General features: G+C 47.2%; 1 protein-coding gene across 2 annotated transcripts; it reads left to right on the top strand.

The window, feature by feature from the left end:
- The first annotated feature begins 116,725 nt into the window (after positions 1 to 116,725).
- On the top strand, positions 116,726 to 511,883 carry LOC138521430 (uncharacterized). Of its 2 annotated transcripts, XM_069634263.1 has the most exons (4): positions 116,734 to 116,841; positions 363,659 to 363,763; positions 474,795 to 475,368; positions 511,557 to 511,844. In XM_069634263.1, the coding sequence occupies exons 2-4, from the start codon at positions 363,707 to 363,709 to the stop codon at positions 511,784 to 511,786; spliced, it is 861 nt and encodes a 286-aa protein (XP_069490364.1). In that variant the 5' UTR covers positions 116,734 to 116,841; positions 363,659 to 363,706; the 3' UTR covers positions 511,787 to 511,844. The 2 variants fall into 2 exon arrangements, with proteins under 2 accessions (XP_069490373.1, XP_069490364.1); XM_069634272.1 differs by lacking the exon at positions 363,659 to 363,763 and having other exon boundaries at positions 116,726 to 116,841; positions 511,557 to 511,883.
- Positions 511,884 to 576,716: the final 64,833 nt, after the last annotated feature.

Genomic DNA, 576,716 nt, shown 5'->3' with positions numbered 1-576,716 from the left:
TTTGCCCCTACAGGATCCCTTGTTTCCACCAGGAAAATGTATTTCCTGCTAGGTGTTGCCCCTACAGGATCGCTCATTTCCACCATGGATAATTCATGTCTTGCTGTGTGTTGCCCCTACAGAATTCCTCATTTTCAGCAGGGATAATGCATGTCCTGCTAGGAATTGCCTCTACAGGATCCCTCATTTCCATGAGGGATAATGCAGTTCTTGCTAGGTGTTGACCTTCAGGATCCCTTGTTTCTAGGGATAATGAATGTCTTCGTAGGTGTTGGCCCCCAAATGATCCCTCTTTTCCAGCATGGTTAATGAATGTCTTGCTAGGTGTTGCCCCTACAGCATCCCTCATTTCCAATAGGGATAATGCATGCCTTGCTAGGTGTTACCTCTTCATGATTCCTCGTTTCCACCAGGGATAATTAATGTCTTGCTAGCTGTTGCTCCTACAGGATCCATCATTTCCACCATGGATAATCCATGTCTTCCTTGGTGTTTCACTACAGGATCGCTCATTTTGATCAGGGATAATGAATGTCTTGCTAGTCGTTGCCCATACATGATCCCTCATTTCCACCAGGCAAAATGCATGTATTGCTAGGTTTTACCTCTACAGGATCCCTCATTTCCACCAGGGACAATGAATGTCTTGCTAGGTTTTTGCCCCTAAAGGATCTATCCTTTCCACCATGGATAATGAATGTCTTGCTAGGTGTTGCCCCTACAGGGTCTCTCATTTCCACCATGGATAATTCATGTCTTGCTGTGTGTTGCCCCTGCACGATCCCTCAATTTCACAAGGGATAATCCATGTCTTACTAGGCCTTGCCTCTGCAGGATCCCTTATTTCCACCAGGGATAATGCATGTCTTGCTAGGTGTTACCTCTTCATGATTCCTCGTTTCCACCAGGGATAATGAATGTCTTGCCAGGTGTTGACCTTCAGGATCCCTTGTTTACAAGGGTAATGAATGTCTTGCTAGGTGTGGCCCCTACGGGATCCCTCGTTTCCAGCAGGGAAAATGATTGTCTTGATAGGCATTGCCTCTACAGGATCCTTCATTTCGACCAGGGGTAATGCATGTCTTGCTAGGTGTTACCTCTTCATGATTACTCTTTTCCATCAGGGATAATGAATGTCTTGCTAGGTGTTGCTCCTACATGATCCATCAATGCATTATCATGCATTACCCATCATTTCCACAATGGATAATGCATGCCTGATTAGGTGTTGCCCTACATGATCCCTCGTTTTGACTGGGAATAATGTATGTCTTGCTAGGTGTTCCCCCTACAGGATCCCTCATTTCCACCAGGGATAATGCATGTCTCGCTAGGTGTTGCCCTACAGGATCCCTGATTTCCACCAGGGATAATGCATGTCTTGCTAGTTGTTACCGCTACAGGATCCCTCGTTTCCACCAGGGATAATGAATGTCTTGCTAGGTGTTACCTCTACAGGATCCCTCGTTTCCATCATGGATAATGAATGTCCTGCTAGGTGTTGCCCTTCAGGATCCCTCGTTTCCACTAGGGACAATGATTGGCTTGCTAGGCTTTGCCCCTACGGGGTCCCTTGTTTCCACCAGGGGTAATGCATTTCCTGCTAGGTGTTGCCAATACAGGATTGCTCATTTCCACCATGGATAATTCATGTCTTGCTGTGAGTTACCCCTACAGGATCCCTCATTTTCACCAAGGATAATGCATGTTTGCTAGGCATTGCCTCTACAGGATCCCTCATTTCCACGAGGGATAATGCAGGTCTTGCAAGGTGTTGACCTTCAGGATCCCTTGTTTCCAGGGATAATGAATGTCTTCCTGGGTGTTGCCCCTAAATGGTCCCTCTTTTCCAGCATGGATAATGAATGTCTTGCTAGGTGTTTCTCCTACAGGATCCCTTGTTTCCACCAGGGATAAATAATGATTGTTTTGCTAGGCATTGCCTCTACAGTATCCCTCATTTTCACCAGGGATAATACATGGCTTGCTAGGTGTTACCTCTTCATGATTCATCGTTTCCACCAGGGATCATTAATGTCTTTCTAAATGTTGCCCCTACAGGTCCATCATTTCCACCATGGATAATCCATGTCTTCCTTGGTGTTGCCCTACAGGATCCCTCATTTTGATCAGGGATAATGAATGTCTTGCTAGGCGTTGCCCATACAGGATCCCTCATTTCCACCAGGCAAAATGCATGTATTGCTAGGTTTTACCTCTACAGGATCCCTCATTTCCACCAGGGACAATGAATGTCTTGCTAGGTCTTGCCCCTAAAGGATCCATCCTTTCCACCATGGATAATGAATGTCTTGCTAGGTGTTGCCCCTACAGGATCCCTCATTTCCAACAGGGATAATGAATTCTTGCTAGGTGTTGCCCCTACAGGGTCTCTCATTTCCACCATGGATAATTCATGTCTTGCTGTGTGTTGCCCCTGCACGATCCCTCAATTTCACAAGGGATAATCCATGTCTTACTAGGCCTTGCCTCTGCAGGATCCCTTATTTCCACCAGGGATACTGCATGTCTTGTTAGGTGTTACCTCTCCATGATTCCTCGTTTCCACCAGGGATAATGAATGTCTTGCCAGGTGTTGACCTTCAGGATCCCTTGTTTACAAGGGTAATGAATGTATTGTTTGTTGTTGCCCCTACGGGATCCCTCGTTTCCACCAGGGAAAATGATTGTCTTGATAGGCATTGCCTCTACAGGATCCTTCATTTCGACCAGGGGTAATGCATGGCTTGCTAGGTGTTACCTCTTCATGATTACTCTTTTCCATCAGGGATAATGAATGTCTTGAAAGGTGTTGCTCCTACAGGATCCATCATTTCCACCATGGATCTTCCTTGGTGTTGCCCTACAGGATCCCTCGTTTTCACCAGGGATAATGCATGTCTTGCTGGTGTTGCCCCTACAGGATCCCTCATTTCCAACAGGGACGATGCATGTCTTGGGAGTTGTTACCTCTACAGGATCCAATGTTTCCACCAGGGATAATGAATGTCTTGCTAGGCGTTAGCTCCACAGGATCCCTCATTTCGACCTGGGATAATGAATGTCTTGCTAGGTGTTACCTCTACAGGATCCATCATTTCCACCATGGATAATGCATGTCTTCCTTAGTGTTGCCCTACAGGATCCCTCAGTTCCACCAGGGATAATGCATGTCTTGCTAGGCATTGCCCCTACAGGATCCCTGATTCCCACCAGGGATAATGAATGTCCTGCTAGGTGTTGCCCTTCAGGATCCCTCGTTTCCACCAGGGAAAATGATTGGCCTTCTAGGCTTTGCCCCTACAGGATCCCTTGTTTCCACCAGGAAAATGTATTTCCTGCTAGGTGTTGCCCCTACAGGATCGCTCATTTCCACCATGGATAATTCATGTCTTGCTGTGTGTTGCCCCTACAGAATCCCTCATTTTCACCAGGGATAATGCATGTCCTGCTAGGAATTGCCTCTACAGGATCCCTCATTTCCATGAGGGATAATGCAGTTCTTGCTAGGTGTTGATCTTCAGGATCCCTTGTTTCTAGGGATAATGAATGTCTTCGTAGGTGTTGGCCCCCAAATGATCCCTCTTTTCCAGCATGGTTAATGAATGTCTTGCTAAGTGTTGCCCCTACAGGATCCCTCATTTCCACCAGGGATACTGATTGTCTTGCTAGGCATTGCCTCTACAGCATCCCTCATTTCCAATAGGGATAATGCATGCCTTGCTAGGTGTTACCTCTTCATGATTCCTCGTTTCCACCAGGGATAATTAATGTCTTGCTAGCTGTTGCTCCTACAGGATCCATCATTTCCACCATGGATAATCCATGTCTTCCTTGGTGTTTCCCTACAGGATCGCTCATTTTGATCAGGGATAATGAATGTCTTGCTAGTCGTTGCTTATACATGATCCCTCATTTCCACCAGGCAAAATGCATGTATTGCTAGGTTTTACCTCTACAGGATCCCTCATTTCCACCAGGGACAATGAATGTCTTGCTAGGTGTTGCCCCTAAAGGATCTATCCTTTCCACCATGGATAATGAATGTCTTGCTAGGTGTTGCCCCTACAGGGTCTCTCATTTCCACCATGGATAATTCATGTCTTGCTGTGTGTTGCCCCTGCACGATCCCTCAATTTCACAAGGGATAATCCATGTCTTACTAGGCCTTGCCTCTGCAGGATCCCTTATTTCCACCAGGGATAATGCATGTCTTGCTAGGTGTTACCTCTTCATGATTCCTCGTTTCCACCAGGGATAATGAATGTCTTGCCAGGTGTTGACCTTCAGGATCCCTTGTTTACAAGGGTAATGAATGTCTTGCTAGGTGTGGCCCCTACGGGATCCCTCGTTTCCACCAGGGAAAATGATTGTCTTGATAGGCATTGCCTCTACAGGATCCTTCATTTCGACCAGGGGTAATGCATGTCTTGCTAGGTGTTACCTCTTCATGATTACTCTTTTCCATCAGGGATAATGAATGTCTTGCTAGGTGTTGCTCCTACATGATCCATCAATGCATTATCATGCATTATCCATCATTTCCACAATGGATAATGCATGCCTGATTAGGTGTTGCCCTACATGATCCCTGTTTTGACTGGGAATAATGTATGTCTTGCTAGGTGTTCCCCCTACAGGATCCCTCATTTCCACCAGGGATAATGCATGTCTCGCTAGGTGTTGCCCTACAGGATCCCTGATTTCCACCAGGGATAATGCATGTCTTGCTAGTTGTTACCGCTACAGGATCCCTCGTTTCCACCAGGGATAATGAATGTCTTGCTAGGTGTTACCTCTACAGGATCCCTCGTTTCCATCATGGATAATGAATGTCTTGCTAGTTGTTACCGCTACAGGATCCCTCATTTTCACCAGGGATAATGCATGTTTGCTAGGCATTGCCTCTACAGGATCCCTCATTTCCACGAGGGATAATGCAGGTCTTGCAAGGTGTTGACCTTCAGGATCCCTTGTTTCCAGGGATAATGAATGTCTTCCTGGGTGTTGCCCCTAAATGGTCCCTCTTTTCCAGCATGGATAATGAATGTCTTGCTAGGTATTTCCCCTACAGGATCCCTTGTTTCCACCAGGGATAAATAATGATTGTTTTGCTAGGCATTGCCTCTACAGTATCCCCCATTTTCACCAGGGATAATGCATGGCTTGCTAGGTGTTACCTCTTCATGATTCATCGTTTCCACCAGGGATCATTAATGTCTTTCTAAATGTTGCTCCTACAGGTCCATCATTTCCACCATGGATAATCCATGTCTTCCTTGGTGTTGCCCTACAGGATCCCTCATTTTGATCAGGGATAATGAATGTCTTGCTAGGCGTTGCCCATACAGGATCCCTCATTTCCACCAAGCAAAATGCATGTATTGCTAGGTTTTACCTCTACAGGATCCCTCATTTTCACCAGGGACAATGAATGTCTTGCTAGGTGTTGCCCCTAAAGGATCCATCCTTTCCACCATGGATAATGAATGTCTTGCTAGGTGTTGCCCCTACAGGATCCCTCATTTCCACCAGGGATAATGAATTTTTGCTAGGTGTTGCCCCTACAGGGTCTCCCATTTCCACCATGGATAATTCATGTCTTGCTGTGTGTTGCCCCTGCACGATCCCTCAATTTCACAAGGGATAATCCATGTCTTACTAGGCCTTGCCTCTGCAGGATCCCTTATTTCCACCAGGGATACTGCATGTCTTGCTAGGTGTTACCTCTCCATGATTCCTCGTTTCCACCAGGGATAATGAATGTCTTGCCAGGTGTTGACCTTCAGGATCCCTTGTTTACAAGGGTAATGAATGTATTGTTTGTTGTTGCCCCTACGGGATCCCTCGTTTCCACCAGGGAAAATGATTGTCTTGATAGGCATTGCCTCTACAGGATCCTTCATTTCGACCAGGGGTAATGCATGTCTTGCTAGGTGTTACCTCTTCATGATTACTCTTTTCCATCAGGGATAATGAATGTCTTGCTGGTGTTGCCCCTACAGGATCCTTCATTTCTAACAGGGACGATGCATGTCTTGGGAGTTGTTACCTCTACAGGATCCAATGTTTCCACCAGGGATAATGAATGTCTTGCTAGGCGTTAGCTCCACAGGATCCCTCATTTCGACCTGGGATAATGAATGTCTTGCTAGGTGTTGCTCCTACATAATCCATCATTTACACAATGGATAATGCATGTCTTCTTAGGTGTTGCCCTACAGGATCCCTCGTTTTGGCCGGGATAATGAATGTCTTGCTACTTGTTCCCATGCAGGATCCCTCATTTCCAGTGGGGTTAATGAATGTCTTGCTGGTTAGTGCACCTACAGGATCCCTATATTCCACCAATCGATAACGAATATCTTGCTAGGAATTGGCCCTACAATATCCTTAATTTTCACCAGTGATAATGCATGTCTTGCTAGGTGTTACCCCTAAAGGATCCTAATTTACACCATGGATAATGAGTGTCTTGCTAGGTGTTGCCCCTACAGGATCCCTCATTTCCACCTGGGATCATGCATGTCTTGCTAGTTGTTACCTCTACAGGATCCCTCGGTTCCACCAAGGAGAATTAATCTCTTGCTAGGTGTTACCTCTACAGGATCCCTCATTTCAACCAGAGATAATTAATGTCTTGCTTTGTGTTGCTACTACAGAATCCATAATTTCCACCACGGATAATGCATGTCCTCCTAGGTGTTGCCCTACAGGATTCCTCGCTTGGATCATGGATAATGAATGTCTTTGTAGGTGCTCCCACTAAAGGATCCCTCATTTCCACTAGGGACAATAAAGGTCTTGCTAGGTGTTGCCCCTACATGATCCCTATGTTCCACCAGTGATAATGAATATCTTGCTAGGCATTGGCACTACAGGATCCTTAATTTCCACCAATGATAATGCATGTCTTGCTAGGTGTTGCCCCTACAGGATCCCTCATTTCCCCCAGGATAATGAAGGCAGTGCTGCGTGTTGCCCACTACATGATATCTCATGTCCAACATGGATAATGCATGTCTTCCAAGGTGTTGCCTCTACAGTTTCCTTTGTTTCCACTGGGGATAATGCATGTCTTGCTAGACATTGTCCCGACAGGATCCCTCATTTCCACCAGGGATAATAAATTTGTTTCTAGGTGTTGCTCCTAGAGGATCCATCATTTCCACCATGGATAATGTGTGTCTTCCTTGGTTTTCCCCTACTGGATCCCTCGTTTTGACCAGGGATAATAAATGGCTTGCTAGCATTGCCCCCACCGTATCCCTCAGTTCCACCAGAGATAATGCATGTCTTGCTATGCATTGCCCCTACAGGATCTCTCGTTTCCAGCAGGAATAATGATTGTCTTGCTAGGTGTTACCCCTACAGGATCCCTCATTTCCATCAGGGATAATGTATTTCTTGCTAGGTGTTTGCCTACAGGATCCCTCATTTCCACTAGGGAGAAGCAATATCTTGCTAGGTGTTGGCTGCACAGGATCCTTCATTTTCACCAGTAATAATGAATGTCTTGCAAGGTGGTGCCCCTACAGGAGCCCTAATTTCCACCATGGATAATGCATGTCTTCCTATGTGTTGGATCTACAGGATCCCTCGTTTCCACTGGGGATAATGAATGTCTTGCTAGACATTGCCCCTACAGGATCCCTCATTTGCAGCATGGATAATAAATGTATTCCTCTGCGTTGCACCTACAGAATCCCTCATTTCCACTGGGGGAAACAAATGTCTTGCTAGGCATTTCTCCTACAGTATCCCTCATTTCCACCAGGGATAATGCATGTATTGCTTGGTGTTACCTCTTCATGATTCCTCGTTTCCACCAGGGATAATGAATGTCTTGTTAGGTGTTGAAATTCAGGATCCTTTGTTTCCAGGGATAATGCATGTCTTGCTAGGTGTTGCCCCTAAAGGATACCTCATTTCCAATATGGATATTGAATGCCTTGCTAGGTGCTGCCCCTGCAGGATCCCTCGTTTCCTCCATGGAAAATGATTGTCTTGATAGACATTGTCTCTACAGGATCCCTCATTTCCACCAGGGATAATGCATGTCTTGCTAGGCGTTGCTCCTACAGGATCCATCATTTCCACCATGGATAATGCATGTTTTCCTTGGTGTTGCCTTACAGGATCACTCGTTTTGACCAGGGATAATGAATGTATTGCTAGTGTTGCCCCTACAGGATCCCTCATTTCCACCAATGATAATGCATGTCCTGCTAGTCATTGTCCCTACAGGATCCCTCAGTTCCACCAGGGATATTGCATGTCTTGCGAGTTGTTACCTCTACAGGATCCCTCATTTCCACAAGGGATAATGAATGTCTTGCTAGTATTTCCACCTGCGATAATGAATATCTTGCTGGGTGTTGCTCCTACATGATCCATCATGTCCACAATGGATAATGCATGCCTTCTTAGGTGTTGGCCTACATGATCCCTCATATTGACTGGGGATAATGCATGTCTTGCTAGGTGTTCCCCCTACAGGATCCCTCATTTCCACCAAGAATGATGAATGCCTTGGTAGGTGTTGCCCCCACAAGGGCCCTCATTTCCTCCATGTAAAATGCATGTCTTCCTAGGTGTTGCCCCTATAGGATCCCCTGTTTCTACTGGGGATAATGCACTTTTAGTTAGGTCTTGCCCCTACAGGATCCCTCATTTCCACCCGGATAATGAATGCGCTGCTAAGTGTTGCCCCTACAGGATCCCTTGTTTCTGGCAGGGATAATGCATGTCTTGCTAGGTTTTCCCTACAGTATCCCTCATTTCCACCAGGGAGAATGAATATCTTGCTAGATGTTGGCCCTACGGGATCCTTCATTTTCATCAGGGATAATTAATGTCTTGCCAGGTGGTGCCCTTACAGGAGCCCTAATTTCCCCCATGGATAATGCATGTCTTCCCATGTGTTGCCTCTACAGGATCCCTCGTTTCACTGGGGATAATGAATGTCATCCTAGAAATTGCTCCTACAGGATCCCTCATTTGCACCATGGATAATACTTGTCTTCCTCTGTGTTGCCCCTACAAAACTCTCATTTCCACTGGGGGAAATGAGTGTCTTGCTAGGCATTGCTCCTACAGTATCCCTCATTTCCACCAGGGATGATGTGTATCTTTCTAGGCGGGCCATTGCCCATAGAGGATACCCCTTGTGTAAGTGGATTGAGAAGCCCCCCAGATGAATTGCGGTTTTTAGGATACAGATGTTACACAGCTCATAGGTTGGGAACTTAAGCAGGGGACAATGGAACAAGGTGTTTTCCTCCCAAAAAGATCAAGTTAAGGAGAGACAGACGAATGTGTGCACCTCCCCAGCAAATGTTTTGAATAGAATGAATGTTAAGAGCCAGATAGAAGAAATTCCATGCAATTACAACAGGGTTAAACTGCGACAAAACATACTTCTGGGCATCACACAAAAAAGTACCACAAAACCCTAAGTGCCAAGAAAGCTGCCAAGAGCACCCAGGGTGCCAAGACTGGATTCTATTGGAATCATAGAAGCAGCCAGTAACAGAATATGACGGGCTTTTAGCTGATAAGCCAGGAGTGACCGAAGATGGGCCAGATCCGCATGGGGCCATGTCAGCATCTTTGCTTTTTCACTACAAACCTCTTGAGTATTATGAGGGAGTGTATTTTTAGGAAAACATAGTGCAAATTATGCATGTTGATGCACATAGTGGCTGTGAAATTCATCCGCTGCGCAGTAGTTCACCAGGGCACCCAAGTAACCCACTTTGGACCATGAAAGTGGTCCGCATCAGCCTGTCGGGCCAGCCCTGCAGGCGTTACCCGACTCTGCACCCTGCCACTCTCCAGAGCTTTGGGACTATGAATCCCATGACCAAACACCGTTGGGAAAAACTGGCTAGTGCTCTTGGGAGCTGTAGCCCAAAATATCTGAAAGGCTTAAGTTTACAGATCATGGTCCCGCGCAAAGGCCTGCCCGAGCATGAATACGGTCTAGTTCTAGGCTCCTAAATCAGAGGGATATTTGGGGCAGGAAGAAATGCGTTTTGAAGCAAATATGATAATGTTCTTTTGCAGGAGCCCAAAAAATAGCAGAATATGCCTGGCCTGCTTAAAAAGGACAAACTATAGGGACTTTATGTCCAGTCCTAGAGAGTCAAATCCCATCCCTTTTTTTAAACTCTGCACACAAAATACATTTGACCAGAGAGAATCTAAATGGAAGATATTTTAACAGTTGGAGGTCTTCCTGAAAACCCGGTGTGCTTGTGGCTCTCGAGAACCAGGGCTGGAGACCCGGTGCATATTATGAGGATCTGGTTATTCACGCATGTGGCCAGATTGGTTTCATGTTCCTACATATTCATAGGACGCAGAGGAGGGCACATAGGAGGCTGTCTCTTCTAACTGGAACGACCATTGGGGGGTATATATTGCTGCCGCATAAATGGTTGTGGCACTGTTCCTTCTGAAATCTGTGCCCTGACCTTATTGAGAAGTTGGTTGCATTCTACTGTGCACTTACTACTTGTCCCACTTGCATGTGTCTGTTTATTTGATGCTGGTACAATCATGTGTAATCACATGTAAGGAGTTCAGGAGATTCACGTTAATTTGGGTATGGTTCATGACCAATGCGGCATCCACGTCATGCCCTAATGTAGTATTTCTTTGGTGCGCCCTGAAATTCTCTGTGGTTGTCCATTGCTGTATTTCCACTGACTCCAGCAGTCTGCCTAAAATAACACAATCTGTAGCAGTGATGAAGGAAGTCGGTATTGGTGCAAGCTTTACAAGCAGGCGCTTTGCATATAGGCAGGTAAGATATGCAATTCCGCACAAGGTACACATGATCTTCTCAAGGTCAAAACCCTCCAGAGATAAAAGATGCTCTTGTGTACCTAGAAATAAGTGTTTGTGGCACCACCGGGTATGGGCCACACACTTGTGTATGCGTACTGGGCTTGCCGCAATAGATCTTTTAATGTAAATAAGTTGCTGATCTGGTAATCCCTAGGATGTATATGTTGAGTAGCATGGCCCCCTCGAAGCGTCTTCACTATCCACAGTCGCCTTTGCTGTCAGTCGATTGCTTCATTGCAACCGTTGTGGAGCGTGGTTTCCAACCACAGAATCCAGGAAACGATGCCGCGCTCTGATAAGCTTGCTGCCTCTCTACATCCTCAGCTTTGCTTATCTCCCAGCTCTTTGCTGCACGCTATCAATCTTAATGCCGGCGTTAAGATCCGGAGACCCCTTATCTTCCACTGTTTTGTGCAACCCTGTACTTGTATTAAATGATTGGTGCTATTTGGTCTTTTTTATGTCTGTATTTTCTATTTAAACGGAATTTGCTTTTCTCTGTCCTTAGTTCCTCTTTTTTACCAAAAGTCGCTTTTAGGCACATTAGTGATTTTCTTATCCCTGATTTTGTTACATACAACTTGTTGTGAGACAACTTGCATAATAAACTCCTGTGTAGTTAAAACGTGTGTTGTTCTCACTTTTCCTTCTGCGCTGCTTTTCCAATTGTATCCATTGTGTTTTACTGTCATTGTGGGTCTCTTGAGCACATTGCATAGAGAAAATAAATCTACACCAAGGCAGGTTGTTATTAATGGCACGTGCCCTCTGAAGTCGCACGAGTAGAGCGAGTGCTGCCTTGAAGCCAGGAGTCATCATGGCTGTAACTCCTCGAGAAAGCAAGTTTGAAAACGTTGATTTTTCGTAAAATATCCGAAATAGTAAGAATAATGTTGATACATTATGCCTTTCTCAGTGTTCATATAGTAACATAATGACAAAGATGTGTAAAACAGGATAGGTAAAGACCGCTTGCTAGTGTCAAATAGGCAAGTGTTGGTCCCGGATTAACCGTAGGTTTTGGACCTGGGAGACTGGTCTAGGGCGGGGGCCAGAACTCCAAAGAGCACATGTGGGAGGGTGTCATGTCTGATTCACTAACATATAGGGCCTCATTACGAGTAGTCCGGCAAAAACGGGTTCATTACCGGCATGCCGGTAAGAGGGGGTCCGTGCTCGTATGAACCCGCCACTAGCGGGTGATTACGAGTGCGTGAGCACGGGCGAACCCCCATGCCGGTAATGGCAATACCGGTAATGGCAATACCGGCATGCTGCTAAAGGCCCTCCAAACCCCCTATCGCGGCATCGCGGGACCCACCGATACCGGCACCGCCTCGGAGCAACCCCAAAATATCGGCATGGTAATACCACCATGCTAATACCGGGTTCGCAAAACCGGACCCGGAAATAACATCATCGCGCAGGAACTGGAAATGGGCCGGCAGCCATCTTTAAAAACACAATCCATTGCCATCCTCCCTAACCACCAGTCTTTTCGTGTCATGCTGCGTCAGAAAACCCTGAGGATGTCCAAGGCCACCCGGAAGATGACCCCCGGGAAGCGGAAACAGCGTTTCTCTGACACTGAGTTCAACATGCTGACGGACACTCTGGCTGCACATGCAGACATAATCAAGTCAAATGACATGAAGCATGCTGCCTAGATGAAGAAAAAACAAATCTGGCAGGAGGTTGCACAGAGGGTGTCGGCCGTGGGGACCACCCCATGTACTGTGCGTGACTGCCGCAAGAGGTGGGACGACCTCCGCTTGAGGGTGAGGAACATCCTGGCAGTCAACAGGAGGGAGGCCATGGCGACAGTTGGGGGGCCACACTCACCAGCAAAGCTGATGCCCTGGGAGGAGACTGCCAGCTAATTCATTGATCCCGTGTCAATAGAGGGATTTGGAGAGATGGAGATGGGTGCCGCATCATCCCCAAAAGGAGGTGAGTGACTCTGCACATCCCTGTAGGGGAAACCATGACGTAGCACAAGTGACATGGAAGTGAGACTAGGCAAGCCAATGCATGTCCCAGACCCACATCAATATATCCAGTCAAGAATGCGTGCCATACCCTGCCACACACAAATGCGTGCTGAGTGCCAATCCCAATACCAACACACGGGCAACATAACACGACCGTGCCCATGTAACCCAACACACAGACCCCATATCAATGGCATGCCACCTGCCATGCATTGATAGCCTACAAGCCCCCTCAGAACACCAATTGCCACACCCCTGTAATAAATGGATGCATGAATGTATGAATATATCACAGCGCAATAGTATGTCGCTGGCATGTGACACCATCACTGATGACCTGCATCTCTTCTAACCCCCAGGCACTGATGAGGAAGATGCCAGTCAGGAGAGGGGCGCAAAGGCATCAACATCACGCCATGGGACAAGGGCCACCGCCACCACCACCCCCCAGCCAGAGAAACAGGCCAGACCAACAGGCAGTGTGCCAGACCGGGTTGAAACCCAGAAAAAAACACCTGCTGCCAGTGTGGGCCACACACATCAAGACCAGCAGCAGCCACCCACAACAGTGGGAGGGGTTTCCGTTCCTGCACCACCAACCACTGCGGACGTTGTGGATGCAAATGTGGACACCGAGGGTGTCACAGTCATGTCCACTACACCCACCCCAAGACCCCTGACCACCCCCTCACCCCATATGGAGGCCGACAGCAGTGACGATCCCTGCCTCCACGACACCGACCTCAGAGATTCCGACATGTGCCTCTTCGAGGAGGACAGCACCCTGGATGTGGGCCCCATGCATGCACCATCCACCACTCTGGCTACCACCACCCCAGCTACCACCACTCCAGCCACCACCACTCCAGCCACCAGCACTCCAGCTACCACCAACACCTTTGAGGCTCGCCTATCGAGGGTGGAGGCACGACAGGAGTCAATGCTTGATCTCATGCGGCAGTATATTGCCCATGGGGAAGACACTAGGAGGGTCATTGCTACTGCCATTGGGGAGACCACAGCGGCCATCGCTGCGAACACTACTGCCATTAACGTGTCTGCAATCCTCATGAGGGACTGTCTGGGGGCAGTAACGCAAGTCCTAACATCCATCCTGCTCCATATGCAGCGGCCACGCCCTGGAGCAGGCGTGGAACCTGCCTCTGACACGTCCTCTGCTACAACACCTGCAACCTCAGCCCCCAGCCCTGTGCGGATGACCCGGAGGAGTGCGTGGCACTCGGAGATGCCACTGTCGGATAACAAAAAGGCCAAGAAGTAGAGTGGCCAGACAATGGGAGTGGGACGGTTGTATACGAATTGTTCGTTTTACAACTGTTCGAATTACAATTGACCTTTTCACAATTGACTGAATTGTGAAGGTCAATTGTAACATATATGTGGGGGGAACCCCCCACAACCCCCCTCCCAACACCAAACCCCTCAAAACCCCTATATATATATATGTATAGCTATATATATATATATATATATATATAGTCAATTGTGAAAAGGTCAATTGTGACCCTTTAAATTCAGTCAATTGTTCATTCGAACAATTGTAAACAAACAATTTGGGTAATACCAGTGGGACACATGGTTGTTGGTGAAGGGAACAATCATTTGAGTACATTTGGGGACATTTGGGGTTTGTAGGGTGGGTTAGGGAGTTCACTGGGGGTTATTGGGGTTTGTAGGGTGGGTTAGGGAGTTCACTGGGGATTATTGGGGTTTGTAGGGTGGGTTAGGGAGTTCACTGGGGGTTGGGGGGGAGTGTTCACATTGTTGCCTGTTTGAAAAATACACCCGTTGTGTGCCAAAAATTAAATGGCTGGACATTCTTCACTTTGTGCATGTTCATTGAATGTGTGATGGTGTTCAGTGGCCAACTCCCAACAATACAAGTGTGCATGTCCACATGGAGCCAGTGTGTCCACATGTCTATCATAGTCCCTGTGTTTCAGAAGTATTCATGAATTAGTGCTTGGCGTACAGCATGGCCATCCCGTGCATCACGTACTGGCAGGGGGGCTACTTCACCTCCGTCTCCATCTTCATCATCCTCACCCGGGCCATGCTTGTCAATGTCAGGTGGCAGTGGTACATTTCTCTGGACGCACATGTTGTGCAGCATGACACAGGACATGGTGATCTTCGCCACCTTCTCAGGCCTATATAGGAGTACCCCACCAGACCTGCTGAGGCAGCGGAACCGCGCCTTCAACAGGCCAAAGATCTGCTCAATCACAACACGGGTACGGGTGTGCACACGATTGTACTCCTCTTCATGGCTGTTCTGCGGGTTCCGCACAGGGGTAAGTAGTCACGGCCTCAAGGGATATCCTCCATCACCTGCAAGCAGATACAAATAGGTGTGTGTCACTCTGAACTGACACCTTCAGGGAGCCCAGCCATGGCGGTAGCTATTTGGTGTGGGCATGCACATGTCCCTGTACGCATGCAAAAATGTCACCTAGATGCAATCTATTCTGTCATGAGGTATGGTAGTCTGGATGGCATTCAATAGATGATGCAGGGTGTAATCATGCATGCTGAGGCAGATATGCTGTGGTAGTGGAACAATGTTTAGCCTCCAATTCATGCTGTTAATTCTTCACTATGCATGGTCACACTGACCACATTGCCACAGTTGCCATCCTGTTCATTCATGCATTGCTTGCCATCACCATGGTGGCCTGGTTGTGCCTCTTACTTGTTGTCATCGATATGCATAATTTGTGAAATGTGGCCCAGTGATGTGTCATGTTCCGTTTGGCCGGTTCAGGTCAGGAGTGTTTAGCTCTGCATACATTCTCCATTCACCGGCAATTGCCACCCAGGTGGAGTATGCCCCCCCTTTCCCACACAGGTGGAGTATTCCCCTCCCCCCTTTCCCACCCAGGTGGAGTATGCCCCCCCTTATGCATCCCTACACATCAGTACCGCAAAGCACTGCCATGGGACAGTTGTGCAACTCACCAAGCAGCCAGGCACGTGGTCCAGCATGTCGCTCCATGTGACGGGGTAGTGTGGAATTGCGCAGGACCATGGCATCATGTGTTGAACCGGGAAATCGGGCACATCGTTGTGTGATGATCTTGCTGGAGTCACATACCATTTGCACATTGATGGAGTGGTATTGCTTGCGATTGCGGTACACCGCCTCTATGACATGGGGGACTACCAATTCCACATGGGTGCAGTCGAGGGCGCCAACACAATTTGGCATGCCTGCCAGTGCATGGAAGCCTACTTTGGTGTCGGCTATCTCTTGAGCAGTCCGTGGTAGGGATATGTGGCTGCTTGCGTGCTTCAGGAGGGCATCCAGCACTTGGTTCAACATGCGTGAAAATAGTGGCTGTGAAATGCCATGCAGCTGGCCCACTGTGTGTTGGTATGTGCCTGTGGCCAGGAAGTGGAGCACAGACACCACCTTTAGTAGCAGGGGGATGGCAGTGTGTATTTCTATGAGGCTGGCAATGTCGTTCTGTACCATGTCCACTATGGTGGTGATGGTGTCACGGTCCAACCGGTACAGGGTGTGGATCTGCTCAGGGGTTAGGTTAAGAGGGCTGGGTCTGGTGCGAGGGATTGGTGGTTGCCTACGAGGCACTGCTGGCTGTGCTGGTGGTAATTGCTGGGCCTGTCTCACCCTCCTTCTCCTCCTGTGTCTCGTCTGTGCTGCCTGTTGTTGCTGCTGTAGTTGTTGTTGTTGTTGCTGTTGTTGCTGTAGTTGTAGCAGTATGGGCATGTCCTCCAGCACATGATTGCAACAGCTAGTGGTAGCATTTTGGTGTTGGAAGGGGTGTGGTGTGTGGGTGTGCTCATTTTATACTGTCCCAGCCTCCATTGACTCCACCTGTGGGGATTGTGTGCACCTGTGGCAGTTGCCTTGTATCCTGATGCTGTTTGCGGGCGGTTCGCGATGCCTGTATGGGCGGCATCGTGCAGCCCGTGGATACCGGCTTCGTGATGCCGGTATTTGCATGTCCGCGTGGGTTGGGATTACCTCCTATCACCGGCATGCCGGAATTTGCTCCCCGGAGGGGCGCGTGTACGCGGCCATGGCACTATTAGTGGCACCGTTATTTAGGGTGCCGCTAATAGCGGGTTGACGGGTCGTGATACACCGGAGCGGTAAGCAATGCCGTTAATCCATTACCGCCATCGTTTTTCACTTACCGGCAACCTCATAATGAGGCCCATAATGTTAACTGGTTTTTGTTGTAAATGGTTATTAAAAATGTGCTCAATACGCAGGGGTTTCTAAGCGGGACTTGGGGATCGAACCTGTGTTGCTAGATGTAAGCTTGTTTCCAAGGCGAGCACGTTGCCGCTGAGCTATCCTCCCGCTTCCCTCCTGATTCGTTCAATGGTCTGCTGCTACCATGCAGGAGGCAAATGGCACCTAGATAGAAGCTGCCTCTTGGACTAGGCAGAGGAGTATCTGCGTTTGTTTGCTGTATTTGTAAAATCTAGTGCCAAATGAAGTGTTAGGGAGAATTCTCTGTTAAGGCTAATTTCCCAAACCTAGTGAGTCCCCCAGCAGCTTGGATTTTTGGGGTTTATTTTTTTCTCCTGCTAAGAGTGAGACTCTTTGTCTCCCACTCTTAGGCATGATTTGAGAATGTCCTTTGACTATGTAATGTGTTTTATGGGCTATGGGGTCTTTTACTCCATAGGGCTTCAGTGTTTTTGGTATGTGTGTTACACAGCACCCTCAGTGCAGTAACACAGGGGTGTCATAGTGACCCCCAAACATAGACTCCATACCCTGGGACTGACTACTGTCTCCCAGGGCATGTAAAGTCACCATTGGCTTTACTAGTCTCAAATTGTGAACAGAACCAGTACAAACCATCATATTGTGGAAGTACTGGTAGGGGTAATTCGATTGCCACTGGGTCTGTTTTCCAAGGGGGCACTGTCCAGTCCCCCCTTGTCGAGTTTCTGGCTGGTGGCAGTGGATACCATGGGAAATATTCCTCTGGAATATTTCCTATGGGATTTTCCCATTTATTTTAAACGCACCACTTTTTGGTGCAATGTTAAAGATACTGCCGGGTTATTTATTTAATATTTATTCCCCGGTTGGGTCTTTCTGCCAGGACTCGGTTTTAAAATGGCGTTTGTGTTCGCCTCTGAAACTCTAACCCAAGTCGAGCCCTTTGTTCCACTTTTTGGCGGGATTCTCCACAGAAGCCCTCCAAATGGTGCCACTCTGTCTGGGGTCAACAGGATGTGTGGGAGGGGGATTAGGCACCCTGGACTGAGTTGCCTTGGCAACTCAAGTCGCACTCCTGTGTGATTGGCCCAGTGGTGAGCCGCCCGGCTCACCACTTGGCATGTTTGTGTGACAGCCAGGCTGATGAATGGGGGTTTTGCTGCATAAAAGCAGGGCTTTGGGGCCTGGAACTTCAGAAGTCGCCACAGGACCTAAAGAATCTGAAGAGGGGAGAAGCTGAGCCATCTACAACGACGACACCACCGGTGGAGCCCTGCTGTACGAACTCACCACTTCCCCGACGACAGAGGAGATCTTCTTCCAGGAGAGTCTTCTTCGCTTTGAGCTGGTGGGACCAACCAGTTTGCCTTTTTCGCCTTCCTGGATCGTCTCGTGGTGGAATCGCCCGTGCCAAGCCCCCCGGCTGCCGGATAGCCACGCTTCACCACTACCGCGAATAAAAGGGTCTTACCTTTTAACCGGGAAACTCTGTGGCTGGTTTCTTCCCTGGCAGTGCAACGACCTCCAGCTTTCCTCCATGTCGAGATCTTCTCTTGCCCTGGACGAAGCCCCAACTTGCACCCACTGCCAGGAACAACTGCCCCCGCTGGAGCTTTCTCACCATTTCAGGTACTGTGTCCCGCCTGGTCTCCCTTGCAACAGATTGTCCAAGGTGTCCCGTAAATCCTTGACTCTCTATCCTGGGGTGACCTCAGACCTACTAACTTTACCTTTCTGATCTGATCCAACCTCTTTTTGACTTTCCTGCAAAGACTTTGAGTGCATTTCCACCGTGTGATCTTGGGCACATTCCGCCTTGCTCTCTCCAAGAGTGGGCCTGGCCTATGAACGTCTTGCTATACAGTAGACCCTGCCTTTCTTGACTTGCTGTGGTTTTTTAAAAGTGTTTGAACTGTGTTTTTTTCCTATTCTGCCTTTTCTCTCCCTTTTTAAACAAATTATTGGAGTGCCATCTACGGTTAGGCGCTCACCTCTGTTTTGCTAAATAAGTGGTGTCATAACCTAGACGTGTCGAATAATTAACTAGGGAGGTGTATATATTTATAGTGACTGTGTTTGAACTTGCTTGACATATTAGTGCCAGTGTATTTTTACAAGTGTGTTTTTAAATAAATAATTATATACTTTTATACCAAAGCTCTGGTCAGTGTTTGCTTGTGCTACTGTGTTTTTAGCCCTGTTGTGTATACTCTATATACTGCCTAACTCTTCTTCAAAGAAGTCTGACTGCTCAGCCACAGCTACCAGGTAAATCTGGGTGGTGCAGACTGCTACCAATTGGGTTTACTGCTTACTCCTGTAGTCTTAAACATTTTGCAGTGGTCCCTAAGGGAACTGCACAGGTTTCTGCCTAACACTGGTGTGCAGCGGTGGGATTTGTATTGAGTATACATTTTAGTGTGCTTTTAGATACCTTAGTGCAACTAACCACAAAGCTTAGCACTAAAAGGTTTATTTTCTAACCTGTCAACTATGGAAAGTTATAGTCAAGAGTCCCTTGCTACAAAAACTGCTGATTGTTTAAGAGTTCTCTGTAAGCATAAGACTCTCCTGACTAAAGGCATGAAAATGGAGCTAATAGAAAGATTGTTAGCAAACCAAAGTCTGGGTGATGGTTCAGAGGAATTCCCCTCTCCCATAAAATGTGATGACATTCATATTGATCAAAGTATTGATAATCTTGAGGCAGAGTCAGAAGAGGAGGGTGAGGCTGTTGTAATTGGCCCCCATGGGCCTCTGTCTGCTCTACCAGCTGTACCTACTGGACCTTTACCAGGTCCCACATTTAGTCCTCAATGTCTAGAACTAGAGAAAATGAAGCTTGAATTGGAGTTTAAGAGACTTAGGGGTCGATTCATGGAGCAAACGTGCGCTGAAAATCCCAGCGCAAGCAGGCGCAAGGTGGCGCAAGCGTGAGAAACCCAGTGTACGCGCACGCGTGCGATTCAAGGAAGACGCTGCGCGTGTTTCCCGCTGTCCGTGCGCCAAATCCTGCCATGGCGCACGCGGGCACACACGGCGTGCGCTACGCGCACAGCAAAAGCGCACATAGCGTGGCGCACACAACCAAAGTGTGCGGAACAGTGGGCGTAACACGCGGAATGGGGAATAACGCATGAAAAAGAAGGCGTAACTGGGGAAGTACTGCAGGGAACTACACGGAACTCCCAAACACACGCGAACAACCCGTATTCATGGATTCGAATACGGGAAACCCGCGCACGGCAAAAGACGCACACAGGCGTCAACGCATCCGCCACACGAAGGCAGGCGGAAGCATCCCCATGCACAGTATAAAAGTGCGCGCAAACAACAAACACGTATATACAGCTACGATGAATGCCCCATTTGTCGCAGCACTGATCGTGGGACACCGCAGGAGGAGGAGAATAGCCTGGGCACGCATTTTCGCACCACGGACAAGCCTTTTTGGGATGCCTGACGACCAGGTCTATGGCAGGTATAGTTTTCCACCCCATATCATCCTAGACCTGGTCAGGGAGTGGGAAGATGACCTTACATCCCCCACCCTTTGCTCCCAAGCATTGAGCCCCTTGGAGAAGGTGCTCAATGTCCTGCATTTTTTGGCCACTGGGTCATTTCAGCGGACTACTGCCATAGTGGGGGGGGTCTCACAGGCCACGCAGTCACGCTGCCTACACCAGGTACTGGCAATCATGACAGCGCGCCCCTCAGTCCGCAGGCACATATACATGCCCAGAACACCCGCAGAAAGGCAGGCCGTTGTCCTGGATTTTTTCAGGGTGGCACACTTCCCCAAAGTGCTCGGTGCCATAGATTGCACCCATGTCCACCTAGGGCCACTGAGCACATCTACCGAAACCGTAAGCACTGGCATTCCATCAATGTACAGGTGGTATGCGATGCAAAGGGAATCATCACCTCTGTCTATGCAAACTACCCTGGCTCCACCCATGACAGTTTCATATACAGAATGTCCACCCTGAGCCGGGCCCTGGAAGCTGGGCAGCATGGCGACACATGGCTCCTAGGTGAGTACAAATGCCCTTGCACATGCATGCATGTCACACACACACACACAAATACACAAACCCCAATAATCACAACCATTTACACCTCCCCAGGGGACAGTGCCTACCCTCTGAGCAACCACATGATGACGCCAATCCGGAACCCCACCACACCACCCCAGGTAAGATACAACGCCGCCCATATTGCAACCAGGGCCAAAGTGGAGCGCACATTCGGAGTGCTCAAGTCACGTTTCCGCTCCCTTTACCGCTCTGGCGGGCAGCTACTCTATGCACCCCCAGTAGTGTGCAGGATCATTGTGGCAGCATGTGTCCTGCACAATGTTGCAACACGGCAGGGCGTACCGGTGGACATGGTGGTGCCCCCACATCCCCAACCACAGGCACAGGCGCTGCCCATGGGAGGGGACAGGGCAAGTGGCGAGGAAGCCCGGACCGAGCTTGTGGCCACATTTTTCACCTAAACTCCCACCCCTGCGGAGTGCACACAGGCCTGGCACATACCAGGTGACAATCGATGATGACAAAGAGACAGTCAACTGTCACAACCCTACCACCCTGAGATAGTTGCCATGGAAGTGCCACATTGTCTGCATCCCTAGCTACTTAAACACAAGCTATCCTGTGTGACCAAAAGGCACACATATGACATATGACATGATATGGCATTTGTAACGTGCCTATACACAAGTATTTCAAGGTGCGATGAGGCAGGGAGGGGGGAACAAGGGAAGACAGACAACGATACTACTAGGCCAGGTGTCATTTAGATTGGGCAAGTGCAGCGGTAGGGGGAAAGGAAAAGTGCAAGGGGAAGGGGAGGGGGGGAGTGCAGTACAGGGTAAGTAGACTAACAAACAAATAAATAGGCCAGCTGGTGGCAACTGCAAAGGTAAGTGCAGACAAGTGCTGGGAAGGGGGGGCTGTAGGGATAGAGAGACAGTTCCGCAGTGCAGGGGTTGCCAGGGAGGCAGTGCAAGTGGAGAGTGGCTGGGCCAGGGACCGAGGTCGGTGAGAGTGGCCCAGTTGCAGATCCAGTGCAGTTCCAGTGAAGAATTTTGCAAGGGAGAGGCAGAGAGAAAGCAGAAGCAAAGAGGAAGGTCTTGAGGTGCTTCCGGAACCGGAGATGGTTCTCCTCAAGTTCCAGTGAGGCAGGAAGGCTGTTCCAGAGGGAGGCCCCTGCCGCAGAGAGAGATCTACCCCCAGCTAGTTGCTTTGAGAAGCGGATGACCCTGACATGCAAGGTGTGAATCACACACACCTGCAAAACAGGCCATGGCCATCACTGTTATGTCACTCAAACCCTCCCAAACCACAACATGACATGGCAAGCAATACCCATACACCAACACAGTACCAATAAGGTACACATTGCCATGTCAAAAATGTACAGTGGCATCAGACAATGATCCCTGACATGGAATCAGATGAAATGACTGACCAACAACCTCCCACCCAAAATAAGTCATTTCCAAATGCATTACAAGAGTTGTAGACGTAACATAACAATGAATGCCTGTCTGCATGCACATTGTGCATTGCAAAATCAACACTGCAGCTTCTGTGTGCTGTGTCCAACTCCTGCAACACACTGCTCAGCGCACAGCACAGTGAACAGCCATTGTGTGTGATGCACACCCTGAGCATCACATCTAAGCGACATACCACATCAAAAAGCAAATTAGGCATGTACAGGATCCATAATTGGTCACAGAACATGTGCTGCAGGGACACAGTGGGCGGCAGAAGGCAAACAGTGTATACGTGGATATGTAAGGGTGGTTGTACATGTAGTGCAATATAGTGCAAGTGTGTGGGTCAGTAAGGACATGCACTCAACATATGCGTGTGCAATCAAGTGACCATCAGTGTCCTCTACACATCACATGTGAACATTCACCATGTGTACACCCCAGCATGTCAAACCACAACTATCCCCTCACACCTGAAAGGGAAACACAACACGTGAACAGGCATTGATCAGCAGAACACAACATGTACATAGGATACCACCATTACAATGTCAGGGTTCCCATCACACTGCAGGGCAAGGCAACTATTAACAACAAACCCCCCCCCTCCCTCACAAATGACCATGACCCACTGAACAACTGCACCTGGGTCATGGAGCCTTCAACCCTCAATTTCACCTGGCCACAGGATCACCCTTCCCCTTCGTCACCATCTCCCACCTTGTGTGTAAAAAGGTGCCTGCACCCTCAGAGTCCACCCTCATTTGCAAAATCATAAAATCCAAGCCAGAAAAACGAACCAGAACACCCTCCAGTAGATGACTTGACGTAGCAGTACCTCACAAAGGCCAAGTACCACCACAATGATGTAACAACCAAGGTAGCACAGTTAAACAATGTCACAACAGGATGTGAACCATGTGTGGTACATAACATAGAATGATGCACCATGAACGGATGTGTACTGTCACAGGTCCCGTGTACAGGCGCGGGAGTGTCACGAAACAACCACCCCCACTGTGTCCCGGGTGCCTGCAAGGTCAAACTCACACAGGCCTCTGAGACCCTGGTGGGGAAGGAGGGTCAGGGATATGCAGTCGGGACAGCTGTTGGCACACTGGATAACTGGAATGAGTGGCAGGAGAGGGGAGGAGGAATGACACATGAAAGTAGGGAATGCACGAAAATGTACTACTTGCATGAACACATACACAATCCGAACAAACATGGACATCATTGTCATGGCCTTCTGTAGTCCAGGCTTAGGAGTGGCACGAACCAACCACCCCCTCTAGGGTTTTGGCGCCTGCAAGTTTGGGGCTTACACAGGCATCCGCAACCCCAGCGGGGAAAGAGGGTTAGGGAACATTGCTTGGATAGGTACGGGAAGCAGGAACACCGGGTAGAGGGTACAGGGTTTAAAATTGGATAGGACTCCGGGTGATTAGGGGAAAAAAAAATACCAAATTGAATTACACATTCATCCATGCATTAGTGCACCCCCCAGCAAGCCTATGCAGAGCAGTTTGAAAGAAAAACAACAAGACACTTAGCTCTGGTTTTGAGTGCTGGCCTCCTGCCTGCGCACTCTCAGGTCTGGTTACAGGAGCACTGCAATGCTGCAAAGAGAGCCACAGTAATAATCTGTACGTGCCCATTACACAAAAACACACCACCAAACATGCCCCATAGCAACAAACTACTCTACAAACAGACAATCTGGTGTAGATGCTTCGTACCCATATATAACATTACCCCTGTGATGGGTCATACACAGTCAATACAGTAAGTCAGCCGCCGGTGGGTGCGTGGCAAATGGAACACCAATTTGTCACAATTCACACAACATGCAATGTTCCCTGGGTAAGCAGACAGACCCATATAGCAAGGCATTGTAACGCTCACCTGATTCCCGCAGAGGCGCCGGTCTTGACTGGGTGAATGCCGTATCTTCAAAGGTGATGTGTAACACACGGTTGGCTCTTTGGGCTGGACCTCTGTGCACTGTATGTCTGACTCGAAGAGTAAGATGTCTGCAGATAGAAAATATGGGATTTATGAACTGGGGTTATTGGGTGCCTCTCTCCTCTTCCCTTTCTCTTCTCCTGTAGAACCCCAAAGGTTAACGCCCTCACCTTAGGTAAGTGAACGCCGAGCTCTCCATCTGCCTCGGGGCAGGGTGCCGTAACCAGTTTCTTCACTGGATAAGGGTGCAGGCCTCTTGACCTCAGAGGACTGCTGTCCGTCGTTAACTGCACTAACGGTAAGTTCTGGGCACTTCAAATGTCTTAAAAGTCTTTTGTAATGCTATCTCTTGTTTTGCAGGGTTCCGGCGATGGCGGATGGCGGGCTGATGAGAGTTGAGGATCGAACCCGCGTGAGGAATAGAAGCGCCTGGAAGCACGTAAGTAAGCGCTTGTAGCCTGCTTCACGATGCGCACTAACTGTCCCTTTTATCTTGCAGGTACAAGTTCGGAGCTTTAGAGAAGCTGAAGGGTGCTGGAATACCCACTGGATTCGGCGTGGAAAGGAGTATTGGCACGTGAGTAATAAAGTTGCCCAATGTCTTTAAACGCACCTTCTTTTGTCTTTCAGATGCGGGATGCAGCGCCGAAGGCCTCCGGAGCGTGCAAAGAGCTGGTAAGCTTTTGTCTTTCAGATGCCGGAATGCAGTGTGAAGACCTCCGGAGCATGCGAAGAGTAGGTAAGCCTTTGTCTTTCAGATGCCGGAATGCAGCACGAGGCGTTGGTGACAGCCGATGGACCAGGTAAGAGATGCGCTGCCACTGAAGACCGTAGTGCTAACCTGTTCTTTCTTTGTCTTTACAGGTGCTGCTGAAGACTGGATTCCAGGATGGTAAGCCTTTGTTCCCTTAGGCCCAGGATCAGAAGCAGAAGACACGATGAGCGTTCTGCTGCAGAGAATGCAGAATAACGCAAAGCAAGATTCATCCATCGCGTGTGGTTTAAATAGCCTCCTGTAGTGCTTAGGTGTCTCCTTCCACAGCCACGCCTAAGTAAGAAAAGAGTTCCTGCTTTCCAGAAGAGTTCCAGTGTTCTGAACCTAGGGAGTGGCTCCTGCCCCACCCAACAGGAAAAGTAGTCCCAAACAGAAGAGGATCAGGGGTTCAACTGGCAGGTAAGTAAGCAGCATGGTCTGCTGCAGGTATGTCCACCCAAGCATTATGAGCCCGGCGCTTCCAGCACTGGGACTGGGCATCTTTATGAGCCTGGTGCCACTGGCGCCAGGACAGGGTCCAAAAGGTCCCAATTGGGACTGGCTGGCACTCGGAACCGGGGTTATGGGTCTGCTTCCAAGGGAGTCGGGCAAGTCCTGATCTTTTGGAAGCAGAGATCATGACAGCACCCCCCCTCAAGGCCCCTCCCAAACCGGGCTTCTCCGGAGGTTTGGGCGTGTTAGGAAATGTTCGATGAAATCTTTTGATTAGACGAGGCGCGTGGACATATTCTGCAGGTTCCCAGGATCTTTCTTGGGGACCGTAGCCTTTCCAGTCAATCAGGTAAAATAGTTTAGATTTGGAGATCTTGGAATCCAGGATGCTTTTGACTTCAAACTCGAGTTCTCCATCAACTAGAATAGGTTTTGGAGATGTAGTTAGTCGGGTTTGAGGTTGCACGGGTTTTGATAGAGAGACGTGGAAGACCGGATGTATCTTCATGTGAGGGGGCAAGTCCAACTTGACCGCTACTGGATTTACTATGGTAGTGATGGAATAGGGACCAAGGTATCTTGGGTTGAATGTGCGTGGTCCTTTTAGAGGTAGATATTTGGTGGATAACCAGACTTGATCTCCTACTTGATATTGGGGGGCTTCCTTCCGATGTTGGTCTGCTCCTTTCTTGTATTATTCTTTAGCCCTTTGAAGGTGAGAAACTGCTTCCTTAAAGGCTTGGGTGATTGTAGAATGCAGGTGGTCTACTGCTGGTGTTCCAAGATCTTGGAGTGGATCCAACTCCGAGGTTCGAGGGTGACTACCGCATAAAAGAAAAATCGGGGTCTTCCCAGTTCCCGAGTGGACAGAGTTATCGTAGGCATATTCGGCTATCCAAAGGATATCTTTCCAAGTTTTTTCAGTTTGTTGTAGCATGCAGCGCAAATACTGTTCCAGAGTTTGATTGGTCCTCTCGGTTTGTCCGTCGGTTTGAGGGTGGTGGCTGGTCGAAAGTCTCACATCAATTTGAGCCGACCGACAGCAACTTCGCCAAAAATGAGAAATAAATTGACTACCTCGATCCGAAATTAGAACTGAAGGAAAACCGTGCAGTCGGACGATGTTTTCGAGAAATTCTCGGGCCAGAGTTGCTGATCTTGGTAAGCCTTTGAGTGGAATGAAATGCGCCATCTTGGAGAATAGGTCCACGATTACTAGGATCGTATTGTATCCGGAGCATGGAGGTAGATCGGTGATGAAGTCCATAGAAAGCGTATGCCAAGGGCGAGGCGGGATGTCAATAGGGCGTAAGAGGCCGGCTGGTTTTTCCTTTTGACTCTTGTTTTGGGCGCATACTCCACAGGACATTATAAAGTCTCTGATATCTTTTTTCCAAGACGGCCACCAGAAGTAGCGCTTGATCTTTTCCGAGGTCTTAGTCATACCGGGATGTCCTTCCATTAAAGAATCGTGATAACAAGAGATTACCTTTTTCTGTAAATCTGTGCTGGGCAGGTATAACCGTTCTTGGAAATATAATAGGTTGTCCTTCACCGTAAAGTCCTTTCCCTGCAGATGCCAATTCTGTATGTCTGCTGGAGTTACCAGTAGCCTGGCTTTATCCTTAACTTCCTCTATGGATTGTGTGGCGATTACACCTAGAATTCTTTGTTCGGGAATGATAGGTACAGGTTTAGGATTGATCAAATGTTCTTCCACTCCCATCCGAGAAAGGGCATCAGCTTTACCGTTTTCTGTACCAGGTCGATAGGTAATTATGAAGTAAAACTCGGCAAAGAATAGTGCCCAACGGAGTTGCCTAGAGGATTGAGCTTTTGCGGTTTTCAAATATTGCAGGTTTCGGTGATCTGTAATCACAGTAACGGTGTGTCGGGCCCCCAGAAGATAATGCCTCCAAGCCTTAAAGGCGGACTTGATAGCTAGAAGTTCCTTATCAGTAATAGTGTAATTGATTTCAGGAGGCGAGACTTTGCGGGACCAAAATGCCACGGGATGCAACTGATTGGTTACTGGGTCCTTTTGTGATAGAACTGCCCCCATGGCAAGGCTCGAAGCATCAGTTTCAACGATGTAGGGGAGTTCTGGGCGAGGATGTTTTAAGATCGGTGCAGAGATAAATCTAGTCTTCAAATTCTGGAAAGCTTGTTCCGCCTCGGTAGACCATTCAAAACGTTTGTTTTTCTTTAACAAGGCGGTGATGGGCTGGACTATTCGAGAGAATTCGGGGATAAACCTGCGGTAAAAGTTAGCAAAGCCTAACATGCTTTGAACACCTTTTACGGAGGATGGCGATGGCCATTTGAGAATTGCATCGACCTTCTTTGAATCCATACGCACTCCGCTAGGTGATAATATGAATCCCAAGAATTCAACTTCAGTCACGTTGAAAACACATTTTTCCAACTTAGCGAAAAGTTTGTGTTGACGCAATCTCTCGAGGACCATTTTCACGTGTTTCCGATGTTCAATTTCCGATGAAGAATAAACGAGGATGTCGTCAATGTAAACAACAACACACACATCTATGAGCTCTCTGAGGACATCGTTCATAAAATATTGAAAGGCGGCCGGGGCATTGCAAAGTCCGAAGGGCATGACCTGATATTCAAATAGCCCATACTTGGTGCGGAAGGCCGTCTTCCATTCATCGCCCTCTTTTACTCGTACCAAGTGGTAGGCTCCTCTAAGATCCAGCTTTGTATATATGCATGCTTTTCTGACTTGGTCCAGGAGTTCAGGGATCAAAGGTAACGGATATCTATTCTTAACGGTGATCTGGTTCAGGGCGCGATAATCTATACAAGTTCTAAGGTCCCCTTCTTTTTTTAGAACGAAGAACAAAGCTGAGGAAGCAGGGGACTTGGAAGGACGAATAAACCCATTCGCTAGGTATTGATCCAGGTATTGTCGGAGGTGAAGATTCTCAGGCTCGGTGAGGGCATACATTCTACTACAAGGAGGAGTAGATCCAGGTATCAGGTCTATCTGGCAGTCATAAAACCTATGAGGAGGTAGAGAGTTAGCCTGATCCTTCCGGAAAACATCTTGGAATTCTAGGTATTCAGGAGGTAACTGGGGAGCCTCCGAGGAAATTGCTGCCAGTGCAACACCAGGTCGAGGGTGACAAGTAGAGACACATTCTGGAAACTGAACCGTTCTTGCTCGCCAATCGATCTGAGGATTGTGCTTCTCTAACCAAGGAATTCCTAGAATAATCTGGAACTGAGGGGCCTTGATCACATCGAACACGATCTTCTCATGGTGTCCATCTTGACTTACTAGCGTCACTTCTTGGGTGGTATGCGTTACTGGTCCGGAGACTATCTCCATACCATCCACCGTAGTAATGACGTCCTTTACAGCCTTTGGACAAAGAGTCAGATTCATCCTCAAAACCATTTCATGATCCACATAATTGCCGATGGCACCGCTGTCGACGTAAGCTTCAATCGCATGTAATCGATCCGGATGTTCAGGGCTAATGAGGACCATAGGTATCACGAAATGCGAGGTCACGGAACTGGTTTTAACGCTCGGCAAGAGGACCTCTATTCTTGTCGGGCGAGGTCGTTTCCCTGCTCAGAGTTTGTGACCCTGGTAACTGCAGCTCCTACTGCCTTCTTGGCTGGTTTCACCGGACAATCTTGAAGAAAGTGCCCCGAGTTTCCGCAATAGAGGCATAATTGCAGCTGTTTTCTCCTTTCCCGCTCCTTTTGTGTTAGTGGTCCTTTCAGGCCCCCTATTTGCATGGGTTCCCCGGAGTCTACTCCTTTGGTAGGAGTTGGTGGTTTGGAAAATACTCGAGCATCAAACTTGGAACGATCGGCCTTCCTGTTCTGCAGTCTGTGGTCAATTTGAACGACTAAGTCAATATAGTCCAAACAGTCTTGCGGGGGATTCACTACTTGGGCTAACACATCTTTGAGCTCTCCACGTAGACCTCTATAAAACAGCGTAATCCTTTTGTCCTCAGGCCATCGAGTTTCCACTATCAGTCTGTTGAAAGACGCAATATAAGCCAAAAGGTCTTGATTACCCTGTCGCAATGAAAGGAGCTCATTGTCCAAGGCCTGCCCCTGTGAATGTCTTGCAAACAGTTTTTCCATACTGAGCTGAAAAGCTTGAAAATCATGGAGAACCGGATCATCTTGATTAACTAGAGGGATCGACCAGTCTGCCGCATTGCCACTAAGGTACGAAAGCACGAAAGCTACCTTAGCTTGATCAGTTGGAAAGGCTGCTGGCCGGCATAAGAAGTGCAACCGGCACTGATTAATAAATACTGCAAACCTCTTTGGGTCACCAGAAAATCGTTCGGGCGGAGCCAGAGGTACATTCCCAGGTAGGTTGATCTGCACTGGGTTCGTAGAGGATGTTGAAGGAAGATTTGCCCCTGATGCGGGTAACGGAGTTTGTCCGGCTTGTGACTGTAGCAATTGTCTAGCGAGATTGTCTGTTCGCTCCCTGGAAATAATCAGTTCCCTTCTTAGAGCATTCGTTTCCTGACGGGCTGCATGCACTTCTGCTCTTAGTTCCTCAAGTAACTGGGCTAGCTGGTCGGCATCCGAGATTTCCATAGCGCCTGGGCGGGAGTTTTGCGGTAGGCTTTGCGTTCTGTAACGCTCACCTGATTCCCGCAGAGGCGCCGGTCTTGACTGGGTGAATGCCGTATCTTCAAAGGTGATGTGTAACACACGGTTGGCTCTTTGGGCTGGACCTCTGTGCACTGTATGTCTGACTCGAAGAGTAAGATGTCTGCAGATAGAAAATATGGGATTTATGAACTGGGGTTATTGGGTGCCTCTCTCCTCTTCCCTTTCTCTTCTCCTGTAGAACCCCAAAGGTTAACGCCCTCACCTTAGGTAAGTGAACGCCGAGCTCTCCATCTGCCTCGGGCCAGGGTGCCGTAACCAGTTTCTTCACTGGATAAGGGTGCAGGCCTCTTGACCTCAGAGGACTGCTGTCCGTCGTTAACTGCACGAACGGTAAGTTCTGGGCACTTCAAATGTCTTAAAAGTCTTTTGTAATGCTATCTCTTGTTTTGCAGGGTTCCGGCGATGGCGGATGGCGGGCTGATGAGAGTTGAGGATCGAACCCGCATGAGGAATAGAAGCGCCTGGAAGCACGTAAGTAAGCGCTTGTAGCCTGCTTCACGATGCGCACTAACTGTCCCTTTTATCTTGCAGGTACAAGTTCGGAGCTTTAGAGAAGCTGAAGGGTGCTGGAATACCCACTGGATTCGGCGTGGGAAGGAGTAATGGCACGTGAGTAATAAAGTTGCCCAATGTCTTTAAACGCACCTTCTTTTGTCTTTCAGAGCGGGATGCAGCGCCGAAGGCCTCCGGAGCGTGCGAAGAGCTGGTAAGCTTTTGTCTTTCAGATGCCGGAATGCAGTGTGAAGACCTCCGGAGCATGCGAAGAGTAGGTAAGCCTTTGTCTTTCAGATGCCGGAATGCAGCACGAGGCGTTGGTGACAGCCGATGGACCAGGTAAGAGATGCGCTGCCACTGAAGACCGTAGTGCTAACCTGTTCTTTCTTTGTCTTTACAGGTGCTGCTGAAGACTGGATTCCAGGATGGTAAGCCTTTGTTCCCTTAGGCCCAGGATCAGAAGCAGAAGACACGATGAGCGTTCTGCTGCAGAGAATGCAGAATAACGCAAAGCAAGATTCATCCATCGGGTGTGGTTTAAATAGCCTCCTGTAGTGCTTAGGTGTCTCCTTCCACAGCCACGCCTAAGTAAGAAAAGAGTTCCTGCTTTCCAGAAGAGTTCCAGTGTTCTGAACCTAGGGAGTGGCTCCTGCCCCACCCAACAGGAAAAGTAGTCCCAAACAGAAGAGGATCAGGGGTTCAACTGGCAGGTAAGTAAGCAGCATGGTCTGCTGCAGGTAAGTCCACCCAAGCATTATGAGCCCGGCGCTTCCAGCGCTGGGACTGGGCATCTTTATGAGCCTGGTGCCACTGGCGCCAGGACAGGGTCCAAAAGGTCCCAATTGGGACTGGCTGGCACTCGGAACCGGGGTTATGGGTCTGCTTCCAAGGGAGTCGGGCAAGTCCTGATCTTTTGGAAGCAGAGATCATGACAGGCATGACTTCAGAACAAGTCGTGTTCCACCATGACCGAAACAAAGTTGGCAGTGCATGTATCAAAATGTACATGGAAATGAAATGCACTGCACCCGAGTATGTCCCTTGCTGTATGTCCCTGTGAGCTGCCCCTTTCCTTGTCTCGGAAGGCTACATGGTTGATACAAGTGCCTCAATGGACCTTGGTGTACCGGAGGGTATGTGCCACTGCCCCTGCAGGTGTCCCAGACAACCTTACAATCAACAGCCATCAGTCCACCAACACATCTGAGCTGCATTGTGTGCTTCAACACCAATATTCGTCCAAGCTCACCCTCAGTGCTGTGACTAAGCCTGCATGTGCAACTCGCCTGGTGCAAGCTTTGCTGTGTTGTGCCCCCCCTGTGCTGCTCACCTTGCCTGGAGTTCCTTGGAACACGTCAGCAGTTCTAGGATGTAGGTCTGCCATCCCTGTGCCTCTGCTTGTGCACACATGTACATGTGGGCACCAACAAACGTGTCCAGAATTCAGACGTCCAATGGGCCATGTCTGCTGGCAAAGGTGCTCTGGAGGCTCATCCCCCTGCAGAAAGGGCATGAAACACACGATTAATGCTTTGAAGTCATCTGTGAGTGTCTCTTCAGGCATCTCATTACTGGACCATGTCAGAGACTTACATCAGAAATCACACCATCAGTCCGTCTTTCACATCCAAAGTGTGGAACACACTATCCACGGCATGAATTGCAACAAGCACGTGTACAGTAAAGATAAGAAACATACTACACAATGCATAGCAATGAATGTACACATTAATCATGAAACACCCCATCTAGCAAAAGCTGAACAGTGGACAATAACACCGCAATCATCCCCACTAGGGGTGTCAACACAAGTCACACAGCACCAGACATGACACAGATATGACAGTCCAAAGCCCTTGTGTAATAGGTTGTCACACCGAACCATCCTTGCGAGCCCATGGATAAGGGAGGCAGGAGTGGCATATGTGAGTCAAGGACCCCAAGCAGCAAACACATACACAAGACAAGCCTGAAGGGCCCAGCTGGAACAGACAGTGGATGCCTTCAAAAGCAACAAAGCACCACACCGTCACATGAAAGCACAATAGACAAGCAATTTTAAACTATATTAACTAATTACACTAACTATGAAAAACCTACATTACCTAATTAAACTAACTATCAAACAGAAACTTAACTAACTAAACTAAAAGAAAAATCAAAAATGGCCACATACGACCCGGGGGCAGGGGAGGCACCCAGGAGGGGGGAGGTACAGGGTGCTGCTCAACAACCACATGCGATGATGCTGAGCCAAAAAAAAAACCTCCATGGGCTCAACGCCTGCACAGCCTGACCTATGTGGGAGATAGATGGTCGTCCGAGTCTGGCTCATCCTGGAAAGGAGGACGTGGCACAGTAGCCTGGCCACGCCTAGCCGCAGCTTGCCCCTCGTCGGCAGCAAGTCTGTCGGACGGGTGAGCCTGGTTCTGTGTGGCGATGTGACGTAGGTCTGCATGCAGAACCTCACGTGATACACGTGCTTCCTCTTGCAAGGTAGCACGTGTAACACAGAGTTCCTCCTGCAAGGCCTGGCTGGACAACCGCTGCACCTCCCGGCAAGCCTGTAGCTCAGCCGAGATGGTACGCTCAAGCTGTGCAAACCTCTCCTCTGCCCGCTGCCTCTGGGACATCATAAGGACACCCAGAGTGGATTTGAGGGAAGCATACTCCTCCCTCAAGGCATCCATGTGCGCCTCTGCGTGAGCAGCAATTGCTTGACGCAGAGACAACATTTCAGCCTGGCGTACCCTGTCTGAGGCCGCCATGCCCAGCCTGAGCGAGCGGGCCGTGGACCGTGCCGCCTGCTACTGGAGAAGCACCTGCCTAGCAGGGGGAGCACAGATCGGGCCACACGCTCCATGCTCTCAGCGATGTTCTCCATTGCTGCCCCCTGCCGTTCTGAATTGGCAGTCATGTCTTGCTCCCACTCAGTATACTGCGGTTGCGCGCGGCGACCGCGTTGCCGGGCTTGACCCCTGCGGGACCCAAGGACCGGGGGTCCTCGCTGTGTTGGCACCGCCCGCGGCTGCACGACTACATGCCCCCGTCGATGTGATGTCCCAGGCACATCAGTGACTGGTGTGGAGGGTGACCCTGCATCCCGATCCACCACGGGCGGAGGAACCAAGACTGTCTGATCCCTCAGTGCAGGTGTCGCAGACAGAGGAGTGTCCACATGAGAATCACTCACCCCTGACACATGGACTTGATGCTCATCCAACTCAACATGGACGTCAGAGTTGTCATCAAGACTGGACTCATAGGCAGCCAGAGACAAGATTGACTGTAGCACTTGGGGTTTTTCGTGGCCTACCACCCCACGACCCCCACTTGTGCCGGGTTGATGTAGTGGTAACAACCCTGTGTCTGGCATGACAACACCATCCTCCGCCTCCATTGCATCATCACCTGAAAAATAGAGAGAAAAAAGCTCACTACACATGTCAGAAGCACACAACACACACACACACAGACAACAAACGCATCAGGCAGACATGTGACACACAACATATAACCCGGCATGCATGCTGGGTCAACTTTGAATTGCTTCTGTGATCAGACCTTTTGAAAGGTGGCAGTTTCCATGGAAGTGGGTCTATGCAGTGCAGAAAATGTGTACGCCACTCACTACCTACATGTACAAGGACTCCATGGTGTGTGCCAGGAAATGTGAAGGCAGTGCAAGGTCAAATTCAGGCATCACGTGCATTGTGCATTCAATGTGTACCATATCTAGAAGCCAAGCAGCCCTCCACCACAGTACAAAAGCAGGGATGCCTAGCATGGTATCAAAAGGCTGACCATACACCTCTGTATTGACAGGCAGTGTTGACTGGCATCAACAGCTTAATGTGATTCAAGTGACAAAACTGCAAATGATGATGGGACAGTAAGCAGGACACATGATGAAAACTCTGGAGGCCGCCCACGTGTGAAGAAGACACAACAACAGTTGGACAGAGTCATTCGCCATTGAACAGGCTGAGGCCTGTGAGCCACACAGATTGTCAGACCCTAAACATGTGTGCAACACAGTACTGAGCCACAGTTGACATGGGAAGGCTGATGAGATGCCATGCAATGTATGTCACCCAGGACTTGTATTACAGTGATCATCCAGTCAAGGACACATAGGGGCATGCGTGCAATGCACATGGAGCATGAATGGGCACTCATGTCCCTGCGGGACATCTGACCTATGCACAGTACAAGTGAGATACCCTGCATCAAGTACTAAGGCTGTACCACACGGCATATGTCTGGCCGATTCTACGCTGGAAATTAGCATCTACACAGGATGCATGAACAGGAAAGTACACATTGGCAAGATTGAAGCAGACCAGTGCAAAGGTGGAACTGGGGTGCAGAGTGGCGGAGGAGGGGCAAGGGAGCATGCCTACATGGAGTCCCCGCATGCAGGCAGAGGAGACATGCATCACGGAAGCATTGCATTACTTACACATCAGAACCATGTACACGTCGCATGTAGTGGAAATCATGCACAACACATCCCACAAGTGAAACACACACGTCTTCAACAAACACACATCAACACTCACTGGACTGGGCATCAAAGTCCAGCATCTCTCCCACTCTTTCGACCAATTCAGGTGGTATGAACTCTGCAACGAGTGCCTCATGCGGAGTGAGCTCTTCCTCCTCTGGTGCAGGCCCACCGCCAGTCACCAGAGTCAAGTTGTAATTAGAGGCACGCTTAGCCTTAGTGCTGCGTTTGATGTCATTCCAACGCTTTTTGCACTCTTGCGCCGTGCGCAACTCATGGCCGAATGAACTGACATGTTCCGCAACATGCTTCCAGTGGGTGTCACGTTGGGCAGCCGTAGTCTGACTATTGGCACCCACTAGCATGTCACGGCTGTGGCCCCGCACGTAGCCCACGAGGAAGTCCAGTTCCTGCTTGCAGAAAGGCTTCTTCCTCAAAGTGCAGGAGGTCGTGGCTGTGTGTGGGGTCCCAGCCTGTGCTGCAGGTGCAACCTTCCTCCTCTTGGACTGTGGCGCAGACCCTGGCTGGCTAATGCCGCCCTGACCAGTATGGCCAGTGGGTTCGGTGGATTGACCCAAGGGAGTGGCAGGTGGAGGGACGACCAAAGGCCTGACTTGTGTCAGTGGCAGCTGGGTGCCCTCTAATGGACCCTGCGCAGCAACATCAGCTGTGGCAGGGTCATTGACCGCAATGGTCCTGGTTGGCAGACTCACAACCAGGGTGTTGTTGGGTGCATCTGCCCCTGCACTTGCCAACACCCGGCTGTTCGGGGCAGCAGATGACATAACTGCCCCAGGGACACGTGTCTTGGTCTGAGCAGCCTGGCCTGCCCCTATGGCTTCCCTCCTGGCCTGTTGGAAATCTACCAAGGGCTCCTCAAGTGCCAACGCAGCCTGCGCTGGCAGACCCTGAGCCTGGGTGGCAGTGTCCACAGCTGCACCTGCAGCTACCACTACCCTTGGGCCCGTGGCAGTCGATGGAACGGACTGCCGGGTCACACGGGCGCCAGAGCCAGATGCAGAAGCTGCATCCCCCGGAACCACAGGGGGTGGTGGCATGACTGCACCGACACATGGCACAACATTGTGCTCAAGTGGCGCACCCCTGCCTCTTCCCCCTCTGTGGCCGCCCTGGACACCCTGGAGTCCCCCTACTCCCTGGTCACCATGGCCACGTCCCCGACCACGCCCGCCAGGAGTAGTACGCCCAGCTGAGGCGCCCCTCACCTTTGGTGTCCTCCCAACCATGGCACAGATGTAGTAGTGCCGGCACAGATGGAGTAGTGCCAATGGGAGGTGTACACCACAATTGACCTGGGCAATTGGGGTGAAGGGGGTGGGAAGCAAGATGTTAACAGCCCCTCTGCACCTGCAAGGCTGTATGTGACCCCGGTGATGTAGTGACGGGTCACGCAACGCTCAGGCACCCCAAAACTGCAGTAAAACCGTGCACGCAACCCTGCAGCCTACGTGTGTGGATTCAACCTCCCGCAGTACGCAGTGGCACCCAGTAACACGAACAACGCATACGCGTGGGACACGCAGGCTACTATGACATTGAAAATGGGTGTGATACACAGGGGCACCCGCAGTGGGAAAAATAGCGTGTGCAACTCACCGTCTGACTAGCGCGATGCAGAAAAACACGCGTAGCCAATACCCCCACCAAAAGAAGAGATACGTCCTTGATAGCTGTGAAGTTGTGATGGCGCGCGAAACAACAGGAAGCAGCAACACACGTCGGTCTCCACGAAAGGCACGTACAGCGAACTGCTGGCCCCGCTCACCTTTAACCCGTGCTGAGGGAAACGCCCACGCGCATCACGTCACTTACGCGCATGGGCCCTTTCCTCAGATTACACGCGGACGTGCAGTTTTTCACACGCGCTGAAACGCCCATGCACGCATGCGCGCGGCACGTCACAGAGGTGCTTGCTCTTGAAGGGCCTTCTGTCCAATGAAATTGCGTATGCGTGCAGATGCGCTTACGCGCTAAGGGCCTTTCCTCGAATTACACGCTGACGTGCAGAATTTTCACGTGCCAAATCACTCCGTATCAAGCTGGCCACGCGTAAGCACACAGAAGACCACGCTCCTGCCCAGAAGGCCGAATTACTGCCCCGCAGAGCCCCGAGCACGCTCCCACCTGCCATCTGCATCTGCCTGACTGCCTGCTGCCCACGTGCCCTGCCATTTGCTGCCTGCACATCAGCCAGGGGTGCTGTTGCTGTGACCACCCCTGCTGGAACCGAAGACTCCCGACTGGGATTCCATCGCTCCACAGCCCAGCCCCAGGACCCAGTTGCCCACCCACTCCTGCCTCTGGGGTTGTCATGTCGGGCACTGAAACATCTGGCACCACTGACAACCCCCGGCTAGAGAGGCAGAGGGGCACCAGCTTCAGTGCCAGGGAAGTTGGTGTCCTGGTGGAGCAAGTCCTGGGGCAGTATGATGCCCTCTTCGGAAGTTCCCGCGCCGACAAGGAAGGACGGGCTCAGATCTGGACGGACATCGTGACTGCCATCAACGCGGAGGGGGTGGCAGTCCGCGACTTCCAACATGTCAAGAAGCGCTGGGAGGACTTCAGGTCCAGGACCCTCAACAAGGCCCGGCGCCTCTTGAAGGCAGCGGATGCTAAGGGGCGCCGGGGCCACTTGTCGGAAGATCAGATGAGGGTCCTGGAACGCATATCCCCAGCGCTCCACGTCCAGGTCCTTGAGAGGCAGACCCGTCTGGAGTCGAGCGGTAAGTGTACATGCATCCTGATTGTAAGCTGTGCGTGTGGTGATGTTTCAGTAGTGTGCAGGTTGCACATCTGTTTGTATGGGGCCGAGTATGGGTGGAGGTGTACAGGGCCGTGAGGCTGACACATGCGAGGGCTGTCATGTGTGAGACATGGATGGTGCTTGTGTGTGTAGGCTTGCATGCCAAATGCAGTTGTGTGGGCACACATGTTTGGATGAATGTGTATGTAAGTAGGCATGTTCGTGATGTCATGCATGTATGTTGTTTTCAGCTGCATGTATCAGCACTGTGTACATGTGCATGTGTGTGTATTTGACAAGGGTGCAACAGTGATGCAACATGGATGCATGTGACAGCGGGATGTGGAAGCCTGATTGGCAGATGTGACATGGATGCCCATCTGAACACTGCGACAGTTGGCAGAGGTGTAGACATGCATGCAAGTGTGGTGGTGTGTGTACATGTGTAGTGCACTCCCTGTTTTGCATGTGATGTCTGGTTCACCTTTGCCTGCTCATGCTGTTGTATGTGTATGGATGGTGCTGGCAGTTGCAATATGGCTGTGGTATGGCTCATGTGTGCAAGTTGAAATGACATGTGTGTTGGGGATTGTGATGGCATGTCTGAGGTTTGCCAATGCCACTCATGTACAACTGTCATGTGTGTATGTGTCCATTGTACAGTGCCCTGATGCCTGTGTTTTATTTCTCCCTGTCTGCAGCATCAACTGATGAAGAGGGTGGAGAAGGTGCTGTGGAGCACAGCGGCGGGGATCGCACCGCCAGCCGGAGACGCAAGGCCCGGCTCCCCTCCCAGGTTGTGATCTCGTCGGGGAGTGAGGAGTCCGGTGCCGCGTCCCAGGCCGCATCTGGCGGGGGGAGGTCCAAGAGGCGGAGGTTGGAGTTGGACTCCTCGGCAGCAGAAGGGGCAGCTGGGACCCCACAGGGCCCAATGGGGGAAGATGGCACGGAGTCATCCAGGTTGGTGGGGGGTTTGGTGGAGGAGGAGGCCCTGCAAGCAACAGAGACGGGGTCTGGAGGTGGGGATTCCACTGGTGCTAGTGGTGCAGTGCAGGACCAGGGACAGGAGGCAGCACAGGCCGCCGCGGAGGTGCCTGTGTGCAATCCTGTCCCTGATCCTGTCACTGCATCATCTTGCACCAGCAGGGATGCCTATGTCCAGGCCCGTTTTCAGGCAGGGGATGAGCTCACGGCAACTGGCCTTCCTCTGCCTGCGGACGTGGCTATCCGGGTCCGGGTTGAGCCTGTCCTGACTGGTGTGGCGTTGCGTCAACGGGCCATGCGAGGTGACCTGCAGTCTTTTCATGATGAGACTGCACGTCATCTCGAATGGCTCGTTGACCGCGTCGGCCTACTGGGACAGGTCACCCAGGCCGGATTCCTCCGTTTGATGGGGCTTGCTACAACCCCCTCCTCAACTGAACCCCCTATGCGCCAGTTGTCCTCCGTGCCATCTTCCCACCCATCAGTCACCTGGGTGCCCTGTGGAGCTGCCTCTGACGTGTGCGGCCAGGCTGGTGGAGGAGGCATCCCTGCCACAGTCGGGAGTCGGACGTCCAGCAGGGGTGGCCACATCAACGACTGCACCCCAGCCAGCGGAGGATGTGCACGGGCAGAGGCACAGCAGCAACGTGGTGGGAGCCATGATGGCTCAGGGCCTTCGACATCGGAGGGGCAGGCATCGGCCGCAGGGCAGGAGGACCCTGGACGGGAAGTGTCTTCCGTGTGGCAGTGGTTGGGCCACGCCATAGATGCGGAGCAGCAGCGCGAGGCAGAGGCACGGCTCACGATGGTCAGGGCGGAGAGCCCTGAGGCGGGCCGAGTGCCTCGAGGCAATCCGCAGGGGGTTGGAGGTGGACACGAAGGCGGCCCTGCGGACCCTCGGGGCCATGGAGGGGGACCGCCTCCGGGACATTGAGCAGGAGTTCGATGATGGCCTGGCCCGGGACATCCAAAACTGAGCCGTCGGACTAGTCCGCTGCCCTTGTAAATAGTTCTGTAGTTAGTGTTAGGTTTCCTTTGGTTTTTTTGTATATAGTTCTTTTTTATTAGGTAGTGTTATTAGATATGTTTCATTTCTTCTGTTGGGATCATGGACCCTGGATTGTTTATCTGTATATAGTTGACTGTTGGATTTTAATTTTTTTTTACGATTTACCCATGGAGCAATGGTTTTCAATTTTAATTTTCCATTGGATTTACTTTTGTGGACTGTGACTTTGGACACCTTTCCTTTGGATTATGATTTGTGGTTTTGCATTATTTCACGGACATGCTGGTTTTTATTTTTTTGAATTCCCATTTTAGTTTGTTTATTTTTTATTCAATTTATGTTGCTTTAAATACATATTTTTTGTTCAAACTTCAATGTGTAGTATCATCTCATTGGTTTCATGCATATCATGATATGGGTTTTGAGATTCACTGACACCCATTGGGTGTATGTGAGGGACATGTGTTCATTTCCAAACTTGCAAGTGGGGTTCTATCATGTTATTGCCATTTCTAAGTGGGTGGATGCAATACTCGGGTGGGTGTTTGTCATTTGGAGGCTGACCATAAGGGCCAGGGATCTAGATTGTGATGACATGTTGGCTGGGGGACATGTGTGGGGGCCTGGTGGAGGATGCCCCACAGTGCTGGGGGGTGGGGGTGCAGGGGGACATGAGTTGGACATGAGTGGGGGCCTGCTGGCAGGTGCCCCACAGTGCTGGGGGGTGGGGGTGCAGGGGGACATGAGTTGGACATGAGTGGGGGCCTGCTGGCAGGTGCCCCACAGTGTTGGGGGGTGGGGGTGCAGGTGGACATGAGTTGGGGCCTGGTGGAGGGTGCCCCACAGTGCTGGGGGGTGGGAGTGCAGGGGGACATGAGTTGGACATGAGTGGGGGCCTGCTGGCAGGTGCCCCACAGTGCTGGGGGGTGGGGGTGCAGGGGGACATGAGTTGGACATGAGTGGGGGCCTGCTGGCAGGTGCCCCACAGTGCTGGGGGGTGCGGGTGCAGGGGGACATGTTTGGGGGCCTGGTGGAGGGTGCCCTGCACTGCTGGGGGGTGGGGGTGCAGGGGGACTTGAGTTGGGGGCCTGGTGGAGGGTGCCCTGCACTGCTGGGGGTGGGGGTGCAGGGGGACATGAGTTGGGGCCTGGTGGGGGGTGCCCCACAGTGCTGGGGGGTGGGGGTGCAGGGGGACATGAGTTGGGGGCCTGGTGGAGGGTGCCCCACAGTGCTGGGGGGTGGGGGTGCAGGGGGACATGAGTTGGACATGAGTGGGGGCCTGCTGGCAGGTGCCCCACAGTGCTGGGGGGTGGGGTGCAGGGGGACATGAGTTGGACATGAGTGGGGGCCTGCTGGCAGGTGCCCCACAGTGCTGGGGGGTGGGGGTGCAGGGGGACATGAGTTGGACATGAGTGGGGGCCTGCTGGCAAGTGCCCCACAGTGCTGGGGGTGCGGGTGCAGGGGGACATGTGTGGGGGCCTGGTGGAGGGTGCCCTGCACTGCTGGGGGGTGGGGGTGCAGGGGGACATGAGTTGGGGGCCTGGTGGAGGGTGCCCCACAGTGCTGGGGGGTGGTGGTACAGGGGGACATGAGTTGGACATGAGTGGGGGCCTGCAGGCAGGTGCCCCACAGTGCTGGGGGGTGGGGGTGCTGGGGGACATGAGTGGGGGTGCAGGGTAGTCCCCCGTGGTGTGGGCTGCCTGCAGGGGCCGTGGAGGTTGTGGAGCGAACACCTGGGTGGACCCACACGGCCAATTCACGTGTAGTACTCCACGGAACCCCTGAAATACACGTACCCTGCTGATATTGCGTGTGAAACTTCCCGCGCACCCCAAAATACACGTACCCAGGACATTTGCGTGTGGAACTTCCAGCGCACCCCTGGAATACACGTACCCTGCTGAATTCACGTGTGTAACTTTCCGCGCACCCCGAAATACACGTACCCAGGACATTTGCGTGTGGAACTTCCCACGCACCCCAGTAATACACGTACCCAGGACATTCGCGTGTGGAACTTCCAGCGCACCCCTTATATACACGTACCCTGATGGAATCGCGTGTAGAACTTTCCGCGCACCCCTGAAATACACGTACCCTGCTGAATTCACGTGTGTAACTTCCCGCGCACCCCGAAATACACATACCCAGGACATTTGTGTGTGGAACTTCCAGCGCACCCTTGATATACACGTACCCAGCTGAAATCGCGTGTGAAACTTCCCGCGCACCCCTGAAATACACGTACCCTGCTGAATTCGCGTGTGAAACTTCCCGCGCACCCCAGTAATACACGTACCATGCTCGCACAGGGCCAATCGCATGTGGAACTTCCTGCGCACCCCTGAAATACACGTACCCTGCTGAATTCACGTGTGTAACTTTCCGCGCACCCCGAAATACACGTACCCAGGACATTCACGTGTGGAACTTCCAGCGCACCCCTGATATACACGTACCCAGCTGAAATTGCGTGTGAAACTTCCCGCGCACCCCTGAAATACACGTACCCTGCTGAATTCACGTGTGAAACTTCCCGCGCACCCCTGATGTACACGTAGCTTGATGGAATCGCGTGTGGAACTTCCCGTGCACCCCTGAAATACACGTACCCAGCTGAAATAACGTGAGGAACTTCCCGCGCACCCCAGTGATACACGTACCCCGCTTGCCGTGCTGGTACAGGGTTAGCGCAGCCCTTTGCGCTGGATTGGGGATTTTGATGGCTTTTCCCTGCGCAAGGGGTGTTCTTGGGGGCGTAACTGGTGCTGCTGCAGGGTCGCTGCGCCACTGTGCGCCACGGCTGGTTTTGGTGGCTGGAATCCATGAATACGCTGTGCGCGGAAATGTATTTTGGCGCACGCGGCTGGCGCAGGGATTCGCACGCGCACACTGTGCGCCAGCCGCGTGTGCCACTTGTGCGCTGAATTCTATAAATTACCCCCTTAATGCTCAAGCAGAATAAAGGCACCAAGAACTAAACCAAGAACTAAGGCTCAGAGAAATGGAGCTCAAGCATGAGCTAGAGATGAAGAAATTGTCTGTTGAAAATGCTTCTCTCTCCAGATCCTCTAGGAGTTCAAGTCCCAAAAGACCCCGGATGCCTAAAGAGATTTTGGGTATGTATGAGCCTAAGTTGGATGTGTTAGATTGGTTGGCAATGTTTGAGTATAATCATGGGCTCCAGGACATCTCAGGGAATGAGTTACTTCCCTGGTTGTTCTCTAGGCTCCCCCCTGTTGCATCTGATGTGGTAATGGAGTTGGGGGAGGTGGATAGAAGGGACTATGAATGTGTGAAGCTAGCTTTGATAGGTAGATTTGGGAAGACCCCTTCCCAGTACCTTAAGAGGTTTAGGACCCTCAAAAAGAATGATGGTACCCCTTGAGCTACCTGGGTGAATGAGTGTTTGAAAAACTTAGAGTGATGGATTAAGGGTTACAAAGTGAACACTTATGAGGGAATGAGAAATCGTGTAATGTTGGAGTCAATTTATGATGCCTGCTCTCCTGAGCTCATACAGCACTTGGCTGATTCAAAAGAATTAGATTCCAGGAAGCTAGCTAAGGCTGCTGACTTGTGGGTTGCCAACAGGGCTACTCACAAGGATTCAGGGGTCACTCAGAAAAAGGATGAGGGAAAGCAGCCACCAAAAGGGAACCAAGAGACTTCTAATACCTCCCAACCCAAAGAGGGCCCCAAACAACAAAATAACCAGGGTAAGCCCCAAGGTAAACCCCAGCAGGCTAGGGTACCTTCTGGTCAACAACCAGAAGGAGGTTAGAACAAGCCACCCTTAAAGAGAGCATTTGGAATATGCTATTTCTGTAAGGCAACTGACCACGTCAAAGGAGATCCAAAATGTAAGGGTAAACCTACAGGGATCAGCACAGTCTCCTTAGCCTTCACTCCTGAGGAGGAAGTCCAAATGGCTAGTGCTCACTTTGAAGTCTTTGCTGAAGAACCTTTTGGTCTTCAAGCAAGTGTAACATTAGGGTCCATGGATCTGGTTAGTAATCAGAATAGGAGTGTGTATGACTCCATACCAGAAAACTCTAAAGTTTATTACATGGGCAGTGTTCTTGTCAATGGCCAGGATACTCCTGCCAGGCGAGACTCTGGGGCCAGCAGAACAGTAGTGGATGAAAGCTTTTTCAGGCCTGAGGATGTTGCTAAGGCACCCAAAGGTCCCACTAAATTTTCTGGAGGCCCTGTCCAAATGGTTCCAATTCTACCAGCCCTCATACAGTGTAACAACATAACAGTGATGATTCCTGTCAGTGTTCAGACTGAGATGCCTGGGAGAGTCCTGTTGGGGAATGATCTAAGAACTCTAGGAGTAGAATCCAGTACCCCCAGGCCTCCCAGTATGGAGACCCAGAACCAAACCAAATTGGCTAGAGAGGCCACCTTAAGGAACCACTCTAAGCCTGTGGGAACCTCTACAGAGAACCCCACAACAAGCCCTGTGTTGGTAAATTGACCTATGACCCAGGCAAATTTAGGCTAAAATGTTAGGGAAATTGGAGCCCGGCCCAAGCTCCATCATTATTCCCCCAGTTTTAGAGTCTGCGACTCCCCCTGATTCTGAGGAAGAGGCGGGTAGACCAACTGGACCCCTACCTAGGCCTAAGAGAACTGGTAATTCTCAGTGCTGGTGGACAACCAGAAAAGAAAAGTCTAAGGCCAAAAACCTTTAGACTGTTGGACCTTCTACTGAAGACTCCAACCCCAATCCTAGTAGTGGGAGGGAAACTCCTAAAGTAGGTAAGGGTAGATCTAAGAGGAATGAGAAGCCTGTACCTTGCTTATCTCCATCCCCTCCAACCAAGAGGCCTAAGACCCAACCTTCTCCCAACAGAGAGATGGTGAGGACCTCTGGAGGCCCCTCTAGATCTAAGGGAATCCTTTATAAGGACCCCTTGAAAAAGCCTATCACAGGTTCAGAAGTTGTACCAACTTCTGAGGGACTGGTCAACCAGATCCCCTATAGTTTTAAAAAGACTGATGTTCCTCAAAGGGTTTGTAGGTCATATAGCTTACAAAGGAAAACCTTTGATTTGACCATAGAACACAAGTCAGGGTGTCACCACCAAAATGCTGATGGTCTCTCTAGGATGTATGTCATCGACTAGAGGTATGAGATTCATCCAGGAGTGGATTAAATCCTCCTGTCCCTTAGTCTGGGGGGGGGGGCGAGTGTTAGGGAGAATTCTCTGTTAAGGCTAATTTCCCAAACCTAGTGAGTCCCCCAGCAGCTTTGCTGGATTTGTGGGGTTTATTTTTTTTTCTGGCGAAGAGTGAGACTCTTTTTCTCCCACTCTTAGGCATGATTTGAGAATGTCCTTTGACTATGGGCCTCATCACGACTTCGGCGGTAACCCTTAAATCCGGCAGTAGCGCTATTACCGCCGGATTTAAGGGTCCGTCGAATCAGGGCTTCGGTGGATTTCGCCCCAGCTCTGAGCTGGGGGGAAATCCGCCGAAAATTCGCGCTATTACCGCCGCCGGGAAATCCGCCGGCGGTATTAGCGCGAAGATTCCCCATTGAGCCCAATGGGGAATGGGGCATTCCCGAATGGGCTCAGTGGGGAATGGGGACTTACATTACCGCCGAACTCGTGATCCGGCGCTATTAGCACCGGGGAGTTCGGCGGTAGGGCTAATACCGCCCGCGCTAATAGCGTTACCGTTACCGCCCAAGTCGTGATGAGGCCCATATGTAATGTGTTTTATGGGCTATGGGGACTTTTACTCCATAGGGCTTCATGTGTTTTTGGTATGTGTGTTACACAGCACCCTCAGTGCAGTAACACAGGGGTGTCATAGTGACCCCCAAACATAGACTCCATACCCTGGGACTGACTACTGTCTCCCAGGGCATGTAAAGTCACCATTGGCTTTACTAGTCTCAAATTGTGAACAGAACCAGTACAAACCATCATATTGTGGAAGTACTGGTAGGGGTAATGTGATTGCCCCTGGGTCTGTTTTCCAAGGGGGCACTGTCCAGTCCCCCCTTGTCAAGTTTCTGGCTGGTGGCAGTGGATACCACGCGAAATATTCCTTTGGAATATTTCCTATGGGATTTTCCCATTTATTTAAAACGCACCACTTTTTGGTGCAATGTTAAAGATACCGCCGGGTTATTTATTTAATATTTATTCCCCGGTTGGGTTTTTCTGCCAGGACTCGGTTTTAAAATGGCGTTTGTGTTCGCCTCTGAAACTCTAACCCAAGTCGAGCCCTTTGTTCCACTTTTTGGCGGGCTTCTCCACAGAAGCCCTCCAAATGGTGCCACTCTGTCTGGGGTCAACAGGATGTGTGGGAGGGGGATTAGGCACCCTGGACTGAGTTGCCTTGGCAACTCAAGTCGCACTCTTGTGTGATTGGCCCAGTGGTGAGCCGCCCGGGGGTTTTGCTGCATAAAAGCAGGGCTTTGGGGACTGGAACTTCAGAAGTCGCCACAGGACCTAAAGAATCCAAAGAGGGGAGAAGCTGAGCCATCTACAATGACGACACCACCGGTGGAGCCCTGCTGTACGAACTCACCACTTCCCCGACGACAGAGGAGATCTTCTTCCAGGAGAGTCTTCTTCCCTTTGAGCTGGTGGGACCAACCAGTTCGCCTTTTTCACCTTCCTGGATTGTCTCGTGGTCGAATCGCCCGTTCCAAGCACCCCTGCGGCCGGATAGCCACGCTTCACCACTACCGCGAATAAAAGGGTCGTACCTTTTAACCGGGAAACTCAGCGGCTGGTTTCTTCCCTGGCAGTGCAACGACCTCCAGCTTTCCTCCATGTTGAGATCTTCTCTTACCCTGGACGAAGCCCTGACTTGCACCCGCTGCCAGGAAAAACTGCCCCCGCTGGAGCTTTCTCACCATTTCAGGTACTGTGTCCCACCTGGTCTCCCTTGCAACAGATTGTCCAAGGTGTCCCATAAATCCTTGACTCTCTATCGAAGGGGTGACCTCGGACCTGCTAACTTTACCTTTCTGATCTGATCCAACCTCTTTTTGACTTTTCTGCAAAGACTTTGAGTGCATTTCCACTGTGTGATCTTGGGCACATTCCGCCTTGCTCTCTCCAAGAGTGGGCCTGGCCTATGAACTTCTTGCTATACAGTAGACCCTGCCTTTCTTGACTTGCTGTGGTTTCTTAAAAGTGTTGTTATTGTGTTTTTTTCCTATTCTGCCTTTTCTCTCCCTTTTTAAACAAATTATTGGAGTGCCATTTACGGTTACACGCTCACCTCTGTTTTGCTAAATAAGTGGTGTCTTAACCTAGACTTGTCGAATAATTAACTAGGGAGGTGTATATACTTATAGTGACTGTGTTTGAACTTGCTTGACATATTTATGCCAGTGTATTTTTACAAGTGTGTTTTTGAATAAATAATTATATACTTTTATACCAAAGCTCTGGTCAGTGTTTGCTTGTTCTACTGTATTTTTAGCCCTATTGTGTATACTCTATATACAGCCTAAATCTTCTTGAGAGAAGTCTGACTGCTCAGTCACAGCTACCAGGTAAATCTGGGTGGTGCAGACTGCTACCAAGTGGGTTTACTGCTTACTCCTGTAGTCTTAAACATTTTGCAGTGGACCCCAAGGGAACTGCACAGGTTTCTGCCTAACATGAATGAAGTATTTTTTTTCCCAACTTTATTTAATTTTCAAACCATTAACAACATCAAAACATATTGTTGAGAGTCAGAAAAGTAACAATTTACATAACATTTCCTTTATTAAATAACAACCATCAGTTAACAGTAAGTATGAAATGAAGTATGAAGTATTTATTTAAACTAATGGTTGACCAGGTAAGTGTATCCTTGGCGTTTCTTGATTCAAAGTGATTGACGGCTGAGTCCTATCAATAAGAAAATATATTGGGGTGGTGGACAGTGTTGAATGCAGCCAAAATATGTAATAGTGCCAAGGCCCCTGCACCGCCACCATCCATCCTCCTTCTGATGTCGCCCATCGTAGCTGTTATAACAGTCTGCCCCCATCCCATGATTGAATCAGGGGTCATTGTGATAAATCATGGAGATAATTTCCATAAATGAGTGCAGCTGAGATATAGTCGTTGACCCAAGAAGAAATCAAAACCTACAGACTCAATGCAGCAAAGGAACAATGAACTTGAGTGCAGAGGGCCTGATTTTCTAACACGTAAAAAGTCCTCCAACAGGCGAATGAAACGGCTGCATTTTAGCTCTGCTGGCTCCTGACTTCTGTTCCGGCCTCGGGAAAAGTTGCCAAGAAGTGCTGATTGTTTTAAGAAGCCATTTTCTTCTAGAGGAGACTTCATGAGAACGGCGCAGTACAGCCCAGGTGCCGAGTCCATCCTGTGTGCCCAGTACAGCCTGCCGGCTTGCTGTGGTGGGTTTGGAGAGCACAGACATCATTGCTGTTATCATTGCAGTTATGCCTGATTACAGTTTTGCCAGTCTGGAAAAATTGCCGGTATGATTGGCAGTAATTTGGGCACCAGCAATTTTACCAGACCGGCAAAATACACATTTGCTGGTGGTGGCACTGATCTACATCCAGTCAAGAACTTGAGGTAAATCAGGCCCCCACCAGCAAATAAATGCTAGAATTACCGGCACTGTTATTAACAGTGCCCGCAATTCTGGCAATCCCCACCATTGAGTCCAATGGGACTCCAGGGAATGTGGATTTACTGCCCTTTTCCGCATTCTGTAATATCCCAGTGATTCTGGGATATCAGGCGGTGGAACGGTAGGGGTAGTTTGCCAGTATCCCGCCTGAATAACTAGCAGCAGCATACCAGTAAACTTGTAATCAGGCACTGTTTGTATTCAACAGTAAAGAAAAAACGTTTGGGGGGAGACAAATCAAAAATCGGCTTATTTTTCTGAAATAGACTTTCTCTCTCATGGAAATGAGGCGACCACAAACCACTCAGCCTTTATTCAGAGCCCCCTGACCTACACAACATGAGAAAGGTAGCAATCGCCCAGAGCTTCCAAGTCACTTCGTAGTATGTGTGGCCTGGCTTCAAAGCAACAACACTTTCCATGCTGGGACTTGTATTCGCTCATTTTAAATAAGAAATAAAGAAAGCACAAGTACTGACATGAAAAGAGCTGTTGATTGAAAAGCCAGGACTGTGTAGTAACAGCGAGGGAGGCGGTTGTAGTGGAAGAAATATGTTTATTACAAGATGGACCCCACAGCAACACCTCCGCACAGGAGCCCCGCCAACTGTCAACCACAGGAAGGACCAGGTGAGAATGGAGGTGACGAAAAAAGGAAATGGAGGAGGCGCCCAAATAATGGGGAAGCACCCTCCTCCCTCCCCCATGGGTAGAGGGAGGAGTGTAGTCAAGCCCAGAAGTCTAAGGGAGCTGGAAGCCCGCCAAACAGGCGAGAATGCCCTCAAAAGCAGACAAAGGAAAGGGGCGGGCCAGGGGACTTAGAAGCCACCTGGTTTTGCTACCAGGACATTGCAGCACAAGAAGGACGCCGGACGCTCGAGCAAGGAGGCAGCAGTTTCGTTTTTGGCTCACTGCACAAAAACCCAGATTCATTTGAAAGTGGAAAAGGTCGCTTTAATGTGACAGGCCAAAGCTTACAATTAAACGCTTACCTGGCTCCATGGCCTTACAAACTAAAGACATATTTTAAACAACCAATTAAATAATTAAACATTCTCATTTTTTTACCCAACAATTAAATAATTAAATAAAGCCATTTCCTCCATAACTATCCCTTGGACCCTACCGTCTCCTTACCCCTTTTCCAGGCGTCCCGCTTTCTTCCCGGGGCCATGCCCCTCCAGGCTCAATACCTGTTCCCCCGTGGTGACCCGCTTGTGCAAACAGCGCCACCCCATCCTTTCCCGTGTCATTCCCCCATTGTGCTTCCCTCCCCCCACATCAAAAGGGGCCATGCCCCCGGAGCCAGGACCACTTCAATACCCCTCATACTCCCCTCTACACCAATCTCCCTCTTCCTATGACCTGCAGCCAGTCTGACCTGCCACATCAGCAACAAAATTGTACCTTACAACTTCACTGATGCCCCGACCTGTCACACAAAACTACCATATAACAGCTCCTTAACAGCCCAAAAATAAAAACCCCGTAAGAACTTGACATGGGACGTAAAATACCTCGCAGAAACCAAGTACAATGGTCCCCCATCCCCCTTTTATAAAACCAGATACCAGACCTAACCCAAAATGAAAGGGGTGGGAGGGCGGGACAATCATCACGTTCAACCGTCGCCTGCCTCCCGAACCTTCCCTGGCCCCTTAAATATCCCCGGGAGGCGCTCTGCCCCCCACGGCCACTCGCTGGCTGTGTGCAGCGCCAAAAACCTCCCCGGGGGAAATGCTTCGCGTTCCCCCCGGCACCCTTCTTTTGGCTTACTGCACAAAAACCCGGACTCATTTGAAAGTGGAAAAGGTCGCTTTAATGTGACAGGCCAAAGCTTACAATTAAACGCTTACCTGGCTCCATGGCCTTACAAACTAAAGACATATTTTAAACAACCAATTCAATAATTAAACATTCTCATTTTTTTACCCAACAATTAAATAATTAAATAAAGCCATTTCCTCCATAACTATCCCTTGGACCCTACCGTCTCCTTACCCCTTTTCCAGGCGTCCCGCTTTCTCCCCCGGGCCATGCCTCTCCAGGCTCAATACCTGTTCCCCCGTGGTGGCCCGCTTGTGCAAACAGCGCCACCCCATCCTTTCCCGTGTCATTCCCCCATTGTGCTTCCCTCCCCCCACATCAAAAGGGGCCATGCCCCCGGCACCAGAAAAACCCTCCCCCGAGGTGTTCTTTCTGCCCCACCCCCCCACCTATTTTCCTACCTCCAACTCCTCAACCAATCTCCCAGCCAAGAGCTCAAGTCCACCATATAATGATTGTTCCCCAAAACTGGAAAGTTTACCCATCCTCTCTAAATCTCATCAATCCTTCCTAAACCATCTCCTTACGGTCCAAAACCTGTACTGACACCGATGTACAAAATTCTACCATCTCTCTGTTTATCCCCTTCCTTGCCCGCTCTACGGACCCTCATTTCTCGCTCCCCTGCCAGCTCTCTGTGGCAAACCCTTATTCCCCCCTACAGATTGCTTGATGCCACACTTGTCGGACGCATAACAAAAAACCATTTTTATTTACCTAAGAAGAGCCACCCCCGTATCCCTTACCAAATCATTTTCCCCACCAAGACTAATCCCCCCCATCTGGAGGCCCATAGTTTTCCCCAAGCCCAGACAAAATAGGAAGCAACTGATCCCAGCCCAGCCCCCCAAACCCGGACCATCTTACCACAACATCTTTATAGTTGCACCCCAGTTGCCTGCCAACAACCCTCTTCTCAGCTTCTTTCCCCGCCCACTTAACCTTAGAATGACCCAAAAACCAGATTTTGACATCTGACCGTACCTCCTAGCAGCATCTGAAAAAGAAATTACAAAAATCACTTACAAATCAACAACATCCTGATAAATGCAACACTCCTGCTACCTACTGAAAATTTTTTATAAAGTCATTCCGTTTGACCCGGTCCCTGGCATACCCTTTGTATCTCCCTTACTCCCAGCGTCCCAACCTTCTCACCTACTCCTCTGAATAGCCCAGCCTGCTACCTTCAGATGCTGCACCCCTCCTAAATGACTGAGTTCCAACCTCCTAACCTTTCCCACACCCCTAGTAACACCTTCCTCAGTACCCTATCCTTTCTGGCCATCTCCTTAACCCTCTCCGGAAACACCCAAGGTCCTCTCCTACCTGTCCCTCTATATTTCGCCCCGTTCACCTAGCCTTTAAACAATACATCTAAACCCACTTAGCCCCCCTTTTCCCCTAAACTATTACCCTCCTGCTCACCCTTGCCCCCCCACCTTCCATCGCCTTATTAATTTGGCCCTGCATTGCCCCCCCTGCACCGGGGCCCACGTGCACCCCCGTCCATGCAGGCCCTTTCCTTTATTACTCCTCTCGGCACTGCACCAGGGGCCAACCTGCACCCCCGTCCATGCAGTCCCTTCCAGATAACCAATCCTCAAGCTCCTTGCTTCCGTTACCCCTGTTTCCCACCTGCACCCGGGCCCTGGTGCACCCCCGTCCATGCAGGCCCCTTTTCTTCCTTACTCCTCTCCACCGCTGCACCAGGGGCCAAACCTGCGCCCCCGTCCATGCAGACATTCCACATAAATTCCTCTTCCAGCACCTTGCTTCGTTGCACCACTTTTTCCCCCCAGCTGCACCAGGGGCCCTAGTGCACCCCCGTCCATGCAGACCCCTCTCCTCACTTCCCCCTGCTGCACCAGAGGCGCTCCCGCACCTCCGTCCATGCAGCCTGAAGCTTACTCACCTTGTCGTGCGGCAAGCGTGAGGGCTTCGCCACTGTCGACCTTGCCCTCCAAACGACGGCCACCACCCCTTAACAATTTCCAGTCACAACCCCCTGCGGCCCTCCTCTACCTAAGATTCTTCCTCCTCACCCCTCCCTATCCCCTTTAAATTGCCCCCACAACCTTCCAACAAACCTTGTGCCCCCCCTCCTTTCACGATAAACTGAGCCCCGACCTACCAGCACACCCCAATTTACCTGAAATGCGGTCCTTCCCCCCCACCTCCTTGCCTCGCTCCTCGCCCTGACCCACTGTCCCCTGCCTGAAAACAATCCGTAACCGGATGCCGACCCGCACACCTGCTGCACTCGTGTTTAAATTTGCACATCAACCTCGTGCAGCCTTCTTTATTGAACGCCCAACATGCTGTCGAGGGCTGTCCTCCGCCTCCTCCCCCCGCCCCCTCATGGGCGGGGCGACCAAGAAAGGGCCGGTAAGGCACAGGCAGCCCACTTGCTGTGTGCAATGTCGGGGCAGGCCTCGTTGGAGCCATCCTTTGCAGCCAAAGATCCATGTCTATCTCCCCCCAGACCGCCTGACTGTCCTCCGCCATTCTCGCTCTGAATTCCTCATCATAACGTACCTAGGCAAAACCCCCAAAACTCGTGAACGCCTTCCTAATTACGTCCATATATTTAAGCAGGGCCACGCAACGCTCCGGGAATTTTTCACAATATACACTGGCATAAATGATAAATGCTGACGTCCAATTCTCAATAGTCACTGAGACCCTTGGGCGCGAAGCCAGTTCCCTCTCTTCTTCTTTAGACCCCTCCTTTGCTCTCACTTCCCTATGGAGCAACTTAAAAACATCTACAAATTCCCCTGCCTGAATCTTCTCCCTTGTCGCTGCCATCAAGTGCGCCCCCAACGGTTTTGTTATACCCATGTATGGCAGTTTTTTCTCCTTGCCTTTCACTTAAACCTCCTTTTCTTTTCCCACTTGCACCTTAGCACCAATGGCTCCCCTACCTTGTCCGTTTGGACCTCCACTGAGCAAATGCTCTTCCCATCCCCCAAGGCTCCAATGGCCTGTACACCAATTTCTTTCCTTACACCTTGCAGTCCAGACCCTTCATTTCCCGTCCCCCTTCTCGTGTCCCCCTGATGCCATGCAGATGCCCATTCCCTTTCCCGCTCACCTCTTTCCACACAGCCCGTCTGTGGTCTGGCGTCCACACCGATGCTCCTCATCTCTTTTCTTAGAGGGCTCCTACTGCGGGGACAAAACATATCAGCAGACTCACCCAGCCAATAGTTCCCCGACCTCTTGCCCCCCGACCACCCTGCACCTGCCTTTCCCGATCCCACCTCAAACTTCTTCTCTCCTCCCCCCTTTCCCTTGCAGCCCTATAACCTTCTACTTCCCATTGCCCCACATATTCCTCCAAACCAACTTCATCACCCCTTAAATACCATTGCGGATGCGAGCTCATGCCCGAGTTGAGTTGATCTTCTTCTTGCGAGCCCGGGGCGTCCGCCCCGCCACTCCTTTGACGTCTTCTCGGCAGGGTTGCGGAAATCCCTGCCTGGTCCTCTTCTCTCGGGCAAGGCGTTCCGTCCTCCACCCTGGATTCCTCATTGCTAGGGGCCGTGCTGCACCCTCTAGGCTCTCCTTGCGCTGACCGAGGAGGGGCCGTACTAAAACCCTCTACCTCCACCTGACCAGCGGGGGCTGCGCAGCGCCCTCCGCCCTCACTCCTCCTACCCGGGGGGGCCGTTCCGCGCCCCACTCTAACCTCCTAAATTGATGGGGATCTCTCCCTCCTTCTCCCACCTGCACTCTTCTGCAGGTATTTACCCCCTCTTCCCCTCTGCCCTGTCACCCCCCTCTGCACCCCCTCACAGGCCCCACTCTCGGTCCTTTGATACATCTCCATCTGAGCACTCCTATCTTCCCTAGGGCTATTACTCACTCCCTCCCTCAATGGCTGCCCACCCGAAATCATTTCTCCCCCGGACGCCCTCCTGTCTATCTCTCTCCTCAACTTCCTGCCCCTGGCTTCCCAAACCTCCCCTCTCCCCGCCGCGGGGGTGCAAGCCACCACTGCCGTGAGAGCCCCATCTGCCGCTGCTCTACGCTGCGGCCTACCACCACTTATCTCCCTCTCCCCCGTGACCTCTCCACCAGTGACCTCCCCTACTGCCCCCTCCAACTGGGCCCTGGATGCCCTACTAATTATTTCTAAGGCCTCCCTCAGAGCCCTAGCATCAACCAGACCCTTCTTGCTGGCTCCCTGGCCCACCATCATGCACTACTAATCTGAATGTGCACTACAATATATATTCCCCTTGAAAAATTAACCTAGCAAACCTAAGCCCCCGAGCCAGAACCTACCCGTGGATCCCTAACCTAGGATGGGAAAAAACCCAGAAAAAGGAAACTGGGCTGAAAATTTACTAACTTTTTGTAAAGAGGTAATTAAACACCTCTAAATCCTTATTGGGAATAAATAATAAAATTATTTACCTAAAATCCCCTTTTCTTTATTTATTTATTTTGTTTTTTAATTTTTTTTTTAATTTTTTTTGCTTCTACCCCCACCTAACAACTGCCCTCGCCCTCAAAAACCCCCTACCCTGGCTCCTTAATTGAAATGAAATAAAACACCAGCAGCCCACTAACACTGGGGCCGCTAAGACCTGCGTAGCACACTGCCTCCTACGGCATGTAATCCACAAAGCACTGAAAAGAGAAATTGGCGCGGTCCCTTTAAGACGCGCGCACTGCCCCCTCTGTCACTCGACGGCTACCGCACACCGCTTCCCCTTCAATACGCGCACCCACAGGACCCGACGCGCGACCGATGAAAATAAAAACTGCCACCCACTAACCCAGAGGACCCGTGGCAGCAAGGCACTTGCCCTGAAATGCCACCTAAAACGAAACGCTCCTACACCCAAACCACGTACCCCAGCACGTCTGTACTCCTGCCCAGCAAACACAACCCGCAACGCCGAGACAGACAAGAACCCAGCAACCCACGGACTCTAACAGAGGCCGGAGCCTGCTACAGTAAGGGGGGGTACCTTATCTACTGTATCCCCGACTATGAAGAATTCTTTTTATTTTATTTATTTATTTTTTTTTTTTAATATTCCTGCGCAAACTATGCCTAACCTCCCCCAAAACCCACAACCTAGCCCTCTCACCTACACTACACTGCAGCACTGAAGGCCCAGCTACCTCAGGGAAGGCTCGGGAGCAGGCGACAGGACAATCATCACGTTCAACCGTCGCCTGCCTCCCGAACCTTCCCTGGCCCCTTAAATATCCTCGGGAGGCGCTCTGCCCCCCACGGCCACTCGCTGGCCGTGTGCAGCGCCAAAAACCTCCCCGGGGGGAAACGCTTTGCGTTCCCCCCTCACAGCCCTTGTGGGAATAATTGCAGCACAAGAAGGATGGCGGATGCTCGGAGAAGGAGGCAGCAGTTTCGTTTGTTTTATCGGCGCGATCAGCAGCAAGGCATTCAGGAGTCGGATCGAGAGGCTGAGACTGAAGTGGTCGTGAGGAGGAACCGGAGTGATCTGAGTGCGCCCTGGGTCCGCCGCGAGGTTCATGCCGGGAGAAAACAGAGCTGCAGCGTGCCACAGACATTCCAAGAAGATTCCCGGAAGCATCAGCAGTGCGTTGTGGAGGGAGCTCCGGCGTTGAGGTCAGCCAGAGGAGTCAGCTGGTCTGAGCGGCGGGATTTAGCCAGGTGAGCGAGGGGCATAAGGAGGGAGAGTGTGCCCGGCAGATCGCCCTCTCGCTACTGCACCACGGCAACTGGTTGCTGCGTGAATTACATGGCGGCGGCAGACTAAGGGGGTGAAAGCCGTACTTTAATTACAATTTGTTTGAAAGGCTAAGGAAATCACAGCAGCAACGCCTGAAGGCGTGTACTGCTTCAGCGAGACAGGGGGGAACGGCAACAGGGCTTTTGCTGGACATGCTGGACAGCTAAAAGGGGGGAAAAGTTTGTATTGAAAGTACCATTTGATGAAGTATTGAGGAAATCATTTGTCATAATCACATTTTATCAATTTCAAGGCTGCAGCGGTGAATAGAAGGCTGTGATAGAAAGCATTTAAACCCAGTATTGAAGTCACCAAACTTACAGGAAGCTGGCGCACAGTGTACTGTGAAGCCAGAAAGGGAGCAGCAGTTCCCTGTAGCAGGGTGTGAGCCTCAAGGCCCGCTGCAAGGGCCAATAGAGCAGTGCAAGTGTAATTCTCTGGCAATTGAAGAGGTTTAGCTGCATTCCAATGCAGTGCGTGTGCCTGGAGGCCGCTGCAACTAGATAACCCTGCAGTGCCTATGCCTGGAGGCCGCTGCAATTAACAGAATGTCCACTCAAGGTGGGGGCACGCCAGGGTTCTGCTGCCCTGATAAAGGCATGGAGCAGTTCATCATGATGGCACGGATGGCCGCCCCCAAACATGGACCGAATTTGTTGCAGAATGTGGCAACACAGCTAGATCGGGAAGCAGCTGGGCCTAGCAACAGGTCACAATCACCACTATTGTTTCCTAACTATTCAGTGGAGGAGGTCATGCAAGAGATCCAGGCCATCGATGAGGAAGAAAGCGGGCCCAGTGAGGAGGAGGAACTGGCAGCCAAGAGGAAGAGGACAATGACCACCAAGGCTAAGGCCATTAGGCAGCAAACAGAGGCGGCCAAAAAGCGAAAAGCAGCTGGGGCTAAGGGCAGGGGAGGGAGAGCAGGGGCCTGTTGCCAATCCAGCAGCCTTGCCTGCAGAGGTTCCAAGATGGAGCAGCAGTGCACCCAGCAAGCATGCGACCAGCTCGGCAGCGGTGGCATCATAGGGACCTGCATCCTTGGAACAGGTGAAAGGTGTGTTTATGCAGTGCGTGCAAGCATGGGGAATGGGAGGAATGGTCAAATGTTGTGTGGAAATTTCAATGCATTTAATCAAGTGGGGAGGAGTGCTGAGGAGGTGCATCAGCAAGGGGAAGTTCACAGGCTGGGTGGCCTGGGGAGGTGAGCCACACGATCATGAGTCAAGCAGCCTCACTGCCCAGTGAAACATCTCTGGGGGAGGGCAGCCAACTGCAGCAGGCAGCCTAGGGCCGGGTATTGTGTGGGGTAATGCTACACAGTACGGGAGGGCGATGCCGGGCTTTGCTCCAGTGCGGGCAGCAGGGAACTCTTTAGTATGCCACATTCCTTTGGTCAGCAAGGAGAGGATTTGGCAGAAGGAATTTTTTTTTATCTTTTCCCTGCTAGATATGGAGCCTCTGGGGCTGGGTTTAGGGGAATTGTCTGAGAAGGTGCTGGAGAAGAAGGACAGGGAGACGGTCAAGATTGAGGAGAACATCCACAATCGGTTGGCAGCCATTATGATAGAAAAGCTCCCACAGGATGCCGGGGCATTATTTGCATATGAGCAGTACATCCACACCGCACACCTGACCTATGGCGCCGAAGCTTGGTTAAAGTATGACAGGGCTTTTAGGCTAAAAATACAAATTTGGCCTGCAAATTCTTCGGATGAGGTGGATGTCAGGGGTTACATTGAGAAAATTGTGCCATCATGGAAGATGGGGACAAGGCTCAGTTTGAGAAGCCGTATTATAAAAGGGAGAGATGGTTTTATGGGGACTGGAGAAGGGGGTCCTTTCGCGGGCGCTCCTCCTGGAATAGCCGTCCCAGCTATCAGCAGGGGGAGCAGCCGGTTTGCTGGAAGTTTGAGCAGGGGTATTGTCCCTTTGGCAAAATCTGCAGATTCATGAAAAGAGGTGACAAAGGTGCAGGGCACCCCAGCACGTCTTCTGATGAGGGAAAGCAGAGGGATAGCGCAAAACCCAAAGAGAAGGCTAAGCGTAATTGAAACTCACTTGCCCACGCCAGTTCTCCTGCGTAAATTAATCCCATTCTTGAATACGTATCACAATAGCGTGGATGCTAAATTGCTTTGGGAAGGTTTCAGGTGGGGGTTTAGAATCCCTTACAACGGTGCTGTGGGGAGCAGGGAAGCAGACAATTTAAAATCAGTTGTGGGAATGCCGGAGATTGTGGCACAGAAAATTGTGAAAGAGATCAAGCTGGGTAGGGTGGTGGGCCTATTCACTTCCCCGCCATTGGATAATTCTGTAGTGTCACTCCTCGGCCTGGTATCAAAGAGGGAGGAGGGGCAGTTTTACCTCATACAGCTCCTTTCCTTCCCCGAAGGTGCACCTATGAACGATGGCATAGCCGAAGAGAGTTGCAGGGTTCATTATTCTTCATTTGATGATGCTATAGAGCTAGTGAGGACCTCGGAGAGAGGCACTTTGATGGGGAAGGCCGACATTGAGTCAGCCTTTAGGATACTGCCAATTAGCAAGGAAAGCTACCATTTGCTAGGTTTCAAAGTAAAGGACCCTTACTTCTACGACAGGTGCTTACTGATGGGATGCGCTATTTCTTGCGCTTATTTTGAAAAATTCAGTACCTTTCTGGAGTATGCATCGAAGCAGAGGGCTCAGGGCAGGGTGGTAATGCATTACCTCAACGACTTCTTGTTCATTGGGAAAGAAGGGACAGATAAATGTGGGGCGCTCATGAGCAGGTTACAGGCGTTGATGGATGAGATGCGTGTCCCCTTGGCAAAGGGGAAGACAGTGGGCCCACTCACGGGGCTTCCATTCCTGGGAATAGAGATAGATTCCATGGAAGGGAAGTGTAGATTACCAAAGGACAAAGTGGTGAAGCTTAAAGAAACAATTGGGGGATTGAGGGGCAAGAATAAGGCCACCTTGAGGGAACTGCAAGCATTGGCAGGGAACTTGAACTTTGCGTGTACGGTGATCCCGGCAGGGAAAGTGTTTGCCAGGAGTATTGAGCTCAAGTCTGTAGGGCTGCAACATGCTTCCCAGCATGTGCGGCTGGGGGCAGATGTTAAAGAGGTTCTCAAAATGTGGGATGATTTCCTGGATGTATTCAATGGGGTACTACTGTGGCGGGAGCAGTGGGCCACTAGCGAGGAGCTCAAGCTTTTTACTGATTCTTCAGGCTCACACAGATTCAGGGCTATTCTGGGGAGCGACTGGTGTGGGCAGGCCTGGCCGAGAGCATGGCATCAGGAGGGAATTACCAGGGACATCACTTTGCTGGAGCTGTTTCCTATCATGGTTGCTTTCAAGCTTTGGGGAAAGTCATTAGCAAAAAGGAGGGTGGTTGTGTGGTCAGATAAACTGGCAGTGGTCCAAAACATTAATCCAGGGACTTCCAGCAATGTGAGGGTAATGAGGTTACTGAGAGAGCTAACAACAAGCTTGCTCAAATTGAACTCTGGTGTAAGAGCACAGCACATTGCAGGAGTAGACTGTGGCAGTTGACTCTCTCTCTCATTTGCAGTGGGAGACATTTCAGGGGAACTGTCCAGAGGCAAGCAAGAGAATGACCCCATTCAAGGTGCAGTGGTGGGGCATGATTGGAGAAATCTAAGCTCTCTAATCCACACTGCCCTGACCCTCGGGCACAGCAAGGAGGTACAGCGGGTGCTGGGAGCAATTCCTAGCCTTTCAAGATGACATTTTGATGGAACAGCAAAGGGGAGACCCAGTGCGCACTTTTGTCGGATAGGGATGGCGGTCTGGGAAAACCAGATCCTGGATGTCTTATCATTTGGCTGCAATAGCTCATAACAACAAGCTAGGGGTAAAACCCAATCCCACCAAGGAGCATTACATTGTGATGGTAATGAAGGGTTGGGCAAAGCAATCGTAGAGAAAGCCTGACGCAAGGAGGCCTATTGATATTGTGAAATTGCATAGTTTAATAGAACCCCTGCGTATGGTTTCCCATAGCGAGGGGGAGAGGGTTTTGTTCACGGCGGCTTTTTCACTGGCCTTCTTCGGAGCCTTCAGAGTAAGCGAGCTGGTATCTGAGAATAGAGCGGGATGGGGCTCTCGGTTTTTAAGGTTGGAGGATGTTCCATTATCAAAGGAGATGGTGTGCATTTATCTGAGAAAATCCAAGACTGATGAGAAGGGAAAAGGGAAGACAGTCACCCTTCATAGCATCCAGGGGAACACAGTGTGTCCAGTAGCAGGGCTGACAAATTACCTACAGGAGAGACAATAGGCGGGTGCGGGGTCTCCCCTATTTTTGCACAGGGATGGTTCGGCCCTGAGCAGGTTCCAGTTCACGAGCGTGATGGATATGGCTTTGAAAGGGATGGGAGCAACAGGAGGAAGGTTTGAAACACACTCCTTTAGAATAGGGGTGGGTACATCAGCATCCGAGCTGAGCATGGGGCCTGAGACAATCATGAGAATCGGTGGTTGGAAGTCGGGTTGTTTGATGAGGTACACAAGGCCAGACACAATGTAATATTAATTATCTCCTTCTCATCTCCCTCCAATTAACAGCAGCTCGAAGGAGGAGGCGGTCCGTGTGGGTAGTGGGGCATTTTTTGTCACTAGGGCCTGGACCAGCTAGACAGCGGAAAGGGAGAGGATGACCGTTGGTGAGTACCAGATCTGGTGGCATGGGGTGCCCGGGATGAGATGGGCACAGTTGCAGGGGCACATTGACAAATTTTTGGGCAAGCACCACAGGACCGACGTATTGATCATCCATCTATGTGGCAATGACCTGATAAGCTTGGGTGGGGGGTAATTGATGAGGGGAATGTTGTTCACAGGAATTGTCCTCGCAGTTGGGCGAGACAGAGATCATCTGGTCCGAGATCATTCCGCAACAGGAATGGAGGGGCGCAGAAAGCCATTCCACAGTTGAGAAATCAAGGAGGAAATTAAACGGGGCAATGGCCAGGTTCTGCAGGGGCAGAGGTTTCCTGCAGGTCAGGCATGGTCTGATCAATTTAAAATCCTTGTAGTACTATGTAAAGGACAGCGTACATTTGTCATCAACAGGCATGGATCTGTTCTTTTGGAATTCATGCACTAAACTGCTGGAATTATAAGAGAGGAAAGGGGTGAGCCACGGTGGGCGTGGAGCCAGCTTTGGCGTGGCAGTGTTTTTGCAACCAGTGGCAATATACAGACTACTAACGAGCCGTGGGAAAGCGGGAAGGGTTTTCGCTCTCCTTGCGACCAGTGCCGCTCGGAGGCCCAAGCGGCAAGGGCGTTGAAGGTATCGATGAGGGCTTGGCTTCCCCCGACAAAACAGCACTCCCCCAGCACAGGAACACCTGCAAGGGCAGGCGGGGCTCAGACAAGAATGGTTGGGGGAGCTTTGGCCTACAGTGGACTTGGTTGGGAAAAGGGGGAAGCAAGGTTTGGACAAGGAGCAGTCGGCTGGTCGGCGCACCTTCAGAACTATTTTCAAAGTTTGGTTTGCAGTGTTTTACAGTGTTTTGTATTTGGTATTTATAACAATGCTGTGAAAATAAATCTGCGGCCTTTTATGCCAACAAAGAAAGAATGACTCTTTCTGCACCTTTTTCATTGGTGGGCTATCAAGGGTGGCGAATGGAATAAGCAAATGTGTTGATACAAATATGGACAAATGCCCAGGTTATGCGGAATCCCCCTTGGAGCACAACAGCACAGTGGTATTCCATTACAACAGATCCGCTGAAGGTTTCACAAATGCAGGAACACGTCTCGGACAAGGCAGTGATAAGCAGCCACCTAGGGCGCCATCTTCAGGCGGACATCAGACTGTCACTAACAGCAAGATTCTCACCAAGGAGAAGGCGTGGGTGCCCTGTGACATGTTGTGGGATATTTTGACTCACTCAGATGTGCCTCACTACATCACTTTACTGAAATGGTGAAAGAAACAGCCCAAAATGTCAGCACTGACTGCTGTGTGCGCCAAGATCTTTAAAACTGCATTTTTGTCACAACCAGATAATAGTTTCACACCCCCTGCCACACACAGTTCAGGTGGGGTTGAAACAGAGTCATCACTGCAGGAGTATACCAGTGGGCTCTGTAATATTTACATGGAGCAAAGTGAATGAAGCAGCATCATTGTGCTGAAAAACCCCAAAATGCCTTTTAAACTGACACTTTCCCAATTTTAAAAAGTGCTGCTTGGCGCTAAATCCATTCATTTCTCATAAACCACTATGATCAAAAAGGGCCCTGCAATGCCTAGGATTATTCATTGTGGCTCAGAGGAACCGGGCCTCATTGAATGACAGCTCCTGGCAATAGTATCCTTTGAAAAGCAAACCAGGGACTGTGTTTTTCGTTTTCCACGGCTAAAACTTTGCAACAAGTATCAAGAATCAGCTGTGCAGAGACAGACTCTAAACAAATGTCTGATACATGTATTCATACTGCAAACAACTACAGCACTCAAGGAAAGGACTGGAGCTGCCCAAAGTGTATATTTGCTGCAGAGGAAAACCGAATGTAAAGGAAATTGTAAAATGGGCTTTTTCCTGACTGAAGAAGGAAAATTGCCTATTTTAAAAGTACATTATTGTGTCAGGGCTTGATTACTTAGAATTGTAGGAGGATTTGTTAATGGTAAAGATACACTTATAAACTGTGTTAATTCTATATGTTTAAAGTTAAAATGTAAAAGTATAAATCAAAGCTCAACCGCGTCTGAGTTGGTAAACTATATTTAAAAGCAAAAAAAACCTGCTCTGTCAGTGCTGACCCTGAGAAAGGATGACACCTCAACTGCTGGAACAGGAAAAGGCTAATTGCTGGCTGGAGGCTTGGAATCCCCAGGACAATGGGGCCTTTCAAGTCACATTAGACATTCGTTTGTGCCCCAGGCCAAGACAATAACCGGCTAAGACACTCAACCTTCCAGTTGGTGGGGCAGGAAGCTTCACTCTCAGGAAAGAGGCCCCTCATTCTACTTCAAAGGATTGACTTTGCTTACACTTGGGAAAAAGAAAAAAAACTGACAAGGACATTTGGTGTTTAAAAAGCCTATTTGTAACTGAATTTTAAAGATATTTAACTTTGCCACAAGAATGAGGAAAAATGTGAAAACTGCATAATTCTAAATCTAATTTTATGCTATTCATTTGAAAACTTGGTATAGCTTCTTACTGCGTAAGGAACAGAAGTTGTGAAGAATGATTGCGCGAAAAGTATTAATGCAGCGAATATAACATTTTGTACACATATCCAAGGGGTAATTTGCGCTTCTATGTACAAAACTGGGAAATGTTAGGCCAAATCTTTCATAGTTAACATTGCCAAAATGTAGCAGAAAGGCTTGGATTTTGATTGAAATGTGACCCACAAGATATGTAACATGTGCATCTGATTTTCTTAGAGATCATAACTACATAAATATGTATTTGTGGGAAAGTTAGATTTTGGTCCCAATATCTATGGGAGGTTTCCAGACATTGTAAAAGTAACACCATAAAACATGACATCCTTTTTGTGATCCAATCGGCGAAAATCAGGGCGGAGAGTGTGCTTTTGCCCAATCCTAGCCTTAGGGGTGTTGACAGTAAGACTGCACCAGCCATATAATTTAGTGATGTCATTTAGCATGATAAATAAGGGAACCTCACAACACACAGACACACTGATTCCTGACTTCATCCTGATTTTCTGCGTGGTGCCCTGTTCCTGAATTCTCCATCCTTGTTCCTGATTCCTGATTTTCCTTACAAAGCTAAGTCCTCAGCATTGCTGAACTCCTTTTCCGCTAGGCCATACCAATTCTGAAACAATCCCAAAACCCAATGGAACCATCTTGATCCAGCTGGCTTGCTACTACTAAATGCATGCCTGCTCCAAACTCGCCGTCCCACTGATCTCCAGTCTCCAGTAACCAGTGCAGTCCAGTGCAGTCTCCAGTAACCCGAGGTGCCAGTCCAGTGACCAGAACCGCACAGCTGACCCTATCCCGCCAGACGTGCCCTGCTGTCCTTGGTTAGACCTGATCTGTGTGATGACCTGAACCCTTGACGGTCCAAAATCCTAAATTAAAGTGGACTTAAGTATTAATAGGAAGCATAGAAAATCATAGCATACCTTGCATTGTTTTGTTCCATCCCAATCTCTAAGTCCTCCTATCCTTACCTTAAGAACATGTAACATTGTCAGAACCATTCTTGAACCCTGGCCTTTGATTCTTTACGCTACTGATAGGTTATTTAAATAATTTTGTCTTGTGAAATCCCAAACCCTTAAATCCTCCCTCGGGTAATCGGACTGAGTCCGCCAGGGTGGACACAGAGATGCTGGTGCTTGTGCTGCGGATCAACACTAGAGCTTACTGTGTTTCAATCTGGTAACCTAGCCTGAATGCCCTAGTGTAGAATACAGCTATCCTCGTAAAAATTGATTTCTGTTTTCTTTTTCACGCCTTTATTTCCAAAAACGCCTCTCATGCAACATTGCATAACTCACTTAATTTAATAGCTAGAGACTTCATTTCAACTCTGGATTATACCTAAGACCCATAGCTACATCCCAACCTAAAAACCACACTCCAAATCAGTATATTTCACACGTTTTTCTTAATAATCATTTGGTTAATTTTAGATGAGAATCCTCATTTCTGCAAAGTTTTACACGTGTGAATTTCATTTTAAATTATTTTCAACCTTCCATTCAGATTCAATGTGTTTACTTTTCCTCCAACTGTAGTTCAAGATTGTTAGCATCTTTTCAATGTTGCTCCCATATACATTTATACTGATTTAAGGATTTTTACACACTTTTCATTGTTTTGTTAAGCCATTTTCGAATGTCATTTTAAAAGTGTAAGATTTCCAAACAGTTTTTCTCTCTTGTTTGGGGAGGGAAGGGGGTATATAAATTTTGTTTACTGTTCTTTACTCCTGAATACTTGCTGCCTCCTTATATCTATTCAGAATTGCTTATTGGTGGGTTGAGGAATATTGCAGGGGGAAATCCTAACCCAAGTGCTATCTTTTCAAACCAGCCAAAAGTGTTCTTTTCTCTGATGTTTTATATTCTGTGTTGCTGAAAGTGAATTTAACTGCCTTACATACCTTATTATCTGTTATTGTCACCACATTGGTGGTTGCTGCTCCCTATTACAAAGCATATGTTTGATTTGAATTTTAAATAAATAAATAAACAAACAAATAAATAAATATTACATTTACCAACCAGCCTGATTCCGGGTCCATTGTGACATTGTGGGGGTATTTTGAGAAGGGGTGTCCATTGTGACATTGTGGGGGTATTTTGAGAAGGGGTGTGATATGAGTGGTCTATCACTAACCTATAGACATAATAAAATAAGTATTTCAGCTGTGCGCTGCATACTAGGCTGAGACGAGGGTGTATCGCTTGATTGAAATACTTAACAATGTCACGCTGCCTGGGGGCACCACAAGCCCACGCACAGGCTCTGCAAACATGAACTTCGTGTCCTGGGTAGAGGGGCGGCCTCTGAGATCTCCAGCCATGGTGCTTGGGCAGAGAGGCACCGGTGGGCCTCCAGTGTCGGGTGCCATGCCCACACGCAGACGCTTGGAGTTGGAGGCGAGTCAAGGGGAGGGGCACGCTCTTGGCATCAGCACACACTTCAGCCTCCCACACAGCCCTCTTTTACAGTGAGATGTGTTGCCCTACGGTGCAGCTAAGCGTATTTCCACAGGCTAGGTCTGAGTAAGGGGCAGTGAATGCTGCCAACCTATTGGTATACCGGAGAGGGGCACACAAAGTCACCTGAGGTCAAGTCTCACTTGAAACGGAGCCGTGTTGCTGCCGCTGGCCAGTGAGTCAGCTTTTGAACAGTGTGCCATTTCTGGAAACTCGCTTCCATCTGCCAAGTATACATGTCACTAAGGGGCTGGTAGGTGTCCCGAAATTCCCTACCCAGAAAGTGAGGTACAGTGTGCAGCATTCCAAAAACAACACAGAAACTAAAGTCTGTCAGCGTGGCACTCGTTTTATTAATAACTATGCACGCGGACATTCAATGTATGTCTTGTATACAAGTAGTTAGACAGGAGGAACGTGACACAAGGCAGCCTAGCGGACATGGTTGCCGACCTGACCTTATGCAGAAACAAAGAAACATGCACTTTTTTGGAGAAGCTGTGGCTGCCAAGAAGTTCATTCTGAAAGAACGGGGACCTTGTAAACCCATTTCGGGGTCAGAACAGGTTGATGACATGTACAAGATGTCTATAATAGGAAAGGTGACCCTGCAAAGAAGTGCCATGAAATGTGGGGCAGGTGTGTGGACGCTAATGAGTAAAGATTCTGACTGAAGACCAATGTTAATTATTTGTCAATGGTTTGTGTGTCTGTAACAATGTACATTTGTGAAATGTGAATACAAAAAATAAATGTCTTGTATGCAAGATAACTATTTACACACAAATGAATATATGTTGTGATCAACCTGTAACTGGTTGTGTTAAACAGGAATAGCCTTGTACAAACCAGGGGTCTCTCTGCCTTGGTGTCTTGTTAAACCGTGAAAAGAGAGAATCGCCCAAATAGCAGGCCCCCAAGAGCGCACTGGGAAATGGAGCACCTATTCCTCGCCTCATCTCTCGCAAACGTACTCTCAGGAAATAACACAAAGCATGGGGGACCCCTGCAGCACACCGGCAGCACATTCACTTTTAAACTAGACAGTCATGTAGCACCTAGAAGTACCTGTCCTCCACAACTAGGTGCCCCCTCTTGGCCACACGTAAGTCAGCATTGCTGTAGCAACCTTCCTCAGCAGCATCTTTGGGCACCAATCTAACGTGTAGGAGCACATCGGTCGCCCTCAGGCAACATAGTGCACTCATGGGGCACTCAGGCAACACAAGGTGCTGAATGTCAGGGAAATGTCACCCTCAATAAATTAGACACAGCCACCAAGATAATGCTTTCTGGGATCTCCTGCATCCCCACCCTGCAAGGTAACAACAGAACGGACAATAAGGGAGTGCTTAGGGGGTTTAATGAAAAGCCACACCGTGTGAGAGGAATAGTCCAACCTTCTCAAACATTAAGGCCCGGGCAAACCTACGCCACTAGGTGTATGCTAATATAATCTTCTAACCCGCCATCTATCACACATTCAGTATACAGCCCGACTCTCTCCTGGCAGAAGCCAAAGCTCAGCAGGCGCTATACCGCTGCTGACCCAAAGGTATTCTCCCTTTGGGTAGATAGCTACAGTATACAGGGAATATGTGTTGTATGCTGGGGACCCCCTTCCGCCTGCCCCTGCTAGGGGAGGTAACTCGGGGGCAAGTGGTGTTTTCCCGGGCAGAGCCTCCTCCAGGGGTGGATCTCTTACCAAAAGAACAGCAGGTTTGTATATGTACGCTCAGCAGATGCATAGGCCGCCATTTTGTTTAGTCCTGCAGTTACTCTGCATCCACGTGTGAGTGGGTGTTTCATGCTAGGATCAGTTCTGGTGGAAGTGGGATTGTACAATGGCCGTCACGGCAGGATGAGAGCAGGTGTGGTGGCTTTGGGCTAACTGCACAAAATCCCAGACTTGCTTGAAGGGGAAAAGATCACTTTATTGTAACTGGCCACAGCTTACAAATGCACGCTAGCCTGGCTCTCTGGCCTTACAGACTACAGATCAAATAACAATCACCAAAACAATACATTCATTTTACAATTAAACAATTCATCACTTCCTGTGACCAATTCCCTCCCCTCCCCCTCAATTCCTCTCACCCTTCATTTCCGCTTTCTCCCCCCATCTACTCCCCAAGGTCACGTCCCTCCTTCTTCAATACGGGCTAGCCTATTCGCGCAAACAACGCCACTACCCTCCTTGACTGTGCTACTACCCCTTTTTGCTTCCCCCAGCCATCCTCCAAAGGGCCATGTCCCCAGCAACCCCTTGCCCCTTGACAACCTCCCCAACCATGCTCCCTTCAACACCAATCTCCCTCCGTCCTACTCTATGGCCAGACAGCCAGGCTGACCTGCCACATCGTTGTTTGTGAGCCAGTTAACATAACCATTGCCCAGCTCTTAATGCCCCAGCTTGTCATGCCAATGCCTTCATCCCCCAATTTAATAGGTCACCCCGCATCCTACCACATCATCCCCAAAAGCAAAGGGAACTTAAAAAACCTTCCTGACGTTGTGACCTCCCCTAGCGAGACCAAATAAAGGGGTTCCATGCCATTTCATCGCAGGATGAAATTTCGCGTTTTTTTCCCCGCAGATATTCTAACGAAAACACTCATCATTAATTTTTTATTTTGGGGGGGATTCCTCCCAAACCCCCATCCCCTTCCCGAACACCCACACCCCATATATATATTTTTTGAACCCCCCTAAAAAATTCGATGAGTTTTTTTCGTTATGAAAATCGTGATAAATAACCCAGCAAAATGTCATCCCATGATGAAAGGACGTCGTACCAATAAAGGGCAGGAGGGAGAGGGACGCACAAAATGCCACCAACTGTTGCTTGCTCCCAAAACTTCCCTGCCCCTTTTAAGCCCCCAGTAAAGGGGGTGCCCTAGCAGGGCCAACTCGCTGTCCTATGCAGCACCCAAAATCACCACGGATTGGAAACGCTTGCGCGCAACCCCCTTTGGCTCACTGCACAAAATTCACAGACCTGCTTGAAGCTGAAAAGATCGCTTTAATGTGACAGACCACCACTTACAAAATACACTAGCCTGGCTCCCTGGCTCCCTGACCTTACAGACTACAAATCAATTAACAATCACCAAAACAATTAATTATTTAAACAATTAAGCAATTCATAACTTCCTGCCCCTTGCTCCCTCCCCCTCAATTCCTCTCAACCTTCATTCCCGCTTTCTGCCCCCTCTTCTACCCAGAGCCACGCTCCTCCTTCTTCAAAACCTCTTCTCCCTCTTTGTACCCCTGGGCTAGCCTGTTTGTGCAAACAGTGCCACCCCCTTCTTTAATGCGCTAGTACCCATTTTTGCTTCCCCAACCATTCTCCAAAGGGTGATGTCCCAGGCACCAGAAAACCCCTCTCCTGAGGTGTTATTTCTGCCCCACAACCCACCAAACCCTTTCTGCCTCCAGCTCTTTATGATAACCTCCACCGCCAACCTAACAGCCACCAAATAGTACCCTCAAAGCCCCCAAATCCTGAGTAGCCATCACCCCCTCCCCATTTTTGTGCTGAAAAACAAAACCCTCCCTTCACATCTCTCCCACCACAGTACTCCCGACCTCACTGGACACAAAACTCTACTACCCCTATCCAAATGCACCCAAAAAACCCTGCCCAACTGATCAGTCTTTTGATTTACAAATTTGTATCAATAAGTTGTCCTCCGACAGACATCCATCAACATCAAACGTCCCTTTCCTCACCCCTCTAGTACCAGCTCTGACACCCGAAATGCCCCAAAAAACAACCACATAAAACACGCCGAAAACATGTCCATGGCGACCAGAATACGCCCTCAAGAGCCTAGGACAACTTCCTTAACAGGGCCGCTAACACTGGCCTCCTGCCATCCTTTCCTTTCCCCTTTTCCCTTGCTCATCATTCCAACATCCTACGTGCCATTTCCCCCGCATTGGGCTCAAAGCCCCAGAACCACTTCCCATAGAAAGCAATGCCCGCCAGCTTCCCCACAATCGTTGCCCTGGACCAACCCCTACCCACACAGATCAATATAAAGTCGATCACATCCCTCCTTCTTTCCTCTGCATTCTCCATCCTCTTCCAACTACACGCTCCCCCTTTCGGGTACTCCAACCATGCTGTCCTGTATGCAGCCCACGAAGCTGGGGCCAGTGAACCCTCTACTAAATGCAGGGCTCTCAATCTCCTAGCTGCCACAGCTCCTCTAGGATCCACTGCCCCTCCACCTCTGCTTCCAGTGCCAGCCCACAGAATCTCTGCCACTGAAAACGAGATAATGCATCACCAATGCTGTTATCCTTCCCTAGCGCGTGTGTTGCCCTAAAGACCACATTTCATGCACCTTAGCCCAAATTCCCTCATTAGCCTGGTCATCCACTGGTCCCTAGCTGACTGCAGGTTCACAATGTTGACCACAGCTTTGTTGTCAAGGTTGAAATTCACTTTTTCATTCCACAGCTCTCTGCCCCACAACTCCAACACCAGTATCAACAGGAACATTCTAGGAAAACCAAATCCTCCCACAACTGACACATCAGCAAAAATCTGCACCTCCCAAGCCTTGCAGCCACATAGACACACCATTAAATTCCTCCAGAAATCTCAGCATACCTGTCACGCCGCCTGTCCTGGGGTCTCCTTACCCGCTACGGCGCTCCCCGTCTTGGAGGTTGTATCCTCGCTTTCGGGGTCCGGGGTTGTCCTGGGTCTCGGGCGCTTCCGGGTCTCCTGTGCGCACTGCTTTGCGCATGCGCGGGCGTCCGCTCTCCACTCTCCACTCTCCGCGCATGCGCGGTGCGCAGGATGCTCGATTCGGGGAGACATGCGGCTCAAGCCTCGTTGTGGGGTATCCAATGCCTGGGAAAAGGCACGGCTTGCGTTGCAAGCCTCCCAGGTGCTGGTGGGCCTATTTAAGGAGCCCTGATCCTTTTCCAAACCGCGTCTCAACGCGGTTTGTTCGGATCGTGTCTTCGCTGCCTTGTGTTGCCGTCCCGTTTCCTGTTGCCTTTCCCCAGCCCTTGTTCTACCTGGGGGACCCCTGTCTTCCTGCCTGTTCTACCTCGCTCCCTCCATCCTGCTTCCTTCCTGATTCTGAGTTCCCGCTGGCCCTCCTTGGTTCAGGTCCCTGTCATTCCTTTCCTGCCTGTCCGGCTCTGTCCTTCCTGATTCCATTTGGCTCTGAGTTCCACTGCTCCTTCTGGTTCCCGTGCTCATCTCGTTTACCAGCCTGCTCCTCTTGCTGCCTAGTCTTCGCCCTGGAGGAACTGTTCTGCTTCTGGTCTCCTGATCTTCATCTGCTTCCGTCGGGATCACACTGCCTCCTGTGGACCTTGAACCATCTACTCAGAGGCTCCCCCTGCCAGTGCTTGCACTGTCCTGACGCCACGCAAATCAGGGGTGAGCCTACCCGTCGCGTTGGGAGCCGGTTCACCTCCAATCCGGTGCCATTCGGGCTGGTGTTGGGCTGGTTCCCCGCGCCATCAGTCACATCTCCTCGGATCATCTGACAGCCTGGCCTCATCACCAAGGAACCCAACCGGACGAACAGGTACGCAGCGTTCTCGTGACGCTATTTACAACAGATTGAGACGCCTGTCTTCTGACACCTCGGACTTTACGATGGAAGAGGATCCGGGTCTTCGTAATGAGCTTCAAGCACTTCGTGCTGAGATGGCGGCACTCCGTCAGGAGAATGTAACCTTACGCCAAATGGTGACACAGAACGTTGGTGCCATTCCACAGCCTGAAGGTCCCATGGCTCACACTGCTCCCATCAAGTTCGATGGAGATACTCGCCGTGTGGGTGAATTCTGTAATCATTGGCGCATACACTTTCTCTTCCGTTCAACTCACTTTACCAATGACAAGGCCAAGATCGGATACATATTGGGCAACTTGTCTGGAAACGCGTTTGCCTGGGCAACTCCTTTTGGTCGTTACTAATAATCCAATCCTGAATGATTTTGTAGCCTTCGAGAAGGCATTCTTGGATGTGTTTCAATCCCCCAATCTGGCTTCGGCAGCACAGAACCAACTGATGGACCTACAACAAGCCAATACTGACATCATCTCTTACATCAGCCGTTTCCGTCAATTAGCAACTGACTCCTTATGGCCAGAGGTAACGCAAAAGACCTTGTTTCGCCGGGGATTAAGAGAGGAATACAAGGATGAATTGTTACACATTCCTGAACCTGACGATCTACAGAAACTTATTGATCAAGTTTTGAGGATAGACCAGAGGTTGGCCGAGAGAAAAGGAGAGAGACGACGGTTTGAGAAGGGAAACCCCAGACCACTGGCTCTACCTACTGGGATGTCAGCACCTTCGGATTCTACCCAGGAATCAATGCAACTGGGAGCTGTAAGGGGCCCTTTATCAGAAGAGGAGAAGAAGCGCAGGAGAAGTCAGCGACTGTGTTTGTACTGCGGAGGTGCTGGTCATTTTCTGGGAACCTGCCCTCTGCGTCCTATCAAGAAAGGGGGAAACTAGAAGACCTGTCGTCTAAGGGAAAGGCTACGACAGGTCCTTTCTTGCTTTCAGACCTTTCCAGCCCTGGGTTACAACTGCCTCCTATGTAGCCTGCCGTCTTGATGATTCTAGAGATCACTTTGAAGTGGCTTGGTAAAACGATTGATGTCCATGGTCTATTAGATTGCGGGGCCTCCGGAAACTATATAGATGAGGCATTCGCCATCAACATTGGTATGCCTTTACTTACCAGAAGAACTGCTATACCGGTAGAGGTCATCGATGGTACACCTTTGGCTTCCGGTCCCATCCGGTTGCATACCGTCGGCATGCTATTACAGATCAAGGGGCATGAAGAAAGCATAGCCCTCGACGTCATCAAGTCACCTTCGTATCCAGTGGTTTTGGGACTGCCTTGGCTTTTGCGACACAACCCTACAATCAATTGGGAGTCCCGCACTTTGAAGTTTGTTTATGCCTTTTGCCTCCGTGAATGTTGCTGCCACAACACATCCTTGAAGTCTACAACCTCGATCCCTCTAGTCCAGGGAGGGGACTCATCTGCTTTATGTTCCCTGTCCCAGATTCAGAATGTTTATGCCTACCTTTGTACGGTGTTTTCTGAGCCCGGAGAAATACCTCTTCCTCCTCACAGGACATTTGACTGTCCCATAGACCTGATTCCTGGTGCTGTGATTCCTCATGGGAAGTTATACTCTCTAACTCAGTCTGAAAAACAGGTACTCCGGGATTATCTGGATGATTGTTCTAAGAAGGGTTACATCGTACCTTCCAAATCCTCCGCCGGTTTCCCGCTGTTCTTTGTCAAAAAGAAGGAGGGGACCCTGCGGCCCTGTATCGATTACCGCCAATTGAATGACATAACACTCAAGGACAGGTATCCATTACCTTTGATTCGGAACATCATGGCGTCCTTACGTTCTGCCAATATCTTCACTAAGTTGGATCTCCGGGGAGCCTACCACCTGGTTAGAATCAAAGAGGGCGACGAGTGGAAGACGGCATTTAAGACACCCTTTGGGCACTACGAATACAGGGTAATGCCCTTCGGGTTGTGTAATGCCCCAGCCGTCTTCCAACGGTTTATGGACAACGTCTTTGGCGACTTGGTTGGCATCTCGGTCTGGGTTTACCTGGACGACATCCTGATCTTCTCGGACAATCTGAAGGAACATGTCTCGCATGTCCGCATGTCCGTGAAGTACTTCTGCGATTGTCACGTAATCACCTGTACGCCAAAGCCGAAAAGTGTTCGTTTCACCGGAATAGCATGGAGTTCCTGGGATACGTAATCAGCAATGCAGGTATACACATGGATTCGGGCAAAGTGAAGGCTATTCAGAACTGGAAACAACCACATGATTTGAAGTCCCTTCAGCGGTTTTTGGGGTTCGCCAACTTTTATCGGCGTTTTATCCCACAGTTTTCACAGGTCACGGCCCCATTGACAAGTCTGACCAGTGTTAAGATACCTTTCCTTTGGGATCAAGAGGCATCAACAGCTTTTGGGTGCTTAAAGACTGCGTTTAGTACAGCTCCTGTTTTGCGTTATCCTAACGATGAGATGCCATATGTCATCGAAGCAGATGCCTCCAACTTCGCTGTTGGAGCGGTCCTCCTGCAAAAGCATCCTACGTCCGGCGACGAACACCCTGTGGCCTATTACTCTCGGAAACTCACCTCCAGTGAGCTGAATTACGCAGTCATTGAAAAAGAACTTTTGGCCATCAAGACGGCGTTCGAAGAGTGGAGGCATCATTTACTTTGTGGTCGTTTCCCTGTAGAAGTTCGTACTGACCATCGCAACTTGCAGTTCCTACGATCATTGCAGTGTCGCACTGCTCGCCAAGCCCGATGGGCCTTCTTCTTCTCTCACTATGATTTTAATATCACATACATTCCTAGCTCCCAGAACCAGAAGGCTGATGCCTTATCTCGATCCTTGGGAAAGGAAGAAGTGGGAGTCGGTTTGAACACGCCTATGATATCTCCCAAACACTTTCTACTGACCTTAGCTCCGCATCTCCAGAAGTTCATTCAAGAGACCTTGAGGGATCCGGAACGTGTCAATCTGCTGAAGAAACCCCAGATCTGCGAACGCGACGGTTTTTTGTTCTTTCTGAACCGATTATACATACCATCGACTGCCCTTCGCTTGGACATTCTACATGGTTTTCACGATTCTCAAGTAGCTGGTCATCGTGGTATCAAGGCTACCCAGGAGTTGATCTCCAGACAATTCTGGTGGCCTGGATGGGCCAAAGAAGTAAAATCGTATGTGGAAAGTTGTCCTATCTGTGCTCAGACGAAGACGCCCAGAAGAAAGCCTTTGGGGCTACTTAAGCCTACTGAAACACCACCCTACCCTTGGCATACTATCGCCACTGACTTCATTGTTGAGCTTCCGCCCTCTGAAGATCACACTTGTGTCATGGTGGTTGTGGATTGTTTCAATAAATACGCACACTTCATTCCTTTCATGAAGATCCCAACTTCCTCCCAGATGGCTTTGGCATTTCTACACAACATTTATCGGTTACATGGACTCCCAGAGAAGATCATCTCTGATCGTGGTTCACAATTTCTTTCTTCTTTCTGGCGTCAGTTGTGTAATCATCTAGGTATCCACAGAGCCTTGAGCTCAGGCTATCACCCGCACACCAACGGTCAGACCGAAAGGACGAATCAAACCCTGGAGCAATACTTACGTTGCTATGCCAATGCCACTCAGTCAAACTGGCTAAGGTACCTGGATCTGGCAGAAGTTTCCTATAATAATGCGGCCCATGCTGCCACCGGCATCAGTCCTTTTTTTTGTTCGGCCGGACAACATCCCAAGCTGGTTCCCTTCTCACCTGTGGTGCCCAGCTCTATTCCGTCTGCGGATCAATTGGTCTTCAATATTCAGAAACAACATGACCTGGCCCGGAGAACCCTTACGGAGACACGAGAACGCATGAAGGAGCAGGCTGATAGGGGCCGAACCACGGAGCCCGATTTCCAGGTGGGCGATCTGGTTTGGTTGTCTTCCAAGAACCTACCTGTTCGTAATTTACCCACTAAGTTGGCACCCCGGTTCTATGGGCCTTTCAGGATTGCCAAACGTTTGTCTTCAGTGGCTTTTCGATTAGTGCTGCCCCTCACTTGGAGAATACACCCTGTATTCCATGTCTCCCTTTTGAAGCCCTATGTGAAGGATGTCTTTAGGCGCTCTAGTCCACGACCCTCCTCTGTTCTGGTACAGGGGGTTCCTGAGTTTGAGGTTCAGGAGATCTGTGATTCACGGATTCGTCGGGGTGTACTCCAGTTCTTAATCGATTGGAAGGATTATCCAGCTTGTGATCGCACTTGGGAGCCGCACTATAATGTGCACGCTCCCCGGCTTATCTGTGAATTCTTTCTTCGTTTTCCCTGGAAACCTGGGGCCCCGGGTCTTTCTGGGAGGGGGCATAGTGTCACGCCGCCTGTCCTGGGGTCTCCTTACCCGCTACGGCGCTCCCCGTCTTGGAGGTTGTATCCTCGCTTTCGGCTTCGGGGTCCGGGATTGTCCTGGGTCTCGGGCGCTTCCGGGTCTCCTGTGCGCACTGCTTTGCGCATGCGCGGGCGTCCGCTCTCCGCGCATGCGCGGTGCGCAGGATGCTCGATTCGGGGAGATATGCGGCTCAAGCCTCGTTTTGGGGTATTCAATGCCTGGGAGACGGCACGGCTTGCGTTGCAAGCCTCCCAGGTGCTGGTGGGCCTATTTAAGGAGCCCTGATCCTTTTCCAAACCGCGTCTCAACGCGGTTTGTTCGGATCGTGTCTTCGCTGCCTTGTGTTGCCGTCCCGTTTCCTGTTGCCTTTCCCCAGCCCTTGTTCTACCTGGGGGACCCCTGTCTTCCTACCTGTTCTGCCTCGCTCCCTCCATCCTGCTTCCTTCCTCATTCTGAGTTCCCGCTGGCCCTCCTTGGTTCAGGTCCCTGTCATTCCTTTCCTGCCTGTCCGGCTCTGTCCTTCCTGATTCCATTTGGCTCTGAGTTCCACTGCTCCTTCTGGTTCCCGTGCTCATCTCGTTTACCAGCCTGATCCTCTTGCTGCCTAGTCTTCGCCCCTGGAGGAACTGTTCTGCTTCTGGTCTCCTGATCTTCATCTGCTTCCGTCGGGATCACACTGCCTCCTGTGGACCTTGAACCATCTACTCAGAGGCTCCCCCTGCCAGTGCTTGCACTGTCCTGACGCCACGCAAATCAGGGGTGAGCCTACCCGTGGCGTTGGGAGCTGGTTCACCTCCAATCCGGTTCCATTCGGGCTGGTGTTGGGCTGGTTCCCCGCGCCATCAGTCACGTCTCCTCGGATCATCTGACAGCCTGGCCTCATCACCAAGGAACCCAAACGGACAAACAGGTACGCAGCGTTCTCGTGACGCTATTTACAACAATATCCTACAATCCTCTTTGACAGCCCCTAAGACCCTCACCCTGTGATGTGGGTGATTCGCCCCACCATAGAACGGCCCATATTCCTACAAAAAGCATGATCCAGAGCCACAACCCTAGACACCAAATTGAGATGCCCAACCAATCTCTGCATGTCCACCAGCGTCATCTTATGCGCCGCCACCGCCCTCTCCAGTAACTGTACCAGCTTGCTCACCTTGTCATCCGGCAAGTGTGAAGTCATAGCCCTAGAATCCAATTCCTAGAAAAGCAAAAATCACTGCGGACCTTCAGTCTTATCCTTCGCCAATGGTACTCCCAACTCAAGCATCAATGACTGAAAAGCCTCCAGCATCCGCTGGCACTCCCCCTCTTCACCCGCCCAACTGATGAACAAGAAATCATCAAAAAAGTGTAAAACTCCCCCAAAACCAGAACTGTAAGTGAAAACCCACTGCAGAAAGGAGCTAAAACGCTCAAACAATGCACATGACACTGCACAGCTCACCGGCAATGCCTTGTCCACATAAACTTGATTCTCAAACTGCATCCCCAAAAACCAAAAATCCTCTGGATGCAATGGCAACAACCAAAACGCCGACTTGATGTCGCACTTGGCCATAAAAGCACTGCACCCATTCCTCCTCACCAGAACCACCGCCTGATCCACACTTGCATAGGACACCCCGCAATCATCCGGGGCAATGAAGTTGTTCATGGTCCCTCTGGCCATGACAAGTGGTTAGCTCTCACTTCCCTGTGTAACAGCATGAATATGTCTACAAACTCTCCGGCCCATATTTTCTCATTTGTAGTCACCATCAAATGTGCACCCAAATGCTTCGTAATACCCATATAGGGGAGTTTCTTAGCCTTCACTGTGCTGTCACCCATATCTTCCCCAGGCACCTCTGCCACCCCTTGCACCACAGGATCCAAAACCTTATCCGTCTGTACTTCCACCGAAGCTACACCTCTCCTTTCTGCCCTCAACAGGGCCCCTTCTATCACCCCCCATATTTCCCCCACCCCATGTGCCTCAACCCTCCCTTTTGTGCCCCCAGAGGCATTGTTAGGGGGTGCCTGAGGGGGCTATAGCCCTGTGTCTTTTTGGTGTAGTACCGGATAGATGATCAGGGGCTACAACTAAAAGGTTAGCTAGTCCCGAGTCCTGACAGTCCCGACACTAGCATAGCCCCGATCTTTTCAAGACCTAGCAACACACCTGGTGCCCCCCACGTAGCCCCCAACCTGATCCATGCTGAGGACCATTCCCTGCCCTGCTCACATCTTGCCAGCCGTGTACTCATTTCCAGCCCATCTTCCCCGCATTCTCCCCATACTGCCCTTAGCCCCAGCCTTGACCTCCACCCCAAACCTCTGCCTACGCTGTCCCCTTTCTCCTCCAACCCACTCCCCTTGGCCTCCCTCCCCCACACCAACCAATCATCCTCACACCCTTCATCTTCCTCAGACATATTCCAGTCATATTGCATATGCCCGATCAGGCCGGGCAGACCCTCCTCGGGCCAACACAGGGCGTCCACCTAGATGCTCCTGTGTTGTCTTTTTGGTGGGGCCACACCAGCCCCTTCCTGCTCCTCTTCTCTTCTCGGGTGAGGCTCTCCCTTCTCTGCCCTGCGTTCTGCCGTGCTAGGGGCCGTACCACACCCTCTAGGCTGCCCACCTCTGCTTGCGGGAAGGGCCGCTCTAAAGTCCTCTCCTTCCTCCTCATCCGCTGCAATGAGGACCACGCACACCCTCTGTGCTCAATCCTGTCGGGAGGGGAGGTCGTCCCGTACCTTCCTGTGTCTCCACCATCCACCAGGGAGAGTGTCCTCCTTCCCCCTGCACTCTTCTACAGGTATTTCCTACCTTGTCCCACTTTCCCAGTGCCCCAACCCCATCCGTCCTCCCCCTAGCATCCTGACCAACGTGCCCAATGTCCTCCTCCGCCTGACCTCCTCCCTCATTCTCACCCCCGCCCGCTGCCCCAGACCTGCATCAGGACCCCTTCTCTTCTGATCCCCTGCTTATCACCACCCTACTAGGTATGTCCACCCTGCTCCACCTAGCCCCTTTTTCCCTAGCCTCCTCTCTCCCTGCTGATGAGCTACAAGCCACTACTGCTGCAAGGGCTCTGTGCTATGTCCTCCCACCGTTGTGTCCCTTCACCCCTGTGACTTCCTGCAATGCCCCTTCTAGCTGGGCTTTAGACACCCTACTGATAATGCTCAGCGCCTCCCGCAAGGCCTGAACCTCAACCCCACTCCTCGACATAATCTCTTAACCACTGGGCCAACACCTGCAATTGTATCCAACCGAAAACCACTGCGGTGACCCCCACTCCACCTGAGCAGGCCCCAACCCTAAGGACACCTGACCTGATCCAAACCCAGAAAATATATATTGTTTCCATCTTTTTTTTCTTTATCTCCTCTCTCCCTTTTTTATATACTCCTTTTTTACCCTTGGTGCTCTGCCTTCCTACAATATATTTCCTTAATATATATATTTTTAATGTAATATCTCCAGGCCCTCACTGCGGCTCCCGCAGCTCAATGTATGCACACCAGCCTGATCACAAGCGGGAAGAGCTGTTTGAAGCAAGTTGGAGTGCAGGGAAGGGGACTGGAGAGAGAGTGGAGTAATGAAGAGGTTGGAAATGAGAGGGGAGATACACCAGGGAGAAGTGGGGTTAAATGAACAGAGGCAGGTTTGTTCAGTAGAGGCAGAGGTTGGTTGTAAACACCAAGAGGAAGCTGTTTCAAGAGAGGAGGAGGTTGGTTGGAAATTTTATGGGTAGATTGGTTCTAGAGAGAAGAAGGTTGGATGAGAACACCAGGAGGATAGTGAGGCAAGAGCTAGCAAGAACAGGAAGCAACAAGAAGGCATGCTTGGCCCAAGGGGGATGTAGGGGTGAGACTGCGATCTGAAGTGGTCAAGCCCACAGTGGAGGGCAGAGCAAGCACATATATGTGGTTATGAGGAATTGCAGGAGCAGAGCAGGGGTAGACAGACAGTGAAGGGAGATATTAGGACCCTACGAGAGGGAGACAACTGAGCCTTCTCAGGCCCACCTGTGTAAACTGGGAACGGAAATCACAGTTGGCTCTAGCTCCCAAAGGTGAGGAGAATGTTGACTACCACCTAAAGCTTGACACAGCAACCATAACATGGACAACAAGGACCAGTGGAGGTGGTTACATCTCATGGCAAACAAACGTCAAGCAGGAAGACACCTAGAGAGTTTAACCTTGGGACTGTGAGTGACATGAAAGTAACCTAAACCATGCAAATTTATTTTAAGGCAACCCTAGCACTGTTGGAACTGTGGAGGCAAGACAACTGTAACTCTTTTATTTCTTAACTTTGACCATGGAGAACTCCTTTGTGTGTTTATCTATTTCTACCTGAGAAATCGTGTTCAGCTTTTTGTGGACCTCACTCAGCTGGGTGACAGAGGGTTTCAGAAGTGGGAAGTGGGGTAAATCAGACTCAGGAGGTGGAAAAGAGGTCATGTCAACAATTGTAGTTTATTAAAAATAAAGCGAAACAGGACTACTCTTTCCCTATGTCTAGCGTGAATCTTGGCCCTATCTAAAAGAAAACAATTAATAGTGCTTGTCGGTAAGTCTCACAACTCTAACACAGTCCTCCATCCCAAAATCCTAATCTAACCTAAGTGCTGACCCTACCACTAAAAAAGGATGAACATGAATTCGACCAGCGCAGGTCTCTAAGTGGTTGCGATCTCAATGTCTGGAATGGTGGCTGGCTTCTGACCCCCACCCAAATGTCTCTCTGGATGTTTCCAGGCCCAATGTCTGATTGTACAGTTCAAAGTAAGAAAGCCTTTTAAGCCTTCCTCGTCTTTGGATACAACAGTCTATCTTTGACTTGTGCAATCGGAGTATGATTATGATTTCTCTCAAGTGAGCTTAGGGTCGTATATCTCTCTCCCTCTTTTGAGTTTTGATTCTGTCACTCCTTCTCAGAGTTTTGTTTTCTCCACCCTATCTTGAGGTCAGACACTCTCGGCCCACCGTGGGCTATGGTATCTCTTAACCCCTTCTTGAAGTTGCTTAGCTTTTACCCTGTCTTGGGCTCCCTTGTCTTTCACCCCATCATGGGATTTCTTCACTAAACCTGGAGTGTGTGTATCTTTCTCCCTGCCTTGGAGTCATTTGGCTTTGACCCAGTCTAGGGCTCTCTGGTCTTCCACCTTGCCGTGGGGTTTTTCGGGTCTCACCACTGTCGCCCCTGCTGCCTGGAATAATTGTGTACCTTGTTTGTTGCGGCAGCGATCCTTTCTGGGTTTCTGGGTTTCCCAGCATCAGTTTGTCATGCCAACTTCTTCGCCGGGCTGATGCTAGCTGGTTTGTTAGCTCTGTGGTCTGCGGGCACCAGTCAACCACATCTGGCTTGGGTGGTACTTCTCCACTCATTCGGCCGAGCTTGGCTGGCTCCAGACCATCTAGGAAAGAGCAGAGTTTTGGGGGCTCCTTGGCTCATCCGTGTAAGACACCTTCTGCATCAGGCTGCTTCCTGACCCGCCTTGCAAAATGATGTTCCCTCTTCTGGCTTGCTCCGCTGGACTTCCTCTCTCCTTTCCTTTTCTCCTGGTGATGTTCCTGTTATGTGCTAACACAGTTCTTTATATTAAAATAAGGTTCAGGATATGTACACAATTAATAACACACTTTGTACTCTGGAAATTCTAATATGGCAAATATATACAAATATATACAATGTCTATGTGATTCCACACTTACCTATTGACTCATTTAAAATGCATCAACTGCTGACAGTTATAATGGCAGACAAATCATGCAGCAAGGTGTAACAGCATAAATCATAGGAAGGAAGGCAAGTTACATTAAACAATGGTAGAATGCTGTATCCAGCTACCTAGATACAGCTCTGAGTGAGGATCCCCCCAGCAGGGCAACCCGTAATAAAGTGTATTAACAAGCCCAATGCATTAATGTTTAAATAGTCTTGTTTCCTGGTGATAATGTTCAACTACCCCAATGTACCTGAGTTAGAAGAGTTTCTTCGATGGTTAATTGATGGATCCCTCAAGAGGGGACTCCCTTTAAAGCAGGAGCCACGGGACTTCGATATTCCTCGAAGAAAGATGAACACTTGCATCTAGACTACAGCTTCAACCTTCGCGGTGCTCTTCGACGATTGATCGTGGAAGTCCTGTGAAGATGAGGTGTGCGGTCCACCTCGATGCAAAGAGTTTGGTGCCACAAAGAAGACTCAGTGATGAACGTAGGCCCAACAGCGGGCGTCAGGATAGCTTCGTTCGATCGGGACTCGACCACGGGCTGGACTTGGGATCTTCACTCATCTGCGTCTTCGTGGACTTCCCACCAGCGGACTTTCCTCAGTCATCTACAACCTCAACTTTCACTGCCAGGACAATGTGGTGAACTGTGATGACAAGGGAGCCCTTCATTCAATGTTCTTATGCAAAGGTGGAGCGTTGCGGCTCCGGTCATCAAGCAGCATCACATCAAGATGTCCCCGCTTCTGGGCAACATGACTTGACTGGCTCTCAGCAGTTATGGAAATCCTCTGAACCCCGGTCGACGGCAATGGACTTCGATAGCCTCAGTGTCCTGGTGCTTTACATCAAGATTCTCGGCTGACTTCTTCTCCGGTCGACAGCCTTTCGGCACTGACTTGCAGGGTGCATCGATGAAGATCAGCTTCTGAACAATGTTCCCTTGTAGCTCGGGCAGAGGTCTCCTAGCCAGGTCGCCTCTCGGATCAGTCCTCGACAGACTCAGCCACTTTTAGATTGGGTCAAAGAAAAGCAGCAGCAATTCTGGGCTTCAAGGATAAGCAGCTTTACATTTCAACTTCAGCTTCTAAACAAATTGGGAAGTGAGAGGTCCCTAGATATAAACATCTGTCCTTCATTCACTCTGCTGAGCCAGCTCAGTCAGTCAATCAGACAGAAGGGCATTAATGCAGGTAGGCAGCTAATCGGCCTCATTGGCATTCAGGCTATTCACTTCCACCCAGACACCCATAACACGGAATGAGGATTGGGGCAACACCCAGTCTTTCAGCACACCACACTGCATTCATGTCAGTTTCAGGCAGTGCTGTCTCATTCGTTGTGTCACCACAGACACACAGAAACCAGACACCCATAACATAGAATGCACATTGGTCACACACTCTATTCACGCAGGCCCCACCCCAAGGGTGTACCCATAACATACAGTCACTGGGAAGGCTCCAGCCAGTCTGGCCTGGACTTCCCCGCAATACCATATATGGTTCTTCCACCCAAGAGCCAGTCAGGGGAAGGGACAGAGTCAGGGCTTCCCAGGACTTTGGGAAAATAAGTTAACAGGCAATAGAAACCAAGAGGCCACAGGACCCATCTTGCCTTCTATCAGGAATAAACTGATTCCTATGGCAGGGCCTGGGTATCCCAAAATGGAAGATACTCAGAGCACCTGTCACATTCAGCATGGAGCTGCCACCAGCCCATACCCTGCTCTGTGGGCCACACACAGGTGCCCAAAAACATACACTAGGGGTACAGGGTTATACTACCTATCTATCTATCTAATTTTTTCTTATATTGGATCACACACCCAAAGGCCTCGGCGCGCTCACAAGACAGACAACATTTAGAAATAAAGGGAGGTGCGAGAAGCGATCCATCACAGAGGAAAGAGATGAGATGGATCAGAAGGCTTGGTCTAACCGCTGTCAAAGAGAAGTGTCTTTAGTTGCTTCCTAAACCTGGTTATTAAATCACATACTCGTAGTTCCATAGGTAGTGAATTCCATATGGTGGGTGCCCAGGCATTAAATCCTGCACCACCAAACCTTTTCAAAATGACACGAGGTTGGAAGAGGAGCAGATCGTTATTAGACCGTAGAGTGCGTCTAAACAGAGCTTTGTGAATTCTTGAGGAGAGAAATACAGGTGCCTGATATGAGAGGCATTTTAAAAATCATAACAAAGCTCTTGAAGAGTATCCGCTGCTCAACAGGAAGCCAGTGCAGCTTCCTACGAGATTCCGAGACCCTTGACCGTCAGTCAAGCCCACATACTGCACGAACAGCTCCGTTTTGAGAGACCTTCAGTTTCCTAACATTGGATCTAGAGGTGCCTACCAAAAAACTATTAAAATAGTCTAATTTGGAATTAACAATAGCTGCAGTAATCAGTGCACAGTTGGCCTCAGTCAAGTAGGGGTGGGTCTGCCATAAGAAACTGATAATGAAGGCACAGGAGGATTTAAGAAATGAGAAATTTTTCTCGAACGTAAGCTGAAAGTCAAAACAGACACCCAAAGTTTTAACAGTTTCGGAGACATCAATAACCATATCATTTACTGAGAAAGACTCCTATAGAGTATCAAGGTTTTTCAGTTTATTTTGGGTGCCAATAATGAGTAGCTCCGTTTTGGATTCATTCAAGGCGACGGAGTTCAATGCCATCTAGGTTTGTATGGCCTTGAAGACTTCATTTACTCTTGTAGAATCTGCAGTGTAGACCCCAGATAGTTCAAAAACAATCTGGGTGTCATCTGCTTAATTTGCAGAATAGACTCCAAGAGAGAAAAGAAGATCGCACAAGGGTTTGGAGTACACATCAAAAAGCAAGGGTGATAAACAGGATCCCTGAGGGACTCCACAGGTCAGAATGGTACTTTAAAACCAGTATTTCCCTTCACCACTTTGGCTGACCTTGGGCCAAGAAAAGATCTAAACCAACTGCCAGCCTGTGTGGTACATTTTCTGACCCTAATCAATCGTTCCTCTAAGAGGGTATGATCGACCACGTCAAAAGCTGAGGAAATATCCAGCAAAAGGATCATAGCATCTTTCCCTTTATCAATAGTTTCTGTTATATTACATTTTAAATCCAATAAAGAGGTCTCTGTTCCAAAGTTGGTACGGAATCCGGATTGTTCATTGGCTGAGACTGATTATTGCTCCATAAAAAGCTAATACTGTGGGCAAGCTGTGTTGTCAATTGTTTTCAACAAGAACAGAACATTCATTATTGGTCTGTAGTTACCTGCAACATTGGGGTCTAGACTTTCCTTTTTTAATAAAGGAGCTATCCAGGCTTCCTTAATATTAGCTGGAATAGAGGCCTCTTGGAATGAGCGATTATTAAATTTAGTAACCCAGGGGGCTAACATATTGGCAAAATCTTAAAATAGTGTAGCCGGAAAAGCATATCCCTTACAGGACGTGGGTTTGAGCTTCTGAATGACCTCTAGGACTTCTTTTTCCCATACTTGTTTGAAGGAAAAGATGGTGTCATCAGTTAAAAAAACATCACAAGGCAGAACAGGGTAAACTAAAGTTGCCTGTATTAGTTTATCTTGATCCAAGATATGATTTTGGTGTGTTACCGTTTTTTGGGTGAAGCTATCATGTATGCTTTGACACCAGTTATTGTCCATAGTGATGGGAGTTTGCGTTATAGGCCACTTCAATTCCTGTAGAACAGAAAAATCCTCTTTCGATTTTGATTTGGCTTCATCTATTCTTTCGTTCAGAGTCTTTTGTTTGGCTTTAAAAATGTCCTTCTTAAATGTCCTGGCTGCAACTTTTGTATTTAGTCATAGAATCATTAAATAAGGTTTTTTCACCAGTATCGTAGAGCTTTATGTTTCAAACTTCTAGAGTTTAAAACGTCTAGAGAGAACCACTGATTAGGATCAGTTACTTTGTTCCTTTTACTTTTGTATCTCACAGGAGCTAATACATCAAAGATCTCATTAGTGGCTGCTCTAAAAGTGGATGTGAAGTCATCAAGAGATAGACTTTCATGCATGGGCGAAAGAAGAGGTAGTTTTCCAGATGTAAAAGATTCAAGGGAGACTTATTTGCAAATACGTCTTGGTATACAAGATTTAATTACGTTAGATGATTTAACAGGGAGCAATGTAATAGCAGTCTCAAAGAATAGAAAAAAATTATCCGACCAAATACACTGTTCCACTGATCTAATCGTCAAGATTTGTTTTTTTGAGAGAATCCAGTCCAAGGTGTTACCCCCAGAATGTGTTGGGCTATGAACAAGCTGGGAGAAACCAATGATTTGAAGAGATAACAATAGCGAGAGAGCCTCATGGTCAGTAGAGTTATCAGCCCATAAGTTAAAGTCACCAAGAAAAAAAAAAGGTGTACTAGCTTTGGAGGTACTACCAATGAAAGATAGCAGCTGTTCTTCAAATGGTGGTGTTTGTTTGTTTACCCCACCCATGGGTGTCATAAGGGTATCCCAAGGGTCTCTGTTCACCACAACCAAAAAGAGGTAGAGCTGCACTACCAGGAGTCCCAACTGGACTCTGGTGCAGAAAACAACACAGAACACACATGATAAGGGAGTACAGGACAAGGACATGGAGGCCCTGTCCCTCCAATGCATTTCCAGCATCACATGAATGCTTTATGTTTCATAATATTCCTAGAACGCTAGGTTTCCAAGTTTGTGTGGCAACTTTCCTTGTCTAAGTCCATGATACCTGTTCTGATTCTTGGACCATGATTTCTTCTATTCCAGTATTCACATGTCCCTTCTAAGCAGTGTTTGTATAGCTTCCCTCTACAGCCTGTCTCTACAGTTTCTGCTCATTGCTTTTCTCTGCCTATCCTGTTATTTCTATTCACTCTACTTTTCCATCTTGAGTACAAGACGTCACTGCAGGATTGTTGAGAGTAATCTGCTGGTACTAATCCCAAGGGCTTTCCCTAATTTTCCTCGAGACCCATGATCATATTCCACTACACCCTTTATTATCATCAATCCATGTTACATAGTATAATTGCCTTTCTCTCTTTGTCACTTTGCTTTTATATTGGCTTGTTATATGCTAAGTGTTACCTCCCAAATTACCCCCCGACTGCAGTGTGTATGCCAACATATATCTATTGCCCTGTGTGCTCCTGACATACTTTTAGGATTGAAACTATTGCTATACAGATGGGTATGATGTGGGGGGATGTAGGGTCCCATTAGTATTCTATTATGAATTAGCCCATGACTTGCATTCATTGTGACTTTTTTTAGCCAATTGACATGCCTCTCAAAAATCCTCCTCCTGTATTTTCTACCACATTCCCCTGAACCCCCACTTCATGTGAATTGCCTCTGCCATATCTTCACTAGCAGGGTGCAGATATCTGTAATCAATATCTAGTATACATATAGTAATGTCAGAGTGCAGATATTAGTAATCAGCTGCCTTGCCCATCATGACTGCTGCATATATATAAGCAGTGATGTTTCCACAGATTTCCCAGGAAACTCTGACCGCCATTTCCTCGCCATTTCTCATGTGCATCCATATTTCCCCCTGCTGCCCTACTCCAGACTCCAAGCATGTCATCCATTGCCCTAAACTGCCCATCTCTAAAGATATCTTCCATCTCCCCTGTGCCTCTAGCCTTCCAATGTTGGTTTTGTTGAACAATTGTACCCAATACTGGAAAAAATAGAGGAGGATATGGGCAAACTTAAGACCTTTACTATGGACAAAAAGTTGTGGAAATTAAAGAAAGATGTCCAGAACTATAAGGAAGAAGTGACATATCTCTATTTAGTTCCAGTTTTCTTCACGCAAAGCAATATGAACCAAGGTCAAAATCAGGGCTTTAACAACAGACGCCCCTTTAGGAAATTTGTTACCTTTTCTAATTCATCAAATAGTAGTGATGGAAGTTCAAGTACGGGCCCTGTGAATGCAGGGAACCCGCAGAGAGGCCATTTTCAGAACCGGGGCAGACGTGGGAAGACCCACCAACTGGGCAATCATGGGATGCGGACGCGTCAGTGGCAACCAGGACCGCCAACATGGTGATACCTATTTTCAATTTAAGTACCCACATCCTCACATCTGAAGAAACACAGGTCTTAAGTAAGGGTCTCTCTTTTGTACCTGTAAATAGAGCTGATCTCTTCACTACTGAAGTAGAAATGCGCAATTTTTTCCGCACAATACGCTTGAAGTATTTTTTCAAAGATCATGATGACCAACGACCACAGGAGAGTAGTGCTTCAGGTCTCAAACCGTCTTCCACCTTTACCCTGTTAACTTCAATGGTATCCCCGGAGATTATTAGTTTTGAGAATAAAATTATTAGGGAGATGAAGACACTTGTCAAAACAAAAAACAAACACAGAGATAATTTGTCTAAAGAAGAGAGAAGGGCCATGAAGGACCTAGCAGACAACAATGTGTTTGTTATCAAACCAGCAGACAAAGGCTGGGGGGGTGGTTCTGTGGGGCACTGACAAATACCGTGCTGAGGTTAAGAAACAGCTCGAGAGAGCTGTTTTTTACAAGCCTTTACCCTGTGATCCTACAGTTAGGATTCAGGAGGAGATTGAAAGTCTTATGAACCATGCAGAAAGTGAGGGTTGGATAGACACTGATGAAAAAGCATTTCTGATACAACATCATCCTGTCACACCAGCTTTTTATTGCCTACCCGCAATTCATAAAGATCTGTAGGATCCCCCAGGACGACCGATTGTGGCAGCGATTGGATCCATTTTAGAGCCTTTATTGGTATACACACATTTTTTTCTGAGACCGTTTGTAAAGACCATGCGTTCTTTCATTCAAGACACGACTCAGATGATTAAAGTGCTAGACACTATAGAAGTAAGAGCTGACGACATACTAGTCACTTTAGATGTCGAGGCACTATATACAAGCATTCCTCAGATGAAATGCGTTAACATAATGGGAAAATATCTAGAGAAGAGAGAGGACAGAATCGTTCCATCAGCGTTCATCTTGGAATGCATTAAACTTGCCCTTACTAACAATTTTTTTATTGAACAAGACACATTCTATTTACAACAACATGCCACGAGCATGGGTTTGACCTTCACCCCAGATCTGGCGAATCTCTTCATGGATGATCTTGAGATACATTCAGTTTATGCTGAACATAACCCATTCAAACATCTTATGAAAGTTTGGGTTCGATACATCGACGACGTGTTCATGCTGTGGGGAGGCAATCAATCAGAACTCAAACTTTTCCTAATTTGGCTTAACAACCAAGAGCAGTGTATTAACTTTGCAATGAGCTTTAACAACGACAAGATCTCATTTCTAGACCTTGAGATATATAAAGACGTGGATAATAGGTTTGGCACTACCCTTTTTAGGAAAATCACAGATAAGAACACCCTATTATTGTTTGAAAGTTTTCACTCCCAATCATTACGACAGAATTTACCTTTTGGACAATTTCTTCGAATAAGGAGAAACTGTAGCCGGAAGGAGGACTTTGAAACAAACAGCGAAGATTTGTCAGCCAGACTCAAATCTAGAGGGTATCCTCTGCATATTGTGCGAAGGTCTAGAAAAAGAGCAAAGAATACTAATAGACAAGATTGTCTTGTATTACGACCTTGGGTAAAGGAAGATAAGATCAAATGCGTCTCTACATTTTCACCCATTAGCAATGACTTGCATAGATGCATACTCAAGCATTGGAATATGATCAATAATGATGATCTTTCCATAAATAAACCATGTTTTGCATTCGTTCGTATGACTAACTTAAGAGACAAACTAGTCCACACATATAGAACATCCAGGGACAAAGGGGGCAATACGCAATTAACACTCTGGAACTTGCCACCAGTGCTGGGCCATTTTTCATGCGGAAAGTGTTGAGTGTGCAGAGTAACCTCAAATATGAGTGTGGATTTAAAAGGCAGGAAATGGGAGATGAGAAATTTTACCAACTGCAACTCCAACTCCAAATGGGTGGTATATGGTATAAGGTGCCCATGTGGACTACTGTACATCGGCAAAACTAAGAGACCCAAACGTCAGAGGATCTGCGAACACAGATCCTGTGTAAAAAATTGGGTACCAGAAAAATCACTGGTGGCACACTTTCAGGCTCGTCAACATAGTTCAGACGACATCCACTGGTTTATCATCGAGATGATACTTCCCCAACCGAGAGGGGGTAATAGAGATCTAAAGTTAAGACAGGCAGAACAAAAATGTATTTTTTCAGTGCACACCCTTAGAAACGGTTTAAATATTTCCATTGAATGGTCCTTGTTTATCCATCACAAAAAATAAAAGAATATCGGCGCATTCCGAAGTGTAGTTCTTATTGCCTGACTAAGTACATGTCTAAGGCAATTCTAATCTATTGAGTCAAATAATACTGCAAACAGAGTGTTATACATGGAATAGACACTGTTCCAATATGGTGGCCGTTACGAGCCGTTGACTTAGATGCTTTCTTTATAACATCCATGGCCGTTGATCACGTGATACGAGGCTTGATGTGATTTAAAGCACCTCAATACGAGTTAATAGAACACTGGGTATTCCAACATTTTGGATGCGCTGCCAGTATAAATAATTAGAACACTCTGATAGTAAGAAGTCCTCATGCACAATTACTGTGCAATAAATGTTGTGCATAACATGTAAATGAAAATTGCAAGATTTAATATTCTTCACATCCAATATGTGATGTCACATGCCAGAGTGATATGCCAACACGTGTTTCGACCTCTCTCGGTTTTTTCAAGGCAAAACTCTGTTCAACAGTTATTGTGTACAATTTTTCAGTGCATACAAAAGTCCCCATTGGTAAACCAGGATACATAAAATACAGAGAACACAACAAACAAGGATATTAAAATGTCCGTATATACATTACCAGAAGAATTGGTAAATCAACATGTCATCGGCTGCACATGGAAAAATAATAAAATAATGACAAATGAAAACATATATATATATGTATATAATAAAAGTAACATATTACAGCATTACAGACTCAAGACAATACACAATTGGTACAGTGAATGTGCTGCCAGCCTATATCAGCACTGACCCACATAAAGTGACTGTGATGTGCACGTGGATCTCCATGCACTATTTAGCAATGTCTATCTCTTCTATAGTTCAATTCGTGCGTGCCACCGCCAGGGGCCAAAAGTCACCAGTTCAGCACATATCACCGAACCCAGTGGGTCAAAACTTATAGCTATGTCGAAAGTGACCTCTAAATTGTCAAAATAGAACCAATTCAAACTAGTGAGCACAAAAAGGTTTCCAACACCACACCAATATCGTGCCAGGTTGCCGAATAGAATTTAACAAATTACCGTTTATATAGGGTTTGAATATTTAGGTATCTGAAGGTGATAACCACCGTATTAAAGTTGTATTGTGGCGTTGCCTTAGATCATTTCTCCAACTCGAACGATCTAGAGGAACATATAATAATTAAATCCAAGTTGTGAAAAACCACTAGAAACCAGTGAAGGTATTAAAAAGGTAAGACATTACCTTCCTTTCCAAAATATGGATTATGTCAAATCGACCATTCTAATTCAGTTCAAACATCCCGCCTCAAATTGGCATGTCTGTTAGAGAAAACCGATACATGTATTAATATGAAACAATTATCCAATGCAGAAGCCCATTCCGTCGTAAACACTGACCCTTATATAGTGTAAAAGTCACTTACAACCATAAACTATCATCTGCAGCCGTCCATTAGCACCGAAACATATCTAAACGCGGTTCAGCCCTCGTACCGTATAAAAGAAAGAAAAAGAGTGTAGAGAAAGGCACCTTACGATCACGTGATAGTTAATCACGTGTGCGGCGCCGAACAAATGAAACGCGTAAAAGTCAAAAAGGAATGAGTTCCGGTCACGTGGTAGTTGATATCGTGTTCGGACATGGATCATGTGAGAAAATAATGCGTAAACAAAGAGGTAACGTCTGTCAAACGTCCAAAATAAATTAAAGTGCACCAATTCTAGTGTGTATCATAAAAACACCCAAAATGCTTAAGACAAGGTATTTAACACCACATTAAAGAATTACTGGATTCATTACTGGCTGAACTTAGTAATTAATGGGCAATTTATCTGCTAACAGCCCATAATAAATTGGATGATAAGAGAAATGAATACCAATCTGCCGACGTATTGTGAAGTAAGCTGATTGTAGTGGCAATGTGCCAGGTGCATTGTAATGTCGATATCCACTCTAATCCTGATTGCTGATGCAGAAAATAAATAGAAAAATAAACCAAATAAAGAAAGCAATATGGCTATAATTAAAATGAATGCTGTTACAAGTTAAATTTGGCCCATGGATACTCGACTCCCGCAGTGGCACACACGAACAATGAATCCCACGTTTGCCACATTATACCTGACCATCTACAAGAAAACATGTAATTCCGTGTCACTATTGAGTCCCACAATCGTGCAACGTAACTTACAAATGGTTCGTGCTTCTAATTGTCGCAATAATGCAGAACGGTCCCCACCTCTGGGATGAGGTCTCGCATGCATTAGGCCTATAAACCTGATTTCGCTCACATTGTCCATTTGATGATGTTCCTGCCAATGTATTGCTAGGGGTAATTTGGAATCAAATTTTCTCAAACTGGCAAAATGTTCCCTAATACGTATCCGTAATTCCCTAATGGTCGAACCCACATACACTTTGCCACAAATACACAGAATTGCATACACCACAAATTTCGTCTTGCAGTTCAAAAAATCACGTATTTGAACTGATAAACCATTGTGACAGACAAAATTATCAGACTGAATAGCAAATTGACAAAAATTGCACGTCCCACATTTGAAAAAGCCCTTTGGTTTAGGGGGTAACCATGATCTGAGGTTGGCCAGATTGATTGTGGGAGCTAAGAAAGAAGGACACAGGTGCCCCTTAAGTGTGCGATTCCGCAAAAAAATGAATCTCGGGTTATCAGCTATATAAGGTGTGATATTTGGATCAAGTTGTAGTAAATGCCAGTGCTTATTCAATAATTTGTATAGCATCTCCGAGTTATGAACATATTTGGTAATAATGCGTACATCAGAGAACCCGGTGGGTCTTTGCCTGCCCTGGTCCATCAGCATGTCCTCACGTGATATAGCACTCGCCCGTTGCATGCCATTTTGAATACTACGATTTGAATAGCCACGCTGTTTAAACCTTGCTCAAATCTGTGATACCTCATTAGTAAATTCCTCCAAATTACTACAATTTCGTCTGGCACGATAAGATTCACCAAACGGTATGTTCTCTATAACTGTGCGTTTGTGGCAACTTGTGGCTTGTAAAATCGAATTAACAGCTGTTGGTTTTCTGAAGGTTTGAGTGTGTATTTGACCATTTACAATAGTGATGACGAGATCCAAAAATTCCATTCTGGTGGTACTCATATGTCCCACAAATTCAATCCCAAATGTATTGTTGTTCAAATAGTCAGTAAATTGTTGAAAAGTTTCTGTAGACCCGCTCCAAACCAACAAAAAATCATCAATATATCTTTTCCATAATACAATATGGTCTTGAAATATATGAGTGCTGTATACGTAATGATGTTCAAAAAAACACATGAAGAGATTGGCCAGTGAGGGGGCATATTTTGCCCCCATGGCCACTCCTCTAGTTTGTGCATAATATTGACCATTGAATAGAAACTGGTTATGTCGAAGCGTGAAAGCCAAAAATTCCTTGATCATAGATATATGATCAGCATGAGATGCCGAGTGATTTCTAAAGGAAAAATCAATATTATCAAGCGCTAAGTTAAGCTGAATAGCAGTGTATAGTGATTTAACATCATAAGTTACTAACGAAAAATGTTCTAACCACTGTGTCAGACACTCAACCTTGCGCCGAGGTAGCACGTACACCTGCCTCCCCGTTGGGTCTTGGTGCCTGGCTTGGTAAGAAAACTCAGGCTTCCGTAACCCGCCGGGGAAAGAGGGTTAGGGTCCGCTGGATTGGATAGGTAGGGGGAGTTAGGGTAACCGGAAAGAAGGGGTAGGGGAATGGTAGGTAAGGGGGTTATTAGGAAAGGTCCGTCTTGCTGTTCCCTTGTGGGGTTCCTGAGATCGATGGTACTCCGCCCTTACACTCACTCTTACACTCAGCAAGAACCCAGAGACCTGTTTGGTCTCACATGCACATAGTACGTTACTCTGATAGAAGCGTTCCTATCACGCTTCTTAAGCTGTCCACATAACACCCCTGGAACAAGTATCACTATACACTGTAATAGAATAACTCGAGAGACACTTAGCTTCGTGTGATGCAGCTGAGAAGTATGCGGCTTGCCCCAGTTCTTGCCGTTACACTACGGCGCGATACAAGTTCTTGCTGTACACTACAGCGGAGCGCCGCTACAAGAGAATCAAAAACAGGTGTGAGTATAATGTCAACGACCGTGTTTCCTCACACGGCACCATCACACATTCATTCGTTCCGAGTATTGTCAGGCCGTGTTACTTCACATGAACTAATTGGCACCGGGCGAATGTTTCGCCAAAACGGACTTTGGAATCCCTTCCAGTGTTAGGCTTCACCCCACTCCCGACGTATGCACACAACACTGAATAGCAACCAGCGTGTTCCAAACACACGCTGGAAATATCTGTTATTCTTTGTAAGCGTTCCGTTAGCGGTCGCTTGTTCACATTAGTCTAGCCCAACAAGGAATGCACTTATCTGTCATGGTGCGCGGGGCCTGCAGTATTCACAGGCGGGGTTTGGCCCCGCGGGTCGCTGCCTGCAGGAGCCCTCGATCTGCACGTCTTCTCCGGTCAGACTCCTTTAGCACAAGCAGGGATCCTTGCGCGCGTCGCGCGCATGCGCTGGTCCTCGGGCGTTGTCCCAAAGTAGTTCTTTTGCTCGCGAAGGCGCGAGCATGCTGGGTATTGAAGTCTTTCTTGGTCTTGATGCCGAATGATGCATTCTGCTGTCTCCAGGCCTGCACTCTACAAATAGGGCACAATAAAGTCCTAAAATACAGATGCTTGGACCACTGCCTGTTCTTCCCTAGCCCAGGGTGTTGCTCTTTGTGCGTGGTGTGTACCAAATGCCCCAAACCTGCATTAGGCACAGTTGGAATCCTGACAGTACTCCCCCTCCCAACAGGGCCCGCTTTAGAGGGGTTGTTCTTATGAAAAACACGTATCAGCCGGGGTGCATGAACATTCGATGCTGGCTCCCAAGAGCGCTCGTCGGGCCCGTAGCCCAGCCAATCTATCAGGTAATACAATTCCCCCAAACGAAAACGTGAATCCAGAATCGCTTTTACTTCGAACTCAGGAACCCCGTTAACAGTGACAGGTGGAGGTTTCTTAGGGCAAATGGACGCTGGGGCGGGCTTTAACAATGCAACATGGAACACAGGGTGAATTTTCATTTGTGTTGGTAAAGTGAGGCGAACAGCTACAGGATTTAAAACCTTTTCCACAGGGAATGGGCCCACAAACCTGGGCTGAAACTTACGTGGGCCTAGCAAGTGAAGATTCTGCGTGTTCAGCCACACCATATCCCCTACCTTGTATGCTGGAGCTTGTCCCCTGTTAGCATCAGCATATCTCTTGTAGTTTGATTTGGCAGTGTTTAGATTAGTGATGATATTGCGCCACACGCCTTCAAGGTGTTTTTTATGCTGGGTAACAGCCGGAACTTCAGTAAAGCTCACTTGAGGCACCGGTTGAAAACGTGGATGAAAGCCGTAAGTACCATAGAAAGGAGTTGCTTTGGTGGACGCATGCATCGAGTTGTTGTATGCTAACTCTGCCAGCCAGATGACATCTGCCCAAGAGGATTCGTTATCATATGTCATACAACGAATGTACTGCTCCAGGGTTTGGTTTACCCTCTCAGTCTGCCCATCCGTTTCTGGATGATAACTAGTGGACAACTTTAACTGCATACCCACGTTGGCGCAAAAGGCTTGCCAAAAGCGTGACGTAAATTGCGCCCCTCGATCGGATACAACATGAAGGGGGATACCATGAAGGCGCACTATGTTCTGGAGAAAAAGATCAACTAAAGCTTTGGCCGTGGGAACCCCTTTACAAGGGATGAAGTGTGCTAGCTTGGTCAAGGAGTCTACAACCACTAACACAGTGGTGAAACCTTGACTCATTGGTAGGTCCACGATAAAGTCTAATGAAATAGTATGCCACGGTACTGGTGGTGTGGGTAAAGGGCGTAACAGCCCAGCGGGTCTTTGATGACCTGCCTTGTTCCGTAAGCAGCATTCACATATCCGTAGAGTTTGTTGAACATCATGTTTCATTCTGGGCCACCAGAAATGACGCGTTAGTAATTCGTATGTCTTGGCTATTCCGGGGTGTCCCACGAAGGGCGAGTCATGGCACCACCTGACTGCTTGTTGTCGGATAGCCGTCGTGGGCAGGTACAATTTGGTTCCCAAAAAGGGGAGTCCATCCTTAACAGTCTTTTTCTTGCTAGGATTACTCCATTGGGCCAGCTCTTGTGCTGTTAGTGCCTTTCTGATGTTGGTAAACATATCATCCACTACAACACTACCTATGATTCGTGCTGGTGGCACAATGGGTTTTGGTTCCTCTTCCGTATTGTATTTGACCTCTGGTTCTGGATACCGGGACAGGATGTCCGCTTTCTTGTTTTCTATGCCTGGACGATATGTGACCACAAAATCAAAGTCAGCGAAATACATGGCCCATCGCAGCTGACGGGGACTTAGAGCCTTGGCTGACTTCAGGAATTGCAGATTCCTATGGTCGGTCAATATTGTTATTGTATGTTGGGCTCCCATTAGATAATGACGCCACTCACTAAACGCCGCTTTGATAGCCAGTAATTCCCTATCCGCTATCACGTAGTTACGTTCTGCAGGTAACAAGGTGCGAGAGAAATACGCTACTGGGTGTAGTTGACCAGTGCCATCTCGCTGGGATAGAATAGCACCGAGAGCGTAACTCGAAGCATCCGTTTCTATGACGTAGGGACGAGTGGGATCTGCATGTAACAAAATTGGGGCAGTTGTGAACGCCTTCTTTAAAGTCTGAAAACTTGCCTCCGCTGCCTCATCCCAGTGAAACACTACCCCTTTTTTCAATAAACGGGTAATCGGCTGTACCTTTTGGGCAAACCCATCAATAAACCGTCGGTAAAAATTGGCGAAACCTAGGACAATCTGCACATCCTTAACAGACGTGGGAGAAGGCCATTCTACTATAGTTCTCACCTTGCCTTGGTCCATGGTGACTCCTTCTGGCGAGAGAACAAATCCCAAGAATTCTACCGTGGTTTGGTGGAATACACATTTTTCCAATTTAGCATATAATTGGTGTTCTCTTAATCGCTGCAAGACAGCCTTAACATGTTCTTGGTGCTCGTCTAGATCCTGGGAATAGATAAGTATGTCATCTATGTAAACGATGGCAAAAAGATCCAAATAACCCCGTAAAACTTCGTCTAGGAAATGTTGAAAGGCGGCGGGTGCATTGCAGAGGCCGAACGGCATGACTTGATACTCATAGAGCCCATACTTGGTCCTAAAAGCAGTCTTCCACTCGTCCCCCTCACGCACCCGCACAAGATGGTAAGCCCCTCGTAGGTCTAGTTTGGTGTAGATTTTAGCATTTCGCACCTGATCTAATAAGGTGGGTATCAATGGAAGCGGGTATCGATTCTTTACGGTTATTCGGTTGATTGCCCTATAATCAATACAAGTTCTCAGGTCTCCGGTCTTTTTAGGGACGAAGAACAAGGGTGACGACACCGGTGACATGGAGTGACGTATAAACCCATTAGCCAAATTCGTGTCTATGTATTCTCGCAGGTGTTTGTTTTCTGATTCGGTCAATGCGTAGATTCGACTACACGGAAGTGCTGCACCTGGTTCTAAATCTATTCGGCAATCAAATGTACGATGTGGTGGTAGGGTTTCTGCTGCGGCTTTGCTGAAAACATCCCTATAGGCTTGGTAGACTGCTGGTAGGGTCTCTGTACTCCCAATCACGTGCCCTTGCCTAGGCGCACCCTGGAATTTAGGGTTTTCCGGAACTTTGGCGGGGTTGCTGAGACAATGTTCCGAACAGTGGTAAGACGAAAAACGTAAGGTACCCCGAGTCCAGTCCACTTCCGGATTGTGATTTCCCAGCCAAGGCAACCCGAGGATCATTCCGAACTGGGGTGCTGCAATTACATCAAACCTAATGTCTTCATGATGCTGGGAATTACATTCCAAATGTACCCACCTAGTTTGCTTAGTTATGAGGCCAGAAGTGAGTGGTGACCCATCTACTGACTGCACTTCTTCCTTACATTCCTTGTCGTGTAGAGGTATTCCCAATTTACATGCTAGGTCCTGGTCGATGAAATTGCCCGTGGCTCCTGAGTCTATCATCAATGATACTGGAACCCGCTTGTCCGCCCAACTAATTTGACCTAAGACTGTCACATGAACCACCTGTACGTGATGAGTATTAGCCAAGTGCTTCGGGGTGTTTTCTAATCGGCTCGCCCGGACCACCCTTACTGGCGAGCTTTCTCGTTTCCCGGCAGCTCCCCCTTGGGTTTAGCAGGGCATTCTCTTACAAAATGTCCGCCTTTACCGCAATACAAACAAAGCTTTTCCCTACGTCTTTTGTCTTTCTCTTCTTTGGTTAACGGTCCACGCACCGTTCCTATCTGCATGGGTTCGTCCCCTGGCTTCTCACTCTTACTAGATTTAGGTTGGTGATCTAATCTGGCTAGTGGTCTCGAATCCCATTTCCTTCTATCTTGCCTTCTCTCGCTTTGTCTTTGATCCAGACGCAATGCAAGGTCTATCATGGAGGAACAGTTTTCGGGCTGCGGGTCTACTTGCGCTATGAGGTCCTTCATCTCATCCCTTAGCCCGACGTAAAACAAAGCCAGGCGCTTCTCCTCTGGCCAATCAGTTTCCACCGCTAAGCGATTAAAAGTGGTTACATAAGTAACCAAGTCTTTACCTCCTTGACGCAGGGTAAGTAATTCTCTGTCTTTCATTAGAGTTGCTGCCTTACGGTTAAAGATCTTACCGAACTCCTCTAGAAAAGTATCCCATTGATACAGGATAGCGTCATCCTTTGATACCAGGGGCGTAGCCCATGATGCTGCATCCCCACCCAGGTAAGAGATTACAAATGCTGTACGGGACTGAGCGCTGCGAAATATGGTAGGCTTGGTGATAAAATGCAGCTGACATTGCATGATGAACTGATTGTAACGCTGTGGATCACCATGATACCTTTCCGGGGCTGACAAGGGCAAGGGCGGTTCGGTAGATACATGCACCTGAACTGGGGTGGGCGGAACCTGATCCCTGGGCAAGGGGGTAGCTTGGGCATTACTCTGCACAGTAAGGGTATGCACTTGACCAGCTAAGTTTACATAATCTTGACGGGTGGCCTGCAATTCGTCTTTCAATTCCCGTAATGCTGCCAAAACCTCCTCCATGGTGTCGTGCTACCCAGGCGCTTAAAAATACTTGGGCTTGTGCTACTGTCAGACACTCAACCTTGCGCGGAGGTAGCACGTACACCTGCCTCCCCGTTGGGTCTTGGTGCCTGGCTTGGTAAGAAAACTCAGGCTTCCGTAACCCGCCGGGGAAAGAGGGTTAGGGTCCGCTGGATTGGATAGGTAGGGGGAGTTAGGGTAACCGGAAAGAAGGGGTAGGGGAATGGTAGGTAAGGGGGTTATTAGGAAAGGTCCGTCTTGCTGTTCCCTTGTGGGGTTCCTGAGATCGATGGTACTCCGCCCTTACACTCACTCTTACACTCAGCAAGAACCCAGAGACCTGTTTGGTCTCACATGCACATAGTACGTTACTCTGATAGAAGCGTTCCTATCACGCTTCTTAAGCTGTCCACATAACACCCCTGGAACAAGTATCACTATACACTGTAATAGAATAACTCGAGAGACACTTAGCTTCGTGTGATGCAGCTGAGAAGTATGCGGCTTGCCCCAGTTCTTGCCGTTACACTACGGCGCGATACAAGTTCTTGCTGTACACTACAGCGGAGCGCCGCTACAAGAGAATCAAAAACAGGTGTGAGTATAATGTCAACGACCGTGTTTCCTCACACGGCACAATCACACATTCATTCGTTCCGAGTATTGTCAGGCCGTGTTACTTCACACGAACTAATTGGCACCAGGCGAATGTTCCGCCAAAACGGACTTTGGAATCCCTTCCAGTGTTAGGCTTCACCCCACTCCCGACGTATGCACACAACACTGAATAGCAACCAGCGTGTTCCAAACACACGCTGGAAATATCTGTTATTCTTTGTAAGCGTTCCGTTAGCGGTCGCTTGTTCACATTAGTCTAGCCCAAGAAGGAATGCACTTATCTGTCATGGTGCGCGGGGCCTGCAGTATTCACAGGCGGGGTTTGGCCCCGCGGGTCGCTGCCTGCAGGAGCCCTCGATCTGCACGTCTTCTCCGGTCAGACTCCTTTAGCACAAGCAGGGATCCTTGCGCGCGTCGCGCGCATGCGCTGGTCCTCGGGCGTAGTTCTTTTGCTCGCGAAGGCGCGAGCATGCTGGGTATTGAAGTCTTTCTTGGTCTTGATGCCGAATGATGCATTCTGCTGTCTCCAGGCCTGCACTCTACAAATAGGGCATAATAAAGTCCTAAAATACAGATGCTTGGACCACTGCCTGTTCTTCCCTAGCCCAGGGTGTTGCTCTTTGTGCGTGGTGTGTACCAAATGCCCCAAACCTGCATTAGGCACAGTTGGAATCCTGACACACTGAATGGAAGTTAAAGTCTGAAGAGTGTGTGTAGTATCTCGTAGATACGCAGGCAGTGTGGCAACCAAGCTTTTTATTGCAGTATCTATGTACTGTGAAAGCCCTTCTGTGGCCCAACCTAAACCGCTTAAAATCGGTCTCACTTGGGGTAGCTGAGTATATTCTTTATGAATCTTGGGTAAAAAATACATAGTGGGCATAACTGGAGCCGTCCGTTACAAAAAGCATTTTTCATCATCAGTAATGAGTCCACGTGAGTGCCATTTTTGAATAAGGTTAGATAAATTGGAAACCGTTTGAAGCGTTGGGTTCCCTGGCAATAGTTGATAACAACCTGGGGTAGCAAGATGATCATTTGACATCTGAATGTAATCGTCTCTATTTAGTAGAACTATATTACCGCCTTTGTCGGCTTCCTTAATAACTATGCCCGGATCCAGCATCAAAGTAGTTAAAGCTCGTTGTTCTGCGTCAGAAAGATTGTTATGATGTCGCAATCTATTCTTGGGGTGATCCATAAGAAAATGTAAATCTTGTATAACAGCCTGGTGAAAAGTGTCTATTACGCGCTCATTATGCGATGGCGGTACACATTTAGATGCCTTCTTATGTTCTACTAGTTTAAGAGGTAATTGTTGTATGCCCAGTTCCTGTTGTAATTGACCTTCCTGATAGTCAGGTGCCTCTGACAAGGACAACAATAATGCTGTATCTTCAATATCCGATAACGTGATCTGACTGGGAGAACTGGGAATGTTCCTGGGTATAAATTGCTTAACCTGTGTGTGAAAAAAAATGTTAAGCTTCAACTTCCGTATAAACTTGAACAGATCTATTTGAAAATCAATAAGGTCAGGTTGACGACTTGGTGCAAATGACAGACCTTTATTCAAAAGTGACACCTCAGCCGGGGTAAGAGCTCTGGAAGAAAGATTATGTACTAAGTTTTCAGAATTGATTTGGCTTGAAGGTTCCTGAGGCTGGCCCTGGTTTGGCGTTTGTTTGGAGTGTGCCCTGTATCTAGCCCTGGATCCTCTTCCTCTTCGTCCTCTGATGATGTGTTGGGTGTTGCAATAGCTCGCCCTAAAGGGACAGTAAATCTGACGTGTTTATTTACGGGAACATTATAGTTCGAGAAGTTACCTTTCTTATACCTTTTAATTTCTGCCATGAAACCCCTCCTACGATATGTTGAAGAGGTAGTCGGATTCTCTCCCACTGTACCTTCTGTAATGTTCACGGGTTCTTCCTCAGAATCAACCTCTGAGGAAGCTGGACTTCCTGTCGGTGTTTTAACAAGTGGACCTGTGTTGTCTTTATCATACTTAGCCTGAAACGTATATACTCGATCATTCTTGTAATCTCTCTCGTCCCTGAAGAATTTGCGAAATTTGCTAATTTTAATCTCGTCCTGGTAGTCTTTCAATATATTATGCATAGTAGTGTAATTCTTGTCTTTAACTGCTTTTGGATTACCCATTGCTTCGATTTCATTGTGTAAAGTCTCAATTTGAGTTGAGACTCTTTTACGGGAATTATGGATACGTATTAGGGAACATTTTGCCAGTTTGAGAACATTTGATTCCAAATTACCCCTAGCAATACATTGGCAGGAACATCATCAAATGGACAATGTGAGCGAAATCAGGTTTATAGGCCTAATGCATGCGAGACCTCATCCCAGAGGTGGGGACCGTTCTGCATTATTGCGACAATTAGAAGCACGAACCATTTGTAAGTTACGTTGCACTACTGTGGGACTCAATAGTGACCCAGAATTACATGTTTTCTTGTAGATGGTCAGGTATAATGTGGCAAACGTGGGATTCATTGTTCGTTTGTGCCACTGCGGGAGTCGAGCGGACTGGCAAGGCACTGTCGCAGTATCCATGGGCCAAATTTAACTTGTAACAGCATTCATTTTAATTATAGCCATATTGCTTTCTTTATTTGGTTTATTTTTCTATTTATTTCCTGCATCAACAATCAGGATTAGAGTGGATATCGACATTACAATGCACCTGGCACATTGCCACTACAATCAGCTTACTTCACAATACGTCGGCAGATTGGTATTCATTTCTCTTATCATCCCATTAATTACTAAGTTCAGCCAGTAATGAATCCAGTAATTCTTTAATGTGGTGTTAAATACCTTGTCTTAAGCATTTTGGGTGTTTTTATGATACACACTAGAATTGGTGCACTTTAATTTATTTTGGACGTTTGACAGACGTTACCTCTTTGTTTACGCATTATTTTCTCACATGATCCATGTCCGAACACGTGATCAACTACCACGTGACCGGAACTCATTCCTTTTTGACTTTTACGCGTTTCATTTGTTCGGCGTCGCACACGTGATTAACTATCACGTGATCGTAAGGTGCCTTTCTCTACACTCTTTTTCTTTCTTTTATACGGTACGAGGGTTGAACCGCGTTTAGATATGTTTCGGTGCTAATGGACGGCTGCAGACGATAGTTTATGGTTGTAAGTGACTTTTACACTATATAAGGGTCAGTGTTTACGACGGAATGGGCTTCTGTATTGGATAATTGTTTCATATTAATACATGTATCGGTTTTCTCTAACAGACATGCCAATTTGAGGCGGGATGTTTGAACTGAATTAGAATGGTCGATTTGACATAATCCATATTTTGGAAAGGAGGGTAATGTATTACCTTTTTGATACCTTCACTGGTTTCTAGTGGTTTTTCACCACTTGGATTTAATTATTATATGTTTCTCTAGATCGTTCGAGTTGGAGAAATGATCTAAGGCAACGCCACGATACAACTTTAATACGGTGGTTATCACCTTCAGATACCTAAATATTCAAACCCTATATAAACGGTAATTTGTTAAATTCTATTCGACAACCTGGCACGATATTGGTGTGGTGTTGGAAACCTTTTTGTGCTCACTAGTTTGAATTGGTTCTATTTTGACAATTTAGAGGTCACTTTCGACATAGTTATAAGTTTTGACCCACTGGGTTCGGTGATATGTGCTGAACTGGTGACTTTTGGCCCCTGGCTGTGGCACGCACGAATTGAACTATAGAAGAGATAGACATTGCTAAATAGTGCATGGAGATCCACGTGCACATTACAGTCACTTTATGTGGGTCAGTGCTGATATAGGCTGGCAGCACATTCACTGTACCAATTGTGTATTGTCTTGAGTCTGTAATGCTGTAATATGTTACTTTTATTATATACATATATATATATATATGTTTTCATTTGTCATTATTTTATTATTTTTCCATGTGCTGCCGATGACATGTTGATTTACCAATTCTTCTGGTAATGTATATACGGACATTTTAATATCCTTGTTTGTTGTGTTCTCTGTATTTTATGTATCCTGGTTTACCAATGGGGACTTTTGTATGCACTGAATAATTGTACACAATAACTGTTGAACAGAGTTTTGCCTTGAAAAAGACCGAGAGAGGTCGAAACACGTGTTGGCATATCACTCTAGCATGTGACATCACATATTGGATGTGAAGAATATTAAATCTTGCAATTTTCATTTACGTGTTATGCACAACATTTATTGCACAGTAATTGTGCATGAGGACTTCTTACTATCAGAGTGTTCTAATTATTTGTACTGGCAGCGCATCCAAAATGTTGGACTACCCAGTGTTCTATTTGTTTTGTTAAGTGGGTTTGAGGTGCCCGCTTGTTCCCTCAGGGTGCAGCAGCCTGTCCATTAAATTTAAACAGGGTCAATTTTACTATTCTTTTGCTCAAGCGCTTCATTCACCTGGCACACCTCAGTTTTCCTGTTCTGTTTTCTCAATACGAGTTAAGATTGCTCTGCCATACCGTGGATCAGGTGACGACTATCCGAGGAAGTTAGAGACTGCGGGAATTACCAGCACTCGCTAGGTAAGACGAATAGACTGCTAGTGCGTGAGCAGCACAACATTAAAAAGAAATTCTATTGTCTCGTGTAACTGACGATATATTTTGTGTCACCTGACTAGGCTAGCGGGAAGTTTTGAGACAAGATTGAAAGTAGCCGAATCGATCGAAAAGGGTGAAACTTCTTATGCACATTACCCTTAAAGGTCTTCATTCTAAAAAGATCTCAACCGGTAAGCCCATATCCCGGACAAAACGAGGATCTACAGTAACTTTTGAACACACTTTGAATATAAAAGTATGGGCACTTCTATTTCTCTAGAGCCGACCGGGCAGTGGTGAAATATATGAGGTCTCCGGATTCGGCGACTGTGAAGGAGTGAGATGAGGTTGCCTTAAGTCTGAGTGCACAAGGGGGTAAACTGCCTACTTGTTTCAAAAGTTATTACAATATTGGAGGTAATCTATCACGGAAGTTTAGAGTTGGGAAGCACTGACCCAGTGCCTTTTATTTTGTTGTTTAATCATTTTACACCGAAGTCCTAAATAAAATGAACGGACATGCTTCTTCTTTTTTGTAGAGCCGTCTCGACAATAGCAAAGGCAATACAATTAGAAGACAATAACGGGACATTCGTAGTACCAGATAGGGTCATGAGCGAAAACAGAGGTATTTCACGGTAATAGAGTAATATATACCAATGGGGAAATACACACTGACAGCATAATTTGCATAGCTTAAAACCATTATTTATTATGTTTCAAGTGTTTGAAAATATGTGATTGTAGGTAATGATGATACCAAGAATTAGTTGATCCTTCTGTTAAAATTTTGGATAGAGGTGAAGTTGAAAAAGATGCCATGTTGATCTTGTCATGTCTAAAGTTGAAGGTACGATGTTTTTAAGACCAAATATTTGTCTGTTTGTTTTTTAGAATGTTGAGAATATGGCTACAAACGTGTGAAGACATACGTGAGAATGAGAATATAGGACACAGATTAAGTGCCCTGAAGACAGCACCAACAGGACATGCAATGTGGATTTATCTATGTGCTTATCTCTTTAAATTAGATTTATATTGGTCCTAGAAACACATTTTGTAAGTGTTGGCACAGCCTTTTGCCCAAATCAACAAAGAAGGGCAGTATCAAAAACAGTGGTGGTAGAGATATTGATGAACTCCCCATTTAGGCATAGGCGGGTTTGCAGTGTCAGCTTCTCTACCATATGTGTTAAATGTATTTGTGTGAAATGGATATGTGATTTGTAGAATGATTCTTGATCATGGGGTTGATTTTATAGAAATATATTGTATATTGTGATGTTCTTGATAAATATTAAAATATGTATATTTTTGGTTAATACATGGTTATTCGCCCTTTTTTGGTTAAGGGGTGAACATGACTAGGTTTATGTGCACCAAAACACTCACTCTTAGTAGAAGAAAAGGAAGCTAGTCTGTGGGAATTTTGTAGATTTTGTGTGTAATTGTCCTCACCCACACAGCCCCTAAAAAGAGGACTCCGGAGCTCCTGATAGGTGATGACCCAATACTCCAGGCAAAAACTCCCATATGAGTATGCACTTTCTGTATGGTGCCTTCACCCTGTACCAACGTTCCTTTTAAGGTACCCCCCAATCTAGTGGCTGATGAGTAAGATCCCCTAGTCACCCACACTCAGTCTGTACCCTAAGGGACAGACACAGGCCATCATTTGAGCTTATTCCAACTTTAAGTAAGACAGAGCCTACCTCTGAAAAGCAGAAACAATATAGTATCCGTGATACCATACCTTTCGCATACCCAAAGGAAAATATGTTATGTATTCCTGAAGCAAAAACAAGTGTAGCCACTGCCACTTTAAGAGAACTGAATTCCAAGAATACAAACATCATAGAGCAAAGGAATTCCTTCGGCGCAGACTACAAATGCCCACTCAGAGATCAGGGGCGAATCCCATCTCTTTATGGCATTAATTCCACGAGCCCACTCAACATCAGAGACATGCTGCAAGCTCCCCAAACACCAGAGGCATGTCACACTTTGTCACAAAGGGAGTCCACCCCGGGCACGATCACTGCATACATTTCCCTGCAACATGAGCCTTGGGTGCTCATGCAGGGAAACAGCCCAAAATGTACGATTTCACAGAGGTTTCTGAGAGAGAAGGGGGAGCTTTAAACACCCAGGTGTAGCAGCATCCCCACCACTGATCTAAGTCACATTCAAAATGGCATCCCAACGTTTGAAGGCTTTTTCCAACCACAAAGTAGTAAAGGAAACAGGGATGACCTCATTAAATGTAACACATTGCAGCACCTCACTTACATCTGCATGTGTAGACTTTCCAGGGATCAGAACTCCTCAAGAGGAATCACAACACGATATACATTCAGCCACTCATACAGCCAGTGTGCTTGGAGTAGGAGCTGTTGGCAAGGGGTTGGAGGAGGTTGGAGAGCAAGGGTGGTATGTGGATGGGGTTAGACATGAGAGGGGGTGATAAGTCACCTGGAGGAGGTTACGTTAAATCAAGATGAAGTTGGTTGGAGTCTTCTTAAGGAGGTTGGGTTTAAGCAGAAGGAGGAGTCCTTGGGAGAAGGCGATGCAGCGACAAACACCGGTTGGAATCATCAGCTGGAGGATAGTTGGAGACCTCAGGAGGCCGTTAGAAGAGAACATTAAGCGGAAATACAAGTAGCAAGAGAGGGTATAACCAGTAAGGTCAGGAGGACATGAGAGGGCATGCTTGGCACAAAGCAGGAGGTAAGGGGCGGGACCCCAGTCCGAAGGTGTCAAGCCCATGGTGAAAAGAGAAATTAGCACATGGTGTGACATTGAGAAGAAGAGAAGTACTAAAAGGAGTATAAGTTAGGACCCAGAGCATGGGAGGTGATAGACACCATCTTAAGCTCAGCTTGGACAATCACAGCAAAGTAAACCTTGTTTCCACACTAAAGAAGACGAAGAGCCCCAGAGAGCGACTCAGAGAGGACCCGTCAAGAGGCGTGATGGAACATCTTTGTCCGCAACTGGCAAACTAATGAAAAAATGTTCAGAGAGGACCAGCAAAGAAGGTGCGGGAACACCTAAGACCCAGAACTGAGAACCATGATGAGGATATCCCTAGAATTACAGAGAAGAATGAACTAAAAACCCTTGAACCCAAAACTGCCGTCCAGTGGAAAAGTCCCTCCCACGGCTCACTGAAGAACAGGGTGGAAAACGCTTTGAACCAGAGTTAAAATGTCAGATAGATGCCCCTAAGAAAAAGACTGATCAACAGTGTCTGGTGCGCATCCCCTTTTAACCCCAGACTCTTATCAGCCAGCAGGATGACCGAGAAGGCACAAGAAGACTTGCTTATTTTAATTGGGTTTAGAATTACAGGCCCCATTTATTGTTTGGCCAACCTATATTATATTTCCCAAATAAAGAGTAGTTTGAACTGGATTCCCATCTTGGCCTGGTCATTCATCCCCAAAACCTTTGTGACAGCCTTCAGGAGTCATATCGCTGCCCTGGTTCCTTTCTACTGGTCTCCATTGGTAATTCTGTTTGCCCAAATCCTATTTTTCCCTTTGATTACTTTGAACAATATAAGGGCTGGTCAAACCCCTCATCTTTCTATCAGCAATTGAGGGCCCTCATTTGTTGAGTCCCGGACTGCATGACCTGTAAAATCTGGGAGTTGTAGATATTCTTTTTTTATCCACTAAGCATAGTTTGCTAAGAGCTATCCTAGATGCTTTGCCACCCCAAGCAAGGTTTGCGGTTATTGATTTACATCTCAGGAAGAAAGAACTTGTAGGAGCAAAATCACTAATGGTGAACAGCTATAACAGCTTTGAGAGGATAATCATGGCCGCCAACACTTTCCTCGCTCTCATGGCTGTCAGCATACCTACCCACTTTGCTACTTTCCACTCAATCTGATCTACGACCTTCATAGTGTTCTGCAGACACATAACACTCTGTGTCCCATCTATTTGTATACACAACTCTGCATGCAGCTGCTATGTTGGGGCTAATGCATTAAGATGGAAAACCAGATTGTATCCTATTGTTTCATAGCCAGACGCCTCCCCAAAATATCATCTGTATACAGCACTGGGATTGATTCCATTCCCCCACAATGATTCCCTTACCGCACATCTCTACCACTAACGACTGCATATCGAGAACGCATGCGAGTAGGGAAGCGGGCAGTCCTGTCAGGTTCCTCTCTCTAAGCTATGCATTCATTGGTTCTAACTCTGGCCTTTGGCTTTATGTAAAGCAGCTCCACCAACTGCCAACAAGACTCAGAAGATGGATTAAGCAGACCCGTGACGCCTTCTCTGCATCAAGGGCCACCACCGCCTTACCCCGGTCAAGACACTCGTTTTTAATGTCTGCCAATCTCCTAATATTCGTTGAAGTTGCCCTTCGGGTCATGACACTTCACTGATCAGGCTTCACCTGTCTTCTCATTAATGGTTGGGTCATCTTGGCCAAGAAGTTGACCACGATTTTGGCATCACGTCATAACAACCTAGAGAGACCAACCCCATACACCCAACCCATTCTTGGGATCACAATAAAACATCTGCTAAAATAGGAGGATTCATTTCTCATTTTATGCCTACTTCACACAAAAATCATTGTCAATTAATACAAGGGTGTAGTACAGACCTACACATTATACCCATGCACAATTTCAATATTGATTTATAATGTACACACATATCAATATATCTCGTTATGAATAACGAGGAGCCAATATAATTAACAACACACTTTTGCAAATTCTTTTCTTAATTCATATCAAAGTCTGGTGCCCCACTCTAAATTACACTTCCCAGATTCAAATGAGTTACAAAAAATAAACATTTTAAATCATCCATCCTCTCCATACACCCTTTGTAGTATTCATTGTGCCGAAATATGGAGTCCATTGTTTCAGAAACCTTGTTCAGAAGCATCTCTCATTAGGGTATCACGATCTCTCATCATCCGACTATATTCCACTTATCCATTTTTTGTTTGATTAACGCATGGACATAATATGTGTAGACTCAACCCGCTAGTTTTTAACCTCATCAAGCAGCCAAACGTTTCCAAATGTTATTCCTTTTTCCTGTTTGTAGTGGTAGTCAAGGGTTTATTTCCACTGTTGTCATACAAGCATACACATTTTCAAGCGGTATACAAATTGTAAAAAATATTATTCAGTTAAATACATCCAAGCTGAAAGTACATAAAATTACACATAAAAAATGTGCCATAATCCAAAAACTTATTACTTCCCATGATACAAAGCAGTTGCTGCAGTTACAACGCCCCTAGTTCCTACAGATATCATTATATGTAGGACAGAACAAATGAAGTGTATAAGGGTTTCTGACGTCATTTTGCATGCAGGGCAGAGGTCAGAGCAAGACAGGAACCTCTTTTTCTTGAGGCAAGCTATTGGCAAAATGCCAATACGTAATTTCATTAGGGGTCTGGTATTTCGGTCCAGATAAAATTAAAAGTTGAGTGAGCTTTTGATCGACATATGATTAAAAGCTCACTGGTTGAACAGTTCCTTGTGGTTAAGAAGGAATTCCACTTTTATTAATGGTATTCTTCCCTTCCCTCTGCTTTGTAGGTTTTATTGCATTGTCTCGGGTGGATAGCTCAGAGGCAATGTGCTCTCCTTGGAAGCAAGACGACACCGAGCAACACAGGTTCAATCCCGGGTCTGTGCTTAGAAACGTCTGGGTATTAAGCATGTTATAAATACCCTATCATATCATTGATCAGATTAATAAACATTCACTTTAAAGAAAGCCCAATCATCTTACTCTCGGCTAAAAGATCTTGACATCGACGTTAATTAGAGAAAATGGCTGGTATGACCTGCACTCCAGGGCATCCTTTCCCGGATACAGGTGGATCGTTATGCAGTCCTCCTCCACGCTACTTAGAAGTGGACCCTTTTCCACCAGTGCTTATTTATACCCTTTGGCTACCTTTAGAGCCATTCAGCCTTGGTATGCATTGTGCAAGTCAACTCTTATACCATCTGATCTTGAGAAACTTCCAGAATTCAAACCTCTTATTTCCTCTGCCACTTCCTGCAATGTTATATCTCCCTCCAGTTCTTGCATTTCCTCGCCCGTCAGTCTAACTAACGCCAATCTGCCATGGAATCTACCTACCTCATTCTTCTCAAATGGAACGGATAGTATTCCCTAAATATTATTTTCATATCTTTTTGATCCTACCTGAGTTCATTCGTAATCCCCTGCAGCTGTGAGTTGCCTGCCTCTCTCTTCGGTGTCCACAATGGGGCCTTTTCTGCCAGAAAATTCTCTAGCTAAAACCTTTCTCAACATTTAATTCACTTCTCTTCCAACTATCTCGTCAAATGTTGTCTTCACATCCCTGATCCCACCTGGTGGTCCCCCGCCACCCTCCTTCAGTTTACTCCCTCTCTGCTCTTATAATGCCATCCATTACAGGGCTGGCAAACCCTACTAGCCCACTCTCACTAGCGAGTAGATTTTATGAAGGGCGGGTACTATTGGCATGGTCCTGGCCTTGCTGGGGGGTATGGGGACATTTGAAACTTTCATTTGACATTTACTGAAAAGTGGCAATTAAAGTTTCACTGTGCATGGCTGGCCTTTGGGTGGCAGCATTGCAACCAATATGAAGCGTGCTTATGGGGGCTTGCACCCGTTCACAGGAAGCACAGGTAAATATTTGGACACCTGTCACCACGGGGGGAGTGCATTTTTCTTTGTTCAGGTATATAAGCTCGCCCTGCAGGTCCAGTGGGATTTTTAAGAATTTTGATGCCTGCCCAAATCTCTCCATTTCTCTGTGTAACATAGTCAGTATGCTCTCTATGATTCTAGGCATAGCCTTCTAATATGACACTTATATGCATCCCACTCCATGGCCTGGGTCACCCCCCCCCGCCCCATCCAACGAATGCTAAAGATGTTCATTATCTCTGGCCACAGACAATCCGAGTTTTGATACCTTTTATTGGACTGATTGAACATATGATGCTGCAATGGTAAAGTGCATTAGCTTTTGAAGCCCCATATCATTCTCAATCAGATGACCTTCATAGAATAAAATGAGCTGCAAAGGAATACAGTGCTGGGCACTCCTTTCACCTACCCATGGAGGGAGAGTACATATGGAATGAAGCCTCGGACACCCACCACAACTTCAGAGCAATACATGAGGGACAGACATACAACAGTGCACATTAAAAACAATTTGCAGTTCTAGCGTTGCTGGGAAATCACATTTTAAGCAGGCCGAAGTTCCTCACATAACACATTAGCGTGTAATATATTTGCAAAATGAAGTGCAAGTTATCTGCAAGGGGGGCCCAGCAGGTTTTGCTTAATAACCATTACCTGAAAGGAGCATATGTTGTTTTCATTTACCTTGCACAGAGTCTAAAGATATTTATAGGAAGGCATAAAATGACGTTGCTACAATCAACTTCAAATGCAATATTTGTCTGTTCCTCCCTGGCAGCAACACCAAAGTAGTTACATGCAGTAATGTCAATGCGCACTGAGGCTTAAGAAGGGTATGTTATATTGTTGTACGCTGTGGTAGGTCAAAAGGAGGAGACAGACCAATAGGTACAATCTTTAAAACTTTTATTTCAAAATAATAAAGAGACTGCCTAACGTTCCCTATTCTAAGGGAGTCCCCTACCTAACACAACTAAACTAGGGTGCTGGCCATAAGATGAAAGTCCAAATGAAAAGTCTGTCCTGCCTCTGAAAACAGGCTAGCTGACCCTACCACTATTATAACAAACAAAGATACCAGGAGAAGGGCTCCCTTCTCCTGGATGGCTTTTCGGCAGGTTCTCCTCAATATGAGATTATTAAACAGCCTTTTGCGATTTCTCTCAATACACTTGTCAGTTCCTTCAAAGGGGTGTTCTAAGCCCATGCGTCCCGTTTCCTTGGATTCCTTAGGCTCCTTTCTGGGCTTTCTCTTGAGATTGTCTGAGACTCTGAGTATCCATTCCAATTCAAAGTCTTTCTTCCTCCTTTATTATTCACACACAGGACTTTGGACCAATCCTCATTCTTGTGGCTGGCTTTTTCCTCACTGAAATTTACAGATAAAGTCTCGATTGGACTCTTGTCCCTTTTAGGGTTTTGCCATTCACTGGGACGAGGATAATGAGTCCCTGCACAAGTTTCACTGTACTGGTAACCTCACCTTTCATTGGGACAGGTTTGATGCGTTCCTAAATGTGCCTCACTCTTCTGGCCATCTCGCCATTCACTGGGACGACAAAGATGAGGGCTTGAATAATTCTGACACTTTAGATATTTGTAGCCCTCACTGAGACAAGGGTGCTTTCTCCAATTGTTATATTCAGTTTTCTTACACCATATGATATCTCTGTCCCTTTTTACATATGCGCCTGTTCCCTGGGTCTGCCGCTGTGTAAGGGGTCTGCGTCACTGGTTCGGCATTCTTTCTTTCGCCTTTCCGCTCTGTCAGAGCTGTTCTCTGGCTTTTCTCAGAGCACCCTTTCTGACATGATTCTGTGTATAAAGATGGTATCGGCGATGGAAGGGATCTTCACCTGTTTCCCTTCCCAGCCACCACCTTCGTGCTTGGTTTCTCCATACAGGCTCTCCTTCGTTAGACAGACCTCCTCAAGTCCATCCTTGGCCTCTTCCCTCTCCAGCACGCCAACTTAGGGGCTCTTCTCCGGCCCTTGTTGCACGTCCCGTACTGCACAATGCTGGCACTTCTCCTTGGTAGCTGTTCCTTGATGTGTGGAACAGTATCTTCCCAGGTTTCCCAGCCTCCTCCATCAGGCCAGTTTGAATCTATCGAGTCTCACTTTCTCCTACTCCTGGCCCTTCTCTTTTCATGACGCAGTGCTGGGGCTTCCCAGCTTCTCAGGAACGTCCTTCCTTTGTGTTTGGGCCATGTTTATCATAGATAAGCATTCTTTATGACCCCAGACTCCAGTGTTCTTACTCTTCACAGGGGACTACAGTGATACTTTTCCTCTGTCATTATATCACAGTAGTATATGTAAAAGGAGTCGAGAGGGTTGTGAAGTAAGAATGTTACATTGGGTTTTGAAGGATAATGGGAAGGGAGTTCATCAATGGAAATGTAGTCCTTATCCTCCAGAGGAGAGTCTCTCCCTGTGAGGTCCCACTTAGAGCCACCCCCAAGACCATTTACAACAAGAGGTTCATCGTTCCTGAAGTAAAACTGACCATACTAAAGAGCTTGACTCCCTGGCAACAGCATATAAATGATGCTCATGCAGCAGAGATACGACAAAGGTAGATGACCTCACCTTGAAATGGATTATTGAATCACTATGTTTGCTCCCACCCCCGCTCTGTCTTTTTGTATCTGTGAGTATGACAACAATGGGGCACACATGATTGATTTCGAACTAAAGATATACTCCTGTCCTGAGGAAGGCCAGGACAAAATTAATGGGGAGAAAAGGCACTAGGGATAGTGCAGAATGACCCTTACAGCCGAAGCATGTCGACAGTAAATGAGACTTTAACCAAGCTTATGTATATCTTTCCACAGGTCTAGTAATGACCTCTATAAATGGTGATGATTAGGAGATGTTGGTCTAGAACTCTGCTGTTTGTGCAGCAAGAGATGGATGATGGAATTTTGAAAGTGTGGGATTTACAATTCCTATCTCCGATAATTGAATGTAAAATTATGTTACTCCTGAAGAAAAGTGTCTAGTCACCCTGTCACTCCATTGTGCTTTATATGTTTTTATATTTCAAATTTGTTTTATAAATTGATTAAAAATGTATTGTATACATTTGGAAGAGATTTGTTTGACAGCCTATGGTGGAGATACTTGGGCTCATTTGAATTTATTGAATGATTTAATAGGTTTTATTCTAATGTCACTAGGCTAAGACATGTGGGTGAAGAGAGGGGTAATCAGCATTCCATTTGTGTTTTGCTATGTTTAATCTTCTTCTTTATAGACATCGTTCACTCTTGTGCCAAGTGCTATCGTGCGGCCCAATGTATGACAATGTATCTCCCCCTTGGTTAGGGTCCTAGACCCTACATGCTCAGCTTTCTTATGGGTGTGGGTCCCAGACTTGCTTCTCTCATGTGGCTTTCACTTTTAATAGACTTGATTCACTTTCCTGCCAAGTGCTATTCTGTAACCCAAGGAATGGCAATGTCTCTCTCCCTTGGTTAGGGGCCCAAACCCTATATGCTCGGCTTTCTTGTGGGTGCGGTCTCAGAGTCGCTTCTCTTGTGTGGCTTTCTCTTTTGATAGACTTGGTTCACTCTCCTGACAAGTGCTATCCTGTCACCCAGGGTATGACAACATCTCGCACCCTTGGTTAGGGTCCCAGACCCTGTGTTCATTACTTGCTCTGCACTTGAGGTCTCTCCACCAGCTCCTCAGGGGCCCAGCACCTTCCCAGAGACATGTGTACCTTCTTTTGTGGTCCGTGGTCGCCCTGGGTCTTCCCATGCATCTACGAGCAGCTGTGTGACTTCCCCGACTCTCCTGTTCATACTTCAGGCCGCGGCGGCTCCGCAGCAGCAAGCTTTCTTCAGTTGGCGTGGTTCTCCCTTTGAGCATCTTCCCGTGGTAAGCAAAGTCTGGAGCTTCTCTCAGTGGGGCTGGCGAGTGGTCCTCCCACTCCAGCCTGCCCCTGGACCTTCCTGCCTCTTTCTCTGCATCCTGTTCTGCCTTCTTCCCCCCTGAGCAGGGAGGATCGGATGACTTCTGTAGTCCTCCTTCCCTTTTTATATATTTAAAGTGTCGACATTGAATGGGAGACGTAGCCTGTTCCCCGGTGCACTCCTTATTCCTCTGAAGATCTTCTTCATCCCAGTGTTGTCCTAATCACTCTCCACTGGGTTAGGTGGGTTCTTCTTCGTCTCAATGTCTTCATGCACTCCATATCGGTAGTCCCTACTCTTCCTCTTCTCAGTATGTTTTATGAGGGTGGGGTCCTCTATAGAAACACATAAGTGTTGGGAACTACAGAGGTAGGTGGAGGGTAAGAGTATGAGAGTGGTTGGGGTGGAGGATGAGAATACTGCATTCTCGCATAATAGCCATCACTGGTCCCATAGGGGGTTTCACTCCCCACGAGATCCTCGGGTTAATACCACCCCCAGGGGCACTATCGTTTAGGGGCTTCACCTCCCTGGCCTCATGGAAGGGGCTCCCCCCATGGGAGCAGTGGAAATAGCCTGGGATTCATTACACTACAATGCATAGAAGCATGGAAAGTGGGACATGCAGATTGTGGAATGTGGTTGGTGTGACCTGGAGAGGGAGGTTAGGGTGATAGGATAGAGCTGCTTGGAGGGTGGAGTCTGCCGCCGGTATTTCTGAGATAAATTTCAATACCTTTGCTGAACTCACTTCTGGTGAGTCTGGTGGCACCTTGTTACAATATTCATACTCTGATGAGAACTGTCACCTGCTTCCCAAGAGACTCCCTAACCAGTCAAATGGGCTGTGGTCATTTATTGTCCATCACAAGATGTTGAACTGCCTTCTTCCCTCTAGGAGCTCTGGATTAGAGACACGTGCCAACATGCAGGAGGCCAAGGGATGCCCGGACTGAACGAGGCACACAGCCCGGGGATCACAGATAATGCTGGGCTGCTCCTGGCATATGCGTGCCAGTTTGTGGCGTCACTGAAGCCACATGGGTGTTCTAGGCCCCAGTCCCCAGGGAAGTTATCTCTTTCTCCTGCAGTCTTTCTTGTTCCTGCTCCACACCTTTCCAATTGTTATTTTCCAATGTTTTTTCTATGCATTCCAGTTCTCACCTCTGACCAATCCATTCTTGGGCAGGGGAGCCTGTCCACTTTTACTTTCCTCAGCTTACATTCTATCCAGCCCCAGGGTGGGGTTGGATGTTTTAGTCCCTAAAGGAACAGGCAACTGTTATTATTACCAAGACACCAACATATATGCATTTAAATCAAATTCCTCCACACCCTGGTGTTTGTGCCTACTTATTTTACTAACTTTCCCCCAGGGGATGAGCACTGCAGCCCTACTAGCCAATCTCTAATTGGGCCAGAGGCTTCATTAAGAATGAATATACTAACACAATGGAAACAGTGCAGCTGACCCATACATAATGGTGATCTTGGGCTCTGGCAGCTGGAGGTGGACAGCATGACATGTTCCTTTGGAATCCGGGGGTGATGATGTAACAATTCTCTTGCTGCACAGGCTCTCTGATATAGCAGGAAAGGAGGTACCCTGAGATGAGTGGACTCGTTATGCTCAGTGTGCTCGGGCTCGGATAATGCAGCACTAACCCTTTATGAGCAGGTGTTAAGAAGGACAACATGAAAATTGAGGTAAAAAAGCCATATTCTGTCTTGGTGTGCTTCCTGTAGTTTGTAACCACCTCGGCTATAGATCGAAGGCCAACAAATAGACTCTTCTAACTCTGACCGCCCCTCTTCTAAAAATGTTGTCATTTTGGGAAAGCAAACTTGCATTTATTTGGTCTTCCAAGATCTAATATGGAACACTAACACTTATGTTTTATCCATACTTGGTCTTTGATTTACAATCATATCTTGACATTCTGAAGTTAGGTTTTTCCATCTAGCCGTAGATAACCGGAAATGTTTCTTTTCTTTTGCATAGTTTCAGTGTAAGCAGGAAGAGAAGCATGGTTAGTACAGATACCTCCAATTGACACCCTGTAACAAATTCACACTCCATGCATCAAGCAGAATTCCAGTAAGGATACAACACCTCTTCCCTTCTTACAGCCGAAGAAGAAGACTGAACATAACACACCTTCCCTCTTACACAAGCAGAGGGAAAGCGAGTCATGCGTACAGAGTAACTCCCATAGCAAGACACAGCATGCAACACAGCGCCAAACCAACTGCTATGTACCCCCACAAACTCATAACCACATTTGAAAACAGTAATGCAAATAATGTTGAATACCAACATACAACACAATATCATTTCCCCAGAGGGCACAAGACTGCATCTCTCAATGAGCAAGAAAAGAGCACATTAAACCAAACCACAGCACAGCTGTCAAGTGGCCAAGACAAGCATGTCTGTGGTCTGTCAGGAGGAATACAAAATGAGTGTGGTTCTGAATGTGCTACTGCGTCTACCCTGTGTTGGAAATGTCTAGTATGTGGTGGTGGTTAGAGAAGGCACAACTGCTAATGCTACATGAGTGTCTTTTGGTTTGCACCTGTTGGCCATCATGTGTGTGTGTGTGTGTGTGCATGCATGCAGTGAGCACATAAGTGTACCTGGGCACATGTTTTCACATGCATGTCTAAATGTGTGAGAGTAATGAATGGAACATCAATGTGTTTTGGGTTCTGGAGATCTGTTAGGCTGGAACTGAGTGAACAGAGACAGAGGTGTGTCACCGGCTCTATAATAAACAGATATACCTTCTACATCATCCCTTGCCTCATCATTACATGGCAACATAGCAGACCAAGGTGAGGACATCAGTGGACAGCATCAGAGATACCCAGCGGTGCTCAACAGGCCACAGGTGCGAATGCAAGTGCACAAATTAAGTGACCACCCCTGTTCCTCACATTGCACAATCCATCTCCAGTATCCAGTGAGCGCTGGGCTTTAGTTGGGCTGGGGCTAGTTGGAGCAGAAGCCCCATATGAATGTGACTCCAAAATCTAATGCGGAAAAGCCAGCTCCAACAAAAAATAAATCACTTTGTCAAAAAAAATGAAGTTTATTGCATTCTAACGGCTGGGTGAGCAAGGGGGCCTAGTCAGTTCCTTGTAGTTGAAAACTAACCCGATTCTCTTCGAATTATAAAATGTTGCAGTTTATATACACAGTTAGACAATTTAGATAACCACACATATCTTTTTGCAAAGTCATCCCCGGACCCCCATTGGCTAACTCTAATACATGTAAATTATGCCCCTAGATCTAAAACCCCATTGGATACATTCACAAAGTGCAACCCTTTTGACATGTGATCTTCTTCCATAGTCAGTTATGCCATACTCCACATAATACATTTGTCATTCATGAATAACTTCATTCATTATTCAGACCGTGTGACAGAAACCCATTAACCCAGATGGTGATTGTGCAAGGCTTTTCATAAACACTTCAAGCAAGGGGAGCAACAGAAATAATTAAATATTCCTTTGAAGCAGCAGTAAAATTCCTTTCCTCTTATATGCTCCGACGTCCCATATTATTTCCCCTGCATTCTTTCACATAATCCTATTTGCAACTGCCACTTCAAATCATACAGCCTTCGGCATACATTCTGCTAATTTCCCTGAAAGCCCATACACCATCAGCTCTTACTGTAACCCTCCATGTAACCACACCCTTAAGGGAAAGGAAATATAAGGGGGCAAGGGACCCTCTTTTTTGTGCAGGGGGGCCTGACTATGGAGGGTGGGGGGACTATCAATATAAAGTGTAGAGTCAACGGCTAACCCTTTCATAGACGCACAGGCAGTGCACCAGGACTACAGTGACGCTAGATTAATCGTATGCTAGCACAGAGATCACGAGAGGTGGATATAGCATAAAACAAAGTTTAATTGTTGACTAGAAAAACATTTTTAAAATAGGCAGGAGCCTATGTAACAAACAGGGTAAAGAATACAAGTGGAACCAAAGAAAATATTTCTGAATAAATGACAAAATGCAATTTCATGTACTGCTGTACAAGTAGCAGTATGTAATCATTGCTCCCGCCTTTTTTAAAAATGTTTTTTCTAGTCAACAATTAAACTTTGTTTTATGCTATATCCACCTCTCGTGATCTCTGTGCTAGCATATGAATAATCTAGCATCACTGTAGTCCTGGTGCACCGCCTGTGCATCTATGAAAGGGGTAGCCGTTGACTCTACACTTTATATTGATAGACCACACTTTTAAGGTTATCAAATAACAAGCCTTTGTGCTCTCAGGAAAATTACACTTTGTATCTAAGAACCCAATCCGGCCAGACAAAACTTACAAATGGCTTTCCTTTCCATTCTAGCCGTCAGCCCTTTGCAATGTTATCATAACTGCCCATATGTGGTTCACTTTTAACCCCCTCCGATGACCTTGGTCATCCAGCTCTCCAAACCAGGCAAACAATCATTCCTATGAATTGAGGGACTCTGGGTCTACTAAAACTCCAAGTAGATGAAACCTGCATTCTGCAATGTCTCCATGTAGCCACAATCAACGCCCCCCTAATTCCTAATGCACTAAATGTGTCTGCAATCTAAGCCATTGTTGAATTCTCACGTTAGTTTCTCCTTCAGAGAACTCCTCTCTTGCATTCATAACATTCCCCACTACATACTTCTCAGCGCCACAAACTGTACATTTCACAATGCATTGTATCCATGCTACTGCTACTCATGTTGCTGCCTACTGTGACTCTAAAATGTATCCAACTAAAACACAAAGTAATAGTCATTTCAATTCTTCAAACTACATTGAACACATATTTAGTTGCAACATTGCAACTAACCAAGCCGCATCATGGTCTAGTACAATTTACATATTGTGAACCTCTTTCCCGTGTTGTGACCTAAAACGTCTACCCAAACACCCCGGCAGCCTCAAAAAGCTCCACGTGTAGCACTTGGCTTGAGGTAGGGACTCAGTGAAAGGATAAGTGCAGAGGAACAGATAAGCCAGCACCTGACTTCCAAAGGATTACTCTCTTCAAATTTGAATATATGACCCATTGTTTGCACTCACCTTACTGGTAGGGGCTTATCATAAATAAAATAAGCAGAAAGGCCAGTGTGCAATATGTGCTCGGGAGGGTTACAGGCTTGAATCACAGTCACTGATATGTTATATATAAAAATTGGCGCTATTTCTTATGTTCCCCAAATGGTGACCCAAAGTTTGTTTGCAGGGTGCAGTTATGTCCCTGTGCACCTTTTGTTTCCTGTGTGAGTGACCGTTGGAGTGTGTTACTTCATTGGTGACGAGGTGGTCTTTAAAGGAAAACAGATGGAACAAGCTGTGGTTGGGGGAACAGCAACATCTACAACCACTGCCCCCACCCCAAGAGGAGCCATCCACCCCCAAACATGTAAGGAGTGGGGTGCAAGGGACGTGCACCAACTGGGAAGGCCAGCTGACCATTTGGCTCTTCAAAGTAAGGAGTGAAGGGGGGCCAGTGGAGAAGGGGCAGTAGCAAAGGGAGTTGTCGAGTGCCAGCAGCAGGCAGGAGTAACCAATGGAAGCCATGCAGCAGATAAGAGTCTGCGCAATAGGGGCAGTTGCGAAGATTTTGGTTGTGCAGCACAGAGGAGGAAGCGCATTACATGCACCAGTGCACCATGGAGGAGGATGGTGCAGTGGCCCAAGTGGTGGCTGCCGAGGGAGCGAGTGGAAAAGCAGGTGGGAGTGGCATGATGCAGAAATGGCCCAGAAGCAGTGCTGAAAGGGCTGATCAAGAGGAAGCAGCGCTGAAGAATTTAAGCAGGCAGATGCCAGTGGAGGACATCAAGCAGTGGCATGGCCAGGTGGCGATGCGGTTGGTACAGCCAGGTGCTCAAATCGGAGCAGAGAGTTTCATTCCTAGCCTGAGCTCGGTTTAATGATGAAGTGTACGGCTGTCATCACGCCAGCAAAGGTAGAACGTCACTGGGGATGACACATAGATGCTAGTGTCCCGAAAATGGCATTGGCAATTTATGATCTCGCAGGGGACAGAGAAGTGAAATATGCAGTGGGGAGTGATACAGCAATTTTAAGGATCCCAGCGAGGAGCTGTTTGGCAATTTAGCTGGTGCACCAATGGGAACGGCAGAGCGTGCAAACGGTCATAGACTAGAGGTAAAGGAGATGGCAGCCAAGAAAGTAAAGCGCATCGAGGATCCCCGGTAGCATTGTCTTGGGTGCAGGAATGGAAGAGGAGAGATTATGCACTCCTGATATGTGCGGGTGTGTAATGGAGGGAAGCAGGGTTGCTGTGCTGTGTCTCGTTCTGTCGTTGGGTTGGTGTTGTTTTGTGTATGCTGACTTTGCTGATTGCCATTAAAAGTTGTTCAACAATACACTGCATGAGTCTGTGGTTATTTTTCCACGACACCTCTGTCCAGAGCGCCCCTCAATTCCCTATCCCACTATAAGCAATGAGTGGACCTCCCCCTTCATTGAGCAATGTTAGGCTGCCTGCTCCGTTGTACATGTTATGCAGTGAGGGTTGCCAGCCAGTTCTTAATGATCAACCCAGGCGGAGCAGGTGACGGTCACACGCCAACTGCAGAAGATATCCCCAGGCAGATCATGAGACGGCTGCAAGACTACCTGAATAAATGGATGACGGTTGTCAGCCAAATTTAGTAGTACTTCCCACGCGGAGTAGACAAGGACCACCAACCAACTTCAAGTGATATTACTGGGGTGAACAGCTAGAAGAGAAACTTCAACTGAAAGCAACTGCCCCAAGATGGCCGACCAGCCCCAGTTGACCTGTCATGCATGACCTCTTCTCATACAAGCACGAGGAGGCCATTGGAGCACTTTTCCATTGACTTTGTATGGTCCTTCCACACCTTCCTGGCAACTCAACTGGTAACTGACTTCTTAATGAAAGTCTTTATGCATGAATGGTTCCCCTGTGTCACTATGAGTGGAAATGGTGTCTAATTTGTGTCAAGGGCATCACCAATCAGGCTCTGGCCTGGCTGACCTCTTTCCTCTCTGATCGACCCTTGCAGGTACAACTTGGGTCCTTCCTATCTTCTATCTCCCTCTCTACCAGTGGTGTTCCCGAGGGGTCTAAACTCTTGCCCTGGCTTTTCAACCGATACCTGGCAACTCTCGCCTACTGCATTTCCATTTTCTGCTCAAATTTACGGTGCTATGCTGAAGACACCCAACTCATATGCAGGCTTACTTCTGCCACCTCCTCTCCTTCCCTCATCTCTGATTGCCTAATCGCCATTCAAAATTGGTGTGCTGCCAATGGTCTTTGTTTAAATGCCAGCAAGACTGAGATCCTTCTCATTGGTAAACCTTCACCATATTTTCCCCTCACACTCTCTCAGAATCATGTTTGACTCCAAAACTTCCTTCTCTGCACTCGTCTCTAAAAAGTAAAACTTCTTACTGCACCTCCTTAGAGGTACTCTTCCTTTCCTCTCCTTCCATCAGAAGCTCACTGTCTCCCAAGCTCTGTTCTCTCTAGGTTGGACTACTGTAACAGCCGTTTTCTAAATCTACCTGCCTCCACTCTCCACCCTCTACAACTAATCCAGAACAGGACTGCAAGACTTGTCCTTGGACTCAAGCCCTGGGATTGTATCTCTCCAGCTCTGAAATCCCTTCATTGGCTCCCAGTGAATGCACGGATTAAATTTAAAACCCTCTGCATTGTCCACAAGGCTTTCTGGGGCGTGGGTCCAAAATACCTTCAACTATCCCTCTGTAAATACCTCCCCTCTCGAGCCCTTTGCTCCTCTACTTCTAACTACCTCAGAGTCAGTCGTTTTTCTAAGAAACAAGCTGGGGGTAGATCTCTGTCTTCGGCTGGGGCTTCCCTTTTGAACAGCCTCTCTGCCAGCTTGAAACTTGAGGAGAACCATCTACAGTTCTGGAAGCACATCAAGACCTTCCTCTTTGCTTCTGCCTTTGCCCCTCTTCTCCCCTGCTGATTTGCTTTCCCTCCCAGCACTGTGCACCTGGTCATCCTCTGTCCTTCGGGCCCAGGTACTTGTTCACCCTGCTACCCTCCTGCACTGCCTCTGGGCCACACCTTGCACTTATCGGATAAACCCTATCTGACTAACCTAGCACTTTGCCACTTGCCGGCTGCACTACCACTGTTTATCGCCTTTATTTATTTCTTTATTTTACTTATTATTATTTATTCTGTTCTCTCCTCTGTTCTGCACTTTCCAATTTCTCCCCCCTTCCAGGCACTTTCCCCCTTTTCCCAGGGATGTCATTTCACCAAAATACCAGGGGTAGCGGAAGTGACATCACACGACCCTTGACCCCCCTGATGACATCACAGGAAGTGATGTCATTTGACCCCACCCCAAAGTGATATCATGGGAAGCGATGGAACACGACCTTTCACCCGTTGGCAAAACAGGAAGTGGCATCACATAGCTTTGTACACTACGAAAAATATGGTTACGATATCACTATAATGTGATGTACATTTCATACCTGAATGGATCGCATATGTATCGTTAAGATCAGTGTGTATAGGCTCATATTGGCAAATTACTGTGATTGCAAGCAGACGTCCATGACCAAATGATAATGATGTGTTAATATATAGCACTTACGCTTAAGTGCTTTACATAGAAGAAATATACACCCAATATCACCCAACCTGTGTTGGTACCCATTTATCGACCTCAGAAGGATGAAAGGCTGAGTTGAGGTGTTTGAAAACAGACTAAATCAGTGACGCACCCCCTGAAGTGTGCCTGAAATAAACCTTTAATGAGTCTAGCAATTATTGTATAGAATTCCAGAAAGACACATTTGTTGGCATTCCTATTCTTTCTTATTTAGGGTCAGTGCTGAAAGTGTTAGACTTGTGGCCCTCATGTTCTTATTGTTCTTCTTTTTTTAAGGGGCCTGAACAAGAAAGCTAGCCACTCCAGAATTAAAGAGCCACATGGTGCTGGCCACAGCCCAGGAGCTTGCATTGCAAAAAAAAAAAAAAGTTTTTAAAATTTTTTTTAGAGGTCGCAAGGGAGACCAGAGAGGTCGCACTTGCGACCTCTGGCGACCCCCAAATGACATCCCTGCCTTTTCCCTTCCCCATGCACTTGTGCGTTCTCAATTCAATGTCACTGGGCCTACTAAGATTGTTGTTTTTGTTCTCACCTGTTCCCCTCCGAGCGCGATATAAATAAAATATCATTTCATTTCAATTCAAGGGAGATACAAATGTTTCTCCATTCTTATGCACTTGAACCCCACAAGAGTCGGTAGCATAGCGGGGCACCCCTCAGCCCTCGTAGTGCAGGGGACCCTACTGCACCATGTCCTGGGGGGCCCCATCATCAAGCTTCAGAAAGAAATCATTTTTGGAGTGCATGCATTCCGACTTTAGAAAGAAACGCCTGGTTGCAGCAGGGGATGGAGGTGCTGGTGCTCCGGCTCCGCTGCACATGTCAGTAACCAGGAAGCTCTCTCTGCTTCCTGGTTCCTGTGCCTGTGGAGCTCCTGGGTGTGTGTTATATATTGTGTAATGTGTGTGTGAATGAGTGAGTGTATGATGTATGGGTAGCTGCGTAGGCTTGTGAATGAGTGAGTGTATGTGTATGGGTGTGTGTGTGAGCAACCCAATGGTGTGAGCAAATGCGTGAGTGAATGGTATGTGAATGGGTGTGCTTATGTGTTTGTGCTGGGTCGGCTGCCAAGGAGCTGATTTAGGCAGTGGGGGACTCTAGGGTGCTATAATACGGCAATTTTAATGACATGATTGAGGATGGTTTATTAAATAATAAGTGTTAAGACTAACTTTCCCTATCATTAACCGTGGTCGCTACATATCTTACGATGTGCTCATCCGTCAGTTGTGAAAGTCCAAATAATCAGGACCACTGTCTAACACTAACCTAACTGACCCTACTAGTTTGAGAACTAACTTAAATCAGGAGAATTACTTCCTTCCCCTCAGGATACTTCTAGTACCATGACTCAGTATGGGATTTTTAAGTATCATCTTGAGACTTCTTTAATTAGTCTCTATAATTATTCAATAGAACTTCTCATTAATATACATCACCCGTTCTACCAGATCCATCCTCCACTCCTACCACCCAAATCTCCCGTTTCTTCCACTTACTACACACTTCCTTCCAACCACTTCACCCATTACTTCCAACCACTTCACCCGTTCCATCCACATACATCACCCGTTTGCTCCACGCTTGACACCCGCTCCGCACTGTACACCCGCTCTGCATTTTACATTCGCTCCTCACTCCGGTTTCTACACCCACTCCACTCTACACCCGCTCCTCGCTCCGCACTCTACACCGGCTCCGCACTCTACACCCGCTCTGCATTCTACACCCGCTCCGCACGCGCACCATACTCTACAGCCACTCAACACCCTACATTGGCTCACCACCAGCGCACCCTACATCCGCTCAACACCCTACATCTGCTTAACACCATCACGCCCTACATCCGCTCAACATCCTACATCTGCTCCACTCTATTATCCACTCACACAACCTACATCTGCACCACAAGCTACATCCGCACCATGCTCTTATCTGTTCCACGCTCTCATCCGCTCCATGCCATCATTCATTTTTTGCTCACATCCGCTCTACGCACTCATCCGCTCTATGCACTCATCCGCTCTACGCACTCAACCATCCACTTCACTGCCTTGATCTACTTTACTCATTCTATTCTCTTTGTCCTTTTAGTTTACATCCTCTTGTCCATTACATTTATTTGTCCATTTCCATAATTTCAGCCACTTTATTTCTCTCGTACAACGCATTCTTTATATCTACTTGACAGGTTTGATCCTTTTTACTCGTTATATTTTGTTTGTCCTTTTTGCTATCCAATAGAGGTTAATTAGTTTTCGATTTGTCGCTTGGATCATGATGCTGCATTGCTATTTTTCATTTTTAGATCTGGTATTTGGTAAAGTCATTGAGATGCTGTTATCCAGTTTGAGTTAGTTTGAGTTCGGGTTCGGTTTTAGGGGAAGAGCCAAGTTTTCAGTAATTTGCGGAAAGACATGGGGTCTTCAGTGAGTTGGATGTGGGGTGGGAGTGCATTCCACAGCATGGGGGCCAAGGCTGAGAATGATGATCCGCCTAACCTGACTCAGTTTGTTTTAGGTATGACTAGGAGGCCGGCTGAGCTTGATCTTTGAGTACGTGGAGGGTGATAGGGTTTTAAATAATGATTGAGGAACCTTTTTGGTGTGGGTTTCCCAAGGGTTTGACCTCAGCGCCCTGTTTGTTTTAGTAATATGTTCACTAATTTTCGGGGTGGTCGCAAAAGACTGTAACAACAGAGTTCCGGTTCCTCTACTCCGTTTTGGTTGAGAAACAATAAAGTGTTTTGGGTTACTGTTTTTCTTCTGCGCCCTTATGGAAAGAAAAAATAAGTATACCAAACTTTTAAATAGATATCTTTTATTCAAACATATTGTTATGTTTGTTGAATTGTCCTCTATGATAACACGTGTTTCGGCGAAACCATCGCCTTTTTCAAATCAGAGCTAGTTAATAAATCAAAATAGATTGTGATTTTTTGAAAACATAAATTGGCAATCATGAATCAGGTTGTTGAAACATTAATGTACATGAGAAATGAAAACATTTTTGTTATATTCATGCAATAATTAAATGGTTCAAAACAATATAAAAACATTGGCCATTGGGGAGGGGTGAAAGGACGGATTGGTAAGGGATAAAAAATAAAACAACAAAGAGAGAGAAAGAAATTTGCAAAAAATAAAGATTAATGAAAAAGTTTTGAAGTACATTGTATTTGAAGGTAATTCAAATATTCATTTAAATTACATTGAAATTTGGTTTCATCAAATTTCTTACCTAATGTTTTAATTTGGATATTCATAATACTTGAAACGTTCATTACTGTGGACTCGAATAAGTCATGGGTTAAATCCCTGTAAATTCACACAAAAGGTAATGTTAAGCTTTACAGGTTGATTACCCTTTTAATACTTAGATCCTTCCGCTTGTTTTTTACATTGCGTCAATGTTCCTGTACACACTTCTGGTACATTAAGGTGCTCATTTTTAATATTCGTCTACGGACTGTATGTCCTCAAAAAATGGCCTCGGCTTAATTTAAATGTTTGTGTTGGTTTTACCATTCTAACATTCTGTTGTCACTTAAAATTGCAAATGTCAAATGGGGTAATCTTTAAGCCTCAACGCTGTACTGACGTCCTGATAATTTCTCAAAAAAAACCTTTTTTCCCATCTGCATGTGGGCTCACATTTTTGTGCTAGTTCCTAATGCAGCCCCCTAAGGGGACCCGCCTGTACGCTTACCTTCAGACGCGAATACTGTTTCAAATGGTCCTTGCGGTTCTTTGTCGTCTTCCTATTTACTTTCAGCATGATGTTAACTAGTCCTATCATTGTGTTTACTATGCTCTCCATGTTGGTTTCCTTGCCTTACGTACGGGAGGCTAAGGACCACTTAACAACATTCTTTTTACATATTAGCATGAAAAAATGACTTTTATATGTACGTATATGTACGTTAATTCGTATCTCACAATGTTTCAAATATACGTACATATAAAAGTCATATAAAAGTAAAAGAGCTAGTTTGTTGGTTAGGGCATTTGTTCTTTCAAGAGCTGTGGAGTAAAAGTGGAGAGAGAGTGAGTCGCACAGCGATTGTGAGGGGGTCGGGACGGTGGTGGTGCATGATGGTTTGGTGAATTCGGTGATGATTTTGTGAAGTTCTTTGCTGGGGTTTTTACAGTTTAGGATTCGGGAGTTGTAATGGGCTTTTTTTGCTTTATGGATTTCAGCCTTGTACTGATGAAGGTGCCGGGCCAAGGTGGATCTGCTCAGGGGGGTTTTGTCTTTCCGCCATTTGCGTTCTAAGTATTTATATAGTTGTTTACTGGTCTTCAATTCAGGTGTGAACCATCTAGGGAAAAGGCCACGGCGGGCTGATGGTTTGCAAGAGAGTGTGAGCCGCATTAGTGAGCCATGAGTCAAAGGCGTTGGGGTTAGTTGATTATTGAGTTGGCAGGTAGGCGGAGGAGACTGGAGGAGTGCCTCGGCTAGGTCAGGAAGGATTATTAGTTTTTTCCAGCATTTGCGTAGATTTGGAGGTTCAGGTTCGGGTACCGGAAGCGGGTCGGGTGAGCGAATGGCGAAAGAAACAATGAAGTGATCGGACCAGATGATAGGGGTGGGGGGGATTTAGATGTATCCAGTTGTGGGAGCTGAAGATGGCATCAAGAGTGTGTCCTTTATAGTGAGTCGGGCTGTTTATGTGGGATTGGAGGTTAATCGCGTCTAGGCCGTCAACCAGAGAGTGTGTCATGGGGTTGGTGGGAATGTCGAGCCATATGTTGAAATCTCCTAGAAGGGTGAGGTTGGGATGGTTTAGTTTAAGGGTGGCAATAGCGTTGCAGAGGTTGTTTGAGAATTGTCTATCGTAGCCAGGGGGTCTGTAGATTATTAGGAAGCTTTGTGAGAACGAAGTGGAAAGGGATAGTTTAACGAGGATTGATTCGCAGGAAGGAATGGAAGGTTGGTTGTCGATGATTGAGGCGTGGAAGTGAGACTTGAATGCAAATGCTATTCCTCCTCCTCTAGAGGAACGGTTCAGTGGGATGAGGGAGTAGTCGGGGGGAAGGCTTCAATGGCGATAGGGGTGAAGTCGTCAGAGAACCAGGTTTCGGTGATGAAGACCAGGTCTGGTTTGTCAGAGGCGAGGACGTCAAAGATGCTGTGTCTGTTTTTTGCTACGGATCAGGCATTAAATAGGATGCAATTCACTTCGGTAGATGAGGTTGGTGTTGGAGCAGCAGCGATGGGGGGTGGAGGGAGAGGGTGGAAACTGGAGAGCATGAGGGGTGGGTTGGTTGATGGTCGATGGGAAGTGTGGGCGAGCAGAAAAGTTGGCAGGTTTTTCCACAAAGCTGAGGGCAGAAAAGTGCACAAGAGGCAGGAGTGTAAGAAATCCTGCATTCAAGAAAGGATATACAATAACTACAGACAGGCAACAAAGCCAGTGAACAGAAAGAGGCAGGGAGTACAAGTTAGACATACTCGTTAGGTTCCCAATTGTAGTGTACGCAGAATGGGGGAAGAGTTTCCCGCAGGGTCAGGGGAAACTCTAGCCTTCTAAGCGTGTTGCTATTACAAGGTCCCACTCTGAATGCACACGGAAAGGAGCCGCAGGAGTGGTTTTCTTTGTCTGGACCCTAAGGCATGAACAAGGAAACGGTCCTCACACGACTGAAGTCTGTATGGTTACAGCAAGAACTGACAGTGATTGCCCCTTGAAACTGGAACTAACACACTGTTAACAATATGTCAGAAGGTACAATACTGAAACATTACAAAGGAAAGGGACAGAGATTGCCTGCTGAGAAACCCAGAAGCCAAACGCTGAACAAATGAATTACACAAGCACACGTTAGGACAAGAACAGTAACAGAAATATCTAGGGTAAGAATAGGAAGTCAAAGGGAGCAAGGTTCAGGACAAAGAACAGGAAGGTTGAAAAGCAAGAAGACACAAATCCAAGTGCAAAGGCACAGGAGATTCGAACTGCAGACTTGAAACTAAGGACGGGAATCAAGGAACAGCGGACTGAGCTATAGACCAGGAACAAGAAAACACAGGACTGAAAATCTGGACTAGGATAAGACTGAACTGCAGACTGGTAACAAGGAACAGTAAGTATGGACTGGAATAACAAAGGCAGGACTGCAGACAAATGACAAGGAAACTCCGGACTGGATGCTAGGAAAGCTAAAGCCAGGTAACACAGACTATGGGCACAGAACAAGGAACTGCAGGCAGGGAACAAGATAATTGGTGGTAGAGAGCAAGGGGCTGCAGACAGGAAATAGAGGAGTGCAAGCAGGGAAGCAGGGCACAAAGCACAGACGTGCAGGGCAGAAGGTAGGGGAGTACAGGCAGAGTACCATGGCAGGAAGGCAGGGAAGTAGGACACTGGGACAGGAGCAGGTTTTGGAAGCTACATGACGCAGCAGACATCCAAGGATCAAAGCACAAGGTGCTGGGAGCGAACTCAATGCAAGAGCCCTGTGCTTCTGCAGGCAGCTGCTTAAATATTGCCCTACCCCGTGCTGAAGCAGGCTCATTAGCAGCACCTGGAGCACCAACCCTGAAGGTTATCTTCTTCCTCCCTCTCTGGCATGGGAAAGTGAAAGCAGCACTGATCTCTTAGGCTTCTGGTGACTGTAGTTCTAAGACTGTTGCACAGGAATAGCCTGGGAATGAGAACTGCCACAAGGTGCATTTTGGGATATGTTTTTTGTGAAATTAAGTAATGAAGTACCAAAGTCTTGCAAACGGAAGGTAGAGACAACATTATGAATAGGTATTGTCTGGGAGGATTATGGTGATGAATGAATTGGTGCTCCAGTGGCACAGTCGTAACACTTTGTCTTGGTTCCGTTCTTTTTACTTACTTATCTCTTCTCCCTAGAAATTACAATCACTGGTTCTCTCACTTGATTCAAGTTCTTAATAACTTGTTCTTTTATATTGTCCACCTTTATGTCACTGGTTGTAAGTTTAACTTTATTTCAATGTTAGTACGGAAACAAGGAGGCTGTGTGATATTATGATCCTCCCTTCCAGACACCCGCGACTCCTGTACTCCCTGTTACCTTCTTCTCTAGTGGACTATGTCTTCTGGAGTCGGGTTCCGCAAAATCTTTCATATTTGGCTTTGGTCGCTGTTGCCTTTCACTCATCTGCCTCCGCTTTCACATGGCGTCTCCTCTCCCTCTGATACGTGAATGAAAAACCGGGCACTCTGCTGCTGCCCATATGCGATGGTATCGGCAAAGTGCTCAGGATCCCTAATCTACCACGGGTCCTCGACTGTGGTCTCCCCACCACATGTTCTTGCCGTTTTGCCCATCTGGATTCTCAGCTTGCTGCGACTTTACAGCTCTGGTATTCTGCTTTCCGCTGGTAAGCGAGTTTGAAACTCAGGGGCTTTCAAATTCCTGCCTCCTGCAGGTGTTGTGCGGCTCGGGACTGCCCCGTGCTGACATCTGCGTCTGTCTCGCTCTCCTCTCTCAGTGTTTTGTTGAAGCGACATTAATGAACATACTTGTCTCAGTAGATTGGTTATTTGGTTTTGAAAGGACATATTCCTTTTCAGTAACACAATGACATCCCTGCACAGTTTCTTGGTGCCAGTTGTGCTGGGAAAGGATTTAAGATAATTGAGAGTATCCCAGGTATGCCATCAAATGTACTGGTTCAGGGAGTTACTTACGGGAATGGATGTCCTTGTCCCCAAAGGGGGAGTCTTTCCCAGTGAGGTCCCACTTGCCTCACCCCTACGGAGGGTATTATGGAGCAAGCGTACCTCCCTATCCTCACAGTGCCGGCTTCCCCTTGGGGAGAAGTGACAAATTCCCTTGAGTCATCACATACCCTTCTCCTTATCTCTCTGACATCCCCTTCTTGTTGTGCCCAGTAATTCTTTGTTCTTGATGCTTGAGTAGGTAATATGTCTCTTTCTGGATCTGAAGGTTGGGCTTCTCCCTAGTTCCATATGGGTGTGTATGATAGTTTGATGGAAGACTCCCAAGTTTGTAGCAGGGTGTAGGGAACAATCAAATTTTAAATTTTGGCGGTATTAATAATTCGCTAACATTTGGAAAGTATGTGCCTATTATGACTTCTTCAGAAAGACCGGGCACAACCAGTGTTTTCGTAGTCATTGGTTGATTTCTAACCTCCAAGGCTAGGGGTAACTTTGGATAGGTTTCCACATCTCCATGGACATACGTTATTTTGACTGGTTGACCCATTTTTAGATCTTCATGATATAGGAGGACTGCTCTGATGTCTGTCTGTCTACTCACTGAGTCTATAAGTGTGTTATCCCATATTCCATTTTGTATGACCTTCCCATGGGTTATAAAGGCTTGGGTCCCACAATAATATGTTTCTGAACTGTCTGCCTCTATCCCTGCGTCTTCTATTTCTTCTTCCTCTAGCTCTACTGATAGTCATCCTACTTCCATGGGTTCTTCTGATTAGTTTTTGGGACAAAACCTGGCGATGTGTCCCATATCTCCACATGAGAAACATATTGGGTTTATGGTCAAAGGGGCTTTCACTTTGCCAATTTCCTCTCTGGTGAGTAGGGGGGCTGTATTCATGGGATTGGAGTGATTCTTTTTCGGATCCCCTCCTTCTTGATATGTTCCCGGGGTGAAAACATTTCAGTTCTTATCCATTTTTCTGGTTGGATAAACGTAGGTTGGGGTTTCATTTCTTTTTTCCCTTCTTCAGGTTTCCCCATATACCTTAAATAGCCATTTCCCATGATGGTTCAGGCTGTTGTAAAATGCCTCCTTATAAAGCCGGGGGGGGACATTAATACATTGTTCTAAGGCTAAGGCTTCGAGAACCTCGGCCGGTGTTTTCTTTCCTAGCCATTGCATAAGGATATTTTGAACATGCCCCGCTAACTCTAATGGAGTTTTGTTATACAAAAGATTGATTTCCCTAAACTTGAATCTATAAAACTCTCAGACTGTCCCACCCACTGTATTAAGGCTCTTTTTATTTTTGGAAACTGGGTAGTACCTAAAGGATTAATACTCTGGTAGGAGACTTGTAGGTCCCCTTTTAATAGAGGGGCTAAATAATATGTTTTTACTCCCTCATCCCCAATTTACAAATAACGCTCTCAAATCGTCACCTTCCTGGTATGGCTGTATAAACCCATGTGGTACTATGGGGTGTTGTGGGATGGTTTTTATTTGTTCTAACCCTTCCTGGAGATGATGATCTGCCTGTATCTGGTGTGTTACTAGGCGTTCCAGCAGAGTCTCTAGGGTACTCATGGTGAGGTTGTGAACAAGGTCCACCTCAGGAGTTTCAGAGTGTTTGCTTTCAGCTTCCTCCCAATCTCTGGGACTCTCACTAAGTTCTACACTACTTTCGACTCACTCTTCCTGATCGGAGCCATCTGGTAATTTTGTGGAAAGGAGAATAGGTATTTCACCCTTATCTAAAATGGAGTAATTCTTCTCTGTAAGGTAGGTTTTACACCTAATTATCTAATGGGTGAGAGTTGATCAATAGGTCTGGCCATATACTTCTTTGTGGGTGTGGGTTGGCTCTATGTCGGGCCCTTAATATTCCATTTGTTATGGGTCAGATGAAAGACATAGGCTACTACGTGGCATGGTTCAGGATGTTTTATTAAATAATAAGTGTAAGATCTAACTTTCCCTATCACTATGGGTGGTCCCTACCTATCTTACTAACTAATGTGCTCATCTGTCACTCTTGAGAGTCCAAATAATAAGGTTCATTGTCCAAAAGTAACCTAACTGACCCTACCACTATGAGGCCAGACCTAAATCTGGAGATTTACTCCCTTCCACTCAGGATACATCTAGTATCGGCCCAAGACTCAATTTGGAATTTTTAAGTATCCCCTTGTGACTTCTTTAATTACTCTCTGTAATTATTCAATAGAATTTCTGAATAGTCTTCTCTTTTTAAATCTTTTCTTTCTTGCTTTCTTAATGCATATCCCCTCTTGTGTTGATTTCTCAATACATTCAATGATTCCCTTGTGGTGTGGGGTGACTATACTTCTTGGATTATTATCAGCCCTCCTCCTGGGTATTATTCTTAATTGCTTCTCAGGTTTCTTGTTCAAGCTTTCAGTGGTGTGCTCACTCTTGTTGTCCCAATTTAGATTCACTTTACATACTTTTCCCTTCTCTCAGGTAATTACAATCACTGTGTCTCTGACTTGATTCAAGTTCTTAATAAGTTGTTCTTTTATTTTATTCGACTTTGTCTCACTTCGTTGTAATGTTAACTTTTGTTCAATGTTAGTACTGAGATGAGGAGGTTGTGGGACATAATGATTCTCCATTCAAGACCCCCCACAAACTCCCATACTCCCCGGTACCTTCTTCTCTGGTGGAGCAAGTTCTCCGGAGTCAGGTTCCTCTGGATTCTTCTTATTTAGCTCTGGTTGCCACTACCTTTGCCTTGTCTGCATCTGCTTTCTCATGGCATCTCCTCACTGGTCTCTCGTCCTTCCTCGGCTCTCTGGAATGCGAATGTGATACAGGGCACCCTGCTACTGCTCATACGCGATTGTATCATCGAAGTTCTCTGCACCCCTGGTCCACCACGGGTCCTCGTCCATTGTCTCGCCTGTTCTTGCCGTTTTGTGCATCTGGCTTCTCGGGTTGCTGCGACTTCGCAGTTCTGGTGTTCTGTTTCAAGCCGGTAAGCGAGTTTGAAACTCACAGGATTTTAGACACCGGCCTCCTGCAGATCTTGTGCATCGCAGGATCTCCCCGTGATGGCGTCTGCTTCTCTCTCTCTCCTCTCTTTGTGTTTTGTCGAAGCAATGTTAACGAACATACTTGTCTCAGTAGATTGGTTATTTGGTTTTAAAGGACACATTCCTATTCAGTAACATAATGACATCCCTGTATAGTGACTTTGCCCCATTTAGATATTTGAGAGTATCCCAAGTATGCCATCATGTGCACAGGTTCAGGGAGTACCTTTAAGGAACAGTCCTTGTCCCCAACTGGGCAGTATCTCCTAGTGAGATCCCACTTGCCTCTACTCCTAGGAAGAGTATTGTGTAGCAGGATCACCTCCCTATCCTCACAGCGAGACTCCCCTTTGGGGAGAAGTGACGAATTTCCTTGATTCATCACACTATACCTCCATGATAAGGCAAGCATGATGTGTGCTATTATGAAGCTGGACTAACATTTTGGTGCAGGCAGTTTAGCCATTTCTTGTTGTGGCATAACATTTTTTACTGGCCATTTGTAATAACACAACCATGATAAGTGTCATTATGTGGCTATAGTCTGAATGAATGAATGAATGAATGAATGAATGAATGAATGAATGAATGAGGCTGGCATTCAAGTTGATACATATGTTAAAAAGAATCAGGGACAGTGAGGAGCCCCGCAGGACATGGGAGGAAAGCAGGAGGGGTTCTGAGGTGACTGGCTGTCACAAGCCTGCTAAGCAGGATGTCAGGGTCAATGATGCGAAAGGCTGCAGACATGTCCCAAAGGACTTGGACCGTGCCGCTACCTGAATTAACAGAGCTGTACCAGGTCATGGTACACCAAGAGCAGCACTGAATCGACCCCTCTGGCTGATCAAATGTCCACTTGATGAGGATCAAGAAAATCAAAAGACTCTATGATGCCCCAAATGTTGGCACTGACTGACTTCTTGGTGACCTTAGCTACCAGCAGGGGCAAGGAAATTGGACAAAAATGGTCAGGGTTAGTGGGCTCTAGGAATGGCTTCGTCAGAGGAGAAATCAACTTTCACTGCTTGAGGGCATCAGGGACATGGCCAGAGTGGAAAGAGGAATCTAGAATGCCACGTTTTCTAACCATACCCCAGTTGCCAGCACCTTACCCTCACCCCAGATGCAGTTCAAAATATCTATGCCTGGGGGTGTGGCAGGTCTTGTAGTAGAAAATAGTGCTTACACTGCGGCAGGGCATCAGAGAGAGTGGCTCTGGATCTCTGGCCTTCAGCAAGAAAGCCTTCTGCCTTGGTCACCTATCAGGTTTACTACTGGTCAGCCATATTGTCGTATAACTTCTCTTTGTGTGAATTCTTTATTTTAGAATGTGCTTAAACAGTTTCATTAGACCACAAAACAAGAATTGTAATGTCTCTAGAATGCGTAAGACCTATGAACTCCTAAAAGTATATATTTTATTATGCTATTCTGCTAGAGCATGGCAGAATTAAGGAGTTATGATTAACATGAATTGTATATGGAGTGTCAGAAAATAACATTTTTTAGTGCCTTTTCAACTCTTCCATGATAACATCTGAAAGCAAGCGTCCCCCGTAGGCAGTAACCTCCCCACAAAGAGAGGCAATAAAGGACACACCCCAGGAGGGAATGAGACCAGGACCAAGTGTGGGTGATGTAAAAAGGGTTTTTATATAATCAATATAGGGCATGCAAAGGACTCTGCAAGCTCCGAGAGAGCTCTGTCTGACAATAGCAAAGACAGTCATATTTATTACAAACGACGTCATAACTCCTGCAAGCTATAGGAGGCACAAAAGTCTTGGGGATTGGGTGGCGTGGACTAAGCTATAGGTGGTGCATCGATGAGCTGCTCCAGGATTGGCGGACATCTGAGTGGTGCCAATGTGGGGTGGAATGGTCAGCTGGGCTCGTCAGGGTGGAGCTGCCAGACCGGACGCTGTCTGTGTCGATGATTGGTGGCTGCACTAACACTTTGCCTTTGTGGCCGCACACACACACACAAAGGCCCTCATTACAACTGAGGTGCTAAGTGCACCAACTTTACCACCATGGTGTAAACTACGTTTACACCATGGTGGATGGCGGATTTACCGCCCCATTACAAGGTGAGTGGGGCGGTAAATCCCCATTTCCCATTTTCCCTTCCCCATTCCCATTTTTGCCCCATAGGGCATAATGGGAGTGGGGAAGGCGCTAATTACGGCACCGTAAATTATGGTGCCGTAATTAGCACCAAGGTGCCTTAGCACCATGGAACTTAACGCCTGCAAAAAGCAGGCGTTAAGGTGGGAATCAGGCGTTAAGGGTTAACGGTGGCGTTAACCCTTAACGCCTGAGTTGTAATGAGGGCCAAACACTCATCACTTTATATGACTCCAGTTGTCCTGCAAATCCTACAATAGGTTAATCTATGATCACATGAGAGACAGGAGAAGCGACATGCAATGTGAAACCTCACCAATACATCAGTGTACAGTTGCTTTTGACCTATCAACCAAATGCCATAAGTCCAGGTGTCTCGTCAGAGGGCACGGGGTGAGCTGCCTTGTCATTCTATTCTGTTAGATGTGGTGAGAGATGGCTTTACAACATATTAGTACAGGGGTGGATAGCTGTCTCTATGACCCATTAACTCGGGTTGAACTGGAGTACTAGTGGATTAGTAAGGGCACATCTCTGGCCCCACAAGGCGGTGGGATTTAGGACCAGGTTGTACATAATTCACTTGGCCCAACTATGGCGGCCTCTGACATGGGGGAGGTAAATACTTGAAGCGAGTCCAGCAGGAATGTGGGGAGGTGAGACTGTGCTGTTCGAACACCAGCAAGCCCTGGTGGGCCTTGACGGGAGGAGTGGGAGATGGCCTTGTAGCTCTAAGCGATTCTCTGTTCCTGGACTACACAATATACCATAAGGGGAGACAGTTACTACAGTTAGTAGCATTAGGATGATTACATGTTTCTATCGTTTACAAATTTGTTTACTGCTTCATATGTAACAATGGGGGTCAGACAGCGACACATGTATTACATAACCTTAGTTGAACACATAGGGCCTCATTACAACCCTGGCGTTAAGGGGTTAACGGCGCCGTAAAAGGCTGCAGCGCCGTTAAACCCTTAACGCCAGATTCACACTTTAACGCCTGCTTTTTGCAGGCGTTAAAGTCCAAGGCGCTAAGCGACCTTGGTGCTAATTACGGCACCGTAATTTACGGTGCCGTAATTAGCGCCTTCCCCATTCCCATTGTGCCCTATGGGCCAAAAATGGGAATGGGGAAGGGGCCATGGCGAATGGGGAATTACCGCCCCGCCAACCTTGTAATGGGGCGGTAATTCCGCCATCCACCATGGCGGAATCCGGCATGGACCATGGTGCTAATAGCACCATGGTCCAACGCCAGGGTCGTAATGAGGCCCATATTGATAATTCATAGGACATACAAATGAATAACAACGTGAGGTAGCGTCAGGTTGGATTGTATACGCAGGATCAGAGAAGCAATATGTTTGTTTACATTCTTGTTCATAGCAAAAACCGGCTCAATGCCCTTGGCAGTGGTTACACTTTTTAAACCGTGCTTCACTATATTACACACAAGTATTCTCTGTAACGCTTTTCGCTTTATCCTTTGTACATTAGCAGCAATCATTAGTTAGCATAAGGCAGAATCTATCAAGCCCTCCCACTAAGCCTTCAGGGCACACAGTATTTTGCAGTGGGCAAGGGTTCATGGAGGAAGGTTATCGACACCATGGCCCTCATTACAACCTTGGCGGAGGACCATGGTGCTATTAGCACCATGGTCCATGCCGCTAAGGTTACGATTCCGCCATGGTGGATGGCAGAATTACCGCCCCATTACAAGGTGAGTGGGGCGGTAATTCCCCATTTACCAATGGCCCCTTCCCCATTCCCATTTTTGCCCCATAGGGCATAATGGGAATGGGGAAGGCGATAATTACGGCACCGGAAATTACGGTTGCCGTAATTATCGCCAAGGTCCCTTAGCGGGTTGGTTTTTAACACCTGCGAAAAGCAGGCGTTAAAGTCACCATCCCGCTAAGGGACCTTGTAATCAGGCGGTAAGTTTTTAACGGCGCCAACGCTCTTTACGGCGCCGTTAAACACTTACCGCCTGGGTTGTAATGAGGGCCCATATATTTTAAATGTTGGGGGTTAGATGCAGGGTCAAGACTTGTTTGATCAGGATGGTTCTTGTTATTTTCCAGACTCAAGCTGCAAGTCAGGTCACTTCTAGGACAGTGATGTACTGCGGAAGGTAAATTATACAGTTTGTTCTAATACTTGTTCGTGTCTGGCTGCTCGTGAGAATGGGCCTTCAGCGGATCTGCCATGGGGTGGAGGCACGGGGGAAGTGCATGGCTCCCTGTGCGCGGTGAGCGGAGGCACAGCTACAGCTTTCGCATGCAGGTTATTTTGCTTGGGGTTTGGCCTGTACATCTAAGATGGAGTCTTGGCGTTTTCAAAATGGTGTCTATGGTATCTTACAGTACAGGTTTTGTGGCCTTATGTGTCGATCAGCAGCCATCCAGCCTCCCGAGCTCAGGTGCCTGGGGGGCCGCTGATGAGCCACGAGCCTCACGTATGTGGGGAATGTTGGTGAGGGGGTCCTAAAGACCTGTCTTCCCATACATTTTCCCCCTTTTGTTACTTAAGTAACGAATACTGTAACTCGCCCAACCTCTGGCGTTCTTTCCCATTAGCAACTGCTTCATCCCAAGCCGGCGTACCCTTTATTTGCATCCAGGCTCTACATACCCCTCGGAGACTCTCCCCCCTCCTAGCATTTTCGTCAGGTGTGCAGGTCATATATATACATCCCCCATCTCCTTCCAGGTCCACCCATACTTCTGTGTACCATTCCCGTTCTCGGGGCTCCTTTTTTGTGGTAAGATATAACCTGTCCACTATGTCCCCATCATAGTATAATGGCACCAATCTATATTTGGGCTCAGGGTCCTCACCTGTTTGTACTTGTACTTCTTGCATGATCTGTGCTGCTCCTCTAGGGTTGCCTATTGTCACCATCATCATTGCACCATTCGGCACTGCATTTGCGCAGCATCGAAGACCCAACTGGCACACGCAAAAAATCAGGAGTAAAAATACCACGATGGGCATCAGCATTTTTACTGTCAGCCCCAGCCAAGAAGGGATCCAAGAAAAAATGTTGTTGAACGAAGTGCTGGCATCCGCTCCACCTTCGTTCCTCATTCTTTCACCCAGGTGTTGCACCGCTGCAATAACATGTGATAACGTTCCATTGTCCGCATCTTCAGAAGGTACAAATGTGCAGCACGCGCTCCCGATTTTTCGGCAAACACCTCCATCCATCGCCATTAACAGGTCTAAGACATACCTGTTCTGCATAGTCATTAACCGTAGGCTCTTACCTCTACCTTGATCACATTGAACCCTTCTTCAGTGTCGTTGGCCAACTGGATCAGCTCTCAGCACGTGATCTGGAGCCATTTTCCATTGGCTCGTGCCTGGATACTCAGGATAAGGGAGGCAAAAAACGTCTCAGCGGAATTAAACAACCGGTACTTGTCAGGATTCTATGCCAGCAGGTCTGAGGAGGCTTTGGATATGTAGTTGGATGATCTCTGCCGCCTTGATATCACTTCCTCCGCATTACCTGAGGACAGGGCATACAATGGCGGTTCTCCTGTTGGTTGCATATTTTGTTCACGTTGGGCAGCTGACGCTCCTTTTCCTCCATCAATGTGGCTCTCCGGGATCACCATCCAGTAAGTGTCCCGGAGTGCTGCTGTCCCTTTTTTCATGTCTGGGATGATAAGTGTCCGATTGCAGTTCTTGTTTACACCCATGATGTTTTTCCCCTCGCCATGGAAGCACAGTTCATATGAAATTTATTTTTTCAATTGAAATGGTTTTTCTATGGCGGTCACCCAGGTCAGCTTTGTGATGTGTTCCTTCCATACTGGTGTACAGGTTTTCTCGATCCATTGTAGTTTTTCTCCCGGCAGTCCTCGTAGAGCTTCAGCTTTACATGATATTACTTCATCTTTCCACTTATTGTCCAAAAACAATGTCCCTTCGATCACGAGAAACGGTTCATTTAAACATATCACTCCTTTAGCTCTTGAATAGCAGGTTTTTTTGTTTTGCAGCATTTCAAAAGAGACATCGTGTGCCTGGAAGGTGTTCTTAATTCTGCACAGAGTGAGATGAAGGAGACACTGGGCATCTGCAAGAGGCAATTCTTTCGGCAGCAAGACCTTAGGTGTGCCTGAGGCGTGGGGAATCAGGGAACAGACATAACAACTCTCGTTGGTTGTCTGTTTTGCAGTAGAGCTCATGTCTGCATGCCATTTATTTGACTGATGTGGATGTCTAGGGTCTTCTCTGGTGTCTAAACCCAGGCCAGAATATTCATCATATTTCTTCCTTCCCGCTTCCCTCCTTCTTCTACTGCTTTTAAGGTAGTTTTCTGCTTCTCTTGCTGCTTGTGACCTCGCTCCCTCTTTTCCTGTGCCCCTCTTTTCCCATTCATCATATAAGGTCAAAAACCTCTCTGCCATCTCTGCATTCTCTTCTTTCCTACTCGCGGGGGGCCAGTTTCTGTGGGTGGGCTAACTTCTGGTGCGGGCATTGTGGCAATAGTGTCATATAACCATCATATAACAGAAGGATTACGATAATTTAAACCATAGACATTGTATTCTGAGACATTTGAGGGGGAGCTGGACTTGTGGTTGGCCTGTGGTTGCTATAATTTGGGGGCTGTGCATGAGTAGGGTCTGTATCATACCCCCATATAAGCTGAAATCCATCCCATATCAAGTAGGCCCCCTCCTTAACCATTTTGGTTCCATTCCCCAAATTGGTTCCATTCCTTCCCCCCTCATTCATCTCGATAGAGATGAATGCAACAAACCAGTAGATGACAAGACCAAAAATCATGGTAAAAAATAGAACAGCACACACAAACAATCCACATTCATATGAGTATTTGCGTAACTCAAAGACCTCATTTACATTTCTAACTGCTCTAATACTATTCGTTGCGGGCTGCCCGTTCGTTGCCATGGTTATTCCTATATGTTAAAACATAAAAGTGCATTAAGCATACTCAAACAGTTATGTTTATCATTTTTATCATAGAACGAAGAGAGAGGAAGAGAGAGAGAGAGAGAGGGAGAGAGAGACAGAGACAGAGAGAGAAAGAGAGAGTTTTTAACATTTGCAATTCAATATTATTTACACTTTTGGTCTCTCAGAGAATAATTTATTTCAATGCATTTTCTTTTTATCATGCATTATCCTGTACTCATGTAGGACCTAGATGTTCTTGGTTCTCTCTTTCTATTGTGACACTTCTACTGTGTCTTGTACTTCTTCCTCCTGTTCGTCTATAACACTGTCATAGGCTTTTCGTACGTCTGTTAAATGTATCCAATATCTCAGGCCCTTTACTTTTACCGCTGTCGGTGTGCAATACACTACCTCATAGGGGCCATGAAATCTTGGAGCATTCCACCTACGCACGAAGCTCCTAACGTAGACCATCTCTCCTGGCATTAACTGTCCTTGCAGGTTTTCTTCTATACATTTTACTTCCTCACTAAATGGTGGTGCAAGTTGTCTTGAAATCATGCGGGCTGCTCTGGTGAGTTTTGTCAGATAGTCGTTTAATTCTTCCCCTAATATAGTGGCGCTTTTGTGGGCGTCTGAATGTCTGTGGAGTGAGGAGTGAGCTGTGTGCATGCGCCTTCCTGTCACGATTTCGTGCGGTGACAGATGGTGGTCCTTGCTGGGTTGATTTCTCAGCTCGAACAAGACCAAACAATGCACCCAATTTCTTTTAAGGGAGAAGCACAATTTTGATAGCCTCCCCTTCAGGAGGCCATTGATCTTCTCAACTATGCCATTGCTTTGCGGATGATAAATTGAGCACAGTTTATGTTTAATTCCTAGCAGAGCTGTAACTTCCTTGAAGAGGTCGTTGACAAAATGCGTGCCATTGTCTGAGCGAATCACATAGCAAATTCCCCAGTGTGGGAATACTTCCCTCACTAAGAATTTTGCAGCGCAGTTGGCATCTGGACGTGCACAGGGCCCTGCTTCGACCCACCTGGAAAATGGACAAACTACCACTATCATGTAGCGTGCACCATTGCATCTTTCTCCCATGTCTGCATAAGCAATATGCAGCTCTCTGAAGGGACCTGTTGGTTTTGGTATTGTTCCTCGCAGTGTCCTCAATGTCATTCCTAAATTGTATATCTGGCATGTTGTACATTCCATTGCTAATTTTGATATCTGCTCCTGTAATCCTGGGACAAACCAATCTTCTTGTATCTCCTCGGCAATATGTTGTTTTGCATTGTGTGCGGGAAAGTGTAATTGTTGGAATGCTATTTCTAAGAGTTTCACTGGCATTACCACTTTTCCTGTGTTATTTTGATGCCATATAAGATCAGTTGCTGATTGGCTACAACCCCTCTTTTTCCACAACTATTTCTCTTCTTCACTTGCTCCTTCTTGTAACTCTAGTATTTGTGACACGGGCATGGCGTTATAGCCATCCGGGAGATCTTCCTCCACCTGTGTGTGTACTAGGTACTCACCTGGCAGTTCTTTTACTAGATAAGAGGTTTCCTTGGCTGCAGCGTCTGTGGCAGCGTTTCCCAAAGAGATAACATCTGTGTTAGTGGTGTGGGCCTGGCACTTCACTATGGTTACCATGGTGGAGTCTTTCAGTGCTTCAATAAGGTCCTTGAGGAGTTCTGCATGTTGTACAGGCAACCCATCAGCCCTGTGAAACCCCCTCCGTCCCCACCTTGCCATCCCCCCATGTACGGTAGTAGTCATATATGCCGAGTCTATGTAGATTGTGACTGCACAACCTTTTGCTGCATGCAATGCTTCAATTAGGGCGATGAGTTCTGCTGCTTGGGCTGAGTAGTGGACAGGTAGGTGCTGCTGTATTATCACTTCATACTCACCACCTCCATCCTCACAACTGCTATTCCTATGTGTTTTTCGCCTGTGTCTGGGTTTATTGATGCTGACCCGTCTATAAAGAATACTTCTCCCTCGTTTAATGCATTTTCGCTCACCACTGTGCTTTCTCCCCCCTCCCCTTTATATGTTGCGCAATTGTTTGCCTGCATGTCTTCCAATGTGCATGGTTCTGTGATGAATTTTGCGGGGTTCACTGTTTTACATCTCACTATATGTATGTTTGCACTAGACAGAATTATCTCATAGGCAGTGGCTCTTTGTGTTGTGAGTGTGCTTTTTGATCTTTCCAAGATAGCAAACAGGGAGTGCTCCACGAACATGGTAACGGAGCACCCCATCACTATTGTCGCACTTTTTTCAATGGCGAACGCTGTGGCTGTGAGAGATTGCTCGCAAGCGAAGTGTCCTTGCATTACAGCGTCCAGTGTGCCACTGTAGTAGGCGAGGGGCTTGTGTCCCAGGGATGTCTTTTGTGTTAATATTGCTGTCATGCGAGTCCCTTTACAGTGGGAGAACAGGTAGAACTCCCACTCGTAATCTGGGTTCATGAGCACGGGTGCGCTCGAGATCAATTCTTTAAGTGACGTGAATGCGTCACTCAGTTCTGCAGACCATTGTATTTCTGCGTTCTCTCGTTGGGCCTCCTTAAGTGCCTGCAATAATGGTCTTGTATATGCGGCGTAATCTAGTATCCATGCTCGGCAGTAATTACACATGGCGAAGAATTTTTGCATTTCTTTTAATATTTTTGGTCTTCCCACCTCTGTAATGGCAGCTACTCTGTCTGGTATTATTTTCTTGCAATCCTGTGACATTAGTTGTCCCAAGTACAACACTTCTCGTTGGCAGTATTGCAGCTTCCCTCTGTCAACTTTGTAACCTTTATGGGCCAATAATGTCAAGAGAGCAATGGAGTCTTTTATGCATTCTTCCTCATTTTTTGCACAGATGAGTAAATCATCTACGTATTGAATAATTATACTCTCTGCTGTCATATTCCCTAAATCTTCATGTAGGATGCAGTTGAGTATACTGGGGCTTTCGCAGTACCCCTGGAATAACCTGTAGTGCTCGTATCTCTTTCCCCCCAATGTAAATGCTGTTAAATATCTGCACTCTTCTGCAAGTGGTATTGAGAAAAAGGCATTTTTCAAATCCACTACTGTGAAATGCGACGCATTTTTTGGGATGCTGCACAGGATGGATGCCGGGTTAGGGACTAAAGGGAATTCCTTTTGAATGAGGTCATTGAGGGGGCGCAGGTCTTGGATCATCCTCCATGCCCCGCCTTTTGCTTTTTTAATCGGGTAAATACAAGTGTTACATGGCAAGTTTGAGGGCACTATTATTCCTTGAGCCAGTTGTCACGCTCACCTGGTCTCCACGGGGGCACGCTCGTGTGCGAAGGATGATGTCTGCACTGGTGTTGTTCTGCTTAATGAGGGCCTGCTTGCGTCTTCCCTTCTGTCTTGCCTCAGGAGGAGATTTTCGTCTGCAAGTTGAAACAAGATATTAGCCAACTATGTGGAGCTGGTTTTGGTTTTCACCTCCTTCCGTGTTATCCTTCTCTTTCCCTGGCTCACCTTGTCTATTATATGGGTGAGCTCTCCTTCCTGCACACTCTCTGGCAGGGGCGCGGTTACTCTGTAGATCCAGGATCGAGTTACTTCACTGATCCGATGGAGGTTGCTGAAGTGGATGGACCGGAGTAAGCAGTTAAGTCTCTATTCCAATAACTCCTTGAAATAGCTGCCTTAAGTCCTTGCAAGCAAGATATCTAATGTTCATTTTTTTCTCTTTCGGGTGTGGCACAAAAGTGGTTTTCGGAAGATGGATGACTCTCCTGACAATGATGTGCAGGATTCTTGTCGGTAAGTAGAGCGCTGTGCGAGATGCACTAATAGTTCGCTTTATTTTAGCCTTCTTGTTGTGTGCGACTAACCTGCTTTGTCTTTTCTGTTCGGCAGGTGCGGTGCTTTACCAGGAAGAAGATGGAAGGTCCGACTGATGATGTTTCGATGCAGCGCAATGCATAAAGATGGAGAACTGCTCGCTGGAGTTCCTGGAGGAGGCCGAGTCACGTGCCTCGCTACCCGAGAGGATACCTTCTGTTCTGATCTTCTACAGATGCGGCGGCTCTTGGATCAGCGTAAAGGCGAGGTCCGGATGTTCTGCATTTAAGGCCTTCAATGCGTGAATAACTCTTGTTCTTCTATTTTCACAGGTGCCGATGGATAGAAGACTCTGGACGGGCGTGGCAGAAAGGAAGCACGAACTGACACAGTGAGCGTTACGCTGCAGGAGTGCAGATTAACGCGAAGCGTGTTCAGTTTGCAAGGTGCGGTTTAAATAGCCTTGAAAGTAGTTCCAGGAAAATAGTCCCTTTCATGGTATCCTGTCTCTCTGGTAAAGTAGTCCCAAGCCGCACCCTGTACTGAATGGCTCAGCATCTCAGAGCCAAATAAATGGACCATGTATTTAACACTTACCATGAGCCTGGCGCCAGCGCGCCAGGACTGAGCCCAGGTGAGCCTAGCTGGGGCCTGGGAAGTCCCAAAGGAAGCCAGAATTTGGGTTGGGCTTGCGGGTTTCAAGGTTTTGGGGGCATGCACCATAACACCAATATGCACTAATTGTCTCTTTTATCCCTTCTTCCGCTTCCCGGGACAGGGGTTACTGTTTTACCCGAGGTAATATGGCTCCAGGTTTGAGTTTTATTTTGACTGGTGTGACCCCATGCAGTAGTCCTACATCATGAGGGCCTGTGGTCCATAGGTTACTGGGCACTGATTTCATGTTATCATCGAAAAAGGAAGGAGGGGCTCCTACCACTGCCATTAGCTGTACAGGCACTTGTCTTTCCTGTATTATGATATCACAAGGTATTGCTATTTCAAATATTATTTCACCATCATCTTCTGAGTCTGAAAAGAGGTCCTCATCTGATAGGTTGCGCAATGCAATGTCAGCATTGATGCACAGTACCGTGCGCCATTCGCAGCCGTGTATGTCCATTGCAATGACGGCTATTCTTTTGGCTGAGATCTGAACTGCATGTAGATCTAGTGACATCACTGTCCCGGGCACAATCTCTGGGCGTGCTATTGGTCGGAAGATGAACTCTGCGGGTACAGCAACCGACAGCCACCAAGTTGAAAAGCCCACAGTAAAGAGACTTACAAAGGGAGCACAAGACTCGGGGAGAGGGAACCGCCAAGACCCACAGAGAAGCCCCAGTAAAAACAATGTTTATAGTGTCAGTTTCAAGACACTACGCCGCGACAGGCAAGGCAGAGGAGGAAAAAGAGGCACCTGGAAAGCGGTGGAGCCCGAGCAGAGGAGGGGAGGCTGGGCGTTTGTTGACGTTATTTGGGTTAACAGTTATAACAGTTGGGAAGTTAAGGCAAAGCCCGCAAAGAGAGGAGGAGAGCGGAAGAGGAAATAACAGTTGTCACACACAAAGAATCGGCAAGGAAAACAAATTCAGGGAACAGTACCCACAAACAAAAAGCTGGCGGGAAGCACGAGGCAAGACCGCCCACAACAAAGAGCGGCCAACAGAGAGAGAACCGACCCGAGAGAGAAAACGAACGGACGATTCAAAACTCAACAGCCAGAAGAAGGGACACAGATCCCCGGCAGGAACACACCGAGAGAATAAGACACCGAGCGAGCCCATGGGAAAGAACAGGCCGCAAGCGCTAGTCCCCACAAGGACCGAGATGTCTTAAGAATTGTCACGTGGAATGTCAGGGGGATGAACGCATACGTCAAGAGGCTAAGGATTTATACCGGGTTAAATAAAACAAGGACCCACATTGCACTGTTGCAAGAGACGCACCTGACGGCGGAAAAACAGGCCAAAATAAAGAAAAAATGGGGAGGCCAGATGTATAGTGCAACATACTCCAACTACGCCAGAGGAGTCATAACCTGGGTCGCCCCGGGCGTCCCATTCCAGCTCATCAACCAAGAGAAAGACACGGAAGGGAGAATCCTGGTAGTCCATGGGATGCTAGAAAATCGGGAGATATGCCTCGTGAACACCTATGCCCCTAATCACGACGCTACGGCCTTCTTCAGAACGCTCCCGCCCCGGCTGGCCCCGTACAGGAATGCAACGATGATTTGGGCAGGCGACCATAATTGCACACTGGACCCCCGGCTGGACAGGTCGGATAATAAGCACAAGAGAGCGGCGCCGCCAGCGAGAGCACTACAACAGATACTAGACCAGCTCGGACTCGAGGACGTCTGGAGGAAGGTACATGGGGAAGAGAGGGGATACACGCATTATAGTGCCCCACACAAGACATTCACACGGATAGACTACCTGTTTACGGGCAAGGAGACACTGGGGGAATTCACTGAGGCATACATACACGCGCGAACCCTATCTGACCACGCCCCCCAGACGATCACATGGGCGCACACACACAGGAGAGCCCCTATACCAACATGGAGGTTGAGGGCAGAGGCATTATTGGACGCGGGCTTCCAGGAACACATCCAAAGCGTAATAGAAGACTATTTTGAACATAATGAGGGTAGTGTGGAAAGCACAGGAACGGTCTGGGAGGCCTTCAAGGTGGTAGTCAGAGGGGAGGCGATGGGGAAAATGGGAGGTCTCAGACGAGAAACCCTAGCACAACTAGATGAGTTAGAAAGGAAAATCGAGAAGGCTGAGAGACAAGCGGGGGAGAAGGGGGCGGAACAAGAGAACCTCACCACCCTGCGACAACAGTGCGTGGAGACCTGGGAAAGATTGGGACGACTAGACTACGGGAAATATATACAGAAACTACATGCTGAGGGGGACAAGCCTAGCAGACTCCTGGCCTGGCTAACCAAGCAGGAGACTAAGCGGGAGCCAATCAATGAAATTCAGAACAGCAAAGGAGAGGTGATAAGGTCCCAAGAGGGAATAAACGAGGTGTTCTCGCAGTTTTACGAGGACTTATACTCCAGGGTCCAGGAGGCAGAGGAGGGGGACCTGAAGGAAGCCCTCGCGGAAATTAGACTCCCACAATTGACGGAGGAACAGGCCCAAATATTAGACGCCCCTCTCACTGTAGAGGAACTAACGGAGGTAATCGCCCAGCTCCCGACAGGGAAATCTCCGGGGCCAGATGGGCTCCCGGGGGAATTTTACAAACAATATAAAAATGACATAGCCCCGAGACTGCTAGAAACACTAGAGGAAGCATACGAGAAAGGAAGACTCCCGAGTAGTATGTCAGAATCTATAATAATCCCGATCCTTAAACCGGACAAGCCCCCCCTCGAATGCGGTTCCTGTAGACCGATTTCCCTAATAAACCAGGACTCCAAGATCCTGACGGCGGCACTAGCCAACCGCCTGAAAAGAGTGCTACCCACCCTGATCCACACGGACCAGACAGGGTACGTGCCAGAACGGAACACGTCCTGGAACCTGCGCAGACTCCACTATGTTATAGAAAGGACAAACCAGGAGGGAGGGGAGTGTGCTGTAGCCTCACTGGATGCAATCAAAGCATTCGATTCGGTGGGATGGGACTGGCTCCTGGGAACGCTCACCCACTATGGGATTGGACAAGGGTTTACAAGATGGATAGAACTACTATACAAAGACCCGAGAGCGAGAGTCAAGACGGGTAGACAAGTTTCTAGGGAATGGGGCATAGAGCGAGGCACAAAGCAGGGATGCCCCCTGTCCCCAATGTTATATATCCTGGCCCTGGAGCCGTTCGCAGTATTCCTAAGAACGGATTACAAAGACACGGGCATAGAGATAGACGGGGAAACACACCAGATATCCATATACGCAGACGATATACTCCTTTACATACAGAACCCACGCACCCACCTGCAGGACTTACTAGAGGCGCTGCGCGCGTTTGGTAGGTTATCCGGAATAGTGGTCAACAGAGAAAAATCCGTGCTGTTTCCCCTGGCAGGCCTACGCGCAGTGCCGTCAGATCAATTACCGCCTCTGGGCATCACGTGGGCCCCGAACACCTTCAAATACCTAGGAGTGGAGATCTATCACGACACCAGGGAAACACACGCAGGTAACACACAAATAGCTTTAGACAAAATTGAAAAGGCTATGAAATTCTGGCAGACGCTACCGTTGGGCATGATAGGCCGGGCGGCACTACTAAAAATGACAGTCCTACCCCGACTCTTATATTACTTCACGAACATCCCATACAACATACCAAGGCCCTTCTTCAAGCGCCTACACACTATGGCGAGAACCTTCCTATGGGGAGGGGGACGAAACAGGGTGGCACTAAGCACACTACAGAGAAGCTATGAGTGGGGGGGCATCAAACTCCCAGATTTTGAATATTACTATTTGGCAGCACAACTCCAATTTGTGGTGCGATGGCTGGGCGAGGAGACCTCAATAGATGCAATAATTATTGGGCCAGCACTCCGGAGGTACCACCTGAGAGAATTATTATGGGTCAATGCCGCCCAAGCCAAAGACCTACCCAAAATAGCCCAACTAGGCCGAACACTATGGAAAAGAGCCTGGAAGACACAGGGCATACGAGACCCCTGCTCAAGACATATCCCACTGGCGGGGCTGGTGGACACCCGAGTGGCCAGCCTGACCACGTACAGGGCACAATGCGAAGACAAAGGTGTGGCCCAAATTGGGGACCTGTGGCGTGACGGACAGTGGGTTGAATTCCAGACCCTGATGGACGAACAAGATGTACACAGGGGCCAATTCATCCTGCACAATAGCCTAGTTCAGACAATAAAGAAGAGGTGGAGCACTATGCCAGAGCCTGAGGACACCGAAGGGGAACTAGAGGCATGGTACGATATATCCGAAGGAGGTCATACGGTGTCCAGACTCTATGAGCAAATACTGGGACACACCAACAAAAAAACACTAACAGCACGGATGAAGTGGGAAGAGGAACTGCAACAGCCCTTCGAAGACGAGGAATGGAACAAAGTCCTCATGTACACAAAAAAGGTGTCCAGAAACGCCAGGTTCAGACAACTGCAGATATACATAGTACACAGAGCATATCTAACCCCCAAGAGAATGTCAAAGATGGGAGAAGGACAAACCCGGAGCTGCCCGCGGTGCGGAGACGAACAGGCCGACATGGTGCACATGTTCTGGTCGTGCCCGCAAATAGCAGACTTCTGGAACACGGTGAGAGAAAAGGCGTTGACAGCAGACATACAGATGCCAGCAAGAACGCCAGCAACATACCTATTGGGCCTGTTCCCAAGGGGGCACCGGCAGATGACACACGTGGCAAAAATGAAGGATTTAATGACAATACTAGCGAAACGCCGCATAGCGATGGCATGGAACAAGAGCGAAGGCCCCTCGAAGGAAGGATGGTGGGCCGACCTACAAAAATGGGCAATAGCAGAGACGGCAGTCTGGGCGAGAGCTACACAAGGGGGAGAGAGCGACAGTGGAGCCAGACTACAAGCATGGAACTCCCTGGTGCAAGACCTGTTTGGCAGCGGAGGCGAGGACGATACGACTGACATTACCGATCCAGGTGACTCAGGAAACAATGAAATTGAATCGCCCACGTCGGGAGGCACTACATAATTCAGAAGAAGAGAACTAACGGGAAGAGAGAGACGAGGTCGTGACCAGCGCGGACTCTGAACAGTGCAACTCCAACTGGGAAAGACCAGCAAACACATGCAAAGACAAGACCAAGGGAAATTCCCAGGGAAAGGAGGGAGGCCACCGGGAGACTGGCCCCTCCACTACGAACTTGACAACGGCCGGCGCCGGCCCCGAGGCGGCAACGGACCACGAACATACTGCGGCAGCCTTTGGGGAGAGGGAGGGGGGGAGGAAGGGGGAAAGGAAAATGGGAGGGGGACTTTTGTTTCTGTTTTGTTTGTTCTCTCCCATTCCTTTTATGTTGTAAAACCAATAAAAAGAAGTTAGAAAAAAAAAAATGAACTCTGCGGGTACTCTCCATTCTAAATTTTTCAGTTCTGGGACCACTCGTGCTAACGTTTTTAGCCCTTGGATGAACACGTCAGGGTCCACCGGTATGCCGCGCACTTCTGGCGCTGTTGCTCGCGCATGCACCACCATCATTTCACGCATAGGGCAAATCCCTGGAGTTGAACAGGCTATACCTCGTTCTGTAAAGGAGATAGTCATATTAAGCTTACTGAGAAGGTCCCTTCCCAATAGGTTTATTGGTGACTGTTCATAGTATAATAGGGGTGCCCTTACTGTTTTTTCCCCCACGGTGACATCCAGATCTTCTGTATAAGGAACTTTGACAACTGTCCCAGAGAGCCCCTGCGTCTCCAATTTACAATTAGATAGCGGAAACCGGCCTTCACGCAAACATGATTTCTCAGCTCCCGAATCCACCATAAATATGAACTGTTTATTCCCTATCTGCGCCCCTATCAATGGTTCCTCTGCTGCATTGTAGGTCGTAGATAGTACAGGACACGCAAGTGCTCCCTGTGGGCTGTCCTATGCTGGGTGTCTCGTGTTCCCCCGCTTGGCTGAAGACATTACCTGATACCACTGCCACTCCTCCGTACGGGGCAGGCGCACTGTTAGCTGTTGTGGCGAAATGGTTGCCCTGCGTGTATGGCATATGCTCCCGGCTCTGCGGGTGCTGTTGTACATTATGGGGGTTCTTCCCTTCGTTGTTCTAGGTACCCTTGCTCTTGTTGCCCTTGTGCTCCTCCCATGGGTAATCCATATGGGCTTCCCAGGTGTGGGTGACCATAAGATTGGTCATCTTGGTACATGTTATTTGGCCTGCTCCTGCATTCTCGTGAGAAGTGTCCCCATCTCCCACAATTCCAACAATTCCCTTGTCCTCCTCTAGGTCCTTGCCCTCCATACCCACCATTTCCCTCATACCATTGACCACCCCCTCTGCGTCCCCTGTACCCACCTCGTACTCCGCGGGGGGCCCACACTTGCCACTGTGGTCCTCTGTACTGCTCCTGTCCATTCCACTGTGTCTGCCCGTTGCCTGCCCAATTTGCTGCCATCCCCCCTTGTATCGCTACCATTCCCTCTTCCTCTTCTGCCTCCCTATCTTGGGGGAGTGCTGCTACAGCTGCAGCGACCTTCACCAGTTTCGTTTGTACTAACTTTGCTTCATCTGCCAACCTTTTTTGTGCAATTTCCTTCTCTCTTTCCTTTATTCTTTTGCAGTGGTGAACTATTATGCTTTGAATTTCTGGCCACCCCTTCGGTTCGATCCCTGCTATTTTGTCGAGTGCTTTTTGCACTTCTTTTGGGAGCCCCCTTTTTATTATAAAGTAGAATAGGACGTTGACTGGTCCCAGGCCGTACCCGTCTCGGCTCTCCACATCTCCTGCACCCGAAAAATTAAATCCATAGCATCCTCCCCATCATTCATGGTGCATTGCATCACTGACTGTAAATCGGGGGTGTCTGGGAATGTTTCTCTTAATGCATCCCATACTCGCGCTCGCACTGTATTAAAAGAAGCTCCATCATCGCGGTCACAATCTAATGTTACCCCTGGGAAACCATCCTTTGCCCATACTCTATCTGCTTGATCACCTACTGCCGATACCATCAAACTCTTTACATCACCTACCGCTAATGGCACACCCGCGGTATGCTTCTCGAATGCATATATCCACTTACTTGCTCCTCCTGATAGCAGGGGCAGGGACTTTAACGAATTTGCTTTGTCCATCTGGGCCCAGGGTATGTAATTTGGCCTCCCACCTCCTCTATGTATCAGTGGGAGCTGTAGCTTGCTCTTTGTTACTTTACCTGTACTCACCTTTGATCCTTTCCTTCCTAAAGTGGCCATTCTTCCCATTCTATTCCTTAATCTCCCTGTCCATTCTTCTTCCATTGCTCTTCCCAGGGGTATCTCATCGGATCTTCCTGACCTACCTCCTGCTGCTGCCCCCTGCCTTCCATTTTCCTGCTCTTCATCCTCAATATCACACCACAGCTCTTCTATTCCCCCAGTGGCCATCCTCTCCTCTCCTGCATTTTCTTCTTGTTCATGTGGTCCCAGTTCTAGTTTTCGAGTAGGTTCATCCTGGATTCTAAATAGTATTTCCCCTTTCTTCCACCCTTCCTCAGTGGACCTGTCAAGAGGTTGCGTCCTAGGCGTTTGTTCTGATCTTGCAATGCTCGTTCCACTTTGCTCACATATATTCCTTATCCTAGACAGCTCTTCTCTGGCCATTAAGAGCGCCTAGAGTCTAAATCCTCTGTTAGTTTTTCAGTGTCTACTGTGGGGATACTTACCTGTCCACTCTGTCTGGGGCACTCATATGGTGGTGGTGCAGTTGGTCGTGGGGCAGCTGCAGGGGCAGTGGTGGGCACGTACGTGGGATCGCTATACTCTTCTGCTGGCACTGGTATGTTTAAGAGGGGGTATATCCGAGCTACCTCTATGTTCCCTCTGTTTCCCCCCTCACCTTGACTTTTAGTTGTTATCACGGGGGTGCTAGTAGTGGTGGGCTGAGCGAGTACTATATCCTTCTTTTTGAGTGGTGGCACTTCTTCGAACAGTCTCCACAAATCCAATATTTCCCTTCTATTGTGAAACTGTTTTCCCTAATATTTTATAAATATGCATGTGGCTACCATGTCCAAAACACTTTTATCAAAGGACCCTCCTGGTGTCCATACTTGGGGCAACACATTGGTCATGGTACTTGGTTATACGTTCGGCATAACTGGGCAGATTTTTGCAGATATTTGCCAGTGGTGTTTCCGCCCCCATGTTATACTCTTGTTGCTCACCTTCCTGTGTTATATGCAACTGTCACTGTCCCTCATGTGTGTGTGTATCTCGTGTCTCTATGTCTCTAACAGTTCTGGGCTGTTAAAAATTGCTCATTCACAATATTACTGTGTTAAGATCTAACCGGCTCACACTTACAATGACCATACCACAAAACTATCTGGTATCACTAATTCAACATCATTTCTTTATTTCTTTACAACACAATTCTTTGAAACATGAATAGCTTAGCATATGTAACACGAAACAGTCACATAACAAACTTTAACATACAACACATAACATTGACCCTCCCTTTTCTTGCCCTACACTTCTGTCTTTTACGAGGCCTCCTGACCCCTACCCAATTTCTCCCTCTTCACCCTTAGAAGTTATAACACTTTTTCTAGTATCGGTATACCCAGAATAAAGAAGAAAGAAGAAGCAGTTTCTAATGTATACACTGTGTCTTCCTATTATTCAGACACCTTTGTTTTATTTTCCACTATTCAACTTATTCCCAGTACTAGTCAAGATAGCACTATGCGGCGCCGCCTTCTACCCCTTTGCAGAGCTAGGTTCCCGTCCTGATCTTCCCTTATTTCACCTTATTATCTTAATGGCCATATGCAGAGAAAGAAAAAAGTATTAATAGTCGAAAGTACCCATTGACCGACCTCGTATATTCTGGCTCCCTCCCCCTTCTCCTTTTATGATCACTTGCACTCAATACTCACGTGCCCGTCTTGATCCGAGAATCCCCGGACTGGGTCCGTCCAGGTGGCGCTGCCTCATCACACTCACTGGCCGCCCCCCGGCTCCGGCGAGTGATACTAAAAGGGTTTTTTGGAACGGGACCCAAACCCTTTGGCCTACTGCGTGCGCACGTCTAAGCGTACCAGTTGGCGTAGGCGGCCAGCTCTCTTGAGCGGGCGCACCGTGAGTCTCCATTGCCGCCCAGAATTTCACGTGCCAAACGGGGACAATACAAAACAAATCACGCCTTCTGGGTCACCACTGAAAGCAAGCGTCCCCCGTAGGCAGCAACCTTCCCACAATGAGAGGCAATAAAGGACACACCCCAGGAGGGAGTGAGACCAGGACCAAGTGTGGGTGATGTAAAAAGGGTTTTTATATAATCAATATAGGGCATGCAAAGGACTCTACAAGCTCTGAGAGTGTTCTTTCTGACAATAGCAAAGACAGTCATATTTATTACAAAACGATGTCATAAATCCTGCAAGCTATAGGGGGCACAAAAGTCTCGGGGATTGGGTGGCGTGGACTAAGCTATAGGTGGTGCATCGATGAGCTGCTCCAGGATTGGTGGACATCTGCGTGGTGCCAATGTGGGGTGGACGGGTCAGCTGGGCTCGTCGGGTTGGAGCTGCCAAGCCGGACGCTGTCTGTGTCGATGATTGGTGGCTGCACTAACACTTTGCCCTTGTGGCCACACACACACACACACAAACACTCATCACTTTATATGACTCCAGTTGTCCTGCAAATCCTACAATAGGTTAATCTATGATCACATGAGAGACAGGAGAAGCGGCATGCAATGTGAAACCTCACCAATACATCAGTGTACAGTTGCTTTTGACCTATCAACCAAATGCCATAAGTCCAGGTGTCTCGTCAGAGGGCGCGGGGTGAGCTGCCTTGTCATTCTATTCTGTTAGATGTGGTGAGAGATGGCTTTACAATATGCTAGTACAGGGGTGGATAGCTGTCTCTACGGCCCATTAACTCGGGGTGAACTGGAGTACTAGTGGATTAGTAAGGGCACATCTCTGGCCCCACAAGGCGGTGAGATTTAGGACCAGGTTGTACATAATTCATTTGGCCCAGCTACGGCGGCCTCTGACATGGGGGAGGTAAATACTTGAAGCGAGTCCAGCATCAATGTGAGGAGGTGAGGCTGTGCTGTTCGAACACCAGCAAGCCCTGGGGGGCCTTGACGGGAGGAGGGGGAGATGGCCTTGTTGCTCTAAGCGATTCTCTGTTCCTGGACTACACAATATACCATAAGGGGAGACAGTTACTACAGTTAGTAGCATTAGGATGATTACATGTTTCTATCGTTTACAAATTCGTTTACTGCTTCATACGTAACAATGGGGTCGGACAGCGACACATGTATTACATAACGTTAGTTGAACACATATTGATAATTCATAGGACATACAAACGAATAACAACGTGAGGTAGCGTCAGGTTGGATTGTATACGCAGGATCAGAGAAGCAATATGTTCGTTTACATTGTTGTTCATAGCAAAAACCGGCTCAATGTCCTTGGCAGCGGTTACACTTTTTAAACCGTGCTTCACTATATTACACACAAGTATTCTCTGTAATGCTTTTTGCTTTATCCTTTGTACATTAGCAGCAATCATTAGTTAGCATAATGCAGAATCTATCAAGCCCTCCCATTAAGCTTTCAGGGCACACAGTATTTTGCAGTGTGCAAGGGTTCATGGAGGAAGGTTATTGACACCATATATTTTAAATGTTGGGCGTTAGATGCAGGGTCAAGACTTGTTTGATTGGGATGGTTCTTGTTATTTTCCAGACTCAAGCTGCAAGCCAGGTCACTTCTAGGACAGTGATGTACTGCAGGAGGTAATTGATACAGTGTTTGTTCTGATACTTGTTCGTGTCTGGTTGCTCATGAGAACGGGCTTTCAGCGGATCTGCCATTGGGTGGAGGTGCGGGGGGAAGTGCATGGCTCCCTGTGCGCGGTGAGCAGAGGCACAGCTACAGCTTTCGCATGCAGGTTATTTTGCTTGGGGTTTGGCCTGTACATCTAAAATGGAGTCTTGGCATTTTCAAAATGGTGTCTATGGTATGTAACAGTACGGGTCGTGTGGCCTTATGTGTCGATCAGCAGCCATCCAGCCTCCCGAGCTCAGGTGCCTGGGGGGAGAGGGGCGCTGACGGGCCACGAGCGTCACAGAGGTGGGGAAAGTCAGGGAGGGGGTCCTAAAGACCTGTCTTCCCATACACATCTGAAAACATCCACAGTGAAATTTTGAGGCATTCGTCCATACAAGGAAAATTTCAGAATTTCCATGTAGGATTGTTTAAATCCTGTTTTGAACAGCGTTTATCATAGACTATTACCCACAGGGAAAATAAAAACATTTTAAGTCCAGACATAATTTTGGCATGCACCTAAATCTTAACAGGAATTGATGCACTGAAAACAAAAAGTTGAAAATCAAGCAGGCCAATTTTGAGATATTCAACGTGTAAGGTTTGTTGGTATATCACACATGCGCAGAAAGAATGTGCATCTTTTATACAAACTTTAAAATGTGCATATAGAAGATGTACATTTTGTGCATGACTACCATACCTATGAAAACTCAGGTCTCAGTTTACACACGTATTGGAGGCATATAGGAGATGCGAACTGCATGCATGTAAAAAATGTAAAGCACAAATTGCAGAAGCCAAGTGTTTGGTGGAGTTCGGTGTTTGGTGCTCCAAAGATTTACTTCAAGGAATTGTTTGACTGTGTTCTGTGCAGCTGGCCCTTCAATTGGCAAGGAGGAGGTGCTTTACTATATAACTAACAGCCAGTGCGAAGCGCACGTGCAAAGTGCAGAAGCAAAGTGTTTGGTGGAGCTCGGTGTTTGGTGCTCGAAGGATTTACTTCCAGGAATTGTTTGGCTGTGTGCTATGCAGCTGGCTCTTTAACTGCTAAGGAGGAGGTGCTTTACTATATAACTAACAGCCAGCGCAAAGCGCACAAGCAAAGTGCAGAAGCCAAGTGTTTAGTGTTCGGTGGACGATTGGACGTCTGTAGGCCGGGCACCTAAAATTCAAAAGGTACTTTGTTCATTCTAAACTCACAAGGAACACTCATTCATAGTTCTATTGCAAAGTGGTGTCCGCAGTGTCAGAGAAGGAGTGACTGTGGGCTAACGCCTTTCAGCTCCTTCAGTTGTCGGATTTCACTGCTTTATACCTGTTACATATTTGGGACCGAATTCCGGCAATTGGTGCTGGTGAAGGAGTGACTGCAGGCGAATGCCTTTGAGCTCCTTTGGTTAGCAGTTCTGACTTCGCCATTTCGTGGCAATCCATATTTTTTATGTATTTATTTATTTGCATTTGTTAAGCGCACTTGCAGCCCATAAGGCATCGAGGCGCTGTTACAGAAGAAACACAGATTTGAGATAACATACAGGGGCCAGAAGGCTCTTAGGTACAGTATTGGCAGGCATATAGGCAATGGAGGATACAGATTTAGATTTACACAAAAAGTCTGGTTTTGATAGCCTTACGAAAGGCTAGGTGGGACTCAATGAGCCTTAGGTGAGGAGGCAGGGAGTTCCAGTGCGTGGCTGCTAAGGTGGGGAAGCTGGAGCCACCGGCCCGCACTTTCCGTGAGGTAGGCGTAAGAATGGTGTTGGCATAGATGGATCTGAGTGGTCTTGTGGCGGAATGCCTTTTGATTCTGTTAGTCAGGTAGGGAGGGACAAGTTTGTGAAGGCATTTGTGGGTGAGGGCAAGAGTTTTAAAGACAATTCTCTGTTTGGCAGGGAGCCAGTGTACTTGCCTTCTGATTTCAGAGGTATGGTTTCTTCTTGCAGTACCGGTGGCTGCCCTTAGTGCATTGTTTTGGGCTAGCTGAAGTTTGGCGAAGTTTTTATTGGATGTCCCCCTGAGAAGGGCATTAGAATAGTCAAGTCTAGACCCGATGATTGCCCTGGCAATCGTGAGGCAGCTTTGACGGGCCAGGTCTGGCTGCGTTAAGTACTTTGGAGTAGTAGGCTGAGGAGGTGGCGATGGCATTGACCTGTCTGTCCATGGACAGGTCGGAGTCGAGGTAGACTCTGAGTGTCTTAACATGGTTTGAGACAGTAATTAGAATGTTATCAATAGTGAAAGAGGCGTACTGTACTCCAAGGTTACCGAGGGTGGCCAGTGAGCCAATAAGGAGGAGTTCGGTTTTTTCGCTATTGAGGCAAAGCCAATTCTCCGCCATCCAGGATTGGATGGTGGAGTAGATCGAGGAGAGGGTGTTGGAGTCAGCTAGGTAGTCACCTGTGAGTGGGATGAGTACTTGCGTATCGTCCGCATAGTTGGTATATGATATACCAAGGGAGTCCAGGATGCTAAACAGGGGCCTAGTAAAGAGGTTGTAGAGTGTAGGTGCGATACATGATCCCTGGGGGACACCGCAGGTGAGGAGGCTGGGGGTGGCGGCGGCAACTTCAGAAAATACTTTCATGGCCCTTTCTTGAAGAAAGGAAGTGATCCACTGGCAGGCTTTAGGGGAGAAGTTGGCTTGGGTGGCTAGGTGGTGACACAGGGTATTATGGTCAACCAAGTCGAACGCTGCGGAAAGGTCAAGGAGCAATAGGAGGGCAGGTTTGCCTGCGTCTCTGAGATCATCCATTTGGTTTTTAAGGTCTAGGAGGGCCGTTTCAGTGCCATGTCGGGGGCGGAACCCAGATTGCCGTAGGCCGAGGAGACGGTTGTCCTCTAGGAACTTCTGGACTTGCAGGTAAGCTGCTTTGTCCAAGATTTTGAGTAGGAAAGGTACAGTCGTGATGGGCCTGTAATTCCCAGGGAGAGTAGGGTCGAGAGAGGGTTTCTTAAGGAGTGGGCGTACCCAGGCTTCCTTTAGTCCTGATGGGACCTGACCTGATTGGAAGGATGAGTTGATAAAGGCTGTAAGGAAGGGGGCTAGGCTGGGAGCGGAGTCTTTGATGAGGCTGGCCGGGCAGGCGTCACCTTTGCAATTGGAAGGTTTAATAGAATTGAGCAGGGTGATGACCTCTTGCTCGGTAATGTTTTTGAATTCGAACAGGGGGGAAGACGTGGTCTTGGTGGGGGGCTTGACGTGCATCTTCGCTATAATGTCGGAGAGGGATTTTTGATGGCCGCGAATTTTAGTTTGGAGGGTGTCAAGCTTCTCTAGCATGGCAGATTGAATGCTGTTACACCATTTGTCGTCTTTGATGATTGTGGAGGCGGGGGGGGCAGATGGTTTTTCGAGTTCCCTAAAGATGGTGAACAGTTCCTTAGATCCTGACTTGGCATCAGCGATCCTAGTGTTAAAGGAGGCAGCCTTTGCCAGGGTGATGTTGGTCTTGTATGATTTGGAGATGGCTTTGAACTTCTGTTTAGTTGCTTCAGAAGGGTTTGCTTTCCATGTGGATAGTGCAATCCTCTTCTGCGCACGTTGGTCAAGGAGTTCTTTGGAGAACCATGAGTTGGCATGTTTGCCAATATGGCTGTAACTCCAACTTGAACTTCGTTTGATGGCGTCTAGACCTGAAACCTGAAACGAAATTAGATCTAATGAACTACTGAAAGAATATATTGTTTAATTATTTTTGTTCTTAGTTGGTGACCCGGCAACTTAAGAGGGGACTGATTGTGGACTATTTTGTGTCAGAACCCCAGCATAATCGTCAACTCCCGATAATTGGGCAGTGGAACACATCTAATTGAAACTAACCGAATCTAATAAGAAAGTGATGGGGTGCTTATTGTGCTGTTTGAAAAAGACCAACGTCCTCACTTTGATCATTATGACTTCTCCTATCTTGGTTGCCCGGCACCTCTGCTGTTTACTGCTGCTTACAACTGATTCATTGTGTTATTAGAAGAGAGTCATTGTTGGTGATTCTGAATCTTTCACCCTTTAAGATCTCAGAAAGTAACAACTGTAGGTGCAAATTATCAGGCTTATTACTGTTTTAAGAAGCCTGTCATTCACAGTTCATGTGACTTATGACCATATTGCTATATTAGAGTAAGAGCAATTGCAGGCCACTCGTCTTTTGGACTCTTAGGACTCTCTTAGAATGAGTTAATTTGAGGGTAATAAATGTATAGAGAAACTACTGTATATTTTAAGCAGAGCACTTTGTATATCCAATATCATTGTAATATTTTGTACTCCCTGCAACCTTAAGTATGTCACTGGCCGTGGTATGTGGGCCCTCCCTGGCCTGGAGGTTAGGAAAAGTGCAGAATCCACAGGCCAGGCCCTGAAACAACAAGGCTACACCTTCCTCTAATGTAGAGGCATCTCTAACCCCCTTATGTACTCCATTTCCACAGTGTCTTGGTCCGTTTCATGTTTTCTCTAAGGGTCCAAACCCAGCTGCTGTGAAAAGTAATTGGGCCTCATTACAGGTCCAGCGGTAAACCTGCTGGTGCTACCGGCGGGCTGCCGCCGGATATGCAATATTTACCGGTGCATGGCTTGCCGGTAAAACCAGGGTATTACAACCCCTGCCTTCCGGGAAGTCAGGCACCAGTAAAGTGTAAATCCCCATTCCCATTTGAATCCCATAGGACGCAATGTGAATGGGGACCATGGAAGCACCAGCACTGTTAATGACGGTGCCGATGCTTCTGTGAAACTCTGTGGGCGGGTGCCGTTGTGCGCACCAGGTCTGACCATAGCGGGCGGGACGGCACCCACCTGCAGTGTTGTACTGTGCCAGTCCGGTAACAACAGTGCCAGTAGGCTTACCGGCACCGTTGTTACCGGACCGGCACAGTCGTAATGAGGCCCATTGTCTGATGACACCAGTCCCAGAGAGTGTTGCCGGCAGAAAGTGAGGGGTACACGTGAAATGTGAGGGGCCTAAGAAATCCCAAGATGGTGTGTCAGGGTATTTTTCCCGGGGGCTGGCAGAGCCGTCTGCGAACCTCTGGGGTTGGGGAGGCCCCAATCCTCCCGCGTCCCAACAGAGTATGAGGCATACACAAGAGCAAAGAGTTACTGCTGTTTATTACACAAAACAGGCAGGGACGGGCTCACAGGTCATAGGCATCCGAGAGACCACTCGCTTATGGTGGGCTCGCAGGCCCTTTTTCTAGCTGTATGACACAGTTACGTACGTCACCTGGGAGATCTAGCCCCCAAACCCAGCTCGCGGTGTACCTGGTGCTGGCAACAAAGTATGACTATGTGTCAGTGGCAGACAATGGACAGGTCTGACAATTAGCTGGTGTGCATTTCTTTCCCATCGCTGTCAGTGTCCAATTTTTCACTTCATTGTTGCGGTCTGTGTCCCAGACGTGAGACCCAAGCGCTTCTCTGGTCCCTGGGGCCTGGCATCGTGTCAGGTCGGCGTGGTCACATGTTGCGGGACCGTGGCTGGAGCAGAATTATGAGCATTTGATTTGTACTTCGGCTAGGGGAGCGTTTAGCAGTGGGAGGTGTAACGTTGGCGCGGGGGCGCGGTATATAGATTGCAACATTGCGGCCTTGGCTGGGGGCTCTTGTCAGGGCCTCGTTCTGCACGATCAGCACCTTGCAGCTTTGTCTGAGCTGCTCCGGCCTGGACACTCTGGTTTTGCGGCCTACCACAGCCTGGTTTATGGGTGGCAGTACATTGTCCATAATATAGGGGTCGCAAGGGGCGACAGAGCTTCATATGGATTAGTCCATATTCAGTGGTTACGTCTTCAGGGTTTTAGTGGCAAGGAAGCGTCTGCAAGCATGTACACAAGCTCTTCTGGCGTCTTGCGTTTCTGAGGTGCTGTAGCTGGCCTATGTGAAAAATAACAACGATGCATGTGTGTGTGTAAGTGGTCCTCTACATCATAGCACTGAGTATGTTCTTCGTGTGGATTGGTGTGTGTATGACCATGTGCTTGGTGGCACGTGTGTTCTTGTCCGCTGGCTATGTCGTCATGGGGTCTCTAACAATGGTGGTATTTGTGATTGCTGTCTAGTCGAGTTGATCCATACGATCGATGTCGGCTCCATCTGAGGTTCCAGCATGTTGTTTGATTGATGGACAGCTTCCTAGGATGTGTGGGGCGTGGCCACAGTGGATCTTGACATCTGGGGGGGCTGTGAGTGGGTCGAATTCCTCTCGCGGTGGGTGCCTGGGTCGTGACGTCCTAGGCCATGGTCTGGATGAGAGTCGGGGGAAGGGATCGTCCCATTTTCCCTCTCAGTCCCCCCTCTGGTCAACTTGTCAACCACAAAATGATCCACTCTCTTGTCTCCTCATACTCACCATACCTTTGTTATTCTGGCTAAGTGTCCGTACCGGTCCACATGATCTTCAAATGACCAATACATATATACACATCCGCCACCGGGTTTGCAATAAACCCATTTCCCAACATAGCTTTTCGGGTTCCTTGGGTTCTCAACCTTTATTGATGGGGGGTACAAGTCTGCTTCTACTATCTGTGGCGCAGCCGTGCACGTTCCTTAATAATGACGTCTGTGTGTTTGTCATCTTCAGCTGGCATTAGGACGTGCATACCAATCTTTTCTTCAGCAGTACGTTTGGACCTTTCCTTCCATACTTTTATCCCCATCACAAAAGCCATCCCTAAAATTATGCATCCTGCCATAACCTTAAGACCATCTGAGAGCCAAGATGGCATCCAGGACCAGATGTAAGAGAACCAGCTGCTGTCTTTCTTCACTCCCTTTGCTTCTTCTTCCATTTTGGCGTGCACCTTGGCCAGCTGTGACACTGCCTCAGATAGCGTGCCGTTGTCCTCGTCGTGGGCAGGAATAAACGTGCAACATGAACTTCCAATTTTTGCACAAACACCTCCTTCCATTGCTGTTAATAGGTCCAGCACATATCTGTTCTGTAGGGCCACCATCCTGATCGCCCTTAGTTCTTCCTTTATTGAGTTGAATCCATTAACCGTTGAATTTATTGTCATCAGTAGTTCCCATCTAGTGATCTGAAGCCACTTCGCATTTGCATATGCCTGCACCCCTGGATGTATGATGGATGAAAAGAACATAGCAGCTCTGCTAAATAGTCTATGTGCTGGTGGGATGTCGCTTAGGGCAGTTTCTGACTTTCATCACAGGTAGTTCCCTGTCAGTGGTTCTCCTTGTCTTTTTACTCTTGATAGATGGGCAGTGTCGTTCAGTTTCTTTCCTCCTCCCAACTTCAGTGACCTTTTCTTCCTTTTATTCCCTTCATCCATCGTAGGGAAGCTCTCCATGTTAACGTGTTTCTGTGGTACTACCAGTGACGGTACGTTGATGTGTACCATTGTGCACACTCCATTCTACAACGGTGGCAAGCTGTTATATGCCTTCGATCCACAGGCCCAATAGTAATCCATCAAAATTGCTGTTCCTGCACCCCCCTCAGGAATCTTTATTGTTCTCTTGCAACCTTCTCTTGCAACCTTCATTTACTCCAAAGTCTACTTCTCCATCATGCTGGTAACACAGTGTGGGTACAGGGAGTGGAAGTATTGTTATGGGCTCCTCCTCTTTATCTAACTATGTCACCAGTGCTGCACTCTTTGTCCATTCCTTGTAGCATTTGTCATTTTCTACTTGCACCGTCATCACCGGAGACTTTGCCAAAGTCAATATTTTGCTTCCCACAACTCCGTCCACCCATCCATCTTTAGTGTATACCTTGCCATATATAAATATCAGTGGCCTTTCCCAGCATCCTAGTTCTGCAGCAACTTCTTTTGTGTACCACTCGCATGGTAGGTAATTCAGTGTAACTTCTTCTGTCTCTCCTTTGTTGGGTCCATCTGTTATGTAATTGAGCCCCTTGGTCAGTTGCCACGATTCGTCATACATTCGTAGTGTTTTAATGAAGTTATCTTCATAGGGGTATGTTGACCTTGATTTCCATCTTAGTGTAGCTCTTTTACCTTGGAATCGTCCACGTGTTTGGAACAATACTAGATACAACAAGCATTCAGCAGTTGTTGCAGGTACTTCAGTTGCTACAAACATTCTTGAGGTGCTCATGGCGTATGGGATCAACGAGCACACATAGCAGTTGTCCTTAGTCGTATCCTTGCCAATCTTGGACATGTGCTTGTACCACATGTTGTTAGAAACATGTGCTGATTCTGTAAGACATGTGTCCACCCCATGTACATCAATAGAAACGCTACGCTTATCCCTCTTTATCTTGGGCCATGTACTACTTGTATCACCTGACACCGTGCTCGTTGCAGCCATGGTAGGGAGGTGTTAGTAGAGGGAGATGCCATCACGTAAAAAGAATAGTAGGCCTGCCAGACAGCGGCAGTAATCAGACCAGTGGTAAAGAATATCCCTAACATTTTTATAACAGTTGGTAATACCACTGCCATATCTCTCTTACCTTTGCTGCCGTCCTGCAGCTCCTTTACTTTAGATGATATAGGTGCCCCCCTGAACATTTTTCAAAATATGCGTTATTTTGTTAGTATCTTTTAGTCAAGCCCTGCTTATCAAATAATCGTTCAATGCCCAGGCGAAACGCTACTCCCACGCTTTCCTTACTGTCCTATCTCTTAGGGCGGGTAGTGCTGCGTGGAGATGTGGAAATGATTGAGCTATTATCATGAGGAACGTGTTATAATATACGCGTATTCTTCTTCTTCTCAAGTATTTCGGCCTTTTTATAACGTATACAAACTGGTGTGAGATCGTCCGCGGGTAACATTTACTCCTGGGCAGTGACATATATTCCTTATCTTTCTTATATACACAGTAGCAAATACGCAATACCTGCATGTGCAAGACAAAAAAAAGAGAAGAAAACATGCATGTGTTTACACAGTGTTGTGTATTTTGCAAGTTGTTTGACAATGTTCTTCATTAGTTGGTGGTGGAGGGAGTTAATTTTATCTAAAGGTGGGCTATGGGTGATTGGTCGGTTATGTCCTTTGGGGTATCTAATGTCTGCACTTTTTCATTGTTGTTGTCAGTTGTCGTTGCTGAAGCGTTGGCCCCTTCGCCGAGGTGAGGATGGGTCTGTGCTTTGTAGGACTTGATGTCGTGGATGTGTGTCCACACGTCTTTTCCCCTGAGTTTCACCGCTCTAGGGGCTATTTTGTCCACCAAGTATGGACCTGTAAATCAAGGATTGTTCCAACTTCTGCAGAAGTTTCGTAAGAGAACCTGGCCTCCTTCTTTCACTGTCCACTGTGCTGGTTGTTCTTGTTCCTCGTCGATTGCTTCTCTTTGCTGATGGTTCTTCGAACCGCCCTGTGTCCGTTCGATCTGTTGAGAGATAAAAGTGGCACTAGTAACCAAGGAAGAGACATACTTATGCATTTCCTCACCAAAAACAGTACTTGTGGCATGGCAGTCAGTTGTGGCCCTTGATGGTGGTATGATTGGGAGGTGCATTTGATGTCGGTCACCACCTCGTGGAGTGTGAGGTGGTGATCTGACCCTGGCATATTTCTCAACTCAAATAAGGCCAAAGGAAGGCAGTACAGCCAGCTCTTTTTTGTGGTTTGTTGTATCTTTGCTATCTCTTCTTTTAGGAGGCCGTTGAGGCATTCGCAGACACCATTTGCTTGCAGGTGATATGCGCATGCAAACTTATGTTTAATTTCCAAAAGGGCAGTTACGTGCTGGAACAGTTCATTGGCAACGTGTGGGCCATTGTCTGACCGTAATACTTTGCATACCCCCCACCTCAGGAAGACCTCATCACCAGAAATGTGCCTGCTCTGAACGCGTCTGCATGGGAGCAGGGACCAGCCTTGATCCACCTTGAAAATGGGCATACTATTACAGTTATGTATCTGTAGCCTTGACATAAATTGATCATGTCAACGTAGTCAATGTGTAAGTGCAGGAAGGGTCCTTCAGGATGGGGTATTGAACCTTTGATCACTTGAAGTGTGTGACCGGCCGTAAATTGCTGGCATGTGAGGCAGTTGCTAAGGAAATTTGCAACATGTGAGTTTAGCTCGGGACAGAACCATGATTCTTTTATTCGTGCAGCAATTACTTCTTTCCCTGTATGTGTGGGACAGTGTAATTGGGTCATGGCTGTTTTCAATAGTGCCAGGGCATCACGACCTTTCCGTTATTATTCTGTCACCATAATGCATCTGTGGGGGACATGGTGCATCCTCTTTTAAGCCATAGTTCCTTTTCTGCCATTGGTGCTGCTGCCTGTAATTCCATGATCTGTATCTCTGGGATGTGTGTGTAGCCATCCTTCATCAACATCTGTCAACCCCCCCTTATCTTTTTGTTTTTCTCGGAGGGGCCATGTCTCGCCAAAATACGCAGCATGTTTCGCATGTGCATCTGCTGTTTCGTTACCTCTTAATATTGGGTCATCCCCGTTAGTGCGGGCCTGACATTTTACCAATGCTACCTCTTCCGGGTAATTAATTACTTCAATTAGTTCAGCCAGTAGGAGAGCATGTTGTACCGGGGTACCGTCTGCTCTTCTGAATCCCCTTCTTTCCCATTTTATTAGTCCTGAGTGTACTGTTGATGTAACATATTCACTGTCAGAATATATAGTTAATCTTTTCTCCTTGCTTTCTTCTAATGCTAAAATGAGTGCTACTAGCTCCGCTGCTTGTGCTGAATAATGTTGAGGTAATTGTACACACTTCACTGGGACGTAGGAGCGGTCTTCCCTCAACCGTACTACTGCTGCTCCTGTTCATCTTATCCCATCGCTTTGGTCAATTGTTGATGACCCATCTATGTACATTATCTCTCCTCCCTCTAGGGCATTTTCTTCCACCTTCCTGGTGCTTGAGTACATTTCAACAGCCTGTAGCACTTTGTGTTGTCAGTGTGGATTTTGGCTTGTTCAGTGTTGCAAAGAGAGCGTGCTCCACGTACAGTGTTGTGGGGCATCCCATTGTTATTGAGGAGGATTTTTCTACCGCAAATGCTGCTGCAGCCAGGCTCTGTTCGCACGGGAAATTACCCATCATTACAGAATCCAGATGGTCACTGTAAAATGCCACTGGCTTATGTCCCATGCTTGTTTATTGTGTCAGTACTGCTTTCATTACTGCAGTATCACAATGTGAAAATATGCAGAATTGTTCTTCATCGTTCGGGGTAGCTAGTACTCGTGCAGTTGAGATGGCGTGATTTAACTCATTGAATGCCTCTTTCATTTCCCTTGTCCATCCCAGCTTCTTTTCTCCCCTCTGTGCTTCTCTAAGAGCCTCGAGCAGTGGTCCTATGTATGAGCTGTAATCAAAGACCCACGCCCTGCAGTAGTTTCAAAGGCCCAAAGACTGCTGCAATTCACTTATTGTCTGCGGCTGTTGTGTATTCGTTATTACGTGTGCTCTTTGTGGTGCCATGTTCCTTCCTTTCTGTGAAATAATCTGCCCAATATAGAGCACCTGTTCTTGACAGTACTGTAGCTTCCCGTTGTCAACCTTGTATCCTTTCTCAGCCAGCACTGTGAGCATCTTTACAGAGTCCCTTCTGCACTTCTCCTCTGTGGTGCTGCAGATGATGATGTCATCTACATTTTCTAGCACTGTGCTTTCCATTTCAATGTTTCCCAGGTCCTTTGTATTACTCTGTTAAAGATGGACGGTGATTCACAGTACCCTTGTGGTAGTCTAGTGTGTTTCCACTTTGTGTTGTGGTATGTGAAGCTTGTTAAGTCTTGTGAATCAGGGTGTAGAGGTATTGAGAAGAAGGCATTCTTGAGGTCGATCACAGTGAAACGTGACGCCTCTGCTGGTATCCCGCACAGTATAGTGGCTGGGTTGGTTGCTATGGGGTATTCTGCCTCTACAATATGGTTGAGGGGCCTCAAATCTTGTATAAAATGCCATGACCCTCCTTTTGCCTTGCGCACCGGATACACCGCAGTGTTGCACAGTGATTCTGATAGTACCAATATTCCTCTATCCACTAGGGCAGTTATTGTTTCATAGATCCCTTCATCAGCTTCTTTGGATAGTGGGTACTGTTTCACCCTGGATTGCACCTTTCTTTAGCTTTATTTTTACTCCTCCAATGCTCTTCATGCAGCCTACGTCATATGGACTAGTGGTCCATAAAGAGACGGGTACTGCAGCTAAATCTTCCTCCTAGAAGGGTACCTGGGTAGTGCCTGGTGCTTCTAGTGCCATTGCTATTTTTTGTGCTACCTCCTTGTATGTCACTCTTAGCCAAATGTAGACGGTCATTTAAAACACCATTTCCCAATCTCCTGCTTCGTCTGAGAACAGCTCCTCATCTGACACCTGTGTTAGCTTGCATCCTTCTGCCCATGCTATTCCTGCTCTCCATGCTTTCCTCTCCCCATCCTGTGTGTGAACTGCAATGTAGTCTGTGGTTGCCACAATGCTTTCTATGTCCACTGATATTATAGCCCCTTCTCCTTCACTTGTCGGAGTTTCTGGTCTGAAAAGGTAAGCTGCTGGTCTCCTCCACACCTTGCCCTCAATTCCTGGTAGCCATGCTAGTGCCATGTCCGTCCCATATTGGAAGATGTCCCCATCCACGGGCTCTGCCCTCGCTACTGTTTTGCCACAGTATGCCTGAAGTATGTGTCGTGCTGTGAGCATGTTGATGCCTGGTGTGGAGCACACTATTCCCTTATCAGTAAAGGATATAGTCATGTTCAACCTGCTCATTATATCTCTTCCTAGTATGTTTACTGGGGACTGCTTTCAGCATAGCAGTGGTGGAGATCACCAACAGATAAGGAGATGTCATCAGTGAAAGGAACCAGTCCTCGAGCCCCAGAGAATCCTTCAGTGTGCAAAGATTCACCTGACAAGTTGAAATTCCCCTCTCCAATACAGGACATAGTGGCCCCTGTGTCAACTAGGAAAGAAAATGTCTTGTCACCTATTGCCACCTTTATGCATAGTTCCTCCGCAGGGCTAGGTGTTACCGATATGATGGGACACATCAAAGACGTCTGTGGGCTGTGCTATTGTGGATACAGTGACTGTCCGCTCCCTGTGTATGGGTTGTGACCCAATATTGTCACCATTCCCAGTGTGTCTGTTGTATTGGCGTGTCTGCGGGTAGTAATTTGTTGTCTTGTATTTGTGTGAGCTGTTGTACTGTCTGGATGTGTTGTTGTTGTGCTGTTGCTGCCTGTTGTTGTGGCGTGTATGTTTTTAGTCGTTGCTGAGGCGGTGGTGGTGGTGCTTGTTGTTGTATTAGTGTTTCTGTCCCCTGCTGCGGCTGTTGTTGGTATAATTGTTGTCCCCCATTGTAGCCATGCTGCCCTTGCTCTCCCCAACCTGCTTGTGTCAGTCTTACTCTGTACGTGCGTGACATGTGTCCTATCAGGCTGCATGTCCAGCACGTTGGAGGTTCCTGTGCTTGCCATGGGTATCCCCCAGTACTGTTGTAGTATCTCTGCTGCTCGTATTGGTTCTGTCCTCAGAACCCTCCCCCTTGCAGTGGTGCTGCTGGCCCAAAGCCCCTCCCTCTCGTGTGTCCACCCCTCCCCCTGTAGTTGTTCATGTATTCGTTTCCCATTTGAGTGTATCCACCTCCCATTTGTGTTGTGTATTGTGCTGTGTATTGTGGGGGCGGTCGGATTTGCTGTGTTGTCATTTGTGCTTGCGTGTTGTTGTGTAGTGTCCTGTGCCGGTGTTGCCTGGGTGGGGCCCGTGATCAGTGCACGTTCCATGGCATATTTGGACATTCTCTTTTTAACCTATTTCACTTCCTCTGCCTTTCTGTCTTCCTCCTTCTGTTTCATCTTTTCCTGCCATAGTCTACAATGGTGCACTATTGTGAGCTGTATCTCGGGCCATGCCTTTGCTTCCATCCCTACTAATTTCTTTAATTGTCTCTGTACTTGCTCCGGGAGACCTTGAATCAATATATGGTAAAAGAATTGCCAGTGATTTGTCCCACGGTTCCTGCGTTTCCAGGCGCCACTTCTCCTGAATTTCCTGGATGTAATCAACAGGATCTTCATTGTCACGCATTTTGCATGACGTTATTGCTCCTATGTCTGAAGTGTCTGGGTATTGCACCCTCAGCGCCTGCCACAGTGCGTGTCTGCAATTTGCAAATGGCGCCTCATCATGCGATGTACTTATAGTTACTCCTGGGAATCCCGCCCTCTTCCAAATTTCATCTGCTGCGTCACCCAATATTGAAATTAGCAACCCCTTTACATCTCCCAAGGCTAATTTTTGCCCTGCAGTTTGTTTTTCCATTTCATATATCCATTTCCCAGCCCCTCTGCTCAGCGATGGGAGTCTCCATTTGATGTTTTCCTTGTCTGCATGTTTCCATGGGACATATTGTGGCCTTGCTCCCCCTCTCTCTAGTGATGGCATTAGAGTGTACTCCTTTACTTCCCCTGGCGTTCGTCTGTGTGGGGATGTGTGAGTGTATTCGCTGTCCTCTTCCATGTCAGAAAGTTGTTTAATAAAATCAGTAATGTGTTGTGTTACTCTATCACCTCCTATGCTTTTGTTCCTTCTCTGCTGACCCCTGAGACCCTCTTTGTGTGTATTAGCTAGCTCTTGCATTCTGCGTCCTGGGAGGATTCTGAGTCTTTTACCATATGGTGTGTGCTGCGCTGGCGGCGTCAGTGGCCATGGCGTTCTTCCTTTTAGTTGCCTTTTCTTTTCCTTCCCTGTGTTTCCTTCTTCCCGCATCTCACATACCCACGATGACCCGCAGTCTGTGCGTGTTATGTATAATTTGCTTAACCCCTCCCCGCTTCCATCACTTCGTCCCCCACACGATCCCTCCTCTTCCTCACTGCAGAACCCATCTGAGAATGTCAATCCTGGGCCTAGGTGCTTTCCTCCTACTGTAACTGTCCCTAAGTCTATGTCTGTGTACTGCCCTTTCGTATCCGTGCCTCCCTCCTGCGGTGTTGTCGCTACTTTCTTATTGCTATACGTGTAAGTCTTGGCCCTGCATTCCTTGCGCACCTCTCCTTGCGCTGTATTGTTTTGCTTGCCCGCTTCACTACCTACTTCCGTTCGTACTTTGCAAAGCTTGTTCATTATTGCGTCACTTACCTGCTCTAGCAACTTCTCTTCTTCCTCCTTGTTGCCCCATATTCCGCCCTCCCTTGCCAGTATACTCTTTATAACTTTCGCCTCTTCGTATTTTCGTAGGCTTTCTGATATAATCTTCCTTCACAGTCCCATTTCTCTGTCATTTTCTTCTCGCTCCTCTTCTTTTCTCCTAACCTCCCGCTGCTCCATGCGTGCCACCCTTTCTGTGATCGCTCTTATGCGGTCCTCTTCTCATTTCCTCTGTTCTTCCTCTTGCCCTTTTATCCCTACCGTGTCCCCTTGCTTCCCTTCTTCCTCTCCCTCCTTCCCCGCTCTTCCTGCTCGAACTGTTTGATCAGCGTGCTCCGTGCTTCCCTCAATTCCGCTAATCTTACCTCTAGCATCTCCTCTTCCTCCAGTGTCAGTCTCCCTTCTTCATCTCTACTTACCTCTCACCCCTTCTGTCTGTATTCTGTCTCTTCTTTATTTGCCTTCTTTACCGCTTCTTCCTCCTCCCAGTTAACGGCCCTCGAAGCTTCAGTAGCACCTGTGCTGCTATCCATTCATCTGGTCCTATACTTGCTAAGTCTAGCTGCACCCTTTTTTCGCCTCCGGTGCTTACCTGTGTCTGTTTCGTATCCACTGCACTTTTCGCACCCAAACCCCTTTGGTAACTGTCTGCCGGCGCGTAGGGTGGTGGGCTGTATGCAGGGTTGGAATATCCCTCGGCTGCTGTTAGTTGTGCTTGTGTTGCTTCCCTCAACTCTCTCATTGGATACAGCCCCTCTGTTTCTTTCTTTATTTCTTTGTGGGTGTCACTTCCTCACTTTCCTTCTTCACCCATGTGACCGCGAACAATCCTTATGATTCCTCCTCACTCTCCTCAGCACTGGGTTTTTTCCCGAGCGCGCTGCACCCACCCTCTCCACTCACCTTCTCCTCCTTTACTCCCTGCATTGTGAACATCCCTTGTACCCCTGGTGCATACCCCTGGAACATTTTCCAGAGGTCGAAAAATTCTAGGTGGCTCGCCAACTTCTTCCCCTTGTATGTGTTATGTAAATACGCTAGTAGTGAATGTTGGGTGGTCATATCAAACCTGCCGTTGGGTGGTCATGGTATCCTTATTTTGTTATCTGACCCTTGTATCCATTCGATGCTGTGCTTTACTATTTTATCTATGTGCAGTGTTAGTGTTGCACAGATATGTTGGAGTGGTGTTGTTAAGGTGCTGGCTCTATACCCTGCCCCAATCCCATAATACGCAGACATCTTTAAACCTTACTTTCTCAGCACCACCGTTACCTGGCCCCGTAAGATGGGGTCCTCTGATTTTCCGCTGCAATGAAAACAATATTTTGTTACAATGCTTTTGTGCTGGGCGCCACCGCCATTGTTATTCCTACAGCAGTGTCACCTCCTTTTATGCTTCTCCTGCCGGAGCCAGGGCCCCCTTCGACCTGTGGTGCACCAGCCCCCTGCGGCTGCGTGCCCCATGCATCGTGCTTCTGAGCTGCCCCGCCTTTACTGTGCCGCTGCTACTTAGCGCACATGCCATGTACTTCTAGCTCCTCCTCTTTCTCTGTTGTCCTCACTGTCTGCACAGTGTACGATCCCCCTCCAACCCCTGTTGTTGGGCGCGTGCTGGCGTTCTCCATGCGTGGCCACCTCTCCCCCTTTACCGCTCCCTTACCGCGTATTCCGGCCCCGATCCCCGACCACTTTAGAGGAAGAAGACAGCGGTATCCTATGCAAGCCCTATGGGTGACGTCACCAACTACTACAAAGGGTTCCCAGTACGTACAATTACAACAAGGACCAAGGATGAATGCGTGCCATATTTGACAAACTTGTTCCCCGTTATCCCCACAGCTGTCTTCCCACCACATCTGTAGTGGAGTATCCGTCAATTACTTCGTTATTATAATCGGACTGCGCACGCTGCATCTCCTCGCATGTGATACGCCCCTTCTCTAGGGGAGCTTAACCAGCCAATTATCTTCCGCACTGAGAAACAATCTAGCTACCTCCTGCGGGAATACGTCATCTATTCACAGAGTTAAAACACTCAATCAATAGGAATCTCCATCTATTCATTGATCTACAACGCCAACTCATAGGAATGGCACACCCCCTTATACAGGTGTCCGCGATCTCGACCATTCAGCGCAATCCGCTATTCACACATGGGAGCTTGAAGCCCCACCCAGCCTACTCTGTAACGCTAGAGGGGACGTCCCTCGTGCCAGTCCCCATTACACCTTACACATCGATCGCCACTCGATGGCCACTCGAATCTCCAGATTGCACTGTCCGGTCATCTCGCAGTTCCGCGATGGTCCTGTAGTCCTCCAAAGGGGGCAACGGCAGAGGGGGCCACATTGCCGGGCCACCTTGACACAAGCGGCCTCACTGTGATCTCACCCAGTCTCAGCAGATCTCAGCAGTGCCTCCAACTTGTCGGGATATTTTTCCCGGGGGCCGGCAGGGCCATCCGCGGACCTCCGGGGTTGGGGAGGCCCCAACTCCTCCTGCGTCCCTATAGAGTATGAGGCACACACAAAAGTAAAGAGTTACTGCTGTTTATTACACGAAATCAGCAGGGACGGGCTCACAGGTCATAGGCATCCGAGAGACCACTCGCTCTTGGTGGGCTCGCAGGCCCTTTTTCTAGCTGTATGACACTGTTACGTACGTCACCTGGGAGAGCTAGCCCCCAAACCTAACGCTACCTCGGATTGGCTCTCCGAGTGGTGGGGTTAGTATAGACACATATAGGAAGGATAGTTACTGGTGGAGAAAGAGTCAGGTGGTACGCTTGGGCAGTCCCTAATAATCGATAGAAGTGAATTGTTACAAGGGGATGATTAGTGTTTGGCTAAACTATAATGGCGTCAGTGGTATGCCCCTCGTATTCTGATTGGTTCACTCGCGTGCCCCCAAGCCTGGGACCATCGTTGGTCCCAGCTTGCAGTGTACCTGGTGCTGGCAACAAAGTATGACTATTTGTCAGTGGCAGACAATGGACAGGTCTGACAATTAGCTGGTGTGCATGTCTTTCCCATCGCTGTCGATGTCCAATTTGTCACTTCATTGTTACGGTCTGTGTCCCAGACGTGAGACCCCAGCGCTTCTCTGGTCCCTGGGGCCTGGCATCGTATCAGATCGGACTGGTCACGTGTTGCGGGACCGTGGCTGGAGCAGAATTATGAGCATTTGATTTGTACTTCAGCTCGGGGAGCGTTTAGCAGTGGCAGGTGTAACCTTGGCACGGGGCGCGGTATGTAGATTGCAACATTGCGGCCTTGGCTGGGGGCTCTTGTCAGGGCCTAGCTCTGCATGATCAGCACCTTTCAGCTTTGTCTGAGCTGCTCCGGCCTGGACACTCTGGTTATACAGCCTAACACGGCCTTGCTTATGGGTGGCTGTACATTGTCCATAATATAGGGGTCGCGAGGGGCGACAGAGATTCATATGCATTAGTCCATATTCAGTGGTTATGTCTTCAGGGTTTTAGTGGCGAGGGCGTGTCGGCAAGCATGTACACAAGCTCTTCTGGCGTCTTGCGTTTCTGCGGTGCTGTTGCTGGCCTATGTGAAAAATAACAACGATGCATGTGTGTGTGTGTAAGTGGTCCTCTACGTCATAGCACTGAGTATGTTCTTCGTGTGGATTGGTGTGTGTATGACCATGTGCTTGGTGGAACGTGTGTTCTTGTCCGCTGGCTATGTCGTCATGGCGTCTCTAACAATGGCGGTATTTGTGATTGCTTTCTAGTCCAGTTGATCCATGCAGTCGATGTCGGCTCCATCTGAGGTGCCAGCATGTTGTTTGATTGATGGACAGCTTCCTCGGTTGTGTGGGGCGTGGCCACAGTGGATCTTGACGTCTGGGGGGCCGTGAGTGGGTCGAAATTCTTCTCGCGGTGGGTGCTTGGGTCGTGACGTCCTAGGCCATGGTCTGGATGAGAGTCGGGGGAAGGGATCGTACCATTTTCCCTCTTCAGGTGCAACCCGTCTCATAGCTGCAATTACTCTCCTGGGCTACTCTAAATCCTCCCTGTCACCTGACTGCCAAAGTGTCTCCAGTAATTACCCCCTGGTGTGACCTCTCCATTATCCTGGCAGGGCTTGCCATCTTTAAAGCACTGGTTGCCAGATAACCACTTGGGAGTACTTCCTGTCGCCTTGGTAAGGTTACAAGCCTTCTCAAAGAAGCCAAGGGGACTTCCTAGGACTGGACCCAAAGGGTTTGTTTTGGGTGAATGCTTTGTTTTGGGTGAAACTCAGCCCCATAGAGGCTACGCATATATCTGACAGTTGAATGAGTCACTGGAAACTTGACTAACAATCAAATGTCATTAAAAGAATTTTGGCGGGTATATAATTTATATTCCCCGTAACCATGATATCAAACCAGATATGGTTTGTATTTATTTATTAATCTGCACAATTATATATAATGTGGATAATTGACTTCCAGCAATTAAAGGCAGCCCCTGGCTGTTGGTGCTATGGGTTCCTGCAGTCTGTTTGCAGTAGTGCACATGTTACTCTTTAACTGTCATGTTGCCAAACTACAAGGCAGCTGATGAGGTTGCCTGAAGCTAGTCCGAGCGGAGCCACCGGTTTGCACTATAGTTTTCAGTATGGAATAATATGAAAAGGAGACTGGATCTCACTTTCAGGGATGGTGATCAGCATCATTTGGTCCCAGCTCAGGCTCGTACACCAACACAGATGGCATCCTGTCACACATGTCCCAAAACGTACATTGTTATGGAGGCCAATAATGTAGGGCGTTATTAGCTTTGCTGTCCTTCTTCCTCCTCCTGTGGGTCGTGTTGGGTGTTCTTAGCACACCATGTTCTATCCACTCCCGCATCCTCAGGGCTGGTAAGGATGCATTTGGTCCTATGAGTATTTGTGTGTGAGGAAACGGTTGGCCATTGTTGGCGATCTCCATGCAACTGGTGCTAAAATGCAGACAAAACCTTTTTGTACAAAAATAATAATGTGCCAAAAGAAGATACTCAAACAGCGGCATGACTTGGTAAGTCACCAGTTACAACATCAATGAAGAAAGGGCGCAAACGCCATGCGCGTAAGGGAAAGCTGGGCTCACTTGGCGCAGCAGAGCTGCGTGAGTTGCAGGAGCCTGAATGGACGAGGAAAGAAACTTTGAATGTGAATAAAAACAAGCAGGATGTGGAGGTGCGCAGCCAACCACGACCCAACCGGCCTACCCGAAACGAAATACAATTAAACTAAGCAAGTCAGGCAACCCCAGGCCTCACGCCTCTTTCAAGGAAGTCCACAGGAAGTTAAAATAACACGTTTCAATAATACCAAAAGATCATAATCAAACAGCAGTAACAGTATGGTCTCCCAGGAGACAAGAGCAATGTTGGTGGCCTGCAGAAGCCCCACAGGCGAAACACCTGGATGATGCAAAGTTCTGTGGCTAGCAATGGGTCCCAGAAAGAATGAGCTGCCAAAGTTGCAATATTACTCCTGTATTGATACAAAGAAGGAACGCACGCGCACCTCCCAACTCACGCTGAAACCACAACATCCATGATTGCATCGTTCCAGTCAGGGAAGGCATGCATCCCTCAAATTCCACTCCAATACCTTGTGCACAACATTCTCTCATCTGTCAGGCACACAGATGCGCACACAGACACACACGAGATCCACGTTCACCACATTCGGATACACACAACAGTACATACCTTACCTTCTTAAAATAGGAGCAACAAATACGTTCGTGGTATTGTCACCCTGCCTGTACTACTACTCCTGTACCTTATTCAGTTCCCCAGTGTCATCCACACTTCTCTAGCTGTGAATGTGATCAGTCCACCTGCCCAGGGTTTTGTGGCCTGCGTGGTCAGCAAGACTCCTGCTACTGCTATCTCTGGTGGTTCGGTGGCATTGCTACTTCTATCAGTCGCAGCCGCTGGGTGCTCAGTGACATTACTCAATGGCCCCGCTGCATCAAGACTCAATACTCCACCCTGGGCCTGCACCACAAAGGTGATCTTCTTCTAAGACATCATCAACGTCAACAATCTGGCTAATGTGTCCACTTACCACACGTTGCCTCTGAACATGTAACTGCAGTACCACACATGCTCACACCACTCATGAGGTCGCAGGACTTTGTGAACCAATTGGGCACCATGCTTGGCTTGTGTAGCTAGACACCTCCCCCCTTTGAATATATGTTTCCTGCCCCCACCCCACCCCCACCCCTTGTCATGACTCTTCTTAGGCTTTGCGCGTGGGCCTGCAGCATCCTTTTAACACTTTAGTGCCCTTGGATGTTACAATCTTCACCATTCCTCATCTTCATCCACATAGAGGACAGTGTTATCTTCACCTTTATTTATTTTTATTTTTGTATTCAGTGTTTTCCAGTTTACAAGAAAGTGTTTCACTTTTATTGCACGAAAATATACCAGATGTAATACAATCAAAACAAAATACTTACAAAACACAATAAAAATGTGCACTTCCAATATAAACACAATATAAACACAATCTTCCAGTATTGCTATCCTCACCTTTATACTGTGCGTCCCCCTCAACACTAGGGGTTGTGGTGTAATGTGACTAAAACATTTCTCGCAGAGCATTAGCCACATATCCCCCCCCCCTCGATTGGACTGCCCACCCCACAAATCCTGTAAGCGTTAAGTTTGTTTGTACAGCAAATTCCTTCTCATTTGAGGGTATTTTATTCGCAAAATGCCCCAAAAGGTCCTGCATCTGTTGGGAAACGACATGTACCTCATTGTCACTAACACATTTTTAGGAATGTGTTTTCTCTGGAAAATGTCTCAAAAACTAACCTAGGCCTGTGACTGCATTGGGGTGCCTCACAAACTACACTTCCACGACTCACCTGTATTGTCCCCCATAACTGCGGCAAAGCTCTGGCTCTCTGGAAGAAGTTGGGGTAGCCCCAATAATGTACTGCCATTTTTTCCATCGCCCATCTGCGCGCAGTGCATATAAAGTGAGCTATCCTCGCCTCTCCCTACCCATCCATTTCCCAGTAGTAATTCACAAGCTACTTTAACATATGGCTGTAACGCGCGTTGGCATGTCTTTCTCTTTTCCGGATATACCCCACAGTTTGGCTGAACTCGCCTACCATGTCTAAAAATGTAAAGGCAGGCGCTCTGTTACCAGTCTTTAGCTTCTCCTCCTAACGCACGTGTTCATGACTTCATCAATCTTCAGGGAGGCTGAGTTTCTTAGTTATTTCAGGCAGGTCTGCATTTCTTTTCTTTTTCAGGTGTGGCAAGATAATTAGCTCTGAGGATTCTGGTACTTGTATTTTTTGCACTTGATTCCGCCTACCATGTCATCACATTTTCTGGGATTGGGGGCATGTGCCCAGTCTCCATAAGCCACAAATGCAATAAGATACGTTTCTTTTTTATTCCCTCCTTAAATGTCCAGTCTCTGCCCCTTTGATGGTATTCTTGGCTAACTGTCCGCCTAAGCATTGTCCTGCGGGAATGTGCTTGATAACAGACTGCTGTTCATGTGGCCTGGGCATCAACCTCAGCATCCACGCAGATGCATTGCCAGTGCAGTTGCCACTCAGAAGATGCGCCAAGGGTTTGTGGCTAGTCACGTGCATTAACTGGTTGCCACAAAAGAATGTTAACACTTCTATTGCCAGTTCATGCCAGTGTTTCCCTGTCAATAACAGAGCACAGTCTTTCTTCTGTTCCCATGGCCATTGAGGCAAACACTCTGGTGCATTATGTGCTGTGATGAAGTCAGTGTCCGGATCCCATCCCAAGACATTAAGAGGACTCGTCAGACCAGGAAAGCTGTGCCGGAGACTGGAGCTACCTAAAATCGACCATGAGTGGGATCTGCAGAGAAACTCCTCCCAGTCCATGCTTCCTCGCTGGGTCAGAGAAAATAACTCCTGAGAATGCTGGGCATTCCCTAAGGTGATCCCTAAGGTTCAACCTATGCCAAGAGGCCCCTATAGGTCAAACAGGACCCTCGTGGATGGTCATCAAAGTCTCCAGTAGAAAGAGAAACTAGCATCCAAATGGGATCTTCACAGAAACTCACTCATCCTGCCAGAGAGACCAGAGTAAGGCCTGAGAGGAGCGCAGCCTGCATGCCTGCACCCGGGGATCCAGTATGCCAGAGGGACTTTCTCGCAGGGACTTCTCGGCATAGTGAGAGAACCAGGAGAGTTGGGGCCACCGAAAGAGGGAGAGCTGCTGGCGCTGCGGGCCGCAATGAAGAAAAGACACAGAACCCAGATCACAAGGAGGGACTCCCACCTGCTTCTAATATGTCCAGCGGGACCTTGGAAGTGTTGTGTGGCCTGAGGAGCGTCAGGTAAGGCCAGTACGTGCATAAGACCCTGGAGCTTGTCAGAGAACGCACACAAGCAGGCAGACAAACTAACCAACACCAGGCTGCAAAACATCGGCCAATGAGAAAAGAGGTCTATACAATGTCAGTGTCCCTAACTTGCTGTATGCCTAGTGAGAAACTCCTGTGCTGGAGAAAACACGAGTCACCACTCCATGCTTCAAAATTGGCATTTGGATGGAGTGATTGTTTAGCATATACAAGAGTAAGGTCACCAGTGGCAGAATAGTATCATTGTTTGGTTTTATTTGACCGAATGTTACATTTGACCAAATTTGGCCAGTATGGCTGTGAACAAGCCAGCTGAACAAGAGCGAACAATGGACTGTGATAAGAACCGACCACGGCGTGTTAAAAAGTGGGACCCAGAGAGAATGAGCAGAGCCGCAAATGCAGCCATATTATGTCTGCATAAGAATGAAGAGAACAGAACATGCAAAGTGGGACATAAAAGCACTGGTGGATGCTCCCGGACAGTAGAACGGAGGGATAGTGACTAGGGAGCCCTAGGGACCCCCGCCATAGAAATGATAGCTCGCTCTGCAAGAGTGACCACACCTTAAAACTTGCAAAGAGATCACAAAATGTTATTGTAGCAATGTTTCCTTCCGGAGTGCCTTACCACATCTATGGGGAAAATGACTCCAAGTCTTTACATTGATGTTTTTGTATCAGTATTCGTTCCCATCGGTGCATTCGCAAACATTTGTTTAAAAAACAAGCGAGCCCAATGCTTCCCTTTTTTACTACGCCTCTTTCTTCTTTTATCACCTCTTTTTTACACATGCTTTGCTTGTCCTTGAAAAAGCTAAAACATCGTAAAAGTGCATTTTTCATCTTTCATTTTCAGCACGGGTAAGCCCCCTGTACCTCCCTCCCTCCTTTTACTATACTATCACCCTTTTGTATAATATATAATTGGTTATTTATAACGCGCTTAATACCCAGCAGGATCGAACCTGTGTTGTCCTGCATCGTCTTGCTTCTAAGGGGAGCGCGTTGTCCCTGAGCTATCCTCCCAGGTATGTTTTGCTTGTTCCCTGAAAAACGAGAAAACCTGACGTACAGGCACTGATGTAGATGCATCGATGTCAATGCATAACAATGCAAATGCACTGCTGTACACATACGCCACCAGGAAAGAGGCCGTAAGGACAATCTCCGTCCAAGGCACTGTGAAACACCTACTCACTGGCCCAGCTCACAAGGGGTGATGTATTGAAATAGTCTCAAGAAGCAAGGGAAAGATGGCTGCGGATCTCGAAGAGGCTTCAAAGGTAAAGCTCTCCCGGATCCTGGAGTATGTGACTGGGAAAGGGGGAAACAGAATCAATGGATGGGGGTACAAGGCAGAGGAGTGCAGAGCTGGCAAGCACAGCCCAGATGCCAGCGGTGTCACCCGCTGGGCAGCGGATATTAAAACCGTACACAAATCTGAGACTAAAACAGATACACTAAATCACACTAGAAACTTGATAGCAATCTATCATGGAAGCAAGCGTATTGGGGGGGCAGATAGGGCAAAACAGGATGCTATGGCAGTTCATGGACCCGCACTACTGCAGATACCTCGTTATTGTAGTGTACTGTACCGTTTCTATGCTAACTGCCTCACTCATTGCAGTGTATTGCTTGCGACATTGTAACTTTTGCAACTCGCCAGTCATTGCAACCAGAACATGCATGCAACGATGTAACCTCTGCAACTTGCTCTGCGTGTTGTCTGTCAAGAAAAGCACCTAGATGCCCTCGGGCTTGGAGCACTGTTCAAATTACTAAATAAATAAATAAATAAATGGGCAATGGTGCAGGGCCATCCTTAATAGTCCCTGGGAAAAACAGCTCTGTTGCAATACTTAGAAACTAGAGACATGAAAGTGCTGGTGTGGGGAAAGTAGATGGGGTGGGGATGGGATCAGTGCAATGCAGGTACCCTGAAAGCAGATGCTTTGGCCTGGAAAAGGCAACAAAGAAGAGAAACCTGGAAAGCAGGCCTCAGGCTGGAAGCAGTGAAGCTTGAAGCAGAGAGCCTGGAAGCAAAGTTTCACACTGGAACAAAGTGCAAAGCAACTATCCTCCGAATCAGCTTCAACCCGGAGCAAGCAGCCCAACAACTAAAGGGTCAGGAACTGGAGAAGGGCCTGCTTCGGAGTGACAGGAGTACAAGAGTAGCGCCAAGGCTCCAACACTGAGCTCCATCAGACTCAGAAGGCTGGCGATGGCAGGTTCACAGTGAAGCCCCGACAGGTGAGCAGACTGTACACACCTAGGGTACAACCTCCTAAAGGGGACTTGCAAGGCTGGGGTGAAGCAGAGAGAGAAAAGACCAAAGCTGATTGTGGATTGGAGTTTGGTTCTGGCTTTCATACGTGGGCATGTTTGGGTGGGACCTGGGATATTAGGCTCAACTTATGATCCCAAAGAAAGCGTTCTCCCACACTTCAAAATGTTGCGCTCTATTGAGGGAGCTGCTCCATTAGGAGTGGACATATCTATTTACAGAAACAATGCCAAAAAAGGTTCATAGCTCTCAACTCACACGCATTTGGCGGGTGTCACCCGCCTTGTAAAGGGCCGACTCACCCGCCAAGCCTCCTGCACACCCATTCATTCCAATGGGCGTCTCACCCGCCAAAAACAAAGAGGCCGATTCATGGAATAATTAGCGCGGCGCAAGTGGGCAAAAACGTGCGATTCGCAGTGGAATAGCGAAAATCGCAGTGAACGTGCGAAAATCGCACGAAAAGCAGCGCACGTCGATTCATGGAAGGCCGTGCGCGAGAAAACCAGCGGATGTGCGAAAAAAAAGTGCGCGGCGCACGTTGGCGCACGTTGGCGCACAGGCCATCTAACAGCGTGCGCCAGGTCACAGCGAAAATCGCACAGGCCACAGCGAAATTCGCACATAGCGCGGCGCACGCAATAAAAGTAGGCGGAACACGGGCGTAACACTCGGAATGGGGAACAACTAGCCAAAACGTGGGCGTCACGGGGGAAGTACAGGGCACAAGTGCGCGGAACGCCCACACGCTCGCCTACAACACGTATTCATGGAATAGAATAGGGGAAAAAAGCGCACGCTCAAACCAGCGCACAGGCACAAACACGACCGCCACAAGAAAGGAGGCGGTAGCGTCTCTGCGGCTGTAAGAAATGTGCGCCAAAAGGTGCGCCAACAAATAGCACCTATATACTGCCATGATGAATGTCCCATACTGTGGCCCTCCAGGAAAAATGACGTGCAAAGGGGTACCCACAAACACGGACACCCGCTGACAAAAAATACGTGTTACAGGGGTTCGCGTGAAGTTCCTCACGCGATCGGGCCTGGGGGAGCGGGCTACGTGTATTACAGGGGTTTGCGTGAAGTTCCTCACGCGATCGGGCCTGGGGGAGCGGGCTACGTGTATTTCAGGGGTTCGCGTGAAGTTCCACACGCGATCGGGCATGGGGGAGCGGGCTACGTGTATTACAGGGGTTCGCGTGAAGTTCCACACGCGATCGGGCCTGGGGGAGCGGGCTACGTGTATTACAGGGGTTCGCGTGAAGTTCCTCACGCGATCGGGCCTGGGGGAGCGTGCTACGTGTATTTCAGGGGTTCGCGTGAAGTTTCACACGCGAATAGCCTGGGCGCGTGAATTTGAGGGGTTCGCGTGAAGTTCCACACGCGATCGGGCCTGGGGGAGCGGGCTACGTGTATTACAGGGGTTCGCGTGAAGTTCCACACGCGATCGGGCCTGGGGGAGCGGGCTACGTGTATTACAGGGGTTCGCGTGAAGTTCCTCACGCGATCGGGCCTGGGGGAGCGTGCTACGTGTATTTCAGGGGTTCGCGTGAAGTTTCACACGCGAATAGCCTGGGCGCGTGAATTTGAGGGGTTCGCGTGAAGTTCCACACGCGATCGGGCCTGGGGGAGCGGGCTACGTGTATTACAGGGGTTCGCGTGAAGTTCCTCACGCGATCGGGCCTGGGGGAGCGTGCTACGTGTATTTCAGGGGTTCGCGTGAAGTTCCTCACGCGATCGGGCCTGGGGGAGCGTGCTACGTGTATTTCAGGGGTTCGCGTGAAGTTTCACACGCGAATAGCCTGGGCGCGTGAATTTGAGGGGTTCGCGTGAAGTTCCACACGCGATCGGGCCTGGGGGAGCGGGCTACGTGTATTACAGGGGTTCGCGTGAAGTTCCTCACGCGATCGGGCCTGGGGGAGCGTGCTACGTGTATTTCAGGGGTTCGCGTGAAGTTTCACACGCGAATAGCCTGGGCGCGTGAATTTGAGGGGTGCGCGGGAAGTTCCTCACGCGTTCGGGCCTGGGGGAGCGGGCTACGTGTATTACAGGGGTTCGCGGGAAGTTCCACACGCGAATAGCCTGGGCGCGTGTATTTCAGGGGTTCGCGGGAAGTTCCACACGCGAATAGCCTGGGCGCGTGTATTTCAGGGGTGCGCGGGAAGTTCCACACGCGAATAGGCTGGGCGCGTGTATTTCAGGGGTGCGCGGGAAGTTCCACACGCGAATAGCCTGGGCGCGTGTATTTCAGGGGTTCGCGGGAAGTTCCACACGCGAATAGCCTGGGCGCGTGAATTTGAGGGGTGCGCGGGAAGTTCCACACGCGAATAGCCTGGGCCCGTGTATTTCAGGGGTGCGCGGGGAGTTCCACACGCGAATAGCCTGGGCCCGGGTATTTCAGGGGTGCGCGGGAAGTTCCACACGCGAATAGCCTGGGCGCGTGTATTTCAGGGGAGCGTGGGAAGTTTTACACGCGAATAGCCTGGGCGCGTGTATTTCAGGGGTGCGCGGGAAGTTTTACACGCGAATAGCCTGGGCGCGTGTATTTCAGGGGTGCGCGGGAAGTTAAACACGCGATTTCTGCACGGTACGTGTATTTCAGGGGTGCCGGGGAGTCCCACATGTGATTTGACAGTGTGGGTCCTCCCAGGTGTACCCTGTACACCCTCCACGGCCCCTGCAGGCAGCCCACACCACAGGGGACTACCCTGCATCCCTGGTCATGTCCCGCAGGCAGCCCACCCAACATGGGCATGCCCCCCAGCAAAGGCACATGTCTCCTTGAACTAATGAACACCAACACATGTCCCCTTGCACCCCCACCCCCCAGCACTGTGGGGCACATGCCAGCAGTCCCCCACCCATGTCCAACTCATGTCTCCCACCACCCCCACCCCCAGCCACCAGGGTCACCCTCCACCAGGGCCCCACTCATGTCTCCCACCACCCCCACCCCCCAGCACTGTGGGGCACCTGCCAGCAGGCCCCCACCCATGTCCAACTCATGTCTCCCACCACCCCCACACCCCAGCACTGTGGGGCACCTGCCAGCAGGCCCCCACCCATGTTCAACTCATGTCTCCCACCACCCCCACCCCCCAGCACTGTGGGGCACCTGCCAGCAGGCCCCCACCCATGTCCAACTCATGTCTCCCACCACCCCCACCCCCCAGCCACCAGGGTCACCCTCCACCAGGGCCCCACTCATGTCTCCCACCACCCCCACCCCCCAGCAGTGCAGGGTCACCCTCCACCAGGGCCCCACTCATGTCTCCCACCACCCCCACCCCCCAGCACTGTGGGGCACCTGCCAGCAGGCCCCCACCCATGTCCAACTCATGTCCCCCACCACCCCACCCCCCAGCACTGTGGGGCACCTGCCAGTAGGCCCCCACCCATGTCCAACTCATGTCTCCCACCACCCCCACACCCCAGCACTGTGGGGCACCTGCCAGCAGGCCCCCACCCATGTTCAACTCATGTCTCCCACCACCCCCACACCCCAGCACTGTGGGGCACCTGCCAGCAGGCCCCCACCCATGTCCAACTCATGTCTCCCACCACCCCCACCCCCCAGCCACCAGGGTCACCCTCCACCAGGGCCCCACTCATGTCTCCCACCACCCCCACCCCCCAGCACTGTGGGGCACCTGCCAGCAGGCCCCCACCCATGTCCAACTCATGTCTCCCACCACCCCCACACCCCAGCACTGTGGGGCACCTGCCAGCAGGCCCCCACCCATGTTCAACTCATGTCTCCCACCACCCCCACACCCCAGCACTGTGGGGCACCTGCCAGCAGGCCCCCACCCATGTCCAACTCATGTCTCCCACCACCCCCACCCCCCAGCCACCAGGGTCACCCTCCACCAGGGCCCCACTCATGTCTCCCACCACCCCCACCCCCCAGCACTGTGGGGCACCTGCCAGCAGGCCCCCACCCATGTCCAACTCATGTCTCCCACCACCCCCACACCCCAGCACTGTGGGGCACCTGCCAGCAGGCCCCCACCCATGTTCAACTCATGTCTCCCACCACCCCCACACCCCAGCACTGTGGGGCACCTGCCAGCAGGCCCCCACCCATGTCCAACTCATGTCTCCCACCACCCCCACCCCCCAGCCACCAGGGTCACCCTCCACCAGGGCCCCACTCATGTCTCCCACCACCCCCACCCCCCAGCAGTGCAGGGTCACCCTCCACCAGGGCCCCACTCATGTCTCCCACCACCCCCACCCCCCAGCACTGTGGGGCACCTGCCAGCAGGCCCCCACCCATGTCCAACTCATGTCCCCCACCACCCCCACCCCCCAGCCACCAGGGTCACCCTCCACCAGGGCCCCACTCATGTCTCCCACCACCCCCACCCCCCAGCAGTGCAGGGTCACCCTCCACCAGGCCCCCACTCATGTCTACCACCACCCCCACCCCCCAGCCACCAGGGTCACCCTCCACCAGGCCCCCACTCATGTCCCCTATCACCCCCACCCCCCAGCCACCAGGGTCACCCTCCACCAGGCCCCCACTCATGTCTCCCATCACCCCCACACCCCAGCAGTGCAGGGTCACCCTCCACCAGGCCCCCACTCATGTCTCCCACCACCCCCACCCCCCAGCAGTGCAGGCTCAACCTCCACCAGGCCCCCACTCATGTCCCCCTGCACCCCCACCCCCCTGCCACCATGTGCAGCCCCCACCAGGTCCTCACAATCCCCAATCATGTGCGTAATGGTCAGCCTCCACAGCCAAAAAGACCTACCAAGTAACCCATTCACCCACATGGAAATGGAAATCACATGTTACACCCCCAATGTACATGAAGCAAATGAACCCATGTCCGTCACACACATATTTTCAAATTGAATGGGAAAACACACAACATGACATGCATGAAACCAAGGAGATGAAACCACACAGTGAACAATGGAAAAAAAAATGTATTGAAAAAAATACAAATGCCAAAGAAAGAAAACTAACTACAATTTAAATGTGAAAAAATAAGCTGCATGTCCGCATAAAAACACAAAACTAGAAAATCAAATCAAAAAAAATGTCCAAAGTGAAATGTAAAAAGTCTCCATGCAACAAAGAACTATGTACAAAAATAACAAGGGTCCATCATCACAACTGAACTAAGGAAACCTCCTAAAAAACCTACCTAAATATCAACTATATACAAAAAGTGGAGCAGTGTCCGTCGACTCCAAATAATAATAAGAACGAAAGGAAACCTAAAACTAAAGAACTATATACAAAGGCGGCGGGCAAGTCCAGCGGCTCACTCTGTGGTGTTCCGGGCCAGGGCATCATCAAACTCCTGTTCGATGTCCCGGAGGCGGTCCAGTTCCATGGCCCCGAGGGTCCGCAGGGACGACGCCGTGTCCACCTCCAACCCCCTGCGGATTGCCTCGAGGCACTCGGCCCGCCTCAGGGCCCTCCGCATGGAGTTCTCCGCCCTGACCATTGTGAGCCGCGCCTCTTCCGCCCGCCGCCGCTCCGCACCTATGGCGTGGCACAACCGCTGCCACACGGAAGACACTCTCTGTCCTGGGTCCTCCTGCCCTCCGGCCGATGCCTGCCCCTCCGATGTCGAAGGCCCCGAGCCTTCATGGCTCCCACCATCTTGCTGCTGCTGCTGCTCTGCCTCTGCCCGTGCACTGCCTCCTGCTGCCTGCACATCCTCCGCCGGCTGGGGTGCACCTGTTGATGTGGCCACCCCTGCTGGACGTCCGACTCCCGACTGTGGCAGGGATGCCTCCTCCACCAGCCTGGCCGCACTGTCAGAGGCAGCTCCACAGGGCACCCAGGTGACTGATGGGTGGGAAGATGGCACAGAGGACGACTGGCGCGTAGGGGGTCCAGTTGAGGAGGGGGTCGGAGCAAGCCCCATCAGACAGCGGAATCCGGTCTGGGTGACCTGTCCCAGCAGGCTGACGTGGTCAACGAGCCATTCGAGATGACGTGCAGTCTCTCCATGAAAAGACTGCAGGTCACCTCGCATGGCCCGTTGACGCAACGCCACACCAGCCAGGACAGGCTCAACCCGGTCCCGGATGGCCACGTCCGCAGGCAGAGGAAGGCCAGTTGACGTCAGCTCATCCCCTGCCTGAAAACGGGTCTGGACGTAGGCATCCCTGCTGGTGCAAGATGATGCAGGGACAGGATCGGGGACAGGATTGCACACAGGCACCTCCGCGGCCGCCTGTGCTGCCTCCTGTCCCTGGTCCTGGACTGCACCACTAGCACCAGTGGGATCCCCACCTCCAGACCCCGTCTCTGGTGCTTGCGCGGCCCCCTCCTCCACCAAACCCCCCACCAACCTGGATGACTCTGTGCCATCTTCCCCTGTTGGGCCCTGTGGGGTCCCAGCTGCCCCTTCTGCTGCCGAGGAGTCCAACTGCAACCTCCGCCTCTTGGACCCCCCCCCGGCAGCTGCGGCCTGGGACGCGGCACCGGACTCCTCACTCCCCGACGAGATGACAACACGGGAGGGGAGCCGGGCCTTGCGTCTCCGGCTGGCGGTCGGATCCTCGCCGCTGTGCTCCACAGCACCTTCTCCGCCCTCTTCATCAGTTGACGCTGCAGACAGGGAGAAACAAAACACAGGCATCAGGGCACTGTACAATGGACACATACACGCATGACAGTTGCACATGAGTGGCATTGGCAAACCTCAGACATGTCATCACAATCCCCAACACACATGTCATTGCAACTGGCACACATGAGCCATACCACAGCCATATCGCAACTGCCACCACCATCCCTACACATACAACAGCATCAGCAGCCAAAGGGGAGCCATACATCACATGCAACACAGGAAGTGCAACACACATGTACACACACCACCACACTTGCATGCATGTCTACACCTCTGCCAAGTGTCGCACTGTTCAGACGGGCATCCATGTCACATCTGCCAATCAGGCTTCCACATACCGCTGTCACATGCATCCATGTAGCATCACTGTTGCACCTTTGACAAATACACACACATGCACATGTACACAGTGCTCATACATGCAGCCGAAAACAACATACATGCCTGACATCACGGACATGTCTACTTACATACACATTCATCCAAACATGTGTGCACGCACAACTGCATTTGCCATGCAAGCCCACACACACAAGCACCATCCATGTCTCACACATTACAGCCCTCGCATGTGTCAGCCCCACGGCCCTGTACACCCCCACCCATACTCCACCCCATACAAACAGATGTGCAACCGGCACAATGGGGAATGATCACCACACGCCCTGCTCACAACCAGGATGCATGTACACTCACCGCTCGACTCCAGACGGCTCTGCTTCTCTAGGACCTGGACGTGGAGCGCTGGGGATATGCGTTCCAGGACCCCCATCTGTTCTTCCGACAAGTGGCCCCGGCGCCCCTTGGCATCCGCTGCCTTCAAGAGGCGCCGGGCCTTGTTCAGGGTCCTGGACCTGAAGTCCTCCCAGCGCTTCCTGACATGTTGTAAGTCCCGGACTGCCACCCCCTCCGCGTTGATGGCAGTCACGATGTCTGTCCAGATCCGAGTCTGTCCTTCCTTGTCGGCGCGGGAACTTCCAAAGAGGGCATCATACTGCCCCAGGACTTGCTCCACCAGGACACCAACTTCGGTGGCACTGAAGCTGGTGCCCCTCTGCCTCTCTGGCCGGGGGTTGTCAGTGGTCACAGATGGTGTTAGCCCCGACATGACAACCCCAGAGGCAGGAGTGGGTGGGCAACTGGGTCCTGGGGCTGGGCTGTGGAGCGATGGGATTCCAGTCGGGAGTCTTCTGTTCCAGCAGGGGTGGTCACAGCAACAGCACCCCTGGCTGATGTGCAGGCAGCAAATGGCAGTGCACGTGGGCAGCAGGCAGTCAGGCAGCAGCAGATAGCAGGTGGGAGCGTGCTCGGGGCTCTGGGGGGCAGTAATTCGGCCTTCTGGGCAGGAGCGTGGTCTCCCGTGTGCTCACGCGTGGCCAGCTTGGTACGGAGTGAATTGGCACGTGAAAATCCTGCACGTCAGCGTGAAAACCGAGGAAAGGCCCTAAGCGCGTAAGCGCGTCAGCACGCATACGCGATTCCATTGGACCAAAGGCCCTCAGCGCGTAAGCGCGTCTGTGACGTGACCCGCACGGGTGTTTCCCACACTGCACGTGATGACAGAGCACACGTGGAAAGACTGCACGTCAGAGTCTCATCGCGTGTGATTGGTGGAAATGGCCGTACACCGGGATACAGGTGCGCTGACGTGCTTGCGTGTGTAAGTGTCCGCGCACACCTCATATACACGTACATAGGCCAATCGCGTGTACACGCACTTTTGTCCAATTACACGCGATGAGACTCTGACGTGCAGTCTTTCCACGTGTGCTCTGTCATCACGTGCAGTGTGGGAAACACCCGTGCGGGTCACGTCACAGACGCGCTTACGCGCTGAGGGCCTTTGGTCCAATGGAATCGCGTATGCGTGCTGACGCGCTTACGCGCTTAGGGCCTTTCCTCGGTTTTCACGCTGACGTGCAGGATTTTCACGTGCCAATTCACTCCGTACCAAGCTGGCCACGCGTGAGCACACGGGAGACCACGCTCCTGCCCAGAAGGCCGAATTACTGCCCCCCAGAGCCCCGAGCACGCTCCCACCTGCTATCTGCTGCTGCCTGACTGCCTGCTGCCCACGTGCACTGCCATTTGCTGCCTGCACATCAGCCAGGGGTGCTGTTGCTGTGACCACCCCTGCTGGAACAGAAGACTCCCGACTGGAATCCCATCGCTCCACAGCCCAGCCCCAGGACCCAGTTGCCCACCCACTCCTGCCTCTGGGGTTGTCATGTCGGGGCTAACACCATCTGTGACCACTGACAACCCCCGGCCAGAGAGGCAGAGGGGCACCAGCTTCAGTGCCACCGAAGTTGGTGTCCTGGTGGAGCAAGTCCTGGGGCAGTATGATGCCCTCTTTGGAAGTTCCCGCGCCGACAAGGAAGGACGGACTCGGATCTGGACAGACATCGTGACTGCCATCAACGCGGAGGGGGTGGCAGTCCGGGACTTACAACATGTCAGGAAGCGCTGGGAGGACTTCAGGTCCAGGACCCTGAACAAGGCCCGGCGCCTCTTGAAGGCAGCGGATGCCAAGGGGCGCCGGGGCCACTTGTCGGAAGAACAGATGGGGGTCCTGGAACGCATATCCCCAGCGCTCCACGTCCAGGTCCTAGAGAAGCAGAGCCGTCTGGAGTCGAGCGGTGAGTGTACATGCATCCTGGTTGTGAGCAGGGCGTGTGGTGATCATTCCCCATTGTGCCGGTTGCACATCTGTTTGTATGGGGTGGAGTATGGGTGGGGGTGTACAGGGCCGTGGGGCTGACACATGCGAGGGCTGTAATGTGTGAGACATGGATGGTGCTTGTGTGTGTGGGCTTGCATGGCAAATGCAGTTGTGCGTGCACACATGTTTGGATGAATGTGTATGTAAGTAGACATGTCCGTGATGTCAGGCATGTATGTTGTTTTCGGCTGCATGTATGAGCACTGTGTACATGTGCATGTGTGTGTATTTGTCAAAGGTGCAACAGTGATGCTACATGGATGCATGTGACAGCGGTATGTGGAAGCCTGATTGGCAGATGTGACATGGATGCCCGTCTGAACAGTGCGACACTTGGCAGAGGTGTAGACATGCATGCAAGTGTGGTGGTGTGTGTACATGTGTGTTGCACTTCCTGTGTTGCATGTGATGTATGGCTCCCCTTTGGCTGCTGATGCTGTTGTATGTGTAGGGATGGTGGTGGCAGTTGCGATATGGCTGTGGTATGGCTCATGTGTGCCAGTTGCAATGACATGTGTGTTGGGGATTGTGATGACATGTCTGAGGTTTGCCAATGCCACTCATGTGCAACTGTCATGCGTGTATGTGTCCATTGTACAGTGCCCTGATGCCTGTGTTTTGTTTCTCCCTGTCTGCAGCGTCAACTGATGAAGAGGGCGGAGAAGGTGCTGTGGAGCACAGCGGCGGGGATCCGACCGCCAGCCGGAGACGCAAGGCCCGGCTCCCCTCCCGTGTTGTCATCTCGTCGGGGAGTGAGGAGTCCGGTGCCGCGTCCCAGGCCGCAGCTGCCGGGGGGAGGTCCAAGAGGCGGAGGTTGCAGTTGGACTCCTCGGCAGCAGAAGGGGCAGCTGGGACCCCACAGGGCCCAACAGGGGAAGATGGCACAGAGTCATCCAGGTTGGTGGGGGGTTTGGTGGAGGAGGGGGCCGCGCAAGCACCAGAGACGGGGTCTGGAGGTGGGGATCCCACTGGTGCTAGTGGTGCAGTCCAGGACCAGGGACAGGAGGCAGCACAGGCGGCCGCGGAGGTGCCTGTGTGCAATCCTGTCCCCGATCCTGTCCCTGCATCATCTTGCACCAGCAGGGATGCCTACGTCCAGACCTGTTTTCAGGCAGGGGATGAGCTGACGTCAACTGGCCTTCCTCTGCCTGCGGACGTGGCTATCCAGGTCCGGGTTGAGCCTGTCCTGGCTGGTGTGGCGTTGTGTCAACGGGCCATGCGAGGTGACCTGCAGTCTTTTCATGGAGAGACTGCACGTCATCTCGAATGGCTCGTTGACCACGTCAGCCTGCTGGGACAGGTCACCCAGACCGGATTCCTCCGTCTGATGGGGCTTGTTCCGACCCCCTCCTCAACTGGACCCCCTACGCGCCAGTCGTCCTCTGTGCCATCTTCCCACCCATCAGTCACCTGGGTGCCCTGTGGAGCTGCCTCTGACAGTGCGGCCAGGCTGGTGGAGGAGGCATCCCTGCCACAGTCGGGAGTCGGACGTCCAGCAGGGGTGGCCACATCAACAACTGCACCCCAGCCGGCGGAGGATGTGCAGGCAGCAGGAGGCAGTGCACGGGCAGAGGCAGAGCAGCAGCAGCAGCAAGATGGTGGGAGCCATGAAGGCTCGGGGCCTTCGACATCGGAGGGGCAGGCAACGGCCGGAGGGCAGGAGGACCCAGGACAGAGAGTGTCTTCCGTGTGGCAGCGGTTGTGCCACGCCATAGGTGCGGAGCGGCGGCGGGCGGAAGAGGCGCGGCTCACAATGGTCAGGGCGGAGAACTCCATGCGGAGGGCCCTGAGGCGGGCCGAGTGCCTCGAGGCAATCCGCAGGGGGTTGGAGGAGGACACGGCGTCGTCCCTGCGGACCCTCGGGGCCATGGAACTGGACCGCCTCCGGGACATCGAACAGGAGTTCGATGATGCCCTGGCCCGGAACACCACAGAGTGAGCCGCTGGACTTGCCCGCCGCCTTTGTATATAGTTCTTTAGTTTTAGGTTTCCTTTGTTTTTTCTTATGATTTGGAGTCGACGGACACTGCTCCACTTTTTGTATATAGTTGATATTTAGGTAGGTTTTTTAGGAGGTTTCCTTAGTTCTGTTGTGATGATGGACCCTTTTTATTTTTGTACATAGTTCTTTGTTGCACGGAGAGTTTTGGCATTTCACTTTGGACAAAATTTTTTGGATTAGATTTTCTAGTTTTGTGTTTTTATGCGGACATGCAGCTTCTTTTTTCACATTTACATTGTAGTTAGTTTTCTTTCTTTAGCATTCGTATTTTTTTCTAATACATTTTTTTTTACATTGTTCACTGTGTGGTTTCATCTCATTGGTTTCATGCATGTCATGTTGTGTGTTTTCCCATTCAATTGGAAAATATGTGTGTGACGGACATGGGTTCATTTGCTTCATGAACATTGGGGGTGTAACATGTGATTTCCATTTCCATGTGGGTGAATGGGTTACTTGGTAGGGCTTTTTGGCTGTGGAGGCTGACCATTACGCACATTGTGAGGACCTGGTGGGGGCTGCACATGGTGGCAGGGGGGTGGGGGTGGTGGGAGACATGAGTGGGGGCCTGGTGGAGGGTGCCCCTGCACTGCTGGGGGGTGGGGGTGGTGGGAGACATGAGTGGGGCCCTGGTGGAGGGTGCCCCTGCACTGCTGGGGGGTGGGGGTGGTGGGAGACATGAGTGGGGCCCTGGTGGAGGGTGACCCTGGTGGCTGGGGGGTGGGGGTGGTGGGAGACATGAGTTGGACATGGGTGGGGGCCTGCTGGCAGGTGCCCCACAGTGCTGGGGGGTGGGGGTGGTGGGAGACATGAGTGGGGCCCTGGTGGAGGCTGCCCCTGCACTGCTGGGGGGTGGGGGTGGTGGGAGACATGAGTGGGGGCCTGGTGGAGGGTGCCCCTGCACTGCTGGGGGGTGGGGGTGGTGGGAGACATGAGTGGGGGCCTGGTGGAGGGTGCCCCTGCACTGCTGGGGGGTGGGGGTGGTGGGAGACATGAGTGGGGGCCTGGTGGAGGGTGACCCTGGTGGCTGGGGGGTGGGGGTGGTGGGAGACATGAGTGGGGGCCTGGTGGAGGCTGCCCCTGCACTGCTGGGGGGTGGGGGTGGTGGGAGACATGAGTGGGGGCCTGGTGGAGGGTGCCCCTGCACTGCTGGGGGGTGGGGGTGGTGGGAGACATGAGTGGGGGCCTGGTGGAGGGTGACCCTGGTGGCTGGGGGGTGGGGGTGGTGGGAGACATGAGTGGGGGCCTGGTGGAGGGTGCCCCTGCACTGCTGGGGGGTGGGGGTGCAGGGGGACATGAGCAGGTGTGCAGGGTAGTCCCCTGTTTTGTGGGCTGCCTGCAGGGGCTGTGGAGGGTGTACAGGGAACACCTGTGAGGACCCACCCAGCCTGATTGCGTGTGATAATTCCCGCACACCCCTGTAATACACGTACCAAGCCAAATCGCGTGTGATAATTCCCACGCACCCCTGTAATACACGTACCTGGCCAAATCGCGTGTGATAATTCCCACGCACCCCTGTAATACACGTACCTGGCCAAATCGCATGTGAAACTTCCCGCGTACCCCTGTAATACACGTACCCTGGCCAATCGCGTGTTGAACTTCCCGCGTACCCCTGTAATACACGTACCCTGGCCAATCGCGTGTTAAACTTCCCGCGTACCCCTGTAATACACGTACCCTGGCTAATCGCGTGTATAATTTCACGCGTACCCCTGTAATACACGTACCCTGGCCAATCGCGTGTTAAACTTCCCGCGTACCCCTGTAATACACGTACCCTGGCCAATCGCGTGTTAAACTTCCCGCGTACCCCTGTAATACACGTACCCTGGCTAATCGCGTGTTAAACTTCCCGCGTACCCCTGTAATACACTTACCCTGGCTAATCGCGTGTTAAACTTCCCGCATACCCCTGTAATACACGTACCCTGGCCAATCGCATGTTAAACTTCCCGCGTACCCCTGTAATACACGTACCCTGGCTAATCGCGTGTATGACTTCACGTGTACCCCTGTAATACACTTACACTGGCTAATCGCGTGTTAAACTTCCCGCGTACCCCTGTAATACACGTACCCTGGCCAATCGCGTGTTAAACTTCCCGCGTACCCCTGTAATACACGTACCCTGGCTAATCGCGTGTATGACTTCACGTGTACCCCTGTAATACACTTACCCTGGCTAATCGCGTGTTAAACTTCCCGCGTACCCCTGTAATACACGTACCCTGGCCAATCGCGTGTTAAACTTCCCGCGTACCCCTGTAATACACGTACCCTGGCCAATCGCGTGTTAAACTTCCCGCGTGCCCCTGTAATACACGTACCCTGGCTAATCGCGTGTATGACTTCACGTGTACCCCTGTAATACACTTACCCTGGCTAATCGCGTGTATGACTTCACGTGTACCCCTGATATGCACGTTACCCGCTTTGCATTCCTTGTTTGGCTGCCCTGTAAACTGGTCCAGGGTTAGCGCAGCCCTTTGCGATGATTTAGCGATTTTGCTGGCTTTTCCTTGCGCGAGGGCGTTCTTGGGGGCGTTACTGGCGCTGCTGCAGGGTCGCTGCGATACTCTGCGCCACGGCTGGTTTGGGAGCATGAAATCCATGAATACGCTGTGCGCGGAAATCGGTTTTATCGCACGTGCCTGGCGCAGTCAATCGCACGCGGACACTCTGCGCCAGCCGATTGCGACACTTTTCTGCGAAATTCTATGAATTACCCTGAAAATTGGGTGATTTCACCCGCCTTTACGTCGCACATGGTTGAGAGCTATGAAGGTTCATGGAAAGAAACAGCAGACTCCCGGGCGGCAGCTTGCTCTCGTGAGCCTGCATCGCGGGAGAAAAGAGACTGTTATAAATAAACTAGGCTGCACCATTGAAAGGGGCCAGCCTAGGCAGAGAGAAATGCGTGCTTAACAGTTCCCAAGCAGTGATAAGCATTTCACTTCTAAAATCAGTTCATGTATGCTCTCAATTGTGAGTAAACAGCTTAAAATAGCTAATTTACATGTTTGTAGCTGAGGAATTCCTGAGTAGAACGTACAAATGTTTACATTAGGCATTTTGAAGCAATTTGCTTACTGCATTAATGTTTAAGAGATATACTTTAGTGTCAGCCAGCCTATACAGAGTAGAGTGGTACTGCGCAAGGCAACATGTTCGCTGTCCCTTCTTTTACAAGATCGGCACAACTGGCCAAGTTCACAAAGTTTCTATGGGTGCTCTTTGCGATTTTCATTTAAGAGAAGTTTTGATTATGTGTATGGCCAAAGGAAAAACATCTATTTTCATGGACACAACTAACCTTAAAAAAAAAAGTTGAACAGAAGTTTTAAAATTAACTCAAGTCTTCTGGAGGGGAGGAGGTCCCACCACCACTCTGTGGTGCTGTAGGCCTGTTTCTTTTTCAAGGACTACCCCGGTGCCGTTACACATAGTATTTTTTCTATGGGTGAGGTCCTTGAAAATAATGCCTGTCTGAAACGAGCTGCATTACCCTTGCCAACGCACTCATACTATCCAGACTGGACTATTGCAACGCACTCTATGCAGGTTCTAACAAGCACATCAAAGACAAACTGCAAATAATCCAAAACAATGCCCTAAGGGCAGCTCTAAACATTCCCTACAGAAATCAGATCTCTGCCTTCAGAAAAAATGTTCACTGGCTCAAGATAAAAGACAGGGTCCTCCTCAAAACACTATCCCTTACCTTCAAACGCCTTAATAACATAGCGCCCCCGTATCTCACAGAAAGAATAAACAGGAAAACTTCAAACCGGCCCACGAGATCAACCAACGCCATCACCCAAGAGGTTCCCAGATACAAACTGAACACAGCTGGCGGCTCCAGCTTCCCAGTTTCGGCTGCCCAATTCTGGAACAAACTCCCATTAGAGCTTAGAACCGACCAACCCTACCCCTCATTCAGGCGAAAAGTTCTAGCATGGCTATGGTCCAATAATATCTAACTAAGCTCCTGATGAATCTCCCACACCCTAACTGCCACCCCGCCTCCTCAAAACCCTAGCGCTGACACCCACACTGACATCCACACTATCTGTATATATGCCACTGTATTACCAGCTGATACCCTGTATACTTGCCTCGTTATTATGATCACCCACTGCAACTTTCTATAATTCCTCTATGCCTGTATATAACTATGTATGTATATAACTGCAACTGTAATTTTGCATAATTCTTCTATGCCTGTATATAACTATGTATGTATATAACTACTGTATGTGCAACTAAGCTGATAAGTATCCTTGTATTGCTTGCGCCCAACTACCTTCGGGTCTCGGCTGCGCCATATCAAATAAACAAACAAACAAACAAACAAACAAACAAACAAACAAACAATGTTGATAGCCCTACGGGAACTTAGCTTATCTCCAAGAGGATAATACAATAATAAAGGTCAGAGGAGAGGGCAGAGGAAGAGAGTGTGATGAATCAACTTCCGGAGCACTAGTGGTCCGGGGATAAATATCGGTTTCTAAACCATCAGTCAGCCCACCTCTAGTGCACCAGAAGGGATCTGAACAGTTTGGAACCACAAGCAAATAATAAAACTCCTTGTCCAATTTTGGTAACTTGGACGAAACAGAAGGCTTATCTCTGCAGGGTCCAGGGGGACAGAACCACAATGTACCTTGTGCTTGTAGAAGTTCTTGGTGCTCGACAGGGTCGAGTTAGTTTCAGGGCGCTTTGCAGCTTCTGTGACAGAGTTCAAGACGGGTGATAGCTGCCCATATCAGGCGGCAGGCAGTTCGGCAAGCGAGGATGGATGGACGGCTGCAGGCTGCCCTACACGGCGGCTCTGGGTCAGGAATCATTGTCTCAGTGCTTGTTGGTGGGTCTGAAGCCCTGTTCGAGACGTCTCGGGTGACGTTAGCGACTGCGGCATGACTACAGTCAGCGGTGCAGTCAGTTGCAGCTCGAGGATCTCGACTGGCTCGAAAATGTCCTTTAAGGGGGACGCTGGTTGATACTTTTCAATGCACTCCTCCTAGATTCTTCACTGGGCTTGTGTCGTCCTTTAATGCGGACGGCCCAAAGCTGAGGAGAGAGTTGCTGGCAACAGCCTTGTCCTTGGTTTGATTCTGAGATCCTCTGGCACATCCCACCTAGGAAGTTTGCTTGCAGAGCCTAGCAGGGCACGCTGTGTGCTGGCCGGGTACCGGTTCTGGAGCAGCTGGAAGGTCTTCTGGATTCAGTATCTCCCTCTATTTCCTGGGAGATGTTTATGGGAGGGATATTGCTTCTCTCTTTGGAAATCCTAGCCTTCCTTCACTGGTGAAAGCTGTACAGCAGACTGTACCTTCAGTCAGAGTCCACATCAGTTCTTCTTGTTACTCCTTGCAAAGTCTTCAGATGATCTGCCCAAAAGAGAGGCTCAGTCACAGTGATTGGTGTAGGCTAAGCCTACCTTAATGAGCCAATCCTGGATCCCCACCAACAATCTCCTATATGCATGAGGTCATAACCAGAGTGCTTTGCAACAGAAAAGGTAAAGAGGTGAAAACATGTAATACTAAGTCGCTCCCATCTTCCTGTCTGCTGTGGATCAACGGGTCTCTCTGGTTAATTGAGCTCTCTGTGGTTCATGATTAAAGCGGCAAGTCTCCCTTGAAGCTGCAGCGGGAGCAGTTTTTTGGTCTCCGCCGAACCACATACTCATACCTTCTGAATGGGTTCCTCCTGTGGAGATGACTACTATAAATACATAGTTCCATACATGGCAGGTCACTGACCTTGATACTGAGAGGTGAAAGCTGGCTTCATGTTGACACAATGCATATCAAAGGCTGTTGGGGTTTTCCTGTCTTTTGTTAACCTCCTTAGCCAGGCCGCGAGTAGGCCTGTTTGAAGTATACTCTATGTGTATGTTAATTATGTTAATTGCTGCCACCATCTGCAGAGGGTAAACAAACGGACATGGAAAATCCATGGAGCCTTTGGTAGTTAATTAGTCTGGCTATGGCAGGAGGAAGGTTTTGGCCCTCCCCCTTCTGAGATGCATCATGTACTCAACCTGTCAGATCCTAACTAAATATGACAGGGAGGACTGCAGCTGTAGGATGTGTCCACCCAGAGTACACGTGTCTATGTGTATGTCGTGCAGTGAGCATAGGAACATTTTCCAGAGGTTGATCTACCATCGTTCAATTTCATTTGAAATTTCAAAAAAGGCTAGGCGAGCACACACACCGTGCTGATGGTCGAATTCCTCAGAGAGGGGGAGGCGGTGGGGGCAACATGACACAAGAAAAAGCAAGGATGCCGAGAGGGAAGACATGATCTGAAGTGAAGCCGGGGTGCGAGGCAAGACACGTGGTGTGAGGAGAGAAATTTGAAGATGGAATGCCAGAGGCCTAAGCACATTCATACCAAGTGCTTTCACCCAGGATCTAATCCTGACCTCATTGTGTGTTTAGTGTCCTACCTGCGCTCAGGATCTCTTGAGTACTGGCTTAGGAGCCAAAGAAATGTGCTTCATAGGCTGTGGACTGACCTATACATATTTCACCTTGGGGGAAACGATTTAGTACAGGAAGCACGTTTGGCCCTTACACAAGCTGTTACAGAGGACTTACTGGATGTTAGAGGCACCCTACTCAGGACTAATTGGGGTGGACCAGGGATCGCCATGTCTGGTCCTCGATAGCAGCAACCACACACGGTTTCCAGGATAACCACTGACTGTGTAAATATCTGTGATTTGGTTTCACTGAATTCATATTTATCTTGTGCAGATTTCCTAAAAAGATGGGGTGAATTAGGCCCTGGCAGATCAGACTTGGAGAACCCTGACACTGGGCACTGCTAGTGCCAAAAAGGGACATATAGAGGCACAAGAAGACTGACGCCTAACAACACAGTGCACAAAGTTGGGAACAGTGAGATGGTAGGGTTTTGTGTTGAGAAGTCGGATTCGGAGTATTGAGCACTAGGAGATCAGTTTTGTTTTTCTTGCTTAGAGGACCGATTCCCCTTTTCATCCTGGATACTAAAATATACCTACTAAGCCAAAAGAAGCAAAAAGAGCCATCTTCTGGGGAAAGATATAAAGAACTCCACTGCTCAGAGAGTGTTGCTGCATGTGGACAGATCGTCACAGAAGATATATTGTTGTTTGAATGTTAAGGTGAAAACTTAAGAAAATAGTACGTAGGAAGACTAGCCGAGTGGCCAGCAATATTTAGGCATAGTGAAGATTTTGATGTCTGCGAGAATATAAGGTGATTGTGTGGCCTGATGGACATCCCTTGGCCTTACAGAGGTGACGGCGTGTGGAACCATAGGGCCGCGAGGCTGGGGTTTACCATTCCGGCGCTACAAAGCGACTTTGTTCATGGTCGGCGCCTTAGAAAACAACAGTCAGAGCCGGCCCGAGGCATGTGCAGGGTGTGCGGTGGCACAGGGCCCCGCTCTCAGGGGAGCCCTTCACAGACACCAGTGCCTATCTTGACGATTGCAGATCACATTATTTTACAGAGGGGCTGTGCTGCTTCCTTGGACGATTTGCGCTTTTTCCGAGCAAGGCCACGGTGTCACCTACCAAGCCATTGTGTTGCTCTGAAGACAAAAGGCCCAATAATTACTGCTAATCACTTCCTTTGCTCTAGCCTAGCTTTTAAAACAGGAGCAATTTACACGTCATAGCTCATTTAAGAGACCATTGTTTTGGGCAAGGCTTTTCCGTGTTAAGAAATCCAAAGTGTCATTTTTATTCCGAAAGTGCACATAAAGTCAGTTGACTGCCTAAATATACAAAGTCCTCCCGGCCACTTAAAATATATCTCACAGAGCAGTTTTAAACTAACTACATTGTTTTCATATGTTCATATTGAACACACCAAAAATAAATAAAATGTACGTAATATTTTCATCACACCATATATATAGCCTGTATATGTCAAACATTGAAACACAGACATGTAACCTTTTCTCACAATAGTATATTTTCAAAACTCAAAGGCCATGTTTTGCCTTCTGCTGAATTGCATTCTGGTATTTGTAGTCTCCCATTAAAGAAGAGGAGAATAATGCCACAATTGAAAACAATTTCCCTAGCATGTTTCTGTACGCATTTATATATTTGTGTGAATACCTTACTATGGTGTGTGTACTTTTTAAGTCATATTTATAAAAAACAGAGTACTGTTCAAAGCCAAATATGGGGCTAAGGGGCCACGATGAGCAGGCAAGCAAGTCATTTATATATAGCCAGGATGTGGTAAGAGGTTGCAATCCTGGAGATGTTTTTTTCCCTCATTGTGGCCATGTGTTGTTTTTAGGGCATAAGGAGCATACATGTGGGTGGACAAACTTTTTTCAGAGGGTCCGGCAAACTTGCTCAAGTGTTTGGCTACAAGGATTTCACCCAGGGTGTCCAAGTGCAGATGCTTACCCACAAGGCCACATACAAGTGTCATCAAAAGATGTGTCTCTTACTGGGATTTTGTTCTCCTGGGAATATTTCACTATAGAGTGTTGGGATTAAAAGGTGGGCACCTTTTACACTTTACCAGCATAGTTATTGGAACATCTCTCCTCTCAGGTCATTTTCCTGGTGGTGATTAATGTTTTTTAAATGCCAATGCTCTATTGTCTGTTACACTTTCTTCTAAGGGGAAAGGTCAATTGAATTAAACTTGCATATTTCACTTTAAGATAAGTTCACTTACTGTGCGTATATTGATAGGTGCCAGCTTTTGATTTTTGCCATGGGGCCAGAAGTTCCCACACTTAGTGTTGTGAGGAAGCTGTACCCATCCCATAGTGGAAACACCACATTGTACAGCACATTTTGCAGCAGGAATTGGGAAAAACGCCATATGATTTGCAGGAAGGTATAAACATAACATCTCAGCAACAGTCACCTAACCTGCTCATTTGCCATTGCAACATATTGTTATGGCATCCCCTGCTTCCCCTTTCAATTCCTGCACCCCACCAAACAGGAGTGGGCTGCTCAACCCCTCCAATGAAGGCTTAGGAGGTACATTGATGAGTCTCCCTCCTCATTTTGTCTGCTACTACAAACTAAAGCCTCACTCCTGATAGTGCCACATAGGTAAATGTTAACAGTGGACAGTGGCAAGGTGTTTTTAATGTAACTTCTCAGGATATTTTCTATATTAAAGACTCATTCTGTGAAATAATGTTCTGTAATATCACGGGTCACCATTTATGCAAATAAGGGGGCCTGCACATCTTATGCCACCCAGGGCCCCTCAAATCCTAGGGCCCGCCCTGACAACAGTTAATGAATAAGGGTGGGGGCCAGCCCTGAGGCCATTATGGGAAGGAGCTGAGTTTCTTCGTTTTCAGCGGGGGCATAGGCGCGTGTCTCCACTAGCCTGGCGGTTAGGGAATTTATGGGGGTGTAAGGCGCCTAAGAGACTTGCTTGGAAGCGCTCCGAGTAAAGTTCTCCGGATCTTGGCATAACTCAGCGCAATGCCAGTTAGAGATCCTTTCCTTGCAGCTGTCACCGGCTCTCTACGTTCGACACAGTCTCTGTCCAAGGCTGCGAAGCATCTGCATTGGAAACATTAAAATATGGGTAATGCATCGTCAACATTTTTTTTAAAAAAAATAGTATTATTATACTTTTATCATGAGGATACTCTTAATTGATGCACACGGGGGAAAAACGTAAAGGTTTATCATGACGTCAAACATTGACGCAAGAAAAAAGAACAGGCCTCGAATTGCGGCCACCAGACAAACCCTGGCAAAAATCATGGCCAGATAAACGCACACACACTTAGGGGAGCTATCGGTGCGCCGCCACTCAGGCTACGTTGGCAGCCTGAATTGACCTTTTCTTTGGAGGGTCGAAGTAGACTAAATGCAGGAACGCATAGGATAAATAGTCCCTCTATACGTATGGCTACGTGTGTATCTGGTGCGCCATCTTTATTTATGTGTATAAAGGAACACATCTGTTTTTAATGAAATGTACACACATGAGACCTAACGGCAGACATGATTCACTGCTCTAAGTATATCTGGAGGAGCCAAGTTTCCCCCGCGCGCCACCAGCCCAACGGTCGTGAACGCAGAGCTACCGCGGAGGAAATCTGGGCATCAGCGGGCGTTTCAGGGAACTGTTATTTTGCGGTTTGCGGCCACGCCCCGAAGTGTTTTATGACTTTATGGTTTGCTGCTTGGAAATGTTTTGCCTTCTTGGATTCCTGTCTCCTTGCTGGCTGGTTGCCCGGATGTAGGCGGCCAGGAGGCTGGGATGTGTAGCGTGTGTATTGCAGTGGTTTCTGTGTGGCGTGCCAGTGGTTCTGATCTTGGCATAACTGGAAGGAGATCCACTGCCGCCATTTTCGGGGTTGAGCTGTGGAGAATGAAGATGAGGCGTCCTAAATGCGAAGCATATTACTGTGGAGGAATCTGCAGACAGCAACAATCGCAGATCTCATCATCGACAGTTTTTCATGTTTGTTAAATTGATTTTGATTGCTTAAAAGAACATTTGAAAAAATATCTCTTTTAATATGTTACACTATCAATGATCCAGAACACTAGAAGGAATGTATGTATATGATATCATCGCCCCATAGTTAAGGTGCTAGTCTTGAGTCATAGGATAGCCGAACATTGTATTGCTAATAACTTTTAACTTGCAGGACTGATAGGGTGATATTTTCCAAAGAAAACGTTTTTTACAGGCCCCCTGGAAAGGACATTTTGGGAAAGATTTGTTAAAAAATGAAAACGTTATTAATAGAAAGCAAAAAAATGCTGCTTTCGGCCGTCTCCCATTTGTTTTACCAAAGAGAAAAAGTACACATTTGGTAAAATGCTGAAGCGCAAAAACTGCTAGGTGGATTTGGACCAAATAGGAAACAACTTATGCATGAAGCGTTGACTCAATTTCCGGGACATGTTTGGGGTTATTACGTCCAGGATTTTCTTAAAATATTTGACAGGGAAGCAGCTGCCCATGCTCCCAAAAATATAGCTCCCATGGTGCTTTGCAGCAAGGAGGATTTTCACAAACGAAATGCTGCCTTTTTTTTTTTGGTAGATGTGCGTGATTAGCCAGGGTCAGGGTAATACGAAAACAAAAAGTGCTCAAAAAGCTATATGAGGGAGGAAAACAGAGGAAATGGCATCAGGCTAGAGGTGGAGCAAAAGGATACCATGTGAAATTGAAGAGTGGGGGGTTGTCTGGGGAGCCAGTTAGAGTTTGAACATTTTTGGATTATTGGGGGAATACTGGGGCAATTTCGTCAGATTGCCCTGGCTACAGTGCTGGTCATTGGGCCGGCTCTCAGCAGATCCGAGATCCGGAACCAGATGTGTAGCCGGATCTCGGGATCCGGCCAGAGTCAGCCGCCCAAGCCCATGAACCGCGCTGTAATTTGTATTTGTATTTGTATTTATTTATTTGTAACGCGCAGACCATCAGGCCCGGAGGCATCAGGGCGCAATTTATACAGGTTACAGATATGCATATATACAGACATAACATTACACAATTTACACAAAGACAGTAGGTGACTAAAGCAATCTATCTACATATAATACAGTGATGCCTGTGCCGCTTGGTAATAACAGAGGTCAGCAGGTCAGAGTGTGTAAGACAGAGGCGCTGAGCAGGGCTTAAAGCTGGTCAAAAAGCCAAGATCTAGTATTGGCTTTGAAAGTGTTAAATGAGTCTTCAGCTCTGATTGTAGCAGGGAGGGAGTTCCATGGCTTGGAGGCTAGGACAGGGAAGCTTAAACCCCCTGCTTTTTGCAGTTTAAATCTAGGGATTGCTAGACAGTGAAACTGGGCAGTTCTTAGTGGTCGGGAGGTTGAGTGGCGCGACAGTCGACTGGCGAGGTAGATAGGGGCCTTATTAGCCAGGCATTTGTGCGTAAGGGCGAGTGTGAAATTCTCTGCTTGACAGGTAGCCACTTTAACTTGGTTCTAGTTTCTGTGATATGGTGGTTGCGGGGAATGTTTAGGGTGGCACGAATGGCATTGTTTTGGGTAGTTTGGAGTTTATTCAGGTTCTCTTGGCTGGTGCCTAGGTAAAGAGCACTACAGTAATCGATTTTAGCCATGATGAGGATTCTCGCTAATGTGACACTGTTGGAGGTAGTAAGGAATGGTCTGCAGGCTGCAATGAGTTTGCATGTGTATGCAGACGCAGATCTGACAGAATTCGTTTGTCGGGTTAATGATAGTGTAGCGTCAAGGTAGAAACCTAATGTTTTAGTGTCGTTTGAGACTCGAATGTTATTACTGTCTATGGTGAATGACTGATAGGACGGTTCTAGTCTGCTCAGGCGTTGTGCAGTGCCCAAGATCAGAAGCTCCGTCCTGTCATCGTTTAGGCACAACTGGTGTTGGGCCATCCAAGCTTGGATGACCAAGTAGACGTCATTAAGGGCCTTGGTGTCAGCTAGATAATCACCAGTGATGGGAATGAGTATCTGGGTGTCGTCCGCATAGTTAGTATAGGAGACACCCAGATAGTCAAGCACATCAAAGAGTGGTTTTGTGAAGATGTTATAAAGTGTAGGTGACACACAAGATCCCTGAGGTACGCCACAGTGAATTGGGGAGGGTCGGCGGCTGCGGATGGGGCAAAGACTCTCATGGATCTATTGCTCAAAAACGATTTGATCCAGGCTGCAGCAGAGGATGAGAAGTTGGCAGCGGAGTGGAGGTGCTTGCAAAGGATCTGGTGGTTGACCAAATCGAAAGCGGCTGAAAGGTCGATAAGTAATAGCATTGCTAGTTTGCTCTGATCCTTTAAAACCTCGATTTGGGTTTTAAGGTCTATTAAAGCAGTCTCCGTCCCGTGTCTGGGGCGGAATCCGGATTGTCGTAGACCTAGCAAGTTATTAGATTCCAAATAGTTTTGTATCTGAAGGTATGCAGCACGGTCTAAAATCTTAAGCAGAAATGGGACTGTGGTGATAGGTCGGAAATTAGTGGGTATGCTTGGGTCGAGGGATGGTTTTTTGAGCAATGGGATCACCCAAGCGTCCTTCAGGTTATCCAGGACAATACCGGTTTTGTAGGAAGAGTTAATGAAGGCCGTAATGAATGGGGCCAGCTCATGCGCTGAGTCCTTAATAATAGGGGCTGGGCACGGGTCACCTTGGCAGTTGGATGGTTTAATTCTTAGAATTATGTTTTCTACCTCGGCAACGGTGAGTGGTGAGTATGTAAATGGTGTAGTATTAGCAGTGTCTGGAGGGGGGGCCCTGGCAGGGGAAAGAGCGCGGTTGTCTCGCTTCAGGCTGTCCTGCTTATCTTTAATTTTCGCTTGTAGTGTGGAGATTTTATTTAGTAAGGCTGCTTGGATGTTGGCACACCATTTACTATCTTTCAAGCAAGTGTCAGACAGGGCGACTGGAGTTTCAAGCTCTTTTAGGATTTTGAAGAGTTCCTTAGTGTTCGAGTCAGCTTGCATAATGCGGTTGTTAAGAGATTCCTTTTTTGCAGTGATGATAGCATCTTTATAAGAGAGTGAGGCAAGAAGGAAACCATCTTTATGCTCGTCAGAAGGGTGGCTTTTCCATCGATTTTCAGCACAATGTTTCGTTTTGCGGAGTATTCTTAACTGTGGGGTGAACCATGAGTTAAGATGAGCTTGTAATTTAGCCTTCCTAAGTTTGATAGGTGCTATAGAGTCAATGGTCGTTAGCATTGTTTGGTTGTAAGTGTCTGCTAAGGAAGTAGGATCAGAGCAGGTGTTGGTGGCTGCATTAAGGGTCGGGAGTAACAATGGGAGGAGTTTCTCCTTAGTTATGTCTTTTTTGATTCTGGTCAGGAGTGCTGGGGCTATTGGAGTCGGGGTACGTGGGGTTGCTTCAATGTTAAAGGTTATGATGTGATGGTCAGACCATAAACAGTGGGTGTTGCTGAGAACCTTAATATTGCAGTTGGAGCCAGCGAACCAATCAAGTGTTCTACCTTTGATATGGGTAGGTTCTTGAATGTACAAGGTGAGGCCGAGGTCAGTTAGTACGTTCTCCAGGTCAGTTGCCACAGGATCCTTTAGGTCACCAAGACCTAAGTTAAAGTCGCCTAGGATGATTGTTTGTGAATTATTTTTAGTATTGTCAAGGAGGAGAGTGGAAATTTCACTGGCAAAGGACGGTGCCGGTCCCGGGGGCCTGTAGATAAGGTGCACGGTGGCCGTTTGGTTGGGTGTGAGTGCTAATTTGACTGACAGCGACTCAGCTGATGCAAGTTTGGCATCAGGTATCACTCTTAGGTCAAGCGCATTTTTATGGATGAAAGCCACACCCCCACCTCTAGAGTGGGCAGTGGGACGGTCACATCGTGTGATGCCGTAGTCCGGCGGTAGGGCCAACGCTCGTAAGGGGCCAGTAGTGGCATGAAGCCATGTTTCGGATATAGCTATGAAGTCAAGGTCAGACGTGGTGATAAGGTCAGCTATGTCTAGTGCGTGTGCAGTGTGGGATCTGGCATTAATAAGGGCACCCTTAAACATGGGCAGTTTAACCCCTGTGGTTGTGGATTTGCATGAGGTAGTAATTGACGGTGATCCAGGTGGAGAGAGTAAGGTTTGCTTCGTGGCGTTGTTACGGGAGTGACGTAGGCGGAATCTAGTGCCTAGTCTCTTATTTCTGAGAGAGAGGGGGCAAGGTTGGTTAGGTGTGGGTTTCCTAGCGCAATGTTCCAGCCATAGTGCTGGATCATTAAGGTATTGGTTGATCTGGCCTACAGCGGAAGCTGCCGGGCTCATTCTAAGAGACACCATAGGTCGTGGGGGTGCAAGTCTGAGACAAGGCTGATCAAGTTTAACCCGGGGTGGTGAGGTTGTTACCGTGGGTAACTGAGTGACTTGGGCAAGTCGTAGTGCTAGAGTGTAGTATAGTGGAAGGAGTGTACTGATGTGCATGATGGTAGTCCTGGTTACCTGAGTAGGAGGGAAAGAGCCAGGAAGGCACACAATCAAGTGCATAAATAGGGGTCACCTAGATTCGATTTAGTGGTGAAAGGCACTTCAATCAAATGCATAAAATGGGGGTCACCTAGATTCGAATTAGCAGTGAGAGGCAAAAAGCACTACAGTGAAATGCATAAATGAGGGTCCACCTAGATTCGATGTAGCAGTGGGAGGCAAAGGCACTTCAATCAAATGCATAAAATGGGGGTCACCTAGATTCGATTTAGCAGTGAGAGGCAAAAGGCAATACAGTCAAATGCATAAAATGGGGGTCACCTAGATTCGAATTAGCAGTGAGAGGCAAAAAGCACTTCAATCAGATGCAAATATGGGTCACCTAGATTCGATTTAGCAGTGAGAGCAGTGAGATAATAATTACATAATACATTGCAGTGCTAGTGTGATTATGGCTAGTATTTGGCACATTGAGCATACAATGGTGCTGAGCGAGTGCAGTAGTAAGAGGTAATATGCGTAGCGTTACAGTTGTATAATGGTAAAATAATTAGTTAGGCATGATCTAATGCATCACTCAACTGTTAGGCAAGTATAGGCTAGATGCAGTGTTCAGGTAATGGGCAGAAGAAGGCTAATGTAGCATCAGATGGATAGTCAGATATAAACTAGATACGACATACAGATGCATATGCATGAGACTATTAACGCAAGAATATCGTGGTGCTAGCTGCAGGTAGGTACTTACAATGGATGTAAGGTCATATAGCGAAGTCCAAGCTAAGTCCAAGTGGTTAAATCGCCACGCGCCGTTCAGTGGCGAACAGGGGCAAATAGGGCCTTAGATGGCCTTCGGTGGGCCGGCTCTTCCGCCTGCCGGCGGATGCAGCACAAATTGAAACAAACGGTTGCTTAGCAACCAACAGGAAACACAGCCTCGTTATGGCGCCGAATCGCGCCCGACATTTTGTTTTGGATTATAATGTCAGCACTGATGAAGGCGCGTCCTGGGGGGCCTGGGCTGCAATGGGTGAAAGTAAGGAGTGCTGGGGGGCACCAGTGCAGGTGAATGGTCAGCCTTACTTTGTTTTATTCTTTGGTGGACCAGGGCATCATCAGGCGGCATGTGAGGCCGTAGGGAGGTGCTTTTCCATCGGTTCAGGGTCGGATCCCTGGTTTCTGTGGGTTGGTGGGGGCTCCAGCCCACGCCACCTTGCTGGCTCTGGAGGTAATGCCACTACAGGGGCAAACAGGACCTTAGATGGCCTTCGGTGGGCCGGCTCTTCCGCCTGCCGGCGGATGCGGCACAAATTGAAACAAACGGTTGCTTAGCAACCAGCAGGAAACACAGCCTCGTTATGGCGCCGCATCGCGCCCGACATTTTGTTTTGGATTATAATGTCGGCACTGATGCAGGCGCGTCCTGGGGGGCCTGTGCTGCAATGGGTGAAAGTAATGGGTGCTCGGGGGCACCAGTACAGGTGAATGGTCAGCCTTACTTTGTTTTATTCTTTGGTGGACCAGGGCATCATCAGGCGGCATGTGAGGCCGTAGGGAGGTGCTTTTCCATCGGTTCAGGGTTGGATCCCTGGTTTCTGTGGGTTGGTGGGGGCTCCAGCCCACGCCACCTTGCTGGCTCTGGAGGCAATGTCACTACAGGGGCAAACAGGGCCTTAGATGGCCTTCGGTGAGCCGGCTCTTCCGCCTGCCGGCGGATGCGGCACAAATTGAAACAAACGGTTGCTTATCAACCAGCAGGAAACACAGCCTTTTTATGGCGCTGCATCGCGCCCGACATTTTGTTTATAATGTCGGCACTGATGCAGGCGCGCCCTGGGGTGCCTGGGCTGCAATGGGTGAAAGTAAGGGGTGCTGGGGGGCACCAGTACAGGTGAATGGTCAGCCTTACTTTGTTTTATTCTTTGGTGGACCAGGGCATCATCAGGCGGCATGTGAGGCCGTAGGGAGGTGCTTTTCCATCGGTTCAGGGTCGGATCCCTGGTTTCTGTGGGTTGGTGGGGACTCCAGCCCACGCCACCTTGCTGGCTCTGGAGGCAATAATAATAAAAATAATAAAAAAGAAAAAGAAAAAAAGGGCCTGTGACGGCAGCATTGCCATTTACAGCCGGCTTTGGCACAGATGTGTAATGCACAATGCTCGCTACATATACAACTGAATGGAATCAGTTGCACATGTAGCAAGCATTGTGCATTACACCAAAGGCGGCGGTAAAAGGCAATGCTGCCGTCACGGGCGCTTTTTTTTTCTTTTTTCTTTTTTTTTTTAAAGTCTTCATTTGATTGGATGGCCACTACCAAACCCGCCCCCTCTAGACAACGCCCCCTCTGCCCCCACCCAGCTCCTCCCCCACCTCGGCCCGTGTGGCATCCCCCACCACATTTTTTCCCATTTCCACCACTGCGTGGCTACAACGGAAAACATGCTTTGAAAAGAAGATGTGTCATATGAACAAAAGAGTGAAAGGGGATAATGGGAGAGGGTCAAGGAGGGAAATAATAGCTATGGGGAGTTGGGGAGATAATGGAAAGAAGAGGGGGGCACTTGGTGAATGCCTGAGAGGACTGAGATGAGTTTTTGATTTTTGAACGGTGGAAAACCAGGCGAATACCGCTGGCATGGATAGTTCATTACCACTGTATGTGTAGTTCATTGCTTTTATGGTGGGGGGAATCCCACGGGAATCATCAGAGAGTGAAAAAAAAGAAATGTTACACCTACAGTGATCGCATCCACTAGGCAATGGGTAATGGTTCTTTGTGCCAATGCTAGTGGGCCCCAAAGAAACGTATTGGTGCAACAAGTACAGTGGCCAAGGCCGAAGGACATAGCTAGTGTGCCCAAAGAAACTACAGTACAACGAAACCCTTGAAATTCCATAGTTAAGATAGAGTTAAGGTGATCAGATTTAAAGTGAAAAAAACATAGCAACAAAACCTTTGAAAGTCAGTGAAAAGCGCAGCGAATGACCACAATGACATCTCTGATGAAGGCCATGGTTTGTTGGCCTCAAACCTATTGTAGGCAACATGTACAGTGGCTACAGCCACCGGACGTGGCCACTGTCTAAAGCCGAAGGCCATGGCTAGTGGGCCCCAAATAACTTATTGGTCCAACATGTACAGTGGCAACGGCCAAAGGGCATGGCCCGTGGGCCCCAAAGAAACGTATTTGTGAAACATGTACTGTAGGCACGGCTGAAGGCTATGGCTGGTGGGCCCCAAAGAAACTATAGTTTAACAAAACCCTTGATATTCAACCATGATGGATGCAGAAGAGCAGTTCTCAGCAAACATTGCAAAAAAAGTATAATGCCCACTCTGAATTTTTTTGCAAATTGTGGTGAGGTTTGGTCCAGGGGGGGCAAAGTTATAGGGGGGATCCCAAAATTTATTTTTGCCCATAGACATAATGGGAAAAAAACATTGCACACGCCTACAGCTCAAACCTCTGGACGGATTTCCACCAAATTTTCAGCAGGAGCGGCGGCTTAGTCCCGAAAACGTGCTTTTGTTAATTTGGTGTAAATCCATCCAGTAGTTTTTTTTAAATGACCAAAACGGAAAGCAAAAAAATGTGTGATATCTATGTTCGCTCCGCGGACACGCTTCCCTATTCGCTCTGCCGACAGGACACCCGATTAGCTAATCAGCTTGCGTCATGTCCGCAGACATGCAACGTGTTTGCCGATTGGGTGGGGTGAGGCGTGAGGTGCATCAGATTGTTTCGATACACCCGCCTTCTTGGATCCGCCGACAGCGCGGCCGCGAACAGAGGTAAAATGCAATTGTGGGGAGTGTGTTGGTGTGCAGAAGTGCCTGGGGAGGGTTGGGGAGTAAGAGATGGGTCAAATACTGTATTTGTTTAGGTGGCAGGTGCCCCTGATCTGTTCGCCATGTCCGCGGTCTTCGCGGCTCTCCAAGGACATAATAAATGCACTACTGGCTATTTTACTTTAGTATGATGTCGGTTTTCGGGTTGTTAGTAGAGGATTGATTGTAATTAATATCCCCTATAAGCAGCCCACATACCACAGTCAAAATGTTTGGTAGCATAGGTGTGTTATGCTGCAGTGGTTGTAGCCAGGGCCTAGAGTCTTGGGTGCATGGGTGAACGCTTGGGTGCATGGCGAAGTCTTGGGTACATGGCCGAAGGCCGTAGGCGGTAGGCCATGCACCCAAGAGTCTAGGCCCTGGCCACAACCACCGCAGCATAACACACCCATAGAATCAAACATCCATCAAATTTCCAGAACCCAAAAGTTTGTGTACTATTTCATTTGTAGAGTTTGTATGTGAAGTTTGGGCTAGGCTATGCAGTTAAGATTGTAGAGTTTGTAATAGGACTGCGTTATAAGATACCTTTGTTTGGAAGCAAATATTTTGGATTGAGGTGTATGAGTGTGTATATTTTCTTTGAGATCTAATGGTAAATAAAGTACTTTGCCACAAATGCCTTGCACTAATTCAGCGGGAGGTAATTTTGCTGTTTTTGTTGAAGGTGTATTATTGCTTGAAATGGGTGCACTGTTTGAATTATGATGCTCTCATATAAATTTACAGGCCGATTCATGGAATTAATGTGCGCCGAAAAAACGGTGCACGCGTGCGAAAACGTGCGATTCGCAGAGAAATAGCGAAAATCGCAGTGCAAGTGCGATTATCGCACAGAAAACATCGCACATCAATTCATGGAAGTCCGTGCATGCGCGAAATGTGGGATGTGCGCTGAGAAAGTGCGCGGCGCACGCTGGCGCACGCTGGCGCACAGGTCATCGAACACTGTGCGATAAGGCCACAGCGAATTCGCACATAGCGCGGCGCACATAACAAAAGTAGGCGTAACACAGGGCGTCACACGCAGAATGGGGAACAACTCGTGAAAATGTGGGCGTCACGGGGGAAGTACAGGAGGCAAGTGCGCAGAACGCCCACACGCTCGCCTACAACACGTATTCATGGAATCGAATAGGGAAAAACAGCGCACGGCCAAAGACGCGCACAGGCCCATACATGTCCGCCACACGAAAGCAGGCGGTAGCGTCCCTGCGCAGGAAAAAAAAATGTGCGCCAAAGTCCTACACGCGCGAGAAGGCCCACACGCGATCGGGCCTGGGGGAGCATGTGCGTGTATTTCAGGGGTGCGTGAGAAGTTTCTCACACGCGATTGGGCTGCGTGCGGGCATTTCAGGGGTACGCGTGGAGTTTCACATGCGATTGGGCTGCATGCGGGTATTTCAGGGGTGCGCGCAAAGTTTTACACGCAATCTGGCCTGGGGGAGCGTGTGCGTGTATTACAGGGGTGCGCGTGAAGTTCCACACGCGATTGGCCTGGGCGCGTGTATTTCAGGGGTGCGCGAGAAGTTTCTCACACGCGATTGGCCTGGACGCATGTATTTCAGGGGTGCGCGCGAAGTTTTACACGCGATCTGGCCTGGGGGAGCGTGTGCGTGTATTTCAGGGGTGCGCGTGAAGTTCCACACGCGATTGGCCTGGGCTCGTGTATTTCAGGGGGAGCGGGGTACGTGTATTTCAGGGGCTCGTGGGTGTTTTCACACGCGATCGGGCCTGAGGGAGCGGGGTACGTGTATTCCAGGGGCTCGCAGGTGTTTTCACACGCGATCGGGCCTGGGGGAGCGTGCTACGTGTATTCCAGGGGTTCATGTGAGGTTTTTCATGCGATCGGGCCTGGGGGGGAGCGGGGTACCACTCACCGTCTGCCTTGCGTGTAGAAGAACGCATAGCCAACACCCGCTGTGAAGTAATAGCGTGTGAACCCCAACGGATGGAAAACACACGCACCGCACGAAAAGCACGTACAGAGCAGTGTAAAGGCACGTGGGATCTCCAAGCCCTGCCAGGGCAACGCCCGTGCGCGAAACGCCACAGACGCGCTTACGCTGTAAGGGCCTTTGGTCCAATGAAATCGCGTACGCGTGCTGACGCGCTTACGCGCTAAGGCCCTTTCCTCGAATTTCACGCTGACGTGCAGTATTTTCACGTGCCAAATCACTCCGTATCAAGCTGGCCACGCGAAAACACACGAAGACCACGCTCCTGCCCAGAAGGCCGAATTACTGCCCCCCAGTGCCCCGAGCAGCCTCCCACGTGCCATCTGCTGCTGCCTGCCTGCCTGCTGCCACCGTGCCCTGCCATTTGGTGCCTGCACATCAGCCATCTGCAGGGGTCCAGTTGCTGTGTCCACCCCTGCTGGAACAGAAGACTCCCGACTCGGATAACATCGCTCCACAGCCCAGCCCCAGGACCCAGTTGCCCACCCACTCCTGCCCCTGGGGTTGCCATGTCGGGCACATCAACATCTGGCACCAGTGGCAACCCCCGGCCAGAGGGGCAGAGGGGCACCGGCTTCACTGCCACCGAAGTTGGTGTCCTGGTGGAGCAAGTCCTGGGGCAGTATGATGCCCTCTTCGGATCGTCCCGCACCAACAAGGAAGGACGGGAGAGGATCTGGGCCGACTGTGTGGTTGCCATCAACGCGGAGGGGGTGGCAACCCGCACCATCCAGAAGGTCAAGAAGCGCTGGGAGGACTTGAGGTCCAGGACCCTCATAAAGGCCCGGCGCCTCGTGGAGGGGGGCCGGGGCCGCATGAGTTCCATCCAGATGAGGGTCCTGGAACGCGTACACCCAGCGCTCCACGCCCAGGTCCTTGAGAGGGAGACCCATCTGGAGTTGAGCGGTAAGTGGCCAAGCATTGCTGTGTGAGACAGGGCATGTTGCAGTGTTCTGGTTGTCTGATACTTGCCTGTATGTGTGACATAGGCCATGTACGCATGTATGTGTGCAGGGACATCATGGTAATGCATGTGCGACCAGTAATGTGTGAACCGCACGGTTGTTGCATGTGTTTAAATGCGACATGGGGAGCACTATGCAGATTGCACACATGAGAGCATGGCAGTCTCTGTTCCTGGACATGGGTGGGGGTGAGGGATGGGTGCTGATGCCAGGTACATATATGGTATCCATGTCTGTGTGCCTGACCTGCGTGTCTGTGACTTGTGAATGCCATGGATGCATGACACATGTCTGTGACAATTTACAGATTCACTGATGCAGCTTAGTCATCCTTGTATCCACTGTCATTGGGGTGTACGGGGCCAGATGGATGTGACTGAGTTGAAGTGTGTGCATGTGATAGGCATGACCCATGATGCATGTGAGTACCATTACATTGTATGTTTCGAGAGTCCATTGGACATGTATGGAAATGTCCATGGCATGCACCATGACTGTCACTGTGTGTGTATTGCCTGGACTGACACATGTGTTGTGGAGGGACATAATGGAAGTGTACTTTGACAGTGGCACTCATCTGCTATTGCTTCCTGTCTAGGGGACCATTGTACAGTACCCTGATGCTTGTGTTCTATGTCTCCCTCTACGCAGCGGCTAGTGAAGAAGAGGGCGGAGACGGCGCTGTGGAGCAAGGCGGCGGGGATGCCCCCACGGCTGCAGCGGAAGGGGTGGGTGAGCCCCCACAGGGGCCTGCTACGGCAAAGACGGTGAGGAGCCATCCAGGTTGGTGGTTTCCACAGAGGAGGAGGAGGCCGCCACTGAGGCGCACATGGGGCCTGGTGGGGGCATCCCTGCTGGTGCAAGTTGTGCAGTCCAGGGGCAGGGGCAGGAGGCAGCACAGGTCACCGTGGAGGGGCCTGTGCATGTCGCTGTCCCTGACCCTGTGGGTGCACCACCATGCACCAGCAGGGATGCCCCGTCCCAGGCCCGTCCGCAGGTAGAGGGGATGTCCATGTCATCTGACTCCCCTCCACCTGCGGACGAGGGGACCCCTGGCCGTATGGAGAAGGTCCTGATTGGGGTCGCGATGCGCACGGCTGAGATTCGTGATGCCGTGCATGCTTCCCAGGAGGAGCACGCACGTCATCACGAAGAGCACCGTGCCGACGTGGCCCAATTGGGATCGTCCATGTTTGGGGGTTTCCTGCATGTGTCGGCCAATCTGGCGGCCCTCTCCTCCTCTGTGGAGACTATACGCCAGTCGTTCTCCTTGCCATCTTCCGGCCCAGATGCCACCAGGGCCCCCTGTGGACCTGCCCTGACCAATGCAGCCAGCTCGGTGGGAATCCCATCCCTGCCACAGTCGGGAGTCAGAGGTCCAGCAGGGGTGGACACCACAGCAACTGTACCCCAGCAGATGGAGGATGTGCAGGCATCATCAGGCAGGGCACGTGCACGACGGCGTCGGTGGATTCCATCAGCCTGGATGCCGTCGTGCTGGCAGTGGCGTCGGAGGCAGCAGCAGAGTCAACGTGGGAGGCATCATGGCTCGGGGCCATCAACATCGGAGGGGCAGGCATCGGCCGGAGGGCAGGAGGACCCAGGACGGGAAGTGTCTTCCGTGTGGCAGCGGTTGGGCCAGCATATAGGTGCGGAGCAGCGGCAGGCAGAAGAGGCGCGGCTCACAATGGTCAGGGCGGAGAACTCCATGTGGAGGGCCCTGAGGCGGGCCGAGTGCCTCGAGGCAATCCGCAGGGGGTTGGAGGAGGAGAGGGCGTCGTCCCTGCAGACCCTCGGGGCCATGGAACAGGACCGCCTACGGGACATCGAACAGGAGTTCGATGATGCCCTGGCCCGGAACACCACGGAGTGAGCCGCTGGACTTGCCCGCGGCCTTTGTATATAGTTATATAGTTAGTGTTAGGTTTCCTTTAATTTTTTTTTATTTGGTTGCGATTGGACAATGCGCCACATTTTTGTATATAGTTCAGTTTTTAGTTAGTTGTCATAGTTAGGTTTAATTTGGTTGGGCTTATGGACCCAGGATTATCTTGTAAATAGTTCTTCAATGGATTCTTTTATTTTTTGGTTTTTCTTCATCGCCATGGAGCAATGGTTTTTGTTTATCATTTACACTTGGATTACTTTTCTGACTGTGACTTTGGACACCATTCATTTTGATTGTGCTGTGTGTTTTTGATTTTTTTCATGGACATTCATCTTCTTTTGGTTGTTTTCCTTTGTGGTTTTTCTCATTTCATTTCCATTCAAGTTGATTTTCAATACATTTTTATTTTCATCCTTCAATGTGTCGTATCATCTCATTGCTTTCATGCATGTCATGTTGGGTGTTTTAACATTCACTTGCAGCCATTGTGTGTGACAGACATGTGTTCATTTGCATTATTTACATTGGGTGTGTAACATGTAATTGCCTTTGATATGTGGGTGGATGTGATAGTTGGTTGGGCCTTTTGGCAGGGGAGGATGGCCATTACGGACATGATTGGGGATTGTTGGGACCCAGGTGCAGGGGGGCATGGATGGGACATGGGCGAGGGCCTGGTGGAGGGTGCCCCTGCACTGCTGGGGGGTGGGGGGTGGGGAACATGAGTTGGACATGGGTGGGGGCCTGCTGGCAGGTGCCCCACAGTGCTGGGGGGTGGGGGGGGTGGGAGACATGAATTGGACATGGGTGGGGGCCTGCTGGCAGGTGCCCCACAGTGCTGGGGGGTGAGGGGGTGGGAGACATGGGTGGGGGCCTGCTGGCAGGTGCCCCACAGTGCTGGGGGGTGGGGGTGGTGGGGAACATGAGTTGGACATGGGTGGGGGCCTGCTGGCAGGTGCCCCACAGTGCTGGGGGGGTGGGGGAGTGGGAGACATGGGTGGGGGCCTGCTGGCAGGTGCCCCACAGTGCTGGGGGGGTGGGGAACATGAGTTGGACATGGGTGGGGGCCTGCTGGCAGGTGCCCCACAGTACTGGGGGGTGGGGGGGTGGGAGACATGGGTGGGGGCCTGGTGGAGGGTGCCCCTGGTGGCTGGGGGTGCAGGGGGACATGCGTTGGTGGGCAGTAGTGCAAGTTGACATGTGGGTTGGCTGGGGGGCATGGCCATGGTGGATGGGGTGCCTGCAGGACATGTGCAGGGTAGGCCCCTGTGGTGTGAGCCACCTGCAGGGGCCATGGAGGGTGTAGAGGGAACACCTGGGAGGACCCACACGTGCAATTCACGTGTGGTGCTCCCCACGCACCCCTGTAATACACGTACCATGATGAAATCGTGTGTGAAACTTCCCGCGCACCCCTGAAATACACGCACACGCTCCCCCAGGCCCGATCGCGTGTGAAACCACCCGCGAGCCCCTGAAATACACACACGCAGCCCAATCGCATGTGAAACTTCCCGCGCACCCCTGTACTACACGCGCCCAGGGCAATCGCGTGTGAAACTTTCCGCGCACCCCTGAAATACACGCACGCAGCCCAATCGCGTGTGAAACTTCCCGCGCACCCCTGTAATACACGCGCCCAGGGCAATCGCGTGTGAAACCACCCGCGAGCCCCTGAAATACACGCACGCAGCCCAATCGCGTCTGAAACTTCCCACGCACCCCTGTAATACACGCGCCCAGGGCAATCGCGTGTGAAACTTCCTGCGCACCCCTGAAATACACGCACACAGCCCAATCGCGTGTGAAACTTCCCGCGCACCCCTGTAATACACGCGCCCAGGGCAATCGCGTGTGAAACTTCCTGCGCACCCCTGAAATACACGCACACAGCCCAATCGCATCTGAAACTTCCCGCGCACCCCTGTAATACACGCGCCCAGGGCAATCGCGTGTGAAACTTCCCGCGCACCCCTGAAATACACGCACGCAGCCCAATCGCGTGTGAAACTTCCCGCACACCCCTGTAATACACGCGCCCAGGGCAATCGCGTGTGAAACTTTCCGCGCACCCCTGAAATACACGCACGCAGCCCAATCGCGTGTGAAACTTCCCGCGCACCCCTGTAATACACGCGCCCAGGGCAATCGCGTGTGAAACCACCCGCGAGCCCCTGAAATACACGCACGCAGCCCAATCGCGTCTGAAACTTCCCACGCACCCCTGTAATACACGCGCCCAGGGCAATCGCGTGTGAAACTTTCCGCGCACCCCTGAAATACACGCACGCAGCCCAATCACGTGTGAAACTTCCCGCGCACCCCTGTAATACACGCGCCCAGGGCAATCGCGTGTGAAACCACCCGCGAGCCCCTGAAATACACGCACGCAGCCCAATCGCGTGTGAAACTTCCCGCGCACCCCTGTAATACACGCGCCCAAAGCAATCGCGTGTGAAACATCCCGCGCACCCCTGAAATACACGCACGCAGCCCAATCGCGTGTGAAACTTCCCGCGCACCCCTGTAATACACGCGCCCAGGGCAATCGCGTGTGAAACTTCCCACGCACCCCTGAAATACACGCACGCAGCCCAATCACGTGTGAAACTTCCCGCGCACCCCTGAAATACACGCACACGCTCCCCCAGGCCCGATCGCGTGTGAAACCACCCGCGAGCCCCTGAAATACACGCGCCCAGGCCAATCGCGTGTGGAACTTCTCGCGCACCCCTGAAATACACGCACACGCTCCCCCAGGCCCGATCGCGTGTGAAACCACCCGCGAGCCCCTGAAATACACGCGCCCAGGCCAATCGCGTGTGGAACTTCTCGCGCACCCCTGAAATACACGCACACGCTCCCCCAGGCCCGATCGCGTGTGAAACCACCCGCGAGCCCCTGAAATACACGCACGCAGCCCAATCGCGTCTGAAACTTCCCACGCACCCCTGTAATACACGCGCCCAGGGCAATCGCGTGTGAAACTTCCCGCGCACCCCTGAAATACACGCACGCAGCCCAATCACGTGTGAAACTTCCCGCGCACCCCTGTAATACACGCGCCCAGGGCAATCGCGTGTGAAACCACCCGCGAGTTCCTGAAATACACGCACGCAGCCCAATCGCGTGTGAAACTTCCCGCGCACCCCTGTAATACACGCGCCCAGGGCAATCGCGTGTGAAACCACCCACGAGCCCCTGAAATACACGCACGCAGCCCAATCGCATGTGAAACTTCCCGCGCACCCCTGTAATACAGGCGCCCAGGGCAATCGCGTGTGAAACATCCCGCGCACCCCTGAAATACACGCACGCAGCCCAATCGCGTGTGAAACTTCCCGCGCACCCCTGTAATACACGCGCCCAGGGCAATCGCGTGTGAAACCACCCGCGAGTTCCTGAAATACACGCACGCAGCCCAATCGCGTGTGAAACTTCCCGCGCACCCCTGTAATACACGCGCCCAGGGCAATCGCGTGTGAAACCACCCACGAGCCCCTGAAATACACGCACGCAGCCCAATCGCATGTGAAACTTCCCGCGCACCCCTGTAATACAGGCGCCCAGGGCAATCGCGTGTGAAACATCCCGCGCACCCCTGAAATACACGCACGCAGCCCAATCACGTGTGAAACTTCCCGCGCACCCCTGAAATACACGCACACGCTCCCCCAGGCCCGATCGCGTGTGAAACCACCCGCGAGCCCCTGAAATACACGCGCCCAGGCCAATCGCGTGTGGAACTTCTCGCGCACCCCTGAAATACACGCACACGCTCCCCCAGGCCCGATCGCGTGTGAAACCACCCGCGAGCCCCTGAAATACACGCGCCCAGGCCAATCGCGTGTGGAACTTCTCGCGCACCCCTGAAATACACGCACACGCTCCCCCAGGCCCGATCGCGTGTGAAACCACCCGCGAGCCCCTGAAATACACGCACGCAGCCCAATCGCGTCTGAAACTTCCCACGCACCCCTGTAATACACGCGCCCAGGGCAATCGCGTGTGAAACTTCCCGCGCACCCCTGAAATACACGCACGCAGCCCAATCACGTGTGAAACTTCCCGCGCACCCCTGTAATACACGCGCCCAGGGCAATCGCGTGTGAAACCACCCGCGAGTTCCTGAAATACACGCACGCAGCCCAATCGCGTGTGAAACTTCCCGCGCACCCCTGTAATACACGCGCCCAGGGCAATCGCGTGTGAAACCACCCACGAGCCACTGAAATACACGCACGCAGCCCAATCGCATGTGAAACTTCCCGCGCACCCCTGTAATACAGGCGCCCAGGGCAATCGCGTGTGAAACATCCCGCGCACCCCTGAAATACACGCACGCAGCCCAATCGCGTGTGAAACTTCCCGCGCACCCCTGAAATACACGCACACGCTCCCCCAGGCCCGATCGCGTGTGAAATCACCCGCGAGCCCCTGAAATACACGCGCCCAGGCCAATCGCGTGTGGAACTTCTCGCACACCCCTGAATTACGCGCACACGCTCCCCCAGGCCCGATCGCGTGTGAAACCACCCGCGAGCCCCTGAAATACACGCGCCCAGGCCAATCGCGTGTGGAACTTCTCGCGCACCCCTGAAATACACGCACCCAGGCCATTCCCGTGTAATACTTCTCGCGCACCCCTGAAATACACGCACCCAGGCCAGGTCGCGTGTGAAACTTCTCGCGCACGCGTGTTCCCGACACCCGTAATACGCGTTCCCCGCTTTGCGTTTGCTGTTTGCCAGTCCGGTAAACTGGTACAGGGTTGGCGCAGCCCTTTGCAATGGTTTTGCGATCTTGATGGCTTTTCCTTGCGCAAGGGCGTTCTTGGGGGCGTAACTGGCGCTGCTGCAGGGTCGCTGCGCCACTCTGCGCCACGTCTGCTTTTGGAGGTGGGAATCCATGAATACGCTGTGCGCGGAAATTGATTTTATCGCACGCGGCTGGCGCAGACATTCGCACGGGCACGCTGTGCGCCAGCCGCGTGCGACACTTTTGAGAGGAATTACATGAATCGGCCTGTGTGTTGTTAGTTGTTACAGGGGTTTTGGTAGTGAAAATAATTCCAAGTTATTTGTGATAGCACGTGAAGGTGTTTGGTTGTTGTCAAGTTTTGCAGTGAAGTAATTGCAAAGTATTAAGGGGTCAGTAATTTCATACTTGTTTTCTGCTATAAGGTAGAGAGCTAATTGGAACCATTTGGAATCTTTATTTTCTTCTATTTTGTATGTTATGTCAACAGTTTTTGTGCTACTTTTATAAAAAAGTCCAGAGGGAACACACACACGTGGTTTGGTACTTCAGCGGAGGTACTTTTAAACTTTAGTATTTCTTTTTTGTATGTGTTTAATAGAAGGTTGCTATTTGTACATTATTTGCTCGTTTGTTGTGAAGCTAATGCATTTTGTAAGTGGCTTTTACTTACAAAATACTTTCTCTGGATATGCTCTATTTCTTGGAGTAGTTGTTTGTCTGTACCATGTAGAAGATTGACTATTGCTAAAGCAGGACTTTTAGCATAGTAGAGTTTATGGGCCAGATTTGTATAGTTGAATGATGTGTTGATATCATTTTGATATGATGGAAGGGGCATTTTGCAAATAGGTCCTGAAATTCAGGCTAATGAATGTCCTTGTAATCCTGTGTATTTGCGCACTGGACAGGCATCCATATTTTGTAGTAGTTTAATTTTGAATTTGTCTTTGCTTTTTACAAACTGATTGAGGAAGTGGCGTAAAGATTTGAAAGATTTTTTGGCAATGTTACACATTGATGTGCACGGCCATTTGTAGACTGGATGTTTTGATTTATTAGAATGGAGAGGTTATACTGAGTTTTCTGGGGATGTTTTTGTGAGCAGAGTTTCTTGTTCCATAATGGTGTTATTACGTTTTTCATACTTGTCCACTGCTATGTATGACAATTGGGTTTGTTTGCTTTTGTTTATATGCTTCTTCATTAAAATATGGTTCTTTGCTTGTGGTGCGACTCCACTCACCTCCACAGATGTCTAAGGAGCTATTTCTGTTGATATTCAGTTTATTGAGAAGTTTTTTTTGTAATTTAGTAGTTAGTTTTGTTAGTGGTTTCATTCTGTGTAAAATAAAATAAATAACTTCCTTTTGAGAAGGATTGCACTGTCTAGGAGAGCTTTCAGGATTACTTTTCTACGGTTGGTTTTAAGGGTTGTCCATGATGTTTCTCTTGTTTTTATAAGGTTCTGAAGGACTTTTTTGAAAAATATTTTTTTTGGTATGGTTAGTTGCTACTATATCAAGATTTATAGGTGCAGCATTAGCAGTAGTGGTAGTTGAAGTCTTGTTTATCCCTTTTTGTTTCGTTTTACATTTTGATAGAGGAGGGAAAGTTTCTGTACTGTAGCTTGTTTTGTTTCGCTTAATGACTGTATTAGCTGTTTTGTTTGAACGTTTTGTACAAAATCTGCTAGAGATGGATGATTATTTTGGACACTTTTATTTTGATTTGCTCTACTTCTGCGTTGCTTTCTATGGAGTTGCTTTTTGGTAGGCATTCTATGGGGTTTGTTGGAGAAAAAAAGTGTGGGTTGGGCTTTTGTGCAGTGTATGCATGCTTTGTGCATGAGTGTCTGAGTATGATCGTAAGGATGATTGTGGAGGTGTGTGATTGTGCAATGGGCAGCTATATCAAGTCGGGAAGGTTATTCTTGTATTTGTGTGTTACTATACTGGGCTTGAGATGACAATATAAAGTATGCAACTGGTAAGGGGAAGCGCTAATATTACATATAATGGGAAAGGGTTAATACACTTCTTTGTTCTACAATACTAAAATGCTAGTGTGTTTGAGTAACAGTTAGAGCATTATGTTAGTATTGTACTTACTTTTTTGTATGGAAAGAGTAGGTTCTTCGAAGTCTTTGTTCGTACTTCAGACGCTGCTGCTTTTCAGGAGAGTGGTCTTCACTGCAATTGTAAAAGAAAGAAGTTAGGGAATATGTGTGTTTATAGCACTTTTGTTAATGTTATTTTTGTTTTTGTAGTAGTAGTGTTTTCTTACAACTGAGCATAGCATGCATATGCACTTTCCTTTGCCTATGTGCATCCTGTATATTTTATTTAGAATCTGTCAGTTGAATATGTTTTACAAATGTGTATTATAGTAAACGTATAGCGCACACTTTTTTTAATGTTATGTTATTGGATGGTAAGAGGCAGAAGAAATAATCATATGCAGTTTTTGGAATTTTTACAGGGTAAATGGCAGAGTTTGTACAGAAAAGCATGCAATGTATGCATTTGTGAAGGTGTGGGAAATAAAGTTGTAAGATTTCATATAGAGGCAGTGGTGTTGTTTGAGCTGGGAGACTTTGTAATGATATTGTCTGTGTGTGTGCTTGAATGAAGACGCATGTACTCATCCTGGCTACGTGTAATTTTATAACACACTGGACAGTCTTTTTTTCATAATTATACTGTTATTTCTCCCATCTTTTAACATGAAATAAAACGTTTTTAGATAGCTGTGTGAGTAAACAAAAATTTGGAGAGGAGTTTGCAATTGACACTTCATCATAGCAGATGGGAGAAATGACAGTAAGTTCATTTTACAGTTTATACAAGGTAAGTGGCAGTTACTCTGTTTATATGTATTCCTAGAAGAGCCGTACATGTACTGTGTAGAAAATATTCATACCTGTAGTCTGTCTTCATGCATGTGGATGTGCAGGAATCTGCAAGTAGAAATATTGGCCAGTTTTATAGTAGTTGTTGCTGTAGGTCTGTTGCAGTGACAGCCGAATTGTACTGAGAGTGATCAATAGTACATCTAAAGTGCTGATGTGTGATGATAGAGTTAGATGTAGAGTTCTTGGATGTGATTTGGTGGATGATTGTGTGACTGTTTAACTGTAGCCAATGAGGAAATGGTGCAGAGAGTGAAGTGGAAAGGGTAGAAGGGCTGCCCCATTGTTACGCGCTCTTTGGACACCACGGGTGTCCGCGGGCAGGACGTGCCACATCCAGGTTTCTCAGCAAATGAAGCATGGAAAGAGGACGGTAGGGATCAGCCAATCAGATGTCAAGGTTGTGGTTTGTGTTGAAAGAGGCTGTGTGTAGTGAAGATGGTAGAGGTGGAGAAAATCAGGGTGTTGGGGGTGGGAGATATGTTTGTGCATGGTTTGGAGTAGTATGCTAAAAGTAGGAATGTGACAAACAATTGTGATGTTAAAGGAGTGGAGGTGATGTGCAACACTGTGGCTGGTTTTAATGTGCAGGGAATTGTTCAAGTTTGTGGAGATCTGGGCAGGGTAAACATTCCACATGTAGTTGTTTTGCACTGTGGTGCTTTGTATTTGGGGTATGTCAGTGCCCCTACTTTGTTGGCAGATTTGGGATATTTGGTTCAGGCAGTAATGAAAATACTTCCAAATGTCAAGGTTATTTCTTCTGGTTTAGTACCTAGGGCAATATGGGACAATTGTTTTGATTTTTGTCCTCAGCAGGTGGAAAGAAGAAGATGTAGGGTGTGGTTTATTGAGGTAGGTTGCAGACCTTCTCATTCTCTGTTTTACAGTAATGTTGATATCATTATATTTGACCCATCCACACTTCTTTTCTATATATGCAGTGTAGTGACGTACATTGGTTGTAGCTTCTGCATGGTAGATTATACCTACTGTTGTGAAGGTTTTCTTACGAAGTGATAGTTTACTATGTGTAAATCCAGTTAGCTTGCAGTTGTTGTTGGTACCATCTGCATTCTAACATGAAATCATTACCATTATGTATTTACATTGTGTCTGTATTTGTAAGGCAGCAAGATGCGCACACCGTTCATCTCGCTAGTGACCGAAAGTGGGATAGTAAAAACACAAGTGTGCAAATTATAGGCCTCTAATATATAACTGCGGTCATTGGGGTCAGGGTCCGCGGCGTGGCTGGAGGGGGTTGCAGCAGGGTTTGCTCAGACATTCTCATATGAGCACCTTTTTTCAGGGCTCAAGACTTGCCCCTTTCAAAAATGTTTACCTGATTTGCCGTGTGAAGAGGAGATGGGATGAGGTGACAGGTGATGTGGACTGACTGTGGGATTCGCTGGGACAGTGCAAAGTTCTTCAGATGAACCAAATAAATCCGTAGAAATGTCGCCCGCATTGGTCAATGGTAGCAAACAATTCATATGTTTTTCAAAAATATTTGTAATGTCACTGTGGTCTGAAGGGCTATCAGCTCCCATTCTGAGTGAAGGTCAGCACCGTTATTTTTTGACCTTGAAACAAAGGGAGGATTCCGAAAGGAATGCATGAAGGGAGGGATGTAAGACCTTCAAATATGATAAGGTTCACCATTCAAAAATTGGACGCAGGAACATGTAATTTCATTTCATGAAAATTCGTTGAACTGAATGGAGTATCTGCGTTACACCGATAGAATGGAAATGCTGAATCTTATGTAAGTTTTACTTTGGACGATTTTATACACGAACTAGTCAAATTATCATTCGGTGACCATTATTGGTGGGTTACATTGTATTGTTTGTTGTGTGTGGCATACTGCAGTGACACGCAATTACAACTTGTGTGTGTAGTTTTTTTTGTCCTGGGCACATGGGCAGTGCAGCATCGTGATGCGTATAGTCCAGTAGTCGGTTCCCCAAGGTTCCACAAACACGTAATTCAACGCTAATATTTAATTAAAATTCTGTCTATGTGTTCTTCTTGGCTTTATCTTGCTCCCTGATTGCAGCAACAGCCTCTTCATCCCTTTTCGAGCTGACCATATTCCATAGTAGTAACTTTTGAAGCAAATGGAAGAGTACTTTGCACGTTGTTTTGTCAGAGTTCCCATTGTTTCACATCCGTGTTTATCAATAGTTGTAACAGGGGGCCAAATTAATGGTTAAAATGATGGAACTGTAAGAAAGATTGGCTACTGAGACACATTTCTGTTATCTTTTTTTAAACAGCTACACCTTGGCTTTCTGTGATTGTCATGGATTCCAGATATCAACTGACAGTTTTTTTAACCGTCAGCTACAGATACACGTGAATGGGTGGAACACAGTGATGCTTTTTTGGGATGATCGCCACAGGCCCATATGCCCTTATGCCGTACCAGCAATAAAGAGCAACTTGACATCATTTATGGTGCCCTACGTCAAGTTCATGCCAAAGCCTTGCGATTCACAGTGCGTCCAATGAGCTTCTTGTACCCAAAAGGAACACCGCGTGACTCACGATAAACATTTGTGGATCGAGAATGAAGAAAAATATTACCTATTTGCTTGAATATGGAAATCGCCAGATGTTCTCGGAGCTCTTACTGTGAAATACAAATTGTACAGTTTTGCTATTTCCTTTAAAAGTATGGTTTTATATTCAAAATTGGGACACGCTTTGTTGTGAGATGATGTGTGTTGATATTCCGGGTTCTGCATCAAGTAACGTTCTCATGTAGGTGATGATTGGGTGCGTTTTACCACACTGTATAGTAATGTCCTGGAGATAGGTGGAGAATATCACTAGGTTTGGTCATGTCAGCCTCAGGAGCGGGGCATATGAATTAGTGCCACCAGGGCAGTCCACCTTGGGCGATGCAGCAACGGATAAGACTATCACAAGATGGCCGCGCCCTAGTGCCTGATTTCGCATGTGTAAAAAAGAGGAAAATTACAGTAAGGTGCATAGGAAATGTTGTACGATCGATCAACTGCTTCGAATGCACATGCCCGAACACTTGGGAAAATAGCATTTCTGAGTGCACTTTTAATAGATCCATTTTTTGCTGCATTCGCTGCAGATGATTTTCTAAGGTCTGTTTCTGTATTATTTTTAATGTCTGTATGGTGTGTTTAAAAAAAAATTTGGTAAGTACACATAAAGTAATGGGTAATAATTTGTTTATATAGAGAAGTGTAGCGTCTTCTATTAGTATCAATGTTTTCACTTATTTCATCACGAGGAAAATTTTCTTCCAGCCATTCCAAAGAAGTAGACATTTCTGTGTAGAAAGAAATATATGTATTCTTTTTACTGTACCTAATACAGAAAGTTTATAAATATATAAAATAAATCTTGTCTACTCACTAGTTTGTTGCTAGGTTTTGGTGTTACTGCTGCGTACGTGTGCTGCTGATTTTTGCTGTGCAGTTTGTGTGAGGTAATTCTGTTGGAGGCATAATTATTTTGTTTTGGTATATTGCTTTATGTTGCGTATGTTATGTAATTGGAAGGTTGGTGTGTTACATATACAGTTTCCATTTCTTATTATTGAATGTAATGTATTTATGTGGTGCTTTTTGAACATGTTTGGTGTTGTTATTGTATGATACAATAATGTAAGATACCCCCTGATTTTTTTGCAGTCTTGATGGTGACCGCGTCTGTCCACGCACATGCGCACAGTCCGCGGGCATCAAAATTACCAGCGGGGTAGGTGCTTCAGTATTTTCTATGTTATATGTATGTAAGCTAAGGGAGTCTTAGTAAACATTTATAATGTTTACATGATCTATATATTCAGTGAAAAAAACTTTGTTAAAGGGACGTTATGGTTAAGTTGCACCACTAAAAACCTATGAAATTCAGTGAAAAAAACTTTGTTAAAGGGATGTTATGTTTCCAATTAAAACCAAAAAACCCCAGAAATTCGCCAGTTATGGTAAGCTAAGCAACCATAACTCGCACCACCACCGTGCACTGTTAAGACTAACACACAGGACATCAAAGATGACATCACAAATGTCTTAATGTGTTTTCCTGCAAAGAGTTCTTCGTAGTCTGTTTTCAGGACCTCTTGTAATCTGAGGTGTATCAAGGCTAACATTAGGTTGGAAACCATGCCCACCTCATCTATTAGCAGCATTTATTTTCATTTGTTTCAAAACTCTGCGTAGTTCCATTGCAGCTTCTGGAGAAACTTTGTAGTAGTTTAATTTGTTTTGATGTTCGCCCGGAAGTAGTAGTAATCGTTGTAAAGTGACAGTGCCTATGTTGCAGGTGGCTAAACCTGTGGGGGCAGTTACAACAGCTGACAGTTTATTGTTTGTCAGTTGTTGGAGGATCTTGCTGATGATTTTTATTAAGAATGTTTTGCCTGAACCAGGTTGACCACTCACATATAGTAGTATAGGTTTGTAGTCTTGACAGGTACAATTTTTAGTTTTGTGCTGCATACCATGTTCAATTTATTTTGTTATTTCTAGAAAAATGCTACACTGCTCATTGTTTAGTTGTGATGTCAGTAGAGCAAAGTCTTCTGCAGATTGCTCATTCTGACACATGGTGTTTTCGACTTTAGTCATGGCTAATTCTGCTTCATTTGCTATGAGTGGCTGTCCAAGTGGTTCTTGGCTTCCTGTTACAGAAGGTTGACTGTTGTCAGCAGTGTCTACATTTAGTTGCACCTGGAGTTTTTCTTCTTGTTCGTGTTCATTGTGTAACATTGTTCTGTACTGTGTAAAGTTTATGTCTGTTATAGCGCTTTCATTTGCGTTGAAAGCATCTTCATAGGAGTCATGGGTATCTAGTAAATCTTCTTCTTTTCTCCATGGTTTAAAAAGTTGTAGTAGGGACATGTAATATATGTCTTTATGTTGAGGAGTTTTCAATGACAATTTCATATGATTAATGAAGCTTCATTTGGTAAGTTTCACTAGGTTGCCTTCACAATTTTCCACTCGATATCTACCTTTCTTCTCATCTGGTTTAGTATTATTTTTGTATGTGAAAGTTTGGGCTACGTGGTATAGACACATGTGGTACTCCTGTTTGGGTAGTATGTGTCTAGTAAGTTATTTTGCAAAGTGTCTTCGCTGTTGGGATCATTTTTGGCTATTGTTTCTATGTCTTCATATGATTTGAGAACTCTTTTTCTAGATTTAGCTGGACCAAGGTTTAGCCATACTATTTTTTCAGATTTTCTATACAAGGCAGTACCGGTTTAACGGTCTGCAGCTTCATAGCAGCCACATTCTCTATGGGAGAGCATTTTTATGCCTAAGCTGTACAATATCTGTGACAGTGTTTTGTCAGATGATATATCATCCCAGAGGTCTTTGGTTAAGTATGCTGTAACATATCGTGCAACTGCAGTGGAATTGTCTGCAATGTATTGCACATCTATGGTTGTATATGAATTGTTCGAACTACAATTGTTCGAATTACAATTGACCTTTGCACAATTGACCGAATTGTGAAGGTCAATTGTTACAAATATGCGGGGGAAACCTCCGCAATCCCCCATTATATATATAGTCTGCAGCTTTATTCCTCATTTCTAAATCCGATGAGGGTATGTTTCAGTGCTTGTACTATCTGTACTATATCTCTCCATGCATTCTTAACCCTTTCCATCATGGCCGTCCGTATTTCCTTACACAGCCATGGTCTATTGGAGTCACAGACACAGTAAAAGGACTGCTTTCCTCATGTGTATTTGTACTAGCCAATTTTTCCTCCCCTCACGTGATCAAGCGCTCAGTGTAGCGCGAAACGCGTTGTCTGCAGGCTGTGCACCACGGCGTCCTGCCTCTGTCTGTCTCTATGTTGCTGCTTTTGTACTGTATATTGTTTTGTACAATATATTCTTTTAAAGAAAAAACATTAAAGACACCCATATTTTCCACACGGTGTCTTTTTGTGTTTTGTCCGGAATCTTGGAGCCTGTCACGAATGCCTGGCTTCGCCATTTCCTCCTTTTGTTCGATTTTTGTTTAACACGAAGCATTCCGTGTTGGAATCAGCACCAGGACCATCATTGTGTGCGCGCCCTATCTCAGACTATGCTGCCGACAGGATTGGGTTTGATTGCACTCATAGGAGACCGGAGCTGAACTCACCTTACCCACTGATGGCTCTACGTGTGCCGGAGGACGCACAGACGATCGTCATAAGGTAGGTGTGTGTTTCAGCCTGCTCGTGTCTCTTATCTGCTACACGGGTATTAATTGTGCCCTGTATCCCTCTCCGCAACAGCTTTTTGTCCTTTTGTGACCATCTTTATAATTACAAGTTGGTACTCCGCTTTTGGCCTCTCCAGCTGGACTATATATTTTTGTTTAGTTTTTCACTATAGCAACCATAGTATGACAGACATGCAGGACGCCTGGGCAGCAGCCCGGCTACTTCAGGCTAAAGACTTATTCAGTGAACAACAGGAACTTGCAGTCACGTTGCCCATCACTGGGACTTTAATAAAAAGGCTAATATAAATATTAGCAAGGAAGTGACTTTACTAAAGGAACTTGAGAAACTTCAAAGAAGGGAAATATCAAAGTGATGGGAGGAGCATTCCCTCCAAAATTACTTTGACATTGGTAGGATACCACGAGGTCTACGCATCATGACTATTCCCTCTTTTTAGGATCAAGACCCGTTGATGCTTCAGGAATGGGGTGAAGCCAGTAAGGACTGTTCTGCCAAATTTTTAATAATCCTGGTAAAATATGCCAAATTGGACCGTGAACTGGCGCTTAAAGAATTGGTCAAAATTGAGACTGAACTTACAAAAGTTCCCATAACAGAGGAAGGCAAGCAATTGCGTGTCAAAATCGATGAGGGCTTAATCTCTTATGAAGATGAGATAAAACAACGAAGGCAACGGAAATTCCTCAGAGACAAAATAGATTATGAGATGGGTTGTGTCTTCACTTTCGCCAAACGATTTGACTCCCTCCGCAAAACCAATGCCACACAGTCAGCATTTGCGCAGTCAGGTGATCCATGTGCTGCCATATCCGAGTCTGATATTTCCGCATCCGAGACCGGTGAGCCTACACTAAAAATGAATTTTTTAGACGAAAAGCGACTGCTGTGCCAGGATGGGAAAAACCAAAAAAGAGGCAGGGGTTGCGGCAAAACAAGAGGAAAAGGAAGAGGACCGAAATCACAGACAGGAAAGTCATCCGCCGAGGCCGACATGGGAACCGGTTCAAAGGGGCAGCAACAGGGCAGATCAATGCGCACTGGTGTTAAAAATCAATAACAGACAACATGAAGTGCTGCAAAAAAATTATCAATCTTTCGTTCCATGTCCTTGCTAAATCCCAGACCTCACTCCTGTCTCTGGGTCTTAACTTTTGTCCCACCATGAACTATAACTATGTACAAGCACGCATACATTTTTACAAATATTTGCGTAAAATTAAACTCAAGAAATTCTTTGCCACCAACATCATCACTGCCAAACATTCAATACCACGCACTGGTGGCACTGATCTTCTCATCTCTGATATTCCTTCACTCATGGATCTGGCATGCTTCGACGATGACAAATTTGACTCTTCCAATGTTGATTTTTCTGATTTTGACATTAATCCTAATTGGGGTATACACACCAAACTCAAGAATAAATCAAGATTCAACCCGCAATTTCCAGTAGGGGGATGTATCGAGTCATTTCATGACCTTTCTGTTAGTGATTTCAGAAGATTGTGTCAAAAAAAAACAAGTATCACCAAGCAGAACCTCACTGCTGCACAACGTCTGGGCATCACTGAACTTCAGCAGTTATCGAATATCGTCATCAAACCAGCTGATAAAGGCTCAAATATCATCATTCAAGATAGAACAAAATATGTGGCAGAGGCTAATCGGCAATTGCATGATCGTCTATGCTACATCAAGCTTTCTAAAGACCCTTTTGAAGAAATCAGAACAGACCTGACTGCTCTATGTACCAAGTGGGCGAGTGAAGACCTATTGGAGGATGATTTGATCAAATTCCTCATTCCCGCATGCTACACCATACCTACCATCTATTTTCTTCCCAAAACACACAAATCCCTTAACCATCCCACAGGTAGGCCCATTGTCACTTTGTGTGGCTCATTATTGGAACATCTGGCCCAATTCATTGATGAAACACTTTTTCCATTCGTATCAGTGTTGCCATCCTACCTGAGAGATACTAAGGATTTTTTACAACATGTTACTAATACACCCTGGGAAGGGAGGTCTTCTTTTGGCCACACTAGATGTTGTCTCTTTATACACTTCTATCAATCACACTGTTGGTGTCAATGCATGCAAATACTATCTGGACACTCGCTCTCTTAATTATCTTGGACATAGTTCTATGATTTTGGATATGCTTTTGTTCTATCTACACAACAATGTTTTTCTTTTTGAGGGGTCCTTCTTTCGGCAATTCAGGGGGACTGCGATGGAAAGTACCTTTGCACCATTTTATACTAATCTCACAATGGGGTGTGGCAGGCCACCTTTCTATCTGACTTACTATTATCCTGCTTTCCAACACAGATTGTTTCTTGGTGGCGGTATATTGATGACGTTTTTGATATTTGGAAGGGTACGGAAAGTGATTGGTTATCTTTCGTCAAACACATTAATGGCAATCAGGCCAATCTCAGCTTTACCGAATGCCACAGTCGGTCTGAGATTATTTATCTGGATGTCATTGTTATGTCGGACAGTTCAGGTATTCACATGGCACGCCATAAGAAACCCACGAATACTGGTCTGCCTCTTCACGCTAACAGCTGTCATGCATGCTGGACATAGTACCCCTGGACCTGGAACAACATCTTCATGCAGAATGAGTTATGCTCATAGAACTGCTAGACCATTCTATTCTAAATGGAGATTGTTCGATGCACTGCCGGGAAAACGACGTCTGCATTATTCACGTAGTTAAATTCACGTGATTTAGGTTAGTCACGTGTGTTTTGGCAGTACGTTCATAAGCAGCGTGAATACGTCGCTCGCTGCTTCTGATTGTACCATTATGGCGTTTGGTAGCTGAAACCCTTGATCTGCGGTCTCGCATTTTCTTCAGTTACTTCCTTAGCTTCTTCGGCGTGTTTTCCTTCCACACGTGAATTCCTGGAGCTGCTGTCTGGAAGTCACAGGTTGGCCGCACTGTCTGCGTGCTCTTCAGTCAGAATACACGCGGGTTCCTGATTTCTTGACTATGTGAAGTTGGTCGCGTGGAAATCCCACGCGGACGCTGTTTCCAAGCGCGGCTGTTCTGGGCTGCGTGTACTTTGTTTGCGGGTAATAACACACGTGGATTTTGGAACTCTTCAGGTACGGCTGCTCTGACTGCGTGCTCTTTTGTTTGCTTATCGCACGCAAGCTACTCTACTCTTTACACGCTGTGGTCCTAGTTGCGTGTCCTTGTGTTGCGTTTGAATCCTCACACTGGCAAGAGCGGCTGTCCAGGCTGCGTGAACTTTGTCGCGTGTAAACCTACACTCAACCTTTTTCCTCACGCTTGCAAGAGCAGCTGTCCCGGCTGCGTGAATTCTGTTGCGTGTAATCCTGCACGCAGACTTTTGAACTCTGTTTGAACGTGTAATTTCACACGCATACTATTCTTTGCTTTGGAGTGAATCCCTGGCACCTGTGAGGAGATAACAGGTGGACTCAGTTCATCATATTTCTGTTTCTACGTGGGAAAGGAAGTTTTTCTTTTGAAGGTGATTGTGCACAGTACTTTGGACGCTATCCTGTGGTGCACCAACCCGGTATCTAGCGTGAGCCTCGTGCCGTTCGGGATAAGTCTCCCTTACGAACCTTCCCTTCCTTTTTGTTGTTTCAACTGCTGGATTTCTTCAGAGACTTGGTGAAGACTTCAGTTCTAAGCCCACAGGTCAGTGTTGTTAACTAGTGATACTGCTGTTCTATAGTCAGTTGATTTGGCACAATTTCTTATGATACTTTATTTATCCTGGGCTGACTTCCTATAAAGCTCCCACACCCTTTCCAGTGATCCCTCTCTCTGCCTGTTTCATTGGTCAGAGAGTGGTATCATTTGGAAGGTCTAATTTGGCTTCACTACTATCAAGTCGTGTGAATAAGGATCCGGAAGAGCCCTACCAATTGTATCCTTTTTGGTTACCGTATCCTTTTCAAAAGATACCTTGGTGATTTATGACAACAGCTGGCACCCTGTATCATGCAAAAAATCCATTCCATACGGTGAATTAATCCGGTATCGCTGCAACTGTACTAATATTGACTGGTTTGATCATCACTGTGCATTGACAGCTAGGGACTTTTTGAAACAAGGGTATGACAAGAAAACTATTGAAATGGCCTATATCCGAGCAAGTGGAATGTCCAGAGACAAACTATTGTATGACACCAATTCCAAAACTGTCACTAATGATGAACCCAGACTCATTATCTCGTTCGACACTGCCTCCAATAACATTCGGAAAATTGTTGAAAAACAATGGCGTGTTCTTACTTTAGACAATGATCTCAGGCCAATTCTGGCCAACCGTCCTACCATGACGTATAAACGTGTGCCCCCCTTGAGAGACAAACTTGTTTCCAGCTTCTTATCTCCAGGTGGCAAAAATCTGTCCTCTACTACCTGGCTCTCAGCTTCTCCCATGGGATTCACCAAATGCATGAAGTGCAAAGCCTGTGCACATGCCACTGCACAGAAATCATTTGTACATCCTGTCACGAAAAGTCAGCAGAAAATTAAATTCTCTATCAACTGTGACACCACTTTTGCCGTGTATGTTCTCTCATGCCCTTGCTTCAAATGGTATGTCGGGAGTACGATGTGTAAACTGAAACTCAGAATTTTACAACATCTCAGAGCCATCAAGAATTCTGATCCTGCGTACCCTATGGCCAAACACTTTAAACTAGAACATGACAATGATTTGAAACTGTTAACTTTCATCGCAGTGGCTCATGTGCCTGCTCACCGCAGGGGAGGAGACCGTGTCTTGAAATTGAGACAACTCGAAACCAGATTTATTCTGGATTTCGACACTAAGTTTCCGAAGGGTCACAATGTAGATGAGGAGCTGTACACTTTCTTGGGCACTTAATTTTTTGTTTTCTGTATATACATTATTTTGGCCACATTGATCGTGTTTTCTTTCTCTGTGGTTTCTCGTTCCTTGATTTGTATGTCCATTTGGACTTCTACCTTGTGTTCCTGCATGGTTTCTTTAGTTCTTGGATGACTATTTTATTTTTCATCCTTTTATCCAATTTTGCTCTATTTTTTGATTTAGCTCTGTACTTTGCAATCTATGGGGAGTGGCGCACATTACATTCTTATCCTACATTGAGGTTTATATGCAGTCCCTTCATGTCTGTGGCTTTTTGCTTATTGTTCTTTTTCACTGTTTTTTGACAATTGGTCCTGCTAGCTCTAGCTTTTGATCCAATTGTGCTATGTCATCTTCGGCCTTGAATGTTATGTGTTTACTGTCATTTCCAACTGTGGCATTTTACCATTAGGAATGTTCCTGCTGCTCGTGCACTTGCACTTTAGTATAGCGTATGAGGCTTGATTGACACATTGTTGTCCTGCTGCTATCTATGCACTTTATCTAGGAACTTTTCCTGCACTTGCACTTTATTTAACACATAACATACGCCCACATTTACTATTATAGCAGTGACCTTTAACTATTGCAGTAGCCTAGGCTGGGTCCCTAATGTTCGATTATGGGTATATTATTATTAGTTCCCGTATATGTTGAGGTGTGCCCAAGCTTTATCATCACTTGTGCGGTTTTACTGTAGCATTTTAGCTCTGTGTCCTTTTTTGTTCTTATTCCACAGCCCAATTGTAACTCTTACATCTAACATTTTGTGTGTATAATTGGGCTGTCTTGTCAGTATCTGCACTCCATTGTGTACATACTTGTTATGGTCTCGGGCATACCTCTCTTATGCTTTGATGATTTTTATATTGTATGATTGTCATTTTCTTACCAACTAATTGTCAATATAGGGTATTGTTTTTTACTATGTGCATGTACATTGCAATCTATGGATTGTTTGCTATATTGGATGATATATTTAAAAGCCCTTTTCAATGACTATGTATATTTATTTTACATTTGGTATTCTGTTGGGGCTGTTGATTTTAACTCCATATAGATATTGCTCTATTATAACATGTTGCTGCACTGTTACACATGTACAGACTATGAATGCACTATGCACTTAGTCTGCAGCTTTATTCCTCATTTCTAAATCCGATGAGGGTATGTTTCAGTGCTTGTACCATCTGTACTATATCTCTCCATGCATTCTTACCCCTTTCCATCATGGCCGTCCGTATTTCCTTAGACAGCCATGGTCTATTGAAGTCACAGACATAGTAAAAGGACTGCTTTCCTCATGTGTATTTGTACTAGCCAATTTTTCCTCCCCTCACATGATCAAGCGCTCAGTGTAGCGCGAAACACGTTGTCTGCAGGCTGTGCACCACGGCGTCCTGCCTCTGTCTGTCTGTCTCTATGTTACTGCTTTTGTAATGTATATTTTTTTGTACAATATATTCTTTTTAAAAAAAATGAAAGGCACCCATATTTTCCACACTGTGTCTTTTTGTGTTTTGTCCGGAATCTTGGAGCCTGTCATGAATGCCTGGCCCGCGGGAGTGCGGTTCGCCATTTCCTCCTTTTGCTCAATATATATATATATATATATATATATATATATATATATATATATATATATATATATATATATATATATATATATATATATATATATAAAACCAAACCAATATATATATTTTGTGGGTTTATCTCAATACCTGTCATGATCACTGCTTCCAAGGAGTCAGGATCAGTCCAACGTCCTTGGAAGCAGGCCCCTAACCCTGATCCTAGGCACCAGCCGGTCCCCACAGGGACCTTTTGGACCTTGTCCTGGCGCCGGTGGCACCAGGCTCATCAGAAGCCTTGGTCCCGGCACTGGAAGCGCCGGGCTCATCATAGGTGTGAAGATGCTTGGGTGGACTTACCTGCGGCAGACCATGCTGCTGACTTGCCAGACTCTTAAAAGTCCTCGGTGAACTGGGACTACTTTTCTTACCTGGGTGGGGCAGCTCCACTCCACTGGAACTCTTCTGGAAGCAGGAACTCTTTTCTTGCCTAGGCGGGGCCGTTGAAGGAGATGCCTCATCACTCCAAAGCTATTTAAACCACACCCGATTGATGAAACGTGCTTCGCGTTATTCTGCATCTGCAGCAGAACGCTCACCGAGTCTGCTCCAGCTTTTCTTCTTTGGATCCTGAACCTGCAAGAATTATACTCACCATTCCGGTACCCGAGCAACATCAGCACCTGCAAAAGATCAGAAACAACAGGTTAGCAGAACGAACTTTCACACGCAGTGTTTGCTTACCTGATCCCTCGGCAGCGGCCGTGTCTCACGCTGCACCTTCGCCTGCAAAGACAAACAGCATTATTTTACTTACCGGCACACCGTGCATTCCGGATTCTTCACCCTGCATCTGCACAAAGACAAACAGCATTATTTTACTTACCGGCACGCCGTGCATTCCGGATTCTTCACGCTGCATCTGCACAAAGATAAACAGCATTATTCTACTTACCGGCACGCTGTGCATTTCGGATTCTTCACGCTGCATCTTCACCTGCATAGACAGCAGCAGTGTTACACTCACCGGCACGTGGCGATTTCCGGATTTCTTCTTTCTGCATCGTCGCCTGCAAAGACAAAGAAAGAGACAGTAAGAGCGCTTGCCATACTTACAGACTAAAGGTGTCCAGAAACTTACCGGTCGTGCAGACAACGACGGTACTCATCCTCTGAAGTCAAGAGGCTAACGTTTCACCAGTGAAGGAACTGGCAACGGCACCCTGCACTAGACGCAGATGGAGAGCCCAGCATTCACCTATCTAAGGTGAGCAAGTTGACCTGGGAGGGGGGTTCAACAGACAAGCTGGGAGGAGAGAGATAGGGACATTTGACCACCCAGACCTTTAATCCCCATATTATTTCACCTGCAGAAACCTCACCCTTCGAGTTCGACACACAGTGCAGAGAGATTCGACCCCAGAAGCCAACCGAATCCTGCACATCACGTTTCGTGTTACGGACACCTTCCTGCCAAGACCCGCGCCTCCGTGGGAATCAGGTGAGCGTTACAGAACGCGAAGCCCACCACTAAACTCCTACCCAGGCGCAATGGAAACTTCAGATACCGATCAACTAGCCCAGTTGCTTGGGGAATTAAGAGCAGAAGTACATGCAGCTCGCCAGGAAACAAGCTCCCTAAGAAGAGAACTGATAATTTCTAAGGAGCGAACCGAGGACCTTGCTAGGCAGTTGTTACAAACTCAGGCAGGACAGACACCTTTGCCCGTTCCAGGAGGGAGTTATCCTTCTGCATCAGCTTCAAACCCAGTGCAAATTAATCTGCCCGGTAATGTGCCCTTGGCTCCGCCCGAACGCTTTGCTGGTGATCCAAAGAAATTCGCAGTGTTCATCAACCAGTGCCGCCTGCATTTCTTGTGTCGACCAGCTGCATTCCCAACGGACCAGGCCAAGGTAGCTTTCGTGCTTTCTTATCTCAGTGGCAGTGCTGCAGATTGGTCGATCCCTTTAGTCACCCAGGATGATCCGGTTTTACACGATTTTCAAGCCTTCCAGTCCAGCATGGAGAAACTGTTCGCAAGACATGCACAAGGGCAGGCCTTGGACAATGAACTTCTCTCATTACGACAGGGTAACCAAGACCTCTTGGCTTATATAGCCTCTTTCAACAGACTCATAGTGGAAACACAATGGCCCGAGGACAAGAGAATAACGCTTTTTTACAGAGGCCTGCGTGGAGAGCTCAAGGATGTGCTAGCGCAGGTTGTGAATCCTCCACAAGAATGTTCAGACTATATTGACTTGGTTGTCCAACTAGACCATAGACTACAGAACAGGAAGGCAGATCGTTCCAGATTTGATACCCGAGTGTTTTCCAAACCACAGACCTCGAATAAGGGAGCTGATACTGTGGAACCCATGCAAATAGGGGGCATGAGAGGACCTTTAACCCAGAAAGAGCGGGAAAGAAGAAGGCAGCTGCAATTATGCCTCTATTGCGGTAATTCAGGACACTTTCTTCGGGACTGTCCCGTGAAACCAGCTAAGAAGACTGTAGGAGCCGCTGATACCTGTACCACAAGTTCTGAGCAGGGAAACGACCTCGCCCGACAAGAGTAGAGGTCCTCTTGCCGAGCGTTAAGATCTGTCCCGTGACCTCGCATTTCGTGATACCCATGGTCCTCATTAGTCCTGAACGTCCGGATAGTTTGCATGCAATTGAAGCTTACATTGACAGCGGAGCAATCGGTAACTATGTGGACCGTGAAATTGTATCAAGGATGAATCTACCCCTTGTCCCTAAGGCAGTAAAAGACGTCATCACTACTGTGGATGGCACGGAGATAGCCTCCGGACCAGTAACGCATGCCACCCAAGAAGTGACGCTGTTGAGTCATAACGGACATCGGGAGAGAATAGTGTTCGATGTAATCAAGGCCCCTCAGTTCCAGATCATTCTGGGAATCCCTTGGTTAGAGAAGCACAACCCTCAGATTGATTGGCGAGCAAAAACGGTTCAGTTTCCAGAGTGTTCTACCACTTGTTATCCTCGACCTGATGTTTCACTGGCGACGATCTCTTCTGAGGAGATTCTCAAATTGCCTCCCGAATACCAGGAGTTCCAAGACGTCTTCCAGAAGGATCAAGCTAACACCCTACCTCCTCATAGGTCTTACGACTGTCAAATAGATCTGATACCTGGAACAACCCCTCCTTGCAGCAGGATCTATGCCCTCACCGAGCCAGAGAACGTTCACCTCAGACAGTACCTGGACCAATACCTAGCTAACGGGTTCATCCGTCCTTCAAAATCTCCAGCTTCATCGGCTTTGTTCTTCGTTCCGAAAAAGGAAGGAGACCTTAGGACTTGCATAGATTACCGCTCCCTGAATCAGATCACTGTTAAAAACAGATACCCGTTACCTTTGATCCCTGAACTCCTGGACCAAGTCAAAGATGCCTGTATATACACAAAGCTGGATCTCAGAGGAGCCTACCACTTGGTACGGATCAAAGAGGGCGATGAATGGAAAACGGCCTTCCGCACCAAGTACGGGCTATTCGAATATCAAGTGATGCCCTTTGGACTGTGTAATGCTCCTGCTGCTTTCCAATATTTTATGAACGATGTCCTCAGAGAACTCATTGACGTATGTGTAGTTGTCTACATTGACGACATCCTCGTCTATTCATCATCTGAAGAAGAACATCAGAGACATGTTAAAAAGGTTCTCGAGAGATTGCGTCAACATAGTCTTTTTGCTAAGCTTGAGAAATGCGTCTTCAAGGCAACGGAAGTCGAGTTCCTGGGATTCATACTGTCACCTAACGGAGTCCATATGGATTCAAAGAAAGTTGATGCAATTATCAAGTGGCCATCACCAACCTCTGTAAAAGGAGTTCAAAGCATGTTAGGATTCGCTAACTTTTACCGCAGATTCATTCCTGAATTTTCCCGGATAGTCCAGCCCATCACCGCTCTGTTGAAAAAGAACAAACGTTTTGAGTGGTCTTCTGAAGCGGAACAAGCTTTTCAAGACTTAAAAGCTAAATTCATCTCTGCACCTGTTTTAAAACACCCTCGCCGAGAACTACCTTACATCATGGAAACGGATGCTTCTAGTCTTGCTATGGGTGCAGTGTTATCACAAAGAGATTCGGTCACAAACCAACTACATCCGGTTGCCTTTTGGTCCCGCAAGTTTTCGCCTCCTGAGATCAACTATTCAATTACAGACAAGGAACTTTTGGCCATCAGATCGGCCTTTAAAGCTTGGCGGCATTATCTTCTAGGAGCCAGACACACAGTCACCGTAATGACTGATCACCGCAATTTACAATACCTAAAGACAGCCAAAGCTCAGTCTTCCAGACAACTTCGTTGGGCTCTGTTTCTAGCAGAATTTGACTTTATAATTACTTATCGACCAGGCAGTAAGAACGGAAAAGCGGATGCCCTCTCCCGGATGGGAGTAGATGAACATTTGATCAATCCAGATCCAATACCCTTAATCCCAGAACAAAGGATTTTGGGTTTGGTCAGCACTCAATCTTTTGAAGACATCAAGACCACGGTGAAATCGCTCCTAACTCCGACCGATTTGCAGGACTGGCAATTAAAGGGAAAAGATTTCTCAGTAGATCAAGACCTACCATATTTCCGAGGACGATTGCACTTGCCCTGTGAGAAACTACAAAAACAAGTAATCTCCGGTTATCATGACTCTCTAATGGAGGGGCACCCTGGCATTACCAAAACCATGGAAAAGATTAAAAGACATTTCTGGTGGCCATCGTGGAAAAGGGATATTAGAGACTTTGTAATCTCCTGCGGTGTGTGTGCCCAGAATAAAAGTCAAAAGCAAAGACCAGCCGGCCTATTACAGCCACTTGACATCCCTCCATGTCCATGGCATACCCTGTCCATGGATTTTATCACGGACCTACCTCCATGCTTGGGATATACTACCATCTCAGTAGTCGTGGATCTATTCTCGAAAATGGCTCACTTCATACCCTTGAAGGGTCTGCCTTCAGCCTCAGTATTGGCCCGGGAATTCTTGGCAAACATTGTTTGCTTACACGGTTTTCCTTCGGTTTTAGTCTCCGATAGGGGAAGTCAATTCATCTCCCACTTCTGGCGCAGTTGCTGTCGTCTAGCCCAAGTTGATGTAAGACTTTCGACCAGTCACCATCCCCAAACTGACGGACAAACCGAAAGGACAAACCAGACACTAGAACAATATCTACGCTGCATGCTCCAACAAACAGAAAACCCCTGGAAGGACATTCTTTGGATCGCTGAATACGCGTATAACAATTCGACTCATTCTGGAACCGGGAAGACTCCTTTTTTCTTGTTATATGGACACCATCCTAGAACCTCCAACCTGGACCCTCCCCAAGAAATTGAAGCACCTGCTGTGGATCACTTGCATTCGGAGATCACCTGTGCTTTTAAGGAAGCCACTGCCCATCTGCAAAGAGCTAAAGCTCAATTCAAAAAGGCAGCCGATCGGCAACGTAAAGAGGCCCCTCACTGCGCTGTTGGAGATCAAGTCTGGTTATCCACTAAGCACCTGCCTTTAAAAGGACCCCGCACTTTCATCCCGAGATACCTGGGGCCCTACCTCATATCTGCCATAATTAATCCGGTGGCTGCCAAATTGGAATTGCCTACGCATATGAAAATACATCCAGTATTCCATGTCTCCTTATTAAAACCAGTACAACCAGAAACCCGATTGACTGAACTCCCGGAACCCGTTTTGGTAGACGGAGAACTCGAATTTGAAGTGAAGAACATCCTAGACTCCAAAATTTCCAGGTCTAAATTATACTATCTGGTTGATTGGAAAGGATACGGTCCCCAGGAAAGGTCTTGGGAACCCTCAGAACACGTCCACGCACCTTGTCTGGTCAAGAGATTCCATCTGAATCACCCCGACAAGCCAAAGCCCCCGGAGAAGACACACTTAGGAGGGGCCTTGAGGGGGGATACTGTCATGATCACTGCTTCCAAGGAGTCAGGATCAGTCCAACGTCCTTGGAAGCAGGCCCCTAACCCTGATCCTAGGCACCAGCCGGTCCCCACAGGGACCTTTTGGATCTTGTCCTGGCGCCGGTGGCACCAGGCTCATCAGAAGCCTTGGTCCCGGCACTGGAAGCGCCGGGCTCATCATAGGTGTGAAGATGCTTGGGTGGACTTACCTGCGGCAGACCATGCTGCTGACTTGCCAGACTCTTAAAAGTCCTCGGTGAACTGGGACTACTTTTCTTACCTGGGTCGGGCAGCTCCACTCCACTGGAACTCTTCTGGAAGCAGGAACTCTTTTCTTGCCTAGGCGGGGCCGTGGAAGGAGACGCCTCATCACTCCAAGGCTATTTAAACCATACCCGATTGATGAAACGTGCTTCGCGTTATTCTGCATCTGCAGCAGAACGCTCACCGAGTCTGCTCCAGCTTTTCTTCTTTGGATCCTGAACCTGCAAGAATTATACTCACCATTCCGGTACCCGAGCAACATCAGCACCTGCAAAAGATCAGAAACAACAGGTTAGCAGAACGAACTTTCACACGCAGTGTTTGCTTACCTGATCCCTCGGCAGCGGCCGTGTCTCACGCTGCACCTTCGCCTGCAAAGACAAACAGCATTATTTTACTTACCGGCACGCCGTGCATTCCGGATTCTTCACCCTGCATCTGCACAAAGACAAACAGCATTATTTTACTTACCGGCACGCCGTGCATTCCGGATTCTTCACGCTGCATCTGCACAAAGATAAACAGCATTATTCTACTTACCGGCACGCTGTGCATTTCGGATTCTTCACGCTGCATCTTCACCTGCATAGACAGCAGCAGTGTTACACTCACCGGCACGTGGCGATTTCCGGATTTCTTCTTTCTGCATCGTCGCCTGCAAAGACAAAGAAAGAGACAGTAAGAGCGCTTGCCATACTTACAGACTAAAGGTGTCCAGAAACTTACCGGTCGTGCAGACAACGACGGTACTCATCCTCTGAAGTCAAGAGGCTAATGTTTCACCAGTGAAGGAACTGGCAACGGCACCCTGCACTAGACGCAGATGGAGAGCCCAGCATTCACCTATCTAAGGTGAGCAAGTTGACCCGGGAGGGGGGTTCAACAGACAAGCTGGGAGGAGAGAGATAGGGACATTCGACCACCCAGACCTTTAATCCCCATATTATTTCACCTGCAGAAACCTCATCCTTCGAGTTCGACACACAGTGCGGAGAGGTTCGACCCCAGAAGCCAACCGAATCCTGCACATCACGTTTCGTGTTACGGACACCTTCCTGCCAAGACCCGCGCCTCCGTGGGAATCAGGTGAGCGTTACAATACCATTTGAATTAATTTTCATTCATCTTTTTATGACCCCCTCATACATAGGTAAAATTGTACATACAATTTGAGATGCACTATTATGTTTTTTGCTATATTAGCCAACGTTTATCCAACAGGCTGATTCTATTGTGGCTACATAAGAATTTTCAAGCCTTAGAAGATTGAAACATTGATCTTCCGCATGGTGGTCATGAATATTAATTGGTTTTCATGAATATTCCATCATTAATTTCAACTTCTAATATTAGAAATATACATTGCTAAGATCATAGAGGTATTTTGCCTATAACTAATATGGCAATTTAATTTCTATTACATTATATATCCAGTGCGAGTCCCCGCAATATGAGACCACCACTTAGGTAATGCTGACTAGTGAAAAAGGACATTAAAGGGATAGCTGGGGTGACGACATGCTATGTAGAAACATTGTTTTTATTAAGTATAAGGCACTGGCACTGTAATTGATGACAGAGATATACCACTCTGGTCATCAAACCATGCTGCTCTGAGTGTTTTGCACTATGAACTAGCACTTTATTTTATGAATGGTTTTTATTGACATAGAACTACATAATGCCATATCATTGCCTAGCACCCTTATGTCGTAGTCTTATGGCCTCGCATATGGATTGTTAGAAAATGTAATTCCACTACTTTCATGCGTATATGTGAATTTGATCTCAGCATATATAGCGTTATTATGCTTGTTTCATTTAACTCTTCCATTGCTTGATAAATCTTGTTGGCAGCATTTAAATTGGGGTTTTATAAATTGCCATTATATTTTTTACAGAATTCTTATTGTATATATTTGATATTTTTCTGTGAAATTTACTAATATTGGAACGAATCTCCCTGTTGTTGTTATTGTGATATATTCGCATTTTGCGAACAATCTTTTTGCACTTTCAAAGATGGCTGACAGCATAAAGCTCAATTCGGACCCTTGACTTTCGGTCAATTAGGTAATTCGAACAATTGTGTTCAAACAATGTGGGTAATACCACATCTATATTTGCATTCCATAGGAGGGCAATGATTGCATTGTAATCACTGATGCATTTTGATCCTTCTGTTTTTTAATGCAATATGTGTTCTTAGGTGATTTACCTTTGACACTATGGGTAACTGAAGACATGAAGTTGTTCACTTGACCTGTTGTTGAAACTGGTCTAGGGAAACGAAAGCGGCACTTGGTGTAGTATTTCCGTTTGTTTTTATATTTGTGAAGACAATACTTTCCACACTTGTGTCTTTGAAATTGTAAAATGTGTGCATGTAGGTCACTATGTGTAATTTGTGAAGTGATTTCACAAGGGACATATTTCTGAATTAACTGTAAAACAGTGGCATCACTGTCCTGACCAAATTTAGGAGCATCTTTAATCCACAAAAGAGTGTGGATGTGTGGTGCTCCTCTAGCTTGGTATTCTCTTCTCCAAAAGAAGTGTTGCACTTCTCCGAAGGGAGGCATTGTTTTATTACAAATGAAGTGTAGCATAGAAATGAAGTGAGGATGGAAATATCTTGATACATTTACAGGATCGAGACAGCAGATTTCTCCTGGTGTTTTCACATCTTTATTTGTTTTATTTTTGTTTGCTATGCGTAGGAAATTGTGCAAATCTTCCCATGCATATTCTGCACAACTTAATGTCACAAACAAGTGGGTGGCCCAAGGTTTCTTATCATACACCGTACATCTGCATGACGTCGGAACCAGTATTCTTTTGTACCACGTATGTTTGCTAAAAGATTTGTAATTTTTGATTGTAAAACTTCATATTTTTCTTAAACTGTTTGTAGTAATTGCTTAGCTGACATATTTTGAAAATTGGTAGCTGATTTCTATGTGTGTGAAACTCCGTAACATAGAGTTGCTAGTGCACTTTCAAAGAGAAGGTGGAATATGTATTCCACGTTTTGTCTGAATCTGGGGTCTTCAGAATACATTCGTAAAGAGCGGTAATCTGATGCTGTTATTTGTGTGGGTCTTTCATCGTACCTTCCTCCTTTTCCAGTAGTAAATAGAGGAAAGGCTTGTGCTTCTACACTTTTTTCCCATATGCTGATTGGAGATCCTTTGGCATGTCACATTTGGTAAGTTTCCTGTGCGTCATCTATGGTGTATTTAGCGTGTAATGGGTGAATTGTATAATGGTCTAAATTATTGGATTCTGTAGTGGCTAGAAGTTGAAATTGGCCAGTTCTTGACGAGTCTTGAATTATTTCGGTGGTTTCCCTCAGGGTTTCTCTGATGTTTATTTCTTTGTAGTATTCATTGTTGTCTTTTAGATATTGCAGGGCTTCTCTAACGTTATGTAAGTCCACTAGTTGCTGCTTTTTTTTGTCTTTTGTAGGTACACCATTTACTAGGATAATCAAAGATTGATCTATTGGACGTTGCACTGCCAGAGTGTGTACATTTTCTTTGAGATCTAATGGCAAATAAACTACTTTGCCACAAATAGCCTTTTAGTAATTCAGAGGGAGGTAGTTTTGCTGTTTTTGGTTCAAGGCGTATTATTGCTTGAAATGGGTGCACTGTTTGAATTATAATGCTCTCGTACAAGTTAAGTTGTTGCAGTGTTTTGGTAGTGGGAATAACTCTAAATTATTAGTGATAGCACGTGAAGGTATTTAGTTGTTGTCAAGTTTTGCAGTGCAGTAACAGCATAGTATTAAGGGGTTAGTCATTTTTGTTTTCTGCTGTAAGATAGAGAGCTAATTGGAACCACTTGGAATCTTCATTGTCTTCTATTTTGTACATTATGTCTACAGTTTGTGTGCTATTCTCATAAAAAGTCCTGCGGCAAAACACATATGCATGGTTTGGTACTTCAGCAGATGTTCTTCTAAACTTTAGTATTTCTTTTGTGTATATGTGTAGTAGAAGGTTGTTATCTGTAAAGTTGTTGCTATTTTGTTCTAAAGATATTGAATTTTGTAAGTGGCTTTCAATTTCAAAATATTTTTTCTGGATGTGGTCTATTTCTTCGAGTAGTTCTTTGGTTGTAACATGGTAACATGTAGAGGAATGTTACAAAATATTCATACCTGTAGTTTGTGTTCATGCATGTGGATGTGCATGAATCTGCAAGCAGAAATATCGGAGAGTTTTACAGTAGTTATTGCTGTAGGTGCTTTTCAATCACAGTAGAATTGTACTCAGAGTGATCAACAGTACATCTAAAGTGCTGAACTGTGATGATGGAGTTAGATGTAGTTTTCTTGGCTGTGATTAGTGGATGGCTAGGTGACTGCCTAACAGTAGCCTATGAGGAATTGGTGCAGAGAGTGAAGTGGAAAGGGTGGAAGGGCTGCCCCAGTGTTACACTCTCCGCTGACACCGTGGCTGTTCACAGACAGGGCGTGCCACATCTGGGGTTTCTCAGCAAATCCAGCATCGAAAGAGGACCCTAGGGATTAGCCAATCAGGTGTTGAAGTTGTTCTTTGCAGGAATAGAGGGTGTGTGTGTAGTGAAGATGGCAGAGGTGAAGAATGTGAGGGTGTTGGTTGTTGGAGATCTATTTGTAAATGGTTTGGAGAGGTATGCTATGTTTAAACATAGGGCTGCCAGCTTTGGTTTTGAAGGAGTGGAGGTCTTTTGGTCAACTGTGCCTGGTTCCAATGTGCAGCAAGTGGTTGGAGCTTGTCAGACTTTCGGCATGTGAATGAGTCCAGATGTAGTGGTACTGCATTGGGGTGGTATCCATTTGGGATACATCAATGCTCCTGGTTTGTTGAGTGCTCTTCAAAACTTAGTTCAGGCAGTGATGGAGGTTGTTCCAAATGGCAAGATGTTTTTTTCTGAAATATTGCCTAGGGTAATATGGGAGAATTCTAATGTTTTCTGTCCCCAGCAAAATGGTGCTAGGTGTTTGGTGAATGTCTGCTTTCTTGTTTAGAAGTGGAATGATATCTTGTAACGATGACAATAGTGATTTTGTTAATGGTGACTATTTTAAAGCAGATGCCATTTCTTTATCCATATTGGGAAATGCTATGTTATTTCAAAATATAAAGAGTGCCTTACCGAGGATAATGTGAAGACATCAGGAAGAAAATAAGTGAAAAAATAAAATATAACAAAATGAAAGGTGTTTTTTATAAGCACTTTCCAAAAAACAAAAGAAAGACTCTTTTCAGAGCCAACCTCAAAGGGGAAGCGGGGTACACCATTTAAATTTTCATTCCCCACTTTCCAATTTGTTTGCGGACACTGCTGTTGTCTGTGGACAGCGCGTATTACATACAGGGATTTTGAGGTTGAGAGGCATGTAAATTAGACTGTGCAGGGCAAGGGATTGGTCAGTAAGGTTTACTGGGTGTGATGTGTAAGGAGAGACTTGAGCAGAAAGTCTGTTTCTGAGCGGAGAGTAGATAGCTATGGCTGTGTCTTTCAGAAGGCAGATTGTCTGGATTTTGGGTTACTCGTGGATAAATTGGTTGGAGGTGCATGCAGATCGCTGTGGAGTGGCTGCACTTCTTGGATTCCCTCATGTGGATGTGCACTGGCATGGAGTGCGCGGAATGAAGTGGCTGGATTTGGTTCCTCTTTGTTCTTCTTTGGTGACACAGCGTCATCCAGACATTATTATTATTCATTGTGGCGGGAACCGTTTAGGATATGTCTCTGGAATCTCCTTGCAATTTGCAATGAAAGAAGGAATTGGGAAAGTCATGGACATGTTTCCAAACTCTCAAGTAATTTTTTTCTCATATTGCGCAGAGACAAATGTGGCTGTGTTCTTCTTCATTTGGTCCACAAATGGAGAAAGTGAGATGCAATGTCAACAAGGCTGTTTGCGCCTTTTTGAGAGATGTTGGCATGTCCTCTTTCCTGAATGAAAATATTATGTTTCGTAGCACACACATTTTTCGTAGAGATGGAGTCCATCTTACTGATGACGGAAATCAGATTTTTCTGCAAAATATACAAAATGCATTGTGACCTTTTTTGGAAGTATAGCAATCCTTTTTCCAGTAGTTGTTGACTACTTGAACTTTTTGAAACACAATAAAAACACTACAAAAAGGCTATTTTCAGAGCCACCACTTACTCCCAGAGAAGAGTGCATGGTTTTGATAGCACAGTACCCCAAAAATATCAATGTCCGAGGAATGTCCGCGGACATCCAAAAATACACATGGCCCTACAGCATTTCATTGCTACTTCTAGTTTTAAACTGTGAAAGGTGGCTTTTTTAACAAGACACATAAGGAAAGGAAGGGAAGCGAAGGTAAGGAAGGGGTACCAACCACGATGATAAGAAAGGGCAGGTGGAGAGAGGAAGATGTAGGTTGGGCCTTAATCAGGTAGTGGACAGCCCTTCTCATGCTCCTGGACCGCAGGCTTGAAAGCACTTCGAAGAGTCTCCCCCCTGCAGAGTACTGCGTTGCAGTACATACACAATACTGTGACCCTCAAAAGGTAAGGGTCTACTGCATATGGCCTGCGAAGCAGCTTGAGGGATTTGCTGCCCCACAGGAGTGTCTCTTGTGGTGGCAGGAGCAGAAACGGAGGATGCTGTACCTACTACTTTTATCACAGGGGACAACCCTCCGAATTGCCGCAGTGTGGAACAACCTTAGGTGTCGCTTCATGGACTTAGTACCGTATCTGTACAAACCTGGTTTGACACAACTGAGCAATATCTGACACTCAGTGCAGCGCACCTTGTTTGAACGAGCCTTGGGTACCCCTCCAACAGTGGTAAACAACCGTCACATCCAAGATTCACTGGGGTGTCATGGCCACTTGCCCAGGACCACAGGAGCGGCACCCTCAAGTGAAGGGACCAGTGGGAATCATGATTCATGTATGTCCCTTTGGGACGTTTATACATGGGGGGCCTGGTTGGACGCAGTCCTGGTGCCTTTGGTGCCATGCTCATGGAAGAACTTAAACAAGACATTTTTTATTATGGGCAGAAGTGCTTGGAATGGAACAGGAACTCTTTTATTATGAGCAAGAATACTCTAAAGAACTCTCATTTGTGTGTAACTAGTTCGGGTGTGGTCTTCATCTGCATCTGCACATGCAACTTCTAGAAGTGGCAGGGTATGGCATGCAGGACTATGCTAAGGGGTGTGGCATTAAGAGCTCAGCTATAAAAGCCAGCCCAACCCCAAGGCACACGCTTCACGTTATTCTGCACCTCCGCGCAGTGTAACGCTCACCGTCACCTGGGATTCCTTTTATCTGGAGAGATCCTGCCATCTTCATCCGTACTTAACATCTGGAGGATCCTGATCTTACCTGTATGCTTCTTCCTAACACTGCGGCTCACCTGCAAACATCTCAGAGCACAGACATTTTCTTCCTGGCACCGCGGCTCACGTGCAAACATCTCGGAGTGCAGACATCTTCTTCCTGGCACTGCGGCTCACCTGCAAACATCTCGGAGTGCAGACATCTTCTACCTGACAACGCAGCTCACCGGCAAACATCTCAGAGCGCAGACAGCATCATCTAGGCACCGCAGCACAACGCTTCCCATCCGAACTCGCAGTACATGCAAAAGAAAGGCAAAAGACAAGGTTAGACACTTAACAGACATTACGTTAAGGGCGCGTTGCCGCTAAACCCTCGCACCTTCCCTAAAGCCAACACTCACCTGCTGCTGGACATCGCGGTCGCATCCATCTTCCGCTCAGCCGCATTCCACGCCTCCACAGCCGTTGTTAGTCCGCATTGCCACCTATTTGGGAGAAAACAGAAAGGAACGTTATTCAGGGAAAAACAACAACATTGAGAGCAATAACATCAAGACATTGAGAGGGAGAAGAAAGAGGGAAAAGACAAGAAACATTGAGAGAAAGCAGAAAGAGGGGAAAAGACAAAGGGCAGGTGGAGAGAAAGAGGAATTTAGTCGCTGCTGGACTGGACTATTACTCAGGAATCAGTGAAGGAACTCGATTCCATCAACAAGCGCCCCTGCCGGAAGTGGCAGGATGGAGAGCTCATCATTCACACTTACCAGGTGAGCCTTATGGGCCGGTACGTGCGCACAGAAATCACACCTTGGGTCGACAGGGTTGGGAGATACCACAGTCACCAATCAGGTCATTCACATTTTTCCATATCCACGCAGGAGCAGTGCCACCGATGGCCACCGCCCATAGCTGATCCGCAGGGGATGAACCCAAAAGGGGGTGATCTAACGCCAGGGAGGGCTGCAACCATGCCCCAATGCCTCCGCAGAGACCAGGTGAGCGTAACAGAATGCGAAGCCTCAACAACTCTCTGCCTGGGCATTATGGAAACTTCTGAGACAGATCTGATGGCCCAACTACTAGGGGAATTACGGGCTGAAGTACATGCCTCACGACAAGAGACCAGTGCATTAAGGCGGGATCTTATCGTAACTCAGGAAAGAACTGATGATGTAGCAAGACAGGTGCTACAGGCACAAGCAGAACAGGTTCCCTTGCCTGGGATAAGCCACGCTGCTCCGCCACAACAATCAACACTGGTTCAGGTAGTCCTTCCAGGGGCAGTGCCCTTAGCTCCACCCAGACGCTTCAATGGCGACCCAAACAAGTTTCAAGAAAAAGTAAGGTAAAAATACCGTACTTAAGACTGGTGCTCTCAGTTGACCTTAAATAAGGTTGCTCAATCATATATAGCTCTTGCGTAAAATAATTAAAATGTCAGACAAAATATATTTCCAAATGGTACAAAGTTTTTCCAAGAGAAATGTTTAATTCACATTTCCTGGTTTTATATCTTTCTTGATTAGTTCAGATATTGCGAGGCAACTCAAAATCGATAGGTCAATTATTAACAATAGTACATATGCCAATGCATTTCGGTCTGAGACCATCTTCAGGGCTGTACTGAAGTGAGTGTAGAATCTGCACCGTGTTAACATCAATTATTCATCAGAATACACATAAATATAATAGATAATTCAAAATAAAGCAAGGCACATACCCCAAATAGATCCAAAAGGATGTTGTACATGTAAGAGAAAAATAAATATGAAAAATATGTCAACATACATTATATCGCTAACCATTCATAGTTGTTTTTCCTCTTTGTATTTTGTGTCCTGTACCTGCTAATTGTGAGTTGTCCTCTCCTGTGAATGCGTTCGTAGAACGTCTCCAGTGTTCCTGTTAATTGCCAGAGGGGAATATATATTACTATTATTCTAGCTATATCCAATTGAGAAGCTATTTCAACCTGAAAAGTTAAATGGGCTCTTACCTGCACTCGTATGATTCGCGCGCGGGACCGATCGCGCTCCCTGTGAGAGCGAAAGTGAACTGCGCGCGGCCAAAAAATGCTTTTAAGGGTAGTCATGGGAACCTGGGCGGGGCGTCGAGCAGCAGCAAAGTTGCTGTCGCACGTACGCCTCGGGACCCACCGCCCTACGGGAGCGCAGGGGGGCGGGACTGTTGCCATGACCCCAAGGTGTGTGTATGCTCTGTGTTACTGATGATGGAATTAACTCGAGTGAAAGAGAGGTGTGGATAAAGCCTAGGCAATTAGTGGAAACTATACACGTGACTTCGTTCTATATCTGTGTATATGTTCTATGAATGTCAACCAATGTAGGTGTCAAAATAAGGATAGATACTGGTTGTGTGGAGTGGATCATGCGATCCATACCCATTCATACACTCCTAAATATTTTAAACTGTTGCATGATGTGCAATTAATACATGTAAGTGCAAAAACACCAGAAAACAACACCAAGTTCAATCACACGTTTTCAATGTGTCCCCAGTTGTATCTGGATCTAAGTCCATTGCGCTTCTTCATCCACGAAGAATTCAAAGACTTATTCTTGAACCAACCGTGAATCTGGCTTTTTTAGAGAAAACACATATAATTGATCTCTTCATTGATTCCCTTCGGTGTAAGGGAACTTAGTCTGTCTATCCAAAACGTTTCTCGTTGATCAATTCTTTTTTGTAGATCCTCGTATCTTTCTCTTCTTTGGACTCTTTCCAGGACTACAAATTTAATCTGTGCCAGATTGTGTTGTTTACTCTGCCAGTGTCTTGCTACTGCAGAGCTTGCAGTCTTGTTCCTGATACAAGATCTGTGTTCGTTCCACCTGATCTTTGCTGTGCGCTGTGTTTGTCCGACGTAGTATAAACCACAAGGGCATTTAATTCCATATATGATTCCTGCCGTGTCACATGTGGCATAGCATTTCAATTTGATTTTTTCTCCAGTATATGGATGATTTATGGTTTGTCCTTTCATGATATATCCACAGTTGCTGCAGTTGAGGCATGGAAATGTACCTATGCGGTCCGTGCTTCTCTTCTTTTGTGGGGGTCTCGTGTGGACTAATCTGTCTTTCAAATTAGAACTTCTCTGGTAGGCAAATGTGGGGGTTTCTTTAAATAGGTGTTCTACCCTTTTATCACATGTAACAGTGTTCCAATTTTTCTTTATGATTGACTTAATCCGATTGCTTTGGCGTGAATATTTCGATACAAACACCAGTGGGGGAGAGATATCCTGTTTGTTGATTTTGGGTTTGAGTAATTCTTCTCTATCTTGTGTAGCCGTGCGTATTTCTGCTGATGTAACTTCCTCTGTTGAATAACCGCGGGCTAGAAATTTCTTGCCCATTTCTCTCACAGCTCTTTCGTATTCACTTTGGTTACTCACAATCCTTTTCACTCGAAGCAACTGACTGTAAGGTAAATTCTTGATCAGACTGGGTTGATGAAAACTGAGTCTATGTAGCAGACTGTTCCTATCTGTGCTTTTCCGATAGATAGTGGTTTGATATCCAGTTTCTGTGACATTAATCTCAACGTCCAGAAAATGAATAGATTTACGTGAATATTCGTATGTGAACTGTATACGTGGGTCTATGTTGTTGATGTATCCAAAAAATTCTAGTAGGTGTGACAGCTTGGGGACATCAACACCTATGCATCACTAGACGCAGATCCTACAGAGGAGATTCGGGGTAACCTGGACAAACTTTTGGAAAGAGCAGAAGAATTAGAATGGATAAATCATAATACAAAGAAATTTCTGACGAATACATATCCAAAAGTTCCTCATTTCTATACTCTTCCGAAGATACATAAAGATACACAGAAACCTCCGGGAAGACCTATAGTAGCCGGAATCAACAGCATCCTCGAACCACTCGGAAAATACATTGACTATTTCTTGCAACCTTTGATTCAAAAGACAAGTACCTACATCAAAGATTCTACTCATTTCCTACAACACCTAAGAAGTGTTCCATTCAACAACGACAACATTTGCTTCACAGTAGACGTAAAAAGCTTATATACATCGATTCCCCATGACTTGGGCAGAGAAGCGGTGGAGTGGATGCTCCTGAGGGAAGGAGAAATACCTGCACAAAAAGAGTTCATTATGGGATTGTTGGAATTCATTAGTAACAATTCATACTTCCAATTTAAAGATAAATTTTACTTACAGGTTGCAGGCACGGCCATGGGGGCAACCATGGCCCCTTCATATGCAAACTCCTTCATGCACAAATTCGAAACAGAACATGTTCTGACAAACAACGTATGGAATCAAGAACTTATCACCTGGATCCGGTACATAGATGATATTTTCGGCATCTGGAAGAGCACAGAATCACACCTACTAGAATTTTTTGGATACATCAACAACATAGACCCACGTATACAGTTCACATACGAATATTCACGTAAATCTATTCATTTTCTGGACGTTGAGATTAATGTCACAGAAACTGGATATCAAACCACTATCTATCGGAAAAGCACAGATAGGAACAGTCTGCTACATAGACTCAGTTTTCATCAACCCAGTCTGATCAAGAATTTACCTTACAGTCAGTTGCTTCGAGTGAAAAGGATTGTGAGTAACCAAAGTGAATACGAAAGAGCTGTGAGAGAAATGGGCAAGAAATTTCTAGCCCGCGGTTATTCAACAGAGGAAGTTACATCAGCAGAAATACGCACGGCTACACAAGATAGAGAAGAATTACTCAAACCCAAAATCAACAAACAGGATATCTCTCCCCCACTGGTGTTTGTATCGAAATATTCACGCCAAAGCAATCGGATTAAGTCAATCATAAAGAAAAATTGGAACACTGTTACATGTGATAAAAGGGTAGAACACCTATTTAAAGAAACCCCCACATTTGCCTACCAGAGAAGTTCTAATTTGAAAGACAGATTAGTCCACACGAGACCCCCACAAAAGAAGAGAAGCACGGACCGCATAGGTACATTTCCATGCCTCAACTGCAGCAACTGTGGATATATCATGAAAGGACAAACCATAAATCATCCATATACTGGAGAAAAAATCAAATTGAAATGCTATGCCACATGTGACACGGCAGGAATCATATATGGAATTAAATGCCCTTGTGGTTTATACTACGTCGGACAAACACAGCGCACAGCAAAGATCAGGTGGAACGAACACAGATCTTGTATCAGGAACAAGACTGCAAGCTCTGCAGTAGCAAGACACTGGCAGAGTAAACAACACAATCTGGCACAGATTAAATTTGTAGTCCTGGAAAGAGTCCAAAGAAGAGAAAGATACGAGGATCTACAAAAAAGAATTGATCAACGAGAAACGTTTTGGATAGACAGACTAAGTTCCCTTACACCGAAGGGAATCAATGAAGAGATCAATTATATGTGTTTTCTCTAAAAAAGCCAGATTCACGGTTGGTTCAAGAATAAGTCTTTGAATTCTTCGTGGATGAAGAAGCGCAATGGACTTAGATCCAGATACAACTGGGGACACATTGAAAACGTGTGATTGAACTTGGTGTTGTTTTCTGGTGTTTTTGCACTTACATGTATTAATTGCACATCATGCAACAGTTTAAAATATTTAGGAGTGTATGAATGGGTATGGATCGCATGATCCACTCCACACAACCAGTATCTATCCTTATTTTGACACCTACATTGGTTGACATTCATAGAACATATACACAGATATAGAACGAAGTCACGTGTATAGTTTCCACTAATTGCCTAGGCTTTATCCACACCTCTCTTTCACTCGAGTTAATTCCATCATCAGTAACACAGAGCATACACACACCTTGGGGTCATGGCAACAGTCCCGCCCCCCTGCGCTCCCGTAGGGCGGTGGGTCCCGAGGCGTACGTGCGACAGCAACTTTGCTGCTGCTCGACGCCCCGCCCAGGTTCCCATGACTACCCTTAAAAGCATTTTTTGGCCGCGCGCAGTTCACTTTCGCTCTCACAGGGAGCGCGATCGGTCCCGCGCGCGAATCATACGAGTGCAGGTAAGAGCCCATTTAACTTTTCAGGTTGAAATAGCTTCTCAATTGGATATAGCTAGAATAATAGTAATATATATTCCCCTCTGGCAATTAACAGGAACACTGGAGACGTTCTACGAACGCATTCACAGGAGAGGACAACTCACAATTAGCAGGTACAGGACACAAAATACAAAGAGGAAAAACAACTATGAATGGTTAGCGATATAATGTATGTTGACATATTTTTCATATTTATTTTTCTCTTACATGTACAACATCCTTTTGGATCTATTTGGGGTATGTGCCTTGCTTTATTTTGAATTATCTATTATATTTATGTGTATTCTGATGAATAATTGATGTTAACACGGTGCAGATTCTACACTCACTTCAGTACAGCCCTGAAGATGGTCTCAGACCGAAATGCATTGGCATATGTACTATTGTTAATAATTGACCTATCGATTTTGAGTTGCCTCGCAATATCTGAACTAATCAAGAAAGATATAAAACCAGGAAATGTGAATTAAACATTTCTCTTGGAAAAACTTTGTACCATTTGGAAATATATTTTGTCTGACATTTTAATTATTTTACGCAAGAGCTATATATGATTGAGCAACCTTATTTAAGGTCAACTGAGAGCACCAGTCTTAAGTACGGTATTTTTACCTTACTTTTTCTTGGAATTCGTTTAGTGTGATCCGGATGCCACAGGATCAATCATAGACTGGCAGCTCCAGGTTAAAATATTACACAATTTTCCTAAATGAACTTTATCTATATTAAAGGACCTAACTTCTGTGGTGCCCACCTTCACATTGTATTTCTGACCCAAACAAGTTTGCCATATTCATGAACCAATGTCACTTACATTTTTTATGCAGACTGGGAGCCTTTCCTAATGATCAAGCCAAAGTGGCATTTGTACTTTCATATCTAGGCGGCATTGCTGCGGACTGGTCAATACCATTAGTAACCCAAGATGACCCTTTGCTTCTGAACTTTGGGGGTTTTCAACACGAGATGGAGAAATTGTTTGCCCGACATGCTCAGGGACAAGCGCTGGACAATGAGCTACTGTCACTCACACAGGGAAATCAAGATCTATTAACCTATATTGCAGCTTTCAATCGTCTCGTAGCTCAAACCCACTGGCCAGAAGAGAAAAGGTCTACACTCTTCTATCAAGGGCTACGTGGGGAACTTAAGGATGTGTTGGCAAAAGTTGTGAACCCACCTGAAGGGTGCGCAGACTACATAGACTTCACAGTGGAACTCGACCATAGGTTGGAGAATAGGAAAATGGATCGAGCCAGAACAGAAGGGAGGACCGTTTTTGTGTGACCCCGCAAGACCCACACCAAACCACATGAACACTCGGAATCAATGCAAATCGGTGGGTTACGGATTCCACTGACCAAGGCAGAAAGAGAAAAAAGAAGACAACAACAACTTTGTCTATGTTGTAGGAAAGCAGGCCATTTCCTCCGTGATTGCCCGGTGAAACCTCCCAAGAAAATGGTTGGGGCAACCAATTAAAACAACGACGAAGAAGAAGCTGCGGACTCGGGAAACTCCAATGCCCGGCAAGCGTAGGGGTCCACTTGTCGAGCAAGAAAAAGGAATGCACACAGACCTCACATCTAGTCCTTCCGGTACTTTTAGTAAATCACAAGCAGCCGTCAAAGATACATGCCTTGGAGGCATACATTGACAGTGGGGCAGTACGAAACTACATTGACCAAGATCTGGCAATACAAATGGGCCTTCCTCTTCAACAAAAGCAGAAATCGGAAAATGCCACTGCAGTGGATGGATCTCAGTTATCATCCGGCCCGGTGACACAATGCACAGAGAAAGTCAAGCTTCTGTTGCAGAATGGGCACCAAGAAGACACCATCTTCGATCTCATCGGTACTCCCCAGTTCTAGTTGATATTAGGAATGGCCTGGCTAGAGACTCATAATCCTAAAATCGACTTGCGAAAACAAGTTCTGACCTTTTCTCAAAACTGCGCCGACACCTGCTACAACAAAGACGTCATCAACCCAAAACCCAAGAAGTTTATCGTGCTGGGCCTCACTGACACCTTACCACCCAAATATCACTGTTACCAGGATGTCTTCAAAAAAGAACAAGCTAACATTTTGCCCCCGCATAGACCCTACGATTGCCAAATAGACCTTGTACCCAGAGCCCAAATACCCTGCAGACGGAATTTATGCCTTAACGGAGCAAGAAATCCAACATCTTAAAACTTACCTGGATCAGTATCTGGCAAATGGTTTTGTCCGCCCATCCAAGTCTCCTGCCTCCTCGCCCCTCTTCTTCGTGCCTAAGAAGGAGAGGGACATGAGGACCTGTATTGATTACAGAGCAATCAACCAGATTACCGTGAAAAACCGATACCCTTTGCCACTTATACCCGAGCTCCTGGATCAGGTGAAACACGCTCAAATTTATACCAAGTTGGATTTGTGAGGGGCCTACCACCTTGTGAGAGTGAAAAAAGGAGACAAATGGAATACCGCCTTTCGCACAAAGTATGACCTCTTCGAATACCAAGTCATGCCTTTTGGGTTATGTAACACCCCTGCAGCGTTTCAATTCTTTATGAATGATGTACTCCGTGAGTTGTTGGACATTTGCGCACTTGTCTACATAGATGACATTCTCATCTACTCCAATTCCAAGGAAGAACATGTCGGTCATGTCTGAGCAATTTTGGAAAAACTTCGACAACACCAATTCTATGCCAAACTGGAAAAATGTTTCTTCCATGTGACTGAAGTTGAATTTATCGGTTTCATGCTCACACCGGAGGGCCTAGCGGTACAGGACCGGCACCCTTCATTACAGGAGCGCCTATTATGAGGTTCCCTTTGCGGGACCCGGAACAGACGTCTGGTAAAACCAGACGTTCCTTCCGGGTCCCGCGAGGGGAAGAGGGAGCTAATAAAGGGACGTTTTGTAATGTGCCCGTTATTACCTCCCTCCCCATTCCAATTGAGCCCTATGGGTGCTCAAATGGGAATGGGGAATGGTTCTTCCTAGGAGGAATTACCGGGTCCTCCAATGTTGGAATGACTCAGTAATTCCCCATTGAAGGAACCCGTTATTGGAGCCCGGTATGGAGGCAGCCATGGTGCTAATAGCTCGTAATGAGGCCCATTATCTCCTTGGGGAACGACACGGTCACCGTCATCACAGATCATTGTAACTTACAGAATTTAAAGACCACCAAAGTGCAATCCTCAAGCCAACTTTGTTTGGCGCTCTTTTTCACAGAATACAACTTTATTATTACCTATAGACCTGAAGTGCGGAATGGAAAAGCAGAAGCATTATCACGCATGAGTGAGGAAAAAGAGGCCTTTACAGAATCCGATCCAGTAGCCATCATTCCTGAAGAACTAATTCAAACCATGATCGCTGCTACCATGTGTTTAGATGACTTAAGAACCAGTTTACAGTCCCAGATGACTCAGGTAAAACAACAGGAATGGCTTTTAAAGGGAGACCGGTACACCATTGAAAACAATCTACCATATTTCCAAGCACGGTTATATACCCAGGACAAGAAACTGCAGACTAAAATCATCACAAACTACCATGATTCATTAGTAGAAGGACATCCTGGAATAGCCAAGACAAAGGCTAAGGTAAAACAAAACTATTGGTGGCCCACTTGGAGGAAAGACATTTGCCCGATTTGTTAAAATCTGTGGTGTCTGTGAACAGCAGAAATCAAAGCAGAAGCAAAACCTGCTGGGATACTACGTCCGTTAATGATTCCAAGAGCACTTTGGCATACACTATTGATTGACTTTATCGGGGATCTTCCTCCCTTCAATGGTTACAACACCATCTTAGTCATTGTGGATTTATTCTCCAAAATGGCCCATTTCATCCCTCTGAAAGGACTTCCAACTGCATCAACTTTCACCAAATTGTCCGGTTACATGGATTTCCATCAACATTGGTATCGGATCGTGGGACTCAATTTGTTTCTGCCTTTTGGAGAAGGTGTTGTGCAATTGCCAAAATATACCTCTGGTTGTCCACTAGCTACCACCCTCAAATCGATGGACAAACCAAACAAACCTATCAGATGCTAGAACAATATGAAAGCTGTATGCTTCAGCACTCCGAAGACTCCTGGAAAAACATACTTTGAGTGGCCGAGTATGCCTACAACAATTCGGTTCATACAAGCACTGGACAAACTCCATTCTATACTCTACACGGAAGACACCCACGGACATCAGTGTTTGATCCACCCGATACGTTGGAAATGCCAGCAATAAAAACCTTGCACAAATCCATCAATCAAGTTCTTGAGGAAGCAACAGAACACTTGAACAAGGCCAAAGAAAGACAAAAGCTGTTTGCTGACCGGCACCGAAAAGATGCTCCCAATTTCCAGATTGGAGATAAAGTGCCCGATTCATGGAATTATTTGCGTGAAAAACGCAGATTTGCACGCCTTTCTGCCCGAAAATCCCCATACTTCAAACAGGGATTTTCGGGCAGAAAGACGTGCAAATCTATATTTTTCGCGCAAATAATTCCATGAATCAGGCTGTAAGTCTGGTTAGCGTCTAGACACATACCTTTGAAAGGACCATGGTCCTTCCCCCTCAGATATCTGGGCCCCTACACTATCAAGGCGCTAATCAACCCTGCTGCCATGAAGTTGGAGTTACCATCGCACATGAAAATTCACCCAGTATTTCATGTCTCGCTCATCAAACCCATGAAACCAAATACTCGGATTGATTCTCCGCCAGAGACCGAATTACGAAATGGGGACCCCAAATATGAAGTTAAGTCTATCTTGGATTACAGGATGGTTTGGTCCAAACTGTATTACCTAATAGACTGCAAAGGATACGGACCTCAAGACCAAAGCTGGGAACCCAGTGAATATGTTCATGCCCCTCGATTTGTTAGACAATTCCATTGTAATAACCCCACCAAACCAGGGCCGGGTGGAGGATAACCCTTGAGAGGGGCTTTGAAGGGGAGTGCTGTCATGGCCACTTGCCCAGAATCACAGGAGCGGCATCATCAAGTAGAGGGACCAGGGGGCATCATGATTCATGCACGTCCCTTTGGGATGTTTATACATGGGGGGCCTGGTTGGACGCAGTCCTGGCGCCTTTGGCGCCAGGCTCATGGAAGAACTTAAACAAGACATTTTTTATTATGGGCAGAATTGCTTGGAATGGAACAGGAACTATTTTATTATGGGCAGGAATACTCTAAAGAACTCTCATTTGTGTGTAACTAGTCTGGGTGTGGTCTTCATCTGAATCTGCACGTGCAACTTCTAGGAGTGGCAGGGTATGGCATGCAGGACTATGCTAAGGGGCATGGCCTTAAGAGTTCAGCTATAAAAGCCAGCCCAACACCAAGGCACACGCCTCGTGTTATTCTGCACCTCTGTGCAGTGTAACACTCACCATCACCTGGGATTCATCTTACCTGGAGAGATCCTGCCATCTTCATCCGTACTTACCATCTGGAGGATCCTGCTCTTACCTGAACACTTCTTCCTGACACCGCGGCTCACCTGCAAACATCTCGGAGCGCAGACATCTTCTTCCTGGCACTGCGGCTCACCTGCAAACATCTCGGAGCGCAAACATCTTCTTCCTCACAATGCAGCTCACCGGCAAACATCTCGGAACGCAGAGGGCATCATCTAGGCACTGCAGCACGGCGCACACCATCCGAACTCTCAATCCTCACGCCAAACTCGTAATGAGGCCCATAGTGTCCTTACAACACCCCCATTTTGGTTAATTGCGAACATCCTGGACAGCCACGTCATCCTCGGACACCCTAACAGCGTTTAAAAAAAAACACAGAGAAATATAGGAACAGTATACATAACATTTTATTATTGTACACAAATATTGAAACTATGCATGAAAGGGGGAAGCAGAAATTGAAACATTTACAGGGGAATTAGGGTTTTCTACATGTTGCATGGTAGGGGAGGAAGAGGTTGAGATCTCATCATAACGTTTTTGGTGATGGGAATTTTTTGGGGATGGTTGACTGGGACATGGAGAAGGGGTACAGGTGCACGTGGGACAGTGATATTTTATTTTTTTCCGTGATATGGTTTTCTACAAGTTCTTTAAAATAATGAAATTGGTCATTAATTGATCCATTTTTTATTCTAAATGTTGTAGATGATTTTCCACAGTGTCTGTTTTTTCTTCCATTAGTACATGATGTATTATTTCAGTATTATTCTCATTTTTTGTATGTTCTGTTAAAGAAAAATAAATGTGTTAGGTACACACAAAATAATGTGTATTAATTGGCTTACTTAGAAAAGTGCAGTGTCTACTATTAGTATCACTATTTTTTACTCATTTCGTCCTGGGGAAAATGTTCTTCAAGCCACTGCAAAGTACATGACATTTCTGTGTAAAAAAAAGATATGTTATTTTTTAGTGTATCCTACTACAGAAAGTTCATAAATATAGGAATTAATGTAGTGTACTTACCAGTTTGTGTTTTAGTTTTCCTGTTACTGCTATGTAGGTGTACTGTTGATATTTGTTGTGCAGTTTCTGTATAAAGCATCAGCGAGGTAATTCTGTTGGAGGCATTTGTTATTTTTTTTTGTATGTTCCATTATGTTGTGTATGCTATGTAATTGGACTGTTGGTGTCTTACATATACAGTTTGCACTTCTTATTTAATGTCATTTATTTATATGCTGCTCTTTGAACATGTTCAGTGTGTTTATTGCATGATACAACAATGTAAGATACCCCCTGAGTTTTTGGACACTGCTGATGTTTACCAAGTCCGTCCACGGACATGCGCATGGTTCGCGGACATCCCAAACACTACCGTGGGACAGGGGGTTCAGTATGTTGTATGTTATATCTATATTTCCTAGTAAAAACCAAATTCATAATATCTATATATTCAGTGAAAAAAACTTTGTTAAAGGGATGTTATGGTCAAGTTGCGCTACTAAAAACCTATGAAATTCAGTAAAAAAAAATTACTAAAAGGACATTATGGTTACAAGTAAAAAAAAAGAAAATGAAATTTGCCAGTTATGGTAAGGGGACCATAACTTCAGCCACCAATGTGCCCTGCTAAGACTAACACCCAGGACATCAAAGATGACATCACAAATATCATTGATGACATCACTGATGACATCACATGTCTAGCCACTTTTTTGTTCACTGCCATATTTAGGCTAGGTGGGTTTATTTACTGACAGTCAGAAACTTAAAATTCAAAGGTATTACATTTATAGATGTTGCTATTCTCACATGTTCTTACACTACTTTCCTTAGAATTTAATCGCATCTTATGATGTACATATATATGGGAAGAAGCAGACATATATAGGGGAGGAAGCAGGCCTGAAACACAGCAATCATTTTTGTGCGTGAATACAGTCATGTAGGTTATACACAGTTGCTAATGATACTGCCTCTTGTTTGCTTACTTTACCCTCCTTATATAAGCCCCATATTTGTATGCATTGTAGTCTATGTTTTGTGTGTATTAGTAGAAATATGTAGTAAGTGATGCATTATTAGCTACTTAGTACATGTTTCACAGTACGTAAAAGTCTGATACAGAAGCATTCACCGTTTTATTATATAACTTTGGAAAATTACAAAGATTGCACCTCTATGATGTATGCTGCAGCCAATATCTACATTTCTGTGTGAGTAGGTTCCTGTACTAGAAAGAACACTGCAATGGAATGTTCTTTAGAACACTACATTGTGTAATGAAGTATGTAGTTCATTTCACATCTCCCGATCATCCCTGATACTTTTTTGCCAACATTACATTCACAACCCCTTATATGAAAAGTAAATGCACATGTGATGTCATCAATGATGTCATCAATGATATTTATGATTTCAGCTTTTATTTCCTGGGTGTTAGTCTTAGCAGTGCACAGTGGTGGTGCGAGTTATAGTTGCTTAGTTTACCATAACTGGCGAATTTCAGGGTTTTTTCGATTTTACTTGTAACCATAACGTCCTTTTAACAAAGTTTTTTACTGATTTTTATACGTTTTTAGTAGCGCAACTTAACCATAAAGTCCCTTTTAACAAAGTTTGTTCAATGAATATATATACATAGATACTGAAAAGACATTGTTAATAGGGCGTTATGGTTAAGTTGCACTAATAAAACCTGTGAAATTCACTGACAAATATTTGTTACAGGGATGTTATGGTTAAGTTGCACTAATAAAAACATATGAATTTTATTTAAAAAACATTTCTTAAAGGGGAGTTATGGTTGCAAAGTAAAATAAAAAAAACCAAAGAAATGTGCCACTGCCTGCACCGCTAAGAATAACACCCAGGGCAACAAAGATGACATCACAAATGTGTTCAGTGACAGTAACAATTTTAAGCAGTAGAATTTAAATGATCATACTGCATTGAAAACATACTCTAAAGGTGCTGTATATGTAGAACTTAACCTTGTGCTATGACCTTAAGTTACTTTCCTTAGGGTTTAGCCTGAACTCATGGTGCACATATATGCAACATTAAGCAGGCCGCAGACAAATAATACGATGTTATACATGATGATGGACTCCAACCTTAGTTTCATTTTCTGGTCATTGTATTTGTTTCTCCTTACTCGAGTGTCCTTGTATCTGCCTCAGATTTGTATGCTTTGTTGCTCTACGTATATGCATATTGTTACCTGTTGATTGCAAGTTTAACATAAGTCAAGATTCTGATAGGGTTGGATATATGATTCTACTAGCCAACCATACCAGATTAAGAATATTCAATTTTGAGGGTATGGCCAAGCAGAAACAAGATGGTCGCATAGAGCGACAGCTCTCTCTGACAGAGAGATAATACCCTTAGTATGGACCAACAAGGTGCTTATTTATACTTTTGAAGTACACCGTCTTTAAATATATATGGTAACCTGCAATCATGCTAATTCCTGCTCTGCTTACTTACCTGACTATGTCGAAGGCTCTGTCGCATCAGTGGCAGATGGTGGGTGATCCGCGCTCCTACGCCGTTTCCTCAGATCCACAGTCGTCCCTGTGGTGGAGCTTTGCCTTTGGCGGCTGCCTGCTGGTTTTGTACTTTACGGTAAGAGAGCAGGGTTCTCTGTTCCGTACCTTGTCTATGGTGCCCTAGCTGCAACAAATGATGTGCTCCTTCCCTCTCTTTGTTCCCCACGACTCATGAGATAACCAGAGTCGGTGAAATATTCCTTTCATGGCACCTGGTCTTCATTTGGGTGTTTTTGGTGGCAGCAATACCTTTCTGGATTGCTGCGCACACTGGCAGCTAAAGAGTCTTCATTTTGCAGGCGCAGTTTGGCTTCTTCACCCCTGCCACCGGTGTTCTCAGTTCATGACGGCATGACAGGCTATGTTACACTGTGACTTTCCTTATTTCCAGTTGGGCACTGCTGACACCTGGTGTCCACCAAAGATACTACATTATATTTTCAATTTATCATTTACTTCAGCCTTAATTATTATACTTCTTCAGATAATTATGGCTGATAATATTAAACATACATATTTAATCAATGGCACCTCAATTAACTCTTGCTTGCAAAAAATATTGGATGAACTTGCTAGTATCCGCTCCTCAATTACTACACTTGACACTCGTTCTTCAAGTATCCAGGAATATTTTAAATGCTTTAAGAATGAAATGACTTGATGAAGCTGAGAAAAGAATATCCTTTGTGGAAGACAGGGTTGAGGGCTTAAAAAATATGCAGTGAATAGTATGCCAATTAGAATCAGATATTGCTAAATTGGATGACAGAAACCACAGAGATAACCTGCGCTTCTTTGGGATCCCGGAAAAAGTTGAGATTGATGATCCTATAAACTTCCTCACAAATTGGACTCCCAAAGCTTCAAATATACCTTGTTTTTCATCTAATATCTGAGCTCCCAAATCTTTTATTGCATGGTTTTTAAGGCACCAGCAAGCTTGTCAAATACTTCTGGCAGCCAGAAAAATCTCTTCCATTATGTTTCAGAGCCATAAAGTCTTTATTTCACCCGACTTCTTGAAATGCACGCAGGCTAAAAGAAGGATATTTCTTGACATAAACAGGGTAAATCATGGAATCAAGTGCAGAAGTGGCGCACACGGCTGGAGCACAGAGGGAGCGTGCGCCAGCTTGCGCCAGCCGCGTGCACCAAATCCATTTTGACGCACCGCGTATTCATGGATTTAAACATCCATAACCAGCCGCGGTGCAGCGACCCTGCAGCAGCACCAGTTACATCCCCCAACCCTGCCTTGTGCGCCAAAAACATCTGCACAAATCCCCTACATGACGCAAAGGCCAGTGGACCAGCATAAGCCCCCCCAACAATGAAATCGCTCTAAAAACGGCACTCAGCCCTCACACGACAACCCAATCGCGTGTTAAACTCCTCACGCACACCTACGAATACGCGTACCCCGCTCGCACCAGCCCAATCATGTGTAAAACTCCCTGCGCACCACTCAGAATACACATACCACGCTCTCGCCAGCCCAATCACGTGTAAACTCCTGTACCCCGCTTGCGCCAGGCCAATCGCATGTAAAAACCCCTGCGCACCCCTCGGAATATGCGTACCCTGCTTGCGCTAGCCCAATCACGTGTAAAAGTCCCCGCTAACCCCTCGGAATACGCGTACCCCACTCGCACCAGCCCAATCCCTTGTAAACTCCTGTACCCCGCTCGTGCCAGCCCAATCGCGTGTAAACTCCTGTACCCCGCTTGCACCAGTCTGCCTGCGGGGCATGGGGAGGGTGGATGGGCTGCCTGCTAGACATGTCCAGGGGTGATGGGCTGGCTGCGGGGCATGGTCAAGGTGGATAGGCTGCCTGCAGGGCATAGTCAGGGTGGATGGGCTGCCTGCGGGGCATGGGGAGGGCGGATGGTCTGCCTGCGAGGCATGGTCAGGGTGGATGGGCTGCCTGCAGGGCATCGTCAGGGTGGATGGGCTGCCTGCGGGGCATGGGGAGGGTGGATGGGCTGCCTGCGGGGCATGGTGAGGGTGGATGGGCTGCCTGAAGGGCATGGGGAGGGTGAATGGGCTGCCTGCGGGGCATCATCAGGGTGGATGGGCTGCCTGCAGGGCATGGGGAGGGTGGATGGGCTGCCTGCTGGGCATGTCCAGGGTTGGTGGGCTGGCTGCGGGGCATGGTCAGGGTGGATAGGCTGCCTGCAGGGCATGGGGAGGGTGGATGTGCTGGCTGCGGGGCATGGTCAGGGTGGATGGACTGCCTGCAGGGCATCGTCAGGGTGGATAGGCTGCCTGCAGGGCATGGGGAGGGCGGATGGTCTGCCTGCGGGGCATGGGGAGGGTTGATGGGCTGCCTGCGGGGCATGGGGAGGGTGGATGGGCTGCCTGCGGGGCAAGGGGAGGGTTGATGGTCTGCCTGCGGGTCCCCCGACACATGTCCCTCCACCCCACCTCCATTGATGGCAACCTGCCAGCAGGGCCCGACACATGTCCCTCCAACCCACCCCAACTGACGGCAACCTGCCAGCAGGCCACCAGCTCATGTCCCTCCACCCCGGCTCATGTCCCCCCACCAGTGACAGGCACCTGCCAGCAGGCTCCGACACATGTCCCTCTACCCCACCCCCATTGATGACAACCTGCCAGCAGGCCCCGACACATGTCCCTCCACCCCATCCCCATTGAGAGCAACCTGCCAGCAGGCCCCAACACATGTCCCTCCAAACACCACGTCATAACAATACAGACCCATGGCCCTAATGCCAACCCAAATCCCACCCCACCACCCCCAGTACAAACACACAACCATCCACTGCACCCACTACCTAGTAAATTACCCATGCTATGAGAGTCTGAAAAGAACCAGCATGCCCATGAATAAATGTCCTACAGAGCCACACAGTGTCAACACATGACTGAGCCAATGCTTATAGAGACATACACGAAACCAATGAGAGTAGACCACACCAACAATGAAGATTCATGAAATGTATTAAAAAGAAAACAAAATGACAAAATGAAAACCACACATGCAAATGAAGAAATAATGAATGCAATATGAAAAAGAAAGTAAAATCCAAGAAAAAATTAAAATCCAAGACATGAAAAATGAAAAGTGGTCCATCGCCAAAGTCCATAGAAATAAATCCAAAATTGAAAAGCATAAAAAAAACATTACTCCATGGGATGACGTAAAAAAGAACGTATGTACATGTCCGGAACTATTTACAATGAAAGTCTGAAGGGTCCATGATCCCAAAACAATATGAAACCTACAAAAAAAACCCTATGTAAAACAACTATATACAAAAAGTGGAGCAAAGTCTGTGTACTCCAAATCATAAAAAAGAAAATGAAACCTAAACGTAAATAACTATATACAAAGGTGGCGGGCTAGTCCAACAGCACACTTTTTAATGTACCGGGCCAGGGCATCATCGAACTCCATGTCGATGTTCCGGAGGCGGGCCTGTTCCCTGGCTTCGAGGTGTCGCAGGGATGGAGCCTGCAGCCATGGCATCCACCAACTCCCTGCGAGTTGCCTTGAGACACTCAGCTCGCCTCAAAGCCCGGTGCATGGAGTTCTCCGCCCTGACCATTGTGAGCCGTGCCCGCTCCGCCCACTGCTGTTCTGCATCTATTTGCTGGCCCAACTGCTGCCACACGGAAGACACTACCAATCCTGGGTCCTCCTGCCCACCGGCCGATGCCTGCCCGCGGGATGTTGATGGCCCGAGCTATGATGGCTCCCACGCTGAGCCTGCTGCTGTCTCTAATGCAACTGCCTCTGGCACCACGACGGCATCCAGGCTGATGGAATCCTCTGGTGCGCTGTGCACGTGCCCTGCTTGTTGATGCCTGCACGTCCTCCATTTGCTGGGGTCCAGTTGGTGGGGTGGCCACCCCTGCTGGACCTCCAACTCACGACTGTGTTAGGGATGTGTCCTCTACCATCCTGGCCGATGGCTCAGAGGCTGCTCAATAGGGAGCCCATGTGATACTTGGGCAGGAAGATGGCACGGAGGACAACTGGTGCATAAGGGGTTCAGGTGAGGAGGGGGTTGCAAGAAGATCCAGCACACAGAGGAACCCAGTGCCGACGACCTGTCCTAGTAGTTCGACGCGCCCGAACAGGTATTCAAAATGACATGCATTGTCCTGACGAGAACCATGCACGTCATCCCAAATACCACGTGCGTAATGCCAAACCAGCTAGGACAGGCTCAATCCGGTCATGGATTGCCATGTCCGCAGGGAAAGGAAGGCCAGTTGTTGTTCACGCATCCCCTCCTTGAAAACGGGTCTGGACGAAGGCATCCCTGCTGGTGCCAGATGATGAAGTCACAGGATCAGGGACAGGATTACACAGTCACCTCCACGGCGGGTTGTGCTGCTTCCTGTCCCTGCCCCTGGACTGCACCACTAGCACCAGTGGAATCTCCCCTTCCAGGCCCTGTGTGTGGAGCTGTCACGGCCTCCTCCTCAACCAAACCCCCCACCAACCTGGATGACTCTGTGCCGTCTTCCTCCATAGGCTCCTGTGGAGGCCAAGCTGCCCCTTCTGCTGCCAAGGAGTCCACCTCCAACCTCCGCCTCTCGGACCTTCCCTCGGCAGCTGCAGCCATGGACGCGTTACCAGACTTCTCACTCCCGGAAAATATCAGTACCTGGGAGGGGAGGTGGGCCTTGCGTCTCCGGCTGGCAGTGGCTTCCCTGCCACTGTGCTCCACAGCACCGTCTCCGCCCTCTTCATCAGTCGATGCTGCAGACACAGAGAGATAGAACACAGGCATCAGGGCACTGTACAATGGTCTGATACACACATGACAGTTGCACATGAGTGGCAGTGTCAAACTTCACAGATTTTTTGAAACAAAATGGTGGCGTCCTGCCACATACATTTACATCAGTTTGCATTATAATTTCCTGCAAATGTTATCTCATTTGTCATGCTGAATATCAGAGACACTGTATACTCGTGATTATATGAGATGTAAATACAAAAGGAACCCCAAGTTTGATTTTTAGCTTATTTATTTGGCTAAGGTCAAAACAAAGAGGTAGAGTAAGGGTACAGTTACCCTTAATATTTGGTGCTTTTTACAAACCAACACTTGCCTCTAGGTTGGCAAACATGTTCGAAATGGAGTGAAACAGAAAGCAAATTATAGACATAGTTCACAAACTTATTGTGCATAGTCATAACATTGTTAGTGCATGAGCATAAGAACAAGACAGTTATTTCAGCAATTATGCTCAAGACAATACATAGGTGTGAGCCATGAACTGAAGTTAGGTTTTCACATAAAAAACATCCTGGTAGTTATTTCTAAGCTGTATTGGATTATTTTGAGGGAGGTAACCAAGTCTTTGGCCTACGTCTAGATGTTGATCAGGTGGTGTGAGGGGACCGGCATGTCTGAGCCAGAGGAGGTGTGGTCCCGTGACGTTTCGGCGGGAAGCGCCTTCTTCAAGGGAAAAAACCCAGTCTCCCTGCATGGGGGAATCAGATGGAAAAGGATTTAATGTAAATCCGGCATTATTGTGTTGTTGTAAAAACACAACAGGATATTTAGCATGGCATATAAACAAAAACAAATAGATTTAATTGAGGTTAAAATGCCCCCGACAGGTTTAAAATAAATACCCAGGCTTGTGGCTTGTGCTAGCCAGTGACTGACCTGAATGTGTTAAAAATGGGATTCAACTTCCATTGGCGTGGATTTGAGAAGAGTGGCCTGGGACAGAGTTTTAAGGAAAACACTGTTCTGTGCCTGAAAAATAGAGGGAGAGTGATTTATATGTCAGAGTACGAACAACAGTTCATTTTTCACGCCAACAATCCATTCAGGGACAAAATCTCACGGTGGTTCCGATACATCGATGATATTATTTTCATCTGGCGGGAGAGTGAGACCTCTCTGGATAACTTTTTGAAATGGGTAAATGAACAAACTAGTGAAATTCAGTTCACTTTGGAGAAAAGCAATCAAAGCATCAATTTCTTGGATCTAACCATCTCGGTAAAAGAGAACAAACTAATCTGCTCCCTGTTCAGAAAGGAAACTGATCGTAACACTCTCTTGCATTCTAGGAGCTTTCATCCCAATAACCTCAGAAACAACCTACCATTTGGCCAATTTTTAAGATTGAGGCGCAATTGCACAGAGCTAGAACAGTACAAGGCGAATACATCCATACTTCAGACCAAACTACGGAACCGAGGGTACCCCAAAAAACTGGTCAACAATACAAGGAAACGAGTCCAGTATATACCGCGAGAAACCCTCCTCTCTCCCAGAGCACAGAACCCGGACACATCAGAACAGATGACCTGTGTGACCACCTTCGGCCCTGATACCACCCATGTAAAGGCCATTATTAAAAAATGTTGGCCTCTTATACAAATCAGCCTACCGGATGAGCCACTACCACGGATGGCACTGAAACGTGGAAAAAATTTGAAAGACATACTTATTCACTCCAGACTTAACAAAAAATCACAAAGATCAGAAATGTGGAGTATGCGAGAAATTGTAGGACACCATCCTTGTGGCACTTGTAACGTATGCAAACTAACCAAAAAAACTACATCCTTCAAGATTGGGGATCAAGACTGGCAGATAAAACACTTTTCCAATTGCAAAACTTCAAATGTTATTTATGTGATTGAATGTCCATGCGAAAAGAGATATGTTGGCCAGACCAAACGACAAGTGAACAAACGGATAGGGGAACATAGGTCACGTATCCGATGCAGGGTACACACAGCGCCCCTGGTCTCACACCACATTGAGTATCAACATGGAGTAGATGACATGAAGTGGTGGGTTGTTGACACTATCCTTAATAACACCAACACCACCAATGCACTTAACCACAAAGAAGCATGGTGGATTTTTAAATTAAAAGCCACCACTAGAGGTCTTAATGAGGCGGTACCCACAAACTATAACTAAAGTATACTTTCTCCGAAACTATATTGGAAATATACGCCAAAAGGGGTACATGTTGTCTTTCCAGGCAGGCCTAACCTGCTACATTGCCCAGAATGCCACTCCGACTCTTGCCTTGTCTGATCCATCTTTCTAAAAAGGCTATATGATGGGATGCCTCACTTGATATGCCCCGAGCTGTCCAAATGCCTCCTGTCCCCTGGCCTCTGCCTTTGAGTGAAGTGATGCATATGTATTTGTGCATCTCCATGTGATCCTTAGTTGCATTGATTCAAATTTATCTACACATAGGATGCACTTTACAGTATATGCACATAAGACAACGTATTGATTCAAATGTATCTGTATATAGGATGCACTTTACAGTATATGTACATTAAACAACGCAATGTGATGCTTAACATGTCGGACCCCGAACTACATGAGTATCTTGGGCCCTTTAGCTATTGCTGTAAGGACAGCCATATGCACTTGACTGTGCATCTTCATGTGGACTCTTGATGTATGGATCCTAGCATATCTAAATACAATATGCATTTTCACAATAATTGTTAGAGGCACACGAAAGGTTAAAACGTTGTAGTTTGGTATACACCTCACACATCTTTTCATGCATCTGTTCATTGTTAATTGATATGAGACGCTCCCCAAGAACAGGGCACGTCTTCATTGACCTACAGCCACTTCCGATGACAAATTCGATGCGCCTACAGCCCGCTGTAGATGCACTGTCCAGTTCCCCATAGACAGAAGCCACGGACGCAAGAGAATAAGCATTCCCTGTCTTCTCTTTGACAACTACCTTGCTGTCATCTCTGCGCATGCGCGATACGAGGAACACTCCGCACTCGCACATGCGCCGGAGCCCGGCTCCACGCTGTGCACATGCGCAGTACCTACCGACACACAGCTCCATCTTTTTAAACGCTAGCTACAGTGTAGCGTTCCATCGCTGACACAGCGCGCTCCAGGTGACTCATCCTGCCGCCGCACAATGATCCTACTTACTGCCAGGACCCTGTTTGTTTCAGGTAATGCCAATACCCTCCACCTCCGCCACCCAAGTTAATGGGGTCGTCACTGCCTTACGGCAGGGACGCAACGGTGACAGGGATTACTACACGTCTCTTAGGACGGCCAGCCACCTAACCGGGCCTTCGTTTCTTCCTCTCTCTTTCTATACAGTGGGTGACTCTGCATCCACAACGTGGAACGTGCAGCTGCCTTATTTTTTCGCTGCAAGCGGGTGACGAAAATAGCCTCCTGTCCCTGCAAGCGTCCTGGCTCTGACCCACAGCACTTCTGCACGCCCGAAGGACGCCTAAAAATTACCAAACTACAGATATAGGTAAATCTAAGTTTGCCACCTGTGATGCGGATTTCTTTACCAGTTGATCCACACACAGTTTTGTTTTTCGGACAGCACTGGCACATTTGAACGACGCTTATTACATGTATGTCCACTCTTTCTGTCTCCCTCTATTTTTCAGGCACAGAACAGTGTTTTCCTTAAAACTCTGTCCCAGGCCACTCTTCTCAAATCCACGCCAATGGAAGTTGAATCCCATTTTTAACACATTCAGGTCAGTCACTGGATAGCACAAGCCACAAGCCTGGGTATTTATTTTAAACCTGCCGGGGGGCATTTTAACCTCAATTAAATCTATTTGTTTTTGTTTATATGCCATGCTAAATATCCTGTTGTGTTTTTACAACAACACAATAATGCCGGATTTACATTAAATCCTTTTCCATCTGTTTCCCCCATGCAGGGAGACTGGGTTTTTTTTCCCTTGAAGAAGGCGCTTCCCGCCGAAACGTCACAGGACCACACCTCCTCTGGCTCAGACATGCCGGTCCCCTCACACCACCTGATCAACATCTAGACGTAGGCCAAAGACTTGGTTACCTCCCTCAAAATAATCCAATACAGCTTAGAAATAACTACCAGGATGTTTTTTATGTGAAAACCTAACTTCAGTTCATGGCTCACACCTATGTATTGTCTTGAGCATAATTGCTGAAATAACTGTCTTGTTCTTATGCTCATGCACTAACAATGTTATGACTATGCACAATAAGTTTGTGAACTATGTCTATAATTTGCTTTCTGTTTCACTCCATTTCGAACATGTTTGCCAACCTAGAGGCAAGTGTTGGTTTGTAAAAAGCACCAAATATTAAGGGAAACTGTACCCTTACTCTACCTCTTTGTTTTGACCTTAGCCAAATAAATAAGCTAAAAATCAAACTTGGGGTTCCTTTTGTATTTACATCTCATATAATCACGAGTATACAGTGTCTCTGATATTCAGCATGACAAATGAGATAACATTTGCAGGAAATTATAATGCAAACTGATGTAAATGTATGTGGCAGGACGCCACCATTTTGTTTCAAATACTTGTAGCTCTGAAGTCCTACCACTTGCTCTGAGCAGTCCCTTCTGTTACCCAAACTTCACAGATGGCATCACACTCCCCAACACTTATATCATTTTAACCCACACACATGCACAAATAAACTGGTATTGTGCAACAGACATCAGCATCCATACACACGTAACTGGATGAACAACCAAAGGTTGGCATGACGTCACATGCAACATGGGGAGTGCCGATCACATGCACACACGCCACCAGACATACATGCATCTGTGCACCTCCACCACCTGTCACAGTGCAATCATCAGCAACTAAGTCACATCTGCCAATCAGGTACCCACATGTCTGGGTCACATGCATCCATGGCGTATCACAGTCGCACACATGTCAAACACACACACGCACATGTACACCGTGCACGTACATGAAGGTGGAACCAGCATCCATGTGTCACACCCCAACCATGGCATAGTACATACACAGAAATGCAAACATGTGTGCATCTCCACATGCAGATGGGCATCATGCATTGGAACACATACACCATTGATGTGCATCAACATTACTGCCCTCGCATGCAGCACAGGTATGTCCCTGCACACACACACACACACACATCCATACACGGGCCATGTCAGACATATGTCCAAGCTGCACACTCCTGCCACACCTCAACTGCACTGTGTGGAATGGGATAGCCCAGACACTCACCGCTCAACTCCTGACGGGTCTGCCACTCCAGGACCTGGTGGTGAAGCACTGGTCGATGCATTCCAGGACTCTCATGTAGTGAATGGAAAGCTGGACCTGGCGCCCCCCTGCATCTGCTGCACGCAAGAGGTGCCGGGCCTTCGTGAGGTACCTGGATCTGAAATCCTCCCAGCGCTTCTGGAAGCATTTGAAGTCGCGGGTTGCCACCCTCTCTGTGTTGATGGCGACCATGATGTCCAGCCAGGTCCCCTTCCGTCTATCCTTGTTGGGGCACAGTCGTCTGAAGAGGGCATCATAATGCCAGAGGACTTGCTCCACCAGGATGACAACTTCTGTGGCTGAGAAGCTGACAGCCCTCTGCCTCTCTGGCTGGGGGTTGCCAGTGGTCTAAGATGCTGTTTGGCCCGATATGGAAACCCCTGAGGCAGGTGTGGGTGGGCAACTGGGTCCTGGGGCTGGGCTGTGGAGTGATGGAACAGCAGTCAGGAGTCTTCTGTTCCAGCAGGGGTGGTTGCAGCAACTGGACCCCTGCAGATGGCTGATGTGGAGGCACCAAATAGCAGGCCATGTGGCCATGTGGCCAGCAGGCAGGCAGCAGCAGATGGCTCGTGGGAGGCTGCTCGGGGATCTGAGGTGCAGGAAAATGGCCTTCTGGGCAGGAGCGTGGTCTTCCATGTGCTGTCGAGTGAATCCACACGTGAAAAAACAGCACATCAGCGTGTCATTCGAGGAATGAGCCTTAGCGCGTAAACATGTAAGTGACGTGATGCGCGCGGCTGTTTCCCTCGGCATGGGTTAAAGGTGAGCACGGCCCAGCAGTTCGCTGTGCGTATTTTTCGCGGAGACCGACGCGTGTGTTGCTACTTCTTGTTGTTTCACGCGCCATCCCTTAACAGCAGATCAAGGACGTACCTCTTCTTTTGGCGGGCGTCTTGCCTACGTGTGTTTTTCTTTCCCACGTTAGTCAGACGGTAAGTTGCGCATGCTATTTTTCCCACTGTGGGTGACCCTGTGTATTGCATACCCATTTTCGAGGTCATAGTAGCCTGTGTGTCCCACGCATACGTGTTTTTTGTGTCCCTGGGTGCCACCGTGTACTCCGGGAGGTTAATTCCACACATGTGGGTTACCGGGGGTTGCGTGCACGGTTTTATTGCAGATTTGGGGTGCCTGAGCGTTGTGTGTCCCATCATTTTCTCACCATGGTCACATACAGCCTTGCAGGCACATAGGGGTGCTTTTTACATCTAGTTCCCCATCCCCTTCACCTCAATTGCCCAGGACAATTGTCATGTACACCTCCCATTGGCACTAGTGCATCCATGCCATGGTTGGGAGGCCATGAAAGGTGAGGGACGGTTCAGTTGTGTGTCCTCCACGTGGAGGGCGTGGTCAGGGGTATAGCCGGGGTGATCAGGGAGTAGGGGGGAGTACAAGGTGGCCAGGGTGGCTGCAGAGGGGGAAGAGGCAAGGATGCGCCACTTCGACAGGATGTTCTGCCACGTGTTGGTGCAATCATTCCACCACCCCCTGTGGCTCCGGGAGATGCAGTTCTTTCATCTGACACTGGCCACCATATGACCCGGCAGTCAGTTTCATCTACTGCCATGGGCCCAACGGTAGTGGTAGCTGCAGGGGCAGCTGTGGCGACCACCACCCAGGCTCAGGGTCGGCCAGCGCATGATGCATTGGCACCTGAGGACTCCCAGGCTGAATTCCAGGTGGTCAGGAGGCACAAGCAATGTGTGTGCAGGGATGCTCTGACCAATGCACATGTCCCTGGGGCAGTGTTGTCATCTGCTGCCCCGAGCAGCCGGGTGTTGGCAACACCATCTCGGCTGTGAGTTTGCCAGCCAGGACAGTATCGGTCACAGACCTTGGCATAGCGGCTGTTGCTGCTCTGGGTCCTGTCAAGAGCACCCAGCAGCCACTGACGGAAGTCAGGGCTTCCGTCGTAGTCCCACCTGCCACTCCCTTGGTACAGTCCACCAGCGCCACTGCCCCTACTGATCAGGGTGGCATTTGCCAGTCAGGGTCTGCACCACTGCCCAAGAGGAGGAAGGTTGCACCTGCGCAAGAGGCTGGGACCCCAGATACGGTTCTGGCCTCTGGCACATCGTGGAAGAAGCCTTTCAGCAAGCAGGAACTGAACTTCCTTGTGGGCTACATGTCGAAACACAAACGTGATATGCTAGTGGGCCCAAATTGCCACACTACACCTGCCCAGCGTTGGGACCACTGGAAGCATGTTGCGGATGGTATTAGTGCATTCGGATATGAGGTACGCACAGCTCAGGACTGCAAAAAGCATTGGGATGACCTCCGACGCTGTGTTAAGCAAAAGCGTGGCTCCAATTATGCATGACTCGGGTGACTGGCAGTGGGCCACCACCTGAGGAGGAAGAATTCACTCTGCACGAGGTGATCACTGCAGAGTTCATCCCGTCACAATTGGTCGAAGGAGTGGGAGAGATGCAGGATTATGATGCCCTGTCCGGTGAGTGTTGTTGTGTGTTTGTCCAGCCCATGTGTGGTTTGTTGTGTGATGTGTTGTGCTTGACTGCCACTACATGCTATGTGTAGATGGTTCTCATGTGCGAGTCATGCAATGCTTCACTAATGCGTGCCTGTTGTGATGCATGCTGGACATGTGAAGCAGACGGGGACTTTCCTTATCACCACACATGCACCCTCTCACATGCTAGTCACCCGGCTGCCCCTCCGGTCAATGTTCCAGCTCACTGACCTGTCTGCATGTAGCCTTTGGTGTCTTTCCACTCAGCACTTGGACTATGTCATCGCATGATTGACGTGCATGTGTGTTCAGCCTGCACGCGGACATGCTTCCTTGCCCATCCTCCCCCCTGCACTTCAATTTAACCATGGCACTGGTGGGTAACATGTTGGACTACTGCAATGGCCTGTGTACATGCACACCTCCCCCTGCGAACCTGCCAGACACATACTGTCGGGTACATCCTTTGTCCTTGATGCAGGGTGTCTCACTCGGACTATGCAGATGGCAGATGGTCCCCAGGGACATGAGTGCCCATTCATGCTCCATGTGCATTCCATGCATGCCCCTATGTGTCCTTGGCGGGATGATCATTGTAGTACATGTCCAGGATTACATATATCATGGCATTTGGTCATCCATTCCATGCTCACTCTGGCTCAGTCCTGCATCACGCACATGTTTAGGGTGTCATTGTCAGTGTGGGTCACAGGCCTCCCCCTGTTGCAGCCCCCCTGACTCTGTTCAACTGGTGTAGTACCGTCTGCATGAATGGGTGTACTACTGAGGGTTCATCATGTGTCCTGCTTACTGTCCCATTCTCATCTGCTGTGGTGTCAGTTGACTGAGATGATGCAATTGACGCTAGCCAACACTGTCGGCCAACCCACAGTTCTCTGGTCAACCTTTCATTCCCATGCAATGCCTCCCTGCATTTTCACTAACCTGTAGCCATGCAACCGAGTGCATGCACATTGCACATGATGGCTGAGCTTGCCCTTACACTGCCTTCATGTTTAGTGATTGACATCATAACATACCTGTTGATGTAGATAGTTGGTAACGTACACATGTTCTGCACTGCACCCACCCACTTCTGAGCCATGTTACATCGTTCTACATGCCTACTCACTGCTGCAATGTCAATGTGACCTGGCATGTGTTTTCAGATTGTCATCCCTTCACTGTTATGAAACGAACTGGGACAGGTGCATCCAGTGACAAATGTACTCTGTATTGGAACACCCAGCGGGGTTTAGCAAAGTTGCTTGGTCAATCTGCGAGCTATACCAACTGTTATAGGCCGCAGATTGATAATAGGCTGCCAATCGGTTTGTTATTACTGTGGAGCTGCCTGCACGTGTGTATGTGTACACTTTCACATACATCAAAGCAAGCAGCGTTGAAGCTGCTTCGTTTGCTGTATAGGATGCTGTTCATATACACCATAAAGGTGTATATGAACACGGGTGTATTTTAACACTTTCACATATGCATATGCAAGCAGCTTCAACATTGTGTAGTGCAACATTGCAGCTACTTTCTTAGGTGTGTGTGAAAGTGTTACTTTCTTAGATTTGTGTTCTCAGCAGCATTTTTGTTCAATGACTAATAAGCTGTTATTTAACGTAAATGCTGCTGAGATTTACACATTGCGCCCGTTATGTTCAACTGGCACAATCCTGAAGGTGCACTGTCATGCAGTACGTGTATGCCCAGGCTAAGTTAGCAAATCTGGTGGAGCCTGGGCGTGATGATTTGACACACTGAATAATGTTTTTTGGCACATTCAATGCACAATGTGCTGAATCACGCCCTGAGGGGTGTTCTGGAGGCTTCATGGACTGGCAGCTCGGGCCGTACTGGGCATTATGGTCCCTCATGCCTCGTTGCAGGCCCTCGCTTTGTTCGGGACATTCACTATGTCTTCATGGCCCATGACGCTCGGTACGGGCCGAGCTGCAAATAGATGAAGCTATATTGGTGATGATGATTTAGTGATGCATGTGTACATGCATATTACGTGTGTCATGGTGTGTTTTGATTCACTTGCAGCTGTGGCCATTTGGCTGTTCAGACATGCTTATGTTACGTGCCATCTCTTTGTTGCCATCTGTCATTTCTGCCTGTGATATGTGCCTGCCAGAGGTGGTGTGTGACGGAGGTGATATACTACATTCAGTACATGTGTAGGCTTTGCAATTTACACGCATCCATTTCTTCTTTTGGAATGCCATTGCATGTCAATGCCACTGGATGCATGCCGGAATTTCAGTTGTGTGTGACATATCTGCTTCATTTGTTGGCTGTTGATGTGATGTCTATGTGTGTGTGGGTTATGTGCTTCTGACGTGTGTACTCATGTTTGTTTTTTTCATGTTACAGGTGATGACGCAATGGAACCAGAAGATGGTGATTTCATTCCAGACATGAGGTTGCTATTACATCAGCAACCCGGCACAAGTGGGTATCGTGGGGTGGTAGACCACGAGAACCCACTTGTGTTCCAGACCATTGTGTCCAGGGCTGGCAATCAGTCAAGCTCTGATGATCACTCTGAGCACAATGTTGAGCTGGATGCGCGTCATGTCCATTCATCTCCGGTGAGTTATCCTGATGTGGACCATCTTCTGTCCGTGACACCCTCACTGAGGGGCCAGACAATGTTGGAACGTCTGCTTGTAGTGGTCCTGGACACATGGTCACACTCCACACCAGTTACTGATGTGCCTGGGGCATCATGTCAACGGAGGGATGTAGTCCTGCTGCCGCGGGGCGGTGCCAATCCGGCAAGGACCACGGCTCCTTGGGTCCCGCAGGTGTCATGTCCGGCAACGCAGTGGCCGTGCACCACCAGGGAATACTGAGTGGGAGCAATCCATGTATGCCAGTTCACAGCAACAGGGGGCAGCTATTGATAAGATCACTCAATGCATGGAACGTGTGGCCCAATCCATGCTCCCCCCAGCTAGGCAGGTGGAGCTCCAGCAGCAGGCAGTGCAGTCCACGGGCCACTCGCTCAGACTGGGCATGGCGGCGTCAGACAGGGCACGCCGGGCTGAAATGGTGTCTCTGCACCAAGCACTTGATTCTCACGCAGAGGCACACATGGAGGCCCTGAGGGATGCCCATCTATCCCTCAGACCTACTCTGGGTGTGCTCAACAAGCCTAGAGGCAGCGGTCAGAGGAGAGGTTGGAGCAGCTTGAGAACACCATCTCGGATGAGCTACGTGCATGCCGGGAGGTGCTCCAGATGTCATGTGAGGCCATGCAGGCAGAACTCTGTGTTACATGTGCTACCTTGCAAGAGGAAGCACGTGTATCACGTGAGGTGCTGCATGCTGACCTACGTGCCATCGCCACACAGGACCGGGTTTACCAGACCCGCAGGCTTGCTGCCGTTGAGGGGCAAGCTGTGCATAGGCGTGGTCAGGCAACTGTGCCGCATCCACCTTCTGATTTCCATCCAGAGGGTGACTCGGACGACGAATTATCTTCCACACAGGTCGGGCCATGCAGGCTTTGAGCCCATGGAGGTTTTTTGTTTTGATCTCAACATCATCATATGTGGGTGTTGAGGTGCACCCTGTACCTCCCCTCCCTCCTGGGTAAACCCCCTCCACCCAGGTCGTATGTGGCCATTTCTTTTTTAAAATAATATTGTTTGTCTATTGTGCATTCATATGACGATGTGGTGCTTTGTGGCTTTTGAAAGCATCCACTGTCTGTTCCAGCAGGGCCAATACAAGTTTGTCTTGTGTATGTGGCTTGGGGTCCAGACACATATGCCATTCCTGCTTCCCCTTTCCATGGGCTTGCAAAGATGGTTCAATGTGACAGCAATTACACAAGGGCATTGGACTTTTGTCATATCTGTGGCCAGTCTGCTGCTGTACTACTTGCGTTTACACCCCTAGTGGGGATTATGGATGTTTTCTCCACATCATGTCTGCAATCAATTTTTATGAGTACATTTTTGAACTGTGTATTTATTGAAGTGGATTGTGATGTTTTTTCATTTCTTGCCTGTATACGTACTTGATGCACTTCATGCTGTAGATGGTAGCCTGCACCCTTTAGCTGTCAAAGCCACACTGATGGTGGGAGGGGGCTGGGTGGTGACAATATCAAGTTGGTACATGTTAGGTTCAGCCCCTGGGAATTGTGGCAAAGGTGGAAGCATTAGGAATGTCACCCAAGAACCACAACTCACGGTCCAGTCCTCACCTGAGATGTCCGCCTAGACTACTTCTCCGCTCTGTTCCATTTGGATGGCACGTTGTATCTGTCTTCCGTCTTGGACTTCGCTGCTGCGTGACGGCACAGTTTTCCTACTGGACTACGACTCTTTTACTCATTTTTCACACTTTGGTACCTTTCGTCCCTGTTTTTCTTCCTGCCACTGTCCTTGTTGCAGATCTGTCCACCCGTCTCTCGGGCAGTTATGTACATTATGCCTTTCCAGACTTTTGCTGTCTCTGCCTTTCCCCGTTCACGCAATCAAGGATTCATTGGGTTTCAGCTCAACCATCCAGTTGTGCCAGCCTCCTTTGGTATTTTCTAGTCAAGTTTCAGCTCTACCCATCAGTTGTGGCAACCTCATTGATCTACTCAAATTCCTATCCATCCTGTTGGACCATTGTACAACTGTGCAACCTTGGAAGTTATTCTATTATTCAGCTTGGACATGTACTTGGCCATATTCTACAACTTCAAGTCATCTACTGGAGACTCTTCCAAGGTTTTTTGGTGCCTAGAGGCTTTTTCCCTGGTTTGGGGGTTTGGCTCCTTAGAGTTCTCTGTGATTTGGTATTTCTACCAGTCAAGGTGGCCTCTGAGGGGGCTAGACCCTATTTACACGAAAGGAAGAACAAGGAAACCAAGGGGAAGGGGGATCCTGAAGCCAGGTAGACTAGAAGGAAGAAGCCGACGGACCCCAGAGACAGTTCTTCTGAAGGTCAAGGTGATGAGGAAATGAGGGAGGTGCTTTTGTTGTCAGACAGTACGCTTGGGCTACAATGATTGGTCACTGTCTGACATTGTCAATGTGGGGTACTATGTACATGATGTGTTCTGCTGGTCAATGGATGTTCCTGTGTTGGGTTTACTTTTCAGGTGTCAGGGGATTGGTGTGGTTTGACACACTGGGGTGTCCACATGAACAATGTTCACATGTCATGTGTACAGGACACTGAGGGTCACTTCATTTCACATGCATGTATTGAGTGCATGTCCCTACTGACACACATACTTACACAATGCACCACCACACATACAACCACCCATCCATGCCCATACGTGCACACAGATTGCCTTCTCTTCCATGCCGTGTCCCTGCAACACATGATCACTTACCATTTTGGGATCGTGTACATGCGACACTGGGTAATTTTAGTTGCTTGTCCTTTTTATATGATGCTCAAGGTGTATCCCCAACACAATGGCCGCTCACTGTGCTGTGTGCTGAGCGGTGTGTTGCAGGGGACACACAAAGCACATGGTTTTGGGATTTGCCGATTTGGATTGGCCAATGTGCATGCCAACAGGCATTCTGTCTTTTGTTGATGGTACTGCTGGAGGCATGCATTTGTGTATGACTTTGTATGTGTGGGAGGTTGTTGGTCAGTCATTTCATCTGATTCCATGTCAGGTGTGATTGTCTCAGGCCTGTTTCCATTTATCATGTGGCACTTCGTAACTAATGTGTCATGTGTTGTGCATTTGGTTTGCTCTTTTGCTGTTGCATGCCATGTCATGGTGTGGCCGACGAGGGTGATGGGAGTTGGGAGGGTTTGGGTGACCTACCAGTGATTTTCATGGCCAGTTTTGCAGCGGGTGGTGTGATATGCACCTTGCATGTGTTCCTTTTGGTCACACCGTATTGGTTATGTTTAAGTAGCTTGGGATGCACAAAATGTAGCACTTCCGTGGAAACATTCACAGGGTGGTAAGGTTGTGACAGTTGACTTTCTCTTTGTCATCATCGATTGTCACCTGGTATGTGCCAGGCCTGTGTGCACTCCTCAGGGGTGGGTGTTTAGGTGAAGAATGTGGCCACAAGCTGGATCTTGGCTGCCTCGCCACGTGTCCTTTCCCCTCCCATAAACAGCACCTGTCCCTGTGGTTGGGGATGTGGGGGCACCACCATGTCCACCGGTACGCACCGCCGTGTTGCAACATTGTGCAGGACACATGCTGCCACAATGATCCTGCACAGTACTGGGGGTGCATATAGTAGCTGCCCGCCAGAGCGGTCAAGGGAGCAGAAGCGTGACTTGAGCACTCTGAATGTGCACTCAACTATGCCCCTGGTTGCAATATGGGATGTGTTGTATCTTACCAGGGGTGGTGTGGTGGGGTATCATATTGACGTCATAATGTGGGTGCTCAGAGGGTAGGCACTGTCCCCTGGGGAGATGATGATGGTTGTCATTAGTTGGGTTTGTGTATTTGTCTGTGTGTGACATGCATGCATGTGCACAGACATTTGTACTCACCAATGAGCCATGTGTCGCCATGCTTCCCAGCTTCCAGGTCCCAGCTCAGGGCGGACATTCTGTATATGAAACTGTCATGGGTAGACCCAGGAGAGTTTGCATAGACAGAGGTGATGATTCCATGGGCATCGCATACAACCTGTACATTGATGGAATGCCAGTGCTTGCGGTTGCGGTAGATATTCTCAGTGGCCCTAGGTGGACGTAGTGCCACATGGGTCCAATCTATGGCACCAAGCACTTTGGGGAAGTGTGCCACCCTTTAAAAGTCTTGGACCATGGCCTACCTTTCTGCTGGTGTTCTGGGTATGTATATGTGCCTGCGGACTGAGGGGCGGCAGTCATGATTGCCAACACCTGGTGTAGGCAGCGTGACTGCGTGGGCTGTGAGACACCCCCAACTATGGCATCTGTCTGCTGAAATGATCCAGTGGCCAAAAAATGCAGGACATTGAGCACCTTTTCCAAGGGGCGCAGTGCTTGGGAGCACAAGGTGGGTGATGTGAGCTCATCCTCCCATTCAGTGACCAGGTCTAGGTTGATATGAGGTGGAAACCTATACCTGCCATAGACCTCATCATCAGGCATCCCAAAAAGGTTGGTCCTGGGCAAATAAATGCAGGCCTGGCTATTCTTCTCCTCCTGCGGTGTCCCACGATCACTGCTGCAAGAAATGGGACATTCATCGTAGCTGTATATACGTGCTTGTTGTTTGCTCGCACTTTTATACTGCGCGGGGACGCTTCCACCTGCCTTCGTGTGGCGGACGTGTTTACGACTGTGTGTGTCTGATGGTGTGCGTGGGTTTCCCCTATTCGATTCCATGAATACGTGTTGTGCGCGTGCGTCTGGGCGTTCCATGTATTTCCCAGCAGTACTTCCCCAGTTAGGCCCTCATTTTCACGTGTTGATCCCTATTCCGCGTGTTCCGCCCCCTTTTTGGTGTGTGCGCTACACATTGTGCGTTTTCGGTGTGTGCGTCGCACACAGGGTTTGGGATGTAGCAGTGACGTGTCCGCCCGTGTGCACCACGCGCGGTTTCGGCATAGCTCCCAGGAAAAACATGCGCACAGACTTCCATGAATCGCTTGCGTGCCATTCACACGCGTGCGCTGGATTTTTCTCGTTTGTGCCACCGATTTTGGCACACAATTATTCCATGAATCGGCCCCAAAGCCTTTACTGAAAAAAATGGGAATCAGATATGCTTTGCTAGAGCCTGCAAAGACGATCATAACGATCCCGGATAGTCCAACGAAAGAATTTGTTGACCCCAATGATCTCTTCAAATTACTTCAATCTTTTCAAGTGACAGTGATGGAAACCAGCTCTTCTCTGGATTGATCCCCATCTTCTTTTCAAGCAGAATCACATCAACAACAGCCTGTCTTCAAGAGTACTACAAATAAGCAAGATAAAAACAGCATCACCCGCAGCAGATCTGAATTGTCGGTCCCATATAACTCTTCGTGTAGCCTTTAGATATACAGAGACAAGTCAAGATCTCCTATTAAAGTGGTAGGCTGTCTCTTGCCTCTCTGCAATGCTAATCTAATTAATCTTGTTGCAGTGTTACTCCTCTATTATTTTTAGATTATGTGTTGTTACATGCTTTCTTTTCAAATTCCTCATTAATGTCATGCTTTACACTTCCCTATGGTCCTATCTTCTTATATTCATACAAATTATCTTTATCTCCTGTTGGTCTTGTGTTGGTTTTTGTGCTTAACTCAATTTGTGCTTCAGAAACTCCCATGATGCAATTTCACCATTTGAATCTATTTCTTTTGTCCTTTTTCTTTTTCCTCTTTGCTCTTTCTCTTTGCTATATTTTATGTATAGGTTCCAGTTTTTTAATGTTACTTTCTCCTTTCTTCATTATGCCATCCTTATGTGTCTCCTGTGAAGTCCCCGAGGGCGTCCTCACTTCTTTTCGCCCAGCATCCTCTGCCCAGCTGGCCAGGGAAAGGCTGGTGCTTTTGGATTCCATATGTGGGGGTGGGTATGCGAGGGAGGATCACATAGGTGAAGTAAACTTGGGGAGTGGGGCGAGGACGTCCTAGGTTGAGGCATGGTATCCCCCATTCCCTTTTCACAATGAACCGTTGTAGGTTACTGTCAACCTTTCCCCTTTTCATCCTTTCAAAATGACCATCAGAAATGCCATTTTCATACTGGTACGAGGAAGAGATCAACTAGGAGGACACATCCTCATTTGGGCGGGATAAACACACATCAGTCTCCTCTTGTTAGTACAGACAGATATCATCCCACTACCAGGATGAAAAGGAAACAACCGAGAGTTATGCACACTTCCATTCATTCAAACCTTTCTAAACACCCCTTTGGTACTGAGACGAGGAAGAGGGCTTTGGAGGTGTTCAGTTGTAATAGCCAGGCATGCCCAGCTAATAGATTTCACCATGGTCAGGCAATTAAAGTTAAAGACTTGCACCTGTGATCATTAACCAGTTCCAGGTGAATAAAATTGGTGACCGCCCAGCAGAAAGGGAGCGGTGGCCTGGAGAAAAGGATACAGGATGGAGAATCGGATCAGGCTGGAGAGGAACACGCTGGAGAGATGCCGTGCAGAGCAGGAGTGAGAGAGTTATGCTGGGGTCAAGGCTGGGCATGAGAGGGTCTGAGATCCTGCTGTCCTCCCTATCCGGGCACGGGAGTCTCCTGATCGCCGCAGGTCTCAGAGAGAGAGAGAGTGATGCTCTCAGTAGCTCCCACTGGGGAAGAGCAGCGCTACGCGCTGCAGAAATCCATGTCGGCAATCGCTGCTCGCTGTGGCTCCTTCAAAATGGAAGGCAGAGCGAATAGAAGCCGAGAACCTAAGAGGACAAACCCGAAAGAGCTGCCGCATACCACTGGTGAGTGAAAAGAAGGGAACACTCCGGTGACTGGAAACAAACATGTATGAATGCCGAGCAATCTGAGTACTATGGAATGTCAAAGCAAGTATATTTGAATACCATATAGAACAAAAGCATTATTTGAATACCAAACAAGGGGCAAGCTATTATAAGCTTATTGGAAAGTTGAAACAAGTAAAATTAAATGAAGAAGTGACTGAAAGATATTGAGAGTATATTTGAATACCGTACAAAATAAAAGCAAGTGATGAGCACTTATGAATGAACTAAAAGCAAGGTGGTACTAATGGGAACATACCACAGAATGAGAGTGTGAGCCACAAGTTGGTGCAAAGCCAAAAGATTTCCAAGGAGCATATGAAACGAGAAACCAGGTTTTGGCCAAATATAAAGGAACCCAAGGAACTGCAGGTCAAGAGAGAAAACCTGTGTTGGCAAAATCAAGAAGAATACAGAAAGCATAACAAAGTACATAGGGGTATTGGTTGCGTGACCTATAACTGGTGGACAGTGTGGTCCGCACCTAAACCAAGTGACCCCTACTTGGAAAGAGACAAGGAAAGTAAATGTAAAGAAGCTTGTGTTTTTTGCAATAGTTGCTGAAATGATTTGTAATAGCTATGTGATCTCTTGAAAAGCTTGGATGACAAAAGATTTGAACTGATATTATTTTGAAAGCTAGAAGATTTTAACTGATTTTGTTTTTGAAAGCTGGAAGATTTGAACTCTTTAGAAAGAGAAACCCGAGACTTTGTGAACTGTGGTGAACTCTTGGAGAAGAGAACGCCAAGATTTTGTGAACTGGTTTGAACTCTTAGAGAAGAGAATCCTGAGACTGTGAATTGTGGTGAACTTTTTGGGGAAGGGAACCCAAGACTTTGTGAACTGTACTAAACTCTTGGGGAAGGGAACCCCGAGGCCTTTTTGGAATTGTCTTGAATTTGGGGAAGGGGTAAGCAGAGCATAAGCCAAGAGCTGGAAGAAGTTCAGAACTTTATTTTGAACACTATTCCTTTTGCTACTACAAACAAACAAACAAACAAGCTACTGATATCCCTACATATTGTATAGCTTTAGTTGTGAGAGCAATTATAGATTTTGGACACATACAGACTATTCTTAGTTTTCTTTAGGTAGGTAAACCCTCCTTAGTAAATAAAGCTTTAAAAAAAAACGTTATTTAGGTAACAGGCAGACAGGTTGCATTGACGTTCATACATTCGCAATAATACATTCATCCTTTCTCTTGCAGGTGTATCCTACAAATATACTTTAAATTATAGAGATGCCTTGCATCACTCGTTATAGCTTGTTATAGCTGTGTCTCTCTTACATAGTCTCGGAAGGGACCACAGATATCTTTGGGTCTGCTCCTTCCCGTCACTGTCCAAATATATCCCTCCTCTCTTTCGTGTACATAAATTAACTCTTTTAACAATCCAGTAATGTTGGGGCTAATTTTGATTTCCATTGTAGCAATGTAAATTCTTTTGCTATTACACATCCCATGTTGAACAGTCTGTGGATTTTGAGGTTCACTGTTCCGATATCCCCAACAGGTATTTAAGGGGGAGTAGGGTAGGGTGTATCTCTGTCATTGGCCCTCATGACGAGGTAGCAGGTAAGGGATTACCGGCAACGGCCTGGTCTGACCTGGTGTTAAGGACGGGACCCGCTAAGGGACTTCAGAGCCAATACTGGTACCGCAAATTGCGGTACCGTTATTAGCTACTTCCCCATTCCCATGGAGGGATGGAGGAAACAAAGGGCACATTATGAGTGTCCCGTTGTTACTGCCCTCTTCCCCTCGTGGGACCTGGAAAGGACGCCTGGTTTTACCAGGCATCCCATCCGGGTCCCGCGAAGGGAACCTTGTAATCAGCCCTGACGGAATGAAGGGGGCTGGTCCTGTACCGTGTGCAAGCCTCGTAATGAGGCCCTATATGTTTTATATAATTCCACTGTTAGCCCATCTGGGACCGGTGTTTTGCCTGAGGCTAGAGAGGAGATAGCTTCTTCTATTTCTTTTAGTGCAATAGGCTGGTCAAGGACCTCACAGGCTTCAGCACCAATCTTAGTGAGTGCTATTACCCCCAAATACTGGTCTACTTCTTCCTTAGTACAGGTGTCTGTTCCGGCATGTTGGGCCTCATTATAACATTGGCGTAATGGGTTAACGGGTGCCGCTAATGGATGCGGACCCGTTAAACCCATTCCGCCTCATTACGAGGTCGCCTCGCGGGTTTTACCAGATGGCCTTAGCGGGTCCCGCGAGGGGACCAGGGAGCTAACAACGGGCCAGTCCTAATCGGCCCTTTGTTAGCTCCCTGCACCCATTCCCATTGAGCCCTATGGGGGCTCAAATGGGAATGGGGAAGGTCCGGGCCTGGGTTCCCTGAAGGAGGAATTACCGGGCCCTCCAAACTCGGAATGGCCCGGTAATTCCCCTTTCAGGGAACCCGGACCGAGACCCGGTTTTGGTGGCAGCCATGCCCTTATAAAGGGCATGGCTACCGCCAAAGCCGTAATGAGGCCCATAGTTCCTTTTAGTACTTCTCAAATAGTTTGTTCATCTCTTCTGTCTTTGTTAGGAGATTTCCCTCTTCCCCCTCTATGCTTGTGATAATCTGTATACCCCTCTCACCATGGGCTACACCACCGAAGTGACGGCCAGGCCTGTCTTCCTCTCTGTATCTGCAGGTTTGGACCGGTTTCACCATAAAATATGTCTCTTGACCCGCCAATTTGCAAAACTTTAGTACATTTCCCTTAATAACTCCCTGGAGGGCCCTATTTCCAGTGTTTCCATATTAATTTTCAGGTCTACCCAGTTCCTGTTCTAGGTCCCCTCACTCTCTCCTGGTGCCCCTTAAACACACTTTAAATGCTTCCCATATTGTTGTATATTGTGAGACCGTGCCCTCATTGGTTTTTAAAAAACATCTCCATTTCTACATGTAAGGTTGACACCAGTGTTGCGTCCGACAATGCAGCCGGCAAAATCCTCCATTGCGGCCGGGGCCTTGTTGTCATGCATAATGAAATGCGTGTCACCACCGGGCAATGGTCTGAAAAGGTGCGTGGCAAGATTTTGCTGCCATGTAGCCTGTGCATCCACGTCGCTGACATCAGCCAGTAATGATGCGGGACATTGTATTGTGGTGCGATAAATAGAATGCATTTTCGGTTTCTTCTGGGTGTTCCTCTCTCCATACATCTACCAACCCATATAAGGTCATGATTTGTACCTGCAGGTTTGGACCGGTTTAACCATAAGATGTGTCTCTTGACCCGCCAAATTTGCAAAACTTTAGTACATTTCCCATAATAACTCCCTGGAGGGCCCTATTTCCAGTGTTTCCATATTAATTTTCAGGTCTACCCAGTTCCTGTTCCAGGTCCCCTCACTCTCTCCTGGTGCCCCTTAAACAGACTTTAAATGCTTCCCATATTCTTGTATATTGTGAAACCGTGCCCTCATTGGTTTTAAAAAACATCTCCATTTCTACATGTAAGATTGACACCAGTGTTGCGTCCGACAATGCAGCCGGCAAAATCCTCCATTGCGGCCGGGGCCTTGTTGTCATGCATAATGAAATGCGTGTCACCACCGGGCAATGGGCTGAAAAGGTGCGCGGCAAGATTTTGCTGCCATGTAGCCTGTGCATCCACGTCGCTGACATCAGCCAGTAATGATGCGGGACATTGTATTGTGGTGCAATAAATAGAATGCATTTTCAGTTTCTTCTGGGTGTTCCTCTCTCCATACATCTACCAACCCATATAAGGTCATGATTTATATAAGTGTTTGATTGGTCGCCGTAACCTTGTGTTGTCGTGTGTTAAAACCTCCTCCCCATATCATAGGGACATACAGTGGTTTCCCCTATTCTTGAAACCTGAGTATAGAAGGAGGGGTCATCAATATTTGGCCCGTATGTGTTAACCAGCATAAACCTTTCCCCTGCAAGTTCACCCCTGATGATGACATATCTCTCTTCGGTGTCCACCTGAACATCGTATGTACTGAAAGCAAGTGATTTGTGAATAAAGGTGAGTACTCCTATCGTCTGAGATGAGTAGGAGGTGTAGTATCTTTGCCACCCCCAATTTGGCTGCAAAACCGTCAGGTATGGAGCCCAGTGGATGTGTTTCCTGAAGCATCACAATTTTAGGGGAGTGTCTTTCGATGTACGCTAAGAGTTTTCTGGCTTTGCTGGGGTTGTTTAGGCCACGCACATTCCATGAGATCAGCACCTTTGAATCATCCATTTATTCGCAGACAGACCTCCGATTGGCCAAGAATGCTAAGGGATGTCCCGTGGACATCGGACGTACCCACTGATTAGATGGTGAAAAGCGTGAAGTGCATCAGATTTTTGGGAACGCCTGCCATGTTGGATTCGCTGAACTCTAATGGGGTGTCCGGGAGCATCATAGTAAAAACCTATTAAAAAACACAACATCGCACTTGTCAAACTCAGGTGGGGAGGTGGTGGGTGATGACGATGGGACGGGATAAGGCCCTAGGAAGCGAACAAATTGGTGTTTTTTATCCCCAAAGTCCACGAACTGTCTGGATGTTCGGGTACAGTCCTGTGATGTTCGCAAACACTTCAGATGTTCGGGGACATTTATGCCTAGTTGTGAATTACTGGGTTAGTGAAAAGCAGTTTTTGGATGGCTACTCAATGAAACGGCATGACATTTTGGAATTGTATTCCAGACCTGATTCTGAATGGTTCTGGAGCTGTTTTGTCAAGAGGGAACAAAATTAGAGGGGGGGTCCCAAAATATTGTAAAGGCTTATAAATGTGATGTCATTTGAATCGGCACAAAAGTTTTCAAAAATATTTTAGAGCTAAATATACATATATTTGTAAAGTTTGGTGGATTTTTGTCAAGAGGGGGGCTAAATTAGCCATTTTTAGATGGCTTATAACTTTGTTGCTGTTTGACGAATGTGGACAACAGTTTTATGAAAGATTAAAGACCCAACCTTGAATGTTTGTGTAAAGTCTGAATGGATTTTGTCAAGTCGAGGCTAAGTTATATGACTATTGCATCTACATACATTTTGACACTTTTGAAAAAATAAAATATGGGCAGATTTCCAGCAAACTCGTGTAAGGAGCATTGGCCAGGACCTTAAAGCATGGTTTTGCAAATGTGACCGTGTTTTATTTTTTGACAACTGTCATAGGGCCTCATTACATGGAAGGCGGTAAGGGTTAACAGTCACCGGTAAGGGTACCAGTGACCGTTAACCCTTACCGCCTTACTACGAGGTCCCTTTGCGGGACCCGACCTTAACGCCTGGTGTAGACCAGCCGTGAAAGTTGGGACCCGCAAAGGGACCTTGGTGCTAATTACGGTACCGCAATTTGCGGTACCGTAATTACCGCCTTCCCCATTCCCATTATGCCCTATGTGGCAAAAATGGGAATGGGGAAGGGCCATGGAGAATGGGGGTACTACCGCCCCGCCAACCTTGGAATGGGGTGGTAATTCCCCTTTTCTCCATGGTGGTACCGGTATGGTACCGGCGGCAACCTTGGTGCTAATAGCACCATGGTTTACCGCCTTCCGTGTAATGAGGCCCATAATGTAGGTACAAAAAATAGCGATATACCTTTGGTGACTGAAGTATAGCCTGTGGGCATAGGCAATGGCCATATTGTCTGGGTCATGGCATAATGTCATGATCCGGACAATCTGGCTACTGGCCATGAACACGAGAGACAACAAATGGGGTTAAAGTGGCCATGTCCACCTGGGACTGGTTATGTGGTAAAGTTATTCGAAAGTGGGATAGGTTTGAAGGAGAAAAAGAAAATGTGCCAGCGGTAATATGGTCATAGGGTTCTCCCTTCGCTTTCTGCAGGCTGCCATGGAAAGGGAAGAGGGGCTCTTGGGAACCTGGGGTGCTAATGGCTTTCATCCCCCATTTCAGGGGCTGCATTGAGGGATAACGGTCCAGAGTCCTCGTTATCCACCCTCGCTTCGGTCGGGCTGATAACTTGGGCTGCCGGGCTGTTATCCCCAGTTCCAGTACCTGGAATGGGGGATGAACGCCACATTATTCCCATTAGCATAACACAAAATTTTAACGGAAATGTTGTAAAATCTTATTGAGTCTATGTACTTTACTGAGAAATGTAAAGTAGATGGCACCTCTTTGCACTGCCAAGACTAACACACAGGACATCAAAGATGACATCACAAATGTCATTGATGACATCACTGATGACATCACATGTGAAATACATTTTGATGAGAAGTCCCTACAAGGGGTTGTGTTTATAATGTTGGTAACAAGATGTCAAGGGTGATCGGGAGACCTACCATGAACTACTTAATCTATTAAAGAATGTACTAATCTAAACAACATTTTATTGGAGTGTTTCTGTTGATACACAAACCTAATCATACATAAACATAGGCAATGGCTGCAGCATGCACCATAGAAGTACAATATTTATATTCTTGTAATTTTGTATAGTACAATAATGAATGCTACTTTATCAGAGTTTTGACTAATGTTAAACATGTAATAACTAGCTAACAATTCAAGACTTACTACTGCATCATCATAAAATGTTAATAACATTAAAGTTAAAGTTTATCTTCATATATACAAATGAATTGTGTGCTTGAGACAAGCTTATTTCCCCATGTATGTGCACCATGAGCTATGACTAAACCCTAAGGAAAGTACTTTCAGAACATATGACAAGGTTAACGTCTAGATATATAGCACCTTTTGAATGTTTATATTCTGACTGTCAGTGAATAAAACTGCCTGGCCTAGATATGTCGGTGAACAAAAACAAGTGGCCCAGGTATGTGATGTCATCAGTGATGTCATCAATTATATTTGTGATGTTATCTTTGATGTTCTGGGTGTTAGTATTAGCAGTGTATAGTGGTGGCGCGAGTTATGGTTGCTTAGCATACCATAAGTGGCGAATTTCTGAGGTTTTTCAGTTTTACTTTGAACCATAACGTCACTTTAACAAAGTTATTTTCATTGAATATATATATATTCACTAAAAAAAACGTTGTTAACGGGACGTTATGGTTCAAAGTAAAACTGAAAAACCCTTGAAATTTGCCAGTTATGGTAAGCTAATCAACCATAACTCATGTCATCACTGTGCACTGCTAACACTAACACCCAGGACATCAAAGATGACATCGGAAATGTCATTGATGACATCACTGATGACATCACATGTCTGGCTCACCCTTTTTTCCTTTACTGACATATCTAGGCCACATGGTTTTCTTCAGTAACAGTCAGGAATTAAAAATATAAAAGGTACTATATTTGTAGACTTATCCTTCAAGTATGTTCTTACAGTAATTCCCTTAGGGTCCAGTCAAATCATGTGATACATATGCATAGGGTAAGTAGCACATTTGAAACAGAGCAACCATTTCTCTGCATAAAGATAATCAGTTAGGTTATGAAGACCTACTGCTACTACCACTGTTTTTTTCCTTACTTCAATTTTCGTGTATATACTCATATTTGTATGTGATGTTGTCTCTTTGTGTTTTGTCTATAATAATAATGCCATTATGTAGTAAGTGGTTTTCATTACCTACTTATCACATGTTTCACAGTAGCCAAAACTGTTCAACATGGCAAGCTTATGAATATTGCAACTCCATCATGTATGCTGCACACAATGCCTATGTTTTTACATGAGTACTTTAGTATACTGCATAGAACTTCATAACAGAATGCTACGTATATCAACGCATTGCTTAATGCACTAATTAGCACTTGATATTTATTCCAATGATCCTTGACATTTTTTGATCAACATTATAATAAGAATACCATCTACAGAGTTTTCATCCAAATAAATGTACATGTGATGTCATCAGTGATGTCATCAATGACATTTCTGATGTCATCTTTGATGTCCTGGGTGTTAGTGTTAGCAGTGCACAGTGGTGGCACGAGTTAGGGTTGCTTAGCTTACAATAACTGGCAAATTTCAAGGGTTTTACGATTTTACTTCGAACCATAACGTCCCGTTAACAAAGTTTTTTTTAGTGAATTTCATAGGTTTTTAGTAGCGCAACTTAACCATAACGTCCCTTTAACAACATTTTTTTTACTGAATTTCATAGTTTTTTAATAGCGCAACTTATTCATAACATCCCTTTAACAAAGGTTTTTTGCTAACATTGATCGGTTTGTGGTAGTAGCACGTAACCATAATGTAAAGTAACATCTGACTTCATTGCACACCTTGCGGAGAATGCCACATGACCATATGCTGGCGCACAGCACGGTGACGTGTCCGAGAATCCGTACACACTTAACAATATGATGTATGCTTCGTGGACAGTGTGGAAATACATTTTTTACTGATGTAGGAACTTCCACCTTCAACATTTCCCTTGCACAGCTCGAACACTTATTCGTAGTCAGCCATTAACAATGTAGTATACAGTACATACTTTTAACAAAAGTACTAGTTATCTGAAAACGACATGAGCTAAGGCCATCCCTCCTACCCAAGAAACAGCACCAGTGCTGTAATGAAGGAGCAAGAGAAACACTGCCCCTACCTTACAAAGAGCACATGCGCAACATTTTCCCCCATCCGCCTACCCCCCACCCCATATTACTGTTTGGTGCCTCTTTGCTCATTTCCATCCGCAACTTTCCTTCTTAGCTGTCCTTCCCAAAAAAAAGCCATCCATAAACAAAGTAAATGTTCCTGTAAGAACCACCTTTCAGAGTTTAAAAATATATTTTTTTTAAAATCGCATACACTCCATCTACATTATATTTCTCAGTAAAGGTGTCATCCGCAACCGCTACCGCGGGTGGCGGCTCCTTCCACGTTGGAGGCGCTCCGGCAGGTAGAGCTATTTAGTCCCCTCTTTGTGTCTAGTACCAAGCCACGACCAATCACAGCACTGCCGGTAGTTTATCTGCCATTCAAGCCCGGCAGTCGCTGCGTTTCAACCGTTGCTGGTTCTCGCTCCAGCGGCTCTGGTTTTTGCGCTCTCCAGCGTTTGCCCTCTGCTAGCCTCGCCTTGCAGCGGGTCTGCCTTGCTTGCTCGTCCCTCCTCTTTGGGATAGGAGTTCTTTTCTTCTTACCTGTCTGCCGTAGGATACAGCGGCGGCCTTTTCTTTCTGCAGCATTTTCCTTGCCGATCACTCGGCACTTCTTCGCTTTCTCTTTCTAGTCTCGCCGCTCCGGCGGCGGGCGTTTTTTGTCCTCCCGCTTTGCCGCTCTTTTCTCTCGCGGCTCTCCAGTTTTTCCCTTTTTTTTCTCTGTCCATTGTTTTCTCTTCTGTATTTCTCTTTTTCTCACCGCGCCTATCATATCCTTGGGCCTGGTTTCCTCCACCTCTCTTTGGAGTATTGGACTTCCCTCCTGAGTTTCTACCCGGTGGACCACTCATCAGCTTCCAGTTCCTACTGTATTCCAGTTCGATTGTCACCTACCTCATTGCCAGAACATCCTAAGGGTTTTTCCCACTTGTGGGTTTTTTCCCCTTTGTCCGGCCTGTTCCCGGTCAAGGGGTCCCAGGACGGCTGTCAAGTCAGCGGTCACTGTGGCTTCTCACCGAGACAGGCAAGTGCTACCTAAAAAAGAACGGGACTACCTGAGCCGGCGGAATCTACAGAACGCAGGCGACTCTGAGGACTCAGGTGAGGAGAGTGTGGAGGGAAGGGAAGAGAAAGGAGTCATACAGCTTTCACAGTCACAGAAGGACATAGAAGCAATAACATTTGCCATTAACAATCTACATTTGCAAAGCAGTAACGTGTACTACTGAAAAAGAGGATTTGTCGTTCTAACACAAGACGCCTGTGGCGCCCCGGATTACAAAACAAAATCCTTTTCCAAGATGGCCACCATAGAAAGGAAAGGTGGTTGTTCCATACATGGCCCCTCTTCGCTTTCCATGGCAGCCTGCAAAAAGCAAAAAGGAAACGCTGTTAACATATTACCACCAGCAGTTTTTTGCTCCCTTTCAAAAGTATCGTAATGTCGAACAACTTTACCACAAAGCCAGTCCCAGGTGGACATGGCCACTGTAATCCTATCTTTTCTGCCTTCTGGTCATGGCCAGTAGCCACATCGTGCGGATCGTTACCTTATACCATGACCCCGACATTCTGCCCACTCCCCATGGCTGCAGCCTACCCCTCAGTCAATAAACGTATACCGCTATGTTTTTTAAGTACATTACGACACTTGTGTACTACGAAAACACTGCCACATCTCGTCACATAACCAACCCTAATGATATTGTACACTTTTTTGGATGACGTTCCTCTCCAGTGTAGCCAAATGCAGCCATAAGCACCTACGTGCCATGACGCAGAACCTGGAAATGAATACACAGCTTCGTACAACGTAGCATTTTACATTTTGAAATGATCAAGTGTTTTTTAAAGGAAAACATTAACAAGTTTAGAATTTGTAAAGTACTTTAATTTCACAATAAACTGTCGGAGACCATTGGACTATTCCCATTTTCAATCAAATAGTAACTTTGTTTGTTCAGTCGTCATTGAAAAAGTTAATCGTGAGGTACACGTTGATCTTTTCGCATACACAAAGTATTCGCTTTCGATAAAGCAACCGCTTCGGGCGCACAGTGATTTCCAAGATGTTGGCATGAACTTTGGCCTACACCACTATTAAAAATGTTATGTTGCTCCTAATGGCCACTCTAGCGTATGGACAAATGGGGCCGGGCCGGTCATCCCACAATACAGTGATGGTTAGGCAGCCGTTCACGAGTACGTGCATCTGGCCTCCAAAGAATCCATCACTTGGCATCTGGAATCCATGGCAATCACAGTACGGCAGAATGTAGCTGTTCGGAAAACGTAACAGAAAATATGTATCAATACCCAACCTTTACCAAACAATTTAAAAAAAGACAAAAAGAACGTGGAAACTGATACACAAATCGATGTGGTCATACATGACATTTTAAAGAAATAATAGCGTTGAACATGGGTGAACCTAATGATAGCCTACAAACGGCGAGAATGTGCACCCTCCATAAGTAAAAAAAAAATGACAACTACACAGAAAGATAGTACCTCAGTTACAATGCCAAAACGTAACAGAAAATACGTATCAATACCCAAACTTTAACCAAACAATTTAAAAAAAGACAAAAAGAATGTGGAAACTGATACACAAATCGATGTGGTCATACATGACATTTTAAAGAAATAATAGCGTTGAACATGGGAGAACCTAATGATATCCTACAAACGGCGAGAATCTGCACTCTGCATAAGTTTTTTAAAAAAATGACAACTAAACAGAAAGATAGTACCGTAGTTACAAGGCCAAAATTACTGTTCTGGTAATACAAAATTAAAACTTGTTCCGGTGCAGAGTCATCAAAAGTAAACTTACACAATATTTACCGTCTCCATTGTCTTCGTTAAACCCAGACACTGATGTACTTGCAGCAAAGAATCTTCTTCAATAAATATTACATGTGTTTTACAAACGTTTTGAATACATAACCTTATCAAATGGTATTTTTTCCAAACTTGCACTCCCTGCATTCTTACTGAATTTTTCCTTTCGCTCAAGGTCAAAAAACAATTGACCCTTCTGGGTTCAGTCGGATGCGTGGGCTTACTGAGCTCGCAACCAAAAAAGCAAACCAAGTGACCTTCACTCAGAATGAAAATACATTCCGACTTTGCAACAACATATCTGAATGCATGCATGAGAACTGCTACTCCCATACACTTGCAGAACCGCTGTTTCCATCAAACAGTGCAGATGCCTGCCTCGGTTAACAAATGCAATGGTGTGTTGTTTTATATGTGTTAGCGGCGATGTCCGTGTACACCAAAACATGAATGAAAGTTGGCAGGCGCAGCGACAGAATCTGACGGACTTCACGCCGTTCAACATCCAATCAGTGAACGCGCCACATGTCCGTCAACATGATGCTACGGATTAGCCAATCGGTATCTTGTCCGCAGAGCGAACAGGGAAGTGTGTCCGCGCAGCGGACATGGATATCACTAATTTTTTCAGATGTACTTTTTGGTCGTTTTAAAGAAAACTACTGGATGGATTGGCACCAAATTTACAAAAGCACGCTTTCGGGACCAAGCTTCTGCTCCAGCCGCAAATTTAGTGAAAATACGTCCAGCCGTTTGGGCTGTAGACGTGCGCAATGTTTTTCCCCCATTTAGTCTATGGGAAAAAAAGATGTTTTGGGACCCCCCCTATAACTTTTCCCCCCTGGACCAAACATCACCAAAATTTGCACAAAAAAATCACAGTTGCCCATACACTTTTTTTGCAAAGTTTGGTGTGGATTCGTCCAGGGAGGGCGGAGTTATAAGCCGCTCAAAAAGTGCTCTTCCTATGGAAACAGCAACTTAACCATAACTACACAACCACTACCGTGGGCGTGTAATATATATATATATATATATATATATATATATATATATATATATATATATATATATATATATATATATATATATATATGAAAACAATGCGTCAATACCTTAATTAGGCCAACAAAGTCATTTATTTTGCATATTTGCAAGCTTTCATGGAATGTCTCCACTTCCTCAGGCAGAGATGAAATGAAACATTTGAAAAACATCTCAGCATTACACCTTACATAGCCCCTCCTGCAGATACGTTATCTATGACTGTCTGCACCTGATTTGGAGTTTTGCTCAGAAAGGTATGTATTGGACGTTCAACTCCCCGACACAATGCGATCTTCAAGGTCCTTCTTCCTAGCATTGCTCCCTCCTCTCCTTCCAGCACCTCCCCTCACCTCTACCCCTGCTTTCTCATTGCAGCACTTGCACGTTACGAATGTCGTAAGGCCTAGTAGGATTGTTTTTATTGTTTATTGTTTGTGTGTTGTTTCTTGCTCGTTCTTGTTGTGTTTCCACCCCTACCTGCACTCTCCTCCTCCCACTTCATTTCTTGTTACAGCACTTGCACAATACGAATAGTCTCTGGCCTAGTAGGATTGTTTTGTCTTGCTTTGTTTGTTTCTTCACCCCTGTTCCTCCCCAACTTGCAACTCCCTCCTTTTCATGTTACAGCACTTGCACAACCCAAATTATCGCAAGACCTAGTAGGAACGTTTTTGTTGTTGTTTTGTCTTTGTTTTTGTTTGTTCTTCACCCCTGTTCCTCCATGACATACATTCCCCCACCCCTGCATGGCAATCATGTTATAGCACTTGCAGGTTCTGAATTTCTCAAGACCTAGTAGGATTGTTTTTTTTCCTTGTACCCTCCCCTGCTTGTCTTGATGTGCCTTGAAACACAATTTGGCTGTATAGGCGCATTACAAGTAAAGAATAAATAAAAATACACTGGGCCTCATTACAAGGTAGGTGGTAAGGGATTACCCGCACCGGTAAGGACACCGGTGCCGGTAATCCCTTAAGACCCTATTCCGAGGTCCCTTAGCGGGTCCCTTCCTTAACGCCTGGTTTTACCAGGCGTTATGGAAGGGACCCGTTAAGGGACGTCAGAGCTAATAACGGTACCGCAAATTGCGGTACCGTTATTAGCTCCATCCCCATTCCCATTGAGCCCTATGGGGGCTCGAATGGGAATGGGGAATGGTTCCCGGAATGGGGATTTACCGGGTCCTCCAAGGTTGGAATGACCCTGTAAATCCCTATTTCGGGAACCCGGACCCGGAATGCGGTAAGGGGGTAGCCATGGGGCTAACAGCACCATGGCTACCTCCTACCTCGTAATGAGGCCCACTGTGTTAAGTGGGGCAGGGGTCAGTGAAACTGGGAAAAGAAACAAAAAAATAGTGCACCCTGTTAGTGTGCTCTCTGGATGGCAGGAGCAGTTGGTTAGGTGTCAGTTATTGTATGTGCAGTCCAGTTGAAGCTCGATATGTCAGGCCATTCCCTTTACAAGATCAGTGGTAGCACACTGATCAACATATCAGGCTTGTGACTCTAGAAGTCTGAAAGAGGGGATATACAGCCAATCATGTGTTAGGCCTGTGACCTGTGGAGCCCAGTGTGGTAACCTTGTGTCAAATAGCCTTTTGGGATTGTATTACAATACAATCAAAAAGAAAGGGTGGGGGTTGACTAGGGACACAGGCCCCAACACGTCTCTGGGAAGCTTTTCAGCTTGGGCATTTTGAGTACAGATGGGGCTGGGTTGGAGGGAGTCTTGCAACAATTAATTGCCTTTGAGAGGCTGGTGGGGCTGGTGCAGTGCCAGTTGAATGTCTTTGAATGGCTTTTGAAAAATTATTTAAAGTGTCAGTTCTGGATGTTGTGATTCCTGTATCACTATGAGTGGAAAATGTGAAAGTCAGTTAGTTGGAATAGTGACTCATGAAACCGCGATGTCTGTCCAGGCCTCCTGCCAGTGTATTGAAAATGTGCATGCATTTGAATTCATAGCTCTTTCTGGCTTTGTCAGTGCTAAAATGACCCCACAGTAGAGCAATCTGGAGATCTTTAAGGGTGTGATTAGCTTCTGAAAAATGCACCCACTGGACTCTAGTTGTTAGTACATCGCTTCACGCTTGACGCATTGACGATGGATGTTCATGCGTTTATGCAGAGATTGATTAGTTTCCCCAACATAGTAGCCTCATGCGGGACAGTTCATGCACATAATCAAGTAAACAATATTGCTGGATGCACATGTAAACCGTCCCATAATTTTGGAGTCCTGTCCCGTGTGGGGTATCTTGATTGTGTCTGAAATGTTGATATCTGGGCAGGTTAGGCATCTTTTGTTTCTGCAAGGTACAGTTCCATAATCTGTGCTATCTGTGTGTAGTTTGCTTCAGACCATCATTCCCTTCAGATTGGCTGGTTGTCTAAAAGGAAGGAGGGATATCTCAGGAAAAACATCTCTCAGACATTAATCTTGTTGCAGGATGGGTTGGGGTTCCTTAGCAATCTTGTGGAGGGCTTCCAGCTCTGGATTTTATGTAACTATCAGTTGTACCCGGGTTTGTGTCTCTTTCACTCTGTATTCTAAGAGGTTGCTCCGGGGGGATCCATGTTACCCTGTGAATCTGGCTACATTTCGGTGGTTGTATCCACGGCTTATGAAGTCTGAAATCAAAGTTTGTATGTTTTTATCCTGGTCCCTTGTGTCTGGGCATATTAGATTGTGTCTTAATGCTTGGCTGAATATTGTAGCATGTTTTGTGTGTACTGGGTTGAAGATGTCACTTTTGAAGTAGCTGGCACGGTCCGTTGGATTGTGATATACTGTGGTCAGTAGCTGGCCATCTTTTATTGTTATGGTAGTGTCGAGGAAATGTACTTTTTCAGGCGAGTAGGAGAGTTTGAGGTTTATGGTTGTGTGGAATTCATTAAATCTTCTGTGGAAGTTTAGGCGGTCCGTTCGCAAGCAGTCCAGATCAGGAGGATGCCATTGATGAAGCGCATGTATCTCAAAGGTCTGCAGTCACAGGTGCGAAGGAAATCTGTCACTAATCGTGCCATGAATAAATGTGCATATCACGGTGCCAATTGAGTGCCCATGGTCATCCCAGTCATTCGGCGATAAGTATCCGTACCAAACATGAAATCGTTGTGGGTCAGGATGAATTCTATGCACTTGCCTATAGTGTCAGCAAGTGGGTTTTAATCGCCAAGAGCATTTGTACATGCCTCAGTGTCATCCACGAGGGTAATGTTTATGTGGAATGACTCCACATCCATGTTGTCAGTAACGTGCCCCTTGGGAGGCAGACTTTATCATCCAGTTTTTTAGTAGATCAGTGGTGTCCAGGGTGTAGCCGGGTGTCGCTCTTACCAGTGGCTTCAAGATGTTCCCGACTCAGCCAGAGATATTCTCAGTCAGAGTGCCTGACCCAGAGATGATTGGGCATCCAGGGTGGTTTTCTTTGTGTATTTTGGGCAGCATGATGAAAGTACCCGGTATTGGTTTATCTGGTATGAGGCCTTAATGTGTGCTGGAAGTCATTCAGAAGACGTTTCTTGATGGTCTTGTTGAGTTCTCTTTTGTATTGTTTCATTGGGTCTGCCTGCAGCTTTTTGTAATATCTTGGGTCAGAAAGTTTCCTGTGTGCCTCCTGCATTGTGACAACTGCTCCTCCTTTGCCTGCTGGTTTGATTGTTATACTCTTGTTGCTGTTCAGAGATTTTATAGCCCCCCTTTTCTGGAGGTGTCAGGTTATAGGAATGTTTAATGTGTTTGTCCAGTATGGCTGATGTTGCTCTATGTCTGAAGCGTTCAATGTATTGATCCAGTTTTGTGTTGCGTCCAAGTATGGACTCCAGTTGGAATTTTGTTTTCTGGCTTTGTATGTGTCCCAGTTGTTGACAATTTCATTGGTGTCCGGGCTGTCCAGTTTGTCATGAAAGAGCTCCTTTAATCTGAGTTGTCTGAAGAAGGGCACAAGATCTCAGCACAGTTCGATTTTATCAGTGGGCTTAGAGGGGCAGAATGTGACCCCCCCTGGACAGCACCGAATGTTCTGCCTTTGTTAGGGTATAATCTGAGAGGTTGACAACACAGTCCTGTTGTTGGAGCATGTCTCCTTCCTCTGTCCGCACATTGTCAGGAGCTGCTGTAGTGTTTCTCGCTCTTTCTCAATTCTTCAAGCTTCTTCCTCTTGTTGTTTAGAAGAAATTCTTAGGGCTTTTTTGTGGATACTTGGAGTTCGTTCCATGTATGTGTGTGTGCAGTGCCTCTGTGTCAAGGATAGTTTTGATCCATTCTTCTGTTGTCCTTCTTTGGTTTTATCAGACACGAATAAGGTTGTTTCTTAACCTTTTTGATGTCCTGATGCATATTTGTTTTGAGAATCTTGTATTGTAAATTGGCGCCAGAGGGTTTTTGATGGCCAGTTCCTTCGGTATCAGTTTTTGCCTCTTACATTTGCTCAAAAAGAAGAGGTTGCTGTCCAGCTATGCTTGTTTTTCTAATAGTTTCCTAAGCTTCATTTTGGTGCAGTACATTGTGTTATGTTCCATATTTTAAGTTCAGTTTGCTTCTACCGTGTTAGCCAAGGATTGAATAGAATGTTGATTCAGAAGAAAACAACTAGTCAATACCTAAATTAGGCTAACACAGTCATTTATTTTTCATATTTGCAAGCTTTCGAGGAATGTCTCCACTTCCTCAGGCAAAGATTAAATGAAGCTTTTGAAATACATCACAGCATTACAGCTTATGTAGCCCCTCCTGCAAACTATTATCAGTGCCTGTCTGCACCTGATTGGTAGTTTTTCTCAGAAAGGCATGCATTAGATGTTCAACTCTCCCACACATTGCGATCATTAAAGTCTAAATGGTACATTGTGTTAGTCTTAAGTGGGGCAGGGGTCAGTGAAGCTGGAGAGCAGGGAAAAGAAACAAAAAAACAAGCCACCCTGTTTGTGTGCTCTCAGGAAGGCAAGAGGGGTTGGTTTGGTGTCGGTCATTGTATGTGCAGTCCAGTTCAAGCCAGTCCCTTTGCAAGATCAGTGGTAACACACTATAAGGAAGACATGGTATCAAACAGTAAGACAGACACAAGTGATGACAGTTCAAGGGTGTTTATTGAACTTCAATTAGGTTTGAAAAAAACCTATCTAAACCTAAATCTAAAGATGGGAGCAAGTTATGACCATCAAATAATAATAACGCAGTCATAGTGGTGTCTTGTCAAAATAAGCGTGCCTATACTAATAAACCTATTGCCAAACCTTACTTCTAAATACACATAGGGCCTCATTACGAGGCTGGCGAAATGGGTTTAATGGCACTGGTAATGGTGCCGGTGCCATTAAGCCCACTCTGCCCTATTACGACGTTCCCTTGCGGGACCCGGAAAGGACATCTGGTAAAAACCAGACGTCCTTTCCGGGTCCCGCGAGGGGACCAGGGAGCTAACAACGGGCCCGTTATTAACGAGCCCGTTGTTAGCTCTCTCTCCATTCCCATTGAGCCCTATGGGGCTCGAATGGGATTGGGGATCAATTTTTACCGGGCCCATGGAATGGGCAATTACCGGGTCTGCCAAGGTGAGCATGACCCGGTAATTGCCGATTCCATGAGCCCGGTAAAATGTAATTACCGGCGGCAGCCGTGTCCTCAATAAGGGCACGGCTACCGCCAGCCTCGTAATGAGGCCCATAGTGTGGCAAACAATGTTATGCAAAAGAAAAATGTTCAAGATATAATATGTCAGGATATTCAAGCCGTTGGTTTCCCTTCCCCACATTTTCAGCACAGAGCAAGGCGGCACACTCAATTTTAGCAGTCTCGGGCTTATCTAGCACCAACCAGTGTGCAGTTCAAAACTTTAACATCATGTCTTTCTGTGCCAAAGTCTCTTTGCCATTCAAAGTCTATTTTTTACAGGACCTGATGCAATACGATAAACAACAAAGTTCCTTTCCCCTTAGGGTTTCACACGTACAAATTCTCGGGTGCTTTTCTGTTCACCCCGGGTCCCCCTCTGCCGTGCTCTGACCCACCTTCTTAGGATTTCACAAGTACAAATTCTTGGGTGATTCTCTGTTCACCCGGGTCCCCCTCTGCCGGGCTCAGATCCACTTCAACAAAAAACCTTCTCAGGTGATTTTCGCTTTACCCCGGACCCTCCTCCGCCGGGTTCAGACTCACTTTAACACAAAGCTTTCAATTGATCTCCCTCTGCCAGGATTGGACCAACTTTATCAACTTTTCCACAAATGTTCTTTACTGTAGCAACATCAATGGCTTTCGATTATGCGCTAGGTTTTACTTGAAGAGTCGCAGGACCACTTCGACTCACAATTCTCTACACACTTTCACTTTGCAGCTGGATACCTTACAGAGACCTTCAATTGAACACCCACATGGTGCCAGACCACTTTGTCAAAGGTATCCTGTCTCCTTTTCAAAGTTCAATCGCTCATCAGCAGTTCAACTTTACTTGCATCTTTTATCACACGTATTTCAAACAATGTTCATTCCAGTGATTGCCATACAATGTTGCCGCTTGCAACCTTGGTTTCAACACAGACCGGTCTTGTATCGGTCTCCCCAACTGGCTGTGTTGATTTCATTGATGCTGCTTTGTTCTTGGAGCTAAGAATAGTACGACAGCGGGTAATTATCCCCACCTTGATTCTTCACGCAGGTGGGCCCCGGGTCTCTCCAACACAAAATGCAGGATTCTTCAGCCTGTTTTCCTGGTCTTGCGCATTCCAATCTCGAGGACTCATGCGAGCAACAGTTCCTTGTTGAAACGGTCAAGGGAACTTCTCTCCTTGCAATCCCCTTCTGTTTCGTCATCTTTCTCCTCTTGTTAAACTGCCATTTTGGAGCTGCTGTTTCCACATGTGCTCTGCCTCGCCCAGAGTGTGTTCTCATGCTCTGCCTTTTATCCATGTGGAGAAGCTTAATGGAATTCAGGTGTGTGTGATGGTCAGTAATTGCCTGACCTTGCCTGACCACTGTATTGGGACACGTCAGGTATACGGCTTGGGTGTCTGTTTTCTCTCATAGCTGGCTGTCTGTGAGAAAGTGTGGAGTTCCTAAATATCCGAGGGGTAAAGGTGTTATAAGGAAGGGGATACCATGTCTCACCATCCAGTGTCCCACTCCCCGAAGATCACTTACCTAGGTGATCCCCCCCCACACTGGTCCACCCCCAGGATCTGGATCCAAAAGTGATGGCCGTGTCCTGGACACATGGATGACAGATCCCCGGGGACTAGTGGGTGAAACACCTTCTGGTTTATTACAACACCCTCCAGCATATCAGTCTTTTGTGCCTCTAGAAATCTGGAAGAGGGGATGTACAACCAATTTATGTGTTAGGCCTGTGAGAGGGGGGCATGGTATCACAAGTAGAACCTGACACAAGAGTTGCAAGTTTCAAAACCTTTATTGATGTATTGATGTTTTAAAATGGGTTGGAAAACTCCTATCTTGTCCTATATTTAAGATGGGAGTATTCTCGACCATCAAACAAAAAGAAGATATACCTTAGTCAGTCCTTAGGCACAATAAAATGGCCTATACTAATAAACCTAATGCCTGCCCTCTTTCTAATACAATACATGTGTAAAGGGAATGTGTAATGCAAAAAGGAAAATCAGTGTTAAAAAAAAATGTCTGTATGGCTGAGTACACTCCATTGCCAACATTTTGTTGCACAGTTAAGGTGGCACAAAAAGACCTTGTGGCACACTCTGGCTTCGGATACAAGGATGCAGTTTGTTTTTTGGATCAGGGCCCACTTGGCTTTTCCACACAAAATAGTCACTAGTTTATCCACTGGACCTCTATGCATTCTCTCACTCCAGCTTAGGTCGCCTTTTAGCTTGTAAAACAGTTCAACAGTTGTTTCCTTCTGGTTACCAAACTTCAGTACAGGTTTCCTTACACCGGCGTAAAACCTTTCAATCACAATTTGTGGAGGGCGGCGGGAAGGTTCCCTTGCCCAAGCTTCAATCACTCCATCATAGGCTTGCCTCCATCGGGCTCAAGCTTGTTTTCACTTTCCTTCTGCTGTCAAAGACTTTCGAAACTGCAAGCTCTTACCTCAGCATGACCACCTCGACCTTCTTTCCTCAAATATCACTTTTTCTCTCAAACACCAAGGCCTCCTGGTAAATGTAGTTTGGAGCACAGTATTTATTTCAAAGTTCAAAGATAACTCTCACATCCCGGGTTCTCTCTGCCGGGATCAAACCTAATAACAGTTCCAATCTTGTATCTCAGTTTCTTTCTCTTGCTGCCGCTTTTACTGCATCAGACATTTCACAGAGACTTTCGATTGGGCAATCTTCTTTCGCCGGACCACTCTGTTACTTTGTATCTTCAATCTACAGTTCTTTACAATGCTTTGCTTTCGCTCGCATTTTATCAGCACATGTGCAACCTTCATTCGTCGGATACTGTTGTCGTCAAGTATCATTTAATACAGGCCAGACTTTCATTGCTTTCATCAACTCGCCGGCTGTGTTAGTTCATTTTCGTCTTTCGCGGCTTTGATCCTGAAGTCAAGGCAGATACCACAACTGCCGCTGCACCTCCCCAACTCTGCTAGTCACCCAGGAGGGTGGTTGGTATCCTTGAAACATAAAAGAGGTTTGTCTCTTCTCTCTGGCTGGGTTTTCTTGCGCAATCTTCAAGGCCCTTCAGGGGTAACAATCTCTCGCTGAGGTGTCCAAGGTTCTCCGTACCTGGGTTCCATCCCTCAGCCTGTCACTCTGCTCCACCCGGTTCGCCATCGCCCTGGAAGAACTGCTCCTTCTCATGCATCGCTATGCTCAGAGTGTGTCTCTGTTTTCCACCTTTTAACCATGTGGGGAGAGCTAATAGGTACCAGGGTATGTAATTAAGATCAAGTGCCCGACCCTGCCTGATCTTTTTAGTGATATCACAAAATGAATGGTCAAGCCAAAAACATTTATTTGTCTGGCTGGGGTTAAAGGCTTTATCAAAGACACGCCCAAATAACACAAACCCCAACCATAGTTTTGCTTAATTTGAGTTGCTGTCAGTGTGCAGCCAAGGCAGGATAAACAAACTCTATTTGTAATTTAAAAAATCATTTATTCATTTTGCAAAAAAAACACCATGATCCAAATTACATAAACATTGTTGTATGAAAGCGTAAGTGCACAAATACATGCAACACTTTCTCAATGTGGTCAAAGCAATCTTTTCAAATTCGTAATTTCCTGATGCGCGGTAAAAACATAGATCCACTTTTCCATTCTGACAAGCGTATTCTACATGAAAGACTGTTGTTACATCCTTCGGAGTAATCATTTTGGCATCTTGAAAGAAACAGTTGCTTTGGTTTTCAACCAGTGTGTATGGAAGAGACATTTATTTTGCCAATTTGAGAGACGTGTAGGATGAAAGAGACAATTCACATTGAACTGAATAGAATATTGTTGGAACAGAACTCTTTCAAAGGTCTTCCTGAATTGATCCAGGGGAAGGGAGCCCAACCCTGGCCACAAGGATTACCTTATTAGAGTTATCATTTTGAACTGTTGCACATTTTTGTTGAACTGGACACAGACACATTTTCCTTGCACATTTTTGTTGTATATGTTAGTATGAGTGTCAGATATCTTGGGGCGTGGCTCGGCAGCCATGTGGTAGGCTGCTCAAGTTCTGAGCTCCTGGCGATCCTATAACGAAATCAGCTAAAACTGGTGGATTCTGCAAGAGAACACAGCCAGAACACGACAAGAAGGTACATACATATCGGGGGAACAGCTGAGGAGACTTTCATCGAAAATCACAGAGTGAAATGGGTGAAAACGGCACAGAGAAGATCCCCACCGCCTATCCCAAAATGGCGGCCACAAGCAGAGCGACTCGCTGAGTGGGTCTGTGAAGCAAGGAGCTGTGGGGGACCTAGTGAGAGACACTGGTGCAGTGCCGCGACCATTAAGGACAGCCGCACTACAGACTGTGTCCGACCGGCATGCTTGGAGCAGTGGAATGTCACAGGAGCTCCGGTGGGTCGAGGTGCACCCAGCCCACACAGAAAGCAAGTGCACACAGTACGCTGAGTTGGGGATGGCAGACGGCGGCAGGGAACGTCGGTCCCCAAGATAGCAAGCATTGGAAGCCCAGCATCAGAGAGGCAGCTCGACAGCGACATCAAGAGAGCTGTGGGACGACCAACCCCATGCCTGGGAGGAGGGCACCACGGGCGACCCTGGTGCCTGGGGCATAGTGAGAGGCCCCGGACCTCAGTGTCTCTCTCTCTCCCCGTGCGGGGAGCAACAGCTACTGGCCCGCCTCTGGCAGCGGGCTGCTGCAGCACCCCCAACCCCTCTCAGGGGCGGTGGCAGTGCATCACCCACCTGAATCGAGATAGGGTGGGAAGAAACAGAGGCTGCTCCCTATGGCTATGCAGTGGGAGCAGACGGACCCACCAGGAGTGGAGCTGTGACCATGCAGGGGTCTTTGTCTGCCTGCCCGCACAAAATTGGCACCCAAGATCCAGCATGGGAGGACTGGTGCGCTGAGATTGCAGACTATAGCAGCGTCTGAGGTGGAAGGTAATACCAGGGTAGCCAGCACACACCAGTGGGCCCCTGGGACAAAAAGGGGCATGCATGGAGGAGCGCTAGAGCAGGTCCTATCTCCGCTCAGACCTCAGCCATACCCCACAACATGGAGGACATGATCCGCCGCCATTCCACACCGGAGAGGTAGTTGACTGCGACACTGGTTTGGGCCCGTCAGACTGCACCAAGAACACATTGCTGAGGCGATACAAAGCCTTTTACTTGTTCAAGACACAAGACCTCATACGACCGCACCAGGCATAAACAAGTCTACAGGCACTGTCACTGTGCGGAGCGCTCTGCGGTGTAAGTGACATCAGGGACGACTCCCAAGACGTGGGAGGCCACAGTCCATTGCGGCAGCTCGCCAGTGCAGTGGTTTATAAACATCAGGATGTCCCCACACTGAGGTGCGAACAAACATTAGAATACTACACTCCATTGTGACGGCTTGCTGGTGCCGTGTCCTACAGGCACCAGGATACCCTGGTAGAGGGAGGGGATAAATAGTGGCATATTGCACCGGATCTGTAATGGTCAGGTGGCCCAAGGTGGCAGAACCGGGGTATTGGCCAAGACACAGGGTGGCCACACTCCCGCCCCCCAAGAGAGAGGTGGTCGACACGTGGGGGAACACAACCTTCCATGTGTGCCCGCACCCACCGGAAATAGTTTCCCAAACAGCCAATGTTAAAGGACCTGGAACCTTTGTACCCCTTATCACCTGGATCCCAGACCAGGGCCCAAGTCAGGCGGACTGAGGTCGCTGCAACCCATTGTTTATTCATGCAAGCACAGAGACTAACAAGAGGGAGGAGAGTTTGAGACCACCGGCACGACCTACGTGCACACTGCTAGAATCCTTGAGCATCCCCTGACCCGCTCGGCGTGGGTGAGACGGGGGCACATACTGGTAGGTGGAGAACCTCATCAACCCGCAAAGTGACTATGATGCGAGGCAGCTGGAAACCATCCGCATAAGTGGAACATAGCGAACTTATCCCGGAATCCCGAGGGGGTGCTAGTCAACACAACTCGGGCGCACATAGGGACAATCACCAACACGTTGAGTGAATAACTAAATGAGGCAGGTACACACATTAAGTTGATACGTGGGAGAACACAACCCATGGTGTTTCCTTGAGCTGACCGAGCTGTATCTGCACTGCTGGGCCAGGCACGTACAAGACAAGAGTGCCCAGTGAGTATGAGCCCCGCATGTGACACAGCAGCAACCGGCTGCAACAAGCACGAAAGGGGGAGACTGTACTCAGGTGGAGCCCGTCTCTGACGTGGGACATCTGGTTATATTCAGCAAGCAACATACAAAACGGACCCTTGGAAGACCCTAGTGGAGGGCAGGGACATTAAATGGGGACATTAAATGGGGACGCAAGCAGTGGACTCTTGGGCCCATGGGAGGCACAGGGGGAGAACACCCCCCCACCCCTGGTCTGAGCTCACAGCACAGAGCGCACGCCACGAACCCTCGCTAGACACTGCAGCAGTGGGGAGCTACCCTTAGACTTCCACAGGATAGCGTTACCTGGGGTGGGAGATTGCACTTCTGTGTGCGTAGGAGGCACTCAAGGCCAGCATAGAGCCATGTGAAGTAAGAAGCTAGACAAATCAAAAGGTGGAAGAAGCAAACACTAAGAAACACAACAAAAGCCAACCCACCCCGTCAGACATGAACATGGCAACAACCAGCTCTGAACCGCACGACAGAGGCCGAGGAGAGCGCCCCATACTGGAGGCTATAGAGGCCCTGAAGGCATCCCTAGAAAACAAATTGGATACGGTTATGGTGGGCATGGGCCTCCTTAGGCAGGACGTAAGAACTCTCACAGACCGAGTGAGTACAGCAGAACAGCAGGTACAGAACAACACCACTGGCATTGTCACCACCCAATCCCAAATGTCAGATGTACTACAACGGGTCCACAAACTCGAGCGCAGGGCAGAAGATGCAGAGGGGAGGGCTTGAAGAAACAATGTCCAGATTGTTGGTCTGCAGAGGGGGAGGAAGGCAGAGACCCCACAAACTATGTCAGAAATTTGCTGCTGCATGAGATCGGGGCAGGAAACCACAACCGGGAGCCCCCCCGAAACCAATGATAGCCAAGATCATGTACTTTAAGGACTGGGAGAAAATACTGGCATTTTCAAGGGAAGGGGTGGTGATAACCAGGAACTCCTCTAGAATAACAATTTACCCAGACTATACGGCTTTGGTTCAGAGACAATGGGCGTGCTTTGGCCCAACTAAAGAACATCTCAGGGTAGCGAATATACGCTACATGTGCTGTACCCCGCCAAACTGAAGGTGATTCGAGAAGGCAGATCGTACTTCTTTGAAACAACAGAGGAGGCCCATGCGTGGATGGATCAGCAGGGCATCCCTCAACAGAGAGCCAGGAATGCTAATAATAATGAGAACCTGCCCCAGTGACATCGTGGGTCAATCTACCACAGGGAAAAAATGCCAAGACAACATGAATATGACGTACGCCAGAAGTAGTATAAATAAAGGAGCGAAGAGCTTTTGTTTCGCCGCAGAAGATGACAGGTCACAAAACCCCACAGAGTTTTAAAAGTTCGGATGCCAGTTTCAAGCCATCACGCTGCGGCGGGCCTGCGTCGCCTAGGGGGTAGTGCAAGAGAAGCAGCAGTGCCCAAGCAGGGGGAGGGTGGCTGGGCATTTGTTTACAGTTCATGTTTTTTGTTCACATCAAGGCACAAGAAGGGGAGAACATTCTATATGGACAAAATAGTATGGCGGCCCAAGAAACAGAAGGCTTACAGAGGCAGGAGTACGGTGGTGGTGCATTACACCATGCAGCGGGGGGGGGACCTCACAGGTGCAACAAGGCAGGAAGTGGGCAAAGACACCTGGGGAGTGACCAAGACAGTGAGTACCACGCTCAGCGTACAGGCAAGTGACCATGACAAAGGCAAGAGTGCCAACATAGGCCCATGGGAATGGAGGGGCCCACACAGGACACAGTCATGGATCCAGAAGGACTCACAATAGTGACCTGGTACGTCCGGGGGCTAGGCGCTTATGTCAAGAGGTTGAGGGTGCACATCTGGCTGAACAAATCAAGGGTTAAAATAGCGATGCTCCAAGAAACCCACCTGACGAGACATAAGCAGTCCAAGATAGCGGGCAAGTGGGGAGGACAAATGTTCAGCTTAACCTATTCCAACTATGCCAGAGGGGTGCTAATGTGGATAGCCCTGGGGGTCCCATTCCAGCTCCGAAAGCAAGCACAAGATAGAGAAGGCAGATGGGTGGTGGTGCATGGGATGCTGGAAGACAAGGAGGATGCTTGGTTAACACATAAGCCCAGAACTAAGATGCAACAACGTTCTTTCAGAAATTGGTGCCACAGCCAGGCCCATACTGGGAAGCAGCATTTATTTGGGCAAGCGATTTCAACTGTGCACTGGACCCGCTCATAGAATGATGGGACAAAAAATACAACAAGCCGGCTCTGCCGGCGAAAGCACTCCGGAGAATTTTGGAGCAGCTGAAACTTGAGGACGTCTGGAGGAACCTGCATCCAACCTACTATAGTGCCCCACATGGTACGTTCACGCGCATAGATTCCCTCTTTAATGGTAGTGAGACACTTGGGGAATTCACTAGTGTGCATCACAGAGCGAGAACACTCTCAGACCATACACCTGTGACTGCAGCATGGGTGTACACACATAGGAAAGCACTGATACCGACCTGCAGATTCAGGGTAGAGACTCTGCTCGAAAGGGAGGTCCAGGGCATCTGCAAGACACAATAGATGAGCATTTCCACCTCAACACGGGTAGCGTAGACAAATCAGCAACGGTGGGGACGCCTTTAAGGCAGTGGTTAGAGGAGCAGTGATCGGGAAAACTGCGGGATTTAAAGGAAGGGTCATGACAAAATTTGGGGAGATCGAACAGGAAATAGAGTAGATGGAAACACAGGCGGCCTTCCATGGGGAGGAATCACCTGAACTGATATCCCGTACGATACAGTGCAAGGCAACCTGGGAGAATCTGGGAAATCTAAGTTATGCGAAATACACGCAAAAATTACATGCTGAAGGGAATAAACCGGGGAGGCTCCTGGCCTGGCTGACCAAATAGGAGGTTCGGAAAGCCCTGATCAATGCGATCAAGGATAATGGTGGGGAAGAGGTAAGGACCCAAGAGGAAATAAACCAGGTTCTATCTAAATTCTATGAGAACCTATACTCAAGCACTAGCGAGACGCATGACTCAGATATTACAGATGCATTAGACCAGATTGCACTCCCGAAGTTGGATGCAGAACATGCGCAGATGCCTGACGCCCCCTTAACGGTACGGGAAGTGGAGGCGGTAATAGACAGCCTCCTGACATCTAAGACCCCGGGACCCGACGGGCTACCCGGTGAGTTCTATAAAGCGTATAAGACCACTTTAGCTGTTAAATTACTGGAGGTGTATCAAAAGGCGTTTGAAACGAGACAGTTGCCAGACAGCATGAGGGAATCCTTGATAATACCCATCCTGAAACTGGGTAAGCCCACCTTGGACCCTGGCTCTTGTAGACCTATCTCACTGATTAATCAAGATTGCAAGATCCTAACAGCAGCTCTAGCCAACAGGCTCAAAAGAGTTATACACACGCTAGTGCCCCCTGACCAAACAGGCTACGTCCCGGTGCGTAATACCTACTGGAACTTGTGGAGGCTACATCACATCGTGGATCATACCAATGCCGTGCAGGGGAATGCGCAATAGCATCTTTAGACGCGATTAAGGCCTTCGATTCTGTTCATTGGAATTGGCTTCTTAGGGTGTTGGCCCACTTTGGCATGGGGGGAGGGCTTTCTGGGTTGGATAAGGTTGCTGTACAAGGACCCTAGGGCCAGAGTTAAGACGGGCAGGCATATTTCAGAAGCATGGAGGATATACAGGGGCATGAAACAGGGCTGTCCATTATCCCCAATGCTCTATATAGTGTCCCTGGAACCCCTAGCGGTCTTCCTGCGGGTGATGTATGCAGACACCGGGATAGGCATACACAATGTCACCCATCTCGTGTCGCTATATACTGACGATATGCTCTTGTTCGTCACAAACCCTTGTGAGAACCTTCCTGAACTATTGGAGGCAATTGACGCCTACGCCATGCTATCGGGCATCTCCATAAACAAGGAGTAATCCATCATATACCCCCTCGCACAACTCAGACTAGTTCCCATGGAGCAGTTGCCACACCTAGGTCTCACGTGGGTGCTGCGCACCTTCCGATATTTGGGTGTATACATACATCACAACCCCGCACACACACACACCGCTAACACGCAAATGGCCTTAGAGAAAACGATGAGGTCCATGGAGTTCTGGAGGACATTGCCACTGGGGATGGTAGGGAGAGCAGCCCTTTTAAAAATGACAGTCCTACCCCGACTGTTGTATTACTTCATAAACATACCCTATAACATACTGGGGGCGTTTTTTAAGAAACTGAAAACAGAAAGTAAGAGAATTCCTGTGGGGAGGGGGACGGAACAGACTAGCTCTACATGTTCTACAAAGGGACTATCCATCTGGGGGAATCAACGTCCCGGACTACGAGAGATACTACCTAGCAGGGCAGCTGCAATTTGTGGTCCGGTGGTTGGGGGATGAAAAATGCATAGACTCACTGTTATTCCAGCAGGCACTGCTAGACTGTTACCTAAGAGAAATTATTTGGATGGGAAAATCCTGGGTCAAAGGACTGCCTACCCTGCTCAAACTGGGACTAACATTATGGAAGAGGGTGTGGAGGATGCAGGGAACCCAATACCCATGCTCCTTGCAGATTCCCCTAGTGGGACTTGTGGGCACCAGACCAGAAGCTTTAGTTACATACAGGACACACTGGCAAGCTAAAGGAGTGGCGCAGGTGGGAGACCTATGGAAGGAGGGAAAATGGGTGGACTTCAACACCCTCATGGAAGATAATCAAATACACAGAGGGCAGTTCATGCTGTACAACAGCATGGTGCAAACGATTAAGAGGAGGTGGCTGGCCCTCACTGCAGAGATACTACAGGGAGACTTAGATAAGTGGTACGATATCTCTGAAGGTGGGCACACAACATCAAGGTTGTAGGAACAGCTTATGAAAACTAACAATACCAAGACACTACAGGTGTGTGACCGATGGGAGGCGGAACTCCAGAAGCCCATCATGGACCAGGAATGGGCAAGAGTCCTAAGATATACAAAAACAGTCTTGAGAAACGCAAGATTCAAGCAGACACAGCTTTATGTCACCCACAGAGCGTACCTCACCCCAAAAAGACTGTTGAAAATGGGAAACAAAGACACTCAAATCTGCCCCGTATGTCCCGCGGAAAATGCTGATATTCGCCACATGTTCTGGGGTGCCTAGTAATACAAACATTTTGGGAAGATGTCAAAGCAAAGGTGGCTAGGAGCTGAGGGCAGATCCAACAATGGACACCAGAAGGCTACTTGTTGGGACTATTCCTAAGGGGTGACAAACAAAGGACACACATAGCCAAGATGAAATACTAGATGTGCATCTTGGCGAAACACCGGATTGCTATGGCGTGGAAAACTGACATGGAGCCCAGAATAGAAGCATAGTGGGCCGACTTGAATCGTTGGGCACTGGCAGAGACAGTGGTATGGACTAGCACAGTACACAGAGGATTGAGAGAAAGTAGTGATAAGCTGCTGGCTTGGAATATACTCCTGCAGGAACTGTTGGGATCCAGAGGGGACAGTGACATTGAGGATCCACTGGGGCCGGATGGCGACGTTGAGTGCCCAGTGGACTGAGAAGGGAGTTCAGACAGAGGCGTGTAACCTGCAATGGGCACCATCTGAACACTCATGGGGTCGGACAAATGGAAATGCAGCCAGAAAATAAAGACCTGAGGGTTGTGCATACTGTGGAAAGCACACGCCATCATCATCGTAATTGAGAGCGTTTTTCCCCGCAAGTAGAACCATTAGTTTGTTATGTTTTGGTGTGTGTTGTATTGTTGTTTATGTTGAATGTTACAAAATACAATAAAGACATTTTTTTTTTAAATGAGTGTCAGATATCTTTTGAACATATGGTCGACTTTCTTTAGTTTTTGTTTGCTTGGTAGAGACATTCTTGATAGGACAGGGACAGATAGGCGTTCATCCTCACCCCTTTTATTAGTAATAAATATGACAAATGTTGAGAAAAGTACAACCTTCTGTCCGTCCCTCATTTCTGACCCCTCACTATTATTTTTACTCTTTTTTTCTAAAATGGAAATTCTGTAGAAATACTCTCTCACTGATTTAGTAGTTCAAGTCCCAAAACCCATCATACCTCTTCAGCTCATCGCAAGCACCAACCACAACCACATGCTCTCAGTAGTCCTCATTGTTGCACAGTTATTTTTACTACGTACCCATTGAGCTTATAGGTTCTGTAGCCCGGACGTTTTTGCACAGTTCCTGTGGCATGTACTTCTGAGAGATGGGGAAAACCCAAGATGTAGAGCATGTGCAATATTAAGTCTCACTTCCTTTTCCACTAGCGCTTGTATGTCTAGTAATGATACCCTTTGTACTTAAGTGACACTTGGGTATGTCAAGGTGCCTGGATTGATAGCCAGATGCTGTCACAGATGGCACCCTGTAGATCTATAAGTACTACCAAACTCAGTGACATAGTAAGATCACACAAACACAGGCATACTTAGGCATTTATTTATTTATTTATTTGCATACATACATACAGGGAAACAAACTATTTTGGTCACAAAGCAGAGTACACAAGGTAATGTAGCAGATAAACAGGGTTCAGAGGGCCTCTTATAATGGGAAGAGCTCGGGTGGCATGATGACCGGGTTTAATAGAGGTATAGTTGAGAGATACCTGGAACAATACTGTGGCCAAATGTAGGACAATTAAATATCAGCGGGTGGGCAGTCAAGCCAGCTAAGCATGAGCTGTGAACTCAAATTATTAAGTGCTAGTGTGTTGAGGGAAGCGTCCAGTTAGTGGTGAGGGAAGGTGAAAGTAGTAAGACTGGAGAGGTGAGTCAAGAGGATAGTTCAGAACAGAGGAGGTGGGCTTTCAATTTGCTTTTGAATGCATCGATGTGGACCGAGTTTTGAATTTCAGAGGGGAGGGTGCTCCAAGTAAACGGAGCAAGAAGAGTGAAAGAGTTCAAGCGAGAGGAAGCACAGGGTGGGTGAGGTGCCACTAGGGTGGTGGATGAGACAGAGCAAAGGCAGTTAGAGGGTTTGTAGAGGTTGATAGAAGAGGATAGACACAGCAGTGACTTACCATGGATGGATTTATGCACTATTACGAGAAATTTGAATTTGGCCCTGATTTGCACAGGTAGCCAGCAAGCTGGCTATAGAAAGAAGTGGGGGTGGAGCACTGGTGTTCAAAGAGAGGCTTAGTTGCAAAGTGAATAATCTTGCAAGGGGAAAGAATGCATAGTTTGGAAGACCAAAGAGGAGACTGGCATAGTAGTCCAGTTCAGAGAATACAAGAGTGGTTAGAAGGGAAGGAGGTGACTGATTTTCCTGATATTTAGGAGTTGGAGTTAAGCTGCCGTTGCAGTTTTAGAGATGAAGGTAGATCATCTGTGTGAAGGGTCGTAGATGACACCAAGATCCTAGCTGAAAAGGAGAATGGAAGAGTGTCAGATGGGAACTGAATAAGCAGGGGAGGAGAAGAGAGTGGATTTGGCAGGAAAGAAAATCACCTCTGTTCTGGAGCAGTTCAACAGGAATGATGGTCAGAACCAAACTACACACAAATAGCACAGATTATGGAACTGTACCTTGCATAAACAAAAGATGCACAACCTGCCCACATATCAACATTTTGCACACAATGGAGGTACCTCACACAAGGCAGGACTACGAAATGATGGGATGGTTTACACGTGCATCCAGCAAAATTGTTTACTTGATTATGTGCATGAAATGTCCCAAACATGGTTACTATGTTGGGGAAACAAGTCAACCTCTGTATAAACGCATGAACCTCCATTGTCAGAGTGTGAAGTGGTGGGAGGACGCTAGAGAGCCGATCATTATGGCCACATCTTTGTGAGCTCCCGCGCGGCCCTGCATGAATCCTGCTTAATTCTGATCGTTACGGAGGATTGCCGTCCCAAACCTATGTCTATTACCACTGCTAATGGGATAACAGAAGCAAAGGCAGAAAAGAACTGAGCCCAGTGATTGCAGCAACCCAATGCCTACCCTGTGATCCTGCACAACAAACAAGGCCCAGTCAGCCCGCAGGCACCCAACCGTCTCCCCACGGCCTTGTGGCGGCTGACCTGGGATTGGCGACTGAGCTCAACATGGAGCAGGGGCTGAAGAGCGGAAACACACCGGCACACCCCGCATCTGGCACCGGCATGCCGAGCGTCACTTAGACTCGCCTTCACCTTGGAGACACAGCGGCAAGGACAAGGAGAAATTGATCCTCACCAGGCGGGATTCCGCACAGTCGGACTGACTCACAGACCGGCAGCTCCAGAAGCCGCGACTACTGGCGCGTGCCCGGGGTCCCTCCGACAGGGGACCAAGGCCCGCTCTGAGTGATCACTGCGGAAAGCCAGACTAGCCCAACAGACAAGGAGAAGCGATCGGGGTGGCCCGCCGGCCCCGGGGGGAGCCTGAGGCGACGCAGCACCCCGGCATCAGTGTGAGGAGTACGGGATCCCCGGCGGCAAACGGCCTCCTACACATACCAGCTTCAAGATCCACCTCCGAACTGCAACGAGGGGCAAGCACCGCTGGATCCAATACTGAGGCCAACACCGGTACGGAAGAGGGAAATAGAGACGAATCGTAACGGAACCCCAACATCCCCAGGCCCTTCCACACAGCCAAAATATCCAACTGAGTGCCCCAGGCAGTCGACCCTCAAGAGCGGCTCCAGTAAACAACGGCAAGCACACGCGGCGAGCCACAAGGACCACAACACGCCACGCAGGTACAGCGCACGCTTGCTAACAAACAGCGATGCGTACTTCATGGCAACAACAGGGAAACAGCACGCTATATCCTGTGATTACACCGCGCACTAGGAAGCTGCATCTGCTTACTGAAATACTGAACTAACAGCTACTGAGGTGCAACGAACCCGATCACGCAGCCATAACCATAGACACCCGCGATATAGAGGGGGAAACTCCGGAGGATTCCCAATCTCAAACACTGCCAAAACCGACAAGACAGTCCAGTGGGAGATATATACTTCAAACAGCAGCACTCACTGTAAATGAAGAGGAGATAACCAACTCAAAAGTGCGCAAGAATACCACGTTAACAGCCAATATCCTATAATAGTACCATCAAGACTGCATCATAGCCCCTGCACACTAGTTGATTACCTGAACGACATACACCAATATACGAGCACCTGCTACTTAACCTATCACCAGTCACCACAACGAACACCACTCATCCAGAGTGCAGCCTTCCAGCGGAGGGGCTAACACTGCTCAAAGGGAAACCATCCATCCCCCACCTTATATCCGTGGCTCAAAATGCTACTTAGCAGCAGCTGGGAAATACACGCGGTCATTTGCCCTCGCATAAGCAGTATGGGGAAGACGGACAAAGCACAGCGGAAGCTGAATTTTGAGGCTGGCCCAGCGCGTAAAACGCCCAAACTAACCGGCGAACCAGATCCCCCGACACATGAAGCAAATCAAGAAGAAGATAGCTCTCATCCCATGGATATCAGGGAGCCTCTTCTCAACCTGAAAGCTGGAATAGGAAATCTTGACAATAAGATGGATGGCCTCTCTTCCAAAGTGGACCAATTGCAGCATCGACTAGACAACCACACCAAACGCCTAAATGAGGTAGAACAACGAGTGTCCAATCTTGATGACGGCACAACGGCCCTAGTAGCCAGAGTGTCGACACTAGAAACTCAGATGAAATTGGCCAACTCGTGGAATGAAGATCTGGAAGGACGCTCCAGGAGAAACAATATCAGGATTGTCAGGGTGAGAGAACATCAGCTACAAACGAAAATGGAGGACTATGTAGAAGCGATGTGTACAAATCTAGTCGGGACTGAGGCCCTTTCGCGCCTATTTGTCATCGAAAGAGCCCACAGAATCCCAACAACAAAACCTATTCCAGACCCCCCCGTCCAATCATCGCAAAACTACTCAATTATAAAGATCGAGACACAATACTCTGACTTGCAAGAGAGAAAGGAAAGCTGCAACACGACGGCGACACTGTTCATTTCTATCCGGACTTCACACCCGCCGTTCAAGCTCAAAGGAGATCCTTTACAAGAATTAAACAAAGGCTCAGAGACAACCAAATAACCTACTCAATGCTTTTCCCAGCCCGGCTTAGAGTACAACACTGCGGGAGAATCCATTTCTTCCAGACACCCGAAGAAGCAAGCTCGTACCTAGACCAGGCGGAATGCAGCACATTGAACAATAGCCAAACTCACGCGCAGAGAGAAAGAGCTCAGAGAAATCCACCATAGTCAGCCAGCGCCAGTGGAAAAACAACCAATAAGCAACGGTAATCTCACCGGAACGCAAATACTAGGGTAAAACACCCCTGGACCACGCGCCCTAGGAAGCTCCTAGTGCCCCTTGCACAGCAAAGTTAAATTCCACTAGTTAAATATTAAAGGGAGGGGAAATAAAGAAGGAGCAAGTTGGGGGTTGCTTGTGTGTTGGGAGGAAGTATTACATACAAGTTGACAATCACCAAGTTGCGGGGGGGGTTGCCACGTTGTGCACAGTTCATCGTTTCAGACATGCACCGAGCACGGCACAGCCTCCACCACCCTGCCACCACCCGAACTCTACGTACACAAACCAAGCTACCCGAATTCGGCCAGGTACTCGCCAAATCTCTAAGTAACAGTGGACTAGACCCGAGAACATAACAAACCTCCGGAATCGCAGCTGCAGAAACAATACCAGACCAGTGTGTTCAACTTAGCAATGTGAAACATCAGGGGAGGCAATCAGCTGACCAAAACACAAAAAATATCCCAATATCTGCGCAGGCACAAGATCGATGTGGCCTTGCTCCAAGAAACACACCTATGCTGATCTCAGAAAACACCTGGGCACGAGACTGTGGCTGCCATAGGCACTTCTGCTTATATTCCTCCTATGCCAGAGGGGTCGCAATCCTCATTAATAAGAAAACAAAATTCAAATGAATACAGACCCAAAAAGATCCTGAAAGCAGATCACTACTAGTACATGGAATTATAGACGGAGAAGAAGTTATCCTGGTGAACTCCTATGGCCCTAATACAGACGGAACAAACAATATCGACTGGGGATGACTCATCTAGAACTTAGCAGAAAAGCCACGATCATCTGGGGCGGGACATGAACACACCAATAGATCCCACCAAAGACAAATCCCACAATCTGGCAATAGCCCATTCCAGGGCATCCATGCAAATCACAGAAATATGCAAAGCCCACGATCTGAGCGACTGCTGGAGATGAAAACATTGTGAGGAACGAGAATACACATATTATTCCTGGGTCCACAAAACTAATTCGAGACTGGACTTCATTCTTGCGTCTTCACACAGCCACCTCCAATGGGGGGAATGTCAAATTCTCCCCAGAAACCCTGTCCGATCACTCAGCAGTGACCCTTGAATACAACACGTCACTCGCCAAGAATACTAAACCTCACTTGAGATTCAAACCAGACGCTCTAAAAGACCACGTTTTTGCAGATGAGCTCCGGGCTGAAATACTGAGCTTTACTGAGACCAATCAAGGCTCCGTGGCATCCACAGGTGTTCTCTGGGAAACACTGAAGTGCTACGTCAGGGAGATATGCCTAACAAAAGAAAATGGGATCCTAAAGCTAACAAGGAGAGAACTGACCCAGAGTGAAACCCGACTGAAAGAACTTGAACAGACACCCTTGTCATCCAAAGACTCTCAAGTCATGGATGAGCTCAAAACCGAACTCGAAAAGTTCAGAGCCACAGCAGAAAGAGAGGCGAAATTCCCTGCCAGAAACCACACAATACGCCAGTATGGCGAAGGGCAGAAACCCAGCGCACTCCTTGCTAGACTAATGACATTGGAAAAAAAGCCTACAACGGTTGACGCAATACTAGATCAATCAGGAAATCCTTTATACTCTGAAGAAGGAATAGTTGAAACCTTTTGCAAATTTTATCAAAAGCTATTTGACTCCCACTACGCTGCCACCACTGCCATCCTAGTCCATTACCTAAAAGACCTTGAACTGTTCTGGACAAGCTCAGACCTTCGAGAACCCCTCAATGAGCCCATCACTGCAGAAGAGATCCTCAAGGCAATTAAAGAACTACCAAACATAAAAGCACCAGGCCCTGAGGGCCTAACCGGTGAATTCTATAAATATTTTGCAACTCTTCTAGTCCCACTCCTCCTACAAGTATACGACGAAGCTCTCATCAAAGGAGAACTACCACCCACTCTCTACAGAGTCAATATCATACTGATACATAAACAAGGACAATCGACAGAGGAATGCACATCATACCGACCTATTTCCTTGATAAACCTGGACAAGAAAATATTGACAAAGATCCTGACAAAAAGACTACTTCCTCTGATGCCCGCCATGGTACTAGCCGATCAGGCAGGATTCATACCAGTCGGGAACACCTCATACCGTATCAGGAGAATGTTTGGTATCATGGAAGCCCTTGAACCAGAAAGCCAGGCAATCGCGGTACTCCTCGATGCAGAAAAAGCCTTTGACCCAGTCGAGTGGCCCTTCCTGTTTTCAGTGCTGGAACGCATGTGCCTTGGAAAACGGTTCATCCAAGAGATTGCACTCCTGTACAAACATCCAACGTCAAACATTGTCCTTGGAAACACATGATCAGCCGACATCCACCTACGAAGGGGGACAAGGCAAGGATGCCCATTGTCAGCATTACTGTTCACCCTGGTCATGGAACCATTAGCCTCTGATCTACGACTACACCACCTCCATAGAGGTCTCTCCATAGGACTGCACAGGCACATCATATCCGTTTACACCGACGACATTGCCCTGTTCCTACTCGATCCGGAGGAGAACCTGAATCCTACAATGCAAGCTGTCATAAAGTTTGGCAACTTCTCAGGATTAAAGATCAATAACACAAAATCCATTATCTTTCCACTGACTGCCAACACCCAAGAGTTTTCAGATGACTTCGGATTCAGGTGGCAGCAAACAAATGTCCGATACCTAGGGATATTTCTATCCAGATCCAGCCACAACGTCATGTGGGAAAACTACGAGAAAGTGGTTGACAGCATCCACAACAAAGTAAACAGATGGAAACTTCTCTCACTAACACTTTGGGGCAGAGTCTCTCTGGTCAAGATGATCATCCTTCCCAAACTACTATACATGTTCTCAAACATTCCACTGGTACTGACACAACGATTTCTACACCACATTAAAAGCGTAGTCCTCTAACTACTATGGGCGGGGAAGGCAGCGAGAGTGGCATACACCACACTGACTCTTCCAGTGACACAAGGCGGTCTGGCTTTCCCCGACCTGGACCTCTAATACTGGGCCGCTCAAGCGCAATTCATTAGTCGCTGGTACGCCACGCACTTCATTAGACCTCATGTCCAGATAGAGAGAGCTCTTGCATCGCCTTTCCTATTCCGAGCAGTGATTTTTGGTCAACTACAGACACCACACGCACAAATGAACATCGTCGCAACCACATACACTATCTGGAGGAAAATGGCATCAAAGGAAGAGATTCAAGTCAGATACTCCCCCCTCCTCCCAGTGAGATTTATACCTGGGATACCCATCACCTCGGAAAAGATTTTTCAACACTGGACCGATAAATTACAAGTAAAACTCTGGGAGATCTCTTCCCGGAGAACACCTTCCTGTCACTTCAGCAAGTCCGCGACAAAGTGGGAAACAACACCCTAGACATATTCATCTACTTTAGACTACGACAAGCCCTCCAAATCTACATCCCCACCTTCCCCCAACAGCCGCAAACTTGGCAACTACTGCACAGAGTGATACAAGCCCAAGAGGAAGGTCGGCTAGTGACTAACATATACAAATCATTCATGAGCAAAACAGATCTACTACAAGCCAAAGCCAAAAGGAGATGGGAAAAAGTATTAAAGCCCACCATAACAGAGGATGATTGGAACTATATACTCTGACTTACCCAGAAAGTCGCACTTAGTACCAGATACAAGCAGATTCACTTCAACTATCTTCATCAAGTGTATCACACGCCAGCAAAACTACATGCCCAAAAACCAACGACATCAGCAGAGTGTAAGAGGTGTAGAGCACCAGCTGCAGACTTTATGCATCTGGCATGGACATGCCCCAACATAGCGACATTCATTGGAACAAGACTGGAACCTGACCCCATGCTTACACTCCTAGGCTTAACCAAACACCTACCAAAGGAGGTGCAGAAACGTATAGATCTACTCCTGGTCCTGGCGCGCAGAAGGGTCGCGATCAACTGGGGTCGAGGACCTTCACCAAACCTGCAACGTTGGATGACTGACGTAATATACTGTCAAGACGTGGAAACCAGCTTTATAAAAACATTGCTGCTACACGACGGGGCCCCTGACATCTGGGTCCCTTACATAAACTACCTACTGACCACCACAGACACATTGATCCCCAAATCCATTTCCCCAGACTCAAGCCAAGGCCCCCAGCCAGACCAGAACACCAACGAAGGAGAGAGGGTGTAACGAAGATAACTAAACAAGGACTTCAGAAAGCGACGAGAGGTTCGGGGACAGAGGGTGGGGAGGTGGGGTAGGAGGCGGGGAAAGGAGCATCCCTGCGGCCGGTGCATGGCCTGTTTGTTTGTTTAACTTTGAAAAACACTTAATAAAGAAAGTTTAAAAAAAAGTGTGAAGTGGTGTACTAACAACAAGAGTCCAGTGGTTGAGCATTTTTCAGAAGCTTATCATACCCTTGATGATCGCAAGATTGCTCTACTGTGGGGTAATTTTAGGACTGACAAAGCCAGAAAGAAATATGAATTCAAATGCATGCGCATTTTCAATACACTGGCAGGGGCTTGAACAGACTTCGCGGTTTCATGAGTCACTATCCCAACTAACTGACTTTCACTTTTTCCACTTATAGAGATACAGGAATCACAACATCCAGACCTGACACTTTCCATCATTTTTTCAAAAGCCATTCACAGACATTCAACTGGCACTGCACCATCCCTACCAGCCTCTCTGAGGCATTGGATTGTTGCCACACTCCCTCCATCCCAGCCCCTTCTGCCCTCAAAATGCCCCAGCTGAAAAGCTTCCCAGAGACGTGTCAGGGCGCTTGTTCCTAGTCAACCCCAACCCTTTCCTCTTGATTGTGATGTAACACAATCCCAATATGGTATTTGACACAAAGTTACCACATATGGCTCCACAGGTCACAGGTGTGAAAACTAGAGGGTGCTTCACTGCCTAAACCCCGGTATCCCTTACTCAGGGGGCCAGGACACGGCCATCACCTTTGGATCCAGACCCTGGTGGTGGACAAGTGCGGGAGGATCACTTGGGTTGGAGAGTGGGGGAGGAACATCCGATGGCGAGACATGGTATCCCCCCTTTCCAAATACCCCTGCCCCATCCTATTTTTTAGGATATTCCAACTTCCCAGATCTCCCCCCTTTTCCTACACAAACACTGAGCCAAGGAAGAGGAGGTCTGAGGCTAAAAGGAATACCTCCCATGCAATAAATTGGACATATCCCACTGATAAGATCACAACCACATAACACAAACCCCAGCCTTAGTTTTGCGTGATTTGAGTTGCTGTCAGTGTGCAGCCAAGGCAATACAAACAATCTCTATTTGTGATAAAAAAAAATATACATTTTTTCATTTTGCAAAATAAACACCATAATCCAAATTACATAGACATTGTGGTATGAAAGCATAAGTGCACAAATACATGCAACGTGGTCAAAGCAATCACTGTAGATCACTATCTGCCATCCCCTACTACTACTACCCTCACTTACCTTTTTTGGTAGCACACAGAGAAGTGTGCCGCTGACTCTCCTGTACCCCTGCTGCGCCTGTTCCCTCCCACTAACGTAGGTCAGAGCTGGCGCCGCAGAGAGTTTTCTTTTCTTTTTTTGTTCTTTTCTTTATTGTCTCTCGCTTCCAATGTCATGGAAGCGGGGGAAACCCCGTCACCCCAGAAGCCCATAATGCCGAACAAGGGGAGCAGGGGACACCCCTGCAACCCCCGTTCCTCCTGTTCGGCATTATGGGATTTGATTTTTGTTGGTCAATGCCAGCTTTTTTTCGCCAAACTTTTGGGGTAAACCCTGTTAAAGCAAGTCTCTCTTGTTGTACAATAGTTGGTCACCATGCTAAAGCAAATCATTTCTTACCACCACAATCAACAACGTTTTCCTCCTTCAAAACAACAGCTCCTTTCCTGCCAGGAGTGCTCTCTATTTCACACAACTTGTTCCCTTCCCGGTTCACTCACCTGCGAGGTATGGTTCCTACTTCACACATCTGTTAATGTTTCTTTGCTTGTATTAATGTGGGTTCCAGGTTTCCCCAAACTGACATCTCATGTGTGGAGAATTGTACTCTTTTTACCCTTCTGTTCTACTTGATCGGTGTTCAAAGTCCCTCCCAAGTGTTCTTCAGCTTCATCGCAAGTCCCGGGCCCCAAATCTTTCTGGTTGACTCACTGTGTGAACGTGTGGCTGGCTGCAACAGAGCAATGTTGCCAGGCTGTTTGCCCCAGTTCCACACAGTCTCTCATGGTTCCTGCCACAGTCTCTCTCATCACTGCCAATGGAACCTCCACCATTCTGCATGACCGCATCTCGTTCGGTCTTGCAGCCGCTACCTTCCACCAGAGTCTCTACCCTCCTGCATGCAAATCCTCCAGGCAGGTTCCTGCAAGCGTCTCTGTCTTCCAGCGTGTCTTGTTCTGGTGGCTCTGCCTCGGAGCTTGTCTCCCACTCTGCATGCTCTGTAACTTTCTGCTCCTTCTTTCTTCAAGCCGCGACTATCTCCTCCTCTACTGCCACTCTGTTGTTCATAGTATGGTGCACCAATTTTTAAATCTACTGCACAGTCTGCACCTTTGGTTTAAGGTTGTTCCTGTTCCACATGGGTTCTCCTCGTCCCAGTAGCGTGGGAATTGAAGTCCATAATGTTTTCACACTTTTTTAAGGCTACATTGTTTCAGTTTGTCAAAAACAGAGGGTGTTATGTGAATATTTGCAGTTACACTACTAGGCTCCACTTTGAAATATGTCATCAGTGTTTCAGGGAGATTGGAAGGATCATGTGTTAACGTAATTTCACTTTCCCCAGATATGTGTCTCCTCCCATTTGATCCTCCCTTATAATACCACCCCAGGGTCAGGATCAGGTAGCCGCTGCATTTCCCTGGCCACATGAGAGGAGGCCAATACCGGGTTTTTAGAGATGATTTCACAGGATTCATCGCATAATGCAATATTCATTTTTACTTTCTTAATGTAAACTTTAATTATTTTTACTGCTTATACTACTCTCAATGTGAAATGTGTCGTTTTTACTTCTTTGTTTGTACTGCTTGCTTTCTATTATGGATTATTCTTCAAAGAATATTATAACATAGAACCACACAATACGCACACAACGTTCGAAAGAGGATGCTTTTATGCAACAAATTGCATTTAGTTAATAGAAAGAGTCTGAGTTTTGTAGCATTTTAGGTGTTGGAACAAGGCATCAGGAGGCTGATGCCATGTTCCATAGTTGAACATAACAGCAGTTGAAACTGAGCCTGTGGGGATAATGGTATTACAATAAACGTGTTCCTCAAACTAAGTGTATGCCTGGTGATCATTGCACTGACCTCAAATGGTGGATCGCACAAACGGGGCGATAGGGTGTCAACCCCTCCCCTCCCATTATAGATGAGCCAAAATTACCACTGAAAAAGTGGAGCGCTCTGTCAATTACATTGACAAGTCGAAGAAGCACTTCTGGGCTGGCCATGTTATGAGGGAAAACAGGAAGCCCTGTGGCTAATAGTACAGTTTATGTGCATGACCCATGGCCATGCAAGGAATGGGGTGGTTGCTTCTCCAGATTTGCATGACCCATTGAGCATGCTGGCTGGGGTACTGCGGGTAATTAGGGTATTTGGGCCCTCATGTACTATTGACCTTTTAGAGGCATAGAAATCCCAGTGCTTGCGGCTGGTTTGCCAAAACCAGGACTCGGGAGAGTTGTGCATCCGGCATGCATAGTGTGGGGTGGGCCATCCAGGGAACATCAGACTGTGAAGCCCGACATTCTGGAGCTAAGGCATTCAACAGGTCACTGGGAACAATTGAGTGAAAAGAATGTGTATGTATGCATGCAATGGGGTCATGTGCGTCTGTCTCTGTGCATGTGTGCCTGTGCACAAATGAATGTATGTGTTCAGGAATGTTTGGGTATGCGTGGGTATGTCTATATTCGGCCTGATTCATGGAACGTTTTCCTATGGGCTTGCGCCATTATAAAACACTTCCATGAATCAGGCCCATAATGTGTATGCCAGCTTATAGGTGGGTTGGTGCTTGCAGTGGTGGAAGGTGGGGTGGAGAGAGGGTGCAAGAGGGGGTGCAAGTGGTCAAGAGTATCCTTTAGACACTGACAGAGATTTCTGATTGCAATTGTGTCATACTTTCGATCCTGGCACAAGAACAATGTTGCTGGAATATATTGGCACAACCAGCATGGCAATGTCTTCTTACAGTGGCAGTACTGGCAGCACCACCAATATTTGGCAAAGCCAACACAAGTGTATTCTTAGAGCAGCAGTACTGACCTTATTGGACAAAAGCCAACATGGATTTGTACTGAGAGCAACAGAAATCGTTTTATTGAACACATTCTTCATGGCTGTGTATTTACGTGTGCAGGGTTGGCCTTATTGGGCAAAGCCAACAAAAGTGTATATTTACATTGTCAGTACTGACCTTATTGTGCAAATGTATGATGATTGGGTACTTATAGCAGTACTGACATAACTGATCAAACCCATCATGCATGTGTACCAGTGAATGTCTGACTGTCATGGTTTAATGCAGAATAGTTTGACAATGGGAGTTGGGTGAAGGAAATGACATTGTCTGATGCTCAATATATTTCAATAGAATGTGTTATAATGGTTTTCACTTTATGAAGGTCAATGTTTAGAAAGTCTAAAATATATCTGCACAAAAGGAGAATACAGAAGATAAAGCGGTAAAAACAACTTTTACTAAAAATAAAATGAACCTCAACATGAAGAAATCAAAATTAGGGATCCATGGCACTGTGGCTCACCTGGCATCCCTACACCCTCCCAAGACCTTCACATTATTCATCACAATATGAAGAAAGAGGGGTGTGGATTGGTTCAGTGCTATCCCATGTGAGCGGAATGAGCTCATTCACCCATTCCGCAATATTCCACGTGCCCTTGTTTGCCTCCTCGAGCTCTTTTCAGCCTGGACCTCACTATGGGCCCCTCCTCTTGTCATGAGGAGCTTTGCATGCTGGGGCCCTGCCATGCTTCTGAAGAAAGTGATGCTCCTTTAACCAGCAGAATCGCATCTCAAGATGGCTGCCACAGCCTGCGCCCCACCTGGCAACCCTTCCTAATATTCAGGACCGAAATGAGAGAACCAGCGACAAACATCAAAAGGTGCATGCCTGGATCATTTCTGTTCCAATCCAATGCGTATTTTTTTTTATAGCTATATCAAAACCTTTCTCTATGGTGTTGCTCACACATGCTTTTGTATTTTTTTCTTTGATTATTTTATTTTGGTGTTTTGTATTGTGTCAACTTGTATGTAAGATATATCAGAACGCTAGTAGAGGTGGGTGAGTGGGCAGTTCGGATAGAGTGGTTGCAGGATAAAGTGAGGATGGGGGATCGGTTGGAAAGGTATTGGAGAAAACAGGGAGTGGTAGAAGCAGGGGCGTTGCTAGGGGGGGGCTAAGGGGGCTATAGCCCCTGATCTTTTGGTTGTAGCCCCGGATAGAATCTCAGGAGCTACAACCAAAAGGCTAGCTAGCCCCCAGTCCCAACAGTTCCGACATCAGCTTAGCCCCAGGTCTTTTCCAGACCTAGCAACTCCCCTGGGTAGAAGGGGTTTGCATACAATGAGAGTCAGGTGTTTAAGGGTGTCACTGTGGTAAGTAATCAATACCTTGAGTCAAGCAATACTTTAACATTGTACATCACCAACTTTAAGTGCAGCGGAGACTCAAAGGATGTCCCCAGGATACTAATTGAAGGCTATATCATGTCCTCAAATACCTTCATGAATAAAAGAGTTTTTAGACAGTTCCTGAAATTCAGGAGATTTGGTTCAAGTCTTATTTCGTGTGGGAGGATTTGCCATAGCAGTGGTCCTGCAACGGTCACGCTTCGCCTGCCCACTCTTTCCACTCTGTAGGTGGATGGGTTCAACTTGTTGGATGTACTAGATTGTACAGCTCTGAAAGGCAATCTTTTGTGAAAAGTTTATCGATGTACCAAGGGCTGGATTCCACACATCTCTTCTTGTGATTCATAGTACATTGTGCAACTGAATTGAAAGCCAGCTGGGGTTTTTCAGAGCCCCTGAGACAAGTGTGAGAAATTAGAAGGTGTTTCACCTGGGGGGCGCTGTTGCGCACAGAGGAAGATGGCGGCTTCTGTGTAAGATCCGGCAGACTTCGGTGCCGTAAGCCGGGATAATCGCTTGTAATTGTCCCGATTCCCCATGAAACTTGAGAGGAGCCTGCAGTAGCACCCTCGGAAGACGCACAGAAAATTTGAGGCCAGACGGAGAAGGGATCGCCGAGTAATAAGCCCAACAAGATCCGACAGCACATGGAGGAGCGGCAACCGAGCGCGGCGGGGAGGAGCCCGGATCCAAACCTAAGCGAGCTACGCAGGCGGAAAAGCAGGCGTGTGCGCTCGCGGGGGGGAGAACCGCGGGCACCCCGAACATCCTGGAGCGCCTGCGGACCCTCTCGGGGACGCCCGGATTGACCGGAGAGAGGGGAAGACTCTGGATCGCACCGCAACACAGAAGCGGGGAGGTAAGACGGGCTGCCCCTCCCCCTGCCGATACATGCGACTCTCCCTCCGAACGAAAGCCTCGTAGAGCGGCACTAAGGGGGCATAAACCGAACACTACAGGCACCGGCAGAGGTATTGCATAACTTCACAGTGCGGAGTGAGGTTCCCCCCCAACTTACACGTGCCCCGGGGAGAAGGAAGTAGCACGAACGCTAGGCAAGGTGCGATTCAAGACGCATAGATTGCTGCCTCATCTCGTAAAACTAACGCAAACCCACTCGCCCATCTCAACCCTCACGTCAGACAGGCCACGAAATCCCGGAAAAGAAAAGAGATCTAGGGAAAAGAGCCTGCTGGTACACTGGTTAACGATATCTGCGCCCTAAACAACCTGGACAATTGTGGCATTCACAGGACACCTCCGGCTAATTCGACGACAACACGAAGCGCACCTCCCATTTAGAGGAAATCAGTGAGGGCACTCCTGCAAAGAATTTAACGTCGAATTCAACTGGATAAGCGACGATGCCCAAGAACTTTGGCCCCAAAAAGAACAGAGGCACAATAGACAAATATACAACCGCAATCCAAAAAGACACGGCATCAGAGGTCGAAGGGGAGATGGAAGCACAGGACAATCAACCCCCTCCCACAGCAGTGATGAACCCCCAGGAAGTTTTCACGGCCATGCAGCAGGGCTTCACAATGCTCACTGAAAAACTTGACGGGATCACAGCCAGTGTGGCCACCATGAAAGCACAACTTGACAAGACCACCTCTCGTATGACAGAGGCCGAAACAAGAATATCAGGCACGGAAGATGCCCTCGAAGCATTGAAATCTACAGTCTCCACTATGGCTATTGAACTGGGCACCGTGAAAACCCAATGTGAGGACCTAGAAGCGAGATCTCGGAGGAACAATGTTCGCATTATTGGGGTCCCGGAAGACGCAATTAAAGGGCCGATGGAAAAACCGATAGAAGACCTCCTACGCTTGCTATTGGGGGATCCTGGATGGTCCCGATGTTTATAGTGGAGAGGGCACACAGATCAGCGGCCCCGAAACCCAAGCCAGGGGCCTACCCGAGACCGATCATTGCACGTATATTGAATTTCAGGGACAGAGACCTGATCCTGAGGACCTCCAGAGAGAAACAGGAGTTGAGATGGGCGGCAAATATAATACGCATCTACCCGGATTTTACGTTGGCGGTCCAACAGGAACATAACACATAGGACACACTACTCCCCTGTCAATGGGGTCAAGAAAATGCTACAGGACCGGCAAGTGCAGTATGCAATGCTTTACCCTGCCAGATTGAAAATCCAACATCAAAACAAACCCTTTTTCTTCACATTTCCTGAGGAGGCAGCGAACTTTATAGAGACACATATTCCTCTGAACAAGGAGCGATCCGCAACTGAGGGTGACTAAGAGTGGGGAAAAAAATGGCCACATTACCACCAGCACACTAAAGGAACGAAACGGACATTAACAAGGCAGGCTCCACACGGAACTCTACACTAAGGTGCGTCGGAATTCAACTCTCATCGATTGTCAATATGCACCTTAGACAGCACGATAAGAGCGAGTAACGGGACAAAACCAGAAATGGCTCAACACCGGCTGCAGCACCGAAGACGCTGCAGCCCCCCCCGTAGCAGGTGCCTAAGATGTTGAAGGGAGGGAAGGGATGGACAATCTATTGCACAGTTGAAGTTTGGGGAACTGTGAGGGTGGGGGGAGGGGGGACACAGGGGATGTTGGGGGTTTGTTATGTACAAAGGGCGGAAAAAAGAAAAAGCACACAGGGGAATGGCACGTTTGCACCAAAGCACACAACGGGAGGCTACTGGAGCACAAACCAATAGAAATATGTAAGAAACAATGGGTAAACTAAGCAGCGATGATATAAATGCGATAAGCTGGAATGTAAGGGGCCTTGGGTCTAAGATTAAGAGGAGAAAGATCATGGCATATCTAAACAGACAAGCTGCTAAGATCATCTTCCTTCAAGAAACACATATTGGTCCAGGACAAACAGAACATGTGATACCTAATTGGGGCTCTTATCAATACTTCACCACGTACTCTAGACGAGCGAGAGGGGTCGCAATATTACTGCATAAATCATTACCATTCCAGCCAATAGAGGCAGAATGCGACCCGGAAGGGAGATATGTGCTACTACATGGCAATCTCTGTGACAAAGAAATAGTTTTCCTAAACATATATGGCCCAAACGTAGACCAACCAGATTTTTACACATCGATCTTGGAGAAACTAGCCAGCTTCCCAACGGCACAAGTGATCTGTGGGTGGGACTTCAACACTATCTTAAATGTACAACTTGATCGCACATCCACTCAACCTAGGTCATTAACTAAAGCTGCCCAGTCAATCCTCACATATATGTCAGACCTGAAGTTGAGGGATGCCTGGAGAGCACTACACCCAGACACGAGGGACTATATATACTATTCATCAGTCCATGATATGCATTTCAGAATAGATCTATGGCTACTGGACCCGGGCAGCATGATATGGGTCACAAACTCCCACATTCACCCTAGGACATACTCTGACCACTCTCCGATACAACTAACACTGAGAATCCCAGATAAGACATATCCCCGCCCACAATGGAGATTTAAGCTGGAGGCACTGAGGGACCTAGTTTATAAGAATGCAATGAAACAACACATACAGGAATATTTTGATTTAAATGAAAACTCGGTCTCCACTCAGGCCACTTTATGACAGACATTTAAAGTATGCATTAGGGGGCAGTCGATATCTATAGAAGGTGGAATCCTGGAAGATATTAGGGGACGGTTAACCCGACTTGAGACACACATAGCCGCCCTACAGGCCCAATATGCGACCACTCCAACGCCCCAAATTAGCTTAGAGATCAAAAACGCGCTCGATGATTACATCGAGGCAGCAGACCAAGAGATCAGATACTTTGATAGACCAGTGTCAGCACGTAGGTATGGAGAAGGGGAAAGGCCAGGAAGGCTATTGGCTAGGACAGTGCGAGGTGAAAGGGGCCCCATGACTATACCCTGTATACGATCGGCGGATGGTGCAGTAACCACTGATCAGACAAAAGTGAAGGACACATTTTATGCATTCTACAAAGACCTATATTCTCCACAGAGCACTGCCACAGACCCCGAAATAGAACAATATCTTTCCCGAATACCCACGACCCTCATAGCAAATGCCACTAGGGAATCGCTAGAACAACCCATCACTGAGGCTGAGATTAGAGAAACAATCAAAGCACTCCTCAGTGGGAAGTCGCCGGGCGCAGATGGGTTGGGGGCGGAGTTCTATAAAGAATTCAGTCAACTGCTAGCGCCCAGATTTCATGCAACATGGATAGAGGCGATACAAAAAGGAGAGCTCCCAGAAACCACAAGAGAGGCAATAATAACACTTCTACTCAAAACGGGGAAGCCTCCTGAGGACTGCGGGTCATATCGACCACTCTCTTTAATAAACACGGACGCTAAGATCCTAGCAAAGATTCTGGCCATTAGACTCACACCGCTGATGTAATATATGGTTCATGAGGACCAGGCTGAGTTTATAACAGGCAGATCCACAGCAACTAACATAAGAAGATGTCACCACATCATCTCCACCGTCCCCCCGGAGACCCAAGCAATAGCAGTCTCTCTAGACATGAGGAAAGTGTTCGATACGGTCCCCTGGCCCTTTCTCTTTGGGGTGCTGCGAAACTATGGATTTGGCCCGCAATTCATGAAATTTATCAAAATATTATACACACGACCCCAAGCGAGGATTAGGATTAACGGAACACTCACAGAGGTCCTGGAACTGCTGGGTGGTACAAGACAGGGCTGCCCACTATCCCCGCTCCTTTTTGCGTTAATAATAGAGCCAATAGCAGACATACTAAGATCACGCTATAACACGTTTGGGATACAGAATGACGGTAAACTTCATGTAATAACACTATATGCCGATGACATCCTACTGTACCTAAGGGTCCCGGATCGCACACTCAATAATGTTCTGGCAGAAGTAGAGAAGTTTGGCGAGTACTCAGGGCTACGCCTTAACCCTAACAAATCGGAGATATTCCCGCTGACCGAAAACACAGCCCAGCCTCGAAACATGCATGGCCTCATATGGAGTCCGGTTCATATCACATATCTAGGCGCACACATAGCGAGGACAGCCCAACTGTCTCGCTCCCTGAACTACTCCTCTCTAATAGAAGACCTATGCATCAAAATGAAACGTTGGAATGCCCTGCCCATATCACTGATGGGAAGGATAGCACTGATTAAAATGATTATACTACCAAAACTCTTCTACCTTTTCAATGCTGTCCCAGTCTTGCCAGGCCGTGCTCTGTTTTCCAGGATAAACAGTGCCTGTATAGCGTTTGCGTGGGATGGACGTCCGAGATTAAGCTGGAGGGTTATGTCCGACACGTATCCTAGGGGTGGACTGATGGCACCCGACCTGGAAGTATACTACCTTGCGGCACAGGCACACCACGCTGCGAGCTGGGCCACATCCTTCATAGACCCAGGCCTCTCACCTCCCATATCAGTGGAGCGTGAAGCAGTGATGGCGCTGCAAAGGATCACCAGGCCGGCCTCCAAGCACTATAACGCAATAAACCCAACTAAAGTCACGATCACAGCATGGGCAAAAATCATGGAAATATTCAGGGCCAGTAAATTATACCATCCAAGCATGCCAATCTGGGACGACCCTTATACATCTCTATCTGAGGAGAGCGTAGAGCGAAGCACTGGAGCTCGAGAGGAATTACACAATGGGGACAGCTATTCCCGGAGAAGCAGTTTGTACTCTGAGAAGACATTAAAGGCGTAGTGGGTAACACAAATACACATAAACTTCAATATGCTCTGGTGGAGGACACTTCACGTCGTATGTTCCCTTCATTCCCAAAGGAACCGGAAATTAACATGGCACTAGGCTACATTTACACTGGGGAACACAGAAAATAACCGCCTCAGTGTTGTACAAGATTATAATACAGACACGACCGAGAGTGAATCATTCAGCCAGGGGTACGTGGGAGCAAGATCTGGGACAACAGATTGAGGATCGAGAATGGTCTCAGATATGCTCACTAACTAAACAAATATCATGCAACTCAAGATTTAAGCTGATTCATTGTAAGATAACACATAGGACACACTACTCCCCTGCCAAACTCAAGAAAATATATCCCACCATGCCCGGCAACTGCCCCAGATGCAACAGTGAGAACGCAAACATATTTCATATGCTGTCGGATTGTATTAAACTGAAACAATATTGGGCTGATGTATGTGGAGCACTGGACATGATGGCAGATCAGCCAATGGAATGGTCCCCGAAAATATGTATGTTGGGGGCGGTGGGAAAGATGAACCCGCCATGGCGTAAACTACTAAATGTGAGCCTACTAATCGCCAAAAGGGTCATACTGATGAGGTGGAAGAGTATAAGCCCCCCGACCAGAGAAGACTGGAATAAGGACATGATGTGGGCTAATGACAATGAGGAATTGTACATTGACTCTGTGCTACCCCCCTCCAAACCTAGAAACATATGGTCAAGATATAAACAATACCTAACGGAGTTAAATGATCTTGAGTCCCCAACCACTGAAGAAATCCCGCCAGCCTAAGTTGTGTAAAAACCTAATGTCTGGTATAATGGTATGTTCATAACCTGTGTGCATATATAAATAAAGTAGTTAAAAAAATTTTTTAAAAAAAGAAGGGTTTTCACCTACTAGTCCCTGGGGATCTGTCATCCAGGTGGCCAGGACACAGCCATCGCTTTTGGATCCAGTTCCTAAGGGTGGACCAGTGCGGGTGGATCACCTGAGTGAGGGATCTTTGGGGAGTGGGAGTGGGACACCGGACAGTGAGACGCAATATCCCCTTCCTTATAACACCTTTGCCCCATCCTACTAAGTAGGATATTTAGGAACTCCAACCCCATACCCCTTCACAACACAAACACTTTCTCACGGACAGCCTGCTATGGGAGAAAATGGATGAACACTTGAGCCGTATAACTGACGTGTCCCAAAATAATGGTCAGGCAATTACTGACCATCACACATATCTGACTGTCATCAAGCTTCCTCACATGGATAAAAGACAGAGCACAAGAGCACACTCTGAGCAAGGAAAAGCACATGAGGAAACAGCAGTTCCAAGATGGCAGTTTAACAAGAGGAGAAAGACGGCGAAACAGAAGGGGATTGAAAGGAGAGAACTTCCCTTGACCTTTTCGACAAGGAACCGTTGCTTTCATGATCGGAAAGCATAAGACCAGGAAAACAGGCTGAAGAATCCTGAACTGTGTGTCGGAGATACCTAGGGCCCTCCTGCATCAATAATCAAGGTGAGAGAAGTCTCAGCCACTGTGGTACTGTCCTTGGCTCCAAGAACAAAGCAGCATCAGTGAAATCAACACAGTGGGTGAGTTGGGAAGATGATAAAAGAATGGTCTATGTTGAAGCCAAGGTTGCAAGCAGCAACATTGTATGGCGAGCGCTGGAACAAACATTGTTTGAAATACGTGTGATAAAAGAGGCAAGTAAAGTTGGACTACTGATGAGGGATTGAACTTTGAAACGAAGATATGATACCTTTGACAGAGTGGTCTGGCACTACGTGTGTGCTCAATCGATGATCTCTATAAGGTATCCAGCTTAAAAGTGAAAGAGCCTGACATAGGGCGACCCGGGGTGAATCGAAAATCATCCAAGAAATTTTACATGAAAATCCTGAGAAGAAAGGAACTTTTGAATGTTTGTTTGTCGTATCAGGCCCTCTGAAGTAAGAGACTTTGAATGGCAAAGAGACTTTGGCACAGACGGTCCTGATACTGAGATTTGAACTGCACCCTCATGCTAGAGAAGCCAGAGACTGTGCTAAGCTCGAGTTCCCGTGCTGAAAACGTGGGGAAGGGAAGCCAATGGCTTTAATATTATGACATATCATTTCTTGAACACTATTCTTTTGCATAAGATTGTTTTCCCAGATTATTTGTATTTAGAAGTAAGGATTGGCAATAGGTTTATTAGTATAGGCCCTTTAATTTGACAAGACACCACTAGGACTGCATTGTCATTATTTGATGGTCATAGCTTGCTCGCATCTTTAGATTTAGGTTTAGGTAGGCGTTTTTCAAACCCAACTGAATTTCAATAAACAACCTTAAACTATGATCACTTGTGCCTGTCTTACTGTTTGATACCATGCCTTCCTTACACAAGGTCAAATGTTCTGAAGTCTAATCTTAGGTGAGCTACTGTGTTCTGGAGGAGCCTCTAGCCAAGCAGTTCTCTTTCTTGGAAAGGCTGTATAGCAGACTGTTTCCATATTCCAGTTTTTCGTTTATCAGGTTATGGGTTAGGTGGAGTTTTCTTCCTTCGGTCACTAGTTGGGCAAGCTTCCTCGCACAAGGTGTTCTCATTACTTTCCTAGTTTTGTGCCTTACCTTCAAGCTATTGAATGCATCACAGCAAAAAAAGAGTCCAATTTGTATTGGCATGCCTTTGGGATACAGCTCATGAATACTGTTTCCCAAACTAAATATGATGTATACTCAATAGGATGGTACCGGCTTGATGAATCATAAACCATAACAGGTCTACTCTACCCCAAGGAAGTAACTGGGGTTATGAGGACTATTTTGGACTACCAAGGAAATACAAATTGGATTATTTTTTGGCTATGACGTATTCAATAGTTTGAAGTTAAGGCATGACATTTATGTCTACCGTATTGAACTAACAAATCTTGTGATCAGCATCAACTGTGCTATGTTTTACAATGTACAAGCTGTAATATTTTGAGTAATATCTGGATTATGCAATTTATGATCATTAATTGCTTTGACAAAGACCAGATAGGTTTAAACACATTTTGGCAAATTGTACCATTTTGTGAGCTATCCCATCAATTGGCACCATAGATGTCAAAGGTGGAAGATAGCATTTAGATGAGCTACTCTGTGCTGGTATCTTTCCAAAAGTCTGTGCCCATTATCCATTGGTGTGGCCTAATTAAAGGCATTTACATTGTCTACTTCAAGCTCAACAAGCACAATGGGGCTCATTAAAAGTTTGCCGGTATCCTGGTGTTAAATCCACCAGGTTACCGGCAAACTGAAATAAAGATACTGGCACTTGGTCTAGCTGTATTACTGCTGGATTACGAGTGCCGGTGTTGGGTGTAAATCCCCATTCCATGGAGTCCCATTGGACTCCATGGGGGATTTTGCCTGCCTTACCGGCACTGGTAACACCAGTGTTGTTTGCCAGTAAGGTGCTGGAATTGCCTCCAGCTCGTAGCTGGAGGTAATTCAGGCACCTCAGCGGTAAACGTGTAGTTGGCCGGTGCAGAAACATGCTGGTATACGTTAATACTGGCACATTAATTCCGCACCGGCCAACTTGTAATGAGGCCCAATGTCCCAGATCATCAAGTGGACAAAGACACTAGACAGCCCGACAGGTAGCAAGTGGTTCATTGTACAAGATCAAAGGAGTGGGTACTACCAGATGGCCATGCCTCCATGATACAAAGAAAAGGTACCCTCTAGTGGTTCACTTGCATGCCTCAAGGAATCTCAGGTGCATCTGCCACCTTCTGGCACTAATAGAAAGGACTTTTGGTGACATTGACTTCTCGGAAGATCTGGTGCGCCTCAATGACACCATGTTTGGACGCACTCTGTAAGAGCATGATGAGAGACTTTTGTAATTGTTAAATTGTATGATATCTCCAGGCCTTACAGTATCCCTCGAAAAATGTCAGTTCTGAAGGAGCAGCGTTAAGAACTTTGGCCACATGGTGTGCACTGGTGGCATTGCAGGAGACCCACCTCAAGTCAAAGCTGGTCAAGACCCCAGACCCTGAGGGAGCACTAAAGTGTTCTTGTTTTTTCTAATTATTACTGGAAGTTATTGGCTGTCTTTGCATAAAGAACAGAGGCTTCACTCAAGGCTACCCAGCAAACAAGCAGTGGGTGAAGAAAAGTATTACCATCTCTTCAAGATATGAGAACCCTATGTCAAGCAATGGTCAGTACCATATTAGCCAGCATTTAACAGAGTCACACAAACCCTCTCAGAAGTGCATGCCTGGCCTACACCATCATTTGAATGCCCTATGCCCGAATTGTAGATTATAGACTCATCGACCTAGGGATTGTGCGCTGAACAGCGAGGCAAGGCTTGTTTTTTTGACACCCCAGGACTGATCTGATTACATCAGAGAAGAACTATCTGGTACACAAGTTGGAGTTCTTCGTGTTGAAATGGATGGTAAACAAAAACACCATGATTACCTGTATGAACCAGCAATAACCCATTAACCCAGATCCTTTACTCAGCCAAACTGGATGCCACAGGACAGCAGTCACTTGCCCCAGATCTATAGAAAACCTGCTGCATGCATCAAAGCTATTTGCAAAACCATTGTCCAAAGGGAACCCAGTCAAGCGAGAACTGTTGACTGGCTGAGAGTAACCTCTGAAGTTGTTTGATCTGTGTGCTGCGATACAACCAGCCTTGAGACACTGGAGATGCCAAAACTGACCCATGAAGATATCCAACAAGCACAACCTCCAGTCAACAATATTGCTGAAGTACTAACCACCAAAGTTGAAGCCCAAATAAGTTCTGCCCAAACACTAATGCCTGTCTGCTGCTACAGGAGGGGAAGGTCTTGGTAGTGAAAGGTTGGACTCTGTACAAGGAAAGCCACATTCAGGATCAAGTAGTTCACAGAATAGTGATGCCACCAAAGTGCAGCCAATCATGGCTGGTGGGCAAAGAAAGTCAAATTCGGGATCGACTAGTTCACCTCTTAGTGAAGACATGAAAGGAGTGTGTTGATTTAGCTATCAATGCTGGGGAACCACAACTTCTCTCTTAATCTGACCTTATATTTCACAATGGATTGATCAATTGGTCAATTGGTGGGATCATGGTACTTGTGTCTCCCAGGAATAGTCCTTCCACAGACTTGGATAGTTCTCTCCTTATCGCTGTGATGGATGATAGGCGTGTCCCAAAGGCAGGTGTTCGGTGTGCATGTTCTTGGAGAGGATCCTTCCACTTCCAGTTCCAGTCACTAATGGAGCAACTTGAAGGCATTCATCCTTTTTGGTTTGACTGATGAGTTTGACTGGTTGTACACCTTGCGGCCTTGCCAAGTCACCAACCATGTGTACGTGTTCTTCCGAATGTAGCACTTAGCAGGCTTCATGCGCTGTACCATCCCGATGGAGTTGGGGCAGGAAATTGCATGTTTTTTCTATATTGGGTCAGAATTCAAGGGTGGAGCCATTCCTTTGCAGTTAGAACAACAATTTTTCCATCCCGGGAGGAAGTCTCGTGGGCCGACCCTGGAGTATGAGCAGCAATGATTTGTGCTCAACGACTAATTTAAAGGTATCTACATAGGTGTATATTTGGAAGCGCTTAATACCCCACAGTACTTTGATGGCTTCCTTTTGGACTGGGGACTACCTTTGCTCGGGTGGCATAGGCCACAGCATGGTGGCAGCTGTCTTTGTCGTTGTGTGTAAATACTGCCCTTAGGCCAAAGGGGTTGACGTGCAACAATCATTCTGTCGTATTTCGCATTGTGAAGTACGCCATAGCCACTTTGAACAGGACGTTGTCCTTGATATCTTAAAACACTATCTGACAGTACTGTGATCCCTTTTCATGCTGGCCATGGTCAGATCCCTGAGAAGTTCTGTGGTGGTGTTGAGTCTTGGAATGAACCTTGCACAGTGGTTGGCAATGCCAAGAAAACTGTGCAATTCAAATGTTGACTGTGGGCATGGATTAGACTTCATGTTCCTCACCTTTTTCAAATCTGGTTTGACCCATCACAGTCAAACACACACCCAAAGAGCACTAGCATTGATTGGAAATATCTGCGCTTGTTGAGGTTCAGTGTGAGAATGCACTCCTCAGTGGCTTGGAAAACTGTCCATAGGCTTTGGAGACATTCGACATCTGGGGTTGAGTAGAGCTGAATGTCGTCACTGACACTGAGGACATCTTCCAAGGAAAAAGAGCAAAAAAGCCTCGGAGGGTGACTGGCAGGAATGTGCTTGATGCAGTCTTGTGTGCAGATGTAGGCCTTGTGAATGGGTTGGAACTCGCTACGTGGACCCCGACTTGCAGCACAATGTATGGGGGCTGGGGGTTGTGACGTGTGGGAGCCAGTTGTTGTAACTCTGCATTACCGGTGATGCTCTGGCAGCAGTGGTACAGAGCACTGAAGAATTAGGCTGGGGACCTGTTATTTATTCACTTCCCTATTAAATCTCTGCTGCTCAGGAGTGGGGGCAGGCTCTTTATTAATATGAGTGGAGAGGTGGGGGTCACCACTAATGCCTACATGTGGCCCTTGTCGCTGCTGCGGGAGTCTGGCGGGGCCAGAGTTATGCAGAGCACATATCAGCCAGGATCCCACTAGTGTCAGTTCACCAAATGGCGGATTGATTGGACTGACACAGTTGGCAGCAGCCCCGGGAAGTCACTGGGATGGGAATGGTTTTCCCATATTGTACCTATGGTAAGGTATTCCTAAGTGTCCTCGTAATAAAGTTCGGGGGTATTCACTAAGTGGAGTACCCTGATAAGGCTACTAAACGACTAGGCTTCTCGTAAGGATGTATATTTGCCAACATTCGTTATGTTCAGTGCTTTACTAAGGAGTGGGAGTTACGTTTAAAATGTTATAATCCCAGCTGTCCCAAAAGGATTTCATATGGAGATTTGTAAGAATGGCAAATTCAGTGGCATTGACAGGATGTGGCATGAGGGGCAAGGACCACCCTAATTGCCCCATAACTCAACCTGCCATTATGACCTCAACTCGGCTGTTTCGCAGCTGTCCTGACACCTGACCAGGGTGCCTATTTGCTTATTTGATGCATCCAAAATGTGTCCACATTTTTTGCAGATTGTAAATGTTCTGCACATTACACATACAAGCACTCTGCATGACTGTGTGAACAATGCCTACAAGTATGTTATTTTATACCACAGGGTCTTCTGAAGGTTGTCTAAGTCTTGATGTCTCAGACCAGGTTTGACCAGGCGTTACTTACCAGGTCCTGCGAGGGGACCTCGTAATGAGGCGGTACGGGGTTAACAGCGCCGGCACCTTTTACGGCGCCATTAACCCTGTACCGCCAGGGTCGTAATGAGGCCCAATATCTTTTTTCCAGATGCAATAACATAATAGTCAAACTTAAAGGAAATAAATAAATCAAAAATGATAGATGGTTTACTAATCAGATTTTTTTTCTGACAATTAGAAACCTAAGTGTGAAATATGAATGGACAGTGGAAGTTGGGGGGAAGAGAGGACATGGGAGTTAAGGTGGGAGAGTTTGAAGGTCAGGAGGCCGAGATGGGAGGCGACAGAGGAAAAAGAGGCACGGATGAGGGGGCAAAATAGGCTGCTGAAGGATTTGGAAAATGCATCTATGGGCACGCCAACAGCAAAATAGAAGGATTAAATAGGAATGTAATCTTATTTCCCTTAAAAAGTGATGCTCTCACCCTCCCCCGTGAGTGCTTAATTTGTGCCGGTGTTTGGTGGTGGCCAACACCGGCACTCTTTTTTGAGCACCGGCACATGTGCGCAAGACGTGTGGTGTGTAATCTATTTTAACTTTAAGCATTATCCAACAGAAATTAGTCAGCAAACAAAACTTTTGTTTGTTGACTCATTTCTGTTGGATAATTTATCTCATGCTGAGTGCTGGTCTGCTTGCAGGCTCGGCCCAGCCCCTGCCGCCTGCCTGTCTACATCAATGCAGTGAAACTTCAACAGAACAGCCAATGAAAGCGAACATTCTGCGTTACTATGCAGTACCGAAACATTCTGTATGGTAACACAGAATGTACACTTTTCATTGGCTATTTTCCAGCCAAGCAAATCAACGTCACGTGTGATGTGGGGGTTGGCACAGCGCCATCTTCACATCAAAGTTGTTCAGGCGTGGTGGAGGAGGACTCGTCCTGACACAAAGGTCGCAACTAGACGTACCCAAACATACAGAATGAAAATCAAAGAAAGAATGAAATCTATACACGTGGCATGGCTCAGTAAAGGACTAGTGCACCCGTGTACATTCAGCAGTCACACGTATTCAGCCAGGGACGTCAGGCACTAATAAGGAGCGTGGGTGATGCACATTTCCTGAGATGCTCTTAAGCTGATGATGCTTTCCTCGACTGAACTCTGGATACACGTTTTTATAAAGTGATTCCCTGAATTCACAGTGAAGGGGAAGGAAGAAAGGCTATAGCCGCATTACACCTTTGCTAGGAGTACACAACTGAAAGTCAAGCTGCGAGCTGCACTGAAACAGAGGGTGCTGGCTGTTACCCGGGACTCAAGGGGTTAACGCTCGTGAGCCCCCTCCGTTGGAAAGGCGGAGTTTGACTGGGCAAGGGGGTTATGGGGCACGTGCGCTGCGAGTGCCAGTTCCAGTTTGGTTGTGAAAGAATAAAGAAGTTCCTCTTATCTCTCCGTGTGTGCGTCCTTCATTTGGGCCTAGATCCCTAGGCAACATTTGGCGACGAGGATCTCTCCCGCGCACCGGAGTCCTCCTCCTACGGCAGTCCGCCTGTGGTGGCCGATCCAGCGAGCCCCCTCCTCCTGCTCCACCTCCGCGCAACACGGCACTCCGCCGAATCCGCCTTGCCGGACCTCCTCCGTCGAACCTCCGCGGAAGCGACCCCGCCCGCGCACCCGTGGGCCTTCTCTCCCAGGCGCCATGAGCACCTCCAACCCGGGGTCCAGCCAGGGCTCGCCTCAACTGCCACGGGTGGCGAAGTCGATTCAACTACGACTGCCCCCGCCGTTCACTATGACTCCTCAGGCCACCAAAGGCCCCAGATGGACCGACTGGATGGACGATTTTCGACACTTCGTGAGAGGTTCCGGCGACGGGGACTCCCCCAATATGAGAGACATTTTCCTTAACCTGGTAGGGGGAGAGATCAAAACGGTCGTCAAGGCCATTCCGCCCACAGACCAGGACACTTTTCCCAAGCTGATCGGCGCTTTGGACAAACTGCTTATCATCGAAGTCAATCGGGACTATGAAAGATACCTGTTCAATCAATGCACCCAACTCCCGCAAGAGACCGTCGACGAATTCATCACACGTCTACGGGTGAAAGGGGCGAACTGCCAATTTGATGCGTTCTCGTTAGAGGAAGCTATCCGGCTGAGGGTGATCGAGGGATGCCTCTCCCCCGCACTCAAGAAACAGCTCCTCAAGAAACCGCTCACCATGCCCGAGGTCAGTGAACTCGCCCGCATCCACGAGAGGGTGGATGCGCAGGCCTCAGCCATGGGCCATTCCAACAACGCGAAAGTGGACTCAGGGGAATTCGTGGCCGCCATACTGCCCCCCCGTCAAGGCGACAGGGGCCCTCAGCCATATAGACCACCGATTGCCCCGTCGATGTCAACCCCGCGTCTGCAAAGACAGTGCTACCGCTGCGGGATGTCCTTCCCCCACTCAGGGTCTTGCCCAGCCCTGTCCCAGCGATGTACCAACTGCGGGAGAGAAGGACACTTTCACTCCGTTTGCAGGGAGGGCGTACCATTTCCACCGATGCGGCCCCAGGCGGCCCCCAGAATGCCGTTCCGCCCGCAACCCCTGCAATACAGCCAGCCGAGACCATATCAACAGGGCCTCGGCCAGAGGCGTTACGTTCGTGCGATGGACGAATACCTAGCGGCAGGATATGCCCCTCCGTATGACCAGGCCGAACAGCCCAGACATTTCACAGACGAATACGACAACCCGCCTGCAGAATACAGGCCGGAAACCCTCTGCCAAGACGACCAGGCGGCGGCCTACTACGCGCCGCAGGACCACTACGACCAGGATGAGTTCGTGAACCTCATCCTCGACAACAAAGAGGCCAGGGAGGCCCCGCAGATCCCGCTCAAGATGGCGAATTGCCAATTTCAATTTATGATCGACTCTGGGGCCACAGTGAACATCATGGGTGAACAAGACTACGCCAGGATACCATGCCCGCCACAGCTCAGTCCGTCTCGCTCCAGAATCTTCCAGTGGGGTGCCGCCACCCCGCTCCAAACGGTGGGTCAATTCACCCAGTGCCTTCTCCTGAACGGGCGGCAAGTCGATGCGACCATTCACGTGATACGGTCCCTCGCCAAGAGCCGATGCCTCCTTAGCTACTACACGGCGTCGCACCTCGGACTGATCGAAATTCACGTGAATGCGGGAGACGTGATCACTGCCGCAGCGGCCAAACCCGGCCAGGGGAACACGGTAGATGCGATTGCCTATCATCAAACTCAATCGCTCGTCTCACAAGAAGACATCGCGGAGGCCTTCCCCAAGCTCTGCGTGGGGCTAGGAAAACTACAGGGACCCCCCATCCGGCTCCACATTGACCCCAACGTGCGTCCAGTGCCGCAACATCCCAGAAGGGTCGGATTCCACCTTCAGGAGACAGTTTCGGAGGCGCTCCAGCAACTGCTCCGCGACGACATTATTGAACCGGCGACGGGGCCGACGCCGTGGGTGTCCCCCCTTGTGGTGGTACCCAAGGAAGGGGGTAAGATCCGCTTGTGTGTGGACATGCGGGTGGCCAACACGGCGATTCAACGGGAGCGACACCCGGGACCATGTATTGAGGACATGATTGTGCTGCTGAACAGTGCCCAAATGTTCTCCAAACTGGACTTAAATCAGGGATACCATCAGCTGGAGCTCCACCCTGATTCCCGGCCCATAACCACGTTTGCGACACACGATGGGCTCTTTAGATACCGGAGGCTGAACTTTGGAATCTCATCTGCCGCTGAGATCTTCCAGGAAACTATACGCCAGATCATCCGACCTATCAAGGGGGCTCTCAATTACAGCGACGACATTCTCGTCTTTGGATCGTCCAAGGAATCCCATGACAGGGCTCTACACGACACATGCGAAGCCCTTCAGAGTGCCGGCCTCACGCTCAACATATCAAAATGCCGGTTCAGCAGAACAAAACTCAAGTTCTTTGGACATATCTTCTCCAAGGACGGCATGCTGCCTGACCCTGAGAAGGTCGAGACGATCACCAACCTCGCCGAGCCCCGACAAGTGGCGGACGTCCGCTCGTTCCTTGGCATGGCAGGTTGCTCTTCGTGGATGAACACTCAAGATTCCCGATTGCCAAGAGAGTCAGTTCCACAGCGTTCTCTCAAGTTGCGGCAACGATAGAAGAGGTCTTTAGTGAGTGGGGGATCCCCAAGTGGGTCAAATCCGACAACGGACCACCGTTCTGTGGACACGAATTTGGGACATTGGCAGAGCACCTGGGGTTCAGGCACATGAAGATCACACCACGTCACCCCCAGGCTAATGGAATGGCGGAGCGATTTATGGGATCGATTAAGAAGACCATTCAGAGGGCACGGCTGGACGCCGTTGATACACACCAAGCGCTATGCCGCTTGTTAAGAGACTACAGGAACACTCCTCACGAGGTCACAAATAAGACGCCTGCAGAGCTCATGTTCAGATATGTGGTGCGAACTCGCATCCCGAGGAGTACGGTGCAGGCTGAGCCGGCCGACCAAGATCTGCTCCAGAGAGATGCGGTGGCAAAAGAGGTTGCGAGGCGTCGCACCGATGCACGAAGAGGAGCGGTGCTGCCGGAGCTCCAGGTGGGAGACGAAGTCCTGGTACAGCAGCCGGCAAGCAGGAAGATAGACCCGCGGTTTGCTCCAAGCCCCATGAGGATTGTTGCCATGAAAGGCACGATGGTGACGGCGGAAGATGAGAACAGGACCATCACCAGAAACTGTCAGCAGTTCAGGCCATATACAAGGAGAGAGCCCACGGAAGGAACCCAAAGGGCACTTTCACCGGAACCACGGATGCCGAGGGATGATGAGTGGTTTCCCCCGGAAGGGGACCCCCGGGACATGGCCCAGAGTGAAGTGATTGAAGAGGAGCCTGATCTGGGGACTCGAGGTGAGAGGCCGAGACGGCTCATAAAGAAGCCGATGAGACTTGTTGAAGAGTGTTGAGTTATTTGTTGAGACACAGCGTGTCAAGTTGATGTTTGGACATATTGTCCGGGGGTAGTGTTACCCGGGACTCAAGGGGTTAACGCTCGTGAGCCCCCTCCGTTGGAAAGGCGGAGTTTGACTGGGCAAGGGGGTTATGGGGCACGTGCGCTGCGAGTGCCAGTTCCAGTTTGGTTGTGAAAGAATAAAGAAGTTCCTCTTATCTCTCCGTGTGTGCGTCCTTCATTTGGGCCTAGATCCCTAGGCAACATTGGCCTATGGACACTAGAACTGTTATGCGCTGGAAGTTGAATATGGCTTCCATTGCTGCGCTTGCATGATCAGTGCTGTATCATTATCAGCCACAAGCAGTGTGTCCCGTTAGATGCCACTGGAGGCCTCTGAAGCAAAAACTAGTTGTAGGAAGGGATTGCTTATAAATCAAGTGGCGGGACTCCTCTCTTCCCATGAGCAGCTGACTCCCCAATAAGATCTCCTACCACCTTACACTACACATACACATCCCTCACACACAGCTGCTACATGCCTAGATGTCAGCACATCAAGACTTATTGAGCCGCGACCAAGGTCCCGTCTTTAGTCCTATCACGCTCTCTCACATCAACGGCTAAGCAGAGCAAAAGCTGACTAGGGCAGATCTTGAGATCTGGCCTCTGTGAATTTCATACTCCTAGGTCTCTCTAACAAACCCATGCAGAGTGGCACACAGGAACGAGTAACCTCCGACCTACGCCCATCAATGTATCTGCCTCTCGCACCGTCCCGCTGCTGGGTGCCCTTTCTCGTGCAGAGCCTTGCAAAGCAAGGCCAGCAAATGTGGGAAAAGGGAGCCATACAGGACCATTTACATTACATCTAAAGGTAATGTTGTGCTCCTAGGAGCAAGCTCTGGAGTGGTTGTCTTCTCTAAATGGAATGGTCTGTTGCCCCGAGCAAGCTATAGAGTGGTTTTCTCCTTAAAGGAAGCAGTGTGCTGCCGTGAGCAAGATCTGAATTGTGTGTCTCCTCTGAAGGTATTTTGCAGTATCATGGCTGAGAACTGGAGTAGCGGCTTTCTCTATGGTGAATGGTGCACCGCAATTGGTCAGCTCTGGAATGATTGTCTCATTTAAAGGTAATGGGGTGCTGCTTTGGGTGAGCTTTAGAGTAGATGTTGGGCTTAAGGTAATAGTGTGCTGTCATGGGCGGGCTCTGAAGCTGCCTGCTCTAAATGTATGTTACACTTCCGTGGTGGAGAATTAGAGTGATTGCCTCATTTGAAGGCAATGTTTGAATTCAATTCTAAGCTCTGGAATGAAATGGTTGTTTCCTCTAAAGGTAATGGTCTACTCCCAAGTACAAGCTCTGGAGTGGTTGTCTTCGATGGCTGGTGTGGTTGTCTCGATGGCTGGTGTGGTTGTCTTCTCTAAAGCATAGTATAAGACATGCATGATAGTGTGCTACCATGGGTGGATTACGGGGTGATTGCCTCTTCTACAGGTTATGGTGTCCTTGCAAGGGAACTTTGGATTGGTTGACTCCCATAAGGTGAGAACAAGATGGTATCCCAAACCTATTGGATACCATCTTGTTCTCTCTTTGATTTTATTTTCCAACCTTATGTGTCAGGGGTGTCTTACCTCCCCTGCACCCAAACCTTCTTAATCTTTGGTTACTATATCAAATTATGTTACTATTTGGGTGTGCACTGGTACGTTCTCTTGTTTTTTACTCCCCCTGTCCCCACCCTGTTTGCCCTGTGGGCGCTTTGAAACAGTTTTGCTAATTGTATAAGCGCCTTATAAGTGACCAATAAATAAATAAATAAGGTAACAGCGTGCTCCCATTGGCAAGCTCTGGAGTGGTTGTCTCATCTGAAGGCAACGGTGTCCTCCCATGTGTGATCGCTGGTGTGATTTTCTTCTCTAAAGGATGTGCGAGCACTAGAGTGGCTGTCTCTTCCAAAACGAATGCGGCACTCCATGGATAAGCTCTTGATTGGGTGTCGCCTCTATACAGTACTTCATAAGCTTTAAACAGCAGAGCTACCCACATATTGAAGTGCCGGCACACCATTAGAAGGTAGAAAACAACCGAGCAAACAAGGGGTGGCCACAAGGCTAACACGTAGCCTTTGGAACCAGCTTCAAATCTATGCAAGCACAATTCGCTGACATTCATTCCAGAAATGAAATCAAATTTTAACAACTAGAGCACAAGTCAGTCAACCAGCCATACTCCAAAAAGGCAGCCTCTCTCCCTCGTTGCCTCATTTGTAGTGTAAATAGCTGTTAATAGATGAGGCAGTACTTTCTTGGCTCCAGGAGACCTGTGTGGATATGCTAATCCCTTGTTCATATGCTAATCTGTGACAGCTCCTCACTATCATTGAAGCACAGCCGTAATATTGGGATGAGTACTGCATGCCTTTTTTGGCCTGGTTTCATAATTTAGTTGTTGCACAAAGCTTTGTAGGGAACTTGAGAGAGATCCTTGCATAGAAAGGGGCCAGAGAGACTGCAAACTCGAGATTGCTTTGCTTTTAGACTGCTCATCTTATTCCCCCCACCCAAACAATGCCAGCGATTCTCTTCACCTCCCTACAGCTGCTGCACTACCTTCAGGCTACGGGATGGTGAACCCAGCGGTGCGGAGCCCTTTGAGGACTCTACACTCCACTTTCTATCATTTCTACTCTGCTTTTTATTTTGAAGAACCCCCAGCAGGTTTTCAGCTTCACTCTGAAACTGAATGTCTGATGTGGACTTAGAACCTGGTGCGTCGTGTCTGGTGTGGTGAAGGGACTTTCATTTTGGCCTGTGGATGGGTTCCCTGTGTGAGATGAGTCTGTGGCTACTGAGAGACAGCAGGAAAGACTTCTGGGAGAGGTAGGCAAGGGTTCTGCCCGGACCACCATATGACCGCCTGGCAGCCCAACGTCCCAGCAGGCCACTGAGCACAACACCAGAGCATGTTAGAGTGCAGTTTGTGGCATTTCTCTCTCTGCACACACACATTCTAGGGTCTCTTTCTCTGAACCACAGGTTCCTGCCTCCAATAATCATAAGCATGCAGTTTACGGTAATGAGTGGAGTCTTTTGCTCTCTTTTCCTAATCTGCCATCTCATAGATGCCTGTTTTGTTGCAATGGGGTACACTGTATCTATTTGAGAGTGAGAGAGAGATTGGCTTAGACACTGAAATATGATCTTTGAGCAAGAAGCCAGTGGTAGGAGTGCAGTGTTGCAGTATGGTTTGCTTTCCCTTCTTCCTCCAACTAACCTACTACCCTCTAAGATAAAGATCTGCAACCTTCGGCTCTCCGGATGTTTTGGACTACAACCCCCAGCAGCCTTACCCAGAAAGGCCAATGGTGAGTGATCATGGGAGACATAGACCAAACATCTGAAGAACCACAGGTTTCAGAGCCCGACTCTAAGATCTCCTACCGATTTACACTACCCACACAAATCCCCCACATATAGCCACCACAGGGCTATCCATTAGAAAAGCAGTCCTAATCGAGCCATGAATAAGGTCGCCTTCTTATCCCTATCACACTCTCCCACATCAGTGGCTAACCAGATGCAAAGTACTGTGGTCTTTCAGATCTTGTTCTCTTTCCTAAGGATTGCATACTTCCATGGTCCACTGACAAACCCAAATAAAGCAGATTGGCGTACAGCAACCATGTACGTCCGACCTGCACCCATTTAAACTACAGTGAAGAGAGGGTTCCTGGAATGGCCCTTCTCCCCCCCATGAACATGACAGCCCGAAGAGTCAAGAACGCAAGATGCAACTCACTGTTTAGGCAGCCCCCAGGAAGCCAGTGACATCCACATATGCGAACAGATATTCACTTAGACAACCATTCAAACCTTATCTAGTCAACGTCTTTATGGATACAGGTGCCACTACCCTGATTATGGATCCAAATACCTCACTGGATCAGACTGACTAAATACTGAACATCCACTGTGCTGATGTCACTAGTGACACCACAAGATAGCAACATTACTCATGAGGCAAACTCTCACCCCTGCACTTAGTTACATGGACACACACATGCACATATGAAGAACATGCTTACACAATTCTATAGATAGAGGGCAGATACATATACATACTGTCGAAAGCCTTAATTATTTTTCTCATTAGCCAAACGCAGAAACGCAAAATGCAAGGCAAGGAAGAGATGCCGAGCAAGCTAGCCAACACTTATTGCAATTAACCATATAGAACTACAGGATTGTATAGTGAGCCAGGAAGAGCAAACTACTACTAACCTATAAGACATGTAGCACGATATAGATATGTAGAAATCATAACTATAGTGAGGTTACATAAAGCCACAGGCCTCAGAACAAGAGGTGAAGAAAAGCAAAATTAGGCTGCAGGAAGCAGCAGCCTGGGCTCGCAACCAAGGTCACCGACGAGCAGAACATTCCTGGGCCTTAGAGACAAGGAGCAACCTGCAAAATACTAGCATAAATCCTCACAAATTGCAGACCAGAGCGCTCAATTTTGCCGTCCTCCACCATGTGGTTTGGCCGAGCCTGACAATGGTCATTCACCCACAATGTTCATACCTCTACTCTTATGCCAAAGGATTTGGCTCATAGGTGGCACAATAGCACTACCTACTAGCCAAAATTAAAAGGGGAGAAAAAAGAGAGAGAGCACAAGGAAGTGCTAGGGGAGGAGAAGCCAATAAAGATGATTTTTCCGAATGGGCCAGGTTCATATATATGAGGGTGGGGGAATTTCATTTTGGCCTTTGACTGTCCTATGTGAGAGGAGTTTGGTGCTTGTCGGAGACAGGAGGATAGACTACCGGGAGAAATGAGCAGGGGTTCTGACCCCTACCCTGATCGCTGCCTGACAAACGGCAACACTTGAGCATGTTAGAGCGAGGTTTGAGGCATCTTGCAGTATGCCAGGCACCATCCAAAGGATTCCATGGGGCCATATTCATGTATATGGTCTTTATGGACCCTGCATGCATATGTTCAAACACTGGCAAAGACTTTTCTGTCGTTTAAAATGTACACATTTGATAGAATTAGTGAAATTTAGTTGCATGATAGTATTATCTGAAGCAGTATTACAGAAATGTTGCAGCTCTGTTGCATGTCCAATTAGCACTATGGAAACAATTGTCCTAGTGAAAAAACATTCTTTCAATGCATTTTTGCAACAAAGGCAAAAGGATTGGAACTAGGACAAATATTACCAGGTGAAAAAGTGCAGCGAAATGATGTTTTTGTGCAGAGGTCAATTTTTGCACCAGTGCTAATTGCAGCTATTTGACTGAAAAGCGTTTCCAATTCCGCACCTAGTAGTTACAATGCACTTTAAAATAGGCTAAAAAATGTTTGTCTTGTCATCAAAGTGCGCAAAAATAAACCGTACAATTAAAAATATAGGGCCAGATTCTGAAAAAATAGCACACATGAAAGGAGCGCATAGAATGTGCTCGTTATCCACAAAGGTGACCTCAGCATTTCAGGAGCGGTTGGGCAATAGGGCAAGGATGCACTGCCCAGTCTCTTTCCATAAATTAGTGTTGGGATCGTGCTGCTGACACTAATGTATGACAGGCTCCCAGCAACCACGAGACAGGGCGTTAAAGGGCCCGTCTCTGTGAATTGACAGTGGTTTAAATTCAAAAGCAATTTACGAGAGTGTCAGAAATGACGCTGTCATAATAGGTGCCTCCCCCCTTCGCCTGTTCTGAACAGCACAGGGGCAACACCCTTGTTTCTGGGCATTTGAAAGTGCATCCCATTTTTTGATTTAGGATGTGCTTTAAAAGGTATCGCCCCATTACTGCGCACAATGGCACTGTGACTCTGAAAATGTCAAAGTGGTTACAATGAATTTAGGCGAAAGTATAGATGGGGTGGGGTTAGGGAATACAATAAAGTCGGGGAAATCTGCGGTGGGTCTCACACGCTTTTAATTTCACATAGATTATTTGTAATCGATTCGACATTTTTGTAGTCGCTGTGATTACTGCACAGTATTCACATAGATCCCTTTAAAAGTCCCTCAAACGACCCCTTATTTGCGCAAATGCACAAAGGGGGAAAACGGGCCCCTGAATGAGCGCATCTAATATGCGCTTATTCAGAATCCCTTTGTAGTTTGAGATGCGCAGCTCCTGCCTTGCAGCAAAACATATTTTGAGTATGTGGCCCGTAGTCTACCTTCGGTCCTGGAGACTCTTGGCACAGGCCCATACGTATAAGTGCAGATCCATGCCATAGTGAAATGCTTGCTTTGAAATACATAAAACAGGAAAGCAGCCCCTTGTTGCATTTTGGCAGCAGTTACAGGGGGAATTATTTGTGCTGGATAGTAGAGGTATACACCACTGCTCTCCTGATTACGTTTCTCAAACAGGCATAGCAATCTTCTTTTTTTTCATTTCCCGATGACAGGCACATATGGTGTACGTGATGTGTCTGCGTTACCTGAGTCCCGTGAGCCCCTCCCCCCACCAACAAAGGCCACGGACACACACTTGTTGCTGGTTTGGGCTCTGCCATGGCCGGGAATGCCCACTTTATTTATACTGCACGAGGCAGAGTGCAACGTCACTCCACCGCATGCATGTGCCCTTAAAGGGGCAGCACCACACTCCTGCTTTTTCATAACAAAACAAAGAACAAAGGATAGCTACCTACAAAATATAAGAACATACTACACACAAAATAACAGACCCATTTAATCAAAGCCAGCCCCATCCCACATGTAAATTCCAGTCCACGGGGTGTTGCCACAAGTTCAGGGGTCCAAAAAAAATATAGTCACTCAGGTGGGCAGGCTTCCCCCTCCTGACCCTCTGGGTATACCATCTGCCCGCCTGCCAGATCGGGCCATCCTCACCTGAGCTCCCCCGGGCCGGGGAGCTTGGTGGGTGGACCAGGCCACCACCCTTGTCCGGTACATCAGTCATGTCGCTTCTCTGCACTGCCTCCAGCCTGGCTTCTCCAAGCTTCTTAAAGAAGCTAGCATTGCGAGTTACAGAAGCAGTCCCATTCGACGCTGTTACCATCGAGCCATGCACTGCTACCACGTCCAATGGACCAGGCTCGTAAGTCAACAACAGTTTTCCTTGTGGATGACGATTCCTGACCAGCACTTCATCACCCGGGATGAGCTGCTGGGGGTGAAGTCCCCTTCAGATGTTCTACTGCTAAGTCATGTCTCTCCTCTCCCTTTCCACCTGCTCATCATTGATGACGGCAGGCTCACGCTCGGTCACTTCCGGTATGAGGCCCCTCGGCATCGCCTGAACATCGCCAGTGCCACACTCGTGGATGTATGTGGGGAGGCACGGTACTCCCATAGAAATTTGTAGAGGGCCCTCTGCAGACTTTGACCCTGGCCCTGAGCAATGCGAAAAACCTTATTCAAGGTCCTCATCAACCGTTCCGCCTCACTGTTTGCCCAGAGCCACAACGGCATGATCTTTCAATGGTGGACCCCATACTCCTCCATCATGTGGGCGAAGCTCTCCCCTTTGAAGGGTGGACCATTATCCGAGCACAGTACATGAGGCAGTCCGTGGGTGGCAAAAATCTTCTCCACCGCAACAGCAACGTTCTCAAAAGCCTCTGACTCCACAAACTCTACCTCCGGGTACCTGGACCACTCATCCACAACCACAAGAAAATGTTTGTCCTGGCCTGTGGACCCAAAGTCAACGTGGACGACTTCCCATGTCCTGGTGCCTCGCGACATGGTCTCTATGATGGGTTCTCTCTGAGCTGGGAACACCGCTTGACACCACACACAAGTCACCACATATTCTTCGACTGGCTCTCCAGATCCAGAAACCACACCTTCTGTTGCAGGCGGGCCTTTGTTTTGGCAGTGCCCTGATATCTCTGGTGTGCCAGCTCATTCACCTGCGAGATCTTCACTTGTGGGATCACAATGCGGTCACCCCTGAGCAACAGTCCGGACTCGGAGAATGCCAGCTCATTCCTGACCCTCCATAGCTGTTCCAACGCCACCTTTGCTTCCTGTGTCCTCAGTGCCAAAGTGTCCACCACAGACCTCCATGAGCCCTGTTGTAGGGCCGCTTTCATGATGATGAAACCCTCCGCTGCCGTCTGTCCCAGTTTGCAGATCGACACTGAGTTTGGGGTGGCTGCCTCCACCACCAGCCAGACGTGCTCATCGGCCTCCTCCGCACTGATGTTCTGTGGACCATCTGATTCCCCCCTTGGTTATCTGGACAGGTAGTCGGCTGCATTGTTGTTGCCAGGCCGGTACACGAGGGATACCCTGTACTCCAGCAGGGCCAACATGCACCACTCGATCCTTGCCAGTGGCTTCGAGGACGACCCCGCCAGTATGGGAAAAAGGTGCTTGTGATCCGTGACCACTGTCTCTGTCCTCCCCAGGACGTACAGCCGGAAGTGACGACAGCCCACAGGACCACCAAGGCCTCTCTCTCGATCTGAGAGTACCTGTGCTCTTTTTCAGACAGGGCCTTGCTGGCATACGCGACAGGCCGGACCTCCGATTTGGCGTCAATCTGAGTGAGCACAGCACCCAGGCCAAATGGGCTGGCATTAACCACAATCTCAGATTGAAGAGGCGGATCAAAGAAGGCCATGGTGTCAAGGCCCCCTTTTACATCCTCAAAAGCAGCCTGCTCCAGTGGCCCCCACTGCCAGGTGACATCTTTCTTAGTCAGAGCCCGCAGAAGGCTCAGACCGGGATGTGAGGTTCTTGATGAACCAGCCACAATATGTGACCATTCCCAGAAAACTTTAAACTTCAGACACTTTCTCCGGAGGTCAGGCCTCCACAATGTCCTTCACCTTCTAAGGGTCTGGTGACACACCCCCTTCTTTGACAACAAAACTGAAGAACTCAATCTTAGTTTTCAGGAACTCACACTAGTACCTGTGTCGTGTCAGACCAAAAGATTGAAGTCGCTCAAGGGTCTTCTCCAGCCTGCCCATGTGTTCTACCTTTGATCGTGCAAACACTAAGATGTCATCACTAATGTTCAATGCTCTCTCCAGGTCAGCAAAGGAAGACCTCAGCCGCTGATGACACCCCAAAACTCAGCCACTTATAGCAGCACAGACCACGTTGAGTGGTGAACGTTGTTATGTACCGCAACTCGGGGTGCAGCAACACCTGATGATATCCAGCCCTCAAATCCAGTTTTGAGAAGAACCGGGCCCCTTGCAATTCAGCGATGATGTCATCTATGGTGGGGGTCAGATGGCGTTCCCTTTTAATGGCTTTTTTTGGAAACCGCATGTCCACACATATTCGTACTGAGTCCGGATGCTTCGGTTTCTGGGCGATGACAATAGGAGAGATCCATGGTGTCGGCCTTCCACCTTCTCAATTATGTCCAGTCCAGTTTGACAAGACATTCCAGCTCTTTGTCAACCAAGTCCCGCAGATGAAATGGACCCGGTGGTGCTTCAATGCAATTGGTTAGATGGACTAATCGATGTGGAGCCTCACCGGTCACCTGCCATGCGCCCAATACCCTCGAACAGCCGACTGTATTTCGCCAGAAGCTCCTGTACATCCTCCACGTAGACAAGTAGGCACAACTGACAATGTCATGCGCCTCCACAGCTGCACAGCTCAGCAAGGTGTTACTGCTTACAGTTATAACATAGAAGCAGGCTCCGATCGACGCCTCACCATGTCCCACACTGGCTATGAACGCACCATCCAACAGGATCGGTGTGCTCCACTGAACATAAAAATACGTGCTTTGGGAGTCAATAGCTTCTGTGGGTGTTCTATGGCATCATAATGCTTCCGCGCCATGACATTCACTGATGCCCATGTGTCGACCAGCTCCGGAACCGATGACCCATTCACCTGTATCATGCACCGTGGCTGCCTCCTGTTCTTGCAACACAGAACGCCCACACTTGACTCGAAGAACACGTTCTCCTCCTCATCGTCATCCAGAGGGGCACCTTCCTCCCCCTGATTGACTTGGGCGAAGTTGGGTGGTCGTTGTTGCCAGAAGAATCCTGCCCTAACAGGTCCCCTCGGGACCACGAGCGGCAGTGGAGCTCTGCACATTCGGGCATAGTGGTCTGACGCCCCACAGCGGCCACATGATTTCCCCTGTGCAGGGCACTCTGCAGGGTGTGGGAAGTCGTATCCACACTTCATGCATGAGTCCATTGTTCTTGTGCCACGGTCACTATGGTTCCCACCTGGACATCTGACACCTCTGCTGCCCTGGCCACAGCCTAGTGCACATACTTCTGCCGACTTCCCGGTGCGCACCCTAACCTCCATTCTGGATACTCTCACCTCAGACACTTCCTGACACAGTCCTAGCTCCAAGATGCGAGGCAGCGGAATTCCTGGTTCACGCAGCACCTGCCTGCGTAACTTGCCTGCCGCGCACCCTTGGATGAGCTGGTTGCAGATCATCATGTCTGGATTGTCCCACACAAATGGCAGAGACAACCGGCGCAACCTAGCGTAGAAAGTGTCCAAAGTCTCGTCATCCTTCTGGTGAGTGGAGACCATGACAAAGCGTCATAGTCAAGTGTTCACCAATGGCAAGATTATTCCTTCAAGGCAGCCTTATCTGCATCATACGAGGCATTTGGAGGCTGCATGGACTGGAACACCTCTTGTACTGCAGGCCCTGCGGAATACAGCAGTGTCGCCACCTTGCTGTCATCATTAGTCTCCCCTGGGGCTCTGAGGTACATATCCAGCCTGTCAATCCATATCTTCCACCTTGGCGCCAGACTGGATGGAGCACCCGAGATATCCAATTCAGGCTTTGGTTGAAGTGTACCTTGCTGTCTCATCACCAGCTGTGCATGGGGCACCAGAGGCACCCCCGCAGCTTGACCATCCTGCATGATGGCAAGCACCCAAATTAGATGGGGCCGCAACTCACCGCTCTGCACTCAGACGATGAGTGTGTCAATGTCCGTCAGGCACTGATGATCTGGCACAGAGAAGATGAGTGTGACAATGTTAATGAGACCCTACTCCTGCAATCTACTGATGACTCCTCTACCACCATGCAACAAGTAGGCCTGTACTGCCTTCCAGGCATCTCGGAAAAATGTCCAAAATGACTATAAATTGGGGCACCTGGCGTGCATCTAGTCCAGCAGTGCGCAGATTAGGAAGATGTTGCTGCCAAGGGACCTCCTAGACACTCCAGTGGTGCCAAAAATTGAGCAGGGTGGGCCCAGGGGAACAGACAAAGGAAAATTGCAGGCCTTCCCCAGCTCCTCACCTCTTACTCGACATGAAAATGAAGAAAAATGACTTCAAAAGCACATCATGTGTATAATCAGCTGTTCCACTGATAAAGTATCCAAAAATTCAGCCCGGATGGTGCACAGGCACACTAATAAAGAGCTGCGACCATCACGAGCATGTGTCCCAAAATGGCAGCCAACCTGCGTGGCTCTTCCCCTCTCTGCGGCATTCATAATGGTGAAATAATGAGAAAAATACAGAAAACAACTTCACTGCCTTCACTGCCATGCCCGGGTTCGTCAGATCACACGCTTTGTCGCCACTGTGATGTGTCTCTGTTACCAGAGTCCCGTGAGTCCCTCCCCCCACCAACAAAAGCCACGGACACACACTTGTTGCTATGTTGTGCTCCCCAGTCGCTCTGCCGCGGCCTGGAACGCCCACTTTATTTATACTGCACGCGGCGGAGTGCAACACAGTGTTGCGCAAACATGGAGCCTGGGAATCTAATTCATTGTGCCGAGCCCTCGTGTGTTTTGGGGGGGCCAGTCAAGCATAATTTGTGCCCCCAAAGTCACATATGTGAATAAAATTATCTGTCATCTGAAAAGATTACAACATTTGCGCTCCTTTATTGCCCACTTTGGATATGAATCGGGCTCTGAAATGTCAATATAAGAAAAATGTACATAGCATGTGATAGAAAGTGACCTTGATTCCCCTATTTTCTCGCCATAACTAAAACAGACACAGTGATTTATTTTATTTATAGAAAGTATATTCAACCACTGGTTTTGGACACAGAGTTTCTAAAACAAAGCATAGGCTTTCTCAACCCTTAAATGGGATGGCCTGAACCTCTCCCTTGTTGACATAGGCACCACAGTGCATAAGACATAATGAGCCGGATTCATCAAGCACAGCTTTCCCCCCAAGTGCATACATCCAGGCTGGGTATACAATGTATTCATGAGTAGAACACAATTAACTGACAAAGGAAATACATGTGAAACGTACTAAAATGTCCAGGGATGACTGTGGGTCTGTACTAGGCTTTGTTGAAGGCCCAGCTAGCTATGCGCTGTGGACATTTGAGTAAGTTGCACTTCCACAATTATTCCTGCCACTTTCTTCTGTGCTTGTTGAATTGACCCCATCCTCAGCAAGAGGTGCCTCTTCAACACATCCCAACACATCCCCAGGCTGCCACATGAGAGAACATGGAGGGATGGAAGTGTCAGCATGGAATGTGGGCTTGGAATGTCCACTTCTTGTTTCCTTGTTTTTGTTTGATTTCTCATACTTTCTCATAAAATTCTTCTCTACCATTGTATTGCTTATGACCTACTTCCTACTTTCTTAATTGGGTTTGCTCTTCTTTATCTCTCTGCTCAGGTGTTTTCAATATTTAACCTGTTTTCTGTAACGTTCAATGATAATTGCTTACTAAGACAATAGATAATTTAGCTTGTATAATGTCTTGCAAATTTAGGATTTGTTCCCCGCGCCTTTGTGAAAAAGAACACCTATTAAATTTGTGACCCAAAATATGTACTGAACTATTTCAAACTGTGCTTTTGTTGCTTTTTAAGCACATGGTCAATTCCCCTTTGATGCCCTCTCTTCGCCTTCTTAGATCTTCGCATCACTTGTAATTCCTCCAGGCAGGCGATGACACTGTGCAATGCTGTGCAATTATGAACAGCTGGAGAGCGAGGCAAAGCTGTTTTCCAGCTGCAAGGTAAGACATGCCAGCAGCTGCTGCCAGGCCCTCACTGCTGGGCCACCCGCATGGTCAGGCAGGCACTTCCTCTGCTCCTTCCTCTTGCCCCCAGTGGAAATGGCCAGGGGCCTCGCCCTTTGCACCGCCTCTTGCCTGACATCAGTGACTTGATATGATATCACGATATGATGCGACATGATATGATAGGTTGATGGCAAGAATTATCAGCTCAACTGGTGGTGGTCTAGTTCTTGAGTCTGTGTTTGAGCCCTGTTTTTTTTTTTTTTACCTCGTATGGTTGTTTAATTTACTTCTATGCATTTTTAATAAATATATATGTATATTTCTGGGCCTGTTAATGCAGTCCAACTTATGCTGTAACTGTTTGGCGATTGTTATGGTAGTTCCATTCGAGAGCACCCTTTGCAGGGAGAGTAAACATACTCCCCCCCTGCAGCCCCCCCAGCCCTCCTGTACTGCTGGGCTATTATGGATTCCTTGCAGATAGGACACGCATACTCGCCCTTAGCACGTGACAATCGCTTACAGTGAATGCAAACATAAGTTGTGATCGCCGAGAGGCCGTGGATTTCGTTTTCTAACATCCTACGCCATCCATGGGTACATGCCACTCGGTGCTGGGCACAAGGCCATGATTGGCGCTTGCCCAAATTCTAGCCATTCTGACCATTTGGGGTGGGATCTGGGATGACCAATCCCATGCTTCTCTTGGTAATAGTAATAGCAGCTCGGGGGATGATGGTGGGGGCGGAGAGAGGTAGATATCATAGGACGGAACATTCCATTTGTAATGATACAGGGCAACTCTAGGGCTATAAGCCATCCCTCCTTATACTTGATGTTTGTTTTCCTACCGTTTTTTAGAGCTGCATGTGCCTGAATTGCAGACCCACTAACAGACACAAACACTTATCTACAAACCTCATTGTGCCCAAGTCAAACAACATTTGTTAAAAATTTGAAATGAATTAAAAAACGAATATCATTCATCATATTTATATAATGGACAAATAAATGCAGTGGTTCTGATGAGTGATCAATGAATGTATTTAATTTATTGTATGTATTTATATACAGGAGTAACAATGCTCTTTTGATCACAAAAGAACATACAAAAGATAGGAAATCAGATTTTAACGGGAAGCAGTGAGCTTCTTACAATGGGGTGAGTTTTGAGGGGCATTCTGACCAGGTTATAGAACAGTCACTGGGGAGCAGGGGCATCGCTAGGAGGGGCCTGGGAGGGCGGGGGTTGCTAAAGCCCGGGGTATTTTGGATGTAGCCCGGGATAGAAGCTCAGGGGCTACCACCAAAAGGCTAGCTCCAAGTGAATGTACAGACTCTGAAATCTTCAAATTTAGAAGAAATATGAAAAACGTTGAGCTCCTCTTCCTTAGGCGGTAAGGCCCACTCTGAGCTGAGCTTGTTGCCGGTCAAGTCGAGGAGAGGTTCAATCACTTGACCCGGCCCTGGGAGCCCCAGCCAATGGCGCGCCTCAGAGTCTTTGACAGATGGGCCTGGCCTACTTCCTTCAACTCATATATGGTACTACAAAATTAATTATCGGTACAGTGTCAGAACATTACCCCTGGAAGACGGTCGAGAGTGGGAGGCAGAGGCGTGTCCAGGGAGTGACCTGGGGTTTCATGCGCTACCCCTGGAATGTGATTGTCCACCTCAGGTGCCACCACAGTGTGTGTGTGTGTGTGTTCGTACTTCATGCCACACCTGCATAAGTCGGTGGCCCACTTGGGCAACCCCTGTCAAAAGAGTCTGGACACGTTACTGGTGGGAGGACAATCCCCCGGTCACCCTCTGCCGAAAACGAAACGAAACAAAAATTCCCAAAAAATCATATTTTGCAGTGCAATTTATTTTAAATTAGCGCAACAACACTGCGCTAGTTGTCAGCTTGTTCTTCCTTCCTGCTGCCTGTATTTTCATGGACAATCTTTTAGAAACTGATATTTTCGCCTGCAGATGTTATGTTTCCAAAAAAGCTGCCAGCTTCTTTGTGTTTGTGAGGCAGCGACTCCAGAAGGGCCTTCCTCCATCGTCTTCATTGATTGGCTGCTGCTTTACCTTTCTAGCCAATTTGTGTGTGTTTTTGAAAGTCACACTTGGGTGTGTTTTTGAAAGTTAAATTTGGGTGGGTTTTCTGAAAATTAAATTTGGGTGGGTTTTCAAAAAGTCAAATTTGAGTGTGTTTTTGAAAGTCAAATTTGGGTAGGTTTTCTGAAAGTCAAATGTGGGTGTGTTTTTGAAAGGAAAATTTGGGTGTGTTTTTAAAAGGAAAATTTGGGTGTGTTTTGAAAGTCAAATTTGGTGTGTTTTTCATTTAACTTTGGCCCTCAATTGTAACCTGCTAGCCCAGTGACTGTTCTATATCGTTGTAGTTGCACTTTTCTCCTACTGCCTCCTGACTCTACCTGCCGATGGCATTATCTGTTTCTCCTATTTACTCCAATTGCTTCTCTCTCAACAATCCTTCCCTCCAAAACGATATCTTGGCCTTCAACCCTGGTCTCCCCGTCACTGATACCTATTCCACCGCCTCTGCCAGACAAACCCTCACAGACATCCTCTTTGTTGTTCCTTCGCCAGATCTCTGGACCCCTCATATGATCTCTGTGCTCTGTCCTGTCTCCTCCTCTCTCATTAATGGTGGCAGCCACTGGGAGGTCCTCATGGATTCCTTTGACTCCTCCAGAGTCATCATTAATGTCTACCTAAATGGCACTGTCATGGTGCAAGGCCCTCAGGCCAATCTTCTCCTCTTCAATAGGTGGTTCCCTCACCTCATCAACTTCCTCTCATCTCCAGCTGTCCCCTACTCTCCTTCTTGGGCTACCTCGACCTCTTTCCCTTCCTCCTCTGCTCCACCTCAATCTCCCTCCACACCTCTGCAAGGTGTACCTCTGACTTGTACCCATCCCCGGAAGGTCTTTAAGGCTGCCAACCTTCTTCATCTTGCGACTCTCAACTCTCGCTCTGCTGTCAAACATACCTCTGTCATCTGCCACCTCCTTGAAGAACTTGACCTTGATGTCCTTGGTCTTACCAAGACATGGTTCACGGGCAGCTCCGTCACAAGCTGTAACACTCTCCTCCCTGATGGCTACAAGATCCTCTCCGCCCCCAGATCCACCCAGCCTGAAGGGGGTGTAGCCCTGATCTTCCCTAAGTGGATTCCTGCCTCTATCATCCCCACTCAGACTTACTCCTCTTTCGAATGCCTTGTCTGCAGGCTCTCTCTCTCTCCTAGCCACTCTGTTAATGTTGTTACTCTCTACCGCCCCCTGGGGAAATCACCTCTTTTCTCTCTGAGTGGACAGACCTCTTCTCCTCCCTCCTGGCCTCACCCACTCAACTCCTCCTCCTTGGTGACCTCAATATCCATCTTGATTCTCCCTGTTCCTCATCTGTGCTCTTTCGTGACATCTGCAATTCACTCTCCCTCTCTATCCTCCCTTCCGGCCCGACTCACTCTGCTGGTCACACACTTGATGTCTTGATCTCCTCTGGCCTCTCCCACTCTATTCCCCTCACCACTCCTCTCTCCTGGAGTGATCACTGCCTCCTCGCTTCTCATCTTTCCATCTCCTTCCTTCAAGCCAAGCCTACCCCAAGATTGCCACCCACCTTCTCGGAGATCCGTCCCATGAAGCACATGTCAATCGAGGCTTTCGCTGCCACTTTCTCACCCCCACTCCACCCAAGGCTGACTCACACCCTGACGCAGCCCTGTTCCTTCTCTACTCCTCTATTTCTGCTACTCTTGATGCTCTTGCCCCTGTCATGAGGATCCGTTTGAAGTCCATAGCCAAGTGTAATTCTTGGTATGACTCTGACCTAGCTACACTTAAACGTAATAGTAGGGCGGCTCAGAGGAAATGGAGACTTCTTGTTCATCATCTGATAAACTGGCCTGCCGCCTGCTCCAAAGGCAATATAGACTCTCTGTACGCACCAAGAAGAGAGTCCACATTCAAGCCTGTGTCTCGGCAGCATCTAACAACTCAGCCGAACTCTTTAAAATCTGTAAGAAGCTGGCCAACCCTGCTGCAGTCTCCACCCCTCCTCCCACCACCCAGGTTCTTTACAATGCTCTTGCCTCTCACTTGATCTCTAAAACCCAGGACATCTAATCCACCCTCTCCTCCACTCCCTCTCCTCTCCCCTCTTGTTAGTTTTAGTTTTAGTTTATTTGTATAGCGCAGCCGAACCCTCAGGTAACTGGGTGCATTGTTTTAGGAACGGCAGTGTTACAGAAAGTTGCACATACATACAGGGTATAACATAGGAGGGTGTAGCACAATAGTTAGTATGAAGCACAAACTCCTTCTCTGCTTGCTGACCTTCCTTCAGCTACCCCCTCCCTCTTTCTCCTCCTTCCCTCTTTTCTCCCCTAATGAGGTCACTAGACAAGTCCGATCTATGAAAGCCTCATCAAAACAGGTCCATCCCTGTTCCTCTAAAACCATTAAGGACCACATTGATACCCTCGCTCCATCCCTTGCTGATTTCTGCAACCTCTCTGTTGCCTCTGGATCTTTCCCCTCCCGTCTGAAGCACTCCCTGGTGCATCCCCTCCTCAAGAAACCCACAGCTGATCATTCTTGTCTGGCTAACTATCACCCAATTGCCATTACTCTCTTTTTGGGAAAACTCCTTGAAAAGCTGGCCATCTCTCAGCTTAACCTTCATTCCGATTCTGTTGGCTCTCTCCATGACCACCAATCTGGCTTCAGAACTGCCAGAAGCATGGAAACTGCTCTCCTGAGCATCCGTGAAGAGCTGCTCTCCAACCTTGACTCTAACATTCCTTTTTTCCTCATCCTACTTGATCTCTCCTCTGCTTTCGACACAGTCAACCATACCACCCTGCTCAACTGTCTCTGTGACAACCTGGGTATCACCGATCAGGCTCTGGCCTGGCTGACCTCTTTCCTCTCGGATCAACCCTCCCAGGTACAACTTGGGTCCTTCCTATCTTCTATTTCCCTCTCTACCTGTGGTGTTCCCCAGGGGTCTAACCTCTCGCCCTGGCTTTTCAACCAATACCTGGCAACTCTCGCTTACTGCATTTTCATTTTCTGCTCAAATTTCCAGTGCTACGCTAATGACATCCAACTCATTTTCAGGCTTCCTTCATCCACCTCCTATCCTTCCCTCATCTCTGATAGCCTAATCGCCATTCAAAATTGGTGTGCCACAAACAAGACTGAGAACCTCCTCATTGGTACACCTTCACCATCCTTTGCCATCACTCTCTGGCTGGCCTCCCTTGGCCCTCCTCCTACCCCTACCTGCGAGGCTAAGAACCTTGGGGTCATCTTTGACTCCACACTTTCCTTCTCCGCACACATCTCTGACGTCTCTAAAAAGTCTTAAAACTTCTTACTGCACCTCCTCAGAGGTACTCTGCCTTTCCTCTCCTTCCCTCGAAGCTTACTGTCTCCCAAGCTCTGGTTCTCTCTAGGTTGGACTACTGTAACAGCCTCTTTCTAAATCTACCTGCCTCCACTCTCCACCCTTTACAACTAATCCAGAACAGGACTGCAAGATTTGTCATTGGCCTCAAGCCCTGGGATCGTATCTCTCCAGCTCTGAAATCCCTTCATTGGCTCCCAGTGGATGCAAGGATTAAATTTAAAACCCTCTGCATTCTCCGCAAAGCTTTCTGGCACCTGGGTCCAAAATACCTTCAGCTATCCCTCTGTAAATACCTCCCCTCCTCTACTTCTAACTCCTTCGGGGTCTGTCGTTTTTCGAAGAAACGTGCTGGGGGTAGATCTCTATCTTCGGCTGGGGCCTCCCTTTGGAACAGCCTCCCTGCCACCCTAAAACTTGAGGTGAACCATCTCTAGTTCCGGAAGCACCTCAAGTCCTTCCTCTTCGCTTCTACCTTTGACCCTCTTCTCCCCTGCTGATCTGTTTTCTCTCTCGGCACCATGCACCTGGCCACCCTATGTCCTTCGGGCCCAGGTACCCACTCACCCTGCCAACCTCCTGCACTGCCTTCGGGCCACCCCTTGCACTGGGGTCTGTATCTGGACCCATACAGTCCCCCACCCACTTTTCTTCTGCACTTATCAGATATACCCTATCTGCTTAACCTAGCACTTGCCTGTTGCTGGCTTCACTACCACTGTTTATTTATTTATTTTACTTATTATTTATTGTTCTGTTCTCTCCTCTTTTCTGCACTTTCCACCTCTTCTCCTTCCATGCACTTTCCCCCTTTTCCCTTTCCCATGCACTTGCACGTTCTCAATGTCACTGGGCCTAGTAAGATCGTCTTTTTTGTTTCTCCCCTGTTCCACGCCCTTTGCCTGGTCGCGCTCTGAAACACTTGTGTACGAGCGTGATATAAATAAAATATCATTTCATTTCATTTTATTTACGTCCAGCGCACGCGGTTTGAATACCCCCAATGGTTTGCTCTAAGACTTCCAGTTGAGGCCCATGTTTTTAGACTACAAGGTGGCACTGTTCTGGAGCCCTAGTACAAAAAAAGAGCACAGATCTGGAGAAGCCGTGGCGAAGGCTCCAGGAGCACTTTAGGTATGAGCAAATTGGCCAAGGGGGATACTGGGACCCTGTCTTTTCAATACGTGCCGCAATAAGCCGCTGACTGTGAAGTTCCATCATATAATATTCCTTTTTTAATTTGCGCTCACTTTAGACCCTTCATAACTAAGAGAACGATGTGCCAAGAAATAAAGTGATGTGCCAGGATCACACAATTTGGTTTGATAGGGCAACCTGATCTGGATCACACGCCTCCTGCTTCGATACTGCCTACTAGATCACATCCCTTTTACAAGGTAAACTGTGTTTTAAACCTACAAAATAATCTTGGCAGCCACAGCAGGAGCCATGTGAGTGGTAAAGGTTAGGCAATTGTGTGGTGCACAGAGGCTTCCATTGCTAAAGCATAAATTGACATTGAGGAGCCCTCAATTATGGGTCGGGCTTAGATAGGTGCACTCTCATTGTTTACTTGAGCAGATCGCCTACTGGGATAATGTACCTGCTGCAGAGATCTGAGTTTAATCTGTAGATTGCTCATTTGAATGGCTGGCAGAGATCTCTCATCCTTCAGAGGTGGGTAATAGAAGCTCCATTGAGTTGGGTGAGAGGCAACAGGCTGTATTTTTGTATTTCCCCAGAAGCGCAAAACAGCCGCTGCAAGCATTTCTAAAACCTGCAATATTCATTTAGTTCACATGATAACATCATGGCTAAATTCTTGGTTGCACCTATTTGCGGTGCATAAGACAGGACACCCCTGCACCTAAGAGGCTTACAAAGCACACAACAAACTGGGCTATCTCATAGTGCATAATTGGCGGAAGGCAGCTCTGGGATGTTTCAACCCATGAGTCCAGGCCCTGCAACATTACTATGCATTGCTTGCAGCAGAAACATCAGAATGGCCGCCGGAAAGCATGCTGCTCGCTAAAAATCACCAGAAAGTGCGCAGTAAAAATCTGAAAAATAGGCCACCATCCACTTTTGCCTATGTCAGTGGGAACACAGGAGACCACTGCCAAAACCCATCATTTGGCTGCCCACAGAGCAAAATCATTGCAAAAGAAACACAGAGCTGTTTTACCCTGGCTGTCAAATTTGCAAAAATCATGGCTCCCAAACCACCCAAAAAGATCCAACCTCCTTGTTGGGTGGTGAACATCATTCTACTTCAAGAATCCACATAAATACAATGTCCTCAGAAGTATATGTTATCTGAACAAAGTCCACTTTTGAGGATGGTTGCTGGAAGAAATCTGTCAAAAATGGGTGTAATACCGTTACTCAACTCTGTCAGAAGATGGCGATTTAAAACCTGTCATGTGTAAAGTTGTACATTGAACTCAAACTATGCCAAAGAAAGACTTGCTATCAGAAGCCTAAGAGGTGGAAACAATTCAAAACTATATTCTAAAAAGGCTTAAAGTAAGAAATTGGTTGATGTATTTGTTAAAAATGTCAGTTATATTTTAAGACAAGACAATTTCAGACATTGTGTTTTAAAGTTAAAGTTTCCTACAATGGGCTTCAAACACATTCCACACCTCCTCCCCAATCAAAGGAATCTTTGGCTGGTGTGAAAAGGAACTGGGAGGGGCATCCTAGCCTGTTGCTCTGAGTGCAGACAAAGGGCTCCCTTGAGCTGAATGGAGATGCTAATTTGGGGCGTCAATAGAAACTGCCCTGGCAGGGAGAAGGCCATGTGACTCTATGACTCAGCCAAGATCTTGGAGGCAGGCCAGACTGAAAATGTGGATTAAAACTGGACTAAATATATGTTTGAGGAAAAGACTTATAACAAATTGTACGGTACTGACAAAAATATGAAATTTAGAGATTATTAAAATGAAAAATGTGCTCACAGTTTAAAACTAATCTGGAATCTGTTTGATGTTCTGAGACTGAACCATGAAAGTTTTTAATATTGTAGCTATTGTGGGTGTGCTAGGAACATGAAAAATTACAGAAGTATGACCAGATGGTATGTGCATGTACAGGTAAAAAATTGTACAGATCTGAAAATGTGTAACCAACCAAAAGCGCGAAAAAACTGTCATTTGTGAACCGAAACCCGTAGGAACATGGGACTTGAACAGAGACGTGCCTTAATTAATCTGTGATGTGTATATGTAATATTAACAAGTTGTGCATCTTGGAAGTATGTTTTTGGGGAAAAATAGATTTTCTTGGTAAAAGCAAAGGGGAGGTTCTTCCCTAGATTGTAAATGGCAGCATCACTCTGACACATGATGACACACTGTTTCTTTCTCAAATCAGGGAACAGGGAATTCTCTGACCTATCAGATCCTTAGAGGGTTGGGCATAGACAATCAGCCTCCCCGCCCACTTTGGAAATGGATAAACAGGGACTGTTGAGGACCCACACACACACACTTTCTCACTCATCAACTGATCCACTGGCGAAGCACCATGCAGGAAGATTCAGACTCCAGACTCTAGAACCTGACCCAGAATCCAGACTCTAGAACTTTGAAGCAGAAAGGCCCAATCCAAAAAGCTGAACCCTTTTCAGCAGGCCTTTAAAATCTAGCAACTTGATTTTAACCCCTAAACTTCCAAGGGGCACCACAAAATCCAACAGCCTGGCTGAGCTGTTTTGCTGTTCTAGCTAAGAACCTCGTGCTAGAACCAAGACCCAGATCCGTCCAGCAGAGCTGTAACTCAGAACCCGTCAGACCCAGTCCAAGAGGCCATGCAGACCAGAGGGCCTTGCTGAGAGCAGAACCCAGTGCCTGAGACCTGTCCGATGGCGAGAAAATCACAGCCAAACCCTTGACCAGATCATTGACGGACCCATTCCATTCCAAAGCCATAGGAGTGAGTATTTAGTATAGAACTGTCCATAGTCATCTCTTAGTTTAAAGTAATCCTATTAAATCCATTTCAACCTATCCAGAACTGCATTATAGAATCTTGTGTCCATCCTGAATTCTTCTCATTATATAGTCTGTGATAATTGTAGCAATAATCATCTGTGCGCTGATATTTTCTGAAGAAAGTCAAGTGTCCTGGCGCACAGCAATCAGAGCGGAAGGCGCCCTGTCCTGGTGGTTGTCCCGTTGGGTATCTTGTACTTTCATAGCTCCTTAGTATAAGTCCATCGTGTTTTCTAATCTTTAAAGCGCATCTTTCATTTGGAATTTTGACTCTGTTTCTGAAAAATCTACCTTCACAAAAACCTCTGTAACTTTTGAACCGTAATCGCGTTTCCCGCACGTGGAAAAGTTGCTGCGATTTCGTATTTGGCTCAATTTCACCACATATAAAATAGCTTTTTCTTGCTTTCAACTTCTGAATTTCATTTTCCATCTAGTAATCATTCTACAATCATTGCTAGTGTTGACCTGAACCTATCCCAAGCCACTCTCACTAGTTCTGTATCTCATTTAGTGAATTAAAATCATTTCTAGCATTTTTCCCATTCAATTCAAACCACAATTAAAAGCAATTGACCTGTTTAAAATCATACCTGTTCTCTCTAAGCTTGCTGGGGGAATTGGGATTGAACTGCATTGTTGATTGTTATTCCTGATACCTGTGTGCCCTCATTCCATATCTTCATATTTCATGTTGGGGGGAGTGAGTACTAACAGGGGAAAGAGTGATCATATTGTCTTTTGATTGAAGTCATATCAAGTTTTATTTCTGTTTTGCATTCTTTCCTATCATTGCATTTCCTTGAACCACCCAAAGTTATTCTCTGCTACATTAATCCTCCTATTCCTACTCCTAATTGATTAAAGAGATTGTTGATATTGTAATATTACCCATTGCTGATCATTGTTCATATTCATAAGTGTGATATTCAGATATTATTCATATTCATAAAAGTGTAATCTATATATTGTTCAATTCTTCAAATAAATATTTTAACTTTGCAAAACAACCTATTTCTTGGCTCAGTGAGTTTGGGGGGGTTCAAAGTGAGGGGCGTTATATAAGGGTACATCATCCAGAATTAAATGAACTTTTGACATAAAAATAAGGGTTTCCATTGGGCATCCCATACTAAGCATTGACTTAGTTGGAGTGCTGGATTGAAATCACTTACACAGCTCAAGGGATACAGGATATCAGAACTTCATAAGCTTGAAAGACTCAGAAAACCGATGTCGGTTTTGGAACCTGTGACCTGGACGTTGCATGCAGATCTCAGCAGGAGGTGCTCAACTAACTGAGATTTGTCCCCTGTTTATGCAAGCCCTAATTCAGTAATCCAGTAATTCCAACAATCGGAGTCCTATAATCCTCACCCGCATTTCTTCCATATGACCAAACAGCCATTTATCCTAGCATAGAGCTCGAGAGAACCAGGGGGCACTTTCGTGCTATGTGATAGGATAAATGATATCTCGGGGTAAGACGTAAGGAACCCCACAGGGGATGATACACTCCTAAAGCATCGACAGGAAGGAGGGCCTACAGGTACCTGAGCCTCCTTTCTGGACTACTCGCCTAAACAAGGACACCCTTAACACAGTGTCATACATTAGCGATCACGCGCAATGTCATCAGCTCCTCTAGGTCACGTACAGGGCAGAAGGGTGATTTAATGTTTGCTAAAACTCACATAGTGTGTGTCTGGTCTGCTCTGAGCAGAAAGTCACTTTCACTTTTCTCGATTTCAAGCCTCTGGGCCTCAATGGCTTCGAGGCTTGTCTATAGCACCTGGACGCATGCATAGGACACACCCTCCTCAGTGTTCTGCGTTTGTGCCTATCTCATGAACACAGTGCTGGAAACCACACTCAAAAACAAAACAGGGAAATAGATACGCCTTATAGACTGAGAGAGGGGTCATAAACTCGGGGTAATGACCCAATCCCAAGTTATTGCCCAAGGTGAAAGATGACAGCTATGGGATGCAGATGGTACGGATCGCTATCACAAGTGATCATGAACCCTCTGCCAGTCAGTAAGGCTGTTGGCACATGGAGTTGTGCAACTAAAAACAAAAGCGCATGATTTTAGGCTGCTACACAAATTCGAATGTTTGGAATGATGACTACATTGTAGACTATAGACTGTATTCTGAGCATTCCGATTGGCTCAGAAGAGGTCATTATGATTTATAGACTCAGTCCGGAGAGCCATACCAGGAGTTATGGCCCTGAAGACTGAGTCAAAGGCTGAGTTCAGAGAGTGATTTTGACGAGGTGTACAGACTCATAACTTTTAGTACGGCCCAAGAGCGAGGTCTTGGAATGTCGCATTCAAAACAAAATGAAGGCTTTATACTGGTTCTCATAGCCTTTAGATTGTCCAATGAGAATGCTCGCTCAGCATTTCAATAATAGATATTATTGCCCGCTCATTGGTACTCATTTCATTACTCTCAATGGATAAGAGGCTGGGTTGTCCAGTGGGGCATTGAATCTGTGGACTGCCATTCACACATAGATCTCTGCACAAGCACTTAACCCACTGCATTACCTTATCAGCTGAAACTGCACACACTACGTCTGCTCTCCTATTCCATCCAGAGCCAATTGGCCCACAGATTCTCAAAAATGGCCACGTTTTTGGATGACCTCAAAGCTTTCGTATGATTTTGATTTTGGTAATTTATAAAGCGCACCAAACAGACTCAGCTGTAATCGGGCGCAGATGACAACTATCACAAAGATATTAACAGTATATGAGCAATATGTGCGATCTGTGATTGAGACTACTTATCTAAACAATTTCTTTTGCATCTTTCTGAACATTCCCAAGGACTGACATGCTCTGATTTCAAGTGGGAGCTGGTTCCACAATTTGGGGCCAAACACGCCAAATCTCCTATCCCTCCTGAATACCAATTTGGAACGTGGTACACAAACCAGTCATTTGTCTCCACAGCGTAGGTCTCTGCTCGGATGATACAGAGAAATCCTTAGAATAATGGAGTTCTTCGCCCAAAATCAAAAAGGCAGCTTCTGTCTCTCCACTAGCATTTTTCCCCTTCGGGCCAAACAGTACTACCTCGGTCTTAGCTCCATTCAGCTGAAGATGATTACATGCCATCCATCTGTTGATCTCAACCATGCACTGATTCATTTTCTCAAAGGCGCCCTCAATATCTTTTGTCTCAATATAGATTTGTGCATCGTCGGCATAGGAATGAAACCTCAGACCATGCCTCCTCAATATATTGAGCACAGGACGAATGTACAAGTTGAAAATAAACGAGAATAGTGATGAGCCCTGTGGGACACCACAGTCTAAAAACAGCATCTCTGAGGTAAAACCCCCCAAGACCACCCGTTGTGCCCTATCCTTCAAGAAGGATCCGAATCATTCAACCACTTGTTCCAATACTTGCCCAACCTTTCTAATGCGTAGAAGCATAGTCTGGTGATCCACTGTGTCAAAGGCCTCAGACAGGTCCAACATCAAAAGTACTGTGCAACCCCCAACATCCGCGGTCTCCAACGGATCATCATGGACCGCTAACAGCGCTGTCTCCGTCCCATGTTTGGGTCGAAATCCAGACTGGAGTTCATCCAGCAGTCCATCACTGTCCACAAATGCCTGAAATTGGGCACACACCACCTTCTCCAAAATCTTGGTTGGCCAGATCAAATTGGCCACCGGACGATAGTTCGTTAGAACTATTGGGTGCAGGTTTGTTTTTTTTAACAACGGTTTCACCAGTGCTCTCTTCAGAGCATTTGGGACCTGGCCTTCCAACAGTGACTTATTCACTAATGAAGTTATAAAAGGTGTGACATTGGCTGTCAAATACTTAGCAGTAAATGCTGGTATTGCAAATGCCAGATCATTAGTTGGTTTCAACTGGAGGATCAGGGAGTAGATAAATTCCTCATTCACACACTGAAAGCGGAAGCCCTCTTTCTCTACCTCCTTCTCCCCTATGTCCCCCTCTTCTGTAGGATCCCCCCGATTTCTCTAGGGCCCTCACACTAGCAATGCTCTCCTGAATGTTCACAATCTTTTCCTTAATGAAGCTATTGAACTTATTTGCTTGGTCCTTTGAGGGAATAATAGGGGCTGCCATGTGTGATGGGCTCCCACATCTAGAGACCACATCAAACAGCCCTGACTTGATTGACCTATTTACGCAACAAGACCAACGTGGGTCCAAACCAAGGTTTGTATTTCTTGTTTTTTTTTCAGTTTCAAAGGGGTATAGTTGGAACATATATCCTCTAAGAAGCCCGTTCCTGTCTTAAAGAATTCTTCACATGGAAGCAGGGCATCAATGCCTGCTACTCTCTCCTGCACTTCATCTCCTGGGATTTTAGCCAGGCCATCTATTTTACACATCCACACTTGCGTACTATCCCTTCCTCCTCCTCCTTGTACCTCCTTTCCCAACAATCCAAATAGTTGAGCACAATGATCAGACCATAGTATTGGGAGCGTCTCAAGGAATAGAACAGTCTTTCCTCTCGCTGCTCACATTGGTTCTGTGGCAATACCATTTACGCAGATAAGAGATATTTTTGGGGGTAAGTCTTTTTTTGAGGGTGCTAAAGCTAGTGGAACCAATGAGCTACACAAACAACTGCTCCCATACAACAAAGGCAACATTGCTGCGTTATTTGTCATGGTGTATGTGTGTGTTTTCATATGTACACCAGTGTTTATGGTGTGTGTGCAAGTGTGTTGCATTTGTTTAATGCATGGGTTCGGTTTTGAAGGAGCATAAACTCTCAGTTGAACATGAGTGCACAGTGGAGATTGAATTGGATGGGATTGGATTATGAGGAGCAACAAAGAGAATATTAATCCAATGGTACTTCACATGGTAATAATGCCTCTGGCCCGTGCTGCACTGCTTCTTGAGATCCCCAAACATCCTGATTGTTTTTCCTCTACACCGCGAGGGATAGGTTTCTAGGTTTCTTATCGGAGAACTAGAGGGTCTGTGCTGTGGAGTCAGGGGCTTCGCTCCTTTTCACCCCCATTGCATACTCGGTTATTTTCAGGCCGGTCATTGAGTATTACTGCAAGGAGTCAATAGGAGTCGTTTATGATATGTCACATGACTGCAAGTTGGCTTGGTGATCATGTGATGTGTGAGGGGAAATGGGGCGGCTGTATTATTTGATATGCTGTAGGTCCAGCTGTAGGTATCTGTGAACGTGGAGTGTTTCCCCATGTAGTATTTTCTTCCTGTGAGCCAATATATGGCGGCCATTTGTATCATATAAGAACCTGTGTGTGTTAGATTACCACAGGTCTTGCACATGTTTTTTTAGTGATGGACACCACTGTTCAGGGATCCTGATTTCGATGTGTGACCCTTTCTGCATAGTTTGTTCTATTACCTGAACCCTGTATGTGCCCCTTATGCAAACACCTACAGTATGTGTTCCCTTTCTGTGATATTAGGCCTTCAGTGTGTTTTCTTAACAATAAGCTCTATGTGATTTCTCTGTTACAAAAGCACGTGTGTCTCCTTTCCATGATGTATTACTTGTATTTCTCTCTTGCCTTCGATAGTACCCCCTATCTGCAGTGCCTGCCTTTGGAAGTAGCCCCATCGGCACCCTTACATACCGTAAGCCTGTTTTTCTTTCACTTGCCTCCATAGTATCACCAACTTAACATGTGTACCTTTCTGGTTATTTTGGAAAAACCGTGCTGAAATATGTGTGATTTTTCCAAACATTTCTCGCTGGGGAGGGGGGTAACCCCCTGTACCCACCTAGTCAAGTACAGTCTTGCTCGCTACGCTCACTCGCTACATTGTATAACTACATTAATTATGTCCCACCACTTTTTAAGCCCACTAGCTACCCCCTGTCAGATTGTCAGCCCAACATCCAGCAGCAAGCGACTGTATGGCTAATGTGGCAAACAGATAGCTCTCCAGCTGCTACTTAAACAACATTTCTCCATCCATAGCCAGCGTTTGGCTGTCCTTCCCAAAGGCTTTTCTTTGTCTTATATAACCTCATCAAGTATTACCTAGCACTATTGGATGAATGTTCACACTTTGTAGTGGCACTATAGCTACATGTTAGCAGTACTTGCAAATGATTGTGAGCAGCATAGGATGCAATATTAGGGCTCGAAAGCACGACGTGGCATGTGCATTCACATGACATATTTATTATGTGACGTCTAAACATGCCATGGGCTACAGCTCTGGATATTTTACAAACCTAGCCACGCCCCTGCCGTGGTCAATACATAAGTAGGCATACATAGATTAAGGACAACGAACAATATCAACTAGCTTTCCTGCAAATAGGGGTTCAGAATACTGAACACGTTACACAGAGGTACAATCTTGAATCAAACACTCATTCAGCTCTTGAAAATTAAATTAAATATAATTTAAAAAGGTAGAAAGAATCTAAAGGAACTGCAAAATTAGTTGTGAATTAAAGTACAGGACATTAAACCGGTCTAACAAGGTGTGCTGTTATCGTGATGTTCACCTAGGCCTTTCTGTTACTGTCAGGATGCAATTCAATTGGTGAACACTTCGCAGGCAGGAAAATGAGATCAGCTGAAAATTGGTTATTAGCTTTGCTTCCATTAAAATAGGAATTGAGTCAGTACATACTCGAGAAAACATTAAGAGTTATGCCCCTTTTGTCTGTGGCCTACCTGTTTTTTTTTTTTTTTTAAATGGCATTCAACGCCAACGTGGTCAATTTTATTCTGGAGAGAGTTTAAAGCTGTAATTATGAGAAGTTGTCAGAAATATGACGAGTGATTCTCCTATATCTACTTGTCATTGATGTTCTGTAACAGGTTTTTTTCCATGTTTCTGGATATTTTCTTTGGTGTTGAGGTGCAAGTGACAAGGTTCCAACTTTCCTGTACACAAAAGAAACACTAACCCGGTCTTAAACAGAAAACAGAGAGAGGTGTGTTTGTTCTTACCGTAAGTATATCTTCACATTAATGGGCTGACTCCTGTTGCTTCTTTTCCCCTGAGTTGGTTGGACTGAATGCCCCTGTCCCTACCAGTGGTGAAAAACAGCTGTTCACCTCACCTCCTCAGGCTACGCCTGAGTCTCATCACCAGCTTGTGTCTTATCTTTGGCGCATAGGGCCTTCGATACATCGATCCAGTGATCAATGTAGAAGTTGCTGCTTCTATTGGCAATGTGGTTACATGAAGCCCTAGCTTTATGGAGGATTCTAGCACAGTTGCAAAATTAAACAGCCGTTACCTATGTGTCTTAAGAATAAAAGCATGCAAAAATGAATCTGGAATAGGTCAGTGAACAAGGGCGACTCTGAAGGTTTGTCTGATTCTAGAACTGACGGTTGAGAGAGCAGCAGTGTTGGCGCTCGGCTCCTGCCACCATAGGCCTAGGACATGGGGGGGACAAGGGGGACAAATCCCCCCACAATTGTAAGTGGGGGGATGGAATGTCATTTATCCCCCCCCCAGAATATGTTTGGTGTGTCGTGCAGGGATCTGTTTTTGAAGTGGGGAGAGGGGCTGCTTACTCTGTAAGCAGCCCCTCTCCCCTGACCCTCAAAGCATGGGGGCAATACCCTGGGGGCAGATGGGTGATCATCTGCCCCCAGGGAAGGGGGCAAACAATTTTTTTAACGCAGTTTTGGGTGGTGGTGGGTGTGGGTGGGGCCACTAGCTACCATGGATTATTGCAAGGGGGTGGCCCTCTCCTCCCCACCCTAAGTAGATGGGGCACCTTATGTAGCCCTCCTTGGGGGCAGATTTCTGCCCCTAGGAAGGTGTACATGAGATGCCCCCATCATTTGGGGTGGGGCAGAGAGGCCACTGCAAATATTGGCAGAGCCACCCTTCCCAAGCCTGGGGCAGTATGTTTTGACCCCCGCTGGGGGCAGATGGCCACACACATGTGCCCATCTAACCCTAGGGAAGGGGCAAAACAAAAATATATATTATATCTTGTTGTGGGTGGGGGTGGGGAGGTCTGGGGGGGGGGCCACTAGACCACCAGGTTTTTTTGTGTTTCATAGGGGGGGGTGGCCCTCCCCCCCACCCTAGGTGGATGAGGGGGCACCTTATGTAGTCCTCCCTGGGGGCAGATTTCTGCCCCTACGAAGGGGTACATGAGATGCCCCAAACCATTTGGGGTGGGGGGAAAGGCCAGTGTAAATATTGGCAGACCCAACCCCCAAGATTGGGGTAGTACGTTTTGCCCCCCACCCCGGGGGCAGATGGCCACACACATGTGCCCATTTGCCCCTAGAGAAGGGGAAAAACAAAACATTATTATAACTTGTTTTGGGTGGGGGGCCCAGTGGGGCCCACTAGACCACAAGGAGTTTTTGTGTTTGAAAGGGGGCCCTCTCCCCCAACCTAAATGGATGGAGGGGCACCTTATGTAGCCATCCCTGGGGGCAGATTTCTGCCCCTAGGAAGTGGTACATGAGATGTCCCCCATCCATTTGGGGTGGGGGGAGAGGCCAATGCAAATATTGGCAGAGCCATCCCCCCAAGCCTGGGGCAGTGCATTTTGCCCCCCCCCCGGAGGCAGATGGCCACACACATGTGCCCATCTTCCCTATGGAAGGGGCAAAACAAAAAATATATTATAACTTGTTTTGGGTGGTGGTGGGGGGACCCACTAGACCACAAGGATGTTTTGTGTTTGAAAAGGGGGTGGCCCTCTCCCCCCACCCTGAGTGGATGGGGCACCTTATGTAGCCCTCCCTGGGGGCAGATTTCTGCTCCTAGGAAGGGGTACATGAGATACCCCAGTTCCATTTGGGGTGGGAGGGAGAGGCCACTGCATATATTGGCAGATCCAGCCCCCAAGCCTGGGGCAGTACGTTCCCCTCCCGGGGGCAGATGGCCACACACATATGCCCATCTGCCCCTAGGAAAGGGGCAAAACAAATTATAACTTGCTTTGGGTGGGTGTGGGGGGGCCACCGAACCACCATGGATGTTATTAGTGGAAAGGGGGTGGCCCTCCCCCTACCCCAAATGGATGGTGGCATCTCATGTAGACTCCCTGGGGGCAGATTGCTAGATTGGGGGTTAGCCTTTTCCCTTTGCGCCCAGGTAGGTGCACCCACACATATGAGGTACCGTTTTTGTGGGGACACCTGTGGGAACGCAGGAATGTAGGACATCTGTTGTTGGCGGCATGTTTCGGTGGGTGGCCAGAGGGAAATGTCTCTGAAATTTGGTGGAAAAAAACACAATTTTCAGACATTTCACTCTGGACACCCACCGAAACACACCGCCAACAACACATGTCCTACCATCCTGCGTTCCCACAGGTGTACTAACGAAAACGGTACCTCACATGTGTGGGTGCACCTACCTGGGCGCAAAGGGAAAAGGCTAACCCACTGGTAAACCCAAGCCTTTCGGCAGAGCAGATTTTGCTCATGTGGACAACATACAGATTTGGGCCTATGGTGTCGAATCCACCAAGGAAAACATGGAACCTCATGCATTTCCGAAAAGAGGACGCCTGTGGGAATCCACAGAGGTCTGACTTGTGCAAATCAACCCAGAATGTATTACCCACAATCCCCAGCAGAGTTTGAAACATTACGACCGCCTACATTTATGTAAAAAAGGGGCCAAATTTGGCCGAGATATCTTATGTAACAAAAAAGTTACAAGGGATTCAATGGCGACATACCAAAATCACCAAAAAAGGCCTAGGCAGAAATACCCATGTCAGTTAAGGGGTTAAGACGGTAAAGCCCCAGAGAGATATAAGTTGTAAGGTATCTCAGTGAGTTAATGCTCCAAATGCAGAATGTGCACAGGAATATGTAACACCTGTGTTCAGCACCTGGCTTAATCTTCCGATGGGATAATATGCAGAGTGAATGCATTCAGCTTCCGATGCAACACAGCATTTTCCAGGTCAATTGGTTCAGAAAAAGTGGTGGAAAACACTATTACTGTCGCTTTTTCTAATTAGCTGGATTTTTTTGGGTGGAGTTCGGGAGCCGAATGGACACACCAGGACTCCCTGTATTTCCTGCTCCACCAGACAAAATTACGGCCTTACTGCCAGCATGGATTCTCATGCTGAAAATAAGGAAAGGGATTCCTCTGGGATCTCCTTGGAAATTAAACCTGGTAAAAGCAGGCAGAGTCCAGAGGAAGCCATTGTCAATTCCGCCAGGAATCGCTAATTGCGTGAGGTATTGACACTCTTCCAGAGTGGAAAAGCAATGTGATTTCACCTGCCTTTTATGCTAAAATCTTCCATTTTGTGGCGGAAAAGTAAAAACTTGCGCCAATGGAAGTGGTCCACTCCATGCAGTTTACTTTGCGCCTTGATGCTTGTGGGTTTTGCGTGATGCTACACATGTAATAAATAAATACATTTAACATGACCCCAGATAAATGGCAATTCATGATCAGAATGAGTGAGCATGGCATGTTGCTGGTAAGAGGGTGTCCTGTGCTTCTTGAGTGCGTTGGCGAATGCCCTTAATTTCCATCTCACATTAAACAGGTACTCAAACCCATCAGTGTGGATTGTGCAATAATAAGTCGACAGAGGTATTTCAAATGGCCAATTTAGCTCTTTGGGTGACATTGTCAAAGTGGTAGAATGTTGCCCAGAATGTGCCACTTTCTCTGCAGAGTGAATTGTGCCCACCCGAGGAAGAAGTGTGAAAAACCCACAAGGGCACCGTGCCCTTCTCTTTCTGTGTGTGTCTTCCCCACAGGCGACAGATGCCGACTCAGACATGGGTAAGTCTCAGGTGGCAAGCCTGTACCCTAGTTGATGTGGCAAAGGGTTCCAGACTTCCGAGGCTGATAACATTAGTAGCATTGAGTTACATGCCACCTGACAGGTATGTGTGATAAAGTTGCAAAGCAGAGCTGTTAGTGGGCTAAAGCAGGAGGCAATGTCTGCCCACCCTCAAAGGGTACGTACAACCAAAAGTAATAGGCCCCTCCCCGCATCATGGCTGCAGGGGCAAGGCTCCAAAACAGGGCAAGAATGCCCTCCAATCATCCATGCCCACGAGTAGGGTACCCCTCGTGCTCCAGGAACCCTGTTGAGCAACCTCTGTGCTTTCCAGGTGATACTAACATTATTTAAAGCCAGAAGTCTAAAAGGTAATCGCTTAATTGCAGCTGGAAATTAGCTCCTGGCGTGATCAAAATGTCTTAACTAAGTGTGACATCATCCCCTTCATTTATAAGCAATATGTGTGTTCTTGCGTTACTTCATCCACTGAATTACTGTTAGAAACAAAAGCAAGAGTTGTGTCTCTTGTGTAGGCATTAGGAAGGCAGTTGCCAACCTCTGGCATAATATGCCCATGTTCTTCCATTATTGGGTAGCTGTTGCCCTCTTATGGCCAGGTAGAACCATTATGGCAGTGACTGGCAAATGCCTTTCCCGGCAGACAGTAAAGAGGAAATAAGAGGCTGATTCAAGACATGGAGCAGACTGCAGCTGCCATTGCTGTGTTAGGGAGAATATGTTGAGTGTTCAAGCAATAAGGTATGTATTAAGCAAGCAAGCAGTGGGACAAGGGAGAGGCAAAGAAAGGCCAGAGGGGCTCTTTGAATAGTGTATAAGGGCAGAAGACCCATGCTCTGCCGTCCTAGTAATATATGAGAGAATCAAATAGATCAGACTTTGCAGCAAATGTTAAATGAGCAAGGGACAGAGTCCAGCTCTGCATTCAGAATAACTAAGGCAAAGAAAGGCTAGGCTCTAAAGCCAGCTTGAGATGGAATAAGAGGGACCAGACTCATCATGAGAGGCTGGCGTGGCCCTCACAGGGGCGCTAGAGGGGCAGCCCACATAGTGAGCTGCCCCTCTGGCCACCCCCCTGGGTCCACATACACCCGACCTACTAGGCATCCCCCGGGTCTGACGCATCCGGCCGCAGACGTGGGGAGTGGTTATAAGGGGGTGGGCTTGCGATCGCACATCCTCCTTGTTTGCTGTACCCCCCACACCCTGGAGGATAGTCAAAGCAGCAACATCACACACCTGGTCCCTCTACTCCAATAACAGGGCTTACTCAGAGGTACAAGCAAGATTTCCTCTTTCTTTGAAACCCCCATCCTTCCATTCCAAGAGACACACACGTCTCCTTGCCCCACACAAAAAAAGTAGCAACTTGCAGTTGGTAGAAAAGGCTGCAACTCCTTTATTTGGCAGGAATCCACTTACAGGTGATCTGCCTCTTAACAAGCTGGCGTCCTAGCTGTGACCCACTAGAAGTAATTGTTATTTCCTCTCTCACTTTCCCCTCTCCCTTCTCCCTCGCATTTTTCCCTTTCCCCCTTCCCATGCACTTGCGCAATCTGAATGACACCTAGCCTAGTAAGATCGCTGTCTGTCTTCCTGTTGTTCCCCCTCCCTTGCCTCGTCGCGCATCCAAACACTTGTGTATAGGCGCGTTATAAATGCCATATCATATCATATCTTACCATGAGCTCATAGTCAGATGACAAATCCAGAAATGCAGCATATAAAGACATGTTCTTTGCTTCTGCATCCTTGAATTTTCTTCTGTTTTCTTTTCTTATTTTCTCTTGTTTTATACAGTGATATTTGTAATTTAATATGTACTGCTATTTTAATTTGAATTTAGGAAAAAGTCGAGTTCTTTGACTAAAACACAATAAATACATTTTAAAAATGCAAAGTCCCCAAGGTGTCCCCTGTCCCCCCCAGATTTTATGTGTCTCCTACGCCTCTGCCTGCCACCTCCTGTGTTGGAAGTATGCATGGCTCAATCTGAATCCATAGAATGGGAGACCCACCCTCTGCCAGAAGAAGCAGAGAGCCAGAGGATGGACTGACATCACCAAAATGTGACGGTGAGAAACAACCAAATAAAAGGGTCAAGGGTTAGATCTTGGCAGCCCCCTAAAGCTAGAGAGGAGGGTCAATCCAGTGAAGATTACCCACTGGAGATTCTGGATGGTGCGGTCCTTCCATTTGGGAAAATTAGATAGACTGTGATGGAGATGAAAAGAGAACATGATTTGGTTAAACAGAGAACTAATCATCTGGAGGAGAGGGTGGCCAGTGCTGATGGTAAAGTTGGGTACTGGAGGAAAAAGTAGCCTCCCTGACTTTTGCAACTGGATTTGGCAAACAAAAAAATAAATGAATAAGAAAATTGAATTTCTTCAGAAAGTTTTGCCTCACTGCCTAAATTGGCCTTCTGGTAAACATTTAGAAATCGAACCGGCTCATAGGATTTTGGCTTCTAAACCATAATCAAGTCAAGTTCCTTATGTTGTGCATTTTTTGCAATATCCTGTCAAAGAAATGTTTACCAGGCGAGCTAGAGAGATTCAGAAAATAATGTGGGATGAGAACCACAGAATAATGTTTTTAATGACTATGGGAAGGCTGTAATGGACCAGAGGAAAGCATTCAATGAACCTGCATTATTATACGTTGTACCCAGCTACATTTTAACTAGTAGTAGAGGGTGAGGCCCACACCTTCACTGATCACAAGAAGGCTGGGAAACTTCTACATAAGATAAGATTTGCTAATTACTCAGTACATATGGTAAACCGTTGAATTATTGATCTTTAAGCATGCAACTAAATCCTGTGTACGTTCTGAATATGGAGTTTAATGGGATCTGCTGTAATTGCTAAATGCTAATTTTCAATGCTGTTTTAAATAATTTGATATTTCTGTGTTTGTGTTGTTGATGATTGTGTGGGTACTTATATGTGTCCGACTGATACATATTTTAATAGATTTTGTAGATATTATATATTTCCACAAGATGGCGCCTGTGCACCACAGTTGGCTTTCAAGTTACTGTGAACGTTCCACTTGTTTATTATGTGCCTTTAGTTTGATGCTCCTTTCCATGGCGATACCGACGTGAGTGCACGGTACACCCCGTTTCAGCGTCGGTGGTTCGGCGCAGGACGATTCGCAGGGGCCAGTTCGGCGACGGGATGTTTTGGCGCTGTGATGTTTTGGCGCGCCAGTACATGCATATACTTGGAGGGATTAATTTCCCTGTAAAAAAAAAGTCTCCATTGCACGAGTGCCAGCCAGTGCAAGTAAGAAAAATGTATGTCTCCATAGTTGGATGCTTGCAGTGCAGAGACTCGTGCTGAAATGAAAGATAGCCATTTTAGAAACGCTCTTCTTTATTTTCAGTGCACGTGTGATCGAGTCATTTCTCTTTGGTTGCAGTCTATGGCCAATGTTAGGTGCGCCCTGCAAACTTTTAACCTAGGTCTTGCCAGCATGAATGTGGAGATTGCTGCAGGTTAGGAAAGCACTTTGCCCAGGTGTATCCCCCCTAAAGTGCTGTCATCAATGCCGTCCCCGCTTCTCATGCCTTCAGTTTTGTCTCCTAGAGGGAGTGCCAACGTGTCACCTCTGTGGGCAAAACTAAAGAAATGGGAGGACTGAGGAACGTGTTTGCAAAGGCAGTGATGGGGTGTTTCTCCCGTTAAAAGATTATTACAATACCTTTAACATGATGAAGGGAACGCAGGAGGAACTGATAAACACGGATTAGATGCAGGTGGGGAGGGGGATGCTGGTGCCTCTGAAAGGCATGCCGAAGCAGGACATTTCGGTGCGGCCAGTTCGGTGCGGGCTGCCATGCCGAACTGGCTCCCGCGCTGAACCGGCTGCACCAAATCGGCCTGCGCCGAACCGACCGCGCCGAAATCTCCTGCTTCGTGAGTGCACGTTCCATCTCTGATGAAGGACAATGCAATGCTTACGCTTTGGTTCCGTGAGTCCCGTCTTGCTGGCCAGTGGGAATGGGAAGAGCCCATGCGGTCCTCTGGGCTTGGAACACACATCAGGTCCTGATTTAGAGCGGTTACATTATTGGTTGGATACTGGAGAGGGGGAACCTTTGTAGCAGGTACTATGTATGCAGGCATGGTTGTTACCGTGTATAGCCTGACAAGATGTTTGAGCATTGGTGTGACGCCCATTAGTATTATACTGGCGAATATAATAAAAATATTGAATACTGTTGATTCCATTGCCTTGCCCCGTTACACTGCACACCCCTAGGTGCATACATATACTTTGGAGCAAGATATTGTGAATGAGTCAGTTGTCAAGCTCTGTGGGTGCGTCATTAGGGATAGTGTCCTGGATAGCTGTGAAGGGATGTTTTTAAATTGCGATGTAATCGTGTGACTAAGGCGGCACTGTAGTGCTCGCAAAACGTCTTCAAGAGGATTGAAATGGCAGGTATTATTGTTTAGGTGGGAAGAGAACTGCAGTATTGGTCCACGTTTTACGGTTAGTATTAGCTGATGAGCATGGAAATAACCGAGATTCCTGGAGGCAGCCTCTATCACTGTTATATGGCATGTAATATACAAAGATTTGTCTGAAAATACTGCTTTCACTTCTTTCTGCTTACACATTGTAGATGTTTCTGGGTGGCTCTATATGTTTTTAAATGCTACTATGGTTGTGGTACATGCGCCACACTGCCTATGAAATGCTTGATGTCTGGTGCAGTTAGAATGCTGTAGCTGCAAACCTAGCTCCTCACTCCTGTATACTTTCCTGTGTGGAAGGACATATCTGTGCTAGATGTGGAGGAGGGTTGTTTTGTATTCCTTCTGTTTGTGGTGGACTACAGTACCTGATACCTGTTACCTGTTCAGGTTAGTTAACAATTATATAATCAGACATCGATGTACATTAGTTAGAGTTTGGACGCAGTTGTGGGATACACGGACTGGATGTACTTATATATTGCCATGGGTGTTAAAAGAGTGAAGGAGCTGTGTAGGAAAGGAACAGTGCTTTGTTTCATTTTTTTCACTAGCTTTGGGTGTTATTATTGCACTGACTATTCCCAGTGCATGTGCCAGGCAGTTATTGTGTGATGCATTAGATGTGTATTAGATTGATTAGTGAGACATGGTCTGATCCTTGAGTGATGTTGATGTATTAGTACTTGGATTTTGGATTTATATGGTTGTTATCTTTGGGGGTGGCAGGGGCTCTCTTGAACTAGTTCTAGCGTGATGTGTGATTTTGGATTTGCTGTTTTAGTATTATTTAGGTGTATTTTCAGGGTGAGCATTAGCCCCCTGAGTAGTTATTATGTGTGCTTGTTTACCCTATAATGGTTCCCTTTTGTGTGTTCCTTTTTGAGCCATCTCAGGTATGTTGGTTTTGGAGTTTGTTTCTTGGGTGTGTGGCAAAATGTAACAAATGTGTGGGTAAACACTGTTACTTTTGTCCTGGAATGTTAAGGGTGAGAATAGCCCTGTCAAAAGAAGAAACATTCTGACACACTTGAATAAGATGAAAGCTGATGTAGTCATTTATACAAGAAACCCATTTGTTAGAAGTTGATAAGGAGTACATATTAAATAAAAAGTATACGTTGGAAGTGTCTAGATGCTGCCATCCAAAATCCAGGAGGGCTTCTGTGCTTTTCAGGCATACTGCACAAATAGCCTGTGGTAGAAAAGCTGTGGATCTTCTAGGCATATATGTTGCGTCAGAGGCCTACTTGAAGGAGACTCATCTCATCCTGATGAATATCTATGCTCCAAATATGGATCAAGGAGGTTTTTATTTAGATTAGATAATGTATTAGGGTCACTCCAGGGAGAGAGTATTATTTTAGGTGGAGACTTTAGTCAGGTACTTGATATGATATGGTAGGTTATTTATAACGCGCTTAATACCCAGAGGTTTCTAAGCACAGTCCCGGGGCTCGAACCTGTGTTGCTATGTGTCGACTTGCTTCCAAGGCGAGTACGTTGCCCCTAAGCTATCCTCCGGAGACAGTGATGGATTGTTGAATAGGTCATCCAACAGCCCTATTCAAAGAGGAGGCTGGTTGCTTTAGGAACATAACCATTTTCTGCAGGATTGGGACTTGGTTGATCCATGGTGGCTGTTGAATCTTACACAAGGCAGTTTAGTTTTTATTCCAGTCTGCATGACACCTCCCCTCGTATTGACTTTATTTGGGTTTCTAAGAGACTATTCCCTAATATACTGGATTCCTCTATTGGTAGAATAGCCATTACTGATCATGCAGATGTTAGAATGTATATGCCTTGTTCCTTAGTGAATAGGAAGACAAATATTGGTTGGAGATTCAGTACTAGGTTACTTTCTGACAAAACAATTAGAGAATCCATTAGAGAAGAATTACATAAATAAAAATAAATACTGAGTGGAGGATATTTTAGTTTTTGGGAGGCGTTAAAGGCCACCATCAGAGGAAAGATATATGCCTTTCTTCTCATATTAAAACGATTAGAGTCCATGAAGAAGAGGATTTAGTAAGTGCCCTAAAGAAAGCAGAAAAAGACTACTGTAAAAACCCATTAAATGGTCAAAGGGATAGAGTACTAAGAGCAAGGCAGCGATTAGATGGTTGGTTGACTGAAAAAGCCGAAAGAGGATTGTTTTATGTAAGGCCATTCTACTGGGTGCATGCCGAGAAAAAGGGATCGTTATTGGCAGACGGGCCTAAGAAATTAGAGGAGAGTAAGAATATTATATCCATTGTCATGGATGATGCAATGTTGACAAAAAATGAGGGTATTATGGAAGCATTCAGATCATTTTATGAGGAAATGTATAGGGCGGGGGAATCAGGCACAGAAGCTGAAAAATGTGAGTTTATACAAGGAATTAATTTGCCAGTATTGCAGGACAATGAAATTGAATCCTTTGATGCAAAGTCTACCGAAGTAAAACTGTAATGGCAATTAAGAATACTCCTAAGAATAAAAACCCTGGGCCTGACGGGTTCCTGATTGAGTTTTACAGTGAATTTACTGACCTACTATGCCCTAGTTGTTAGATGTCTATTTGGCAATTGTGGAGCAAAGTCTCCTACAGGAGTCCATGCAATAGGCTTTAATCACCTTAATGCCTACACCAGGAAGAGGTGGTACTAAGAGCACACGTTATAGGCCCATCTCTCTGCTTAATGTGTTTGTTAAGCTTTTGGCAAAAATGTATGAGAGTAGACTGGATCTACTAATACCTCAAATTATTCATGGAAATCAGACTGGTTTTCTGCAAGGCCGTTATAGCTATGATAACATGCGATAGGTTATGGATGTCATTCATTTTAATAAGGATAAGCATGAACCGTTAATGTCCGTGAGTGTGGACGCAGAGAAGGCGTTTGATTGTGTAAACTGGGCTTATTTAAGGTTTATAGTGGAGCATCTTCTCTTTGGCCTTGTCTTTATTCGGTTCTTTCATGCACTGCATAGTAGGGCAAAAGCGCTGCTTTTAGTCTACTGTCTTTAATTTACAGCGTGGAACCCGTCAGGGATGCCCTTTATCTCCTCCTTTGATTAATATATTTATAGACCCGTTAGCAGCATCACTTAGATTAAATGATAGCATCCAGGGTATTAAATGTGGCACTTATGTATCCAAAGAGCTATTAAATGCAGATGATCTCCTCCTGGTTCTTTCTAATCCAGAGTAGTCATTTCGGAATGGGTTGGAACTATTTCATCATTTTGGTAACAAATCAAACTTTAAAATTAATATATCTAAGACCAACATTTTCCAATTACCCTAATGTGTAACAAAAGCACTGTTTCTGGAAATGAGCTCTGATGGGCTAGAGAAGGATATGCAACAAAGGGTTGGAGGGACGCACTGCAATTCCTGAATTTCTCAAATCAGTTCAGTAATTCAAATTAATTTCAGGTGCAACTGCCAATATTGTCCTTGGCTAATAGGACAAGGCAAAAAGCACACAAATACAAGAAATGTTGCCTAAAAACAATCAGGCAAATAGCAGTGCACTCCTAGAAGGGGAAAATCCCTCAATGAGTAATTAAAGGAAATTATCCTAACTCAATTGGTAGTAATGAATGTAGAATATTGAATAGGTAAGTATGATCGTTCAACAAAAAAGCAAACAAATTGAATTCATTAAACAAACAAGGTCAATGTACAACCTTCATAGACTGTACTTACATAGCTCCATAATTCATTTCACATTCCAAAATAAATGATATTCAACCCACATTTCCAGAATGAAATTCTCACAAAAACAAAATCAAAAAGTTCCATTAGAGGTAGGACCAATTATAGGGAATTAATTCGAGTCCAATACTGTGTTTTCTTTCAAGATAGATTCTGAACTGTATGTAGTTCTGTTGAAAGGTACACTGTCACTACGCGTTTCAAGTCTATGGGCCTCATGACTGTGCCGGTTCGGTAACAACGCTGCCGGTAAGACTACCGGCATCATTGTTACCGGACCGGCACAGTACGACTCTGCGGGCAGGTGCCGCCCTGCCTGCCAAGGTCAGACGCGGCAGGTGGAACGGCACCCGCCCGCAGAGTTTCACGGAAGCACTGGCACCGTTATTAATGGTGCCGGTGCTTCCATGGTCCCGATTCCCATGAGTCCCATGAGACTCATGGGAATGGGGATTTATAATTTACCAGCGCCTGACTTCCTGGGACGCTAGAGTTGTAATACCCCGCTGTTACCGGCAAGACAGGTGCCGGTGAATCTTGCAAGTCCAGCGGCAACCCGTCGGTAGCACCGGCAGGGTTAACGCTGGACTTGTAATAAGGCCCTATGACTCTTCTTCAGGTGTGGGGGACTCAAATAGGTTTCTAAGAATAAAGGAATTGAATACTCAACTCAGGACTTAAACTTGCCAATAAGTTAAAAGGAATTGTCAAGACTCAATATCTGAGTAGGAATTAATTACTGGCCTTTCAATAATGTAAATGTCGTTTACTTCAATGGGAATAATGATGTCTCTGGCTGTGGGATAGCCACTTGAGAGCTCGATTATATGGAATATTATTTCCTGTCAAAGAGTGAAATAAAGATAAAAGTGTGAATAGATTACATCTCGTGATTCGCATCAATCTATATAGTGTTGTAATAGTGCCACAACTCCCAATAATAATAATAATAATAATAATTTGGCATTTATATAGCACTACGAACCCTCAGTTATCTGAGCGCTGCTTATTATTACCCACGGTGTGTGGTGCTCATTTATCGACCTCGGAAGGATGAAAGGCTGAGTTTGGCCCTGCGGGATTCGTACCTGCGTTAGCAGGCTATGCACGGATGTCAAAGCAAGCACTCTACTCGCTGTCCCACTTGATTTAACGCCACTTACTTGATTTGACAAGTAGCTCTTCGACAATGGTGTGTCTAAATGAACAATGTTCCCTCTCTTTTTCTGAAATGTAAGGGAAGCGAGTAACTAAACAATCTCTTAATCAAATTCTGTTAGGCTCTGGGTTGGCTCATCTTGCCAAAGAGAAATTAGATTACCTTAAACTTGTATTGAAAACACCTCGTGTGACAAACGGCAGGCGTGAGAGGAAGCAAACAAGCAGCCTTGCGTCCCACCGTCGCCTTAAATTGTGGAGATCACTTGACATCCAGGAACGGTCACATGATCCGCTCATGTCATGTGATCGTCAGCATGTAAAAGTATAGTGTTACGCTCACCTGGTTCCCACACGGGCATCGATCGGACCCGGACAGCTGCGGTCTCCACCAACGTCATGCGTAGTGAAGAGATGACAGTCTGGACTGGCCCACCTAATCTTGTCTGCTGGACTCGTAGAAGTATTCTCCTGCAAGTGGAGAAAGGGATTTAGCCACCCGTGGACTTTAGTGATGGCCCCCCAACAGTTCTCGTTCTCCCCACTAATCACCTCCGATATCCCCTTTTGGTAATCTCACCTTATGTTTTTAAATGATGAGCTCTCCATCCTGCATGGCATGCAGGGGCGCGTAGATACCAGTTACTTCACTGGGTTGAAGGTACTGGAGGAGTTCCTGAGGAATATGAACTCCAGTGTCTACAAAGTTCAAAGGTTCAATATGTTCGATGTTCACTCTTGTTCCATTCCCTCGTTAGGTTGCAGCTGGGTCTAAAAGAATATTTCCTGGAGGCAGCTGATGGCGTTCAGGTAAGAGTCTGTATTACCAAACACTGTCCGGTAAAAGTTTCATGAGTTTAACTTGCTGTTTTCTCTCCCTTTATAGGTGCGGCATAGGAAGATGCGACGAATTAAAGAATAATACCTCTGTGGTAAAGCAGGTAAGCCTATGGTGGCAAAGAGATTGTCTTTGTCGGTTTTCTCGGCTCACCTTGTTATTCCTTTTCTTTTCCCCCCAGGTGCTGGATTTCGACGAAGAAAATGATGGCGGCAGCGCCGAGTCAAAAGATGCGGTGGACTGGTGAGTATAACGCGGCGCTGCTGCTGGCGAAGCGACGAGTGCTGAAATAATGTCCTTTCCAGGCTCGTAGATGTGCTGGGTCCGGAATCAGGTAAGGAATCAAATAATGTCTGTGATCTAACCTCTTCTCCTTTCTTTTCCTTTTGTCTAGGAGCTCCGGATTCAAGGCGGGCGTGGCAGAAGACTGGATGCTGACTTGCAGACACTGTGAGCGTCACGCTGCTGGATGCAGAATAACGCGAAGCATGGGTTGCTGTTCGGGCGTGGTTTAAATAGCCTGCAAAGTAGTCCCAGGTAAGAAGTTCCCCAGAACCACACGTGAGTGAAAAATAGTCCCTGTAATAAAATAATCCCATCCAGGCCTCACATTAGCTTGGACTCATTTGCAGCATGGTCTGCATAAGGTAAGTAAAGTCTATGAGCCTGGCGCCTATGGCGCCAGGACTGTTTTCTATGATGAGCCTGGCGCCGGGGCTGTTGGGGTTTTAATGAGTATCTGGATGTCTGCTCCCGGGGCTGATGGACACGATCCGGATGCCCGGGGGTAGGCATCATGACAGCACTCCCCCCCAAGGCCCCTCCTAAAATTGTTCTTCCCTTTGAACCTGGCTTGTCTGGGAAGTCCCGATGGAATTTTTTCACCAATCGAGGAGCATGAACGTGGTCACTAGGTTCCATTGACCTTTCTTGTGGTCCGTAACCCTTCCAGTCGATTAAATAAAAAAGTCTTGATTTAACCATTTTAGAGTCCAGGATGTTTTCTACCTCAAATTCAGGTTCTCCATCTATTAGGATGGGGTCAGGTGGTTTGGTTAATCTTGTCCCGGGTTGAACTGGTTTTAGAAGTGAAACATGAAAGACAGGATGAATCCGCATATTAGAGGGTAGTTCTAATTTGACGGCCACCGGGTTGATAATGGCCTTAATGGTGTAAGGTCCCAATTATCTAGGATTAAAAGTCTGAGTTCCTTTCAGAGGTATATGTCTTGTAGCCAGCCAAACTTGATCTCCGATTCGATATGGTGGGGTCTCACTTCTATGTTGATCAGCATTTTTCTTGTATTTCTCTTTTGATTGTTTCAAATGTTTTGTTGCCTCTTCAAAGGCTTGTGTAATAGTAGAATGCAGATGAGTTACAGCCGGCATTTCTAGATGTTGGGGCGAATCGAGTTCTGAGGTTTGAGGATGATGTCCATATATGGTATAAAAGGGGCTTTGTCCGGTTCCTGAATGTACAGAGTTGTTGTATGCGTATTCAGAAATCCATAAAATGTCCTTCCAATTACTTTCGGTTTGGTGGAGCATACAACGTAGGTATTGTTCAAGAGTCTGGTTGGATCTCTTCGTCTGACCATCGGTTTGGGGATGGTGACTGGTTGATAACCTTACATCGATTTGTGCCAATTGACAACACTTCTACCAAAATTGCGAAATGAACTGACTACCTCAGTCAGAGATCAATACGGAAGGAAATCCATGTATTCGAACAATATTTTCGAGAAATTCCTTGGCCAAGATTGAAGCAGAAGGTAATCCTTTTAAAGGAAGGAAGTGGGCCATCTTGGAAAAAAAATCCACAATAACTAGAATGGTGTTGAATCCATTACATGGCAGTAGATCTGTAATAAAGTCTAAAGACAAAGTGTGCCATGGTGCGGGTGGAATATCTAAAGGTTGTGAAAGACCAGCTGGTTTTTTCTTTTGACTTTTGTTCTGGGCGCAGATGCCACAAGACAGTACAAATGGCTTTACATCTTTTTGCCAGGTGGGCCACCAGAATTGTCTTTTCATTTTAGCTTCAGTTTTTGCAATAACTGGGTGCCCTTCCATCAGAGCTTCATGGTAATTGGAGATGACTTGTTCTTGTAGTTCCTTGTGTGGTAGAAATAGATGCCCTTGATAGTAAGGTAGGTCATTGACAACTGAATAATCTTGGCCCTTTTTAACCCAGTCCTACAGGGCTGCTGAATCGAAAAGTTGTTGGATCTTTAAATGAATATCTTCTAAGGTCTATAGAGTAGTTATCCCAAGAATTCTTTGTTCAGGAATTATAGGCACCAGTTCCGGGTTTGAATATGCTTCTCCCATCCCGATTCGGGACAAAGCGTCTGCCTTACCATTCTTACAACCTGGTCGATAAGTGATCACGAAATTGAATTTGGCAAGGAATAAGGCCCATCGAAGATGATGCAATGATTGGGCCTTGGCTGTTTTTAAATACTGCAAGTTCCTGTGATCGGTGATTACAGTAATGGTATGCCTGGCACTGAGAAGATAATGCTGCCAAGACTTGAAGGTGGATTTGATGGCTAACAACTCTTTATCGGTAACCGCATAGTTTAATTCGGGGGCCGAGAATTTTCTGGACCAAAATGCTACTGGATGAAGTTGACCGGTTTCTGGATCCTTCTGGGACAGGACAGCCCCCATGGCTAAACTGGATGCATCGGTTTCAACTATGTATGGGAGCTCGGGCGTGGATGCTTTAAGACAGGTGCCGACGTGAATTTCAATTTCAGTTCTTGGAATGCTTTTTTAGCCTCTTCAGTCCACAAAAAGCATTTGTTTTTTCGCAAAAGTGCTGTGATGGGTTGTACAACATATGAGAAGTCAGGAATAAATCTGTGGTAGAAATTAGCAAACCCAAGCATGCTTTGCACCCCTTTAAGTGAACTGGGTGATGGCCACTTGAGAATTGCGTCCACCTTTCGAGTGTCCATTCGGACTCCTTTTGGAGTCAGGATAAAAGCAAGGAATTCAACTTCTTTAGCATGAAAAACACATTTTTCCAATTTTACATATAACTTGTAGTGGCGTAGTTTCTCAAGGACTGCACGAACGTGCTTAACATGGTCTGATTCTGAGGAGGAGTACACTAGAATATCGTCTATGTATATGACAACACAGACGTCAATGAGTTCACGAAGGACATCGTTTATAAAATACTGGAAGGCTGCTGGTGCATTGCACAACCCGAAGGGCATCACCTGATATTCAAATAATCCGTACTTGGTGCGAAAAGCGGTCATCCATTCGTCGCCCTTCTTTACACGTACCAGATGATATGCCCCTCGGAGATCTAATTTAGTGTAGACGCAAGCATCCTTTACTTGGTCTAGTAGTTCGGGGATCAGAGGCAATGGATATCGGTTCTTCAAAGTGATCTGGTTTAATGCACGGTAGTCTATGCACGTTCTGAGGTCACCTTCCTTTTTGGGCACGAAGAATAAAGCTGAAGATGCAGGGGACTTAGATGGACGAATGAAGCCATTAGCAAGGTATTGGTCCAAGTATTGTCGTAGGTGATGGTTTTCGGGTTCCGTAAGGGCGTAGATTCTACTGCATGGAGGTTGTGCACAGGGTATGAGGTCGATTTGACAATCGTATGATCTATGAGGTGGTAATGTGTTTGCCTGTTCTTTTTGGAAAACATCCTGGAATTCTTGATATTCCTTAGGTAACTGCATGACTGGATTAGCGACTGTGGCCAGGCTTTTGTTCAAGGTTTTTTCCGGGTAACAGGTGGGTGCACACTCCGGGAAGGTTACTCTCTTCTCTAGCCAATCAATACAAGGATTATGTGTTTCCAACCAAGGTATTCCCAGTATTATTTGGAACTGCGGGGCTTTGATTAAGTCAAACACAGAAGTCTCTCGATGCCCATCTTGACCCAACAGTGTCACCTCTGTGGTGGAATGAGTTACAGGCCCAGAGGCAATTTCAGTTCCATCGACTGGGGTGATAACATCCAAAGTGGTCTTTTTGCAGAGAGGTAGATTCATCCTAGAAGCCAATTCGTGGTCCACATAGTTTCCTACGGCCCCGCTATCAATGTATGCCCTAACTGCGTGCACACGTGATGGCTGCTTTGGATCAATAAGGACCATTGGTATGATTAGGTGCGAGGTCTGAGTGTCCTTCTTTAAGCTCGGCAAGCGGACCTCTACGCTTGTCGGGCGTGGTCGTTTCCCGAATCAGGCTCTGTTTGATTTCTATCAGCAACTCCGACTACTTTCTTGGATGGTTTTATAGGGCAATCCCGTAGAAAATGTCCTGAGGCCCCACAGTACAGACACAACTGCATCTATCGTCTCCTTTCTCTTTCTTTTTGAGTTAAGGGTCCCTTAACCCCCCGATCTGCATTGGTTCTGATGCATCTGTTTCTTTGGGAGTAACATTGGGTTTAACCAATACACGATTCTCGAACTTAGCTCGATCAGCTTTTCTATTCTGAAGTCGGTGGACTAGCTGGACCACTAAGTCTATATATTCTGCGCAATCCTGAGGTGGGTTCACAACTTGTACCAAAACATCTTTGAGTTCACCCCGAAGTCCACGATGAAATAATGTAATTCGCTTTACCTCTGGCCATCCGGTTTCCACCACCAACCTATTGAAGGTTGCGATATAAGTTAGCAGGTCCTGGTTTCCTTGTCGTAGGGATAGAAGTTCGTTATACATGGCCTGTCCCTGTGAATGTCTGGCGAATAATCTTTCCATGCTCAATTGAAAACCCTGAAAATCCCGAAGAAGAGGGTCATCCTGGTTGACTAATGGAATTGACCAATCCGCTGCGCTGCCACTAAGGTATGACAGTACAAAGGCTACTTTGGCTTGTTCGTTTGGAAAAGCTCCTGGTCTGCATAAAAAGTGCAAGTGGCATTGGTTCATGAACACGGCAAACCTTTTCAGGTCCCCAGCAAAGCGTTTGGGTGGAGCTAAATAAATGCTCCCTGTTAGAGCCACTTGCACAGGGCTGCTCGACGAAACGGGGGTTGAATTCCCCCCAAGTCCAGGTAGTGGTGTTTGCCCGGCTTGGTTTTGCAGCAGTTGTCTGGCAAGATCATAAGTGCGCTCCTTTGACACAATCAGTTCTCTCCTGAGGGCATTAGTTTCTTGGCGCGCGGAGTGCACTTCTGCCCTAAATTCTCCTAACAATTGGGCTAGTTGGTCGGTTTCTGAGGTCTCCATTACGCCCGGGTGGGGATTTGTAGATAGGCTTCGCGTTCTGTTACGCTCACCTGGTTCCCACAGGGGCGTCGATTGGACCCGGACAGCTGCGGTCTCCACCAACGTGATGCGTAGTGAAGAGACGACAGTCTGGACTGGCCCACCTAATCTTGTCTGCTGGACTCATAGAAGTATTCTCCTGCAAGTGGAGAAAGGGATTTAGCCACCCGTGGACTTTAGTGATGGCCCCCCAACAGTTCTCGTTCTCCCCACTAATCACCTCCGATATCCCCTTTTGGTAATATCACCTTATGTTTTTAAATGATGAGCTCTCCATCCTGCATGGCATGCAGGGGCGCGTACATACCAGTTACTTCACTGGGTTGAAGGTACTGGAGGAGTTCCGGAGGAATATTAACTCCAGTGTCTATAAAGTTCAAAGAGTTCAATATGTCCGATGTTTACTCTTGTGCTATTCCCTCGTTAGGTTGCAGCTGGGTGTAAAAGAATATTGCCTGGAGGCAGCTGATGGCGTTCAGGTAAGAGTCTGTATTACCAAACACTGTCCGGTAAAAGTTGCATGAGTTTAACTTGCTGTTTTCTCTCCCTTTATAGGTGCGGCATAGGAAGATTCGGCGAATTAAAGAATAATACCTCCGGTGGTAAAGCAGGTAAGCCTATGGTGGCAAAGAGATTGTCTTTGTCGGTTTTCTCGGCTCACCTTGTTATTCCTTTTGTTTTCCCCCCAGGTGCAGGATTTCGACAAAGAAAATGACGGAGGTAGCGCCGAGTCAAAAGATGCGGTGGACTGGTGAGTATAACGCAGCGCTGCTGCTGGCGAAGCGACGCGTGCTGAAATAATGTCCTTTCCAGGCTCGGAGATGTGCTGGGTCCGGAGTCAGGTAAGGAATCAAATAATGTTCGTGATCTAACCTCTTCTCCTTTCTTTTCCTTTTGTCTAGGAGCTCCGGATTCGAGGCAGGCGTGGCAGAAGACTGGATGCTGACTTGCAGACACGGTGAGCGTCACGCTGCTGGATGCAGAATAACCCGAAGCATGGGCTGCTGTTCGGGCGTGGTTTAAATAGCCTGCAAAGTAGTCCCAGGTAAGAAGTTCCCCAGAACCACACGCGAGTGAAAAATATTCCCTGTAATAAAATAGTCCTATCCAGGCCTCACGTTGGCTTGGACTCATTTGCAGCATGGCCTGCATAAGGTAAGTAAAGTCTATGAGCCTGGCGCCTATGGCGCCAGGACTGTTTTCTATGATGAGCCTGGCACCTAAGGCGCCAGGACTGAATCCAAACAGCCCCCAGCCGGGGCTGTTGGGGTTTTAATGAGTGTCTGGATGTCTGCTCCCGGGGCTGATGGACACGATCCGGATGCCCGGGGGTCGGCATCATGACATATAGCAAGTCAATTAAAGGAGAAGTGCTATAAGCTGACATGTAGTACAGATATCATAATTTAATAGTATCTACACTCAAGACTGTTCTACTGAATGAGGTAAGAAATGTTTATGTATCAGCGTGGCGCATGAATCCGCCACTATGCATAATCCTCCGCTTATCTTAATATATACATTATGTTCACACAAAAGTACTACCCTTTTACATGAAGTAGGAGTACCTTCACTTGGCGGTTGACTCATTCGTATATAATCACTAATCTGAATGGATTAACCACAATTGGAACTGACAATGCAGTTGTATTAGATGTACTGCAATGATTCAATAAATCAATACCTGCGTGGGTACAAATGGGGTGTGCCCTGTAAGTAAACCGACCAGCTTCACGTTGGAAATCCACTTATAAACCACAATTATCATTACGCCTAAAGTAGTTAACATAGTTTCTACAGTTATTGTTAGTACCACATCATATACAATACCAAAAAACCTAATGAAAGTGAAGTTTTGGGAAAAATCATCTATAACAGGTTTATGAACTGCATTTGTCAGTATTGTGATAGTTCTACAATGTAAAAAAGGGCTTATTGTGACTCTAAACATCATACAGGTATAGATTTATACGTTCGTCTACAGCAAACATCAAGGTTTCAATAGTCACTCACATAGTAAGTCTCCATTGCAAATAGCTAATGTACTAAGATGTAGCATTAGGTATGACATTTACATAACATAATATGTTCTTACCATCCGTAGTTCTGAAAACGGTTAAACCCTAGTAACATACAGTCACTTAACAGCATACAGACATAGTAAATATATAACCAAAACTACTCCACAATTACAAGTTGTGCATAATTCAATCCAATCACTAAATCTCTAAAACACAGAGTAGTATTACCCAATCACAATCAATCCTGATATTGGACACTACTTTCTGCATTGATACTCAGTAATGTTAATATACAGATCAATTGGAGTGTTTCTAATTTCAGTGGCAACCAGATTTATAAGCGTCTTTTATTCTCTTAATTAATCCACGCCATAATCTCTTAAAGTATCATTCTTACAGAAAACAGGATCAATCAAAGTCCATATTCATTCCTTTTGGACTCAGAGCATCCAGGCGATCAATCCAATTGATCTCTTTTTTATATTATTAATTTAGTTAAATCTCCTCCCCTCCGTGGTGGTGCAAGTTGTTTCAATATTACAAATTGCATTTGTGATATCGTGTGACGCAGCTCTGCAAAATGCTGTGCCACTGGAGATCTCTCTAAGTGGGTGCGGATATTTGATTTGTGCTCCGTCCACTGTTTTTTGGCCTTTCTTGTCATAATTCCCACGTAATAGATGCCACATGGGCATCTAATACCATATACAACGTTAGTGGAATCGCATGTAGTGGTGTGTTTCAGAGGTATCGGCTTTCCAGTATATGGATGGTTTATAGACTGGCCTTTTATGATGTTATTGCAGTGTTATGATATGATATGATATTATAGATATGATAGTTTATTTATATAGCGCCTATACACAATGTGTTTGAAAGCGCTTCAAGGCAAGGGAGGGAACAAGGGAAAATACAATGACATTCTTACAGGCCATGAACAGTAAGGATGTGAAATCAACTATCGTACTCGGCCTGACGACATTTTAGATAGTGCGAGAGCTAAGACATAGATAAGGAAGGGCGGGGGAGAGTGGGAAGGAAATGGAAATAGACAGGCGACTACCGCACTAAGCCTGACGACATTTCTGCTAGAGCCGGAGAAAAATAAAAAAGGGGAGGGAGAGGGGTGCAGAAAAGGAGGGGAGGAACAATACAAGCGACGATCGTACTAGGCCCAACAACATTTCTGATAGTGCTGGAGGAGGGGGAACAAGTAAGCGGAGGGGGGAGGAGACAGCCAAGGTTGCTATCATGCTAGGCCCAGGGACAATTCTGGTACATTAAGTGCATAGAAGAAAGTAAGGGGAGGAGGTAGGAAAAGGGAGAAAGGGAGAGGAGGAGAGAACAGAGAGTAAGCAGTCAAAAAGAGTAACGAAGCAAGAGGGGAGAGCGAATACAATTGCAGAAGTCAGTAGTGACACATAATGTTGCAAGCCAGAATACAAGATGAAGATGGGAACAGCATGATTCAGGGCCACCATGAGTACAGGATGCAAAGGAAGTCCAGCACGAGAGTTGAGAAAAGGTGACACACTGTGAATCGATGAAGTCCATAAAAGTCAAATCCAGCATTGGCCATTGACAATTCCTGCAAGGTAATGTCCCTCTATATGCAGCTGATGAAGGTCTTCTGGCACTAATATCTGCACTTGTTATTACATCCCTTACCGACTGGCTTTTCTTACATGCAAAGGTAGGTATTGAGGGAAATAGTTTTACCAACATAGGGCCTCATTACGACCCTGGCGGTAAGTTACCGCCAGGGCCGTGACTTTACCGCCATGGCGCAAACTACGTTTACGCCATGGCGGTAAGGGGATTTACCGCTCCATTCCGACCATGGCGGGGTGGTAAATCCCCATTCCCCATTTACCCTTCCCCATTCCCATTTTTGCCCCATAGGGCATAGTGGGAGTGGGGAAGGCGTTAATTACGCCACCGTAAATTACGGTGGCGTAATTAACACCAAGTTCCCTTACCGCCATGGTTTTTTACACCTGCTAAAAGCAGGTGTAAAAACCGCCATGGCGGAAAGGGAACTCGTAATTGGCGGAAAGGGGTTGGCGCAGCTAACGCTGCCGCAAACCCCTTTCCGCCAGGGTCGTAATGAGGCCCATAGAGTCTAGATGTAGGATATTCCAGTTAGACCTGATGATACGCTTAATTTGAGGGCTTAGGTGTGAATACAGCATAACGTAGACAACTTTAGGAGAAGAGACTTCTTTTTGTACTAGGCTCTGTGATCTAGGAATTTCAGTCACTTTTTGTATCGCCTTCTGTATAGTTTGTTCAGCGTGACCTCTCTTCATGAAGGTATTGGATAATTCACAGGATTTCTCGATGAACTGCTGTTTGTCTGAGATGATATGTCGATATCTCAAGAATTGGCTATACGGAATTCTTTCTATAGTGGTCTTAGGATGAACACTAGAAGCCAACAATATACTGTTCTTGTCCGTTGGTTTGAGTAGATTGTTGTCTTAAGATTGTCACGTTCTACATAGATCTCCACATCCAGGAATTCTAATCTTGAAATACTTTCTTTCATTGTAAATTTGATCCTGTGAGTTATTTGGTTCATGAAGATAAAGCATTCTTCTAGTTCTTGTCTGGTCCCTGCCCAGATTACAAACATTTCATCTGTATAATGCAGATAGCACTTAAGATGTTTCTTCCACCTGATGTTTGTCAGAATATGTTCATGTTCCAAATGTGCCATATAGGTGTTAGCATAGCTGGGCACCATGGCTGCACCCATGGAAGTACCAGATATTTGGAAATAATGACGATCTTCAAACCTGAAGAATTTAATGTTCAATACAATCGTCAGTAATTTCAGAACAAAAATCTTGTCGGCACGACATTCAGGAGTTAACAATAATAGCCATTCATCTGCAGAAATCTTATCCTGATGGTTGATATTTGTTCAAAGGCGAGTTACATCCATTGTAAATAGAATGTCGTTGTTTACTTGGAAGTGACAGTCATTTATCCTCAGCAGAAAATCATTGGTATCTTTGAGATAAGATTGTGTTTTCTGAACTAATGGTTGCAATTTGAGGTCAATGTATTTCGCCAGAGGTTCAAGTAAACTGTTAGTCGCTGCAATTATTGGGCGTCCAGGAGGATTGATCAAGTTTTTATGGATTTTAGGTAGAATATATAGAACCAGCATTATTGGATGATTGTTGGTTAAATAAGCCTTAGTGTTGGAATTAATTAACATTGTTCTCAGCTTCATCAAGAACCCCCTTGATAAGTTTTCTCAATGGTTCCGTAGGATCACAGTCGACTTGCATGTATGTATTGGTGACACTAAGGGGGTAATTCATAGAATTCGGTGCACAAGTGGCGCACGCGGCTGGCGCACAGTGTGTGCCCGCGGCAGTCTGCGCCAGCTGCGTGCGCCAAAACCCATTTCAGCGCACAGCGTATTCATGTATTTCAACATCCGTAACCAGCCGTGGTGCAGACTGGCGCAGCGATCTTGCAGCAGCGGCAGTTATGCCCCCGACCCCGCCCCATATGCCATGAACAGCGCACAAATCCTGTACATGGCGCACAGGCCAGTGGACCAGCATAAAGCCCCCCAAACACGAAAACGTGTGTAAAACTCCCCGCGCACCCCTGAGAATACACGTACCCCTCTCGTGCTAGCGAAATCGCGTGTAAAACTCCCCGCGCACCCCTCAGAATACACGTACACCTCTCGTGCTAGCGAAATCGCGGGCAAAACTCCCCGTGCACCCCTCAGAATACACGTACCCCTCTCGTGCTAGCGAAATCGCATGTAAAACTCCCCGCGCACCCCTCAGAATACACGTACCCCACTCGGCCAGTGAAATTGCGTGTAAAACTCCCCACGCGCACCGCTCGGAATACACGCATGCAGCCCATCCACCCTCAACATTCCCCACAGGCAGCCCATCACCCCAGTGCATGCCCCACAGGCTGCCACACCACAGTTGTACACGGGAGTTTGCTAGCGCAAGAGGGGTACGTGTATTCTGAGGGGTGCGCGGGGAGTGCCACACGCGAATTGACAGTGTGGGTCCTCCCAGGTGTGCCCTCTCCCCCGTCCCCAGGCCCTGCAGGCAGCCCACACCACAGGGGACTACCCTGAACCCCTGGCCATGCCCCACAGGCAGCCCATCCACCCTGGCCATGGCCCGCAGGCAGCCCACACCACAGAGGACTACCCTGCACCCCTGGCCATGCCCCGTATGCAGCCCATATACCCTGGCCATGGCCCGCAGGCAGCCCAGACCACAGGGGACTACCCTGCACCCCCTGGCCATGGACCGCAGGCAGCCCATACACCTTGGACATGGCCTGCAGGCAGCCAACACCACAGGGGACTACCCTGAACCCCTGGCCATGCCCCACAGGCAGCCTATCCACCCTGGCCGTGGCCCGCAGGCAGCCCACACCACAGAGGACTACCCTGCACCCCCTGGCCATGCCCCGCAGGCAGCCCATACACCCTGGGCATGCCCTGCAGCCAGCCCATTTGGCACCATGCGCTAGTGAGCCCTGACTCATGTCCCGCTGCACCCCCACCCACCCAGCATTGACGGGCACCTGCCAGCAGGCCCCGACTCATGTCCCCCTGTACCCCCACCCACCCAGCATTGATGGGCACCTTCCAGCAGGCCCGACTCATGTCCCCCTGCATCGCCATCCACCCAGCATTGACGGGCACCTGCCAGCAGGCCCCGACTCATGTCCCCCCCAACACGTCATCATGATCCACAATCATGGGCCTTATGGCCACCCAAATCACACCCCATGCCACCCCTGTCCAAACACCCAACCAAGTATTCCATCCACCCCACATAGAAATGCCCATTACATGATACAACCCAAATGGCAAGTATGCACATCAACACATGTCCGTCACACACACACAATGGGTGCAAGTGAATGAGAAAACCCACATCGTGACATGCATGAAACCAATGAGAGAATACCACACATTGAAGTATGAAACAAAAATGTATTGAACACAAAGCAAGGGGATTAAATCAAATCAAACAATAATGGAAATAATAAAGAAAATGCAGCATGTTCCAAAAAAATTAAATAAAAAATATGAAAGCAGAATCCAAATAAATTCAAATGAAAATGGGTCCAAAGTGTCCGTCCAGCAAACCAAATCCGAAGAAAAGAAATAAGAATAATCCATTGCTCCATGGTGAATAAAAAAAAAAATGATGAGAAATGCAGTCTTCAACTATATACAAAGAACAAATCCAGGGTCCATTAGCCCAACTATTGAAAGGAAACCTACAAAAAACCCTACCTAATGAAGAATTATCTACAAAAAGGTGGGGCATAGTCCAAGCGCCCCAAATGAAAGAAAAACATAAATTAAACCTAACACTAATTAACTATATACAATGGCGGTGGGCAAGTCCTACGGCTCACTAGTTGATTTCCCAGGCCAGGGCATCATCGAACTCCTGTTCAACGTCCTGGAGGCGGGCCTGTTCCCTGACCCCGAGGTCTCGCAGGGATAATGCCATGTCCACCACCAACTCGCTGCAAACTCCCTCGAGGCACTCGGCCCCCCTCAGCGTCCTGCGCATGGAGTTCTCTGCCCTGATCATAGTGAGCCGTGCCTCCTCCGCCCGCCGCCGCTCTGCATCTATCCGCTGGCCCAACCACTGCCACATAGAAGACACTCCCATTCCAGGGTCCTCCTGCCCTCCGGCCGATGTCTGCCCCTCTGATGTTGATGGCCCCGAGCCATGATGCCTCCCACGTTGAGCCAGCCGCTGCCTCTGACGCAACTGCCTCTGCCAGCACGACAGCATCCAGGCTGATGGAATCCACCGGCGCCGTCGTGCACGTGCCCTGCCCGATGATGCCGGCACATCCTCCATCTGCTGGGGTGACTCCCGACTGTGGCAGGGATGGGATCTCCACCGAGCTGGCTGGGTTAGTCGGGGCAGGTCCCCAGGGGGCCCTGGTGGCATCTGGGCTGGAAGACGGCCTGGAGAACGACTGGCACATAGTCTCCACAGATGAGGAGAGGGCCGCCAAAGTGCCCGACACATGTACGAAACCCGCGACCATGGACCCTCCCAACTGGGCCACGTTGGTACGCAGCTCTTCGTGATGACGTGCGTGCTCCCCCCAAGAAGCACGCACGTCATCACGAATGTCACGCGTGCGCAACGAGACACCAATCAGGACAGTCTCCATATGGTCACGGTCCCCTGGTCCGCAGATAGAGGAGTGTCAGATGACGTGGACCTCCCCCCTACCTGTGGACGGGCCTGGGATGGGGCAACCCTGCTGGTGCATGGGGGTGCAGTCACAGTGTCAGGGACAGTGACATGCACAGGCCCCTCCACGGCGACCTGTGCGGCCTCCTGCCCCTGGACTGCACCACTTGCACCAGTGGTACCACCCCCACCAGGCCCCATGTGTGGCTCGGTAGTGGCCTCCTCCTCCTCTGTGCAAACCACCAACCTGGATGGCTCCACACCGTCTTCCGCCACTGCAAGCCCCTGTGGGGGCTCACCCACCCCTTACGCTGCAGCCGTAGTGGCAGACGCGGCACCAGTCCCCTCGCTCCCGGATGATGGTACTTCCTGGGAGGGTGACTGGGCCTTGCATCGCCTGCTGGTGGAGGCATCCTCGCCGCTTTGCTCCACAGCGCCATCTCTGCCCTCTTCTTCGCTCGCCGCTGTGTAGAGGAAGACATAGAACACACGCATCAGGGTACTGTACAATAGTCCTCTAGACAGGAAGACATAGCACATGAGTGGCACTGTCAAATGTCACTTCTATCATGTTCCTCCACAACACATGGGTCAGTGCAGGCAACACACATGCAGAAACAGGCATGGCGCATGCAAAGAACATTTGCATGCATGTCCAAGGAACTGTTGAAACATACAATGGTGGTTTGAAACTCACATGCATCATGGGTCATACTGATCACATGCACACACATTACCGTAGTTTCATCCATCTAGCCTCGTACACCCCAGACACAGTGGAGACAAGGATGACTAGGCTGCATCAGTGAATCAGAACATTGTCACGGACATGTGTCATGCATCCATGGCGTTTACAAGTCACACACACGCTACTCAGACACATAGACATGTACACCATACATGTCCTTGACAGCAGCATCCATCTCTCACACCCCATCCATGTCCAACAACAGAGGAAGGCATGTATTCATGTGTGCATTCCGCATGTTGCTCCGCATGTTGCATTGTAACACATGCACCGTCCATGTGGTTCATGCATGACTGGTCTCACATGCAGCACCATGATGTCGCTGCACACACACATCCATACATGGCCTATGTCACACATACAGCCAAGTAACTGACTACCAGCACACTGCAACATGCCCTGTTTCACACAACAAAAATGCATGGCCACTTACCGCTCGACTCGACTCCAGATGGGCCTGCATCCTGAGGATCTGGTGGTGAAGCACTGGGCAAATGCGCTCCAGGACCCTAATCTGCTGGTTGGTAAGCTGGCCCCAGCGCCTCAATGCATCCTCTGTGTCTAAGAGGCACTTGGCCTTCTTGAGGGTCCTGGACTTGTAGTCCTCCCAGTGCTTCTGGACGTGTTTCATGTCGCGGGGTGCCACCCCCTCTGCGTTGATGCCACCCACTATGTCCGTCCAGATCCTCCTCTGTCCTTCCTTGTCGGCGCGCAATGGTGTGAAGAGAGCATCATACTGCCTCAGGACTTGCTCCACCAGGATGCCAACTTCATCGGAAGTGAAGCTGGCAGCCCTCTCCCTCTTGGGCTGGGGATTGCCGCTGGTGCCGAAAGGTGTTGTGTCGGACATGGCAACCCGAGAGGCAGGTGTGGGTGGGCAACTGGGTCCTGGGGCTGGGCTGTGGAGTGATGGAACACCAGTCGGGAGTCTTCTGTTCCAGCAGGGGTGGTCACTGCAACTGGACCCCTGTAGATGGCAGATGTGCAGGCACCAAATGGCAGGGCACGGTGGCAGCAGGCAGGCAGGCAGCAGCAGATGGCTCGTGGGAGGCTACTTGGGGCTCTGGGGGGCAGGAAAATGGCCTTCTGGGCAGGAGCGTGGTCTTCAGTGTGTTGTCGCGTGGCCAGCTTGATACAGAGTGATTTGGCACGTGAAAAAACTGCACATCAGCATGTAATTTGAGGAAAGGCCCTTAGCGCGTAAGCGCGTCTGTGACGTTATGTGCGCAGGCGTTTCCCTCATGACGGGTGCATAGTGAATCAGCACGTAAAAAACGGCACGTCCCCGTGTTAATGCATGTAATCCGAGGAAAGGGCCTAAGCGCGTAAGTGACGTGACGTGCACGGGCATTTCCCTCAGCACGGGTTAAAGGTGAGCGGGGCCAGCAGTTCGCTGTACGTGTCTTTCGTGGAGACCAACGTGTGTGTTGCTACTTCGTGTTGTTTTGCGCGCCATCACTACTTGTGTTTTTCATTATCACGCTAGTCAGACGGTGAGTCGCGCACGCTATTTTTCCCACTGCGGGCCCCCATGTGTATCGCGTACCGTTTTCGAGGTCATAGTAGCCTGGGTGTCCCACGCGTACGTGTTTTTTGTGTTCCTGGGTGCCACCGCATACTGCGGGAGGCTAATTCCACACACATGGGCTACCGGGGGTTGCGTGCACAGTTTTACAGCAGTTTTGGGGTGCCTGACCATTGCGTGACCCGTCACTTAATCACCGGGGTCACATACAGCTTTGCAGGTGCAGGGGTGCTGTTAACATCTTGTATCCCATCCTTGCCCAGGACAATTGGCGTGTACACCTCCCATTGGCACTACTACATCTGTGCCGGCACTACTCCATCTGTGCCATGGCTGGGAGGCCACGAAAGGTGAGGGGCGCCTCCGCTGGGCGTACTCCCCGTGGTGGATGTGGTCAGGGACGTGGGCGGGGTGACCAGGGAGTAGGGGACTCCAGGGTGTCCAGGGTGGCTGCAGAGGGGGAAGAGGCAGGGGTGCGCCAGCTCGGCAGAATGTTGTGCCACGTGTTGGTGCAGTCATGCCACCACCCCCTGCGGCTCCGGGAGATGCAGTTCTTGCATCTGGCAATGGCGCCCATGTGACCCGGCAGTCCGTTTCATCGACTGCCACAGGCCCAAGGGTAGTGGTAGCTGCAGGTGCAGCTGTGGACACCACCACCCAGGCTCAGGGTCTGCCAGCGCAGGCTGTGTTGGCACTTGAAGAGTCCATGGAAGATTTCCAGGAGGTCAGGAGGTACACCGTAGGTGCACGCAGGGCAGCCCTGACCGAGGCACATGTCCCTGGGGCAGTAATGTCATCTGCTGCCCCGACCAGCCGGATGCTGGCAAGTGCAGGGGCAGATGCAGCCGACACCACCCCGGTTGTGAGTCTACCAACCAGGACAGTCCCAGTCAATGACCCTGGCACAGTGGGTGTTGCTGCGCAGGGTCCATTCCAGGGAACCCAGCAGCCACTGACGCAAGTCAGGGCTTCACTCCATGTTCCACCTGCTACTCCCTCGGCTCATTCCACCAGCGCCACTGCCCATACTGATCAGGGCGGCATTTGCCAGCCAGGGTCCGGACCAGCGTCCAAGAGGAGGAAGGTTGCAACTGCAGTACAGGCTGGGACCTCAGAGACAGCTACGGCCTTCGGCACGTCGAGAAAAGAAGCCTTTCTGCAAGCAGGAACTGGACTTCTTCGTGGACTACGTGCAGGAACACAACCATGACAAACTATGGCTGTCCATCGTAATACCCAATGGAAGCAAGTTGCGGATCATGTGAGTGCATTCGGCCATGAGGTGCGCACAGCACAAGAGTTCAAAAAGCGTTGGAATGACCTCAAACACAGCACTAAGGCAAAGCGTGCCTTTAATTACAACATGACTGGTGACTGGCAGTGGGCCACCACCTGAGGAGGAAGACCTCACTCCGCACAAGTCACTTGTTGCAGAGTTCATACCAACAGGAATGGTCAAAGGAGTGGGAGAGATGCAGGACTTTGATGCCCTGTCCAGTGAGTGTTGTCACCTGTTCGTCGAGGACATGTGTGTTTTGCTTGTGTGATGTGTTGTGCTTGACTGCCACTGCATGTCATGTGTAGATGGTTCTCATGTGCAAGTCATGCAATGCTTCACTAATGCGTGACTGCTGTGCAGGATAGTGGACATGTAGAGCAGATGGGGACTGTCCTCACCACCACACTTGCACCATACTCACATGCTAGTCACCCAGCTGCCCCTACAGTCCATGTTCCAGCTCAATGGCCCTTCTGCTTGTAGCCTGGGGTGTGTTTCCTCTCAGCACTGGGACTATGTCATTGCATGACTGACGAACATGTGTCCTCTGCATGCATGCGGGTACTCCACGTAGGCATGCTCCCTTGCCCCACCACTACCCCTGCACCCCAATTTCAACATTGCACAGGTGTGCATCATGTTGGCGTTCTGCAATGGCCTGTTCAAGACTCCTATGTACATGCAAACTTCCACCAGCCAACTTGTCTGACACATGCAGTGGGGTACATCCTCTGCACTTCATGCAGGGTGTCTCACTTGGACTCTGCAGATGGCAGATGCTCCGCAGGGACATGTGTTCCCATTCAAGCTCCATGTGTATTCCATGCATGCCCCTATGTGTCCTTGACTGGATGATCATTGTAGTACGTGTCCAGGAAGACCTACATTTCTTTGCATTTGATCATCCATTCCATGCCCACTCTGGCTCAGTCCTGCATCACACACATGTTTAGGGTATCACAGTCTGTGCGGGGCACAGGCCTCCCCCCGTTTCAGGCCCACTGACTCTGTTCAACGGGTGTAGCGGCTTCTGCACACATGGCTGTACTACTGAGGGTTCATCATGTGTCCTGCTTTCTGTCCCATCATCATCTGCTGTGTTGTCAGTTGACTCAGATGATGCAATTGATGCAAGCCACCACTGTCTGCCAATACACAGGTCTCTGGTCGCCCTTTCGCTGCCATGCAATGCATCCCTGCATTTTCACTTGGGGGGGGGGTTGCTTGTAGCCATGCAACACATAGCATGCACATTGCATGTGATGCCTGAACTTGCCCTTGCACTGCCTTCAAGTTAATTGATACACATCATGATGTACTTGTTCACGTAGATAGTGGATAACGTACACATGTTCTGCACTCCATCAACCCACTTCACACCGTTCTACATGCCTACTCCCTGATGCTATGTCAAAGTGACCTGCCATGCATGCCAGGTTCACATTTGTGTGTGATGTCTATGTGTGTCTGTGTGTTATGTGCTTCTGACATGTGTACTAATGTCAATTTTTCTCCACTTTCCAGATGATGACGCAATGGAGCCAGAGGATGGTGTTGTCATGCCAGACACAGATTTGCTATCACACCAGCAACCCGGCACAAGTGGGGGTCGTGAGGTGGTAGACCACGAGAACCCACATGTGTTACAGACCATCTTGTCTGTGGCTGGCAATGAGTCAAGCCCGGATGATCACTCTGACGACAATGTCGAGTTGGATGTGCATCGGGTCCATTCGTCAGGGGTGAGTGATTCTGATGTGGACGCTCCTCTGTCTGCGACACCTGCACTGAGGGGCCAGACGGTGATGGGACCTCCGCCTGTGGTGGATCGGGATGCAGGGTCACCCTGCACACCAGTTGCTGATGTGCCTGGGGCATCACATCGACGGGGGAATGCAGTCCTGCAGCCGCGAGCGGTGCCAACCCAACAAGGACGTCAGAGCCTTGGGCCCCGCAGGTGTCAAGCCTAGCAACGCGGTGGCCGCGAGCCACTGGGGTATAATGAGTGGGAGCAAGCCATGGTTGCCAATTCAGAACACCAGGGGGCAGCAATTGATAACATCGCTGAGAGCATGGAGCATGTCACCCAATCCTTGCTACCCCCAGCTAGGCAGGTGGAACTCCAGCAGCGGGTGGCACAGTCCACGGCCCGCTCGCTCAGGCTGGGCATGGCAGCCTCAGACAGGGCACGCCGGGCTGAAATTGTGTCTTTGCGTCAAGCAATTGCTGCTCACGCACAGGCACACATGGAGGCCCTGAGGGTTGAGTATGATTCCCTCAGATCCACTCTGGGTGTGCTCTTGATGTCCCAGAGGGAGTGGTCAGAGGAGAGGTTTGCGCAGCTTGAGCGTACCATCTCAGCTGAGCTACATGCTTGCCGGGAGGTGCATCAGTTGTCCAGCCAGGCCACGCAGGAAGAACTCTGTGTTACACGTGTTACCTTGCAAGAGGAAGCACGTGTATCACGGGAGGTTCTGCATGCTGACCTAAGTGTCATCACCGCACAGAACCAGGCTCACCCATCCGGCAAACTTGCTGCCGACGAGGGGCAAGCTGTGCCTAGGCATGGTCAGGCTCCTTGCCACATCTACCTTTTCAGGAAGAGGCTGACTCGGACAACGAGATATCTCCCACACAGGTCGGGCTGTGCAGGCGTTGAGCCCATGGAGGTTTTTTTTTGTTTGTCTCAACATCATCGCATGTGGGTGTTGAGGTGCACCCTATACCTCCCCCCTCCTGGGTGTCTCCCCCCCCCCGGGTCGTATGTGGCCATTTTTGATTTTTCAATTTAGTTTAGTTAGTTAAAATTGTTTTTGATAGTTAGTTTAATTAGGTAATGTTGTTTTTTTTATAGTTACTTTAATTAGTTAATATACTTTAAAATTGCTTGTCTATTGTGCATTCATGTGACGGTGTGGTGCATTTTGGCTTTTGAAAGCATCCACTGTCTTTTCCAGCTGGGCCCTTCAAGCTTGTCTCATGTATGTTTGGAGCTTGGGGTCCTGACTCACATAGGCCACTCCTGCTTCCCTTATCCATGGGCTCGCAAGGATGGTTCGGTGTTACAGTCATTTACACAAGGGCTTTGGACTGTCATATCTGTGGCCTGTCTACTGCTGTACTCCTTGTGTTAACACCCCTAGTGGCGATTGTGGGGTTTTTATCCACGGCATTTCTGTATTAGATTTGGGTGGGTTCATGATTGATGTGTCCATTAATTGATATACATTGTGATGTATGTTTCTTTTCTTTGCTGTACATGTGCTTGATACACTTCATGCTGCAGTGGCCGGCACCCTTTGCCGGCACCCTTTGCCTGTCAAAGTCACACTGATGGTGGGAGGAATTCTGATGTAGGCCTCTGACATGGCCCAGTCACAGCCAGCATGAAGAGACACACCCAGGGAACTTTCCAGCGTTCATTATATGCTTTGTGCCCTTTCTGCAGGAGAATGAGCCTCCAGACCACCTTTGCCAGCAGACATGGGGCATAGTACTACAGACAGCTGGCCACGTTCGGTGGGGCAGACATGCGCATGTGTGCGCAAGCAGTGGCATAGGGCTTGTGCTCAGATGTCCAACAGAAGCAGACGTGTTCCCAGGAGCTCTAAGCAAGGTGAGCAGCAGGGGGCCACACCGCAGCCAACCTTCCACCAGGCCACTTGCATATGCATGCTAAGTAGCGCCACTGATAGGGAGCTTGGACAGATATTGTTGTTGAAGCGCACACTACAGCTAAGATGCGTTGGGGGACAAATGGCAAGTTGCTTTCCAAGTTGTCAGGGGCACACGCAGTGGCCGTCGCACATATCCTCCAGTCCCCCCTGCTCCATAGAAGCAGAGTTATTAGCGCAGTAGCGTTCCTAGCCAGATACTTATACAGCGCACAGGGACACCCAGCAAGGCACAGACTTGTGTGCATTGCATATCATTTGCATGTGCTAATTGCAACTTGCACTGCATATTGTAATCCACGGCTGGCAGGACACGACTTGTACTGAAGTCGCACCTCGCTATATGTGTCTAGCAGCTCACCCAGGGACCATTCTATCATGTGTGAATTTTGAGGCATTGCTCTTCCATTTACCGCTTGGCCACGTGCGCCGCCCTTACTGCATTGACAGTGTATGAACCATCACGATGGCAAGCTAACGTTTACGTACATAGCACCAGACAAGAGTGTTTCTTTGTGTAGGAGTCAGTGACTTTGGGGCATTGATGGTGTTGTGTGTGTGTGTAGTAAACACACACGGATTAGTGACTCTCGCTCTCTTTGCAGCATGGAACTGATGCTGTTACCGGACCTGGGAGTGTGCAGGCAGGAGGCCAGCACTCACCCCAGAGATAGGTCTCTCTTTGTCTTGCATTTGACTCATTTAGTACAATGTGCATGTAGAACTTGGTTTCTCTGATTGAGTATGTTATTGTGAATTGTGGTATTTTGTATTTGGCCTACTTTCCCTTGCCAATCCAACTCCCCTCTCCTGGCCCTCTTTCCGGTTATCCTGAATAGCAATGCCTGTCCAACCAATGGATCCCTGACCCTCTTTCCCCACCGGGGTCTCAGCAGCATGTGTGAGTTTTAACTTGCAGGCGCCCAGACCACGAGGGGGTGGTTGGTTTGTGCCACTCCTGCGCCAGGAGACCGGAGCTACCCATCAGTTGTTGCATCCTCATTGGTTGTGGTTTCCAGAAAAAAGGTACCCATCCTGTTGGCCCATTGTTCAACTGTGCTACCTTGGTAGTTGTATCATTGTGCTTGTACATGTGCCTGGTCTTAATTTTGCACTTCAAGTTATCTACTGGACACTCTTCCAGGGTTCTTTGGTGCCTAGAGCCTCTTCCCATGTGTTTGGGGTTTGGGTCATTTGAGTTCTCTGCAATTTGGTATTTTTACCAGTCAAAGAGGCCTCTGAGGGGGCTGCACACTATTAACATGCAAGGTGGGACATGAACATCAAGGGGTAGGGTGGTCCTGTAGCCAGGTAGACTAGAAGGAAGAAAGCTACATACCACAGACACAGTTGTTCAGAGGGTCATGGTGATTTGTACATGAGAGTGGGCCTTTTGTTGTTGGACAATAAGCCTGGCCTACAGGGTTTGGTCACTCTCTGACAATGTCATTGTGTGGTACTATTTACATGATGTGTTGTGCTGGTCAATGGCTGTTCCTGTGTTGTATTTACTTTTCAGGTATCAGGGGATTGTTGTGCTTTGACATGCTGGGGTGTACATATGGTCAGTGTTCACATGTGATGTGTACAGGACACTGAGGGTCACTTTATTTCACATGCATATATTGAGTGCATGTCCCTACTGACAGACACAGTTGCACAATGCTCAACCACACGTTGATGACAGTCCAAAGCCCTTGTGTAAATGACTGTAACACCGAACCATCCTTGCAAGCCCATGGATAAGGGAAGCAGGAGTGGCCTATGTGAGTCAGGACCCCAAGCTCCAAACACCCTTCCATGTACACAGGTGCACACATATTGCCTTCCCGGGCACACTGTGTCCCTCCAGTGCATGATGAATTGCCATTTGGGGATCCTGTACATGCGTCAATAGTTTATTTTTTACCTTAGTCCTTTTCATGTGGTGCTGAAGGTGTATCCCCAACACAATGGCTGCTCACTGTGCTGTGTGCTGAGCAGTGTGTAGCAGGAGAGGCACACAGCACACGGGTTGGGGAGTAGCGATGTTGCCTTGCCGAATGTGCATGTGAACAGGCATTCAGTGCTGTGTTGAAGCTACCACTGGTGCAAGGCATTTGTGTATGACTTGGTATGTGTGGAAGGTTGTTGGTCAGTCATTTCATCTGATTCAATGTAAGGCGTCATTGTCTCGGCCCACTTTCCATTTATCACATGTCACTTCGTATCTTATTGGTCATGTGTTGGGCTTTTGCTATTGCATGCCATGTCATGGTGTGGCAGACAAGGGTGATGTGGGTTGGGAGGGTTTGGGTGACATACCAGGGATTGCCATGGCCTGTTTTGCGGGGGGGGCTGTGACACACACCTTGCATGTGTTCCTTTTGGTCACACAGGATTGGTTGGGTTTAAGTAGCTAGGAATGCACACAATGTAGCACTTCCATGGCAACATTCTCAGGGTGGTAAGGTTGTGACAGTTGACTGTCTCTTTGTCATCATCGATTGTCACCTGGTATGTGCCAGGCCTGTGTGCACTCCGCAGGGGTGGGAGTTTAGGTGAAAAATGTGGCCACAAGCTGGGTTCGGGATGCCTCGCCACGTGCCCTATCCCCTCCCATGGGCAGCGCCTGTGCCTGTGGTTGGGTATGTGGGGGCACCACCATGTCCACCGGTACACCCTGCCGTGTTGCAACATTGTGCAGGACACATGCTGCCACAATGATCCTGCACACTACTGGGGGTGCATATAGTAGCTGCCCACCAGAGCGGTCAAGGGAGCGGAAGCGTGACTTGAGCACTCCAAATGTGCGCTCCACTATGCCCCTGGTTGCAATATGACAGTTTTGTATCTTACCTGGGGTGGTGTGGTGGGGTTCCGGATTGGCGTCATCATGTGGTTGCTCAGAGGGTAGGCACTGTCCCCTGGGGAGGTGATAATGGTTGTGAATATTAGGGTGCACAGCATAGCATAGCATGTGCACAGCCATGTGTACTCACCTAGGAGCCATGTGTCGCCATGCTGCCCAGCTTCCAGGGCCCGGCTCAGGGCGGACATTCTGTATATGAAACTGTCATGGGTAGAGCCAGGTTAGTTTGCATAGACAGGGGCGATGATTCCCTTTGCATCGTATACGGCCTGCACGTTGATGGAATGCCAGTGCTTGCGGTTTCGATAGATGTGCTCAGTGGCCCTAGGAGGAAGTAGGGCCACATGGGTGCAATCTAGGGCACCGAGCACTTTGGGGAAGTGTGCCACCCTGTAAAAGTCCTGAACCACGGCCTGCCTTTCTGCGGGTGTTCTGGGCATGTATACGTGCCTGCGGACTGAGGGGCGGGCAGTCATGATTGCCAACACCTGGTGTAGTCAGCGTGACTACGTAGCCTGTGAGACCCCACCCACTATGGCACTTGTCTGCTGAAATGACCCAGTGGCCAAAAAATGCAAGACATTGAGCACCTTCTCCAAGGGGCTCAATGCTTAGGAGCACAGGGCGGGGGATGTAAGGTCATCTTCCCACTCCTTGACCAGGTCTAGGATGATACGAGATGGAAACCTATACCTGCCATAGACCTGGTCGTCAGGCTTCCCAAAAAGGCTAGTCCTAGGGGAAAAAATGCAGGCCCTGGCTATTCTCCTCCTCCTGCGGTGTCCCACGATCAGTGCTGCGACAAATGGGGCATTCATCGTAGCTGTATATACGTGTTTGTTGTTGCGCGCACTTTTATACTGTGCATGTGGACGCTTCCGCCTGCCTTCGTGTGGCGGACGTGTTGACGCCTGTGCGCGTCTTTGAGCATGCGCAGGTTTCCTGTATTCGATTCCATGAATACGTGTTGTACGCGTGCGTGTTCCGTGTATTTCCCTGCAGTACTTCCCCAGTTACGCCTTCTTTTTCACACGTTGTTCCCCATTCCGCGTGTTACACCCCGTGTCCTGCCCCCTTTTTGGTGTGTGCGCCGATGTTGTGCGCTTTCCCTGTGTGCGTCGCACACAGTGTTCGGGTGTTTCAATGACATGTGCGCCCATGTGCGCCACGCATGGATTTGGTGCACATCCCGAGGGAAACACGCGCAGGGCCTTCCATGAATCGCACGCATGCGTGTGCGCCTGCTTTTTCACGCTTGCGCCAGCTTGCGCCAAGATTTTCGGCACACATTGGTTCCATGGATCGGCCCCTAAGGTGTTTCTCGATTTCCTGTTTATATTTAATAAGGTCCATGATTACCAACGCTCCCCCTTTATCGTCTGGTTTCATGATTATATCAGGGTTGGTTCAAAATTGTTTGAGTACCTGCTGTTCCCGATGTGTGAAGTTACCTCTACGAATCCACTTAAATTTAATCTTCTTCATATCGTTAAGCACATATCTCTGAAAGATTTCTAATGTGGAATTTTGTACTTGTTGCTTAAACTTACTTTTTGGGCGTAGTTCTGAAAATTCCAAGTCATCTCCATGATCCTCTTGTTCAAGTGTCTCAAAAAATAGGTTGAGCTTGATTTTCCTAAACAAGCGGAAAAAATAAATGTTCTCTTTAAGGAGCGAACTGTTGTAATGTGGAATGATTGAAAGTCCTTTCTGTAGAGTCTTCCTCTGAAATCTGGTTAAATTTAAGAGATGAAATGTTAACAACAAAATCTTCCTCGGAGGGAGTTGTACTTTCCTCATTGGGTTTTTTCTTCTTGCTTCTTCTAGTGACTTGTCTACCCTAAAAAAGCGAAGGAAGAAGCTCCAGTGGCTGTATATCCTAGTGTTTCAGTAGTTCTCTTCAATAATCCTGGTGTTGCTCCCTGTTTCTGTCCAGTATAAGGAATGTTCAAAGGTTGTTCTACTTCCACTTCTACAATAGAAACATCTGAAGAGGGGGTACCAGCGTCCTGTTTCAGGGGTTGTTTGGCTAGATTCGGATTAAATGTTCTTGGTTGGTTGTATTTTTGATGGTAATATTGTTTCCAAGAGTACACTATGTCCAATTTATAATCTAGGGTGTCTCTTCTAAATTTTCTTATTGTTTTTATTCAATCACCCTCTTGTAATTATCCAATTTTGATTTATGTCATCCAATATTGATGTTAATTCTTCTTTGGATAAGATAGGTATAATTGAAGATTTAATTAATTCTATGTCCGCTTCAATCGAATGTAAAGATTTGACTAGTTCTTCTATGGTTAATAAAATTAAATCAAGGGAACACTTGTTAAAGATCAATCTCCATTGTTTAACAAATTTGGGATTTTCTTTGCATAATGCTCCAAATCAATTCTTAACCCTGTAGGTATTCCAGAGAAAGAGATGTCCATTTAGGCATTCATGTATCTAGGGATATCACTCATATGCTGGAGAATAGCATACATCTTAACCTCAGGGACATGATTTCAAACTGTAAAAGCTGGTCTAGAATGAACCTTACAATATGGGGTAAAATTGGCATGATTAAGATGACCATGCTGCCTAAGATTTTATATCTGTTCAATTTGTTGCCTCTTCCTCTTTTGCAGTGTTTGTTTGGAGAAAGTAAGAAGGTATTTAGAGACTTTTCATGGGGGATTGGAGTTCACCCACAAATTCCAATGTCAATTCTTTTGTGCTGAGTGGAGGGAGGGGGCTTTGGTTTTCCGGATGTGAGAAAATATCACATTGCTTTCTTCTTGAGGAATCTACATCACTGGGTTAATGACGATACTGAGTCAGCCCCTATGTGGGTAGGCAGGGAAAACGAGTCTCTGTCACCTACACCCTTGGAATGTGTTCTTACAAAAGATTATCTATTCTGTCTTAACAAAACTTTCCCTGCAGTACGGCAAATGGTTTCTGAATGAAACGTGCAAATTGTATGACTGAGTCAAAAATTCTGCTATTTATGGTGATGGAAGAATCCAGCAGTTACGGTTGAGAATAAGATGCTCAAATGGCGCACTTGGCAGCATGCAGGTATTTGGAAGCTGAAACATGTTTCCAGAGAATAGCACATTATTAGACTTTAGCTTCTTGAAATTTAAATAATTTGCGTAATTCGGAAAGATCAAAGTGTATAGTGTTACAAGGAATTTTGACATCTATTTTTTCTCCTTTAAATGCCAAGATCCATGACCCTACTGGTCTATATGTCATGTTGAAGAATTGCCATCTATCTGCATCTGTGTTTTACCACCTATGCTCTGTGACCTCTAAAGTGCCCTTGGGGCGGCCAGAGCGAAAGATTTGGGCATCTGAAATGCGTGTGCAGATATCTGATTCCAACTGGTCAATAATATGTAAAAGCCTCAAGAAATTCTAACTGGACCTGGATTTACGCTATACGCAGCAGAGGGTTATTGCCTGTCTGTATTGGTCGCTGTGGAGGATGAAAGTATCTCAACTTTCCCAATCTGATATTTGCTGGAACTGCAAAAGGGAAATTGGAACCAATACCCACATGTTTTGGCCTTGTGCGCAAGTATCGCAATACTGGGAACAAGTCCTCTGCGAAATGGAGTTTGTACCTCAGTCAGTACTGCCACGTACTCCACTATTCAGTTTTATGGGCTTATTCCCAAATGGTTTGAAGCTGTCAGCTGGAGTTACAAATTGGACATACAAAGCATTGTTATTAGCTAAGAAACAGATTTTGAGGAAATGGAAGTCTAATGGGAAACACCAACTTGAGGACGGATTTCAGAATGTGTTGCTATTGGCTGCTGGGGAACAAATGTCATATGTTGAAAATGATAAATTATTAATAAAAAATTATTTAAAAAAAAGAAAAGGTTTGTCTTCCTCCTCCATGCATCTCATACTCACTGAGCTAGACATACTGAGGCGTTGTACCGTGCTTCTTTTGTGTTCATTCAAACTGTCTCAGCTCATCTCACAACATAACAATATACCCAGAAAAGACACGGAAGAATCACAACCCCTAACTTTAATGCATCATAATATGTTATAAATCAGCAACTAAATAAAGAGCAATTGCCGAATAGCCTTTTTTACATTATATTCACAGAACATATGTTTGGTAAGGACAAATAAATGAGGTATTCCTGATATCGAGCAAAATGAAAATTAAATCGTATGGTATTCAAAATATGTGTTAAACATTTTTAATTCATAGACTAAGGTGGGAGTGTGGCACATGGCAAGTCTGCTGCTCCGAGCCTCCTCAGGGCTGGAGGCCGCCATCTTTCCCGCCAGGGAACCTGGTAAGTGCTCACCTCCTTCCCTCCATGCCCTCAATCCACAGATTTCCCTCCCCCCCCCACTTACCTTCTTTTTTGTTCCTTTTCGGGAACAGACGCGCTGGCAACACTTATGTCCCCTAAGCGTCTGCTCCCGATTTGCAACACGCCGCCATGGTAAGGAAGAAGGGACTATGTGTAGTCCCTTCTTTCCTTTCCATGGCAGCCATTTTTTTTGTTTACTGTTTTCCTATTTTTGTAATAGCCGCCATGTAAAGGGAGAAGGGACTCCCTTTCACATTCCTTGGAGGCCATATTTTTTTGTCTGTTTTTTTTGTTTTGTTTTAATTTGCAAAACGCCAGAGCGTTTCGCAAATCAAAAACGTTGCTTTTAGAACCATGGTCTTATGGGCCGTTGTTCTAATGGCAATACAGCTCTTGCAGGGGGAGCATTACCTGAAGCGCTAATGCCCCCCCTGCTCGTGGCTTATTGCGTAAATAAAAAGAGTGCAAAACTGAATGTTCCTTGCTATGTAACTTAACATTCAGTCATGCGTTGCGCACCTTGACATTTTCCTTGTCAACTGTCTCAGACAAGCACTGTATTCCCTCTGTTTATTGTCAGCTGTCTGTAATCTCACCTTGGCATGAATATATGGCTCGCCAGCCTGTCCGCTAATACTGATTAACCTTCACTCCCAGTAATGAACTCAATTGCCCAAAAATACCATCAGTAGAGTGCCCAGGCCCGGAGATTAAAGACTGGTTTTGCAGCATGAATGGCTACAGCATTAGGCCTCAAAAAACATTAGCTGACAAATGTCCAATTAAAGACAGAACCTCAGAAAGGCCAAATCCGGCCTTCTGAAAAACCACGACCAAAAACCCCACCAAAAAGTCCCATCAGCTTGTCTGCACCTGTCTATAATCCCTCCCCTCTTCTGCCATGCACCTATACATGTTTCTATATTATCGGCCTGTCCCCCTCACCTCCAGATGCTTACATCAACTTGCCCCCATGTAGTGACGTGACATTTTCTGTAATGCTCCCACTTCTGCCCTGAACCCCGGGCCTCTCTCGATCAAGCGCCTCGTATTGTAGCAGTGAATGTTCCTACCACCTTGTCGCACAGAAAAGCGTTGACACTTTCAAATGTCTTTCCTCTGCTAAACTAACACTGCACGTTTTATTCAGAACAATGCAGGGCTCTTTCTGCACGAAAAGGTTCCTTCCCCATCGAAGTTCACGCTCCTTTAACCAATGATATATGAGCACAAGCAGTACCAATTCTAAATGCCCGATAGCTTTTATCCTTCAGCACAGGATGTAACCATTTCTATCAGTCTACCCCTAATGCTGCAAGCTGCTTGCACCTCAATGCAAAGTTGAATGAACACACATCTCTGTTAGTTGTTAACCCACCTGCCGTGGAGAATTCGTGTTAGGATTTCAATCAACATGTCTAAACTTATTTCTGCAAATCCCTATTCTGATTTTCAATTTAGGGTCAACGCGCCTGTGGTGTACAATCTGTAGTTGCATAGAATCCTCCAACAGGAGTATCTTCTTTCTGTATATAAACCTATGAGGCGCTTAGGTCTGGCCTTTGCCACATGCCCTTGGACTGCGTGGGAAGTGTGTGTAGGGTACTGAATTGATATTGATATTTTATTTCTATCGCGCTCGTACACAAGTGTTTCTGAGCGCAACAAGGCAAGGGAGGGGAACAGGAGAGAACAAAACAAAGATCTTACTAGGCCCAGTGACATTGAGAACGCACAAGTGCATGGGAGAAGGGAAAGGGCAAAGTGCATGGGAAGGGGGGGGAAGTGGAAAGATGCAGAGCAAAGGGAAAAACAGAAAAATAATAAAAATAAAGAAATAATAAAAGGCAACAAACAGTGGCAGTGCAGCCAGCAAGTGGCAAGTGCTGGGTTTAAGGCAGCAAACAGGGTATGTCTGATACGTGCAGGAAAAAAGGGGGCACTGTATGGTTACAGATACAGACCCCAGTGCAAGGGGAGGCCGGAGGCAGTGCGGGTGGGTGGCAGGGTGAGCAGATACCTGGGCCCGGGAAGACAGAGGGTGGGCCAAGTGCACAGTGCCAAGAGAGAACAGATCAGCAGGGGAGAGCAGGGGTGAAGGCAGAAGCAAAGAGGAAGGTCTTGAAGTGCTTCCGGAACAGGTATGCCAGTGTCTGTAGATTTCTCTGTGAGTGACTAGGTGAGAAGGTGCCTGTGTGTCCACCTGAAAGACTGGAACCATGTGTATGCCATAGTCCAGTTCCCTTATATTGTTCTATAAATTACCGGCCCAACTGTAATTGACTGACCATCCATGACAATTAACTTCAAATTGCTTCCCTTGGTATGGATCATCCTATTTTTCCTCAACTACAGTAAAGATATGACACCTTCCACAAGTCACATCACAGCAATGTCATATTCATCTCGTGACACTAATGGTTTCATGACTGCATTGTCCATGCAAATCTGACCTTGCAGCAGCTCATCAAGGCAGGTGTTAGATTCCTCTGCCTGTGCTGCGCAACCAACCAACAAATAGGATTTTCGAAAGCACTAGAAAGGAGTGTTGGGGCTAAATGTAATAGGCGGGCCTCCAACCCACCCTCTTCTTGCCTCATATGTTACAGTTAGCGACATGTACAGCGCTCCGCTGCTTCCTAGCTGCGCCAATGCTATAGAAACTCCGTTTGTAAATCCCTTGTTATACACACTGAGCCTCATTACACGGTAGGCGGTAAACATGGCGCTATTAGCGCCATGGCTACCCCCTTACCGCATTCCGGGTCCGTGTTCCCGGAATAGGGACTTACCGGGTCATTCCGACCTTGGAGGACCTGGTAAGTCCCCATTCCGGGAACCATTCCCCATTTCCAGTTGAGCCCCATAGGGCTCAATGGGAATGGGGAAGTAGCTAATAACGGTACCGCAATTTTGCGGTACCGTTATTAGCTCTGAAGTCCCTTAACGGGTCCCGTCCTTAACACCAGGTCAGACCTGGTGTTAAGGAAGGGACCCGCTAAGGGACCTTGTAGTAGGGTAGTAAGGGATTACCGGCACCGGTGCCCTTACCGGTGCCGGTAATCCCTTACCGCCTACCGTGTAATGAGGCCCACTGATATTAGACTCTCCCAGTTCCATGTTAACAGAGTTATTTCTGGGTGGGGATGCATCGGAAAGACACTAGTGTTATGGCGACGATTCTTATATTTACTTTTAACATCTCAGCCTATGTCTAACCAAATGCCCAAGAATTCAGTTCCATTGCATTCATACATCCCCTCCTGTTTTCAAATTTGACCTGGATCATCTTCTTCCTTACTTGTCATGGCTGGATGAAGCTGGTGCAAGCTGCCACCAAACCTTTGCATTTTCAACTCACCAGACAATTCTTGGGGGTTAAGATCAATTTTGCATACAAGGCTGAAATAGCATCAACAGTTGAATATGTTATCTGCTTTATATATAGTTTGTATTTGCATTTATTTTGATCTATTAGTCACTTATGCCTTAGCCCTGTTCAATGAAAATAAACAGAACATAAAGAGGGAAATGATCAAAAGAAATTGACCAAATTACATTTGGGCTGGAGTGGAAATTAAATGGGTCTTTCAATGAGCACGGAACAGAGGGAGAGAAGGTAAAGAACAAACGGAAAGAGGGAGAGAATTCCAATATTCAGCTGCTAAAAGGGGGATTGAACGGCAACGGGACGGTGCGCTAATGGCGGTCTGGATACAGAGAGACGAAAAAGAGACTGGGAACCAAGAGACTAAGTAGGGGCGTAGAGAGAGATCAGTGAGGAAAGATATGGGGGAGGGGGGCAAGGTCATGAAGAAATGCAAATAAAAGACAAAGAAAATGAACAAGAAATCACGACTCAAAAATTAGCCAGGACGACGCATTCAGTGCAGCAGAGATGGAAGAGGTGGCGGGAAAGATAGAACAATACGGACAGATCAGGACGATAGGGACAGAATAGTTTCAAATATAGACATAGATTACTAAATGAATGAATACATGTGGCAGACTCAGTAATGGCTCTCATTCATCTTTTTAAATTCTTCCACTTCCTGTTGCGCATTTACTCATGAGAATCCACCTTGTAACCGCACAGCTGCTATTTTCATAATTAAATGAAAACATTGTGAAGATACCATTTTAACTTTCTAGATCCAAATTGATCATTATGTGACTTTAAGATAAAAATACAAGCCCAGCTAAGGCTTGGAATATGATTGGGAAACCCCTTTATATGGCTTCATGTGTATATTATGCGTGACCATGCTCTCTTCAGCCTCCACACTCTTCTGTGCTCCATTGTGGTGGCAGCTACGGGGGTTCGTGGCACTTGTGGCTTTTTATGGTATTGTGCCAACCCTGCTTATGTCATGGTGTTGGTTTTGGTTGCCCATGGCAATCTCAACCACCTGCAAGCTAGAAGCTTGCAGTCACCGCTGATGTGGTGCTCCTGGTGCCAGCTCTGAGGCATTCAGGGACGGTTCTGGGACATCAACTTTCTTCTCTGTTCAAGGTATTACCAGTGGTGTTCTGGGGAGTCTTTGGTTCACTGCTTGCCTCTGATGTTCCCTGCTCACCAGTCCCCTCTTAGAACAACGTTCTTTTTCCCTATTCTGCGTCAGTGTCCCTTTACTATGTCTATTCCTTCCATTGCATCTTCTGGATGTTTTCTTCTCTATGTCACTGTAACTATTTTCAGAATACCTGATTGCATCTCCATCAGGTGTTACCTCTTTTCACACATGTTTTGCATTGTTGATTTTTGTATTTCCTTGTACAGAGCCCCAACCTAACTAAGAAGCAACAGAGTGCAGTAAAAGCCATTTGGGGTTAACAGCGGTCAGGTAAAAGTGAGGTGACATGTTATAGTAGATTTGATATCCCATAACTCAGAGGAGGCACATACACAGGAGTAGCAAGTGTCAAGTGACCCATAGGCATTCCCTGAATAGCATTCCCTGAAGAGCATTCCCTGAAGAGCATTGCCTCAAGGTCTTTCCTGAACTGCAGGAACATTGCAGCTGGCATAAATTCGACCAGGGTGGTGTTCCAGAAGGCTGTTGTGTAACAAGAGAAGGTCTGCTCCCTGTTTTTCTGTTTGTGTGCCAGTTTAGTCCCGAGCCTCGCAATTATCTGGATCCTTGAGGGGCACCTCTCAACTGAGCGCATTAAGTTTGTGGCTAGATAGGCTGATGTTTGCTCAGTAGTTGCTTTAGTAATAACATAGCATAGCATAACGTGGCACATGACATAACATGTCGTGGCATATGTGATGCAGGTCGTTTTGAAGAGTATCCTGCTAGTAGCATTCTCTTATACTAGGGAAGATGTGGTCAAATGTCTTAGTTTCCATTAAATGGAATGCATCAGCATATTGAACGGCACTACCTGGGGGGAGGGGGGATGTGTGTGTCCGGGGTACTTTTGAGGAGGGTGTTCCCCTCAGGGTGTTAGATTACCAGGTCCTCGGCCATGGTTCTAAAATCACTAGGTGGGAGGAAAGTTTTCATCTCGGCCGAACTCTTTAAAATCTGCAAGGAGCTGGCCAATTCTGCCGCAGTCCCTACCTCTCCTGTCCCTTCCCAGGCCCTCTGTACAGCCCTGGCTTCTCACTTCATCTCCAAAACCCAGGACATCCTGTCCACTCTCTCGGCCTCTCCTGCTTCTCCCCCCCATGCCCTCTCCCCCCTCTGGCCCCCCTGCAGCTGGCCCCTCTACGGCCACCTCCCCTTCTCCGCCTTTCCACTCTTCTCCCCTGATGAGGTCTCTAGACAAGTCCGATCTTTGAAAACCTCATCTAAGCAGGTTCTCCCCTGTTCGTCCAAAACCATCAAGGACCACATTGACACCCTTGCCCCAGCCCTGGCTGATTTCTGAAACCACTCCTTCGCCTCTGGTACCTTCCTCTCCACCCTGAAACACTCTCTTGTGCACCCTCTTCTCAAGAAGCCCACCGCCGACCCCTCCCTTGTGGCCTTTTATCGTCCAATCTCTATCACTCCTTTCATGGGCAAACTCTTGAAAACGTTAGCCATCTCCCAGCTTAATCTTCACACTGAATCTGTTGGTTGTCTCCATGATCATCAGTCTGGTTTCAGAGCAGCCAGAAGTACGGAAACTGCTCTCCTGTCCATCCGTGAAGTACTGCTCTCTAACCTTGATTCTAATCTCCCCTCTGTCCTCATCCTACGTGATCTGTCCTCTGCCTTTGACACTGTAAACCATGCCATCCTGCTCAACCGGTTGCATGATAATCTGGGTATCACTGGTCAGGCTCTGACCTGGTTAACCTCTTTCCTCTCTGATCGACCCTCCCAGGTCCAACTTGGGTCCTTACTCTCCTCTATCCCTCTCTCCACCTGCAGTATTCCTCAGGGGTCTAACCATTCTCCCTGGTTGTTCAACCAATACTTGTCACCTCTTGCCCCCTGCATTGCTGCATTCTGCTCTAGCTTCCAGTGCTATGCAGAGGACACCCAGCTCGCCTTTAGGCTCCCTACTGCCTCCTCTTCTCCTTCTCTCATCCCTGACTGTCTCTCTGCAATCCAAGAGTGGTGCACCACCAACGATCTCTGCCGGAATGCCAGCAAGACAGAGATCCTCCTCATTGGCACCCCTGCACTCATCTTTCCCCTCACTCTCTCGCTGGCCTCCCTTGGCCCTCCTCCTTCCCCCACTTCCAAGGCTAAGAACCTCTGAGTTATCTTCAACTCCACACTCTCCTTCTCTCCTCACATCTACAACGTCTCTAAGAAGTCAAACTACCAATTGCACCTCCTCAGAGGTACTCTCCCGTTCCTCTGCTTCCCCAGAAGCTCACTATCTCTCGAGCGCTGGTTCTCTCGAGGCTTGACTACTGTAACAGCCTCTTCTTAAATCTGCCTGCCTCTACTCTCTGCCCTTTGCAACTCATCCAGAACAGGACTGCAAGACTTGTCCTTGGCCTCAAGCCCAGGGATTGTATCTCTCCAGCACTGAAACCCCTCCATTGGCTCCCAGTGGCTGCTAGAATCAAATTCAAGACCATGCACATTGTCCACAATGCCTTCTGGGGCCTGGGACCAAAATATCTCCAGTTTTCTCTTCTGAAGTATCTTCTTACTCAAGCCCTTAGCCCCTCCAACTCCAACTCCCTGAGGGTCAGCCACTTTCCAAGCAACGTGCTGGTGTCTGATCTCTCTCCTCAGCGGACACCTCCATCTTCAGTTCCGGAAGCAGCTCAAGTGTTTCCTCTTTGCTTCTGCATTCTGTCTCCTCATTCCCTGCTGACCTCCTGTCTGTTAATGCACTGGTTCCCTGGACACCCTCTGAACCATGGGCCAGGTCCCTGCCCTCCCAGTTGCACACCTGCACACCCTCGTGGCAACCCTGCACTTAGATTTGTATCTGTAACCCTACAGTCCTCCTACCTGCACTATCCATCACTTGCTGTTATGCACTTAACCATGCACTGCCACCTGCTGGCCGCACTCCTTGTTTCTTGTTGTTTATATCCTATGCCTTGCACTTGCTCCTCCTCCCCTTCCCTTGGCACTTTTCCCCTATCTCTTACCTGCACTTGCGCATTCTCAATGTCACTGGGCCTAGTAAGATTGTTGTCTTGTCCCCCCTTGTTTCCCCTCCCCTGCCTCGTCGCATTTTTAAACACTTGTGTATGGGCACGCTATAGATAAAATATCATATCATATCTTTCGGAGGAGTGCTGGTTGATACCAGGTGGTTTGGCTTTTTGGATGCTATTTTGCTGGAAACAGAAATAGCTGTAAATAAAGAATCTGCGTGATTTGGCACGAGGGTGTAAATCCTAAATGTGACTGTGGTTTAGCCACCCTTGGATGGCCTCCTGTTTAGATAGATGGCCTAGTAGAACAAATTTAATTTTGGTGAGATTGCGCTTCAGGTAGGTGATTGTCATCCAAGCTTGGATGTAGGTGAAGCATTTCCCGAGGCATGATATATCCTGAGCCCAATTCATTTTGAGGTATAATGGAGTATCGTCAGCATATTTTATTTTTTAATTTTTTTTTTATTAAAATGTTTTGTTTGATTTTTACAAACTTTTCATTTAAGAATCCCTTACATTTACTCATATTTATGCATTTCACAGATTTTAGTTCATTAAGTCTCTTTCATAATTTCCATCCAAAATTTTATTATTGTGATAATAAGCCACTGGTCATTTCCTTGTAGCAAGGTAGCCCATCTTTCTTCAGTTGTCATTGCTTTTTTCGATATCTTGAAAGCGTCTCTGAATAGATCTCTTTTTTCTTTTAGCAGAGGACACACCATGATCAAGTGAAATAAAGTTTCTATTGTTTGGTCTTCTTTACAAAATCTACAGACTGGAGATGTATTATCTGTTTTGTTTATCATCGCTAAATAGTCTCTGGTTGGGAGTATATTCAACCTGAATCGTAGAAACAAATCACGGATCATTCTATCTCGAAATTGAGTTAAATAACGAGGTAATTCGTTAAGAGCTCTTGTCTCGATGTCACATTTGAGATAACATTTGTAGGTTGTTTGAATCTCTACAGTTTTTATCCAGTCGTTATTTTTTAATTTTCGTTTTGCCTGCTGTGGTCTCTTAATCAGTATGTCATCCGATATTTCTTCCATTTGCATGTTTGTTTTTATATTCATAGACCATGTGGAAAGAGCTGAAGTATGCATATCCAGATCCTTTCTTTTTAGGATTTCCAGTGATGGGATATTGTCATCTGAGATTATTTTTCTATAGAGATCCATCTGCTTCCATGTAACTATTGATTGGATCGACTGTAGTCCTAGTTCAAAGCGTATCCTTGCAATAGGGAATGATTTTGGAAGAGCTAATGTTTTCCGCCAGTATAGCCCTTCAAGATAAGGCCAATTAACAACTTTCTGGTTTATTAAGGTTTCGCAAGCATAAGTTATTATTGGGACTACCTTTTGTTTGTATAACAAAGTAGTTGCCTTTGCTGAATAGGTTCCGTATTTCAAGTGAAAAAATCTGCCTTGTCTTGCCAATGATCTTGCCTTGCTCTCTATATGATCGCACCATTCTTTTTCATTTTTTGAAGAGTTTATCAAAACACCCAGGTATTTTATTGTTTTTATACAAGTGATTTCTTGACTTTCTAGCAAGATTTTTATAGGATGTTGAGTTTTCTTATTCTGCGTCAAGAGTTTCATTACCTTTGTTTTAGACGTGTTGATTTGTAGGTCATTTTCGCACATATACATTTGTGTTTTGTCCAGGGTTTTTTGTAAACCTTTTATGGTTTTGTCAAGTACGATGATATCATCAGCATAGATTAATGTTTGGATTGGCTCACTGTTAATCTTTGGTGGATTTGCTGATGGATTTTGTATTTGTTCTTCAAGGTCGTTCGTGTAAAGATTGTATAAGCAGGCGGCCAGAGGACATCCTTGTTTCAACCCATTCCGGGTTGGAATGGATTCTGTCACTCTACCATCCTTTGTTAGACGAACTCTAACTGATGTATTTGAATATAGTTGTATTATTGGATTCGGGATACAAGAAGGGCAACCCCATGATGTTAATTTCGTCCAGAGTTTACCCCTATTTACGGAGTCAAACGCCATTTTGAGATCTATGAAAATGGCATAGACTTGTTGTTTTTTTGCAATGGCTTCTGCTTTTACCATATTCAGGAACAATAGATTGACGTTGGTTCCAATCTTGGTCACAAAACCTGTTTGTCTTTTCGCTTGTCTTTTGTTGGTTGCTGCCCAGTTGTTGAGTTGTTTTTGCAGATAGTTTGCGAAGAGTTTGCCCAACGGATCAAGCAAGGCTATGGGTCTATAATTACCAGGATTCTTTCGATCCCCTGTTTTGTATATTGGTACCAAAATCGCAACTGTCCAGGTTGTTGGAATTTCCCTTCTTTTTTCTATAAGAAGTAACAGATGGAAAAAGAATTTTGCCCATTCCTCCGGTCTTTCTTTGAGGGTTGCATTTGACAGGCCATCCGGGCCTGGTGCTCTAGATGAATTGAGGGACTTGATTTGGTTGGTTATGTCATCAACATCCCACTCAAAGTCCCAGATGCATTTGTCATTTCCTCTGTTGTTTGAAAAATTTGATGTTTTGTTATTGTACACTTCTGCGAAGTGCTCAACCCATTTATGAGATTCCACTTCCTGAATAAGTGTTTGCTGTTTTGAACTTGCATTCATCATTGACCATAGATTTCTCGTATTTGTCTTTTGTAGGGCCTTCAAAATTGCTTCATCATCACATTGTTTTATCATCGCCTTGTTTGCTTTTAGGAAGTTGGAATATTTTTGTTTTTCTTTTTTCATTTGTATTTCAAAATCGGGTTGTTTGTTTTTTTTTCAATTGCCGTAACCTCTTCTGGTGATCTTGTTTCATTTTCTTGATTTCAGGGTTATATTGATGATCATGGATGGTCTTCACATTAGACATGGATCTCGTTTGTTTCAGTTTATATTTTTCAAGTATCCATCCATAATTCAGCTTTACATGATCATTCAATGGGGCTTCTTGGAATGATGCAAGCAATTCTGGTACTTGATGGTTTCGAATTCTTAGTTTATTTAGCCCATTAGATACTTCCAAGTCTGGTAAAATTATTTGTTCCACAATAGACTTTTGAGCTGCCCATGAGATTGAAACTTGATGGTGATCACTTGCACAATGTTGAATGTTTTTAGTTGCAATTATTGAATTTTGTAAGGTTTCCGAGGCAAAGATGTAATCAATAATTGAGCTGGAGGTTTCACTAGTCCAAGTCGAGTATGGTAGTCCTGCCTAATTTGTAGGTTGCTCTGTTAAGGTAATGTTGCGAATTCTCATTTCGTTCATCCATTTACATGCACGTGGCAACATTTGTTGTTCTGTGAGTTTCTGGCCTTATTTGTTGAAGAGATGGATATTGAGATCACCTGCTATGATGAATTCATTGTCGCTGTTCAAAAGTGCGATGGCATCAATTTCGTCGCAAATTGCATCTATTAATGTATTATCGCTGATTGCCATAGGGTTCCAGTATATGTTGAAGATTGAAATACAACAATTTTCCAAATGCTTGGTCACCTTGTTTTCATTTGGTACAGAATTAAAGGCTGGCATACAGATGGTAATATATTGTGCCCACGGGTTGATGTTCTTTCTTGCCGTTATTGACCAGGTAGTATGGATTTTTATTAGGGTTAGTAGTCCTGATGCTGGTCTGCCTAAAATCGAGGGTATTGCGGGGTTCAACCAAGTTATATATCCCTCACAAATTATCTCTTCAGTCAACCAAGTCTCTTGTAGACAAATTATTTCTGATTCCGCAAGAGTGGTAGATGGATTTTCTAAAAGATGTTTATGGCCCCTTGTATTCCATGATGTAAGGGATATTTTGTTTACAGCAACTTCTTTAACCTTTGATTGTTATAGGTATGTTTTTTTGGTCATTTGAGTTCGAGTGTCTCTTTCTCGTTCATATCTTTGTTTTGGAGAATGTGTGGTATTTCTCCATATTGGATTTCTAGTTGTTTCAATCATTGTATGTTTCTTTTTATTTTGGTCAAACAGAGCAATGTTCTTTGGTTTTTTTTCGGCCATCATTCTTGTTACCATTATTTCTTCAGTTTTAAATCCAAGTTTTCCAAGCTGATAATTTGCCTCTAGAACGCGTTGCATAATGTCTTCTGTGTAGAAGTCTATGTGTGCTTCTTCCATATAATTTTTGTTCGGGAAGATTATAACTTCAATGTCAGACGATCCAATTGTTTTGAGTTCAGGTATGACTTTGAATAAGCGTAAGATGTTAGCTCTGTTCAACATCACCGGCACTTCTTCGGATTGCAGTGATGGAAACAATGCTACTGTATATGCATACGTAGTACTCAATGGGTTTTGAAATTTGGGTCTCGTGATTAGAGGACTCCCAGTTGGGATTGGTTTAACAATGTGGTTTTTTGCACTTTTCTGTCTTTCAACAGATAACCAAGTTTCATCATCTGATATCATTGAGTAGGTGATGCTGAGGTTGTGGTCTTGTTCATCCAACCTTTGTGTTAGTGTTGAGGAGGATAGGGCTGTTTCATCACATTCATCAATCACTATCAAATCCTCATCTTGTTGATTCATGTAAATTGAATTATACATCGACGATTCCTCACTGATCAGAGTCCCTGGCAGTGGATTCTTGTCTGATGTCAAATTTGGTACATCAAGATTAATTTCTGCTAATAGTTCATCCAATGGTTCAGGTAGTGGTTGTTTGGCAATTTGTGGTATTATTTGCAGTGTACTTGACGTTGCCGGTTTGTTAGTAGAATCTTTGTGCACTAAGGTCTTAGATAGTTTTTGTTGATCAGTAGACTTTGTTTTTTCACCTAAAGATTTTTGAATCGTTTGTATTTTTCTCAAGAACGCACGTGATCCTGTTTGCGATTTCTTAATCGCTTTTCTATTTAGAGGCTTATTTGGAACATCGTGTGCTACTGTTCCTCGTTTAGATAGATCAAATATGTCAAAAGGTGGACACGTCGATGGTTCATTAGTGACTGTAATTATCGACTGTAAGGTATTATTTGTTTCAGCCGCATATGTTTGCATTTCGTATTGTGTTGACTGGTTAATGTTTGCGCTGGTGATGGTATTTTCTTCATCAGTTTGCGTTTCTTTTGTTATTGCTTGCGTTTGTGGTGTCGTATAGAGCTGTTTCTTCCCTTTTTCATCTATTAGTTTTTTAGTTATAGTTGACACAGTTTCCATTAGGTTCTGTTTATCAATGCGGTCTACTCTTGCCATGTCGGCTAGGCGTGCTTGCCAAGTTCTGGATGTTTCAGCTTCATATTTTATTCGCTCTTGTATAGCGTTAGTGAAAGATTCGAACTGAGTTTGTTTCGTCATAATCATTGCTAGAAGTGTCGCTTGGTCTTTCGTTGCATCAACCATGGATTCCTGAATTTTCAAGAATGGAATCATTGCATAGGATAATACTGCAGCCAGAGTGTTTTGTAAATCTAGCTTTGTGGTGGGCAGTCTTTGTGGAGATTTAAATGAATCTCTCGTTGGCTCAGAATGTTCTAGGGTCCCTGTTCTTTGTCTATTTGCAAGATCAGACAATTTTTCCATGGATGAATTAGATTTCTTCTGTCTTTCTTTGTGTAGTATTGGTGTCGATGTATTTATTTGATTCGTTTGTACTGGTGGACAAATTCCCTTGGGTACTTCATTTCTCTTCACTTGTGAATCCATTATTGCTTCTATTTCAGTGATATCAAGTGACAGCCGTGCAATCCTAATTGGTAGGGTCTGCATATTGTTATCACAGATAGAGTTGTTAGGACAATAAGTTGATTGCCACTGTTGTTTTGCTTACCTTGCTCGCTCTTTAAGAGATGGTGTAAAGCAGGAATCTTCAAGTCTGTTTTTTTGCGTTTTATTGTTTTCGGATTTCTTTTGGATTGGAGACAAAGTACGTGTTGTAAGATCTACTTCTAAGGTCTTTTCTTTGGATGTGATTTTGATAGGAAGAATAGATATCATCTCTGCAGGATTTCCAGTTATAGAATGAATCTGTTCGTCGATGTTGTTGGTCAGAGGGTTCTGTGTCTTCAGAGCTTGATCAATCGTTGTATGTTTTATATCTCGTTTCTGGACAGGATTTACTTTGCTTTTAGCTGATCTAGACTTCTCCTCTATGGATAAAGTTGCAGTAGGAGATTTGATACTAGCATGAGCTAAGGCTATAGATTCTTCAATTTTCTCTTGGAGTCTTGTACGAGGTTTAGTAGACTCCATCTTTGACTGTTATTGAAAACAGCTGGTAAGTCAAATAACACCTCTATCAATTTTAGGGTACAAATGATGAACGCTTACCAGTCGATAGCGCCGTCTCCAGCCACAACAGCAGTTAACAGCGCGCCCTTTCCTCCACGCGGGCTTCACGCCGCAAGGGTTGCGCTGTTATGCTGAAATAGGATAGTCCAGGGGGCGTGTCTTTAAGATGTCACGTGACACGGGTCACATGGGAGCAAAATTCAGCCTGCTTTGCGGGCCGCTCTTTCCAACTGCTGCCAGCTGATGGATGCAGGCAGACTCACGCGATGCGGAGCGGCAACAATTTCAAGTGAACAAAGGTAAGAAGGGGCACTCCAAGGGGACTCCAGCCACAACAGCAGTTAACAGCGCGCCCTTTCCTCCACGCGGGCTTCACGCCGCAAGGGTCGCGCTGTTATGCTGAAATAGGATAGTCCAGGGGGGCATGTCTTCAAGATGTCACGTGACACGGGTCACGTGGGAGCAAAATTCAGCCTGCTTTGCGGGCCGCTCTCTTCAACTGCTGCCAGCTGATTGATGCAGGCAGACTCACGCGATGCAGAGCGGCAACAATTTCAAGTGAACAAAGGTAAGAAGGGGCACTCCAAGGGGACTCCAGCCACAACAGCAGTTAACAGCGCGCCCTTTCCTCCACGCGGGCATATTGGTCAAGGGAGATATTCTAGTCATTGAGAAGTGACCCCAGTGGTTCCATCTAGAGATCGATCCCTGGGGACTACACTGGTGACTGTACGGTGCTTGGAACTCAACTTCTTGGCATCTGTCCAAGAAATAGGCAGCAAATCAGTTGAGGACTGTGCCTGTTAACCCCCTTCTATCTGCAAGTAGTCTAGAAAGTGTGAAGTTGTCTACCTTGTCATACGTGGCAGAGTGGTCAATGAGGATCAGGAAGCAGGAGTTCCCTTTATGCATGATTTGGAGGGATTCATCTGTGACCGGGTGGCAGTTTGCATGCTGCAGCTGTGTCTAGGAGCAGGACATGTTGGTAAATCCGATCATGGAGTTGGTTGACAACTGCCTTCTCCATGATTTTACCAATCAACAGAAGGCTAGTAATCAGCCAATAGTAAGCAAAGTCCTCTGACTCTAGAGTGGGTCTTTTGATAAGTGGGCCGATTAATCATGTTTTTGCAGTGCTTGGGAAGATGCCCTGATTGACTATCTGGAGGAGGTGACAAGCGCACATCCTGAGAGCTGCTTTATGATGAAGGAGGGAGGGAAAGATGTTGTTCTTGTATGAGATAGGTTTTAGTGACACAAGCGTATCACCAAGGTCCTTATGGGTAAGAGGATTGTCATGGGTTTTTGAGTGAGGTGGGATTGTACGAGGTGGGCTTCCGATTTTAATGGATGCATCTGTTGTCTGACTTTATTTATTTATTTATTTATTCAGATTTATTTAAAGCGCACGTCAGCCCGGGGGCATCGTGGCGCTGTTACATGAATACATAATCTGGTTACAATGGAAGGAAGACGGTTACAAAGAAAATTTTCTTACATAAAACATTTTGTAGCATACGTGTGCGAGCAAGAGTAGGCGAAGGAGGGAGTTGTTAATTGCGATACATTTTCCTATGGACTCGGGTTGGGTAACAGATTGTAGCAATGGGGCAGTAGCCACACAGAGGGCTTTACTCCTGTTAGTGGCTGCAGAAATAGTGACAGAGCAATACCCAGCTTAAGCTTCAGTGAAGTACCCGATGAGTACTTTGTGACAGCCTTTAAGGTGAGGAGGTCCTCGTACTTATGTGTTATGCACCAGTGTTTTTCTTGTGTTCCGATAGTGTGTTCATTGTCAGTCAGTTCTCAGGTATATCAGGAGTGTGCTGTGATGTTATTTTAGGGGGGCATGTATGTCCACCAGTTCCTTCCAGGTTTGGCTTAAGGTTGGCAATAAGGCGTCAACGATGGAGTTGGTTGGGCTGACTAGTGTTGCAAGTCTGTATTCTAGTGCTTCCAAGGGAAAGTTATTAAAGGAGCGGCAAGAAAACATAGTGGCCCCTTTATTAGCCTGGAGGGCTTGCTTAAGGAGAATAGATATGGCAATGTGAGCTGTCCAGCCAAATGGGATCAGATTGCGCATTTTTTGCTTGGGGAGATGCAGATAAAATGGGGTCAAGTATGATTCCCTGATGTGTATAGGGCTCAGTACATGTTTTATTTTCATGGATTTCATGAGATGATAGAGGGCACATCTACTGCTTTTGGTGGCTTGGTTTCTGATAAGTTGAAATCAACAATAAAGATGTTTGTTGAGTGTGTGATTGACGACAATGTGATGAGATCAGAGATATCATCAAAAAATGAACCACGAACCACACCTGTGAGGTGGCCGACAGATGAGATGGAGAGTGTCAGTCCGTGTGTGACAAATCAACTTCTGGGGCACCAGAGGTCCAGGGATGAATATCAGTTTCTAAACCATCAATTAGCCCCACACCTCTAGTACACCAGAAGGGATCCTAACAGATCGGAAAAACAAGCAAATTATAAACCTCCTTGTCCAATTTTGGTAACATGGACAGAACGCCTGGATTATCTCCGCAAGGTCATGGATCGTTGGTTAGTTGAAACACAGCGAAAATACAATTATTACCCAATGATAAAAGGGTCTGTCCATTCAAGGTTGTATACAAATATCTACTTTATTGTTATCTCAACAGACAATTCTAGCACACTACAAAATACAACCCACCCTGTAAAGGAATGCAGAGGACAGACAATTTCAAGAAGGAAGGGGATGCACTCTGGATACTGACAGGAGGGTAGTCGGTAAAGTAATTCATCGCAATTGGTCAAGGATACTTGGTTTCTGCACAAAGGGAGCAATGGGTCGAAAAATGTCAATAGGTGCCTTCGGAGAAGGACCAGGGTGACAGAACCTTATACTTGTAGATGTTCTTAGTGCTCAACAGGGTCAAATCGGTTTCAGAGCGCTTTGCAGCTTCTGTGACAGAGTTCAAAATGGGAGACAGCTGCTACGAGTATCAGGCAGCAGGCAGTTTGGGGCTGGACAGACGGCTGCTGACTGGCCTCCACGACAGCTTGAGGTCAGGAATCATTGTCTCAGTGCTGGTTGGTGGGTCTGAATCACTGGTCGAGGCATCTCGGACGACGTTCACAACTTCGGCGTTACAACAGTCAATGGTGCAGTCGGTTGCAGCTCAAGTGACTTTAGCGCGGACACTGGTTGATACTTGCGTCACTTGGCTAGTGTCGTACTTTAAGGCAGACAGCCCAAAGATGAGGAGAGTGTGGCAGGCAATGGCCTTGTCCTTGGTTTGGTTCAGAGGCTCTCTGGAGCTTCCCACCTAGGAAGCTTGCTTTCACAGCTTAGCAGGTCACGCTGTATGCTGCTGGGTACCATTTCTGGAGCGGATGGAAGGGTCCTCTGGGTTCAGTATCTCCCTCTGTTCCCTGGGAGATGTTTAGGGGAGGAATCTTTCTTCCCCTCTTTGGAAATCCCGGCCTTCCTTCACTGGCATAAGATTTAAGGCAGACTGTACCTTTGGCCAGAGTCCAAATAAGTTCTTCTTGTTACTCCTTACAAAGTCTTCAGATGATCTGCCAAAAGAGAGGCTCAACCCTCTTTTAAACCAAATGGGCCCCAGTGATTGGTGAAGGCTAAGCCTACCTTAATGAACCAATCCTGGGTTCCCGCCAACAATCTCATGTATGCGTGAGGTCACTCATTTGCAACAGGAAAGATAAAGGGGTGAAATCATATACTACTAAGTCCCACCCGTCTTCCTGTCAGTTGTGGATCAAAGGATCTCTCTGGTTAATTGAGCTCTCTGTGGTTCCTGATTAAAATGGCAGGTCTCCCTTGAAGTTATGGCCAGACCATACTTTCGGTTGCTGCCAAACCACATTCTCGTTCCTTCTGAATGTGGATGACTACTGTAACAGCTGTCCCAGACATGATATTTCACTGCCTTTGATACTAATAGGCGGGAGCTGGCTTCAGGTTGACACAGATGCATATCAAGGTGTTGGGGTTTCCTGTCCTTTGTTAGTCCTGAGACCAGGCCTTCTGTGGGCCTGCTTGAATTAACTCTCATCAGTATGTGTAGCTGCCACCAGCAGAGCCAACAATGGATAGGGTGTATCCATGGAGCCTTTGTCATTTAATTAGGCTGGCCATTGCAGGAGGAAGGTTTTGCTCTCCCCCTATTGAGATGCCTTCATTTTCTCCAGGCTCTCACATTTCAACTAAATGTGACGGGGGGGATGGCGCATGTAGGCTGTGTACACCCAGACTGCAAAGGTCTATGTGTTTGTTGTGCGCAGTGAGCATAGGGAAATGTGTGCGGATTAGACCCACACATTTTCTGGACGTTGATCTACCATCATTCCATTTCACATAATATTTCAAAAAAGCCCAGGCAAGTGCACACCCACTGGGCGGATGGTCGAATTCCTCACCCTGTGTGATGGGGTAAATGGCATGGTTGAGCATGATGCAGGCCCAGTTAGATTTGCGGATAACTGACACACCTTCCTCTGGCTTCCCAATGTTATAGGTATGTTGGATGCTGTACTTGGTTGGGATGAGGATGTCAAAGACATGGAAGGTGTTGGAGGAGAGCCCTGTAAAGATGGAATTTATCTTGTGTGTGGAAATGTGGTCTGCGAAGTTGGGGGCATGGAGGACAGCTGAATGAGTGTTGATTAATGTGACAACAGCTGTGGTGGGGGTGAGGTGCCAATGAAAGGGATATTGATCAGGTTCCAAGGATTTGCGTTGTGCGGCTTCTGAGTGTTAATGGTCCTGGGCCCTGAAGAGCACGAGAATGGTATCCGATTGCAGGGTCACATTGCAATGTCTCCCTGACATTGAATAAAAGACAGGGGTTCAAGAAATTGGCCATGTCCAGGCCCTAGCAGGTGCAAACAGGTGATATCTTTGTCATAAAATGACATTAGTGATGAGGACACCTGGGGAAATCTGGATACAAGAAAGAACAGGTGGCTCCTGATTGGCTGGTTGACTCTAGGAGGCAGAACTGGTCATGTGACCATAGACGCTCATCTGAGCCTGGTTGAAGGGCACTGCAATGATGCAGGAAAGGCACTTAAGAAGTCGCTATTTGGTGGGGAAAACTGGAGGCAGGGCATGTCCTGTGACCAGGGACAATCCTTTGAGTCTAGTGGAAGAGAACTGTGAGGGGGAGAAAACAGCAAGCTCTTAGCAGTCATCCTTTGGCAGAAAAAGCTGGAGAAGGCAGAGCTGGTCATGTGATCAGGGATACTCACCCTAGCCTCATGGAAGAGCACTTCAAGGAAGGGAAAAGAGAAAAGACCTAAGTAGTCGCCATCTGGTGGGAAAAGCTAGAGGAAGAGGAGCTGGTGACCAGAGAGAATAATTGGAGCCTAGTGAAAGAGCTCTACAAGATAGGGGAAAAAACAAGACCTAAGTAGTCACCTTTTGATGGAAAAAATCTGCAGGAGGCTGGGCTAGTCTCATGACCAGGGAGCCTCTTGGAAGAGCTGTCATAAGCCTCTAACGGCAATGGACACACTAGAACGGATGTTGTCTATCCTCTTACAGCATGCCGGGCTCGGATGTCTCATCCCACACCAATATGGTGCTAACCATACCACAAACAATACAGGGATGATTTCAACTTAGTAAATTACACCTCAACATTGGGGTACATTGTCCTGTCTGTTAGCTTTATACATGGTATCACACAAAACACAGCACAGTTAAGGCTCCTTTGGAGCCGTTTGCTCTATATACTGTTATTGTGTAGCCCTAGAACTCACCCTGATAAGAAGAACACCCTTTCCCTTTGTGGTGTCAGACAGCCCTAGATAACGCTGTGGCACCACCTATCTAATAGAGATAGGTAAGAAGAACTCACCCTATTTCTACAATGAATTTGAGTGATTAGAGCAAGTGCATGGCATATCGCTATGTAGCTAAAAATACACAACTAGAATTGCAGTTTGGGTTAGTTGTTCCCAGACTGCGTACTTTGGTTAGTCAGGCAGTTCATGTGGGACTGTGTGTCATGAGGACAATGTATTTGCCCTCCGTGAAGTGTGTCTGACTGGCTCAAAGCAATCTCCAATAAAACAATTAGGTTTTTCTCTTTCTATTGTTGTACATTCTCAAGTCATTTTTTGGTTGAGTGTGGACAAAAATGGATGATTGTGAGAAAGGATGATGCATATGTGTGACTATGGTTTCCTGTGTAGGACCCAGGAATCACTGTTAGATATTTCTGTTTTTAATTCTTCTGTGTGTCGCGCTTATTTGGGAGACATCAAGAATTCTGGTCCGGTGGTCAGTCAAAATCTCGAAAAAATAATCTCGAATAACAATAAGGTCGAGATTTGTAAATTCGGTATTATGACCATAAACCTTCCGGTCGACCGGTTTCAATGACATTTCCTCTCGTGCGTCATCTTCTTCGGGACCAATTTCTTCAATCTACGAGACTGAATCTGTTCACCCACCAGATGTTGCACAGCATACTCTGTAGGGCAAAGATAGAAAAGTAAAGGGTGTCTTCTCATATGTCAGGCTAAGTTCATACATTCATTATTTCTATGTCTTATTCATCTATAGCCAACAGATGGACGTCACACTTGTGACATTAAGAACAAGGTCCACCCCCTCCCTCTCGGTTCAAAAGTGTGTAATTTCCATTGTGTGTTTTTCGTCGTTGAACCATCGTACCTGTTTAGCATGCCATTTGGACGTTTCTGATGTACATCGGATGGTTTTGTTCAGCCTATGAGGATGTATTGGCTGCTTTGGCACGACTGCATGGATTCTTCTCTCTTGTACTACAAGGGAGCATACAGAGGTAGGTTTAACTTTTCAGCTGTGCTCGGTATGCAGGACAAGCATCTTTCCTATGACTCATTTAACTCGCACTCCTTTGTAACAGTTCATTCAGTTTACCTGATTTTCACTCTGTTGCAACGTAGTTGCAATCTCTGAGCCAAATTCAGGGATTTAAATATCAAAATCCGATCCTGTATTGGACAGGCCCTCTTTTTTGTCCCACGGGTTGATTCTGCAAGACAAAGAAACCCACGTGGGGAAAGTTGGTTCTATACATTCGTTATATTCATGCTATCCATTGGGCAGCTTGTTTTCAGAGAAAATTGTGTTGCATAGCCTAACCCGTTCATCGCCTGCTCAAGGGGAGGGTTCCATGACCTCGGGTGGTGCCCTTATGCTAGCTTGGTATCCCCATGCGTCTATGGTCCTGGCGGTTATTGCGTGGTATGTAATAGGTTACCGTCTAACTGCTTAACCGAGCTAATAAATGCCCTGCGGTTCATCGCGCATGCCTTTGCAAGCACAACCACTTACCTATTTCTCCTCTTGGTGTCTCCAAACGTGCACAGAGGCTCCTCAGGCAGAATCTCGCGCTGTTTGGTTTCTGCTGATGGATGTGCGTCACTGTGCGCGTGTTTTATTTACTTTTTGCCGTTCCGGTGGCCATGTTGCAATGGGCCAAAAAGTATCTTACATGTCGCTCATGTTCGGGTGGGAAAAAACATCTGAATCACTGTTGTTCGATGTAATCATGTCAATACATCAGGAATTTGTATATTAGATCTGCTCTCTTAGAATGTAGTGTTATGGTACCTGATTCCATATTGTGATCCTAAACAGACTGGCCCAGGTGTTATCTGCATATTGGAGGGACACATCAGGTTGCTGTATTGTTTTTAAATGGAGGCAATTTTACTGATTGTCCATCTGTTGGATGTAGTAATTGATAGAGTTCCAACAAAAACTAGATGTGCTTGGGCCCTGGTATGTGAGAAAAGGTGAGTCACATCCCTTGTTTGTTTCTGCCATTGGAATGGGATTTTGTTTCTCATTTGTGCTAGGGGCATGTGCTCCATCACCTTCGAAAACGTTGCCTGATGGGAAACACCCAGGCTCTGCTTCTCAAGCAGCCCGCATTTTCAATGGGGTGTGCATGGTTGTGCAGGCAGCTGTTTTTAGGTTCAGTCTAAACCTTGATGTTTGTTCGTTATTTCATCAAGGCCAGACTGTTCCATTTGATCTCCTCATTAAGGCCATTCCTCACTGTGTCTAAACGGAAAATCCACTGTTGTTCTTTCTTTAGAAGTATATCATGGAAATTGCCTCCTCTACGGGGCAGAGTTATCTTTTCAAGTATTGTCCATTTGAAATCTTCTCTAGTGTGTTTTTGTGATACAAAATGGGAGATTAGCGGTGCTGTTTGTTTTTTGGCCCTGGGGCAGGACTTGTGTTCAATGGGTCTGGTTTTTACAGAGCATGCTGTCATACCAATATATCTAAGATTACAGGAGTATATGATCAAATAAATGACCCCTTTACTGTTGCAGTTTGTGAACTTTCTCAGCTCCCACAGTGTCTTCCACCCTATATCTATTGTTCTACTTCTTGTGGTTTGCTTGCACATAACACAGGCACCACGTGGGGTGTGGCTGCTTGGAGTGGTAGTGCCCCAGAGGGTGTTGTGCTCGGGAGTGTCCTTTTGTTCCACCAGCATGTGCACCAATCAGTCTGTGATGGTATCTACTGTTGTTTCTTTCACATGTTGTTGCAAAGTGATGTCACGCGGGATGTTTTTTGCTCTTTTGTGTGTGTTACTATCTTCTTAGGGTACCCTCTCCTGTGCAATTGGGATTTGAGTTCCTCTGATTGGTGCTGGAAATCTGAGATTTTGGTACATGGGCGCCTGTATCGCAAAAACTGCCCAAAGGGCAGGTTGTCACATAGGGCACGTGGGTGGTAGCTGCCAAAGTTGAGTAGAGCATTCCGATCAGTTGATTTTTTGTAAACTTTGGAAATGAGGCCGCCGTCAAGCGCCAAGATGTTTAAGTTTAGAAAATGTGTCTCGATTTTGCCAAAATCTATTGTGTATTTCAAGAATGGACTATATTCATTCAGCCATTGATGGAATAGCAATATGTCATTCTTATCACTCTCAAAAATGATAATGTCAATGTATATCCGCCACACCTTGATCTTATTCAAATGGGGATTGGTGGCGGAGTATACATTCTCTTTTTCAAAGTGGTCCACATAAGGATTTGTGAGGCTAGGGGCGAAGGTTGCACCCATTGTTGTACCCGAGACTTGTTGATAAAACTGGTTATTAAACAAGAAAACGTTTTTTGTAAGAGCTAATTCTGTGAGTGCAGTAATGAATCCCACATGTCCAGGACTAAGATTTGGGTATTTTAGCAGGTGTCTCCTTACCATCTCTACAGTTTCCAATTGTGGGATACTTGTGTAGAGGGACTCCACATCCATGGTTACCAACCACTGCGTGGTTGCGTTGAAGGCCTGCGTGCCTACCAGAGTGAGCATAGCTGCGGAATCCTTCACAAAAGATTGCATCTTATATATGTCATCATGCAAGAATCTATCAACGTATTGTGAAAGTGGTTGCAAGATTGATTGAATCCCTGAGACAATAGGTCTCCCAGGTATGGTGGAAACCCCTTTATGTACTTTTGGTAGTGCATAAAAGGCTGGGAGCTAGGGATGTGGTTGTGTTAAGAACGCTGCTTTGTGAGTCGTAACCATGTCTTCCATCAGCGCTTCTTCAACCAATGGTGCGATGAGTCTGCAAATGGTCGGTGTTGGATCTGCTGGTAGTTTCCTATAGCATTTTTCATCTCGTAGGAGGTCATTGACAATTGTCATTATGGAATTACATACAGAATTCTGTTGCGGTCTTCCTGGTCCATAATTACTATACCTCCGCCTTTATCCGCTGATTTTATGATTATCTCATCATTTGTAGCTAGATCACTGAGTGCCTCGAGTTGTTCTTTGGTACAGTTATTATTGATGAAGGGTAGATGGTCTTCCAGTTCTTCCAACCTCTTCATGAGAGCTTGCTCAAAAGTAGCCGACTCGGGTGTGTTGCTGTGCGGTGGCGGTATAAATTGGGAAGGCGGCCGTAAACTGGTGTCCTCAGTAGAGCTTCTTTGTGTTTTATCTGCAAAGAATTGTTTTAGTTTTATTTCCTGCATCAGTTGTGTTATCTCTATTCGGGTTTAGAACGGGTCGTATCTTGCCGTAGGCACAAAAGAAAGCCCTTTTTGTAAGATCTGTTCTTCAGCTTGTGTCAGATGGTGTTGATAAAAGTTCATTTTTAGGGAAAGGTTGGCTGTGGGAAATTCTGTCCCCTGCTGCGGGTTACTCTTGGTGAGAATGTTTGACATCTCGGTCTGCCCCGTTTGTTGCTGCATTGGCCTAAATAATGTGATGGTTGTTGTTGCTGGTTCTGATTACTGCCCCCTCCATAATTGCCCGGGTGGCCTTGTGCATTAAAGCGTACTTGTTGTCTTGGTCTGGCTGGCGCTCCTCCCCCTTGCCCTTGGGCACTGTTGTTGGAACTCATGCTGGAGTTGTTTGAGGAGGCTGTACTGTTGTTCCTATAGTTTCTATACCCACTTTCTGAGTTTGCTAGATATGCATCACGTCTCAATTTTTTTGCTTCTGCTGTGTAGTAATCTTCAGTGGTGTATGGGTACACCTTTGTGTGTTCAAATACTGATAGGTCTTTTTTCAGTTTTTGAATTTTCCTGAGGTATTCATCTCTTTGAATTCTTGCAAGGTGACACCTAGGAGCTAGCAGCTAACCATACCACGCCACGTGATGGCGTAATGCGCTTGGTGCAGGATGCGGCTCCCCTTGCCGGTGCGTTCTTCCTTCTAGACAGCGGCACATAACAGGTAAGTTGTCTCCGTAAAAGCGCGTCTCAACACTTCCGAGAGGACGTGTTCTGTTTGCTTCTTCTGCCTTTCTGATGCTCGCTGTTCCTCCCTGTGGTCCTCCTTGTTCCTGATTGTTCTTCCTTCCTTGGATGTCATCTTACCTGTTGTTAGTCCTCTACTTCTGGAGTCTTCTTTGCTGCCTGTCATCTGTTGCCAATACTTCCCTGCTACTCCTGTGTTTCCTATTTTCTGGAGCACTGGTACCAGTTGTATCAGCTGGTACCAACCTCTACCATGAGCCCACCTATTCTGAGGTATTCGTCTCCGGTGTTGCAGTGCTTCATCCTGCTTCAGTGGAGTCAGCTGCTACCTGCTTCTGCTTCTGCTTCAAGAACACTCAAACGAAGGGAGACCAACCAAGCCCTTAAGTAATCACTGTTTGGTGGGCAAAGTCAGAGGAGGCAGAGTTGGTCTCGTGCCCAGGGATACTCCTCTAAACCTCGTGGACGAGCAATGCAAGGGAGGGGAAACAAACAAGCCCTGACGTAGCCAACGTTTGGTGGGAAAAGATGGAAGAGGTGTAGCTGGACTTGTGAAAAGGGACACTCCGCTGAGTCTTGTCAAAGAGTGATGTAAAGGAAGTAAAAAAACAAGCCCCAAGTAGTCATTGGTGGGTGGTAAATGCTGGAGGAAGCGCTACTTGTCACATAACCAGGATGAGCATTCAAATGAGGAGAAAAATGTGGTTGTGCTGTCTTGGCCTGCACGATGGTGCAGAACTGGCTTCATTTTACCAGGCACGGCACATTGGCTCTGCAATGTTTGGTGAAGTCTTTGGAGTTCTCCACGGTTGTGCAGATATCAGGAAGAAGACTGATCTAGAAAAGGTTCTCTTCACCTGGAACTCAAATTGGAAAGTTTTTGATCATGCTCATTCTGCTGTTTACATGTGCGGTCCAATCATATTGCTACGGCCATCGTATGATGGAAAATGTACTCTGAATTCACATAGCAAGACCCGAAAAGCTCATCGAAGTGTTTTAAGAACAGTAACGACGAGGTCTTGGATTCTCCCTATAGAAGTAAACTTATCTAGCGCAGTAGAGTCCTACAGGCAGATTTCTAATGGGTTATTGGAAGGGCAGGAACCGTGTCTTTAAAAGGGAGTGACGCTTGGCCTGAACTGAGTTATGAGCCCTGACCATAAGAATGGGAACCAAAGGAAGGAACACTATCTTGTGTTGCTCGTGGTATTGACGAGTGCTCTTTCAAGCGGTATGCAGTGATTATATTGAAAAAAACAACCAATGCATGTTTAACGAATGAAAAAACAATGAAAACAAAAATAACATTTTGTAAAAAAAAACTAAAAATGGGGTTGGTAGTGGGAATAGTGGATTTGGGGATGGGGAAAAAGTATTACAAAAAAGGGGGGTTTTGGGGTGCCCCTCCCCCTCAAAACAATGAAAAAGGAATTCGTTATTTGGGTTTTAGTTGTTTTGGATTTGTTAAAATGTCATTAGTTGTTTTTTGATTCGATGAAATCACAAGTAAGCCTTTCAAAGTACTGTGTCTGCATAATTATACTCATACCCACAATGACTATTGTATTTCTAAATTGATAAGCAGCCCTCCAGACATTGTCCCAAAACAGTCAACAATGCGACTGAAATTTGAACATGCAACTGTATTTTTCAGGCTTAGTGCAACTGCGGCCCAGCTGCTGCTTAGAGCGTTCGCTTTTCTCGGTTCAGCAGTGAAATCAGTTGTATTGTGATGCTTCTGCCTAACAGCAGAGGGAGCTGATGGTCCATGTTTTATTTGGTTTGGACATCATTTGAAATTCCCTTAAAACCTGTCTTGACAGACAAAACACGACCTCTTCTCGGCCAAATATATTTTGTATTTTATATAGCTTTGCATACCAGACATTCCCGTTTCAGAGCACACGGTAACACGTGTTACAAATTACCATTGTTATCACTCACATATGTGTTACTCAATGTACAGCCTCGGGAGGATGGAGGCAAGAGTTGGCCGAGAGGAGTATTGGGAGAAGGAGGCGGGCAAGCCAAGAAATGTATTCAGTGTCGAGCCAGAGCAGAGCCGGAAGTCTTACAATTGTTATCACTCACATATGTGTTACTCAATGTACAGCGTCGGGAGGTTGGAGGCAAGAGTTGGCCGAGAGGAGTATTGGGAGAAGAAGGCGGGCAAGCCAAGAAATGTATTCAGTGTCGAGCCAGAGCAGAGCCGGAAGTCTGGATTGGCCTTAAGAGCCAAACCACGAGCCGAGCCTTTAGTATCATAAATCGTGAACTAGGCAGCCTAATATTTTATAAATAACAGAAGTGCCGTAATAAAAAATAGTGTATTTATCATCACCGTGATATACTATAAAATGTTACGTTTTCGTTATCTATAATTAAGACTGAACTAGGAGTTCTCTCAAGACGGATTAATTCACATCGTTATAATTAACCACTGTCTTCATGAACTCTGGCTCCCTCCTTTCATTAAACGGAGTGTGGCATATGCACTTACTGTGGTGTGGTGCAATGCAATTACACTACCAAGGTATCGTAAATTACAATTGGTGAGGTCATCTATGTACCAAGCTCTGGGTTGGACTGAGTCTCAGGGGTTTTGGGCATATCGCAAGGACAGATGCAGTTTTCTGAGGGTACCTCACTGATTTATACATTTAGAACCTCGTTGCACTTTTGTAAACCTGTTATACACCGTTTGTGGAAACTGCGTCTATTTCTTTTTTTTTTTTTTCTTATATAGTTAAATTAATAACTTTTTAATACATCCCTTCAATGTGAAATGTGAATGTTAGCATGTGCCACACTTAGTTGGAAGTCTTAACCTTATCTTGCGTCACATTACATAGAAATGTGAATGTTAGCATATGCCACACTTAGATGGAATAGTGAATGATAGCAGGCACCACATCTAGACATAATTGCAAGAACAGCAATGCCAACTAACCAATCCACTAACAATTTCATCCCTCTGCATACACCTCTCAAACGCTTACCAAACACAACCACAAGACTTATACGCAGCAAACCGCACAAACTTCACTACACTGCTACAACAAAACAAACCGCACATAGACTTGCACAACAGCACACGACGGCTACCGAACGTAAAACATCCCAAGCCTTGCCAACGGACCCACCGGGCTGAGGCTGCCTACAGCACATCACTGCTATCTTGCACTTTTCCAGCTCATTCTCACTAACTCACCCCCCTCTCCCTTTTTCAGAGCCGCCAGAGCGCCAGGGGACCACTCCGGTGGTGATAGTGCGCGGTACAAATATCCTTTAACATTAACATTCAATCATCACATCTTAATATAAACTGGTATAAAAGCGTTCGATTAAAGGTACAACTCACATTGCACTATTGGTTCATGCTTCAATTATGCTATTATGTCACACATTTCATTCCCTAGCCTAGAGAAATAAATGGTGCTTCCTTCATGATTCCCAGGCATGAATAAGTGCCAAAGTTCATTGGTGCTTTCTGTCAACTGAAAGCCAGCAGCTATGATAGCCTTCTGTCGGAGAGCTGCCACTGCACCGCAGTCAAAAAGGAGATGTCGCACAGATGGCGCACTGATTCAATAGCGGTTTCACCACAGAAACGGCAGAGTCTGGGTTGCCTTTCCACCTTGTGCCAACGCCCAGTTATTTCAAATAAACTTAATGCGTAGATAATCCCATAATAGATGATTTCCAATGAAGTTCTGTATGTACTTTGGTATTAGTTGTCTTTCCAGTATGTAAGGGAAAAAGCACTCTGCAGTTGCTTTCAAGGCGAGGTCAACTATCACCTGGCCGTGGCTATATGTATCCAACAGTGACCTCATTGTTCGTTGATTGCGTCTATTGTAAAACACTGTATTTTGGTCGGTAGGAGGAGTGACTAATGCCATTCCTCAATCAACCCATATTGCACCCATTCACGTGTGTGAAATCACTCACTCACTGCCAAATGTCACAGCAAGGCAACTGCAAATGTTCCCAGGCATAGGCATTGAAGTGAAGGAATATTTTGGAGGGTCACTGCAAGAAAAGTGACCAGACTCGCTATATAAAGATAGGCGAGTGTACAGTTACTGTGCATCAAGGGTAAAGCAAACATGATAAGTGTTAACATTACCTGGCTACACTGGCCTACATGTAATGTAGGCCAGTGACAACACTTGTCATGTTTGCTTTACCCTTGACTGTGCATCAAAGGTAAAGCAAAGATTGGAAGTAAATTACAAACAAGGTGAATTCAGTAGTGGGGGGGCTTCCTCTGAGAAAAAAATAATAAAATAATGGGGTGAAATGGTGCATTTTTACAGCACTTTCTATGAAATATTGGCTACAAAGCTCCACAGTTTACAATCAATTTTGAAAAGTATCGCATGAAACAACCCAATAGATGCAAGTTACCAACAGTGCACCATACCATTTTCCAAAGCATTTTCATTATTCCTTTGCCCACAACATATGCTAGTGTAGAAAACATTTTCATGAAGGCTGTGCCCATATATGTCCATGCATGCTGCACCAATATATGCCAGTATTACCATATAAAGAGTCCCAGCCAGTAAAAAATGTCATGCCACAGAAAGAAAGTATATCCAGACTGGCCATACAAAGATAGGCCAGTGTACCAATTAATAACACTTATCATGTTTGCTTTACCCTTGATACACAGTTATGTGACGATGGAAACCTTTCTGGATGTCAACTATTTTAGCCTCCTTTTAAAGTTGACTGAACCACCCCCAACTACGAGCCTGCCCATCTGTAGCTTCCTCCTCTGCTGCTGGGAATGGGGTAGTGCAAGACTGTAATCTTTGTTGGCTAACTACTAGATCTATAAGAAGTTGTGTAAAAAATAAACATGTCATGAAATAAAAGTGGACTGTATAGCTATGCTATTTCTGAGTGAGGCAGGGACGAAGGCAGTATAGCAGATCAGAATTATGTAAAAACATTGCATATGCTGGTTTCCAGTGGCTGCCATCCCTTACACCTTTCTGTTTTGTGATCTGATGTGAGCAGCAGCTTATTTTTTTTCCCAGGTGTGTTTGCACTGGCTGGCATTTACCGCCAAGGCTGGCAGGAAGTGACTGCGGTATACCAACCACCCCTCACCAGACCAGCTGTAAAGAGTTATTGGGAACAATCTCTATAACTGAGTGTATATTCCTGGTGTTGCTTGCTGTGCTGATGCGGCCCAGGTGCCGCATCACCTCTTTGACTAAAGCCTGAGATGTTCAGTCCTACCGGGCCTACTCCACTGCAACACAGCCCGGAAACCCTGCCTTGCAAACGGATCTCCTCCAGGTGATGTAATGTAACGCAATTTATAGAGCGCAACTAAGGCCCTTGGGAATCTAGATGCTAAAGCTACAGGGGGACACTAGGGAACCCAAAAGAGTCAAAGCAGTGCAAATCAGAAGCAGATTAAAAAAGATCCATTTTAAGTGCCATCCGAAAGGGAAGGTACGCCTCTATTAATCGCAACAATAGCGGGAGCCGATTCCCTAAAGTTGGGGCTAATACCAGAAAGGATCGGCCACCTGCCCGCAAGCAGTGATACCTAGGCACTCTGAGAAGCCCCAGAGCAGATGAGCAAAGACATCTGGTAGGGCCGTTCCTCTCATTCTTACTTTTCAAATAGCCTGCTCCCCCCCTCCCTCATAGAGGACCCGATGAGTAACACATAGAGCCTTAAACTCGACTCTGGCAGAACACAGCAGCCAATGGAGTCGCCGCAGGAGACCGACAAAAGGGGTCAGCCTGGGTGTGTTCACGGCCAACCTGGCTACCGCAGTCTAGAGTATTTGTAACCATGTATCTGGCATTTAGGCTGTCCCAGATAAATTCCATTATAATAGTCCAGCGGACTCATTATTGCTGAGGTGACTATCTGTGTGCGACTGGTAGGTGGGAGCAGCGGCAGGATCTTTTTCAAACCCTTCAGTTTCCCGAACCGGGCACTATAAACTGCTTTAACCTGGGCCTCCCTAGAGCCTTTACGCAGAAGCCTCACACCAAGGCTTTTAACCGATGTACTAGGCACCGGACAGGGGCCCAGGGAGTTCGGCCAGAACTGAAAACTCCATAGACCAGCCTCAGCCTGGGAGCCAACTACCAACACTTCAGTTTTTCCCCCATTAAGTTTTATCCAGTTGGCTGCCATCCACCTGCCGTTAGCAGAGAGGCAGTTTCTGAGCTTAGCAGGGGGGTATGTTGACAGGGAGTCCAGCCGGAACACCAGTTGGGTGTCACTGGCATAAGTGTAGAAAAGGACTCCAAATTTTGCAATAAGGTCTGCCAGTCGCAGCAGGTAAAAATTAAACAAATGAGGGGAAAAGGCCGACCCTTGGGGAACCCCATAGGGGAGTGTTAACGGAGAAGACTGACAGGCTTGAAGGTAGACCATTTGTGTCTGCTCTATGTATTAAACCATGCCAGTAGTGAACCCCTAATCCCTTCCTGATCCAGGAGGGCCACCAGAATGCCATGGATGCACAGTATCAAAAGCTGCAGAGAGGTCGAGAAGAATCAACACCCCAGCATCTCTGTGGTCCTGCAAAGAGCAGGATCATCCTGGAGGGAGACCATGACAGATTCTGTGCCCATCAGGGGCTCCATGCTCCTTGCTCCCCTGCAGGAGGCTGCCTCTCAGTCCTCCAGTCTGCTTCCTCTTCGGTTCCTTCTGCAACAGGCATCTCTTGTCCCTGATCTTGCTTCTTCCCTCCAGAAACCAATCCAGTGTCCATGTCCAGGTGGTGCCCAGTCAATTCTCACCTGCGTCATTCTAAATCCTCCCATCTGAGGTGTACAGCCTGCCTAAGATAAGTATAGTGTAAAACACACAAACATACAATGCATGTTTTGCCAACATTAGCTGGTGTCTTTCTTTCCTGCATATGTATCCTACCCATATAGAGGCAGTAACCCCAGCATAACGTGACCCTAATTGGGCAAAGGGATACTCCTAGTTCCGTATTAATCTGGTTACTCCCCCATTGGGAAATGCAGTTAATAGTCCACATTTCCTAGAGGCTATTTCTCGCTAGAAGCAATTCTTTAGTAGACTGCTCTGGTGTATTTTCCAGGTGTGAAACTATGCTGTGTTGCTACCTGTGACTGACTAGGTACTTGTGATGTGGGTTTTGACGTGTGAAAGTTCATTGGATACCAAGCCCAAAGCCGCACAGTCTTTATGCTGCCTCTTCCATTGATATATTGAAGGGCGATTCACCCCACTACCCCCAACACTCGGTTAATGTTTGCATAGTCCCAGCCCCTCGCCCCACATCCCTGGTTGTTTCAGCTCCTTCTGCTTGCTTTCTGCTGCCCGCCTTCGCCCATTCCTGCCTGTCTAAACTGGTCCTGCCTGTGATCTTGCACAACCGTTAGCAGTGCGGGAAAGCTGCCATGGGCAAGTCTGTAAACTGTTCATTTGGCATCCCAAAACAATGACCTCCATTTCCGTGAAATGCACATTCGGCAAAAAATGGAAAGGCAAAGTAAATGGTAATCTATTCAAGATGGTGTAATTCCGTACGTAAAATAAGTCAGGCAGAACGTTCAGGGAAGGGTTAAAGGTCTAGAAAGGATCAACTGCTGAAAGAAAAACAAATATCTGCAGTATGTATGAATTCCACTGTGGGAGACAGTGCCATAACAAACATTCTGAGGATGCCACTGAGGTTGATGTGGAAGCTTAAATGGCGCCTCAACCAGGAAACTGCTTCCACAAATTAGGCTGGAACTACCCCAAAGAAGGGATAGGAAATACAGCTCACTCTGCGAGGGGCACTGATCTTACTCAAAACATGCAGAGTGCTCCCAAAAAGGCACACCTTAGGCCTGTAAGAAAGCACATAGCACGGTGACACAAAAACAGGCATGGTGGAGGACCATGGTCATTCATCTCAGCAAGAAGCCCTCAGAAAGCAATTGACTAAGGAAACAAACATTGAAAGACACAACCCCAAATGACAACAGAGTCCATCAAGCAATGTAAAATACATGCTGCGGGAAGGCTTAATATGCAAAAAGCCCATGGTGCCGTACGACTCAAAGACCCCAACAGCTATTTCAGCACCAAGACAAGAGACTGGCCCTAACCAGTATTTCGGTTAGACACATTGAACTGGGTGATCTCCAGCCCTTTAAAATGAGTAGCACTACCCTTGAGATGGATGGGTATGCAGAGTCTATTCATACATCAATAATCAAAATGGCTCAGGTAGTTGGCGAAAAAGTATAACTGTTTAAATATCAATGATTTAAAACAGGGAGTACAATGGACATCATCCGACGTCACAAAGCAATGCATTCAAAAAAAATGTATACTTTTATAGCAAAAAATCGTCATAGGTGATGTTTAACCAAAGTATTACTAACATCATCCTATGTCGCAAACTACAAAAACCTATTGAGAAAAGTGATTGGTTCTAAGGAACTATCTAAATATACACTCTATAATAGTATGGGACAATGAGTAAAAGTGATAGGTTTCTTAACATCAGGTGGGGCAACTAAGCCCTCCCTTCAAAATGGCCACTGTGAACGTCACTAAATACACAACGTCTCATTGGCTACACAACTATAGGACCTCTAATTACGTGGTCCTCATACAATTGGCTGGCACTCTAACCTTTGTCAGTACTTTTCCACCTAGCAGCACGCATATTGGACTTCCAGGTGCTGGTGAGCTCGTCTAAATCAGAGCTTCCCACCAATTAGCATATTCATCTATCATCACCTCACTGGTCTGCTGGCAATTAAGACTTTGAACTTGTCCTTGGGAGTGTTCTTAGCTCTGGAGAATTCGGGGGGAGTGAAGGCACGCTCTGCCCACATGCATAGGTGTGACCATCTCGTCTGTCCAACTTCATCTGTCCACGTGACTGTAGACCATTATTTCAAGCTTTTTGTGTATTAAAATACTATTTTCTAATAGACTTCTGACGTCTTCCTTGTTTTGTTCATGCCTTTAGAACAGGAGCTTGTTCTTTCACACAATTTTGTATCCAATGCATGCTCATTCCAGCCTGATAAGACCTTGACTTTCTTGGCTTGGCTTCATGGTTCATCCAACCTTGCCTTTCTGAGATTCACTTTTAATTAATTTGTTTGCTTACTGCGACACACTGAAAATGAGGCCTTCTTTTTTTCAGTCCAATTCCGCTATAACACGTAGTGGAAACATCCATCCTTCATTCTCTATGCATATATGTATATGTTGGCGCATGCCGCAATTTATTCTCTACTTACGTAGCCTTAAGAATACTTTGTCTACTTGCGTTTCTCTGCATCTGTACACGTGTAAAACAACTTGATATCTTCAGCATTTCTGTGGCATACGCTTCTTCATCTTGTTCCCAAGATGCCACTTATCCTTGATTCTTTTTTGATGCCATATTAGAATATCTTCATTCTCTTGTCTCTGCATCTCTTCTATGCACGTCAGTTTGCTTCTGCATGACATCACCATTCATCTTGGCCATTGGCCATCATATCGTCTCCTATGCAGGATGCAGGTATGGTTTTCTCCACACTCCCCCTCTGGGCGATTCATCGACCACTCTCCCATCATCCTTCACATCTAGACATCCTTTTCTGAAGAAATGCTTCTTTGGGACCCATATCGTTATGACTCCTTTCAGGCATCCAGCTGATTTCACATGCTAATCTTTGTTCCAAGTCATGAGCATGCACTGTCCACTTGGACTGCAGTAGATCCATCTTCCCACATACTTCTTATGGTTCTTAAGATACAGGAATTTCTTTCCCTCAGGTCCATGAATTCTGGCATTCACAAAGTCTCTGATTTCCTCATCTGTCAAGTCTTTGGCCTTACATCCTGATTCGACATCAATCATGATTTTCATTCCTATGGCTTTCTTTGCTGTCTTCTTGCATTGTGACAGTATTATCCTGATCACACAGAATCCGAGCAACACCAACACGATCAGGCCTCCAAGGAACTTGAGCATATCTGTGTCAGGAAACAGGGTTTCGGCACTGCTAAGAACCCACGTTATCCTTCCCCAAACGAATTACCTGTTACGTAATGCCAATCTCCATCGTGGTTCTTTGAACAGGTCCGGGCAACGTTTCATCCCTCTGGCACAATGGTTCCTTGTTACAGCACGGACCCGTTTCTCCGAACATTGCCGGTTGACCTGGAAACTGGGTTGGCATTTTCACATTTGTGGTCACCTGAAACGTAACAGCCTGTCACGTGACAGTGCTCTCTTAAGCCAATCTGATTGTGCTACCTACCGTTCCCTGTGTTTTGCTACGTATCCTGGTATTCCTGACTACGATTTTGCTTCATAGACTCCCTCACGCTTTGTCCTTGTCTGCCTTGTCTTTTGTGCGCGCAAGTTACCGGACCTCGTTTTCTGCTCCACGGACTGCCTCGCTCTGTTCCCTTGTTTTCCCTGGTCTGTGCCCACAAGTTACCAAACCTCATTCCTGCTTCATGGACTGCTTTTGCTTAAACCCTCATTTGCCTTGTTCATTCATTGACATCCTGAGCATCTGGTCTTCTACAGACCTCAGAGAGTTCCTTTTGTTATTGTTCCACCTACCTCCTGCCATACTACGCCCACAGGATTTTGGATCATCTGTACTTTACTCTCGAGATTCTGCTCCGGCTTCCTTTGAAGACAACGAGACATCATCCCCACACTATCTCTCGTCTGCCATTTCCACCTACCTTGGTAAGGTGTCCTCGTACCGTCGGATCCGGTGGCATAATGGACTAGAGACTCGCCACCCCAGGTCTAGGCGTCAGCGTGCCGTCGGTTCCGGTGGCGCAATGGACTAGAGACTCACCACTCTAGGTGTAGGCGTCCTCGTTTCGTCAGGGTAGTTTCACTTCTCTCAGACCAAAGACAACATCACCATCAAGCACAGACATTGGTAAGGTCGGTCTTGTGTTTGGTTGTTTTCTTATTTGTCTACCATATCCATATATTCCTGATTGCACGACCATTGCCTTGCACGGGAAGTCCTGACAGTGTCTCACGGTTCATTTATTGTGGTCCATACTGCATACACTTGCCACAGGTCAGTTCACGTTTGTGATTTCTATTGATTATAGGAACTGCACACTTTCCATTGTTTGATGTCTTTATGGTTTGTCTACAGGTAACCAACGTCCTAAGAGGTTTTTTCGTGAGATATCCTGGTGCGGTCCAAGAGGTCAACTGGTCCCCATCTTCTGGTTGATATCCTCCTTGGAGTGTTTTGTATTGGTTTTACCCAAGGATCATATTATCTTGAGGAATTCTAAGGCTACACTACGTGTTCAAGGGACCTCAGAATCTAACATAATCAGAAGCCTTTCCATTATGGAGATCAGCGAGAACCTTTTGGGCATCATGCAGCAGGTGGCGGATTTGCGCACGGATATGGCTGCTGCCCATAACGCCACGCAACGCCGCATGGACAAACTCCAGGCTGCCATGGCCACCGCCACACCGGGTGTTCCTTCAGAAACAGGAGCTTCACCCTCCGGACCTTCGTTCGGGAGTCATGGGCAGGGTCCGGTGTATTTGACGGCTCACTTTCCTCTCGCTCCACCAGAGAGGTTTACTGGAGACCCTAAGGTTATCAGAACCTTTGTAAACCAGTGTCGCTTGCACTTCCTGTGTCGCCCGAATTTGTTTCCCGACTCAACTACTAAGGCCACATTTGTTCTCTCCAATTTAGGAGGAACAGCCTCAGCATGGGGTAATCCCTTACTTGAGGAGGGCAGTCACTTGTATGATCGCGACGACCTCTTGACTGCGATGAGTCGAGTTTTTGACACCAGATACAAGTCACAAGCCACAGACTTGGACTTACTGAGTCTCAAGCATGGTGATTCTATTTTGTTTTCATATCTGGCTAAGTTCAATCAGCTGTCCGCTGAGACCAATTGGCCGGAGGAAATTCTTTTACAAAGGCTTATCAGACTCTTTAAAAGACATTCTGTCTACAGTCCCTGTGCTTCCCACTGCTTTTCCCGATCGCCTTCATCTTGTACTCCAGATCGACGCTAGACGTTCCGAATGGAAAGGGGAACGGAAGACCCATGTATAGGTGTCTGTGCCCATACCTGCTTCTGTGACAGGAAACATCCAGACCATGCAAATCGGGAGCTGTACGGGGACCACTGACCGCTGAAGAAAGGGAGCGATGAAAAAAGGACAATTTGTGCTTTTATTGCAGTTCTCCGGATCATATCTTACAAATTTGTCCCTGATAGCCGAAGAAAATGGGAAACTCGAAAGCCCAGCAATAGAGGGTGTCCGATTGCCGATCTCAATATCTGAGGGCCCTGTTACTTCAATGGCATTTACGATATCAACCCAGCTGGAGTTTCCGGCTGTGTCTTCTTGGGCAGTGATGGTGGTTATTGATTCTGGTGCCACGGGTAATTATATTGATACACAATACGCTCAAGACATGGGCATACCGTTGGTTCCCAATGCCAAACCTGAACTTGTCAACGCTGTTGACGGTACTACGCTTTTGACAGGCCTAGTTACTGCAAAGACAGTCTCCTTGAATATGACAACTAGTACAGGTCATATGGAAACCATTTCCTTTGATGTTATTGCTGCACCCAAGTTTAAGGTCATCCTGGATTTACCCTGGTTGACATTATACAACCCTTGTATTAATTGGCAGTTCGGTGAGGTTGTTTTTGATTCTGCATACTGTGAGAACTCATGTATGTCTTCCATTGTCACTCCTACCACCCCTTGTCGCCCATTACTAAAAACCGCCGACTGTCGGGGCCACTACTATGACCTCCCTGCTGGAGGTTTATGTCTTATATCGGGACGTGTTTGATCCCAAGGGAGCCGAGGTGTTGTCACCAGTTAGACCCTATGACTGCCCAATTGACCTCATCCCGGGGGCCAAGCTGCCTGTTGGCAGGGTCTATTCCTTCACCGTAAAGGAAGATGTGCTCTTGAAAGAGTGTATCAAGAAATCCCTTAAATCGTGTTTCATTCGTTCTTCACGTTCATCCACGGCATCGCCTATGTTCTTCGTGCCTAAGAAGGAAGGTGGTTTGAGGCCCTGTATTGATTATCGTGAATTAAACACAGTCACAATCAGAAACCAATACCCCATTCCTCTTATATCTGATCTTCTTGACCAATTGGGGTCATCTAAGATCTTTACCAAACTGGATCTACGGGGCGCTTATGACCTAGTCAGGATCCGTCGTGGAGACGAATGGAAAACAGCTTTCAAGATGCGGTATGGTCTCTATGAATACTGTGTAGTGACATTTGGCCTATGCAAAGCCCCAGCCATGTTCCAACGCTTTATCAACGACATATTCAAAGACATGTTGGATGTTTTTGAGGTGATATACTTAGATGACATTCTTATTTACTCACCAAGCCTTGAAACACATATCCATCATGTGTCATCGGTTTTGCAAAGACTGTGGGACAATCTCCTTTACGCCAAACTATAAAAATGTATTTTCCATGTTACCTCGGTGGAATTCCTGGGTTACATTATAACCAACCAAGGGATCCGTATGAGTGACTCTAAGGTGTCCTTGAATGGCCTGTCCCAAAGGATTTGAAGTCCTTGCAGTCATTTCTAGGGTTTTCAAACTTTTATAGGCGTTTTATACACTCCTTTTCTACCATCGTGGCTCCGTTGACTGCCTTGACTAGCAGCAAGACACATTTTATATGGAATAAGGCAGCACAGGCTGCTTTTGACATTCTAAAGAAGGCATTCATGACCGCTCCTGTATTACAGCACCCAGATCATGCTCTTCCGTTTGTGGTTGAGGCTGACGCCTCAGATGTGTCAGTGGGGGCCATCCTGTCTCAGGCGTGTCGAGACTCTGGGATTCTGCACCCAGTGACCTTTCATTCTCATAAGCTTAATACGTATGAAAAGAACTACTCCGTTACGGAGAAGAGTTGCTTGGGATACGTTTCTCATCTGGCGTTCCGTAAAGTGCAATATCACTCGCCACAACAGGTGGCTATCACTTATCGCCCGGAGTCACAACACTCCAATGCAGATGCGCTCTCCCGCCTCCATGACTCCACTCCTCTGCCTGCGACCAAGAGGGCCTTTGTGCTTCCTCATCAAGTGGCCTGCGGGTGTGTGTGGCAACCCTCTATGGAAACAATGTTGCAAGAGTGGGTTTGTTCTGACCCTACCAGAGATAACAGACTTTAACATGGATCTTTTCAATGACCTGCCCTATGTCCAAGGCCAGGTTTATCTACCTGATGAATGTACCCGGACCAAGGCTCTCACCTGGTGCCCTGATTCTAAGGTGGCGGCACATCCAAATCTACGCAAAACCTTGGGTTTGCTTGTACGGTGGTGTTGGTGGCCATCCATGAACAAAGATGTGCCGTCATATGTTGCCCCCTGTGCTGTTTTCTATCACGTTAAGGTAGTCAATGCCAAACCTATGGGTCTTCTCCGTCCTCTGCCGGTTCTTGACTCGCCTTGGACCATGATTTCGATGGACTTCATTGTTGATTTGCCACCCATGCGTGGTTTTGACACTTTGTGGATAGTTATGGACTATTTCACAAAGGTGGCCCGTTTTGTACCTTGCAGGGGTCTGCCTTCCACTCCTGTTTTAGCAGAATTGTTCTTACAGAACGTGTTTCATTCCTTTGGTTTACCAACCGTTATAGTGTCTGACAGGGGGATGCAGTTTACCTCAAGATTCTGGAGGGCTATTACCTCTACCCTGGGTATCGATGACTGGTTTTCTTTGGCTTATCACCCACAGACGGATGGCCAGACTGAATGCCTCAATGCCACCATGGAACAGTGCCTCCGATGTCTCACGCTGCAGTACCATGATACCTGGCTTTCTGTGTTAGGTATGGCAGAATTTGCATATAACAATTCCTTGTATACATCCACAAAGGCCTCCCCTTCTTTGCTTTGTATGGTTTTCACCCACGCTCTCTTCCTTTGTTGACGGTCCTTCCGCAGACCATACCTGAGGCTTCAGCCTGCATGTGAAACCTGGCAAAGGTGTGTGATGACGTTAAACAGCAGTTGGTACACGCTCAGGCTTCTGCCAAAGCAGCAGCGGACAAGCATCGTTCTCCTTCACCGAGTTATCAGGTGGGTTCCCAGGTTTGGTTGTCCACAAGGTATCTGAGGATACCGGGCCATAGATCACTATTGCCTAGTTTTGCGGGTCCTTACCCAGTTATGGAAGTACTGAATCCAGTGGTGGTACGCCTTCAGCTGCCAGATCGTTGGAAGATCCACCCGGTTTTTCACATCTCCTTGATCAAGCCCTGCTCTCCTTCTACACGCCTGTCTGCTCGTCGGTGCCCCATTGCGTTTCAGGGAAATAACGAGTATGAGGTTTCCTGGATTCTGGATACCAGGGTTTCCAGAGGGGTGCGCCAGTGCCTGATTGAGTGGAAAGGGTACGGTCCCGAGGACCAAACCTGGGAGCCTGTTCACAATGTTCATGCTCCTAGATTGGTTTCTCAGTTCTGGGCCTCCAGGAAGGTGGGGCTCTCTTTTGGGAAGGGAACTGTCAGGAACAGGGTTTCAACATTGCTAAGAACTCACATTATCCTTCCCCAAACGAATTACCTTAGTTACGTAATGTTAATCTCCATCGTGGGTCCTTGAACAGGTCTGGGTGCCGTTTCATCCCTCTGGCACAACGGTTCCTTGTTACAGCACGGACCCATTTCTCTGAACGTTGCCAGTTGCCCTGGAATCTGGGTCGGCATTTTCACACTTGCGGTCACCTGAAACGTAACAGCCCATCACGTGACAGTGCTCTTTTAAGATAGTCTGAAACGGTAGTGAGGCGCTTCTGATTGAGCTACCTACAGTTCCCTGTGTTTTGCTACGTCTCCTGGTATTTCTGACTACGATTTTGCTTTGTCCTTGTCCGCCTTGTCTTTTGTGCCCGCAAGTTACCAGACCTCGTTTTCTGCTCCACGGACTGCCTCGCTATGCTCCCTTGTTTGCCTGGTCTGTGCCCGCAAGTTACCAAACCTTGTTCCTGCTTTACGGACTGCTTTTGCTTAAACCCTCATTTGCCTTGCTCTTTCATTGACATCCTGAACAGCTGGTCTTCTACGGACCTCAGAGAGTTCCTTTTGTTATTTTTCCACCTACCTCCTGCCATACTACACCCACAGGATTTTGGATCACCTGTACTTTACTCTTGAAATTCTGTTCCGGCTTCCATTGAAGACAACGAGACATCATCCCCACACTATCTCTGGTCTGCCATTTTCACCTACCTTGGTAAGTCGTCCTCGTCCCGTCGGTGGCATATTGGACTAGAGACTCGCCACCCCAGGTCTAGGCATCCGCATGCCGTCGGTTCTGGTGGCGCACTGGACTAGACACTCGCCGCTCTAGGTGTAGGCTTCCTCATTTCGTCGGGTAGTTTCACTTCTCTCAGACCAGAGACAACATCACCATCAAGCACACACATTGGTAAGGCTGGTCTTGTGTTTGGTTGTTTTCTTATTTGTCTACTGTATCCATAGATTCCTGATTACACGACTATTGCCTTGCAGGGGAAGTCCCCCGACAGTGTCTTACGGTTCATTTACTTGTGGTCCATACTGCATACGCTTACCACAGGTCAGTTCACGTTTGTGATTTCTATCGATTACGGACCTGCACACTTTCTGTTGTTTGATGTCTGTATGGTTTGTCTACAGGTATCCAACGTCCTAAGAGTTTTTTTGTGAGATATTCCGGTGCGGTCCAAGAGGTCAACTGCTCCCCATCTTCTGGTTAATAACCTCCTTGGAATGTTTTGTATTGCTTTTACCCAAGGATCATATTATCTTGAGGAATTCTATGGCTTCAATACTTGTTCAAGGGCCGTCAGAATCTAACAATCTGACATCCATTGTGGAACCCAAGAAAAGAATGATCCAAACCAACTGTCATCAGCAATGTCCTCTACTTTGTCGATCATCTAGACATGTAGCTTCGTTAGCATCCCTATGGCCTCCGTCAAGGTTCCATTCTCATCATCATGAGACGGTATGAATGCGCAACATGATTCTCTGATTTTTGCACAAACCCCTCCATCCATAGCTGTGATCATGTCTAGGACATATCTGTTCTGGAGAGTCAGCCTCAATCCACCTCGAGAAAGGATATACCACTACAATCATATATATATTCATATATATATATATATATATACATATCCATTACATACTTGCAGCATGTCGACATAGTCGATATGCAAATGCTGAAAGGGTCTACTAGGTCTAAGAATAACTCCCCTGATCGTGCGCAATGTGTGCCCAACAGTAAACCTTTGACAAACAATGCAATTCACTACATAAAACACAACGGGCCTCATTACGACCCTGGCGGAGAACCATGGTGCAATTTGCACCATGGTCCATGGCGCAAAGCTGCCAACTCCGCCATGGGGGTTGGCGGACTTACCGCCCCATTCCGACCTTGGCGGGGCGGTAAGTCCCCAATCCCCATTTACCCTTCCCCATTCCCATTTTTGCCCCATAGGGTATAATGGGAGTGGGGAAGGCGTTAATTACGCCACCGTAAATTACGGTGGCGTAAATAACGACAAGTCCCGTAGCGCCATGGATTTTTCCGCCTGCAAAAAGCAGGCGTAAAAATCACCATGGCGCTACGGGAACTCGTAGTCGGGCGGAAAGGTACGCCATGGGTTACGCCGGCGTAAACCCCTTTCCGCCAGGGTCGTAATGAGGGCCAACGTGTTCTACCAAATTTGGAACAAACCAATCCTCTGCAACAGTTGCAGCGAGGTTCTCTCTAGTTGTGTGCGCAGGGTAGTGCAGCTGGTCCAACGCCACCCTTAGTAAGGCTACAGGCATCACTGGTTTACCAGTACTGTCTTGTCGCCACAGCGCTTCAGAGTGTTTTAAAGACCACCCTCTCTGCGTCCATAAGTCCTTCTCGTCTTGGGGCGCTTCCCCCTGGATCTCTATCAATTGGGTTCTAAACAGATTGTTATAACACTCAGACACACTCATCATCACCACCATGCTTTCATTCACATTCGGTGTGTCAAATGGCATAATGTCATCTGAACATGCAACTCATTTAACTTCCTCGTCTGCTTTTTGGTTTCCTCGTGAAATAAAATCTGCTCTTTTAGTAGGTGCTGCGCAGTTGATGACTGCAATGGCTACTGGGAGCTGTAGTGCTTTAATAAGCCTATCCTATAAGGCTGCATGTTGCACTGGAGTGCCATCCACTCAGAAGTAGCCCCTCCTTTTCCAGTATGCTAGCCCTGCATGTACTGTTGACGTCACATAGGCAGAGACACTGTACACCGTTACTTCGTAGTCTGTGTGATTCTCTAGCGCAACAATCAGCGCCACTAACTCTGCAGCCTGTGCTGAAAAATGAGACGGTAGTCGTGCACTTATCAATACCTGAAACTCCCCATTGGCTGTGTGCTCTACCACAGCTGCACCTGTATATCTTTGTCCATAATTTTGATTGATTCTTGAAGAACCATCATGAAAAAGAATCTCCCCAGCTGCCAATGCATTCTCTTTTACTCTCGGAATTTCATCATAGAACTCTTCATAGTTCAAACATCATGTGCATGCTCATCTTCTGCCAGTGGTTCAGCGACAAACATGGCAGGATTCACTATTCTGCATCAAACTATTTTAATCACTGGATTCAATATGACTACTTCATAAGCAGAAGCCCTTTGAGAAGACAAGGTAGCCTTAGGTTTTTCCAAAAAGGCAAATAATGCATGTTCAACAAATAACCTCATGGAACAAACCATTACTATACTGGCAGCCTTCCCAATGGCGAACGCGGCAGCTGCCAAAGATTGTTCACAAGGAAAATTACCCTTCATTACTATGTCTAGAATCCCACTGTAATTTGCAAGAGGCTTCTACCCCAACGTAGTTCTCTGAGTAAGGACTGCTGTCATAACAGTACCATCCGTGTGTGAAAACAAAAAGAATTCCTCAGCATAATTAGGAATCCCCAGAACTGGAGCAGAGCAAATTGCTTTTTTCACTTCATCAAACCTGTCTTCCATCTCCTCAGTCCAAACAATGTTTTTCCTGAGTTGCCTGTGCTTTCTTCAAGGCTTGCAATAAGGGCCTTATGTATGAACTGTAATCAAAGACCCATGCTCTCACATAGTTACATAGCCCCTGAAATCTCTGCATGTGCTTTATCGTTTGTGGTTGTACTGTTTTCAAAATAGCCTCAGCTCTTTCAGGAGTAACCTACTTTCCTTCATGCGAGATTAACTGGCCAATGTACAACACGTCTTGTGGATAGTAGTATAACTTCTCCCTGTCACCTTTATATCCTTTTTCAGCAAGAATAATCATTAGCTGAACAGAATCGCGTCTGTACTTTTCCTCTGTGGTGCTACAGACCACTATGTTATCTACATACTGTAACACAACACTTTCTAGATCAATATTGCTTATGTCCATCTGCAGGACCCTATTGAAAATCGATGGAGACTCACAGTACCCTTGGGGTAGACGAGTGTTTTTTAGGTGAGTCTGTCTGAACGTAAATGATGTCAGATCTTGCGAGTCTTTATGCAATGGGATTGAGAAAAACGCATTTGTCAAGTCAATCACAGTGAAATATTGTGCCTCAACAGGTATATTACATAAAATTGTCACAGGATTAGGAACTAGAGGGAACTCTGCCTCTATAATCTCGTTAATCGGTCTTAAATCTCAAATTAGACGCCACAACCCCCCTTACCCCTTATTTATCAGATTGCAGTATTACATGATGACTCTGACGTCACTAAGATACCTTGTTCCATCATAGCTGATATCGTCTTACAAATTCCTTCATCTGCCTCTCGAGACATGGGATACTGCCTTGCTCGAGGTAAAATTGCTCCTGGTTTCAATTTAATCTTCACTTCTCCAACCCCTTTTAATAGGCCTACGTCATAGGGGCCTGTTGTCCATAGTGAAGCTGGCACTTTCACCATGTCATCCTCAAAATACTCGGGACGTTTCTGTGCTAGCATTATTTTCTTGGGAACCTCACGTTTAATTGCTCTCACCCAATAAGTAATACTCATCTCAAGTATTACTTTGTCATCTGACGGATGATCTCCAAACATATGCTCATCAGTGACGTCAGTGAATCTGTAACCCTCCCCAATGGCAATCACTGTGCACCAACGTCTGCCATCATGATCATTCCTATCAAGCAAAGCATTTCCCCTCTCACTATGGCTGCTTGTAATTTCAAAGGAAAGATTCGCCCTCCCTCTTCATCCATAGGCATCTTTGACCTGAATAAGAATTCATCAGGTATTCTCATAGTCCAGCCCACTAAACCTGGCAAACATGTTAACAAAATGCGTACACCATTGTGAAACACTTCTGGCTTAAGTTCCAATACTTTCTTGTGTGTTTTTTTGTTGCGCAAACTTATCCTTTATCCTGCAAATAAATCAAAATGTTGGCTGCCTTTTGTCACCTAGAGCTACCAAAGGAGGTCCTCCCACACTTACAGACCCCTACATGATTTTCATAGAGAAGGAACAAGCCATGTGCCTTCTCATCACTGCCTTGCAATCTATTTAGGGCACTCCTTCACATTATACCCATCTGAAAAGCATCCAGAACGTTGGCCCCTTTCATTTCTGTTAAGAGAAGATCGGATCACAACATTATGGCTTTGGATCTCCTACATTGTTTTCCAGACAAACTATGCACAGGCATTAAGAGCCTGTGCATAGCAGTGCATGACCAGGTAATGCAGTAGTTATCCCAAACCCTATCAATCTAACACCCACCTAGGGGGGGGAAGAGACACAAAACATTGAATAGCACAATTCATGGTGGTTTTGGCTAAGCGAAGGGTAGCAAAATCCTGGAAATGTCCTAGTGGCCCATCGATAAAACAATGGCTTCAGGATATACAACAGCGGTGAATGGCAGAAATAGAACATGTAAAGAAACGCAGGAACCCAGAAGAGGAAGGAGGAGCTGAGTTGGACTGGGGACAATGGTTAAACGAACTAGCTTCCTCCCCAGATATAAAGCCCCTATGAAGAGGATGGGCACAAGCACCTACAGCGTTGGACATTGTAAAAATGACTAGTGGTGGCAATGGACATTCATATGTTAGGGCGAAGGATAACGATAAGAAGCAAGCATTTGAAGAGGGGCAATCAGAGTTACGTACCCTGGTATATTGGGTGGGGGAGGAAGAAGGGCTGGTGATAAAGTGGGAGGAGATTCAGGGAGGATCTTCAACATCTGTATGTTAGCTGGATTCTCCAATTCCCATTAGTGTAGTAACCATTTAGGTACCATTCAGTGATATTCAGTGATATTTTTTCCAATCAATTTGGGGACCCTCGACATCTTTGTCCGCTACTTATGCTTGTCTATGTATGATTTTAGACCTCTGACATTTTTTGCATATGACTCATGTTCATCTATGTATTTTCTAAACGTGCATCCGATTCATATCTATGCTGATTCATTATATGTGTAGGCAAACAGCCTCTTAAGCCGATTTATTCAGGTTCTGAACTTACAAATGTTTTTGTCTTTTGGTTGCTTATTTAAATTTGTGAAATAAACCATTGATTTAATTATTTTTCAAATCATTTTGCAGTGTACTGTAATCATTTACTCTCTGTTCTCCCAAGTTATTCTTAAAGACAAGTATTAAGACACTCAAATAACGGGATTCATTTCCAAGTTGCACCATAAAATGCAAACTTATTTGTGATTCAGTCATTAGAACAATGTAGATTACCCCTGCTATCTGCGCAGGGAGTATTAATTCTATTAAAGACTAAGGAGGCGAGCATTATGCTTCATCTTCTTTTATTACTACTCCTCAGCAGTTCAACAACATATATAAAACCATGGAAAGTACTCAACAAACTTTTCCATTTTTTTTTTCAACTACAACCCCCATGAGTCCCTGTAGTCCGTGCTCATTCCACCAGTCCTGATCTCCTTCCTGTACTTAGACTCCTCCTCTGCTTTTACTCGCTCTGATATTCACTCCTGTCCATTAACTGATCCTCGTCAACGGTGCGAAGAATCTTCCTGACTTTAACTCAACTGCCGGTGCGCTCCCGGCTTCCTGATGGTCTCTTCTACAACCCTGTCTTCAGTTATTCTTCTGCTCTTCTCCTATGAAGACACAATAATAAATCTTAGGGTGGTGCGTATGTACTGTACTCTCGCATATACATTTCTCAACAATTTACACAGTACATCAATCGGGCGGGAATTTAATGCTCGCCTCCTTAGTCTTTAATAGAATTAATACTCCCTGCGCAGATAGCAGGGGTAATCTACATTCTATGACAAGACAGGAGGCGAGCATTATGCTTGTTCAAAGCTTCCCCAATACTGCACCAGCCAAACCCTCTGCTGGCTTGAAGTAAAACTCTTTAAATGTACGATCGCTCGCCCAATCCGCTGCTCTCATTATTTCACTCAAAGGCACTCCTGCTCTCGCGGCTGACGAAGCCATCGCCCCTCTTACCGAATGCGCTCCATACGTGTTCATATTCACACCTGCTGCGCACATGATCTCTTTGACCCATCTGGCTATGGTGGCCGATGCCACAGCGTGGTAAGGTTTCCTACGCGCTATTAACAACTGAGTAGTGCTAGCTGCTCTGTTCTCTGCTGTTCTGCTCTCATACTCTTTAATACATCGAGCTACGCACCATTTCGAATTGTCCGGAAAATAAGGGTAGTGGACTGCGAAGGTGCCTGTCTTAGTCCTCCTGACTATGGAGAATGTAACTCCCTCCGGTCCAAAGACTTGTCTGTTAATCTCTAATGCCTTAACGTCTGATACTCGTTTACATGAGATCAGACACAATAACATAGCTAATTTACCTGATAGCTGTTTGAGAGAAAGGTATCTATCTGCTGGCCAGTCCGATAGTACTCGCAGCACTGTCGCCACGTCCCATGTAGTACTATACTTAGGCTCTGGTGGCGCTCTAAATCTCGCTCCTCTGATGAGCCTCACTACCGCGGGATGCTCCCCTGCCGGTACTCCCTCAATTGACATATGTCCCGCTGATATGGCCGACCTGTACACTCCTATCGTACGGAAAGCTTTCCCGTTCTGCAATAGCTGTGCTAGAAAATTTAGGATCTCCACTACAGGTGCTGAAACGGGATGAACACTTCTGTTCTTGCACCAACTCGTCCATTTTGCCCAAGCAGCGTCGTAGCTCCTCCTAGTGGAAGGAGCCCAGGATTCAGCGATAAGCTGCGCAGCCTGCTCCGAAATTCCTGGCAGAGCCCAGCGTCTCCTGATATCCTGCACGCGACTAACGGGAGTGTCCCTCTCACTCTCAGAGGATGACACGACCCAACTGGGTCCGTGAGCAGTCGCTCTCCTTCGGGAAGGACTTTGGGAATGTCTGCTACTAGCTCCATTAACGTCGGGAACCACACTTGAGACTTCCACAAGGGCGCTACTAATACTAGTTCTGCTCTCTCCCTCCGACACTTCGCTAGAACTCTGCTCAGCATCGCGAAGGGGGGAAAAGCGTAATGTGGACCTCCTGTCCACTCTTGCAGAAATGCATCCGTCCCTAGAGCTCCCGGATCTAGCCTCCAGCTGTAATATAAGCTCGTCTGCGCGTTGAGCCGGGAGGCGAACAGGTCCGTATGCAACGGACCCCACTTCCTGTCCAGCCTCCGAAATACCTCTGGATCCAGTCTCCAATCGCTGGAATCCGTCAGGTAACGGGAGTTCCAATCCGCTACTACATTCAGTGAACCCGGCAGATACTCTGCCGTTACTGACGTCTCTGACTGAAGGCAAAAGTGCCATAAGTCTTTCGCTAACTCCGCCAGCATCCTGGACCTCGTGCCGCCTAAGTGGTTTATGTACCTTACTGCCGAGATGTTGTCCATCTTCAGCAGCACACAAGACTTCACTCTCCCTCTCGTGAAAGCCTTGATCGCGAACGATCCCGCTAGGAGTTCCAGACAGTTTATGTGAAGCTGGAGCTCCTCTTCGCTCCACTTGCCTCCGGTCTGTAGGCTCCCGCATCTTGCTCCCCAGCCCTGCCGGCTGGCGTCTGACTCTATGATCAGATCTGGCTTGTCTCCGAATATGGCACGCCCATTCCAGGCGTCCATATTCTTTAACCACCACTCTAGCTCCATAATGGAGTCTTGATCTAGAGGTACCTGTTGGTGATATTTCAGACCCTGTTGAAGATGTCTTATCTTCAGCCTCTGCAGTGCTCGGTAGTGCAGAGGCCCAGGGAATATGGCCTGAATGGATGCTGCTAATAGCCCGACTATCCTCGCCAATGTCCTGAGGGATATTAGCCTTTTCTCTAGGCATATTCTGATCTCTCTCTTTATGTCTCTCATCTTCCGCGCTGGCAGCTCTAGGGTCGCTTTCTTTGTGTCTAGCACAAAACCTAGGAAGTCTAATCTCTGCTCTGGCGTGGTATCCGATTTCTCCATATTCACTAGGAATCCTAGCGATATCAGAAGGTCCTGTACCCATCTCGTCTGATATAGCAGCACCTCCCGATTTTCTGCTAGCAGCAGGAGGTCGTCTAAATAGATGATCAGCCTGACGCCCTTCTCTCTGATCGCCGCTGCTACGGGTTTCATTAGCTTTGTAAATGCCCAAGGAGCCGAAGCCAGTCCGAACGGCATCGTCTTGAATTGCCAGAATTGTTTGTGCCAGCGGAAAGCTAAGTAAGGTCTGTACTCCTCGAGTACCGGAACCGTGAGATAAGCATCCTTCAGATCTAAACGCGTCAGCCAGTCTCCTTCTCTTAGGGAGTCTCTGAGCTGATGTATGCCCTCCATCTTGAAGTGGCGGTATACGATCCATCCGTTCAGCTCCTTGAGATTTATAACTGGACGCACCTTCTCTTTTCTGTGCACTAGGAACATATTGCTTACGAATTTGGGCTCCCTCGCGCATCACTCTATCGCCTGTTTGAGCGCTAGCTGCGCGATCTCGTCGTCTAGCCATGCTTGTTCCGCTTGCGCTAGTCTCTGGCCCTGTGGCCTGTGCCGCTGAATTGGGGTTTCTATGAAATCTAGCTGCAGCCCTCTGACGGTCTGCAATATCCAGGAATCGCTTGAAATCCTGCGCCAATTTTCTAAAAACATGCGCGTTCTCCCACCTACTGGGGGATACTGAATCGCTCTCACCTGGCGTAAATCCTTGGCCTCGGCCTGAACCTCTAAATCCGCGACTTCTCGGGAATCTTCCTCTGGACGGGAAGAAGGTATCCTGGCTCTTGTTCTCCCAGTATTGTGCTCTGGGATTATGGGGTCTTCTTCCTCCTCGACTGCGACCGGCTGCGCGACCCCGACCGCGGCCGGTCCCTCCAAAAACTCTACTCGGAAAGATTTTGCGGATTGATGCTTGGGCCTTCTCCAGGGAGGCGTATGTTCCGACGAATCGGCCCATCTCCTTCCCAAAGGTCTCTCAGAATAGAAGGCCTTGAGCCCCTTCTCCCGCTTCATACGATGATAGATCGCTGAGTTTTGAATCAATCTTGAGTAGTAGCCCCTTTCTCCTCTCCGAGGCTATGGCGCAATTTGCATTTCCGAGCAGACAGACTGCTCTCTGCGCCCATCCGGCGAGAGCCTCCGGGTCCACTGCTTCCCCAGTGTCCCTGGACCTCTCTGCGAGGTCCATTATCTTTGCCAGTGGCCCTGACAGGTCTAAGACCTTCTCCTGGCAGCTTTTCCAGGATCTATCGATCCCTTTGCGGGGATCCTTATTCGTCTTTGACACGAAGGTCAGCATTTTCGGGTCGAGTTCGGGAGCCTCTGCTACCTTGCCCGGGAGATCCGGTCTCGGACACTCTGCACGCAGCCGTTGTCTCACTTCCTTGTCTAATGGCTTGCGCAGCCTAGCCGCCATGTACTGAGCTACTCGGGGGGATGGCTGCCACTCGGTGGACCTTGGATTCCTGATGCTGTCCGGGTCAAACATATCCTCTTGATTATCAGTCAAGTGTTTCTCTTTCCGAGCTCTCTTGCCCCCACTGGGCTGGACCCAGTCTTCCTCGGTCTCCTCGTCTCCTTGCGAGGTCTGATCCTCTCCCTGCTCATCCTCCGAGCCTGGGTCATCTCCAGTATTGTCCTCCCCTGGAGAGGGGGTCATGAGGTCTGGCACCGCCTGTCGTCGCAGATAGGCTTCCTTCAGCTTTGCGAACGCATCAGGCACCTCTGGGGCCTCATCTTCTGCCCCGTCCCAAGAGCCCCGGGGGTCGACAGAGGTTTTCCTCTTAAGGGCTAACTTACTCCCCTTGTGTCCCTCTATCAAGGGATCTGTGGGCGTGCGCTTGCGGTCCGTGGTGCTGTCCTCAGGCTGCGAAAGCATAGCTTCCAACGTCTCCAGCCTTTCTTGAAGGGGCCTGACGCCCTCCGCCACTGCATCAATGAGGGAGCTCCCTAGCACTTTTTTGAAGCTGGCAGCGAGGTCATGTGACTGCTCCTCCCCGCTCCACTCAAATTCTGAAATTTTTTTTTTTTTTTTTTTTTTTATGACAGTGCTGTGTGCCAAATTACCTGGATCAGGTGTCTTAGCACGCCCACTGCTCCCTCGTGATGGTATGGAGACAGTAGGGTCACCTACTTGTAATCTCCTATGTTTTTTTTTTTTTTTTTTTTCTTGTGGCTGCACCTTGCTTGTCCACAGCTCAGTGGCTCTTGAGAGGTATTCTCTCTTTCAAACACGTGAGCTGCCGTGAGTTGCCTTCTGAGGCACGGAGCTCTCGAGCGATCTGCTCGCTATGTCCTGGCGCTTCCCTTGTTCAGGGGAATCTCATCAACTATCGGCGTCTTCCACGCCGTGTGGTCGCTGGGTTCGTAGCCGTCGCAGAATGTACTGCGCGGCACGTCCTTGATAGGCTCCTCCCCCCCGCGGGTGGGGGCTGCTATGGGAGCGTCGCTCTTCGCGCTCCTCCTGCGGTAGCTCCGCCCACCCGCGGGTGGGTGCTACCCCTGCGAGAGCCGTCTGGCGGCCTAGTATAATTCGCGAGCGCCGGCTCCTCCTACCCGAGGGTGGGGGCCGGCTCGCGCGTGTCCCGCGGCCTCCGCCGCGTAGTTCGCGAGGCCTGACTGAGCCCCTACGGTGTCGGGTATGCGACACGGGGCCGTCCGCCTCGCGAACCGGCTCTAACTGAACCTCTAACTTTCCTGACTCGGCTGCCCGCGTATACGCGCGCTCCCCACGAAGAAACTCGCCTATGCGAGCTATCAATAAACTATTCCTTTACAAAAATTTTTTTTTTTTTTTTTTTCGGTTCCTTTGCATAAACAACAATCTCTTATATACTCCAGTCGTGTCTCAACTCATTTGCCAGTAATCACCCACTCTCACACAGGCATTTTACCCCAGTCTTACAGAGAGTGGAGAAAAGGTACTTATCTGCTTGAAGAGCAGTAAAAGAAGAGGAGGAGTCTAAGTACAGGAAGGAGATCAGGACTGGTGGAATGAGCACGGACTACAGGGACTCATGGGGGTTGTAGTTGAAAAAAAAAAAAAAAAAAAATGGAAAAGTTTGTTGAGTACTTTCCATGGTTTTATATATGTTGTTGAACTGCTGAGGAGTAGTAATAAAAGAAGATGAAGCATAATGCTCGCCTCCTGTCTTGTCATAGAATTCCTGATGGGAACTTCTTTTTGTGTGTTTGTTTTTATTCTCCAGTTCCCATTAGTGTTGGAGTCTTCCCTCCTGTTATATATCTGGGGACATGCTGTCATGTATTGGAGAACGCTGGGGTCTACGAATTCACCTGTAATGTAACACCAAACTAGACGCCTAACATCAGCTTCCCACATCTTGCTGCCTCTGAACCAGGAAAAATGCACCCATTATGAAAGTAGGTCATTCCATCACCACGGCTCCTCCCTCTGGAACTCCCTCCAAGTATAGCTGTGCCTAGAGCAAAACCACATGCAGGTCAGGCATGCTTTAAAAAACCCACCGTTCCCCTTGACATACAGAGCCCGACTTCATTTCCTGATCTTTGACCCTTGTAGCACTTTGAAGCAACCATAAGGTGGTGTTTAGCACTAGGTTCAGGTTTTGTGTGCGACGAAAAGCACAAGATGAATTTTGCTTAACCCGACAATCATGCCTTTACTTGTTCTTGGTTACAGGTGCCATCTCTTTTGTTATCCCTTGGCAACCTGAAGAAGAGCCATGACAAATCACCCACCACACAGAAGTATGAGATGTCAATGGGGAAGACGCCCTTTACGCTGTTCCACATTTTGCAGGCAGAAATGAGGCACAACAAGTGGGCAGCTGCCAGGCATGAGATGGACAGCAGTGCTTCTGTGCCTGGGTACTGTTGCAAGTCTTCAGACCTAGCCTCGAAACACATTGAAGAGATGGTGGTTCCATCCAGCGTTGCAAGACGATCTCAGCCACTCATTCCTGTGCGGTACCCTAAACGACTCCTCGTTTCCGATGACATTAGATTCGACTGGATGGCGCAGGAGGAGCACGGCCTGGGGTACGCGCTCCCAATGCTGAAAAGTTTTAACGTAACTCCTTACCTGCTTTTGATCAGAACTACTAGCCCTACTCTGACATTTTCATCAATCCAAGAGAAATGCCTCAATGGAGAAATACTCTGCAGATTTATAAACAATACACCTCAATATTGGCCCATGTCCTCTTCTATCACGCTGATGTTCCTGGAGAAGAAAGAATACTCAGAGCCTGCAGGTAGGATATTGCTGAAAACTGGTTATTAGCTCATGATTTTCAACGCTTTCAGAAGACCTGAAATCACCTCAACGTTGTTTGTGAAAGAATGAGGGATAGCAGACGTGGTGAGAGTTGTAAGGCAATGGGAACAAGCAGAGCAGATCAGGAAAAACATGAATTATAAGTTCCCAGTTTTTGTCAGTACTCGCAATACTTGCAAGTACTTGCAGAGAGCAATGAGGAAAGAGACATATATGAGCTGTAGACGAGTTAATGTAGGTTGGTGAAGCTATCTCACTGGCATACCTCTGAGGTATTCAGAAGCTGTATTTAGTAACAGGGTTTCTTCCTGAGATATTTAAGGAACTTAGAAAATTGTTGGCACCACTGGAAGGCCAGTAGTAGCGCCATAGAGAGTCAACATTAAATGTAATGTAACGTAATGTAAGGAAAATTGATCATATATAGCCCCGTCTTCCGTGTTCTGTGGCCTCATTGCCGTTGCCCCTGTAAGAAAAGATCAAGGTGGTGAGGATTGGTAGTGGGATGCAGGAGAGGCAGATGCAGAACCAGTGGCCTCTCTGTGTGCAGGTTTGCAAGTACCAGAGTCGTAGGTGCTGCTCTGATTCTATGGGTTTGGCAGTGACACTTTAAATCTGAGTGACGAGCTTCAGATCTGGAAAGGACAGCTCCCTGGGTATGGATTTGCTGCTGATGTGGGAGGGGCCGGTGAATATGGTAGAGTTAAAGAGGTATCCTTCATCATACCTCAGTCAGTTTTGATGTGGTAGGTACGAGGCTTGAGGTAGCCATGAGAGGTGCGGGGGGGGGGTGTTGTAGTGTAAGGTAGTAGGAGATTTAGAGTGGATTTGGCTAATTGAGGGAGAACAGAGAAGTAGACAAAAGAGGGGTACATGTATCAGGGAAAGTAAATGTTGGGTGCCATCCCAGAACCAGATATTTGGCAATATCTGAGGAAATTATTGCGGTGGTCTGTTAGATGTCTAGTGTAGTGTTTATTAGATTTGATTTTGCTTTCAATGGGTCCAGCCTAATTGAGTTTGTTTTTTGTTACGCTTTCTCGCTAAGTTGCGTGTGGGTTATTGGTATTTTCATATACTTTAAGGGTGTTCCCTACATTGGGTTAAAGTTGTCGAAAGTTGGTATATAATTGGTTGAGGTTTTGGTGTTGGTTTTGCACTGGGGCTAGTTAAAGAGCAAGGGTTTTAGCTATTTCTTCAAGGTCAGTGGTTTTCTTTTGGGCAGAGGTATTTGGGTAATTATTTTTTGAATTTGGTTGACAGAAAGGAAAAGAAATAACTTCCATATAATTTTCAGGTGAATGTCTAATGCATCATAGCTGAATCAATGTACTCCTGATGGTTGGTAATGTGCACATTTCCTTGTGATGGATTCGAGGTCCCTAGCATGGAAGGCGAGGGCGAAGATACAAACAGGGTAATTCATAGATTTCAGCGCAGAGAGGTAGCGTGCGCCAGCGTGCGCCAGCCGTGTGCGCTAAACAACATTCTAGCGCACCGCGTATTCATGGAATATCAAAGCCATTTTGAGCGCTGGCGCAGAGAACATCCCGCAGCGCCAGTTACGCCCCCAAGAACGCCCCTTGTGCAAGGATAAGGCATTGAAATCCCCAATGCAGCGCAAAGGGCCGTGCTAACCGTGCACCAGTTCACAGGGCCGGTACAGTGCATTTGGGGGGTGCGCAGGAAGTTTCACACGCTATAGGCCTTGTGCGAGCGGGGTACGTGTATTCTGAGGGGTGCACGGGAAGTTTCACAGGCGATAGGCCTTGGGCGAGCGGGGTATGTGTATTCTGAGGGGTGCGTGGGGAGTATCACACGTGATAGGCCTTGTGCGAGAGGGGTACGTGAATTCTGAGGGGTGCGCGGGGAGTATCACATGCGATAGGCCTTGTGCGAGCGGGGTATGTGTATTTTGGGGGTGCGCGGGAAGTTATACACGCGATAGGCCTTGTGCGAGTGGGGTACATGTATTCCTGGGGGTGCGCGGGGAGTTTCACACGCGATTTCGCTGGGCGAGCAGGGTACATGTATTCTGAGGGGTGCGCGTGGAATGTCACACGCGATTTCGCTGGGCGAGCGGGGTACGTGTATTTCTGGGGGTGCGCAGGGAGTATCACACGCGATAGGCCTTGGGCGAGCGGGGTACGTGTATTCTGAGGGGTGCGCAGGGAGTATCACACGCGATAGGCCTTGTGAGAGCGGGGTACATGTATTCTGAGGGGTGCGTGGGGAGTATCAAACGCGATAGGCCTTGTGCGAGCGGGGTACGTGTATTTTGGGGGTGCGCGTGGAGTTTCACACGCGATTTCGCTGGGCCAGCGGGGTACGTGTATTTCCTGGGGTGCATGGGGAGTATCACACACGATAGGCCTTGTGCGAGCAGGGTACGTGTATCTTGGGCGTGCGCGGGATGTTTCACACACGATAGGCCTTGGGCGAGCGGAGTACGTGTATTTTGGGGGTGCGCGTGGAGTTTCACACGCGAATTGGCAGTGTGGGTCCTCCCAGGTGTGGCCTCTCTCCCCTCCCCAGGCCCTGCAGGCAGCCCACACCACGCACCAGTGAGCACCGACTCATGTCCCCCTGCACCCCCACCCACCCAGCAGTGACGGGCACCTGACAGCAGGCCCCGACTCATGTCCCCCTGCACTCCCACCCACCCAGCAGTGACGGGCACCTGCCAGCAGGCCCTGACTCATGTCCCCCTGCGCCCCCACCCACCCAGCAGTGACAGGCACCTGCCAGCAGGCCCCGACTCATGTCCACCCCAACACGACATCATGATCCACAATCATGGGCCTTATGGCCACCCAAAGGCCACTGCACGCCACCCCTGTCTAAAGAGCCAACCAAGTATTCCATCCACCCCACATTGAAATGCCCATTACATGACACAACCCGAATGGCAAGTATGTACATCAACACATGTCCGTCACACACACACACACAATGGGTGCCAGTGAATGTGAAAACCCACATTGTGACATGCATGAAACCAATGAGAGAATACCACAAATTGAAGTACGAAACAAAAATGTATTGAACACAAAATAAAGGGAATTAAAAGAAAACACACAATAATGGAAATAAGAAATAAAATGCAGCATGTCCCAAAATTAATAAAATATATGAAATCAGAATCCAAATAAATCCAAATGAAGATGTGGCCAAAGTTTCCGTCCAACAAAGCAAATCCAAAGGGAAAGAAATAAGTAAAATCCATTGCTCCATGGTGAAATTTAAAACAAATGATGATAAATCCATTGTTCAACTATATACAGATAACAAATCCAGGGTCCATGAGCCCAACTATTGAAATGAAACCTACCTAATAAAGAACTATCAACAAGAAGGTGGGGCATAGTCCAAGCGTCCCAAATGAAATAAAAACATAAATGAAACCTAACACTAACTAACTATATACAATGGCGGCGGGCAAGTCCTACGACTCACTAGTTGATTTACCGGGCCAGGCCCTCATCGAACTCCTGTTCAACGTCCTGGAGGCGGGCCTGTTCCCTGGCCACGAGGACTCGTAGGGATTACGCCATGTCCACCTCCAACTCCCTGCGAATTCCCTCGAGGCACTCAGCCCGCCTCAGCACCCTGCGCATGGAGTTCTCTGCCCTGACCATAGTGAGCCGTGCCTCCTCCGCCCGCTGCCGCTCCGCATCTATCTGCTGGGCCAACCACTGCCACACGAAAGACACTCCCATTCCAGGGTCCTCCTGCCCTCCGGCCGATGCCTGCCCCTCTGATGTTGATGGCCCCGAGCCATGATGCCTCCCACGTTGAGTCTGCCGCTGCCTCAGAAGCAACTTCCTCTGCCAGCACGACAGCATCCAGGCTGATGGAATCCACTGCCGCCGTCGTGCACGTGCCCTGCCCGATGCTGCCGGCACATCCTCCAACTGCTGGGGTCCAGTTGCTGGGGTGTCCACCCCTGCTGGACCTCCGACTCCTGACTGTGGCAGGGATGGGATCTCCACCGAGCTGGCTGCGTTGGTCAGGGCAGGTCCACAGGGGGCCTGGTGGCATCTGGGCCGGAAGATGGCATGGAGAACGACTGGTGCATAGTCTCCACAGAGGACGAGAGGGCCCGCCAGAGTGCTCTACACATGTACGAAAACCCCGACCAAGGACCCTCCCAACTGGGCCACGTTGGCACGCAGCTCTTCGTGATGATGTGTGTGCTCCCCCCAGGAAGCACGCACGTCATCACGAATGTCACATGTGCGCAACGCGACACCAATCAGAACGTTCTCCATACGGTCATGGGTCCCCACGTCCACAGGTAGAGGAGTGTCAGATGACGTGGACCTCTCCCCTACCTGCGGACGGGCCTGGGATGGGGCATCCCTGCTGGTGCATGGTGGTGCAGTCACAGTGTCAGGGACAGTGACATGCACAGGCCCCTCCATGGTGACCTGTGCTGCCTCCTGCCCCTTCCCCTGGACTGCAACACTTGCTCCAGTGGTACCACCCCCACCAGGCCCCATATGCGTAGTGGCCTCCTCCTCCTCTGTGGAAACCACCAACCTGGATGCCTCCACACCGTCTTCCGCCCCTTCCACTGCAGCCGTAGTGGCAGACGCGGCACCAGTCCCCTGGCTCCCGGATGATGGTAATTCCTGGGAGGGTGACTGGGCCTTGCATCGCCTGCCGGTGGAGGCATCCCCGCCGCTTTGCTCCACAGTGCCGTCTCCGTCCTCTTCTTCACTCTCCGCTGTGTAGAGGGAGACATAGAACACAAGCATCAGGGTACTGTACACAATAGTCCCCTAGACAGGAAGCAATAGCACATGAGTGGCACTGTCAAATGTCACTTCCATCATGTACCTCCACAACACATGGGTCAGTGAAGGCAACACACATGCAGTAACAGGCATGGCGCATGCAAAGAACATTTGCATTAATGTCCAAAAAACTGTTGAAACATACGATGGTGGTTGGAAACTCATATGCATCATGGCTCATACTGATCACATGGACACACATCACCGTACTTTCATCCATCTGGCCTCGTACACCCCAGACACAGTGGAGACAAGGATGACTAGGCTTCCTCAGTGAATCGCAACATAATCACGGACATGTGTCATGCATGCATGGTGTTTACAAGTCACACACACGCTACTCAGACACATAGACATGTACACCATACATGTCCTTGACAGCAGCACCCATCTCTTACACCCCATCCATGTCCAACAACAGAGACAGGCATGCATTAATGTGTGCATTCCGCATGTTGCCCCGCATGTAGCAATGTAACACATGCACCATCCATGTGGTTCACGCATGACTGGTCTCACATGCAGCACCATGATGTCCGTGCACACACACATCCATACATGGCCAATGTCACACATACAGGCAAGTAGCTGACTACCAGCACACTGCAACATGCCCTGTTTCACACAGCAATGCATGGCCACTTACCGCTCGACTCCAGACGGACCTGCATCCTGAGGATCTGGTGGCGAAGCACTGGGCGAATGCGCTTCAGGACCCTCATCTGTTTGTTGGTAAACTGGCCACGGTACCCCACTGCATCCTCTGCCTCTAAGAGGCGCCGGGCCTTCTTGAGGGTCCTGGACTTGTAGTTCTCCCAGCACTTCTGGACGTGTTTCAGGTCTCGGGGTGCCACCCCCTCCGTGTTGATGGCACCTACTATGTCTGTCCAGATCCTCCTCCGTCCTTCCTTGTCGGTGCGCAATGGTGTGAAGAGGGCATCATAATGCCCCAGGACTTGCTCCACCAGGATGCCAACTTCTTCGGAAGTGAAGCTGGCAGCCCTCTGCCTCTCTGGCTGGGGGTTGCCACTGGTGCTGGATGGTGTTGTGTTGGACATGGCAACCCCTGAGGCAGGTGTGGGTGGGCAACGGGGTCCTGCGCTGGGTTGTGGAGTGATGGAACACCAGTCGGGAGTCTTCTGTTCCAGCAGGGGTGGTGACTGCAACTGGACCCCTGCAGATGGCAGATGTGCAGGCACCAAATGGCAGGGCACGGTAGCAGGCAGGCAGTAGCAGATGGCTCGTGGGAGGGTGATCGGGGATCTGGGGGGCAGGAAAATGGCCTTCTGAGCAGGAGCGTGGTCTTCCGTGTCTTGTCACGTAGCCAGCTTGATACGGAGTGATTTGACACGTGAAAAAACTGCACATCAGCGTGTAATTCGAGGAAAGGCCCCTAGCACGTAAGCGCATCTGTGACGTGGCGCGCAAGGACATTTCCTCAACACAGGTGCATGTTGATTGTACACGTGCAAAAACTGCACGTCCGGGTGTCACTGCGTGCAATTGGAGGAAAGGGCCTCAGCGCGTACATGCGTAAGTGATGTTGCACGTGTGGGCTGGGTTAAAAGGTACACGTAGGACGCCATTTTCTTGTACGTGCTTTTTGTGGAGAGCGAGCAGGTGATTCTTGTACTTCTTGTCGGTTCACATGCGATTACTTCACAACAGTTCCAGTTCGTACTCCCTGTATACTCAGACAGCGTTCAATTCTTCTTTTGGCAGGGGTGTTGCCAACGCGCACACGCGTGTCTTTTTCCCGTTATTTTTCTAGGCATATAGTGAGTCGTGCACGTATCTTTCAACTGTGGTTGCCCCCGTGTGTTGCGTACCCATCCAGTGGTCATTGTAGGCTGCGTGTACCACGCATACGCTTATTTTTGTGTTTCTGGGTGCCACAGCGTAGTGTGGGTTCTTCATTCCACGCACGTCGTCTACCAGGGGTTGCGTGCACGTTAAATTTTGTTTTTGGGGTGCCTGTGCGTTGCGTGACCCGTCATCTTCCTCCAGGGGTCACAGACAGCCTTGCTAGAGCAATAAGGTATGTATTTCATCTAGTACCCTACGCCTTTCACCCCAATTGCCCAGGACAATTGATTACTGCAACTCCCATACGCACAACAACATCAGTGCCATGGTTGGAAGGAGACCAAGCAGTAGGGGAGGCAAAGGTGGCCGACCTCAAAGAGGTGGGCGTGGTAGGGGACGTGGCCAGGATGTGCAGGGTGGCCCAAGAGGTGTGTAGAAGACCAATCAGGGACACCTATGCCCCCCCACCCTCCAATGGTTCAGGGAGATGTAGCTGACACCATCCCAGCTCAGGCCTTGTTAAACCGGCCCATATTGTCAACCGAACCGGCACAGGATGACTCCCAGGCTGACTTCCGTGTCACCAAGTCTAAGCCACGTGTGGCGGTGAAAGTTGCTGTCACCAGGCCACGTGGATCTGGGGCAGAAGATCTGCCGTCCCAAGTAGCCAGGGTGAGGAGGCTGCAGAGGCAGCTGCAGCTCAATCCACCCCAGCTCCGAGTCTCCCAGCCGGAACAGTGTTGGTCCAAGTCCATCACACCGAGGTTGGTCCTACCAACATCACCCAGCAGCCAATGCCTGCAGTGAGACCTTTGGTCATCGTGCCTTTGGCTACTTCCAGTGCCCAGTCCACCTGCGCTTCTTCCCCTTCCAACCAGAGCGGCGGAAGCCACTCAGGGTCCGCACCACCTTCCAAGAGGAAGAAGGGTGCTCTTGCGGTACAGGCTGGCACCCCAGACACGGCTACCCACTCCGGCACATCAAGGAAGCCTAGTTTCAATGATGCCGAACTAGATGCACTTGTGGTCTATGGCCCTCATTACAACCCTGGCATTAAGGGGTTAACGGCGCCGTAAAAGGTGGCAGCACCGTTAACCCCTTAACGCCTGATTACGAAGTCCCTTTGCGGGTTGGCGATTTTAACGCCTGCTTTTTGCAGGTGTTAAAAACCAACCCGCAAAGGGACCTTGGTGCTAAGTACGGTGCCGCAATTTGCGGCACCGTACTTAGCGCCTTCCCCATTCCCATTGAGCCCTATGGGGCAAAAATGGGAATGGGGAAGGGCCATGGCAGCATGGGGAATTACCGCCCTGCCAACCTCGGAATGGGGCGGTAATTCCCCATTCCGCCATGGCGGAGTCGGTAAGTTACCGGCATGGAGCATGGTGCTATTAGCACCATGGTCCAACGCCAGGGTCGTAATGAGGGCCTATGTGTCGGCCCATGGCTGTGAAATGGTGGTGACTGCAGGGTGCAAGACTACGACTGCTCAACGTAGGGCCCACTGGCAGACCATCGCGGACCACATTAGTTCCCTTGAATTTGTGAAGCGCACAGCTGATGATTGCTCTAAGCGGTGGAATGACCTGAAACGCAGAGCAAATAACAATCTGGCTTCAAATCATGCCTCTACTCTGGTGACTGGCGGTGGGTCTCCATCAGAGGAGGAACAACTCATTGGACATGAGTCTGTCGCTGGAGCATTCATCACAGAAGATCAGATCAAAGGCGTGGGAGACCTACCAGATCTTGAAGCAATGTCCGTTGAGTGACCATGCATGTGTATGCAATCCATGTGTATGTTGCTTGGGTGATGTGTTCAGATTGAGTGCCAGGTGAGGCTGTGTAGTCATGAGTGCTATGGGTCACCCATGTGGTCCCTCAAAACCATTCCCCGGACTTGTGTTTCCGTTTCACAGTATCCCTTCTGACCACAGTTCACTTTTTGCACATGATTACTGCACTTGGCCTTCAGCTGTCCTCTTGCCACAACATTGTTCATACTGTTTTCCTGTTCATTATGCCTGATTTATTACATTTTGTCCATTTGTACAACACACGTTTGTGGCCTACTGTCCCAAATGTGACATACTTCAGTCATAGATTACACCGCACAATGGGCCACAGTCCTTGACTTATTATGGGAAAGATTTGAGCAGTCAGGCTGATTGAGTAATGTGCACCTACACATGGCCTGCACACAATCATTTTGGGGCCCAGTTTGAATGTTGAACATGACAATTGTATCCTCTAATGTCGAAGTGACCAACCATTCATGTATCCATGTGCCTGCCATCAGTGCTTCAGTGAACACTGGCTTTGTTGCATTGTGTGGCACATGCATGTTTTGTCACACTATTTTGCATGTTTCATTTCATGATGTCCATCTCACATGGATGGGTGCCAGTACTGATTTGCTACCATCTGGGTGTCCTTGTCAAATCTGCCATTGCAATGCTACGTGCCATCTGTGTGCTGGCATGTGTCATGTATGTAGATTGTCCATGCCACTCACAGGCTAATGTGTGATGCCAGTGCTATCCAGCATGCAGCACATGTGTTGGTTTTCCATCTTGGAGTCCTCAGTGTCTGATTTTTGCCTCCCCTTCCAAATCATTGACAGTGCATGCATGCCAGAGTTATTGTCATGTGTGACATGTGTCATTTATGTACTGGATGTCTGCCTCGTCATGCCTATATGTGTGGGCTATGGTGCTCATGCCTGTTTTCATTGCTCTTCTTTCATGTTTTTGCAGGTGATGAGGCACTTGATGCTGTTGAGGAGGAGGAGATGCCGCAGACCCAGGAGGACTCACAGCCACAACCGGGCACCAGTGGAGGACGTGGGGTGGTGGTGGGTGAAAACCCATTACTCCTACAGACCATGCTGTCCACGGGTGTCTCTGGGTACACCTCTGGAGACCTCTATGAATCAGGTGCTGAATCGGACATTGAGACATGTGTGCCGTCACAGGTGAGTGTTTCTGGCAGGGATGCTGTTTTGTCCAACCCACCTGCACCGGGGGTAGACCCCTCTATGGGGCATTCAGTGTTGGAAAGTTCGCCTGTAGTGGTTATGGATGCAGGGTCACACTCCACAATATTTGCTCCTGTTCCTGGGCTAGCAGATCAAAGGAGGAATGCAGTCCTGCAGCCTCAGGCAGTGCCAGCACAGCAAGGTGCACATCACCTTGCCCCAAACAGGTGTGGTGCCCGCCAATGCGGTGGCCATGCGCCACCAGGCAATACTGTGTGGGAGAACTCCATGTATACTATAGCAGCACAACAGGGGGCATCGTGTGAAATGATGGCTCAGGTAATGGACAGGGTGGCCACTTCCATTCTCCCCCCTGAAAGCCATATCTGTAGAGTCACAGGCCCACAGGGAAGCCCTGAGGTTAGAACACAGCTCCCTCAGAAATACTCTGGTTGAACTTGAGGTATCCTGGAGTACAAGGTCAGAACAGAAGCTGGAGCAACTGACACGCACACTCTCAGCTGAGCTCCAGGCAATCCGTCAGGAGATCCGGGCATCACGCGAGGCCATGCAGGCAGAAATGCGTGCTACCCATGAGGTGCTGCATGGGGATCTCCGTACCATCATCCTGCAGAACCAAACCTTTCAGACCCGCATGCTTGCTGCCATGGCAGAGCATGCCAGGGCTTTGCGTGGTCTGCCTCCCATATCATGGCCACCTTCTAATGTAGCACCAGAGGGTGATGACAGCGACGGCAGTTCTCCCACTGTAGCGTAGCCATGCAAGCCATGAGCCCATGGAAGTATTTTTGTTTTTTCTCAACATCCACGCATGTGGGTGTTGGGGTGCACCCTGTACCTCGTCCCTCCTGGGTGGTCTCCCCCCCCCCGGTCCACACATGGCCATTTTTGATTTTTGTTTTAAACAGTGTGATGCTTTGTGTATCTCCCGTAGGCATCCACTGTGTATTTCAGCTGGGAACATGCAGGTTTGTACTGTCTTTGGGTTAGATGTTTGGGTTCCTGACATACACACACCCCTCCTGCTTCCCCTTTCCATGGGCTTGCAAAGGGTGTGACCAAGTGACAGTAACTTACACAGTGACATTAAACAGTGTGGTGCTTTGTGTATCTCACGTAGGCATCCACTGTGTATTCCAGCTGGGAACATGCAGGCTTGTCCTGTCTTTGGGTTAGATGCTTGGGTTCCTGACACACACACACCCCTCCTGCTTCCCCTTTCCATGGGCTTGCAAAGGGTGTGACCAAGTGACAGCAACTTACACAGTGACATTGGGCTCCCATAAATTGTGTGGACAGTCTGTAGTCAAAACTGTGTATACATCCCTAGTGGGTATTGTTGTAGAAATCTCCACTGCATGGTGGATTTATGTATGGTTCTACATCCATGACTTTTTCCTTATATACATGTACCTTCTTCATGTCTTAACAAGCCCGTCTACTTTGCAGATGCAGTTCATGTTGTATGCAGTACACTGAAACATTTGCCTGCCACCAACACTCTGCAGTTCGAAGGGGTCGATGTGCTGCCTTAGTGAGTTTGTGACACTTGCACTACTTTGATTTTTAATTCTCATATATTGCCACTGTTTGAACATGTACTGATGTTTTCTCTTGCTGGTAAGTATTTGTTCATGTGTGTTGTTTTTTTTATTCATTATTGAGAGCAAATTGTCTGTGGCCTGTTTCCATTTAGGACAGTGCACTTTGTGACACTTGTGTCATGTGTTGTGCATTCATTTGGTTGCTTTCACATTGCATGCCATGCCATGGTGTGTTGGGGAGGTGTTGGGTGACATGCCACTATTTTGATGTGGTATTTTGCAAGGGGGTAGTCATTCATGCTGCATGAATTTGTGCCTTTTTGTGACACAGCATTGGGTGTCTTTGAGTAGCTAGGGATGCACACAATGTAGCACTTCCAGGTGAACAATCTCAGGCTGGTATGGTTGTGACAGTTGACTGTCCCTTTTGTCATCATCATTGATTGTGTGCTGGTATGTGCCAGGCCTGTGTGCACTCTGCAGGGGTGGAATTTTAGGTGAAGTAATTTGCCGCAAGCTGGGTCCGGGCTGCCGTGCATGTGGTTGGGGATGTGGGGGCACCACCATGTCCACTGGCACACACCGCCAGGTTGCAATGTTGTGCAGGACACATGCTGCCACTATGATCCTGCACACTACTGGGGGTGCATATAGCAGCTGCCCACCAGAGCGGTCAAGGGAGCGAAAGCGTGACTTGAGCACTCCGAATGTGCGCCCCACTATGCCCCGGGTTGCAATATGGGCTGTGTTGTATCTTACCTCGGGTGGTGTGGTGGGGTTCGGAATTGGCAACATCATGTAGGTGCTCAGAGGGTAGGCACTGTCCCCTGGGGAGGTGATAATGGTTGTCATTAGTGGGGTTTTCCCATTTCTCAGTTTCTGACATGCATGCATGTGCAGAGGCATTTATACTCACCAATTAGCCATGTGTCGCCATGCCAGCCAGCTTCCAGGTCCCGATTTAGGGGTGACATTCTCACTATGAAACTATCATGGCTGGACCCTGGATAGCTGGCATATACTGAGGTGATGATTCCCTTGGCATCACATACAACCTGCACGTTGATGGAATGCCAGTGCTTGCGGTTCCGATAGATATGCTCAGTGGCCCTGGGTGGACGTAGAGCCACATGGGTGCAATCAATGGCACCTAGGACTTTGGGGAAGTGTGCCACCCCGTAAAATTGCTGGACAACAGCCTGCCTTTCTGCAGGTGTTCTGGGCATGTATATGTGCCTGCCGACTGAGGGGCGTGCAATCATGATGGCCAACACCTGGTCTAGGCAGCGTGACTGCGTGGCCTGTGACACACCCCCCACTATGGCACTTGTCCACTGAAATGAACCAGTAGCCAAGAAGTGCAGTACATTGAGCACCTTTTCCAAGGGGCTCAGTGCTTGCAAGCACAGGGTGGGTGATGTGAGGTCATCCTCCCACTCCCTCACCAGGTCTAGGGTTATGTGTGGTGGAAACCTGTACCTCCCATACACCTGGTCATCAGGCATCCCAAAAAGGCTGGTCCTGGGTAAATAAATGTGGGGCCTGGCTATCCTCCTCCTCCTGTGGTGTCCCACAACCACTGCTGCGAGGAACGGTATATTCATCGTAGCGTCTGAGCTTGTTTGTTGTTTGCGCGCACTTTTATGCTGCGCAGGGCCACTGACGCCTGCTTCCTGCTGGCGTACGTGTTTCCGGATTAGCGCATCTTTTTTGCGTGTGGGCGTTGAAAGCATTTACCTCCTGTACTTCCCCCGTAACGCCCACATTTTCACACTTTGTTCCCCATTCCGCGTGTTATGCCCCGTGTTACGCCCACTTTTCTTGTGTGCGCTACACTATGTGCGCTTTCCCTGTGCACGTAGCGCACGCCGTTTAGTGACGTGTGCGCCACCCACGGATTTGGCACACATCCCAGCTTTTACTAGCGCAGCGCATTCCATGAATCGATCAACGGATGCGTGCGCAGCTTTGGCACGCGTGCGCTGCGATTTTCACACTTGTGCGCCCCCTTTTGGCGCACATTTATTCCATGAATTACCCCGAAAGAGTTTTGAAGTGAATAGTTCACTTGATCGGGAACCAGTGGAGTGAACCTAGGGCAGGGGCTATGTGTTTGTGTGATGAGGTTCAGAGTGTTCGTGTAGACTCATTTATGAGCTTGCAAATTATTTGCATGTGATCTGCATAATTAAAGCAAGTGAGGCCTGAGTTGTTAATAGGTTTCATGTAGATGATGAAGAGTAAAGGCGAGAGAGTAGATCCTTGGGGCAATCAGCATGTCAGCTTGCAGGGGCGTATCCTGAAAGTGGCCATGTGCTTTGGTTCAGTCTTCACATTCAGGAATGTGGTGATCCATTGCAGCATGATTCCTTTTACGCCAATGCCCTCTACTTTTTTTAGTAGGCTCTCGTGGCTGATAGTGTTAAAGGGACGTGAAATGCCCAGCGGGATGAGTGAGTTGGGTGAGTTGGTGTACGCCATGTTTATTTGACTGTCCTGTAGCGGACATAGGGCCTCATCACGAGTTGGGCGGTAACGCTGGCGGTATTACCGCCAGCAGTATCAGCCCTACCGCCAAACCCCCCGGCGCTATTAGCGCCGGATCACAGGTTTGGCGGTAATGGAATTCCCCATTCCCCACTGAGCCCATTCGGGAATGCCCCATTCCCCATTGGGCTCAATGGGGAATTTTCACGCTCTTACCGCCGCTGGATTTCCCGCCGGCGGTAATAGCGCGAATTTTCGGCAGATTTCCCCCAGCTCTGAGCTGGGGAGAAATCCGCCGAAGCCCTGATTTGGCAGACCCTTATATCCGGCGGTAATAGCGCGACTGCCGGATTTCAGGGTTACCGCCAAACTCGTGATGAGGCCCATAGTGTGGATTCTGCTTCTCTCATTGGCCTGAATACCTGTTGTGACTCATTGAGATGTAGGTTGTTTTCAACATGCTCTTGTAGCTTTTTCTAGATACGGTTCTTGAAAATGTTAATATAAACTGTGTTTCTGAGATTGGTTGGTTTTTCGTCAACCATGAGATTTTTAAGGAGAGGTTTGATCAAGGCTGATTTGAAGGTGTGAAGGATGATCCCTTGCTTGATGGAAGCATTGGGGAGACTAGGATAGTTGCTGCAAGTCAAGGTTGCTTAGTTATTGATTTGTTGATGTGGGGATGCACAGGTTTTCTGGTGATACTCTTGGGTCGTTAATATTGACCGTGGAGAGCAAGTCATGAGTGGAAAGGTTTTGAATGGCTGTTACTGTCGAGTATGCCGTTTTCACAGTGTTGTTTCCCTACTTGGGTTTGATGGAGGTCTCCTTTCCTGTCCAGGTGATCTTGGATTTGAAGCATTTTGTTGTTGAAGTTTGTCACAGTTAAGCCAAAGAGCTTTTGTTTTGGCGTTGGTGCTATATTGTGGCCTGCAGAGTTGTTTGATTTGTGGATGATTTTGAAGACTCCTTTCTGTACATGTTGTGCTAATTCCATCCAAAGTCTGTAATGTTTTCATTTGCTTTCCTAGTTTCCACTCTGTAGAGTCGTGGCCAGTTAGTCAGCAGCAGAGTCATTTCTTCTCCATTTGCTCTCGAGCTTTCGGTTTCTTTTTTTGATGGAGTGAATTTTGGGAGTAAACCTTTTGGTGACTTGTTTTGTGAGAGTCTGAAGAGCTTTTTATGTACTCTGCTGAACATGGTGTTGGTTATAAAGTTATGGACGTCATTAAGTTGGCCATCTTATATTCCCATCTGGTTTTCAGTTGTGTGCAGTGATTTAGCAACTTTGAGTTTCTCCAGGAGGTTGTCAACATCAATCTCTTTCCATGGTCTGGTTAATGTTGATGCTGCTTTGAATGATTTTCTAGCAGTGGTCCTTGGGTGAAGATGGTGAACCGGATCGATAGAAGGTCCCTCCAAGGTAAGTGGACTGTGGATGAAACAGTGGTGAAATTATTAGTACGGACAATGCCATGCAGGGTGTGTTCCACGTCATGGTTGTGGTCGTTAACCAGCTATTTGAGGTGAAGAACGCAAAGGGTTGCGGAGACCGATTTTTTGTGGCTGCTTGGTCATCCTTTTTTTAGGCAGATGTTGAAGTCTCCCTGTATGGAGAGGTGTTGGTGATCTACTTAAAGATTATCCACCGTGTAGGCCAGCTAGTTTGAGAAAGACAGGTTGTGGGAAGGTGGTCTGTAGATGAGACAGAGGCTTAATGCAGACATGTTTAAGGTCATGCATGCTAGGAGAAGTGATTTGCATTCCAGGATGTAGTCAAAGTATGGTGTTGTAGCATTGATGGCATCTCTATGCATAAGTGTATTCCTCCTTGCTTGGCTGATCTTTTGGAAAACTTGATTTTGTCCCCTTTGTGGATGACTCTGTATATAACTGCTGAGTGGTTCTCTGAGGGCCAAGTTTCGGTGATATGATCTAGTCCAGATTCAGAGAGTTAGAGGTAAACCGGGATTAAACAGGTGAGAAAACTACTCCTAAAAGGGTGGAAAATGCAGCCCAGGTGAAAGTTGGGCAGTAAAACTGTAAGGAGGCAGAGTGGTGAAAAATCTTGTCCATTTCTGCAATATATGGTACGCGTCTATTAACAATTCTAAGTTGGCCCCCGGATTAGACTGTGGGCGGAAACATAAAGTACTAGCCTAGTAAGGGAATGGGTGGCTCTATACTGACTCAGGACTAGCATGAAGACGTTGCTTGGAAACTTCTTTGGTGGGTTGCTCTTTGGTTCCATTGCAGACTGTTACAGATGACTTCTTTTGCGCACTTATCCTGTGTTCATGGAGTGAGTTTGAGGTCAGCAACTGAATGATGTCACGAATGTGTCTCACTGAAGTGTGCCTCCCAGGACTGTTAGAAGCCAATTGCCTGGGTGGTGGACACCGGCTGGTCCCTGTACATATCTACTTCTACTTGAACTGTGTTACTTAATAAAAGGATTTACCTGGTCTCCTGAGACTTCTTCCTTGCCAGCATGCAGCTTTTGGCAATGAGTGTATCCTCATGAATACACTCGACGGATCCAAGCATGCAGATGAAATAGCTGTGGTGGGGGAGCAGCGATCTGTGGACCGACTGCCTTCCCATCTCACCTGCCCAGTGAAGTCCCACCACCCAGGAAAGCCCACAGAAGTAAGATAGTGAAATAGCATCCAGTCGTGTTGAGGCACTTAGTAAACCATGAGAAGAGTTGAGGGTGACAGGCACTGGCAGTAGACTAATTGTGTGAGGTCACAGTGACACAGTGAAGCTCAGAATATTGAAGATCAGCCCCCATCTGAGGTAGAAAGTGGGTAAGGCAGCTGGGCACCATTTGATCTCTGTGACGTGAGCACTGCGGAGGCCTTCAGAAGTGGCTTCAATCAGTACGCTGTAGTCATGTTTTCCGTGGCCCACCGGACCAAGTATTACATTGAAGAGGCAAGGTTGGCTAAGGGCCAAAGGGAGGATTTGTGTGAAGTAAAATGCTGCCCAGTACAAAAGTGCTCAAAGGATCAACTGTGTGTACCAGAGTGGGCAGACCCAAGACTGGAAGCATTGACTATTATTAGGGGGGCTATCAACTGCGTGCTGCAGGGAGAGGTACTCTGGATAGCGCATCATTAGTACGCATAAGCTGCACTTGGCCCAGCTCATGCAACTGTAATGATGACCTCATGTCCAGAAAACCGCTATGCACTGAATGGGTAACGTTGTGACGCTAGAGAGTACACGTCGACCGTAGAATGCCTCTACAGAAGGCTAATGCACTGGAACACACATCGTGAGGGGTAAAGGCATGCCAGTCAAGGAGGCGGTAAGCTGTACAAAGATTAGAACGTGGGTGGTTTTCTGGCTTAAAGCTGACAGCTTTAGCTGCTGTTTGGTAGCGGATTGGTGATGCCAAGCAGCTGAGGAAGCGGCAGGCTGGTGGGTGTTACAAGGCCCCTGGATGCAGCAGCTGGAGTGAGGCTGCTGGGGGGCACCCAGCCAGTGTAACACTGTCCCTGGTAGTGGTGACCAGAGTAAGGGAGCTGGGGGTACCCAGAAGGTGTAATGCGGACTCAGGAAGCAGTGGCCGGAGTGTGGCGGCTGGGGGGGGCACCCAGTGGGCGTGCCGGTGACCCTGGAAGCAGCGGCCGTAGTGTGGCAGCTAGAGTCACCCATGTCGGAGAGACCAAACTTCAGGCCTGAATGGAAGGGGTCTGCGACTTGCGGATGGTGCAGCAGGGTAACGCCCAGGGAGCTCTGCAGGGCAGTGGGGCTGTTAGGGGGGGAGGCCTGGGGGAGCCAGGCCCCCCTGAAACCGTGTCCCCACTAGTGCCCCCCTGCCCAAAACGAGCAGTGACCATGTTCTCCCCTTGCATTTGTCTGTGCCCCCCCCCTACTTTTGTCTTTGGCCCCATCTGTGCCCCTCCTAAATTTGATTCCTGGCGACGCCACTGCTGCAGGCGAAGGTCCGTGCTCTGCTATTGACAGGAACCTAATGGTGACGGAGTTCAGTACACTACGCAGCGGACATGCAGTGCGCAGCGGGATGAGGATAGTTTCTGTGGAGGCCGATGCATTAAAGAGGATTGAATCCAAGAGGATTGCAGCGCCATGGAACGGTCCGAAACCGAATTTGAAAGCCATAAAGCGCAGCAGGGTTGAGGAATATTGGTGAGGCCCAGGCAAAGGTGGAGAAGAGGCATCACGGAGAAGGAGGGATATGTATAGCTGGATAAAGGCCTACAAGTTTTGAGCAGAGGCAAGACAAACACGTGCCTTAAGAAAGAGGGGTATGTACTGAAGGAAGTCTGGGTGGAGCATACACATGCCCCTCTTGCATCACATGCTTCAACAACTTGGGGGATCATGATCCTGATTTATGGGCTTTCTATCAGAGGAGTGGTAACCTCAACATACATGGGGGGGAATAGGATTGGCCATGGGGGGAGGCCAGTATGTTTATAAATATGCTGTTTGTGTATGTAACAGGTGCTGGTCTCTGGTTATGGGGGAGGCGGGTCAGGTTTCTAAAAAGGTGTAGCGGGCTTAATGAGTACGTGTGGAGGCCTGTATCATTCATGTCGTTTGTATTAGTGCTGGGGCTAATATTAAGGAGTTTATTTTGTAATCTAATTCAGGTTGGTTTGCAATTTCTTTCCTGAGGTGAGTTGTATACAGGGAAGGCTTCGTGCAGTGATTTCATGTGTGGTATGTCAGGGAAAAGGAGGGTGCAGTATATAAATACAGGAAAATATCGGGGCACATTATGGTTTCGTCTGTGAGGATTTGGACATAAGGGTGTGGGGAATTCTACATGCGAGTCGCCTGGACAAGAGGGTGTCAGGGAATCTTCATGGATCATTTGAACAGGAGGGCGTGGGAAGGTCCATTGCCATAATTCATTTTATGAATTCAAGATCATCAATGTATGGAGCATTATTTGTTGTTGTGTAGCTGTTGTTGTTACACGGTTTGTTTTGTGGGGTCGCGATGTTTAGGGGTTTGTGTGTATTTGTGATTCATCGAGATGTGGTAGTGGGTCCCTCTATAGATATGATGTGATCCTCTGGATGCTGGGCGGATTCAGAAAATGATAGGGGTCACATATCTGTGTGTGGGGTGGTGGGTCCCTTTTAGAGTATGTCACTGTCGCTGTCCTCTGAATGCCGGGCGGATCTAATACATTGTTGTCTGGCGGTATAGTGGTAGGGGTTCTGGCATGGCTCAGATTGGAGTTTCCATGTCGGTTAGGGTTATTATTTTGGCATATTTATGCGTGACTGAGGTCATGGTTTGTCTGGTTGTTTGGAGAATATGCATTTTGGTTCATGTGGTTGGTTGGTGTAAGGTAGTGCATGGCTATGGACACAGGTACCATGCGGTGGTGTATAGCTATGCGTGGCTGTGGTACTGAGCCATGCATCTTAGTTCATTTGTTCTTTGGAGTAATTATACGTGTAGCTAGTGAACAGATTAGCAAGGGTCACAGGATTCGGTGATCAGTGTCTGTTCTGGGGTGGAGTCTACTTCTGTTATTAATAACGTAGGTACTGGTCGCATGCGTGTGCAGCGGATATCGTGTTGGAGGAGTATGGCCCAACACTGTATAGCAGTTTTAAGGCAGTTACATGACTTTGTGGTTGGTCTTATGTTGCATCTTGGGGTGCGTGTGCAGTTCAAAGTGTAGACTGTACGGTTCCTTTTCCTGTTGTGTTTGCATAATTGGTTACACTGTGCAATCCCTATGCTTTATTGTTGGCCAGATATTATACTGGAGGAGGGCACGGTGTACAGATATGTGAAGGGGTCCAGAGCGGAGGTTGGTGTGGGTGCTGGAACCAGGTCACTTCATTGTTCTACGAGAGATACCCTTCTTTATTAGCAGGTGGCTTTACATGGTGTGATTATGATGTGATGTTTTTGCATGGTGTGACTGTCCCCAGAGCAACTGGGTGGCAATTCTTAAACGTGATGCTTGTTTCAGCAAGTGTGAGTGCTGCTTAGTACAATGTCCATTAACTGAGATGGCTGCAGTTTGCATGAATCCAGCAACTGTGATGATTGCTGTTTCCACTGTGGCAGGTCGGAAGAAGGAGTCGGACACGTGCAGTACTTTCTGACTTGTTTTTAATGAAATGAAATCAATAAGGCCTATGTTTCGCTCCTGCTAGATGGATTTCCCTGCCTATCTAAAGGAACTAAAGGTGTTCGTCAGTTTTCCCAAAGTAAAATGTCCTCAGTCCAAACCTAACTCTACCAGTGTCCAGGCATTTGACAGAATATAAAGGATTGAATGACAAAAAGTTTGAGTCAAAAGGATCGAAAAACAATTTTTCGAATGCATTTTTTTAATGTTTTTTTTAAAATTTAATATAGTTAAACAAAATGTTTTTTCTAAAGAAAACGGGGGGAACCCCCCATAAATTTTTTTAAAAAAATGCATTTGAACCTTTTTTTTCTCAGTCCTTTTGACTCGACAAAATGCCATTCGATCCTTTCACCTATAACCAACTCTACCTGACCCTACCATTAATATAACCAACTCAAACAAGGCCAAGGGGTTGTCTTTCTTCCCCTGGCCTTCTTTTATCGCCTGGTGTTTTAAAGGTCTCTATTTAACTCCATATGATTCCTAATACAAAACGTCTAGAATAATCCCTCTGGATATCTCCTTAATAAGCTCTTGTAGCTCTTCCACAATGTTCTTGGGTCTTATCGTCTCTTTACTGATGTACTGATATACTTGTTATAATTCTCCTTGAGATACTTTCCCACAGTCTCATCTACATTTGTAGATCTTTCACAGTTTGTTATCCCATGCTTTCTTAGCTTGGTTTGAACTTGATCCAATTTGATCAATCCCCTTTCCTGGGTTCTCTCTCTATAACTGGCTCTTTCTCTATCTTGTTCACTTGGTAGTTTTATCTCACATCCCTCATTACAGGATTTTATGCCAGGCGTTCTCCACTCTTCACCTTTAAACTCATAGGGTAATTTCCCTTCCTTCCATGGTATCCGTTTACAATATTTAACTATTTCCCATACAGGGTTACTCGTTATTCTCTGTATCTGTTTTTCACACTTCTAGTTAAACAGTTTGTTAGTGAATATCTCGTCATTACGACTGGGATGAATTTCTTGCGTGGGCCTCCTCCCTCTTTTACTGTTCTCCACAGTACCTCTGTATCTGCAGGGAATGTTGCGGGGCTCGGCACTCGCTCGGGCAGTCCTCTTCCGTATCTGGTTTCTCATACTTCGGGTTCATCAGCTTCCCGTTCTCGTCTTACCTTCCGGTTGGTGCGTATACAGCTGCTGGCAATAGGGAGCTGCTCACATTCCCTGCTCTGATGATCTCAGCATGCTTTGCCGGGCATCCACCTTACCACGATCTGGTTGTGGCCACGCCACCACCTAGTACAGGATTCCTGTCTCCTGCTTCACAACAGTCTCCCCGTTGTTGTATGTGCCGGGCCTCCAGCATCTCATGCTCGGCATTCTTCATCTCCTCGAAAGTCGTGGGCTCTGTGGCTCGTCTTTGTTCCGCTACTCCCAGGCATGATCACATCAGGGGTCCTCCCTTGCTTACGACACTCTCTCTCTCTCTCTCGTTACTCCACTTGTCTCAGTTAAATGTACCTCTCTCCTTAAAAAGACATCTTCTTTTCCTTTTCCAAATTGGTTTGTTTTTAGCATTGCCTTCAGACAAACATAAAGGGATCACATTATTCTTCACAGCAGGTAGTCCCATATATGCTGCTATGATATGTGTCCTAGGGGGTTCCTCGTCTCCTAAGGGGGAATCTCTCCCAGTGAGGTCCTACTTGGCCAGACACCTAGGGAGGGTCTTGCAGAACAGTCTCACCTCCCCAGTATCAAAGGCAACATCTCCCCCTTTGGGAAAAGGGACGAATGCACTTGATTCGTCACACCACATATTGTTACGTTTTACAGCAACTGGCTGCCATTCATATGCAGAATGTTCATTATCAAACAACTGGGGAAGCTGTAAATTATGAATTGATGTTACGTTGTCCAGCAACTGGGATGGTTGTGTTTTTCACATTCCAGCGACTTTTCTGGTTTGGTTCTGCTTTTCAGATGTGCTCAGATCACAGAGGTTTGTTGTCAGATGGGCGACTGTATTGTGATCAAACATGAGGAAGGGAGAGGTGTTACATATGCTGTGTTGTTTGCAAAAATAAGGAAGGGTGATGTGTTGTAGATGGCTTCTTACCCTGACCTCTCTTGTGTGTGATGCGTGAGTGTGAGGTCGACATCTGAATGATGTTACTAATGGAATGTGTTTCACTGAACTGTTCCACCCAGGAACATTAGAAAGCCAGTTACCTGGATGCTGAGCACCAGTGGGTCCCTGTTCATATCTATTCATACTTGAATTGTGTTACTTCATAAAAGGACTTCCCTGTGAATGCACCTGCACTCCCAAGTCTTCTTTGCTAACTGCATCCAATGCAGACTTTTTGGGTTATTTTGGTTTTTGCATGTTAGAGTTCTGGCAGCTTCCTCTACACCTCCACCCCCCATGTTTGATCAGACCTTTGACTTGGCTCCTCGCCCACTCCTCTTGCCTACCCTGTTCCTTTTGTGTATCCCCCGCGTCAGCCTTACTTCTCTCACGCTGCCTCCCTGGATCTTCTCGCTCTGCCGCCATGGCTTTGGAACTCCTAGGTGCTTGGATTCTGGCGCTCCTGCCCCCGCAGTCTGAGTGACGATCCCCAACTGGCAGAGCCATTGCACTGTCACCGCATCTTTTGGTCCTGTTCGGCAAGTTCTTTCCCTGAAGCTTCGGGATTTTACCCCTGCCTTTGCCCCTGATCTACAGGGGGCAGGAAGGGGCACATAGGGGCCAGCGTGGCACAGTGTCTCAAAGCTCTCTACTGGGTAAGCCCTCTACATCCCTTTCCCATACCTGCATCTTTGTTCATTCATGCTAGCAACTAGTCTCAGTTCCTTTGCATTTACCAAGGATTCTGTGAAGAGCTTGTTCCGGACCGTCCCTTGTTTTCACTAGCCTCTTCCCCTGTACATTGGGACTGCGGGGTGCAGCATTCACCCGGGAGCTGCAGGGTTCAGTAGGAAGGAAGGGCTGGGAGTGCGTTTTCAAGAGTCTCCTTTGGATAGTCCCATATGGTTGGGTGTTTGTGCTTGCTAACGCTGGCTGGCACTCTCCTGACTTCTTAGGGTACCCACAGCCCCTAAAAATGCTGAGAAAAATGGGATGTGCCTCTACCCCTGGCACAACAAAGACAACACACACCCAGGTCTGAGTAGTTATCTACACGTTCAATATAGCGTCTGTTTGTTTGTCAAGGGTGCCACTACAGACGTGGACGTTCTTTGTGTTCATACCCTCCCTAGGGAGCAGTTCTTTTCTGTAATAGAGTGAATGTTTGGAAAACCTATGGATATTTTATCTATCAGAATTGTTGTGTATTGTCTCAGTCTGTGAACGTTTCCACTGCCAGCTTGCAATTATCTCTGAAACTGCACACGAGAGCCCAACTGTGTGAGACAGAACAGTGCTGAGTGAACCTTTTATGTGGAAGAAACATTCTATTAAGGAAGAATCTCTCTAAAAGAACCCCAACAAAGTCCCGCACTAAACCAATGGGGGCTTAGCATTTGACTAAAAAGGTGTGTCCCTTTATTGCAGCAGTAACCGGATGGGGCCAAAACTGCTGAAATGCTTGACCAGAATGCACTGCAGAAAGACATGTTGCTTGGAGTCAAAATGGGACTGGGGTTTGGCAATCTAGCAAGTCAACCATTGTGCCACATGCCCGAATCGTGTTTCCAGTAAAAGAAGGAAGGTGTTTTCGTTTCAAGGAAATTCCCACTGTACACATGGGGGGTTGGCACCATACCAATTAAGTTCAAAGGTTTAGCTTTCCAATGGCAAACAGCGGGCCACTAATTCTGAGCCTCTTTCATTAAACACCTCTTTATAGCGGAAGAGGTGTGTCGCCTTGCCTACCAAGTGTCCCTAAATGATTGACTATTGACGACATAGCAGGTCTGTCTGCTTTTGGACCTCCTATCAGCAGGACTGGTTGCACACTCTTGCTTCATTGATGGGCTGGTAGAGCTATGAGACCTCGCGTGCTGCTGGAGATGAATTGCCTGGAAGCCCGAGGAGCAAGCCTTGGCCAGCCCATTTCCTCAGTGAGTTCCCTAGAAGAGAGGGAAGGAAGAAGTTGCGAGCTTATGCTCAGAAGGTCTCTGCTGAGTATCGGGAGATTGCCTTGAAGCACGGAGGTGATGCTTCTAAGGTTGTGCTGTGAACTCAGTAGAAGCTTGAAGTGCCCTTAGCCGGTTTGGTGTCAGAAGAAGTACAGTAAAATAAAAAAAGTGCACAGCTGTCCTGCTCCATAAGTCTTGCAGAAATGGTAAAACAAGTGACCGAGAGACCTACCACATTGTCCTTCCGAGGCCCTTCAAGCCCAACTTGGCCACTGGCAGTGCTTGCTCTCATTCAAAGACGTTTCCTCATCTTAAAAGTTCTTAATTGTAAATGTCCACGAAGACGAAACAAAAGGAGCGCCACTCACAGCGCCATTGGCATTACAGGGTCCTAAAAACGGTCTGTGTCCATAGAAACTACGCATGTACAGAAGTTGCAAATGAAGGGGGTGACGGGGAGGCCCACCAACCGTCATGTGCTCTGGCTTTGTGATGGACTGATGGGTGACAGACAGGGAGGGGTAGAGCTATTTGTCCTGCATATACCATGCAATACTGTTTGATGTTAGTAACTCACTAATAAAGTATGCAGTTTAATGAGGCACAGGGACATTTTCAGGGATGTGTTGCACTCCAAAACAAATCTCCAGATATTTGCTATATGTAGAGGTGTGCACCCCACCTAACCTTGAAGAAGAAAAATGGTCACGTAAATGCGTGATTTGGGTGTGGTGACCTCATCTGATTTTTACAGCATCGTAAATGCTTGACTTCTTTTCGCCCCTATTAGGTATTCTACAACAGTGCTGCTGCATTTTTCATTCCTTTTTAAAATGAAACCCTCATGCAAAAGAAAACGCTATTCCATTTATGGAATACAGGAACTGCCAAAGACTGCATTCAAACACAGTGCTGTGCGCTCAGTGGGCAGGAGCAGGCATCAGCACTGAGTAGGAGCAGACAGCAGCAATAAGAAGGAGCAGACAGCTTCCCAGACCATGTATGCTCGAGCCCAGAAAGGCTATATACAAGGGAAGTGTGGTTTCAACCATCTTGATTTTAGGAGAAGTGAGGCAGGACATTCTTAATCCAGACGGCAACTCTACTGGGAAGTGACCCTTGCCACACCGTTGACAAGAGAATAGATCCCTGCTCAAGCTTGGAAGACAAAGGAAGCTTGAAGCCCACCTAACTAACTGGGCTAAGCCATATTATTCTCTAGACCCTGCCAGGGCTTCATCCCCCTTCTAATACAGCAGAAGCACTGGTTATGTGTACCTGCTGAGACTCTTGTCAGGTTGTAGTTGTGTTCAACAAGCCCTATATTTTTTTAATTGATATTTTATTTATATCGCACTCGTACACAAGTGTTTCAGAGCGCGACAAGGCAAGGCAGAGGAAGAGGGGAGAACAACGATCTTACTAGGCCCAGTGACATTGAGAACACACAAGTGCATGGGAAAGGGAAAAAGGGGAAAAGTGCATGGAAGGGGAGAGAAGTGGAAAGTGCGGAACAGAGGAGAAACAGACACATAATAATAAATAAAATAAATAAATAAAGGCAATAAATAGTCCTAGTGCAGCCAGCAAGTGGCAAGTGCTGGGTTTAGCAGAGTATGTCAGATAAGTGCAGAAGAAAAGCAGATGGGGGACTGTATGGGTACAGATATAGACCCCAGTGCAAGGGGTGGCTCGGAAGCAGTGCAGAAGGGTGACAAGGTGAACAGCTACCTGGGCCCGGAGGATAGAGGGTGGCCAGGTGCACAGTGCAGAGAGAGAAGCAGATCAGTAGGGGAGAAGGGGGGCAAAAGCAGAAGCAAAGAGGAAGGTCTTGAGGTGCTTCCGGAACCGGAGATGTTTCTCCTCGAGAACATTCTTATATTTGAATGGAATGGATTGATAGCAAACATTAGTTAACTCATTTAGAACCAAGGATCTACAAAATAAGTGGATTGAATCGCAGGTCTAAACCAGCAAACTTGCTTGGGAAAGAATCTGGTCTTTACATCTTGACATTGGAAGTAATTTTTCATTCATCCTTAGACCCCAGATAGACTGCGCCACACACAATCAGACCAGAAAGCCAAAAGGGATTAGCCCAGCCCTTTCTGCCTATGTGTCAACATGAGTCACGCTGAGCCCCTCTAGAGAACGCTCAGAAGAATTCATATTCTAATTTAATGAGGAAGTGTTGTGTCGTAGGTCAGAGGAATGCGACAGAGCAATTTTAGCATGTTCACATATGATGTATTTAAAGTATCAGAAAATAGCCTTTCTATCCCTATCTATGGCTTTCCCTACCTAACAAATCTAACTGGGGTGCTCATCGTCAGTAGGGATGTACAAAAAGTAAACAGTCTGTCCTCCATCGCAAAGCTAATCTGAACTGAACCTACCACTAAGAGAAAACAACAAAAAACCCAGGAGAATGACTCTCTTCTCCTGGCTAGGCTTTTCGACCCCCTGTAGATGATTTCTAAATAGTTCTTGACTATTTCTTGGACTAACTTGTTAAATTCCACTTTGGGAATTTTGACCTTTTTGGGGTCCCTTTTCTTTCTGTAGAGAAACTTTGTCTCCACACTGTGTTTGGGTTTTGATCCCTTGGTACTCTGATTTCTTGAAGTGTCTCTTTGAAGTTCCCTTCCTCCAATGCTGTAGGGGAATGGACATTCCTTTTTGTCTGATCCTGGTTCTCTTATCCCTCTGGTCCTTACTTTCTCTTGAACAATATATTTCATATTAACTTTCTTTTGGTGTGATAAACTGACTTTCTATTTGTGATAATTACGACAGCCCGCACCACTGGGTTTGTTCCTTTGTTCCTGTCTTCTTGTGGTAAGTAAGACAGGTTCCACTGTGATTCTCCTTGTCTCTGATAGTAGACCTTTCCTTGAGACAAGTAAACTGAATTCCAGAGTTATCCTCACTCTGATGGATACTTGTGCATCTACTGGGATGTGTAGGCTGAGTACTGGAGTTATTCTCACTCTCATGTACACTGACCCACTCACTTGGACGAGTATGGTGTGTCCCATAGTTATTCTCTCTCTTACGGATACTTTCCATTCACTGGGATGAATAGACTTAGTCCCGTAGTTATTCTCACTATTATGGATACTGTTCCAGGCCCTGGGATGAGTAGACTCAGTCCCGTAGTTATTCTCACTCTTATGAATACTTGTCCAGGTACTGGGACAAGTAGATTGAGTGCACTCTTGATCCCTGCACCCCCCGCCCCAGTTCTCCCACCTCTCCCGTTACCTTCTTTCTCAGAGGCTAGCGTCACCGGGTCTTTCTCCAAGCTCAGGACGACACTCGGATTCTGAACAGCTCCTACGTTCACTCCGACTCTTCTTTGTTTTTCCTTGCGGCTCCGCATAGCCCACATTGCATCAGTCTCTGCTCAGTTTTCGTTCACACAACCACCTGCTGATCGACATTCGTAGCCTTGTGAATGGATCACTGGCTCAGGTCCACCTCCACTCCATCCCCGAGTGCCCGATGGATTGGCTTGCTGCCTAGTGTTGACATCACCCAGTGAGGATGCAGCTGGCTCAGTGTGCCAGTGATGTGCTGTGTGACCTATGCTCCCCCGCCCATCTGGCCCACGGAAGGTTGATCATGTGTTTGGAACAGGATTTCCCAGCCCTGTTGAGTGTATTCTACTTAGGATAGGCCATCACTATTGAGTACAAATTATACGTGGGCCCTTTGGGCTGTTAATATACATAAGACATCCCCACTCCCGTGATTCCCCAAATGGTCTCTTCTCATGCTATGTCTGCATTTTAGCTGTCCCGTGTTTTTCCACTGCCCCTTTATGGTGCCCTATCCCCCCTTGCTCACTCCCGCAGGTTGTAGGTCCAACCCCATACATGGCGCTGGTTCGGCACCTTCAATACATTCTTTTGGACTTATCTGAAGCCTGGATGTTATTGGTGGCTCACAAGAAAGGTTTTCAGGGAGTTCCTTAATGGAACAGGAGTCCTTGTCCCCAAAAGGGGAGTCCCTCCCTGTGAGGTCTGTGAAGGCATCATGAAGAAGGACACAGACAACAGACTTACAATTCAAACAAAAAATGTTTATTAACTCAAATGTCAGGATGGTTGAAAGCCTAACTTGCCATATGCTATGGTGGGAGTTCCCTACCTGAACAAAACTAAGTCTCTGTCAAAGAATTCAACTTAATAGTCTGTCTGTGTACAAAACCTATCCTTGGACCCTTCAACACAACCACTCTTTCAACAATTGCCAATTTTCGCTTGCAGGAATAGCAGTGCCCTAAGAAATAGTCTGGTCAGAGCGGACTTACCCTTGCCTCAGGGGACTCAGACAAAACACAAGGGGACCCAACCCTGTCATAACTGCCAGCATTGCAGTAACATCCTTCTAGGTAACACAATTTCTCACCCCCACACAGGAAAGCCCATTACACTAAAACATTCATGTACTTGTGATTCCACGAATGTTGTCTATGCGCTTAAATGCCCCTGTGGTTTCTATTATGTTGGGATTACCATGAGAAAGGCAAAACTGCGTTGGACTGAGCATAAGTCCAAAATCCGGACAAAAAGTCTCAGATCCCCAGTATCAATGCACTTTTTAGAAGCAAGACATAGCATTGCCCAACTGAAGTGTATGATACTGGAGCAGGTAAAGGTGGGACCAAGAGAGGGGGATGTCCATAAGAGACTACTCCAGAGGGAGATTGCTTAGATTGATCTTTTGGATTGTCTAAGCCCAAGAGGAATGAATTGTGAATTCGACCTGATGTGTTTTCTTTAGTGCCTTTAATGATTGGTGGAATGTCGCTTGTAGATTGTCATTGTAGAATGTTAGTGTAGTGCTTTTAACAGTGTACCTCTAAGCACCCAGCACAGCATGCTTGAGGCCAGATCTTGAGCCAGAGTCATGGTTATAACTGAGTTCACTTGATACTTGTGATTATATGTCTTGAAGGCAATCGATATATTCAACTGTCATGTTCACTGTGATATTCCAGATTGTGAACGGCTTAGGCACGGGGAGATCTAATTATAGTCAATATCATTTGAGTCTTGTAACAGGTAGCTAGTTAACCCACCGATCGGAATGTGAACGGTATCTATACCGCAAGATTGACACAGTGGGCATGTATTTATTGGTTATGTCTAGCAGCCTCACTGAGGTCCAGGGGTAATGAATCTTGATGATTGGTTTCGACATCATACCATCAATGGAGTGACCCTTGGGTAAAGAGGGGTGACTGGGTTCTAGCGGGAGGTTGGGGCCCCGTGCAGTAGATTACTGCCTTGGCGCCCCTCCTCCCGCCCTTAATGTTCTTAACCCCAGTTACCGCACTCCAAGTGACAGCGGAAGGTAGGGGCACCATGCAGTTGAATACTGCTCTGATGCCCCCCTCCCGCCTTCAATTTTTCCTTGAGAGCCCCTGCATCTTGACTTACCTGTGATCACTATTAGACCGCTATCTCCTCATTGTACACTCCCTTTTGTGATACCATACAGCATTATCCCCAGAACAACTGCACTGGTGTACATAATCAGCTGTGCCTTACAGGACACCCAAACCCACACTTATTTCCTGTTTAATACATGGACACGCGCACACTTAAGTGCCGCCACGCAGTTGAGACGTGCATGCATGCAACAATTAGATCGATTTCGGCACCACAGTGTTTAGACACTTTTTTTATATCTTTTGTTTTGGGTCCTAGACCTTTGCATTACTCCAGTTTAGTGAAGAGTGGATGATTTATTGATGGGCGTACTGCAAACTCCATGCTGCAGACGCCCTGTCCCACACAAAGATGGAAGTCAGGAGCCGAGACGCGCATGCACGCCGCCTCCATGAATACCATGTAAACAAGTCACAAACGAGCAGCGCGTCTTGGCGACGGGCTGCCCGGTCTTCCTTGGAGTTACGTGGTTTTACAAGGTGAGTGTCTTTACTGAGATACCTTAAGCATTTACTGCTCCGTGCTCATTTAGGCGGTTACTTAATGCAGTTTGTCGCCCTATTATTGGAGAATGAGTCAGCATTCCGACACACATCAGACCTTGCTAGGTGTATGTTAGAGTGAAATTCTCACCCCGCATGAGTGGTGTGTTTCATTTTAGTCACGGACATTATCATGTCCAGTAACTCGGTACGATTGCAGTATTTAGAGCAAGTCATTGACTGCACTACTTTTTAGTTGTCTTGTAATATATTCTCCACGAATGTATATACAGTAGGAAGCTCATTTTACTCCCTACATGAGTATAAGAATTATCGATGGGAGAATCTTAGTTAATCCTTAACCTCATTGAGTTTAATGCCTTAACAACTGCCAGGAGACACATGCACCAAACATCAACTAAACACCTTTTACCTCTCTTCCTGCCCCCAGCCATTGTTCACTGGAAATCACAGCCTGTTACCATTACATTACCCGAGGAGAGGTATTTGTCTTCCTTCCGGGTGAGTAGACTAGGTTTCATCTGTATCACTTGAGAATTTGACTCTTGCCTTTGAATGAACGCTTATTATGTATTCTATCTTTACATTTACCACATAGGTAGTTTTCCGTATATTCTACGTACACAGGAATTAAGGTTAGTGCTTCACTTCACTTGAGAGCTACTTGATAAATCTCCTATAGAGGTCTAATTAGTTTATCCTTACCCTCTTTAGGAATTATGAATGAACACTGTTGAAACTGTAACACATCCTGCCCTGAAGATGGATTTTGTTTAATCCGAAACGCGTCGGCACACATGGTTTGATATGAGTGTGTTTAGGAAGCTCTGAGCAGAAAGAATTACACTGCCCAGAAGGACAATCATGTTAATGTGGTATTTTTGTTCAGCCACAAATGAATCCCTTTGTTAATTTATATGTTATATTGTTTATAAACATCGGAACACATTTCGGTGTTTGCGAGAACTGTTTTTCAGCTCAACTATATTACTGTCATTTTTTCAGAATGTGTGAATATATCATTTTGTTGTAATGATATCCCACACTATTATGTAATAGCGTGGTTGCAAATTTGACCTTTTATTTGTAAAACATAAACATATTTCATCTGCCTAATTTCTGTCTTGTCTCAGCCTTGTGGTTCCTGTCTGTAGACGAGCAGATGGACAGAGTTTTATATACATTGTCGATTGATTGAATAGTATGTAAACTTTGGGAATGCTGATAGCATTATAACAAACTTACAGAAGCGACCTTCGTGGGCCTAAACATCTCCTGTAGGGAGTTGGATTGGGCTTATGAGATTCCAATAAAACTACGGGGACTAAGTCCCACAAGGAGTGCAGCATAGGGCTACCAGCTGTTAACAGCTGGTGTGTGTCTGGGCTTTTGTTTTTTTAATCCCGAGTGGCCTCGAGATTCTTCCTGCTCCACCTGAAATCCTATTGGAATGAATCACATGGATTCTTATGACTATACCTTACCCTACTTACCTGAGTATATACTACAACACCGTTGTGCCTCCCACCCTACACTTTGTTCCAAAACATATCCTTGCCCTCACAACTATTACCACTAAATGTGTTGGGATATCAAAGTCAAAAGAAAAAGTGTTCAACATAATGTTCTGAGCTTCTTCCAGCTCACTGCTTTCTTTCAGCTTCCCTTACGCAAGTATATAAAGGTTCTCCACAGCATATAACAATTCCTTCAACAAAATGTCTCAAAGTCATACCTTCTCAGTTCAAGGGGGTAAGATTCCAACTAAATCCTTGGGTTCCATTCCCCAAGCTTTAAGTTGTCCAATCCAAACAAAAAGAATCTTGGGACTTTTCTCCCAAGAAAACACATGTAATAACTCAAGTCTCAGGATTACCCTCCCCAAGAAGATTACCTCACCAGCTTTCTTTAAGTTGACCGATGGTTCCTGCAGCTTCCCTTTTGCTCCAGAAGCAGGGAAGGCCATCAGTGTGAGCTTCACTCACTCGCCGCACAGCTTCTCCTTGGCGCCGGCACCTCCGACACTTCATGCAGACGCCAATCTCGGGGTTCCGCACTCTCCAGCAGCTCCTGCTGCATGTGCCGAGCTTTGGAGGCTCCCAGGCTCAGGGGAAATGACAGAGCCCATCCACTTTGGGACCCACAAGTCCTCTGGGTCTCACGCCAGCATCTTGGTTCTTCCTCCTAGACCACAACGGCTACCTCTGCACATGGCTCTCCTGCTGCTCCTTTGCTCTGATGTCTCCCTCTCGCTCCTCGGCTTTCAGGTTTCCCTGTTGCTTTTTTGTTGCTCTTTCTCTTTCTTTATATGCACCTGCAGCCCCTTGGCTGGCTGCAGGTGTGAACACCTAATTGGCCTTGCCTGACCATGATTAGAGAGACATGCCTGACCCTTACAGTTCCTTATAGGCATCTCTTTCCTCCCAGTACCAGAGTGGTGAAAAGAGGTATTCTTCATCCTTCTCAATTGCCTCTTCTTCGTGTCAGTGCTGTCAGACGATGTATATGGGAACACCGGGGAAACTGGTCTACAATAACCCATAAAAGTCAGGGGAGAGTTAGGTTGACTGTCATAAGAGAAAGAGGAATACCATGTCTCACCTAAGGGTACCCCACTCCCACTCCTCAAGGACCCTCCACCCAGGTGATCCTCTCTCGCTTCTCCACCCCTAGGGTCAGGATCCAAGAATGATGGCCTTACACTGGCCACCGGCACAGAGAATGCAAGGGGAGTAGGAGTGAGAATACCCTCAGGTTTCTCAGAGGGCCCATATACCGCCAGCCCTAGGGCGAATGTTGCTTATCGGGCTACCCTCCCTAGCTGAGTTGACCTATATAATCCGACAATTGTTCCAGGAACAATATATAATCTATCCATGATCTTGTATTCCCCACCGACCATGTAAAGGCAAAATCACAATCCATTCTGGTGTTCAGAAAGAGTTGCAAAAGGTTATTTACACTTATACATGTCAACCACGGGTCAATCCTAATTGGCTCCTCCTCCCAATTTTGTACTGAAGTCGCTCCATGTTTGTTCTGCAGACTGTCAACCCTCAACATACCTCTAAATCATTGATAGTTTAGGTCACCCATTATGATATATGGATAGGTACTATATTCTTCATTTGAAGCATCTAATGTTTTTTTCTAATTCCTCAATAATTGCAAGAGAGTAAATATTATTTGAGGGGTTGTAAATATTTACTACAAGCATAATAGCAGTGTCACTACCATTGTCCCAAGATATTCTACCTGCCAACATATGATCACTTTTTGCCAGCAGGACAATATTCATTCAAGACTAGAAAATTACGCACCCCAGTCATCAGCCCTCCATGTGGTCTCCCCTTCTTGCCTCTGCAGGATTTCCTATATATTATAGAATACCCATCGATCAATATATTTTTCAAAGAACACTTTTCTTGAATAGCAAACACGTCAGCTTCCAACAAAAATGATCTGCCTACTGGATCGAAGACAAAAGAGTGATAGCCCCTAGAATTCCACGTTAGTATCTTCAAGGACGGCTCAATATCATCCACTTGTCATTCTACTTCATCACAACTAGTGTGTACAAAAACAAGTTGGTTATTCACATTGAGACCTTAAACAATCTTTTTTACAAGACTATTGGCATCAACAATCATTTGTTTATCACAGGTTTATCCTTTCTTTTGTTCATCATCTTAATAGATTTTTCTTCCACTCTTGTGAATTCATACCCCATTTCACAAAAACGATTGGAATAGGCAAATATTAACTCAGATATAATGGGGGAAACATAATTGACTATCGCCCAATTGTCTTCATTGAATGTATATGGAATCTGCACTATCTTAATATCTTTTGTGGTTATCAACTCTAGATCAGTTACTTGATGTAGTAATTCCAGAACGTTATTTATGTTGAGGAAGGGGCTAGCTGATGTTCTGTATCAATCAGTAATTTTGATTTTTGTAGTTTTAACCAATGGATGAGGTAAAATATCTTTCATATTTATCGTGCTTGGCGAAATACATTGTCCTTTGGTTTTGGGTATCACCCTGGAAAGTTCAATGTTGTTGTGGAATGTTACATTGTCTATATCAAATATTTCTTCATCACTAGTATAGTAAGAGACATTCTTATACTCTGATTTATCCTTGGCTTCGATACTTGACCTCATTGTCTTAGACTCAGGTTTCTTCCTTTCTTGATTAATAGCTGACTCTTTAATAATACACAGTTTCTTTTTTTTTTTGGATGTCTCAACAATCATATAGAGATCCACATCCTCAACACAAACTACTCTATCAGTTATTGTATCAGCCAAAGATAATGATCCTCTACTTTACACCTTTTTCTTGAGTACCCATTTTCTTTTTGTTTTACCTTTACATCATTGTTTATTCTTTTTGATCTGCACTTTTTGGGGGTTTAGAGAAGTAATGGTGTGATGCGTAGATTCCTCTCGCTCAATACTCTCCTCCAGGATATTATCAAATTCAACCTGATTTATTCTCGTGGTCCGTAAGCCAGGAGTGTGATGCACAATTACATCCATTTGCACAATTATATCGGATCTACATTCTTCAGTTTTATCTACATCTTCAAGTTTTAAAATCCTCTCTAGGATCTTTCCAACTCCCTCTTTAACAAACAATTGTTCTTTATGTAGGGCAGTACAAAGTGAGAATAATGCTTTCCGTAATTTTGTTTGTTCGGTTTCAGGCGTAGTTTCTTCATCAGAATAATCCGATGACGAGTAAGAGGTCTCATTAATAAGGGAGGATGCATAAGCTCTAGCTGCAATTTTGGCAGGGTCAGGGGACCTTTCCAAGTTAATGAGGGGTAATTGAGCCTCTATCATATTGTTCTGTTCTGTATTGAACCATTCTCGTTGGTGATCACAGTTATCTTTTTTAAATTAAGGACCATGTTCAACAGCAAGTTATTATCGATCAGTTCAGTCTCTGATATTACAGAAGGCTCTCATCCATCAAACTGGTTTTCTGCTTCGGTTTGGGTATTTTGTGACAGCATAACAGTGGCAGTTTTCACGGGTTTGAGATAGGTTGTGATTTTATCCTGGCCCGTAGAGGGCTCCCCCATTTGTCCCAGCAGCCTCAATTACACGCACTGCTGTACCAATCGTGTGTAGTTTCTGGTCTATATTTTTAACCTGTTGCTTTTTTTAAGAATAGTTTTTTTAACATCGGTCAAGCCTTTCGATCATTTTGAGCTCCTCAGTTGGTATTTTTTGCTAACTGCTGGCATAATACGGGCAGTCTATTGTCCACAATCTTTTCTATTACAGTAGCGTTGCAGTAGAATTCACCAAGTCAGCAATAATTAATTCAGTCTTGGCACAGAACAATAAGAAAACAGATACAGTAACTAAAAGTTAACATACATGTCACTAAAAACATTATTATTACCACACAACACACCAACCGCCCAACAGCCTAACAACACTCTCCAGGCACTCCTCAGGTGCGCGCACCAGTTGCTGTTTAAATAGCGTTTCTGGCAGAAAGGGGCGTGGCCAAAAGTTCACCAAAAAAACAAAACATTGTTTTTTCTAAATTGTCCAAAGTTGTCACAATAAGTTCCTTGTAGCTGTAAATTAAATATATATAGTATAAGGCCAGGGTTCCTACAAATAACAACATCTTTCCAATGAGTCGCACTTCAGATGTACCTTGGTGATAATATTTGAACATCGTCCACCGCAGGTCCCGCATCCTAACAGCACGTTCCAGGCACTCCTCATCAGGTGCACGCGCGAGGCCCTGTTTAAATAGCGTTTGTGTTGGGAAGGGGGTGTGGCCAAAGTTCACCAAAAAAATGTATTTGTTTTCTAAATTGTCCAAAGTTGTCCCAATAAGTTACGTGTGATAATATTTGAACAGTGTCCACCGCAGGTCCCACAGCCTAACGGCACTCTCCAGGCACTCCTCAGGTGTGCGCCTTTTCTAAACCCAACAACGGGGATACATGGGGTGTGCAAATTGGATCTGGCAGATTTCTGCAGCATGCATGATAGGCGCGTGTCAGAGAAATGAAGACACGAATAAGGCCACAAAATAAGCTGGAAGATCCGACAGATATTTTGGAGTGAAACCATTAGCAATTCTAAAATAGCAAGCAGATAGGTCTGGCTTTGCAAATGTAAATGATACGTCCGTTTTATTCTGTGGAGGCTTTAAAGAAAAATCATATACTCTGCATTTACAAAGCCAGACCTACAGGCTTTGCCAATGCTGGTTGGAGGTGACCAATTTCAGCTGTGTCGCCACTTTTAAAAGTGTACTCCAAACAAGTATGTCCTATTTCTAATAACATTGCCAGGGTTCATTGTATTCTCAAATTAAATGTTACTTCTCTTGTCAATCTTAGGAGATGGGCGTGTCCATTTCAAAGACCTGAAGAACCTGCAGTGGAAGATCTTCAAAGGCATTGTCAAGAGAAAGAAAGAGATGTCTGCTTTCAGCAGGTACAGGACCTGCAGCTTTGGGTGGACGAGTACCACAATGAAACGTGGCCCTGCACTCATTTTTATACCCTTAATTGATATAGAAAAAAACATTGCTGACGCCGTCGGTGCATCTGCCTGCAGAGAGCCTTGAAACTGGCCATTTTAAACAGACGTGTCATAGGAAAGACTGAATTGTATTACTGCAACTTAATAAAAATCAAAAGCATATTTTTACATTGTTTATAACTAACATTGCGTAAACCGAATAGTATTGATTTTGCGTAGAGAGTTGCACGGTGTGTGCTATGCAACGGATTGTGTTTCTAAATTATAGGCAATTAACACGTACAAATTAGACAGTTAGAAAGAGGGGCTCACTTTGTTGGTTATATGAAAGAAGGGGTTAAGTGACTAACGTATAGGGGGCCCTCTGAAAATACTTCCATTTCACAATGTGACGTTCACATTCTGAAAGATTATGTTTGTATTTTGGCAGCCATCTTGTATTGCCAATGGTGTACATGCACACTGATGGAGCCGTTTGGTGTTAGCTGGTCACAATCACTATGACTCGATAAGTACACATTGGAGAATGCTGATATGATTTAGTAAGGTTTCCAACATGTTGTTTGGTTAGACTGGCCTATCTGCGGCTATATATGATAGCATAAACTTCAGGACCCAAGCAACTCCTCCTGATAGGAAGGGAAGAGACAATGAAAGACAACCAACAGCTAAAAAGGAGCTCTTCCTTTTTGAAACAGATGACTGGTGGATACGTTCAGTACTCTTTGTAACCCTCGTATGGTACTAGTTAAGACATATAAATGCTCCATAAACCAACTGACAACGCCAAGTGTAGGCTGGTTGAACACAGTCTGTACTGTGATTTAGCAGAAAGACTAAAGAAAAACGAGAAAGAAGACTTAGACCAGCTTGCACTGTAAAAGGTTTATGCACAAATGTTTGACCCACTGCCCTGTGACACGCCCTGCAATTTCACAGCGAACATGGTCCCATGTTAAATCATTTTTGTAAATCAGGCCCTAAGTCACTTAATTAATTATTCAGTTCACATAACTTTAACCACTTGAGGGTGGTCCATATTCGTTGTAAGGGTCATTGCCTTGACCAAGTGTTTTTAAGAGACCTTATGACATCACATGAAGACACAGGCGTTAAGGGTTAACGCCGTCGTTAACCCTTAAAGCCTGATTCCAATTTTAACGGCTGCTTTTAGCAGCCGTTAAAATCCATGGCGCTAAACCGCCTTGGTGCTAATTACGGCTCCGTAATCTACGGTACCGTAATTAGCGCCTTCCCCACTCCCATTATGCCCTATGGGGCAAAAATGGGAATGGGGAAGGGTAAATGGGAAATGGCGATTTACCGCCCCACTCACCTTGGAATGGGGTGGTAAATCCGCCATCCACCATGGTGTAAACATAGTTTACACCTTGGTGGTAAAGTTGGTGTACTTACCGCCTGGGTCGTAATGACCTTGATTGTTTTGCTCATAGTTTGCTAACTTAACTTTTATATATATTTCCCTCTCTTCTTATTTTATTTATTTTATTTCCTTGTAAGGAGACTGCCTGGCCTCTGCTTGCTCAGGGACTGGTACCGGCTGCAAGCTCTGTCTTTGATTTCTCTGGTCGCACTCACCTGCTTCAGTCTGTCTTCCCTGGCCATCATCTTGCGCTGCAGGCGATTGGCCAGTTTCTGGCTCTTAGGTAGTCAGTCCTGGCTTGGCAAGCACCTTGCAGGAGTCGCCTCTACCCGCTGTAATCACATTAAGCGAATGCTACGTTTAATGGCAGTTTTACAGTGTTTAATTTACTTTTATGTTGCTTTGCTTTTACTGTCGCCTTCCCGGGCCGTGGCGCATGACTGTGCGCTACTTTCTATGGGCCTCATTACGAGTATGGCGGAATGGGTTAACGGGTGCCGCAAATGGATGCGGACCCGTTAAACCCATTCCGCCTGATTACAAGGTCCCCTCGCGGGACCCCGTAAGGATGCCTGGCAAAACCAGGCGTCCTTACCGGGTCCCGCGAGGAAACCAGGGAGCTAACAACGGGCCGGTCGTAATCGGCCCTTGTTAGCTCCCTGCACCCATTCACATTGAGCCCTGTGGGGGCTCAAATGGGAATGGGGAAGGTCCAGGCCCGGGTTCCCTGTAGGGGGAATTACCGGGCCCTCCAAACTCGGAATGGCCCGGTAATTCCCCATTCAGGGAACCCGAACCTGGTTTTGGTGCTAGCCATGCTGCCAATAGCGGCATGGCTACTGCCAACGCCGTAATGAGGCCCTATTTGTTTTGCTCATAGTTTGCTAACTTAAATGTATATTTCCCTCTCTTCTTATTTTATTTCCTTGTAAGCCGCATGCGCTGCGAGATGTTGCCTGGCCTCTGCTTGCTCTGTGGGGCATATCAGCTGCCGGCTCTGTCTATGCTTTCTCTGGCTGCACTCACACGCTGCAGTCTGTCTTCCCTGGCCATCCACTTGGGCTGCAGGGGATTGGCCTCTGTGATAGTATGTGTTCCTTTTGCTCAGTTCTCCCTAGAAAGCACAGCAGACGGTTGCAGCAGGCGTGCGCTTTGCACACCAAAGTCGCACCAAAGTCAAGCCTGTCTGTGCCCGTCCGTAAAACGGCCGGCACGGGAGGCACTGTTCCCTGGTCAAACACCATGACAGTAAGTCCTGCTTTGTATTCCCGGAGCCAGTTACTTTCATTTGCACCGCCCGTCACACTGTTGCCGAAAGGCTGAAGGGCATTAGTGAGAGTTAGCCAACGTATGCTCTCCTCCTCTGCTCCACTTAAAGGCTTGCTTCTTAATGCCCGCTCTCTCGCGGCCCACACTTCCCACTGCCACGACCTTCCTTGCAACACTATGCCTGATTTTGCCTGCATTTCGAAACATGGCTGGGGGAAACCTCTGGCCCCACGTTGATCCAATAGTTACCACCCAACTACAAGATACTTAATATGGACCCCCCCTCCCAGGATTGGTGGAGGAATTACGGTTGTTTTTAGCTCTCTCTTCACAGGCGCCCAATTGACTATTAGTCATCAGATCAAAATGGAATACATGCTAGTGCACCTCTCTCTTGGCTCCAATTCTTGCTTTCATTTGCTGATTGTCTGCAGCCCTCCTGGTAACGAACCCCTATTTAGTGCTGCCGTCTTAGACATTGCGGCTGATATCCAGTTTAGGCACGGCCATCTTCTTATCCTAGGGGACTAAAACCATAAAGTAAATGATGTAGGTGACTCTAAGATCCAGAACTTCCAGTCCTCTAAGAAGGAAATTGCTTTTGTACAAGTGTCTGGCCCCACGCATAGGCTAGGAAATACACTTGACCTCATTTTTTCCTCTGAGGCTGGGGCTTTGGTGTGTCCTGCCTTTCCTGTGACTTGGACCAGCCACTTTATTGTCCCTTTCATGTGGGACCTCAGGGCCCTGAAACTGGCCCCCCGTACCCACACAACCTACCGTTGCGGTTGGCGATCTGTTTCCCGTGAAAATTCTTGCCGGCCATTCTGATACCTCTCTTGTGGATTTTGGCTTGCTATCCAATACCTTTTTGGCAGCAGCCGATCGCCTTGCCCCCCTTAAGAGGTTGAGGCCATCAGCACGGCCTATGTAACCATGGTTCTCGGAGGAGCTTCAGGCTATGCACCTGAAGCGTAGACAATTCGAGCGCCAATGGAGACTTTCTTATGCCCCGTCAGCAAAGCTTGCCATGCTGCAATATCATCATGCCATTCCTAATGCCAAACAGTTGTTCGTCATATCACTGGATGAGACTTCTCTCAACCAGCCTAAAGAACTATTTAAGGTTGTACATGGCCTCTCTTCTATGGTTTCTGATACGGTTTCCCCCTTGCAGGATCGCTGTGACTCTTTGTCTTCTTTCTTTGTTAACAAGTTAAAACTATTAAGCTTAATATCAGTTCAGGGCTGCCTCATCTATCTTCCCGGCCGCCACTCCCTGTAGGGCTGCCTGCTACATTCTGGTCTGTCTTTCCTTCCTATTCCCCCACCGATATTGAGACTGCTACCTGCCGACCTAAGTCTTTCGCCCCATAAAACCTGATTCCACTTAGCATTATTAAAACCATTGCCCCTCATCTTATTTGCCTTATAACTACTGCGGTGAACACCTCGCTGTCTACAGGGGTGATTCCAGCCCCTCTCAAACATGCTACAGTTATTACATTTCTGAAAAAAACATCACTTGATCCTTCAAACCCAGCGAATTTATGGCCCATTTCTTTACTCCCCTTCTTATTAAGCTTTTGGAACCTTTTGTCTGTCCTTTGCTCACTACCTTTCTCAAAGAATCCTCTTTTTTCATTCTTCGCAATCTGGTTTTCGCCCAGGTCGTGGAACCGAGAGTGTCCTGGTCTCTGTCTTGGATGACCTAGCACAGACTTATGACAAAGGCAGCATTAGCGCTCTTTTGTTGCTTGATGCTTGATCTATCAGCCGCCTCTGATACCATCGATCATGGAATCCTATTGGGTCGCCTAGTTGGAGCCGGTCTCTCGGTCCCCGTCCTGACGTGGTTCACCTATTTTATCACAGACTACCATCAAACCCTCTCACTTCCCCCTTTTCTCTCTGTGGCGATTGACCTCTCTTGTGGTGTCCCTCAAGTGTCTGCTATCTCCCAGGTCTTTTTCAGCGTCTACATTCCACCGCTGACCAAATTGATCTTCTCCCACGGCTTCATCTGCTATTCTTATGCAGACAACAGGCAGATCCTGGTTCGCCTTGACCTGTCCATCCCAGAGTTGGTGGCCGGGTTCCAGGCGTGCCTTGAGAATGCGGGAGAATGTATGCAGAATAAATGGCCCAAGTTGAATGGGGACAACACCGAGGTGCTGGTAGTAGGCCCTCCCACAGCCTCTTCTCTCTGGACCCCTGATTTCTGGCCCCCTTCCCTTGGTCCTTTTACAAAACCTGTCACTATTGTTAGAGACCTCAGAGTGAAACTCTCTTCCTCCCTGTCTATGGAACCCCAGGTCACTGCTCTTTGTCAACAGGGTCACTTTCAATTCAAACTCCTATGTCGGGTTCTGCCTTTCATTCCTGTGCACCTTCATGCACCTGTGGTGTCTGCTCTTGTCTCCTCCTCTATTGAATATTTCAACTCTCTCTTTCTGGCTCAACCTGCTTATATCCTGCATCGTCTTCAGGTTCTTCAAAACTGTACTGCACGGTTAGCCAAAGCCACTCCTCAGTGCTACCATATCTCTCCCATGTTGACTCAACTCCATTGGCTCCCTGTGATCAAGCGCATCTATTTTAAGTCTTTATGTTTGGTTCACCACGCCTTCTATGGATGGGGCGCAGAATACCTACAGGCCAAATTCTGACCTTACGCCCCTAAACGGGCCTTACGCACAGCTGATGCATGTCTGCTGCTCGTCCCTGCGTGAAATACTGCTGCATTGGTGGCCCTGCCTTTTCCGTAGCAGCGGACGGCCTCTGGAATGCTCTACCCCGTTCCCTTAGAGCTACAACCAATCATCTTGCCTTTCGTAAAGCTGTGAACACTCTGCTTTTTTAGTTGGTGTTTCGTCGCACTCCTGCAAGGTTAGCGCCAAGATGCCCTCAGACAAACTTTGCACTATACAAATGCATGTCAAATCAAATCATTCTACAGGTTTCATGGTTGGATCATTTGATCAGATGTGTCACTATAGAATACACAGCACCTCATGCTCAATGAAGCATTGTGCATTCCGACACCTTTTTGCAGACAAAACAATTAACTTCCGCACAACTAATGAATGAACTTAAACGTTGTAATAGGCACCCTACTTCGCCGTGCACTGATATTGCATTCTGTCTTTTTTGCCTCCTAACTGAATTTGTGTGACAACATAGCTCCATTAAATCTTTCGACACATAGCCCCAATTCAAATTGTTCCCTGTGGTTCCCCCCTCAACTAAGGGCCATAAAAAAACCTTTATTTAAAGCTGTAAGATCCTGGAAGAACTCAAACACATATGATCATTATTGTGCACAAAATATAAATACAGACTAATTACCCCCTACGATATTGTTTAAAACAATTCAATCATTAATACATTCCCTAAAAACTCAGGCATCAGTCCCCATTTCCTATGATCATTGCTTGGCTTTAAATTAATACTTTATTTTGAAAATTGCAGGTATTCAAGTTAATATTTTTACTCGGAAATCTATGAGGAGTGGTCCTCATCGGACCCTTCCCTTACTGTTGCCTTGAATCAATTAGATTTTTGTCATCTTATAATAATGTGTACAGCGGTAAAGAAGTGTTGTACTTAAGTGTCGTCAGAAACCGATCTTTTAAATCTAAGGAAGTGATCTTCCATAGATGCCTTAATCCCAAGAAAATATCAATGTTCTTGATTATAACAATTCTATTCAAAATCGTTGTGAACTATTTGTGTGCAATGTTACTCATATTCAGATTCAACAAATCCATTACTATGACATTTTGTTGCCATTCATTTTCAACAAACTCATAACTGTACCACTATACTACCAACACGCATTTCACTCATGAGGACAAACATTGTTTGAGACCTCTGGTGAGCTTCTTCGGGGCAACAATGGCTAAATTATTAATTTACATTGCTATTTCCATCCAAATAAACCACGTAAAAAGACAAACATGTCAGAAGCCAATATATGTTTGAAAAAAAAAACTATCTTTTTCAAATGGTAGTTCAATCCCTTGTTTTGACACACATTGATGGAAGTAATGCACTATTTTAGGCTTCCCCAAACTATCCTTAGACTCTCAAAATCTCCTTTTCTCACTGCTGCCTGCTTAACTGTTGGAGCTTTAAAATGTGATCACTTTTAAAGACCTTCCACTGACTTCCATTTAAAGCTCGTTTTCGATTTCAATTATGCCGCATTGCTCATGAAGCTATGCATCTGCACTTGTCTTCTTATAAGTCAACAAATTCACTTTTTCCAAGGACCTGAGAGAATCATACAGAAAATATCTGCTCTGCCTAGAAAATACCTTCAATTACTTCCAGACAGGTGTTCTCTGTTGCTATTCTGCATCTCTGGAACACTATACCCGTAACACTACATATTTCCTGTTCTACAATGTTGTTTCGTAAAAATCTTTAAAAATGTATTTTCGCTTTTACCGGGCTTGTAAACTATTACTAAGCTTTTCCTTCTCTTTTCAACAGTTCTATGTCTTGCTTTGGTATTTTAATCAGAGCATTATTGTCAATATTGTGTTTTAAATTCTGGTTCACGCTATATTAAATAGCTGTAATAAAATAAATAAATACCACTAATTTTCTTTCCACTTGCACTATTGTGTTGAAAGCGTGTGGAACAGTTGAACAACAATGTACATTGTCAAATCAGGCTTGACCATGAATGAAAAATCTAAATAGCCACCTCCCACTCTATTTTTCTAGAATGTTTAGACCTTCCCATGGGAAAACTACCTAAAGCCCATATGGTTGTTACAGCTAAAGTCTGTTTTGACTGAAGAAAACAAAACTAAAACGAATCCAGGAGGATCCCCTTTTTTCTCCCATCTTCCCAAATGAACTGTCTTCCTGTCCCGCCCATCACCAGTGGTCGAAGTGAGCGGGAGCTGTCGGGAGCGGTGCTCCTCTACTTTTTTTAATTACCTTTTACAGCTCCTATACTTTTATTTTAAAAAAGAAACCGTTCCGGAATGGTTTCATTTTAAAATAAATATGTAGGAAGACGTTGAAACTTGCACTTTCAGTGCACAACACTGAACGTTCCCTTAAACAGCAAGTGTAAGTGTTTGGGGGTGTGTATTGTGTGTGGGAGGGGACGTGGTGATGGGGTTTGCGGGGAGCGGGTGCAGGCCAGCAGGGAACATAGTTCCACTACTTCTTTTCGAACACTTCGACCACTGGAGCGCCTACATACAGTTATAAGCAATAGGATTGGGAGCACAAAGATGCATCCCAAGAGTGTGTGCTACGAGCACGGTGTGAAAGTGTGGCACTCGGTGCGCAGCCTTGCATAATATTGCACTGTTGTTGGGAGCACAATGGATGCATCCCAAGAATATGTACTCGGAGCATGAGGCGAAAGCAACACTCTTCTTTATATGCATCTATTACAGGAAGCGGCAAGGTCTGGGTGGGGAAAATGTCCTTTGTGTGGGTAACTGCAGAACTCACATGAAGGAGTACCATTGTCTCTCCAGTTCATTGCTGAACCATTCCACTTGCTCTTATCTTGGGTGGACCGGGAGCATTGGTGTCTCAACATCAAGTATTACAATTCCACTAGGTCATAGGAGTCCTAGTCAGGTCACACTGACATGAACCTGAAGGATGTGCAACATTGTGGTCTCAGTGTGTTGTGCTGTTTCCCTAAAATGGTGTAATGGGGAAGGGGTGTTATATCCTGCACTTCCCTACTTGAGCAAGCAAGGCTGATGACACCATGGAACTCCCATCTGCAGCTCCACGATGTTCCATGGAAGCAACTGAGAACGTGAGACCTGGCAGGGGAAGGGATGAACATATAAGGGGAGGTGGCTACTGATATATGCTTGTTAAGATGACCACTGATGTTTTCTGTAACCAACAAACAGCCTTATATTGAAGATGCTGTCTGAGATTCATCGCTGCGTGCATCATTAAATTCAACAACATGGCTTTTTACCCACGCACCTGTTACATTTTCCTGCAGCTCATCTGTGGCCTTGCGTTACTGCTTTTTATTGTAAATACTGAACGTGATTTTTTTCAGAAATGTAGCTTTTTCCTGGTTGCCTTCAACCCATTTTGCCTAGTTTGACTCCAAATGAACAACCCACCTACCCCTGCGTTTTCTTCTTTCGCTGACCTTTCTAAACCAGCAAGCGTTTTTTGGGTATAGTGAAATTGCTTTCTGTGTTACCAGGTATTGCATCCTATGCCCGCATTCATGATATTGTAATCGAAAGCCCACGTACGTGTATCAAATGCCCAGGTAGTCCCGTCACACGCCAATTATTTCCATTTAATGCACAGGTGCGTACACTGTATTACAGGCATGCCTGTAAAGTATAACTGTACTCTCCTTATATGCCACAGACTCACATCATATGCCAGGTATTGCGAATGTTAGCATGTGCCACACTTAGATAAGATTGTGAACAATAGGCTGCGTCACAACTAGATAGGATTGTGAATGTCGACCAGTGCCACATCTAGATAGAATAGTGATTGTTAGCCAGTGCCACGTCTAGACTGCATCAGGAATACTATCAAGGCCAGATTTAGGGTATACACGCATTTCGTTGAATGATTTTACATCGTGGGACTTTTCATCGCCAACCCTTTCATCGGCAAAAACTTTTTTTTTAAAACTTTTTTATGGGGGGGGGTGCTTGGTGCGGTTTGGGGTATGATTATTTAAGTAAGAGGGGAGTTTGGGGTGGCGAAGCCCCCCATACATAATTTTTTTTTTAAAAAAGGAGTTTTTGGCGATGAAAGGGTGGCGATGAAAAGTCCCACGATGTAAAATCATTCGGCGAAATAACGTAGAACCCAGATTTAGATAGAACTGTAAATACTAGCTTGCTTCACATATAGACAGGATCTTCAAAGGTCGTCCAGTGCCCCATTTGGATACACTTGTGAATATTGGTGGGCCTCATATATAGAAAGGACTGTGAATATTAGCCAGTACCGGATCTAGACAGAAATGCAGAGATATTCACGCGCCACATCTAGAAAGAACGTTGAAATTTAGCACATCAGTTCTAGACAGCGATGCCAATTACCAACCCACTAACAATTTCACCCCTCTGTATACACCAATCAAACTCTAACCAAACACAACCACAAACCTTCACCAAAACAAACCGCACAAACTTCACCACACCGCAACAACCAAACAAACCACACATAGACTTACACAACAGCACACGACGGCTACCGACCGGAAAGCACCCCAAGCCCAGCGAACAGTGTTAACCGGGCTGAGGCTGCCAACGGCACATCACTGCTCTCTTGCACTTTTCCCGCTCGTTCCACTAACTCACCCCCTTCCCTTTTCAGAGCCGCCAGAGCACCAGGGAACCACTCCAGTGTTGATAGTGTTCAGTAGAAATATCCTTTAACATTAATATTAACATTGGACATGTCTATATCGCCACCCCTGCAGCTTCCCTCGTGCATTTTGAGCTTGCCTGTAATGTTCCTGTGCTCTTGCCAACCTGCCACGGGTGTAGTACGAATTATTCAGCACAATGTAATGGTGCTTCTTATAATTTAGGGGGCAGAGAGTTTTTGCAACAACCCATGCAATTTAGCCCACTCCTCCTTTGAGGTGCTACTTTCTGAACTAGTGGTCCATATTTCCCTGGTAGTTCCATGCACTTCAGGGACAGCACCCAGTCACAAAGCATAGGTGATTGCATCATAATGGTTGTCTGCCTTATCCTGAGTCTCAAACTTTGAAGTTATTCTCCGCCAATCTAAACATTGAATCTCCCTCACCAGGCTTTTGAGCTGCATGGCCTTAAGCGCACTCGATGCATAACCACAAGTCTCACTCATATTCTGCGAGTTATGCATCTAAAAAAGGATAATTCAGTCTTCTTATATTATTCCCCATCAATGGTGCAACCCGAATATCCCTGAACATTGCCAACAATGGGTTAAGGAAGATAATGAGAAAGTGACCTGAGAATGGTGTTAGTTTTAGTCCTGAGAAATCCTGCTCTAAATCTGGCACCCCCATTCCTCCAATTCGTGCCATTCTTTTTTGAAGAAACAGGAATCAGAGAACTTGTACATCAGACCATTTGGGTCCTGCAGACTACAAATTGTTTGCACACATTTTGCTCCATGCTTCTTGTTGGCTCTGTTTCCGCCACAAAGAACAGTCTCATTTGTTTGACTTGTGCAGCCCAGAAATACATCTCACAATGTGGTAAGGCCCATCCTGCGTTAACTAATTATTATGGCAGTTTGCATCATCAAATTCTGGCTCATTCAGAGACCCAGATAAATGAAGTGACCATAGAGTGCAGCTTCTCTGACACTTCACGGGAAGTATTTAGTGGGATCTTAACAACATTTAAAGCAAACTTGGGCAGAACAGCCATTTTTATCACATTGCTCCTGCAAGTGGTAGGTTATTCCACTTGCTTAGAATTATTCTCATTCTTTTCAACAGCACATCATAGATTATTTTTTCAAGATTCCTCCAGTTTAATAAAAAAATATATTATTAGGGTATTTATTGAGTGCAGACTTGGCTTCGAGAAGCAACGGAGTGCTTTACAATCACAGAGGAGTGCAACAAGGCGGGGGAGCAGAGAAACAAGGAAGTGCAGAGTTAACAACAGGGGAGGGGGAAGGTGGGCAATATGTCAGCAAGAGATTTACAAGCAACCAACAGAGGAAACAGTGGAGATCAGATCAGCCAGTCTCAGGTACGGTGGGGAGTTGAGGGCGTTTATATCGAGGTGTTAGGGAGGAGCCATTCCTTGAAGAGGAGGATATTGAGCTCCATTCTGAACTGTAGAAGCAAGGCAGCAAGTCTGATGTTCATGGGGAGGAGGTTCCATAGTTTACTCATCCCCTAAACCCCTCCATTGCTGGTCAGACAGTAGAGATCCACTGAATAACCGTCACCTTTCCCCTGTTTATAGTATACCCCAACACTGTCCTGAATGCACCCAGGAGCCTATTGAGTTTTGTCTTGACTTCCCATCCATTGACCCTAAATAGTGTGATTAATTGTTCTCCCCCTCAGCTTATTAGCCAGTAGCTCCATGAGCAAATGAAACAAAAAGGGTGAAAATGGGCAGCCCTGCCTTATGCCCTTTTCCGATTCGTATGCTTCCTGACAGGGACCCGTTAATCAATATTTCTGCTATAGGGCCCCTACACAAGAATATATTCCAAAAACATCCATCCAGTTCTTTTGAAAACCTTTTCTGCATCACAAGTCATAATCCCCTGGGGTCGTGCATGAGCCGTAGCCAGAGCCGTGGCATGCACATCATGGGTACAATTCAACAACTACTTCCCTGGGATACATTCCTGCAAATCCTCTCCATGACCTTTCCCATGTATTTTGTAAGCCTCAGGGGTACTCTTTTTGCAAGCCCTTTTTTGTCTTCATTAAACAATAAAATAGGCATACACAAGCCATATATATATTTATAGGGACCGTAACATTATTTAAAATTAATGTGATATACGAATATGTCAAGGATGGGCACCAATTAGGGTAAGAATCCTATTGAAAGTGTTATGCAATATAGGCGTCCTCCATCCACCCAATTCTAGTCTTTACAGGACACAGCAGATCAAGCCATCAAAGTAGTCAACACAGACATACATGTTAGGGATCCAGATCAAGAAAGAACTGTATCCATGCTAATCAATCGGTGCTATGTCATTATTTCGATTTTTGTAGGTCAGTTAACCAAAAAAACTGCCGATTTTAGGCAGCCTTCAAAAATGGAAATAATGACATTTCTTCACCCCGTTGCCCCCCAACCACTCCCCATCTTCTCTTGCGGGTTTTACTCAGAATCAGTGGGTTCATCCCCCTCCCCATGCCACCCTCTGCCCCTGCCACCTCCGTCCCCACCCAAGACCGCCCCCCCACCAAAACGCACACAAACACACACACAAACGTGTACTCAGAACACACACACACACATGCACACATACATAAACTTACCCGTTCTCCCTCGTGGCTGCTTTTATGACCTAATATCAATCAATATTTACTTTACTTTACTTTTATTGAATTAGTATTGCGCACCTAAAAACCCAGAGGCGTGAGGACGCAGACAAGACAAACAACATAAATACATGTAAGAGACTATAACAAGATAAGAGCAAAATGGGCAAGGTATAACAATCACCATCCACTTAGTAACTGCAGTTCAGATATTCAATTATCAGAGTAACCATGTTAACAATAATCAGGAAGAGAAAGAACCATAAGAATAACTCTCTGAAGATCTAAATTCAAAGAATAATGTTACAGTTCGAGGTCCCTTCGGGTAGATATTTGCATCGTCTGAGAAAAGCAGGTAAGGTGCTGGCCCCACAGCCCACTAAAATACAGTCACAATTGGGTGGCAGACACCAGTCACTCAGATCTATCCTCCGAATGATCATTAAGTCCTTGAGTCTGACTACTCCTGGGCCAGTTCTCTGGCGCAACCAAGCAAGAACCTTATTGCGCAGGGCTTCTTTAGGCTCTTTTTCTTTAGTTTTATGAATGTTAGTTATAATGAAATTTGTTTGGTCCATTACAAAGTCATGGGAATTTGAGTCCATTATCTTTGGCATTTGTGATTTTTTTACTTGTAGATTTCCTAGCGATGTCCTTTTCAATTTGGAGATCATGACTGTGGAGTGTTTAACCTCTTTATGGCCAGCACTCAGCTCATGCAAAGATAAGGAAGGAACCATTTCCTGTAGTGAGTCTACGCTAGAGATTGTTGTCTTTTCCTTGCACGCCAAGATTGGCCTGATGGAGTCCAGGGATTCCTTAATGCAGAGGGCAGTTTGAGTGGCTTGATCCGTCATTTCCCTTTGTGCAAGAGTTTGACTGGCAGTATTTACCCTCGCTGCCTGTAGCAGAACATCAGTGCTAGAAGGCCTGTTTGTCTGGGAGGCAGGCAGAGTTCACTTTCAGCACCCATAGGTCCACTACCCAATCGTTTAAAGCACCCGACAAAAGACCAAGGTCAAATGGGTCCTTACAAAGGAGTAGCTCTTTAGCAATGTTGACCATGAGCTCAGGCCATTGGAGGAGAGCTGTATGCTCGGATTGATCAAAATTGGGTGTACTCCTCCCTTGCGGGGCGAGATTGAACATACCCCTACCTTGAGGGGCGATGGATGGCAAGGTTATAGGTATCTCAGGCTTTATCGATAGTAGAGCATTAGAGGTCTGCACAGTCACTGTGTCATCCATGGTGCTATGTAGACCAACTAGGGGTACATGTACTTTAGGATTCTCCTTCAGTGAAGGACTATCCAGGACCTGCGTTGATTTTAGTGCTTCAAGCGGAGAGACAGGGTCTTCAGATAGCGTCAATTTTGTGACAGTAGATTTACTTTGTTTGTTTTGCAATCTCAGTCTTCTGCGTTCACTGAGTGCTAAAACCTCCAATACGCGGTCTTTGCCAATTGCTGGAGAGATGGCCATGGATTCCCCTGGGCCCGCTATAGCTGCGCTTGAGATCGACTTAATACACAACTTCCTCTGAGCAGCCCTATTGTTGGTTGAATTTAATAAACAACAAGTTTGAGAAAGGCAGAGTAGAACCAGAGGCTGCCTCAGGAGCTGCGTCTCCCAAAAACTACGTCTCTACAAGGAGAATGATTCCACCAGTCACAGTAGAGTTGCAGGAGTCTTACTGGCCTTTGGACTCTTACCGCACTAAAATTGCTCCAGGATGCACCAAGACCAGGATACTACGCACTTCGCACTGTGCACCATGCAGCCCGCGGCATGGTCGCGAAATCGCAAATCCCCAGAAGCTCAGCCGCCGCAGCCAGACACCCTGCAGACGGAGATGACCACCGCGAGCGCGCAAGCGAAGAGGATTCAAGGAAAGGACCTTACGTCACGTCAAGCCGCACGTAAAGCCTAGAGCTACCGCCGCTTCTGACGTCTGTAGCAAAGGTCATTAAAGGTTGAACACGCCTTCCTCCCAACTGCATTCTCCATTGCTCACTCAGAGATCATTTGAGTTTGGTGGCCCACAAACGATATTGAAAAGATAATGGCAACTACGTCCACTAGAGGCAACTGACAAGGACGGAACCGAGTAATCTGGAAAATGATAGGTGCTACTCGACTGAACAAGAGGATTGATAATTTAGAGGGTGACCATGAACAATAACCCAGAAGAGGACAAAGCCCATTCAGCAGACACGCTGAGTGATGGTGGAAGCATACGGACTAGATTGACCATGCCACTGTCTGCATTGTGAGACAGAGGCGCATTCCCCATAGGATTGCACCTAGTCTTTGGGTGAAAAACAGGAGTGGGCGGGACCTGTAAGCCCTTCATCTTGGCTACAGCTGGAAGGCCTGTCTGCCATTGCCATCTTCTCCATGGTGTACTGATCGTGCATGATGGCCAGAACCCTTGTTTTCATGCTGCCTAAATCGTACCATCAGAACCCCAGGAACAATGGGACACTGTGTAATACATGTATTTGTTTCAATTGGGAGGCCTTATAGTGGGGATTCACTTGCAACTTGAAGAAAAAGTAATGCCCGAGGGAATGGCAGGCCATCCACACTGAGAGCCCAGTCCATGTGCTAGAAGAGAGTGCTCAGAGCGGTGGATTTGGAGGTTTGGCTGCAGTTGTATACTTCATACTGTAAAGTTTAGAGACTTTTGTTTAATATGTGTCCTTGCTGGGAGATTGTATGTTGCCCCCAGAGCTGCCCTGTGTCCTTGAGGACTGTACAGCTGGCGAGACAAGCCAGGTGTAAAGCCAGCTGTACCATGCTGACTTCTCGGATGCCAGTGACTTCTAGCAAGCTCTTATCACTCTGTGTTTCTGTGCTCCTGGCCCGGTCTAAACAGGACTTCGGCCTGGCTTTAAGCCTCTTCAACCACACAATTGTGGAAGTGATATTATATGTCCACTTATCACCTATGCACAATTAACCCTGTGTTGGTAGCCAACCTGTGGCTGGGAAGGCCCTCTGCCAGAATAAGGTGCTTGAGTAGCTACTTGGCAGGTCACACCCCCAGTGCCTGACATTGGGAGACCAGCTTTAGGCAAGGAAACAAAAGGTGCGCAGGATCTATGGAGCCTTTTGGGGATATTACAGCCAAACACAGGCCTCATTACAAAGTTCGTTTTACCGGCAAGGCTACCTCCAAACTCGCATCCTGGTCCAGCACCCGCGAATGGGCAATTACCGGGCTATTCCAGGCCAGCCGGACCCGGAAATTGCCCTTTTGAGGGTGCCGGGCCCGGTACATCCCCATTCCCATTTGAGCCCCCATAGGGCTCAATGGGAATGGGGAGGGCTCAATGGGAATGGGGAGGGTGGTAGCACCGGTACCGTTAATAACAGTACCAGTGCTACCATCATGTTCTGCTCGAGGGTGCCGGTACAGCCACCAGGTCAGACCCGGCGGCTGGAAGGGCACCCACCAGCAGAACTCCTAGTATGGCGGTACGGTAGCAACGGTGCCGGTAGCGATACCGGCGCTTTTGTTGCCTTATCGCCATACTTGTAATGAGTCCCAATAATGTCTATATGCACTGATATGCTGATGACACCCATATTCATTTGATGTTATGCTCAGCCAGAGATATAATGAGGTTGGGTGATTGCCTGCGGGACATTGAGAGCTGGATGGCTTCACATTTTTGGAAAGCAAACACACCAAAGACTGAATTTGTTTTATTTTCACATGCAAAAACTCAATCCATTGTTTATAAAGAAGTTTCATGAAGCAAATGTTTATGTGCCTCCTCCCAGTTCACTTTTTCAGTATAATCTCTAGACTTTACTCTTGATACCCACCTCTCTATGCCCCCCCATAAATTCAATCATCAAATGAGCCAGTTTTCATTTATTGTCACTAGTATCAGTGTAGCCTTTTTCGTCCGCTACTACAGTCTCTAGTCCTTTCACAGATAGACACTGAAGCTCTCTACTAATAGGGCTTCCTGAATCCGCACTTAGGCCCTTGAAGGCGGCCTTCAAGGCTGAGTCTCGGAACAGGGACATTGGATCATATCTCTCCTCTCCTCGGCTCGAGAACGTGCCCTGGCTGCACCTTGATTTTAGGATCAAGTTAAAAATGATCTGCATTGTTTTTAAAGCACTTCATCTCAGTTCGCCTGAATATTTAACTAAGAAATTGAAAATATCAGTGGGTATGAGAGGGACGTGGAGTCGTGAGTGTTTTCAGCTGGACGTGCCACGGTTCAAACGCACTTTCACACTAAATTGGTCGTTTTCAGTGGCTGCTGTTAAACTGTAGAATGCCCAACCCAACAAACTCTGTGTAATCAAAGAGAACCTACAGTTTGGAAAGAAGCTAAAAGCTTGGCTCTGGGATCAGGCATTTTAGGGATCTAGGGTAGATTCCTGTGTGTTTTTAGAAATTGGGTTGATCCATTCCAAAGATTTCCATGTAGGGTTTAATATATTAGATTATGGTTTTAGAGAGTAGGTACTCTGCAAAACAATTTCAGGATAGTTAAACATTGTATGATGAATTCTGTTTTTTGTTGAATGTTATTATGAATTGTGAACCTTTGCATTTGGTTTTTGTAAAGTGCCCTGATGCTCTCGTTAGCCATTTTCGTGCTATAGCAAATGTTTCAATGAAGTACATTTACTTCAAAGTGGCCCAATATTAGACACGTGTTCGTATACAGGAATTAAAATGTATTAACACATAACAGAAAACTGACATGTAACATCTATTTGCGGAAAAAACATACTCGAAGTTGTATAACCAATTCTTTACTTCAAAGGGCTATGGGCGATGAGGAGAGATGGAAGGTAGGGGACGGAGGGCCGGATGGATAGCTAAAGCGTCACACGCTCACCGCAGGAATGCAAGAATGATGTGTGACAAGAGTTTGAAACCTCAGACAGGGCCAACTTAACCTTTGCTCCGTCCAAGGTCGAAACATCATGTACCTTAAGCAGATAATAAAAGCAATGTTGACAGCATCTATGAGTAAGGTAAGCTACCCCACAAGTGTGCACTGGCCACTTAGATTTTGTCTTTTAAGCTCAAGTAGAAGGATGTGCCCTCTATCCATGGGTTTGCCAATTAGGCCTTGTTTGTGTGGGTGTGGGTATACTCGCCCATAACAGCTGATCTGCCCGTTTATGCAGAGCATTGGTTTTTACCAGTGAAACCCAGATCAAGGTACCCTACTGACCATTCATTCATTCCATGCCTAGAAACATCACCTTCCCCATCAGGGAGGTCCAGAGCACCACGCAGTAGCGTAGATTATTCATTTCTGCGAATCTACCCTTGGGAGTGTAGCTGTTTTTTCTGGGTAATAAAGGGAATTGCCTTGATATGTATCATTGGTCTTCGGTGCACCATGGTATGTTTGCCTCTGCTACTACCACACACAGGCCCTCGAGAAAAGAGGCTCAGCACTGTTGGCAACTACCCAAAAGGCCGCCAGTGCATTCATTCGTCACTGTCACACTAACATGATTTGTCTCCAGGAGCAGAGACTGAGCTTGCTCCACTGCATTGCATCAACGGCATGTTTCCCGTAAACAGGAACCAGCAGTCGCCCTCGCTTAAGGAATAAACGCTGTCTGCATTTTCCACATGACTGTGTATACACCCACCGTCAAACATGGGCAAGAAAAAGGGCTCTCGTGCGTTAAATATATATTTCTCTTGATGAATAAGCTAGTTTAATGCATCATTTCTTGTGGACAGATTGTATTGAGTCCGGATGTTGCATTATTGTTAAATAGCATCTATTACCAGGGATGCGTTGCCTTAGCAAGGTTTTCATGCATTACTTGGGAGGTGGGTCTAGTATATGTACTTACACAACAAAAACGAGCAGAGTATAAGTAACTAAAATGGTCTAATACTAGTGGCTGCATTAGGCATCAACAGGGCCAGCTTTGTGGGTGCCATAGAACCAGGGTTTTAAGTGGGGTAAGAAATCGAGGGGGGCCCTCATTTGGGGGCCTGGCTTGTGGGAGGGGCGTGGCCTAAAAAGTACGCAAATCGTAGGGTATACACACAAATATATATACATGTTATATATTTGTGTGCGTACCTTACTATGGTTTGTGTACTTTGCAAGCCATCTTTTATAAACGTAGAAATATGTTACATATTTCCTGTTACATATTTCTACGTTTATAAAAGATGGCTTGCATAGTACACAAACCATAGTAAGGTACGCACACAAATATATAACATTTATATATGTTTGTGTGCATACCCTACGGCTTGCCTAGTTTTCAGGCAATCTTTTTTTAAACATTTCAGGTTTATAAAAGATGGCTTTGAAAGTACACAATTCAATATCTTTTATAAAGCTTTGACTACGGACAACATTGTCCGTTGGCAAAGCTTTATGAAAGATGGCTTGCAATGTGTACTTTCAAAGCCATCTTTTATAAACCTCGAAATATGTCGAGGAATCCCCAGGTTCGCCGAGGGTTAAAGACGCCTCGGCGACCTGGGGAAACAAAGGGACAGTAACTGCCTCTGGTGACCTCTCGCGCGAGGGGTCACCAGATGCAGTTACTATGACTGACGGAAGTGGCAGCCAGTCACAGCGTCGCTGTGGTTGGCTGCCACCTCTGTCAGCTTGCCTGACTTCATTGCAGGCGCATCTCCCGTCGGACGGGGGCCCCTGCAGGGCCCCGGCTCAGTCCCACTTTATGGAGACTGCTGGGGCCCAGCCCCGGCAAGCCCCGGCCCACTTTAAGCACTGCATAGAACATTCACCTACTGAAAAGCAAAGAGGAAATTGCCCAATGTTTCCTGGCTATTCATCTATGGGTTTGTCTTTCAACGTTTGATGGATTGAGCAGTCTACGGGTTTGCAGCAAAGTGCCCCCAAATGTGACACAGACCAATCTCCAGAGCGCCGCCCATGAATTTTGAGCTACAATGTAGGGTGAACTGAAGTGTAATTGTGCAGGGAAACATGGTCGTCTTGGCTCCTGTGCGCTTAGAGTTACTGTTTGGAGGCACTGTGGGGCTCTTTTAAAACAAATGCAAATTGCAGGCAGGGAACCACCAATATTTGCATTTACGTGCTGCTGGGTCACCTGCATGCAATTTTCAACATTTTATTTCCTTCTTTTTACTGTTGCATTTATGGTACACGATACCTTACACAACATAAAACCAATATAGAGCATTTATACATTTTGCTACGTTAATTAATACACATTTGACAAATGTATCTCATACGTTTTAAAACACCCCAACAATGATTCATTAAATTCATCTTAATCTTTCAACATTTGATGGCAGAATGCAACATTTAAGAATAAAAAGAGGCGATATGCATTTACTCTTCAGTTTTACAGTCCATCTACAGTCCATTTTGCAAAAATGTTAAAACCACCTGCAAATCACGCTTTGCAAGGGTCATTTACTAATTGATTCCTAATCGACTTTTGGTCAAAAGTTATTTGTTTAACTACATGACCAATACAATAAATATAAAAAAATAAAAATCGATTCCTATGTAATCCACCTACTCTTTAAAATGTGCTAATTCGAGGCAGATTCTACAGAATTTAATTTGCTTTACCCCTAAATAAAAATACTATGCAGACAGGACAATGGGCTGGATTGGAAAATGGAAGCATAAAACCATTGCATCTTACTTTTACGCTCCTATTTTAAAATCCTCAGTCTATTCTTAGCGAAAAGCTGTTTAACAATGCACTTGTATACTGTGTCACAGATGGCCTCAGAACATACCAATCAGGATTGTATGTAACATCTCTAACAGGGAACATGTAACTACCTCCCGGAGGGAACTTCACTGGCTACCGGTAGCGTGGCTGTGAGGGTTCGCATTAATGTACTTTCTTTGATCCACAAATGTATTGACGGGGAAGCTCCACGCTACCTGAAACACAATTTGGCTCAGTATAAAACACACAGATCCTTACATTCTAGTACCCAGTCTTATTGTCCCCTAGGAAAAAAAAACAAGGGGGACTGGTAGATCATTACTGGTACTACGTGCCCAGGCATGGAACAATCTCCCAGTGGACTTACGGCTGGACTTACGCCTGGAAGAAAGACACTCTACTTTCGGGAGACGCCTAAAAACTCTACTCTTTGAATAATGCTACCTGTAAATCCATCTTCATTATGTTATGTCTCGTCTAGCTGTTATGTCCTTGCGTCTATTGGGCGCCCTGATGCCTACCGGCTTTGGTGCAGTAGTATTATTATATTATAATTGTTCTTTTATAAGTATAAACATATAACTAAATAAATACATACATACATAAATAAATACATCTCGCAGAAGGTTCAAGGGTTTTTATTAGGATTTTGAAATGGTCTCATTAAAGGTTGTCCCTATCTCTCAGCTCCCGTAGGCTTTTCCCTCCCTAGCCCAGGCGTCCCTGAATCCCAAGGTAGGGTGAGGGGTCAGAAATGGAAGCCGGACACAAAGTTGTCATGTTTTTGGTTAAAGACTTTTATTCAACTTATATAGGTTGCGAAAATGCCTCTCTGGCTTTATTCTAAAGAGGAGTTTCACTGCCTAAAAACCAAAAACTAAGTATCTGTCTGTGCCAAGATATCATAAATCAAATGCCGCCCTTATGCCCAAACATTCTATCCTGACCCTCACACGACAAACAAAATAATCAAGTGAGAAGGGAAATTTCTTTAACCTGGTGTTGGGGAAAAAATGTTCATATAGTAAAACTAGAATGGCTCCAATGTAAATGTTCTCCAAGATGAAAAAGACCGTGGTCCAGAGGGTGTTTTCCTTCCCCTGCATTCTTCAATGGGATGTTAGGTTTCTTTCTTTGGTACTACCCATTTTGACCAATAATAATTGATCACATGGTACAATTTAACCGATTTCGGCCAGTACCATTTGATTGATTTTTTAAAATACCGAACATATGGAGCGGGGGTTGCAGGAGTGTCCCCCGCTCCCCATGTTCAGTATTTTTGGGTTTGGGGATTGCAGGGGTGTCCCCCGCTTCCTCAAAGTTGAAGGCGGGGGATCGATAAAAAAAGAAAAGAAAAAGGGACCCTGTGGCTTCGGATCCGGTCTGTGTTGCAAGATTGCAGGGGAGTCAGTGGCAAGCAAGCAGGTAAGTAGGGGAGGGCCAGTGGGGGTGGTGAAAGGTGTATTTTGGGTTGTTTGGCAGAAGTGCAAATCAATGTGCGGCAAAATTGACTATGGTCATTTCCGCTGCAAATAATTACACTTCGGTCAAACAACCCAGATCCCTTTCGTTAACACAAGTTCCTTCATCGTTTAACAAACACTCTTCTTCTTTAACATGTCTTAAAGGTTTGCAATTTGCCTGCTATACTCCCCTGCCAGGACTCTTTATGCACTTCCAACTGCCTAGTGTACTCACCTGCCAGGACTTCTCTTGTACTTCCAAGTGCCTGGCATGGTCTTCTTATATAGTTTCAACTGCCTGGTATACATGTCTTGCGAGGTCTCCTTATGTGGTGTCAACTGCCTGTTATCCTTCTCTTGCCAGGACTTCTTACATAGTTTCAACTGCCTGGTATTCTTCACTTTCCAGGACTTCTCTCTTGCGTTCCAGTCCCTCTTTATAGTCAAAACGGCGTATACCATTCTTGATTCGGTATATATCTGTCCATTTCAATGTTCATTCAAGTTTTTCCCACACTTGTATCTCATGCACTCATTATATATTGGGGTGAACTGGGGTATCCGTCCCAGCCCTTTAAGACGAGGTAACAATACTTTGAGATGGATGGAGATGCAGAATATACTCAACATCAATAAGCAAACTAACTTAGGAAGTTGGCAAAGTGTAAATGTTTTAATGTAAATTATCTAAAACAGAGAGTTACAACAAACATCAACAGATTCGCTTGACCTTCACACTAAATGCATTTTATGAAAAAAGCAACTTTTATACTAAAAACTCATCATCATTGACGTCAACCTACATTGCAAACTACAAAAACCTACTTGGGAAAGTAATAGGTTTACATGGAACATCTAGGTATACGTTCCATAGTTGTTGAGAAGGTGATTGGGAAACTAAGCCCTCCCTTAGTGCAGGTCACTACGAACGTCATCAAATACATGACGTTACATTGGTTATACAACCTATAGGGCTCTCTATTACGCGGCCCTCTATAATTTGTTTGCACCATTGTACCCCTCTGTAATATTCCACCTATGCAAGCAGCACGCAGGCTAACATCCAGGTGTTGGTGGGCTGGTCATAACCATAGCTTCCCACCAATTAGCCTGTTCATCCATAATCACCCTTGCAGTTTGCCAGTCAATTAACCTTTGAACTTATCCTTCAAAATGTTCTCTGAGCTTGAGAATATGAGGGAGTATAGGCCTACTCTGTCTTCTTGGTTTCGATATAGCTCGTCCCAGTGTCTATTTTCATCCAACCACATGACTGCAGACCATGTATTTGAGTTTTTCTGCAAATAAAATACTATTAAATAATGAACCTCTGATGTCTTTAATGTTCTCGCTCCTCATCTAAGACAAGAGTTTTGTTCTTTCACATGTTCTGTAACTACTGTGCCGACATTCAGGCCCAAGGTAGCCTTGACTTCTTGGTGTTGAGCCAGCCAAGCCCTTCCTTGGTTCACCTCCATGGTTAGGGTTCCGATTTCTAACTGCGACACACTGAAATCCTTTCTTTTCACTGTATCTAGCTCTGCTAAAATGCGTTGTGGAATCATCCATAGTTCCAATGCATATACGTTGGTGCATCGCTGAAACCTATTCACTACATAGCTAGCCTTTAAGAATACTTTGTCTACTTGCATCACTGTTTCTATACAATCGTAAAATTACTTGATATCTTCATCATTATTTCTATTAGCATGAGCATCTTCATCTCGAACCTGAAATGTTGCTCATCTTCAGAGTGCCTATAGAATGTTTACGTTCTTTCGTCTCTGCATCTCTTCTGGGTGCATCAGTTCCATTCTTTATGATGTCACCAATCTTCTCTTTTGCTCAGTTTTCACACTTCTTACGGGATTTGATTCAAATTGCCATCATATTGTCGTGTATGCATTTATGATATGTTATGATATGATATGGCATTTATAGCGCACCTACACAGAAGTGTTTCAAGGCGCGATGAGGCAAGGGAGGGGAAACAGAGGTAAGACAGAGACAGCGATCCTACTAGGCCAGGTGACATTGAGATCGCGCAAGTGCAGGGGAGGAAGGAAGGGGAAAGTTTGAGGGGAAAAGGAGGGGGCAGTGCCGTTCATAGGATAACAGTAAAAATAAATAAAGACACAAATAAAAAATAAATAATAATAAAAGTGCGGCCAGCAGGTGGCAAGTGCAAGGGTAAGTGCAGGCATCAGGTGTCTAGTGCTAATAGGGTCGGTAGGGATACAGAAAACAGGCCCTGAATGACACGGTTGCCAGGGGTCATTGCAGGTGCGCAACTGGCGGGGAGGGGACCTAGGCCTGAGATCAGAGGGTAGCCAGGTAACCAGTGCACTTTCAGATTCACCCAGGAGATCAGCAGGGGAGAGGAGGAGAGAAAGCAGAAGCAAAGAGGAAGGTCTTGAGGTGCTTCCAGAACCGGAGATGGTTCTCCTCAAGTTTCAGAGAGGCAGGGAGGCTGTTCCAGAGGGAGGCCCCAGCAGAAGAAAGAGATCTACCAACAACTCGCTGCTTGGAGAAGCGACTAACCATGAGGGAGTTGGAGGCGGATGAGCAAAGAGCTCGAGAAGGAAGATATTTAGGAAGAGAGAGTTGAAGGTATTGAGACCCTAGGCCCCAGAATGTCTTGTGAACAATGCAGAGGGTCTTGAACTTAATCCTCGCTGCCACTGGGAGCCAGTGCCGAGATTTCAGTCCTAGAAAGATACGATCCCTGGGCTTTAGGCCAAGGACAAGTCTCGCAGTCCTGTTTTGGATGAGTTGCAGAGGGCAGAGACTAGAGGCAGGCAGATTTAGAAATAGGCTGTTGCAGTAGTCGAGCCTCAAGAGAACCAGAGCTCTGGAGACAGTGAGCTTCTGGGGGAAGGAGAGGAAAGGAAGAATACCTCTGAGGAGGTGCAGCTGGTAGTGTGACTTCTTAGAGACGTCAGAGATTTGAGGTGAGAAGGAAAGTGTGGAGTCAAAGATGACCCCAAGGTTTTTAGCCTCGCAGTTGGGAGCAGGAAGAGGGCCAAGAGAGGCCGGGCAGAGTGACAGGAAAGGAGGGAGCAGGTGTGCCAATGAGGAGGATATTGGTCTTACTGGCATTAAGGCAGAGATCTTTGGCGGCACACCACTCCTGGTTGGCGGACAGACAGTCAGAGATGAGAGAAGGAGAAGAGGTGGCAGAAGTGAGCCTGAAAATGAGTTGAGTGTCATCCTCATAGCACTGAATGTTGGGGCAGAAAGCGACAATGCGGTGGGCAAGAAGTGCCTGGTATTGGTTGAACAGCCAGGGAGAGAGGTTAGACCCCTGGGGAACACCACAGGTAGAGATAGAGATAGAAGAGAGGAAGGACCCAAGTTGGACCTGGGAGGGTCAACCAGAGTGGAAGGAGGACAACCAAGCCAGGGCCTGAACAGTGATACCCAGGTTATCACAGAGATGGTTGAGCAGGATGGCATGGTTGACCGTGTCAAAGGCAGAAAGAGATCAAGCAGGATGAGGACACAGGGGGTGTTGGAATCAATATTGGAGAGCAGGTCTTCACGGATGTTCAGGAGAGCAGTTTCTGTGCTTCTGGCAGCTCTTAAGCCAGACTGATGGTCATGGAGACAGCTAACAGATTCAGAGTGTGGATTAAGCTGGGAGATGGCCAGCTTTTCCAGGAGTTTGCCTAGGAAAGGAGTGATGGAGATTGTGCAATACTTAGCCGGGCAGGAAGGGTCATCAGAGGGTTTCTTAAGACGAGGGTGCACAGGGGGGTGCTTCAGGGGGTGGGGAAGACTCCAGTGGTGAAGGAGTGGTTTCAGAAATGAGTCAGAGCAGGAGCCAGGGTGTCAATGTGGTCCTTGAGGGTTTTGGAGGAACACGGGTGAACCTGTTTCGACGAGACTTTCATAGATCAGACTTGTCTAGAAACCTCGTCTGAGGAGACCAGGTGAAAGGCAAAGAAGGAGGGAGGAGAGGTGGATGAAGAAGGTCCAGAGTAAGAGCAGGGAGTAGAGGGAGTTGGGTGAGAGGAAGAGAGAGAGAGGACAGGTTGTCCTGAGTTTTAGAGATGAAATGAGAAGCCAGGGCCATGCAGAGGGCCTGGGAAGGGACAAGAGAAGTAGAGACTGTAGCAGGATTGGCCAGCTCCCTGCAGACTTTAGAGTTTAGCCGAGTTGTTAGATGCCGCGGAGACGCAGGCTTGGATGTGGGCTCTCTTCTTGGTGCGGACGGAGAGCCAGTATTGCCTTTGGAGCAGGCGGCAGGCCAATTTGTCAGAGGATATACCAGAAGCATGCCATTTCCTCTCAGCCACCCTGCACTTGCATTTAAGGGTGACAAGGTCTGAGTCGTACAGGAGTTGCACTTGGCCTTGGGCTTCAAGCGGATCCTCATGACAGGGGCAAGGACATCGAGAGTATCAGATATAGCAGAGTGGAGCATGGAGAGGGATATGTCAGGGTGTGAGTCAGCAAAAGGGAGTGCGGGGGGGGAGAAAGTGGCGGTGAAAGCCTCAACTGACACACGCTTCATGGGTCTGATAACCGAGAAGGTAGGTGGCAGTGCTGGAGTTGGCTTGGCCTGAGGGGTAGAGAGGGTTAGATGAGAGGAAAGGAGAAAGTGATCCTCCAGGAGAGAGGAGTGGTGAGAGGGATCAAAAGGGGAGGTCTGAAGAGATCAGAACATCCAGAGTGTGCCTTGCAGAGTGAGTCGGGCCAGAGGGGAGAATCGAGAGTGAGAGAGAGTCGCACAGGTCACAAAAGAGTCCAGTGGAAGGACAGGAAGCATCGAGGTGGATGTTGAAGTCTCCATGAAGGAGGAGTTGAGTGGTTGAGATGAGGAGGGAAGAGGAGAGTTCCACCCACTCAGAGGGGAAGGAGGAGAACTGACCAGGTCGCCGACAGATAGTAGCCACAGTAAGGGAATGAACAGGAGAAAGAGAGAGCCTGCAGACAAGGCATTCGAAAGAGGAGTAGGCCTGCGGAGGAATGACAGAGGCAGAATCCGCTCAGGGAAGATCAGGGCTACCCCCCTCCGGAACGGTTGGAACTGGACGCAGAGAGGATCTTGTAGCGGAGCCCATAGGTCTGGCGAGGGAACGACAAAGAGGATGTCAGTGAAAGTTGGCCTGGAGGAGGCACTGGTATAGGTGTCAGCAATAGGGAGGCCTCGGTTGAAGACCAGGATGTCCTTTTTAAACTTCTTCCTACCAGCTTTAGTGAGGAGAGCAAGATAGTCGATAGAGAAGCAGTTTGAAAAGATGGGAGGGACAGAGAGCACCATAGAGTAAGTAGGGAGAGGAGAGAAGGGGAATGGGGGAAGGGACTGGGGGTAGGGGCAAGGAGAACACTAGGGAAGGACAAAGGGGGGAGCACAAGCAGACGAGACAGAGAGAGAAGAAACAAGTTGACAATTGGAAAGACGACATGTGATTGGATAGTGGTAGAAGGTTCACTAGATAAGTGCTATGCTAGGAGGCAAGACAAAGGGCGGCACTACTATCACAATGCAATTTTAAGACAGGAGAAAAACATTCAAGTTTGAGAGTCATGAAAGTGGAGAAAAAAGGCCTACATTTCACAATGCAGTTTTAAATACTTTCACAATGCAATTTTTAAAAGACAGGAGAAAACACCTAAGTTTGAGAGTCTTGAAAGTGGGGAAAAAAGGCCTAGGTTTCACAATGCAGTTTTAAATACTTTCACAATGCAATTTTTAAAAGACAGGAAAAAACACCTACGTTTGCGAGTCCTGAAAGCAGGCGTATTGTTTTCTCAATGGGAATCTTACTTCCAGGATTCACTTCGGTATTGGTACTCTCACTGGCATTGCGCATGCAATGCCAGTGAGGGGGTTTGGGTCTGCATTCTGCCCTTTTTACTTTCAAACAATTTTCTTATTGTTTCTGTCTGGGCAATCGCATAATGTTCAAATTGTCGTTGGTGCGGTCGCCGAAATGTCCCGGGGTGCCCACTTGCTTTGGGCTGACTTGCCGGCTCTGTGTAGTATCTTCGTTTTCGTTCGTGCTTACGCAGCTTAGCTCTGCCACTAACGGCCCTCTCTGGGCTGTTCTCCAGCTTCCCTCGCGGCTCTGCTCCTGAACGCCTGCTTCCCTTCAGGTACCGGTAAGGATTACACTGCCTCTTTGAGCTGCCGAGTGCCCAGAAACTCTTCACGGCTCCTGGTATCTCCACGGCACGTCCTGCTTGTGCAACATGTTTCTACTTCTCTGCTGTCAAGCTCCACTGCTCTGCCACACTGGCTCGTGTATCCAGAGTTCACAAGCCTCTGTGGAAGATGCATTTTTAAATGTCCCACGCACAGGTGTTTTCACCAAACAACTAGCACACTCGTTGAGCTTGAGGATCCTTTTGCTCTGCACCAATTCCTTCATCCTCCTTGTCTCAGTACTTCGGTGGCTGTGGGAGTTGAGGTCCATTGGTGTCACTTGATGCACAGCATTTGGAGAATTTCTCTCAATGATTCCATATGAAAGATCAGTTCCACATGAAGGGGAACCAGGAGTGCAAACGGTTTTGTTGGAGCTTCTAGTCTTCGGGTAATAGATGGGAGTTTGGCCTAAAGAATATTGGGATAAGATGTGTGTATTCTCCCTACAGACGGGAACAAACGCATGGAAATAGGCCATTAGGGTATTGGGCGTCAGGGGTTCTTCCTCATGGGTAAAAGGGGAATACTGCATCTCACCAGATGAAGTCAGGATATCTCCCTGGAGGTTGTCTCACCCCATGTGATCCCTCCCTCATACAGCTGCCCCCGGGGTCAGGATCAGGTAGCAGCTGCTGTCACCGGGCCACATGGGAGGAGGCCACTGCCAGGAAAACAGTGATGAGTACATCGGATTCATCACAGTAGTCAATAGAGATCAGTAACCCCTACTATCCACAGCTGACTGGCTAAAGGTGATGGCCTGAAGTCAAACACCTGATGGAGCCGTCTCACTGTGGGAATTGCTAGGTGAATCATAGCCAAGGTTCCCACAAAGAACAACCTTTCCAATTGGTCTAGGTGCCTCCCAAATGCTCAGGTTGCACTTGTTCTTCCCTCTCTCACGCCTTTGCACTGCTTGCCCTGATCTTCTTTCTGTCTCCTGTTTCTCCCCCTTCTGATTCTTCCACTCACCATCTCTCCTTTCACTCTCTTGAACTCTCTCTCTCACTGTCTTATGTCCGTACGATGTTCCTTTCTCCCTCACTCTCTTCCATACTTATACCCTTCGATCTACTCTCCACTACACTCGTCTATTCCTGCCTCCCACAACTCTCTCCTCCCCCACACTCTACTACTCCCGCCTCCCACTACTCTCTAATGTTGTTGTATAACATTTATTGACACAAAGCCATAAAAAGTATACACAATTATAAAAACAATTTCATGAAATATGCATTCTAGAACAGTATTTTAAATAATTTATATATAAATTCATATAAAAGGAAAATGATTAAAAACATGGAGATTGGACAAAACAGGTATTGACAATCAAATCAAAGAAACGTCAACACCCTGAAATGGTAGGGGGCAAATGCAAGGATGAGAGATATTTTCAGCCCCCACATCTAGGGACTCCATTGTCAAACATGTTGCCCCCCTGGAGTTATAGCAGTTGGATCCTGATTTACAGTTTGGACCTCAGTAGCCAATCACGATGGATACATTTGGCTACTCTGTATATAGATTCTACATTTTGTCTACAGAGTTCCAGGGCATCAGAGGTAATACATATTCCTGAAGATCTCAAGAAGGGTTTAAGATAACGTGCTCTGAAGCCCCTTGTCTGAGGGCAAACTCCCCTTTCCCCATGTCCTTGTAATGGAGGCCAATTTAAGTATGCCCAATCTGAAGTTAATAAACAGGGCACAAGCAAATGGTGGATTAACATAATCAAGGTATTCTTCAAAACCAAATAAATATTTGGTCCTGAAATAACTAGGAGCCAACTTCAGGTTATGACATGTGTCCACCATGTTCTTCCTGTAATAAGCCATGTGTAACTTACTGTTCATTCTGATGGACATAGTTTTGTTAATCTGCCTGGGATGTAACCATAGGTCATGCTCATTCAAATCACAAAGGCCATTGTTGACGTGGACAACCAATGGCAAACCCATACCCCCTCTAAAATCCACACATGAATTAACTAATTCCAGAAAGCTGTAACTTCCGGGAAATGCCATAATCGCAGCCAGTATACAATTGGATTCATTGGAACACAAGTTTGTTTCTAGATGAATTAAGGCATTGGGCGTACTGTATAATAAGGATTCAGTCAAAATGACCGAATCCAAATGACCTACACCACCAAATTACAGAAAATAGATACTACTAAATGTCCTACCAACTAAATGTTCGTAGGACATTTTATAGTATCTATTTGGTGGTGTAGGTCATTTTCTTTTTTTTGGGTCGGAACAGCTGTCTCTGCAGCTGACCCAACCCAAAATAAAAATAAAAGGCTGGGGGCTATCGGGGTGTCCCCCGCAACACCCTGCTCACTATATTATATAGAGTATAGTGCGCAGGGATTGCGGGACAGACCCCTGCAGCTGACCCGGCACAGGTTCCCGATCACGGAAGTGAAAGGGAACTGGCGTTGCAGGGACCAGCAAGACTGAAAGAAAGGTAAGTAGGGGGCTGAGGTTTGGTCATTTCCGTCGCGGTTATTTCTGCCACATTAAAACAACCCCAATTCTATAACTTGATTTCTACAACTGTCAGACTCTTAACATCTATGTACCCCCAAAGTTCAGCCGCAAAGAAGGCAGAAGTAGTGGTCTGTTTCATATATAAATCGAAGACTGGTCTTATTGCCCCCCTGCCATGTCTGTTGAAGGATGCACAGGTCCCACCACTGTATTTTTCCAGTGTACCACAGGCCTTTTCCAACTGACATGTCCAATAACCATTCTCATGGAATCGAATTCCGATGTAGTCTTACGGCTTGATTTGCTCTAAGATGTTACCCTCGCCTCTGGTGTCCATTTTCTGGTGTTTTCCAAACTTGGGTCTTATAAAAGTCAACACTCCCGTTGTGTTAACAGGGTGCTTTTATTGTATCAGATAAAGCACAGCTGATGAAGACCCCCAACACATTCAAGGTCCCAGCCTCAACTGAAATTACTTAAGAAACAACAACAGCTTAAAGATTCTATATTCCAATACAACATTCCCTCGCATGGCCATTCCATAATAAGCATGCTTAAGTAAGGCATAAAATAGCTAGACATTTATACAACACATCCCCCTCCCCTATTTTTTTTCTTTTTATTTTTATACACGAACACAGAATCTTTGCTTTAAATAGAAAAAACAAGAGTTCATCTTTTAATCTTCGCAACTCTGGACATATTCCAGACTTGACCACTTTTCAACCCTACAGCATTTCTGAAAACTCGCACAACCCTAACAGGGTCAGTGTAAAGGGACTCTCCTTTCTTCGAGAGCACAGCTTTTCTTATCCAAACCCAATCTCCAATTTCAACCACAGTTCTCTTTCTGGGATGTTTCTCATTAACTTTCTCTACCCATTTACCCTTGCGCACATCCATTTTTCACTTTACCTCATCTACAACCGCATCCGTCTCTCTTGCTCTGCCCAGCCAGGCTGGCGCCACCATAGTGTTGGCTTTTCGGCCCCTCATAAGTTCAAAGGGGCTCATACCTGTCTCGAGACCTGGAGCCATCCGCAACGCATACAACCTTTCCTTCACAGCCACTCTCCTGTCTAGACCACATGCATTCGCTCCTCGGATGGCTTCCATAATACATCGATTTACCCTTTCAACCATACCATTACCTTGAGGATAATATAAAGGAGTCCTTTTGTGCCCAATCCCACATTTAACGAGATAGTCTCGGAGCAACTTTCCCATGAATTGTGGTCCATTGTCTGTGAGAATACTCCTGGGTAGGCCCTCCCTCTCAAATACATTTTCCAGAAATCCTATAATACATTGACATGTAACCTCTCTCATGATCTTGAATTCTGTCCACCTTGAGAAGGTGTGAACTAGGACAAGGATGAACCTTCCTCTGCCCATCCCCATGTCAACCGGACCCAAAACATCCATCGCTAAATCCTGCCACACTCTCTCAGGCGTGCTTGTCTTTCCCATTGGCTGGGACACTGCTAACACATTTTTCCTGGATTTAATACAATCTGCACATGCTTCAACTACTCTCTCAATTTCACGGTCAATCCCTGGCCACCAGTAATCTGCTCTTATCACTTCTTTCGTTTTACATACACCAATATGTCCTTGATGAGCAGATCTTATCAACTTTTCCCTCAGACATCCAGGAACCACCAGTTTGTCCCACCGAAATAGTAACCCCCCTTTCACCGACAATTCAATACTTACTTCCCATAGTGACCTTTCCTCACCAGAAAGTAATCTTTTCTCAGGCCATCCTTCTTCTACAAAAGTCATTACACATTTCCACATTTCATCTGATTCTAAAACACAAATACATTCTTGACTCTGTATAATACCTTCCACGGTTGCAAAAACCATTTCACTTTCGCAATATACACTGCTGCCTCCCTCACTAGCACTATTATCCAATTTCACCCTTGAAGCATGGTCTGCTTGTACATTCTCTTTGCCTGCAACCACCTCTATAGTGAATTTGTGACATTGTAGCCTTGTCACCCAACCAGTAACTCTCCTTGATACTTTGTCAAGGCCTTTACTCTCAAAAATCGACTTAAGAGGCTTATGGTCTGTTCTTAAAGTACAATCTTGTCCCCACACAAAATTCTTCATTTTCTCTATGCCCCAATGGCACGCTAAGGCTTCCTTTTCCAGAAAGGAATAATTAAGTTCCACACCTCTCAACATGCGGGATGCATGCATTACAACCACTTCTGTGCCATTGACATCTGGCTGCAACATCACCACACCTATACCAGTATCGCTGGCATCAACCGACAGGATAGTCCTCTTCCTCGTGTCAAACATCAATAAAGGTTTGGCCATATCAATCTTTCTTTTCATTTCTTCAAATTCTCTCTCACAATCCTTGCTCCAAATAAATTCAACACCTTTTCTCAATAATGCCCTTAAACTGGTTATACAGTCAGCATAATTCTCAACAAACCGATGATAAAATTCAATGGTACCAAGAAATGACCTCAATTCTGCTTTATCCTTTGGCGCTTGTGTTTTAAGAATGGAATCCACCTAATTCCTTTTTGGTTTGAACCCTTGATCTGATATCTCATGACCAAGATATTCAACAACCCGAGTCATAAAAACACATTTATCACCCCGCAATGTTATACCCCTTGCCTTAAAAATCTTCGGGATCTCATCAAGTCTTCCCTTCAATTCTTCCTCATCTTTCCCACATATGAGAACATCGTCCTGAAAACACCACACTCGACTAACATCCCTCAACAACTTGTCCATAACTTTTTGGAATACAGAAGATGCCGATATCAATCCAAAAGGCATGCGCCGAAATTGATATATTCCCTCATAGGTAATGGACGCAGTCAATTTGCGAGATTCAGCATCTAAACTAATCTGATGGTAAGCACTTGCCATATAAAGTTTTGCAAAGCATTTTGCACTTCCAATCCTACTCAGCAACTCACCCATGTTAGGAAGGGGATGACGGTCAGTCACAACACACCGATTAAGCTCTCTTAAATCCACACATACCCTCAAATCCCCACTACTTTTCTTCACCACCACCACAGGAGAAATCCACTCCACTGCCGTGGCTGGCTCAATGATATCTTCCTTTTCTAATTTCATTAGCTCCTCATGCACAGCCTTCCAGATTAACAAAGTTAATGGCCTAAGTTTCGATGCAACAGGTTTGCTTCCCTCTTTTACCACAATCTTGTGGACCATCCCTTTGAGGCATCCTACATTGCTACTGAACACTTCTGGGTACTTCAGTAACATCTCATGACTTCTGGGGTTGTTTCCATTCGATCCAGGCATATTGGCCACATTCAGCACTTGCTCCTTACTATTGGGATCTAATTTAATGCATAACCCTCTCTGTTCCTTCCAAACCAGCAACGTTTCTCCCCTTTTTGTGACATACATTTTTCCACACGTCACTCTACCTTTAAATTTAAATTCGGCATTACAACATCCCAAAATCTCTATTTCGTCTCCATTGTACCCACCAGGGACTTTATCAGAGGGGAACAAATGTTCAATAGAACCACCAACCACATTTTCAAACACCACCCTGGACATCAAAGTGATCTTTGAGCATGAGTCTGCTAACATTTTAACCAGGTGTCCATTCACTTCTGTCCAGGCAGACAGATGTTCACATTCACCAGACTCTGCGCACTTCACCATGTGAACTGTAACAATTTAATTCTCTGAAATGTTGCCTTCCTCAGATGACACACCGTCATATTCTTCAATAAGAAGAGTTCCTTTACCACTACCAACCCGATAATTTTTACGCCAATTCTCAAAGTGGCCCCATTTCTTACAAATACTGCAATTTACACGCCTTCCCGGACATATGGGAGACGTGGACAAGTGACGTGCACTGCCACATCGAAAACACAATCTATCTTCCCTTTTTACGCTAACTTGGGGGCTATCCTTCTGGATACGTTTATTTCCTTGCTCACCACCCCCAACTTTGCTGTGAGTAGCCTCATAACGTTTATTAGGTCTTCCCGTTTGCTTCTTCTTCTCCTTCGGATAAATACCCTTCTTATCACCCACCCTCAGAACTTCAACTTCAACAGTTGACACTGACTTATTTTCTTTAACCGCCAATTTGACCACACACTGCAAAGTATGCTCAATCCTCTTTGCAATACTTATCACCTCCTCTAAATTGGGGTCATCTTTCAACCAAATTTCTTCACGAATTTTAGCTTTCGAACAGTGTAACATAAACTGATCCCTTATATGTTCATCTAGTCCACCACCAAATTTACAATTAAGGGACAAATGTCTTAAAGCCGTAATGTAATCTTCAACAGATTCTCCATCGTTTTGGAACCTCATGCCAAAATGGTATCTTTCCAGGACAGTACTCGTTTTGGCTTCAAAATGTTTGTCCAACTTAGACAAAGATACATCAAAATCGTTAGATCCCCCCTTCCAAATCCAATTCAGGAATATCTGGTAGAGTGTCATATATTCTCTGACCCTCATATCCCAAAAAATGCATTAGCATTGCCACCTTCCTTTCCACTGACATTCCATTTCCACAGTAGCTTTGACGTAATGTAGAAACCCCTTTTTTCCAGGGTGCCCACTTGATCTTGGGTGGGCCTGTAGTAGGCATAAATACTTGGGGACCAGGAACTCCAGAAAGTGCCATACTGGAACTTCACTCCTCAACACAGTGTCAGGGTGTCCCTGTTATCCCCTCTTCAGTACCAAAACACAGGTAAAACTTTTCCTGGTGGTAACTACAACAGTTAGATTCCAGTAGGGTTCTGGGAATCGTTGATATCAGTATCACTAGCTTAGTTGAATCTGGAATAGATACTCTTCCCAGAGTTCCCACTTTCCAGAAGGACTGCAGGGGTCATATAAGTCAGAATTACTTAGCCCCTCAGGAACAATTCCCCTGTGCAATCTCACCTGATGATTCGTTTACTTGATACACAGATTACCGCGGATCGCCTTCCCCTGAGGGCCCTGGGCGAATTCGACACTTCACTAGCCCCGAGCCACAATCCGACAGGGGCTAATGCACCAATCCTGAAGGGCAGCTCCCACCGCGGTAATCACTTGACATCGAACAACGAAATCCTCACTGCTATCCCGATGGAGAAGCACTTCCTGATTGTCGTCTCCAGCGTCCTCAGTCACGTGACTCTCTCATGGCGTGCAGTCACAAATGTGAGTGGGGGCTCCCTGCTCCCTACCAATGGTCTGCTTCGCCACACACAACTAGCAGACAATGCTGTGATGTGTAACCAGGAAATGCAGCTTCAGAACAGATGATGTCTCCCCAAAACGCAGCTCACCTAGCATACACCGGCATCAAATGCGAAACTGCAATCGGGCACGCAGGTTCGCAGCTCTGCAGCAGCCGCAGTCCGGGGCTCCGACACAGCTGCAGATCGGAACTTCTGTCTAGTTCAGAGCGGGCAGAGAGGGACGATTATCTGCGCTCGCAACCGGTATAGCATAGATCCATGGCCTCCACGGCAGATTGCACACTTGCCCGGAGGAGCGGGGAAGGCTTCCTTTGCTGCAACCCATCCAACAACTCGTCCGGTGGTGGATGTCAGGTACGGCAAAACATGATGCGGACCCGCGGGCCGGAGAGTGGCTAATCACTTATGGACGGAACCAAATGTTGAAACGACAGGCTCTTCTCCCTTCAAGGTTGGGGTCTTCTGTTCACGGTCCGACTTTTGATGGATTACATTAGCTTATCCATCCCATCCTCGTCGCCATTCTTATAAAAGTCAACACTCCGGTTGTGTTAACAGGGTGCTTTTATTGTATCAGATAAAGCACAGCTGATGAAGACCCCCAACACATTCAAGGTCTCAGCCTCAACTGAAATTACTTAAGAAACAAAAACAGCTTAAAGATTCTATATTCCAATAGAACATTCCCTCGCATGGCCATGGGCATGCTTAAGTAAGGCATAAAATAGCTAGACATTTATACAACATTGGGCTTGAAAACCAGGGTCTTAGTTGTGCCGGGATATTTGTTCAAACCCAGTTTAGGGGTGTCTTTGCCTTCCAAAAGCAAAGTGTTGATGACCTCTACTATGTATATACAGTACAGCAGGAGGGCTAAAACGCATCCCTGTTTTACTCCTTTGGTCAAGTCAAACTGTGCAGTAACCTCTCCACCTAGCCCAAATTGGACAACTAACCTTATTATTCCCGTACAGGGATTTTATAGTTCAAATTAGACAATGTGGCATGTTTCTTTTACCTAACACATCCCAAAGGAGGTCACGTGGAACACTGTTGAATGCTGTTCTTAGGTCCACGAGAGTGGCATATAGTTTTGTTTTCCTTAGGACCATATATTATTGGAAAAGGAGAAAGAGGCAAACACTCTGAATTATGGCTTCCTTACTGCTCTGGAAGCCTGCCTGAAGTGTACTAATTAGTTAATTCTCAATAATCAATTTCTGGATATGCTTTAGGTCCACTTTGGCAAAATCCTTGCATGGACTATCTAAAAGTGAAAATGGGTGGTAATTTGCAGCTTGTTCTTTACCTCCTTTTTTAAAAATAGGCACTATTTCCACCAATCACCAAGATTCAAGCACAGTATTCATATTGACACAGGCAGTATAAAGCTTCCAAAGTACCAGGGCCCAGATGAATGGTTCATCTTTCAAGATGTCAATTGGTAGTACCATATCAGGTCCTGCAGCCTTGCCTGTCTTCTGTGATTTAATGGCAATAGCTACGTCTTCAATGCTATCTGCTACCAGGGGCGTTATGTGTACTTCCTCCAGAATTTCTGAGTCCCGTCCACACCATACAATTGGGAAAAGTGATTCTGACAAGCTTCTTCAGCTATCCTGCACTGTATGTCAACGTCCCGTTTAACCTCAGCACCCGACACAAGTTTCCAAAAAGTAACACTATCCCCACTGCCAAGAGCAGATGTGAGGCACTGCCATTTGGACTTGAGATAAGTCATTTTTTTCTCTTAAATAATGTTCTTGTACTGTGGTCGTCTTGTGCCCAATAGGTTATCTACAGACGGTCTCGAAGCTATACTAGCCACCAGGCATGCTTGGCTAGGGTGCACTCCTCACCGTACGACTCGACCTTGGCCAATGCTTGCTTTTTGACCAGAAGTCTAGAGTGGGTGACAAAAGGGAAGATTCCTTCAGCTAGCTTCCCAAATTCTTGTAGAATCCCCCGGTCATCTATGGTTAGAACAGATTTTCTCAATATGAGAAAGAGCTGCCTCATAAAGGGCAGTTTTCAAATCACACTGCATTAATTTTGCCCGTTTAATGACCCTACAAGCGTCGCCAGTTATAGTTAAAACCTGCTTGGTAGAATGGTGTCCTTGGGTCAGAGAAGGTGTTGACACTGATGTAAGAACAACTGATAATGGCCTTTGATCACTGTCAGGTTTATTTAAAATCTCAAATGTAGTTGTTTTCTTCCAAGCCCTGGAAGATACAAAAATATAATAAATTAAAGAGGAACCCTTAGGTCAGAAATATGGATTGGCTGAAGGATGGTCACTGGCAAAACGCCCATTACATGCTTTAAATTCCAACTCATATAGGATGCAGGCAGTGCCTACTGATAATTTGTGGTCTTTCTTTGGTCGGGCAGCTGTTGAAGGTCGAATATCCCATTCCTTGTCTTGATCATCCCAAATCCCCTCAAGCTTTGCCAATGGTACAAGTTGCATGTTAAAATCCCATGCAACAATTATAAGGGTGTTATGCAATTTATTACCTTCCCAGGTTGAGACCAGCTCCTGAATTTCTCTGATGACTGATACAGAATTTGGCCTGTTATAAACATTAAATAATAATATACATTGTCCGTTGCTGGTGGAGACTGTCAGGTGTTGAAGATCTGGAGTATTTGTCACACAAGGAGATGCCATCAAGTTCCAAGCTGGGTAAATCCAGATAAGTAGCCCACCCCTTGGGCGGCCTCTAGGGCTTTTGTAGGCTTGGATTTGGAAAGTCTGGAAACCTTGCTTTTCCACTAAATCTGTTGCCCAGGTTTCCTGCAGGAATATGAGCTGGAAATGCCTGATAAAGGTGAGCCAACTGGGTGTCGACAAATGCTTGCGAAGACCTGCAATGTTCCATGAAAGAATATTGAGAGATGAGGTTGGGGCCTCCACCATGCTGCCTGTGAATGTCAATCAACTCCCTCTAATCCTTCCGCTACTAGTGTTGAGTTAATTTTATTTGAATCAGTGTTGACCCTAGGGGTCGCACATGGTTTGGCGGTTATTCCTTCAAATTTCCTCCCAAGCCATCCCCCATGTTACTCCGTGCCTGCTCCTATTCTGGTAAATAATTCCTCAGACTTTTTGCACTTCCCTTGGGTGGATATGCTCTGTGATCAATGGCCAGGAGTCCATCTGTCAAATTATGGTTAACTACAAATAATGTAATGCTACCGGATGGGTCATCGGGCTCCCTCCTTTGACAAAAGCCTGACAAATTATTGAGGCACTCCCTTTCACACTCCTGATCCAATGGATCCATTTGTTTACCAGGGAAGCTTGACTTTCAAAGGTATCGGGGAACAGCCTAGGGATACTGTGCATTTTCACAGAAGGCGGATCCACCTTTTGGTGCCTTGTACCTGCCGATTGTGGCCTCCTCGTACCTGCTATACCCCTCTCAATGAAATTACTTCTCTGGGGCCTGAATGATTGAGTATTCCGAGCTGTGTGAGAATTGATGACTTCAATAATAGGCCTCAAACAATTAGGGGATAACAGACCTCTGGATAGAGCAGGTAATCAGAAGCGTCTAGCCCAGTTGGCTGTATCATCTGACTTAAAGGAGCTGTGATATACTGGTCCTTCGGACCCTGAGATTTCTGTTGGGTCAAGCTCAAACCCACAGCTGTGCTGGGCCCACCATCACCACCCACCATTGCCAGGTGTACCCTATGTCCCGGCCCATCCCAGCGATCAAGCTTTGTACCCAGATTCGGAATTCTACTGCTCAAGGATCTAATCTATACCATCAGTTCTTGAACTGGGTGATAAGAACTTTTGAATCACTCAGATCACCCAGAGGGTATCAAAAAGGTGTACATCGTCAGGGCGAGAGCTGGCACAACTGGCACTTCAGTGATCCACATCACTTTGTTTGGTGCTTTTGGGATGCCTGCCATTTGAAGATGTGTTCTTCTTTAGGGCCGTCCAGGTAGAAACTTTTCGTCCCGGTTTCTGATTACACTGGTGTCCTTCGCTTTGTATGGGTGCATTTCCCTGGGAGGATAATAGAGAGGACCTGTTCGAAAAGGGTACCGCTGTCTGGCACATCGCTTAAGGAAAGAAGAGGCAGAATGGGCAATTCCATCGATTGCTAAGCCTGATGGCACAATAACTTTTAAACCTAAACCAAAAGAGATAAATGAAGTCTTTAAGAATTATTATAAAGCACTCTACTCTGAAGAGAGTAATGTATCCGGGAGCATGCTAGGTTTTGATCGAAATCTGTACCCAAATATGCTGTCTGACACGGAGAGAGCAACCTTGGAGGAGGATTTTACATTAGAGGAACTGAGAAATTCAGCATCATGCCTGAACTCAGGAAGATGCCCGGGACCAGACGGGCTCCCTATGGAATTTTATAGAGTCATGCCTGATTCGTTATTTGGTCTTATGTGCGATATGTACAAAGCTTCAGTGACTGCTGGGGTTTTGTCACAAATGACCCATCATGCTTCAATCTCATTGATAATGAAGGACAGAGATCAGATGCTACCTTTCAAACATTGACCTATCAGTCTGATAAATACAGATAGTAAAATTCTAGCTAAGCCAATGGCAAGAACACTGGAATTAGTACTGCCAAAGTGGATTCATGCGAACCAGACTGGTTTTGTAAGGGGGCGCCATGCAGCTAGCAATATGAGAAGACTACTACAGACAATATCACATAATGAAGGTTGTGGGGATGATGCCACCATTTCTTCGCTAGATGCTGAGAAAGCTTTTGACCGAGTTAATTGGGACTATTTATATACTGTACTAAGAAAGATGGGTATTGGAGAATATTTTATCAATTGGGTAAGGTTGTTATACTCAGACCCAAATGCTGATGTGGGGACAAATGGTGTGAGATCTGAGTCTTTTGGAATATGACGTGGCACCAGGATAGGGCGCCCTTTGTTTCCACTAGTTGTAATTGCTATTGAGACTCTTGCCATTGCAATGCGACAAGAGGAATGAATACATGAATACTACGGCGAGGTTTGTCAAAAATGATGGCTATATGCTGACGACTTATTGGTGGTACTAAGGAAGCTAGATGTTTCACTCCCTAGTTTAATGGAGCTGATTACAAACTTTAGTATTATCTTTGGATACAAAAGAAACCACCATTAATAGAAAGAATCTAATCACAAGTTTGGGTTTCAAATGGTGTCCGGAGTGACTAAAATACTTAGGTGCATGGTTAACAAGTAATTTTAAGGACATTATATCGGAGAATATGAACGTTTTACGCGCAGGAGTTAAACAGGTAATGGCAAGGTGGAGGTTACTGAGGCTTACATTGTGGGGGATGGTCAATGCCTTAAAAATGGTCGCAACGCCAAGAATGACCTATGTACTGTATGCTTCCTTTGCGTATTGGAAAGAAAATATGGAGAGAATGTGATGTTCTTCTACAAGGTTTTTTGTGGGACGACAATCCACCCAGAATTAAAGTTTGGAAATTACAATTACCTGCCGAAAAAGGAGGCCTCGGTGTCCTGAATTTTCAAGCGTATCATCTAGCTTTTAGGGCCAAATATTTTGCACGCCTACTGGAATCAGACCAGGATGATTGGGCTAAGGCTGAGGCTTTCCTGTTGCGTCCACTAACGCCAAAGGCAATATTATCAACTAAATCCAAAGGGATTGATAAGGTGGATCCAACATTGAAATTTGTAAGGGATTCATGGAAGGACATGCTGTCACTGCTGGGAAAAATGCATATAAACGCATTGACTCGTCAAACTGGTACAACCCAGCAATAAAAGTTAAAAATAAAATGTTGTTTTGGCCGGATTGTTTTTTTGGTGGAGTTCAGTGGATAGGAGACCTCAGAGGGAATGGTGGGTGGTTAACAATAGATCAATTGCGAGTAAATTGGAAGATACCGCATTGCACACGGCAAGATTTGCTAAAGCTTAGAAGGGTTATTGGTGAAATATTGGTAAATGATGAGATTGATTTCCAAAGGTTGAATGCGCAGGAAATGATGGAAGGTCATATGGCAAGCAAATACTATAAAATTATTGTGTCAAGGGTGCAGGACAACATTTGCTTATTAGAGGAATGGACAAGGAGAGTGACGTCTGAAATGACACATGAGAGTTGGGCAACTGTGTGTAGAAATGTGAGTTTCACTTCTGTGAGCCTGAGAGAAAGATCACAACAGGTTAAGATCCTAAACAGGGTCTACTGGAGAGGTTATATGCGCGTGCGATGTCTGATTCAAATAACCGCTGGGGCTGTTCACACAGAGTGGGTACCTTGGAACATATGCTTTGGGAATGTGTGAGGGTGAGGGGCTTTTGGGGGAAGCTCAGCAGGATCTTCAACGATGTATTTGGCCTTTCCCTGGATTATGATAGTTTGACATTAATCTTAGGAGATGACGAAATGCTGGACGGTTTGTGTACATCCCAGAGAAAGTGGTTGTTCAGAGGTTCCATGATGGCGAAAAATCTGATTTTAAGTGTTTGGAAATCCAGAATGTCTCCAAATGAAGAGTGTTGGTTGGATGAGATGTCAAAGCTTGCCGTTATGGAAAGAGTAATATACGACTGCCAGCGAAAGTCTGTTCAATTTGAGAACAATTGGAGAAGATTTTTAGATCTGTACCGATTCTGTCTGTATATTGGGAGATGGGGGTGTATTCTGAACTGCTGTAAATGTAGAATATATAAAAGAGTTTTTTTTTTTAAATTAAGTGTCAATCGCAATATTATTATTAATGGTCTCCTCAGTAAATGGAACTTCAGGATTCTCCTGCCTATTTGTTAGATCCAAATTAGCCCCTTTGGCATCTGGATCGGCTGTATTTGTGGTGCTAGTGGCGCAGGCAAATTTCACCATTGCCGACTGGGGGTGCACTTCAATGATGTCACAGGGGGTCCCCCCCCAGTGACCCTGCCAAATTTACTGGTAAGGCAAAGATCCTCCCCCCTCCTGTCCTGCTCTTTTTCCAACCTCAACAACTCTCAGCTTCATGTTTCTACTACTGCTTAATGGGGCTGGCCTAAGGTTCAGTACTACTTGAAGGAGGGTTTGGGTGGCCCATGCACCCACAATAATATCGCTATCACCCCCCACCATCACACAGTTAGAAACCCCTTTATTAGCACCTTTGCTAACATCAGTCTTCTCTAGAGCCCTTTTGCACTTTCCCCATTAGTATTTAAACAATCAATATCAATGTCCTGCATTAAGTCTTTGATTCTAGTAATCAGGACGTCTACTTATTTTATGGGGCCGAACATCTTAGAAATCTTTTTCGGTCGGTCCTTGGGTGACATGGAAGTCGTGGCTTTCCTCTTGGACATGATGATGATGGATACAGATAGATATATAGTAACAAATTAGTGTCCGGGGCTAAACCCAAAACCAATCGCCACAAGCTAGAGTGTACAGTTCTCAACAGGAGCAGAAGCAGGAGCAGGGCATGCCCGAATGGCTTGAGCAGCTGCCCAAGTCCGTCTCTTCCTCCCTGAACCCCTCTTCCACCTGCAGTACTTATGTAGCGAATAAATAAATATCGACAGCATGTGCTCACAATCACTTGGATGGAGAAGAATCAATATATCCTTCCAAACACTTGCCCTAGTTGGTAATTATCATTTTGGCCCCCAAAAATCGATCAACAATCCACTGCATATTAGGAATCAAGCTACTGAGGCAAGGCAAAGATCATCAAGCTGAAGTAGGCTTTCCTCTTGGACATGATGATGATGGATACAGTTAGATATATATTAACAAAGTAGTGTTCGGGCGTGAACCCAAAACCAATCACCACAAGCTAGAATGTACAGTTCTGAACAGGAGCAGAAGCAGGGACAGGGCATGCCTGGGTGGCTGCAGCAGCTGCCAAAGCCTGTCTCTTCCTCCCTGAACCCCTCTTCCACCTGTAGTACTTAAGTAGTGAACAAATAAAAATCAACAGCAGGTACTTACAATTACTAAGATTCTCTGTGAAGTGCAGTTTGCAGCGAATCAGCTCCCGCTTAGATACCGGTCCAGCTCGGCAAACCACTGATTTAATGTCTGACTAACACGCAGATGTCTCTTGGATTGCTTATCTGCAAACCAACCGGTGACTTGCTAAGAATCGCTGCACATGCAGCACCCTGTATTATTCACAACAAACGTTCTGGAGGCATCCCATAACTCCCAAGCTAAAAACGACTTTGAGACCATTGTGTGTACACATTTATTACTTACAGAGTAGTCTCTCAACCTGAGAACCAATCCAACCAGTGGATCTCAAAAGCCACACCCCTTTGCCTTGACAAAGTCCCTTCCTTTGGTCAAAACACATGTTGGCTGTTCTGTCCTTCAATGCTGCTAATTCCCTGTAAAAATTGTTATACATGACCTGTCATAGGAACAGATCTAACCAGCCAGATGGCATAATACAATGGAAAACGTGGAATGTACCAGCACCAATTAGCCAATAAAATATTTTAAAACTCTTAGAAATACACTGCATGCGTAAAGTTGCAGATGGTTTTTCTTTACCCAATTTACCCTTCTGGGGCATTTCAGATATGGCCCCTTACCAGCCAGGGCACCTACAGCAGACACATTTAATACAATACCATCAGACTTAACCTAAGCCCAGCGCAGGTGATAAACCAGTTAATCACCCGCCCTTTTTGCTCCACATGGAAATCGTGTTTGCAACTCTGCCCTAATGTACTCCCTTTATCAACGTAGTCTCCCTAAAGCAGCTGAACTGCACCCCCCATTTCTGCACCCTAACATAAATGGTGTGGGGGGTGGGAGAGACCACTCAAAGACTCCAGGGCGCCCATCAGGGTGCATCAACATACAGATCCTAGCAGTTAGGCAGACACACATGCCTGAATTTGTTATGTTATGTTATGTTATTTTGCATTTATATAGCGCCTTATATACCATTGGTATGGTCTGAAGGCGCTGGTAGGTTGAACGCCCTTGGGAACCGAAGTTCAGGTCAGTAGAGAGAGTAGGGGGGAGTCAAAAAGTGCGTGTGCGCACCATGTATGTGTGCAGCTGGTGCGAAAACAAGTGGTAGCTGCTTCTTAGCTGTAGGTGTGGTGGTTGAGAGATCAGTAGTATGTGTTCGCTCTGGTCGGCTTTATCCGGAACGAGTGTGGCTGCGTTAGGCCTGAGAAGAACGCCTGGCTGGGTGGTGAAAAACCAGCAATGTTTACTTAGAGTGATGTGGAGTAAGAGCGAGATGTAGATATGAGAACAGTTATACCGAATGGTGTCATAGTATCTCTGTGTTCTAGATGAGTGGTGGTGTAAGGGAGAGAGTAAGCGTGGGGTGTGGCGTGATGTATGTTTTCAAGAGTTTCCTTCATTCCAAGGCATGTTAAGTATCGTCCGTTGCACATAATCGTCCGTTCCTCATACTCGACCGCTCCACACATTCGTCCAGTCCGCACCCTACGTTTGGTTCGCACCCTCGTCCAGACCGCACCCTCGTCCAGACCGCACACTTCGTCAGGTCTAGACACTTGTCGAGACTATATGCTCGTGTAGTTTATCCACTCGTCCAGTCTACATACTGGGCGAGGTAGGACACTCGTTCAGTCCATAATCAGTCGTGCGCTCCCCACACTCATGCGCTCCCCACATTCATGCGTTCCCACACTCATCCGCTCTCAAAATCATCCGCTCTCCACTCTCAAACCGCTCTCCGCACACTCACCCGATCTCCACTCTCACCCGATCTCCACTCTCACCCGATCTCCACTCTCACCCGATCTCCGCTCTCACCCGATCTCCGCTCTCACCCGATCTCCATACTTATCCGCTCTCCATAGTCCTCTGCTCTCCACAGTCCTACGCTCTCTAGAGTTCTCCGCTCTCCACAGTCCTCCGCTCTCCACAGTCGTCCGCTCTTTTCGGTTCCTCATACTAAGCCGCTCTATACACTCAACCGTTTTCCGCACTCAACCGTACTCCGCGCTCAACCGCGCTCATCCGCTCCCCACAACTCATCCGCTCACACACACTCATGCGCTCTCCACACTCATGCACTCTCCACACTCCCCATTCTCATCCGCTCCCCACGCTCATCCGCTCCTCACGCTCAACCGCTCCCCACGCTCAACCGCTCCCCACGCTCATCCGCTCTCCACGCTCATCCGCTCTCCACGCTCATCCTCTCTTCACACTCATCCGCTCAACCACACTCACCCGACTCACCACACTCACCAGACTCGCCCGCTCTCTACACTCATCCGTATTACGCTCTCGCTCTCATCTGCACTACGCTCTCGCTCTCATCTGCACTACGCTCTTGCTCTCATCTGCACTCCGCTCTTACTCTCATCTGCACTCCGCTCTTACTCTCACCTGCACTCTGCTCTTACTCTCCTCCGCTCTCATCCACTCTCCTCCGCTCTCCACTCTCATCCGCTCTCCACTCATCCGCTCTCCACACACATCCACTCTCCACACTCATCCGCTCTCCACACACATCCGCTCTCCACACTCATCCGCTCTCCACACTCATCCGCTCTCCACACTCATCCGCTCTCCACACTCATCCGCTCTCACACTCAACCGCTTTCCACACTCAACCGCTTTCCACACTCAACCGCTTTCCACACTCAACTGCTTTCCACACTCAACCGCTTTCCACACTCAACCGCTTTCCACACTCAACCGCTTTCCACACTCAACCGCTTTCCACACGCAACCGCTTTCCACACGCAACCGCTTTCCACAACTCATCTGCTCTCGAGTCACCTCCACATGCTTCCGTTTAGTGTAATTGTCTGTTCAGTACGCTTCATCCATTCTAACTGTTTCATTTATGTCATTCACTGTATTCCCTTCTCATTCATTATGTCGTTTTGATCAGTTCAGATTTCCTGAGTTTCTCAACGATTTATTCGTATTTTCTGTTTCATTGTTTTGATCTACTTTACTCGTTTAAGCCTGCTTGTCTTTCTAGTTTACATTCGAGTTTATTTAGCTGTCATTCTCGCTTCAGGTAGTTTGATGGGTCGGTATTATTGTGATGATGCTGGATTGGTTTTATGGGAAGAGCCAGGTTTTCAGTAGTTTGCGGAAGGACGTTAAGTCTTCAGTTAAGCGGATGTGGGGTGGGAGTGAGTTCCACAGGGTTGGAGCCAGGGCAGAGAATGATGATCCGCCTAGCCTGACTGAGTTTGTCTTGGGAATTACTAGGAGGCCGGCTGAGCTTGATCTTAGGGTGCGAGTGGGATGATAAGGTATTAGTTTGTCTTGAAGATATTGCGGTCCAGTTTTATGCAGTGCTCGATGCGAGAGGCATAAGGTTTTGAAAGCTACCCTACGGCTACAGGAAGCCAGTGCAGTGTTTTAAGGGCTGGGGATATGTGGTCTCTTGGACTGAGCGCAAGTAGTAATTTGGCCGCTGCGTTTTGTGCTCTTTGGAGTTTATTCAGTTGGTAGGTATGGATTCCGAGGTAAAGGGGGTTTCCGTAGTCCAGTCTGGATATAACGATTGATTGGACAGCGGAGACTCTGTTGGGAAATGAGAGGTATGGAAAGACACGCCTTAGGTTTTTAAGGTGATGGTGGCAGGACTTTGAGACATTGTTGACTTGGCGCGAGAGTGTTAGGTCGGAGTCTAGGGTGCATCCAAGATTTTTTACTGTTTTTGAGGGTGTAGGTGAGTTGCCCATGGCGGGTGGCCAGGGTAGTGGGTGCGGAAGAAGGTCGGAGTTGCCACAAACCATGATTTCTGTTTTGGAGGGGTTTAACAAGAGGTGGCTTTGGGTCATCCAGCGCTCTATGTTTACGAGGCAGGATGCCAGGTCGGGTTGGGAGTTGGGTTTCGAGTTCAGGAATTTTAGAATTAGTTGAGTGTCGTCGGCGTAGTTGTAACATAGGATGTTGTGTGAACGAATTATTGGTGGGAGGGTGATCAGGTAGAGATTGAATAGGAGGGCGGATAGACATGCTCCTTGAGGGACTCCCGTGTTGACTGGTCGGGCTTGGGAGGTAAAGCTGGAGAGTGTCGTTATTTGGTGCCTGTCTTTGAGGAATGAGGCTATCCATTTAAGAGCGGTTCCACGAATTCCTAGCGAGTGGAGGCGGTCTAGGAGTATCGAGTGATTGATCGTGTCAAAGGCAGCGGATAGGTCAAGAAGGATTAGAGCGGCACATCCCGCGGAGTCTGCTGTCATTTTAAGGTCATCCCAGATCGAGGTTAAGGTGGTTTCAGTTCCGTGACGTGTTCTGAAACCCGATTGGGCGGGGTCAAGGAGATTGTTGGCTTCAACAAAGGCGTTTAGTTGGGAGTAGGCGGTACGGTCAATGAGTTTGGCGAGGAATCTGGTGTTTGAGATTGGGCGGTAGTTTTTGGGCTCGAGAGGGTCGAGCGAGGGTGTTTTAATTAGAGGTTTGACGTGTACCATTTTGAATGCTTCGGGAAAAATACCGGAGGAAAGGGAGGCATTTATGATAGATCTTGCGTGTTCTCCTGCGCAGGTGGAGGCAAAGATTTCTTTAAGGGTTGTGGCTGGGCAGGGGTCCAGAGGGGATCCAGATGGTTTGCGGGCAGATAGAAGTTTGAGAAATTGTTCTGGTGATATTGGACTAAAGGATTCGAATGTTGGTTGAGTTGAGGTTGTAGTTGACGGGCTGGCCGGTACGGGTGGAGGATTGTCAATAGGTTGTAAGAGAGCCAGTTTGGTGTTTAGAGTTTTTGTCCTTTCAATAGCTGTGGTGTAAAAGTGGAGGGAGAGTGAGTCACACAGTGATTGTGACGGGGTCGGGACGGTTGTATTACAAGTTGGATTGGTGAATTCGGAGATGATTTTGTGGAGTTCTTTGCTTGGGTTTTTGCAGTTTAGGATTCGGGTGTTGTAGTGGGCTTTTTTAGCTTTCCGGATTTCAGCCTTGTACCGGTACAAGTGACGGGCCAAGGCGGTCCTGCTTTCGTGGGTTTTCTTATTTTGCCAATTGCGTTCTAGGTATTTGTAGTGTCGTTTACTGGTCTTCAGCTCAGGAGTGAACCATCTGGGGAACGGGCCACGGCGGGTTGATGGTTTGCATGTAGGGGTGAGTCGCATCAGAGATGCGTTGAGCCATGAGTCAAAGGCTTCAGGTGTTAGTTGGTTTTTAGGGTGGCAGGTGGGTGGTGGGGACTGGAGGAGTGCCTCGGCTAGGTCAGGGGTGATTATTAGTTTTTTCCAGCATTTGCGTAGGATCGGAGGTTCAGATGCAGATACGGGAAGGGGGCCGGGTGCGGGGATGGCAAACGAGAGAATGAAGTGATCGGACCAGATGATAGGAGTTGGGGGCTTTAACTGAATCTGGGTGTCGGAGCTAGAAATGGCATCGAGAGTGTGTCCTTTAAAATGAGTCGGTCCATTTATGTGGGGTTGGAGATTAATTGCATCTAGACCGTCGATTAGGGCGTGTGTCATAGGATTGGTGGGGATGTCGAGCCATATGTTAAAGTCTCCGAGAAGGATGAGGTTGGGATGGTTTATTTGGAGGGTGGCAATAGAGTCGCAGAGGTTGTTTGCGAAATGTCTATCGTAGCCAGGGGGCCTGTAGATTATTAGGAAGGTGAGTGAGAGCGACCGGGAGAGGGATAGTTTAACGAGGAGAGATTCCCAGGATGGAATGGAGGGTTGGTTGTCCATGATTGAGGCGCGGAAGAGAGATTTAAAGACAAATGCTACCCCCCCTCCTCTGGACGGACGGTTCAGTGGGATGAGGCAGTAGTCGGGCGGAAAGGCTTCATTTGCGATTGGGCTGAAGTCATCAGAGAACCAGGTTTCAGTGATGAAAACTAGGTCAGGTTTGACAGAGGTGAGGAGGTCAAAGATGCAATGTCTGTTTTTTGCTACAGAGCGGGCGTTAAATAGGATACAGTTCACATCGGCAGGGAAGGTTGGTTTTGGTGCTGGAGCGGGATGGGGCGGAGGGGGAGAGAGTAGCGGGAGAGGGGTAGGGTTGGTGGTGCTAGGGAAGAGTGGGCGAGCCGAGAGTTTTGCAGGCTTCGTACAGGGTTGGGTGGATGTGTGTGATGGGATGATCGGGATTGGGGTGGGGGATTTGAGGATGGAGGGAGGGCGGTTGGGAGATTCGGTTGTGGTGAAATCGAGGGCGAGGGGTTTCAGGAAGGGCGAGGCCACGAGGGATTGTGGGAGAGAGGTTGTGGGTCGAGACAAGGGGGGCGAGGAGAGCAGAGAGGTAGAGGGGGACCAGGAACGCTTCCTCTTTAGTTTCTTTGCTGCGATTGGCGTGAGAGAGAGGGTAGGAGGGTCAGAGGGGGAGAGAGAGGCGGCTTCGGTTCTCGCTAGGGCTAGGCGCGCAGTTTTTAGGGAGGGGAAAGGGTGCAGTCGGATGGGGTAGGTGGCAGGTGTATGATGGCGAGGCGGGGGGTGGATGGTTGCAGGGTAGGGTGTGGTAGTGGGGAGAGCGGGCATGGGCAGTGCTGGCGGGTCGGCGGTGGGGTTCAGGAGATGAGTGGTCTTGGGGTGGGTGGCATGCCATCGTGCCCCCCTGGCTTGGTGTTTGGAGAGGGTGCTGGCAGGGATTGTGGAGGAGGGTGGGTTGTCTTGGGAGCGGGGGGCGAGGGAGGGCAGATCGGAGAGTGGAGAAGGTTCATGGGAGTCGTTTCTGACGGGCATTGGTGGAGTTGGTGCGCTCATGATTGGTGTGCAATTGGGTTCACTTCTAAATGCAGGTGGGAGACGATTCTAAGTTCGACTTTCACAGAGAGGCTCTTGGGCGTGACTTCTAAATGTGATTGGGTGCACTTCTAACTGTAGGTGGGAGCAATTCTAAATTCAACTTTCTAAGGGAGGGTATAGGGTACAGATCTAGATGCCGGAACAGTTCTAAATTCAACTTTCACAGAGAGGCTATTGGGCGCAACTTCTAAATGGAATTGGGTACACTTCTAAATGCCGTTGGGTACGTTTCTAAATGCAAGTTGGACCAATTCTAGATTCAGCTTTCTCAGAGAGGCTGCTGGGTACACTTCAAATGTGAGTGGGAACAATTCTCAATCGATTTTTCAGAGAGGCTATTAGGCGCAACTACTAAATGCAATGGTGTACACTTCGAAATGCAATTGGGTACACTTCTAAATGCAGGTGGGAGCAATTCTAATGGAGGAGAGAGCAGTTCTAAATTCAACTTTCTCAGAGAGGTTGTCGGTTGCACTTCTTAATGCAGGTGGGAGCAGTTCTAAATTCAACTTTCTCAGAGCGGTTATTGGGTACACTTCAAATGTGAGTGGGAACAATTCTCATTTAACTTTCTCAGAGAGGCTATTTGGTGCAGCTTGTAAATGGAATTGGGTACACTTCTAAAATGCTGTTGGGTATACTTCTAAATGCAGGTAGGAACATTTCTAAATTCGACTTTCACAGAGAGGCTATTGGGCGCAGCTTCTAACTGGAATTGGGTACACTTCTAAATGCCGTTGGGTACATTTCTAAATGCTAGTTGGACCAATTCTAGGTTTAGCTTTCTCAGAGAGGCTGCTGGGTACACTTCAGAGGTGAGTGGGAACAGTTCTCAATCAACTTTCTCAGAGAGGCTATCAGGCGCAACTACTACATGCAATTGTGTACACTTCTAATGCAATTGGGTACGCTTCTAAATGCAGGTGGGAGCAATTCTAATGGAGGAGGGAGCAGTTCTAAATTCAACTATCTCAGAGAGGTTGTTGGGTACACTTCTAGAATGTGAGTGGGAACAATTCTAAATCCACTTTCTCGGAGGGGCTGCTGGGTACACTTCAAATGTGAGTGGGAACAATTCTCAATCAACTTTCACAGAGAGGCTATCCAGCGCAACTACTAAATGCAATTGCGTGCACTTCTTAATGCAGGTGGGAGCAGTTCTAAATTCAACTTTCTCAGAGAGGTTGTTGGGTACACTTCTAGAATGTGAGTGGGAACAATCCTAAATCATCTTTCTCAGAGAGGCTATCAGGTGCTATTATTTCATGCAATTGCGTACACTTCTAAATGCAATTGGGTACACTTCTAAATGCAATTGGGAATACTTCTAAATGCAATTGGGAATATTTCTATATGCAAATTGGGAACAATTCCCATTCAACTTTCTCAGAGAGGCTATTTGGCGCAATTTTGAATGCTATTGGGTACACTTCTAAATGCAGGAGGGAACAATTCTAAAATCAACTTTCTAAGAGAGGGTATAGGGTACAGATCTAGATGCGAGTGGGAATAGTTCAGAATTCAACTTTCTCAGAGAGGCTATTTGGCGCACCTGCTAAATGCAATTGGGTACACTTCTAAATGCAGGTGGGAACAATTCTAAATTCAATTTTCTCAGAGAGGTTGTTGGGTACACTTCAAATGTGAGTGGGAACAATTCTCATTCAACTTTCTGAGAGAGGCTATTAGGATTAGCATATACTCACCCAACCCTGGCAAGAGGTGTGCACCGAACTATTTTGAATAATGCCATTGTATAAGATGAAAGCGTGAAATAGACATGCTATGCATAGGCCTTTAATATTTAGACTTCTTCATTTCCTTTCGACGGCCGTACCACCTCAAGATCTTCGGCAAGGGCTTTCGAGGACGGATTCATTGTCGACGACGACTACTTTTACTGTATTGACAAACTTGGACTGCCAGCCTACCTAGGCCTCAATGGGCCTCGATCCTTCACAGTAGGGAGAGTGGGGGGAGGTTCATAACTTTCTTTCCTTTAAAGAATGCATATTTCCCTATTCTTCCTTTTCAATCGCCGGGCTGCTACCTTTCTGTATTATGAAAAACACACCCTTTTAAATGTTGCCCTTGCTATAACAGGATGTTTCCCTGGAAAGATTCACTGTAAGTGATTTCAATCCGGCACTTCACGTCACAAAGTCAATGCCTAGCGTGTAATGCACAACCGAAATCCTTATTTATTTATTTGTGTCTAAAAGTTCTTTTATGCTGAACGATGTACCACTTATATCACGCCCCTCTCTTGGAACCCCCCTGGTCACACTGAACCAGGAATCAGGCTGGTTTGCAAAATTAAAATATTTATTTATATATTCACAATGTAATCACACTATTTTCAATGGGGATACAATAATCACCAATTGGGTGATGTCACACTAAGCAATCTCTTTAATCACAAGGAGTAATGATGAGCAAAAACAATGCAGCACAGCAATTAACCAGGTTACTCACCGTAGTGACCACCTTACTCCTAGTCCATAGTCCCCTTTCCTCCATACTTATGGGACATCTCTCCGTCCTGTGGGATGGGACCGGAGCACTTTGTAAAAAGCATCCAACATTTTTTTAAAAAAATGTGTCCTCCCTCTCTTTCTTGCGCGGGGCCTGGCACGCGCCCGTAACCCCGCCCATCTTGGCTCCGCCCTGTGCATCACCCATCAGTCCTTTTCTATCGCCAGGTCAGAGACCTATTAGCAATAACAGAGGAACCTTATTAGAGGGGACGGCGGGCGGGCGTATGGAGGAAAGGGGACTATGGACTAGGAGTAAGGTGGTCACTACGGTGAGTAACCTGGTTATACTCCTACGTCCCGTCCCCTTTCCTCCATAGTTATGGGAGATTCCCAAGCACTCCTAACAGGAACTACGGGTGGATGGAAATACCCCTTACTGAAAAAGGTTCTTCAGCACAGCCTGACCAAACTGAGCATCAGCTCTTGAGCTCATGTCAAGACAATAATGCTTACAAAAAGCAGATGAGGAGGCCCAAGTAGCTGCCCTAGCGATGGACTTCCAGGGGACATATTTCTGAAAAGCAACCGCGGCTGCCTTGCCCCGCACCAGGTGTGCATGAATACCCTTAGGAGCTATCAGCCCTTGGACGGTGAAAGACTCCGTAATGCAGGCGGCGATCCACCGAGAAATAGTCGCCTTAGACGCCTGCTTACCCTGAGGGTTACCAAAAGTCACAAACAGTTGAGAAGAAATCCTAAGCTCGGAAGTTCTGTCCAGATAGAATTTAAGAGCCCTTCTGACATCGAGACAATGCGGAACCCTTTCTGCCTCTGAGCTAGGGTTCGGAAAAAAGACCGTCAGGGAGATCGACTGATTCAGATGGAATTCAGTTACCACCTTCGGCAGGAAAGCAAGCAGGATTCGTCCGTAGGACTACCTTATCCTTGTGAAAGACCAAAAAGGGATGCTCCACCGACAAGGCCTGGAGCTCACTCACCTGCCTCGCTGACGTAACGGCGACCAAAAAGGACACTTTCCAGGATAGGTACTTGAGGTCCACAGTGGCCATTGTTTCAAAAGGCTTATGGCACAATGCTGTCAGGACTACATTTAGATCCCACGGAGGGTGCGGACTACGAATTGGAGGGTAGAGGCGTGTCAAGCCTGCAAAATGCCTCTAAACCACTGGATTACACAGAGAGTAAGAACATTGGTCCGTAGAAAGATAAACAGAGACTGCTGAAAGGTAAGTTCTGCATGACAGAACGTGAACACCCGACTCTGCTAGGAAGGATACGAAGGACAGCACTGTGTCAATCGCAGCCCCCCTTGGGTCCAACTGTTTTTCCAAACACCAGTGACAGAACGTGAGCCATTTACTTCTGTATTGGGATCTAGTCGAGGGTTTCCTGGCTGCCTGGATAATGCGCATGTTATCCGCAGACAAGTTAAGATGTTCTAAAGACTTGAATTCAGGCACCATGCCGCCAAGCTGAGCGATTGTGGGGAGGGGTACCACATCTGCTGTTCCACCTGATGAAGAAGATCGGGGGTCACTGGTAACCTGATCGGAGGATACACCGACAGGTGTAGAAGTTCTGAGAGCCAAAACCTGGCCGGCCACCATGGGCTATGAGCAGAAGGGAACAGTTCACCGAGTTCTTCAGCTTCCAAATTGCTCGATGGACTAGAGGCAGAGGCGGGAAGGCATAAGGTCTCATGTTGTGCCATGGAATCTCGATAGCATCCCCCAGAGAGGAGGCTTCCAGCCCCCCTCTGGAGGCATACTGAGGAAGTTTCTTGTTTACCACTGTAGCGAAGAGGTCCACCTCCAGTGTGCCCCAACGCAAGAAAATCCATGAGAGGACCTCTGTCTTCAACTCCCACTCGTAGCTGACCACTGTCCGCCGGATGAGGGCATCCGCTGTGACATTCAGCTAGCCCAGGATGTGCACTGCAAGCAGCCAAACACCATGAAGCACAGCCCACTCCAAAATCTAGATGGACAGGTCCACGAGAGGGGGAGACTTGGTTCCCCCTTGCTTATTGATGTAATACATCGACACCACATTGTCCGTGCGTATGCGGACCACCTTGTTGGCTATGATCGGTCTGAACGCCCTGAGCGCTAGGAAGATCGCCAGAAGCTCTAAATGATTTATGTGGAGGAGCTTGTCCTGAGGTGAGCAGAGATCCGAGACCTGAAAAGGATCTAACGTCGCACCCCACCCCAGGAGGGAAGAGTCCGTCGTGATCGTCACCGTAGGGGCTGGGTCCTGAAACCCCGCACCCACCGACAGATTGCTGAGAGATGACCACCATTTCAGGTCCACTCTCATGGAATCCGGAATCATTATCAACTTGGAATCCGGGTCACAGCCTGACGCCAAGAACTCCGAAGAGCCATCTGGTCAGCCTCATCTTGAGACGAGCAAGAGGAAGAGCCAACACGCACGAGGCCATGAGGCCCAGAAGCCTCTGGAACCACCAGGCCGACATGCTCTCCGACTGCGCAAATATCTGACACGTGGCTAACAGATCCGCCATCCTGTCCCCGGTCAGGTACATTCTGCAGTCGATCGTTTTCCAGCAAAAACTCAGTTCACCGACAGCCCAAGATGGAATAGCAGCTGAAGGAGAGACTGAAGATTGACCGCTGCTTTCAACGGACAAGGGCTGCGTAAGAGCCAGTCATCCAAATACGGATACACATGGATACCCTGCAGACGAAGATAGGCCGCAATCACCGACATCATCTTCGAGAAGACACGCGTCACTGAGCTGAGGCCAAAAGGAAGCACTCGAAACTGGAAGTTCTCCTCTCCCAAAGAGAAACAGAGATATCTCCTGTGTGGATTCCAAATCAGGATATGCATGTATGCATCCTGAAGATCCATCACACTGAGCCAATCGCCCATCTGCAAGGAGGACCATATCTGGCTGAGCGTGATCATCTTGAATTTCTCTTGGGGTAGGAAAAGATTGAACTGGGAAAGGTCTAGGATGGTGCGCAGGCCAGCCTGGTTGGGTTTGGGCACCGTAAACAGCCGGGAGTAGAAGCCCTCCCCTCGTTCCCCGAAGGGAACGGGTTCCACAGCTCTGAGGTCCAGAAGTTTCTGAACCTCGGCTATGAGGGAGGGTGAGCCCGACAGTTGAAAAGGAGGGTTGAAGGGTGGGTAGGGGGTAGGGGTAAGCGGAAGCCCGTCCGAGTGACTGACAAGACCCATCTGTCTTCAGTGATGGTCTGCCACGCCTCCCAATGAGACGCAATGCGTCCTCCCACCGGGGTCTCATGCGAGCGCGGAGAACCCTCATTTTGTAGGTTTTTCGGTGGTGTTGCCACCTGAACCTGAGGAGGAGGCTGAGGAGCGGGAGAAAAACCGAGTCCGTTGTTGCCTACGGCGGTTATTCCCCGAAGGGATATCCACTCTGCAAGATTTCCGGTCAAGGAAGCCCCTAAAGCCAGAGGAGGATCAGCTTTGCGACAACGGTCTCTGGGTTTTGAAAGGGGTCTTAACAAGGACCGACAAGGACTTAGCTGTCTGAGTGCTATCCTTCGTCTTGGTGAGCTCTACATCTGTTGTAGAATGAAAGAGCTCCTTACCATCAAACGGAAGGTCCAACACTGTGTCTTGCACCTCTTTTGAGAATTTAGTGGCATGCAGCCACGCCTGCCGTGAGGTATCAACCCCCAGCATAAGGCCTCGAGCTGAAGTGTCTACGTGATGAGCCGCAGCCTCCAGGAGATCCTGGGCCAAGACCCTGGCGTCGGATAATCCCACCTTAAGGTCTTCCAGCTTCTCGACCGGGATGAACTCCTCAAACTCCGACAGACCTATCCACATCCGCATATTAGCCCCCACTAACACCAGTTTGGCATTGGCCTGCCTGAGCTGCAAGGCCGAGTTGGCGAAAAAGTTTCTCCCAAGGGAGTCAAGGAGCTTATCCTTCTTTCTCCCAGAACCTGAGTAGCCGTCGTGGAAGAGGATGCTGCAGGCCTGGACTGCAAAGTGGCCGCAGCCACCACTGTGGAGGAGGGGGGCGGACAAGATGACAGGGCCACCTCTTCCGAAGAATGCAGGCTGTATCGCGCATCAATTTTCTTATTGACAAACAGTCCAGTGTGTGGCTTTTCCCAGACCCTGCGGACCTCAGCCAGAATGTCCTTCTGCAAGAACAGGCCGGTACGCTCCAAAGGAGACAGGGTGAACGCCCCAAAAAGCACACCCTCCTGCGGATCGGGTGCCTCGGGCACCGGAAACATCTAAAAAGCACATCATGTCCAGTACCCGGTCATGAAAAGCTCTAATAGAGCGGGGCAGGTCCTTGTTGTCCTGATCGCCTTGTGCGTCATCCGACAGGTCAGGATCCTGCTGAGCCGTGTCGGGCGCTGCCTTGTCCACGGGGGACATTGGGGGCAAAGGCGGAAAAGTCTGGGAAGGCACCGTAGGCAAGGGAGGCGCCGGCGGAACCACTGGAGGAACAGGTGGAGCAGGAGGCGCAGGCGGACTTATCTCCCTAAAAAGCCCTTTGAAATATTCCCTCATGGGATCGGTACGCATGAGCGTTTGAAATTTACCGAAAAAGGTGTCCTCCGGGGACTGCTTTGGAACCTGAGGAGGCCTCTTATGAGGAGGATAATTCCAGGGACGTAACGGGGAAGGGTGCCACACCGGCCCCTCCACCGACGTAGCCACATAAATCAAAGGTGCCGACCGCGCAGGCAACGAAACATTGTGCGAAAGGGGCATCCGGGCATTCCAATCATAAACTGGCCGATAAGGAGGCGCACAAGGAATTCTATGTTCACCAACGGAACCAAGTCCTACACCTGAGGCCGATGGCGTAGTTGTAGGGGTAGCACCCAAAATGGCCACCGCAGTTGTGGTGGCAATGGGCACCATTTTGTCATCGCCTGAGGGGAACTGCGGCACGTGAGGAAGTGAGGCAGGGGTCCCCGTCGATGGATCAGGGGTCTTAACTTTAGCCTTAACATAAGGAACCTCGGCAGAGCTGGTACTATGAGCCCTGGAATGTTTCTGCAACATACCAACCGCCAAACTAGCCTTCCCCGGAAGGACCTCGGCACTGCCAGTAAAAGAAGAAGTTTTCTTCTTTGCCCCCTCAACAGATCTGGTGTCGCTGCAAGAGCGGGAACGGTGAGAAACAGCCTTCACCGGTAAGGCCTTGTCAGGCCTCTCAGAAATGTTGGTAGCTTTAGCCTCTGTACGAGGGACATCGGACCCAGGTCCGGTAACAGCCTTATCCGCGCAGGCCTCAAACATCCGTTCGGTGACACCAAGCCCAACCAAGGCATCGGGGCGCACCCTGGTCTTATTCTTGAGGGAAGCCGATAGAGAGGCCTCAGAGCGAGCTCCGGTACCCCACGACTCAGTAGAACTGGATCTACAAACAGCCCCCACAGGAGGGGCCTTGGAGCGTGCTCCGGTATCCACAGGCCCCTTACGGAGACCCTCAGAGAAAACTTCGTTACAATTATTAGGCCCAAAGGGCACCTCAGGGCAATCCCCGGTGACAGAGCGATCAATGCTCCTCCCGGCCCGGGAGGAACCTGGAAAGGTATCCCCCAGCCGGGGTGCTCTGAAAAGTAAAGAACTTACTGGGCGTTTCTTCTTTTCATCGATGAACGCCTGAAAATGTGAAGGAGGAGTTTATCGGAACACCTCCTCCCACCGCTCCAACCGACGTTGAAGTGCCCGGACTGAAAGGGAGTCGCAGTAAAAACAGGAGTCCCAAGGATGATCCGGACCCAAACACTCTAAACAAAGGGGATGGGGATCCACCCTCGCGAAGCATCGGTGACAGGATGAACAATCTGGAAAGTCTAGTTTGAACGACATAGACAGACTAGCACATGATCTCTAGCGAGAGCCAGAGAGGAAAAAAGGGAAGAAAATCTGAGAAAAGGACTGATGGCCAATGCGCGGGGCAGAGCCAAGTTGGGCAGGGTTACGGCCACGTGCCGGGCCCCGCGCAATAAAGAGAGGAAGGACTAAATTTTTGAAAAAAAATGTTGGATGTTTTTTACAAAGTGCTCCGGTCCCGTCCCACAGGAGGGAGAGATGTCCCATAAGTATGGAGGAAAGGGGACGGGACGTAGGAGTAAATACTTTTGTGGGTGTGTTTTCAAATTAAATAGCAATGTGGTTACTCTTTCCCCCTGCACACCCTTCAACCCCCCAATATGCAATGTAGAGAGATAGGAGGAGAGAGAACAAGTTTCAGGAATGCAGAATTCAAGCAAATGTCAATCCCAATTTCCCTCCCAGCAAACACAAGAGAGAAACAGAATAGACTGACAAACTGTCAAAATGGTTTTACAGTGATCTGGAGAATGAATTGGGTAGAACACTAAATATGGCTCAAATCACTGAAATTGTTTACATTCTAATGGGAGCCGCTTTATCTGGTTGCAGACAAACAATAGCAATGATTTGACACTAATAAGCAATGTGAAAACTTAAATTTGAGGTCAGGTGCAATCAAAAGCTGTTTTACACGTGTAATATTTTGCCAAAACGACATTTGGCTGCAAACTTTTCCGCGCGCTGTAATCACGATCGCGGGAGAACTATATGGATTTGGAATGCATATACATTTTGTTTCCAGCATAAAATTTGAAGAAGTTATGGACATTTTCGTGGAGGTCGATTTTTTTCAAATAGGTGCAAAATTGGAAAACAGGGATGCGCTTTCAAAAGACAAACAGGATTTCTTTACACTAGGGGATGACTATGAAGAAGCAAATACCCCACGTAAGCACAGCCACTAGACCAGGGCGCCTCTGGATCAGGGCGACTGCCTGCCGAGGAGCTTGCCTTCTTCAGATGAAATATATCAGTGCAAAGATATGTTTAACAATACTATTACAGAAGGAAGACAGTAGGGATGAGCTAGAGAGTTCAGGCAATTCAAAAAGATTTCTAACAATGCAGTTCTGAATATAAGAGAGGATGGGTTTAGATAGGGATTACTATGGACAGTACATAGGCTATAGACAGTCCTATACTATGGATACCCACTATATAGGTTTGAACAGAACCGTCAGGAATACTGGTCCGTCAAGATCAGGGCTTCTGCTCAGAAATTCTGCTGGGCACACCGGACTGGGACAGGCTGCTGGGCACACCGGACTGGACTGGGTAGGCAATGGCTCTGGTCACAGCTATCTGGTCACAGTACGGCACAGCACGGCACAACTAGATTGGGTCTTTTGATTCTGGTAATAATTCTTTAGCAGGAAAGCAGTTACAGCACAATCCAGCTGTTTCTTTTGTTCCCCTTAGATGTCTGGGTAATTCTGGTTTCTGGAATTTTAAGGCCAAGCTGAGAATGGTTCAGCTATAGAATGGGCCTTTTTGCTTGCCAAGTTTCAGAAGTCTGGAGCAAGGAAGATGTATGGTCCTCTCGCAGGGTGCTCCGCCAGCAATCGGTTAGTGGGTGAATCTGTGTGTCGCCTCTAAGTCCTCAGCTTTCTCTATTTATGCATATGGTAAAGGGGTGTGTGTGCTGGATTTTCCTAAGCGCGCCCCCCTAGGCAGGCTATTGGCTAGAGTCTCCCCTCTCCCTTGATTGGAGGAGAAAACAGGGTGTCACCATGATGATGTGGTTTTATGAGTCAGACAATCCTCCCCTTGGCTTTTGAATATAAAATCTACTTTGTGTACAATGCATATTTACATGTGTGCAATCTTTATAACAATAACATATATAGATCACATATTTTGTAGAGCAGACACTCTTCCAATCCCCGTCGTTGTAGGATCTTGTGTTGGCTTTTGACAGAATTCTGCCCTTTTGAGCCGGAACACAATATCTAGTTTATCCAAAAATGTGTACAACTGTGCGCATTGCATATGGGCATAGGCATGTGAAGTTTCATGCTTTTGACATAAATACATTTGGCGTAAGACCATATTTTTCACTACTACTTCCCAGAACATAGCACAGAGTTCTGACGTCTCTTAAAACATCCAGCCAATAATCACATTCACAAATCTGTTGTTGACATATTTTTCACAATTATACACAGTAAATTATCAGTCTTTTAAAAATTGTGCTTTTTGTCCTTGTAAATCAACAAAGGGTTGTCTGTCCCCGCCTCCTTCCTCTTTTTGCAGCTCAGGCGCAATCTCCGCCCCCTTCCTTCTGGAAGAGGCCATTTGCGATCCTTCCTGATTAGCATCTCCTTGCCTTGGAGGAAGTCCATTGTCCTCTTCCCACAGCAGCCCGAGTTCTCCTCCCACCCCTTAATCATCACATGGGTATGAGTTCCTAGTGAAGAGAGCAGAGGGGAGGAGCCTGGCACCTGTGGGGGAAGTTGTTCTATTGGTTTGGCTTGGAGTCAGACTTAATTTAAATGTCATTGTGTTACATTTTTTTCTTGGTTTAAATGAACTTGTAATTTTAAAACTAGCAGCTAGAAAGATTGATTCCAGACTCTAAACCATGATGTTTAAATAGTTACAACCTAGGTTACTCTTAATAATAGGTCAGTTAGATTTCAGACATTAGATCTTAGTGGCACAAGTTTACAGTTTTAATGCAGGCTTTTGAAAACAGTCATTCAGGCAGCCGCTGGTACTGCGCCCAGATTTTGACAGATCCCACAGGCAGGCACTCTGGCTGTGGATGTTTTTATGACAAATTCAGCTTTTAAGGATACTGCAATTTCACAAGGATTTCTTGAACTCAGTGAATTGTGACACCCAGCAAGAAGATTGGATGTCTGTGGGTGTTTTGGACCAGCATTCTGTATTTTCAGCAACCAAGAAAAGATTTAAACACAAGATTCCGGATTTCTTTCAGCAAGCAGTGACATGTTTCAGGAGTGCGATCTCAATTCCACCACTGACACCATGCATTGTGGATTTGGCAGCCATCTTTTTGTGCTTTGTAGAGCGCAATTCTCATAGGTTTTGGCGCGCATAGGGGTTTTGCGGCCATTTTGATGATTCTGGCACCACCAGGACATAGTGATGCTGCAGGGCAGAGCATAAGTGGGTTGATACATTCCACAAAGCCCCCCCCTCACGACTTGACTTTTTGACTGCCCGTCAAGGGGAAGTCGTGAGATTGGGATGTTCAGTTTTTTCTTTTTGGTCCAAATGGAAAAATGTGTCTGCTTCTCCCATCAGTGCTGGATCGACAGGTTCTCCTCGCCAGTTCTAGGTGAGAGTATGGAGCGATACCCCGGGCCCCTTGGGTCTTTCCTTCCGGTCCCCGAGTGGTCCTCCTTGGTGCTTAGGATCCATGGTTTCAGACCTATGATGACAAAACAGAGCATGTTTGTGGGCATTTCCCCACCACTATTCATGTAGTGGGGCAGATGCATAGATTGGACATACAATTGACAATCTTTCCCGCTTGTAATTACTACTAATTTTAACAGGTGGAATGGTTTTTAATAGTTGTAATTTTCTAGGGATCTGGAATGTCCCCCTCTGGGTTTCCAGATGACTCCCCTAGTTGCCGCAGAGTGTGCTGAGGATGGCAACACTTCAGCTGGTTGATGTGGACCCACTTATCTTCCACTTCTGCCAAACTGCCTTTGGGGATACGGATTTTGTAGGCGACTGGTGAAATTATGTCTACAATTTCAAAAGGACCCCGCCAGCTAGGAAGAAATGTGCGCTGTTTGGCCTGGTTTCTTTGGAAATTGTACAAGTAGACCCAGTCTCCGACTTGGTATTCTTTTCTAGTTGTCTTAAGGTCAAAGTGGTGTCTTCATACTGTCTGCAGATCTTTCTAGATTCAGCTGAGCATAGGCAAAAGCATGTTGAGGGTGTTTTCTCAAATTCTCAACATACTAATGAGTAGTGGAGGCATTTATCAAGGTCTGTTCTTGGGTTCTGTAGAGCAGATGCTGGGGAAGCACCATCCTTCATCCAGTCATCAGCTCAAACTGAAACATTTTTGTTGCAGAAGAAGGGGTAGATCGGAAGGCCATCAGGACAAGAGGTAATCGAATGTCCCTACTTGGCCCAGAATCTGCCACACACTTTTTTAATATGCTCACAATTGTCTTGTTGTATCTCTCAACTCCACCACTAGAGGCTGCCGGTAGGCAATGTGTAGTTTCCTTTTGACACCTAGTATCTCCCACATCTTTGTCATCACTTTGCTAGTGAAGTGGCTACCTTGGTCTGACTCAATCCTTTAGGGTAGTCCAAAACGCAACAAGATATGGTTGATAATCAGGGCAGCTGCTGTTTCTGCCTTGCAGTTTGGGGCCGGGAGACCTTCCACCCATTTAGTGAACAAGCATTTCACGGTCAACATGTACTTGTTCCCCCTAGAGGAGCGAATCACAGGCCTGATAAAATGGACTTGTAAATCTGACCAATGCAGTGTCATCCCCCTCTTTTGGAGGGAAGCACGGTGTGTGAGGGGTGTTGGCTGAAATTGTGCACACACAAGACACCCCTTCAAGTATTGGTCGAGGTCGTACCCCATATGTGGCCAGTATGCAAACTCTCTTAAGATTTCTAGTGTCATATGAACCCCCCAATGTCCGGCTGTGGCCGCATCAAGGGCGTGACTTAGCATCAGGCTTCGGAATGAGGTGGGGACCACCCACTGGTCATGGCCAGCTAGTGATCTTTTCACCAACAAACCGTCTTGGATTCGGAACATTTTTGGACATTTCATCAACACTCTAAGGTCCTCTTTCCCTATGTACTCGGTATCCGTCAGGGGAAAGTTCTCAGGGTCCTCAATGTGTTGATAAAACTTACCAATTATTGGATCCCCTTTTTGAGCCGTAATCAAATCAGCATCCGGGGTCTCCTTACTCCATTGTGCAGTTGAGAGTTCATTGTGAGCATTTGTCTGGGACCTAGTGATAGCAGTGGCCTGGATTTCCCCCAACAGGGACTCGATCTCAAGTAGATCCCCTTGGATGGCTCCGGTTTTGGCCAGCTGATCAGCTAGGTCATTTCCAGTTTTGTCTGGTCCCTCTACTTTAGAATGGCCCTTAATATTTTTCCAGTAGATGGTCATCCCATTCAAGGTGACTAGATCATCAATATTTTGGATTAATTTCCCATGTTTCAATGGTTTGTTATTAGCACATAGCATGCCTCTGGTTTTCCAGTTAACCAGGTGCTCCACAAACCTGTTCCGTATATAATCTGAATCTGTGATTATGACCAGTTCATGGAGTTGGTGTTGGACAGCAGTGAGGATGGCTTGATGCACAGCCATCAACTCTGCCACTTGACTACTTCGGGGACCGATTTTGTACCCAAAGGAGGGTTCTGGGGCATCATTCACCCATGGATTCCCTACGCCGGCCACAAGTTCTTTTTCCCCGTTGTTGTCAACATGGTAGAAGCACCCATCCACATAGACAGTGGGCATTCCCTCACACTGGTCTTTTTCATAGACTTTGTGTGGGGAATTAAGGTATGCCTCCATGTTGTCCTTGATTTTAAGACTTTCGTCTTCAAGACAGTTTTCGCTGGCACAATCATGCAAGTCAGCCAGACCTTGCGCGAGGGGACTCTTTTTGTTTTGGCCATAGCTGACCTCCACAGGAAAGCCTTGCATTGACAGAATCCAGGAAGTAATTCGTGAATTACTCACATTTCCAGCCCGGATTCTGTCCCTTTGGAGATATTGCAGAGGCTGGTGTGGAGTCTCCACTATGATGTGTTCCCCCCTGGATAAACAGGTGTTAATTTTTCAATGCCCACACCATTGCCAGGAGTGCCTTCTCACAATAGTTGAATTTTTCCTCCACAGAGGATAAAGTTTTACTCACATTGGAGATTACTTTATTGACCTTGTCATGCTTTTGATATAATACTGCAGTCAAGCATGTATTTGAGAACCCTGTCTCCAAGAAGAACTCCTTGTTTTTGATAGGGTAAGCTAGGCAAGGCGCTTGTGAGAGGCTTCTTTTGAGTTGTCTTACTGCCTCGGCTTGTTCTGGACCCCACTCTCACTTGACCCCCCCCCTTCAAAAGATGGATCAGGGGTCTTGTGATCTCTGCGTAATCCTCAATGAACTTTCTGCTGTAATTAGTTAGTCCAAGGAGGCTCCTTAGTTCCCGCATTGTTGTGGGGTCTTTTAATTTCTGGATGCCCTCCACTTTCTTTTCCTGGGGACAGAG

This window comes from Ambystoma mexicanum, chromosome 1q (genome assembly GCF_040938575.1).
Source record: "Ambystoma mexicanum isolate Mex_15411 chromosome 1q, UKY_AmexF1_1, whole genome shotgun sequence".
Lineage (NCBI taxonomy): Eukaryota > Metazoa > Chordata > Amphibia > Caudata > Ambystomatidae > Ambystoma > Ambystoma mexicanum.
Note: the sequence above shows the minus strand (reverse complement) of the source record. Positions and strands in the feature narration are given on the sequence as shown.

Bases quoted from the DNA above. Each gene is read 5' to 3' on its own strand.
- LOC138521430 (XM_069634263.1), top strand. From the start codon at position 363,707: ATGCTGTGCAATTATGAACAGCTGGAGAGCGAGGCAAAGCTGTTTTCC. The intron at 363,764-474,794 runs GTAAGACATGCC...TCTTGGTTACAG, and splicing joins AGCTGTTTTCCAGCTGCAAG to GTGCCATCTCTTTTGTTATC. The intron at 475,369-511,556 runs GTAGGATATTGC...TGTCAATCTTAG, and splicing joins AGAATACTCAGAGCCTGCAG to GAGATGGGCGTGTCCATTTC.